Raw genomic sequence first — 576,716 nt, 5'->3', positions numbered from 1 at the left:
GGATAAGTAATATAATACCCCATGGCTGTGAAATATTTACCAGACCCCCATTCTAAAGAAGTACAGGTGAATGACAGCCGATGAATATCACTACCACACAAATCAGCTTTGCTGTTGGCATATAAAAAGAACACGTCTGGTCTCTGGCCTTGAAAAAAATTTAGCCTAACAGAAAAGGAGAACAGAAGGGCATAAAATAATGAATGTTTACAAGCATTCATGGAGAGAACCAGCTTGGTGCTTCTTTTCCTTGGAGGCTTATTGTTAAAAAAAAAAAAAAATTACTAATCATCTGGAAGTCTTACTACGAAAATAGAATCTGCAGTGACCTCATGGGGAGCCCAAAACTTTCAAATTGTATTCCCTCTTCCCTTTGCTGCTTGGGAACAATCCAAAAGCAGGGCGACTGTGAATGGCCAGACATCTGCAAGGCAGCTTTTCTTTTAATTCTTGTGATTGTTTTAATGTTTATTTGAAACAAATGTACTTTTCTGTCCTTGAGCCCTTATTAGCTCATTCTGGAAACATGGCTAAAAGCATGGTATGGGAAGATGACAGTTCTTTTCCCCCTTCCTCTAATTCAGGGGTTTTGAGGTTGCCATAGGTGCCAATGCCTCCCATAAAGCCAGATGTTCTTCATGTTTCCACATGCACTCAGAGCATCAAGCCTGCGGGGGTTACTAGGACGCGCCTTTGATCCGGGGCCCACTCCTTGTAGGTGCGTGCGTTCTGGCTCTCCACGGACTCTCTCTCTACCTTCACGGCCACAGCGGGAGGTTACCTAGCCACCGTCCTGCAGATGAGGGAACCAGAACTCAGGGAGACAAAGTAAGCTGTTCCAAGTCACGTAGCCAGCAAAGGTGGAGCCGGGATTTGGATCCAGGCAGCCTGACTCCAGAACCCTTTGTTTTTAACTATGTCGTTGTAGTTGCTGAAGTAAGAGCTCACCAGTATAAGAAAAGATCAGAAATTTGTCGGGACAGAGAGCTAGAACCCCAGGAGTAAGCTGCCTCCCTGCCTCCTTCCTTCTGTCACTCCGTTTGGGAGGTTATGATGTTGTGAAGGGAGAATGTAGGGAGAGGAGGTAATTTCAGCCTGGAGCAAGAAAGCCCGTCTCCCGGTCAGCCTCCGCGCAGGCCATGGGGTGGGCCCATGTGGACTCTGCTTTATGAGCAGGCAAAGCGGGGAACACTCTGTCACCACCCACCCTTTTCCTCCCGGACTCTTGCAGGTAACTTTCATTCCCCCTAGACCACAAGGACCTTACCACAAGGAGAGGTGGTAGATGTGGCCTGGCCGGTGGTTACTCTTCTCATGTTTTCTTTTCTGTTTGGAAGCTAAGAAACAGTCTTTCTGCTGGGTCTCTGTCCTTAGCTCTTGTGCCTTCGGGCCAGCTGAAGGATAACCTCAGAGTGGAGGCCACACTAACACATAGCTTTTATTGCTGTGGAAGGCTGTCTGGGTCAGAAATCAGGCTGAGCATGCTCATAAAGAAAGGAAAGTGATGGCCTTTGGGTTTGCTCTTCCCTCTGCCAGGAATAGTCTCTCCTTCCTGCAGTTGGACTCTCAGATGTTACCCCTTTGTCCAGGACTGTCATAAACACCCCTCCAGCATCAGCACATCCTATTTAATTGCCTTCAGAGAGAGCATCTTTTCTCTCTGAAATCACTAGTTTTGAAATCACTAGTTAGGATGATATGTACTGGTTATATCAGTAGTCCTAATGGTGTAACTAATGGTATAAAATACTACACCTCATGATTTCTTGTTATTACTAGTTGTCACTAGTTATATAGTTATCACTAGTTATAATCTCCTTGAAAATAGGGGTCTTTTTTCTTATTCAACACTATATCCTCAGCTTGTAGCATTCGTACTCAGCATACATGCCTAGTTGGAGGAATAAATGACTGAGTCCCATTATTTTCTTTGGATAGGACTAGCAAAATAAGTCTGTAAAAACACAACTAGAGTTGACAAAATTTGGTCACCGAGGGTTAGCATGCCATTTCCCTTTATAAGAAAGTCCAGAAAGTGGGAAGTTTCTTTCCTCCAGCTGACCAGTGTGCATGCTAAATAGGGGGCCAGCCAGCTTACTGGGACTATGCATTTCCTCCACACTTATCCCCCCATTCTGCCACACTCTTCTTGAGCAAGTTCTGTTTTTGGCAATTATCTTATACTGTTTCTGCATTGTGTGCGTGTGCGTGCACACACACGTGTGGTGCTGTCTAACACAGTTTCTGTGTTAGAAGGTACTTCAGCACCTGTCCTACTGCCAGATGAACCCAGTAGGAGAATGTTCATGACATGAGCCAAGTGTTGATCAAGGTGAGCACGGAACATTTTCCAATAATACCCCACTAGAACACTTGTTTACCAGACCCCACCCTGTCATAAGGGGAAGCCATCCCACAGATTCCAGAACTTCAAAACAGAAGTTAAACTTCTTTTTGCAACCCGGAATGAAGTTCTTGGAACAAGCCAGGGGCATTTTCCACCACTCTCCATCTCTTGTGCTACCAGGGGACTTAAACCATGAGGAAACACAGGCATTTCAGTTTCCCAACTGATTAATCCTATAAACCATCCATTATTCATTGTGGACCTGCTGTGCTCAGCGTCCATGCTAGATGCTATAGGGGATGCAGACCACATGGGCTTGCACTCTAGGATTTTATATTCTGAGAGTGGGTCTGAGATGAACTCTGCTTAATGTAGAATATAATTAAGACTAAACTGGTTTTCAGGACAATTTTGTAATTGTTACAGCATTGTTTCAGGTCTGTAAATCTCATTTCCAAAAAAAGATTGTGACAGGACAGTATCCCATATTTTTAGTGGCAGCCCCTTGTGCTGTCTTGAATGCATAACACACTCTTAGGGACCCAAAGAGTGGTTTGATCATTATGGAGCCTGATAGAAGTTGGTCTGGGCTAATTGAAAGGAATGGAAGGTGGGACAGAAATTCTATTCTACTCCCAGGGCACATTTCAAGAGAAAGAGTCACATGAGTCATCCCCGGAAGCATTACTGCCCTGCTGAAAGAGATCAGCTTTTCGTTGACCCAGAAAGTTTCAAGGTGTCCCCACAAGAGGTGGCAGCTATGAAAATGTCCCAGTCAGGTCTAGGAGACCAGATCCAGCTTTGATCTTGGTATCCTGGCCTCTCTAATTAGTCACAGTGTTGCCAGAGTCTCAGGGCCCCCAGCTCTGTCCCAGCCCTGGGAAGCTCTGCGTGGCCTTGGGTGCCACTGTCTGTCTGCTTGTGTTGTCAGAATGGCTGCTCTTTGGCTGAGTTCAAGTTCATCCTCCTTTTGTTCCGTTCCTTTATCTGACCAGCTACCCTGAACCTCATTCAAATGCTATGTGCATGTTTTTGAAACTTGGCCGTTTAATTCACAGAAGAGCCTTGGGAAACTTTTAGGTTTTAGGTTGTGCTGGGGTCACATTGCTTTGAGTTTCAGCTTCTGACTGATGTTTAAAAAAGACTCAAAGAGGGACTCCAGCTGCCCCTTCTGAGTTTGGCCAGGTGTGTTAGCAGAAGCCAGCAAGGAAAGGAGGCAGACAGATCACAATCATGTCACGTGATTTCAAATGGATTTACTGTACTTGTTAGATGGTATTTCATAGATGTGGATTACTGTTCATCACAATACACTGAAAGCATGAGAAATGAGGAATTAAAAAGTAGTAGTGGAAAATGATTGGTCCCAGGTCCCTGGGACCCCAACCTGGGAGCCGGGGAGTTCAAGATTACAGCAGTTTCCACCTCAGGTTATCTGTTTTTTATTCAGCCGAGACATTTATAAGCTCTCCTAGTTTCTGCAGACCTCGATGCCCATGTCTAAAAGAAGGAAAGAATCCTACCTTTGCTCCCAGAACCTTAGGACAATGAGGGAATGACTCAGTGCAGAGGTGTTCTGGAAATTCGAATTGCTTGGAATCCTGGTAACAAAGTAAGGAAATATCTCAAGAGGTCTCTCACCCTTTTTCCAGAGTGATGTTGCAACCAACCACTAGAAAGACAGTTATTTACTGTTTTATTTTGAAAACGTCCCTTGGAAATTAAAATTTTTATTAAACCTTACTTCCTACTACCCCTTGGTTTGTACTGGGCCAAGCAGAAGACTACCCAGGCAATGAGCTGGGAGAAGTGGACAGCATGAGCTTCCCAAGTCCTGGTTCCAGCCAGAGCCTTACTGGTGTACAACCCTGGAGTGGTGTCTGTGTGTTTTGGGCGTGTGGGGGGGTGTCCCTCTTCATTGTTGCTGGGTCCTCAGGATCTGCTTCTCCAATTCCCTTACTGATGATTTGGTCCCTGAGTATAGATTTGTCACTGAAGAATTATTCAGTTGCTATAAAAGATGCCATGACATGAGGAGATGTAAAAAGTCTATCCCTTTACAATAGAGGAAGCTAGCAAGCCTCTCACTCATGTTTGCAATCGAACTGTTTTCCTTACCATTTTAGGTCTCTTCTTGGTTCATGGTAAGAGTCATGCTTGTATGTTACATCATCTGCACTTCATAATGAAACCCTAGACCCTGAAGCCAAGTCATGTCAAGTTGAAAGTGTTTTAAGCTCTTCATGCATCTAAAACCATCTCAACACAGAACTTTTATTTTCCCTGAAGCTTTTCAAATTGACTTCTTTCACAGGGAGAAAAAAAAAATTCTTGCATGCATTAAGTTCTTTGGACTTCCCTATTTTTATTTCCAAACTGGCACATTATCATTTCCTCTGTCATACACAATCTGGCCTTATTGAATTCTTTGCCATTTGATCTCCTTAAGTAGCTCAGCTTCATCAGCCTCTTCTCTGACATTGAGAGTTTTTGCCTTATGCTGAATATAAATTACCCCATTCCAGTTCTTTGAAAAATTACAGAGCTTCAGATTTTATGTGGTTTGCTCATAGTATTAAACTCCAAGAAAATAATTCACAATAGCTGATCAGATGATCTGATCAGATCTAAATTTGGGTGAGGACCATATTTGCTGGCTCTTAAATTCTTCACTTGGCTTTGTGTTTTGTCACTTACGCATCTTGTCTTGGTTATCCTTTCTTGAGACTTTGACATTTCGCCCATCATAGGAATAAATGCCCTTTCAGCTCAAGTGACTTCATTTATAAAACAGAGTAATTAATAAAACTTACTTCATTGGATTAGTGGATTAGAAGACATGCTACATGTTCAGTATTTAGAAACAGTACCTGACATATAGAAACTACTCCAAAATGTCTATTTTATTTTTATTATTATTATTATTACTATTATTAAGTACATTGTTGAAATGGGCATGGTGCATGTTCTTTAAATGGCATTTGGTACCAGATATCAAATGTTAGGACTTTTGATATCATTTACAGCAGAATAGGACTCTCAAAACACACGTTAAGTGATGCTGAAACCCTCCAGCCATATTTTGCAGGCATCTTGGACTAGTCACAATCTCATGGCATTAGTGTGTCCTCCCTAATAAGAGACTGCTGCTTTCTTACTTTTTTTTTTTTTTTAAACTTCATGCTTCTAGCACATGTTCTTTCTTAGTCCAGTGTCTCTTGGTAATTACATTGTGTTTTCCTTAAACATGTCCACTTTTTTATAGACAGCTTTCACAGCTAGAACAAACATTTTGTATCTACCTTCCTATCTACCTCACAGGATTAAAAAAAGCTTGAGGTCATTGAGTTCTCCCTCTGCTATCAGATCGGATACCAATGCAGTCACCTCAAGGAGATGAGACCTTCTTGTAAAGTACCTCCAGAGAAGAGCACTGCACATCATTCTTTGTAATTTAGGTCAAAATACTGAATGAAAGTTTTGCTTGACTTAAATATTTTCAAGTTTTGTTAGCTTTACTATTCTTTACTCTAGTATGTTTTTTCAAATACACTTAAAACAATTTTTTTAAGGAGAAGCCTGTGGCTTTTTTTTTTTTTTTTTGCCTTTAAATGATGTCCCTACTAATTTTTCCTTATTAGTAAGATAGAGTTCACAATATATTAAACTCAGATGGCAGGAATCCCAGCTCACACAGACTTAAGAAAGATTTTAATATATAGTTTAACTGAGAAGAAAAAGGCTAGCGTGGCTTTGGATTCTGTTTAAACCAAGAATCAACACCAACGGATGAGTGGATAAGGAAGATGTGGTCCATATACACTATGGAGTATTATGCCTCCAGCAGAAAGGATGAATACCCAACTTTTGTATCAACATGGATGGGACTGGAAGAGATTATGCTGAGTGAAATCAGTCAAGCAGAGAGAGTCAATTATCATATGGTTTCACTCATTTGTGGAGCATAACCAATAGCATGGAGGACAAGGGGCGTTAGAGAGGAGTAGGGAATTTGGGTAAATTGGAAGGGGAGGTGAACCATGAGAGACTATGGACTCTGAAAAACAGTCTGAGGGGTTTGAAGTGGCAGGGGGGTGGGAGGTTGGGGTACCAGGTGGTGGGTATTATAGAGGGCACAGCTTGCATGGAGCACTGGGTGTGGTGAAAAAATAATGAATACTGTTTTTCTGAAAATAAATAAATTGGGGAAAAAAAAAAAAAAGAATCAACACCATCAGGATATGGTTTCTCCAATTCTCTGCTTTCCCATTGATTCTCCTCCAGGTCATCTCCTTACTCCATAAAATACTACCGATTTCTCCACTTTATTCTCAGCTGGTGGTGCAGAGGGAAAGAGAAGATCTTGGTAGAACAAAGATAGGTATTTACAAATGTCATGAAGAACTAGGATGGAGAGTTGGTGATAGGGTGAGTACTTTAGACAGGGAAAGAACTTTTCAGAAGGTGTTTTTTAAAGGTCTACCTGAGAAACAGCCATGGAAATATCCTAAGAAAGATGGTTCAAAGGAGAATAAACAACAGGTGTGAAAGTCCTGAGACCGAAATGAGCTGACATATTTTAAGGATAAACAGAAGGCTCTGGTGTGGCTAGAACTGTAAATGAGGAGATTTGGAAGAAGATAAGGTCAGAAGTTGGCAGGATCACACTTTATGGATTCCTATAAACCCTCACAAGAAGCCATTGGAACGTTTCCCAGCCAGGGGTGAATTGGTTTGAATTAGAGTTCACAGTCTAGTTTTGGCTGTTTCGAGGATGATGGACTGTCATGTGTGTTAACTTGGTCCCCTCCCCATGCTCCTGAATGTAAAACTAAGACAAGAACATAGTCCGTTTGTTTGGCGTATATGGGAGATGGTGATCCTAGGGAGCCTGAGTGTGAGAGACCAAAGAAAAAGAAATCGCTATATAGAAGCTAGTACAAGTTCCAGAAATAGTTACCTTATTTCTCACCATCTCTGATGAGGTTACTTGCCTTTCTTTGTACTCCCTCACCTAGGGAAATACTCTGGATGTGACCTTCACTCTTCGGTGTGCAGCCAAACCTTTCCTGAGCATAGGCGCTAACAAGGGGGCAGGCAGCAATGCCTCAGGGGGGAGCTGAGGTACAATTATCAGAAGAATGATAAATGGATAATGGATGGCACCGACAATCGATCATTGTCATAGTTGCTCTTCCTTAAAGTTCATAGAAGATAGGGTGCAAAAGTAGTAGCAGCTGGGTGTTATACACTAGAATTTCTTTATTTTTCTATGATATTGAATAATGGGCTTTTTAAAAAAAGATTTTATGTATTTATTAGACAGAGATCACAAGTAGGCAGACAGGCAGGCAGAGAGAGAGAGAGAGGAGGAAGCAGGCTCCCCGCTGAGCAGAGAGCCCGATGTGGGGCTGGATCCCAGGACCCTGAGATCATGACCTGAGCCAAAGGCAGAGGCTTAACCCACTGAGCCACCCAGGCACCCCAAATAATGGGCTTTTGATTTCTATTGTACCTAAGGAATACAGGTGAAAAAGCACAGATACAGAGCACTGATGATAGAAAAATGTTGAAAATAGGAAACCCAATAGCAAGTTTTGACTAGACACTCTGCCGGACTTGATTGGGTAGTTATTGCAATTTTTGCTGAGTAATTTATTTAAGGCAGGGCATTTATCTAGCATTTGGTGCATCTCTAAAAGGAGCCTTATCTATGAGAGAAGCACTTTAAAAATTTCATATCTCTCAGTTAATTTGGATCTAAATATATCATAAAATAATCTTTGAGCTAATTTCAATTTCAGGTTACTTTTAAGAACCCTATCTCTTATGCTCTCTGAGAAAAAGGAAAAAGGAAAAGTTTTGTGACCGGAGGGTCTAGCACCATAGGTGAAGATAAAAGAGTGACACATCTGTGTGTTTGTGTTTGGGGCTTGCTAACAAGGTGAAGCTCAGGAGAGATATGCCTATCTTTCCACGTAGCAGAGGGTCAGCAAACAGAGAAAGAACTCAAGCCAGGAACCATTTGAAAAGATCCCACTAAAAGATAAAAAAAAAAAAAAAAGGGAGAGACCGCAGGCTGCGAAAGATAATATTGTTAAAGGTATGTGGAAGCATTCCCAATGAAAGGAAAAAACGAAACAAGAAATAAGGACACCCCAAGCAGAGAGGAATAATGTTGCTCACGTTAACTCAAAGGTCAGATGGCTGAGCGGCATACTTGCAGCACTGAGGGAGGAAGAAGGAGAAGTATTTGAACTTGGTCCAGTGCCTACCAGTTGTCCTGCAGGGATGGCTTTCCCCTGGGAGACAGGTCGATATTTTTTTGTGGAGGCCTGATTTTCTAAAAATTAATGTCTTTATTCTGGTCTTATTTGCCACTTTCTTTAGTATTGCTGTTCCAGGATAAAAGTTTGATTTGTTATTGTTGGAGGACACACTTTCCTTCCTGGGGCATTTAAGATTTTCCCACCTGCCTCTCTCTGAGGGCCTAAGGAATTTCAGACCCCCAGGCTTGGAAGCTGCTTCTCCAAAAAAAAAAAAAAAGTCAAAGTGCAGGTAGATTTTTGTTTTTCAGTATGATTCCCAGCCTGTGGAGGCCTATTCACGGAGATCCATTTCTCTGGCCCAGATCGTCAATAGTTTCCAAATTGGAGTTTACGCTTGAAGATTAGCTAGGGAAGCAATGAAGGTGGGCACAGAACACAGCTGAGACTCTCACTGCAAAGCAGAACAAACCAAAGAAAACCCTGCATTGATTTTATATTTGTTGAAGTAAAACAAAACCAAAACCAAAACCACTCATTGTTAGGACAGACAGAGAAGTTCTGAAATCTCAGTAATTTTACCAAAGTGAAATTCTTTTCTTGCTCATCTCAGTCTTCTGCCGGTCAGCATGTGAATGGGTGGGTGGGTGGAGGGGTCAGGTGGGAGGGAATTCTGCTGGACACAACTTTAAGGAGCCAGATTTCTTCTTTTGCCTCTGTCTTCTGAGACTGCGGAGTCTTTTCCCTTCAGTGGGCACATGGGGGAAGGGAGATAAAATCTCCTCCGGGAGAGAGATGGTTGGGGAGACTGTCATCAGCCAGACCTGGACGCGATGCAGTCACCAGCCCTCATATTCCATTCGTCAGACTCCGTGTGCAAGGCCACATCCCAGCAGGGAAGCTGCAGGACCGTGGTGTCCCAGGTGGGCCCCAGCAAACATGTTAGCAGCTTCTCCTGCACCAGCCCATTGACTCAGCCAGCCCATCCTCCACATGGCGGGTTGGAGAGGACTAATTCCAGTGCAAATAACCAGTTGCCAAATTTTCAGGAATTGTGAAAGCCAGTTATTAAACATGGCCATTATTTAAAAACAAATTTTATAAACCTACTATTTAAAAATACTTAAAACTAATTAAAAACTCAGTATTTTAGAATTAAAGATAAATACTGAAAACTCATCACCTTTTTTTTTTACTTATGCTTTTTTCTTTTCTTTCTTTTTCTTTTTTTAAAGATCTTATTTATTTATTTGACCGACAGAGATTTTGAAAAGCAAGCAGAGAGGCAGGTAGAGAGAGGTAAAGGGAAGCAGGCTCCCCGCTGAGCAGAGAGCCACATGCTGGGCTCCCTCCAATCCGGAGATCATGACCTGAGCCTAAGGCAGAGGCTTAACCCATGAGCCACCCGGGTGCCCCACCTTACTGCTTTTTTTTCCTTTCCTCTTGAGGTTATGTCTAATGTATCTGTGGTGAGGAAACAATGTCCATCTCGCTCCAAAGTCCTATCCCTTGACTTTACGCTGGTAGCCTGCCGTCAGCCAAGGTGGGAATAAGTCATGTTAGCAATAGACGAATGATGCAGGTCAGGGGTTGACTTACTGTTTTGTTCATTGTCTGGACTTAAGGAAGTGATTGCAAAAATATTAGTAATCCAGATTGAATTTAAAAGGATGGTGATCCTCTAGTCTTTACATAGTGGATAGCATTCAACTTGAGGAAATAGTCTTTTGGTATTATACATTATTACCCACTTGAGCAAAGGAGTTGTTTGCTTCACTGATGAAAGACTGAAGGTCTCAGGGCACCTGGGTGGCTCAGTGGGTTGAACATCTGCCTTTGACTCAGGCTGTGATCTCAGGGTCCAGGGATCGAGCCCCGCAATGGGCTCTCTGCTCAGCAGGGAGCCTGCTTCCTCCTCTCTCTCTCTGCCTGCCTCTGTCTACTTGTGGTCTCTCTCTGTCAAATAAATAAATAAATTCTTAAAAAAAAAAAAAAGACTGAAATATGGTCGTACTGAAGCCAGAAGAGGTTTGGTTCATGAGTCAAACTTGTATAAGGGTGTGAAATAGTTTTAAAAGTACGCCACCCATCCAATTTAATCACGGTAAGTTTATTAGGTAAAGTTACTAGACTGGGATGTGACTCCAACCGTCAAATCATGGTTAACTTGAAACTGTAGGTTGACCGAGGATAGAAGGGTTTAGCAAAACTCAGTGAAACATTTTTTGAGAGTCTGTTGGCTATATGGAGTTTACAATAAGGAGTATTTTGTTATATTATTACTTGCAAATTGTGGGTTCCACATTGTTCATATCAAAAAAAAATTCACAAAAACCTTAAATATAGGGACGCCTGGGTGGCTCAGTTGGTTAAGCAGCTGCGTTCAGCTCAGGTCATGATCCCAGCATCCTGGGATCGAGTCCCAGATCGGGTTCCTTGCTTGGCAGGGAGCCTGCTTCTCCCTCTGCTTCTGCCTGCCTCTCTGTCTGCCTGTGCTCACTCTCGCTCCTCTCTCTCTGACAAATAAATAAATAAAATCTTTAAAAAACAAAATAAAACAAAAAAACTTAAATATATATGTATGTATTGCTGTATGTCTATATATACATATGGGATGTGTGTGTGTGTGTGTGTGCGTGCATTTCTCCCCAGAGACCACAATAAACTCACATATATATATATGATATGTTTGTATATACATATGGGATATGTGTATGTGTGTGCACATTTTCCCCCTAGAGACCACAATAAACCTACATATGAATGCATATATGATATGTCGGTATATACATATAGTATGTGTATGTGCACACTTCCCTCAGAGACTGCAGTAAACTACGTATGTATACATGTGTTCTATGTCTGCATCTGTGTGTGCATGTGCAGGCGTTAAGCCCTAACCAGCACACAGTCACCATAATCCAGCATCATTCTCAGCACTGTCTCAAATTCTCCCTCATCCCTCTCATGCTGTTTCTCTTATTTCCTTCCTTCCTCACCTCAGGTGTTACCCTCTACAGTTTTCACCCTGGATCTCCCAAAGTGAGTTCAACGGGTCTTGTCTTTGTGTTGCAGCGATGCCTTATGGGCTCACTGCTCTTCCGGCTCTCAGGGTTAGCACTGCCTCACCTTTTGTTATAGTTGTAAGGTATTTAAAAGTGTATCTAAAAAAAATGTGTATCTGCCTAAATATTGTGTTCTAAAATTTATGTAAATCATGATATTTATGAATTCTTCTACATCTTACTTTTTATTAAAAACTCAGCCTCTTGTCTGAGATACATTCATAGTGAGACCCAGAGCCATACACGCTTATTTTCACTCCTGAGGAGCGTGCCGCTGCATAAGTGCATCACAATTTATCTACCTTCTGCCTACATGTTGATTTTTTCCACTTTTCCACTCTTAAAAACACTTAACTGTTAGAACCGTGAGCATTATGACATGGCTTTTCTGGTTTTCATGTGCCTGAAGCCAAAATTAAATTTTATAAGGCAATATCAAAGTATCCCTTGTATTATTTTTATTAATTACTGCTTCTCCCTGCAGTGTACATACATTCCCGTTGAAATACATTCACTCATACGCTTTGGCCACTTCTTATCAGATTGTCTTTCTCTTTATTTTTACAGAGTTTTGAAACTTCTGTTTTCACTTTCTTGGTGGTATATTTTGATAACCACAAATTCATAATTTTAACATATCCAGTCATTTATTTTTATGGGTCATGTGCCTTTTAAAAATCATATTATGTTAGTCACTATACAGTACATCATTAGTTTTTGATGTAGTGTTCTATGATTCATTGTTTGTGTGTAACACCCAATGCTCCATGCAATCCGTGCCCTCCTTAATACCCATCACCAGGGTCCTGTGCTTTAAGAAAATTTTTTCCACCCTTAGTTTATAAAGATACTGTTGTATAGTTCTTCTAAAAGTTTTCAAAGCTTTGCTTTTCCTCTTCAAGTCCAAGCTAATTTTAGATGACTAATTCCTTCCCTGGCCCCATTTATTTGGTGGTCTAGTCTTTCCCCTCCTCCGTCATAGGTCATGTTTGAGCAGACACATGGGTCTGTTGCAGGGGTCTCTGTTCCTGCCCATTGTTCTTCATCTGTCTCTGCACTTATGCCACGTTACCATAATCCTAAGAATTAAAAATAATATTATCTAGAAAGGAGAGTTGTCCCACCTTTTCTTATTCAGGAGTGTCTCGGTTCTTTTGGACAATTTTTATTCTGTATCCATTTAAAAGAAGCTTGTCAAGTTTCATGAAATACCTCATTGACCACTGATAGGACTGGTACTTAATCTTGAGACTCATTTTAAGAAAAGTGACATCTTTACATTATTATATCTTCCTCTTTGTGGATGTGACCATTCTGTCTCCTGTGTGCCTGTATCACTCTCACTTTTCTTTAATGTCTTTCAACAAATGTTAATAATTTCCCCATTAAGGTCTTGCAAATTTGTTAGATTTCTGCCTAAAATCTTTGTCACTGTGACTGCTGTGATTAATGTCTTTTAAAAATTGTGTTTTTCGGGGTGCCTGGCTGGCTCAGTGGGCTAAAGCCTCTGCCTTCATGATCATGATCATGGTCATGATCCCAGGGTCCCGGGATCAAGCCCCGCATCGGGCTCTCTGCTCGGCAGGGAGCCTGCTTCCTCCTCTCTCTCGGCCTGCCTCTCTGCCTCCTTGTGATCTCTCTCTGTCAAATAAATAAATAAAATCTTTTTAAAAAATTGTGTTTTAAACTATGTGTGTGTGTGTATGTGTGTGTGTGTTGTATTAGATTACGTAGAGCTAGCCACCATAACAAAAACATCAAAGCCGTGTGAGGGCTGTTCACACAACAATGCTTGGCAGGGAAACAGGACGGAGGAAGGCTCTGCCTCATGCCATTACCTGGGACCCAGGCTGACTGAAGTTTTGTTACCTTCAACACATGGTTTCATTGCACCCAGGCAGAAAGCGGAAGGGGCTTGGAGAAGCAGTACTGGGAGGTTTTGAAAGGCCTGGGTTGTATACAGTATGCATCATTTTTGCCTTTATTTCAATGAATGGAAATAAACACAAAGCCACCATAACTGCTGGTAGTAGGGGATATGGGAAGTGAAGTCTGTGCCAGGAAAGCCAGTTCTAGAAACTCTGCATTCCTGAGGTGGAGACACGCAGTTCTGCTGGGGAGATACCTGTCTCTGCCAAACTCCACCCCAGCAATCTCCAACTAACTTTCACACCCTTATTCCCACATATAGACTACTTTCCTCTTCCTAAGTATTACTCCATCTGGCTCAAAGCCCAGCATATCCGGAGAGTGCCCTGTATTCTCTGTAAGGTTTCCGAGTCCTCATGGTCCAGCAACCTGGGATCTGTAAAGACCGTTCCTCTCTTGGGGTGGGATGGATGCGGGAGAGATGCTGGGATGCTCCATTTGTACCTCCATTCAAGATTAAAAACTTCTTAACCCCAGTATTGGGAGTGCTGATAGGCAACAACCCTCTGCTGCCTTCTCCAAAGACATGGCAGCCTCCAGACCTAGGGGCCATTCAGAGTGAGATTAAAAGGCCAGTGTTCTCAATGCATCTCAGGACAGTGTTGAAGAGACAGCCCATCATTAGAACCCTCCCTCTCCCCCCGCCCCCGCCATGGGATGGCTGAAGCTTCCAATGAGACTGTGGATGGAGAGCTACCTCTCTTTTCAATTCTGCTTATTGGCTTTTCTCCACAGGAGTTACTCCCAAGAGCATTTTCTGGTAACCTCCTGGTGCCAATCTCTGTCAGAGTCTGCTGCCTGTTGGCGTCCAACTGTGAATTTCCCAGAAAGCGGAATTAGGGTCTAATTAAAAAAGTTGTTCTACTTCCCAGGTGTGGGGACCTCAGAAGTTTCTCCCTATAGAGCTACTTCATTGTTAGGGATTGATGTCTGGCATTTTCTTACTCGTCTCTGTTCTCAGTGGAACTGTGTATGGCTATTATCCTTTTCCCAGAGCACTACTTGTATATTGTGTTGTCTGTGATGGGGTGGTGGAGTATCTGATGATTAGTGTGGCAGGTGGATATTTTGGGGGGATCATGAAACAGTCTTGCATCCTGATTGTGGTCGTAGTTACATGAATCTGTACATGTGGTGACATTTCACAATCTCTGTCATAAAAATAAACATAAACACGTGAAATCTGAAGTGTCTATAGTTTATTAGTACAGTAGAATTATGTCAGAAACCATGTTCTAGTTTTGATTGTTGTACTATAGCTATGGAAGATGCTGTTATTTGAGGAAGCTGGGTCAAGGGGACATAAGAACTCTTCGTACTACTTTTCCAACTTCTGTGTGAGATTAAAATGGTTTCAAAATCCAAAGTTTTTTTTTGTTTGAAAAACATTTCTTACCCATTGCTTTTAAACTCTGGCTTATGGTGAATATTAATTTAAAATTATATAAAGTGCTTTTTTTTTAATTATGAAAAGTTTTTTAGGAGAGTAAGAAAACTGCTATTTCCACACTCAGAGTTTGTCTAAAAGGAGCTTTAGACTGGTGTATGAGAGGGTGCCATTGACTGGCTCTGTGTTAGTTAGTTACCATGATGGGATGTTTACTGCGTCAAACATTACGCATTGCTTCCAGTTCCACTAGGACTCTACCATGTTTGATCCCCAGGTCTCCCTCTCATAGACTGGGTTTCCTGTATCTGTGAGCTTCCCAGAGGCCACAGACTTGGGGATACTGGAGATAGCAGATAGGTATGGGGGATACCTATCTGTTCTCAAAGAGTTTATAATCTTATTTGGGAAGTAAGATAGCCGCATGAAAGGATTTGGCAATTTAAGGATCACATAAAATAACTAAATGAGTAGATAAATAAATAAATGTGGGAAAAGGCAGCAAAAGGGGTGAGGAGGAATTAGGAGGATAGGGCATAATTCTAACTGATCTGGCTTTAACACAAACAAGGCCAGTTGGTTTGGTAGTAGATTTAAGATGACCGAAAATACTTCAGCATCCCTTCCATCAAGACATTGGTCTGTTTCTTGTTCCTTCACTAAGGTTGCTTTAACCAGTGAAATGCCATGGAAGGGATGTTATGCCTGCTTCAGGCTAGCCTTTATGAGGCCTGACAACTTCCTGCTCCCTTGGAGCCCTGAGGCTCCTTGTAGGAAGTTCAGATAGCCTGTGGAAGAGACCCCATGGAGATGTAGAAGGGCGAGTATGGTCAGGTCCAGATACCCCTATCAAGGTGCCATTCATGTGACTGAGACTTTTTGGGGCCCTCCAGTGTAGTTCAACTTCCAGCTGGATACCATCTAGTGACCCAGTCAACACTTGTAGTTGGAAGAATCACCCACTGGAGCTCTGCCCAAGTTTCTGACTCAAAAATTATGAGTTTGGTTGGGGAATGAAAGACTTGAAATGAGTGATTTATTCCAGAGATTAGGCATTGTAATATGAGAGAAGCCAGAAGTTAGGTCTAGGAGGGATGGTTGGGGGATCAGAGAATTCACTAATTAGGGTGAAGGAAAAACAAACAAAAAAACTAAGGGTCTCAATCTGTTTAGACTTCTGTAATGAAATACAACAGACTGGATTGCTTACAAAAAACATTTATTTCTCATAGTTCTGGAGGTTGGGACGTCCAAGATCAAGACACCTACATGGTTGTGTTCTGAGGAGGGCCCTCTTCTTGGTTCATAGCTCTTGTCTTCTCACAGTTCCTCCATGGTGAGGATTACCTCTGGATTTCTTCTCTAATGGCCCTGAATGGCCTAATGAGAGCCTTCATGACCTAATCACCTCCCAAACACCTCACCTCCTCATAATATAAGCTTCAGGGACTAGGATTTCAACTTGTGAATTTAGTGGGGGACAAAAATATTTCAACCAGAGCACTAAGGCAAGCTCTTATTTCTGCAACAGAAATAGGCTGTAATCACTCTAGGCCCCCAGGACAGGCAGTGGGAAAGAACAGGCTGGATGAAAAGCAGGGACGTACTGGAGCTAGCTAGGACGAATGTAGTCCACAAGGACAAACTGACACATCAGTGTCACCCCGCATCTAACCTGGATGATGGAGAAGATCTGCAGAAGGGTCTGGGTGCCTTGCTGGAGAGTTGCATGTGTGTCTAGAAAAAATGAGAAATTTTGGTGGAACAGTTGCCGCCCCAGGTTGCCGTTGCCTAATGCAACAAGGTAGGCCATCAAATTATCAGCAGAGTGCATGAATTTTAGAGACTTCTGAGCTTCATACCTACCACCACCCCCTACTTCCCGATCTCATGCAGATTCCTCTGTGGCAACCCTAACCTGAACCATACAAGGAAGGGAGACCTATGAACTGTAGTTCTAGCTTAGTTTCATATTTGGATTTTCTGTGTACTATTTAGAGGCTTATTATGGTCAGAATAGGGCTCCATGGGCCTGTTGGAAGGACTGAGTGACTTAGAAACTACCACATCATCATGTATTTTAGAATTTAATAAATGGAAAACCAAGACTACAATGAGTTGGTTGCTCTTGGATGTTTTAATGAGCCAGAAATATACATGGGAATGAAAAGTAAGATCCTTGGCTCTGAGTCCACCTGCCCCCTCTATACCGAGTTGAGGAAACAGTGAATTCATTCATCTCAGTCTGTGTCTTATCTCACATATCCTTCAGAAGCTTGGAATGATTTAAACGGCTTCTTTTCCTCCACAGAGGAAAGTTTGTCACATTAGCTCTTTCTTTCGTGGCAGGCTTGAAAGTCACATCATTAGCAGATGTTGCAATTTTCATTTCTCCTCAGGGGACATGATGGGTTGGGACTTAAGCACAGGTGTTCAGTGAAGACCATAGCCTGTGATTCGGGTTAAATGTGACATAATTTTATAAGCACTCAGCTTCTTCACTCCAAAGCATCATTATCAAATAGAGAAAGTCTTTCGTGGCTTTCTAGGATTTAGTGTGACCTCAGAATCTTGACACTTCACGTTTCTTTCGAGGGCAAACTTGAGCTCGCCTCTCTTGCTGTTTTCATGTCTAATGAATGTGTTTTTCTTGAGAGGCTTTGATGTCAGGTTGTTTCTCACCCAGAGCTACACTTTAATGTGTTATCTGAGGAGTGCAACTACTAGAGCTTTACAGTGTCATTAAATTAGGTAGGCGTGGGAGCTGCCGCAGCAAAGGGAGGCCGAAATCTTTCCATTTTACTATGAAAGAGTCCCCATTGAAAAGGGAAAGGGACTGTTTTTACTTTTTATTTGGTCTTTGGTCTTCTGAAGAACAGAAAGAAGAAGGTTTTCCATTTGCATTATGCCATTATGGGATTTCAGATATTGTACTGTACAAAGGTGATTACGGTTAATTTTAGTCTTAAGAGAACTCAGTCAACTTGATCAGCCCTGTTTTGCTGATCAAGAGGTTCGGTTGCACAGAGTACAAGACCAGATTACTGGTTTCAGGATGGAGGGGAAATAACAACATCAAGAAAGATAGCTCCCCTCCCCCTTTTTTTCTTAATGCTTTGGGAGAGGACTCCAGCACTGTTCTGTTATTCCTAGTGCCAGTGGGATGATGACAACAGTCGTTCAGTTCCGGGGACTTTGGGGTTCCTACAGGTTAATGAGGACCTAGACTAATAGCCCTATTGGGATTTCAATTTAGAGTTTTATGTAAGGTAATATCCACTTCCATGGGAATAAATATTTTTTATCTACACAGAAGGTTTGGCTCTTAGGATTAAAAACAAAGTCATCTATTGGGTAATTTTTTTTTCTGTAATTTCCTACCCATGCTAAAACAGCAGCCAAGTCAAACCCAGTTTGATGATGATGATGATCATCATCATTAACACCTTCATTTTCTTTTAGTTCAGAATAGGTTGTTCTTCAGAGCAAACATAAACTGTGAGTCTATGCACAAGGGCATAATAAATGCTAAGAGAAATGCAACTCTGCATTAACAAATGCATTACATTAGAGTTGGCTAGTAGTCTCTTGGCAATAGAGATGTTACTGGATCCCATTATATTTGGAGTTAGCTTTTGTGACCTTTAGAGGCTAGCTAATGTAGAGGAAGAAAGGAAGACATATCTTATTGTGCGGACAATGCACACTGTAAGACAGGTTGCAAAAAGCTATTGGTTTCATCACATAAATCTCTTTGCCTCAGAGAAGTTGGAAAGATCTTAGTAATTCATGGGCACAAACTTTAATTTACTGTTTTTCCTGGGTGCCACTGAGGGATGCAAGGAGGGAAAAAATCTTATTACAAGGTGCACTGTTCTATTAGGGGATAAAAAAGAATACGAAAAGAAGATTCAGGGGATCAGCAGATCACGATGCATTTGCTCGTTTTCAAGAACATAAAGTAAAATTTCATTGTACATAATTGTTTGAAAAGTCTTGCAGCATTATTAATTTTCTTTTGGACTGCACATGTATACCAAGGCACTAGGCTGGTACTTTGAATGATTACATTTTCTGTTATGTCAGGATAAAATGAAGAAGATCATTTTCATGGCTATCTCTTTTTATGGGAACCCATTTGTATGTGTGTGTGTGTGTGTGTGTGTGTGTATCTCCCTTGAAGTAATGTATGTGATAGATAAAATGGGTTTGAGAATCTAGTGAGTGACGAAGTAGGCAGAGATGGATATGTACCCTCCTTTTTCTTACTGGGATTTCTCATGATGTTTTGGGGAGAAGTTTTCAAAATATGCAAACTTAGGTAGAAAGAACCACCTCTTTGGATTATGACCTTGACCTTGTTTGCTGCGTACTAAAAGAGGCCCAAAGTGTCCAGACTGTGGTTTTGTTTCTGGTAATGCTATGTGGTCCCATTTCCCAGCCCTGAGGTGGGATAGCAGCAATATTCTTTATTATTATTATCATTTATTATTATTATTACTATTATTATTGTTATTGTTATTCCCGGTTATCCTTGGGGTACAGCAGCAAGTCATCTGTGGTGGGGACCAAACCCACAGCGTGAACACTTTCACATCTCACTTAACACTTGAGATGGCCGAGTCAGAGATGCAGAGCCACAGGAAGTTCCTCAGAAAGAGACTTCTCAGTGTTCATGCCAAGCACTAGAAGTCCTCCCACCTGCCATTCACAGATGTCGCTGGCCCTGTTTTGCTGATCATAAAGCCTCCTTTCTCAAGACTCTTCCTAGAGTGGCTCTCAAGACAATGCTCTTAATGCCGGCCCAAACTCTACAATGTACCCGGGATCTCAAGAGTGCAAATCATGCTGGCAAATAACATTTACTATATAAATCAAATAACACATTCATTATCTCCGAGGACCTTGAAACTGGCACTGGAAATTAAGTTGAGTTTCAGGCCGCCTCTGCTCTGCTTTGGGGAAAACAGCAGGGAATCGGAAATATTGTCATGAACACCAGTAATACTATGGTTTGAGAATGTTTAGCCCCTAGTGAAACTAGTGATTTATACGTCCTGAAAATAGTAATGATGATTAAAACGGTAGAGACGAGTTTTTTCCTCCTCAGAAATATTTACAGATGAGCAGGTACAACCATGAAGGAAGTTTCTCATACGACTTTTTCTTCCCCCCCATGGCACAACAGGAGAGCAATACTCTAGATTCAGGGCCTATCCCTCAGGGCCTGATATGTTCAGGACTGCTCACAGTAGGTACAGAGTGGGACGTGCTACAAAACGGGCAGATTTGCCATTTCATGCTTCTGTTTTTTTGAATAGTAGTAAATTGTTCTGAAACCATAGGCATTGTGTTTGTGTGACAGGCAAGTGTATTAAAGTATTAATTTTTATTTGCTTTTCCCAAGTTTTTTTTTTTTTTCTAAGCAGGTAGACCGCCCCTTCACATTTTTATTCTTCAGAGTGTTTCGTAGAGCTCAGATCAGAAGCTACCTAAAGTCAGTGGTCCATTCTGTCTTTTGTAATGGCCAAAGTTCTTTGAAGGCGTGATGCCGGTGTCCCAGAGGGAGGAGGGGGAAACCGGGCTTCTCAGGAGAAATGAGCGCAAACCTCCTGGATGCAATAGCACAGCAAATGATGTCTGCAAAGCCGTAGGGAGAGGAGGAACCGCTGTAATGACTGCAGTGGAACCCAGAATTGGATTTAAGTGTAATTAAAGAGAATACATTTGATATTTCCTATACACTGGAGTTCATGGGATGAGATTCATACCTTCCTGGGTTTTGGTTTTGTTTTGTTTTGTTTTATTAATGTGTCCCGCCAGTTCAGTGATACCTTGTATATCGTTTGCATAAGTCATTCTCCTAGACTGTAAGCTGCAAGGGTGAACTAATGAATAAGCCACTGTCGCTCAGCTTCACACGCACCCTTGGATGCCCTGGTTTGTACTGCTGGCACAGAGACTGCTCAGCCATGTGTCTGCTTTGCCCTTCCACCTGTCTGTCAGGCTCTGCCATCAGCGTGACTGGAGGGAAGAAGTCCTGAAAGGGAAAAGGAACGCTTTCCTTCCTGTTTGCTTTCTGTCCTCCTAGACACACATCTCAACTGTGGCACCTCATTCTGGTAGGAGCACTTGATTTAAATTTGCAGTTTTCCAACTCAAAGAACTGCTGACATTGTGTCCTCTCAGAGACCCAGAACAACAGGCCAGGCTTCCTTTCTCAGGGGTCTGGGTCCCAGGGCCACACAGGTTCCTGTGAGCTGAGACACTAGCATCTACTGGCCGATCTCTCCTCAGAGGTCTGAGTGATCCATCTGTGGGTCTCCCAAAGTACAAGTGTTAAAAATTCTGAACGTTTCCCTCTGATCTTTCGGTTCTAGGGCTGCAGTCTATGACTCACTCCATTTGATACTTGAGAATTTCTTTCATTATGTCTTCTCAGCTCTTCAGTAGCTAGTTAACTCTGTTGTATGTTCTGTGTATGATACTCTCTCTGTTAAAGTAACGGGTCTGGTTTCTGTCTCCTGACGGGACCTGATGGACAAAAAGGGACTTTTTCTCACACGCAGCACTTTCACCTCTGATGGCTGGAATGGTGTCTTGCTCCTAATACATGCTCAGTAATGTACCTTGGTTTGATTTAATTCATTTCCATAGCAAGAGGATCATCTTTAAAGCCTACTGGTAAAGACCAAGAGCTTTGGAATTTGATAGAGATGGGTTGAAATCTCGGTTCTGCACCTTAGTAGCTGTATTGTTTTAAGCATACTACTTAATCCTTCTGTGCCTTCTATACCTTTATTTCCCGTAAAATGGGAATTGATATAATATCTACCTCATATGTTGTTGTGAACATCAATGGACCACTGTAGGCAAAACCGAGCACCTAGAAAGTGTTGAATAAATTATAGTTGTTATTTGTATAAGAGAGAAACTTCAGGAGAAGAGGAGTTTGCAAAGTAATATAGCCTTGAATGAAGGTGAAAGAGGGGACAAAGGAAAAAGTTAAAAAAAAAAAAAAAAGAACAACAAAAGCAGAGTGTGTGTTGGAGTTGTGGGGGAGATAGTAATATAGACAGGACAGTGGGTATGTGGGTGAAGGTGACTGAGCTGATTTTAGGTAAAATATGCAATCTTATAATGAAGGCTCCACAGTGTGTTTCATCTCGTCCTCTGTCCTCTTAAATAACAACAAATTTAAACAAAATGGGTGAACCTGGTGGTGGGTATTATGGAGGGACATATTACATGGAGCCCTGTGTGTGGTGCATCAACAATGAATTCTGGAACACTGAAAAGAAATTTAAAAAATAAATAAAAATTTTAAAAAATGTTTAATTTTTTAAAATTTAAACAAAAATGTTTAATTTATGCAATTTAAGGAACTGAATTGCCAAAAGTAAAAAAATTTCTTCATATTTAACTACTTTATTACAAACCTTTCTAAAGGAGATTACATATTATATTACCTTCTTTTATTCTTTCCACTGACTTATACTTTGGTAGAGAAATGTTCCTTCCCACTTTGATAACATGTCAATTGTTGCTTCTGTTCTCTTCCTGAAACTGCTCCCTTCTTTTTCCGTTGAAGAGTCTGTGCTGTTAAGCATGTGTCATGTAACGATTCTGTCACATCCTTAAATTATAATGTAAAAGCATAAAGTTCTCATTTGCTCAAGCTGAGATTTCCACCTCAATTGTGTGCAATGACAGGCTTCAATTTGTGTACAGGTTCACAAACCAGTAATTGGGTTGAGCTCATGTCCTCTGCTCTTTCTCCTGGTACATTTTCTAGTATTTGTATGTTATGCTGGATGCTAGCTGTAAATTAGTCAGTGCCCATGCAAAGCATGCTGGGGAGTTTGAAAATAATATTTCATGTCTTCAGAGAAGGTCTCTTGGACCAAATCACCCAGTGCATGTTGTCTCTGACAAATAAATCGGAAAGGATGGCATTCAGTTTAGCTGACCTGTAACAATTGCTTTGGTTTAAAAAGAGAGAGAGAAAGAGAGAATCATTTTGCTTGCCACAGTATGAACATGCACACCACTGATGCTGGTCACCATAAATGTTGTTCAGATTCATTTGTCCCTATACTGAGTCATTCTGGATGACTAGGATTAATGAAGATGAAGTCAATGGTAAGGGCAGACACAAAAAAACTCCCTGTAGAATAAAACCCAATTGGTACTTGTTTTTGTAGCATATATGCATTTGTGTGTGCATATATATATATGTATACACACATGTATATGGTAAATATACAGATATATATGTATGTGAAGCACATGTTTCTCTCTGCTGTAATCTGTTGTCCCCTCCTGGAAAAGGAAGGATAAAGTATTGTGACTGCTGTGGGTCCTGTGAAACTGAACTCCGAGATATGGGTGCTTCCTCTTATTAGTCCTACTGCCTGTGTAAGGGAAGCACCAAATGTGTGTTTGTGTGTGTGTGTGCGTGTCTGTGCATGTGTACCTGCGTGCATGGATGCATGTGCGCATGTTCACTTGTGTATATATGTGTGTGAGAGAGAGATTGGGAAAGAGAGAGGTGTAATGATTAAGCCAGAAGGCTGTTTGAGGCACCAGGGCGACTAGACATGGGTATCAGGATGCAGAGGCAGTAAAGATGCAAAAGCAGATTCTGCTGTTTGTTTTGTCATCTGTTTTGTTTTGTTAGGTTCTATGTAAAAGTGAAATCATCTAATGTTGGTCTTTCTCCATCTGATCTATTTCCCTTAGCATTATACCCCCTAGGTCAGTCCATGTTGTTGCAAATGGTGAGATCGCCTCCTTTTTTATGGCTGAGTAGTTGGGTCATACAGTGACAGACAATAGCGATGCTTAGAGTGAGCACAGCCCAAGATGCTAAATCACTATATTGTACACCTTAAATTATGGAATGTGTGTCAGCTCTACGCAAACAAAAAATAAAAAGATACAAATCCAGTAGGCTAGAAATGGTGAATGGAAGTCAGTCTGGTTCAGTGTAAGTGACTGTCCGTGACTCTAACTGGTCATTTATGCACAAAGGATAAGTTTTAATGGGCAGGAACAATTTAAAAGAATTACAGCAGAGCAGAGTGCAATTGCCAATCTGTGTTTTTATAAAAGACCCCCAAATTCTCTTCCCTTATGGTTTATGGTTCTGGTCGGCCAGGAATTAAAGATCCAGATAAAAAAAATTTATGAAGTTTTTCACATTAAAGATAAAGCCATTCTGAAGGAAATCATAGATGTAGAACATGCATGAGATTTAACCCGCAGATGTTTGGTATGTGTAATGGGTTCTTAGAGGTCTTTATTTTGTCTTTATTCCATGTTCCTTCAGGAGAATGAGGATTTTAAGGAACACAATTACTGTATATGGAAATAATGAATTATTATATTTTATTATTAAAGAGGTTTGTTGAATAAGTCTGAGTTAAGACTATGGAGAAGTATAATTCCAATGCAAGTAAAATAAAATTTCACATTACCTGGAAATTTTACATTCAAGCAGTTGTAAAATAATAAGTAGGCATTTTATTAGGAAGAGTATGATCACATGAAGAAAAAAACTATATTTAAAATTGTGGTCTTTCTTAAGAACTTTATAAATTATAGCAAACAGGTAGCTAAATATTTAATTAGAATGAAATAAAAGTATTATGAATGTACTGTAAAAGTTCTGCACTGAGCAAGAGGTTAAAATTCAGTGTCCATTAAAAAAGTCAAAGGGTAAAATCTGCACTATGTGAAAATTATTAGGCATGCAATTCCATTTAAGGATGCTTTGAGTCATTGCTCTGAATATCACCTCCTCATTCCCTCTAGTCCTACCCAAATCCACATTTAACAAATTTGATTTATTTATTCATTTATTAATTTATTCAAAAGATGTTACTGAGATATCTACCATATGCCCAAACTATTCTAGCCATAGGTAATAGAGCAGTGATCATGATAGCTACAGTCTCTGTCCTCTTGGACCTTGTTTTAGTGAAGGAGACAAGAAAGAACCTAGTAATCCAAGAGATACATCAAATGTTTTGAAAAGAAGATCTCAAGATTAAAAAAGTAGAAAAAGCAAAAAGGCAAGGAATATATGGAGGCTGGTATGTGACATGTTAGATGCAGGGTGACTAAGGCCTCCTTGAGGATGTGGCATTTGATCAGTCTTGAACGCAGCGAGGACATGAACCATGAAGGAACCCAAGCTTCCCAGGTAGAGGCGACTTTTAGTTCAAGGACTTGAAGCAAAAATAAGCCTGTCTTGTTTAAGGAAGAATGAGAAGACCTTAGGCAAAGGGGAAGTGAGGGAAGGAAAAATGTCAGGAAATAAGGTTAGAGGGGTGTATTAGTTATGTGTTATTACCTGTTTTACACACTGAATTTTCTGAAACAGCAGCCATTTTCTTGATCACAATTCTGCAATTTGAGCTGGGTATAGTTGGGTGGCTCTTCTACCAACCATGTCTAGGCTCTAGTCATCTGATTCAGCTGAAGCTGATGGTCTGAATTGTTCTCAGTCACATATCTGATGGTTGGTGCTGGCCCTTGGCTGAGTCATATGTCCCTAGCCAGTTTCTTCATATGGTAATGAAGTATTCCAAGAACGTAAGCCCCAATTCCCAAGCACTTGACAAGCATCTTCATGTATCTTGTTTGCTGATATCCCAAAGAACAAAGCAAATCACATCTTCAAGTACAGCATCAAGGTGTAAAGAGAACATACAGGGGTTATAATTCACTGGGACTGTGAGTGTGAAAATATGGAAGGCATGAAGGGGCCAGGTGACTTTATTCCTTCTTATCTTCTGACTCGTCTTCCTTTGCTTTTCCTTTACAATCCTCTAGACTGCTTTATGGTTCTCCCCAGAGTTCTGATGACAGCCCTGCCATCCTTGAGCAATTTAAACTGCTCCCAACCTTGTTCACATAATGCTACATACACACAAAAATAATATTCTAATAGGCTGTATGGCTAATTAGGTTAAATGCTTGCTGCTACAAGTGACCAGCCCTGGTTTCTGGGGCAGCAGTGACAGCCTACATAGTCTGAGTGGTACACTAATGTACTCTAATGTGCTATTTGAGAAGTTCTAACTTAAAGGGTTTGAACCCCAAATTCTCCCTCTAATACCTTCCTTCAGTCCTACCACTTTCAGATTGTAAGAACAGCTAACATGTATTTGAAAGACACTTATTCTGACCCAGTATTCATTATCCTCTTTCTCTCCTGGTTAGTAGAACAGATTTTGTTTGAGGCAGGATTGTTCTGTTACCAAGCAATGACTCCTGATAGATCCAAGTCAGTCCTGGGGATTGTTTCCTTCACTTTCTCAGGGTTAGTTTGAACTAGGAGTATTCTTGATATCGATCTAGCTAAAGAAGAGTTAGGGTTAGGGTAGAGCATCAGCAGAAACATGTTCTGGCTCTTTAAGGAGTATCCTCCCTGGCCAGCTTCTGGTAGTTAGAGGCAGTCTTTGGCATTCCTTGGTCTAATCTCTGCCCATTTTCACATCACCACTGAGGCTTGACTCTGTAGGCTTTGTTCTGCTAGGTATTGCAGAAGCATGTGTTGACCTAGAGGGGCCATAAGATCAAAGGAGCTGAAATGCTGAGCTAAGACCTGGAGGACAGCTCCTCAGAAACTTCTATACAGAGAATTTGTCTGCTGAGAAGTTAGCACGGAGGGGCTGTGTGAAAGTTGGAGGATGTTAATTGTCATAGAAAACCTCACCTGTCTTAATTTACACACTATCTTTGCTGGGTAAAGAATGAGGAAATAGTTATATGGTAATATTCTTCACACATGCATCTTCTCATTTAATCATCCAGACAACCCCATAGGTAATCTGTCTTATGGTTCGGAAAAGTGAAGTTGCACAAGGGCCCACAGCTACTGAGGTGGGAGAGCTTGGACTTCAACTGAGTCAGAGCCCATGCTCTTAGAGTTCTTGCTCTCATTGCCTCCACTCATTTACCTACCACGTGAACCACTATACTCTTTCACACACATCACCTACCTCCCATATCTGGTTAGTACCACTTCTCTTCATGGTCTCATCTCAGATGGTTGTACACCAAATTTAATCATAAAAGAGGCATTTTCCTTGAGTTTTATGAAACTGCTACTTTCTGTTCTTTATAACGTGAAAAAGTGAATAAAAGAGCAATAGGCTATGGTTAATAATACTGTATTTATACATTAAAAATATTGGTAAAAAGGTACATTTCATGTTAAAATGTTCTTGCTACAATAAAAATGAAAAACAAGAGAAATTGGCTCTCTTACAAAATGTTCACAGATATACAAATGCACAACATGCATACTATCATGATAAAAAGGTTCTTTCAAGCACTGAATAGGCAGCATTTATTATACTTAATTATTTTTATTTCTAAGCTGGACATTAAATGGTCATGCATTCATGGATTTAAATTCATTTCTGCGATGTACACATAACTAATCTATTGAAGGCATAGGTAAGCCAATCGGTGTAAAATAAGATTAGTTCGTGGAGGGTGAGGTGCATTCAAATGCACAATTCGTTTTAGTCCCCCTTTCTAGTTGATTGGTTCAGCAGAAATTTTCATTTGTTGGAACTACTCCATTGATCCATTCTGCTGACCTCTCTCTCAGTTGCCTTTAGAAGTTGTAAGTTTCCCTTCAGACTACTCCAACTCTTAGAGTAACCATACTTTACAGAGATTTATGAAACATCAAGTTCTTGTCCCTGAAATAAAAGTCTAGTTATATTCATTGTGAATGCTTTCCTTCAGCTGGGTGGAATGGAAACTTTTCTGTTTTCATCTCTTCAAATAACAGTCAGGTCACATAGAGGCCACAAAGAAATCAACAGAAAAACTTGCTGTTCATCACATCAGTGGTTCTAGCCATTGTGAGAAAGTGAATAGAATGCATTTTCCTGACATAAGCTACCTACTTTTTAGTTTTACCTATGCCTTCCGAATTCAAGAAGCTGGGATTCAAAAAATAAATGCAGTTTCCATGTTTATATTAAAAGTCTACTGAAAATATTCTCATTGAACATTCTGTCTTTTTTAAAGTACATGAGTTTCAGCTATAGATGAATAGGACTATAGTCTATGACCTCTGGCCTCTAAGACTTGCTATTGCATTTGATAAAAATTAGAGCAGTCAGATCTGTAGCAGTTGGATTTGACTACAGTTCCTGATAAAGTAAACCTTTATAAGTTTGAATCCTGCTTTAAAGGACATCAGGACAACCACCTAGAATTTATAAAAAGTATTAATGTTCAAATGTTCTTACAAAGCAAAAAGAAGAAACACTTTCTAAATTGCTCATTGCTTTCACTCTAACATAGTTCCTTAAGTTGTATTTAAAATATAAGGCATTAGCTGATATTTGAAGATATCTAGTTAAATGCTTACTGCTTAGGGCTGGTGAACATAAAATAAAAATTCAGCAATAAGTTCCACTGGTGACTGCTTTCTACAAAGAGAAATTCAGCTGGTTTCATATTACAGCTGTGGAGTGAGTCAGGGTGATGGTAGCAATTGCCTCTAAAAAGGTAAAGGGTTCCAAATCCACAGAGTGCATGTCCTTGATTTACCTGTGCCACCACAGAGAGGACCCAAAGCTGAGTATAGAACATTTTGGTCCTAGAATCCTGGTGAAAACTGCATGAAATTTGTAGTAAAAGTCATGTACTTACCAATAGATTATGAAATTGGTACTTTTTACATATTTGACCATCTGAGACCTCCAAAAGAGTCTAGCTTATAACAAAAACAATAAATTATAGGTCATTTGCTATTCAGAGAAATAGAATTATTCTTTATATGATGTTAATAAGAATAAGAATCTCTTTTTTTAAGTTTAGATTTGCTGTATGCTTTTGTACTCCAGTATTGCATAAAACCTACTCCAAAATTTAATAATTTAAAACAAAGCCAAATGGAATAGGAGAAAATATTTGTAAACCATATATCTGATAAGGGGTTAATATACTAAATATATAAGGAACTCAAGTAATGCAGTTGCAAGAAAACAAATAACCTGATTTTAAAATGGGCAAAGGACCTGAATAGACATTTCTCAAAAGAAAATCTACAAATGGCCAATAGAGATACGAAAAGGTGCCCGACATTAATAATCATAAGGGAGATTCAAATCAAGACCATAGTGAGTTGTCACCTAATACCTGTTAAAGTGGTTATTATAAAAGAGACAAAAGATAACAAAAAAGTATTGGTGAGGATGTGGAGGAAAGAGGACTTTGTGCACTAATGGTAGGAATGTAGATCAATACTGTCAAAAACTATGGAGGTTCCTCAAAAAACTAAAAACAGAACTATCATATAATCCAGCCACTTCTGAGTATTTATGCAGAGGAAATGAGATCAGTATTTGGAAGAGATCTCTGCATCCCCATGTTAATTGCTGCATTATTTATAGTAGACAAAGGATGAAAACAACTTAAGTGTCCACTGGTAAGTGAATGGATAAAGAAAATATATAAGGAAATGTATGTGTATGTGTGCATATATGTATATATATGGGAGAGAGAGGAAAAGAACAATAGATATATATAATGAAATATTATTCAGCCATAAAAAGGAGATCCTGTCATTTGAGACAACATGTATGCACCTGGAGGACATTATGTTAAGTGGAATAATCCAGACATAAAAAGACATATATTGTATTATCGCACTTATATGTGGCATCCAAAAAAAGTTGAATTCATAGAAACATGTTTTAGAATGGTGGTTACCAGGGGCTGGAAAATGAGGGAAATGGGGAAATGTTAGTCAAAAGTATAAAGTTGTAGATATGTGGGATGAATAATTTCTAGAAATCTAAGGTAGAGTATGGTGCCTATGGTTAACAATACTGCATTACCTAATTAAATTTTTCTAAGAGAGTATATCTTAATTATTCTCATAAAAGGAAAAATAAAACCAATAACTATGTGAGGCAATGGCTGTGTTAATTATCTTGATTGTGGTAATCATTTCAAAATGCGTACGTGTATTAAAAGGTCACATTGTACACCTTAAATATAGGCAACTTTTGCCAATTTTACCTTAATGGGGCTGGAAAAAAATTCAAAAACAAAATAATTGCTCTCTCTTAAATTGTAATTGAGCAAGCTTTGGTGTGGTCAGCGTGCCTCTTTTCTATGTGGTATCAGGTAGGGTGGTGCAGTGTGACTGATAAATTCACTTCTAAGCTGGCTCACTCACATGGGCAGCAAACTGCTGATGGCTGTGAGCTGGGAAGCTCCACAGGGCTGTTGGCAATAGGCCTTGATTCTTCTTCATGGGGACCTGGCGATGCAGCTGCCTTGGCTTCCTCACAGCATGGGGCCTGGGTTCCAAGAGGGAGAAAGCAAAAACAACTAGTCCTCTTAAAGCCTAGGCTCCGAGCTGACACCACATCTTTCCTGCTGTATTTTAGCAGTCAAAGCAGTCCCAGGCCAGCCTAGATAAGACGGTGAAGTAGAAGACTCCATTTTGATATGAGTGATATGCATCTACAGGAAAGGAATGAATCGATAGGGTTATCTTTGCATCCAAGACCTTGCACTGTAATTAATAGAAGACAAATTTTTGAAGGCAGCAATGACTAATATTAGACATTTGATCTTGGGTCGGTATTGTAAGGGCCTACTTAGCCAGAGTGACTCCATCTCGGTTAAACAGCCATTTTGTTGTTTGTGCAGTAAAAACTTAAACTGAACCTGCTCCCCCTTCCCCCAGGAACTTACTTAAAAGCAAGTCTGGGAAACCAGTAAAATATAGTCGACCAGTGTCTGATAACAGAGTCCAAATACAAGGACGGGTTAAGTCAGATGGAGATAACAGAGCCCAGAATGCAAGGATGAGTCAGGCCAGGTGGAGACATCCAATAAGTAAAGCACACATACTATCTCCCTAACCACCAAAGAATGTAAACCCCCCCCTTTTGGGTGCCAAACTTGGGCGCCAATTCTAACCAGAGTGATAGGCTAGTTCAAACAGCTACTATAGGGTAAATTGTAATTCAATTGGCCACCCACGTGTGATCTAACATGACTATGCAACTTTCTCTGTGTGTTACAATCTCATTGGCTACCTGTATGTGGCGAGGCTCAACCACATGGCCTTTGCTCTATAAAAGCTAGTCTGTGAGGCTAGGGGTTGTCGCTCTCTTTGTAAGAGATGGCCCTGATGAGTCAGTTTGATTCTCAATACTGGCACGAAATAAAACTCTGCTTGACCTTCGCTTTGTATCAGTCTGACTCCTTTGATGAACCCATCAGGTATGATCCCCCGTATTCATCTCAGGAGCTTTTAGTAACTCCTTTCCAATTGTTGAACAGTTAATTTCTTCTTTTTAAATGTCAATTACCAGTGTTTCTTTGAAAGATAGGGAAGATTGATGTGCATCACAAAAATCTATGGACACAGAGAACACTAGTTTGAAGCCAGGACACCTGAAACCACAGTGTGGCTCTCCATTCATAACCATCTGATTTGATAGCATTCAGGAATACTTGGAAATCTGACTAGCTTTCTGGATATTATCATATGATCATACGATCAATATGATCATAACTAATATGAGGTACACTTTTGGGTAGAGATCAAAGAAGAATATTTAAATATCAAGATGGGAAATAGACCTATATGTAACATAAAATGGTTGAATTTGCTGGATTTTGACTCAGAATAGAGGAATAAATGCTTGCCTCCCACATAACTAATTTTTTTTACCAACCTCCTTTAAAAAGAATTTCATCTGAGAGATGGTTTCTCTCCAGGCAAAACTAGAATAAACATTTTTTGGTGAGGCTACTGCTTTCTGCATTACATTGGGCATTTCAAACTTAATATAACATGGTCAGGAGAATTGAGAAGCTTATATTAGCGTTTCTCAACCTTGGGACTATTGACATTTTAGGGAGGATAATTCTATGTTAAAGGGGGCTGTTCTGTGCATTATAGGATATCAGTAGCATCCCTGGCCTCTGGCCACTAGAAGCCAATAATTCCCACCAATTAGGAAAATCAGAAGTATCTCTGGACATAGCCAAATGTTCTCTGGGGTAAAACTTCCCCTTTTGAGAACACTGGGTTTTAGTAAATTTATAATTAGAAAAAGCATTTTTTTCTCTGAGGCCACTTTCTTTGGTGTTCCTCTGTCTGCCCTTTCATAGTTGAAGGTATCTTCATGAGCTAGTTTTATCTTCCACTTAAATAATAAAAAACGACTCCTTCAATTTAAAATTTGAATTGATGTTTCAAGAAATATAAATGAGTATGTTTGCTTATTCTTAATGAATTTTACCCCAGTGCTATTTGTGGATGCCTTCAATAAGTGATTTTTAAATTTAAGAATACTAAGAAAGAAATGCACAATATAGAAAATGTAAGTAAGTCTTATGGAATATAGGGCTGAGAGAACCTTCACTCTCAGCTATCCCAGACTCACATGACAGGAGAGCTAGAAGGGCTTTCGGTGCATGTTGCCAAACTGCTTATTTGCAAATGAAGAAATTGAGGTTTAAAAAGATCATTTGACGTAGTAGTCACAATCCTCAGACTTAATCACAGGCAGGATCCAACATAGAAATTAAAATCTCCCCATTTTCAGCTCAGCTCTCTTCTCACTATCCCATGGTGCTTTTCAAGGGAGCCTTCCCTTATTATTATCTTCATGGTGCAGTATTTTTACATAAACATATGCTACAGTATTTTTAGACAGAACCCAATAGCACCGTGGGTGTAAGATTGAGAAGCTGCAGGAAGGGAGGAGGTAGGAAGGAATGCTTATTTCAAGGAAATTTTATGTCTGTGGAGTCTGTTAGGATGAGGTTTAACTGTCCCAGTAAACACTTGTATATGTATTTTCTATTTCCAGTATTTGGCTATGACTGTGTCTACTTACGAACTATCTCTTCCTCTGCTCTCCCACTTGCCTGGAGTGATTATTTGACACCATGCTCTTGGAAGTATGATTTACCTTCCTATTTAAGAAACAGGCAAATCTAGCTCTGAAGTTATTCTCTAGGGTGACATTCACACCATAGCTTGAATCTGTTTTGACTGTTTTCCCAGAGAAACTAGGCCTGAGGAGCAGGAACAGGGAGTGTTAGCAGCCCACCTTGCAGTGTTGGGGAGAAACATCTAGAGAAAAAGCTGCTTTGGAGAGGTCTCAGCCAGCACCTTCTTCAACAAGGTTCTGCTGTCTTTCTAGATTGCTCCCAAACCTCTCTGTGCTGCCCTTTTGCTATCCCTGATGCCAGAAAAGTCTTCTGTCAGTTCAACCAATTCATTTTACATTTAACCTTTAAAATTTAGAATAACTCTTCTAAACATCCATTTGTTGTGAGGCAATTTACTGACCCTGACAAGTGACTCAGGATGGGCATGTGCTAAAGGAAGGTAGGACATACTCACCTTAGTCTGCAGATTGGGAAATGCAGGTGCAAGAAGTTTGGGATGCGTTTGAAGATTCAACACACTTAAGTGCTGATGACTCAGTGCTTTCTCTTCAACCCTGTTCTTCCTATACTTTCTAATGAATTATCTTTAAGATGAACTAGAAGGAGATATTTAGCATCTCATCTGCTGAGAAAGAGAAAATCTGAGATATGGGAGTCAAAAGTAAATGTTAAGTGCAGGAGGAAGGAGTAGGTATTCTCCACTATCTTTCATCTTCGTCTCTCTAAATAGTATTTGAAAAGATAATTTACTGAAAAAAAAATAGAAGGATTAAATGAAATTATCAATGTTACTCTAGAACTTGATTCCAAAGTATTGGTCAGGGTCACTGCTCTAGTAGAGAGAGCGATGGTCATAAATTCTCCACAAGACAGTTTGTTAAACATCTGGTGAGTAAAACACTCCAAATTCTTTTTAATTTAGGCAGGTAATATATGCATGGGTGAACAGATGTATGGATGAAAAGGTAGACAGGTGAACTATAGACAGAAAACTTAGGCTTATTACTACATCACTAAGTATGTAAATCAGCTTTCAATTGGTTGTAACTTTCTTCTGAGATTATATGTTCGGTTTTTCATTCCTGTCTCATCATTGGTATATGCTCCCTTTCCTCCCAAATGCAAGCAATACCTATTGACCCCTGGGAAGGATTGAGACTTTGAGTTTCTGAACTCTTTCCTCCTAATAACCAAAGAATCATGCTGTCTTCTGAAAGGAGCAAAGAAGGATCATACACACACACACACACACACACACCCTACCACCACCACCACCAACAACAACAAAATCTCTCTCTTCTAAAGATTTTATTTATTTATTTATTTGACAGACAGAGATCACAAGTAGGCAGAGGGAGAGGGAAGAAACAGGCTCTGTGCTGAGCAGAAACCCCAATGTGGGGCTTGATCCCAGGGCCCCGAGATCGTGACCTGAGCCAAAGGCAGAGGCTTAACCCACTGAGCCACCCAGGCACCCCTCTCTCTTTTAATCATTGGTAATTTTTAGGGGGTCAAAGCAACTAGGTACTTAAAATTGGTTAATGATTGCAAGAAGTTTGGATCATAAAGTCTATATTACTGTGATGCTACTCTCTTAATCTTATTCTCACTTTGTTAGTTATATTCTATTTAATTAATAATCAGTTTACTAATTTAAATACATATGTGTAAGCCCATAGCATAGACACTTTTTTCCAGCAACTTTGAATAATTAATAATTAACATCCTTTCTATAAAAGACTTGTATATAATTGGTGCCAATAAGTTTCCAAACATTAGTTCTCTGTGTGTTTCTGTTTTTAATTTTATCTGCTCTTGAGACCAGCATAATTTGGTTTAGGTCATTTAGAATAATGTGCTCTATTTTTAACAGGTTACATAAGAAAAATTTGTTGTTAGTTGTCAGTGTAACAAAATTCTTAGTCTTTTGAAATGATGGGAAACATTCCTAAAGACTAATGTGCATGAACATTTATCATAGGCTTATATATAAAGGAGGATAAATGGGGATAATACTTCAAAGTAGTAGATTAAATTAAGGTACATCCAAACAGTGCAGCTATGAAAACGCAAACCTTCAAAGATTTCACTGAGAAAATGCTCACCAAAAATGACATGCATGGATCCTTGGGTTGGAGTGTGTGTGTAGAAAGATTGTTCTCTGAGCTTATAGGAAGTAGCTTTCACATAGGACAAGGGCACTACTAAGCCACTGCCCATTCTGGTAGAGGGTAGATTCTGAGTGTGGCCAAAAAACAAAAACAAGCAAAAAAAACTCCAGTAATTTTAACATTTACATAAAAACCCTCCTTGAGGGGCATCTGGGTGGCTCAGTCGGTTGAGCCTCTGCCTTCAGGGTCTCTCAGGGTCTCAAGGTCCTGGGATTGAGCCCCACATCAGGCTCTCTGCTCAGCAGGGAGCCGGCTTTCCTCCCCTCTCTGCCTACTTGTGATCTCTCTCTCTCCGTCAAAAAAAAATAAATAAAATCTTAAAAAAAAAAAAAAAAGAAGCCCTCCTTGAATTTCCTCACTCAGGTCTTAGAATTTAGAACATTTGTCTTTCTAGACTCCTTCCTTTAAAAGTCCATGGTAAGTGTAGGGGTTTTGGAGAAAGGGAAAAACAAGGTCTACTAGTCTAATCCCAAACCAGAGGGGCTGACATAGTCCCTTATTAGATGTGGTCAAATTCCCTGGAGATAGTCTTCTGTAAAGAGGCTTAAAACTAAAGCCTAATAGTAATACTAAGAGTAACTGCTTTGAGGTTTTGGGAGTTTATGGTCCTTGTTATCTCTCAATCTCATACATGATATAGTTTTACATAGAAAAACTCAGTCTATGGGGCACCTGGGCTCAGTGGGTTAAAGCCTCTGCCTTCGACTCAGGTCATGATCCCAGAGTCCTGGGATCAAACCCCACATTGGGCGCTCTGTTCCATGGGGAACCTGCTTCCTCCTCTCTCTCTGCCTGCCTCTCTACCTACTTGTGATTTCTGTCTGCCAAATAAATAAATAAAATCCTAAAAAAAAAAAGAAAGAAAGGGGGGGGACAAGATGGCGGGGTACTAGGAAGAGGCGTCTTTTCAGCTGGTACCCCAAAGTGAGCTGATTACCTACCAAAGAACTCTGATCACCCATGAAATCAGCCTGAGATCAGAATTATACACGTCTGGATCTCTACAGGGGCAGAAGACGCCAGTGAGCAGGTAAAGCGGAATGGGAACAGCGGACTGAGATCGGAAGATAAACAAAAGGGGGAGGGAGCCACCAGAGGCGACCGGTGGGAAAGTAATACCCCGATACGAGCGAGAGTGCCCTGCGTCTGGGGACCAGCATTAACTCGGAGACTGGTTGAAAGCACTCCAAAAGAGCAAAGGATCGCGGGGGCAAACTGTGGGAATCGGGGCGGCTAGGGACAGGGGCTTGAGTCCCCGGTCCCAGACGGCCTCCCCGGCGCGGAGGCAGAGAGAGTGCGGCGGAGAAACCGGCTCCTGGTCCCTAAGCCGCCAGCGTGCCCCAGAGCGCGGGGTTCCGGCTCCTGTGAGGGGATGGGAGCCGGTCTGCAGAACGCGCGCTAGCCCTACCACAAAGCTTGAGATGCGCGTGCACGTCGCTCCAGCTCTCCTGGGTTTCTAAGGCCCTGGGGCGCTTCTAGACCCGGGCCATTGTTTCAAAGTCTAAGCCGCGCGCCCGTGAAACTCTTCCCCGGACAGAGGCGCGCAAAAGCCCAGCCTGCGGCTTACGGACCAGCGCCCCGTTCTCAGTGCCCCAGACGCGCGCCCGACCCACAGCCGCCTCTGAAAAGAGGTGCGCGCAAGCCGGGCACTCCCAGCCCCGGCCAGCGGCAAAATCTCAGTGTGCGATCGCTGCTTGGAACCTCTCTGGCGGTCAGGAGCTCCCAGACAGCCGCCACTGCCTTGGCTTTGGGGACGAGCAAAAGATCCTGCGCCCCCAGGGTCTTTAACTTGGAACCTGCACTGCCAGCATCCAAGGGGGAATTTATTCAGCTTCTGCACCCAGACTGAGGCTTCTGAGACGGAGATCAGGAAGTGTTCCAGGGTGCACCTTGACTGCACCAGAGTTGATACATCCAGCTACATCTGTTCAGTCTTCTCCCACCAAAATGACTAGGAGGAGGAATGCCCAACAGAAGAAAAATACAGAGGATGGACCTTCCGCAACAGAGCTAACGGCTATCAACATAGACAATATGTCGGAAAGAGAATTCAGGCTAACAATTATCCAGGCAATAGCTAGGTTGGAGAAAGCCATGGATGACCAAACAGAATTGATTAGAGCCGAACTGAAAGCGACCAGACAGGATGTTCACAATGTTAGGGCGGAGCTTAAAGCTACCAGGGAGGAGGTCCACAATGCTCTCAATGAGTTCCAATCCAATCTAAACTCTCTCAAAGCTAGGGTAACTGAGACAGAAGATAGAATTAGTGATCTGGAAGACAAACAGATAGAGAGAAAGGATCAGGAGGAAGCCTGGAACAAACAGCTTAGATCCCACGAAAGCAGAATTAGGGAAATAAGTGATGCCATGAAGCGTTCCAACGTCAGAATTATTGGAATTCCTGAAGGGGAGGAGAAAGAAAGAAGTCTAGAAGATGTCGTGGAACAAGTCCTTCATGAAAACTTTCCGAATCTCGCGAATGAAACCAGCGTTCATGTACTAGAGGCTGAACGGTCTCCACCCAAGATTATACACTCCAAAAAAACATCACGACACCTGATAGTCAAATTGAGAAATTATAATTGTAGGTATAATCTCTTGAAAGCTGCCAGGGCAAAGAGGCTCCTTACTTACAGAGGGAAGCCCATCAGAATAACGTCAGACCTGTCCACAGAGACCTGGCAAGCCAGAAGAGGCTGGCAAGATATATTCAGGGCACTAAATGAGAAGAACATGCAGCCAAGAATACTTTATCCAGCAAGACTGACATTCAAAATGGATGGAGAGATAAAGAGTTTCCAAGACCGGCAAGACTTAAAAGACTATGCAACCACCAAGCCGATACTGCAGGAAATATTAAGGGGGGTTCTATAAAAGAGGAAAAATCCCAAGAATAGCATTGAACAGAAATATAGAGACAGTCTACAGAAAGAAAGACTTCAAAGGTAACTCGATGTCAATAAAAACATATCTATCAATAATCACTCTCAATGTGAATGGCCTCAATGCACCCATAAAACGGCACAGGGTTGCAGATTGGATAAAACGACAGGACCCATCCATATGCTGTCTACAAGAGACCCATTTTGAACCTAAAGATACACGCAGACTGAAAGTGAAGGGGTGGAGAAGCATCTTTCATGCCAATGGGACTCAAAAGAAGGCTGGGGTAGCGATTCTCATATCAGATAAATTAGACTTCAAACTAAAGACTGTAGTCAGAGATACAGAAGGACACTACATAATCCTTAAAGGGACTATCCACCAAGATGATCTAACAATTGTAAATATCTATGCTCCCAATATGGGAGCAGCCAATTACTTAAGAAAACTGTTAATCAAGATAAAGAGTCATATTGATATGAATACACTAATCGTAGGTGATCTTAACACGCCTCTTTCAGAATTAGACAGATCATCGAAGCAGAAAATCAATAAAGAAACAAGAGCATTGAACGACACATTGGACCAGATGGACCTCATAGATATATACAGAACATTCCACCCTAAAACAGCAGAATACTCATTCTTCTCAAGTGCACACGGAACCTTCTCCAGAATAGACCACATACTGGGTCACAAATCAGGACTCAACCCATACCAAAAGACTGAGATTATTCCCTGCATATTCTCAGATCACAATGCTTTGAAACTGGAGCTCAATCACAAGGAAAAGTTCCGAAGGAACTCAAACACCTGGAAGCTAAAGACCACCTTGCTTAAGAATGCTTGGATCAACCAGGAGATCAAAGAAGAACTGAAACAATTCATGGAAACCAATGAGAATGAAGACACTTCGGTCCAAAACCTATGGGATACAGCAAAGGCGGTCCTAAGGGGAAAATATATAGCCATCCAAGCCTTGCTCAAAAAAATTGAAAAATCCAGAACACACCAGCTGTCTCTACACTTTAAAGAACTGGAGGATCAACAACAAATCAAACCAACTCCACACATAAGAAGGGAAATCATCAAGATTAGAGCTGAGATCAATGAGGGAGAAACCAGAGATACAGTAGAACGTATCAATGAAACTAGAAGCTGGTTTTTTGAAAGAATCAATAAGATCGATAAGCCACTGGCTACACTAATCCAAAACAAAAGAGAGAAAGCCCAAATTCATAAAATTATGAATGAAAGGGGAGAGATCACAACTAACACCAAGGAAGTAGAAACAATCATCAGAAGTTACTACGAACAGTTATATGCCAATAAGCTTAGCAACCTTGATGAAATGGATGCATTCCTGGAAAAATATAAACTACCAAAATTGAACCAGGAAGAAATCGACAACCTGAATAGACCGATATCTAATAACGAGATTGAAGCAGTGATCAAAAATCTCCCAAAAAACAAGAGCCCAGGACCTGACGGATTCCCTGGGGAATTCTACCAAACCTTCCAAGAAGAAATAACACCTATTCTCCTGAAGCTGTTTCAAAAAATTGAAGCAGAAGGAAAACTTCCAGACTCTTTCTATGAAGCCAGCATTACCCTGATCCCCAAACCAGGCAAGGACCATACCAAAAAGGAGAATTTCAGACCAATATCACTGATGAATATGGATGCTAAGATTCTCAACAAGATCCTAGCCAACAGGATCCAACAACACATTAAAAAGATTATCCACCATGATCAGGTGGGATTCATCCCTGGGCTACAAGGATGGTTCAACATTCGTAAATCAATCAATGTGATACAACAAATTAATAGGAGAAGAGAGAAGAACCACATGGTCCTCTCAATTGATGCAGAAAAAGCATTTGACAAAATCCAACATCCGTTCCTGATTAAAACGCTTCAAAGTATAGGGATAGAGGGAACATTCCTGAACCTCATCACATCTATCTATGAAAGACCCACAGCAAATATCATCCTCAATGGGAAAAAGCTTGCAGCCTTCCCGTTGAGATCAGGAACAAGACAAGGATGCCCACTTTCACCACTCTTGTTCAACATAGTATTAGAAGTCCTAGCAACAGCAATCAGACAACAGAGAGAAATAAAAGGTATCCAAATTGGTAATGAAGAAGTCAAACTCTCTCTCTTCGCAGATGACATGATTCTTTATATGGAAAACCCAAAAGACTCCACCCCCAAACTACTAGAACTCATACAGCAATTCAGCAGCGTGGCAGGATACAAAGTCAATGTGCAGAAATCAGTGGCTTTCTTATACACTAACAAGGAAAATACAGAAAGGGAAATTAGAGAATCGATTCCATTTACTATAGCACCAAGAACCATAAGATACCTGGGAATAAACCTAACTAAAGAGGTAAAGGATCTATACTTGAGGAACTATAGAACACTCATGAAAGAAATTGAAGAAGACACAAAAAGATGGAAGACCATTCCATGCTCTTGGATCGGAAGAATAAACATTGTTAAAATGTCTATACTGCCTAGAGCAATCTATACTTTTAATGCCATTCCGATCAAAATTCCACCGGCATTCTTCAAAGAGCTGGAGCAAATAATCCAAAAATTTGTATGGAATCAGAAGAGACCTTGAATCGCTAAGGAAACGTTGAAAAACAAAAATAAAGCTGGCGGCATCACCTTACCTGATTTCAAGCTTTATTACAAAGCTGTGATCACCAAGACAGCATGGTACTGGCATAAAAACAGACACATAGACCAGTGGAACAGAGTAGAGAGCCCTGATATGGACCCTCAACTCTATGGTCAATTAATCTTCGACAAAACAGGAAAAAATATACAGTGGAAAAAAGACAGTCTCTTCAATAAATGGTGCTGGGAAAACTGGACAGCTATATGTAGAAGAATGAAACTCGACCATTCTCTTACACCGTACACAAAGATCAACTCAAAATGGATAAAAGACCTCAACGTGAGACAGGAATCTATCAGAATCTTAGAGGAGAACATAGGCAGTAATCTCTTCGATATCAGCCACAGCAACTTCTTTCAAGATACGTCTCCAAAGGCAAAGGAAACAAAAGCGAAAATAGACTTCTGGGACTTCATCAAAATCAAAAGCTTCTGCACAGCAAAGGAAACAGTCAAAAAAACAAAGAGGCAACCCACGGAATGGGAGAAGATATTTGCAAATGACAGTACAGACAAAAGGTTGATATCCAGGATCTATAATGAACTCCTCAAACTCAACCCACACGAAACAGACAAACACATCAAAAAATGGGCAGAAGATATGAACAGACACTTCTCCAATCAAGAAATACAAATGGCTATCAGACACATGAAAAAATGCTCATCATCATTAGCCCTCAGGGAGATTCAAATTAAAACCACATTGAGATATCACCTTACACCAGTTAGAATGGCCAAAATTAACAAAACAGGAAACAACATGTGTTGGAGAGGATGTGGAGAAAGGGGAACCCTCTTACACTGTTGGTGGGAATGCAAGTTGGTGCAGCCTCTTTGGAGAACAGTGTGGAGATTCCTCAAGAAATTAAAAATAGAGCTTCCCTACGACCCTGCAATTGCACTCCTGGGTATTTACCCCAAAGATACAGATGTCGTGAAAAGAAGGGCCATCTGTACCCCAATGTTTATAGCAGCAATGGCCACAGTCGCCAAACTATGGAAAGAACCAAGATGCCCTTCAACGGATGAATGGATAAGGAAGATGTGGTCCATATACACTATGGAGTATTATGCCTCCATCAGAAAGGACGAATATCCAACTTTTGTAGCAACATGGACGGGACTGGAAGAGATTATGCTGAGTGAAATCAGTCAAGCAGAGAGAGTCAATTATCATATGGTTTCACTCATTTGTGGAGCATAACCAATAGCATGGAGGACAAGGGGCGTTAGAGAGTAGTAGGGAATTTGGGTAAATTGGAAGGGGAGGTGAACCATGAGAGACTATGGACTCTGAAAAACAGTCTGAGGGGTTTGAAGTGGCGGGGGGGTGGGAGGTTGGGGTACCAGGTGGTGGGTATTATAGAGGGCACAGCTTGCATGGAGCACTGGGTGTGGTGAAAAAATAATGAATACTGTTTTTCTGAAAATAAATAAATTGGGAAAAAAAAAAAAAAAGAAAGAAAAACTCAGTCTACCAAATATTATGCATGATACATATGAAATATATCAAAGATGTGATGAATATAATTCAAAACATTGATAGTGACTCTTTCTGAATGGAGAAAACGTAGGTAGCTTCCATTATTTTTTCTTGAAGCTTTTCTATATTTTCTTTCTTTCTTTTTTTTTAAGATTTTATTTACTTATTTGACAGAGAGAGATCGCAGGTAGGCAGAGAGGCAGGCAGAGAGAGAGAGAGAGGAGGAAGCAGGCTCCCTGCTGAGCAGAGAGCCCGATGCGGGGCTCGATCCCAGGACCCTGAGATCATGACTTGAGCCGACGGCAGAGGCTTTAACCCACTGAGCCACCCAGGCACCCCTTCTGTATTTTCTATAAGGTTTTTTTTTTCTTTATCAGAACAATTAGTACATATGCAAACTGTCACACACAAACATACATGCCTTGAGAATAAAAAAGAAGTGAGGGTGAAGTATATTTCAAATTCTGGGGACAAGATCAAAAAGCATAGCTCAGATATGTTATTTGCTTACCCAAGAAATTAACACACTGTGATTCTATTTGACTATTAGTTTAGATCAGTGTTCATCTGGTCATAATTTTATGCAGGGTCCATATCCCTAGAATTTTATACAAAGCAAAGTGCATTGTTCAGGTTCTAATAGTGCACCCTCATTTAAAAATGTTGGTCAGTTTCTGCTCAAGGATGAAATGAGCAGCTCACTTAAAAAAAAAAAAAGAATAAAGATCTGTCTGCTTGGCTCAGTTTTCTCAGGGCCAATGATATAGTAACTGGAAGCCAAAATGTCAGGAGAGCCAGCATTTTTCCCAATTTCTCACCTTGTTGAAGCCAAATGAATCCTTTTTGGTTTGATTTGGAGTGGCACAGTCACAGGAGGTTGTAGCCACACGCCATGAGAGCAAATTAGGCTGGCCCATTGTAGGTGACATATAATTGTACCTGCAACACCTCCTTCAGGGCCTGGAGGCATTTGTAGCCAGATTCTTAGCATGGGTGGTTTTCCACCTCCAAACTCCTGCGTGGTAATTATATCCTTCCTCTCTTCATAGTGGTCTCACTTGAGCTCCTGATCTAATTCTGCACAAAATCCTAACCCTCTTAACGTTCATATGGAAAGCTGAGCACTGAGAGAAAGAGCAGAATGAGGAAAATTGGATTTTTCCATGTTTCACTTCTGAAACGGGTCCATTTCCAGAAATACCTATCTACTAGTGCCAGACACTGTTCTGGGTACTCATCAGTTGTTCGTTTTGGTGTTCAGAAACCCTGGTGATTCTAAGTAATCTCCACATTGGTGATGTTTCTGAGTTAGCTGGGAGTCTGGAGAGCTGTGAAAATTGCTCTACACAATCAGAACCCACTTGGGCCTCCCCAAGAACCTCTGAAGCATCACTGATCTGAAGATGGTCTTGTTATCTCAGTCATACCGAAGCCAAAGTCAGAATATCAAATCGGCCCCAGGAGTCACCCTTTGCTAACCCACAAGACCTTTAATTCCATGAGAAACTGTAAGTGTTCATGTTGACTTGAATTCGGGGCTTTATAACTGAAAAGCACAGTGAGGTAGGCAGATTTCTGAGATGGCCCCCAAGATTTCTGCCCCGCGATGTACATGCAGGTTGTCTAATTTTCTCCCCTTGTGTGTGTGCAAAAGGTGTGAATATAATGAGACAGAACTCCCATGATGAGGTTATGAATCAGTTGCCTTTGAGTCACAAAAAGGGAAATCATCTGGTATTGACCTGATTAAGGTAATCTTAAAATGTTCTAGACTCTTCCAAAAAGAGATCTGAAGCATGAGAATGTGAGAGAGTTTAACGGGAACTGTGGGGCAAGGACTCAAGTGTAGCATCTAATAACTTAAAGTGACTCCTGGCTAACAACCAGGGAAGAAAAAGAGAGCTTCAGTCCAAGGCTTGCAAGGAACTGAATTCTGCCAGTTGCTTGAATGAGCCTGGAAGAGGACTCCAGGCATCATATGAGACCCCAGAACTAGTTGACTCCTTGATTTCAACCTGGTGAAACGTAGCTAATTCATACCCAGAGTCCTGACCTGTGGAAACTGTGAGCTAATAAATGTGTTTTGTTCTAAGTTGCTAATTTTGTGGTAACTTGTTAAAGAGCAATAGAAGACTAATCTATACCTCAAAGTTCATTTAGTTTTTGAGGTAAAAACCATACAGTGTCCATAAAAAAATGATCACGGGGCTTCCTTTTACTTACCTCAGTTCATGGAAAACATTTTCTCTCAAAGCAGCTCATTCAATGGTGTAAAAGCTTTTAATTATCTGGCATTATGGTCTTTTTTGTATTGACTTGAAACCTGGTCTATAATTTTTACTCATTGATCTTAGGTCTATACTCTGGAATAACATGAAAAAAAAAATCCCCAGTTTTTCCATCATATGATAGCCTTTCAATTATCTGAAGACAGTTGTCATGATTAATGAGGCCTAACATGCTCTGTTTAAAAATCCAACCTCCTGAACTGCCCTAACTTGACACTTATTTTTAGATATTTCATCCATCTATACACTCAAATTTGTTGGACATTCTTTAAAGAGGATACCCAGGACATTATCCAAACCATAGTCCCGTGCTTTTGTTGCCTCTCTTATTTGCATATGGAGCAACTAGTAATATGCTCAAAATTAATTTTTGGAATTTTTATTCCAGTATCACTAGCATACCATGTTACATTAGTTTCAGGTGTATCATATAGTGATTCAACAGTTCCATACATTATGCGGTGCTCATCATGGAAAGTGTACTCAATCTCCTTCGCCTATTTCACAACTCCCCCACCCCCCAGTAACCATCAGTTTGTTCTCTGTATTTGGGTCTGGTTTTCTGTTTATTTTTCTTCCTTTGTTTTGTTTCTTAAATTCTACATATGTGTGCAATGATATGGTATTTGTCTTTCTCAGACTTAGTTCACTTAGCATTACACCATCTAGATCCATACATGTTGTTGCAAATGGCATGATTTCATTCTTTTTTATAGATGAGTAATATATATTAATAATTAATATATATTATGTATATTAATATCTTATATTAATATATAATATAATATATATAATATTCCATTGTGGGTGTGTATATGTATGTGTGCGTGTGTGTGTGTGTGTGTGTGATTTATCAACGACACCTGGGCTGCTTCCAAAATTTGGCTATTATAAATAATGCTGCAATAAACATAGAGGAGCATAGATCTTTTCAAATTAGTAGTCTCCAATTCTCTGGGTAAATACCTAGTAGAGGAATTACTGGATCATATGGTAATTCTGTTTTTAATTTTTGGGGGAAACTTCATACTGTTTTCCACTGTGGATGCACCAGTTTGCATTCCCACCAACAGTACACAAAGGTTCTTTTTCTCAACATCTTTGGCAGTGCCTGTTGGTTCTTGAATTTTTTATTTCAACCCTTCTGATAGGTATAAGGTGATGGCTCCTTGTGTTGTTTTTTGTTTTTTCAATTTATTTATTTTCAGAAAAACAGTATTCATTATTTTTTCACCACACCCAGTGCTCCATGCAAGCCGTGCCCTCTATAATACCCACCACCTGGTACCCCAACCTCCCACCCCCCCCGCCACTTCAAACCCCTCAGACTGTTTTTCAGAGTCCATAGTCTCTCATGGTTCACCTCCCCTTCCAATTTACCCAAATTCCCTACTCCTCTCTAACGCCCCTTGTCCTCCATGCTATTTGTTATGCTCCACAAATAAGTGAAACCATATGATAATTGACTCTCTCTGCTTGACTTATTTCACTCAGCATAATCTCTTCCAGTCCCGTCCCAACTTTTGTAGCAACATGGCTCCTTGTGGTTTTGATTTCTGTTTCCCTGATGGTCAGTGATGCTGGGGATCTTTTCAGGTGCCTTTTGGCTTTCTGTATGTCTTCTTTGGAGAAATGTCTGTTGATATCTTCTGCCCATTTTTAATGCGGTTATTTGTGGAATCTTTTGTGCTGAGTTGTGAAGGCTCTTTATACTGGATATGTCATTTGCAGGTATCTTCTCCCATTCATCTTCTAGTATTTATTCCATCTACTGTATTTTTAATCTCAGTTACTGAGTTTTTCATCTCTGATTGGTTCTTTTTTTGTTTCCTCTCTGGTCCTCCATTCTTTACTCAAGTCCGTTGAGTATCTTTAGATCATTACTTTATTTTTTAAACATTTATTTATTTAAGAGAGAGAGCATGAATGGGAGGGGTAGAGGGAGAGGGAATTCCAAGCAGACCCCGCACAGCCTGACGTAGGGCTTGATCTCAAGACCATGAGACCAGAACCCGAGCCTAAACGAAGAGTCGGATGCTCATCCAACTTTTCACCCAGGTGACCATTACTTTAAGTTCTCTATCAGTCATGTTATTTATCTTCATTTCATTTAGGTTTCTTGCTATGATAGGGAAGCCGTCTACACCTTCTACAATTGAAAATTGTAGCCTTAAGAGGAAGTGGTCCAATAGTGCCCTAAGGTACAATGTTCCCTGTTCACCCGAACCTAGTACTTTAGGGGTGTTTTCTATGTGTGTTGGGTTTGCTCTACTGTTGTGATTGAGCCAGTTTTCTCTTCATTCCAGTTATCTGCAATGGCTCTTTTTCCCTATCGTGGGCAGGGTTTGGTTCATATGTGAGCAAGCCAGTCTGGGACTGCCTTGGGCTTTAGTTGAGTCAGACCAGGGTTTTGCCAGAGATGCAGTAACACTGAACTATAGGCCATTTTCCTTGTGATGTACTGTGAAAAAATTTCACTGGTGGGCAGGACCTTCAGTCACACCTGAAGTTGCACTGGTATCTGTAGTTATCTTCTGCTTTCCCACATGTGAGTTTGGAGTGGTGCTAGACCTGTCAGGGGTGCTTGGACACTGCTAGGCCTGTGGCACTGCTTTGGATGGGTTTCATCCAAGGGTGTATTGGAGGGACAGGTCACCAGGAGAGTGTGGGGGATGTGGTGTACAGTGCCAACGAGGTCCATGCTGGTTCACTATAGGAGAGGGGAGAACGCCTGTCAAGTTCTGCTGGGATTAAGGGATTGAGTCTGCAGAAGAGCATGTAGATAGGGCAATTGTTAGCAATCTAGGTGGAGAATATCTAGGCTGTGGGGTGGGGAGAGAAATGGCACCCATTTCTTTCTTTTCTCTCTCTTTCTTTCTTTCTTTCTTTCTTTCTTTTTCTTTCTTTTTCTTTCTTTTCTTTCTTAAGTCTCCCAAAGACTCCTGCCCCTCCAGCAAATGCTCTGAGATTAGTAAATAAGTCTCCTTCCCTTATACCCCAGGAGTTTTTCAAACTGCTGCTTTTATGTGTATCTCAGTGGGGTGTTTATTGTGCTGTCTCTTAAAGGATGGGACTCAGTTTCCTATCACCCTCCAGGCTCTTCCAGACCTCAGCCTGCTGATTTAAAGTTCCAGGTGTTAAGCCCCTCTAATTGTAAGAATTCCTGAAGTTAGACCCCTCTGGTTTTCAAAGAATGTTATGGGGATGTTATTTTAAGTTAGGGGCCCTGGGAAATAGACCCTAACACACAGTTTCATTTGCATCATGTTCAATGAGGGGTGCTCTAGGGAACAACATTAGTGAGGTACTGAGGAAAGCAGAGGTAGGCAGAGGAAGATGTAGGAGTGCCTTGTAAGTGCAGCAGAGACTTCCAGCTACTCCCCAGAGAGCTCTGGAACTATGATGGTCTTGCAGAAGTGGCCTAAATTGAGACAAGAAACCAGACTCTATAACCCCATATCAGCCAATTACTGGATATAGCCTGTTTCTGAGGAGGAAGTGTCCCTATCTTCAGCTGAGGTTAATTTCCAGGAAAGGACTAATCTATGAGCCATTGGCTGACAACACCTGGGGAAGGTGCCATTGGCTGGCAGCTGGGGAAGGAGTGTCTCTGGAGATTTGGGTGGTACTCAACAACAGTCATTACTACTGTCCACTTACTGCACTACTCAGATCCACATGCTTCTTACAAAAATCTGCCCCATCAGGGAAAAGCATTTCCAAGATTCTTGTTTGTTTCACTTCCTGGGGAACTAAAAAGAAGTTGTTGAGTGCCATTGGAGGTCATTTCAGGATACACTTCAAACTCATTTTTGTTCCTATATTACTCAGTTTAGATTCTCTTCACCTTCAGCTAACATCTCTGCTGGTCTGGGTGGATTATTTGATAGGAAGACTCGGACTCTTCAGTGAAAGACTGAAGTCCCTAGTCACCATGTCTTCCTCAGGCCATGTTTGGCTACTAAGTTTTCCACTTAGTGATCAAATTGGGCAGGAGGGTAAAGAAGATGCCCAGTGAATTACCTGAATGTCCAGGTGTTTCTTCCCTTCCCCCATTGTGAGGCAGCTCACTTACCTCCTCTTTATGATTAGGGTCAGTTCATTCTGACGTGGTATTACCTCTTCCTTGTTTGTTTGTCTCTTAGCTCAAGGAACCTGAAGTAATCCAGTGGCAGACACAGCTTAAAGTTTAACATGACTTTTTTTGTGTCTTCTGGTAAAAACATTTCTTTTTCAGAGCTAGGATCTGAAATAGAGCCTAGAATTGTGGAGAGAAAATGCCAAAATTCTCTTGAGAGGGTCCCTGGGAATATTACTCTGGCTCTTGATTCTTAGATGTATGAATTTCACATATTGGGAACAGGGCACTTGGTAATGGTGGTTGATTTAGGGCATGCACTCTGGTCTAGTGGGTGGGTATATAGGGTGTCCTAACCAATACCACAGCTGTGTCTTCAAAAAGCCGTATGATTTATCATATTGGACTGAAATATGTGATAGGATTAGTGGCTGCCATAGTCCTATGCCCAATACCATACTTCCTCTGCTGTAAAACAGGACTCTTAGGCAGATGCTGTTTCAGTGTTTCGCTGGTTCAGTGACTCATGAGTGTAAACCTTCAAATAAGCTAGCTAGCTGAAACAGGTGGGCAGAAAGGACAAATCAAATCCAGGAAGAGTATTGGTTTTAGTCAAGTAGACATCCTTCCTCTTTCAGCAATTTTACCAGAGTGAAAGAGGTTCAGAGGAATGAACTTGCTCTTTGAGGGACAGTGCCTTATGAGAGACTCAGCATTTTTTTTTTTTTCTGGAAGACTGGACATTCGGGAGTGACAGAAATTAGATAGACCTTTGTGAGTGGGAATTCCATGCATAGCCTACATTCCTGCCACCAAAGTGGCTTCATTAATGTATGTATTACATAGGCACGGATGTGGTTGATAATGAGCCAGGTTGAAATCAACTGGCTAAGTCATTCTGTTTAGCTCGTTGGTCAGTCTCTTACATAGTCAATAAACTCTGGTGGCCATTCACATGCAATGTGGATATCTTCACTCTTAGTGCCTATTTCTATAGACAGACATAGATATGGACATGCCTCTTTTCACACTTCTTTGTCACACCCAAAATTATGACAAGGAAGTGTGAAAAGTAATCTTTATCTAGTCCCCAGATTAACAAACTGAGCCATTCAACACTGTCAATGAGTTAATATATATTATTATATCAGGCTACTTCTCTATCTCCATAAAGCCAATGACTAAGCTCATTACATAAAGCCTTGCCCTCCGGAAAGATTTTCTCCTACTACACTCTTCCAGCAACATAGCACAGTAGGCCAATGGTTCATCAGCAATTCATTTTTTTGCCTGTATCAATATACCTAGACAACCTATCCATGAATCATTCTTACATGGATGTTTTCCCCCTCCTCTCTAAGCTAGTCATAAGGACTCACATGTAGCCATGGATGTAAAGAGAGGGACAGAGACAGTGTGCCAGTGGTAGAAGTCATAGGGTTTTGTTATACCTGTGTATGTGGCTAATTTATGCTCTCTGGCCTTGTTCATACCAGTTCTGAAATGTAGATCTTGTATCTTATGAAGAATTGCCGTTGGGCCCACCCAATTTAAGACATGATGGGTATAAGAGAAACCAACTCATGATTGTTAGTCTGGCAACATGGTCACCTGTATCTCCTGAAGTTGATCTTCCCCTGCAGGACTGAGTTACATACCAGAAGCTATTTTTCAAATAAAACCTTGGTATATCTTTTTTCTAAACCCAAGAGTTCTGTGTTTTGATTTAGCTCCTGGGGCTTTCATAAATACCAAAGGGCATCTGCTTTTACCATTGATACCTCTAATATCACTGGATCTACCAGATTGCATAGGTCAGGCAGCAGGACAGTTTACCCTACAGCAGGGAAATAAGTCAGGGAAATTTCCTGGCCTGGACCCCCAAATTCACAGCCATCTGTGTCACTCAAAAATGGTCAGACGGCATTCCTAAGAGTAAAATAGGCTGGTTGTAGAACCTGATGTGGCCAATCAGGCATTATGCTTTCTTGTTAGTAGTGAGAATCTTTAGATTCAATAATTTGTCTTTTACTTTGGGTAGTAAAGTCCTAGTATGTCCCTGATTTTAACCCTAAAAAAGTTAACTGATATAACAAGAACCTGAATCTTTGTCAGGTTTATCCATCAGTGGTCATAAACTAGGTACCTGAATCACCTTAATTTGTTCTACTAAAAATAGCAGAACTCTCATAGCAGCAAAAAGTGAGGTTACAACTTGGATTAACGTGACATATCCACTGTTTCCTCCAGGGTGGTTTTTTGTTTTGTTTTGTTTTGTTTTTTTTGTTTTTTTTTTAAATATAGGTTACCCTGATAAGGTAAATGGATATATGATATGGACTACCACCCAGACAATGCTTTAGGCCATTTAAAGTGGCATTAACTTATGCCATTCAACCCAGTAAATACTGTAGCTTTTGACTTAACGGTGTTTATTAGGAAAGGTGGAGGATAGTTATAGAGGCTTCCATGCTACCTTTGACCCTATGGCTAGGAAAAAAATTACAGCAAATTGTCAACTACCAGGTATGTTATTATATATTCAGGGACTTGGAAAATGACCTCTGAGAGGGTTTATGGATCCCCTGTAGCCACTGTGAGTTGTACCAACCCAAGAGTCCATTTATTTCCTTAACCCATAAAACCCAGTATAACAGGAGGGCTATAATGACACTTTGAGTCCCCAGGTATAAGTGTCAACTTGATATCTATTAAAAGTGTGTTTAACATTTCTTTTCATTAATGTATTATCTTAGCCAATTTAGGCTACTATGACAAAAACAGCTTCAGCTGGGTAGCATATAAATAACAAATTGATTTCTCACAGTTCTGGAGGCTAGAAATCCAAAATCAGGATGCCAGTATGGTCCAGGTCTGGTGAACCTTCTGAGTTAAAGATGGCCATCTTCCTGTTGTTTCTTCGGCATGCCAGAGAGCAGAGAAAGGAAGCAAGCTCCCTTGTGAATACTCTAAGGTCACTAGTCCCTTTCAGGAGGGCTCTGCCCCATGACCTCACCCAATTTTAATCACCTCTTAAAGGCTCCACCTTCTAATACCATCATACTGAGGGATAGAGCTTCAGCATTTTAATTTTGGGGGAACACAAATATTCATTTCATAATATGTGTGGTTAACAAGGTAAATGATCATAGATTCCTTTGAGGAAGGTCTTAGTGAATCATGGTCACTGCTTTGGTGTTCCATAGCTTTTCTTCCTGGGTTCTTTTTCAGCTAGTGGGTTCTGGCTCTAAAAATGGGCTCACATCCAGAATTTGGGCAAAAGATGGGGAGGTGGGTATTATAGAGGGCACGGCTTGCATGGAGCACTGGGTGTGGTGAAAAAATAATGAATAATGTTTTTCTGAAAATAAAGAAATTGAAAAAAAAGTAAAAAAAAAAAGATCATTACATTTCATTGAAGTGTCTGCCTTCAACTTCATAATCTTTCATTTTTCTTTTCTTTTGAATGTATAAATTAAGAACTAGACTGTTGGCTACCATCTATTTTGCTTCTAGCAACTCCATATTCCATATATCTCTGTCCCCCACTATGGGCATGCCACTCATTTAAACAGTTGTGTCTACCTTGCTTCTGATGGCTGTCATCATTTGATTTCTGGTATTCAGAGATTCCTTTGTCCCCATTGCTATCAGAGAGCAATAGCTTTTGTATCATTAGCCCTGACCTACAAAAGAAAGGTAAAACTGAATTTCTCATGATTTCCATTTCTTATTGTAGGATGGATTTGGGATATATTTTTAGATATAACCAAAAGAACTTGCTGAAAAATTCGATGTGGGGAATGGGAAAAAGAGAGAGTAGATGACTGCTAGATTTTAGGCTTAAGCAATGAGTTATGATGTAACCATTACTGCTACATGGAAAAAAAATGACAGGAGTAGCAGGCTTGCTGGAAAGAAAAATTAGGTGATCTTAGACACTTGCATATGTGGTATTTATTTCTTAACTTGAAGATAAGATTTTGCATATGACCTTGCTATATTTCAGCAGTTTATTTTTCATCTGTCTGGTTACTCTAGTACATTAGAAAAACTGTTATCTGCCTTTAATTGGGACTTACTTAACCAGGGCCTGAGTCACAATCAAGCCAACCTTGGGTTGGTAAAGGAATAAGTCAAGATACTTGGCACTCTTCCATTTCTTCCCATTTCTCTATATACCATATGGCTCTGTTTCTTGGGTTGCTGGAGGCAGCTGACTTTCAGGATTTAACATCTGCTTGGAGAGTCATTTCAGGAAGGAGATGGAGGAAGAAGGTGCCACCATTGCCAGTATAAATCATGGATATTCAAGGAAATTAGATAAGACACATCCCTGAAGAGCACACTCAACTGGAAATGGGTCTAATATTATTCAGGAGCTGGAAAACCTGACCTTCTCTGTTTGACGCCTTAATGGGGTAGATAGCTCTCCTTACTGCAATGCTATAGCTTCCCTAAAAGAATTAACCATGAGATTTGAATGCTAGTTTGTCAGCAAGCTTTCCTCACACTCTGATTATAGGGAAGAGTGAGCCAGCTGCCTCATTAAGAGCTTGGCTTTTAGACAGAGCATATTATGTCAGAGAACAGTAAATGGACACACCATTTTACAAATGGGAAAATGAGGGAGTGAGGGAAAGTTTTTGATTTTTCTAAATTCATATTGAAAAATGCCAAAACTCTAAAAGAGGGGTACTAGCCGATTGTGGGACCAATTAGAGGGAAATCTGCCCTGTGACACAGAAAAATAGAGCAAAGAGATTGACTCTGGCAGCACCTGTGTTCATTGGCATGCTGATAAAATGATTGCAATTGGATTGAAAATAAGATCCTACAAGGCAAAAGTGGTTTTTAATGGTTCAGCTCTCCACCTCCAAAAGGTTCATTTTAGCCCATTTATAAAGGATTATACAGGAAAGTCCCTTTGCTGGAAGCCCTTGTAGCCTTTCTCAGCCTTTCTTCAGATAAATGTTGAGGCAACTTTCAACTTCTATTCGGGATACATTGATTTTTTTCTTTTTCTTCTTTTTTTTTTTTTTTTAAGCTAAAGCTCTCTTTTCTCATGCACTGGAGATTTGGGTCTTAGATATCTGTGACACTTTGAATTCTCCTACATTAGGTGGTTTCTTACATCATGTGATGTTACTTTCTTATTAGAAAAATTTAAATTGGAAAATATATTCTCCAAAGCAGTCAAACTCAGACCTTTAAATTACCTGAGATGGTTAATAAAAAAGTGCCATTCTCAGATGACAAGGACCCTAATCAATTCATACATTGGGAGGGAGAAATATAGGTGGCAGCTAAATAGTGGGAATAAAGCAATTAGGATTAGAAGAAAACTTTCCTCATTGTATCCATTTACATTTATTTTATAAGTCCTGTATTAAATAATTACCACCTAGAAGCAGTTAGGTCAAGAAACAGGTTATTAGAAATGGTTTCTATCTTTGATACTGTGGTAGGAGAATAATGGCTGCCCAAAGATGTCCCCATCCCAATCTCCAGAATCTGAATATGTTACTTTACATTGCAAGAGTGATATTGCAGATAGGATTAAAGTTGAAAACGGGTAGATTATCCTGGGTTACCTGATTGGGTCCAGTCTAATCAGATGAGTCTTTAAAGTGGAAACCTGTCTGGCTGGAATGGAGGGAGTTGTGATAGTAGGAGAAGGGTCAGAGAGATATGATGTTGCTAGCTTTGAAGATGAAGGAAGGGGATCAAAAGCCAAGGAATTCAGGAATCCTCTAGAATCCAGAAAAGACAGGCAAATGGATTTTTCCCTAGAGCCTCCAGAAAGGACACAGTCTTCGAAATATGTGTCTTTTTAAAGATTTTCTTTATTTGACAGAGAGAGAGAGAGAGATCACAAGTAGGCAGAGAGAAAGGGGGAAGCATGCTGCCCACCGAGCAGAGAGCCCGATGCAGGGCTTGATCCCAGAATCCTGGGATCATGACCTGAGCTGAAGGCAGAGGCTTTAACCCACTGAGCTCCAGGACACAGTGTTCTGGGTGCCCCAGGACACAGTGTTCTAGGCACCAGTGAGACCCATGTTGATTGCTAACTTCCAGAACTGTAAGATAATAAATGTGTACTGTTTGAGCTCTGAATTTGTGGCAGTTGGTTACAGTAGCAACAACAACAACAAAAAAAGAATGCAGGATTATATCTTTGATACATTTTACTATAACTCTGAAAATCTTTGTGTGAATAAGTGTCCTATAATTATCAAGAGATGAAGAGCAAGAATATGGGCAAATGGTCATGGAGAATCCATTTTCTTTTTTAAAAATAAATTTACAATTTTTTAATATTTATGATTATAGGAATAATTCCTATCCAAAATAGAAATTCTGAAAAATGAATAAAAATATAAATTAAATGAATGCCTTAGAAATTTCAATGGTGTCAGTTTCTGTCAACATATTTTAATAATCCTATTTAAACTCTTCCTTAAGTATAATTTGTATATATAGATATATCTGAACACATACATACACATTTGTAAACATACATATATGTGGTGTTGTACATATATACATACTTAAGCATGCATAAACACAATAATTGAATTTTATTATATATACATAAAGAAAAGAAAAACCTATTTAGATTCCCTTCTCTTCTCCAAAAAGCAATACATCCAATCAGTTGTAAAGTCTTTGTTTTCCTGCGCTCCTTAATGGATTTGTGAATATACTTGCATACGGTCTATATAGTCACCGAGCTAGAAATTTGGCAGTCATCCTAGAAATCATCTTCCTCATTCCTCACCACCAATCCATCTTCAATATCTGCCAATGTTACTGTTTTAAGATATTAAATCTGTTTCTCTTTCTCTATTACTATCACCCTTTTCCAAGCCACCATCCTAGTCTTTCTGGACTGCATCATCAGCCTCCTTATGTTGTCTCATTCTGACTTCAGAAGCAGATCCTCACATGCATCCAATATGATGTTTCCAAAATATATATCAAATATCATCCTGAGTAAAATATTTCAGTGGTTTTCCAATGCTCTTAGGATCAAACCAAAATATTCTGAATTTGACCAAAAATGACCTGTATTGTATGCCTTCTTTGTGCTTTCTCAGTGTTTTCTCATGTGGATGAATGCTTTGAGGAAATTTAAAGAAGTTCTGAGATTTGTATCTTGACTACTCTGTATAGTGAGGAAACAACACAAGAAAAAGTCCCCACATATTAATTCTGAGAAGATTTTCACCAGAGATGCACCTGCTGAAAATTGGATTCTGTATTATTTGTATTTCTCCTTTAAAAAAAATTAATTCCAGTACTGTGAACATACAGTGTTATATTAGTTTCAGGTGTATAATATAAGGATTCAGCACTTCTATACATTACTCAGTGCTCATAATAAGTGTACTCTTTAATCTCCATCACCTATTTTACCTATCTTCCCCACCCCCTCCCTTCTGGTAATCATTAGTTTGTTCTCTATAGTAAGAAGTGTTTGTCCCTTTTTTTCTTTGTTTTATTTCTTAAATTCTACTTATGAGTGAAATACTATAATATTTGTCTTTATCAGATGTAATTTCACTTAGTATTATTATACCTTCTAGATTCGTCCATGTTGTTGCAAATGGCAAGATTTTCTTTTTTATGGCTGATTAAATTCCATTGTGTGTGTATACGTATATATTATGTGTGTGTGTGTATATACACAGAGAGATAGATATATATATAAATATAGATATACATATGTACATACACAAATCACATCTTCTTTATTGATCCATCTATTGATGGACACTTGGTTCTATATCTTGGCTATTCTAAATAATGCTGCAATAAACATAGGAGTTCATGTATCTTTTTGAACGAGTTTTGGTATTTTTTTTTTTTTTTTTTTGGTAAACACCCAGTAGTGGAATTAGGGGATCATATGGTAATTCTATTTTTAATTTTCTGAGGAATCTCCACACTGTTTTCCACAGTGACTACACCAGTTTGCTTTCCTATCAGTGCGCCTGAGAGTTCCTTTTTCTCCACATCCCTGCTATGCTGGTTGTTTCTTGTGGTTTTGATTTTAACCATTTTGACAGGTGTGAGGTGATACCTCATTGTGGTTTTGATTTACATTTTCCTGTTCATAAGTGATGTTGAATATATTTTTATGAGTCTGTTGGCCGTCTGTATGTCTTTTTTGGAGAAATGGCTGTTTATAACTTCTGTTCATTTTCAGATTGGATTATTCGATCTTTGTCCTGAGTTGTATAAGTTATTTATATATTCTGGATACTAATACTTTATTGGATTTTTCATTTCCAAATATCTTCTCCCATTCAGTAGATTGTCTTTTAGTTTTGTTGATTGTTTCTTTAGGTGTGCAGAAGCTTTTTATTTTGATGTAGACCTAGTAGTTTACTTTTTTGCCTTTGTTTCCTTTGCCTCGGGAGACATACCTAGAAAAAAGTTGCTGTGGCTAGTGTCAGAGAAATTGTTGCCTGTGCTCTTTTCTAGGATTTTTATGGTTTCAAGTCTCACATTTAGGTCTTTAATCCATTTTGAGTTTATTTTTCTGTATGGTATAAGAAAGTGATCCAGTTTCATTCTTTTTCATATGGTATCCAGTTTTCCCAACACCATTTGTTGTAGAGACTGTCTTATTCCCATTGCATAGTCTTGCCTCCTTTGTCAAAGATTATAATTGTGGGTTCATTTCTAGGCTTTCTATATTCTGTTGACCAGTGTGTCTGATTTTGTGCCATACCATACTGTTTTGATCACTGCAACTTTGTACTATATCTTAAAATCTGGGATTATGAGATCCCCAGTTTTTCTTTTCTTTCTCAAGATTGCTTTGGCTATTTGGGATCTTTTCTGATTCCATATAAATTTTAGGATTCTTTGTTCTAGTTCTGTGAAGAATGCTGTTGGTATTTTGATAGGGATTGCATTAAATCTGTAGATTGCTTTGGGTAGTATGGACATTTTAACAACATTTGTCCACCCAGTCCAAGAGCATGTAATGTCTTTGCATTTGTTTGTGTCAATATCAGTTTCTTTCATCAGTGTTTTATGATTTTCAGAGTACAAGTTTTATACTGCCTTGGCTAAGTTTTTTCCTAGGTATTTTATTATTTTTAGTGCAATTGTAAATGAGACTATTTTCTTATTTTCTCTTTCTGCTATTTCATTATTAGTACTATGTAGAAATGCAGTAGATTTCTGTACATTGATTTCTTGTTCTGTGACCTTATTGAAGTCATTCATCGTTCTAGTAGTTTTTCAGTGTCTTTTATTAATTTTTTTCTTACCATAGTGCATAATGTCCAATGTCCACCACCCAGCCACCCGATCCTACCCATCCTCCTCCCCTCCAGCATCCCTCAGTTTGTTTCCCGAGATTAAGAGTCTCTTATGGTTTGTCTCCTTCTCTGGTTTCATCTTGTTTCATTTTCCCCTCCCGTCCCCTAGATCCTCTGTCTTGTTTCTCAAATTCCTCATTTCAGAGAGATCATATGATAATGGTCTTTCTCTGACTGACTTATTTCGCTTAGCATAATATGCTCTAGTTCCATCCACATCATTGTAAATGGCAATGTTTCATTTTTCAAGGCTGCATAGTATTCATATATATATATATATATATATATATATATATATCATATCATCTTTATCCATTCATCTGTTGAGGGACATCGAGGTTCCTTCGATAGTTTGGATTATTGTGGACATTGCTTCTATAAATGTTCAGGTGCACGTGCCCCTTTGTAAAAGGGGAAAGATTTATGTGATCTGAAGAGAAACCAGAGTTTGTGCAGAGTTTTTGTCCAATGCCCCTTTGGATTACTGTATTTGCATCCTTAGGGTAAATACCCAGTAGTGCGATTGCTGGGTCATAGAGTAGCTTTATTTTCAACTTTCTGAGGAAGCTCCATGCTGTTTTCCAGAGTGGCTGCACCAGCTTGCATTCCCACCAACAGGGGAGGAGGGTACCCCTTTCTCCTCATTCTCACCAACACCTGTCCCTCCCTGAACTATTAATTTTAGCATTTCTGACTGGTGTGAGGTGGTATCTCACTGTGGTCTTGATTTCTATTTCCCTGACTCTGAGAGATATTGAGTACTTTTTCATGAGACTCTTGGCCATTAGGATGCCTTCTTTGCAGAAGGCATTCTGCAAATTTCTTCTGCCCATTTCTTGATTGGATTATTTGTTCTTTGGGTGTTGAGTTTGATAAGTTGTTTATAGATTTGGATACTAGCCTTTTATCTGATATGTCATTACAAATATCTTCTTCCATTCTGTCTTTTGGTATTGTTGACTGTTTCCTTTGCTGTGCAAAAGCTTTTGATTTTGATGAAGTTCCAGTAATTCATTTTTGCCCTTGCTATCCTTGCCTTTGACAGTGTTTCCAGGAAGAGGTTGCTGCATCTGAGGTCAAAAATGTTGGTTGCTGCTGTGTTCAAAAGGATTTTGATGCATTCCTGTCTCACATTGAGGTCTTTCATCCATTTTGAATCTATTTTTGTGGGTAGTATAAGGAAATGATCCAGTTTCATTCTTCTGCATGTGGCTGTCCAATTTTCCCAACACAATTTGTTGAAGATACTGTCTTTTTTCCATTGGACATTCTTTCCTGTTTTGTCAAAGATTAGTTGACCATAGAGCTGATGGTCCATTTCTGGGCTCTCTATTCTGTTCCATTGATCTATGTATCTGTTTTTGTGCCAGTACCATACTGTCTCGATGAGGACAGCTTTGTAATAGAGCTTGAAGTCTGGAAATATGATGCTACCAACTTTGTTTTTCTTTTTCAACATTCCTCTGGCTATTCAGGGTCTTTTCTGGTTCCATATAAATTTTAGGATTATTTGTTCCATTTTTTTTTAAAAAAAGTTGATGGTATTTTGGTAGGAATTGCGTTAAATATATAGATTGCTCCAGGTAACATAGACATTTTCACAATATTTGTTCTTCCAACCCATAAGCATGAAACGTTTTTCTATTTCTTTGTGTCTTCCTCAGTTTCTTTCATGAGTATCTTATAGTTTTCTGAGTACAGATTCTTTGCCTCTTTGGTTAGGATTATTCCTAGGTATCTTATGGTTTTGGGTGTAATTGTAAATGGGACTGACTCCTTAAGTTCTCTTTCTTCTGTCTTGCTGTTGGTATATAGATTATATCCTGACACTTTACTGAATTCCTGTATGAGTTCTAGTAGTTTCGGGGTGGAATCTTTTGGGTTTTCCACATTAAGTATCATATCATCTGCAAAGAGTAAGAGTTTGACTTCTTTGCTGATTTGGATGCATTTCATTTCTTTTTGTTGTCAGATTGCTGAGGCTAGGACTTGTAGTACTGTGTTAAATAGCAGTGGTGATGGTGGACATCCTTGTGGTCTTCCTAACTGTAGGGGAAAAGCTTTCAGTTTTTCTCCATGGAGACTGATATTCGCTGTGGGTTTTTCATAGATGGCTTTGGTGGTATTGAGGTATGTGCCCTCTATCCCTACACCGTAAAGGGTTTTGATCAAGAAAGGATGCTGTGCTTTGTCAACTGCTTTTTCAGCATCTATTGAGAGTATCATATAGTCCTTGTTCTTTCTTTTATTAATGTATTGTATCACATTGATTGATTTGTGGATGTTGAACTAACCTTGCAGCCCAGGAATGAATCCCACTTGTTCATGGTGAATAATCCTTTTAATGTACTTTTAGATCCTACTAGCTAGTATTTTGGTGAGAATTTTCACATCCATGTTCATCAGGGATATCAGTCTGTAATTCTCCTTTTTGATGGGATCTTTGTCTGCTTTTGGGATCAAGGTAATGCTGGCCTTATAAAATGCATTTGGAGATTTTCCTCCCACTTCTATTTTTTGGGAACAGTTTCAAGAGAATAGGTATGAATTCTTTAACTGTTTGGTGGAATTCCCCAGGGAAGCTGTCTGGCCCTGGGCTCTTGTTTGTTGGGAGATTTTTGTTGACTGCTTCAATCTCCTTACTGGTTATGAGTCTGTTCAGGTTTTCTATTTCTTTTTGGTTCAGTTTCGGTGTTTATATGTCTCTAGGAATGCATCCATTTCTTCCAGATGGTCAAATTTGCTGGTGCATAGTTGCTCATATGTTCTTAGAATTGTTAGTATTTCTTTGGTGTTGATTGTGATGTCTCCTCTTTCATTCATGATTTTATTAATTTGAGTCTTTTTTCTTTTTGATAAGTCTGGCCAGGGGTTTCTCAATCTTATTAATTCTTTCAAAGAACCAGCTTCTAGTTTCACTGATCTGTTCTATTTTGTTGGTTTCTATTTCATTTATTTCTGCTGGGATCTTTATTTTTTCTCTTCTCCTGCTGGGTTAGGCTTTTTTTGCTGTTCTTTCTCCTGCTCCTTTAGGTGTAGGGTTAGACTGTATACTTGAGGCATTTCTTGTTTTTTGGGAAAGTCTTGTATTGCTATATAATTTCCTCTGAGGAAATTATATATATATATATATATATATATATATATATATATATATATATATATATATATATATATATGATTAGCTTGGTGAATAGAACAGAAACACACACTTGGTTTTGGGTGTATTTTGGACTGTTAGAAGAAACTGCTTCCCAAAATTTTAAGGAAAGAAAAAATATATATATGGATAGACATGATGAAGGGATGGAATATGACTGTAAAGATGAAAATTTTAAAAAGTTTTAAAAAAGGAATTGATAAGAAGTTGGTGGGCAGTGGTGAGAGGGAATGCGATCAGGCTGGAGAGTAGAACAAAGCCATATGCTAGATTTAGGGTATATTTTGTTCTGTTAGAAGACACTCTATCCCAGAATTTTAAAGAAAGAAAAACCTACATGTATACAAAAAATAAGGTTAAATACAATGAAGGGATAGAATATGGCTGTCAAATAAAAATTTTAAAAAGGTATTGATAAGATAAAATAGTTAAAATAGGAAAGAGGAAACATTAAAAAAGTAGAAAAAGAAAAAAAATAATGAAAATTTTAAAAATTTAACTTTGATAGAGTAAAGAATCATGGGAAAAAAGCCATGAAATCTATATGCTATATTCCTCTAGAGCTGGAGATTTATAGTTCTCATTGATTGGTAAAGTTGGTCTTGGCTAGATGTTGTTGCTGATCTTCTGGGGGAGGGGCCTATTCCAGTGATTCTCAAGTGTCTTTGCCCCAGGCAGAATTCCACCACACTTGCCATGGGCCAGGCTAAGTAGTCTGCTCAGGTTTGTGCTCCACAGCTTTTGTTTCCTGAATGCTTTTCAAGCACTTCCCAACCTCAGCTTTGGAGGATGGGAATGAAAATGAAAATGGTGACTTCCCAATCTCCAGCCCCAGGGGAGCTGAGATTGGGGCTCTACTCCTCAGTACACTCTCAGAGAAAAGCAGTCAATCCTTCCTGTCTCCCTGATCTCTGGCTGCAATTTGTGGTCACCTGGCCTATAACCGAGCATTTCTATCTCTGGCACATGGCCCCTTTTGGAGTCTCCAAACCCAGCAGATTTCTGCAGCATGCTCCTCTGCAGCTTCCCCTAGTGGAGAAAAAAGGGGTGTCCCTGGATCTGCCACTTTTGGGGTCCCTGCTCAGAATAGAGGCCTGACTGTGCCTCAAATCATGGTTTAAGGTACCCTTGAGCTGAGAGCCCCTCCTCAGCTCCATCTCTGTAGCCGGCCTCCCAGCTCTGATCCCTGGGAGCTCTGCCACACTCAGGCACCCTCGTCTTTTGTGACCCTGCATATCCTGAGACCATACTGTCCCAGCAAGGGCTTCACCCACACTTAACCTCTGGAGCAACGTCCCTCTGCAGAACACACTTCTAAAAGTTCTGATTTTATGCTCCTGCTGCTCTGTTGCTTGCTGGGAGCCTGCCCCTCCCCCCCATGGTCTATCTTCTTGTATATCACCTTGGATTCACTTCTCCACATGTCTTACCTTCCAGGAAGTGTTCCCTTTTCTGTTCATAGAGTTGCTGCTATTCTTTTCTTCTCTCTCCTGTTGACTTTGTAGGTGCTCAGAATCGTTTGGTAATTATCTAGCTGAATTCCTGGGACCAGATGAAATTTAGGTCTCCCACTCCTCCACTATCTTGCCCCCCACCACCACTTTACCATTTTATACATATAGTATTTTGGCATCAGCAAATAGTGTAAGTTTTACTTCTACCTTAGCACTGTGGATGCTTTCTGTTATTTTTCTTGTCTGTTGGCTGTGGTTAGGACTTCCAGTACTATGTTGAATGAAAGTGGTGAGAATGGACATTCTTATCTTGTTCCTGACCTTAGGAGGAAATCCCCAAGTTTTTCACATGTGAGTGTGATATTTACTGTGGGTTTTTCATATAAGACCTCTATTATGTTGGGATATATTCCCCTTAAACACCCTTTGATGAGGATTTTTTTTTTAAATCATAAATGGACGTTATATTTTGGCAAATGCTTTTTTTGTATCTATTGAAAGGATTATATGGTTTTTATTCTTTCCCTTAATGTGCTGTATCATTGTGATTGATTTGTGAATATTGACCCACCCATGTATTCTGGGAAAAAAATCCCACTTGATTGTGGGGAATGATTTTGTATTTTGTGGTAAATAATCCAATAATCCAATTGTTGGATTCAGTTTGCTAGTATTTTGTTGAGGGTTTTTGCTTTTATGTTCATCCTCTAGAGTTATTGGCCTGTAGTTCCCTTTTTTGGTAGTATCTTTATCAGGTTTTGGTATGAGGATAATGCTCATCTCAGAAAGAATTTGGATGTTTTTCTACATCCTCTAATATTAAAAATAATTTGAGAAGACTAGATATTACCTCTTTTTTAGATGTTTGGTAGCATTCACCTGTGAAGCCTTTGGTCCTAAACTTTTGTTTGTATTTCTCCTTTTTAACTAAAAATTATGTGGTGAATATTTTTCCATGTTATGAGAAATCTTTTTCAGATGAAGTGGAGCAGAAGAGGAGAGACTATTGAGGTACTGGTCCAAGGTACCCCCCATATAAGAGAGTAAATAATGATGGAATTTATAAATCTTGTCAAAACAAACCATAGGCTCCTGTAGTTGCTGCAGATGGTGAGGTCCATGGTAACCATTTCACCCCCTGGTCTCATGAAAGTGTCTCCTCTTCCTGCCTCAACAAAGTGAAGGAAAATGAGTTGCCTTGCATTGAGAGTTTGTACTGTGCCAAGTACTGTGACATATAGAGATTATTTGAAGTATACAAGAAAGGCAATCTAATCACAGTCATTCTACAAGAGACGAAGAAAAGTTCATATTTAGTCAATTCCTTTGAATAGGAAAATCCATGGAGAAGTTAGGGGACTAGGGCATATTATTAGGGCAAACTTCTGTTCAGACAGAGAACTGGGTGCCTTTTGCTTTAGAAACAAATGGAACCAGAAGCAAAGAGTGAGAATAAGAACACATTTCTGAGAGTCAGATACTGATGGTCTTGTAGCCCATTTGCTAACACATTAATCTGATGTGCCTCTATTATGTCCAAATTTTAATTGTTTTTTCCCATCTTATTCTAGAAAGGTTTTAGAGTAGAGTATAGACTATATAAAATACAGAGAGATAACATTTATTGGAAGCAGGTGAAAAATTAAAAAGAAAAGGATTAGGGGCCATTATATGAATGATGAAATAAGCAGAGAAAAGTTGTGCCCACAGTTGTGGATTCTAAAGCATCAAACTCTGCCAGTGTCCCACAGCAGGCAGTGGTGAATTAATCTCTGATAAGTATAGGCTAGTAGGGCTTCACCATAAGTTGAGGCCTCTACGTCTCACAGAACTATTCTCAACCTGTTTGCTCCTCAAGCATCTTCTACTGCTGCTTTTAAAATGCACATCATACTTCTCATTACCTGTGCAAAGTTTATTTTTAGTGTTTATAAGCTCCATAAAAATTTCATCTGGAACATTTAGTAGAATATTCCATCACCTAACATGGGAACTAGTGTTTATTCGTTACTCAAATATGTTTTTTTTAAATTATTGAATACTTGATGAAAGCAGGAGATTATACAGAAACATGGGGAGAGTTAAAATGGATTGAACGAGAGCTGGAATACAATTTCTTTTTTTCAAAAATGTGACTTTATGGTTGTATAATATGCAGTCATATGGATGATGTCATGATATGTTGAAACAATCTCCTATTGTTGGATATCATGTTTATGTCCAGTAGCACTGTGCTGAATATCTTCGTTCACAAATATTTACCCCATCACAGCTAGGCTGAATTCCAAGTGAAATCATTGTATTGAGGGATGTGAACTATTAGAAATGAAGGATTGCAAAGAGTAACTGACCTAAAATACATCTGAAATTTTATATTCCTCTGTCTTTTGTTATTCAGTCTCCACATTCAGGGGATCATTTTAAACTTGTGACTCACAGAAACTCCTGCATATTTTAAAAGGCACCATGTTCTGACCCTCCCAGTTTCATACCCACCAACATAACATAACTTTGAAGGCAGAATAACCCCTCTTTACCTCTCAAATGTCTGTGGATGCCCATTTCCTAATCTCTGGAATCTGTAGCTGTATTATTTTGCATGACAAGGGAGAATTAAGGTTGTAGATGCAATTAACGATACTAATCAGCTGACTTGAAAAAGGGAGATTATCCTGGATTTTGGTGGAGTTCATGTAATTACAGAGATCGTTTAAATACAAAAGGGTAGGTCAGACGAGTGTGTGTCAGAGTGATGTGATAAAAGAAAGACACAAATGGCCATTGGTGACTTTGAAGATTAAAAGGGGCAAAGAGGCAAAAAATAGGAAAAAGCAAGAAAAGGGATTCTCCCTCAGAGTCTCTAAAAGGAAACAACTCTGGCAACACTGATTTTTTCCCCCCAGTGAATCCTAACTTCTAGAACTATGATCAATTTGTGTTGTTTTGAGCCAACAAATAGGTGGTAATTTATTACAGCAGCCACAGGAAGTTAATAGAACACTCTTCAGCTTCTGAGGACCCAGTTCTGCCTAGACTCACCTATGCCCTCTTTATCTTTGAAAATACCACTTTCCCATTCGGGAAGCAGGTGTTCAGCCAGCTCTCCATGCTGCTGCACTTTCTGTTTTATGGCTGTGCCCCTAATCTATCTATCTATCTATCTATCTCTCTCTCTCTCTCTCTCTCTCTCTCTCACTCTCACACACACACACACACACACACACACACACACACTCAAATATGGAGGAATGGGATTGTTAGTCTCAACTCAAAACTCCAGTTTGGAATTTATATCCATTGATGTCTGATCAACAAATCAGTTGATATTGGCAAACACCAAGGCGGGGTCACAGCCCTATTCCTTTGGCTCTTGTCCAGAGCTCTGCCTTCTTTGATAGATGCTAATCACACATTCTCAAAAGGCACGACTAATCTTTTAACACAGTTTCTTAACCTATTTCGGAAGTACGCTCTTTCTCCTTGACAGATCCAAACTGAAAAATCCTTACACGTTTTTAAACACTTAGAGCAGCAGACGTGGGTATAGCACATGACCTTAAACAAGGTGATCACTTAGCCAATGTTTATTGCACCCTCTCTGTCAACAAATCCCAAAGAGGAGATCAGTCTCTGTGTGAGTCTCGCAAGGAAATAGATTATTGTTTTATGGGACTCTTGTTGCAAATCCCTGCGAACTCCAACATCAGTCATGGGCTGCAGTTGCAGTGTAGGAATTTAATAAATGAACACAGTCCTTGATTAAGAGCAATGCTTATGGATCAGATGCTTCGTCAATGTGCCATTGTCAGGTTCAGCTCAGGTTTGACAAACACCCAGAGCATAGCAGACCCTGTGCCAGGAGCTTTCCCATTATCTCAACACTTTTGTAAAGAAGTAAACTGTGACTTATCAGGGTTAAGCACATTTCTCCAGCTCACAGAATACTGAAGAGTCAGTATTTGAGCCTCCAGTCTTTTGATATGGATTCAGTGTTCTTTCCACAGTCTCTGCCTCACAGCACTTAGATTAGGAGTAGGGGAAGCACAGGCCTGAGGCCAGCTCCGGGCTGCAGCCTGGCCTAATGGCCAGTTCCAGTTCCAGGCTTTGTACAACTGCTCACTTTCTGTTAACTTCCCTGCTCACAGCCTCCCATTGTGGCTAACGCAGAGCAAGAGACTGTTGGTGCAAACCATGGGGAAAGCAGCACAAGTTCAGCAACCTAAGTGCAGAAAGTGTGCCAGGAGATGGTAGAACATATTTTGCAAAATGGAAACTGATTTCTCCATTCCAGCCCCATGGGAACATTATACATTATTTAAGTAAATGGGACTAGAATCACAACATTATAGAACTAAAGAGGACCATAGACAGCATCTAGTTCTTTTCCTCACTTCAAAGATGAGGAAAATTGTCAGGGAATTATTACTAATTCCCTGATAATAATAATTAATTATGAGGGAAAATTAAGGTTCAAGGTCAAAATCTTACATAATACATCCATGGAGGTTGAATTAAAGCCTCACAATTTAGAACAATGGTTTTTGTTTATACATGATGTTTTCTCTTCTGAAGGACTCTAATTTTAAATAATAGCACTGCATAATTTGGCTATATAATATTCATGTGTTCCTATGAAAAAAATCATTTCTTTATAGTTGGCATATCCTGTTAAAATGACTAAAAAATTCAATAGAGCTCTAGCGAATTTTGCAGCCACTTAGTGCAAGACCCTAGAGTAGAACTGTAAAAAGCAGACAGACATGATTTGTCTGCATGAATGGAATCCTTTGACTGTGGCTTTTCTTCAGACAAAACAATTAAGGTAAAATAATGGTCATACACTTAAAGACAGATTTATCTTTCAAAAACTGTAAACTACCACTGCTAATGATAATGAAATGACAACTGAAGAAAGCATAAAGATTTTGTTTCTAAAGCAGCAAAATGGCCAGTAACTTCATCCCTGATGCCTGTGTTTGTTATATTAAGTGAACACTGAGAAGAATAAGCCAGAATAAAAGCAGAACAGGCAATTTTGGAACAGTCTCTAACGTGACTGAGTACTTCCGTACATCTTAAGTTAACTATGAAAACCCCCCTCTATGCATTCTTTCATTGATCCTGATGAAGGACTCTGATGGTTTTTAGTTTGAGGCAGTAAAAATAAAAACTATGAAGAATGAAGAAAAGAACTTTGCAAGGTACTATTATCTATTAAATTAAATTTGATGCAGTTGGCTACTGAATGTTCCTGTGATTTTGATTTATATGCACATTAGAAAACTTCATCTGTTTTAGGTATACTATATAGAGTTGGTAAAATAGAATGTTCATGGTAATTTCCATAAAGCTGGATGACAAAAATTTGTTCAGGAATATTAACTCTTATTACACCACTTCATTTTAATAAGAAAATAAATTTTTCAACTCCTTGTAATTCTGACTTATAGTACTTTATTCTAAACACAAAACTTGCTTTAAGTTTTAGTGAGCATTTGTACTAAAAGATTACCAGGTTCTAGTTCCTAAGTAAGTAGTCTATTCAGAAAGTTTTGTCTTTGACGTTGTAGGAGCCCAAAGAAATTTTGTTCAGAGTTTGCTTTAATCTAGATAATTTTATAATCAGAGGTTCCCAGGATGAGGACATCTTTCTCCCCTTCTCTCCATGAATAACAAAGTTTTCAGTCCTTACCCACTGGGATAATTATCTGCAATTGACATGTAAAGAAGCCATTCATTAAGAAATAACCTGCTGAATTCCTTGGTTTGGAAATAAGCCACCCTATAACCTGATGCGGTGGAAAATCGTTACATTTTATGTGGTCAGCCTAAAAATCTATTTTCTTTTGTCTGGATCCATGGGGAATAGCAGGCACTTTTTTCCCAGATCACTTTAATTCTTTCTAGATAAAATAGGCAACTGTATTTGCATTAATTTAATTAATACAGCTATTTACAGATTCTTACTGCCTAGTAAAAGTAGATCAATGGCAAGGAAAATTAATCCCATTTGAAGCCTAGTATATTTTTATGCAGAACTCAGTAGCATTTCCCTTTTTATTCTTAATGATTCAATGATACATATAACTGTACTGCTAATACCAGTGGTTGCTATAGTTGGTGGGATGTGCATGAGAGTCTGTGTGTGTGTGTGTGTGTGCATGCATGCACGTGCACCAGATTGAAGGTGTACGTCTGTGTATCCACACATGCTTGTGTACCTGGCAACCACGAACAGAAGTTGAAATCTGAACTAAAAAGCATGCTAGGTGTTTTCAAAATGAGTCTTGAAAATTTGGATTCTTACTAACCCAGTTCTCAGAAGGGGAATTAGGCGTGATCGTGAGTGTTCAAATTTGATTCCAAGTCACGCTGTGAGCTAGTAATTTGTTCTCTGAGATTTTCTGAAACTTTGTTATTTTTTTTTCACAATTCTTTCAACATCCTGGCGAGGCTGCTGTTGTTTTCCATCTCATATAGGAAACAAACTAAATATGGAATTCTGAAGGGATGGAATTGCGTTTTTAAAAGGAGGGTAGTGGGAAACGAAGATTCAAGATCTCTATGCTGGAAAGTCTTGGCAGAGTCAGGCTGAGCTCTAATTCTGGGTGGAACGAGGACCTACTTGGCAAGTGCCTGCCTTCATGGTGCCAGCGCAGGAAGGCAAGATGTGAAAGTAGAGCGTGGACACACTCTTCTCTGGGGACTTTGATTCACTTCTTTGATTTTTTTTTTTTGGCTGGATCTCTTTGCTTGGCTCAGAACTTTGTTTTTATGTTGGCACCAATGACTTACTTCTTAGGGATCTTCAGGAGATTATTCTAAATTTGGGAGTGTAGTTTAAGATGTTTCTACTAAGTTTAGTAGAAAGAAAACACTAAAAATGCCGGCAAATAAAATATAGATGAGAAGTGTTCTTCACTTGTTGAAAAAAGAAAACATATTTTGTTGATGTATGTGTATTTATAGTCAGTGCAGACATTTCTTGCCACACTAACCTCAGCATCATAGGTTATAGCTAATTATCACCCAAAAGATTCTATGTCTTTACTGAGATAGTATTAAAGTAAAAAGACTGGAAAGAAAATATCAGAAAAACACTAACAAAAAGTAGTGTGAGAAACTACATTATAATGAAAATGAGTAAAATCACAGCATTCTGAATTTGCAACATGGTGGGCTAAATAATGGATTAAGTTTTCCACTGAAAACATCTGAAATAGCTAAGTTTGATATTAAAACACTAATAAAAATAATTTAAGTAGTCATATTCATTTCAGGCCAAATAGCCTATAATGAAAAATCATTAATAGAGATAAAGAGTGTCACTTCATAAAGATAAAAGGTTTAATTCACCAAGAATACACAACAGTTTAAAATTTTTAGTACTTATTAATGTAATTTCATATTTTTTAAACCCTAAGTTGCTAGAGCTTCAAGGGAAATATACAGGTCCACACTTTCATTGAGAGATAACATCTCTCACAGAAACTGAAAGATCAAGTAGACCATATATATATATATATATATATATATATATATATATATATATTTATATATATATAAATTTTTAACAGCATAACAAAGAAGATTGAAATAATAGACACATAAGGACATTTCCACTCAAAAGACAGAGGCCTCACTGTTTTCAAAAACAGGTAAAAATTATTTAAAAAAATAGCGGTATACTGAGGTCTGCCACTTATTGGATTTTTACCCTTCTGGGTATTTTTAAAACTTGGAGTCTCAATTTCCTCAACTTTCAAATGAAACTAATAACAGTTGACAGTTGTAAGGATTGCATTAAGCAGTGTACAAACACTTGAAATGTACAAGGCTACTCAGGAAATGGTATCTGTGTGTATCCTACTATGTACCTCACCTGAGTGTCAAAGAGGAGAATCTTTATAAGGCTATTCTCATATTTCAAGGATTTGGAGAATAAGGTTATATTCTACTTCTCCCTAATTTTTATGGTTTTATATAATTTCAATTTTTTTCTGCTTCTTCCCTGAGCTCTACAGCTTAAATATTCCAAATACATAATACCAAAAGATTACAGTCCTAGCTCTTCAAACATGGTAGTCTCCAAAAGTTAAATTTGTAACTTTTTACAGAAAAATTCTGGACTTTCTGTAGTTTTATTCTACTTTATAAGCATAGTAATACCCATTGCTGCTGGATGGTGAGTGTACTAACATTTCTGGAATAGCTCCAAAGTTCAGAAGAAGCCATTTCATCTAGAGGTCACAAATTCTTCCCCATGTAGATTCTAATTCAGGTTTTTTTTTTCCTAATTCAGTTTGAATAAATCCTTACAGTAGTCAAATAGTATCCATATGGTTTCTTCCTAGCATTTAGAGAGTTCTGATATTTTGTTTGCCGTGTGTGTGTGTGTGTGTGTGTGTGTGTGTAAAACTTATCCAGAATACAAACTCCTACAAAGGTTCAGTTAATATTCTTCTAGTATTCATCTACAATTCTTAACAACATTATAGTCAGTGCTCAGTAAGTACATGTTGATTGATAAAGGACTCATCAGACACTGGATTAGAGAAAGGTTGTGGAAAAGGAAAGCAGTAAGTGAGAGCTAGAAAGTAGTCTATGGAAAAAGACTGAAACAAACGTCAACGACTGAACGTTCTGGAAAACCCTGCAAGTGCAATAACTAATGAAGTACATGATGGTGAGTGATTGCTCACAAGTCATTGATGATGTAGAGAGTATGTATGTACAGTGCAAACCAGAGCTGCAAGCCAGCTGATTTAATTTTTTCGTTAGCAGTGGCACAGACTATAAAATATTTATTTTCATATTCTAAATATGTATGCCTGGAGTAAATAAATAATTTACTGTTCAGGCTATAAATTATTTACTCAGTTATTCCAAATATATATACTATTTGCATTTTACTGAAAGTAAAACAAATAGACTGGTGGTCTTTTAGAGTTCTGAAATAAAAATAAAGGAAAACAAATTAAGATTTAAGCTACAGCAGGAAGTTTTCTGTAGTGGAGGAAGAAATAGCAGAATATAGTTCCAGTTATAATGGAAAACCAGGAAAACTGAGCCTTCCATGTAGAAATATCAGTTCTACTTGATATCCCAAATGCACAACCATGAATTATCTGGATTTTCATTGAAATTTCTGAGTTAGACATTTGCAGTAGAAAACTCGGTACCACAAGAACTTCTTTTTTTTTTTTTAATTCCTTTAATTCCTTAAGGCTTACTGAGACTAAAGAACAGTAAACAAATAATGCCCTATTTGAGTGGTGTGCTCAAGAAGCCTGGCTGTATGGCTGGTTTGTTCCTTGGAATCCCTCTGCCAAAGATTTCAAATCTCCAGCAGTGACTCAGAAGAGAGCTTCTTCTTGAATAAACTTGCTTTCTTCTTAAGCATATTATCTATTGCTTGACTAAACAATTCAGATTCATTCCCTTGGCAAGCAGAATTCTGAGTTAGAATCATTTTTGGACACATCTGTTCCCAATATCGAGCATGAAATCATGCCTTCTTGTCTCCCACACACAGGCTGAATCCACCATACTTACCATGACTGGTGGAGTTAAGTCTACAGTGATGGAGGATGTGGGTGTGCTGCCTGGAGGCCAAAGACTCTACTGCATGGAATTCTTATCTTCATTCTTGAGACAAAACATGATGTTAATTTACAAATGAATGATCCTGCCTTATTAATGATTCTTCCAAAGAATTTATTTCACACTGCATACTGACAAGGACATAGCCTCTAGAGTGTTCCCCATTTTATCTGCGTGATTTGGGGCAAGTTAATTTCTTTGTCTCAGTTTTCTAATCTTTAAGAGGGGGATGATAATGTTGTACACCATGGGCTTGTTAGAATTAAAAGAGTTAAAGTACACAGAACACTTTAATAATGCCTTGTACATAGTATTCAATGAGGGTTAGATGTTATTGTTATTATGAGCTCGTATTAATTTTCTGTATTAAATTTTGAGGTTAAGAAAGGAATTTTCCTTTTGTTTTCTTTGCCTCAGAAGATTTATCTAGAAAAATGTTGTTATGGCCAATGTCAGAGAAATTACTGCCTGTACTTTCTTCCAGGATTTTTGTGGTTTCAAGTCTCCCTCTTAAGTCTTCAACTCATTTTGAGTTCATTTTTGTGTATTGTGTAAGAAAGTGATCCAGTTTCATTCTTTTGCATGTGGCTGTCCAGTTTACTCAACACCATTTATTGAAGAGACTTTTTCCCATTGCATAGTTTTTCCTCCTTTGTCAAAGATTAATTGACCATGTACTCATGGGTTTATTTCTGGGTTCTCTACATCATTCCATCGATCAGTATATCTCTTTTTATGCCAGTACCATACTGTTTGAATTGCTGTGTCTTCGTATTATATCTTGTGAAATCTGGGATTATGAGACCTCCAGTTTTGTTCTTCCTCAAGATTGCTTTGACTGTTTGGGATATTTTCTGGTTCTGTTTCCATATAAATTTTGGGATTTTTTGTTCTAGTTCTGTGAAGAATGCTGTTGATATTTTGACAGGGTTTGCATTAAATCTGTAGATTGCTTTGGGTAGTATGGAAATTTTAACAGTATTTGGTCTCCCAATCCATGAACATGGAATATCCGTCCATTTGTTTGTGTTATCTTCAGTTTCTTTTTGTCATTGTTTCATAGTTTTCAGAGATCTTTCATTCCCTTGATTAAGTTTATTCCTAGGTATTTTATTATTTTTGGTACAATTACAAATGGGACTGTTTTCTTAATTTCTTTTTCTGCTACTTCATTATTAGTATATAGAAATTCAACAGGTTTCTGTGTACTGATTTCATCTCCTGTAACCTTACTAAAGTCATTCTTCAGTTCTAGTAGTTTTTTGGTGGTGTCTTCAGCATTTTCTATATATATGGTATTTTAGCATTAGCAAATAGTGAAAGTTTTACTTCTTCCTTACCAATGTGGATGCCTTTTGTTTCTTAATCTTGTCTGATTGCTGTGACTGAGGCTTCCAGTACTATGTTGAATAAAAGTGGTGAGAGTAGACTACCTTATCTTGTTCCTAATCAAAATAAGCAAAAGAAACTATCGAAAAAAACTAAAAGACACCCTACTAAATAGAAGACATTTGTAAATGCCATATCCAAAAGAGTTAATTTCCAAAATATATAAAGAACATAGGCAACTTTATACCAGAAAAGCAAATAATTTAATTTAAAATTGGCAGAAGACATGAACAGACATTTTTCCACATAACACATACAGATGGTCAACAGACACATGAAAAGATGTAGTTTGACCCATCATCAGGGAAAACCACAATGAGATATCACTTCCCACCTGTCAGAATGACTAAACCCAAGGACACAAGAAACAACATGTATTCGCAAGTTTGTGGAGAAAAAGGAACCTTTGTACGCTGTTGTAGGAATTCAAACTGGTACAGTCACCGTGAAAAACAATGTGGAGATCCACCCCCCAAATTTAAAAATAGAATTACTATATGATTCTATAGTTCTACTACTGGGTATTTATCCAAAGAGCATGAAAAAAGTAATTGAAAGGATATATGCACCTCCGTGTTTATTGTGGCATTATTTGCAACAAATTATGGAACCAGCACAAGTATGCATCCATAGATGAATGGATAAACAAGATGTGGTAAATATATACAATGAAATATTACTCAGACATGAAAAAGAATGAAATCTTGTCCTTTGCATCAACATGGATGGATTGAGAGAGTATAATACTGAGTGAATTGAGTCATTCAGTGAAAAAACAAATACCATATGATTTCACTTCTATGTGGAATTTAAGATACAAAGAAAAAAAGAGACAAATAACAGACTCTTAAATATAAAGAACAAGATGGTGGCTTCCAGAGGGAAAGTGAGTGGGGGAATGGGTGAAATAGGTGAAGGAGATTAAGAGTATTTTTACCCTGATGAGTACTGACTAATGTATAGAATTATTGATTACTATATTGTACACCTGAAACTAATATAACACTATGTTAATTACAGTGAAATTAAAAAATATTAAATGGGGTGCCTGGGTGGCTCAGTCAGTTAAGCATCTTGCCTTTGGCTCAGGTCCTGGTCCTGGACTAATTAACAAATGAGCAACTGGAGTGAGGTGCCTACATCAGCACAGTGTGTTATCAAAGTCTTTTTTTTCCCCCCATGCTTACCAAACTAACTTTATTATTATTTTTTTTATATCTTGTTCAATGATTCATTAGTTGCTTATAACACTCAGTGCTCATCACAACATGTGCCCTCCCCAAAACCCATCAACCTGGTTACCACCCTCACTAGCCTCTGAAACCCTCAGTCTGTTTCCTGGGGTCCATAGTCTCTCATGGTTCATCTCCTCCCTGATCTTCTCCCCCACTGGATTTCCCTCCCCTTCCCTATGGTCCTCTGTGCTATTGCTTACATTCCACATATGAGTGAAGCCATGTGATAATTGTCTTTCTCTGTTTGACCTACTTCACTTAGTATAATCTCCTCCAGTTCCATCCATGTCGATGCAAATGGTGGGTATCCATCCTTTCTGATGGCTGAATAATATTTCATTGTATATAGGAACCACATCTTCTTTATCTGTTGAAGGGCATCTCGGCTCCTTCCATAGTTTGGCTATTGTGGACATTGCTGCCATGAACATTGGGGTACAAATGCCCCTGCTTTTCTGTGCATCTATATCTTTGGAGTAAATATTGTCCAGACCCAGTTGCTGGGTTGAACTATTAAATTCTTGAGAATATTCAGGGTGACTGACTTTCAGCATGTACATACACATATAACTGTACAATATAATTGTCATATAATTAAACAACTTATTGACAATGTATGTATATATCATTTAACCAGAAATTCCCTTGTCAATCCTAAATAGAAAAAATTTCACCCCATTTGGCAACAAATTGAAAAAAAAAAAGTTACTCTTGAATTCCCTGTATGATAGGCCGATGCATTTACCTAGAAACTGGTAAAAGTTATGTCCTCAGAAAAGGATAATCTCTTCATGTCTCCGTAGACTTTTTGTGTTACATTGTTGGGTCTCCCTTACAAGCTTCTTACCACTGAGCTTTTATTACAAACAACAATCCTTGGGCAATAGAATGGTGGACAACAGAGCTCTGTCCTAGGAACAACTGTACTTATCGGTCTCTGGAAACTCTAGAGTCACTGTGACTCCCCATCCCTTAACTGATAATACTTCTACCAGTAAATCCTCTGAGTACATGGAGTCTGGTGGAGGTAGCTCTGGTTAGAACTTGTGGCAGCCAAAGTGGGAAAGCAATGTCAATATTTCCCTGAGTTTTCCATGGGCAATCCAGGACCCAGATCTGGGCTAGGCTTGATCCAATTGCCAACCTATGAATGGGTAGGATGAATCATGGCCTGGACCACAACTAGGTAAAAATAATCTGTATTGTCAAATGAAAATCATTGGTGGTAAGAAGTGGAAGCAACCTGTCTCATCCACGAGTTGTCTCAGCCATGAGTTGTCGTATCCTCAGCTAAGTATAAGAAGGGAGGGTAGAAGCCAATAACAAAGAATCTGTCCTATGAGGACTCAAAAGGGAAGTTTCCTTGCTCTGTTCGTTTCTATATTTATAAGGATTGGGGGTGAGTACAGGGAAGAGTATTCATATAATCTTTGATCTGGCCTAAAACTCATTCTTGGTGCTCAACTTTTTTTCTTCCTTGATATTCACTCTATCCATAAGCCTTGCCAAGTCAGTATCATTTATAGCAACAACGGAGTATCCAAAAGGGAAAGAAGATATAAAGGAGAGAGTGAGACGCAGGGACGGGATGTGGTAGGAACCTCCATTGTGTATAACAGCTCATTATAAAGCTATGTCAACATTTTTTAAAAAGATTTTGTTTATTTATTTGACAGAGATCACAATTAGGCAGAGAGGGAGGCAGGGGGGTGGGGGCAAGAAGACTCCCTGCTTAGCAGAGAGCCTGATGCAGGGCTTGATCCCAGAACCCTGAGACCATGACCTGAGCTGAAGACAGAGGCTTTAACCCACTGAGCCACCCAGGTACCCCCTATGTCAGCATTTTGATGTAAATGAACACTATATCAACCTTGTGGTATAATGTCTCAGTTATTTTTACTTTTAGCAATGAACTTTCTGATAAGAATTTGTTTCAGTACATATTCATTAATAGAAATAATGCTTTATGTCACTAAATTTTTTTCCATCTAATTTAGAGTTCAACATTCACATAGGTTTCTGCCTTCTCTTCTGTTTTTCTTTTAAAAAAATTCTTTGATCTGTAGGAGTTAAAATATTAATAATGCTTTTCTTTAAGATAGTGAATGATTTTTATTTTCTTTTGTGTGCTTTTGTGTACTTTCTAAATATCATACAAAGGACCTCCATCACTGTAGTGATCAGAAAAGACTATTAAAGTCATAATGGAATTGCAAAAGAAAGGCTTACAATACTTCCCGTGAGGCCTTCCTCTGGCTTTCTTCCAAGAAAACATTTTCTCTCCGCATGTGAGTCACAAGAAATTTCTCAATGCTTTGTTATTCTTATTTCCATCAAGTCTTTCTCTTTTACATGACCCCCACCTCATTTCATCACCCCTGCTTCTATTCTTGTACTAAGATAGTTTGAGGAGGGGAAAATGAAGATGGTATTTGTCAATGCTGCTCTGAACTACTTCCTCTAACTTTATGACCCTTTATTGTACCTCCTTACCCTCCCCCCATCTGCTCACTTCACACTTTTTAACTGAGCATGAACATAAAAGGAGAAAGCCAGATACCTCCTCCACCTCTGAGGTCATGCCTAGTTTGGCACAGGATCATGGAGAGTAATGCTCTAAGTCATGCTCAATTTCTTCCTCTCCTCACCATGCTATATCGAAAACACTTCCCATTCTTGGTTTCCATTCAGGTCTAGCCACTAGCTCACAGCAACTGGGTTTTGGTCTTTTACATTTATTTCTTAACAATTCAAAAGAGAGCAAAAATGTCTTTTTCATACTCCTTACACTTTCCATGTTCATTGCTGATTCAGTGTCTGGGCTAAAAGTTGCTGCCTTGGTAAGCTACTTCTCTGCTTTTCCTACACTTAAGTCTTTCTTTTGGGGACTGGTCCTTGGTTTACTGAGCCTGGTACCCCACTCTGTGGAGCTTCTGGGCATGGCTGAGGCTTTGCTGTATCTCAATTTCTCTGCTGTATCTCTGTCTCTCCATCCTTTCTTTCTCTTTATCTATCAGAAATATGACATTTCCAGGTCATTCATTAAAGAGTATTCATGGTGAGATTGCTAGAAAGAGATTTCACAGTCAGATCCCAAGAAAGAAAGGAAGAAGAGCTACGTTTAGACAGAAGAAAGCTACATGTATTAGAGACCTAAAAAATCCATACTGCAATTCCTAAAAATCACTCTGCAGGAAGAATGTCAGGGCACCTGGGTGGCTCAGTTGTTAAGTGTCTGCCTTCAGCTCAGGTCATGATCCCAGGGTCTTGGGATCAAGCCTCGCATCGGGCTCTCTGCTCAGTGGGAGGCCTGCTTCTCCCTCTCCCACTCCCCCTGCCTGTGTTCCTTCTCTCACTATCTGTCAAATAAATAGACAAATCTTAAAAAATAAATAAATAAATAAAAGGAAGAATGTCCTGACTTTCTTGAAACATTTTCTCCCATTGGGTATGGTGTGATCAACGAAGAGTCACCTACCATCCTCTCTGTTGGAACACCTTCCCCTCACACATCTGCCTCACCCATTTCTACTCATCTTTCAAGGTTCAGCTCAAACAGCTATCATCCTTGGAATATATTATTTCTTCCTCCCTTTATCCATAGCCCACTTTGGATTACCCATAGCCCACTTCGGTTTAGCGAGGTGAACCATGCATCAAACAGCCACAAACTCTCTTTACCATCGTCTTCATCCACTTGCATTGCACTGAACTTGTTTATTTTTACTACAATACTGTGAGAAGGCTTTGTGTCTTCCTTTCCTTTTTATCCTTGATACCTACCATGTGCTTAGAGCACAGTAGCATCTCAGTATTTGTTGAACGGATAGAAGTTTGTGGCTCTGGTCCTTCTTTTGCAGCTTCAAAGACATAGAATCCATGGCGAGAGGACAAAGGCCATACTGTGTCACAGAAATTCCTCCCTGTGATTAAGTGGTTAGGGACATCTTTTTCCCCGTTGGAAATGTGAGATGCTGATAGTCAGGTTTTCCTGAAGATAAAGTCTCCATTTAGCCTCTGGGGCTCCATAGTAAGTTTCTCTTCATGGAAAGAGCTAAACTGTACCACTGTGCTCTTCGTTTCCAGTTGTCAGCCTTCAGCAATCTTGCGCAACTTGTATTTTGATCTCTGTGATTCTTCATCTCTAGTGCTGGCAAGAGAAGGGTGAGTAGGAAAAAAGTCTCTAATGCTTCACAGCAGCTTGGCAGTCCCATGCAGCTTTGGAAATCCAGAGACCATCCCAATGTTGGCTGTGCAGTGACATAACTCCAAGTATTTTAGCTCTGAAAAATGAGTTCAGTTGCTGTGAGCTAACACATGCACTTTGCACATCCTCTCTTGTTACTAGGTGGAGAGAGTGTCACAGGAAAAAAAAAAAATGCCAGAACTGAACAGGCTCCTTGAGATCATAATCTTATTTTTTAGGAGAGGACTGTGACAATCAGAGAAGTGAAGTTATTTGCTCGAGGTCTCACAGCATTTAGTAACAAGAATGGAAGTAGAACTGGAAGTCAGGTTTCTTGTGCCTGGTCTAGGTCAAATCTAAACACAGTGAACTGAACATTTTAGCCAGGAGAGGAGATCTCGTGACTTTGAATGGAATAGGGAAAAAAGAGTGACTGGTGGTTGGTGGTGGTGGCAAACTGTGCAAAAATTAGTATGTGACTTTGGGAACTCTCTGGGTCTTAGTTAACGTATTTTTAAAGTGGGAATGAAAATAGCTATCCTGCCACCTGTTTTGAAGATTAGGTAATACCATGTCCGCACAATGCTGACCACAGAGGCCAGCCCTAGGGGACATTCAGTAAGCAAGGGTCTTTATTACCAACCAGTATATTGTCCATCTTTGCTCCATTCCGGCTCCGGACACCTTCCTAAGGGACACTCAGGGCAATAGCCCACTGTCTCCAAAGCGGTCACACAGGACAGATTTGTGAAGGGATTTGAGAGCAAATCTAGTGTGTAAGAAAACAAGCAAATTCCCATAAAGCCTAATTATTTGCACTGTTTATTAATAGCCCTGCTCCTCCTTTTCTCCCCCAGCAACAAATTAGGATCTGACTTGAGGTATGGTTCTGGGAAGGCAGGGCCTCGTGTGTATTTCTGCAGGGGGTATCTCCTGCATAATGCATCCTGGCATCCAAAGGGGGTCTGGATGTCTGCCCGCTCTCAGCTTCCTTTTGTATCTCCCATCATTACCCATAAAAGCCTTCATTATGATTCGAGTCCCCTTTATTGCACGTATAAATAAAATCTGACAAAATTGTAAGTAAATCCTTTAGTGGTAAAAGCTGATAGAAGAGGGCAAAAATTAATTTTATGCATGAAGAATCTCATTAAGTAGCTTCATGGAAATAAAAAGAACTGGCATCAGAGACTAGTGGGGTGCAGGCTTCTCAGGTCTGCAGGTTCTGCAGCCTCGCCCGTGAGGAGGGAGTGGGCCCCTGCTGCTCCGGGTCGCTCTGAGGATCCCATGTGGCACCGGAGCCAAACCTTCTGGGAAAGGCTTCAGTTCCAAGGCAGGCAAAGGCTAGCCCCAGGGCCCTTCCACTACACCTCTGGGGAAACTCCCTATGCTCATGGGGAGAGGAAATGCTGAGGGAGGGCCTTCAGAAACCCTGCACCAGGTAGGGCAAGGCCAAGGCATGCTCCTGTGAAAAGGACACTCTAGATAGTACATCTAGCATAGGAGCATCTGGGCATGGCTGATGCTTTGCTGTATCTCAGTGTCTTGTTGTATCTCTGTCTCTCCCATCCTTCCTTTCTCTTTATTAGAAATATGGCATTTCCAGGTCATTTCTCATTAAAGAGTATTCATGGTGGAGACTGCTAGAAAGAGATTTCACAGTATAGTTCACTCCAACTCCTCCTCTGTGGGATCCTCCAGGGCTGACTTCACTGCTGGCACAACCCCCGCCCACCTCTCAGGGGAGGATGAAGGATGGGGTGGAGGCTTGCAAGGGGAAAGGAGACTGGAAAATGAGGTGCAGTGGAGGCACGTGGTCCAGAAAAATAAGATTCATCTGCTGAGGGCAGGAAATATACATACAGTAAGCTCAGATGCTCTAACAGTAATACCCAAGCTTCAGTGACTGATTTCACATTAGTTCTTGACTGACTGATACTGTGCATGTTTTTCTTTGCATTTTTTCTGGTTTTCATTCATATCAGCTGGGAATCAATGACCTGATTAATAGGACTTGTTTACCCCCACCTCCCCACCCCAACCCGGGGGAAGAAACCATTGCCATAAAGACAAAAGTAATCTGTTCAATGTTCATCCCCTCTCACCAGCTTTCTGCTTTCGGCCACTGTATATTCCAACCTGGCCATTCAGTGGTAGAGGCTGAGTTTGCCCTGGATGTAAAATAACTCGCTCTCAGTCGCTTCTGGCTTCATTGTACAAAGACCGTTTCATACTCAAGTAGCTGATTGCAGATAGTTTTAATTGGCTGGTTGTGTGAGTAAGTACAGTAGATTTTAAACAAATAGTGAAAGTCTGTGGAGAAGAGAAGTTTAAAGAAAAGATGGCATTCTTTGCTTATTTTCCACCAGGCCCATGTGTCTCATAAGGAGTAGATGATGAGATAACATGGGAGCTGTATGGATATCAGAAAAAAAATAAGCACTAACAAGAATAATAAAAACAGGAGGGAAAGAAAAATTCTTCAGTAACAATTCCTTATTGGTGTTTAACTATTACTGGGAAGTTGCATCTGTGAATCCCGGAAATGTGCTGAGAAGACACTGAACCTGAGCCCGTGGGGTGGGGCTTTGACAGGGTGAAAATAATATTAGAATAAGGGTCAGAAGGGAATTGAATTCTGAAGCAGCAGGAAGTTTGAATGACGTTCGAATCTCTGCTCCATCTCTTAGCACGTCTAAGACCTTGTGTAAAATAGTTAATCTTTCTGGGCTTCAGCCTCCTTAGAGTTCCCTGGAGGATTGGAGGAAGCTACGCAGAGCCTCTTCTACCACAGGCTCTCCATAAATGACAGCTCTTAGGCATCTTTCGGGAGCTGAGATTGGATGTGTAAGGTGAGCCAGATTGTAATCTCTGGGCCTTTTCCAACCATTTGCATCTGACTACTCCTTCATCTCCCTGCATATCTTCTGTTCCATATGTCATGTCTTCGCTTTGATGAAAGTACCAAAGTGATTAGAATAAAGAGCAAATACATTTTTGAAATGTCAGCCCCAGAGCATTGTTTGGATATGGTTTCCAAGTTCCTTTCCAAATTGTTTTCAAGGAATTCAATTTTCTTTCTTAACTGTGCTAGCTGATCAAGGCACCTGCTTCATTGGTTGAGCATGCTTTGGGCTTTATAAAACTCTGTCTTCATCATCAGCGGCAGCCCAGTTGTTTGTTCTCTATTGCTGGCTTTGCCTTTTCTTTTGTCATGACCAAAGAAAGGTCATATTTTATCTACTAATACCTCACTTAAAATAAAAAAAGAAGAGAGAGAAAACAATCTAAGCCTCATGCCTGCAATTTATTAGGGAATTATCAATTTGTGAGTTCTGTTTGGTACTAAGATATCAAATCTATGCAAGTTGTTTGCTGCTCTCTTAGAAAGCTGTGCTTTCATGCAGTCTTAACACTTTGATAAATGTGAATTTGGCTAATTCTTCTTAGGTTCTTTTTCATGCTTGTTCACCTCATTGAGCCATTGTTTGACAAAAACAAAACATGAGGGGAAAGAAACATTATGGTAGTCCACACACCCTACCCTGTGTGGACCTTGAAAAAATAAAGGATCTTGGGACTCACCCCCACATAATCCAGGAGTACAATTTGGGAAGTTCTCTTAAATGACCCAAGTATGGCAGCCCCATCAACTTGTATCTGGGGAGAATTACCCTAGTCCAAACTCCACATTTCACAGTCGAGGAGATTAAGAGAAAGAGGAGTCAACATAACCACCAAGCTCATAGAGCTAAATAATGGCAAATGAGTTTCTGCCTCCTGGGGCCATTCAGAATCCACTACTTTCCTACTGTGCCTTGGAACCATTGGTTTGTTGTTATTATATGCATGGGGTTTTAAAAATGATTTCTTTAACATTATAACTGAAATGTAGACTCTGTAATTCTTACTCTGAAGGATGGGTAAGAATATTACAATGTCAAAATGGCAAAGCACTACGGTTTTCGTCAAAGACGCCTCCCAGAGAATTCGAGTTTGGAGAGAATATGGACAAGTTTAGGAAATCTCAGTTTTGCTTTCTCAGAAGTTCCGAGAATGCAACCACCCTCTTCTTTGACATGTTGGGTCTTGAGATGGCCAACCAAGGCATCTTTGCTTATTTAACAATCACATTCCACTCCTACATTGATGGCCCAGCCAGGGCTGTAATTGGGCTCCTCTGACATGGCTGGCTTGGCTGACAGGAGGAGCCAGGGATGTGATCTCACAGCTTTGAGAATTCTGTCACTTCGATGGTGATAGAATTTGGTTACCCTTTCTTCCTCTTTTTCCATATCTGCCTCTCTTCTTCTCTTCAGACTGGTTCTGGATACAGCAGTTGGGATAGATGTAAGAACTATAAGTTGTCCAGTAACTGTGGAATGGTTGGAGTTAGGACTGACAGCAATCCTTGACCCCTCCTCAGCCTCTTCTTATGTCCTTTAGGTGGGCAGCAGAAAACTCCTATAGTTTTTCCTCTGCTCTCTGTCTCGGGTCTCCTTTTTCATGATGATGGCAAAAATGAATTCCTTTGTATGTTTTAGTGTTTTCATTCCACTGAGGAAGCTCAATTTAAAGGCAGTTTCTCTGCTAAGGACTTATTAAACTCAGAGCCTCAGTTTCCTCATTGGAAAAATGTGAGCATTTAACTATTAATATAGTGTTTGGTCACCAATACAAGGCAATAATAAAATAATAACGATGGATATCTCCTTACTACTATTAATTATATTAATAATTTTGATACAGAAGTGTTTTTCTTGTGAAAGATTCTAAAATCATTCTACCGCATTCAAAGCTTTTTAATCTACATTCCCCAAATGTCCTGTAGAAGAGGTGGATTGCATGGAGCACTGGGTGTGGTGAAAAAATAATGAATACTGTTTTTCTGAAAATAAATAAATTAATTAAAAAAAAAAGAAGAACACATTTCTTCAATGCATTTATCACAATGTATTGCACTTACATTGTTTTTAGGTCCTTCTCTTTTACCAGAGTCTGAGCTCCTTATGGACAATGCCATGACCTACTCACATCTCTATCCTCAGGGGCTCAATGCAGTGCCTGGTACAGAGTAGGTGTTCAGAAAATGCTTGATGAATGAATAAAGAGAAGCTCTCAGGCTGAAGAAGATACTGGGTGGTCATGCAGCCAACAGAAATCTCTCCTGTTTAACAACCGCCAATAGTCTGGACTTTGAGTTTTAGCTTTCCACATTAGAAGGAACGATAATCAGCTTTGTCCTCCTCCCCATGACTTGTAACTCATGCTGCTATGGGTTAGAATCCTTGGCAGGAATAAGGCAAAAAGCCATTCTGTCAAACTTGGCAAATTGCTATAAATTCGGTTAATGGGTCTACTTAGGTTTTGTGTTGTCTTTTTTTTTTTTTTTTTTGTCTTTTTTGTTTTTCCAAATGAGGCAATCTGGGCTTTCTCTTCTCTTTATTGGAGTCAGATAGTCATACAGTTTTGGTTTTTTTTTTTTTTTTTTTTTAGGCTTCATTTTCCTCTCTCTGTTATAAAAGAATAGAAAAATCAACTCAGATGGGAACTTACATTAAGCTGGCACTCTACGGCTATGTGGCCCTTTGCTACAGAGGGACTTGTTAGCAAGAAGTAGTTTTAGAATTCTGAGGTTTCTGCATAGACATACTACACCGGTTGTTTGGCTTAATAGTGATTCCTAAGAAGGCACAACTGACCTATGCATTCATCCAATAAATATTTGTTATGGTTCCAGTAAATTAGGCCAAGATTTTCCTCTACAGTTATTTCGAAGATAAAGCACCAGATAAGCAGAAAAAGCTTATCTCTAGAGTGTTAGCACATACTTAATTCTCTTTTGCCAGTAGAGAATCAGCAGATGTTACAAATCAGCCTCCCAGAATCCATCAGGGGTCACAACCTCAAGCCTTGGCAGGTAGGAGTGGGGTATGTGAGATGATATGAGGGGGAAAAAAAAGCAAATGTTGCCCTCTATACTGTACACATTTCACCCCACACGCATTTATGCTCATCTTGCTGACTCGGTAGTTGCCTGCCCACTTTGATTTGCTCCTTTCTCTTAATGATTTCCAAAGGTAACAGGAGAATTGCAAATAAAGGAACAAATGAGGAAAAGAATGTACACCCTAAGTAGTTTTTAAACAATTCATCTGGAAAGCTTATGCACAGCTGCCTACGCTTCTGAAGGCCATTACCAGTTCCTGGAAGGATAATATCCCCACTTCCTGTTCACTGCATTTATCTTCTCTGCTTGGCAGGAGAAAACCATTCTGCTTTGCCTTGCAGGAGATCAGGGACCAATTTTCATCTCACCTGCTTTCATCTGAGCTCATACCACCACCTAGTAGGGCGCTGGGCATGTAGTGTTCAGTAAATATTTGTATACTTTACTCAGTGGTGCTATTTTCCTCTGTACTAATCAAAACAAGAAAAGTCATTTGAGTCTGAGAGATCTGCAATAGGGTCTTTTGGAAATAGTGGCTAGCAGGATTCCAGGCACCTTTAGCAGAACAGCACACCATACCAGGTCACAGCCATTTTCTTTTTCACACCAGGTGTGCCTCTTTCTAACCCTCAGATCAAGCCACTTGCTCCAATGTTCGCCATTCTCTAATGACTACTTGTGGTGCTTTGCAAAGAATAGAGTGACTCACTAGGTCCCAGTCCTGATGCTATGTGACCTCAGAGAAGTTATTTAATTTCGTTGGACATTTATTCTTTATCTCTACAATAAGAAGGTTGTAGTAGACCATTTCTAGGGTTAGAATGGATGAGGTTTTCTCTGGGTACCGATACTGCTCTTCTGGAAGGCCCAGCCTGGAGCACTTGCACTGATAGGAGCTGGGGGTCCACATTTTGGACCAAGAAAGGAGTATCTGGGTTGAGTATGATTTTTGCTGTCCGAGGAATGGTGAATTTATAAATTGAGTATTGTGCCTGTCCTGGCTGTGTTCTGAATCTTATTAGCTGTGTGGCCATGGACAAGTTACTAAATGGGTTTTCTCATTTATAAAGGAGCACAACAGTAGTGCCTAACTTGAGGAGTTGTGATGAGAATTAAATATGGTAAGACATACAGAGCGCTTAGAACAGTTACTGAGACACAGTATACACTCAATAAATGTTAGCTGTTATTGTTAATGTATACACTCAATAAATGTTAGCTGTTATTGTTAATGTATACACTCAATAAGTGTTAGCTGTTATTATTAATGTTACATTTCATTTCTATAATTAAGATCTCTCTTAGTTATGGTATTTAATTATGATAAGCTAATATTTGACTTGATGAAAAATACTAGACAAGAGTTAAAATACTTGATTTTTGGATAATCTGTTAAGTATTATTAGTGATTTGCCACTAGGGGCCGGGAGCCATCAATCTTCATAGGATGTTGCAGATCAGTTAATCCTAATTCTGCATCAGGTGAACTGCCAGGTGATGATAAATGCAGCTGGGATTTGTTGTTCTTTCTGCTTTTCATTTATTAATTCATAAAATATACAATTAGTGAATGTCTACTATGTGCCAGACATTGTTGTAGACCCTGGAGATGCAGTGATAATTCAAACACACAGGACTCCTATTCTCAAAGAGCTTAATTCTAGTGGAGCAACAGATAATCCATAAGTAAACAAAAAAGTCGGTCTCGGATCATGAAAGGTACTCTGATGACAGTAAAACAGTCATGGGTAAATGTGGGAGGGGATACTTGACACTGAGTGGTCGGGAAAGGCTACCATGGGAACAAATATTTGAGCTGAGTCCTGATTTGTTAGTAGGAATCAGCTACCTGAGGAGATGAGGAAGGTAGTCACGGTCCGTGGGAAGAGCATGTGTGAAGGTCCTCTTGCAGGAGCTTGGTGTAATCAAGGAACAGGAAGAAGCCCAGTGAGATTTGGGTAGAGTTAGCACAGAGAAGGATGGTAAGGGCTAAGATGGGGAATTACATAGGGACCGAGTGCTTTGGGCACGATAGGTCCTAATAAGAAATTTAGATTTTATTCCAAATGTATTAAGAAGCCATCTGAATGTTATAAGCAGGAAAGTGACAATCTGATACACATTTTAAAAACCTCATTCTGGTTTCTTTCTGACAGATGGATTTTTGTGAATGAAAGTGAAATCAGGTTAACCAGTTGCCACTAATCCAGGTAAAACCAGAGAGGGCTGAGAAGTGAGGAGAATAGGAAGATTTGGAATACATTTCAGAGGTGGAGGTATAAGGATTTGTTTCCAAAAGTGTTCACTACCTTATGTGACATGTGTCTCATACGTGAAAACTTCTTAAAGGGCCACAAGCCCACTATTTCCTTAACTATTTTCATTAGTCTGTAAGTATTCCGCTTGGTGTTATCAAAGCCCAAATGCATTAATACCACTTCTCTGAGTGTTTATCTTGGGAAAAACAGTTGCTCCCATGCAACTCACACACTGAGGAACTGAATCAATAGGGCCTGTCAAAATAAATGTCATCACTTGGTCTCTTGGAGATGTCTCTATGGCTTTTGGGCTTGGGTTTTTTTTTTTTCCCCCATAAAATAAATTACTAAAAGTTCACAGCAGCGATTAAATGCCCATTAAGACCCTCACTTGTTAGAAAGGGACCATGAGTGAACCTGGATTCTTAAGCCAAAGAACTCTCAAAACACACAGCAGCATTCCCCCCGCTTCAGCTGGCTCTGTGTGGGTGGGCTCCTTGCCGCCCATCTTCCTTCAGAGTACTGGCAATTAACTAGTTAATTACAAACTAGTCAACTTACAGTGACTAACTTCTCCAAGGAGACTTTAATCCCAGCATAACCCTTGCAGTGCCTTTTTAAGTTTTTAATTTTAATTCCGGTAGAGTTAATAGACTGTGTCATATTTGTTTCAGGTATACACTGCTTTTAAGATATGTTATCTGAGATTCCTCCCATCCCAGAGGAGGGACTGAGAAATCTAGTCCTTCTGTTTCCCATCCAGATGAGCAATGCAGCTCTGTTTTTAGTGCCCTTTCTTATCCAGTCAATTTCACATCTGTCTGGAGACATGTTTCCCAGCATAGTTTGACTTTCACTGTGGGCAAACTTTGCTGTTTATTTATAAAGTATAGGGTATAAAATCTAATTTGACTGTTCAGATAATCAGTATGTGGATCACATGGACATTTATGTCTATTTTTATTCCATTTTTTAAAAAAGATTTTATTTATTTGAGAGGGGAAAGAGAACAAGCAGAGGAGGCAGGGGGTGGTGGAGAGAGAGAAGCACACTCCTCGCTGAGCAAGGAGCCTGATGTGGGCTTGATCCCAGGATCCCCGGACCCTGGATCATGACTTGAGCTAAAGACAGGCACTTAAACAACCAAGCCATCCAGACATCCCAGTGTTTACTTTTTAGATTCCTAATACTTCTTCTCTAATGTTAGCAGAAAGGACATTTACTGGAAGGATAATAGGTAGCTCTTAGTCTGGAAGGAAATACGTGGAGACGTAGCTGAGGTGAGGTAGGTGATGAAAACTATTGCTGAGATCATACTGTGTGAGAGCTGCCAGTGCTGCCCCTGTTGCTGGGCCACCGGTGGCCAATCCACAGGTGGCCTTGCTGCTTCTGGTGCTCTTGGACGGCGGGCAGTCCTTCAGGGTCCCAGGCTTCCTCAGGCAGAGCTGCTACTGTTTTCCAAATGTCACTGCTTCCCTCTCTGCTGCCTCTATGCCATCGGATTGTGTTCTGGACCATTCTTAGTTCTTTGTGCGTCACTCCCTCCAGATTCAAAGTCCTGTGAGGCAGTGGCCCATCGGAAGCGATTAGTTTATGTGTCCGTGCTCATGGACATGTGAGCGTGGCAGACAGGCTGGCAGACATCAGGAGAGTTAAACCGGTCCTTTTAGCTTCTGCAGTGATAGGCAGCGCTCTGCATTTCAGTCTTCAGTTCTGGGCTGTAAATATTTATCTTCGAGGTTCCTTTTGGTGAAAATCTGTTGGGATTCACTTGTTTAGTGTGTGACAACATTGAGGGTCTCTATTTCTCTCTTTTTTTTTGACGGTTTGATATCCAATTGACATAATAAACTACATGCATTTGAAGTGCAGAATTTTGTTTTGAAATATGCATGTACCTGTGAAATCCTAACCACAACCAAGAGTATGTATACATTCATCACCTTCAGAAGTCTTTTACTGCTTTTCCCTTACTCTTCCAAAGTGACTATTGGTTAATTTGAGTTTCCTAAAATTGTGCAAAAATGTCATCATACTACATGTATTTTTTAATATTTGACTTCTTTCACTCTATTTATCTCACGTTCATCCATGTTTAGTGTATCAGTAGCTCTTTCTATTGCTGGATAGTGTTCCATTGTGTGAGTACATGTGTATCACAGTCTGTTCACTATTTTACGGACATTTGGGTTATTTCTAGTTTTGGCCATTACAAGTAACATCTATTGATATTTGAGTATAAGTTTTCATGTACACCTGTGCTTTTATTTCTCTTGAGAAAATATCCAAGAGTAGAAAGTCTGGGTCCTATTGTAGGTGTATGTTTAACTTTTTAAGAAGCCATAAACTATTTTCCAAAGCAGTTGTACCATTTTACCGCCAGCAATGCATATACGCTCTACTTGCTCCAGACCATCCCTAACTTCTGATATAGTCAAAAACTGACGAAGTCTTTCACAGCTCTGGATAACATGTATCTACAGCTCAGGATCCAGGGTAAAAGAGAGAACATCTTTCTTTTTAAAAAAATATTATATTAACATACAATGTATTATTAGCCCTGTGGGAGAACATCTCCTTTCTAATACCAGGTAAAAGATACAGTAGCCTCCCCTCCCCCTTATCAGTGGCAGATATGTTCCAGAACCTCCTGTGGATGCCTAAAACTGTGGGTCATACTGAACCCTGTATATACTATGCTTTTTCCTAAACATGCATACCTATCATAGAGTCTAATTTACAAAATAAGCACAGTAAAAGATCAATAACAATAACTAATCATAAAATAGAAGAGCTATAACAATATACTATAATAAAGTTAAGTGAATGTGGTCTTTCCCGCTCAAAATATCTTACTGTCCTATACTCAGCCTTCTTATGATGATGATGATGTGAGATGATAAACTGAAATGTGGTGAATGACCTAGGTATTTAAGCTTAAGCTACTATTGACCTTCTGAGAATATAGAAGGTTGTCAGAAGGAGGATCATTCACTTCTGGACCATGGTTGACCATGAGTTGCTCAAACTATGGTTTCACTTTCTGCAGATAGGGCAGTTGGGGGACTGCTGTATAAGAAATCATTCTACCAGTGTGCCAAGCATTTTTCTATGATCTTGTCCAGGAGAAGAGAGATACTGTAATGGTAAGTTTCAATATGGCCACAGAAAACAAAACAATAGATGTCTTGAGTTTAGGGAGCATGGAAAATGAGTGAAAGCTCTAGTAATATTATCTAGTAAATCTTATGAATAATATACAAAGTAGACAATATGAATCTGGCTTTCTGTGTACACAAGGATCAAGACAAGAAGGGGAATAGTGGTTCAAAATAAAAGACCCAGAGTGTATATTAAGGACCCTGTGCTGACCTAGAAGTATTCAATGGCAGGTAATAAATGAGTCCTGGAATAATTCTCTAAGCCAAGGGTGGGGAGTGGCTTTTTAGTATATTGTTAAAGCTTAAAACTGCCTATTGGGATTCCATACTTCATCACTTAAATGATGACTATTACTTATTCTGTCAGTGAATTATGTATATAACACAGAAAATACTAAGTACAAGAAGTATTCAATTACTGCCAAATTAAAACACCAGGAATCTTGGCCTTCAAAACTGTTCTGTATCATTTCCATATGTTCTGTCTTTTTTGTTAAGGTCTGGTGTTCCTTCAAAAAGGTGTTCAACAAGTGGAAATACACTTGTTACATAATTTCCTCAGTACAATCAAAGATTGTAGTGATTTGGTTAATACTCAAATAGAAACAGAGATTGTTATTTTGAGGTACCAATTTGTCTTGTGCTTCTGTAGGCCTAATCTTTCTTTGTATTTTTATCTTCAGTATAGACATGACATTTTTAATAATGATATTAATGATATGATAAAATTACAGTTTGCTGATGCCTTATAGAAATAAAGTCTATTGCATGATGGAATATAGATTGGTATGGGGTTACTGATGCCTCTCCAGTGTTTCAGAACTTGGATCAGTTAAATTGTTTTCATCTCTTATGAGGTTTGAATAATTATCTCATGAAACTCATATGAAATTATTGCTATTAAAACAAATAGTTCATTGAGAACAATGTGGATATTTGAATTTTGAAAAACATCAGGAACATCATTTGACTGGCAATATTTCAAACATCTGGCTTGACACTGAAATGGTTGTTCATCATCTCTTCTTATCTACCTGATTTCTCTCTATCTCATTAAATTGCTGAGATAGACTCCCTCACTGGTTTAAAAAAAAAAAAAAAAAGTCTTACCTGCAAATGTAAGCATTGCTACCACATTCTCACATTCTCTCAGGTGTAAATTTTCTTTAACACCAGGTTCATGGGCCTTGGCTTTCATTGCTCATCCTTTCATTCCAAAATCCCGAGGCCAGTGTTCCATCATGTGACTGAAACAGTTTTCAATTCCAGGTGCCAGGTGGCATGGCTGTATGAGGACTGCAGGTATTGAAAAGATGAAGCCATTTTATTTTATGTCCTCTAAACTTGCTTGATTGATTCTCTCATACCCATGCCATAAAAACAGGGTGGCTTCTTTGCTCTCAACGTTAGGCTGCACTGAACCAGAAAAGAAAGTTAGATGAGAACCAGAAAATATTCTGCAGATGGGTTTCCTAAAGGAAAACTCTACAACTGCAATGATTAGGAAGCTTCTAGGTATCTCAGCAATCCCTTTGGGAACTCATGGGAGAAATGGTACTTCTCCATACATCCATCCCCAGAAAATTGGTGAGCAAAGTCTTTAAAGTAGTTGCCTCAGGAGTGAATTTTCTCAGCAAAAGCCATCAGTAGATCGTAGAAAATTTCCGTGTAAAAGTTCAACATTGCAATGGGAGCTTTCTTTCACGAATTGCATTGACTAATTGAGGGTTCTTGTTATTTTTATGATGCAATGAGGCAGCTGAATATTTACTAAGGATATTTGTGCTCAAAACTGTGGTTACTCCTAGGGGAGTAGAAAAAGGTAGGGGAAAAAAAAGTCATTCCCTTACAATATGCTAGTGAACACAAGATAAAAACAATCAATAGCTAAACAGGGAACAGAGTTCCCAGTGTGACAATAAACAAATCAAACTGTGATTCATGGCATTTGGGTAGGCCTTCATGCTCTGCTAGTTTTTGTGGGGTGGATTTAGGCAAATCAGGTAATCTTTCTGGACCATAAATTCCTCACATATAAAATTACACTTTTAGACCAACGTTATAGGAGTGGTTTGATATACCTTGATATACCTTCATGTAATCATATTTCTGAAGGCAGAGATGATACAGAGTGAGGTTCTTTTCCATTTTAGTTCCTACTTCATTTCTTATGTGAATTACTAGTGGCTTCCTATACCCTGGGAGGTGCCCTCATCCCATTAGTTCCTATTCTGATGTTCCAAATGTCATTAAGATAAAAGTGACTGTTTATTGGCTTGGTGGACAGATTCTGACTCTTCTCTGCCATTTTCATCTTGATAATATTCCAGGAAACCACATCTTCTTCCTCAGCTTCCTCTGCAGAGGTAATCAAGTTGTTAGTAACTGAAGGTTTAGTGGGGTTAACAGGGGAGGTTTCTCTTTCCTTCTTGTGTATTCTTTTCCCCTCTTATTGCTGTTTTGAACACTCCATATGACGATCCCATCTGTTTGCTGAGGAGCCCCTCTTGTTTCATACTGAGCCACTGAACCTACCCATAGTCACCTACCTCTAGACTTCCAGTTGTATAAAACAAACAAAAACCCAAAAGACCCACCTAAATATATACTGTTATAAATTGGATTTTATGTTACTTGTATTTTAATGTGTTCCTAACTGATACAGCACACTGTGAAGTACTATACATAGAAGACATCATCATTATCTAAAGCTAACTGGTACTGAAAAGGCCACTTAAGGTGAAACCATATAAAGCAGGAACCTCAACATCATAGTGAATAAAGTGTTTAATTGGAATTTTATCTTGGAAAATGCCACTAAAATTGGTGAAAATAATTTAATAAATACCTGCCATTTAAGTTATAACTACAGGCAATGATACCACTGTGATTTTTTTTTAACAGCTTTACAGAGGTGTAACTGCCATGTCACAAAATTTACCCATGATGAGTGTACAGTTAGACAATTTTTAGCAAATTTGAACAGTTGTACAATTATCACCACAATCCTATTTTAGAACATTTCTATCACCCTAAAAGGTTCCCACATGCATGTTTTTTTGGTCAATTTCCACTCCTATCTCCAGCTACGATCATTAATCAGATTTGCGTATCTATAGATTGGCCTTTTATAGAAATTGCTGTTACAAAAAATCATACAATCTTTTGTGAATGACTGCTTCCATTTAGTATAGCATTTTTGACATATATTCATGTTGTTGCATGAATAAATAATTTGACCTTTGCCCAGTAGTAGCCCGTTGTTTGGAAATACTACATTTTGTTTATCCATTCACCATTTCATAGATATTTGGATGACTTTCTTTTTTGAGTTATAATGGAAAATGCTGCTTTAAACATTGATGAAAAAATCTAAATGTAGACATACATTTTCATTTTTCTTGGGTAAATACTGAGGAGTGAAATTACTGGATCACATGGTAAAGTGCTCAACAAGTATAAAAACTGTCTGTTTTCCAAACTGGCTCTACCAGTTTGCATTTCCACCATCAGTGGATGAGTTCTCTGGGTTCTCTGGGATAAGTTTTCTGGCATGTAACCCAACACTTGTGATTATCTTTTTGTTTATGGCCATTCTATAGAGAGTAGAATGTTGTCTCATTGTAGTTTTAATTTTTATTTTCCTAATGTCTAACAGTGTTGAGAAACTTTTCATGTGATTATTGTCCATTTGTATATAAAGCTTTCCCCATTTGAAAATTGATTTCTTTTACATTGTATTGTAACACTTCTTTATACATTCACACAATATAAAAAACATTTTTTCGAGATACGATTTGAAAATCTTATTTGCATTCTGCGGCTTGTCTTTTCATTTTATTGATAGTGTCTTTTGCAGAGCCTAGTTTTTAAATAATGTCTAATTTATCAATATTTTCTTTTATGATTGAACTTTTAGTGTTACAGTGAAGAAATATTTGTCTAACATAAATTCACAAAGACTTTCTCTAATATTTTATTCTAAAAGCTATTTTTATATGTTATATGAGGTAAGGACTTTTTTTAAAAAAAATATAGCTCTCCTGTTGCTCCAGCAGTTTTTTGAAGACTTTTCTCATTGTGTTTTCTCACCACTTTAGTCAAAAATAAGGAATAGCATGGAGAACCACAGGGGAAGGGAGGGAAAACTTAAGGAAAAGAAATCAGAGAGGGAGACAAACTGTGAGAGACTATGGACCCTGTGAAACAAGCTGAGGGTTCAGAAGGGAGAGAGGATTGAGGGAATGGTTAGCTGGGTGATGGGTATTAAGGAGGGCACATGTTGTGATGAGCGCTGGGTGTTATACACAACCAATGAATCATTGAACACTACATTAAAAACTGATGATGTACTGTACATTGGCTAACTGAACATAAATAAATAATTCATAAATAGGATATATTTTGGACACTTGATTATGTTTCATTGATAATAAATGTCTGTTCTGATGCCACAACTATTCTGAAATCAGGTAGCATGTCCTTCGATTTTGTTATTTTTCAAGATTATTTTGACTAATGTAGGTCTTTTGCATTTCCATATAAATTTTAGAAATAGTTTGTCAATTTCTATAAGAAAGCCTGATTGGGTTTTGACAAGGATTGAATTGAATTATATGGATTTATTTGGGGAGAAATGTCATCTTATAAAATGTTTGGTCTTCCTTTCCTCAAATACGCTATGTTTCTCAATTTATATAAAGCTTTAAAAATTTCTCTCCGCAATATTTTATAGTTTTCAATGTGCAAGGTGTTTTTTTTTTTTTTTGGTTGTTGAAATTTTTTTCTAAGCATTTTACTACTTTTGATATTATTTTGATGGTAATTTTCTTGATTGTGCTTTGGGATTTTTCTCTCTTAGTATATAGAAGTATAACATGCATTTATCTTGTATCTTGATAATTTCTTAAGTTTGGTCATGGACTCTAGAAGATTTTGTGTGAATTTCTATAGAATATTCTATCTACAAGATCATATTATTTTTAAATAAAAATAGTTTTTCATCTTCCTTTTCAAAATATATGCCTAGAATACCTTTCAGGATTTGACCTTTGAAAACCCTCCTTCTATCCCCTCCATTCTTCATTTCTTACTCTCTGGCCACACTGACCTTTCTATCCTGAAGCTCATCTGTCATCATTTCTGTCTCAGGGCATTTGCACAAGTTACTCCTTTTCCTGCAATGCTCTTTACCCAAATACTTTGGGCTGCCTCCTGTTACCATTTCTACCATTCATGTCTCAAATCAAACATCATCACATCAAAGAACTTCCCTGGGCAACCTGAGAAAGTCCCCAATACTGCTACCATTCTGTATCATTCTGTAATTATTCAGAGTACTTACAATCCCTAAAATTGAACTGATCTTTTCACATGTTTATTTTCTGCCCACCCCCAATCCTGAACTTCAGTATAATTTCCTGGAAGACAGTGACCAGTCTACAATTTCGACTGCTTGCTTCCTGTGGTTAGAATACTGCTCATAGTATACATAGAATACTGTCTCATAGAAGGTGTACTTTTTTTTCTTTTTCTTTTTGTTCTATGATAGATGGAAGAAAGAAAAAGAGAAAACTTTAAAGCATGCAAACAAATTATTTAAGAGTAACTTTCATACTTTAGTTAGTACTATAAAATGGACTGCGAATTATCACAGGGATTAACTGTTCTCAAGGGAGGAAAGACATTAAATAAAGGTAACCTGATACATTTCGATCATGTGTCATGAATCATTACAGGATGCAATATCTTAGTGCACTCATAAACAGTCAGAGGGCCTGTGTGTCATACTTGGAGTCTGAGGAAGAAATATTCAGCTGCATCGGTGCAGATTCTTTCTGTGAGTTAGTTTGGGAATTAGGAGTATGAGCTTTAGATCTGGAAGATGCTATAAAGCACTGACCTGCTCACAACATATGGGCATGTGGCTTGACCTCTGTTCTTGCTGACCTACGCCCAACATCTCCTGGCTGTTCAGCCTGCAGCTAAGACAAAGTATCGCCATCACAAGATGCTGTGCTGCAGGGTGAATGGAGCGGACTCAGGGCCGCCGAGGCCACTCAGGCACACTCGTGGCATCCGCTGTTGGGCCCGCCAGCTTATTTACTAGTTTCTTTGGTGTCGTCGTCTTGACAAGTAACTCTGGGAATTCAGTGCATTTTTCCCCTTCAGCTAGACACCTCCAGAATATTTGACTCTCTGGATGTGTCAGGCAGGCTCTGTAATTAAATGGCTCAGCATTTCTGTTTGTCAGGGTGATATAAAATAAGGGGAAAAAATGTTTGCTTTGTGAAGCCCTGCCATAAAGCCTTCAGGAGGGATTATACATCATCAGGCCTTTGGCTCCCAACGGAAAATGCTCTGAAAGACAAAACATCTTTAGTGTCAATTTTCAACCAGAAGAAAATTGAATGAAATGAAGTTTGACATACGGAATGGTTTTCATCAGTTGTTTAAAATGTGAGTCACAAGAAATGTCACTTTGACAACATGGCAGATCAGCTGAGACACTTCTGATAATTTGAATAGAGCTCAGAGCTGACTTACCTTTGTGTGCTCTCGGGCCGTGCCATGGCCCACATTCAGTTAAGGAAGAACTGGGCCCTTTCGTTATTTGTCCTGGCAGAGTTTGTATTGGTATGTTTTGGTTGGTTCTTCAGAAAGAGAGGCTGAAACCAGCTTGAAAAAGGCTTTGGAAGACTGTCTGTACCTTCATCTATGTAAACCCATTGCTTGAAAATCACTCTTTTATCAAAGTTTTCCATCTGTACATACATTTTTGAATATTTTTTATACCAGCAAAGTTCCCATGTACTGATGATAACATAATGAAATATGACCACCACAGTTGCATCTTGAAGTCATATTAGAAATTCAGTCCCCAAAATTAACTCTGATATGTTGTGATGAAACATACTTACTGCACAACACAAAAAGACTGTAAGAAGAGTGTATTTCTCAGAAACTATGGTCACGTATACATTTTGGGTGTTAATATGATTCAGATATAATCCCATAAAGTATCCATAGTTGGCTAGTCTCAGTTCTAGATTCAGTATACAGGCTAGAAGAGTTATTTCAGGTTTATTTTTTTAAAAGAATAAGGATTTTCCAAGCCTTGTACCATACATTTCTTTGTGTAGTTTGTGGGTTAAACTAGTACATCCTCTTCCTCCTTGCCTCTTTCCCCATTCTTAGTCCCCAGTCTCTCCAGATACACAATAATAGGTGGATTTTTTTTCTGTTGTCCTATAGTTCATGGAAAGTTAAATGAAAAAAAAAAAAAGATGACAAAACCAAGACGGCAGCTCTCAATCCTGACTCACAACCTCAGCAAAAGCAAGAATGAGTGAATTAACTACCCTTCTCTTGGAGAGATTTGGCTAGAAGCTGGGAAGAATTGGGACACCCCAATGTTTCTTCCAATAAATGGGACATATTAAAATAAAAGGATTTCATTTTATATTTATGAACATATGTCGCTGTGCCCTCCCTTAGTGTCTGAGCCATTATAATATTTTCAGTAATGGATTGTCCTTCCTTTCTAGGTTGCTAGCAGGTGAGTTTAAGATTCATAGGGAATAACTGGTCCTTCAGGTGAGTGCAGCCCATCATCACAAGGAGCAGCAAGAAACATGCAAGGGCACAGGGTGGCTTGGCTTCCTGAGTTCCCTGCATCCGATTTCCTAGGGCTTTTTCTGTAGTAACTAGGGCAATTCTGTGTGAGAGCTTCTATGGTTGTGTTTCAGCCTCCTACACAGTCCAAATGCTAATCCTTAGTGGATTTAAAGCACCAGGCCCTTTAGTATTCGTCATGCTGATCAATTTTAATTGAAAAAGGGAAAGCACACATTTTGCACAGTGTGGCACAAGGTACGTCCACTAATGGAGTTGCTAGGAGGGAGGCCAGAGCATTTCCTACATGCCCCTCTCCTAAGAAGCCTGTCCCCTTTGGATGGAGTCTGTATTCTGGGAGGAATCCATGGGGAGTGCAAAGGAGGAAAGGGCTCACTGGCCTTCTAGCCAGAGCATTCAGGTCATCTCTGGTTGTCTACATGAAGAAGAATGTCACAGCCGTATCTTACTGCCTGTTGTATCCCTTGAGAGCAATCAAGTTCATGGACGGTGGCTTTATTGTGCCCTATTAATAATGAGTACCATTTGCTAAACATGGAGGCTGAGCATATAGAATTTCATTTGTTCCTTGCATTGATTCTTGGCCCTGGACTTACCCAGCCTGTGCCTACCTTCAGCATTAATCCCGATGACATCCCCACACAATGTACTCTGGCCAGATTGATCTTTCTTTAATATGCTTCTTTCACTCTTTTTCCATGACTTTCGCTCTTTTTTCTCATAGTCCTGGTATTTAAAAATCCTCTTAAAATTCTTTGGACATTTTTGCCTAGCTGGCTCCTTACTTTTCTGTTCTTTTCTCAAATAACATCTTTTCAGAGAAACCCTTCTGGACCACATGATCTAAAGTCGTCCCTCTCCTCATCATCACTCATGACTATGTATCCTTTTACTTTGCCTAAGGTCACTTTTCTCAGAGTAAAATTGCCCTGTTTCTTTACTTTTTTGGTCCATGTTCTTCCCCAGAATGTAAGCTCTACAAGGAGAGAGTGTTTATCTGTATTCTGAATCACAACAGCCACAGGGATGGCTGCACCGAGCATCTCTTCATCCAACATTCATGGCAAGAGAAGTGGAGAAGGGCAGAGGGTGAGGAGAAAGAATCTGAAGCGGACTCTAAAAGAATCTGAAGAATCTGAAGCAGAGCCCAAGGCGGGGCTCAATCTCATGACTCCACCATCATGACCTGAGCTGAAACCGAGAGTCAGACACTTAACCAACTGAGTCACACAGGCATCCCTCCTTAATTTTCTTTTGAATGTGACTATGAATTGATGTCTTGATGACCGTGTCTATGTTCTACTAGCCCTTCTCCCTTCTACCCTCTGCCCTTCTCCAAATTATCTGACACGTCCAGATAATTATTACCACTGAATAAGTAAATGACATTTTAGAGAAGCCAACTAATTTGTCTATAACCACTAAAAGGCAGCAATAGGATTTGAACCCAGGTTTGCTTGAATGAGTCCTAGCTGCAGGACTCAAGTTGACTGCAGAGCTATGAACATCTTTTCCCTCAGAATTACCTTGCAATTTCTTCAGAAATTTAATTCGTTCATAGTTTCTTTGCCCAAAAGTGGGATCAACAGCCAATCACTTGTCTAGATAATTTCATTCTGAATTCTTAAAGCTTCATCTAAGCATTATTTTTCCCTCTTGTGACTACTTGATGCTTTCATCTATACCCATGATCAGTCTCTTGACATTTGCCTTCCCCCAACCCCAGCCCCGGGCAACCACTAATCTAATTTCTAACTCAATCCTGGATATTTACTAAATGGAATCACATAACATGGGCCTTTTGTGTCTGGCTTCTCTCATGTTGTATATACTCAAGGTTCATCCAAGTTGTAGCATGCATCTAGTCTATGCATTCAGTCTTTTCATAGGACCAGGTAATATTCCCCGTACTACATTTTGTTTATGCATTTATCAGTTGGATAACTGTATATAATGGTACTGTGAAAATTTGTGTTCAGGTTTCTGTGTGGACATGTATTTATAATTTTCTTAGGTATATACCTAGAAATGGAATTGTTGGGTCATACAGTAAGTCTGTATTTTTCTTTTCTTTTTTTTTTCTAATTTATTTGATAGACAGAGATCACAAGTAGGCAGAGAGGCAGGCAGAGAGAGAGGAGGAAGTAGGCTCCCCGCTGAGCAGGGAGCCTGATGCGGGGCTCAATCCCAGGACCCTGGACCATGACCTGAGCTGAAGGCAGAGGCTTTAACCCACTGAACCACCCAGGTGGCCCTTTTTCTTTTTAAGAAAATGCTTAACTATTTTTTTTTAAATTAACCTATAATGTATTACTTGTTTCAGGGGTACCGGTCTGTGAATCATCAGTCTTACACAATTCACAGCACTCCCCATAGCACATATCCTCCTCAATGTCCATCACCCAGACACCCTATCCCTCCCAACCCCCTCCCCTTCAGCAAACCTGTTTGTTTCCGGAGATTAAGCGTCTTTTATAGTTTGTCTCCCTCTCTTGTTTCATTTTGTTTCATTTTTCCCTCCCTTCCCCTGTGATCCTCTGTCTTCTATCTGTCAAACTGTTTTCTAAAGTGACTGCACCATTTTATATTTCCACCAACAACGTGTGAGGGTTTCAATTTCTCCACATCTTCATCAATACATTTCATGTTTGTCTTCTTGATACTAGCCATCCTAGTGGGTATGAAAAGTTCTCATTATGGTTTTGATTTGTATTTCCCTAATGACTACTGATTTTGAGCATCTTTTTTCATGTACTTATTGGCCATTTGTTTATCTTTGGATAATATCTATTAAGTCTTTTGCTCATTTTTAAATTGGATTACTTGTCTTTTTATATTTGAGTTGTTAAGAATTATTTTAAACTCTGAGGAAAAGTTCCTTATCAGGTATATGATTTGGATATATTTTCTCCCATTCTATGGGCTGTCTTTTCATTCTTTTGATGATGTCCTTGGAAGCACAAAGTTTAAGTTTTGATGAAGTCCATTTTATTTTTCATTTTTCTGTCTGTGACTTTGGTGTCGTAGCTGAGAAACCATTGCTTAGTCCAGATCACAAAGCTTTAAACTTATGTTTTCTTTTAAAAGTTTTGTAGTTTTAACTCTTCTATTTTGAATTAATTTTTGTATATAGGGTAAAGTAGGAGTGCAACTTTTTTTTTCTTTTTACATATGTCTCTCTAGTTGACCTAGCGTGAGTTTTTGCAAAGATTATTCTTTCACCATTGAATTGTCTTGATACCCTCATCAAAAATCATTTGACCATTTAAGCAAGGGTTCATTCATTGTGAACATTTTTTTTCTTTTATTATCTTTATGATGTTCAGTTAGCCAACATATAGCACATCATTAGTTTTTGATGCAGTGTTCAACGATTCATTAATTGCGTGTAACACTCAGTGCTCATTACAACACGTGCCCTCCCCAATACCTATCACCTGGTTACCCCTCGCTCCACTCCTCTCCCCTCTGCAATCCTAGATCTGTTTCCTGGAGGTTCTCTTTCTCAGTGGGTACTTAAAACTCAGGCCCCACCTAAACAGGTCCAGCTTTTACCCCTTGCACCAATTCCAGAGATAGTTAGAAGGAACACGAAGCAAGAGAAAAATATCAAGATATACTTGTAGCAAGATATCATTCTGAGGTAATGTGGGGAGGAAATAAAACTTAATTCAAAGTAATGCAACAGGAGGGTGAGACAATTTTTATATGTGAAGTCAGTGTTTTAGTTAGGAGTCTTTGGTTGCAAGTGACAAAAACTAAATTTACTTAAACAAAAGAGAACTGTATTGGCTCATATAATCAAACTGTAGAAACAGAAGTCGGCAGCTGGCCTTTGGGACTTCTGGAACTAGGTCCTCAGACACCGTTGTGATTCTGTCCCTGTACTGCAGCTTTTTAAAATCTGCAGCCCTTTAAGCAGAAGAAACATGTTACTTTCTGCTACTCTTGGCTCTCTCCCTTTTAGCTACCCAATTAGAGAGAAATGGACACTTCTCTGGCAGCTACAATTTAAAACATTCCCTAGTTTGGCTTACTTTAATAACATATCCTGGTGCTAGCCATTCTGTCCAGAAAGATGTTGCTCTGACTTGGTTCATAGTTGCACCCCTGTGGCCGGAAGGTAGGGCCTGTTACCAGAAAAAGAGCCATCAAATGGGGCAGTTGAAGCAAAGAACCATTGATGTCTAGGCAGAGGCTAGAAATCAAGAGCCACACAGAAACAAATAAAAATGTCTTCCTGTCATCTGAGTCCTTTGTGCACATCCAATATCCCAGGAACCTCACCTCACCCTGGGATACCATTTCAAGGCCTTATAGAGAAATACTTCTTGCAATTCCTTTCTCCCCATGGACATAGCCTATGATGTCACACTGAGGTTACATCATGTTTGTTGGTATGATTTCCTTGTTGGTATGATTGCAAGGGGATAATGAAAAATCTGAACCAATCTCCTCAATTTTTCTCCTTTTTTAATTGCTCAGATATTGGTTCATTAGAAAAGAAGTTGCAAATTTTGGTGCTGCCTAGTTACCAAGAAGCATTCAGCTCTGTTAGAAATAAGTGACTAAAATATCAAATAATCAGTCTTGAAGCAAACATTAGAATAGGATTTTTTAAATGCTTGGGAAACAGCAGTTGTTACTTCATTACTTCCAAATAATTATCACCATTCATATCCTTTTGGAATCCTCCAGACGGCAACAAGATTCACCACCCTCTTCGGGGAAGGGAGAGCTTGGGCTCTCTGCTTATGAAGGAGCAATCTATTTAAGTAAGAAAAAATAAGAACACTGAAACTACTTTTACTAGTGATGTGACAAACATCGCAAGTAGTTGCATGCTAATTCAGGCTATCACCTTTAATTAGGACTTGGGGAGGCTGAGTTATGCTGTCTCCAGTCTTTGGAAATAAGCACTCATGATCAAAGAGCTACCTTCTTTAAATAATTTAAATAGATATCCATTTTAATTAAAGTAGATATTGAATATTGGATATGAAAATGACTGCTTTTTTTTTTTTTTTAACCTTTAGATTTGGCGGCGGCTGCTTAAATGAGTAGGTCCCTGTACAGAAGGAAACAGCATCTGGTGCAGTCCCTCTTCAGGGCTGAAGATCAAGCACACACTCCACTGGAGACCCTCTGTGATCCCAGCACCTCCCTGGGTTGGAGCAGGTGGGAGGAAGCCCCTTCCACAGTCACCTGGCGGGTCCCTGTATAGGTCTCAACGGCTGCCAGAGGACTAAACAGTCTGGTTCTGCTCTTCTGAAAAGGGGCTATTTCTCTCCCTGACCTAAAACAAAAGTGGTTTGGAATGCAGTAAAGCATTTGATGAATCATGGGACATGGCCTCAAAATTTCTTGAAAAGGTCTCTGCTGGAAAGATGAAGCATTCAGCCTGTAGAGACCCGAATCTATCTCATGTACACTCATCATGAGCCTGTTTGTGCTGCCTTTTAAGGGAGAGTAAAGATGCCCCAAAGAAGAGTCTGGCAAAGCAGTATTAGACGGCACAATTTCACCTGTCCCCCAATTTTTCAATACTTCTTACTTCCCACTTCAGTATATCATTTTCTCTCTCCCCCAGTTATCTGATGCTTTCCTCTTTTCTCCCAGATTCCTGGGCTAGTAGAACATAGACACGGTCATCAAGACATCAATTCATAGTCACATTCAAAAGAAAATTAAGGAGGGATGCCTGTGTGACTCAGTTGGTTAAGTGTCTGACTCTCGGTTTCAGCTCAGGTCATGATGGTGGAGTCATGAGATTGAGCCCCGCCTTGGGCTCTGCTTCAGATTCTTCAGATTCTTTTAGAGTCCGCTTCAGATTCTTTCTCCTCACCCTCTGCCCTTCTCCACTCATATTCTCTCTCTCTCTCTCTCTCTTTCTCTCTCTGTCTCTCAAATAAATAAATAAAACCTAAAAAAAAATTTAAAGAGAGAAAGCAAGAAAGGACACAAAGAAAAGAATTGTGAAAGAGGGACTTGATAACAAAGGGCAAATTTCATTTACTTATGTTTCTGATTTCAGTACGCTTACAGGCTTCCTTTTTAGCTACTGGTGGGGGGGGTGAAACGTGGGAGTGGGGAAAAACCACAGTTGTTTTGTTTTTTTTTTTCCTTCCTCCTCCTCCCTCTTTTTAAATGTGTTCAGATACTGATTACAGATCCAAGGTGACTTCATTCATCTAACATTCCACTGAAGTGAGATGGACAGATTAAATTTCACCGCCACTCATTTTACAGGTAGATTCTATTAATCAACAAAAATCTGTAAAAATCATTACAGGATAATACTCTTCTATATGTTTACAAAAACCCAACAGCTCCTCTGATGAGATTCCCTTGGCTCCCATTCACCAGATCAGATTTGTATCTTGCCTCTTTCGCACTGACTGTACCACGTCTACTTGTCCCTACAGGTCACACTCCCTTGGTCTGATTAACTTTTGGCGATCCATCACCAACTGGACTGGAACTTTCTCTGAGGTAGGCTTGAACAATTGTTTTCTGGCTTCATGCGCTGCACGTATGGACAAGAGTTACTGTGTGTTTCAGTCAAGGGTTCCAAATGCAAGCAGCCTTCTTTATTTCCCTACTTGGCCCTTACCCCAAAGAAGGAAGACCTTGTACAAAGGGATTGGAGATCATGCAAATAACAAGTTTTCTTAAAGGAAAATAAAAATTAAACAGAAGCTTAAACTTCCAAGTCATGGTAGTTGAGGAAGTGCATGCGGAATGTGGGTGCACAGGCAGGGGCAAAGGAGGGATGATATGGTGAGAGTAAGGTGTTTTAAGGATGGCAGTGAGTAGGGTGGTTAATAATCACACTGAATGAATCAGGTGGTCATGGGAACTTAATCATGATGGGAGCGAGAAGGGTAAAGGAGAGGTCGAAAGAAGTCTTAAAACAGGAGAGAGTGTTCATTGTCAGAAATGTCAAAAAGAGAATTTCCAGACAGCTACAAATTTGTGATACAATTAGATTGAGCTTCTGTTTTTCCTAACATCGGCAAAGACTGAACTGGTATGTATCTGAGTAAGAACTCCTATATCCACGGCCATGGGATGATGAGCTTGAAAACATTTTCTTCTGAAAAAAAGAAAAACAACCTCAGACGCTTGATAACTCTGGGAGCAAAGTTTGTGCTGAAATAAAAGTAAAGTTTGTTTTAACAAATGCATTGAATTCTGAAATGAAGCTCAGCTAGTATAAAAATTCAACATCAATTGCACACAAACATTTTGCATGACCTTGCATTAGAATAAACCTTTCAAAGGACTAGATGTAGTATAAATTGAGCAAGAATCCAGCTCTTTTCTAAATGCCAGTATCAAACAAGTTTCAAGATTGCCATGTTCCCACTGGAACTCAAACACTGACACTAGAAATAAATGGGCCATTGGCTATATCTGCTCAGAAGCTCAGGTTCATCCTTTCTATTGTCACAGTGAAATTCATAATAAAATGCCAGCAAAAGTAAAGAGCAAGTCAGACCTGTCTCCATCAGCTACAGAATAAGCATCTGCTATGATTATCATACCCCCCTACCCCAAACACGAGCAATCCTGTTAGGTATGTTTATCTGCCAGAAAAGAAGTCATCCTATGAGGGAGAAGGACTGACCTCCGAGACTTATTTCCTGTCTTTGGAGAACTTTAAGAAATAAAAGATGACTGTGTCTTCCCTGACCATTCCTATAGCCAAGTGAGGGTTTTTTTTTTTTTTTTATGTCTAAACCACTTCTCTTCCTTTCTTTTCTTGCTGTTTTCCTCTCCTACATTCCATGACGGTTATATCTCTGTTAAACATGAGATGCAAAGAATAAAAATTGTAGGATTTAAACATCATCTTGCTGCAAGAGAGTCCTAACTCACAGAAGACAATGACCAGATATTTGGCCAAAAAGATTTCCTTTATCCCCTGCAATGAAGACAGTTTGGAGCACAAGTCCTAGTCTGCCATCTTGCACACTTTGCGAGTGACCCTTTATTACCGCTCTCTGGGGATGGATCAATCTTGGCTCAGTGTTGCAGTCCAGCCCCAAATTAGATCTCTTGCATGGGGAAATCTGACCTGAATCCAACATATCATATGCTATTAATCCTTCTTGCACTCTGTTTTCATCCCAGCATGGTTTTTGTTTTGTTCTGTTTTTTTGCCATGAAGGAAAAAAATTTTTTTAAGATTTTATTTATTTATATGACAGAGAGAGAGATCACATGTAGGCAGAGAGGCAGGCAGAGAGGAGGGGAAGCAGGCTCCCTGCTGAGCAGAGAACCCGATGCGGGGTTCGATCCCAGGACCCTGGGATCATGACCTGAGCCGAAGGCAGAGGCTTAACCCACTGAGCCACCCAGGCGCCCCAAACATTAAGGAAAAATTTGAAGTGACTGGGACCCCATGGTTAGTCATGAGGAGTGGCCAAGGCAGCACTGGAATAGTCCCTGTGAGTGCTTTACCCCTGAGACAGGAAACCAAAGTAAAGACCCACAGTGGCTATCAGAATCCAGTTATGTGGAACACAAACACACTTCCATCTATCCTGTTGGCCTCGGGACTCTGAATTCATCTTAAAATACACTGTTTTATTCATGTGGTATTTTAGTAGTAATGTTCTTTGGTGAGAATTACATGCTAGCACAAAGGCCACACCCCCTTTGTGCAGGCAAAGGTGCTTGGTGCTTGTGCTCTCTGCTTTGTGCGAAGCAGAGAATTTGCATGCTGGCAATGGTCACCTTCGGAAAGAGTCATCTGCCATTCCCCTGCCGACAGTTTCAAAGAACTGGACACAATTTCTTCTCAGCTCCATTCCAGCACACACACACACCACAGGCATTCATTGCCTCTGACGGGAGTTAAAGCCACCGGAGTTTCTGTGAGACACCGCTGTCACAGTGTTGCCACAGTGGTTTAGACCTTTTTTGTTTGTTAGTTTGTGTATGTATAGCACTACATGCTTGCTTTATTTTATTCCGTGTTTTGCAATAAACTACCATGGCAGGGATGGCCTTTTTTGCTGCATTGCTTGTAAGTATGCCCCGAGGCTAACAAGCATGGCCATATCTGATGAAAATGAGGAGATAACTGTGTCAAACGCTGCTAGAAAAAGGCTGGTACGTGTCTATTAGCAAGTTCTGAGGCTCCCATGCGTGTGTGTGTGTCGGGGGTAGGTAGAAAAACATATCTCTGTAGCTCATACCCGGCATTTATTCACTCATTCATGGAACAAATATTTACTGAGCCAAAGTGCTAGGTGCTACACAAAAGACAGCCACTCCCCATGCCCTAATAGAGCATATCATCTAATAAGAAAGAAAGATATTACTCAGATAAGAAAGAAGTGATACACATTTTTTGTTTTGTTTTGTTTTAAAGATTTTATTTATTTACCTGACAGAGATCACAAGTAGGCAGAGACACAGGCAGAGAGAGAGAGGAGGAAGCAGGCCCCCCACAGAGCAGAGAGCCCGATGCGGGGCTTGGTCTGAGGACTCTGAGATCATGACCTGATCCAAAGGCAGAGGGTTTCACCCAGTGAGCCACCCAGGTGCCCCGTGATACACATTTCTATTGGAAAAGAAATAGTGTGCTGAGGAATGCTCAGACCTTAGGTTAAATAATAATGATGAAATGAATTTGGTAAGAAGTTTTGGAAGAGAGGTTATAATACTGTGCTCAAGCATATTAAAGGATATTGCAAATGTTATATTTTCTTAATAAAATAGAGTCCATTGATTCAGTAGAATTAGATGAAATTGTCAGAAGAACAGGTGTTGATCATGAAGGTGTTAAGTTAATTTAGAGATTATGTAGGTATTTATTGTTACATTATGATACTATTTATTGAGAGATTACGTCAGATAAAAGTGTGACCAGTGGCACTGCACTTACAATCATGAAAGGATAAGAATTACTGAGGTGGAGTTTGCAGGGGTTTGGACAGGGATAGAGTGATAAATTAAGTGGAAAAGGGTTTGTGATGGATGAAAGAAACATGCAGCGGTTGCATGCTTAAGGATATACTGATCTTGCTGTATGTCCTTGCGTCTCTTGCATACGGATCCTGTAGCATGTGCATCGTTAGCCCAATTGGAGAATTGCTAAAGAGCTCACATTGCCGTGTCTGCTCTTCTAGTTAGCCTTTTGGACTCTTGCTTCATATATTTTGTAGCTGTGTTATCAGGTACATAAATATCCAATTCTTGAAGAATGAATTCTTTATCACCATGTATTTATTGATGTAATATATTTGTTGATTCTGGGTAATACTTCTTTCTGCTGATATTAATATAGCTACTTTAGCTTTCTTTTGATTAGTATTTACATATCTTTTTTTCGTTTTAGCCTATCTGTGTTTTTGTAACTAAGAATGATTTACCACAGATAGCATATAATTAGAACTTGTTTTGGGGGAGACACTTGGGTGGTTCAGATGCTTAAGTGTCTGCTTTTGGCTCGGGTCATGATCCCAGGGTCCTGGGATCAAGCCTCATGTTGGGCTCCCTGCTCAGTGGGGAACCTGCTTCTTCCTTTCCTTCTGTCTGCCGCTCCCCCTGCTTGTGTGTTCTCTCTCTTTCTCTCTGTCTAATAAATATTTTTTTTTTAAAAACAACTTGCTTTTTTAATCCAATGAAACACTTTTTTTTTTGGTCTTTTAGTTCATGTTTTTAGACAGTTTACCCTTAATGTCTTATTGATACATGTGGATTAAAGACTATCATCTGCCTAGCTATTTTCTATTTGTTCTGTCTGTTCTTTGTTCCTTTTCCCTCTTTTCCTGCTTTTTTTCCATTTTATCTTATTTCTTTCAGTGTTCCAGCATTCATTGTTTATGCACCACACCCAGTGCCCCGTGCAATACGTGCCCTCCATAATACCCACCACCAGGCTCTCCCAACCTCCCACCCCCCTCCCCTCCAAAACCCTCAGTTTGTTTCTCAGAGTCCACAGTCTCTCATAGTTTGTCTCCCCCTCTGATTTCCCCCAACTCATCTTTCCGCTCCATCTTTTCCTGCCTTTTAGAAAAGTTTTGTTATCCCATTTTATCACCACTGTCCACTTATTGTTTATACCCCTTTTTAATAATTTATCAGTTGCCTTATAATTCATAATATACATCACATAATTTATTACCACTTCACAATAGTGAGAAGTCCTTACAATATATTCCCAATTCTTTCCTTTCGTTTTCTGTGCTATTTTTGTCATTTATTTTACCTTTATATATGCAATACTTTGTTATTATGTTCGCCTTAGACAGTTTTTTCTCTTTTATGACCAATTAAAAAATAAGCCAAAATGATCTTTAACTACATTTAATATATTTCTAGTCCATTTCATTGCTTTGTACAGACCTCAGTTCTATTGAGTAGCCTATTCCTTCTACCTCAAGACTTTCCTTTAACATTTCCTCCATGGATCCTCATGCCATTCATTTGCTCCTTTTTTGCTTTAGGAGCCTTTATTTCTTTTTTGCTTTTGAAAAATATGTTTTAACTAAACATTGAATTCAGAGTTGACAATATTTTTTTTTTACTTTCATCACATAAAAAAATGTAACTCCTTTTCCTTCCAGTCTGAATAGTTTCTCATGAGAAGCCTATAGTTCTTCTATGTATTTTCCCCTCTGTATGTAATATATTCTTTATTTCTTGTTACCTTCAAGATTTTCTCTTTGTCTTTGGTTTTCAGCAGTTTGAATATAATATCCCAGGTGTCTTGGTTTGTTTGTTAAGTCATTTATACTGACTCATCTTCAACTTCACTGTTTCTTCTACTGAGCTATATTAAATCTTTGATAAGCCTATCGAATGCATTCTTTGTTACTGTGCTTTTTATATCTAGAATTTATATTCATTTCTTTCATTTTCTCTCTCTGCTGAATTACTTAGTTAATCCATCATCTTGTTCACCTTTTCCTCTAGAGATTTTACCGTATTGATATTTATTTTCTCAAATAGAGATTTCTTTTATTAAAAGAGATTTTGTTTATTTATTTGGCAAAGAGGGAGAGAGCACAAGTAGGCAGAGCAGTAGGCAGAAAAAGAGGGAGAAGCAGGCTCCTCGCTAAGCAGAGAACCCATTCTGGATCCCAGGACCCTGAGATTGGGACCTGAGTCGAAGGCAGTTGCTTAACCAACAGAGCCACCTAGATGCCCTTCAAATAGATATTTCTAACATTAGTATTATATCTGAGTCTGATTCTATTGATTGCTTTGTCTCTCAACAGAAGGTTGTTTTCCTTTGCTTTACATATCTTAAAATTTTTTTGTTAAAAGATGAAGCTGGCCATCTTGTACAGGACAGAAGAGTCTGAGGGAAAAATTCTGAGACCTGGAAATGGATACATCTCTCCTTTTTCTAGGCTTTTTTTTTTTTTTTTCTGTCTGTGTCTATGTCTTTGCATTGTGGTGGGAGTGGTTGGGTTATTATTGTTACGAGTTTAGCTGGATTTTGGAGTTGTCACTAGAATTACTCTCAGTATAAAACAGACTTCAAATCATTCAGGACTACTGTTTAACATGGGGCCTGGTTTGCCAGATGGTTTTTGTTCATTATCTCTTCCATCCTCAGTTTCGGGTCTTCCCTTGTATTATGCCTCAAAAAGTTCTCTCTGCTTGCTCTTGCCCCTCTTTAATCTGTAGAGGACTGTTGTTTTGTTTAAGTATCAGTCCTAAGCAGACACTGTGTTTCTGAGTCTTGAGGATAGGTCTTTCTCCATTATCTTATCCACTCTCAGCTGTAGGTCCCAGCAGGCATTTTAATCCCTCTTTCAAGTGTATAAGGTTTGTTTTATTCCCTTCCCCAGCATCATGGGTTTTCACCAATGCCTTAGGGCATCGGGTTTTTTTCTCTCCCTCTAAAAGTTTAAACCCTTTATTTCATAGAATTACAGGGGAGCATGACTGTGCTTTTGCCCCAGTGCCCTTATTTCTCCAGACCTGCATGATAAGGGACATACTTTTAGTCTTGTTGTATGAATATACGAGGTCTTTTGCAGAAAAGAATCCTATGATGAATGCAAGTTCGCTTTGTGCTTGTATCATCAAGGGGTTTTCAATACCTTTGCCAGACTACAGTAGGTCTTTAGCAATTCATTAAAGGATTAATTGAGTTCTTACTTGTGACATATAACATCTATCCCAGGTAAGCAAATCCTCATATCCTAACTCTTGTTGGATCTATTTTCCTTAGATTTCAGATTAGTTGGTAGTCATAACTTCTCTGCTGGATTCAAGAAAAATTATGAATTTTCAAATTGTTGGTGTTTTTGCGGCTCCTGCTGTTGTTATTGTTTTAAGTGCAAAAACAATGATCTTTGCAGCATTCTACGTCCTGAGCAGAAACTGAAAGTCCCAGAACACACAGTATTTAGCTGGGCATGTGACCAGTTGGAATGTTTCCTGGCCTCTCTTATGCCTAGAACTGGCCAATTACATGTACATGGAAGTTGTGCAACTTCCAGTAAATAAAAGGAGGGTGGCATGCCCTTCTTCCTTTTCCTTGTTCTGCTGACTCAGATGCAAACATGATATCTGAAACTGATGTGACCATCTTGCACCATGAAGTAAATTTAGGAAAAGAGGCCATACCTGGTAGTATAATGAGATCAAAGGAACCTCATATAGCACTTTATCTATGCAGATATTCCCCTGAGTGAGAGAAAAAAAATAAATATAGCATCTATACTGTTTAGTTTGTGGGGTATTCTCTTTTATTGCTGAACCTAATTCTAACTTATTTTCATGTCAGTGATTAACAGTTGGCATCAAGAAGAGACAAGTGTTTTAGTACCAGTTTTCTGGTTAGTTTCTGGTGCAATAGACTTACTCTTTCTCAATCTCCCACCCCTAACCTTTAGCACGCAGCACCCAGCTGAGGGGCTAGCACATCACTGGAGCTCAATAAATATTCATTAATGAAAAATGCAGGCATACCATCTGACTGTGATTTCTCCAGATGACAAATTTGCACCGGTATTTTTGTTATTTTATGTAATCATGATTTATAAGCACCTTCCCACCTGCAACATTTAACTCTACCCTCAATCTTTAGTTAGAGATACATAATTAACAGAATGAGTTCTTCTTTTTTTTACTTTTGGTCCCCCTCCCCCACCTTAAGGATGTAAGAAGAGCTAAAGGGTAACAACAGTCTTATAGAGGAGAGGAAGATGAGAAGCAGGGAACTGAAAACTCATAACTCAACAAAAATGGCCCCTGATAACTAAGAGGTAGCTCCAGGTCATCTACTGGGATAACTCTTTAACTCTTTAATTCTGGTTGAGTGTTAGGCCGTGAAAGTGTTCTTGGGAGAACTACTTTCTTTCCTTTCCCAGAAAGCTGCTATCTTCAAGTTATTTATATCCCATGTTGAAGAGGAAAACAGTAAGACAGTTCTACAATCTGTCACTGGACCATAGAGCAAATGCTTGAAGCTCCTACCAAGTAGCCAAATGTGGCCTGAGAACACCTGCGCCATCTTAGGCAAACTCTGAGTTCCTGAAGACCAGAATCTATGCCATCTGTTTAAATTTCAAATGTCATACCATAAAGAACATAATATGGAAGATATTTCTTATACCTACAGCTGCTGTTACTGCAAAAATACCAGAAGCTAACAACTTGAAGGATTTAATTGGAGATGAAGGAAAACTGTATTGAGAGATAACACCTCTCCATGTAAGAAGCAAGGAAAAGGCAGGTTTCTCTTTTCTGTGTATTATTAGAACTTGTCTGCCCTCCTCAGTGCAGCAGCACTAATGATGCTGAAGTCCATGAAAGATAATTGCCTTGAGTCATTCTCTAGCCATAGAGAAGGTAAGATTAATAAAGAACATTTGTTATAATTTTGCAACCAATTTATATAATGGAACTCATAATAAATAACCACATCTAACACAAGCATTCATCAAAGCCAATTTACACATCAATTTGTTCACTATGTGTTAAACCAACCATTTGTAAGAATAAGTTGGTTTCTTCCTGTGTCCCCTTTTCTCTTTATTAAAGTAGAAATTATTGTTAGATATGGTAATTTGGGGGGCTTTTATAGAGGCAGCATTGATAATGATATATGTTGACTTCTCAGCTGTTGCTACATGATGTATAATTTTGCACAGCATGTTGCTTCTGTCTGGACTAAGAGGAAATTATTGTTTTAAAAATATAAAACTATTATGGATAGTCTTTTCTTCTCTCAGTAACTTATCACTTCAGGTGAACACAGTTCACCATAAAAGAGGCTGTGTATTTCTATGGACTGTCACCTCTTAATAACTCAAAGAAAAAAGGGACAGGTGCAGTCTAGTAAATGAAATCCACAAATTATCTCCAAGCATTTTTATTAATTAAACACCATTTAATTAATACACCATTTTCCAAGTTACCCTATTCCCAAGCTTTAGCTAACATCGTCACCTCTCCCATTTTTATTTTCCCACTGCTGCAAGGAGATGATGGTTCTCACCTGTTTCTATCCTAGAAAATGCTGCCCTTCCACAGTTACTTACAAATCTGTGTAAAAGGAAAAAACTGATCCACAATCTTACACTCACAAAGAAAAATTCAAGTCAAAATTATTGCTAGTGTATATAACAAAGTTCAGTAAGAGGAAGACCAAGGTCATAAATGGTTAGTGGTGCCTAGTATGGTAGGTTGAATAATGGCCCCCTTAAAATATCCATATTTAATCCCAAGAGCCCATGAATATTTTGCCTTACGTGGCAAAAGGAAATTGGCAAATGTAATTAAATTAAGGCTCTTGAGGTGGAGAGACTATTATCACTGTAATCCTGAGGATTCTTATGAGAAGAAAGCAGAAGGTCAGTATTAGAAAAACGGAGATAGGGTAACAGAAGGAGAGGTGGGAGGGATGCAAGGTCGTGAGTCAAGGAATGAGAGCAACCTCTGGAAAGTATAAAAGCAACTGTATTCCTACTGAATTCCTCTTTTATATCTTTGAATCAAGGCCATGGATCTCTGTTCAGTGGTGTAAAATAACCCCATGATGTCACTCTATCAGGTGAAGACTTAAGAAAGAGATACTTGGGATCAAAGTCCTTGCTTGAAGAGGTTTCTAGAAATTGATACTGTCATTATAAAGATGGCAGTCATATTGAGAGTGATAGGTGATTGAATTCTTTTCCCTTCCACCTCTTGTTTTTCAACCTTAGAAAGTTATTTTACCATGAAGGCAATGCCTAAATATTCAGTAAGTTATCTCTGAATGACTGCTTTGGGAAGAGCATGAAGTTCGGGTCTTTCAGACACTGATCACAATAAATTGTGATCTAATGTGCAACTTGAATGTGTCCTGTAGTGTTAAGTTTTGCCTGTCGCTTATCACTTTGGCTCTCATAGTATGAACTACAATTTATTTCTTGCCTTTTCTTTTGCTAGTGGTTTCATGTATGTTAATCTTCTTTCCCTCCAAAAGTAAAGTTTCTTAAAGATATAGACCAAGTGCTCTGAGTCCTCAAGAAGCCCTCTATAAATTTATGATTGGTTAAAAGAGACTTTATTTAATTTTTTAAAGATTTATTTATTTATTTTAAAGAGAGCACCCACCTGTGCATGAGCGTGGGGAGAGTTAGAGGGAGAGAATCTTGAAGCAGTCTCCCCCCTCTGATGCATGGCTCCGTCACACATCCCGTAAGATCATGACCCAAGCCAAAACCAACAGTTGGGTGTTTAACCAACTGAGCCATCCAGGCACCCCTAGACTCTCTTTTATTTAAGCCAAAGTGTTGTCAGTGCTTTTGTCTGGGACAGGTCATTGTTCTTTTAGCCTAATGATACTGAGGTTAAGTGTCTGAAACAAATAACATCTTTAGGATGAAGTTTCATACAGTTGCTTTTTCTTCTGAACTTATATTCATTCTTTTGACTTTTATCTCTCAAAAAGGGATTTTACTATATTTAACAATAACTAATTCTAAAAAATAAGTCTTACTCTCCCTTGAAAAAGAATGGGTCTTAATCCTTTTCTAAGGATATTCTTAATCCTTGTTTCAATATTTTTTATGGCATTGAACTGAACTGCTTTCTTCTAACACCTTTGTAAGGTGATAGCTTCTGACTTTGAGTCACAGACTCCAGGTGGTTGGTTGCACGCAGGTCTGAGGTGCCCAAGGCAGCTGTAGGTTTGAGGGAATGAGCCGAGTCCATGGCTGGTGCCACAGAGCTCCCAGCCTCCCTTGCTTCTTGCTCCTGTCAGACTGTAGAGGCCACTTCATAATCCATGAAACCCAATACCATATACCAATTACTTTGATTTAGTTTCTTTCTGAGGAATGTGCTAAATGAGTTTGTAAAGCTCCTAAGAAGATGTAGTCACAGAACATGTCCACATACTAAAAATGTCAGATTTATGCCTCCATGAGGCTACCTTAAGCCAGAAGAGTCAAAATTATTTCTTAATCTCTCTTCAGAACTCTAAATATGAGATTTCTTCCCATTTCATAGAAATTCTCCAATGAACAATAACTACAGTCATTAGAGTTGTTGGGCAAGACAGCAAGAATATAAGCTATATACCTGTCTGAGTAATTATTATAAATTAACAAATAATTTTAAAAATAAGAACAAAATCCACATGGTTCTAGTGTTGGCAGTTAGGGTAGTGGCTTCTGGTGTGGCAGAATCTCTGTTGTCCATTACACAGTGTTGGCATGGAGGCTAGAGCCTTTTCCTCAGTCTTCCAATCATTGTATGAACTACCTATTCACTGTAGTTCTTACCATTCTCCTTCATCTAGCAGGTTCTGTGATTTGCTATGAAGAATTCTGAACAACACACATCTAATCCAGAAAAGGTGGGGGAAAGCTTACACAGCACAAAGAAAGGAAAGACAACTATAGGAAGTAAAGTTTTTGTGACAGTTGACTTTCTTCTGAGCACAGCCATTAATCCTGCTGTCAGCAGGAATAAGGATACTTCCAGAGGAAGGTGTAAAGCTGCATTCTTGTAACAGTGAGCAGTGGTGGCATGCAGATGAGAAGGAGGCTTCAGAGCCTCCAGCCTCCTATTTGTTAACTCTGCTCCAAAACTTTGTTATCAAATATGCTTTTTTTTTTTTTTTCTTTTAAACCCACAGAAAGTAGGCTCAATCTCTGGGAGATACTGAGGCCACAGAAAATCCAAGATTTTTTTTTTTCAAAGATTCTATTTATTTATTTGACAGAGAGAGAGATCACAAGCAGGCAGAGAGGCAGGCAGAGAGAGAGAGGGGGAAGCAGCCTCCCCGCTGAGCAGAGAGCCTGATGCGGGACTCGATCCCAGGACCCCGGGGACATGACCTGAGCCGAAGGCAGTGGCTTAACCCACTGACCCACCCAGGCGCCCCCAAGATTTTTTTATTGATTAATTTTTTTTAAATGCTTGTGAGGAAGAGGATGGATTTTGTAAAGAAAATGAGGCACGGAGAAGAGAAAAAGTAATTTCGAGTCCCCTCGGCCCCAGATTCACTTAGACTGCTAAAACAGCATATTTCCCTCAGGTATCACTTTTATCCCCTCACTACTGATTTACACTTTGCCAAAATTCCCTTTGGTTGCTTCTTGGCCTCAGTGCTCCTCCGATTTCTCCATGATGCACAGTTGGCCATCTGTCTCTATGAGAGTCCTGCTCAGGCTCAGTAACTTGAACCACTGCCAACCAACCACGGTGCCCTTTCTGCTTCCACCTTTACTCCATCCCTGGAGATAATGCCAACTGTATGTGAAGACCTTCTCAGGCCTTGTCCATGTCTCTCCCAATACCCACTTCATCCTTCGTGCAAAATCAGTCTGAACTCATGACTGCTAATCTGAAAGCCATCTCCAAGTTCCCCTGCATCTGTCCTCCCCATCCCTCATATCCTGTGATTTCCCCCAACGCTCTTCCTTTTAAGTCACTGGAGTAGGATGTGGGCTCTAAAGCATTTTAGCGCTTTGTGGTATCCACCAGCCCCAAAGTGACTCTAAAGCAACATACATTAAACACAAACTGTTCTTCTCCTGTAAGTGCAGATTCAAGACAAATTCTCCCAGTTGCTCTTTTCTTTTCTTTTTTTTTCCCCAATTTATTTATTTTCAGAAAAACAGTATTCATTATTTTTTCACCACACCCAGTGCTCCATGCAAGCTGTGCCCTCTATAATACCCACCACCTGGTACCCCAACCTCCCACCCCCCGCCACTTCAAACCCCTCAGACTGTTTTTCAGAGTCCATAGTCTCTCATGGTTCACCTCCCCTTCCAATTTACCCAAATTCCCTACTACTCTCTAACGCCCCTTGTCCTCCATGCTATTGGTTATGCTCCACAAATGAGTGAAACCATATGATAATTGACTCTCTCTGCTTGACTGATTTCACTCAGCATAATCTCTTCCAGTCCCGTCCATGTTGCTACAAAAGTTGGATATTCGTCCTTTCTGATGGAGGCATAATACTCCATAGTGTATATGGACCACATCTTCCTTATCCATTCATCCGTTGAAGGGCATCTTGGTTCTTTCCATAGTTTGGCGACTGTGGCCATTGCTGCTATAAACATTGGGGTACAGATGGCCCTTCTTTTCACGACATCTGTATCTTTGGGGTAAATACCCAGGAGTGCAATTGCAGGGTCGTAGGGAAGCTCTATTTTTAATTTCTTGAGGAATCTCCACACTGTTCTCCAAAGAGGCTGCACCAACTTGCATTCCCACCAACAGTGTAAGAGGGTTCCCCTTTCTCCACATCCTCTCCAACACATGTTGTTTCCTGTTTTGTTAATTTTGGCCATTCTAACTGGTGTAAGGTGATATCTCAATGTGGTTTTAATTTGAATCTCCCTGAGGGCTAATGATGATGAGCATTTTTTCATGTGTCTGATAGCCATTTGTATTTCTTGATTGGAGAAGTGTCTGTTCATATCTTCTGCCCATTTTTTGATGTGTTTGTCTGTTTCGTGTGGGTTGAGTTTGAGGAGTTCATTATAGATCCTGGATATCAACCTTTTGTCTGTAAAATCACGTGGCTACCCCTAGGACCATCGTTTCTAGATATTCTAAAACCACTACAGAATTTTGTACACCCTCCCAATCCAAGGGTTAGTCTACTCTCCCAGGACTCCCCACAGGTATGGACACTGATATTTGATCAGTGCACATTCATCTGACTGCTTTTGGTGAAAGACCCCTAAGTCGTGTACTTTGTGGGGTGAAGGTGGGAACACAGGCAAAATAATCCTTGCCCTTAGGTTAGTAGTATGGGCTCTACAAAGGGAATTCTTTTCATGTGGCCTGCCTGCCCTAGTTGTATGCTATCACAAATGGTTGAATGTTAACTATCACATTTAGAACAGTTCTTCTCTCATCTGTCAGCTCTGACTCTCTCTTCCTTCGGTCAGTGTAGATGAGTGAAAAATGCACAGTTTGGAGCCAGGAAGACTGAAGAGCATATTCTGGATGTTCCACCTCTAAAATGTCTGATTTTGAGCTAATTTTTAACTTCTTTGTATTTTGTTTTTTCCTCAGATGTAAAAGCAGAAATGAAATGTCATGACTTAGTTGAAATTTTGATGTGAGAATTAAAACCAAAGTGAGATCATGGACATATTACCTGCCACACTAACCATTACATGTGCAAATAAATAACATATTATTTTTCTACAGTAATAAGAAATCAGATTTACTCTCAGCTGGCATGTTTCACCCCAATAGTAGAAGCCTAGATTAATCTAGGTTAAAAACACATAAAACATACATTCTGCCAAGTGCATCAGTGACCAGGAAAAGTTAAATTATTCTTTCATTTTTAGATAGTATATTTTTGTTTCATTTTTAGATAGTATATTATCAGAATCCCAATTAATAATGTTATGGTATGCAGGATGCCTGAACTACAAGGAATGAACTACTTAAAACCAATAAACAGTGGGATGTTATTATTGGAACAAAAATTGTCAAGAATAAGCAGAATCTTCTACTTCCTTAGGCACATTTAGACCTAAGTGGCATATCTTTTGAGATCACTGTTTATCATACAAGTTGACTTCCTGCTGTATTCTTTTGTTCCCTCAGTGATTTTAATCTAGCCCTTAAGTAAAGTCGAGTTTTTCTTTCCTCTCTGTAATCATTAGGATATAGACATTTACTCTGTTATTTTACCTCCCACTTCCAATCTTTTTCCTAAAAGCAGTGTGTGTCAAAAACCACTTTCTGCCTTCGTATTCAGGAGCCTCGTGCCACAGTAGAAAAATGCCTACTATCTGTTGTTGCTGTTGGGTATAAATGAGGCTGATGTATTTTGGAAACTGCCTGTCCAGAGCCACTGTAGTTTGACTAATGGATCTGAACAGTGATGTCAATCTTATTCTCCTCTTTGTTTGAAGATGCTCACTGGCAAAACAGTGATTCATCTTTCCAGGTAACCCATGAAGTAAAATGCAGAAGTCTAAAAGCAACTTGACATGAATGCAACAATCTTTTTTCAGCATTGGGCACTCCAGGATCTGAGATGAATAAACTCCATAAATTTGACATATCAATATTTGGGTTTCTTTAATTTATTTCTATATATATAATGGAATGACCAAACCACTTACGAATCAGGGATGATTTACCTGTCTGGCTTAGCACAGTGCATCAATAGGACCTCCCAAGCTCCCTGCAACAGATTTTTTTCCCCCTTTCTGCCTATCCTCCATCATTTGCTGGGCCCTGAAAAATCCCATCAGGCAAACTTTGGGGATTTATTCCAAGACCATGGTGGTTTGTGCTAGCTTACAAGTTTAATTTGAAGAAGTATTTTGTTTGCCTAAATGTTGTGCTTAACAATTATTTATTAAATTGTATCTATTTATTTATTTTTAAATTCTAGTATAATTGACAGTGTTATATTAATTTCAGGTATACAATTTAGCAATTTTACAATTCTGCGCATTGCTCAGTGTTCATCATGATGACTGTACTCTTAATTCCCTTTACCTATTTCATCTATCCACTCACCCACCTCTCCTTTGGGAACCATTAGTTTGTTCTCCATAGTTAATACAAATGGCAAGATTTCATTCTTTTATATGGCTGAGTAACAGTCCACTTTGTGTGTGTGTGTGTGTGTGTGTGTGTGTGTGTGTGTATAATATAATGCTGCACTAAACATAGGAGTTCTTATACTCTTTGGGTAAATACCACATAGTGAGATTACTGGATCTATAATTCTGTTTATAATTTTTTTAGGAATTTCCATACTGTTTTCTACAATGGCACACCAGTTTGCATTCCTACCAGCAGTGCAAGAGAGTGCCTTTTCCTCCACAGCCTCACCAGAACTTGTTTCTTGTGTTTTTCTTTTGGCCATTCTGACAGTTGTGATGGTATCTCACTGTGCTTAGGGGAAAAGACCTCAGTGTTTCCCCAGTGTTGAGTATGATATTGTCTGTGGGTTTTTCATAAATGGCCTTTATTAGTTGAGATATATGTTCCCTCTAAATCTACTGTGTTGGATTATACTTTGGCAAGTGCTTTTTCTGCATCTATTGAAATAATCATATGGATTTTATTCTTTGTCTTGATGTGATATCTCACATTGATTGATCTATAAATATTGAATCACCTTGCATCCCAGAAATAAATCCCACGTGATCATAGTGGTTGATTTTTTTAACATATTGGTGGATTTGGTTTGCTAATATTTTGTTGTTGAAGATTTTTGCATCTGGGTTCATTAGATATTGGCCTGTACTTTTATTGTACTGTCTTTGGTCTTGGGATCAGTGTAATGTTAGCCTCATAGAATGAATTTAGAAGCTTTCCTTTTTTTCCTATTTTTTTGGGGGAACAGTTTGAGAAGCTTAACTATGAACTCTTCTTTAAATGTTCGGTGGAGGGGCGCCTGGGTGGCTCAGTGGTTTAAAGCCTCTGCCTTCGGCTCTGGTCATGATCCCAGGGTCCTGGGATCGAGCCCTGCATCAGGTTCTCTGCTCGGCAGGGATCCTGCTTCTTCCTCTCTCTCTGCCTGCCTCTCTGCCTACTTGTGATCTGTCTGTCAAGTAAATAAATAAACTCTTATTTAAAAAAAAAAATGTCCAGTGGAGGGGCACCTGGGTGGTTCAGTGGGTTAAGACTTTGCCTTCGGCTCAGGTGATGATCTCAGGATCCTGGGATCGAGCCCCACATCGGACTCTCTGCTCAGCAGGGAGCCTGTTTCCCCCTCTCTCTGCCTGCCTCTCTGCCTCTTGTGATCTCTCTCTGTGACAAATGAATAAATAAAATTTTTAAAATAAATAAATAAATATTCAGTGGAATTCACCTATGAAGCCATCTAGTCCTGGAGTTTTGTTTATTCAGAGTTTTTGTTTGTTTTTTAAGATTTTTACTTATTTGGGAGAGAGAAGGCATGAGCAGGGGAGGGTCTGAGGGGGAGGGAGAAACAGACTCCCTGCTGAGCAGGGACCCAGAAGCAGGGCTCGATCCCAGGACCCCAAGATCATGACCTGAGCCAAAGGCAGATGCTCAACTGACTGAGCCAGCAGGCGCCCCAGTTTAGAGTCTTTTGATTGCTAGTAATCAGTCTGTTCAAATTTTGTATTTCTTCCTCTTCTGAAAGATGATATGTTTCTAGGAATTTATTTCTTTCAGGTTGTTGACTTTGTTGGCATATAATTTTCATGATTTTTTCTTATCCTTTGTATTTCTGTGGTATCAGTTGTCATTTATGCTCTTTCATTTCCAATTCTGTTTGAGTCATCTCTCTCTCTCTCTCTCTATTTTTGGTGAGTTTGGCTAAAGGTTTATCAATTTTGTTGATTTTTTTCCAAAGAACGAGATCCTGGTTTCATTGATCTTTTCTATTGTTTGTGCGTGTTTTCGTTTATATATTGTTTATTTCTGCATTACTCTTTATTATTTCCTTCTTCTACTAGAGGTTTTGGGTTTTGTTCCTTTTCTAGTTTCTTTAGGGTTAGGTTAGGTTGTTTATTTGAGATATTTCATGCTTCCTGAGATAGACCTGTATTACTCAAAACTTCCTTCTTAAAGCCACTTTTGCTGCATCCCAAAGAATGTGGATCACTGTATTTTCACTTTTATTTGTCTCCATATATTTTTTAAGTTTTTATTTAAATTCTAGTTGTGTGCAATATAGTATTCAACACTTCCATACAACACTGGGTGCTCATCACAAGTGCCCTCCCTAATCCTCATCACCTATTTCACCCATTCCCCCACCCACCGTCCCTCTGCTAACCATTTGTTCTATATAGTTAAGAATCTGTTTCTTGCTTTGCGCCCCCCCACCCTTTTCTCCCCTTTGTTCATTTGTTCTGTTTATATGAGTGAAATCACAGAGTATTTGTCTTTCTCTGACTGACTTATTTAGTTGAGCACAATACTCTCCAGCTCTATGCATGTTGTTGCAAATGACAAGATTTTGTTCTTTTTTATGACTGAGTGTATACACACACACACACACACACACACACACACACACATATATACCCATACGTACACATATATATATATGTTCACATACCACCTCTTCTTTATCCATTCATTAATCTATGTACACTTGGGCTGTTTCCATAATTTGGCTATTATAAATAATGCTGCTATACACCTTGGGGTGCCTGTATCCTTTTGGATTAGTATTTTGGTATTCTTTGGATAAATACCTAGAAGTGCAATTGCTGGGTTGTAGGGCAGCTCTGTTTTTAACTTCTTGAGGAAACTCCATACTGTTTTCCAGAGTGGCTGCACCAGTTTGCATTCCCACTAACCGTGCAAGAGGATTCCCCTTTCTCCACATCCTCACCAAGAGCTGTTGTTTCTTGTGTTGTTGATTGTCCCCTTTATAAATATATAGTCTCCTTCTTTTTCTCTTGGTATAGTCTTTATTTTAAAGTCTCTTAGGGCTATCTGGGTGTCTCAGTGGGTTAAGACTCTGCCTTCAGCTCAGGTCATGATCTCAGGGTTCTGGGATCGAGGCCCACATCGGGCTCTCTGATCAGGAGAGAGCCTGCTTCCCCCGCCTCTTCTGCTGGCCTGTCTACTTGTGATTTCTCTCTGTCAAATAAATAAATAAAATCTTTAAAAAAAAATAACGCCTCTTTTGTCCAATATAAATACTGCTACTCTGTCTTTCTTTTCATATCCATTTGCATGATAAATGTTTCTCCATCCCCTCACTTTCAATCTACATATGTCTTTAGGTCTGCAATGAGTCTCTTATGGGCACCATATAGATAGGTTTTGTTTTTTTATCCATTCCTTCACCCTATGTCATTTGATTGGAGCATTTAATCCATTTGCATTCAAAGTAATTATTGATAGGTATGTATTATTGCCATTTTGTTACTTGTTTTGTGGTTGTTTTTGTAGCTTTTCTCTGTCCTTTCTTCCCTTGCTTTCTCCTCTTATGATAAGCTGGCTTTCTTTAGTGATACACTTGGATCCCTTCTCTTTATTTCTTGTATATCTATTACTGGTTTTTGATTTGTGGTTAACATTATGTTTCTATGTCACATCTGCATAGAGCAGTTTATATTAAGTGGATAGTCATTTAAGTTTGAACCCCTTCTTACTCCCACAAGCACCACCCCCACATTTAGGTATATGGTGCCATACTTTACAACCTTTCATGTTGTGAGCCCCTTCACTGATTTTTATACACTTACTTTTACTGTTTTGTGATTTCTACTTTTTCTTCTTATATCTTTTCCTTTCTACTCAAAATGTCCATTCTAACATTTCTTGTAGGGCTGGTTTAGTAGTGCTGAATTCCTTTAACTTCCCTTTGTCTGGGAAACCCTTTATCTACCCTTATAATCTGAATGATAGCCTAGGTGGATATAGTATTCTTGGCTGCAGACTTTTCCCTTTCAACACTGTGCATATATCATGCCACTCCTCTCTGGCCTGTAAAGTTTCTGCTGAAAAATCTGCTGATGGCCTTATGAGGTCTCCCTTGTATGTAGCTGGTTGTTTTGCTTCTTTTAAATTTTTATCTTTATCACTACTTGTTACCATTTTGGGGGGGGCTTAAAATTATTCTTGTTTTTATTGTTTTATGTTAGTAACTATATAATACATTAGTTTTTGATGTAGTGTTCCAAGATTCATTGTTTACATATAACACCCAGTGCCCCATGCAATACATGCCCTCCTTAATACCCACCACCAGACTCACCTCTATCCCCACCCCCCTCCCTTCTAAAACCCTGAATTTGTTTCTCAAAGTCCATAGTCTCTCATGGTTCGTCTCCTTCTCCAATTAGCACCCCCCCTTCACTTTTCCTTTCCTTCTCCTAATGTACTCCATGTTACTCCTTATTTCCACAAGTAAGCAAAACCATATGATAATGGACTTTCTCTGCTTGACTTATTTCACTCAGCATAATCTCCTCCAGTTGCATCCATGTTGATGCAGAAGTTGGGTGTTCATCCTTTCTGACAGCTGAATAATATTCCATCGTATATATGGACCACATCTTCTTTATCCATTTGTCTGTTGAAGGGCATCTCAGCTCTTTCCACAATTTAGCTGTTGTGGACATTGCTGCTATGAACATCGAAGTACATATTGTCCTTCTTTTCACTACATCTATATCTTTGGGGTAAATACCCTGTAGTGTAATTGCCAGGTCATAGGGTAGCTCAATTTTTTAAAAATTAACATACAATGTATTATTTGCCCCAGGGGTATTGGTCTGTGAATCATCCGGCTTACACATTTAACAGCACTCACTATAATACATACCCTCCCCAATGTCCATAACCCAGCCACCCTATCCCTATCCCTCTACCCCAGAAGAGACCCTAAATAGCCAGAGGATTGTTGAAAAAGAAGACCAAAGTTGGCAGCATCACAATTCCAGACTTCAAGCTCTATTACAAAGCTGTAATCATCAAGACAGTATGGTACTGGCACAAAAACAGATACATAGATCAATGGAACAGAATAGAGAGCCCAGAAATGGACCTTCGACTCTATGGGCAACTAATCTTTGACAAACAGGAAAGAATTTCCAATGGAAAAAACACAGTCTCTTCGACAAATGGTGTTAGGAAAATTGAACAGCCACATGCAGAAAAATGAAAGTGGACCATTTTCTTACAGCACACACAAAAATAGACTCAAAATGGATGAAAGACCTCAGTGTGAGACAGAAACCAATCACAATCCTTGAGGAGAGCACAGCCAGCAATCTCTTCGACAGCAGCCACAGCAGCTTTTTCCCAGGACATCACCAATGCCAAGGGAAGCAAGGGAAAGATGAACTATTGGGATTTCATCAAGATCAAAAGCTTTTGCGCAACAAAGGAAACAGTCAACAAAACCAAAAGACAGCTGACAGAATGGAGAAGATATTCCCAAAATTGTAATGCCACCAACTTTGGGTTTTCTTTTTAAACATTCCTCTGGCTACTTGGTGTCTTTTCTGGTTCCACATAAAATTTAGGATTATTTGTTTCATTTCTTTGAAAAAATTTGATGGTATTTTATAGGGATTGCATTAAATGTGTAGATTTCTTTAGTAGCATAGACATTTTCACAGTATTTGTTCTTTCAATCCATAAGCATGGAATCTTTTTCTGTATCTTTATGTATTCCCACCAACAGTGTAGGAGGGTTCCCCTTTCTCTGCATCCTTGCCAACAACTGTTGTTTCCTGACGTTAATTTTAGCCAATCTGACTGGTGTGAGGTGGTATCTCATTATGGTTTTGATTTCTATTTCCTTGATGCTGAGAGATGTTGAGCACTTTATCATGGGTATGTTGGCAATTTGGATGTCTTCTTTGCAAAAATGTCTGTTCATGTCTTCTGTCCATTTCTTGATTGGATTATTTGTTCTTTGGTTGTTGAGTTTGATAAGTTCTTTATAGATTTTGGATACTAGCCCTTTATCTGATATGTTGTTTGCAAATATCTTCTCCCATTCTGTCAGTTGTCTTTTGGTTTTGTTGACTGTTTCCTTCGCTCTACAAAATGTTTGATCTTGATGAAGTCCCAGTAGTTCATTTTTGCCCTTGCTTCCCTTGTCTTTGGTGATGTTTCTAGGAAGAAGTTGCTGTGGCTGAGGTTGAAGAGGTTGCTGCCATGAGCATGAAATCCATGAGCATGGAACGCTTTTCCATTCTTTTGTGTCTTCCACAATTTCCTTCATGAATACTCTATAGTTTTCTAAATACAGATTCTTTGCCTCTTTGGTTAGATTTATTCCTAGTTATCTTATGGTTTTGGGTGCAATTGTAAATGGGATCATGTCCTGAATTTCTCTTTCTTCTGTCTTATTTTTGGTATATAGAAATGCAACTGATTTCTGCGCATTGATTTTATATCCTGACACTTTACTGAATTCCTGTATGAGTTCTCACAGCTTTAGAGTACAGTCTTTTGGTTTTCCACATAAAGTATATCATCTGCAAAGAGTGAGAGTTTGACTTCTTTGCTGATTTGGATGCCTGTTATATCTTTTTGTCTGATTGCTGAGGCTAGGACTTCTAGTACTATGATGAAGAGCAGTGTTGACAGTGGACATCCCTGCCATGTTCTTGAACTTAGAGGAAAAGCTCTCAGTTTTTCCCCATTGAGAATGATATTTATTATGGGTTTTTCATAGATTGTCTTTATGATATTGAGATATGTGCCTTCCATCCCTACACTTTGAAGAGTTTTAATTTTTATTTTTTATAAACATATATTTTTATCCCTGGGGTACAGGTCTGTGAATCGCCAGGTTGAAGAGTTTTGATCAAGAAAGGATGCTGTACTTTGTCAAATGCTTTTTCAGAATTTATTGAGAGTATCATATGGTTCTTGTTCTTTTTTTAAATTAATGTATTGTATCACATTGATTGATTTGTGGATGTTGAACCAACATTGCAGCCCAGGAATAAATCCTAGTTGGTTGTGGTGCATAATCCTTTCAATGCACTGTTGGGTCCTATAGGCTAGTATTTTGGTGAGAATTTTTGCATCTATCTATTGTATTTTTAGTTCAGGTATTGAGCTATTCATCTCTGAATGGTTCTTTTTCATATTTTCTATCTCTTTGTCAAAGGCCTCACTGAGATCTTCCACTCATTTTTTCAAGTCCAGGGAATATCTTTATAACCATTACTTTAAATTCTCTATCAGTTTAAAAAAGGGGGGAGCACCTGCATGGCTCAGTAGGTTAGAGCCTCTCGCCTTTGGCTCAGGTCATGATCCCAGGGTCCTGGGATCGAGCCCCGCATCGGGATCTCTACTTCAGTGGGGAGCCTGCTTTCCCCACCCCTCTCTTTGCCTGCCTCCCTGCCATCTTGTGATCTCTACTGTCAAATAAATAAATAAAATCTTAAAAAAATAAATTCTCTATCAGGCATATTTCTTATCTCTGTTTTGTTTATGTTTCTTGCCATGATATTGTCCTGTCCTTTTATCTGATACATATTCCTCTCTCTCTCATTTTCTCTCTCTGTGTCTTTTTATCTGTGTTAGGCAAAGTCATTTATATCTCTTCTCAAAAGTAGTAGCTTTATGAAGAAGAGGTCCTGTAGTGCCCTTCCGTATAGTGTCTCCTGTTCACCAAATCTGGCAATTCAGGGGTGTCTCCTATGTGTGTTGCATATACCCTGCTGTTGTGACTGAGCCACTTTTGCCTTCAGTCCTGTCATCTGTGATGGCTCTCTTTGCATGTTATAATTAGGATTTGGTCTTGTGTTGTTAGAGGCCAAATCTGGGGCTGGTTTGAGCTTGAGTTGAGTCAGACCATATGCTTACCAGAGAGTGATAGTATCAGACTGCAGGGTGCTTTCCCTGTCTTGGCTTCCGAGAAATTTTTGTTGTTGGGCAGAGCCTGCAGTTGGATCCAATATCTGCCCTCAGTCCACTGCTGGTATTACAGTCAGACTGGTTTTGTAGTTTTTTTCCCCCCTCTCCCTGTGGCAGGAGTCATTTCGGGTAGTGCTGGCTTCTATCAGGACTGCTTGTACACTGCCAGGCTTGTGGCATCTCTTTGGGTGGGCTCTGACCAAAAACATAATGGAAAGGGCAGATCTACAGTAGAACACAGGGCCAGAGCACAGGATATGGGTAAGGTTTAAGCAAGTCGGCCGTGGGAGGAGACCTGGAGCTGCTTTAGAAAACTCCTGTGACAGAGTTGGAGTGGGTGTGTTCAGAGGAAAACATGATAACAGGCATGCAATCAATGGAGCACGGTCCTTGCTGGAGCCAATGGTGGAGGGGGCCTGCAGTTCACCAGAACTCCTGCTGAGGCTGGACAGGTTGGAGGGGGGGGATATGCATAAGGGCATCTGAGCAGGCACCGTGTTTGCAAAGTTTGCCTGGGTCTGCAATGGGAGAAGACCTAGAGCAGAAGACTTGGATGAAAGGGGTCTCCACAGGGGAACATGGTGGTGGGGTGCACTGTTAGCAAATTAGGTGGGAAGTGTTGCTACTGCACTGGTTCCTGCTGGTATCTGTGTGCCTAGGCTGGGGACAGGGCAGGGCATTGGTGCCTTTGAGTTCCTATGTTCCTGGAGAAGTCTCCCAAAGATCCCTGCCCCTTCAGCACACACACTGAGACTAGCAAACAAACATCTTTCTCATATTCCCCAGGTATTTTTCTTTTTCTCTTCTTTCTTTCTTTTTTTCTTTCTTTCCTCTGAATCAGATAGGAATCATGCATTTATTCTGATTTTTGTGCACTTTGTTTTAAAAACTGGTAGTGGACTTTGTAAGAAATAGCATCTCACAATGAAGTTACAGGTATAAGCTAAAAAACAAGACATTTTAATTTGAAATTTATGTTAACCATATGTGTAATCCTCATCAGTCCTTAGTTTGATGTCTCTCTAGTCATTTTGATCGTATGAGGCTCATTCTCTTGTAGATTCCTTAGGTAGTTTTCACTGGAATAATGCTCCCTGAGTTCTTGTTTGTTGACAACAATTCATGTTCTTTATCTCTGAAGTCAGTCTTACTGAATATAAAATTCTTGGCTCACACTCTATTTCCTTAAATATATTCAATGTGCTAATCCATTTTATTCTGGGATAAAGCACTCTGTTGAAAAATCCAGTGATAACCTAATTTTCTTTTCTTTACAAGTCATATGTTCTTTTTTCCTAGATATTCCCCCGATTTGTTCCCTTTTCTTTTCATTCAGTAATTTTACTAGAATATGTCTTATCACACTGGTCCTTTTTTTTTTTTTAAGATTTTATTTATTCATTTGACAGACAGAGACCACACGTAGGCAGAGAGGCAAACAGAGAGAGAGAGAGGAAGGGAAGCAGGCTCCCTGCTGAGCAGAGAGCCCGACTAGGAGCTCCATCGCAGGACCCTGAGATCACGACCCAAGCCGAAGGCAAAGGCTTTAACCCACCGAGCCACCCGGGCACCCACACACTGGTCCTTCTAATTTAGTATTCTCAATTATGCTTTCAGTGTGAAATTGAAATCTTTTTTTTATTTCAGAAAAGTTTTCTTAATGAGAGTATTTAGTATTTGTCCTGTTCTTTTACTTTGGCTTTCTTCTCCAAGGATGCCATACTCCAGGAACCCAATCTTCTTTTTCCATCCTCAGTATTTGCTACCTCCTCTTCCTCTTGAATCCCTTCAATCTCATACTTCATTGATTTTTTGGTTTTTGTTTTTTAATTTTCCTCTTCTCACTTTCTGTTTCTTTTAAGGCAATATGTAATGGATTTATTCACTCTTATAGTCCTTCTAGTTTAGTCTTAACTTTTGAAATAACTTTTCTTTCATTTTTTATTCTTTGCTGAATTCTGTCACCTCATTTCAGAGTTTTCCTAATTATGAGATATAGCAGATCCCACTTCTCTGTGCAGAATCTGTTCCAAGATCCCCAGTGGATGTCTGAAACCACAGGTAATACCAAACCCTACATACATTTTTTTCCTATACAAATATACCTATGATAAAGTTTAATTTATAAATTAGGCATAATAAGGTATTAGCAGCAGTAAGTAATAATGAAATAGAATAGTTACAACAATATACTGTAATGAAAGTTGTGTGAATGTGGTTTTTCTCTCTCAAAATATTGGACTGTACTCCCCCTTAGGATGATGATGTGAGATGATAAAATGCCTACCTGAGGAAACAAGTGAGGTGAATGATGTAGGCGTTGTGATGCAGTGTTAGGAGGCTACTGATGTGATGATTTGCCAGAAGAAGGATCACCTGCTTCCCAACCACAGGTGATTTTAGGTAACTGAAGCCACAGACAGTGAAACTGTGAATAAGGGAAGACTAATGTATTTTGTTTTCTCATGTCTTATAATGTGTTCTTAATATCTTTTAGTTATTTTGAAATAGCAGGTCACAGTTTTTTTTTTTTTTCCAAGTATGGAATGCTTCACGAATGTGCATGTCAGCCTCGTGCAGGAGCCATGCTAATTTTCTCTGTATATTGTTCCAATTGTAGTATATCTGATGCTCAGCCTCACTTAGGGGAGCACAGTAGATCACAGTTTTGATCTGTATCATGGGCATGTCCTTCTGGCATAGGAACAAGTTATTCTACTTCTTTTTCTCTTTTTATAATAATTTTTGCATGGGATTTGAGCTTCATAGTTGCTAGTTACTTTTTTTTTTAAAGATTTTATTTATTTATTTGACAGACAGAGATCACAAGTAGGCAGAGAGAGAGGAGGAAGCAGGCTCCCTGCTGAGCAGAGAGCCCAATTCAGGGCTTGATCCCAGGACCCTGGGATCATGACCCAAGCTGAAGGCAGAGGCTTAACCCACTGAGCCTCCCAGGTGTCCCGCTAGTTACTTTTATATAAATATGGCTTTCCTGGACATCTACACTAAGCAAGGCCCAGGAAACCTTCTCTAACATCACAGAGTTTCCTTCTTAGTTCTTTTTGTATGGGGCTCAATAATAGGTTGGCTTGTTTCCTGAGCTTTTCTTGGTTCTATTGGCAAACCCCACTTCAGTCTGAATCTTCCCTTTTCTTCATCTCTGCTGTCTCTATCCTCCTCTATTTTAAATCCATTCTTCTTTGGAAGCATCGTGACTTTTCTTGGCCTTTTCTACTTCCACAGACATTACCAAAACAAGTTTGTCAGTTTTCTTGGAAAGCCCTGTTAGAATTTATTTTCTATATTTTCATTTAAGTATTTAAAAATCCTATATATCTCAGGGCACCTGGCTGGCTGAGTTGGTGAAGCGTGCAACTCTTGATAATAGTGTCCTGAATTCAAGCCCCACGTTGGGTAGAAAGCCTATATAGTTAAACAAGCTGGGTCTCTTGCTCATTGCCGTGAGGAAACATATGCCATACAGGACTGTGGGTGTGTGGTCACTGAAGTCAATGAAGTGAGGGTAAACTTCCTAAAGGCCTTGAATGAGGGTTCTCATGCAGCAGCGTAGGATATTAGAAATCCAGGATCAAGTTGTTGGTAGGTTTGGTTCTTCTTAGGTCTCTCTTCTTGGCTGGCAGGTATTGACCTTGCCCTGCCCTCACATGGTGTGCTCTGTGTGCACATCTCCCCAGGCTTTTTTCAACTGCTGTTTCTCTGCGGTATCTCAGTCAGGCTGTTTGTTGTGCTGTCTCTTTAAGAATAGGGTCCATGAGAGACTATGGACTCTGAAAAACAGTCTGAGGGGTTTGAAGTGGCGGGGGGGTGGGAGGTCGGGGTACCAGGTGGTGGGTATTATAGAGGGCACAGCTTGCATGGAGCACTGGGTGTGGTGAAAAAATAATGAATACTGTTTTTCTGAAAATAAATAAATTGGGGAAAAAAAAAAAAAAAAAAAAAAAAAAAAAAGAATAGGGTCTCTGTTTCCTCTCACTCTCTTGGCTCTCCCAGAGCCTGCTGAGTTTTAAAGATCCAGTGGTAAGCCCTGCTAATTCTAAGAACTCACAGAATTATTCCCTTCTTGTGTTCAAAGGCAAATGTTACAGGGATTTGTCTTCCCCATGTGAGTTCCCCATGCTTGGGCTCCTTGGTGTGAGGGTTTGTTCCTCTAAGCCTGAGGCATCCCTCCCTCCCATGGACAGTCCTGTGAGTCTCTTTGATTCCCCACTCTCCTCTGCCCTTCCAGTCCTCTTCACTGTGGTTTCCTCTCTACAGAACTGTGGAGAATCTGTTCTGCCAATCGTTGGGTCATTTGCTGAGTTATTTACACTGATTATACTGAGGTGGGTGTTATCATGTTATATCTGTGGGATGAGGTGAGCCTGGGCTTCTCCTATTATGCCATTTTCCCCAAAAGTCTCTTAGTAAGTGTTTTATGTGCTTTAAATCTATGTGAATTATCACAACCCAGCTTCTAGTATAGGTCAGGAATGGAATGCATACTTGTTTTCCTGGGCTGAACCAGGATTTTAAAATCAAATTGGTCACTAAGATATAATAAACAGATTATTGTATATTTCTGAAAAGCACCAATATTTTGACTACTTAAAAAAAGGTATCAGAAGACCTACCACTCACGAGTTAGCCTTCCTGCACAGCAATTGGTCAAAGCCGAGGAGTGTTACCCCTGTTTCTGAGTCCTTGTGATCCTATCATTGCTCTGAAAATGAAGGTGAGTTTCAGTTACCATTTATCATTGCACTGGCATTGATATTTTCCTTCGAGTCAAGCTTTCTGTCTTTAGGCACATGTCTCCATCAGAGGTAGAAAAATGAAGAGGTAAAGAGGCTGAAGGAAAAAAAAAAAAGGGCACTGTTATTACTTTCTGGAAGTGTCAGTATCATAGATGACTCACCCATTTGCATCCTTGCTCATTCCCTGTAGATACTGGTTTGCAATCCCAGTTCTAAATCCTTCTGGATTTAGGAACACCAGAACTGCCTTACCGATCCATCATTTTCTTCCCATAGAAGACGGCTGCTGCTTCTTGAGATTGTTTCCCGACTAAATCTTCCACATTTTGTTGCAGTCTCACAAAGTATCAACTTCTAATTAAACAGTTCTTTCAGAACTTTTATCTAAATATTAAAATAAATATTTGTGTTCTTAGGAAAGCAGAGAGCTGCTGATTACTTTTAAAGTCATCTACCAACTCAGTAACTTGGCACATTTCTGAGCTGTTCTTTGGTGCAAACAATACAAGCAAATGCTGGGTGATTTAATTAAAAGGGAATTTATTAGAAGGATATGGGATGGCACCATGGTCAGTGAGAGAACTGAAGAGAACCAGGCCCAGCAATGTGGAAATAGATACAGCCCAGAGAAGTTGGATGGCCAGAGTAAATGATGGTTTTATCAACATGCTGTTGATGATGAGTAACATCTCCAAAAGGTTTTTGGGTTTCATTCTTCTACCCATTAACTCAAGATTCAAAGTTCAGGTGTCCAGATGGCCCAGAGTGAATGATACTTGTTTCTAAGGTAGCGAGGTCGGCATACCTCGATTGACAGTCTCTACAAAACTACAAAGAGTGAACGAGACATAATTTGATAAAAGGAAATCCAGATGACTGTGACCAGAAGAAAAGGAGAATAGTGGCCAGAATACAACTAAATCCCACTACCAGGATCTGCTCACTGTAATCTAGCAGATGACTTTTAATGTCTTTAAATTATGTAATATTTCGGGCGCCTGGGTGGCTCAGTGGGTTAAGCCACTGCCTTCGGCTCAGGTCATGATATCAGGATCCTGGGATGGAGTCCTGCATCAGGCTCTCTGCTCAGCAGGGAGCCTGCTTCCCTCTCTCTCTCTCTCTCTCTCTCTGCCTGCCTCTCTGCCTACTTGTGATCTCCCTCTGTCAAATAAATAAAATCTCTTTAAAAATTATGTAATATTTCAATAGAAAAATAAGGTGATTCCATTTGTTCTTTTGGCACTTTCTCTACTTAAATTCATACTTGCGGTTTATTTTTCACAAAATTTCCCCAAATTGAATAAGCTTGAGGGCTCGCATACCTATATCCCTCCTGAAAGAATTAAACACAGCATTCACAGTGCGTTTTTTAAATCAAGGAGACATTAAGATAGACACAGGATAAATCCTACATGGGATCTGCTTTTCAGACACTTTTTTCTCCCACTCTATCATTTTTCACCTTCCCTTCTGCCACTTTCTCACTCTCTCTTTCCACTCAAGAAACAGAAATGAAGGTAAGGGTAAGAGGTCATAACAAGACAGAGTAGGGTCAGAAAGCCAGGGAGAAGCCATGTTGGAGGCAAAGAATTAGGGTGGATATTAGAGAAAGAAAAACAACTTTGAGGTATACTACTATTATAAGTTAAGCCTCTAGCAAATTTAGATGTTGAAATTAAATTCATATATTCAATGTTACTGCATTTCATTTTTGAAACCTAAAGAAGGCGAGATGGCAGAGGGGTGGGGGTGGGTTGGCAGTCCACAGGGAGTGTGGCAGAAAAGAAGGGTGGAAAGGGAAAGGTAAGGTTGTGGTCAAGGGGTAAAACAGAAAGGATATTGCATGCAAGGAAAAGTCCTACACCCACCCCACACCCATCACTGTTTTGATCTTGTAACTAATTCTTCTCTGCCTCTCCTATCTCCCAGCTTAGAGGATTTGCTTAAAGTTATAGCCAAGCCCTGCTCAACATATTCCCCTCTCCCACACCTTCCCTCCTCATTCCCAGCCCACACCACACACAGCAGAAAAGCAGTTTAGAGATCTCTCATCATTCCCTCATAGGCCTGAGCTGCAACTGAATATTTCTAGCCCACTACAGGATCTGTTCACCACAATCTAGCAGATGACTTCTAATGTCTTTAAATTCTAGGACGTTTTGATACAAAGAAAAATAAGAAGACTGACTTTGTGCTTTTGACACATTCTCTACTGATTGCATTTCATGCTTATAAAATCATGTACTGTCAGCCTCACTCCTTACAGAAAGGGTCCAACCCCTAGTATAAATAGAGAAGGCCCACTCTTGGTATTTCAATTCCAGAGAATATTATAAGTAATAAATACCTTATACTGTGTGTAGAATTATGAAAGTCTACTTAAACTATCATAAGGCTGATGAATAGATCTAAGGGTCAAAATGTATTTGGGAGTTTTCTTCCAATGCGTAAAGCCCTCTTTACCATCATTTTCAGCTAGATAAAACCCACTAATCTATGGTGGTGCCTCAAGATAGAACACGCATTTCCCTCAGGATTTGCTGGGATAACTGAGGATGTCCCATATTCTTACTTTGATCCATGTAACTTCAGTGAGCCCTAGATTGTCAGAAGTGAAAACAATTCCTTGGCGGAGAGCTGCCAGGGACCGTTCATGGCTCAGGAGATTTAAAAAATGGTATCAGAGAATATCTAAAGCTTATGAGCTGCAGACCCGCTACACAGATTTGTTAAAAGCAGAGGAATTATTTATGCTGGAGGGAAGAATTACAGTAGAAACAGATAGGGATTTGGGTTGATGTGCTCAAAACTGAGTTGAATTTAGTATATACTATGAACCCCTATTTTTTAGTATAATTCAAAAAATCTTTAAAAAGCAGTAAGCAAGTGTGCAGCATGGGCCTGGGAGGGAGTGATGAGAGATCTCTAAACTGCTTTTCTGCTGTGTGTGGTGTGGGCTGGGAATGAGGAGGGAAGGTGTGGGAGAGGGGAATATGTTGAGCAGGGCTTGGCTATAACTTTAAGCAAATCCTCTAAGCTGGGAGATAGGAGAGGCAGAGAAGAATTAGTTACAAGATCAAAACAGTGATGGGTGTGGGGTGGGTGTAGGACTTTTCCTTGCATGCAATATCCTTTCTGTTTTACCCCTTGACCACAACCTTACCTTTCCCTTTCCACCCTTCTTTTCTGCCACACTCCCTGTGGACTGCCAACCCACCCCCACCCCTCTGCCATCTCGCCTTCTTTAGGTTTCAAAAATGAAATGCAGTAACATTGAATATATGAATTTAATTTCAACATCTAAATTTGCTAGAGGCTTAACTTATAATAGTAGTATACCTCAAAGTTGTTTTTCTTTCTCTAATATCCACCCTAATTCTTTGCCTCCAACATGGCTTCTCCCTGGCTTTCTGACCCTACTCTGTCTTGTTATGACCTCTTACCCTTACCTTCATTTCTGTTTCTTGAGTGGAAAGAGAGAGTGAGAAAGTGGCAGAAGGGAAGGTGAAAAATGATAGAGTGGGAGAAAAAAGTGTCTGAAAAGCAGATCCCATGTAGGATTTATCCTGTGTCTATCTTAATGTCTCCTCGATTAAAAAAAAAAAATGCACTGTGGGGTACCTGGCTGGCTCAGTCAGAGAGCATATAACTCTTGATCTTGGAGTCCTGAGTTTGAGCCTTATGTCGGGGGTAGACATTACTTAAACATTTTCTTTTAAGTAGACTCCACATCCAGTAATGAAGCTCAATGGAGGACATCAACTTAGAACTCAGATCGACGTGAGCTGAGATCAATAGTCTGATGCTTTAACTGACTGAGCCACCCAGGAACCCCTAACTTTTTTTCTTAATTGTACTGTGGGGATATCTGTGTGGCTTAATTGGTTAAGCATCTGCCTTTGGTTCAGGTCATTGTTCTAGGGTCCTTGGACTGAGTCCTGAATCAGGCTTCTTGCTCATTGGGGAGCCAACTTCTCCTTCTGCCTACCATTCTCTTTGCTTGTTCTCTCTCTCTCTCTGTCTCTCTAACAAATAAATAAAAGCTTTTAAGAAATTGTACTGTGAATCAACTGTTTTAATTCCTTCAATAGAGATGTAGGTATTTGAGCCCTAAATCTTACTCAATTTGGGGGAAATTTTATGAAAAGTAATATGAACTATGAATACAATCTTGCTTTCAAAGGTGAATATTATCTGGTTTCTGATTCTAGTTTATATGGAGAATAACCAAAGAATATTTCTGAATCATAGTAAGAGCAAAGTCAACAAAACAGATTGAGTAAACATCATTTCTTAACAGGATAATGAAGAAGAGTAGATATATAAAGGCCAGATAAATTGGTTTCCAGAGAAAAGCACGTGCTGCCTAGTTGAACAGAGGACCAGAGCAGCTTCTTTACCTGAGGGATAGTTGTTGGTCTGGATATGGATGGATGGAGAGGTAGGTCTGTTAGTGAAGAGACTCTACAGGGCAAAAAGAAAACAGCTGATTTTTCCATGATACTGAAATGGCAGGAGATGTTTAAATCTGGAAGTGTCCAAAGAAAGAACAAATTGCTCAAATAAGTTTCCCTTTCTGGATTTTACTAAGAAATCAGCCATAGAAGAGGGGTTGAGAAGCCGAGAAGCTGAGGGGTATCACACGTTCTTGTGTTTCTTGGATTCCAGAGCACTGACAAAGTTGAATTCATCAACAGATGAATTTGTGTGGTCCATATACACAATGGCATATTACTCAGCCATGGGAAAGGATGAATACCCAACTTTTGCATCAACATGGATGCAACTGGAGGAGATTATACTAAGTGAAATAAGTCAAACAGAGAAAGTATATTATATAGTTTCACTTATTTGTAGAACATAAGGAATAGCATGGAGGACATTAGGAGAAGGAAGGGGAAAATGAAGGTAGAGTAAACTGAGTGAGAGAGGAACCACGAGAGACTATGGACTCTGGGAAACAAACTGAGGCTTTTAGAAGGAGGGGTTGGGAGGATGGGTGAGCCAGGTGTTGAGTATTAAGGAGGGCATGGATTGCATGGAGCACTTAGTGTTCTATGCAGACAATGAATCATAGAACACTACATCAGAAACTAATGATATACTGTATAGTGACTAACATAACATAATTTTTAAAAAAAAAGGCAAAACGAAAATGTCTTAAACTGAATCCCAGCCTTCTTGCAGTTGAAATATGGGCAAGATTAAAAAGGCAATGGTGATACAGGAGAAGGGGAATAGGGCTGATCACAGGTGATCTCAGTAACTAAAGCTGCGATATAGTTACAGTTTAGTTTGACTCTATATAGATTCTTAATGCCAGCACCATTACCTTAACTGGCAAAGAGGGACAATGACTTGCATTCTCTGGCAAAGAAGCAAAATTAATTAAAAATTTTATATTGCTTTTGGGTGCCTGGGTGGCTCAGTGGGTTAAAGCCTCTGCCTTCAGCTCAGGTCATAATCCCAGGATCCTGGGATCGAGCCCCACATCGGGCTTTCCATTCAGCAGGGAGCCTGCTTCCCCTTCTCTCTCTCTGCCTACTTGTGATCTCTGTCTGTCAAATAAATAAATAAATAAAATATTTTAAAATTTTTATATTGCCTTTTATATATAATATTCAGAATACATATAATATTCATATGTGATGAAATGGGAAAATGGGTCTCATTACCAAGAGGAAAAAGTCAATGTAAACAGAATTAGAAGTGCCTCAGATACTAGAATTAGCAGCTCCAGAATTTACTGTAACTATGAAAAAGAAGGAATTTATGGGAAAAAAATCAATTAAATGGTTAAAGAGATAAAATACTTTGGGAGATGTGGAAATTCTAAAATAAAAGAAAATCAAATTTTATTTCTAAAATTAAATTTTAAAATATTCAAAACAAAATTTCATTTCATAACTATTAATACAAATTGGACAGTGTAGCATAAAGATCTTCAGTAGAAAATTTTTAACTGAAGGGCATAGGGGGCAAAAGGTAGGAGAAAAATAAACAGGGCATCTGTAACTTCTGGGAATTAACAAACTATCTAAAATGTGTATATTTGGAGTCCCAGAAAGGGGGTGGGGAGAATGAGACAGAGAACATGTTTTACAAACAATGACCAAAATTTTTTCAACCTTAACAAAAAATATCAATATGTAGATTATAAAGCTTAACAAACTCCAAGTAACAAACCTTAAGTAGAATAAAGAAAACCTCACCTAGGGATACATAGTCAAGTTGCTGAAAGCCAAAAGGAAAGAAAATACTTTTAAAGCGGCCAGAGGATAAAAAGACACATTATATACAAAAGGAATAACTGTAAGAATGATAGCTGACTTCTCATCAGAAGCAGTAAGCCAGAAGATGGCAGAATGACTGATGGATCCAACTCTTGGTGAAGATGTGGAGCAAACAGAATTCTCACGCATTGCTGGAGTAGCTGTAAAATAATATACCAGCTGTGGAAGATACTTGAGTTGTTCTTATATAGTCCAACTTTTATGATCCATGACCTAAGCATTATACTTTTAGTTCTCTACCTGGAGAAACGGAAATATCTGTCTACAGAATGTCTCGTATGAGTGTGCTTGTTGTTAAAACTGGAAGCATTAATGAACAGGGGGATGGATAAATAAACTTTGATATAGCTATACAACATGGAGAGCAGAAACATGAAAAGCTGAGCCATTTAAGTAACTCCCGTGAAGCCTGCTGAACCTCAGCTGACCTTCAGACACAGGCATGATAATAATGAGTTGTGTTAAACCACCCAGTTTGGTTTAAGCACTGGGACAGTGTTATGGAACATTATTGTAGTAATAGCTAACCAAGAAACTCAGTAACAAGATGTTATGCAGCTTTTTCTACTTACTAGTATGTTGCTTTTAAGGTCTGTAATTCACTTTGCTGTTTTGCAGACAAACAGGGAATTGTAGTTATTCTTCCAATAATGAACGTTTGTTTCACTAACATCAAATTTATACCCTGCTGTTCTGTTTCTGTGACTTCCTGCCTGCAAGCTAACTTTTGTTTCAGTGCCAAACTATAGTAGAACCTTTTGGAAGACATTTTAGGTAACATTGCTGCACAGTTCATACAGAGTCAACAATGTACATAGCCCAAGTGAAGTGAGGTTTGTAGTGGTCACAGTTTGTGTCACAACTGTTGTTTGGTTGATGGCAATTGTAAAGGGGCATCAGTTGTAAGAAACATTTCAATTTTAAGATGCTAGAATGGGAATTGAATGTGCTTCTTAGAATCAATGGAAAATGACACATCCCTGGTCACTTTATTTGCAACCAGATATGTTATTGCTGCATCTGGACTTATCTTTCTGGAAGAGGTTCATTGTTTTCCAAATGCCTGATTTCAAGAAAGGATTTAGAACTTTCTGTGTCACTCCTGTGCCTCTATCTGTTGAATATCCTTTAGCCCCAGCTATATATTTTTCCCTCCAAAATGTAGCATGTTTCAGAATTTCCTTCTTTCTTAATACTAATATCCTTCCATTCTGTGTATAAAATACTATTTATCTATTCACCCGTTAATGGACATATGGGTAACTTCTACCTTTTGGCTGTTGTGAATATTGCTGCCGTGAACATGGGGTGCCCCATCCCTTTGAGTACTATAATATTTAAGTGATGAAAGAACACGGTAGGGGGGAGAAGGAGGGGAGAATAAAATTCCCAATCTGTATTCATCAAATATTTCAAATATTCAAAATATTATTCCTGTTACCATCCTGTAGCTCCTTAATGCTTTGATCTCAGGGACACAAATAAGTTGTCAAACAAATCAACTCAGTTTTCAAGGATATTAATGTGTATGTGAGAATGACTAGTATTTATCAATTCTTCCCATAGAGGAATATTATTTTAACATTAAAAAAAAACAGTAGAAGAACTAACTACATTTGATGCTGGAGACATTGTTTTATCCTCCTTCTTATAGTAGGAAATTCAACTCCAAGCCATCCCGTCTCTTGAAAATATTGTTAGAGGAAAGCTACTGCCAAATCCAATCAAACCTATTTTCCTTACCATTGAAATGGCAGCTATAAAGTGAATGAAAACCACTGAAACACCTACATGCACAAATTATGAGCTCTGTAGTGCCTCTCTTGCAAATTATGCCTCTCTGCTTGAGCTGAAGCAATCACAGCCATTGATAGGATCAATATATGCCTTTCTTATTGAGAAAAAAAGATAAAGTACTCACTCTTCTTTTTTTTTTTTTTTGAATAGAGCAACAATAACACAAAGAGCATCCTTCTGCAGCAAAGATGTATTTTTATTTATAACTTAACTTTTCCAACACAATTTTAAGGCAGTTGAGGCAATTTAAGTTTTGTTATTTGGTTTTACTTTTGTCAAGTTAGTTTCATACAGCTCATAAGTTCCCAGATGTTTCCAATGGAAAAATACTTAGATCCATCCTTATTGTATAGTGTAACTTACCCAAAGCGTAGGGTTTAAATTGAAATCTTTTCAGCTCCTAAATCACCATCTTATAATTTAAGTTCTGAGTTAAATATATTAAAACTTTGGTGAATTAAATAACAACTTCAAATGAGAAATAATATATTTTTTATTTTTATTTATTTTTTAAGGTTTTTTTTTTCCAATTTATTTATTTTCAGAAAAACAGTATTCATTATTTTTTCACCACACCCAGTGCTCCATGCAAGCCGTGCCCTCTATAATACCCACCACCTGGTACCCCAACCTCCCACCCCCCCCGTCACTTCAAACCCCTCAGACTGTTTTTCAGAGTCCATAGTCTCTCATGGTTTTTTATTTTTTTAATACCTTTTTAAAAAATTTTTTTAATTTATTTTCAGCATAACAGTATTCATTATTTTTGCACCACACCCAGTGCTCCACGCAATCCGTGCCCTCTATAATACCCACCACCTGGTACCCCGACCTCCCACCCCCCACCCCTTCAAAACCCTCAGATTGTTTTTCAGAGTCCATAGTCTCTCATGGTTCACCTCCCCTTCCAATTTCCCCCAACTCCCTTCTCCTCTCTAACTCCCCATGTCCTCCATGCTATTTGTTATGCTACAAATAAGTGAAACCATATGATAATTGACTCTCTCTGCTTGACTTATTTCACTCCGCATAATCTCTTCCAGTCCCATCCATGTTGCTACAAAAGTTGGGTATTCATCCTTTCTGATGGAGGCATAATACTCCATAGTGTATATGGACCACATCTTCCTTATCCATTCGTCCATTGAGGGGCATCTGGGTTCTTTCCACAGTTTGGCGACCGTGGCCATTGCTGCTATAAACATTGGGGTACAGATGGCCCTTCTTTTCACGACATCTGTATCTTTGGGTTAAATACCCAGGAGTGCAATTGCAGCGTCATAGGGAAGTTCTATTTTTTTTAATTTCTTGAGGAATCTCCACACTGTTCTCCAAAAAGGCTGCACCAACTTGCATTCCCACCAACAGTGTAAGAGGGTTCCCCTTTCTGCACATCCCCTCCAACACATGTTGTTTCCTGTCTTGCTAATTTTGTCCATTCTAAGTGGTGTAAGTTGGTATTCAATGTGGTTTTAATTTGAATCTCCCTGAGGGCTAGTGATGATGAACATTTTTTTCATGTGTCTGATAGCCATTTGTTTGTCTTGATTGGAGAAGTGTCTGTTCATATCTTCTGCCCATTTTTTGATATGATTGTTTTGTGTGTGTTGAGTTTGAGGAGTTCTTTATAGATCCTGGATATTAACCTTTTGTCTGTACTGTCATTTGCAAAGATCTTCTCCCATTCCGTGGGTTGCCTCTTTGTTTTTTTGACTGTTTCCTTTGCTGTGCAGAAGCTTTTGATTTTGATGAAGTCCCAAAAGTTTATTTTCGCTTTTGTTTCCTTTGCCTTTGGAGACATATCGTGAAAGAAGTTGCTGTGGCTGATATGGAAGAGATTACTGCCTATGTTCTCTTCTAGGATTCTGATGGATTCCTGTCTCACGTTGAGGTCTTTTATCCATTTTGAGTTTATCTTTGTGTATGGTGTAAGAGAAGGGTTGAGTTTCATTCTTCTACATATAGCTGTCCAGTTTTCCCAGCACCATTTATTGAAGAGACTGTTTTTTTTCCCACTGTATATTTTTTCCTGTTTTGTCGAAGATTATTTGCCCATAGAGTTGAGGGTCCATATCTGGGCTCTCTACTCTGTTACTCTGGTTTATGTGTCTGTTTTTGTGCCAGTACCATGCTGTGTTGGTGATCACAGAGAAATAATACTTTTAACATAAATTTCACAGTATTACAGTTAAGGCTAAAGTTGTTGGTTTCATTGTCCCCCTGCAATAATTTCCCACCACTCAGTAAAAATTCCAAACCTCAAACCGTGGCTTTCATAGTTCTACACGATATGGACCAAATGTACTTTTTTTCCATTTTATTTTATTCTATTTCATTTCAGTGTTCCAAAGTTCATTGTTTATGTACCACATCCAGTGCTCCAAGCAATATGTGCCCTCCATAATACCCACCACCAGGCTCTCCCAAACCCCCCAGCCCTCAGTTTGTTTCTCAAAGTCCACAGTCTCTCATGGTTTGTCTCCCCCTCCAATTTCCCCCAACTCACTTCTCCTCTTCATCTCCCAATGTCCTCCATGTTATTCCTTATGCTCTACAAGTAAGTGAAACCATATGATACTTGACTCTCTCTACTTGGCTTATTTCACTCAGCATAACCTCTTCCAGTCCCGTCCATGTTGATACAAAATTGGGTATTCATCCTTTCTGATGGTGGCATAATACTCCATTGTATATATAGACCATATCTTCTTTATCCATTCATCTTGGTTCTTTCCCTAGTTTGGTGACTGTGGCCATTGCTGCTATGAACATTGGGGTAGATGGCCCTTCTTTGTACTACATCTGTATCTTTGGGGTAAATATGCAGTAGTGCAATTGCAGGGTCATAGGGAAGTTCTATTTTTAATTTTTAAAGGAATCTCCACACTGTTTTCCAAAGTGGCTGTGCCAACTTGCATTCCCACCAACAGTGTAAGAGGATTCCCCTTTTTCCACATCCTCTCCAACACTTGTTGTTTACGGTCTTGTAAATCTGGCCATTCTAACTGGTGTAAGGTAGTATCTCAATGTGGTTTTGATTTGAATCACCCTGATTGCTAATGATGATGAACATTTTTTCATGTGTCTGTATGTCTTCTTTGGAGAAGTGTCTGTTCATGTCTTCTGCCCACTTTTTTGATGTGATTATCTGTTTTGTGTTTGTTGAGTTTGAGGAGTTCTTTATAGATCTTGAATATCAGCCCTTTGTCTGTAGTGTCATTTGAAAATCTCTTCTCCCATTCTGTGGGTTGCCTCTTTGTTTTGTTGACTGTTTCCTTTGCTGTGAAGAAGCTTTGAGCTTGATGAAGTCCCAAAAGTTTATTTTCGCTTTTGTTTCCTTTGCCTTTGGAGACATATCTTGAAAGAAGTGGCTGTGGCCGATGTCGAAGAGGTTACTGCTTATGTTCTCCTCTAGGATTTTGATTGATTCCTGCCTCATGTTGAGGTCTTTTATCCATTTTGAGTTTATCTTTGTGTACGGTGTAAGAGAATGGTCGAGTTTTGTTCTTCTACACATCGCTGTCCAATTTTCCCAGTACCATTTATTGAAGAGACTGTCTTTTTTCCACTGTATATTTTTTCCTGCTTTGTTTAAGATTATTTGACCACAGAGTTGAGGGTCCATATCTGGGCCCTTTACTCTGTTCCACTGCTCTATGTGTCTATTTCTTTGCCAGTACCATGCTATCTTGGTGATCACAGCTTTGTAGTAAAGCTTAAAATCAGGCAAAGTGATGCCCCCAGTTTTGTTTTTCTTTTTCAACATTTCCTTAGCATTAATTAGCATTCCTTAACGTTTGGGATCTCTTCTGGTTCCATACAAATTATAGGATTTTTTGTTCCAGCTCTTTGAAAAATGCTGGTGGAATTTTGATTGTAATGGCATTGAAATAAAAAAAAAAAAAAAGAAAGTATAGATTGCTCTAGGCAGTATAGACATTTTAACAATATTTATTCTTCCAATCCATGAGTGTGGAATGCTCTTCCAACTTTTTGTGTCTTCTTCAATTTCTTTCTTTCTTTTTTTTTTCCCAAACTGATGCAAAATTCTTATTTCAATTTCTTTCATGAGTGTTCTGTAGTTTCTCAAGGACAGATCCTTTACCTCTTTGGTTAGGTTTATTCCCAGGTATCTTATGGTTCATGGTGCTGGGATGCAAGAGTGGTTTGACATTTGCAAATCAATCAAGTGTGATAGAATAAATCAATAAGAAAAGAGAGAAGAACCACATGGTCTTCTCAGTTGTTGCAGAAAAAGCATTTGACAAGATACAGCACCCATTCCTGATTAAAATGATTCAAAAGTATAGGGATAGAGGGAACATTCCTCGACTCATAAAATCTATCTAGGAAAAACCCACTGTGAATATCATCCACAATAGGGAAAAGCTGACAGCCTTCCCTTTGAGATCAGGAACATGACAAGGATGCCCACTCTTGCCACTGTTATTCAACATAGTACTAGAAGCCCTAGCAACAGCAATCAGACAACAAAAAGAAATAAAAGGTGTTCAGATTGGCAGTGAAGAAATCAAACTCTGTCTCTTTGCAGATGACATGATACTTTATGTGGAAAACCCAAAAGACTCCACCCCCGAACTACTAGAACTCATACAGCAATTCAGTAATGTGGCAGGATACAAAATCAATGCACAGAAATAAGTTGCCTTCTTATACACTAACAATGAAAATATAGAAAGGGAAATGAGAAAATTGATTCCATTTACTATAACACCAAGAACTGTAAGATACCTGAGCCCAAATTTACTTCTAATGTCATCTCCTTCCTATGACTATGGGGCCTATTCTTCTCCAGCTCTAGTGGATTCCTTGCTTTTCTTCGAACATACAAACTCATACCAATCACATCAGGATAGGCTGGGTTATTCTGCAGTAAGCTGTTAACTCCAAAATCTAAAGCTCTTAAAACCAAAGGCTTTGTCTTCTTGGGCCCACCATTTTTTAAAAAGATATAAAGGTGAAAGAAGACTCAATATCTTGACCACTGTTAATTATGGTTCTGAAAGGGGAAAAAAAAAGAAACATGTAAGTTTTCCAGCCAACAAGTAAATGCTTCAGTCCAGAAGTGACACACACTATTTCTTTTCACAATTTGTTGTCCAGAATTTGCCATATGACCCATCACAATGCAAAAGGGCCAGAAAGTACATTGCTATCATGTGCCTGGAAGGGAGGAAAAGAAGAAATATTTAGCAAAAAGCATGGATTAAATTACAGCAGGCATTTATTACTTGCTGGTAAAGCTGACTGGAATGTTCTTCCCCAGGAAATCAGATAGCTCATTCTCTTTCTTCCAAGTTTGCCAAAATCCTTACAAAGTTTATCTCTAATAACCCCATCTAAAATGCACTTTCCTTCACTACTCTCTCCCTACCTGCTTTTATTGTTATCTTCACTTATCCCTATCTGAAATTATATATTTTTATTACTTGTTTTATACACATAAACATACATATTTTAACACATTAAGTACTATATTTTCTTCCATGTTCATTGACTCATAGATATATCCCCAGTTCCTAAAAGTCTTTGGAACCCAGCAGGCAGCAAATAAATATTAGCTAAATGAATCCATATATCAGATTGGCATATAGTATTTAGACTGTCCATCCATGTATATCTCTTCATATGTGTGAGAGTAGGTTTCCATTTATATGTTGCAAATATACAAACTTAGTTTAATAATACATTTTAAATATAAAGAGAAAATTTAGTTTCTGAAGTTTTTTAAAACTGCTTGGCTATTCCTCAGCAGACTTCCTCTCCTGGTTATCTACGGGCAGGGCAAAGCTGAAGCTCAGTCTGTTTTTAAAATTATAGGAAAATCAAGGAAATCAAGACATTCTTCTTTTTTGAATTTTAGTTCTGATGTAATTAACATGCAGTGTTTTATTAGTTTCACATGTACAATATAGTAGTTTAACAATTCCATATGTTACATAGTGCTCATCAAGATAAGAGTATTCTCAATCTCCCTCACTTATTTCAAGCATCCCCTGGCCCACCTCCCCTCTGGTAACTGTCTGTTCTCTGTAGTTAAGCATATGTTCTGTGGTTTGTCTCTTTTTCCTCTTTGCTCATGTTTGGTGTCTTAAATTCTAAATATGAGTACAATCAAGTGGTATTTGTCTTTCTCTAACTGGCTTATTTCACTTATCATACTTTCTGTTTCCACCCATGTTGTTTCCAATAGCAAGATTTCATTCCTTTGTATGGCTGAATATTACTCCACTGTATATTTACACTACTACTTCTTTATCGATGTTTCACTGGACACTTGGTCTGCTTCCGTAATTGGCTATTATAAATAATGCTCCAATAAACATAGGGGTACATACATCTTTTTGAATTAGTGTTTTTCTGTTCTTTGGAAAATAGCCAATAATGCAATTGCTGGATCATAGGGGGGTTTTTTTGTGTTTTTTATTTTAGCCATTCAGTCAGATGTAAGGTGCTATCTCATTGGGGGTTTTATTTGCCTTTCCCCAATGATAAGTGATGTTGATGATCTTTTCATGTGTGTGTTGACCATCTGATGTATGTCTTCTTTGGAGAAATGTCTGTTCATGTCTTTTGCCCATTTTTAAACAGATTATTTGTTTTCTTGGTGTCAAGTTGTATTATGTATTTTTGATACTAACCCTTTTTCAGATATGTTATTTTCAAATATCTTCTCCCATTCAGTAGTTTGTCTTTTAGTTTTGTTGATTGTTCCCTTTGCTTGCAGAAGCTTTTTATTTTGATGTAGTATTAATAGTTTATTTTAAATTTTTTTCTTGCTTCAGGAGACTATCTAGAAAGATATTATTATGGCTCATGTCAGAGAAATTACTGCCTATGCTCTCTTTGAGAATTTTTAAGGTTCCAGGTTTCACATTTATGTCCTTAATCTGTTTTTGGTTTATTTTTGTGTTATAGTGTAATATTCCTTTGCATATAGCTATCCAGTTTTCCCAGCATCAATTGTTGAAGAGACTATATTTTTCCTATTGGATATTTTTGCTTCCTGACCATATAATCCTAAATTCATTTCTGGGCTCTTTTCTATAAACCTATGTGTCTATTTTTGTGCTAGTTCCATGCAGTTTTGATTACTACAGCTTTGTAATATAACTTAAAATCTGAAGTGCGATACCTCTTTTTCAATATGGCTTTGGCTATTCAGCGTCTTTTGTGGTTCCACAGAAATTTTAGGATTGTTAGTATTAGTTCTATAAAGAGTGCTGTTGGCATTTTTATAGGGATTTAATTAAATCTGTAGATTACCTTAAGTATAATGGGCATTTTACCATTATTTGTTCTTCTAATCCATGGGAATGGAATGTCTTTGCATTTGTTTTTGTCCTCTTCAATTTCTTTCATTAATGTTTTGTAGTTTTCAGAGTACAGTTCTTTCACCTCCTTGGTTAAGTTTAGACAGGTATTTTGTTATTTTTGGTGCAACTGTAAATGGGATTGTTTTCTTAATTTTTCTTTCTGCTGCTTCATTGTTAGTGTAGAGAAATGTAACTAATATATGTACATTAATTTTGTATTCTGCAACTTTATTGAATTTATTTACCAGTTCTAGTTGTTTTTGGTGGAGTCTTTAGGGTTTTCCATGTAGAGTATCATATCATCTGGAAATAATGAAAGTTTTACTTCTTCCTTCCCAAATAGGATGCCTTCCCCTTTTTCTTTCTGATTGTTGTGGCTAGGACTTTCAGTACTATGTTGAATAAAAGTGGTGATAGTGGATATTGTTGGCCTTGTTCTTGACCTTATGGAAGAAGCTCTTAGTTTTTCACCATGAGGATGATATTAGCTGTGGGTTTTTCATACATAATCTTTATTATCCTGAGACATGTTCCTTCTAAACCTTACTTTGTAGAGGGTTTTTATGAAGAATTGATGTAGTACTTTGTAAGATGCTTTTTTTTTTTTTTTTGGCATCTATTGAAAGGATCATATGGTTTTTACCTTTTGTCTCAGTGATGTGATGTAACATGTTGGTTCATTTGTGAATATTGAATACCCTTGTATTAAGGAATAAATCACACATGATCATGGTGAATGACTTTTTAAATGTATTATTGGATTCAGTTTGCTAATATTTTATTGAGGATTTTTTTATATCTATGTTCATCAGAGATACTGGCCTGTACTTCTCTTTTTTTTGCAGTGTCTTTATCTGATTTTGGGATCAGGATAATGCAGGCCTCCTAGAATGAATTTTGAAAGTTTTTTCCTCTTCTGTTTTTGTAATAGTTGAGAAGAATAATATGAACTCTTTAAATGTTTGTAAGAACTTACCTGTGAAGACGTCCAGTCCTGGAGATTTGTATGTTGGGAGTTTTGGATTACTAATTCAACTTCATTGCTGATAATTGGATTGTTTGAATTTTCAACTTCTTCCTGATTCAATTTTTTTTGCAGTTTTTTTTCCAATTTATTTATTTTCAGAAAAACAGTATTCATTATTTTTTCACCACACCCAGTGCTCCATGCAAGCTGTGCCCTCTATAATACCCACCACCTGGTACCCCAACCTCCCACCCCCCCGCCACTTCAAACTCTTCCTGATTCAATTTTGGTGGTGATATGTTTCTATGAATTTATCTATTTCTTCTAGCTTGTCCAATTTTTTGGTATATAATTTTTCATGATATCTTATAATTCTTTGTATTTCTGTGGTATCTGTTATTTCTGCTCTCTCATTTCTTATTTTGTTTGAGTCCTTTTTTCTTCCTTTCTCTCTCTCTATCCTATGAATCTAACTGAAGTTTTATAAATTTTATTGATCTTTTCAAAGCAGCAGCTCCTGGTTTCATTGATCTGTGTTTTTGTTTGTTTGTTTGTTTGTTTGTTTTTTAGTTTCCATATCATTTATTTCTGTCCGTCTCTTTATTCCTTCCTTCTACTCTTTTGGGGTTTTCTTTGTTCTTTTTTTAGTTCCTTTAGGTATAAAATTAGGTTGATTATTTGAGATTTTTTCTGCTTCCTGCGGTAGGCCTATATTACTATAAACTTTCCTCTTAGAACCACTTTTGCTGCCTCCCAAATATTTTGGAATGTTGTGTTTTCATTTTCATATGTCTCTTTGTATTTTTTTATTTCTTTGATTTCTTAAGTTGACCCATTCTTTGTTTAGTTACATGTTATTTAACTTTCATGTATTTGTGTTCTTTCCAGATTTTTTTCTTATGGTTAATTTCTAATTTCATATTGTTCTAGTCAGAAAATATGCATGATATGACTTTAGTGTCTTTGAATATGCTGAGATTTGTTATGTGATCTATTCTGAAGAATTTTCTGTGTGTACTTGAATACACTGTGTATTCTGCTGTTTTAGGATGGAATGTTCTGAATATATCTGTTAAATACATCTGGTAGAATGTGTCATTCAAAGTCACTGTTCCCTTTTTGATCTTCTGTTTGGATAACCTTGATGTAAGTGGGTTGTTAAAGTTCCCTACTATTATTGCATTACAATCAATTATTTCCTTTATGTTTGTTATTAACTGTTTTAGGTATTTAGGTGCTCCCATATTGGGTACATAAATATTCACATGTGATAGATACATCTTCTTTTTCTCTTGATACTGTCTTTGTTTTAAATCTATTTTGTCCAATACAAATATTGCTACCTGTCTTTCTTTTCATATGCATGTGCATGACAAATGTTTCTCCATTCCCTCATTTTCAGTCTGCATATGCCTTTAGGTCTGAAATGAGTCTCTTGTGGGCACATTATAGGTGGGTTTTGCTTTTTTATCCATTTCTTCACCTTGTGTCATTTGATGGAGCATTTAGTCTGTTGGCATTCAAAGTAATTATTGATAGATATGTATTATTGCCATTTTGTTACTCATTTTGTGGTTGTTTTTGTAGTTTTTCTCTGTTCTTATTATCTTTTCTCATGAGTTGGCTTTTTGGTGATATATTTGAATCCCTCTTTATTTTTTGCATATGTATCACTGATTTTTGATTTATGGTTACCATCAGGATTGTATATAACATCTGCATATAGCAGGCTCTATTAAGCTGATAATCACTTAAGTTTGAATACATTCTTTAGTCCTCTTACCCCTATGTTTTAGGTATATGGTGTCATAGTTTACATCCTTTTATTTTGTGAATCCCTGGGCTTATTTTTTTTACAAACATACTTAATTTGACTGCTTTTATCCCTCCTATTTTTCTTACTGTTTTTTATGGTCTTTCCTTTCCATGCAAAGATTCCCCTTTAACATTTCTTGGAGGGCTGGTTTAGTAGTGATGAATTCCTTTAACTTTTGTTTATCTGGGAAACTCTATCTCTCCTTCTTTTGTGAAAGATAGTCTTGTTGGATTGAGTATTTTTGGCCACTGATTCTTCCCTTTTAGCACTTTGAATATATTATGCCACTCCTGACTGTTCTGTAAAGTTTCTGCTGAAAAATCAGCTGATAGCCTTATGGGGCTTCCCTCGTATGTAACTGTTTTCTTTCTTCTTGCTGCTTTTAAAAATTCCCAGTTTATCACTATGTTTGCTATTTTAATTACTATGTTCTTGGTGTGGTCTTCCTTGGGTTGATTTTTGGGGGGATTTCTGTGCCTCTTAGATTTGAGTTTCTGTTTCCTTCCCCATATTCAGGACATTTTCAGCTATTATTTCTTCACTTACATTTTCTGCCCCCTTTCCCCTTCTTCTAGGATCTTTATAAAGCAAGTGTTATTATGTTTGGTGGTATAGCTGAAAATCCTGTCTGTTCTTATTTTGGTATAGTATAATCTCTCCTGTTCACCTTGATTGCTTTCCATTAGTCTGCCCCCTAGGTCACTGATTTGTTCTTTTGCTTCCTGTAGTCTTCTATTTATTCCATCTTGAATATTTTTTATTTCATTTACTGTGTTTGTCATCTCTGATCGGTTCTTTTTTATCTCTTTATTAAGGCTCTCACTAATGTCCTCCACTATTTTCTCAAGTCCAGTGAGAATCTTTATGATCATTACTTTACATTCTGGATCAGGCGTATTACTTATCTTCATTCTACTTAAGTCTTATACTGTGGTTTTGTCCTTTTCTTTCATCTGGACTTACTCCTCTGACTTTTCTTTTTGTCTCACTGTGTGTGTCTGTTTCTATATCTTAGGAAAGTAGTAGCCTTATGAAGAAGAGATCTGTAACACCTTGCAGTAGTGTCCTCTTTTTACCAGAACTTGGCACTTTAGGGGTGTCTCCTATGTGTGCTGCATGCACTCTGCTGTTGTGGCTCAGCCACTTTTGCTTTCAGTCCAGTTGTCTACAGTGGCTCTTGGCCTGCGTTGTTGTCAACGTTTGTTCCCTCTGGTGTTAGTGGACTCAACTGAGGCCACCTTGGCCTTGTGTTGAGTCAGACCAGGCATTTGGCATAGATAAAGTAGCACCAAACTGCAAGGTGATTTCCCTGTATTGTTCCCTCAGGGGTTTCATTGGTTGGCAGTGTTTGCAATCAGACCAGCTTTCTTCCCCCAACCCACTGCAGGGGTCACAGTCTAACTGGTATGTCTCATTATCTTTCACTCTCCCCAGGGCTGGAGTTATTTCAGAGTGATGCAGGTCCCTGTCAGTGCTCTTTGCTCGCTGCCAGGCTTATGGCCATGATTTGGATGGGCTCCTGCAAAAACATGCATTGGAGGGGGTGAATCCACAACATGCTTGGCAGTGGGCACATAGTTTTAGCAAGGTTTGTGTCATGGTCCTCTGCAAGAGGGTATTTGCTGATGCTGCTGTTGTTGCAACCAAGTCTAGCTGAATTGGATGGGGCAGATCCAAAAATCACACGAGGGCAAGATGCACAGTGTTTGCAAGATTTGTGTTGGTCTTCTAAGGTTGGGGCCTGCAGCATCCCGACTGAAGCTAACCTGGCTAGACTGTACTGATCCACTGAAGTGCTGCTGGGCAGGTTGTGGTATAAGGAATTTATGTGGGAAACATTGGCACCATACTGATTCCTACAGGTTTCCACAGCTGGTTCCAACTGTTTATGCTGGGAGCCAAGGGAAGAAAATGGTACCTTCCAGCTCCTTTGTTCCTGAAGGAGTCTCTCAAGGTTCTTTATCCCTCTGGAACATGCTTTAAGATTAGTAAATAATCCTTCTCTCTTATGTGTCAGGCAATTTTCAAACTGCTGATTCTGCACTTTATCTCTTTGGGGTGTTATACTGTCTCTTTAAGGGCAAGGATTCAGTTTCCTTTCACTCTCCAGGCTCTCCCAGAGTCATCCCACTATTTCTTAAAATTCCAGGGTTTAAGTACTGCTAGTTTTAAGAACTCAGCCAAAATTTGGCTGCTCTGGTTTTTCTTTTTCTTTTTTTTTATTCGGGTTTTTTTTTTTCTGTTTTTTATTTTGTTTGTTTTTGTTTTTGTTTTTTTTAATGTTCAGTTAGCCAATATATAGTACACCATTAATTTGTGATGTAGTGTTCAGCAATTCATCAGTTGCATATAATTAGTTGCATATAATATAGTTAAATATAAATATATATTTATATATATTAAATATAAATATTAGTTGCATAAATGTAATTAGTTGTATATAATACCCACTGCTCATCACAACATGTGCCCTACCTAATACCCATCACCCAGTTACCCCTCACCCCCCTCCCTTCTGTAGCCCCCAGCTTGTTTCCTGGATTTCAGAGTCTCTCGTGGTTTATCTCCCTCTAATATTTTCCCATTTACATTTCCCTCCCTTCCCCTGTGGTCCTCCACACTGTTCCTCATGTTCCACATATGAGTGAAACCATATGATAATTATCTTTCTCTGCTTGATTTAGTTCACTTAGCATAATCCCCTCCACTTCCATCCATGTCGATGTAAATGGTGGGTATTCATCCTTTCTGATAGCTGAGTAATATTCCATTGTATATATGGACCACATCTTCTTTACTCATTCCTCTGTTGAAAGGCATCTCAGCTCCTTCCACACTTTGGCTGTCATGAACATTGCTGCTATGAACATTGGGGTGCATGTGGCCCTTCTTTTCACTACATCTGTATCTTTGGGGTAAATACCTAGTAGTGCATTGCTGGATTGTAAGGTAGCTCTAATTTTAATGTCTTGAGGAACCTCCCTACTGTTTTCCAGAGTGGTTGTACTAGCTTGCATTCCCACCAACAGTGTAAGATGGTTCCCCTTTCTCCACATCCTTTCGAACACTTGTTTCCTGTCTTGTTAATTTTTGCCATTCTAACTGGTGTAAGTGGTATCTCATTGTGGTTTTGATTTCTATTTACCTGATGGCTAGTGATGCTGACCATTTTTGGTTTTCAAAACCAAGTATTACAGGGACCTATCTTCCCTGTACACTCCCTGGTGTGATAGCCGGTTTCTCTCCCTTCTTAGTATCTGTGGATCCCTCCTACCTTCCTGAAGATAGTCCTAGGGTCTGTTTTGATCTCCACAAGTCTCCAACCTGCCTACCCTCTTTGATGTGGCCTCTTCAATACATTTAATTATGGAGTTTATTCTGCCAGTCTTCAGGTTATTTCTTGGTTATTTATAATGATGTGTTATCTAATTGTATCTGTGGGATGAGGTGAGCTTAGGGTCCTTCTACTTTGCCATCTTCCCAGATTCTATCTCAAGTGACTATTTAAATATTAACTTATTTCTTTTGGGATAACTGCTTTGTCTTTCATGTTCTCTACCTCTCATGTTCTTCTCTTTTCTTAGATGACATTTGAACACACAGAGGAGAGATACAGCCCATGCAAGGTAGTGGAGAGGTGATTGAATTCTTAAATCTTCCCAGTGTCCAGTGAATTCTCCCTGATCTCTACTGAAGAATGGATAGGCTGATACATTTTTGGTACTAATGTGTCATGAAGTATATCTAATCTTCCCTGTTTGGGTTTCTTGTGCTAACAACAGAGTTCTGGCTTCTCATCTCACCCAGACAACAGACCGTGTCTTTGTAAAGCACTGCATATAATACCTCTTTTAATACCTCTCTCTACTTATCAGTTCCTCAGTGGTGCAGCAGTAGGTCAACCCACTAACCTGAGGTGCTCAGTCTCCTTACCTATCTGGATATTTGTAAGCACCCCTCACCTTGAGGTAGGCAGTGAGGGTGTCAATCACTGTTAAATGCTTACTCTCTAAAATCTCCCTGCCTGGTAGAGAGTTGAGCCCTCTCCTCCTCAAGACCCATCTTTCCCCACTTCTTGGGCCACTGGTCTCATACCCTGGTGATCATGTTGAGGGGTGAATGCAACTGAAGGGACTCTACTATAGGTATTCTTTAATCATTGCTTTTGATTGAGAAGCTTTTGAAGGAGAAGTCAAATGAAACATTAGAGCTACAGAGGAGAACAGGAATCAGTATATTTGTAAAAAATCAGAAGCATGCCAGTATTTATAATACCTGTAAAAAAATTAATTTTATAAAGGCTTTAGTGTGCTCATAAAAGTAACTTGTATGTGAGGAGGAAACGTAGCAGACTGTTAACGAACCTGGAATCAGGTAACCTAGGAAGGGCATAACCTTTTCTACATAACTGGGATGGGAATGGTTCTTCTTTCTCACAGAATTTTCTCCACTGTGCCCTAACTCCAGTAATATAAATACTGCCTTTGATATCAGTCACAATGGGGTTAAACTGCATTTTTTTGGTAGGTTATCTATGATGTGCAAGCCTTTTGCATTTGTAATAGACACAGAAGCCAGCAAGCAAATGGCAATCTCCATGAGAGTACACCTGCTATTGCATCCACGGCACAACAGGGCACGATGTGAAGGGGTACTCACTCACTGCTGTTAAATGAACATACTTCTCTAAATGAGCTTTTTAGTTTTATAGAAATATTTTAAACCCTCCTTCAAGTCATCCATTCATTTGTTCATCCACCCATCTATTCGTTCATACATCCATCCACTCAATTATTCCAGAAACACATATATTGAGAACTTGCTGTGGACTAGACACTGTTATAAGTTCTGAGTAATAACATCATTGAGTAAGAATACAAAATCTTGGCTCTCAAGAAGTTTATTCTCCTTCTCCTCATCATTATTGTGACTGTCACCATTTTTAGTCTTAACATGCTGATAAAATTGCAGATTCACTGTAGCACATTGCTTAAGAACACAGGCGTGGGAATCACATAAGTTCAGAAGGCCCACTTAGAGTAGCTGTGCAACCACGAACAAGTTAACTGACCTCTCTAAGCCCCAATTCCTTATCTATAAGAAGAGATAATTACACATTTGTCCTGAGTTGTGAAAAACTAATAATTAAATGAGAAGCCTTAACACAGTATTTGGTCCATAGTAAAACATAAAGATTCAGTGCATATTGGTTTTATCATTCTCCTCCTCCTTATTATCTTTCTCTTCTTCATCACCATCCCCACATTCACTGGCTTTCCTATTGTCCTTTAAAGTTGTTGCTGTGCTACTTGGTTATCTAGAGTAATTTTAAGGAGGAAAGTAAACAGGAAATACAAGCTTTAGAATCATAGCAAATGGTAAAGAAATAAGACCACCTTTGTAAATCCAGGTTTTAATGCCTACTTTACCTTCTAAAAGCTATTTTGCTGTCCCTGGAGGAACAGACAGTTCTGCATCTACAACCTTGGATTAATACTCCATTTCACTTTTCACAGGCACATTTAAAATATAGCCATCAGTGTTCTTGTGAGGTATGGTGGTGCTTAAAATCACCTGCATTATATTGATGTACAAGTGTACAAGACATAAGAGTAAGAACTAGGAAATCTGAGTTAAAATCCCAGGTTTGCATTTTGAATTACTTGTGCCTTTTATCTAGTTGCAGCTATTACCAAAATCCTTTTTTTTAAATTGTCTTTATGTGTATAATTGACATACAATGACACATTAATTTTCAGGTGTACAACATAGTAACTCAACTTCTCTATACATCATTCTGTGCTCACCAGAAGTCTTAAGTGCCATCTGTCACCATACAACACTATTACAGTATCATTAACTATATTCCCTATGCTGTGCCTTTTATTCCCATGATTTACTCATTCCCTAACTGGAAGCTTTTACCTCCCACTCACCTTCACCTATTTTGCCCATCACTCCACTCACCTCCCTTCTGGAGGTTCCTCAAGAAATTAAAATAAATAACCATAAGATCCAATAATTCTATTGCTGGGTATTTAGCCAAGGAAAATGAAAACACTATTTCCAAAAGATATATGCACCTCTATGTTTACTGTCGCACTGTTTACAATAGCCAAGATATAGAAGCAACCTAAGTGTCCATTGATAGATGAATGGATAAGAAAGATGTGGTACAAAAATATGTTTTAAAACTTATTTTCTTCAAAGTTCAAATAATACTTAGTTGACAAATACAATATGTCAATAAAATAGTGTCAAGGAATAGGCAAGAAAACCTCCATTTGCCTGAATTAAGTGACTCTACAGAGAACACAGAAGTGGCACAATTAAAACTTTTTCCTATTGTCTACACCTCTTTTCCCAAATACAATTTATTTTTTCCAAACAATCATAATAATAACTGTACAATGGGTTAAGTACAGAGTAGCATATTGTTACTTGCTCCTGAAAGATTATTTAAAACAATCATGACTTCACTGGCTTTTATGAATTGTCAAACTTTTTAAGAATTTTAACTTTTTAATTCTTTTGAGAACTCATCAAAAACTTTATTACAATTCAACTTTATATACTTGTGGTTTTTCTTCTATATTGTTAGTGTGTATTCATAAATGGCATGTTGTGTTTGGACAGAGAGCCTCAGAATGGTATCATAAACAGAACTGGCTTTTGGGTAAGACTCCTGATCGCTACTGTTTTTCCAAATCTCTAAGGAAGTGTATTGAGGTCATTAGAGCTCACAGACCTAAGTGACATTGTTGCACAATACTTTTAAAAGCCCCTTTTACCTCAGGATTCAATGGACATTATTTTACCTGCTTCATAGTTTTGTTGTATTCAGTGAAATAATAAATATCTTATCTTTAGCTTGGTGAACTACCAGTGCTCAGTTTTCTCATCTGTAAAATGAAAGCACTAGATTATTGATTGTAGGCACTAATACTTAACATCTTATGAGCTATTTCATTCCTCCTTATCATTTCCCTATTTTCATGAGTGTTGATTTCATCTGTGTTGGCCCCAAAGGTTGTAATCGACTCTCGAGTTTTTCTTCAAGGAACTTCAAACCTTTATTACTTGGTAATTAAATAGCTAGGTTTTAAGCTTATTTTCACCCTTCTCCTTAAACCAGGCATGGGGAATGACTGATGACTAACTTAAATGAAAGATGACTTCTCAGCATTTTATTTCTCTTTCTTTGGCTTTTGGTTGCCTGGGCCTATCAGGAAGCTACCCATGTTCAGTCTTCCTGGGAATTTAGCATTTACTCAAACTCCGTTTTCCAGTGACATGAAATGAATGTCTTTGAGAGGAAACTTGAGAGTAAATAGTCATGGCATCACTGGATTGCTAGTAGTCTTTGTATAAGAGGAACCCTCTTACACTGTTGGTATAACACATGTTGGTACAGCCACTTTAGAAAACAGTATGAAGGTTCCTCAAGATGTTAAAAATAGAGCTACCCTATGAACCAGCAATTGCACTACTAGGGATTTACCCCAATGATAAAGAGGTAGTGAACAGAAGGGCCAAATGCACCCCAATGTTCATAGCAGCAGTGTCCACAATAGCCAAATTTTGGAAGGACCTGAGATGCCCTTCAACAGAGGAATGGATAAAGAAGTTGTGGTCCATATATATGCTGGAATATTACTCGGCCGTCAGAAAGGATGAATACCCAACTTTTGCATTGATATGGATGGAGCCGGAAGGGATTATGCTAAGTGAACTAAATCAAGCAGAGAAAGACAATTATCCTATGGTTTCATTTATATGTGGAACATATGGAATAGGATGGAGGACATTAGGACAAGGAAAGGAAAAAATGAAGTGAGAGAAATCAGAGGGGAAGATGAACCTTAAGAGACTATGGACTCTGGGAAACACCCTGAGGGTTTCAGAGGGGAAGAGAGTGGGGGAATGAGTTGGCCCAGTGATAGGTATTAAGGAGGGCATGTATTGCTATGAGCACTGGTGTTATACACAAACAATGAATCATGAAACACTACACCAAAAATGAATGAAGTACTGTACAGTGACTAACATAATAATAATAAAAAGTAGATGTTAGAATATATACAGATAATTAAAAAGTTGCACTCATGGTTCTGAAATGCTTAACCTCTACCATGTGCATTAATTCATAAGAAAAAAAAAAACCTGCCTTTTCCAGTATAGAATAGGCTTGGGAAATTTCACTAGAAAGTGAGATAACACAAAGATTTTCCAATTAAAAAGTGCTTTGGAAATGCATTTGTTTTTGTTTACTCTTGGCTTTCCAATGAAGCAGGAATAAAAAAATAACAAGGCACTAGGTATTATGTAAATAGGTCCCTTAGCTAGAATGATTGGAGGAAAAGTGAGCTTGAATAACATTAGAGCCAAATTATCCTTGAAATCTATGTCACTATGAAAAATGCATGTAGCTCCAAAGTCACCAAATCAACAAATTTGCAAAACTATATAAATATGTGAATTTATGTTATAGAAGATGATAATTTTAAATGAGTTTTGCTCTAAATTTCCAAACACATCCTATATGTCAAAGAAAAATACCTAGAATTAGTACAAGGAGACTTACAAATACTTGAGGTCTTAAGTGGCCAGCCTAGGGCTGTGAAGTACAGTGTGGGAGGAATTTATTATAGGCATGTCTTTTCTACACAGGCATGGGCAGAGCAGGTTTTCATGGCTTCCTGCCTTCACTTGTGTTTAGCCCACAGGAAAGGTGATAAATATCACCAGTTAATGACATATAAAACAAATAGGGGCCCTCTTGTTCGTATTTTCACTTCAGCAAATGGAGATGTGAGGAGGAATGAAGTGGCTTAATGAGACCTATGGTAATTTTAAGTGGGAGTCACCCGCTGACCAAAAGTAAGAGCTTCATGTATAAACAGCTGGACAAAATTTGAAAGAAACCTGAAAAACAATCACCAATAAGTTAAATTTGGAATTTGGAACTCAAGGCTAGTGAAACTATAAGCCAGTCATTCCCAACCAGGAGCAATTTTATTCCCAGAGGTACTTTTGGTAGTCTAAACTGATCGGGTTGGGGAGAGGGGAAGGCAAAGGGTATGACTTATATCTTGCAGGTAGATACCAAAGATACCACTAAATAGCTGAAAATGCGCAGAAGGCCCAATTTCCATTAAAATAATTATCCAACTTAAAATGTCAAAAGTGCCTCTACTGTAAACCTTGCTATAGGACCATGTGGTATGGGCAGTGGTGGGATGGTGGTATATGAAAAGAAGGAACTGTGTTTACTAGTTATATACTGTATCTTTCTTTGGATTTATTGATATAAAACATTTTTTAAAAGTGAGAACGGTCACTCATAATCAACTAGTCGACAGTTACAGTCATATGTCCAAGAGAGGATTTTTACTGGTAAGAGCAGAAGAATCAATTATTTGAATTGTAGTTGGTACACATTATGTAGAGTTTCTATCATTGTGAGTTATTTTGTCTACTACTACTTCATGTCCCCAAACACCCACTCAGTAATGTCAGAGTAGAGACATTTATTTGGGGTATTTTCTTCCCTAAACTTCTCTTTGGCATTTCCCACAAACCTTTCCAAATCTTTTGATTTATCTTTATTAAATTGCACTAGGGGAAATGCTTATTTTCATATTATGCTACTCAGAATTTATTTACTATTTATCTTTTCTCTCTTTTGTCCCTTAATATATATCTTTTAATTTCTTTTTTTTAAGATTTTTATTTATTTATTTATCAGAGAGAGAGAGAGCAGAGAGAGCGAGCACAGGCAGACAGAATGGCAGGCAGAGGCAGAGGGAGAAGCAGGCTACCTGCCAAGCAAGGAGCCCAATGTGGGACTCCATCCCAGGACGCTGGGATCATGACCTGAGCTGAAGGCAGCTGCTTAACCAACTGAGCCACCCAGGCGTCCCTATATTTTAATTTCTAATGCCCTAGTAAAACTGGCTAAAATTCCTATAAATATTTCATTCTCAGTAAGGTAAAATGTTAATTAGGTAGTTGATGTGAAAAAGCTGCTGCTTTGGTGGTTGCTAACAGAAATCTATAGAGAACGCATAGTAAATGAATGTAGGAAGACTTGGGTTTACTCTTTCAAAATAAATGTATACATAGAGTGAAAGTAGCATAGGAACGAGTCATGGAAATGAGTTTGGGGTAGAAGGGATTTAGATCTAGAGAAGTTAACACTTCCAAGCAGTAGAGGCACTTAAAGATGAGTAAGAGCTGCAGAGAGTTAAGACATGGAATATATTTATCATTCTCCTTCTTCCTCTTACCAACTTGAAGTGGGGAGACTGGGAAAACAAGCAACCATGGCTCAGAAACCATAATCTAAACACACAAGAGTCACTGAGAGAACCACATGATGCCCAGCCTAGCCTGGGACTCAGAGAACACTTTGTGAATTGTGAGACAAAATCAATATGAAAAGTAAATTACAAAAGAGTTCCAGTTAAGCTTGTGTTAGATGAAGTACTTACTGAAAGAATTAAGGGTTAGTTATAAAGATAAATTATAATAAACTTGCTTTACATTAACTTAAAAGGTGATGCTTTCTTTCAAGCTCATTTTTTGAGGAGTGGAAGGGTCTGGGGAAAGCTTGTAGAAAAGAAGGCCAAAAATGCAGAAGATAAAAGGGGTTGGATTAATTTGTATTGCATGTAGTTAATATGTTCTAGGCATTGCACTACATATATTTTCCAGTTATTTAACAAGTGCCTTTCAGCCCCAAACCTACCCTTCCATCTGCTTTGTGATGCGGGGGACAGGAGCATCAGAGGAAAAGCTCCAGAATGGCAAAAGATGGCCCTGATTCTTCCCATTTTTCTTGCTCTCCCTGGCAGCATGATTTGAGCCATAGACAATTTGTTCTTGTTTCCTTTTTTCCTCTGTGCCCCCAAACTGCCTTATTGTGCCCTGTCAGAGGTCCCAGCAGCAGCAGGGCAGCGCCTTCCTGACAGAGGGCTGGATCCCACCTTATGCAACTTGTCTCCACTGCTTCTAGAGTCTAATAATCCAGCCCTCTTTCCTTCTGATGCCCTGGCCATGGGGGTGGTACCAATTTCTTGCACTTGGTATTGTTTCTATGTTTCCTTTTCATTTTCTCAAGTCTCTAACACTTTTCAAGTAATTCCTTACATTAAACCCTCTCTTAAAATGACTGACACATTCCTGTTTTCCTGATTAGCCTCTGACTGGTGCCACTCTTTACACAAATGGTACCCATTTTATAAGTGAGTAAACTGAAGCTGCAGTAGTTCCGGTGACATACCCAATGTTTCGTGGGTACCAGGGAGCATAGTTAGAATGTGAACCCAGATCTATAAGCCCCAGCCTTTTCTAATAATCCAGGTATAGGAGGAAGACCAGGAAATGTGTGTGTTGTCAGACTGTAAGAATTTTAAAGATTAAGAATAAAGAACTTTATAAAATAATTTAAGAATAAAGGTATAAACACTCTGACTAATCATCTCTTTCTCCTTATGTATGTATGTATACATACATTGTTTTTTCTTTGCTCCCTTAGAAATCTCTACTACTATGATAGAAAAAGAATTACTTTTTTTAAAGGCATGAATCCATAAGGAGAAAATAAGATAGTACATTGAAAATACTAAGGAAAATGTGGAAATTGGAAAGCAGGTGAACAGTGGGAACAGACTAAGCAGAACAGAAAAATGAATAAATAAACCTAAGTCTGCAGGAAGACTTAAGGCAAACTAATCCATGCCCTAGAACACCAGAATATTATAGAAACTGGAAGCACCAGAATTGTATGAATGTGGTTCTGAAACAGCAGAATTTGCTGACATTCTTGTAAGTAGCAATGAGATGTCTTTCCCCACAACTCACAGCCCAATGGTTCCCTCTTTCACAGCCTGTCAGAAAGGTTATGACTTAAAAGGGCAGTCTGGTAAGGCTGCTATCGCTGTGGGACTTAAGGAGAAAGGGCTTTGAATGGAAGGATGGTAGAAAATGGAGACATCTGTGGGTAGGAGTGAGTAATAAGGAGCTCCTTCAAGGAGGAGAGTTAATAGCTGACGAAGCAAGGTTTTCAAAGTGATGAAACTCAGGGAAAGGGGACTGGCTGGCCTTCTGTAGGAGAGATTTCTTTTCATATACGAAGAAAGCACAGATTAATGTAGGTATTTGGAAAGGTACACTGGAAGATATTATTTCTGAGAACTAAATCTCTGTAAAAGGAAACAAGGATGACACAAAATATTTGGGAAGAGCCACATAGATTTGAAACAGCCTTATAGAGAATCATAATAAAAAGAACCTTCCTCAAACCTCTCATTTTTCTTTTACATATTATTGTTATCTTAAAGAATGATACTGTATATTCACATAATATGGGTCACAAATTCAACCCCAAATTATGTGACTTTTTAAAAAATATTGCCAGTATTTTAAAATTTAACAGCTTTTATTTTAAAAAACAATCCTATTTAAGAGCTCCTTCTTGGAAGATTGTATGATGCTATAATACTGGACATACCTTGATGAGTATAGTCAAGTGCTGGGAACTTTTTTTAAATGGGGAAGGTATTCCATAGCTCATTTTGCTGAGTTCTGTTACCTTCCTAACCTGGTAGTCATTTGAGTTTAACATCCCTAATAAAGTAACTGTCTCTTGAGTATCAAGAAATAGAGGTGTGGTTATTATCTGTGATTTTCAGAAAGAGGTGTAAGGCATCATGGGAACCCCAACCCAACCTATAGATTGAGAGTTTCAGAAGTGAAGTGCCTTTTAAAAATCACCTGTAATTGGCTGACTCCCTCTGGTAAGTGTTCCTGTTACCTTCTAAAACCATCCAGATCCACCCTTATAAACTCATCTGGCAAGGTAAAACCACTGTCACTCAGGGGTCTCCTTTGGTATCCACCAAAGATCAAATCATCCTGAGATGAATGGCCTGCTTAGGTTTATTTATCTACTGTACTTCACTGAATTCAAGTTTCTGACCTAGAGTTGGATGCGGCATTGGCTATGAAATACAAATCCAACCAGGTGCCTTACTTCTTTTATTTGTAATAATAGTTAACATAGGAGTATCAGTTGGTGCTCATTCTATTTTCAAGGAATAATTCTTAAATGCGACTCATTAATAATTTACAATCCATTTCCATCTAATGGTCCACTGAAAATCAATACTCTGAGAATCATTAAAGATGCAGTATGATCAAAAGAAAAAAGTCAATTAGGAAGAGCTCTAGACATACTCTTGAAAATGTTTAACTAGTAAAATCACTTCACTCAAATGTGATTAAGAGCTGCTAATTTAGGATGAAGATAAAACTATTAAAGAGTCTGCACCAGGATAACATCTCTGAAGAAATGGCTTCTAGTTAATTAGAAGAAGTTTTTCCTAACATCTAGCTATCTTGCTCTCTTTCATGCAATTTCTGGCATATGGACTTCAATTTTGGAGTTATGTTATTTCTAATGAAATTACTTCAGTCCTAGGAGGAAGCTCATAGGGTTTGGTTTGCTTGTGTAGTTTCTCTTCTCTTCTCTTCATAATTTCTCTGAAGTGATTTTTTTCCTTTAACTCTTTGTCTTTACGTTCCTGGGCCTCACATATTGCATCTTCTTTCTGTCGAATCTTCAGCTCTTTCTGCCACTGTCAGAGAGAGAAAGTGTCATTTACATATGATTTTTCATGAAAAAATGAATAAATATATCAATTTATCTTTTCAAAATGCAGATTCCATATCCCATTATCTTCTCAGTTTTTCTCATAGATATTCTTGAGGAATTTAAACCCAAAAATAACTGGAAAAATATGCAAGCCCTCTATTAGAAATTATGTAAGTCTCACTCCCTACCCCACAAAACAAAAGAAACCATATTCGCTCTTAAAGTTTTTAATAATAATAAACCATTAAAAAGAAGAGACAATAGGGTTTACATTTTTATATTACAAAGGAATTTCACTTCTTAATCAATATTGGTATTTACATGATAGCATGGAATCATAAAATGAAAAATCAAGCCAAAGCAAAACAAAAAGAAAAAACAAATTAAGGTGAAAGGCAAAATTGTGATTACATATTGGATAGAAAATGAAACTGATGGGCAGACAAATGCTGATTCTGCAACAGACAAATACAAAGACTTCTAAGGGATTCATCTCCATGAAACATGCTAGTTATTGACAATAACAGCATTATGTGGAGGCAAAAGTTGTAGGATTCAGTACTTGGAAATAAGGACTGCAAGCCAACCAAACATCATCATCATGAGGACCCTACTTCCCTTCTACTATCTTTAATGACGGAAGTGGTGAAAGAGGTGGTAATCTGTCTTCAAGCTGGGTAAAAAAGTTCGGGACAGAATGACCCTTGGCATGAAATGTTGGAAATTGCAAAAGATACTTCATACCCTTGCTTATTTATTTTGTTATCCTCAGCCCATCCATACTCACAGACAACCAGACTATGCTTAATGACCTATCAGTTAACTTACAAATTACTACATACTAATGCTGGATTATAACTATTATTTGGGGTATATAGATACTAATAAGCAGGACTAAGTCACAGAATTTACAACAAATCTCTCAGCCTTCCAAAGGCAATAAGGTTATTTTTAAACATACTCAGAGTAAATATTAAACTAAAAGTTTAATAAAATCATATTCACTTTTCTTATTCCCAGTTAAATTTTAAATACAAAGTTACTTTGATAACTATGTAGCCATCTGTGACATAATTTTTGTCATAAAACTGAATACTACTCTGTTTGACAAAACTACTGATCTTATGTTGTAGCATAAAAGTGGTGGTTGGTGTAATAATGACCGTATCTATAAACAAAAACAACTAAACTACCTTATATAAGAGATTTCAGTGTACTTCATGACCTTGATCTTTACATTGTGAAAAATCAACAGAAGTCTAATTCTTAAGAACTTAAACACATTCTATATGTTATTTAGTCCATACTGAATTATAAGAAAAACAGAAAATACTTTTTCTCCTATTCCAACTCTACTCCTAAAAAGAAACAGTTATAAAATGATTTCCTAAGAAATCATCATCTAAATATAGCCCAGTGAATTAAAGTGTCATAAGTGAATAATTTTCTATGGTCACTGCTTGTTTAAGTCATATCAAGAATAAAGTGATTAAAGCCCATCTTATATTTCAAGGGTAAAGAATGGTCATCAAAAATTGAGTCAAAAGATTTTTGTTCTGTTACAAAAACTACACTGTTTAAAAGACATCAGTGTTCAATAATCAGATCTTTGTCCCAAGAAATCAGTACTAATTCAGGAAACAGGATGGAGCTAGTATTTCACAAATGACAGAAAGCCAAATTTGCTGTAACCCAATAAAGGCAGTACAGTATATAGATAGCACAGTAAGATATAATTAAGTTTGGCAAAGTCCAATCATGGCCTTATTTTTAAGTTCCACGTGTTAATGTCTCAGTCTCAGAACCATACTTTCTAATTCAAAGTGCCTTTAAAGAACAAAGCTTTTGTTGCTAATTTAAGGAATTCAGTCTTACATGATGGTCAATGATTCTTGCCAACTCTTCATCAGCCCTGGTGAAGAAATCCGGGTAAGAAAACAGGGGAAGTTCTGATACAAAAGGATGTTCCCTTCAAAAGAACAAAAGAAGAAATCCAATATTAGGTATAGATACTCCTTCTCCAAGAAATGTATGGATTTGGAAGTCATTTCATACTAAGCATTTTGATTCTACCTTGTTAACATTAAGTACTTCAGTTATTCTGTTCTTTGTAGAAAATTATATATAGCTTTTAGTTTCTGTAAGCCCTTTTGGGATACCTAAACTGATATTTTGAAGGATAGGGAATACATATATATATATAGTATGAGAACTAGAAAATAATAAAAAAAAGTAATTTTCTTCTAGGAGGTATAAATACTACATCTGTTCAATAACAGGAGATGTTAGGATATGAAGGGTTAAAAGAAGCCTGAAATAATTTGACTCAATGGGGAGATGAAAGTAACCACAGTCACACACAACTTTGTGACTGTGGAAGTTTTGGTGAAAGTCTAAGCCTAAGAATTTGGTCTAAGATATACTTAAAAAAAAAAAAAAGTTTGATTTCAGTACATCCCCAAGGTCTTTTCAGTGCTAAGGGTGAAACTATGGCAGACAGTTTAGCAACAGTTCAATAGAAGTGTTGGCAGTGCAAATCTAGGCCCTAAAGTAGTGGAGATTTACCGCTAAACTGTCCACTTAATAGGTGTATTATGTTAAAGTTATTATGAAGAAATGATTGTGAGTCTAGAAATATGTAAAGCAACAAAATGATGGTAGAAAATGTGGTTTTAAAGGGAAGTAAGTAGGTATAAAGAAAAACTCTTAGGCAAGAGGCTAAGAAGAGATATAGCTCATGAAAATTTCCCATATTCAAAAGTCTGATTACTTTTTAAGACTGCAGTGTTGGACACGTATTTTTTTTGCAATTTGCTGCCTATACCATTTTTAGCAAACTTTATATTTTTGACATCCTATGCTTCCCACATATCACTAGGTTCTCTTGCATTATACTTCTCAAACTTTACCATTTATCTTCATCTCTACCATCATTTCCCTACTCTAAGCCATCATCTTAGATGATGGATCGAAACTTCCTTTTAGGAATCCCTAACATGCATTATGCCTCACCCTTTTAGTTCTTGTCTATATATAGTAGCCAGAGGTTTTGTTGTTGTTTTTCAAAATACAAACGGTATCATGTCAATCCCCTGATTTGAACTGTTCACTAACTCTCAATTAACTTTAGAATTAAGGTCCCATTTGTTGGGTATTCATCCTTTCTGATGGAGGCATAATACTCCATAGTGTATACCCAACTTTTGTAGCAACATGGACGGGACTGGAAGAGATTATGCTGAGTGAAATAAGTCAAGCAGAGAGAGTCAATTATCATATGGTTTCACTTATTTGTGGAGCATAACAAATAGCATGGAGGACAAGGGGCGTTAGAGAGGAGTAGGGAATTTGGGTAAATTGGAAGGGGAGGTGAACCATGAGAGACTATGGACTCTGAAAAACAGTCTGAGGGGTTTGAAGTGGCGGGGGGGTGGGAGGTTGGGGTACCAGGTGGTGGGTATTATAGAGGGCACGGCTTCCCTGGAGCACTGGGTGTGGTGAAAAAATAATGCATACTGTTTTTCTGAAAATAAATAAATTGGAAAAAAAAATCCCATTTGTTGTTAAAGAAGCCTGAAGAAGACTGTGCCATTGGTAAAGTGACTTTACTTGTTTTCTCCAGACTCACTCCTCTCTTTTCTTGGCCCAGGTTTGTGCATCCCTAGCAATGGGCTTTTTTATAGTTGCTGCACTGTACCTTGCTTCACCCTGCTATTGTTTGTTTGCATGTGCTGTCATCCTTGCTTCAGTGCCCATATCCCCCAACTCTCTCTGCCACAGGTCTGGCTAATGCGTACTTATCCTTCTGCTCTCTGTTCAAGCCACTACCGTAGTTCTCAATCTACCATAGGCTTTCCTTCATCACACTTACCTCAGTTGTAATTTTATATTCATATGTGCATCTGTGGGAGTTTTGTTTTTCTTACTTGAGTATGAGCTACATGAATGTGGGAACTTGCATTTGTTTGGTTATCATTGGTATTCCCCGTGCCCAGCACAGTGCTATGAAACACTCAATGAATGTTTGTATGTTTGCTGAATTATTGGATGAATAAGTCTGAAATGATTTCATCCCCTTTACACTCCAGACAATCAGCAGGAGTCTACCAGATAGCACTTTCTTGTCAGTGGAACAGTGCCTAGGACAAGAGGATGGCAGTCTCAGGAGACAAGTCACAGAATGAAGCTAATAGCAGGAGTTCAAAAGGAAAACAACTCAAGTGGTAGGTAGCAGGGAACATATATAGACCCCTCTCCCAACTCCTGAGATTCGGAAGCACTGAGGGGCAGAAGAGCAATGGGCATTCCACTGCATATACAATAGGGACCTGTGCCATTATATTAAAATATTGAAGGAAAATACAGTCCTAGAATGCTGGGAAACTGGGGGACAACTGGGAGCTGATACTTGGGTTAACTATATTCATTTAATGAAATTTTGGGTACTTCTAACATTCAAAGGATTGTGCTAAATGCTACAAAATAATAATAATAATAATAATAATAATAATAATACATAAGGAGTGCCTGGGTGGCTCAGTTGGTTAAGCAGCTGCCTTCAGCTCAGGTCATGATCACAGGGTCCTGGGATCAAGCCCTGCATCAGGTTCCCTGCTCAGTGTGAAGTCTGCTTCTCCCTCTTCTCCTCCTCCTGCCTGTGCGTTCTTTCTCTCTCTCTCTCTCTCTCTCTTACTCTCTCTCTATCTCAAAAAAAAAAAAAATCCTAAAGAAAAAAGATAAATAAGACAGAACTTTTTTTTTTCCAATTTATTTATTTTCAGAAAAACAGTATTCATTATTTTTTCACCACCCCAGTGCTCCATGCAAGCTGTGCCCTCTATAATACCCACCACCTGGTACCCCAACCTCCCACCCCCCCCCGCCACTTCAAACCCCTCAGATTGTTTTTCAGAGTCCATAGTCTCTCATGGTTCATCTCCCCTTCCAATTTACCCAAAAGCACATACCCTCCCCAATGTCCATAACCCTACCCCCCTTCTTCCAACCCCTTCCCCCCAGCAACCCACAGTTTGTTTCGTGAGATTAAGAGTCACTTATGGTTTGTCTCCCTCCCTATCCCATCTTGTTTCATGGATTCTTCTCCTACCCACTTAAGCCCCCATGTTGCATCACCACTCCCTCATATCAGGGAGATCATATGATAGTTGTCTTTCTCCGCTTGACTTATTTCGCTAAGCATGATACGCTCTAGTTCCATCCATGTTGTCCCAAATGGCAAGATTTCGTTTCTTTTGATGGCTGCATAGTATTCCATTGTGTATATATACCACCTCTTCTTGATCCATTCATCTGTTGATGGACATCTAGGTTCTTTCCATAGTTTGGCTATTGTGGACATTGCTGCTATAAACATTCGGGTGCACGTGCCCCTTTGGATCACTACGTTTGTATCTTTAGGGTAAATTCCCAGTAGTGCAATTGCTGGGTCATAGGGCAGTTCTATTTTCAACATTTTGAGGAACCTCCATGCTGTTTTCCAGAGTGGTTGCACCAGCTTGCATTCCCACCAACAGTGTAGGAGGGTTCCCCTTTCTCCGCATCCTCGCCAGCATCTGTCATTTCCTGACTTGTTGATTTTAGCCATTCTGACAGGTGTGAGGTGATATCTCATTGTGGTTTTGATTTGTATTTCCCTGATGCCGAGTGATATGGAGCACTTTTTCATGTGTCTGTTGGCCATCTGGATGTCTTCTTTGCAGAAACGTCTGTTCATGTCCTCTGCCCATTTCTTGATTGGATTATTTGTTCTTTGGGTGTTGAGTTTGTTAAGTTCTTTATAGATTTTGGACACTAGTCCTTTATCTGATATGTCGTTTGCAAATATCTTCTCCCATTCTGTCAGTTGTCTTTTGGTTTTGTTAACTGTTTCCTTTGCTGTGCAAAAGCTTTTGATTTTGATGAAATCCCAAAAGTTCATTTTTGCCTTTGCTTCCCTTGCCTTTGGCGATGTTCCTAGGAAGATGTTGCTGCGGCTGAGGTCAAAGAGGTTGCTGCCTGTGTTCTCCTCAAGGATTTTGATGGAGTCCTTTCTCACATTGAGGTCCTTAATCCATTTTGAATCTATTTTTGTGTGTGGTGTAAGGAAATGGTCCAATTTCATTTTTCTGCACGTGGCTGTCCAATTTTCCCAACACCATTTATTGAAGAGGCTGTCTTTTTTCCATTGGACATTCTTTCCTGCTTTGTCGAAGATTAGTTGACCATAGAGTTGAGGGTCTATTTCTGGGCTCTCTATTCTGTTCCATTGGTCTATGTGTCTGTTTTTGTGCCAGTACCATGCTGTCTTGATGATGACAGCTTTGTAATAAAGCTTAAAGTCCGGAATTGTGATGCCACCAACTTTGGCTTTCTTTTTCAATATCCCTTTGGCTATTCGAGGTCTTTTCTGGTTCCATATAAATTTTAAAATTATTTGTTCCATTTCTTTGAAAAAGATGGATGGTACTTTGATAGGAATTGCATTAAATGTGTAGATTGCTTTAGGTAGCATAGACATTTTCACAATATTTATTCTTCCAATCCAGGAGCATGGAACATTTTTCCATTTCTTTGTGTCTTCCTCAATTTCTTTCATGAGTACTTTAGAGTTTTCTGAGTATAGATTCTGTGCCTCTTTGGTTAGGTTTATTCCTAGGTATCTTATGGTTTGGGGTGCAATTGTAAATGGGATTGACTCCTTAATTTCTCTTTCTTCTGTCTCGTTGTTGGTGTAGAGAAATGCAACTGATTTCTGTGCATTGATCTTATATCCTGACACTTTACTGAATTCCTGTATAAGTTCTAGCAGTTTTGGAGTGGAGTCTTTGGGGTTTTCCACATAGAGTATCATATCATCTGCGAAGAGTGATAATTTGACTTCTTCTTTGCCGATTTGGATGCCTTTAATTTCCTTTTGTTGTCTGATTGCTGAGGCTAGGACTTCTAGTACTATGTTGAATAGCAGTGGTGATAATGGACATCCCTGCCGTGTTCCTGACCTTAGTGGAAAAGCTTTCAGTTTTTCTCCATTGAGAATGATATTTGCGGTGGGTTTTTCATAGATGGCTTTGATGATATTGAGGTATGTGCCCTCTATCCCTACACTTTGAAGGGTTTTGATCAGGAAGGGATGCTGTACTTTGTCAAATGCTTTTTCAGCATCTATTGAGAGTATCATATGGTTCTTGCTCTTTCTTTTATTGATGTGTTGTATCACATTGACTGATTTGCAGATGTTGAACCAACCTTGCAGCCCTGGGATAAATCCCACTTGGTCGTGGTGAATAATCCTTTTAATGTACTGTTGAATCCTATTGGCTAGTATTTTGGTGAGTATTTTTGCATCTGTGTTCATCAAGGATATTGGTCTATAGCTCTCTTTTTTGATGGGATCCTTGTCTGGTTTTGGGATCAAGGTGATGCTGGCCTCATAAAATGAGTTTGGGAGTTTTCCTTCCATTTCTATTTTTTGGAACATTTTCAGGAGAATAGGAATTAGTTCTTCTTTAAATGTTTGGTAGAATTCCCCCGGGAAGCCGTCTGGCCCTGGGCTTTTGCTTGTTTGGAGATTTTTAATGACTGTTTCAATCTCCTTACTGGTTATGGGTCTGTTCAGGCTTTCTATTTCTTCCTGGTTCAATTTTGGTAGTTTATATGTTTCTAGGAATGCATCCATTTCTTCCAGATTGCCAAATTTGTTGGCGTAGAGTTGCTCATAGTATGTTCTTATAATAGTTTGTATTTCTTTGGTGTTAGTTGTGATCTCTCCTCTTTCATTCATGATTTTATTGATTTGGGTCCTTTCTCTTTTCTTTTTGATAAGTCTGGCCAAGGGTTTATCAATTTTATTAATTCTTTCAAAGAACCAGCTCCTAGTTTGGTTGATTTGTTCTATTGTTTTTTTGGTTTCTATTTCATTGATTTCTGCTCTGATCTTTATGATTTCTCTTCTCCTGCTGGGCTTAGGGTTTCTTTCTTGTTCTTTCTCCAGCTCCTTTAGGTGTAGGGTTAGGTTGTGTACCTGAGACCTTTCTTGTTTCTTGAGAAAAGCTTGTACCGCTATATATTTTCCTCTCAGGACTGCCTTTGTTGTGTCCCACAGATTTTGAACCGTTGTATTTTCATTATCATTTGTTTCCATGATTTTTTTCAATTCTTCTTTAATTTCCCGGTTGACCCATTCATTCTTTAGAAGGATGCTGTTTAGTCTCCATGTATTTGTGTTCTTTCCAAACTTCCTCTTGTGGTTGAGTTCTAGCTTCAGAGCATTGTGGTCTGAAAATATGCAGGGAATGATCCCAATCTTTTGATACTGGTTGAGTCCTGATTTAGGACCGAGGATGTGATCTATTCTGGAGAATGTTCCATGTGCACTAGAGAAGAATGTGTATTCTGTTGCTTTGGGATGAAATGTTCTGAATATATCTGTGATGTCCATCTCATCTAGTGTATCATTTAAGGCCTTTATTTCCCTGTTGATCTTTTGCTTGGATGATCTGTCCATTTCAGTAAGGGGAGTGTTAAAGTCTCCTACTATTATTGTATTATTGTTGATGTGTTTCTTTGATTTTGTTATTAATTGGTTTATATAGTTTGCTGCACCCACGTTGGGGGCATAGATATTTAAAATTGTTAAATCTTCTTGTTGGACAGATCCTTTGAGTGTGATATAGTGTCCTTCCTCATCTCTTATTATAGTCTTTGGCTTAAAATCTAATTGATCTGATATAAGGATTGCCACTCCTGCTTTTTTCTGATGTCCATTAGCATGGCAAATTCTTTTCCACCCCCTCACTTTAAGTCTGGAGGTGTCTTCGGGTTTAAAATGAGTTTCTTGGAGGCAACATATAGATGGGTTTTGTTTTTTTTATCCATTCTGATACCCTGTGTCTTTTGATTGGGGCATTTAGCCCATTAACATTCAGGGTAACTATTGAGAGATATGATTTTAGTGCCATTGTATTGCCTGTAAGGTGACTGTTACTGTATATTGTCTCTGTTCCTTTCTGATTTACCACTTGTAGGCTCTCTCTCTTTGCTTAGAGGACCCCTTTCAGTATTTCCTGTAGAGCTGGTTTGGTGTTTGCAAATTCTTTCAGTTTTTGTTTGTCCTGGAAGCTTTTAATCTCTCCTTCTATTTTCAATGATAGCCTAGCTGGATATAGTATTCTTGGCTGCATGTTTTTCTCGTTTAGTGCTCTGAAAATGTCATGCCAGCTCTTTCAATAAGACAGAACTTTTAAATTACTTATAGGTTAAAAGTATTCACACAATTTGCCTCAATTCTTTCCTGAATTAATAAAAGTTGAAAGAAATGCATCACAATATAAATAATATTAGAAAACCTTTAAAAGGGAAGATTAAATGGATATGCTTGTGCATCTGATTTTTGTTATCTCTGTTGAATGTATAAAAAAAAGAAAAATGCATAGTTATTAGAAGGCAACATGAAACAAACATTCAATGATATAAACTGAAAAATATAGTAAAATCTGTAGTCCGATCTCAAAGCAAATTTTCATTCTGCCACTTAGTACTATTTAATCCCTCTGTTCCTCAATGTCTCCATTTTTAATATAAAAAATACTAGTACTTGCCTTGTTTTGATGAGATTTAGAAAGGAAAATGCATAAAGCTTGTTTGGTGGAACAAATACTAAATAAGTTTCAGCTGTATCATTCTTATCATCAGCATTATTAAAAGAATGTAAAGGAGGAAGCCATGGCTTTTGGCTGGTACTTAATAAGGAGGAAAAATGAGAGAAAATTTTAAAAAGGAATAGAGTACAAAACAATTAAGTCATTAATGAGATGTACGATTTTGATGTTTGGAGTTCAATGGGAACTGGAAAGAAACCTGTCAGAAAGCTGTTATATAACAATACTAGGTTTGCCATAACAAATTACCACAACTAATAGGCTTAAAAAAATCCATTCTTTCACAGTCCTTGAATCCAAAAGACCTCAATCAAGGTATTGGCAGGGTTGGTTCCTCTGGAGGCTCCGGGGAAAATATATTCCATGCCTCCCTTAGCCTCTGATGGCTGTCAGAAATCCTTAGTATTCCTTGGATTATGCATACAACACACTCATATTTCTCTGTCTTCACATGGCCTTCTCCTTTGGTGTCTCTCTCTGTATGTCTTTTCTCTCTTTCTCTTGTAAGAACATAAGGAGACACTGTCATTGGGTTTAAGGCCCACATGAGAAAGAGAGCCTCAACTTTCCTCTAAGCTTGACCAGACCTTAGATAGGCTTCTTCCTGATGCTAGGCCCCTGGCCATCCCTTTAAAATGTAATCAATCAAGATAAATAGTGCCCCTATCTTCTAGTCTTTGTGGTAGAGTGGGAGCCTAAGTTAGAAAGTGACAGAGAGCAAGCATAGATGACCTCATTGCCTTGACTACCCTCTCCTCTAACATCCTCTGGTACTTTTCCACTACCTCACCTCAGCAATTGAAAATCCTCCTGTCTTTTGTTTCATGGGAGTTGAATTCAATCTCTCTCCTCTATTCCAAGACTTGAATAAAATCTTCTTTAATTTCTGGGATAATTTTTCTTTCACACGTGATTTCAAGGTGATCTTTTTATTGTTAAGTTTTTATTTAAATTCTAATTAGTTAACATGATTTCAGGAATAGAATTTAGTGATACATCACTAACATACAACACCCATTGCTTATCAGAAGAAGTGCCCTCCTTAATACCCATCATCCATTTAGCCCAAACCCACGTCCCCTCCATCAACTCTAAAACAGTCTCTTATGATTTGCTTCCCTCTCTTTTTTTCCCCTACATTCTTCTGTTTTGTTTCTTAAATTCCACATTTGAGTGAAATCATATGATACTTGTCTTTCTCTGATTGTCTTATTTCACTTAGCATAATACATTCCAGCTCCATACATGTCCTTCCAAATAGTAAGAGTTCATTGTTTTTGATGGCTGAGTAATATTCCATTTTATATATATGCATACACACACAGAGAGAGACAAAACACATCTTCTTTATACATTTATCAGTTGATGGACATTGGGCTCTTTATATAATTTGGCTATTGTTGACAATGCTGCTATAAACATTGGGGTGCATGTGCCCCTTCAAATCAGTATTTTTGTATTCATTGTGTAAATACCTGGTAGTAAAATTGCTAGGCTGTAGGGTAGTTTTAACTTTTTGAAGAACCTCCATACTATTTTCCAGAGTGCCTGCACCAGTTTACAGTTCCAGCAACAGTATAAGAGGGTTCCTATTTCTCCAAATCCTCCCCAAGATGTGTTGTTTCCTATGTTGTTAATTTTAGCTATTCTGACAGGTGTAGTAACTCACTGTGGTTTTGATTTGTATTTTCCTGATAGCTAGGGATGTTGAGCACTTTTTCATGTGTCCGTTGGCCATTTGTATGTCTTCTTTCAAGAAATGTCTGTTCAGAGGCACCTGGGTGGCTCAGTGGGTTAAAGTTTCTGCCTTTGGCTCAGGTCATGATTCCAGGGTCCTGGGATCGAGCCCCACATTGGGCCCTCTGCTCAGCAGGAGCCTGCTTCCCCTCCCCCCCCCCCGCCGTCTGCCTCTCTGCCTCCTTGAGATCTGTCTGTCAAATAAAAAAATTAAAAAAAAAATGTCTGTTCATGTTTTCTGCCCACTTATTGACTGGATTATTTGGTTTTTGGATGTTGAGTTTGATAAGTTCTTTATAGATTCTGGATACTAACCCTTTGTCAAATATGTCATTTGCAGATATCTTCTCCCATTCTGCAGGTTGCCTTTTAGTTTTTTTTTTTTTTTTAAAGATTTTATTATTTATTTATTTGACAGAGAGAAATCACAAGTAGATGGAGAGGCAGGCAGAGAGAGAGAGGGAAGCAGGCTCCCTGCTGAGCAGAGAGCCCGATGCGGGACTCGATCCCAGGACCCTGAGATCATGACCTGAGCCGAAGGCAGCGGCTTAACCCACTGAGCCACCCAGGCGCCCTGCCTTTTAGTTTTGTTGATTATTTCCTTTGCTGTGCAGAAGCTTTTTATCTTGAAGTTCCAATAATTCATTTTTGCTTTTGTTTGCCTTGCCTTTAGAGATGTGTCTTAGCAAGAAGTTGGTATGGCCAATGTCACAGAGGTTGCTGCCTGTCATCCCCTCTAGGACTTTGATAGTTTCCTGTCTTAAATTTAGGTCTTTCACCCACTCTGAATTTATTTTTGTGTATGGCATAAGAAAGTGGTACAGTTTCATTCTTCTGCATGTGGCTGTCCAGTTTTCCCAACAGCATTTGTTAAAAAGACTATCTTTTTTTTCATTGTATATTCTTAACTTTGTTAAAGATTAATTGAACATATAGTTGTGGGTTCATTGCTGGACTTTCTGTTGGACTTTCTCTTCCATTGATCTATGTGTCTGTTTTTATACCAGTTCCATACTATCTTGATGACCACAGCTTTATAATATTGCTTAAAGTCCAGAATCATGATGCCTCCAGCTTTGCTTTTCTTTTTCAAGGTAGCTTTGGCTATTCAGAGTCTTTTGTGATTCCATACAAATTTTAGGATTATTTTTTGTAGCTCTGAAAAATGCTGGTAGTATTTTGGTATGGATTACATTGCATCTGTAGATTGCTTTGGGTAGTATAGATATTTAAATATTTGTTCTTCCAAGCCATTAGCATGGGATGTTTTTCCATTTCTTTGTATAATTCTCAAATTCTTTCATAAGTGTTCTATGGTTTTCAGAGTACAAATCTTTTACCTCTTTGGTTAGGTTTATTCCTAGGTAGCCTATGGATTTTGGTGCAGTTGTAAATGGGATCAATTCTTTGATTTCTCTTTTGGCTGCTTCATTATTGGTGAAAAGAAATGCAACAGGTTTCTGTACATTGATTTTTTTATCCTACAACTTTGCCGAATTCATGTATCAGTTCTAGCAATTTTTAGTGGAGTCTGTCAGGTTTTTTACATACAGTATCATGTCATCTGCAAACAGTCAAAGTTTGACTTCTTCCTTACCATTTTGGATGACTTCTTCTGTTCCTTTTCTGATTGCTTAGGCTAGGACTTCTAATACTGTGGTAAATAATTGTGGTGAGAATAGATGGACATCCCTATCTTGTTCCTAACCATAGAAGAAAAAATTCTGTTTTACCCCTTGAGGATGATATGTGGCCTTTATGACATTGAGGTATGTTCCCTCTATTCCTACTATGTTGAGAACTTTGACCAAGAATGTATTCTGTTCTTGATCAAATGCTTTTTATTCATCTATTGAGAGGATTATGTGGCCTTATCTTTTCTTTTATTAATGTAGTGTATCACATTGATCTATTTGCAAATATTAAATGAGACTTGCAGCCCAGAAATAAGTCCCACTTGACTGTGGAATAATTCTTTTAATGTACTGCAGGATTAAATTTGCTGGTATTTTGTTGAGAATTTTTGAATCCATGTTCATCAAGGATAATGGCCTAGAATTCTCCTTTTTGGTGGGGTCTTTGGTTTTGGAATCAAGGTAGTGCTGGCCTCTTAGAATGAGTTTGGAAGTTTTCCTTCCACTTATATTTTTATATATTTCTTTAATTTTTATTTAAACTCTAATTAGTTAACATTCAGTGCATTATTTTTTTCAGGAGTAGAGTTCAATGATTCATCACTTACATACAACACCCAGTGTTCAATATGACAAATGTCCTCCTTTCTATTTTTTTGATCCCATCATTTCTATTTTTTGGATCAGTTTGAGAAAAATAGGAATGAACTCTTTTTTTTAAAGATTTTATTTATTTATTTGACAGAGAGAGAGAGAGAAAGCACCAGCAGGCAGAGCAGCAGGCAGAGGGAGAAGCAGGCTCTCCACTGAGCAGGGAGCCCAATACGGGGCTCAATCCCAGGATGCTGGGATCATGATCTGAGCCAAAGGCAGCCACTTGACTGACTGAGCCACCCAGGCGCCCCTGAACTTTTCTTAAATGTTTGATAGAATCCCCCTAGGAAGCCACTTGGCCCTGGACATTGTTTGCTGAGAGATTTTTGACTACTGATTTGCTGTCTTTGCTGGATATAGGACTGATATTTTCTATTTCTTCCTATTTTAGTTTTGGTAGTTCATATATTTCTAGGAATTCATCCATTTCTTCTAGATTGCCCCATTGATTGCTATATGATTCTTCATAATACTCTCATAATCGCTTACTTATATTTCTGTGGTGTTGGTTGTGATCTTTTCTCTTTCATTTGTGATTTTATTTATTTGGGTCCTTTCTCTTTTATTTTTGATAAATCTGGCTAAAGGGTTATCAGTTTTGTTAAGTCTTTCAAAGAACCAGCTCCTAGTTTTATTCATCTTTTCTACTGTTTTTGTTTGTTTCTATATCATTTATTTTTGCTTTAATCCTCAATATTTCCCTTCTGCTGGCTTTAGACTTTGCTTTCCCTTCTCTAGTGTCTGTAGGTGTAAGGTTAGATTGTGTATTTGACCATTTTCTTGCTTGAGGTAATCTTGTATTACAATGTACTTCTCTCTTATGACTGCTTTTGTTGCATCCCAAAGGTTCTCCCCCATTGTGTTTTCATTTTCAATTGTTTCTGTGTATTTTCTTCTTTCTTCTTTAATTTCCTGGTTGACCCATTCATTCTTTAGTAGCATGGTCTTTAACCTCCATGTACTTTTGGTCTTTTTAAATTTTTCTTGTGGTTAACTTCAAGTTTCATGGTGGTGTGGTCTGAAAATATACTTGGTATGATCTCAATCTTTTTGTACTTGTTGAGGCCTGATTTGTGACCCAGTATGTGATCTATTCTGGAGACTGTTCCACGTATACTCAAATGTGTATTCTGTTGCTTTAGAATGAAATGTCCTGAATATACTTGTTAAGTCCATCTGGTCCAATGTGTCGTTCAGAGCCATGGTTTCCTTGTTGATCTTCTGCATAGATGATCTGTCCATTGTTGTAAGTGGAATGTTAAAATCCCTACTGTTATTGTATTGTTATTGATAAGTTTCTTTATGTTTGTTTGTTATTCAATGATTTCTATATTTGGGTATTTAAGAGTTGGGGCATATGTATTTACAATTGTTACATCTTCTTGTTGGATAGACCCCCCCTTGTTGTAATATAGTGCCTTTCTTCATCTCTAGTGACAGTCTTTGATTTAAAAATCTAGTTGTCTGATATATGTATGGCTACTCCAGCTTTCTTTTGATGTTCATTACCATGACAAATAGTTCTCCACCCCCTCATTTTCAATTTGCAGGTGTCTTTAGGTCACAATGAGTCTCTTGTAGGCAGCAAATAGATGGGTCTTGTTTTTTCAATCCATTCTGATACCCCACATCTTTTGATTGGAGCATTTAGTCCATTTACATTCCAAGTGATTATTGATGGATATGAATTATTGCCATTGCATTACCTGTTTAGTCACTGTTCCTGGATATTTTCTCTGTTCCCTTCTAGTCTTTCTTGCTTTTAGTCTTTCTTTCTACTCGAAGAGTCCCCTTTACTATTCCTTGAAGTGCTGGTTTAGAAGCCACAAACTCCTTTAGTTTTTGTTTGTCTGGGAACCTCTTTATCTCTCCTTCTATTCTGAAGGATAGCCTTGCTGGACAAAGTCTTTTTGGCTGCATATTTTTCCCATTCAACTGGTGGAATATATCCTGCAAGTCTCTTCTGGCCTGCCCAGTTTCCATGTGGGGAGATATGCTGCTAACTTTGTTTGTCTTCCCTGTAGAATAGGGATTTCTTTTCCCTTGCTGCTTTCAGGATTCTTTCCTTATCTCTGTATTTTGAAAAATTTAGTGTGACAATGTATCTTGGTGTTGGCTTGCTTTTGTTGATTTTGGTGGGAGTTCACTGGATTTGGATGTCCATTTTCTTCCCCAGATTTGGGTTTAGCTATAAATTGCTCAAATAAACTGCCCCTTTTCTATCTCTTCTTCTGGTACCTCTAGGATATGTTTTTATGTCTTATGGAGTCACTGAGTTCCCTAAGTCTACAGTCATGATCCAATATTTTTCTTTCCCTCTTCTTTTCAGCTTCACTATTTTCCATAATTTTATCTTACATATCACTTATTCATTCCTGTGCCTCTTCCATCCTTGTGATCATTACGTCTAGTCAGTTTTTCATCTTGGTTATAGCATTTTTTAAAAAACTTCAGCCTGACTAGTTTTGAGATCTTCTATCTCTGTGGTAAGAGACTCCTTGGTGTCTTCTTGGCTTCTCTCAAGCCCAGCTAGTATCCTTATGATTCCTGATTTAAATTCTGTCCAGGCATATTACTTAAATCTGTTTTGAGTAGATCCCTGGCTGTGACCTCTTCTTTTTTCTTTTGGGATGAATTCCTCCATCTTGGCATTTTATCTGGGTTTCTCTGTCTTCTGTGGGTTAGGAAAGCCTCTTTTGTTTCCTGTTCCTGAGAGAAATGGCTATAAAAACAAGAGGTCATAGGCTGTGCAAGGCCTGGGGCTTCAGGAAGTGTTTCTGGTATATGCTGTTCACTCTTCTCTTGTGCTTTGGCTGCTCCTTCCCTCAGGCCAGTCCTCTGCAGTTTCTCCTTCTCTACAGGGGTGAGTGTTTGGACCTTTTCCACTGTATGGTGAGTTTTAATTAAGTGTTTGCTTGTTAAAAGAAACTAGATCCTGTTTTCCCCTAGGGCTGGAGCTTTGCAGCTGTCTATGGTCAATAGACTTGTTTGTGAGCCTCTGGGGGCAGAGGTGGTGGTGCTGGTGTTCTGGGGGAGGGGCCCACTGCTGCTTTTCCTTTAGACACTCTTGCCCAGAGAAAAAGTACCTACAGGGTGCAGAAGGCGGGGCTTGTTGTAAGTGGTTCAAGCCTCTACTCTGAGCACTGTGCCTCTCACTGAAGTTGCCTGTGCTGATGGACAGGAGTGAAAATAGCTCTCTTGTCCACAGTGGAATTTGGACCTGCTACTATTTAGGAAGCCCTCACAGAAGAGTGAACAATCTTCCCTCATTTGTCCCAGGCGTCCCTCAAATCTCTGCCTTTACCCTGTATCTGATCTATCTACCCAGCTGGAAGCCCAGAGCTTCTATGTTTTATCCAAGCGGGTTGGCTGGGTTTCAAAACTTCAAATTTTAGGGACCTCACGTGACATGGACCTGTACTGATCCTCTGGCAGAGGGTCTTGCTGGGCTGTCACTTGTGCTGCTTTCTCCTAGAAGGACAGTCTAATGAATGTGGAGGGGACTGGAGTTTATGTTAAGGTGCAGCAAAAAACTGACTTCCAGGTTAGCTACCCTTAGCAGCTGCCTGTGCTCCTAAGCTAATGAATGGGCAGCTAAATGGTGCCTGCTTGTTCTTTTGTCCCCAGAGAGGCAGTGCAACCTCTCCAAAATGCACTCCAAGAAGGGTAACTTTCTCTCCCAGTACAACCCAGGAGGTCCCCACTGTGTTTGCTCTGGAGCCTCTGCTCTCCTTCTCTATAGGAGCACCACTACACTTTCCAGGAACCATCCAGGTGATAGCAGGGACTTCTAAAACTTGAGACACTGAGTTCCACTTCTTATAAAAACTTGTGGCTTCTTATAAAAATTCCTTGTCCTAGTCAGTGGTTTTGCGAAGTGTTTCTCCTGTGCAGTGCTTTGCCCTGTGCTTTGTTCTCACTTGTTCGCTCACTCACTCTCTTCCTCTCACTCTCCCCTCTTCTTAAGCAGGGCTTCTTCCCCTGCACAACCCCGTGATTCTTTTCACTTCCAAATCACTTCTCTGTACCTCCTACCTTCCACAATGTGGCCTCTTTTCTGCCTCAAGCTGTGCAGTTTGTTCTCTCAGCCCTTAGGTGGATTTCCTGGGTGTTCAGAATGATTTTGTATTGATCTAGCTGTGTTTGAAGGATGAGGCAAGCATAGGGTCCTCCTATTACTCTGCCACCTTAACTCCTCAAGGTGATCTCATCTTGAGATCTTTACCTTAGGTACCCAACTAAAATCACACTGACAAGTATGGGGGCTTAGAACTTGGACATATCTTTTGGAGGATACAGTTCAACCCATTACAGGTGACAAAACAAGAACGAAGCCAGGGATGAAGAAAACAAAGGACTCATACGAGAAGTACATAGGTTCAGAAGGATAGAATCTAGAATACATCTAAGAGAAGAGTTTGTGACTCATTTATTCACTCATCCACTCATTTATTTAACATTTATTGCAAGGGGGATGTTATTATAAGGACTGGGGAAAAATCATTTTTTAAAAAATTTGCATACAGTGTTCTAGAAATTTAGTGTTCATATGGGATGTAGACAGGCAAACAGATAGCTACAGTACATTGAAAAAAAAAACTGCTGTAAAATAGGAAAGTAGGTTTATACAAACTACAGAAGTAGGAGGTGACATCATTTAATATAGTCTGAGAGTAAGAGAAAGTTTCCTGCATGAGTTATGCACGGTTGTCCCAATAGGATGATTCTCTACTTAAGAAAAGACATTTAGGACATGTTCTGTTTCTTTAATATGTCAAGGATGAGAAAGGTACAACAATATTTAGTAAACAAAAACAAGGGATAACATAGTTCCTTATACAGAGTTATGGTTTTTCAGGTTTCCAAGGTCTTCTGAGGATATACAGGTATGGAGTGAACACCCATCACATAAGAGGTATTCCCCAGGAACATGTGGCATGACCAAATCTAAGGCCTCTTTATTCCTGAATTTCATACTCTGAGCTATGATTCAGCATTGAAGTATCAACTCAGTAGGTAAAATATTGCTTTTATCTCAGGCAGACTGAAATAACCTATGGAATTACCCAATGAGGAAAACATACTGTATTATTTAAACAACCCACAGAATTACAACTTTGTTTAGCAATTGAACAACTTGTGCCTTTATCCCACATTTATCTATTTGCAGAGAAATTGGGTGCCCAGACTCATTGGGCTGGCATTTTTTCTAATAGACTTTGATTCATCATAGATTTATGATCCTCAAAAACACCGTGGATATCACTTATCACCAACTCCAAACTTGTTCCAATTATATACTCCCCCCCACCTTTTGGGATGTTTAAATTTTCATTATTTGGCTACCAGAATACTCTCTCTGGCAAACTTATTTCCTCAAAGACTTCCTCTGATCTACTGAAGTTTTTTCTTTTTATTTCAAGTTTATTGATATATAATTGACATATAACACTGTGTAAATTTAGGGTATACAACATAATTAAATACAGATATATATCTAGAAAACCACTATCACAAAATTAGTTTACACCTCAGTCATTTCACACAACTAACAGTTTTTGTATGTGATGAGAACATTTAAGATCTACTGTTAACATAGTTCAAATATATAGCACAGCATTGCTAACTATGTTAACAATGTTACCATGCTATATATTACATCTTCAGAACTTAGTCATCTAATAATTACAAATTTATACCCTTTGCTCAACATCTTATTTCTTCCTTACTCCCACCCCCAGCAAATAACAATCCACTCTCTATTTCTATGAGTTCTGCTTTTTTAGATCCCATATATAAGTAAAATGATATTGTATTTGTCTTTCTCTTGGGCTTATTTCATATTTAACTTAACATAATGCCCTCAAGTTCAGCCCTTGCTGTCACAAATGGCAGAATCTTCTTCTTCTTTTATGGCTGGATAATATTCTGTTATGTGTATATACCACATTTCTTTATTCATCTGTCAGTGGACACTTAGGTTGTGTCCATGTGTTGGCTATTGTAAACAGTGCTGCAGTAAATATGGGGGGTACAGATATCTTTTTGAGGTAATGATTTTGTTTCCTTTTGATATTTACCCAAAAGTGGAATTGCTGGATCACACTGAAGGTCTATTTTTAATTTCTGAGGAAACTCCATATTATTTTCCATAACAGCTGTATTCATTTTAAGTTCCCATCAAGAGTGCACAAGGATTCCATTTTCTCCACATTCTCACCAACACTTCTCTTTTGTCTTTTTGATAACAGATATTCTAACAAGTGTGGTTTCTTTGTGGTTTTGATATCCATTTCTCTGATGATTTGTGATGTTGAGCACATTTTTTTTTTTTTTTGTACCTATTGGCCATTTGTAGGTCTTTGGAAAAAAAGTCTTTTGGGTCTTTTGCCCATTTTACAATTGAGTCTTTTGCCCATTTTACAATTGGATTGATTTTTTGCTACTGAGTTATATAAATTCCTTATACATTTTATATATTAACTCCTTATCATATAGATGGTTTAGAAATATTTCCTCCCATTCTGTAGGTCACCTTTTCATATTTTGACTCTTTCTTTATCTGTGCAGAAGCTTTTTACTGTGATGTAGTCCCACTTCCTTATTTTTGTTTTTGTTTCCTGTGTTTTTCATGTCAGATGCAAAAAAAAAAAAAAATCATTACCAAGACCAATGTCGAGGTGCTTTTTTCTTGTTTTCTTCTAGGACTTTTACAGTTTCAATTCTTATGTGTAAGTCTTTATTTAATCCATCTCTCTTTAATTTTTCTGAGTGGTATAAAAGGGGCATCTGATTTCATTATTTTGTATATGAATATCCAATTTTCCTAGCACCAATTATTGAAGACACTCTTCTTTCCACTGAGTATTCTTGGCTGTCTTGTCAAATATTAGTTAGTTGTATATGCCTGGGTTTATTTCTAGGCTTTTGAGTCTGCTTTATTGGTCCTTATTTCTGTTTTTATGCCAGTACCATACCATTTTGATAATTATAACTTTGTAGTATAGCTTGAAACTGGGAAGCGTAATGCCTCCAACTTTGATCTCAGGATTGCTTTGCCTCATGGAGGTGTTTTGTGATTTCATACAAATTTTAGGGTTTTTTTCTCTATTTCTGTGAAAACTTTCACTGAAATTTTGAGAGTGATTACGTTGAATCAATAGATTGCTTTGGATAGTATGGACATTTTTACAATGTTAAAATATTCTAATATTAAGCATGGAATATCTTCCCATTTACCTTGTGTCACCTTCAGTTTCTTTCATCAATATCTTAAAGTTGTCAGTGTATAGAACTTTCACCTCTTTGATTAAATTTATTCCTAAGTATTTTATGACTTTTGATGCTTTTGTAAAAGGTGGTTTTTTACCTAGTTCATTGTCAGTGTAGAAAAGCACTTGATTTTGTATGTTGATTTTGTATCCTGCAACTTTACTGAATTCATTTATTAGTTCAAATGGCTTTTCATGGATCCTTTTTTGTTTTCCTATATATAAGATCAAGTTGTCTGCAAAACAAAGACAGTTTAAGTACTTTATTTCTGACTTTAATAGTTTATTTTTCAGTGTTCCAAAATTCATTGTTTATGCACCACACCCAGTACTCCATGCAATACATACCCTCCTTAATACCCACCACCGGGCTCACCTAGCCCCCCACTTCTCTCCCCTCCAAAACCCTCAGTTTAATTCATTTTCTTGCTTATTTGCTCTGGCTAGGACTTCCAGTAGTATGCTTTTGCCATTGAATACAATGTTAGCTGTGGGTTTGTCATTTATGGGCTTTGTCATGATGTGGCATGTTCCTTCAACCCAATTGTTGAGTATTTTTATCATGAAAGTGAATTTTGTCAAATGTCGTCTCTGCGTCTATTGAGAAGATCATATGATTTTTATCTTATTCTGTTAATGTGTTTTATCACATTTATTGATTTACATATGTTGAAACATCCCTGTGTCCCAGGGATAAATCACACTTGATCATGATGTATGGCCCTTTTAATGTGCTTTTGAATCTGGTTTGCATCTATAGTCATTAGGGTAAGTGACCAGTACTTTTCTTTTCTTGTAGCATCCTTAACTGGCTTTTGTATTATGGTAATGCTTAGGACTCTTCTCTTCTTTTTAGTTTTTTTGGAGAACTTTGAGAAGGATTAATGTTAATTCTTTAAATGTTTGATCTGGGATTTTCTTTGTTGAGAGGTTTTTTTTGTTTTGTTTTGTTTTTTGATTACTGATTCAATTATCTTACTTTTATTGTCTATTCATATTTTCTATTTCTTCATGATTCATTCTTGCCAAGCTTTATAGTTTAAGAATGTATCCATTTCTTCTAGTTTATCCAATTTTTTGCAATATCATTATTCATAGTAGTCTTTTATGATCCTTTGTATTTCTTTTTTTTCAAGATTTTATTTATTTATTTGAGAGAGGGAGAGAGAAAGAACACAAGTGAGATGAGGGGCAGAGGGTGAAGCAGTTTTCTGCTGAACAGGGAACCAGATGTGGGGCTCAATCCCAGGACTCCAGGATCATGACCTGAGCCCAAGGCAGATGCTCAACTGACTGAGCAACCCAGGTGCCTGATCATTTGTATTTCTGTAGTATCTTGTATAATGCCATTTATTTATCTTATTTGTTTGAGTTTTTTCTCTTTTGGTGGAGAAGTCGAGATGAAGACTTGTCATTTTTTTTTTAATCTTTTCAAAACAACAGTCTTGGCTTCATTAATCTCTTCTAGTGTTTCATGGTCTCTATTATTTCTACTCTAATCTGCTGTTTCTTTACTTCTGCTAACTTTAGGCTTATTTTGTTCTTTAGCTAATTCCCTGAAATATTAGGGTAGGTCATTTGAGATCTTTTTGTCTTAAGATAGATGTTTATCACTATAAACTTCCCTCAGAAGTGCTTTTGCTAAAAAAAAAAAAAAAAAAAAAAAAAAAAAAAAGAAGAAGTGCTTTTGCTGTATACCATAAATTTTGCTAGGTTTTGTTTCCATTTTCATTTGTTTAAAGGTATTTTTTGACTTCACATTTGATTTCTTCTATGCTCCTTTGGTTGTTCAGGAGTATGTTAACTTCCACATATTTGTGAAATCCCAGTTTTTCTTCTGTTACTTGTTTTTAGTTTTATAACATTGTGATTGGAGAAACTACTTGGTATAATTCCAGTCCACTTAAATTTGCTAAGGACAAGTTTTGTTGGCTAACATCTGATCTCTCTTGGAGAACACTCCAGGTGAACTTGAGAAGAATGGGTACTCTGCTGTTGTTAGGTAGAATATTGTGTTAATGTCAGGTCCATTTGGTATAAAATATAATTTAAGTCCAGTGTTCCTTTTTATTTTTCTGTCTGGATGTTCTATGCATTGTTGAAAGTAGAGTATTAAAGTCTCCTACTATTATTGTATTGTCTGTTTCTCCCTTCAGATCTGTTAGTATTTGCTTAATATATTTTGGTGCTCCAATGTTGGGTGCATATAAATTTATAGTTGTTATGTCCTCTTGATGAATTGACCCCTTTTTCATTAAGTTATAGCCTTATCTCTTGTTACAGTTTTTGACTTGAAGTCTACTTTGGACAATGGCATTATAGTTACCTTTTTTTAAAATTTCATTTGCATGGTACATCTCTTCCATCCCTTTATTTTGACTCTCTGTGTGTCTCTAGAATTGAAGCGAGTCTCTTGTAGGTAGCATATAGTAGGTCTTTTTTTTATTCATTCAGTCACTGTGTAGCTTTTAATTGGAAATTTTAGTACATTTACATTTAAAGTAATTATTGATGGGTAAGGATGAATTAATGTCATCTTACTTTTGTATAGTTCCTTTGTTTCTTTCTTCCACTTTTGCTGCCTTTCCTTGTGAATTTATGTTTTTCCATATTGACATGCTTTGATTCAGTTTTTTTTTTAACCATTTGTGTATTTACTATAAGTTTTGCTTTGTGGTTACTATGAGGCTTCTATAAAACATCTTATTAAAAATACATCTTATTGATACAATAGTCTATTTTAAGATAATAACAACTTTGATCACATACAAAATTAGATCTTAAGTAGAACTATCCATTGGTACTCCAGCAGCATTTTTCCCAATTCCATTTCAATTCAGTTATCTTAGGAACCCTAAAACATTCAGGAAAATAAAAGTTTTAAGTCCTTAAGAGATTCATAAAGCCATAACTTTCACACTCAACCTATTCAGATTTAAACATTCATATATCTTTTGAAAAGGGAGTTAAAAATAACTTGTTTTTCTGGGAGCATGAATGGAAGGCTTTAAATAATGTCAGTTTTCCATTTGGGAAGGGTGATTGGTTCAAGCAGTAAATCATATCTAAGTATTCTTTGAACATTGTTTTTATCTTCCTTCACCATAATTAGCTTGCCCAAATCACAGAGCCTCAAGATTTAAAGCACGTATAATTACAAGAAATTTATCCAAAATGGGCTAGTAAAGCAGACTAGTAAAGTAAAAAATTGTTCTCAACCATTACTATTACCACTACTTAATCTTCCATTTAAAAATATGTGAAACCTATTTAATTGCTACTGTTTTATAGTACCTGAATTTTAAACTATTCTATAAATACTCTTATTGTAAGGCAAAAAATTGTTCTGCTCTCCCCATTCTGACATCTTTAGTCATGGCAGTGATCCCATTTCTGTTGGGTATGAAGACTTGCCAGTGAGGGGAGGCTCTAGGGTCATTGGACTTCTGCCTTTCCCAAAGATTCTCATTCCAGGGCCTCTGTCACAGACATCAGCTTCTAAAGTTTCAGTCTCACCTTTCTTTGCCAATCAGACTATTGATCTAGTGGTTTCCATATATAGTACCTGCCGGAAAGTTTCAGGTGTCATTTTCACATTAATCAGAGCTTAAAGAGCAACTATGGAACTCAAAGTCAAGACTTTTGAATTTTAATATCTTAATCTTTAATATCTTTTCAATCTACCAAGTCAAAATTTTCAATAGAATATTCCACTGAATAATTCTTCTTGTATTTTTAAATATAAAATTTTGCAGTGCTGTGCCAGGGATGGTCCTTTGCCACCCTAACGCTGCAGATTCATCTTCTACTTTAGTTTCTCTACGCTTGCCTAAATCAATTTAACCATTAAAGTCTGGGGTCATTTCATCCTTCTCAGGTTATACACTAATTTGTGTGGTTGTCACAATAGGATTGTGATATCATTGACTGAAAGTTGCCAAAAGACATAGCAAAAAGATGTTATTTTTTTTTAATGTTGAGTTTTTAAGGGCAGCTTATAGAAATTTATGTAGGTGGTTTCACAAAACAGAAAAAACAAACAAACATAGCCTGCTCCCAGATAGAGGTATGGCTCTAGGAATACCTCTGAAACAAATCTGGAAGGATGGTAAGAGGAGGTGTTAGTATATTGTTATTGAAAATAAGGATGCTTATAACTTCACTGAGTACATGTTAGTCCCTTGAGGGACACAGATTGCAAGGAGAACAAGGATAACTTCAGGTTTGAACATGTTGAGTTTAAGTGTCTTCTTACACTGTTTGGAAGCTGTTACTCTCTAGATATGCTGTATCACTGTCATCCTGGGAATAGCCCTTGCCACTGTTCTCTGTTGGGGTCATTGTTTTCCTCAACCTGCTATGCTCCTTTTTCTTGATTTATTCCCTCCTTTGGGGGGCATTCTCAGGAAGCTTCCAGAGACATGGAGAATATAAAGTAAATCATTTGAAAATATGTTTATTTTACCCTCTCATTTAATAAGCTGAAGCAGGAAATATTCAGGTATCATTTATTATTTGAACTTTACCCAAAGTGAAGAACAGAATAGATTCAGCTACATTCTTATGTGAAATCTTGTTACCTATTTCCCAAATATTATGAAGCAAATATAATTAAATACCAAGGGATTTATGATTCTAGAGTGGATTGCTCCACTGTTATTTTGCTTCTGATTCTGATTTTGTGGCATCTGATACCATCCTGATTCCCAGTCATTTGTAGTAGCCTGTTTAGTGTCTCTGGAGCTATATTAAATATTTATTGCTAATTTTTCTGTAGATGAGCATTAAAATCTCAATGAAGAAAAAAAGCTTATTTCCTGTTCATATAAAGTCTGATACAGTTCATTAGGAGTTCTCCTCCATCTGGTGACCCAGGAATCCAAACTCTTTCCACATTGTAGTGCCACTGTCTCTACATGTGTCTTTCAAGTTTCCTTTGACAAGGGAAGAAAGACTGGGAGGAAAGATACTAGGTCTTAATTGCTTTGACACAGAAATGTCATGTCATTTCAGCTCATAGTACTTGGCAAAATATGCATGATTCTAATCTAGGGTTTCTGAATCTTGACCTATTGACATTTAGATTAGATATTGCTTTGTCATATGGGTGTTCTATGCATTGTAGGATATGCGGCAACATCTCTGGTCTCCACATGAATGGCATTAACACCCTCCATTTATGGCAATGAAAAATGTCTATCAATGTTGCCAGGGTCTCCTGGGAGGCAAAATTACCACTGACTGAAAAATCACTAACTACTAGGAAGTCTTCCCAGGAAAACAAAAAACACATAAAATATTTTGTTATTGCTAATGGTTTCTGTCACAGAACATTTTAAGCTTCTTTTTTTCTTAGTTGTTATATTTTCATAAGGAAGTGTGTGGTAGGCAGATTTCCAAAATCACCCAGTAATCCCCCCTCCACACCTTCTCTATTCACTCCCTAGGTAATTCGCCTGGTGTATGTATGGGCTAGCCCAATGACTTGCTTGTAGCCAAAACAATATAACAAAAGAAATGGACTATCTCTTCTGTGATTAGGTGTGACTCTGTCTTGTTGGCAAACTCTTCTTTTGCCTTCATGGTATTTATGAATTGGCAAGTCAAGTTGTCATATTGAAGAGACATGCAAGTAACAAAGATGGTCTATGGCTAACAGACAGCATGTTGTTTAGATTCTCAGTCTAACAACTCACAAGAATTGAATCCAGCCAATAATTTATGAATGATCTTGAAAGTGGAATCTTCCCAGGTTTGCTTTCAGATAAGATCCTAGTCTTGGCCAACACTTTGATTGCAGCCTTGTAAGAAACTTTAAAACAATGAACCAAGATAAGTTATGTCTGATTCCTGACTCACTGAAACTGTGAAATGATAAATGTGTGTTTTTAGTTGCTACACGTTGTAATCATTTATTACATACAATGGTTAATGCAAAATGCCTTACAATAGGCTTTTTAAAAATTTATATTTAGCACTGTTTGGATACCTTAAATGTATAAATTTGTCTTTAGTTCTTCAGATTTAAAAAACAAAACAAAAACAAAAAACCTTTCATTAATAAATAACTTCCTTGGTCTTCTCTGTTCCCTTCCCCCTGCCCCAGAATTCTCTTTATTCTTTGTTCCCTTTTCCCCCCTGGAATTCTCTTTATTCTAATGTTAGACCTCTGGAACTCTGCCTCTCATTTCTTATCTTCACTTTCTGAGAGAGCTTTTCAGCTTTATCACTGAAACCTTCTGTTGAATTTTTAGCTTCCACTATTATGTTTTTAATTTCTAAGGATCCTTTCTCTCTTGCACTATTCTTTTTTATAGCTCCCTTATTCATGGAGGAGAAAATTTTCATTTATTTCTAAGAAGATAATTACAGATTTTTAGCTTTACTTCTGTCTTGCATGGTTTCAGTTTTCTGAATGACTTTACCTTTTATTTGGGTCCTCCTGCCTAGTATTTTTGGGAGTAGTTTTACAAATATTTTGTGAATGATGGAGGACTAGGAGATGTAAATTTCATCTGGTACCAGGAATTCAGCTAGATACTTAACAAACCATCCTGATTATCTACAGACTCAACAGGAGATCAAAGAGAAGAACAGCACCAATTCTATTAACAGAAAACTGATCACTTTCAGAAAGTGTATATTTTTCTGGGGTTGTGTTTACCCTTTACGATTTGTTCTCTCATTCATCTGTTCTCTGAACAAAATGACAAGGCAGAAAAACTCACCGAAAAAAAACAAACAAAAAAAACCCCCCAAAACGAAGAGACACTACCAACTGCTGGGGACCTACTTAATATGGACAGTAGTAAGATATCAGAACTAGAATTCAGAATAAAAATGCCATCTGGGCTTGAAAAAAGTATAGAATATACTAGAGAATCCCTTTCTGGATAAATAAAAGAAATAAATAAAGAATAATAAATAATAATATTTATTTTTATATATTTTTGTATTTTATATTTTATATATTTTATTATTTTATAATAAATAAAGAATAATAAAGAAATAAAGAAATAAAATAAATTACTAAAATGTAACCAAGTTGAAATTAAAAAAGCTATTAATGAGTTGCAATAAGAAGTGGAAGATTTTACTGCTAGGATACATGAGGCAGAAGAGAGAATTAGTAATATAGAAGACCAAATATGTAGAATAAAGAAGCTGAGCAAAAGAGAAATAAACAACTACTGGATCACGAGGGGGGAATTTGAGAGATAAATGATACCATAATATGAAATAATATTAGAATAATTGTTATCCCAGAAAATGAAGAAAGAAACAGAGGGGCAGAAGATATATTGGGCCAAATTATAGCAGAAAGCCTCCCTAACTTGGGGAAGGAAACAAACACTAAAACAAGGAGGCACAGAGAACCCCTCTCAAAATCAATAAAAACAGGTTAATGCCCCATCATCTAATAGTAAAACTTAAAATTCTCAGAGACAAAGAGAAAAGCCTGAAAGCAGCTTGGCACAAGAGATCTGCAACCTATAATGTTAGAAATATTAGATTGGCAACACACCTATCCACAAAGACCTGGCAGGCCAGAAAGGACTGCCATGGCATATTCAGAGCACTAAGTAAAAAAAATGTGCAGCCAAGAATACTATATCTAGCTAGGCTTTCATTGAAAATAGAGGGAGAAATAAAAACCTTCCAGGACAAGGTTTCTTGTGAAAGAATTTGCAAACATCAAACCAGCCCTACAGGCAATATTAAAAGGGATCCTCTAAGCAAAGAGAGAGCCTAAAAGTAATAGACCAGAAAGAAACAGAGAAAATAAACAATAATAGTCACCTTACAGGCCATACAATAGCACTAAATTAATATCTTTCAATAGTTCCCCTGAATGTAAATGGGCTAAATGCCCCAATCAAAAGACGCAGGGTATCAGAATGGATTTAAAAAAACAAAACAAAACAAAACAAAAAAAAAAAAAAACAAGACCTATCAATATGCTGTCTGCAAGAAACTCATTTTGGACCCAAGGATACCTCCAGATTTAAAGTGAGGGGGCAGAAAGCAATTTACCATGCTAATGACCATCAAAAGAAAGCTGAGATGGCAATCCTTATATCAGATCAATTAGACTTTAAGCCAAAGATGTTAATAAGAGATGAAAAAGGACACTACATCATACTCAAAGGGTCTGTACAACAAGAAGATCTAAAAATTTTAAATATCTATGTCCCTAACATGGAAGCAGCCAAATATACAAACCAATTAATAACAAAAATCAAAGAAATACTTTGACAATAAAACAATAATAAGAGGGGACTTGGACATCCACCTCACTGAAATGGACAGATCATCTAAGCAAAAGCTCACCAAGGAAATAAAGGCTTTAAATGACACATTGGACTAGATGAACATCGCAGATATATTCAGAACATTCCATCCCAAAGCAACAGAATGCACATTCTTCTCTAGTGCACATGGAACATTCTCCAGAATAGATCACATCCTGGGTCACAAATCAGATCTCAGCAGGTACCAAAAGATTGAGATCATTCCCTACATATTTTCAGACCACAATGCTTTGAAACTAGAGCTCAACCACAAGACAAAAATTGGAAAGAACTCAAATACATGGAGGCTAAAGAGCATTCTACTAAAGAATGAATGGGTCAATTAGGAAACTAAAGAAGATTTTAAAATATTCATGGAAACAAATGAAAATGAAAACACAATTGTTCAAAATCTTTGGAACACAACAAAGGCAGTCCTGAGAGCAAAGTATATAGTAATACAAGCCTTTCTCAAGAAACAAGAAAGGTCTCAAGTATACAACCTAACCCTACACCTAAAGGACTTGGAGAAAGAAGAGCAAATAAAGCCTAAAACCAGTGGGAGAAAAGAAACCATAATGATCAGAGCAGAAATCAGTTGAAATAGAAACCAAAAGAACAGTAGAACAGATAAACAAAAATAGGAGCTGCTGCTTTGAAAGAATTAATAAGATTGATAAACCCCTGGGAAGACTTATCAAAAAGAAAAGGAAAAGTACCCAAATTAATAAAATCATGAAGGAAAGAGGAGAGACCACAACCAACACTGAAGAAATACAAACAATTATAAAAACAGATTATGAGCATCTATACGCCAGCAAATTTGACCATCTGGAAGAAATGGATGCATTCCTAGAGACATATAAACTACCAAAACTGAACCAAGAAGAAATAGAAAACATGAACAGACCCATAACCAGTAAGGAGATTGAAGCAGTCATCTAAAATCTCCCACAAACAAGAGCCCAGGGCCAAACGGCTTCCCAGGGGAATTCTACCAAACATGTAAAGAAGAATTAATACGTATTCTCCTGAAACTGTTCCAAAAAATAGAAATGGAAGAAAACTTCCAAACTCACTTTCTGAGGCCAGCATTACCTTGATCTCAAAGCCAAAGACCCCACCAAAAAGGAGAATTACAGACCAATATCCTTGATGAATCCAGATGCAAAAATTCTCACCAAAATACTAGCCAGTAGGATCCAACGTACATTAAAAGGATTATTCACAATGACGAAGTAGGATTTCTTCCTGGGCTGCAAGGTTGGTTCAACATCCACAAAGCAATCAATGTGATACAATACATTAATAAAAGAAAGAACAAGAACCAGATGACATTCTCAATAGGTGCTTAAAAAGCAGTTGAAAAAGCACAGCATCCTTTCTTGATCAAAACCCTTCACAGTGTAGGGATAAAGGGTATATACCTCAATATCATCAAAGCCATCTATGAAAAACACACAGTAAATATCATTCTCAATGGGGATAAGCTGAGAGCTTTTCTGCTAAGGTCAGGAACATAGCAGGGATGTCCCATCACCACTGCTATTCAACATAGTACTTGGAGTCCTAGCCTTGGCAACCAGACAACAAAAAGAAATTAAAGACATCTGAATCAGCAAATAAGAAGTCAAACTCTCACTTTTTGCAGATGATACGATACTTTATGTGGAAAACCCAAAAGACTCCACTCCAAATCTGATAGAACTCATACAGGAATTCAGTGAAATGTCATGATATAAAATCAATGCTCAGAAATCAGTTGCATTTCTATATACCAAGAGAAATTAAGGAGTCAATCCCATATACAATTGAACCCAAAACCATAAGATACCTAGGAGCAAATATAACAAAGAGGCAAAGAATCTGTACTCAGAAAACTATAGAGTACTCATGGAAGGAATTGAGGAAGATATAAAGATACAGAAAAAGATTCTGTACTTATGGATTGGAAGAACAAATGTTGTGAAAATGTCTATGCTACCTAAATCAATCTACACATTTAATGCAATCCCTATCAAAATACCATCAACTTTCTTCAAAGAAATGGAAAGAAGAATCTTAAAAGTTATATGGAACCAGAAAAGACCCTGAACATCCAGAGGAATGTTGAAAAAGAAAACCAAAGCTGGCAGCATCACAATTCCAGACTTCAAGCCCTTATACAAAATTGTAATCATCAAAACACAAAACAGACACATAGATCACACAAAACAGGCACAAAAACAGACACATAGATCAGTGGGACAGAATAGAGAGCTCAGAAATGGACCCTCAATTCAATTCAACTAATCTTTGAGAAAGCAGGAAAGAATGTCCAATGAAAAAAGACAGTCTCAGGGCACCTGGGTGACTCAGTCATTAAGCGTCTGCCTTCAGTTTGTGTCATGATCCTAGGGTCCTGGGACCAAGCGCTGCATCAGGCTCCCTGCTTGTCTGGAAGCCTGCTTCTCCCTCTCCCACCCTCCCTGCTTTGTTCCCCCTCTTACTGTCTCTGTCTCTCTGTCAAATAAATAAATAAAATCTTTAAAAAAAGAAAAAAGATATTCTCTTCAAATGGTGTTGGGACAACTGGACAGCCACATGCAAAAAAATAAAACTGAACCATTTCCTTACACCACACGCAAAAATAGACTCAAAATGGATGAAAGACCTCAATGTGAGACGGGAATCCATCAAAATCCTTGGGGCAAACACAGGCAGCAACCTCTTTGACCTCAGCCACAGCAACTTCATCCTAGAAACATTGCCATAGGCAAAGGAAGTAAGGGCAAAAATGAACTCTGGTACTTCATGAAGATCAAAAGCTTTTGCACAGCAAAGGAGACAGGAAGCAAAATCAAAAGATAACCAACAGAATTGGAGTAGATATTTGCAAATGACATATATAGATAAAGGGCCAGTATCCAAAATCTATAAACAACCAAAGAAAAAATAATCCAATCAAGAAATGGGAGACATTTCTGCAAAGAAGACATCCAAATGGCCAATGGACTCATGAAAAAGTGCCCCACATCACTCAGCATTAGGGAAATTCAAATCAAACCCACTGTGAGATACCACCTCATACCAGTCAGAATGGCTAAAATAAACCAGTCAGGAAATGACAGGTGTTGGTGAGGATGCCGAGAAAGGGGAACCCTCCCTACATTGTTGGTGGGGATGCAAGCTGGTGCAGCCACTCTGGAAAACAATATGGAAGTTTCTCAAAAAGTTGAAAATAGAGCTACCCTATGACCCAGCAATCACACTACTGGGTATTTATCCTAAAAGTACAAATGTAGTGATCCAAAGGGACATGTGCACACATATGTTTATAGCAGCAATGTCCACAATTGCTAAACTATGGAAAGAGCCTAGATGTCTATCAACAGATGAATGGATAAAGAAGGCATGGTGTATATGTACAATGGAATACTATGCAGTCATCAAAAAACCCCAAATCTTTCCATTTGCAATGACATGGATGGAACTAGAAGGTATTATGCTAAGCAAAATAAGTCAATCAGAGAAAGACAATTATCATATGATCTCACTGATATGAGGAATTTGAGACACAAGACAGAGGATCATCGAGGAAAGGAGGGAAAAAGGAAACAAGATGAAACCAGAGAGGGAGCGACACTGGTGAGTAATTGAGAGTCCCCAAGGTAGAAGTCTCTGTCTTTTCATATACTAATCTTAGAAGTGGTGTCTTCTCCTTTCTGCAATATTCTAGTCATTAGAAGTGAACCCCTAAATCCAGCCCATTACTCAAGAGAAGGGATTATACCATGGCATGAATATCAAGAAGCAGAGATCAATGGAGGCCCTTTTAGGGGATGCCAAGCACAGGAGTGAAGCCATTTTCTTGAAGAACCCAGAAATATCAGGACTTAATTGGCCTTTTTTGTATCAGACAGAGACATCACACAGTCTGTTTTGTCAGGCATATCATTCTGGTCTCCAATAAGAGGAGGGAAAGGAGTAAAATGGAAGTAATAGAGATGGAATCTAGGGGCTCTGAATCATATTGTTTTGTATGAAGCTTTTGCCTTCATTCAGCACAATATCCTTGTAGTCTTTGAAGACTTTTAAGCAGTAAAATAGTATGATCAGAATTGTTTCAAAATGATTACTCTGAAAGTTGTGCAGATTGAACAAGAAATACTTAAAGATGTGAGATCACTTCAGAGGTTATTGAAATGGAATGGTAGCAGAGTATGAAAGATTAGAAGAGTTGTCTCACCAGAGGAGCAATTAAATTACCATAGCAACCATACAGATTTGGGGTAGGCAAATGGGGAAATATAAGAGGCCATGTTTTTTCCTCCCTTTCCTGCTTCCAAAGGACTTAACCATTGCTGGTTAGAGAACATAATAATATAGGACCTTCAGTCTTGAAGCTAAACAACAAATAATGCCTACATATCAATATTCCACCAGTGTTTTCCACAAGTTCTCACCTATGATTTCTTGACATGTTAGTGTGTTTCCATAATTAAGGGAGATATACTGCAAATCATGTTATTAACAATAGCTAAGGAAAAAATTCTGGAAATTATTTTTGCTTTAAAAATACACTATGCTTGGGACGCCTGGGTGGCTCAGTTGGTTAAGCAGCTGCCTTCGGCTCAGGTCATGATCCCAGGGTGCTGGGATCGAGTCCCACATCGGGCTCCTTGCTCGGCAGGGAGCCTGCTTCTCCCTCTGCCTATGCCTGCCTCTCTGTCTGCCTGTGCTCACTCGCTTTCTCTCCCTCTGTCTCTGACAAATAAATAAATAAAATCTTTAAAAAAAAATACACTATGCTAGATTTGTAGCATCCCTATAGTAATACTCTCACTTTTGTCCTTTATAATATATCCTTGATTGGACATTGATCAATGGAGCATGCTAAAAAATAGAGTATAAGCCAGAATCTATGTTTACTATGTGGCAATCTTTAGTAATAGAGGAATCATAGGAACTGGATTTTTAAGTGGAGCTAAGAACCCACCAGAAGTTTTCAGACAGAAATAGGGAGAAATGCTCACATGAAAGCAGGTAGTCATTACTCTACAATTGTTTTCTCACAAGGTCTTTACCAACCAATAATACAGGTACTGATTTTTGCAGCACCTAAAGGGTTACTTTTCCCCTCCCCATATCAGCTCCCATGTATATAGTTAACTTCTACAGGCTATACAAATTAATTTAAAAATTTAAATTAAATTTTTTCTTCTATTTATATTTCTTTTGAGAAGGAGGGAAAAAGAAGCAGGGAAGGACAGATGAAAAGGGAGAAAAAGAATCCTAAGCAGACTCCATGCCCTGTGCAGAGCCTGACACAGGGCTCAATCTGAACCCTGAAATCATGACCTGAGCTAAAATCAAGAGTCAGATGCTTAACCAACTGAGCCATCCAGGTGTCCTAAATATTAGAAATTTGATGGTCAGAGATTTATTTTATCCTAGAAGAGTTACTTACTCTAAATGAAGTTTTACTGAGGATTAAAAGATTCTTGCAGAGATAGGAAGGGCCCTGTTTTCCAAACAGACTGAAGATAATAACACTGTTCAGCAATCTAAAATACAGATAGAATTGGTAGAGGGGAAAAAAATCTCACATTCCAGCATAGCCACAGTCGATAAAAACCTGTCAGAAACTGTTCCCAGTTTCTATCCAGCTATAGCTCTAAATTTGGTATCCACTAGCATGGATATATATAGATAGGGACACATTATATAGAAATATATAGAAGTATATAGAAAGGGACACATTACAATTTGTAAACACTGTTTACAGAATATATAGAAAGGGACACATTACAATTTGTAAATACTGTTTGTTGGCAAACATCAGTCTTACATATACCTTTCCTCAAAAAATGGCAGATAGAAGAAAACTTCCAAAGTAATCTCTAACTTATTGAAAGCCAAAAAGAATGTACATTGTCGCATAGATCCAGAAGAAAATAAACTTTTAAAAAATTACTTAGAGCAAGAACCTGAATGTAGGTATAGAAAAGTACTTGGCATTCAATAGGATATAAGATGTATCTACAAAATAGGAACTCACAGTCCTAAGAATAGAAAACCCGGAAAGAAAAAAAAAAATATGAGCAAGGATGGTATGAAAAGATAAAATGCCATGGTAAAAGACCAAGACATAGGAAAGTGTTTTAAGAAAACAGAGAAGAAATTATGAAAAATAAACCCATGTTAAAAAGATTATGAGCTCATGATTTCCAGAGATAGAGGAAAATATAAAGTTCAAATAAAGAGAAAACTAAAATGTAATAAAATATTATACAACCCAAGAATTACCAATTTTTAAAATCCAAGAAAATTTAATAGAAGCAGTATTCAAAAAACAAAACAAAACAGAGATACAACCACAGAAAACTTATGGAGCTGAAACAGACCTAAGTGTATGTATTTAAACAAATTTCTAACCAGTTCAAAAAACAATGACAAGAGACCCAAGGAAAAAAGTAACTACAAGGATAAAAACAAAATTCTACAAATATCGAGAGAGAAATAAATAAAATCAGCCTTAGGTTTTTCTACTGCAATGTAAAATGATAAAGCACTGATTTTGTTTCCAAGATTTTAGATTTTCAAGTACTTAAGTTCTTCACATATACTTTTTCTGTTATACTGTTTTTATTTTATTCTAAAATGTTTTCCAATTGCATTTCTAAATTTTAATTACAGTATACTTAACAGTGTTACATTAGTTTCAGGTATACGAAATAGGGATTCATTGATTCTATATATTACTCAGTACTTGTTGTGGTAAGTCTACTCTTTTTTTTTTCCAATTTATTTATTTTCAGAAAAACAGTATTCATTATTTTTTCACCACACCCAGTGCTCCATGCAATCCGTGCCCTCTACTCTTAATCCCCTTGACCTATTTCATCCATCCCCCCACCAATCACTCCTCTGGTTTTTGGTATGAGGATAATGGTGGCCTCATAGAATGAGTTTGGAAGCTTTCTTTCATGTTCTAATTTTTTTGAATAATTTAAGAAAAGTATGTATTAACTCTTTTGTAAATGTTTGGTAGAATTTACCTGTGAAGCTGTCTGAATCTGGACTTTGGTTTGTCGGGAGTTTTTTGTTTACTGATGCAAATTCATTGCTGGTAATCATCTCTTTAAATTTTCTATTTCTTCCTAACTCAACTTTGAGAGGTTATATGTTGCTAGGACTTTATCCATTTCTTCTAGGTTGTCCAGTTTGTTGGATAGTAGTTTTTCATGATTGTCTGCTACTATCTTTGATCCTTCTATGGTGTCCATTGTTACTCTCCTCTTTCATTTCTGATTTTTTTGAATCCTCTTTCTCTCTGTGACTTATGAATCTGGCTAAAAACTTATTAATTTTGTTGATTTTTTTTTTAAAGAACCAGCTCCTGGTTTCATTGATGAGTTGTTTTCTTAGTTTCATTTTGTTTATTTCTGCTTTACATTTTGGGGTTTTGTTTTGCTTTGTTTTTTTAAGTAGGCTCCATGCTGGGCTCAAGGCAAAGCTTGAACTCACAACACTGAGAGATCAAGAGCTGAGGTTGAGATTAAAAGTTGGATCCTCCACCCCTCTGCTTTACTCTTCATTATTTCCTTTCTTCTAATGGTTTTGAATTTTGTTTGTCCTCCTTCTTGCTCTTGTAGCTGTAAGGTTGGGTCGTTTATTTCACATTTTTCTTGCTTCTTGAGGTAGGCCTATAATGCTATAAAATTTACTCTTAGAACAGTTTTGCTGCATCCCAAAGATTTTTGGATCTATAGTATTTTCATTTTCATTTGTCTCCATGTATTTTTGGATAACTTCTTTGATTTCCTGGTTGCCCATTCACTGTGTTAGCAGCACATTATTTAACCTCCATGTATTTGTGTTCTTGCCAGATTTTTCTTCTTGTGTTTGATTTCTAGTTTCTCTAGTGCCCTGTGATGCAATTTCCCCTGTTCACCAGGACCTAACACTTCAGAGGTGTCTCTGATGTGTGTTCCATGTACCTTGGTCCTGTAAGACTCTTCTACAAGACTTGATTTTTATAATTTTAGGTTTTAAATTCTGCTGATTGTAAGAACTCCTGAAATTTGGCCCCTCTGGTTTTCACAGCTGAATGTTAGGATTAGTTTCCCCGTGCAGGCTTCCCATTTGTTGCTCACAAGGTCTTGTGAGTTCACAAGGTCCCAGGTATGAGTCTGTTTCTCTTCCCTGTGTTCGTGGTTCCATCCCTTCTTTGGACAGCCCCATAGGTCCATTTAGCTTCTCTTCTGGTCTCTGCCCTTGCTACTGTCTTTGATGTGACCTCTTGTCTACATTTAACTGTGAAGAGTCTGTTCTGCCCGTCTTCGGGTCATTTTCTTGCCTATTTACACTGATGTGGCTTTCATCTAATTGTATTCGTAGAATGAGATGACTTAGGGTCTTCCTACTCTTCCATCTTTTCCCAGGAATCCGGTTAATGGTTTTTAAAAATTGAATGGCTCGTGCTTTTGGTGTAGTAATTAAGAAATTCTGCGTAACCCACAAAAGATTTTCTTCTCTTTTACTTGCAGAAATTATGTAAGTTCAATGTGAAATTTGTTTTTGGATTCATTTTGAGTTAATTTTCTGTAACATACAAGGTATTTGTCAATTTTTTATATGGCATTCCAGTTATTCCAGCACCATTTAAGAGACTGTTCTTTATCCATTGCCATTACATTTGCACCTTTGTCAAAATACAATTGATTTAATTTGTGTAGGTATATTTCTAGACTTTTTTGTTCCATTAATTTGGCTATCTTGATGCTGATACCACACTCTCTCACTTGATGTAGTTTTATAACAAGTGTAGATACCAGGTAAGATTCTTATTCTTCAAAATGGCTTTTTATATTCTAGTTCTTTTTTTTCCCTGTAAATTTCATAATCAGTTTTATGAGCTATGGCTATAAAAATACTGTTGAGATATTGTGATTGCACAGCAGCTCTAAATCAGTCTCAAGAATACTAATATCTTCACAATATTGATTTCACCAATTCATGAACACTGTATCTCTCTCCTCTTTTGATCTTTTTAAATTTCTTTTATCAGTAGTTTTTAACTTCCTGCACATTATATCTAATTATTGCATGGTTTGGTTTTGCTGCTATTGTAAAACATTTTTATTGCAATTTCTAATTATTAATGACTAGTATATAGAATTATAGTTGATTTTGTATATTGTAGGTTATCTTGCTAAACTCCTGGTGACTTTTACAGATTTCATAGGATTTTAGCAGATAATTTTATCAGCTGTAAATAGTTAAAGAAAAAAAAATTAAGTGTGCATTTTCATTTCCTTTCTCCATTATATATAATGTAAGCTATAGGTTTGCATAGATTTCCTTGCCCTTTCTGTTCTGAAGTCTATGTCACACTGCTTAAGGTGTTTATGTTTTATTATACTGGCCTTTAATTCTTTATGGAATTAAAAATAAGTCTTGGTTTTTATAAAATGAAACTGTAAAAGAACTAAACAGGTTGACTATGACAAATAATTCAGCTGAGGAAACCAAGGCTCAAAATGTTCAGACAAGGTATTAAAGGCTCAAATGTGAGTCTGAGATGAGGAAATGAAAGTGCTAAGAGGCTGGAGGCTGTGTTACAACCCAAATAGTGGCAGAACCAGGCTAAGATCCTTACACTGAGTCATCTCTAGCTTCATCCAAACTAAAAAACATGTCTGCCAGTGAATTTGCTCTTTTTTTTAAATTTTCAGCATAACAGTATTCATTATTTTTGCACCACACCCAGTACTCCATGCAGTCCATGCCCCCTATAATACCCACCACCTGGTACCCCAACCTCCCACCCCCCGCCCCTTCAAAACCCTCAGATTGTTTTTCAGAGCCCATAGTCTCTCATGGTTCACCTCCCCTTCCAATTTCCCACAACTCCCTTCTCCTCTCTAACTCCCCATGTCCTCCATGCTATGTGCTATGCTCCACAAATAAGTGAAACCATATGATACTTGACTCTCTTTGCTTGACTTATTTCACTCAGCATAATCTCTTCCAGTCCCATCCATGTTGCTACAAAAGTTGGGTATTCATCCTTTCTGATGGAGGCATAATACTCCATAGTGTATATGGACCACAACTTCCTTATCCATTCATCCGTTGAAGGGCATCTGGGTTCTTTCCACAGTTTGGCGAACATGGCCATTGCTGCTATAAACATTGGGGTACAGATGGCCCTTCTTTTCACGACATCTGTATCTTTGGGGTAAATACCCAGTAGTGCAATGGCAGGGTCATAGGGAAGTTCTACTTTTAATTTCTTGCAGAATCTCCACACTGTTCTCCAAAGAGGCTGCACCAACTTGCATTCCCACCAACAATGTAAGAGGGTTCCCCTTTCTCCACATCCCCTCCAACACATGTTGTTTCCTGTCTTGCTAATTTTGGCCATTCTTACTGGTGTAAGGTGATATCTCAATGTGGTTTTAATTTGAATCTCCCTGAGGGCTAGTGATGATGAACATTTTTTATGTGTCTGATACCCATTTCTATGTCTTCATTGGAGAACTGTCTGTTCATATCTTCTGCCCATTTTTTGATATGATTGTCTGTTTTGTGTGTGTTGAGTTTGAGGAGTTCTTTATAGATCCTGGATATCAACCTTTTGTCTGTACTGTCATTTGCAAATATCTCCTCCCATTCCGTAGGTTGCCTCTTTGTTTTCTTGACTGTTTCCTTTGCTGTGCAGAAGCTTTTGATTTTTATTTTCACCTTTGTTTCCTTTGCCTTTAAAGACATATCTTGAAAGAAGTTGCTGTGGCTGATATCGAAGAGGTTACTGCCTATGTTCTCCTCTAGGATTCTGATGGATTCCTGTCTCACGTTGAGGTCTTTTATCCATTTTGAGTTAATCTTTGTGTATGGTGTAAGAGAATGGTTGAGTTTCATTCTTCTACATATAGCTGTCCAGTTTTCCCAGGACCATTTATTGAAGATACTGTCTTTTTTCCACTGTATATTTTTTCCTGTTTTGTCGAAGATTATTTGCCCATAGAGTTGAGGGTCCATATCTGGGCTCTGTTCCACTGGTCTATGTGTCTGTTTTTATGCCAGTACCATGCTGAATTTGCTCTTAATGAGCACCTTATCATCTGAAAGTTCTAAAGGTAAACAGTAGAGATTTAAAGTCAAGTGTCTTATGTCTGGGATTTTCAGAATGAGGACTCCATTTCACTCTGGTAATAAATTACAGGGAATAACTCATTGTGTAGCAGGTAACTGCACCAAAAGAAAATGTAAAGTCATTTCCATTTTGTATATTCCGATCTCATGACATCAGTAAAATAATCAGTATGTGATAACAATGTGACCCCCAAAGTCATCTCCAGTTTTTAGTGCAATGGCTTTATGAATTAGTTACTATGTTTTGGTTTTCCAGGTGCTATGCTTTACAAAAAAAAGCTGTCCATTAAGCACCTCACACATTGAAGAGAATATATACAGGCATTGGGACACAGTGTTTTCCATTGTATTTGTTACTGAACACTGCCCTTTATCACTTTTGCAGGAGAAATTATGATTGACAAGTGCAGTTGGTATAAAGTCATTAGTAGATTGCTCTTTTATTTTTTTCTTTCACTGGCATTGTCCTAAACTGATTAAACAGAAAATTAAAACACTAGGCTATATGTTGAGAAATTCTTTTATCAAAATATCTTATTTCTTGCCCTTTCTTTCATTTTCTCTTATTCAAATTACTACAGTAATCTTGTAATTTTTATAGCTGTCCCTTTTAAGATACATTTTCAGAACTTGCTCAGAGAAGACTTGATGGAATCTATTTTCAGTCTCAGTAGGAGAATCCTAATTTGCATCTCCTCATGGGTTGCTGTGGCCTAAATTGATCTACACTGACCTAGTTCATTTTAAATCAATTCAAGTTTTTTTGTGTGTGCACACAGAACCAACTACTACCTGTATTTAGAGGCTGCAAAATCAATCCCAAGGAAATTTAAGCAATATGGATGGGTTCTTCAAATAGAAGTGTAGTGCATTGTACTGTTCAGAATTGAAAAGGGCACTGAGGTGAAACTGAGAATTTAGAATTTAGAAACAAAGAATTTAGAAGAGTTTAATCAACCAACTAGTCAAAAACTGTATCAGTTGTCTGTGATACAAAATACATTTTGTTCCTCCTAATATCCAATTATAACTGTATCATCTGATGTCATTGCTATAAAAATCATTTCTAATACCATGTTATTACATTTCCTTTAAGTATACTTAATTTCTTCTAAGTATACTTTGTGGCAAGAAGGACAATTTGTTATTCTCCTACAGTTGTAAAGATTATATATACTAGGCTATTTCTTAAAGTCAAGATTCTGTATCCAGCTTTACTTTAGAAGTGAGATGTTAAAAAAAAAATCTAAACTGAATAAGGGTCTTTGGTAGTTTACTAGAACCTGCTATACTATTTATCAGTCAACAAAAATAAGGGAACTTCTCTCAGTATTTTAGCACTTGCTTTAAACAAATTTTCTCTTAAGTAAGCTGCTGAACTATAAGGAGATAACAATGATAATTCTTAAATATATTTTTTAAAACGATCCCATACTGGATATATACAACACTGTTGAGCTTTAAAAATACCAAATGTGCAATAAATGCATTTCATAAATGATTACTATATTAAGTATAAATAATAAGTGCTATAGGAAGGTAGGGCTATAGGAGTTCCTAGAAGGGAAAGAAAACTTCTTGCTGGAAAGAATTAGGAAATGTTTAACCTGTAGTAAGTCACTTCCACAATATAACTGCACTTTTGCTAAGTCTGGAAGAGTGGGGGGGAATCCAAGAGTTGTATATTTTAGCAAGATTGAATGGGCAATAGATTGGAAGATGAATCAAAAGTGCAGAAATTTGTAGTAAGGTAATTTAAGACACTATTTCAAAAGTACAGGTGAGGCTTGTGAAACATGAATATAGAGTAGCCAGTGGAGATGAAGACCAAGTAGAAAAATGAAAACACCATCTGTCCACTATTTGGATTTGGAAAACAAGAGAGGGAGAAGACTAAACTAACCAACTGACTACCTACCTAGTAACTAACTAAAGCAAATCAGTGATGTTGAGCCTAGATAGTTCAGAGGTTGATAGTGCTTTTACCAAAATACAGAATAAGAAAGAGGGCCACATTTTAGAAGGATTCATTAAATGCTTAGCCTTTTGAAAGCTAAGGTAGATACTCCTTTGATTACTGATGAATGACACTCAATTACTTTAGTTTTAGACATAGTGTACTGAGTTTTTGGCATCAGCAAGATGTTCAGGTGTAGGTGCCCACCAAATAGTTGCAAAGGTAGAAACATGGTATAGAGGTAATAAAAACTTCCTAGGGAAAGGCCGTAGTGAAATCCACATGATTACAAGGAAGGAGGTCACAACAAGGAGAGAAAACTTTGGAACAATCCCTATAGTCAGAAGGCAAGAAAATCCAGAGAAAACACTACCACACATAGAAGAGGAAAACTAGAAAGAAAAAATGTCTTAAAAAACGGAAAATGGATAAAAGACCTCAACGTGAGACAGCAATCTATCAGAATCTTAGAGGAGAACATAGGCAGTAATCTCTTTGATATCAGCCACAGCAACTTCTTTCAAGATACGTCTCCAAAGGCAAAGGAAACAAAAGCGAAAATAAACTTTTGGGACTTCATCAAAATCAAAAGCTTCTGCACAGCAAAGGAAACAGTCAAAAAAACAAAGAGGCAATCCCACTTCTCCCATGGGAGAAGATATTTGCAAATGACAGTACAGACAAAAGGTTGATATCCAGGATCTATAATGAACTCCTCAAACTCAACCCACACGAAACAGACAAACACATCAAAAAATGGGCAGAAGATATGAACAGACACTTCTCCAATCAAGAAATACAAATGGCTATCAGACACATGAAAAAATGCTCATCATCATTAGCCCTCAGGGAGATTCAAATTAAAACCACATTGAGATATCACCTTACACCAGTTAGAATGGCCAAAATTAACAAAACAGGAAACAACATGTGTTGGAGAGGATGTGGAGAAAGGGGAACCCTCTTACACTGTTGGTGGGAATGCAAGTTGGTGCAGCCTCTTTGGAGAACAGTGTGGAGATTCCTCAAGAAATTAAAAATAGAGCTTCCCTACGACCCTGCAATTGCACTCCTGGGTATTTACCCCAAAGATACAGATGTCGTGAAAAGAAGGGCCATCTGTACCCCAATGTTTATAGCAGCAATATCCACAGTCGCCAAACTATGGAAAGAACCAAGATGCCCTTCAACGGATGAATGGATAAGGAAGATGTGGTCCATATACACTATGGAATATTATGCCTCCATCAGAAAGGATGAATATCCAACTTTTGTAGCAACATGGACGGGACTGGAAGAGATTATGCTGAGTGAAATAAGTCAAGCAGAGAGAGTCAATTATCATATGGTTTCACTTATTTGTGGAGCATAACCAATAGCATGGAGGACATGGGGCGTTAGAGAGGAGTAGGGAATTTGGGTAAATTGGAAGGGGAGGTGAACCATGAGAGACTATGGACTCTGAAAAACAGTCTGAGGGGTTTGAAGTGGCGGGGGGGTGGGAGGTTGGGATACCAGGTGGTGGGTATTATAGAGGGCATGGCTTGCATGGAGCACTGGGTGTGGTGAAAAAATAATGAATACTGTTTTTCTGAAAATAAATAAATTGAAAAAAAAAAAAGAAGATCATATGATTAAAAAAAAAAACAGAAAAGCAGTTTTAAAAGGGGGTAGTTAGGCAAAGGCAGAGACATGGATATATGATATGTTAAGAACAAAGAAAAAGGTTTAAAACCAGTTACATTTATTTTATTTTGTGGAAGGTATTTTCTTTCTTTAATTCACTTCTGTCTAAATACTTATGGGCATGAATCCAGAACAGTATGTATCATGAAAGTGAAAATTTTCTATGATCATATGTCCTTGAGATAATTGCTGTTTAATTTGGCTTATATCCTTCCAGTCATTTTCAGTGTACGTGGAAATAGTCAATGAGAATGCATTAGTTGTCAAATGTGCCATTTGTCCATATAACTTTATGGTCTTTGAACTGTTTAATGATTTCTGCCTAAAATTCAAATTTGTCTGAAAACAGTGTTGCAACTCACCATATTTTTTTAATTTTTATTTTTTCAGCGTAACAGTATTCATTATTTTTGTACCACACCCAGTGCTCCATGCAATACATGCCCTCTCCAATACCCCCACATGGATCCCCCAACCTCCCACCCCCCCACCCCTTCATAACCCTCAGATTGTTTTTCAGAGTCTATAGTCTCTCATGGTTTACCTCCCCTTCCAATTTCCCACAACTCCCTTCTCCTCTCCATCTCCCCTTGTCCTCCATGCTATTTGTTATGCTCCACAAATAAGTGAAACCATATGATACTTGGCTCTCTCTGCTTGACTTATTTTACTCAGCATAATCTCTTCCAGTCCCATCCATGTTGCTACAAAAGTTGGGTATTCATCCTTTCTGATGGAGGCATAATACTCCATAGTGTATATGGACCACATCTTCCTTATCCATTCGTCCATTAAAGGGCATCTTGGTTCCTTCCACAATTTGGCGACCGTGGCCATTGCTGCTATAAACATTGGGGTACAGATGGCCCTTCTTTTCACGACATCTGTATCTTTGGGGTAAATACCCAGTGCAACTCACCATATTTTAATGCTTAATTTTTCCTAACAAATCATTTTCAATCCTTTTTTAAATTTAATCTCATTTTAACTATTTCCTTTTAGTTATACTTAGTTTAATTTTTCCTTTGGCTACTATGGAATTAATGGCATTTACTTTTATTGTTACAATTTATACATTTCATTTTCTATGTCTTGTATGATTTATTGTTTTTACTGTGTATATTTTCTATTTGGAATTGTTATTCCTCTTCTGATTTACTCCCATGACTATAAAGTCATATATTCTATTTTTAATTCTTTTCATTATAGTAGCATTTCTCAGAAAATTCTATCAAAAATTTTTAGGATAAAAAATTATTTTGCATCATATTCTCCTTTTGATTCTTTCCCCACTCTATGTAAGAAGGGGGTGCAACACACCTTTACTTCATTTTGTCAGATTTTAAAACTATAATGTGTATTTTAGGAGCTATATTAATATTTTTACCTTATTAAATAAATTATAATTTTATTTACACAATACTATTTTTATGCAATACTATTTTCATTCAATTTTGTAGTAAATGTAAAACAAACTGAAATCTGTTTAATTTGATTAAATGTTCAGTGGTGTTTCTAGAAGTATGAGCTGGATGATTGTTTCTAAAGCTATATATCAGATCACTGTTCTTCAAAGAATGTAGAGTCTAATGGCTTTCTTTTTTAAAATTTTTATTTATTTATTTTTATATTTCTTTTCAGTGTTCCAGAATTTATTGTTTATGCACCACACCCAGTGCTCCAATGGCTTTCTTTCAATGATATCGCTCTTTCTTATTCTCTATTGTGGTTGAAAACACTGTGAAGATTTGAGCTAAGTCCATTCTTAATCTCTTAGTTTAGGTACCTTATAAATAATATAGAGGTGTTCCAGTAAAGATGATGGAGTCAGAGGACCCTAACTTCATGTTATCCCATGGATACAACTAGATAACAGACATATCAGTGTCAATAACCCAGAAAACAGCCCAAAGACTAATAGAACAGACCCTTCACAGCTAAATGCAGACAAGAGTCCACATCAAAGAGGTAGGAAGGGCAGAGACAAGGTCAGGAGCTAAACAGACCAGCAAGAATGTCATCTGTTGAGGAATGCCTCAATAGGGAGGCAATCTGTAGGTGTGGAAAAGAGAGAGAAACATACCCTCACAGAATCAATGCCCAGACTTGTTTTAATGCTTGCAATAGGAGCCCTTGAACAAAATAATTTATTATTGTAGTGTGTTTCTAAAAACAAAACAAAACCAACAATAACAAAAACTAAAGATGAGGTACACAAAGATCAACTCAAAATGGATAAAAGACCTCAATGTGAGACAGGAATCTATCAGAATCTTAGAGGAGAACATAGGCAGTAATCTCTTTGATATCAGCCACAGCAACTTCTTTCAAGATGCGTCTCCAAAGGCAAAGGAAACAAAAGCGAAAATAAACTTTTGGGACTTCATCAAAATCAAAAGCTTCTGCACAGCAAAGGAAACAGTCAAAAAAACAAAGAGGCATCCCACTTCTCCCATGGGAGAAGATATTTGCAAATGACAGTACAGACAAAAGGTTGATATCCAGGATCTATAATGAACTCCTCAAACTCAACCCACACGAAACAGACAAACACATCAAAAAATGGGCAGAAGATATGAACAGACACTTCTCCAATCAAGAAATACAAATGGCTATCAGACACATGAAAAAATGCTCATCATCATTAGCCCTCAGGGAGATTCAAATTAAAACCACATTGAGATATCACCTTACACCAGTTAGAATGGCCAAAATTAACAAAACAGGAAACAACATGTGTTGGAGAGGATGTGGAGAAAGGGGAACCCTCTTACACTGTTGGTGGGAATGCAAGTTGGTGCAGCCTCTTTGGAGAACAGTGTGGAGATTCCTCAAGAAATTAAAAATAGAGCTTCCCTACGACCCTGCAATTGCACTCCTGGGTATTTACCCCAAAGATACAGATGTCGTGAAAAGAAGGGCCATCTGTACCCCAATGTTTATAGCAGCAATGGCCACAGTCGCCAAACTATGGAAAGAACCAAGATGCCCTTCAACGGATGAATGGATAAGGAAGATGTGGTCCATATACACTATGGAGTATTATGCCTCCATCAGAAAGGACGAATATCCAACTTTTGTAGCAACATGGACGGGACTGGAAGAGATTATGCTGAGTGAAATCAGTCAAGCAGAGAGAGTCAATTATCATATGGTTTCACTCATTTGTGGAGCATAACCAATAGCATGGAGGACAAGGGGCGTTAGAGAGTAGTAGGGAATTTGGGTAAATTGGAAGGGGAGGTGAACCATGAGAGACTATGGACTCTGAAAAACAGTCTGAGGGGTTTGAAGTGGCGGGGGGGGTGGGAGGCTGGGGTACCAGGTGGTGGGTATTATAGAGGGCACAGCTTGCATGGAGCACTGGGTGTGGTGAAAAAATAATGAATAATGTTTTTCTGAAAATAAATAAATTGGGAGAAAAAAAATAAAAAATTAAAAAAAAAAAAAAAAAAGATGAGGACTAGAAAGTTTCACAGGTGAATTCTACCAAACATCTAATGAAAAGTTCACAGCTACTCTTCTCAAACTAGTCTAAAAAATAGAAGATGAAGGAAAACTTCCAAATTCATTCTATAAGGCTAGCATTACCTTGATTCTAAAACCAGATATAAACACTGCATAAAAGAGATCTATAGGCCAATATCTCTGGTGAACAGAGGCAATAATCCTCAACAAAATATTAGCAAACCAAATCCAACAATACATTAAAAACATCATTCACTACAATCACATAAGATTTATTCCTGTTATGCAAGAGTGGTTTCATATTCATACAATAGTCAACATACATTACATTAGCAAGACTAAGGATAAAAACCATATAATCATTTCAATAGATGCAGAGAAAGCTTTTTCAAAATACAAGGTAGATTCATCGTAAAAATCCTGAACAAATTAGGATTAGATGGAATATGTCTCAACCTACTAAAAGGCCATATATATAAACAAAAATAGTGATCAAACTCAACGAGGAAAAAATAGAGCATTTTACCTAAGATCAGGAAAAAGACAAGGATGTCCACTCTCATTATTTTATTTAACATAATACGAAATAGAAGTCCTAGCCACAGCAATCAGACAAGAAAAAGAAACCTAAGTTGGTAAGGCAGAAGTAAAACTTTCACTATTTTCAGATGCCATGATACTATATAGAGAAGACTCTAAAAACTCCACCAAATCTAGTGGAACTGGTAAATGAATTTAGTAGAGTCACAGGATACAAAGTCAATATACAGAAATCTGTTGCATTTCTGTACAGTGATAATGAAGCAGCAGAAATAGAAATTAAGAAAATAATCCCATTTACAATTGCACCAAAAATAATAAAATCCTGAGGACTAAACTTAGCCAAGGAGGTGAAAGAACTATACTCAAAAACTATAAAACACTGATGGAAGAAATTGAAGATAAGACAAACAAATGGAAAGATATTTCATGCTCATGAATTGGATGAACATTGTTAAAATGCCCATACTACCCAAAGAAATCTACAGACTTAATGAAATCTCTTTCAAAATACTAATAGCATTTTTTCCCACAGAACTAGAACAAATAATCTTAAAATTTATATGGAACCATAAAAGACACTGAATAGCCAAAGAAATCTTAAAAAGAACAGAACTAGAGGTCTCACAATCTTAGACTTCAAGATATGCTACAAAGCTAAAGTAATCAGAACAGTGTGATACTGGCAGGAAAGTAGACATGTAGATCAATGTAACAGGATAGAAAAAGTCCAGAAAGGAATCCACAAATATATGATCAATTAGTATTTGACAAAGGAGTCAAGTATATGCAGTGGGAAAAAAAGAGTCTCTTCAATCGATAGTGTTGGGCAAACTGGACAGCTAGATGCAAAAGAATGAAACTGGACCACTTTCTTACACCATACACAAAAATAAACTCAAAACAGATTAAATGTGAGACCCGAAGCCATAGTAATCCCAGAAGAGAGCACAGGTAGTAATTTCTGACATCAGCAATTGCAACATTTTTCTAGATATGTCTCCTAAGGCAAGAGAAAGAAAAGCAAAAATACACTTGGGACTTCATCAAAAGAAATGATTAACAAAACTAAAAGGGAACCTATGGGATGGGAGAAGATATTTGCGAATGACCTATCCAATAAAGTGTTAGTAACCAAAATACATAAAGAACTTATAAGTCAACACCAAACCAAACCAAACCATATAATCCAAATTGTAAAATGGGCAGAATACATGCACAGACATGTCTCCAAAGAAGACATCCAGGTGACCAAAAGACCCATGAAAAGATATTCAACACCATTCATCATCTGTCAAAAGGCAATAAAAATCACAATGAGATATCACCTCACACCTCTCATAATGGCTAAAATAAAAAACAAGAAACAAGTGATGGTAAGGTTGTGGAAAAAAGGAACCCTAATATAATATTGGTGGCAGTCCAAATTGGTACAAAAACTGTGGAAGATAGTATGGAGGTTCCTCAAATAATTAAATACAGAATTACCATATATTTCAGCAGTTCTGCTGCTGGTTATTTATCTAAGAAATATGAAAACAGTAATTCAAAAAGATATATCTTCCCCTATGTTTATTTCAGCTTTATTTACAATAGCCAAATTAGAGAAGCAACCCAAGTGTCACTCAATAAATTGCTCAACCTTTCCTGTGTCTTAGTTTTACAACCATCTTCCTTAGGTTGTCCCAGTATTCTGGTGTTCTAATACAAAACAAGGTCACATGTTGGCTTTGTGTAGCTCTCCTCCTTTAGTTAGATGCAATACTGCAAATCAGTGAGCCAGCAGAGTTGTAGCTCTGTTCCTAGATTAGAGGTTACATCTGTGTCCTCTTAATTTCTAGGGAATACAGGCTTATACAAGCCATAGGCTCAGGCATGATTAATAGCAGCTATCATCATCCCCTTTCAGGAGAGAAAAGGAGCTGACTGAAATTATAAAAGTGAGCCTGGTTACAGCCCCCACATTATGTTGAGGTGCTTTTATTCCCTGATACCCCATAGCAACTGAACCCAAGGAAGTCTCTACCAGCTATTGGCCACCATGCTAAGCGCCACTCACTGCTCTCCATTTCTTTTTAGGTTTTTATAAATGGATAGGCTTTCCTCATTTTTTTGTATGACTATGAACTTTTTTACTTTTAAAAACCATTTTTATATACCTTCTGTGTGCCTGGAGCAATTAGAAGGGATGAAATGCTCTGGAGCTTAAAGTATGTACTTACTGTACTAGTTTGGTTAGAGGCCTTGTATGTAAAACAATCCAAATATTTGCCAAACTAACTCATATACATTTCATCAAATATGAAACATTACAGTTATGTTCTGTTGAATTATTTTTTCCCCATCCAGCATTGTGTATTACATCAAATCAAATGAATGTCTCTACGAGGTTAATAGTAACTAATTTTTTCAGATGATCATCAAGCATTTTTGAAGAGGCAGTCCACTAGATGGCATATGTACAAATTAACGTAGGCACATTTCTTTTCCAGCCTTATTATTTTGCTTACATACTTCTGTGTAGCAAATACAGGTATTACAAATCACATTTTATGCTATTGCCTTAGAAACATCAACTTTCTGCTATTCTCAACTATATCAGCAGCAATCCTTAGCCCCCTGACGCTAGGTAAAGTAGAACTCTCTTTTAGACTACATGGACCAACTGTTATTTGCACTAAAGCCTTTATTCTTTGATCCATTAGCAGGGTTGATGTCTCTTAATGTCAAAAGGTGCACAAAGCTTCAAAGACACATAGCACTGAGTTTGATCTAAAAAATACAAAGTCAAAGATCTTTTAAATCTTAGGAATAAGTCCTGCCTTTTACCTTATACTAGTGAATTAAAAATATTACGAGCTTATGCCTACTGGCCATTGATATTAAAAGTAAGTAGCTATGAAATATAGGACTTCCAAATATTCTTCAAAGTATTTGCCCTGGTGAGACATGAAGAGCCTTGGTTTCTTACTGGTTTCTAAATACCATTCCCCACTAAAAGGAATTGGGTCTCCTTGTAGAAATGGCTGACTTCAGAACTGGGGCAGGAAAGATATAAGGTGAAAAGTAGCTTGTTCCAGAAAGTCTAGAAGCACTTAAAAAAACTGGGACATATCAAAATGACAGAGGAACCTGACTGAAGGGCTCTAATTGGGAATATATAGGACCAAGTAAATGATAAAGAATGATAGATTAAAACTCATTGAAAAAAATAAGAATCACTAAAATGATAACTAAATAGAGGCTGGGGCAAAGATGGCAGAGGAGTAGCAGACTGAAAGGACATCAGGTCTCAGGAGCTCAGCTAGATAGTTATCAAACCATTCCAAACACCTACAAACTCAACAGGAGATGGAAGAGAAGACAACCATCAATTCTAGGAACAGAAAATCAACCACTTTATGAAAGGTAGGATATGCAGAGAAGTGAATCCAAAAAGAAGGGAAGATAGACTGTAGGGGGAAGGGCCAGCTCCCAGCAAGCAGTGGAGCACAAAATCAGAAATTTTAAAAGTCTGCTCCACTAAGGGATGTCACTCCAGAGGCTGAGAGGGGGTGGAGCCCTCACAGGGACAGTGTGGTCTCAGGTCCTGCAGGGTCACAGAAAGACTGGGGTATCTGAGTGTGGCAGAACTCCCAGATCTCAGAGCAGGGAAGCCAATTACAGAGACAGAGCTGAGGAGTGAGCTGTCTGGATTACCTTAAACCATCATCCAAGGCAGAATCAGACCACTGCTCCTCAAGCAGGGACCGCACAAGTGGCAGATCCAGAGATACCCGCTCTTTCAGAGTAGGAGCACGTGATAGGAATCTGCTAGGTTTGGAGGTTCCAAATGGAGCTGTGCACCAGAGACAGAAATAGTCACAGGCCAGGTGAACATGTAGGGCAGCCAAAGACCAGGGAGATGGGAGGGATTGACTTCTTTTCTCTGAGGCACACTGAGTGGGGTCCCCAGCTCTCATCTCCTCCCGGCTTGAGATTGGGAAGCTGCCATTTTCATTCTTGTCCTCCAAAGCTCTACAGAAAGCATTCAGGGAACAAAATCTCCCAAGAGCAAATCCAAGTAGATTACCTAGTCTGGCCCCTGAAAGGGTGATGCTATTCTGCCTTGGGCAAAGACATTTGCTACTCACTACAACAGGCCCCTCCCCCAGAAGATCAGCAAGAACACCCAGCCAAGACCAAGCTCACTGACCAAGGAGAAGAGCAGAACTCCAGAGCAAAGGGAAAGCAATGCATAGTATTCATGGCTTCCCCCCACCATGATCCTTTGGTCTTGCAAACTTAAATTTTTTAATTTTATTTTTTTCCTATTCTACTTTTTTAACTTCCTCTTTTCTCTTTTAACATTTTTTAGCTAGTTTATCTTAACAATACCTTTCTTTAAAAAATATTTTTAAACCTTCATTATTATAGTCATATTTTATACCTCCATTGTATTTAACCTTATTTTTTGTATACATATAGGTTTCCCATTCTCTAAAATTTTGGGATGCAATTTCTTCTAATAGATCAAAATATACCCTAAATCTAGCAGATGGATTTGTTCTAGTCTCCAACCTGAGCACATTTTCTCCTTTTTGTTTCTTCTTTTCTTTTTCCAACCAAGTTATCCTATCAATTCCTTAATTTTTTTTTAATTTTCATCTTTACAGTCATATTCTATGCCTTCATGTTTACCCTTTACCCTTATTTTTGTGTGTATGTGTGTATGTATGTATTTGTATGTATATATATATGTCTGTGTGTGTATGTATATGTGTGTGTATATATATATTTTTTTTCTTTAAAATATTGGGAGGTAGCTTCCTCTAAGATACCAAAATACACCCAAAATCAAGTGGGTGACTCTGTTTTATTCAACAATCTAATTTGTTTACACACACACACACACACACACACACACACACATATATATATATATATGTATTCCCTCCCCTTTCCTCTGCCCCCACGGTTTTGGATCTCCTCTGATTTGGTTAGCATATATTTTTCCGGGGTCTTTACCACCCTTTCAGTATTTTACTCTCTTATTCATATACTCTTATCTGGATAAAATGACAAGGCGGAAAAACTCACCAGAAGAAAAGAACAAGAGACAGTACTGATGGCTAGGGAACTAATCAATACAGACATTGGTAATAAGTCAGAACTAGAATTCAGAATGACGATTCTCAAGGTGCTTGCTGGGCTCAAAAAAGGCATGAAAGACATTAGACAATCCCTTTCTAAAGAAATAAAATCCCTTTCTGGAGAAATAAAAGAACTAAAATGTAATCAACCTGAAATCAAAAAAGCTATTAAAGAGGTACAATAAAAAATGGAAGCTCTTACTGCTAGGAGAAATTAGGCAGAAGAGAGAATTAGTGATATAGAAATCAAATGATGGAGAATTAAAAAGGTGAGCAAAAGAGAGACAAACAACTACTGGACCATGGGGGTAGAATTTGAGAGATAAGTGACACTAGAAGTCAAAGCAATATTAGAATAATTGGGATTCAAGAAGAAGAAGAAAAAGAGGGGAGCAGAAGGTATATTGAAGTGAATTATAGTAGATATTTCCCAATATGGCAAAGGGAACAAGCACCAAAATCTAGGAGGCACAGAGAACCCCTGTTAAAATCAATAAAAATAGGTCCACAGCTCAGCATCTAATAGCAAAACTTACAAGTCTTAGTAACAGAATATCCTGAAAGCAGCTCACAACAAGAGGTTGGTAACATACAACAGTAGAAATATTAGATTGGCAGCAGACTTATCCACAGAGACCTGGCAGGCAGAAAGAACTGGCATGATATATTCAGAGCACTAAAAGAGAAACATTTGCAGTCAAGAATACTATATCCAGCTAGGCTACCATTGAAAACAGGAGAGATGAAAAGCTTCCAGGACAAGCAAAAACTGAAAGAGTTTGCAAACCACAAACTCGCCCTATAGGAGGTATTGAAAGGGGACCTCTAAGCAAAGACAGAGCCTAAAAGTAGTAGACCAGAAAGGAACAGAGACTATATACAGTAACAGTCACCTTACAGGCAATACAATGGCACTAAATTCCTATCTTTCAATAGATCCCCTGAATGTAAATGGGCTAAATGCCCCAATCAAAAGACACAGGGAATCAGAAAGGGTAAAAAAGCAAGACCCACCCATATGCTGTCATATGAAACTTGTTTTGGACCCAAAGACACCTCCAGATTTAAAGTGAGGGGTTAGAAAACAATTTACCATGCTAATAGACATCAAAAGAAAGGCGGGGTGGCAATCCTTATGTCAGATAAATTAGATTTTAAACCAAAGACTATAAGAGATGAGGAAGGACACTCTATCATACTCAAAAGGTCTGTCCCATAAGAAGATCTAATAATTTTAAATATCTATGCCCCTAACATGGGAGCAGCCAACTATATAAAACAATTAATAACAAAATCAAAGAAACACATTGACAGTAAAACAAGAATAGTAGGGGACTTTAACATCCCCCTCACTGAAATTCATCCAAGCAAAATATCAACAGGGACATAAAGGCCTTAAGTGACACACTGGACCAGATGGGCATCACAGATATATTCAGAACATACTATCCCAAAGCAATGGAATACACATTCTCTAGTGCACATGGATTACTCTTCAGTTTAGATCACATCCTGGGTCACAAATCAGATCTCAACTGATTGGGATCATTCCATGCATATTTTCAGGCCACAATACTCTGCAGCTAGAACTTCAATCACAAGAGGAAAGTTGGAAGGAACTCATAAATGGAGGCTAAAGAGCATCCTACTTAAGATTGAATGGGTCAATTAGGAAACTAAAGAAGATTTTAAAATATTCATGGAAACAAATGAAAATGAAAACACAACTGTTCAAAATCTGTGGGACAAAGCAAAGGACATCCTGAGAGGAAAGTATATAGCGATATAAGCCTTTCTCAATGAACAAGAAAGATCTCAAGTATACAACTTAACCCTACACCTGAAGGAGCTTGAGAAGGAACAGCTAATAAAGCCTAAACCTAGCAGGAGAGGAGAAATAATAATCAGGGCAGAAATCAATGAAATAGAAACCAAAAGAACAGTAGAACAAGTCAATGAAACAAAGAGTTGTTCTTTGAAAAAATTAGTAAGACTGATAAACCCCTGGCCAGACTTTTCAAAAAAAGAGAGAAGGAGGGAGAGAGAGAGAGAGAGAGTACCCAAATTAATAAAATCATGAAGGAAAGAGTAGAGATCACAACCAACACCAAAGAAAAACAAACAATTATGAGAGCAGATTATAAGCAACCATATGCCAGCAAATTTGACAATCTGGAAGAAATGGATGCATTCCTAGAGACATATAAACTACCAAAACTGAACCAAGAAGAAATAGAAAACATGAACAGACCCATAACCAGTAAGGAGATTGAAGCAGTCATCTAAAATCTCCCAAGAAAAAAAGCCCAGGACCAGACAGCTTCCCAGGGGAATTCTACCAAACATTTAAAGAAGAATTAATTCCTATTCTCCTGAAACTGTTCCAAAAAATAGAAATGGAAGGAAAACTTCCAAATTCATTTTATGAGGCCAGCATTACCATGATCCCAAAACCAGACAAAGACCCCATCAAAAAAGGAGAATTACAGATCAATATCCTTGATGAACACAGATGCAAAAATTCTCACTAAAATACTAGCCAGTAGGATCTAAAAGTACATTAACAGGGTTATTCACCATGAACAAGTGGGATTTCTTCCTGGGCTGCAAGGTTGGTTCAACATCCACAAATCAATCAATGTGATACAACACATTAATAAAAGAAAGAACAAGAACCATATGATACTCTCAGTAGGTGCTGAAAAAGCAATTGACAAAGTACAGCATTCTTCATTAAAACTTCACAGTGTAGGGATAAAGGGTACATACCTCAATACTGTCAAAGCCATCTATGAAAAACCCATAGTGAATTTCATTCTGAATGGGGAAAAACTGACAGCATTTTTCCCCTAAGGGGAAAGGGGAGGGCTGTCCACTATCACCATGCTATTCAACATAGTACTAGAAATCCTAGCCTTGGCAATCACACAATGAAAAGAAATAAAAGGCATCTGAATCAGCAAAGAAGAAGTCAAACTCTTTCTCTTCGCAGGTAAAAGAAATAAAAGGCATCTGAATCAGCAAAGAAGAAGTCAAACTCTTTCTCTTTGCAGGTAATATGATACATTATGTGGAAAACCCAAAAGACACCACTCCAAAACTGCTTGAAGTCATAGAGGAATTCAGTATAGTGTCAGGATATAAAATCAATGCTCAGAAATCATTTGTATTTGTATACACCAACAGCAAGACAGAAGAAAGAGAAATTAAGGAGTCAATCCCACTTACAATTGCACCCAAAACCATAAGATACCTAGGAATAAATCTAACCAAAAAGGCAAGAAATCTGTACTCAGAAAACTATAAAATACTCATGAAGGAAATTGAGGAAGGCACAGAGAAATGGAAAAACATTCCATGCTCATGGATTAGAAGAACAAATATTGTGAAAATGTCTATGTTCCCTAAAGCAATCTACAGATTTAATGCAATCCCTATCAAAATACCATCAACTTTTTTCAACGAAATGGAACAAATAATCCTAAAATTTATATGGAACCAGAAAAGACCTTGAATAGCTAAAGGAATGTTGAAAAAGAAAGTGAAAGTTGGTGGCATCACAATTCCAGACTTCAAGCTCTATTACAAAGCTGTAATCATCAAGACAGTAAGGTACTGGCAAAAAGATAGACACATAGATCAATGGAACAGAATAGAGAGCCTAGAAATAGACCCCCAATCTATGGTCAACAAATCAGGAAGAAATGTTCAATGCAAAAAAGTCTCTTCAACAAATGGTGTTGGGAAACTTGGACAACCACATACAGAAGAATGAAACTGGACCATTTCCTTACACCACACACAAAAACAGACTCAAAATGGATAAAGGACCTCAATGTGAGACAGGAATCCAACCAAATCCTTGAGAAGAATACAGGCAACCTCTTTGACATCAGCCACAGCTGCTTCTTCCTAGGAGATCGCCAAAGCCAGGGGAAGCAAGGGCAAAGATGAATTATTCAGACTTCATCAAGATCAAAAGCTTTTGCACAGCAAAGGAAACAGTTAACAAAACCAAAAGACGATTGACAGAATGGGAGGAGATATTCACAAATGACATATCAGATAAAGGGTTAGTACCCAAAATCTATAAAGAACTTGTCAAACTCAACACCCAAAGAACAAATAATCCAATCAAGAAATGGGCAGAGGACATGAACAGACATTTCTGCAAAGAAGACACCCAGATGGCCAACAGACGCGTGAAAAAGTTCTCAACGTCACTTGGCATCAGGGAAATACATATCAAAACCACAATGAGTTATCACCTCACACCAGTCAAGAATGGCCAAAATTAACATTAGGAAATGGCAGATGTTGGAAAGAGGAACCCTCCTACACTGTTGGTGGGAATGCAAGCTGGTGCAGCCATCTGGAAAATAGCATAGAGGTTCCTCAAAAAGTTGAAAATAGAGCCACCCTATGACCCAGCAATTGCACTACTGGCTATTTACCCTAAAGATACAAATGTAGTGACCGAAGGGGGTGTGCACTCGAATGTTTATAACAGCAATGTCCACAATAGCCAAACTAAAGAAAGAATCAAGATGTCTATCAACAGATGAATGGATAAAGATGTGGTATATATATATATATAATGGAATACTATGCAGCCATCAAAAGAAATGAAATCTTTCCGTTTGCAATGATGTGGATGGAACTGGAGGGTATTATGCTAAGGGAAATAAATCAATCAATTTTGAAACTATGATTACTATTCAAAAAATATCAATGATAATTAAATAATCAAGAACCATCCTTGATATGTTACACTGAGGACATATCATTTCTGTACTTTTATTGCTGAAGATGGACAACCTGAATCTAATTATGAGGAAAAATTAAACTCACATTGTGTTTGATTCTACAGGGTATTTTCCTGTAGTCTGTAAAAAATGTCAAGATAAAGAAACAAAGAAATGTTAGGAACAGTTCCAGACTAAATGAGAAAAAGGAAATATGACAAACAAATGTAATGTGTGATTCTGGATCCTAGACCTAGGGTGAAAAATAAGCTATAAAGGAATTTTCAGGAAAATTGGAAAAATTTGAATATGGACTGGGAATTATAAGATAGTATTATATCAACTTTAATTTCCTGATTTCAGTAATTGTTCTGTGTTTCTAAAAAAGAATATTCTTGTTCTGGGAAAATACACAATAGTATTTAGGGATAAACTGGCATGATATCAAATTTACTTTCAAATTGTTTGATAAAGATGCATGTTGTACCTGACATATATAAATCATATGTGTGTATAAGTTTGTGCAAATAGATGGATAGACAGATAATAGGCATTGCATGATAAAGTAAGTGCAGCAAAATTTTAACAATCTGTGACTCTGGAAAAATGATGTATGAATATCCTTTGTACTACTCTGGCAAATTTTTTGAGATTGTATCAAAACTAAAGCCATCCCCTAAAATATTTGTATTAGGATGCTAAACACTTATTCCAAAAATATTGCAAATATTAATTTTGTGCAAATAATTTTTGATGTACTCTTAAAAAACTATCTTTAAGGATACTTTCCTTCTCTCTCTCTCTCACATACACACACACACACACACACTTCTATACATATCGTAGTTGGATATTTGCTAGATATTTTAAACTTTATGTGTTCCAAGCATTATTATTTTTGCCCATTTAGTTCTGTCTTTTCCCTTGATCTAATTCCAAACCATTCTTATTTTAGTTAAATGACAAAATTCTCCCTCTTGCTGAGTTCAAATACATAAGACTTATTCCCAAGACTTCTTTTCTGTTCATTTACTCCATCTCCAATTCATTAGTATTTACTGTTAGTTCTATCTTCAAACACGCTTCTCTAACCTCACCTTTCTGTCCTTACTTCAGATCCTCTGTTGCATCTCACCTGCCCTATAGTACCACCCTCCCACCTGATCTCCCTGTATCTCCTCTTGCCTCTGTGTTCTTCATCATAGTGGTCTTCCTGCTGCCCATTCCACAGGCCAGGCTGACAATTCTCATCTGAAGGCCTTTGTGCTTGCTATCTGAAATACTCATCCTCCGGAGATTTACATGGCTATCTCTTTTAATCATCCAGGTCTTCACTCAAATGTCACCTCCTCTGAGAAGGCTTTCCTGACTACCCTATAAAAGGAAGCTATATTATACCTCTTTTTTTTCATCACATTACTTGAACTTTTTCATAGCAATTCCCACACTCAACTTATGATAATATATTTTGTTATAGTTATTTTTATTCCCATATTAAAGGAGCCATAGAGGAGGGAACTGACTCTTCCGTCTTTTATCAGTGTGTATAGTAACTGACAAATTGTAGTTTTTCAATAAATATTGAGTGAAAATGGAGAAAAGCTACCCAAGAAATATGGACTTGTAAGTTGTTGCTAATGGACAATAATATCTTACGGACTTAATGCTGAAGTCAGCAACTTGGGACTATTTTGATGGGAGCTAAAAAGTAAAAAAGTGGTGAGAGGTGGGAGGTTGGGGGAACCAGGTGGTGGGTATTAGAGAGGGCATGAATTACATGGAGCACTGGGTGTGGTGCAAAAACAATGAAGACTGTTATGCTGAAAATAAATTAATTAATTTTTTAAAAAAGTAAAAAAAACTGAGGAAAGGAGAACAAGGAAAAATAAAACTGCAAGGCTAGACAAGTCATTATAGGGCTAGACTGAGTTTGGGATCTAGACTTACGCTGCCAGTTTGCTCAAAATGCCATTAATTAGTAGGTGGTTTTGCCCAGAAGAATGGGATAAATGTAAAGGATCCTAGAAGGCTAGCCCTCCTAGCCTATATTATAACCTTTAAGCTCAAAGTTATTCAGGTATAACACACAGCATCAGAGGATATACAGTTCTCATGGTAAAAAAAAAAAAACAATCTTTATACACAGGTGCCTGTGTGGCTCAGTCATGAAGTGTCTGCATTCAGCTCAGGTCATGATCCCATGGTCCTGGGATTGAGCCCTGCATCAGGCTCCCTGCTCAGCGGGAAGTCTGCTTCTCCCTCTCCCACTCCCCCTGCTTGTGTTCCCTCTCTTGCTGTGTCTTCTATCAAATAAATAAAATCTTTTTTAAAATCTTTATACAGTCATTCTATATAAAACACAAATGATGAGGAACTTTTTATTTTGAACAAGAGATATAACTGAAGACAAAATCAGAGAGGGAGACAAACCATATAAGACTCTTAACTATAGGAAACAAACTGAGGGTTGCAGGAGAGGTGGTGGGTGGAGGGATGGGGTATCTGGATGATGGGCATTAAAGAGGCCAGTTGATATAATGGGCACTGAGTGTTATATGCAACTGATGCATCACTAACTTCTACTTCTACAACTAATAGTATACTACATGTTCATTAAATTGAACTTAATTTTTAAAAAAAGACATAACTGAGATAATGTATATCACCATAGCATTTGGAAAGACCTGAGAGATAAACTTACATATACCATGAAACTAGTATATATTATATATCATGAAACTACTATAAAATTCCATGCTTCCAGCCCACTAAGTACAAATGTTTTCCAAGGACTTTGAGGCAAGAAATTAAAAGAAAATCATGCTAATGTCTGTTCTGGTAATACTCACACAGGAAACCAGGCTTCCTAAGTCTGTACCATCCTTATAAGCAGACAATTTTCCTGAAGAAACTCGGGCTAAAATCACTACCAAAAGGCAAAGATTGCAGAGTGAAAATCTGTCTTCACTTTCTGCCACTGCATTAGCACACTGTCAAATGAATATGCTGATAGGCAAAGACAGGGAAAACCAGGTCAAGTAGATCAGTCTGGTTGGGAAGCTGTCTTGATAAAATATTATATCAGTGAGGCATCATACTGGAAGTTCCTCAGAGCTATGGTTATGTCTAGATTCCTGTTTGTCACTGGAACCTCTACCTGACAAAGCTGTCACATTCAACTTCTTAAGACATTCCATCAGTGTCATCTATGATTGTAGTTAACATCACATGACAAGGCAGGGCCCATGAAAGGGTAGTCTAGAGCCCAGACCTTTTACCAGCACTGATGTTAGGCTGCCTAATATTTTATCTTGGTCCCATTTCAGTTAAGGGATCTGAATGTACCAGACTATTACTTTCTTATCCTCCTTAGAATGCCTCTTATTTAAATAAAGCTTCAATTTCAATTTGCTATTTAAATAGATTGCCATCTCTGTATTTTGATGTATAGATAAACATTATAAAAAGTTCCTTTAACAATTCAACAATTTCAAAAATTTAACACATATACACAACCACTAATTTGGAGCTTGAATTAAATAATAAAAAAATGTGTCCAAGCACATATCTATAAATTCACTCATCAGTGCATTGTTGGTAAAAGTAAAATGGGATGTCATGTACAACATGATGGCTACAGCTAATACTGCTGCATGATATATAGCAAAGTCACCTGGAGAGTAAATCCTACGAGTTTGCATCACAAGAAGAATTTTTTCTTTTTTCTTTCTCCTTACTTTATATGAGAAGATGGATGTTATCTGAACTTACTGTGGTAAACATCCCATGAAGTATGTAGATCAAACTATCATGTTGTATGCCTTAAACTTACACAGTGATGTCAGTTATTTCTCAATAAAACTGGGGGGAAGATGAAATAGGCTTTTACAGAACCAGACTTTAGTGGAACAGCACCACTTTCAATCTTAAACAGCTGCAGAAATGTTAGGAAAATTCTATTTTTAATGACTAATAGCAAATTTCTGAAAGAACAAATGATTAGCCAACAAATCTCTGGGATTTGTGAAATTGAAATCAAAACCACATTGAGATACCACTATACACCAGTTAGAATGGCAAAAATTAACAGGGCAAGAAACAACAAATGTTGGAGGATGTGGAGAAAGGATAACCCTTTTACACTGTTGGTTGGAATGCAAGTTGGTGCAGTCACTTTGGAAAACAGTGTGGAGATTCCTCAAAAAATTAAAAATAGAGCTACCCTATGACCTGGCAATTGCATTACTGGGTATTTACCCCAAAGATACAGATGTACTGAAAAGAAAGGTCATATGCACCCTAGTGTTCATAGCAGCAATGTCCACAATAGACAAAATGTGGAAAGACCCAAGATGCCCTTCAACAGACAAATGGATAAAGAAGATGTGGTCCATATATACAATGGAATATTACTCAGCCATCAGAAAGGAAGAATACCCAACCTTTGCATCAACATAGATGGGACTGGAGGAGATTATGCCAAGTGAAATAAGTCAAGCAGAGAAAAAAATTGACCAAATAAGTTAATTATCATATGGTTTCACTTACTTGTGGAACATAAGGAATAACATAGAGGACGTTAGGAGAAGGAAATGAAAAGTGAAGGGGGGGGAATCAGAGAGGGAGATGAACCATGAGAGACACTGGACTCTGAGAAACAAACTGAGGGTTTTAGAAGGGAAGGAGGTAGGGGAATGGGTGAGCCTGGTGGTGGGTATTAAGGAGGGTACATGTTGCATGGAGCACTGGGTGTTATACGTAAACAATGAATCTTGGAACAAAGCATCAAAAACTAATGATATACTGTATGGTAACTAATATAACATGACTAAAAAAGAAAAAAAAATCCCTGGGATTTGCTTGGCTCCTCCAAATTCAGCATTATCAAAATTCTATATTTGCTCCTAATAGGATATTAGGCATATGTGTTACAAACAAAATGCAACAATAAATTATCTTTTAACTTAAAGAAAGTAAAACATTTAGAAATGAACTAAATGACCAATGACAGAGAATTGGTTAAATGAGCTGGGACTCCTGCTGGCAACACAGTACTCAATACTACTAATTGAGCAGAAAATAGTTCATTTATTGACTTACTCTCCCAGTATTTGCTGAGTATCTACCATGCATCAGCCTCTATTAGCAATGAATGAGACAGAAAAATCTCTGCCCTCATGACATTTTCATTCTAGAGAGATTTAATGACTTGTAAAAACCTTCACATTCTAAGAATAACTGAATATAGATTACAAAATTGTATATACAAAATAATCTCAATTGTATAAAATAAGCTACTTATATACTAAGTGAGTACTGCTGTGTGAATTGAAAGGCATCTGTGGATAAATTGGGTGTTGCTTTACAAAAGCAAATAGCTACTCCGACAGATCCCCACCATTTTATTACCTCAGTATTTTGAGACAGATGCAGGTTATACCATGCAAGAAAATAGATCACTCTCTAATGTAGATTCATATAAACTAATTTTAAAAAATAAATGCACAAAAACAGAATGCCAGATATTGATTTACAAAAATAACTAATTTACCAGCATAATCTCTCCCTATAGACAGTTCCACACAGGAAAACAATTTTTTTAAGTTTGCTTATTGAACAAAAGATCACAGCAAAGGAAATTAAATAGATTAGATCTGGTTGTTACAACACTCACTTTTCTCTACTTCCAACTGCTGACTACCCTCCTTAATTGACCCATTCTTTCTTTAGGTAAGTTTGTTCACTCAGAAGAGTAAAATAACATGATTGAATGAGGATCTTTTGGTATGTATAACCTCTCCCCTTTAATGGGTATCCATTAATGGATATTTATTTCTAGGTTTTGAATTAATGGGTACTTATTTCTAGGTTTTGAAGTTCATAGGGCCACATTGGTATCTTAGTGGTTGGCCAAAATATGTATGGGGTGGGTGTGTGTATTTGAGTACTGGGTAAACCACCTCCAAAAAACAGATCTGGAAAGGAACACACTAAAATAGTAATAACGACTATCTAAGGTTGATAATAAAAGGGATGAGTGAGGCCTTATTTCTTTTTCTCAATTTTTATAAAAAATATGTATTATGTTTAAAACCAGAAAAGCAATTAAAGAAGATGGAGACAGACTAATACTCTCACCAAGGAAATCAGGGACATAAGCTTAAATCATTCACCTTGCTAAAGGAATAGTGCTGCTAAAACAATGAAGACTAGATAAGAAAGGTTTTCAAGGGAAGACAACAAAAGAGATAAGCTAATCCTTCCTCCATACTATTTCTCCATATAACTTGTCAACTGTGAACACAGAATAAGAGACCAGAAATCTGGGCTTTGCCTGGGTAGAGGCCTACTGATAGGGGACAGAAAAAGTAGAACTTTTGGTGGTCTTCTAAGGCTGGAGAGACAAAACTGAATAATTAGTGAGCTTCAATCCAGCCAGTTTTTCTTTAGAAGTATTAAGTTCTACGTCTATGTAGTGTGGGACGCTAACACTAGCAGGATACCTCTGAAAAATCAAAAGAGCATTTGCAGCATTGTTTCAAAACTATTAGTGCCATCAGTTCCAAAATTCATGAAATATTTCAAAAAGCTTGCAAAGAAAAAAAATAAGACAAATACAAAGAAAACAACACCTAGGCATATCATATTTAAAACTATGGAAAACAAAAGGTAAAACTTTTCAAATGAGATCTATATTAGCTTGTTTGGGCTACTGTAAACAAACAAAAAAAAGTCACAAAGTCAGGCGCTTCAACAATAGAATTTTATAGTCTCACAGTTTTGGAAGCTATTAGACAACAAGATCAAGGTGTTGACAAGTTGTTCTCTCTTGAGAGCTATGAGGGAGAAATATGTTCTGTGTTTCTATCTAAGCTTCTAATGATTTTCTGACAATCTTGGCATTTCTTGGATTCAGCTATATCACCCTGATACCTGCCTTTATCTTCACATGGCATTCTTACTGTGTGTTTATCTGTATCCAAATTCTCCCTTTTTGAGACAAACTGTAAGAGGCTCTTAATATCACAAAACAAACTCAGGGCTGCTGGCTGGAGGGGGGATAGGGAGAGGGTGGTTGGGTTATGGACATTGGGGAGGGCATGTGATATGGTGATTGCTGGGAAATGTGTACGCCTGACGATTCACAGACTTGTACCCCTGGGGCAAATAATACATTACATGTTAATAATAATTTTTAAAATTCTCCCTTTTTGTGAGAACATTAGTCATACTGATTTAGGGGCCCACTCCACTCCAGTATAACCTCATCTTAACTAATTACATATGCAATATCTCTATAAGATTACATTTTGAGGTACTGAGGATTAGGACTTCAAGATATTAATTTGGGGGAGACAGTTTGAACCCATAACAAATTCTTGCCTTAAACAAATTTATAACCTTAAATATAAATGTAGAAAAGAACAACTAATAACTAATGATATTCCTTATGAGCAGGGATATGATAATGGTAAATAAAACATTAGCAAATCTATCTGAGTGGTATATATAAACCATAATACATCATGATCATAAGGGTATATTCCAGGAATACAAGTTCAGTTTATCAAATAATTTATCAAGCAATGTAATTTATCAGTTTAACAGAACTTAAAAATATACATATCACTTTAAGAGATGCATGAATATATTTGATAAAATCCAAGATCCTTTTATAATAAAAAGTTAGCATATTAAGAATAGGAATTTCTTAACTTGATAAAGATGCTTTTTTAAATCCACAGCTGATAATTAACAGTGATTCATTGAAAACTTTATCCATTTAATTTTTTGAGGACCTTCTATACTATTTTTTAGAGTGGCTGCACCAGTTTGCATTCCCATCAACAGAGTGGAAGGGTTCCCCTTTCTCTACATCCTCCCCAACATCTGTTGTTACCTGTGTTAATTTTAGCCATCTGACAGGTGTGACATGGCATCTCATCAGGGTTTTGATTTGTATTTCCCTGATTGCTGATTGTTGAGCATCTTTTCATGAGTCTGTTGGCATCTGGATGTCTTCTTTGGAAAAATGTCTATTCATGTGTCCTTAACTGGATTGTTTTGGGGGCATTGAGTTTGATAGGTTCTTTATAGATTTTGGATACTAATCCTTTATCAGATATATCATTTGCAAATATCTTCTCCCATTCACTAGGCTGCCTTTTAGCTTTGTTATTTACTTTGCTGTGCAGAAGCTTTTTATCTTGATGAAGTTCCAATAGTTCATTTTTGCTTTTGTTCCCCTTGCCTCTAGAGATGTGTCTAGTAAGGAGTTGCTATGGTCGAGGTTGAAGACGTTGTTGCTTGTGTAGTCCTCTAGGATTTTTTTTTTAAGATTTTATTTATTTATTATTTGACAGAGAGAGATTACAAGTAGGCAGAGAGTCAGGCAGAGAGAGAGAAGGAAGCAGGCTCCCTGCTGAGCAGAGAGCCCCATGCGGGACTCGATCCCAGGACCCTGAGATCATGACCTGAGCCGAAGGCAGCGGCTTAACCCACTGAGCCACCCAGGCGCCCTAGGATTTTGATGGTTTCCTGTCTCATATTCAGTTCTTTCATCCACTTTGAATTTAATTTTGTGTATGGTAAAAGAAAGTGGTCCAATTTCATTCTTCATTCTGCATATTGCTTTCCAGTTTTCTCAACACCATTTGTTGAAGAAACTGTCTTTTCCATTGCATATTCTTTCCTGCTTTGTTAAAGACTAATTGAGCATATAGTTTTGGATCCATTTCTGGGTTTTCTTCTGTTCCATTGATCTATGTGTCTGTTTTCGTCATACTGCCTTGATCACTACAGCTTGGTAATATAGCTTGAAGTCTACAATTGTGATGCATCCAGGTTTGTTTTTCTTTTTCATGAATGTTTTGACTATTTGGGGTCTTTACAAATGATTCCATACACCTTCCATAGAAATTTTAGGATTGTTTATTCTCATTATGTGAAGAATGCCAGTGTTATTTTGACAAGGGTTGCATTAAATATATAGATTGCTTTGAGTAGTATAGACATTTTAACAATATTTGTTCCTCCAGGCCATAAGCATGGACTATTGTTTCCATTTCTTTGTGTCATCTTCAATTTCTTTTATAAGTGCTCTATAGTTTTCAGAATATAGGTTTTTTACTTCTTTGGTTAGGTTTATTCCTAGGTATCTTGTGATTTTTGGTGCAATTTTAAGTATAATTGGTTCCTGATTTCTCTTTATGCTGCTTCATTATTGGTGTAAAGAAATGCAAAAGATTTATGTATGTTGATTTTATAACCTATAGTTTTGCTGAATTTGCATATCAGTTCTCACAGATTTTTTTCCTGGAGTCTTTTGGGTTTTCTACATAGAGTATCATGTCATATGTGAATAGTGAAAGTTTGTCTTCTTCCTTCCCACAGAAAACTACCCTATGACTCAGCAATTGTACTACTAGGTATTTACCCAAAGGATAGAAAAATACTAATTCCAAGGGGTACATGCACCCTGATGTTTATAGCAGCACTATCAACAATAGCCAAATTATGAAAAGAGCCAAATGTCCAGTCACTAATGAATGAATAAAGAAGATGTGGTATCATAAGAGACTCTTAATCTCACAAAACAAACTGAGGGTTGCTGGAGGGGAAGAGGGTAGGAGGGATGAGGTAGGTAGGTTATGGACATTGGGGAGGGTACGTGCTATGGTGAGTGCTGTGAAAGGTAGAAGCCTGATGATTCACAGACCTGTACCCCTGAGGCAAATAATACATTTTATGTTAATAAAAAATTAATTAATGAAAAAAGGTGTGGTATCTATATACAATGGAATATTATTCATCCATGAAAAAGAGAGAAATCATGCTATTTGCCGCAACATAGATGGATCTAGTGAAGTTGCTTACTATGCTAAGGGAAATAATTCAGATAAAGATTAATACCCTAGGACTTCACTCATGTGGAATTTAAGAAACAAAACAGATGAACATACGGGAAGAGGGGGAAAAAGAGGGTAGCAAACCACAGAGACTCTTAACTATGGAGAACAGCTATGGAGGGGAGGTGGGTGAAGGATAGGCTAAATGGGTGATAGGTTTTAAGGGGGTCACTTGTGGTGAGCACTGGGTGTTATATGTAATTGATGAATAACTAAATTCTACTTCTAAAAACAGTATTATACTGCATGTTGATTAGAATTTAAATAAAAATTTGAAACAAGAAAAAGTCTATGGCAAATGAAAAAATATATAGTTAATAATAAAAAGAAAGAAGGAAAAAGAAACCTTTATCCATAAGACTAGGAATTATTCAGGAAATGCACATTATCATCACTTCTATTCAACTATAAATTGAAGGTCCTGGCCAGTATAATGAGGAGAGACAAGTACACAAAACACATAAATGCTGGGATAGAGAAAAGAAGAGAAAAACAATATTATTACCCTCAGCGACTTTTGTACATTGAAGATATCCATAGATACACTTTTAGACTTAATATCTATATTTAACAAGGCCCCATATATAAAATGCATAAAACATTGCCATTTCTGACACCAAATACATAGGAAATAAAAATTTTTAAGATAACATTTATAAAATATAAAAAAATCAAATATCTAATAGTAATGCTAACAAAAATATTTAAGCTTTCTATACTGAATATTATCAGAAACTAAAGAACATCTTATTAAATTTAAAAATATTCTAAGATTATGAACTGAAAGGCTCAATACTCTGAAGATAGTATTTTTTCCCAAATTAACTCCTGTATACAACATTCATTAGCCAATGCTAAAATTTGTGTAAAAATTAAACTGGCCTGAAGACCCTTAAGAATGAATACTGAAGTAGAACAGGTATTTTAAACAAGATTTATGATACCAAAAATAAAGTTTTTTTTTATACAGTCACGGAAATTCAAATGATGTTATTAGTTAAGGATATAAAGTACACCAATGGCATAAAACATAGTCTAAGAAAAGTCCACTCATGTGCAGTTATTTGATTTATGACTAAGATAGTCCTGCAGTGCAGTACAGAAAGGCTATCTTTTTTTCTTTTTCAATAACTATGCTGGATCTATTGGATATCCATAGAGAAGAAACATTTTGTATATGTGGCACCACTAACAAAACTCCATCCCTTTAGATTGTAGTTTTTAATATAAATGACAGTGTCCGGGCAAGATGAAGTAACAGAGCTTAATGTATGCTCCTATTTGAAAAACTGTTTTTTTAAAACTGGAAAATTTCTAAATACAGATTTTTAAAAACTTGTTGTCAGCACACTGGACATCAAAAAATGATAGACAGCCATCCTCAAAGACAGGAAACAGATAAGGTCCCATTATCCTAACTTAACTGCCCAGGCAAAGTCATTAAGCCATGGGTAGGGAGGGAGAATCCAGGCAGAACTCAGCTGTTGCCTGAATCAAAGAGATGGATCTGGTTGTTACAGGAGGACAAAGCAGCTAGTTTTCAGGGCAAGTTGCTAAAAAGGACAGAGCTTCATAGAGCAAGAATTCTGGACATCTCCAGAAGGCCCCACTCAGCTAAATAGTGATCAACCCATGCATTTGAGGGAACTACCAGGGACTGGAAAAAGAACCAATGGAAAAAATAAAGAAAATAATCCTTGGTGCTTATACAGGAGCAGAAGTAGCCCATTTGCAATCACATTTCTCCATCCTTTTATTGCCCCACATTAATGACTAGAAATGCAGAAAGCAGTGATTATATTTCTATCTTTTGTTGTATTTACTATAACATCTCTTGTATGATTTGGAATCCATGCAGAAATAAAATTCATGACAAGAATAACACAGAGATCAGGAGTGAAAAGATGAAGTATAGTGTTCTTATGTGCTATGTAAAGTATTACAATAGCACTGGGAGGTTGGCTGTGATAAGTTAAAGATGTATATCATGACCCATATAGCAACCACATAAATAAGAGAGCAAAGAGTTATAACTTATAAGCCAACAAAAAGATAAAGAGATAAAATACATCATTAAATGTTCAATTAATTCCAAATTAATTCAAGAATTAAAAAAAGACAGTAAAGAAACAGAGGATAAATATGGGAAAAAAAGAAAGTATAATTAAACCAAATCATATTACAAAATATATTTAATGTATATGATCTGAACATCCCAATTCAACTGGTAAAGATTGACAGAATGGCTAAAGAAAGGTGAAGTAAAATCTGCCTACAAGAAACACACTTCTCAGTACAAGTAGGTTAAAAGTAGAACAGAAACTCATATTCCATGCTAACACTAATCATACAACATGTTAACATTAATCAGAGTAACACTGGAGTGGCTGTAAAAATGGCCATTTGTGGGATAATCCACAGAAAGGCTGTTTGTGTCCTGTGACAATCATCATGAGTCATCCTAAAGTCTAGATAGAGGCCAATGTGAAACAGGGTGACAAATATGAGCCCATCAACTACATTCTCTCCATCATTACCTCACCTTCCTCACTGGAACTACAGCAAGCAATTATTTTGTTTCTTTTGTTGTAACAAACATTGCATTTGGGCTCTTGTTTATAAAGAGTACTTACCACTGAGGGACAGGGTGCTCAGAACAGAAGTTCAAGAGGCCAGTGTCTCCACAGCCACATCTAGTCTGACTATACTCAGTCCACTCTATGCAAAACAATTATTCAAATATAAAAGGATACGACCTTTCCCTAGTTTATAATCTATGAAGAAAATCTAACATGAGCTTTTTCACAGCCTTACCTGGAGCAAAGATAGATGTTATTGTCACAGTTTTTGTTGTAATTAAATTACTTTATCTTGTTGATTGTCAGAAGGCCTAGTTAGCAGATCAAAGGATATGTGAAAGCAAGTTTCTTAGTTAGAATAAAGGTGTTTTTATTTAGAAAATACATTTCAGTACATGACCTCTTTATAGCCTAAAATAAGAATTTGAAATTATTAAAATGAAATTAGCTTTTGAGACAAAGAATTATTTTTCTCTGGAAATGCTGTTGAGTGTAGGAATGCTTTCATAGGCACTATTTAATCCTTTTAATCTCACAAAACTCATGAGGCAGAGAAAATTGTTCCAATTTCATATTCAGAAACTGAGGCTCTGACTGGGCCATTGCTTAAATTCATAGAGCTAGTTTTGAACAAAAACTGGAAGTAAAGTTTTTCAACAATAATTAAAGTATTATTAATGTGACATCACAGTTACCTCATAACATATGTTGCTAATGAATTTAACCTGAACAATTGACCCTTAAAGTGAAAATTATTTTTTAAACTGTAATCTCTTTAAATTTGAAGGAAAATAATGAGAAAAATGTTGGTTTATTCAGTATTGATTTTAATGTCATAACCAGGGTCTATATTTAACTATCAAACTGACTATTTTATTTTTCCAGACATGTTAACCTAATTGAGTTGCTCTAGTACCATCCATTAAATTTAATCAAAAGCATTGGGAAAAACATTTTTCCTTCTTGTAAAGATTCAAATATGATTCAATGGCTCAGTCTTCCAAACATACTTGTTCCAATGTGTTATGTCCCCTACTTTTTCAAAATAAGTTACTTCAAAAATTATCATTACTTATGTACTTAAAGGAATTATTTGACCCAGGAGTTCCATTTTAGCTCCATCAATAAATCAATTAGAAAGCTTGTTGAACATTTATTATCAGACCAATACAGAAAACACAGGAATAAAATATATTACCCTAATTCTTAAAAGGTTTATGATCTAGCATTAGAAAGAACATAAAGGCAAATACTAAGTAAAATAAAAGAGTAAGGAGCTAATGAAGGAAAACTAACTTGAAATAATGGGAAGTAACTATAAAGTGGTAATAAAATAAAGGTAAAAAATTATCAGTATACAAACCATGTTTTAAAAAAAACAATTTTAGGTCTACACTTTGGGTCATGCTTTAAGTGCTATAAGATTTCTGAGTAGGGAAAATAATGTGAGGTGGGATAATGAAGAACACTTCATGAATTCCAAAAATTACTACTGAAGTGGACCTTACTCAGAAGACAAGGTAAATGAGGACAATTTTATCATTGGATGGAGTGACTCTTATTACCCTTATAGAGATCAATCAATCATATATCAAGATTCCCTCTACTTTTCTACTCAGAATAAATGGATACCTCATAGGTAAATCGTTCACTCAGTGAGGTAAAATAGTCCCATAGTAAAGCACAGACTGATTTCAAAAGGGTCAAAGGTGGAAGTGGAGAAATCACATTGAGATTACTATAATTATCAAGGTGGAAGATGATGGTGGCTTGGACCTGAGGATTAACAATAGAGAGGAGAGATATCCATGTACCCAAATGTATTTTGTCAGCAGAACTCTCAAGAGTGCTACTGAACTGAATATAGTGCTAAGAAGACCTAAAGAAGAAAATGAATATATTTTATTGAGCTCTACTATTTATTTGAGAAATGCAAGTGTCTTAGCTTCAGATAGCAAAGACCTTCCTTCGTTTTTCTATTCATTGTTCTCCTTCCATTTAGTTTACAACTGAAGAATACAGTTGACTGTTATTAGCAGTTAAGAACAGAGACACAATTTTAAATCTCTTGTAGCTCAGAAAGCTCCAGTACCAAAAAGTCAGGATTTGAATCATACTTAAAAAGTGAAGAATGAAAAAGAGAAAAGACCTAGCCAAGATCAATACCCATCTTCAGACTGAAATAATATGAAAAATAAAATTCATAAAGCCTAGAGTTACTTTTTTTTTGTATTTCATCTTTTATTAAATCAAAGTGAACCTTACATATTAGCAGAAAACAACATATTTTGCTTAATATATCACACATTTATTAATGTAATTATATTCCCTTATAATTTTCATTTTTAAATTCTATTTCTAAGGTTATTTTCCATTTCTTATTTCTAAGATTGCATATTTTTGTATTCTGTATTACTTTATTAAATTTTCCAACAATTTATTTCACTTTTTAACCTTCTTTTTTTAATTTTTAATTTTTTTATTTTTTTATAAACATATAATATATTTTTATCCCCAGGGGTACAGGTCTGTGAATCACCAGTTTTACACACTTCACAGCACTCACCAAATAACATACCCTCCCCAATGTCTATAACCCCACCCCCTTTCTCTCAACCCCCACCCTCCTAGAGTTACTTTTAAATAATTTTAATGTACTTGTAAAAACACAGAAATGGGGAAAATAATTATTTAGAAAGAAAATTAAGATTATTTAAAGACTTATTTATAGCACGCCTGGGTGGTTCAGTCAGCTGGGGTCATGATCCCAGAGTCCTGAGATCAAGCCCCACATCAGGCTCTCTGCTCAGCGGGAAGCCTGCTTCTCCCTCTCTATCTCTGCCTGCCTCTCTGCCTGATGGAGGGTAAGAGAGACAGAAATTCAAGCAGACTCTGCTGCTGAGTATGGAGCCTGGCACAGAGCTCATTCTCACAATCCTGAGATCAACACCTGAGCCAAAACCAAGAGTTGTACACTCAACTGAGTGTGCGACCCAGGCACCCTGAAAATTAAGATTTACAAATTAATAACATTTCTGCTCAATTTTGCTGTAAATTTAAAACTGCTCTAAAAAAGATAATATTTTTTAAAAATGAGAATCACAACCCTGAATCTAAACACCAAAATTATTCTTAAAAAAAATAAGGAAGAGAATTTTCTAGAGAAAATACTGAAACAATTGAAAAATAGCTGTCATTTTTTGAACATTTATTATTGAGCAGGAACTATCTTAAATATTTAATCCTCTTTGCAATAAAAACTTATAATTTCAATTATGTTCAAAAAATGAAAAAATATTTTAAATATTACAAACTAAAAAACGGACACCTGTGTAGCTCAGTTAGTTGAGCGCTGGACTCTCATTTTTACCAAAATTGAACAAGGAAGAAATCGACAACCTGAATAGACCGATATCTAATAACGAGATTGAATCAGTGATCAAAAACCTCCCAAAAAACAAGAGCCCAGGACCTGACGGATTCCCTGGGGATTTCTACCAAACCTTCAAAGAAGAAATAACACCTATTCTCCTGAAGCTGTTTCAAAAAATTGAAGCAGAAGGAAAACTTCCAGACTCTTTCTATGAAGCCAGCATTACCCTGATCCCCAAACCAGGCAAGGACCCTACCAAAAAAGGAGAATTTTAGACCAATATCACTGATGAATATGGATGCTAAGATTCTCAACAAGATCCTAGCCAACAGGATCCAACAGCACATTAAAAAGATTATCCACCATGACCAGGTGGGATTCATCCTTGGGCTACAAGGATGGTTCAACATTCGCAAATCAATGTGATACAACAAATTAATATGAGAAGAGAGAAGAACCACATGGTCCTCTCAATTGATGCAGAAAAAGCATTTGACAAAATCCAGCATCCGTTCCTGATTAAAATGCTTCAAAGTATAGGGATAGAGGGAACATTCCTGAACCTCATCAAATCTATCTATGAAAGACCCACAGCAAATATCATCCTCAATGGGAAAAAGCTTGCAGCCTTCCCATTGAGATCAGGAACAAGACAAGGATGCCCACTTTCACCACTCTTGTTCAACATAGTATTAGAAGTCCTAGCAACAGCAATCAGACAACAGAGAGAAATAAAAGGTATCCAAATTGGTAATGAAGAAGTCAAACTCTCTCTCTTCGCAGATGACATGATTCTTTATATGGAAAACCAAAAAGACTCCACCCCCAAACTACTAGAACTCATACAGCAATTCAGCAACGTGGCAGGATACAAAGTCAATGTGCAGAAATCAGTGGCTTTCTTATACACTAACAATGAAAATAAAGAAAGGGAAATTAGAGAATCAATTCCATTTACTATAGCACCAAGAACCATAAGATACCTGGGAATAAACCTAACCAAAGAGGTAAAAGATCTCTACTCGAGGAACTACAGAACACTCATGAAAGAAATTGAAGAAGACACAAATAGATGGAAGACCATTCCATGCTCTTGGATCGGAAGAATAAACATTGGTAAAATGTCTATACTGCCTAGAGCAATCTATACTTTTAATGCCATTCCGATCAAAATTCCACCAGCATTCTTCAAAGAGCTGGAGCAAATAATCCTAAAATTTGTATGGAATCAGAAGAGACCTTGAATCGCTAAGGAAATGTTGAAAAACAAAAATAAAACGAGGGGGGCATCACGTTACCTGATTTCAAGCTTTATTACAAAGCTGTGATCACCAAGACAGCATGGTACTGGCATAAAAACAGACACAGAGACCAGTGGAACAGAGTAGAGAGCCCAGATATGGACCCTCAACTCTATTGTCAATTAATCTTCGACAAAACAGGAAAAAATATACAGTGGGAAAAAGACAGTCTCTTCAATAAATGGTGCTGGGAAAACTGGACAGCTATATGTAGAAGAATGAAACTCGACCATTCTCTTATACCGTACACAAAGATAAACTCGAAATGGATAAAAGACCTCAACGTGAGACAGGAATCCATCAGAATCCTAGAGGAGAACATAGGCAGTAATCTCTTTGATATCAGCCACAGCAACTTCTTTCACGATATGTCTCCAAAGGCAAAGGAAACAAAAGTGAAAATGAACTTTTGGGACTTCATCAAAATCAAAAGCTTCTGCACAGCAAAGGAAACAGTCAAGAAAACAAAGAGGCAACCCACGGAATAGGAGAAGATATTTGCAAATGACAGTACAGACAAAAGGTTGATATCCAAGATCTATAATGAACTCCTCAAACTCAACACACACAAAACAGGCAAACACATCAAAAAGTAGGCAGAAGATATGAACAGACACTTCTCCAATCAAGACATACAAATGGCTATCAGATACATGAAAAAATGTTCATCATCATTAGCCCTCAGGGAGATTCAAATTAAAACCACATTGAGATATCACCTTACACCAGTTAGAATGGCCAAAATTAACAAAACAGGAAACAACATGTGTTGGAGAGGATGTGGAGAAAGGGGAACCCTCTTACACTGTTGGTGAGAATGCAAGTTGGTGCAGCCTCTTTGGAGAACAGTGTGGAAATTCCTCAAGAAATTAAAAATAGAGCTTCCCTATGACCCTGCAATTGCACTACTGGGTATTTACCCCAAAGACACAGATGTCGTGAAAAGAAGGGCCATCTGTACCCCAATGTTTATAGCAGCAATGGCCATGGTCGCCAAACTATGGAAAGAACCAAGATGCCCTTCAATGGATGAATGGATAAGGAAGATGTGGTCCATATACACTATGGAGTATTATGCCTCCATCAGAACGGATGAATACCCAATTTTTGTAGCAACATGGATGGGACTGGAAGAGATTATGCTGAGTGAAATAAGTCAAGCAGAGAGAGTCAATTATCATATGGTTTCACTTATTTGTGGAGCATAACAAATAGCATGGAGGACAAGGGGCGTTAGAGAGGAGAAGGGAATTTGGGTAATTTGGAAGGGGAGGTGAACCATGAGAGACTATGGACTCTGAAAAACAATCTGAGGGGTTTGAAGTGGTGGGGAGGTGGGAGGTTGGGGTACCAGGTGGTGGGTATTATAGAGGGCACGGATTGCATGGAGCACTGAATGTGGTGAAAAAATAATAAATAATGTTTTTCTGAAAATAAATAAATTGGAAAAAAAAATGAGAAACACAACCCTGAATCTAAACACCAAAATTATTCTTAAAAAAAATAAGGAAGAGAATTTTCTAGAGAAAATACTGAAACAATTGAAAAATAGCTGTCATTTTTTGAACATTTATTATTGAGCAGGAACTATCTTAAATATTTAATCCTCTTTGCAATAAAAACTTATAATTTCAATTATGTTCAAAAAATGAAAAAATATTTTAAATATTACAAACTAAAAAACGGACACCTGTGTAGCTCAGTTAGTTGAGCGCTGGACTCTCATTTTTGTGTCAGTTGATGATCTCAGCTTTGTGTCAGCCTCCACACTGGGCTGAAGCCTACTTTTCTCTCCCTCTCTCGCTGCCCCTCTCCCTGCCTCCAAAAAAAGAAAAAAACTAAAAAAAAAACCCAAAAAACCAAAAAAAAACCCCACATAATACAATAATACAAAAAATATGGTTTTCAAAAGTAAGTGATGAGAAAAGGAATATATTCGCTTACCCTAAAAAGAAATAGATTCTGAGACTGGAAAAATATAAAATCCCCAAATAGACTGTTGTGTTAAAGCATACTGAAAAAAGAAAATAATACAGAGATAGTGAGAAAGTAGAAATGCAAAAATATGCTAAAAATGCCAATATATTATAAAAAGCAATGTTGAAAGTAATGATTTTTTAAAATGAGGTACAATATACCAATAATGCAAAGATAGCTTAACACTTAACATTTTTCTATCTAATTTAGAAATTTATAAATGTATAATATAATACATTTATAAATTTATAACATTAATAACAGGTTATTAATTATAACATTAATAACAGGTTATTAATCATAACATTAACAGGTTAGAAGGAAAAACTATCATCTCAATAGATCTAAAAAAAATTATTCAGTCCCAAGATAAACATTATTATTACACATTATTCAGTCCCAAGATAAACACATTTTAAAACTCAAATCCAACTGTGAAATAAGGGAAGACTTCTTTAACTTAGAAAAATGTATCTTTTCTACAACAATTCCACAACATGGCAAGATACAAAGTCAATGTACAGAAATCAGTGGCTTTCTTATACACTAATAATGAAAATACAGAAAGGGAAATTAGAGAATCAATTCCATTTACTATAGCACCAAGAACCATAAGATACCTGGGAATAAACCTAACCAAAGAGGTAAAGAATCTGTACTCGAGGAACTACAGAACACTCATGAAAGAAACTGAAGAAGACACAAAAAGCTGGAAGACCATTCCATGCTCTTGGATCGGAAGAATAAACATTGGTAAAATGTCTACACTGCCTAGAGCAATCTATACTTTTAATGCCATTCCAATCAAAATTCCACCGGTATTCTTCAAAGAGCTGGAGCAAATAATCCAAAAATTTGTATGGAATCAGAAGAGACCTTGAATCGCTAAGGAAATGTTGAAAAACAAAAATAAAACGAGGGGGCATCATGTTACCTGATTTCAAGCTTTACTACAAAGCTGTGATCACCAAGACAGCATGGTACTGGCATAAAAACAGACACAGAGACCAGTGGAACAGAGTAGAGAGCCCAGATATGGACCCTCAACTCTATGGACAAATAATCTTCAACAAAACAGGAAAAAATATACAGTGGGAAAAAGACAGTCTCTTCAATAAATGGTGCTGGAAAAACTGGGCAACTATATGTAGAAGAATGAAACTGGATCATTCTCTTACATCATACACAAGATTAACTCAAAATGGATAAAAGACCTCAATGTGAGACAGGAATCCATCAGAATCCTAGAGGAGAACATAGGCAGTAATCTCTTCGATATCAGCCACAGCAACTTCTTTCAAGATATGTCTCCAAAGGCAAAGGAAACAAAAGTGAAAATGAACTTTTGGGACTTCATCAAAATCAAAAGCTTCTGCACAGCAAAGGAAACAGTCAAGAAAACAAAGAGGCAACCCACGGAATGGGAGAAGATATTTGCAAATGACAGTACAGACAAAAGGTTGATATCCAGGATCTATAATGAACTCCTCAAAGTCAACACACACAAAACAGGCAAACATATCAAAAAATGGGCAGAAGATATGAACAGACACTTCTCCAATCAAGAAATACAAATGGCTATCAGATACATGAAAAAATGTTCATCATCACTAGCCTTCAGGGAGATTCAAATTAAAACCACATTGAGAGATATCACACCAGTTAGAATGGCCAAAATTAGCAAGACAGGAAACAACATGTGTTGGAGGGGATGTGCAGAAAGGGGAACCCTCTTACACTGTTGGTGGGAATGCAAGTTGGTGCAGCCTCTTTGGAGAACAGTGTGGAGATTCCTCAAGAAATTAAAAATAGAACTTCCCTATGACCCTGCAATTGCACTACTGGGTATTTACCCCAAAGATACAGATGTCATGAAAAGAAGGGCCATCTGTACCCCAATGTTTATAGCAGCAATGGCCACGATCACCAAACTGTGGAAAGAACCAAGATGCCCTTCAATGGATGAATGGATAAGGAAGATGTGGTCCATATACACTATGGAGTATTATGCCTCCATCAGAAAAGACGAATACCCAACTTTTGTAGCAACATGGACAGGACTGGAAGAGATTATGCTGAGTGAAATAAGTCAAGCAGAGAGAGTCAATTATCATATGGTTTCACTTATTTGTGGAGCATAACACATAGCATGGAGGACATGGGGAGTTAGAGAGGAGAAGGGAGTTGGGGGAAATTGAAAGGGGAGGTGAACCATGAGAGACTATGGACTCTGAAAAACAATCTGAGGGTTTGAAGGGGTGGGGTGTGGGAGGTCGGGGTACCAGGTGGTGGGTATTATAGAGGGCATGGATTGCATGGAGCACTGGGTGTGGTACAAAAACAATGAATACTGTTATGCTGAAAATAAATTTTAAAAAAAGAAAAATATATCTTTTCAAAACTGCAGCAAAAAATATACTTAATATTGTGACTTTAGAAGAATCTCTTTTTGATTCAGAGAAAAATGTCAAAGACACTCCTTATCACCACTTCAATATTACACAAACATCCTAGCCTAGATACAGGAAAAGGAATAAGCATATAAATAATACTGTTATTAGCATGTGATATGATGTATACATAGAAATACAAGTGATTTCACAAATTATCAAGTATAGTAAGATGTAGAATGAGCAATAGTTTATGCAGTATCCAATGAGAAGTTCTTCAAGAAACTTATATAATTTCATTGAGGGAAAAAAGATCTAAATAAAATGGAGACCTATCATGGAGATTACAAACATTCTCAACTGATTTATAAACCCATTAGAATTCAAAGAAAAATTTTAACAAGACTTCTAGAATTGAACAAATTCGACCTAAAATCTATAAAAAGTATAGGATTAAGAATAGATAAAACCCTATTATATATGAAAAACTAGAAAATATTTGCCCTGTCACACTCAAAGACTCACTAGAAAGCTATAATCATTCAAACACTGAGTAACTGGGACAGAAACAGAAAAAGGAGAAACAGAAAAAGTAGAGAAACAGACTATATGTGTGTGGTATATGACATAGCATTACAAGTGTGTTGCAAAGAATAGGCTATTCAATAAAAGAATACCATGACAATTTGTGTTCCAGGAGGGAAATGGTAATATATCCCTACCTTTTACTATGCACAAAAATGAAATATTTTAACCAGGTAGGTTAAAGACCAAAATGTGAAAAACAAAAACCGTGGACGTTTTCTCAAGAAAATAAGGGAGAATAGGATAACAAGATAGGGACAAACTTTTTAAGTAAGATACAAAAATGCAGAATGATTATAGAAAATTATAAATTGAATACACTAAACAAATTTTATACCTCAAAACACAATTAAAAAATTAAAACTTCTATTTTGGAAAAAATCTGGACAATACAAATTTTAAAAACCAATGAGAAAAATTCAAGCAACAGTAGAAAACTATGGCACAGAATATGGTCAGGTATTTCATGGAAATGGATTCAAAAATAACCCAACAACATATTAAGATATGTACAACTATAGAAGATAATGCAAATCAAAGGAAGAATGGGACACTCTTTCACATAATGGTAAATTTAAATCTCTAAGTTTTGGCAAGAATTTAGATCATCAAGGATTCTTACACATTACACATCTTTACATTAGTTCTGCAAATTATACAATCACTTTAGAGAACAATTTGGCAATAGCTAGCAACATTTAATATGAACACTTGTATGAATCAACAGTTCCTCTTCTACGTATGTTTCTCTTGGAAGCTCTTACTCATGTTCCCAAGGAAACATGAGCTAGAATATTCACTCTAACACTAGAAATCAAATATTTAAAAAGTTGGAATTACCTAATGTCCAATTGTAGCAGAAAAGATGACCTACGATTTAACCTTACATTTGTATACACTGTGTATACTGTATACAATAGTGAACTAGATCTATAACCATCAGCATAGGTAGTTCTAAAATATATAATGTTGGGAAAAAACAACTGCCACAGTAGAGAATTTCTGAATCACAATTTTGAGTAAAAAGGCATGTTGTAAATAAGAGAAATATTAGAAAAATTTTAAATATATTAAAACAATGAAACAAAACAAGTAAATCACTTATCAATATATCTAGAATATATATAGACACCTGGACAAAAATGAGAGCCGAAAATCTTAGAAGAGTGATTACTTCTGAAAAGAGAGGGAAGTATAATGGTAAGTGAAATAAACCAGTTAGAGAAATGCTAATACCATATGATTTCACTCATATGTGTAACTGAAGAAACAAAACAAATGAACAAAGAGAAAAATAAAGGGCAAACCAAAAAACAGCCTCTTAACTATAGAGAACAAACAGATGTTTACCTGAGGGGAGGTGGATGCGGAGTCAGTTGAAATAGGTGAAGATTAAGAGTACACTTATTTTTTTTTAAGATTTTATTTATTTATTTGACAGAGATCACAAGTAGGCAGAGAAGCAGGCAGAGAGAGAGGAGGAAGCAGGCTCCAGCTGAGCAGACAGCCCAATGCAGGGCTCCATCCCAGGATGCTGGGATCATGACCTGAGCTGAAGGCAGAGGCTTTAACCCACTGAGCCACCCAGGCGTCCCAAGAGTACACTTATCTTGAGGAGCATTGAGTAATATATGGATTTGTTGAACTGCTATATTGTACACCTGAAATGAATCTAACACTGTACGTTAACACTGGAATTAAAATAATAAAGGAAAAAAGTTATTAGTTGCAGAGAATGTGAGAAAGGGCACCTGATTCAGTACTGGTGAGAAATATAAATTAGTAAGAGCTTCTGAATGGTGGTTTGGAAGTATTTACCAACAGCTATTAAATATATATACCTTCTAACTCTACACATTCATGCTCATACACTTATTCTAAGTAAGAAGAAATGATGTTTGCTAATTATTCATCATAAGGGTATTAACTTCAGCAAACACTAGTTTAAATATGCATAAATTAAAAATAATATAGATGTCCAACAACAGGAAAATAGTTAAATAATATGGGTAACTACTCAATAGATTACTTTGAAATAAACATTATGATCCAAAAAAACTGATTATGATACATTAATAAGAGAAAAAGCAAGTTGTAAAACTCTAAAACAGCTCACCAACTACAGTTCAATTTTCTATGTATATAGATTTATGATGTATATAATTAACTATATATGTTTAATGCATGTCCCATATATGGCTTATGTGTGGGTATGTGTGTACATTATGTTGAAAGAGCAGAACTGTAGAGTACAAAAGTAGAATACCTTTTAAATCTACCCTGGCATGCCCTTTCTGACTGGTTTTTGTTAGATCTAGTTCTTTGTATAATCTTGGGTAAAATCTAGGTCAGGCCAGAGCTAGTTTATGATTACTTTAGACAAATACTCCTTCAGTTACTTTTGTTATAATTTAATTTCAATTCTTAAAACATCCAGTCATGTGTAATGCACAAACTTCATTTTAGATTACTGTTTCTATCCTCCTCCAGCTTACAAACAGACATGCTGTCGACAGACGTGCTGTCTACAGACAACACGAGTGACTTCTTTTTACTCCAAAAGCTCTTCTACATGCTATCCCTGACTTCTAATCTTCCCAGGGCACCATCAGAAGGAAGTCGGTGAAGTGAGGAGAAGAGGTGAAGAACAGAAATGGTTTCTGCTGCCTAGCAGTATCATGATGTGGCATAACCATTCTCCAGGCCTGACACATCCCTTACGTCTGCTTCCTGGAGATTCCCAAGCAGCAGTTATGTTAATGTGAGCTACGTCTTCTCTAGCTGACCACCTACTGCTCCCCTCAGCTTTTGATTCCCTGCAGCCCACCCTTTCTCTTTGCTACCAATGCCTCTCACTCCTGGACAGCCCATATCTTGACCATGAAAAACACCCATGTATTCTTTTGTTCTGAAAAAAAGTGATGAGTATTTCAAAAGAGCCACTTCTCCTCTAGGACACCAAGTACACAGGCCTGGTTTCTATCTATGTATGGCATCTTGCTTGGCCACAGGTGAGAGAAGCTTGGCTTCTCTCCTGAGAAGGTAGGCACGAGTACAGACCACAGAGCACAACTCTCCCTTGGACTCTTCAGAAAGGAACTCTTTTATATGATGCATCCTTAGTAATGACTGGCGGCCAATTGTAGTCAAACCTGTTCTTCAGCTACTCCTCAAGAAGTCCTGTATAGCTAACCTAGCAGTTCTTGTTAGCATGTGGCTACTTGGTGTCATTGTACATCCTTTTGGCACCTTGATCCATCTGAGACAGAAACTGAGACTCATTTCCACATTTATATGGATTGAACATACCCAGATATTTAAGGATATGTAAACACTGGATGTTTATTTAACAAATGTTATCAGTAGTTATCACTAGCAAGTAGAATTACATTGAGTGTTGCTTTCTTTTCTTGTGTTTTTTTACTTACCTATATTTTCTCATTTTTCCATAACATACATATATTATTTATATATTTTTAATTCTCTTGTAAATCTTAAAATACAGGTATTTCCTGGTGACAGGGGAAAACATCCCTAAAGATCGTATACAAATTTTATGCTGAAAGAAAAATGATGTACAAAATGAATAATGTAAACACAACTCCTCACTTGCCCCCCCAACTACTAAGGATTTACAGTCTGGTTAGAGTTACATATATGTTAAATGTTCACAGCTCTACATTTGTCTCTAAAATGCAGACTGGCAACTAGATGGATGTTTAATAAGGAAGTACGCACAAAACCCCACCTGGATTTCAAGACAGTATAATTTTATTTCCTTTCTATTTTCTGCTCAATATCTTTGGCTCATAGCCGTGCAATAAAATCTTTCTTAAATCTGTTTGGTGGCCATATTTTAAGAGGTAGTTTTATGTAATACTAAAGAATCATATTTTTATGGTATCTTCTGCCATGATTGAGAGTTTTTCTCATCAGCAATAAGCTCAGGTACAAAATATTTAAATCACTGTTCTAAATTAATAAGTGACTTACAAATTATTTTATCCTTTCATCCATCCATCCATCCATTCATCCAATTATCCATTTATTTCCCTAATATTTATAGAGTGCCCAGGCCCTGTGCCAGGTGTAAAGTGCAATACATACTTATATAAATCATGGCTCTTGTCCCACAGAACTTATTTCTTATAGAAAAAGTAAGACCTAGAGTAGAAGGAATTCAATACACAGATAAGTACTTTATCAATGTAAGATTATAGAACAATGATATACTTTGAGCTGTGGTCAAAGATTTAGAAGAATAATGGTGACAATCTTTCCAACAAAGAATCACATTTTTTATGTTTTTTTTTAAATTGTATATTGTTATGGCTTTATGAGAACTTTATAGCTGGTGTTGGCAACCTATTTTCATTTACTGCTTCTGGTTTTTTAATGTATAATATTAAAAATAAAGGATATCTTATCAGTAAGTATTATAAGCTGAACTGTGGTCCCCAAAATTCATATGTTGAAGTCCTAACCCTCTACCTCAGAATGTGACTGTAATTGGACATAGGGCCTTTAAAAGGATAAGGTTAAAGAGGTTATATACATAAACCCTAATGCAATCTACTTGACTGGTATCCTTATAAAAAGAGAACACTGAAAAATACAAAAAGATGTTAGGAATACCCATGCACAGAGAAAAGTTCATGGGTATATGAGGTCCTAAAGAGAAGGCAGCCATCTGCAAGCCAAAAACATGTATTTCAGGAGAAACCATATCTTGCTGATACCCTAGTCTTAGAATTTTAGCCTCTGGAACTGCCCCAGTCTGTGGTATTTTTTTATGGAAGCCACAGCAAACAGATATAGTATGTGATCATAAAAAATAGAGTTATAACAAAATCTCCATAAAAATTTATTTGTGATTAATAAATAAATATTATCATAATGATTCTGGTCTTCTTTTCATGAAATGAAGTATCTGACAGTGGACTGCCCATGTTGTAATGAACAACCTAATGACAAGAGTAATGAAAGAGGAGCACAACTCTGCCAGCATTTACCAGATGTCATTCTTACGGCACTTGAGGCCATTCTTTTTTTTTTTTTTTTTTAAGATTTTACTTATTTATTTGACAGAGAGAGATCACAAGTAGGCAGAGAGGCAGGCAAAGAGAGAAGAAGGGAAGCAAGCTCCCTGCTGAGCAGAGAGCTCAATGTGGGACTGGATCCCAGGACCCTGAGATCATGACCTGAGCTGAAGGCAGAGGCTTAACCCACTGAGCCACCCAGGCGCCCCGAGGCCATTCTTTTTTTTTTTCTTCCTGAATGGCCTGAGGATATAGGTGCTTGATGATTTGCATTTTTATATAAAAAAAAAAAAACAGCTTTTTTCAGTTAACTTACTTCTTGTATTTTGAAGATGGAGCTTTTAATTTTTAGGTTTTTGGCCTTATAGTACCAAGAGACAAAGGATGATAAAATAGGTGGCCTCAGAAATACAAAATTCATTTATTTTATGATAGTCAACAAACAGGACAAGAAGGTATGTGAAAGTAGACCTGCCTTTACTAGTTGGGCTCAACTTTAAAAGTTGGAAAAGCTTTTCAAAGCAATCTTGAGGCCTGTTTCAGATTTAAAGAATAAGTATTTACAAATGAAACACAGTATTCTAAACACATTCAATGGAATATATCCAACTATTTTGGCATTAAAGTATTTCTACAATAGAAAGCAAGCAATGGGTTTCCATTTTCCACTAGAAGTAATGATTGGTTTGGCTTAGATGGTTGAGCATCTATAAGAAGACAAAAGCTATCTTGCACAATGGGTCTTTGTATTTTTTTTAAATTTTTTATATTATAGTAGTATTTAGAGATACGGAATGATGCTAGAGTCTAATGATATCTACTGTTATTAAGCAGTCACTCAAAGTAACAAAACTAGTTTTGTAAATGCCTTAGTAAAGCACTTTGAGTTCAACTTTGTGTTGTTGTGGGGTTTTGCCCAAATAATTATATTTAATTATTATGTTTACCTGTCAGCAAGTTGAAATATGGAACTATAATATTAACAAGACCATTTATTACATAAATTTTTATGAGTATGTTGATCAAACTGTCTTTCAATAGTTATATTAACTGTTTCTTAAGGAAAACCAACCTCCAGCTTATCAAAAATCTCTATTTCCCCTCACCTTGAAAGTTAAATTTCCTAAAATATCTGTGTTCTCCTTAATAAACTGCCTACAAGAATACAACAGTTTCATAATGATGATAAACCACTGTCAACAACATCAACATACATCAAATGAATTGATTAAATCTACATGCTCATTTTGTATAATAGAAATACAATCACTGCAATAAAACACTGTCATGGGATTAATGTCTTCTACTTTGAAAATGTAAGTCTTGCCTTTGGCTTGGTATTTTATGAAGCAGCACGAGACCATTATCCTGTGACAACATTTTATTTCATTGACGTCTCAAATATTCCTAATATCCTTTATATTTATGTTCAGTTTAGAATGAGAGGATTAGAATAGGTGTTATTACAGTGGAAAGGCATTCATTATTATATTCTGAATAGCATTACCATGTGACATGTCTCAACCACAGAATCTCTTGGCAAGCATTGCATTTTTTATTCTTATGTATTCACAGCAAAGCTGACTGTATCCCATGCTATAATTTTTTCTTGTGTTAATCATCACCATCAACCCAGTTTTGCTGCTATATGTGCCCACTTTAATTTACATACTATGAAAATCAATCTGATCACTAAAACATTAACAAATATTAAAAAGGCCAAGTTTTCTAACTTTAAGTCAAAATAATAACCATAAATTCAAATTCTTATTCTACTTTAAATAGATTCCTTCCTTTCATTTTGAAATCACTGCCCTCAGCACTTTTCCACACTCTGAATTCTAAGGATTTGCCTATGCATGTAAAATACAGAATTGCAATAATTATCCTTATAACTCAAACTAAGAGAAACACAACTTCATCTGAAATATCTAGGCAACTGAGGCCATTTTTTGGCTTGGATTATCCAGAAAATGACTTCAGTTTTCTACCACATTTTGCATGTGTATATATAGACTCAGATACAGGGTAAATTAAACAAAGTAAGATTCAGAGTGTTAAATGTAAAGAGGAAGATAGAATAAGAAACTATGAAAATTCATTTGTGAACATCAATATTGAAAGTCTATGCACAGCAAAGGGAGTTAACACAATTTTCAAGATGCTGATATCCATAAGGCAACGTTTTGAGCTTATCAAGCTTTGAAGTGCCAAAGTTGCTTTGTTTGTGTTAGACCACTGCTGCAATTACAGTTCAGCTAGCTAATGAAATGCTAAACAGTGTTTTGTCTATGCATTGTTATAGAAGAAGTGGAAGTGTTTTGATTAAGAGCAGATGGAGACATTGATTTTTTTTGGGGGGGGGGGGGGTGGGGCTACTTCTTTGTGGCTTAAGAATAAGGTAGCAAAAAGCCACGGATTGATATCCTTAGTTGAGACTGAAAGTGTCAATGAATTTATGGTTAGGTTTACATGACCATGATAGAACTAGAAATTCTTTAAAAAGGTGTTGGCTTTTTAAAGAAATGACCAGTCTATATAACTTTGTGACTTCCCTTTTCTCCTAACATATCCAAGAACTCATGAGTCACAGCAATTAATGTCTTAAAGGCCTGAGGTATTGATTTCACTGACTTATTTATTCATTTCTTTTTGTCTAGCAGCTTCCGTCAAAATACATTTAGATGCAAGTCATAATGGAGGTATGGAGATTTCTTTTAGCCATATATTCTAGATATTTTTCTCCATGTAGGCCCAATTAAATGATAACACATAGAGAAAATATTGCATAAGTATGTGACTTGATGCATTATCACTAAGTCCATTATATTAAACAACACATATATCAAGAAATAAAACATTGTCAAAGTAACAGAAGGCACTTCATGACCCTTTCCAGTCACTGGTCCCTTCCCAACTATCAATTCTACATTACAACACTATATATTAGTTATGATTCTTCTCAAACTTTATGTAAGTGGCATAGCATACAGTCTTTTGCATCTTGATTCTTTAGCTCAAAATTATTTTTATGTAAAAATAGCCTGTTCATTTTCATTATATAGCACTTAATAACTATACTACAGTTTGTCTGATCTACTATTCATGTATATTTTGAATTTTTCCAGTTGTCCACTAGTTTTTATTTAACAGTCTCTATTCTGTGGTGGTTGTTCATTAAATGCATTATTTTCAAAATATGGTCATGTCAGTATCTACCAAGGCACTACGGAATACAACTCACCTTCTATGTATAGTCAAGGAATCTATCCCAAGATCTAATTCTTTTTTGTAAAGGATTCAGTTTAATTCATAGCAACTTGTATTAGATATATTTTATACATATATCAAATTCAATATAATGTTAAAATGTATGTTTTTTTCAACTGAGAGGAAAAATAAATAATTCTAATTTTTCCTTTAAATCTATTCAATTAAAACGCAAGTTCCTTTTCATGTATTACTTTAAACATTCATCCTTAAAATGGCTAGTCGTTATTTCTGTATTCCTTTTCTTTTAGTTCTCAGTGACATTTACAACTTGTTTTATATCCTAAAGAAATAAAAATTGGAAGCCCAGTTTACTTTGTGTTCTTAAATGGCAACGGAAGGAGAAGGAAACTTCTATATTCCACATGAAAGAAATAATCTCCAGAGATTAATAAATGAATTACTATTTCCTTTTTTAATACTCAACTCTTACTAAATAGTCTTCCAAGTTTATTTTCATCATCCTTTATTTATATCCATATGCAAGCCTCTGAGCAACTCACTGTACTGGTATGAAGAATTTATAGAGGGAGGAGGAGTCAAGATGGCGGAGAAGTAGCAGGCTGAGACTACCTCAGCTAGCAGGAGATCAGCTAGAGAGCTCATCTAAAGATTGCAAACACCTGCAAATCCATCGGCAGATCGAAGAGAAGAAGAACAGCAATTCTAGAAACAGAAAAACAACCACTTTCTGAAAGGTAGGACTGGCGGAGAAGTGAATCCAAAGCGACGGGAAGATAGACCCCGGGGGGAGGGGCCGGCTCCCGGCAAGCGGCGGAGCAACGGAGCACAAAATCAGGACTTTTAAAAGTCTGTTCCGCTGAGGGACATCGCTCCGGAGGCTAAACCGGGGCGAAGCCAACACGGGGGCGGCGTGACCTCAGGTCCCGCGGATTCACAGAAGGATCGGGGGTGTCTGAGTGTCGCAGAGCTTGCGGATATTGGAACGGGAAAGCCGGCTGCAGAGACAGAGCCGACAGTAAGCTCGCAGCTCGGAGTTGCCTTGAACCGGTCGCAAGCTCGGTGAGCTCGGAGCGCGGCCGGAAGTTAGGCAGACACGAGTTACTAGGAGCTGTTCGCTGAGGGCGCACAGGGGAGCGGGGCCCCGGGCTCTCGGCTCCTCCGGGCCGGAGACCAGGAGGCCGCCATTTGTATTCCCGTCCTCCGGAACTCTACGGAAAGCGCTCAGGGAACAAAAGCTCCTGAAAGCAAAGCCGAGCAGGTCACTCAGCCCGGCCCCTGGTAAGGGTGGTGTAATTCCGCCTGGGGCAAAGACACTTGAGAATCACTACACCAGGCCCCTCCCCCAGAAGATCACCAAGAAGTCCAGGCAAGACCAAGTTCACCTACCAAGGAGTGCAGTTTGAAAACCAAGGAGAGAGCAGCAGAATTCCAGAGGAGGAGAAAACAAACCACGGAACTCATGGCTTTCTGCCTGTGATTTTTTAGTCTTGCAGTTAATTTAATTTTTTTCTTTTTCATTTTTTTTTCTCTTCTTCTGCTAAAATTTTTTATAACTTTTACCCTTTTCTTTTTTAACGTTTTTTAACTAGATTATCTAATATATATATATATTTTTTCTTTTTTATACTTTTCTTTATTCATTTTCTTTTTTTTAATTCTTTTTTTTCTTTCTTTCTTTTTGAACCTCTTTTTATCCCCAAATCAGAAGAGATCCTAATCTCTTCAATCCTTTTTTTTCTTAATTCTTTTTTAAATTCTTGATTGAATTTTTAATTCAATCTCTTTTTTTTAATTCTCTTTTTCTTTTTATCTTTCTTTCTTTTTGAACCTCTTTTTATCCCCAAATCAGAAGAGATCCCAATCAGAAGAGATTGGGAGATCCCAATCAAAGGAGATCCCAATCAGAGGAGATCCCTCACCCAATCGTGAGGGGGGAGAAATCCCCCCGCATGATTTGGGATCTCTTCTGATTTGGTTAAAGCATATTTTCCTGGGATTGTTGCCACCCTTTTAGTATTTTACTTGCTCCTTCATATACTCTTAGCTGGACAAAATGACATGGCGGAAAAATTCACAACAAAAAAAAGAACAAGAGGCAGTACCGAAGGCTAGGGACCTAATCAATACAGACATTGGTAATATGTCAGATCTAGAGTTCAAAATGACAATTCTCAAGGTTATAGCCGGGCTTGAAAAAGGCATGGAAGATATTAGAGAAACCCTCTCCAGAGATATAAAAGCCCTTTCTGGAGAAATAAAAGAACTAAAATCTAACCAAGTTGAAATCAAAAAAGCTATTAATGAAGTTCAATCAAAAATGGAGGCTCTCACTGCTAGGATAAATGAGGCAGAAGAAAGAATTAGCGATATAGAAGACCAAATGACAGAGAATAAAGAAGCTGAGCAAAAGAGGGACAAACAGCTACTGGACCATGAGGGGAGAATTCGAGAGATAAGTGACACCATAAGACGAAACAACATTAGAATAATTGGGATTCCAGAAGAAGAAGAAAGAGAGAGGGGAGCAGAAGCTATACTGGAGAGAATTATTGGGGAGAATTTCCCCAATATGGCAAAGGGAACGAGCATGAAAATTCAGGAGGTTCAGAGAACGCCCCTCAAAATCAATAAGAATAGGCCCACACCCTGTCACCTAATAGTAAAATTTACAAGCCTCAGTGACAAAGAGCAAATCCTGAAAGCAGCCCGGGAAAAGAAGTCTGTAACATACAATGGTAAAAGTATTAGATTGGCAGCTGACTTATCCACAGAGACCTGGCAGGCCAGAAAGAGCTGGCATGACATTTTCAGAGCACTAAACGAGAAAAACATGTAGCCAAGAATACTATATCCAGCTAGGCTATCATTGAAAATAGAAGGAGAGATTAAAAGCTTCCAGGACAAACAAAAACTGAAAGAATTTGCAAACACCAAACCAGCTCTACAGGAAATACTGAAAGGGGTCCTCTAAGCAAAGAGAGAGCCTACAAGTGGTAGATCAGAAAGGAACAGAGACAATATACAGTAACAGTCACCTTACAGGAAATACAATGGCACTAAAATCATATCTCTCAATAGTTACCCTGAATGTTAATGGGCTAAATGCCCCAATCAAAAGACACAGGGTATCAGAATGGATAAAAAAACAAAACCCATCTATATGTTGCCTCCAAGAAACTCATTTTAAACCCGAAGACACCTCCAGACTTAAAGTGAGGGGGTGGAAAAGAATTTACCATGCTAATGGACATCAGAAAAAAACAGGAGTGGCAATCCTTATATCAGATCAATTAGACTTTAAGCCAAAGACTATAATAAGAGATGAGGAAGGACACTATATCATACTCAAAGGGTCTGTCCAACAAGAAGATCTAACAATTTTAAATATCTATGCCCCCAACGTGGGTGCAGCAAACTATATAAACCAATTAATAACAAAATCAAAGAAACACATCAACAATAATACAATAATAGTAGGGGACTTTAACACTCCCCTCACTGAAATGGACAGATCATCCAAGCAAAAGATCAACAGGGAAATAAAGGCCTTAAATGATACACTGGATGAGATGGACATCACAGATATATTCAGAACATTTCATCCCAAAGCAACAGAATACACATTCTTCTCTAGTGCACATGGAACATTCTCCAGAATAGATCACATCCTCGGTCCTAAATCAGGACTCAACCGGTATCAAAAGATTGGGATCATTCCCTGCATATTTTCAGACCACAATGCTCTGAAGCTAGAACTCAACCACAAGAGGAAGTTTGGAAAGAACACAAATACATGGAGACTAAACAGCATCCTTCTAAAGAATGAATGGGTCAACCGGGAAATTAAAGAAGAATTGAAAAAAATCATGGAAACAAATGATAATGAAAATACAACGGTTCAAAATCTGTGGGACACAACAAAGGCAGTCCTGAGAGGAAAATATATAGCGGTACAAGCTTTTCTCAAGAAACAAGAAAGGTCTCAGGTACACAACCTAACCCTACACCTAAAGGAGCTGGAGAAAGAACAAGAAAGAAACCCTAAGCCCAGCAGGAGAAGAGAAATCATAAAGATCAGAGCAGAAATCAATGAAATAGAAACCAAAAAAACAATAGAACAAATCAACCAAACTAGGAGCTGGTTCTTTGAAAGAATTAATAAAATTGATAAACCCTTGGCCAGACTTATCAAAAAGAAAAGAGAAAGGACCCAAATCAATAAAATCATGAATGAAAGAGGAGAGATCACAACTAACACCAAAGAAATACAAACTATTATAAGAACATACTATGAGCAACTCTACGCCAACGAATTTGACAATCTGGAAGAAATGGATGCATTCCTAGAAACATATAAACTACCAAAATTGAACCAGGAAGAAATAGAAAGCCTGAACAGACCCATAACCAGTAAGGAGATTGAAACAGTCATTAAAAATCTCCAAACAAGCAAAAGCCCAGGGCCAGATGGCTTCCCGGGGGAATTCTACCAAACATTTAAAGAAGAACTAATTCCTATTCTCCTGAAACTTTTCCAAAAAATAGAAATGGAAGGAAAACTCCCAAACTCATTTTATGAGGCCAGCATCACCTTGATCCCAAAACCAGACAAGGATCCCATCAAAAAAGAGAGCTATAGACCAATATCCTTGATGAACACAGATGCAAAAATTCTCACCAAAATACTAGCCAATAGGATTCAACAGTACATTAAAAGGATTATTCACCACGACCAAGTGGGATTTATCCCAGGGCTGCAAGGTTGGTTCAACATCCGCAAATCAGTCAATGTGATACAACACATCAATAAAAGAAAGAACAAGAACCATATGATACTCTCAATAGATGCTGAAAAAGCATTTGACAAAGTACAGCATCCCTTCCTGATCAAAACCCTTCAAACTGTAGGGATAGAGGGCACATACCTCAATATCATCAAAGCCATCTATGAAAAACCCACTGCAAATATCATTCTCAATGGAGAAAAACTGAAAGCTTTTCCACTAAGGTCAGGAACACGGCAGGGATGTCCATTATCACCACTGCTATTCAACATAGTACTAGAAGTCCTAGCCTCAGCAATCAGACAACAAAAGGAAATTAAAGGTATCCAAATCGGCAAAGAAGAAGTCAAATTATCACTCTTCGCAGATGATATGATACTCTATGTGGAAAACCCAAAAGACTCCACTCCAAAACTGCTAGAACTTATACAGGAATTCAGTAAAGTCTCAGGATATAAGATCAATGCACAGAAATCAGTTGCATTTCTCTACACCAACAACAAGACAGAAGAAAGAGAAATTAAGGAGTCAATCCCATTTACAATTGCACCCAAAACCATAAAATACCTAGGAATAAACCTAACCAAAGAGGCTAAGAATCTATACTCAGAAAACTATAAAGTACTCATGAAAGAAATTGAGGAAGACACAAAGAAATGGAAAAATGTTCCATGCTCCTGGATTGGAAGAATAAATATTGTGAAAATGTCTATGCTACCTAAAGCAATCTACACATTTAATGCAATTCTTATCAAAGTACCATCCATCTTTTTCAAAGAAATGGAACAAATAATTTTAAAATTTATATGGAACCAGAAAAGACCTCGAATAGCCAAAGGGATATTGAAAAAGAAAGCCAAAGTTGGTGGCATCACAATTCCGGACTTCAAGCTTTATTACAAAGCTGTCATCATCAAGACAGCATGGTACTGGCACAAAAACAGACACATAGACCAATGGAACAGAATAGAGAGCCCAGAAATAGACCCTCAACTCTATGGTCAACTAATCTTCGACAAAGCAGGAAAGAATGTCCAATGGAAAAAAGACAGCCTCTTCAATAAATGGTGTTGGGAAAATTGGACAGCCACGTGCAGAAAAATGAAATTGGACCATTTCCTTACACCACACACAAAAATAGATTCAAAATGGATTAAGGACCTCAATGTGAGAAAGGAATCCATCAAAATCCTTGAGGAGAACACAGGCAGCAACCTCTTCGACCTCAGCCGCAGCAACATCTTCCTAGGAACATCGCCAAAGGCAAGGGAAGCAAGGGCAAAAATGAACTTTTGGGATTTCATCAAAATCAAAAGCTTTTGCACAGCAAAGGAAACAGTTAACAAAACCAAAAGACAACTGACAGAATGGGAGAAGATATTTGCAAACAACATATCAGATAAAGGACTAGTGTCCAAAATCTATAAAGAACTTAACAAACTCAACACCCAAAGAACAAATAATCCAATCAAGAAATGGGCAGAGGACATGAACAGACACTTCTGCAAAGAAGACATCCAGATGGCCAACAGACACATGAAAAAGTGCTCCATATCACTCGGCATCAGGGAAATACAAATCAAAACCACAATGAGATATCACCTCACACCAGTCAGAATGGCTAAAATCAACAAGTCAGGAAATGACAGATGCTGGCGAGGATGCGGAGAAAGGGGAACCCTCCTACACTGTTGGTGGGAATGCAAGCTGGTGCAACCACTCTGGAAAACAGCATGGAGGTTCCTCAAAATGTTGAAAATAGAACTGCCCTATGACCCAGCAATTGCACTACTGGGAATTTACCCTAAAGATACAAACGTAGTGATCCAAAGGGGCACGTGCACCCGAATGTTTATAGCAGCAATATCCACAATAGCCAAACTATGGAAAGAACCTAGATGTCCATCAACAGATGAATGGATCAAGAAGATGTGGTATATATACACAATGGAATACTATGCAGCCATCAAAACAAACGAAATCTTGCCATTTGCGACAACATGGATGGAACTAGAGCGTATCATGCTTAGCGAAATAAGTCAAGCGGAGAAAGACAACTATCATATGATCTCCCTGATATGAGGGAGTGGTGATGCAACATGGGGGCTTAAGTGGGTAGGAGAAGAATCCATGAAACAAGATGGGATAGGGAGGGAGACAAACCATAAGTGACTCTTAATCTCACGAAACAAACTGTGGGTTGCTGGGGGTAGGGGGTTTGGGAGAAGGGGGGTAGGTTTATGGACATTGGGGAGGGTATGTGCTTTTGGGTAAATTGGAAGGGGAGATGAACCATGAGAGACTATGGACTCTGAAAAACAGTCTGAGGGGTTTGAAGTGGCGGGGGGGTGGGAGGTTGGGGTACCAGGTGGTGGGTATTGTGGAGGGCACGGCTTGCATGGAGCACTGGGTGTGGTGAAAAAATAATGAATACTGTTTTTCTGAAAATAAATAAATTGGAAAAAAAAAAGAATTTATAGATATTTTTCCTCAAAAGTAGTTAGAGATAATGAAAGAAGAAACAGAGAGTTCACTGTAAACTACTGACCACACCAAAGTAGAAGATTTGAGGGGTTTTTGGTTGTTGTTCACCTGTTTTCTTAGAGAACAAAGGGGAAGAATTTCTTCTAGATGCCTATTATATTTATATACTTCTATATTATTATACTTTTGTTACAATGGGACTTGTTCCTCACTCATTTCCTTTGATATTGATGAGGACTCTATTTGAACTGGTTCTTTGGAGTATGGTACAAGATTTTAAAAAGTAGTAGAGATCTTTAAAAGGAGTATCTGTTCTATGTAAGAAAGAGATGTGGAGAGTAAAGGTAAAGGTCAGCTCTCCAACATCATCTAAAAAGGTGTCTACTTAAATATAGTATTCTATTTCCTACTTGTATTTGTAGAATTAAAATAAATTTATCAGCCTATTTCACAACATTATATACACTAATAATTGTGTTCTCTTTAGTGTTAAAGACTGCTCAGTACTAACAAGTAAAGAATGGCTTATTTTGAATCCAAATGCCCACTTCTCTGATTTATACTTTAAATTAGAAGACTACTATATATCATTTTTTCTTATATAAATAACTCATATACACTTAATATCTGTTATCTTTTAGCTACCAATGGATAACTCATAAGTATTTGATAAAGATAGCTGGTCTAATTTGGCACATGAGAATAGAATGAAGTGATATTAATACAGAATCTTAGACCTTTACTTTTTTTTTAAAGATTTTATTCATTTATTTGATAGAGAGGGAACATAAGCAGGGAGAGTAGCAGAGGGGAAAAGGAGAACCAGGCTCCCTGCTGAACGTGGAGCTGGACATGAGGCTCAATCCCAGGACTCCAGGATCATGACTTGAGACGAAGGCAAGTGCTTAACCAACAGAGCCACCCAGGCAACACTTAAATCTTTATTTCTATGTAATCTTCCTTCATGTGACACTAATGATAGTGAACTAAGGGCCTTATGCTAAGTGAAAGAATTCAGTCAGAGAAATACAAGTATCATATGATCTCACTCATACGTAGAATTTAAGAAACAAGGCAAGGGATCATATGGGAAGAAAGGAAAAAAATGAAACAAGATGAAACCAGAGAGGGAGACAAACCATAATAGACCCAATTGTAAGAAACTAATTGAGGGTTGCTGGAGGGGAGGGAGATGGGGGGACAGGATAACTGGATGATGGACACTGGATAGGGTATATGATGTAATGAGGACAGGTTGTTATATAAGATATATGAATCACAGACCTGTATCCCTGAAACAAATAATACATTGTAAGTTAATTTAAATAAATAAATAAATAATAAGATAAGTAAAGTATAATGTTACTATCTGTTTCTAAAAATTCATTAGGACCCTCTAATTTCACTTATAAGGTAAACTTGTCAATGTTAAATTACATTATTTTATATATGAATGATGAAATTACTTTTCAGATTACTTCACTGAAAAAAATATGATATAGGGAAAATCAGCACAAGTCAAGAAATCACATTTCTATTCCTAGATGTGTTGCCAATAGAGTATCTTCAGATAAAAAACTTGTCTTTGAGATTTAGATTTCATATTTAAAATGAAGTGACTGACCACTAGATTGTGGTGAAAGACTTGAAACACTCTCCTCCCCAGTTCTGTCTTGCCAAATCCCTGAAATTATGTAACATTTCACATACACACACACACACACACACACACACACACCAAATATGTAATATCAGAGCTAGAAAACAAGAAACAAGATGGGGCACATTTTGACCAATCTCTGAATCATGGAAAATACATGTTGATACACTGAAGTATGGGCACCTGGGTGGCTCAGTGGGCAAAGCATTGCCTTCTACTCTGGTCATGATCTCGAGTCCTGGGACTGAGGCCCTCAATGGGTCCCTTGCTCAGCAGGGAGTCTTCTACCTCTCTACCTGCCCCTCCCCACCCCCTTCTTGTGCTTTCTCTCTCAAATAAATATATAAAATCTTTTTTAAAATGCATCAAAGTAGAAAACCACAGCTCCAAATTATAGGAATGGACTTTTTTCAAAAGGTGGAAATGCACTTGCAGTTGGTATATATGAAGAGTGGACTTTGAAGCAATCATCTGCACGATCCTTTGGTCTCCCACATCCAGGTGCATGATAGTACAAAAGGAAGGAAAGAATGAAGGTAGAGATGGGCAAAGTTTTCATACTATTTAAATTGGTAACAATGTGAACCAAATTTTTCTAAGTTATTATTTCCTAAGTTAAAGTTTAAATTTCCTAAGTTATATTATTAACTTTAACCCCCAGATAACCACAAAGAAAATAAATTCAATGAAATTAAAAGGGAATTAAGATAGTTCATTAGAAAAATATTTAACAGAAAAGAAGGCAGTAATCAAAGAACAGAGGAACAAGAAAATGAAAAAAACAAAGAAAAAATAGGAAAATGACAGATGTAAGTCCTCCTTTATCAGTAATTATAATAAATATCAATGGATTAACTACTCCAATTAAAGGCAGAAATTAGGAAAACATCTATTTAAACATAGATGTTATCAATGAGACACCTTAGATTCAAAGATATATATATATAAAGATATATAAAGATTATATATATTACATTATATATAACATAAAGATATATATAGTATATACTATGAATATACTATATGGTATATACATATGGTATACATAACTGAGAGTTATATATACCATGAAAGTATATACTATGCGAAGAGTAATCAAAACATCTTATCATGAAGCATAGATTTTAAAACAAAAATTATTATTAGAGGAGGAAAGGACATTCAATAACCATTAAAAGGTCAATCCATCAAGAAGATATAACAGTTATAAATATGTACACAGCTAACAAGACAGCCTCAAAATACATGAAAGAAAAATGAATAGAACTTAAGGGATTAATAGACAATTCAATAATAATAGAGGAGACTTACTATCCCATTCTCTGTATTCATAAAACAACTAGACAAAACATCAATAATGAATAGAAGATTTGAGTACTATAAATCAAATAGGCATAACAATGTTAAGAATAGAAACATACACATTTTTCTCAGGTGTACATGTAAATGTTTTCCAGGATAAATCATATGGTAGACCATAATACTACTGGTCTCAAGACATTAAAAAGTACTAAAATCATACAAAGTATCTTCTCTACATACAATGAAATAAAATTGGAAATCAATAAAAGGAGGAATTTTGGGAAATTCACATTTCCCAAAATTGTGGAATTTCCCAAAATTGTAGAATTAAACAATACATTTATAAGTAAGCAACTGGGTCAAGAGAAAAAGTAACAAAGAAAATTAGAAAATACTTTGAGATAAATTAAAATTAAAGCATAACATACCAAAATTTTTTAAAAAGAAGATAGCTCTCAAATCAATAACCTTTCGTCTTATATAAAACTGGAAAAAGTAGAGAAAAACCAAAGCCAGCAAAATGAAAGAAATAACATCAGAGTGGAAATAAATGCAATAGAGAACAGAAAAACAACAGGGAAAACTGGCAGAACCAAAGTTGATTCCTTGAGCAGAAAAGAGAAAAGACTCAGAGTTCTAAAATCAAGATGAAAAAAAAAAAAAACACATTACTACTGACCTTACTGAAATTAAAAAAAAAAAACTACAAGGGAATATTGTGACTAATAGTGTGTCCATAAAATAGATAACTTGTTGAAATGGACAAATACCTAGAAAGCACTACTGAAAATGACTCAAGAAGTAGAAATTCTAAATAGAACTATAACAAATAAAGTGACTGAATTAGTAAAAACAACAGTAAAATCTCCTAAACAAAATCCCAAAACAAGATGGATTTACTGGTGAATTCTACTAAGTGTTTTAAGAAGAATTCACATTAATATTTCATACTCTTCTGAGAAGAAGATGGGAATACTTCCCACCTCATTCTGTGAGACTAATATCCTGATACTAAAACCAAACAAAAAACTGACAAGAAAAGAAAATGACAGGGCAATATCCCTTATGAATATAGACACAAATATTCTAAGCAAAATACTATCAAAGCAAATCCAGGAAAAAGTAAGTAAATTGAACATAGGCACATTTAGAAAAGTAAAATATCATGACCAGTTTGGAGTTATCCCTGGAATGTTAGCATACACATTATCATACAACAAATCAAAACAAAAAAGTGAAGACATCTCAATAATGCAGAAAATAATTTGATAGAATTGAACAACCATTCCTGATAAGTCACAGCTAATCATGAATTTATTAAACATTACCTCACATTCTAATGAATCATATCTACCAAAAATATACAGTAATTATTCTAATGGTAAAAAGTTCAAAACATTTCCACTAAATTTGTGAACAAGACACTAATACTGCTTCTATTCAAAATTAATGTAGTATTCAAAAGTATACTGAGTCAAGAAAAACAAAGCTTCAAGGATCTGAAAGGATTTTTAAAAATCTCATTAGTCACAAATTCTACAGAAAACACTCTAGACAGAGTTTTATTGAGAAATTTTAGAAAATTGTCTATATACAAGGTAATGATAGAAAAACATATTTACTCCTATACATTTGAACTACTAGGAGACATTTTCTTAAAAAATATTTCAAAACCATCATTCACTGGTTATAAATGATATGATGTCAAGTATTTGCCTCAAATGATCAGAGGTTGGAGGGAAAGAATGGGTAGCAGGATACATAAATCACAATTTGCCATAAGTGGTTATTGTTGTAGCTAGAGGTTGTGTAAAAGGAGGTTAACTATACAATTCTATTTTAATTTTTTTATATCAAAAGTTTGCAAAAGAGCATTTATAATAGCAAAAAAATGAAAATAAATTTAACAAAACATGAACAATCTTTATATAGGTAATTTAAAAACTTTTAAAATCACTAACTAAATGAAAAGTTATGTTCATAGAGTAGAAACTTAGCATCATAAAGGAATAAATTCCCCAAATTGTTTGATAAATTCAGCACAATTTTAAGCAAAATCCACAAAAAAAACTTAAAAAAAAATGCTCATCTAATTCTGAAATTTATACAGAGGACTACAGGCCCAATTGTTAAAACAACAACAACAAAAAAAAAGTAAAAATTTCTGAAGACATATAAAGTAAAATAAATTGTCTCACAAAATGTGAAGGCTCCCTATCAGTTTGTAGCAAATAACTAAAGTGGAATAATTTTAACAAAAGGATGAATAAGTTCACAAATGGAGCATAAAGGAAAGCCTATATGAAGACCATTGTCTATATAAGAAATTAATATATAACATACATAGCATACGTGATAGTGTGAACAAAATAGTTTCCAACAAACAGTGTATGGCCACTCACTTGGGAAAAAAATACTAGATTCCTATACTATATCATAGCCACAAATTCTTTAATGACTTAAATATAAGAGGTAAACTTTACAAATTCAGAAGAAGAAACTGAAGCATATTTTTTATGATATAGTTTTGGGAAGGACTTTTTAAACTAGTCAAAATATTTGAGTAAGTAGTAAATTCAACCTCAATGAAATTGAATTTACTACTTACTTGAAATTAAGAACTTACATTCATCATAAAATCACCTAAGTGTAGAAAAAGGAAGTTACAATCAGCAAAATGAGTAAACCAAATTATAAATGGACAAATGCCAAGAATAGCCATTCAGAAGAAGCTATCCAATAGGGAAACAAGTAAATAAAAATAAATTCCACCCATTATAAATCACTACAATGAATTATTGTTCATCCATTAGATTTCCCAAAATAAAGAACTCTGAGAGTAATGTGTTGTTGAGAATGTGAAGCAGTGAAAAGCCTAATAACTGTTGGTGAGAGTATAAATCAACACAACCATCTCAGAAGAAAAGAGGGAACCAGCATTATCTTTAATGTTATTCATAAACAAATCATATAGCCCAGCAATCACACTAGGAAATGTATTCTAGGAAAATGGTACCATACATAAACCAGGAGTTTGTATAAAAATCTTTTAGCAGGAGGGAGGAGTCAAGATGGCAGAGGAGTAGCAGGCTGAGATGATATCAGGTAGCAGGAGATCAGCTAGATAGTTTGTCAAACCATTCTGAACACCTACAAATCCAACAGGGGATCAAAGAGAAGAAGAGCAACAATTCTAGAAACAGAAAATCGACCACTTTCTGAAAGATAGGACCAGCAGAGAAGTGAATCCATAGTGATGGGAAGATAGACCACAGGGGGAGGGGGCTGGCTCCCAGCAAGTGATGGAGCAATGGAGTACAAAATCAGAACATTTAAAAGTCTGCTCCACTGAGGGACATTGCTCCAGAGGCTAAGCAGTGGTGGAGTCCTCATGGGGACAGTGTGGTCTCAGGTCCCATGGGGTCACAGAAGGATTGGGAGTGTCTGAGTATTGCAGAGCTCACAGGTATTAGAGCAGGGAAGCTGGCTACAGAGACGGAGCCGAGGAGTGAGCTCTCAACTTGGGGGTTACCTTAAACTGTGATCCGTGGCATAGTGAGGCCACTGCTTTTTCAGCAGGGACCCCATAAGATCCAGGGAGACCCCCCCCCAGAAGAGTGCAGGGATCTGGGTTTGGAGACTCCTGGTGGGGCTGTGTGCCAGAGACAGAGACGCTCAGTCACAGGCTGGGTAACCTCGGCATGTGGCTAGAGGCCAGGGAGATGGGAGCGATGGAACACTTTTCTCTGAGGGTGCACTGAGGAGTGGGGCCCCAAGCTCTCGGCTCCTCTAGGCCAGAGATGGGGAGGCCACCATTCTCATTCCTGTCCTCCAGAGCTCTACGGAAAGCATTCAGGGAAAAAAAGCTCCCAAGAGCGAACTGGAGCAGATTACTTAGCCCAGCTCCTGGCAAGGGTGGTGCAATTCTGCCTCAGGCAAAGACACTTGAGAATCACTACAACAGGTCCCTCCCCCAGAAGATCAGCAAGAAATCCAGCCAAGACCAAGCTCACTTATCAAGGACAACAACAGAATTCAAGAGGAAGAGAAAGCCAAGTATGGAATTCATGGCTTTCTACCCATGATTTTTTAGTCTTGCAAAGCTAATTAATTTTTAAAATTTTTTTTCTTATTCTAATTTTTTTAACTTTTACTCTTTCCTCTTTTAATGTTTTTTAACTAGTTTATCTTTTAATTTTTTTAAGATTTTATTTATTTATTTGACAGAGATCACAAGTAGGCAGAGAGGCAGGCAGAGAGAGAGAGGAGGAGGAAGCAGGCTCCCCACTGAGCAGAGAGCCCAATGCGGGGCTCGATCCCAGACCCCCGGGATCATGACCTGAGCCGAAAGCAGAGGCTTTAACCCACTGAGCCACCCAGGTGCCCCTTAACTAGTTTATCTTAACAATACCTTTCATTAAAAAAATATTTTTAAACCTTCATTATTATAGTCATATTTTATTATTCATTGTATCTAACTTTATTTTTTGTATACACATAGGGTTTTTTCGTCTAAAAAATTTTGGGATACAACTTCTTCTAATAGATCAAAATATACCCTATATCTGGCACAGTGCTTTGTTCTAGTCTCCAGCCTGAGCAAATTCTCACCACTTTCTTTTTCTTTCTTTTCCCAACCAACTTATCAACTCCTTTTTTAGAATTTTTTAAAAATTCTCATCCTTACAGTCATACTCCATCCTTTCATCATGTTTACCCTTATTTGTGTGTGTGTGTGTGTGTGTGTGTGTGTGTTTATTTTTCTTTCTTTAAAATTTTGGGAGGTAGTTTCTTCTAAGAGACCAAAATACTTCTGAAATTAAGTGGGTGGCTCTGTTCTATTTACCAGTCTAATATATTTTTTTTTCTTTCATTCTTTCTTTTTTATTTTTTAACTTCTTTTTACCCCCTTTCTTTCCCCCATGATTTGGGATCTCTACTGATTTGGTTAAAGCACATTTTTCTGGGGTCGTTACCACAATTAGTATTTTATTCTCTCCTTCATACATTCTTATCTGGATAAAATGACAAGGTGGAAAAACTCCTCACCAAAAAAAAAAAGAAAAAACATAATAAGAGGCAGTACTGAAGGCTATGGACCTAATCAATACAGACATTGGTAATATGTCAGATCTAGAATTAAAAATAACAATTCTCAAGGTGCTATCTGGGCTCCAAAAAGGCATGAAAGGTATGAGAGAAACCCTGTCTGGAGAAATAAAAGCCCTTTCTGGAGAAATAAAAGAACTAAAATCTAACCAAGCTGAAATTAAAAAAGCTATTAATGAGGTGCAATAAAAAATAGAGGCTCTTCCTGCTGGATAAAGATGAGGCAGAAGAGAGAATTAGTGATATAGAAGACCAAATGACAGAGAATAAAGAAGCTGAACAAAAGAGAGACAAACAACTATTGGACCATGAGGGGAGAATTCAAGAGGTAAGTGATACCATAAGATGAAGCAACATTAGAATAATTGGGATTCCAGAAGAAGAAGCAAGAGGGGAGCAGAAGGTATATTGGAGCAAATTACTATAGGGAATTTCCCTAATATGGCTAAGGGAACAAGCATCAAAATCCAGGAGGCACAGAGAAGGTCCCTCAAAATCAGTAAGAATAGGTCCACACCCTGTCATCTAATAGTAAAACTTACAAGTCTTAATGACAAAGAGAAAATCCTGAAAGCAGTCCGGGACAAAAAGTCTGTAACATACAGTGGTAAAAATATTATATTGGCAGCAGACTTATCCACAGTGTAGGAGGGTTCCCCTTTCTCTGATACCTCACCACATCTGTCATTTCCTGACTTGTTATTTTTAGCCATTCTGACTGGTGTGAGGTGGTATCTCACAGTGGGTTTGATTTCTATTTCCCGAATGCTGAGTGATGTGGACCACTTTTTCATGGGTCTATTGGCCATTTGGATGTCTTCTTTGCAGAAATGTCTGCCCATTTCTTGATTGGATTATTTGTTCTTTGGCTGTTTATAGATTTTGATGTTCCTAGGAAGAAGTTGCTGTGGCTAAGGTCCAAGAGGTTGCTGCCTGTGTTCTCAAGGATTTTGATGGATTCCTTTCTCACATTGAGGTCCTTCAACAATTTTGAGTCTATTTTCATGTTCGGTGTAAGGAAATGGTCCAGTTCTTTTTTTTTAATGTTTGGCTGTCCAATTTTTCCAACACCATTTGTTGAAGAGACTGTCTTTTTTCCATTGGACATTCTTTCCTGCTTTGTCGAACATTAGTTGACTATAGAGTTGAGGGTCTATTTCTGGGCTTTCTATTCTGTTCCATTGATCTATGTGTCTGTTTTTGTGCCAATGCCATACTGTCTTGATGATGACAGCATTGTAATAGAGCTTAAAGTCTGGAATTGTGATGCCACCAACTTTGGTTTTCTTTTTCAACATTCCTCTGGCTATTCAAGGTCTTTTCTGGTTCCATATAAATTTTAGGATTATTTATTCCATTTGTTTGAAAAAAATGGATGGGATTTTGATGGGGAATGCATTAAATGTATAGATTGCTTTAGGTGGCATAGACATTTTCACAATATTTGTTCTTCTAATCCATGCATGGTACATTTTTCCATTTCTTTGTGTCTTCCTCAATTTCTTTCATGAGCACTTTGTAGTTTTCTGAATACAGATTCCTTGCCTCTTTGGTTAGGTTTATTGCTAGGTATCTTATGGTATTGGGTGCAATTGTAAAGGGGATTGACTCCTTAATTTCTCTTTCTTCTGTCTTGTTGTTGATGTAAAGAAATGCAACTGATTTCTGTGCATTGATTTTATATCCTGACATTTTACTGAATTCCTGTACAAGTTCTAGCAGATTTGGAGTGGAGACTTTTGGGTTTTCCACATAAAGTATCATATCATCTGCAAAGAGTGATAGTTTGACTTAATCTTTTCTGATTTGGATGCCTTTAATTTCTTTTTGTTGTCTGATTGCCAAGGCTAGGATTTCTAGTACTATGTTGAATAGCAGTGATGATAGTGGACAGCCCTGCCATGTTCCTGACATTAGCAGAAAAGATCTCAGTTTTTCTCCACTGAGAATGATATTTGCTGTGGGTTTTTCATAGATGGCTTTGATGATATTGATACCCTCTATCCCTACACTTTGAAGAGTTTTGATCAAGAAACAATGCTGTACTTTGTCAACTGCTTTTTCAGCATCTATTAAGAGTATCATGTGGTTCTTGTTCTTTTATTAATGTAATGTATCACATTGTGGATGTTGAACCAACCTTGCAGCCCTGAAATAAATCCCACTTGGTCATGGTGGATAATCCATTTAATGTACTGTTGGATCCTACTGGCTAGTATTTTGGTGAGAATTTTTGCATCTGTGTTCATCAGGATATTGGTCTGTAATTCTTTTTTGATGGGGTCTTTGTCTGGTTTGGGGATCAAGGTAATGCTGGCCTCATAAAATGAGTTTGGAAGTTTTCCTTCCATTTCTATTTTTTGGAACAGTTTCAGGAGAATAGGAATTAATTCTTCTTTAAATGTTTGGTATAATTCCCCTGGGAAGCCATTTGGCTGTGGGCTCTTGTTTGTTGGGAGATTTTTTGATAACTACTTCAATCTTAGCACAGCAGCAATGTCCACAATAGCCAAACTATGGAGAGAATCTAGATGCCCATCAACAAATGAATGGATAAAGAAGATGTGCATATATATACTATGAAATACTATGAAATCTTGCCATTTGCGACAATGTGGATGGAAATAGAGAGTATTATCCTTAGCAAAGTAAGTCAATCAGAGAAAGAAAATTATCATATGATCTCCCTGATATGAGGAAGTTGAGAGGCAACTTTTGGGGAGTGTGGAGGGTAGGAAAGGAATAATGAAACAAGATGGGATCAGGAGGGAGACAAACCATAAGAGACTCTTAATCTCACAAAACAAACTGAGGGTTGATGGGGGGAGTAGGGTAGGGGGAAGGGGTTGAATTATGGACATCAGGGAAGGTATATGCTATGGTGAGTGCTGTGAAATGTGTAAACCTGGTAATTCACAACCTGTACCCCTGGGGCTAATAATACATTATATGTTAATTAAAAAAAAAGAAAAAGAAAAAATCTTTTAGCAGTTTTGTTTGCACTAACAAAAATTTAAAAGAAGTCCTGAATGTCCATTCATGGAAGCACTGAAAAATAGTTTATTGCATATTCCTACAAAGAAATATTTTACCTCTGTGAAGATAATTGAATTACCATGGCTACATAAACCAACATGAGAGCATCTCTGAGCCATATTATTAATTGGTTAAACAGAGTAAGTATTCCTAAATACTATATATATAGCAAGGACTTTTTTTTTCAAATTTTTGTCTAAATTCTAGTCTGTTAATATATAGTGTAATATTGGTTTCAGGAGTAGAATTTAGTGATTTATCACTTACATATAAAACCCAGTGCTCAACATAACAAGTACACTCCTTAATACCCATTACCCATTTAGCCCATCTCCTGTCCACCTCCTCTTCAGCAACTCTCAGTTTGATCTCTATAGTTAAGAATCTCTTATGGTTTGTTTCCCCTCTTTCTCCTTCCTTCCCCAATGTTCATCTATCTATTTTGTTTCTTAAATTCCACATATGAGTGAAATTACATGAAATTTGTCGTTCTCTGACTTATTTCACTTAACATAATACATTCTTGTTTCATCAACATCACTGAAAATGACAAGATTTCATTCTTTTCCATGGCCAAGAAATATTCCATTGTATATATCTTTATCTATTCTTTATCCACTCATTTTTTTACCCATTCATCACTTTATGGACATTTGGGTTCTTTCCATGATTTTGCTATGGCTAAACATGCTGTGAGACAAATGATGAGAGACTGTGTACTCTGAGAAACAAACAGTTTTGGAGGGGAGAGGAGTCAGGGAATGGGTGAGCCTGGTGGTGGGTATTAAGGAGGGCATGTATTGCACGGAGCACTGTGTGTGGTGCATGAACAATGAATCTTGGAACACTGAAAAAAATAAAGTTAATTAATTACATTAAAGTTTTTAAGGTTAATGAAAAAAGTGCTGCTATAAACATTGGGGTGGATGTGCCACCTTAGAACCAGCATATTTAGATCCTTTGGGAAAATACCTAGTACTACAATTGCTGGACTATAGGGTAGTTCTATTTTTGTTTTTGTTTTTGTTTTTGATATATATATATTTTTCAATTTATTTATTTTCAGAAAAACATTATTCATTATTTTCTATTTTTAACTTCTGAGGAACTTCCATACTGTTTTCCAGAGTGGCTACACCAGTTTGCATTCCCACCAACAGTGAAGGAGGGATTCCCTGTCTCCACATCTTCCCAACATCTGTTGCATCCTGTGTTGTTAATTTTAGCCATTCCAACAGGTGAAAGGTGGTATATCATCTTGGTTTTGATTTGTATTCCCCAATGATAAGAAAAGCTGAGCATCTTTTCATGTGTCTATTGGCCATCTGAATGTCTTTGGAAAAACATCTATTCATATCTTCTACCAATTTTTTATTGGAATACTTGTTTGGGAGGAGTTCAGTTTGATAAATTCTTTATAGAGTTTGGATACTAACCATTTATCAAATATGTCACTTGGAAATATCTCCTTTCATCCAACTGGATGACTTCTGTTTTTGTTGTTTCCCTCACTGTTTAGCTTTTTATCGTGACAAAGTCCCAACAGTAAGAAGTTGCTATGACTAAGGTCAGAGAGGTTGCTGCCTGTGTAATCCTCTAGAATTTTGATGGTTTCCTGTCTCACATTTAGGTCTTTCATCCATTGTTAATTTATTTTTGTGTGTGGTGAAGAAAGTGGCCCAGTTTCTTTCCTCTGCATATTATTGCCCAGTTTTCTCAACACCAGTTGTACAAGAGACTATTTTTTTTCCACTGCATATTCTTTCCCACTTTGTCAAAGATTAGTTAACCATATAGTGGTAGGTCCATTTCTGGGTTATCTATACTGTTGCATTGGATCTATGTGTCTGTTTTTGTGCCAACACCACACTGCCTTGATCACTACAGCTTAGCAATATAGCTTGAAGTCTTGAGGAATTTTGATGCCTCCAGTTTTGTTTTTCTTTTTCAAGTTTGCTTTGGCTATTGAGTCTTTTGTGACTCCATACAAACTTTAGGATTGTTTGTTCTCACTCTGTAAAAAATTCTGGTGGTGTTTTGACAGAGACTGCACTAAATGTGTAGATTGCTTTGGGTAATATAGATATTTTAACAGTATTTGTTCTTCCAGTCCATGAGCATGGAATTTTTTTTCCCATTTCCTTGTGTCATCTTCAATTTCTTTCATAAGTTTTCCAAAGTTTTGAGAGAACAGATGTTTTACCTCTTTGGTTAGGTTTATTCCTAGATAACTGATGGTTTTTGCTGCAATTGTAAATGGGATTGATCCCTTGCGTTTTCTTTTTGCTGCTTCATTATAGATATAAAAAATGAAGATTTCTGTGCATTGATTTTATATCCTGTGACTTTGCTGAATTTGTGTATTAGTTCTAGCAATTTTCTGATGGAGTCTTTCAGGTTTTCTACATAGAGTATCATGTTGTCTGTGAATAGTGAAAGTTTGGCTTCTTCCTGGCCAATTTGGATGCCTTTTATTTCTTTTTGTTGTCTGTTTACTGAGCCTAGGACTTCCAGCATGATGTTAAATAACAATGGTGAGAGTGGATATCCATGTCTTCTTTCTGACTGTAGAAGAAAAGCTCTGTTTATTCCTTTTGAGAATGATATTAGCTGTGGTCTTCAGACAAAATGTAGTACATTTCTAGATTCTTTAGCTGTAAAGTTAGGTTGTGTATTTGAGACCTGCTTCTTGAGGTAAGCCTGTATTGCCATGCATTTTTCCCTTATGACTGTTATTCCTGCATCCCAAAGTCTCTGGACTGCTATGTTTTCATGATCATTGTTTCCATGTATTTTTAAATTTCTTCTTTAATTTCCTGGTTGACCCATTCATTCTTTAGTAGCATGGTCTTTAACCTCCATGTACTTTTGGTCTTTCCAATTTTTTCTTGTGGTTAACTTCAAGTCTCATGGTGTCGTGGTTTGAAAATATACTTGGTATGATCTCAATCTTTTTGTACTTGTTGAGGCCTGATTTGTGACCCAGTATGTGATCTGTTCTGGAGACTTTTCCATGTATACTCAAATATGTACTCTGCTGCTTTAGGATGAAATGTTCTGAATATACCTGTTAAGTCCATCTGGTCCAGTGTGTCATTCAAAGCCATGGTTTCCTTGTTGATCTTCTGCATAGATGATCTGTCAGTTGCTGTAGTGGAGTGTTAAAATCCCTTGCTATTATTGTATTGTTATTGATGAGTTTCTTAATGTTTATTATTAATTGATTTCTATATTTGCATACTCCCAAGTTGGGACATACATATTTACAATTATTATATCTTCTTGTTGGATAGACCCCTTTATTGTAGTATAGTGCCTTTCTTCATCTCTTGTGATACTTGGTTTGAAATCTAGTTTGTCTGATATAAGTATGGCTACTCCAACTTTCTTTTGATGTTCATTACCATGACAAATGGTTCTCCATCCCCTCACTTTCAATCTGCAGGTGTCTTTAAGTCTAAAATAAGTCTCTGCAGCAAATAGATGGCCCTTGGGTGTTACTGTTTTTTTTTTTAATTAATCTATTCTGATACCCCATGTATTTTGATTGGAGCATTTAGTCCACTTACATTTGGAGTGATTATTGATAGATATGAATTTAGTGCTGCATTACCTGTTAAAGTCACTGTTTCTGGATATTTTCTCTGTTCCTTTCTAGTCTTGCTATTAATCTTTTTTTCCCCTCAAGGAGTCCCCTTTACTATTCCTTGGAGGGCTGGTTTAGAAGGCACAAACTCCTTTAGTTTTTGTTTGTCTGGGAACCTCTTTATCTCTCCTTCTATTCTGGAGGACAGCCTTGCTGGTTAAATTCCTCTTGGCTGCATGTGTTTCCCATTCAGCTGGTGGACTATATCATGCCAGTCTCTTCTGGCCTGCCCAGTTTCCATGTGGAGAGATATGCTGCTAACCTTGTTTGTCTTCCCTGTAGAATAGGGACTTCTTTTCCCTTGCTGCTTTCAGAATTCTTTCCTTATCTCTGTATTTTGAAAAATTTACTGCCACAATGTATTCTGGTGTTGGCTTTCTTTTGTTGATTTGGTGGGAGTTCACTGGATTTGGATGTCCATTTTCTTCCCCAGATTAGGAAAGTTTTCAGCTATAAATTGCTCAAATAAACTACCCCTTTTCCTTCTCTTCTGACACTGCTATGATATGTTTTTATGTCTCATGGAGTCGCTGAGTTCCCTAAGTATACAGTCATGATCCAATATTTTTCTTTCCTTCTTCTTTTCAGCTTCACTATTTTCCATAATTTTATCTTCTATATCACTTATTCATTCCTGTGCCTTTTCCATCCTTGTGATCATACATCTAGTCAGTTTTTCATCTTGGTTATAGCATTTTTTTTTTTTCATTTCAGCCTGACTAGTTTTGAGATCTTTTATCTCTGTGGTAAGAGACTCCTTAGTGTCTTCTTGGCTTCTCTCAAGCCCAGCTAGTATCCTTATGATTCCTGATTTAAATTCTGTCCAGGCATATTACTTAAATCTGTTTTGAGTAGATCCCTGGCTGTGACCTCTTCTTTTTTCTTTTGGGATGAATTCCTCCATCTTGGCATTTTATCTGGGTTTCTATCTTCTGTGGGTTAGGAAAGCTTCTTATGTTTCTTGCTCCTGAGAGAAATGGCTATAAAAACAAGAGGTCATATGCTGTGCAAGACCTGGGGCTTCAGGAAGTGTTTCTGGTATATGCTGTTCACTCTGCTCTTGTGCTTTGGCTGCTCCTTCCCTCAGGCCAGTCCTCTGCAGTTTCTCCTTCTCTATAGGGGTGGGTGTTTGGACCTTTTCCACTGTATGGTGACTTTTAATTAGGTGTCTTCTTGTTAAAAGAGACTAGATCCTATTTCCCTCCTAGGGCTGGGGCTTTGCAGCTGTCTATGGTCAATAGACTTGTTTGTGTGCTACTGGAGGCAGAGAAGGTGCTGCTGGTGTTCTGGGGAAGGGACCCACTGCTGTCTTATTTTAGGCACTCTTTCCCTAGTGAAAAAGTACCTGCAGGATGCAGGAATTGGGGTTTGCTGTAACTGGTTCAAGCCTCTACTTTGAGCACTATGCCTCTCAGTGAAGTTGCCTGTGCTGATGGACAGGGGTAAAAATAGTTCTCTTGTCCACAGGGGAATTTGGGCCTGCTGCTATTTTAGGAAGCCCTCACAGAAGAGTGAACAATCTTCCCTCATTTGTCCCAGGTGTCCCTCAAATCTCCTTTACCCTATGTCTGATCTACCTGTGCAGCTGGAAGCCCTGAGCTCCTGTGTTTTATCTCAGGCACGCTGGCTGATTTTCAAAATCCAAATTTTAGGGACTAAGTGTAGCACAAACCTACACTGATCCTATAGGGGTGGCTCTCATTGTGCTGTCAATGGTGTCAGTTTAACCCAGAGGGCAGTCCTAGGAATGTGCAGGGATTTGGAGTTTGTGTTAAGGTGTAGGAAAAAACTGGATTCCTGGTTAGCTGCCTTTCAGCAGCTGCCTCTGCTCCTATGATAATGAATGGGGCAGCAAAATGGTTCCCAGTGGCTCTTTTGTCCCAGGAGTGACAGTGCTACCCATCCCAAGCGCCCTCTAAGGAGAATGTCTCTCCCAACATGATCCAGGGGATACTCAGAGCACACTGATTGCATCTGGGCCTCTGCCCACCTTTTCTAGAAGAGCAGTGTTACACCTGCAGTCTCAACCCCAGTGCCAACACAGACTTCTAAATCTTTAGACTTTCAGTTCACTGCTTGTAAAAACTTGGGATAATCAGCCCCTTTCTTTTTCCTAGTCAATGGTTTTGGGGAAGTGTTTTTCTTGTGCAATCCCTTATGTGCTGTTTTATCTCTCTTTCTCTGTCTTTTCTCTCTCTATGATCAGTGATCCCTCCCCTCACAGCACCTGTAGTTCTTTTCTCCACCAAATCAGGTCTCCACACCTCCTACCTTCCATAATGTGGCCTCTTTTCTCCCTCTAGTCATGCAGTTTGTTCTCTCAGTCCTCAGATCAATTTCCTGGTTGTTCAGGATGATTTGATCATTATCTGGTTGTGTTCAAGGGATGAGGCAAACATGAGGTCTTCCTATTTTGCCATCTTAACTCTTCCTCCCTATAAGGATCCTTTTAAATAAAGCCTAAAGTCAAGCTAAACTAGATAATAAGCTAGTCAACAGAAGTATACACATGCTATAAACATTTTCACAAAACAAATGAAAAATAAACACAAAATTCAGGATAGTGGTTACCTACGAGTTCATGCAGGTAAATGAGGCTATGAATAAAGCACACATTGTAACTTTTAATACTGAAGTTATGTGGTAGGCCAATAGGAATTTATTATCTTAATTAGCTTTATAATATATTTATACTGCCTATATTTCAAATTTATCAAATATTACAAATAATAAACTGGAGCTTAGGAAAGTTAAGCAAATCAGAAGATCATTGCAAAAGCCAAAAAATAAAATTTTTTTAAAAAATCTATGGTTTCAACCAGATTAGTCTTATCCTTATACAATGTCAACATTCTCCTACCATTCTGGTGGTTTTTAAACTTTGATGCATATTAGAATAGCCTAAAGAATTTTTTAAAATTATGATATCTGGAGTCAACATTTAGAGAGTTTAATTGGATTGAGATGGGGCCTTGACATAGGATTTGAAAAGATTTCATGTAATTCTATATGTAACAAAACATGACACATCAAATAACAATGTCACAGAGGCTATCTCACTTGGTTGAAAGAACAAAATGAAAACAAACATGTTACCTAAGTTAAAAAATTCCAGTTAGCCCTAAAGTCTTACTTGTATGAAGAAATGTTGAAAAAAAAATCATAGTAAATAATAAAAGTGCAAGATATGAAAATTATAATTTTCTAATCCAAAAATCTAGAGACAAGAATATATATTAGTATAACAATCTTAGTAACAAAAAACTATTCTATTTAACTCCAGGAAATAAATAGACACATTGCTGAGCATGAGAATAAACAGAATAAATGTCATTAACTTAATGTCACATTTGTAACCTTTATATTTGCTAGAACCAAAATGAAAGTGATCTGGTCTTTTTGGAAGAGTAATGACTCAATTATTAAGTACCAATTGAAGGGAATGAATATATGTTAAATAAAATTGAGGACAAATGCATGGTCCCTTTGCTAGTAAAGAACCACTGAGCTTTAAAAATAGTACTGACAAAGATATAACAGAACTTAAACACTTCATGAATAGGGGACTATCCTGTTTGCATTATTTTCCAGTTAGATATGGTTATTTGTAATTGAAGTCTGTGATTTATTAAAGTGCATTCAAAGCACAAAATTAGGACAAAAAGAATACTATTCACAAATTATTGGAAATTTAGGGGCTTTATTTAAAACTTCTATAGGCACTTTGGTTTTTCTATTCTGTAGTTCATTATAAGAAGATTTTCAGTCTTTGCATGCTAAAATTATGTGAATATATTAAATTTACTTGTAGTGTATAATATTTAAGCTCTTTAACAATTCAAAATGATACTGAATGCAGTTTTATTTCATAAAAACAATTGCTACTTTTTTAATACCAACAAAGAAGCTGCAAATAATTTTAATGAATTGAAGTTCATGAATAATGTTACTTATCTAGATTTTTGGATTAAAAAAACATAAATTTCATAAATGTAAAGCCTTATATTTTTACTTTAGTGTGGTATTTATAGAAATTGATTTAGGTTGCCATCATGTGGTATAATGTCTCTGTTCAAAAGACAAATGCATACCAGAGTAGAATATAGATCTGTTATAGCAATGCCACAGTTTTAGTAATATTTTATTCTACCTAAGAATTCTACTTAAGAATTACGAGAGAATACGTAGTTCAGATTAGAGGACAAATTCTGTTCTTTCACAATCAGGATACCTCCTTTTCTATAAGGCTTATAAGGGGATATAGAAACTATAAAATCAAAATCTTGTCAACAACAGAGTTAGGCTGATTTATCATTTTCCCCATTACCAAACTTAAGTGATTAGATGAGGCTATCAGATAGCCTCAATTTGAAGGGAAAGATATTTTACATTATCTCTTTGCTCTAAAGAATCTGATTTATATCACCCAGCTACCTTAAGAGGAAAGAACGTACAGGAAGAAAGAAAATAAATCCATCTTTTGATACTAAATGTAAAATGTCTTGTCCTAAATCTACTGAGTGCTGTGTATTGGTGGAAAGAGAACCCAACAGGAGGCTTGGAGTTCTGAAATCAAGCCATCAACTTTCTGATTGCTCATTGGTAAATCATTTAATTTACTGGGCCTTCACTTCCTCATTTTTCAAATAAAGGGTTTGGATTGGATGTATCTATGGTCTCCAAATCAATAATCTTCCTGCAATTTCACCTTCCCTCACACTTCAAAAAAGTCTTATGTATCAACAACAACCATAAATTAATGAAGAAAATTGAAAACCTATGCAAGAAATAAAAAAAAGACACTGGGAACTGAAACACAATTCGCAGTGTATAAAGGCAGTAAAATTAAGCCATAAAATGTTTCCTAAGACTGTAAATATTATAAATTTCACAGAAGGAGAAGATGAACAATGAGGACTGGAAGATGCTCAGCAGCTTTATGAGGATGCAAAACTTGAATTGAGCATAGAAGACAGGATTTAGGTAGGTTTGCATGGGGGAGCATTCCAAATGAGTGAGGGAGAAAAAGCAAATGGAAGACAAGCCAACAATGGAAATAAGTAAGCAATCTGAGAGACAAAAATTCTGTACACTATCTGCTATAGACTAAAATTCCTATGTTGAAACCTAATCCGATGCTATTTGGAGATGGAACCTTTGGTAAGTAATAAGCACAGAGTCCTCATGAAAGAGATTCATACTCTTATAAAAGAGATCCTACAGAACAATCTTGCCCTTTCTGCCATGTGAGGACACAGCCAGAACCTGTGCTATATACCAGGAAACAAGCATCCACTAGACAGTGAATCTGCCAGCATCTTGTTCTTGACTCCCTAGCTTCCAGAACATTAAGAAAGAAATGTTTGTTGTTTAAGCCATGAAATCTATGGTATTCTGTTATAGCACCTCACATGAACTTAGATACTAATCAAATATATTTGATTTGACCTGAAATTTTAATAATCAGAATATTTCACATAGAAATCCCTACTTCCAGCATCTTTTACAAGTGGAATATCTGGTAACCCTGGCCCATAGATCCCTATATGCCAAACTGCTGGTGAGGTTGACCTTTTATATAATGCATGACCTTTTATATAATGCAATCTACCTCTTCCAGAACTCTCTCATGTTTCCCCATGCTGGTCTGCTTTACACATTTTTGTTGTTTGCCTAGACCTGCAGGCACTAATTTGTTGAGTATGGAACTCCTGGATATAAAGTCATATAAGCCAAGGCAGAGGGCATGAAAACAGAGGACAGTGAAGAGAGTGGGTACATTCAGTGTCTGATAACAGTTTAAATGCGTCTGTTTATAGACCAGTGATAGAATTAACTTAAAAAAAAATAAGCAGGATGATCATATCACTGCACAGAGTTTGTAAATATCTAGATCATATAACTTGCTCAGAATCTTCCTCAGCTGTTTTCTTAAGGGGCCTTGATATTTTTTTTAAAGATTTTATTTATTTATTTGACAGACAGAGATCAAACGTCACAAGTTGGCAAAGAGGAAGGCAGAAGAGGGGTTGGGGCAGGAGGTGGGGTGGGTAACAGACTCCCTGCTGAGCAGAGAGCCAGATGCGAGGCTAGATCCCAGGACTCTGGGATCATGACCTGAGCCAAAGGCAGAGGCTTAACTCACTGAGCCACCCAGCGCCCCTATTTTTTTAAAAATCATTTTCCAATTCCAGTTCTTGGCATAACAAAGTGGTTTAATTTTAATTACCCTCCCAGAGATGGCAGTCATTAACTCCAGATAAAATATAAAAACCAACTACTTAAAGGCAATGGAGAGCAACCAAAAGTAGACAAATTGAAGGGAGCTTGAAAGTAGAACGCAACTGGGTGATATCAACATTTATGTGACATCTCTTGAGGGTACACTCTAGTCTTCCCAGATTGAGAATAGCTAATACTCATGCAAAACCTTCAGGTGTATTTCTTTAGGTGTCAGAGGATGGTCTTTAAGGCTATCATAGTGGCTGTAAATTAACAGAGGAAATTCCAGGAAGAAAGGCACCACAAAGGATGGAAGTCTGAAAATATATGCGCAAACTCACTTCAATTCTTGGACAACATGAACTCTACTCATATGGAAGAGACTCTAAAGAGCAGGATGAAAAGTAACAGCTGAAGGCTGAGGAGCTAAGCTGAAACTTAAGTTGACCACTGCAGGAGAGAGTTTGGAATTTGCATATTGTGCTAAGTCTGAGGAAGTTGGCAAAAATTGTTAGCTGGCCATTAAACTTCAAAAAGACCATACCTCAGGAGCAAAGAAGTTTCAGAACTAAGGAATGTTTCTTAAAACTCAAGGCTACAATGTAACAGACTCTCCTAATAAAGCTCCACAAGTTCAATGTGATTCTCCAACAATTAAATTGCTATCTAACAAAAATCAAAACTTTTCACAGGAAGTTACCAGAATCCAGAGTCTCTACAATGGTCTTACATTTTATATGAAGTAATACAATACCAAAGGTATGGTAAAGATGTATATTATAATACCTTAAACAACCATAAAACAACATAAAAGCATGGCCAAAAAAGCCAATAGGTGATATAAAATGAAATAGTAAGACATACAAATAGAAAGATTGGTAGTAGTAATCCAACCATAGCAATATTTACATTAAATTTATGGGGCAAAGGGGTACCTGGATGTCTCAGTTAGTTAAGCAACTGATTTCGGCTCAGGTCATGATCTCAAAGTCCTGGGATGAAGTCCAATTCAGGCTCCATGCTCAGGGGGAAGTCTGCTTCTTTCTGTCCCTCTCCTTCTGCCCCTCCCCCCACTCATGTTCTCCTTCTCTATCAAACAAATAAAACCTTTAAAAAATTTTTATAGAAACAATGAAGAAAAAAGAGAGAGAAAAACAAACCAAGAAACAGACTCTAATTTAGAAAATGAATTGATGTTTTGGGGTAGGGGTGAGGATGGATGAAATAGGCCATGGGGATTAAGGAGTATTCTTCCTGGGATGAGCTCAGGGGGATGTATGGAATTGCTGAATCACTATTGTGTACATCTGAAACTAATATAACACTGTATGTTAACTTTACTGGAAATAAAATAAAAATTTTAAAAATCTTTTATATTATAATGAAAGAAAAAATTGAACTGGAAAAATAATTTTTTTAATTCAAGTGGATGAAAAATTCCAATTAAAAAGCAAAAAATGTCAAACTAGCTTTTTTAAAAAAAAGATTTTATTTATTTATTTGACAGACAGAGATCACAAATAGGCAGAGAAGCCCGCAGAGAGAGAAGGGGAAGCTGGCTCCCTGCTGAGCAGAGAGCCCAATGCAGGCCTCTATCCCAGGACCCTGGGATCATGACCTGAGCCGAAGGCAGAGGCTTTAACCCACTGAGCCACCCAGGTGCCCCTCAAACTAGAGCTTTTAAAAGACCTAACCATATTCAGTCTACAGTATATTTTAAATTAAAAAAATAGATAAGGTAAAGGAAAACGAGTGGACAAAAATATAGAAATATGTATCATAAAAAGACAGGTATTAAGAAATTTGTGTGGAAATATGAATTCCAGACCATGCACATTTTCAGAGAAGGTAGATTAACCATAAGAAAAGAAGGATATTTGGTTAATTCCTCAGGAAACGTTGAAATAATAAATGTATATGTACTTAATAGGAGAGATTCAACAAACAAAAAGCAAACTCTGCAGGATAAAAAGGTGATACAATCAAATCTATAATCATAGTTGGGAGATTTTTTGCACCACACTCTCACTAAAAGATACAGCTGTGAACAAGAGTAAAAGAAAATAGTAAAGGTAGGGAAGATTTTAATTATACTACCAACCACTTTGAGCTAATTTGACATTTTTATAATATTACACATAACTGCAGAATGCATACTATTTTCAAGTATTTGAAATAATGCACCTGGAGCACTCACTAATACAGATCAAATGTTTGAGCATAAGGAAAATCTCATCAAATTCTTAAAAATGGCCTCTAATAACAATGGAATATTTATATGAATAAATATGATATCTATATACCCCCACACATTCTGAAATTAAAAGACAGAATTCTAAATAATCATGATTCAAAGAAGAAATAACGAGAATAAGAAAACATTTTGCATTTCATTATAAAATGAAAATACAACATCTCAAAAACAGAGTTTAGAGGGAATTTGTAGCTTTGAAGACATCTTATAAAAAATTAGTTTTTAATGAATGACCTAAGTCTATAACTTATAAAACTAAAAGAAAAAAAAAGAGTCAATGTATACCCAAGGTAAAAAGAAAGAAAATAACTAAGAAAATAGACAATAATAAAAACAAAAACTGGAAAGGAAGCAAGATGGTGGAGGAGTAGGAGGCTGAAATAGCATTAGTTACCAGGAGTTCAGCTCAATAGTTATCAAACCATTCTGAACACCCACAAACTCAACAGGAGATAGAAGAGAAGAAGAGCAGCAATTCTAGGAAGAGAAAATCGACCACTTTGGGGAAGGTAGGACATGTAGAGAATTGAATCCAAAGCAATGGGAAGATAAACTGCAGGGGGAGAGGCAGCTCCCAGCAAGTGGTGGAGCAGTGGAACACAAAATCAGAAATTTTAGAAGTCTTCTGCACTAAGGGATGTCACTACTGAGGCTAAGTGGGTGTGGAGTCCTCACGGGGACAGTGTGGTCTCAGGACCCGAAAGGTCACAGAAAGACTAGAGGTGCCTGGGTGTGACAGAGCATCTGGGTATCAGAGTGGGTAGCTAGCTACCAAGACAGAGCCAAGATGGGGGCTCTCAGCTTGGGGTTACCTTAAACCATGATCCAAGGCAGTTGGGCCACTGCTTTTCAAGCAGAGGAGCCCACAAGTGGAAGATCTGGAGAGACCCCCTCTTTCCTCCTCCAGGAGGAGTAGCATGGAAGCCACAGCATGAATCTGCTGGGTTTGGAGAATCCAAATGGGGCTGAGTGCCAGAGATAGAAATGCTCGGTCACAGGCCGGGTGAGCATGGAGTGCAGCCAGAGACCAGGGAGATGGGAGGGATTGACTGCTTCTCTCTGAGGGCACAATGAGGAGTAGGACCCTGAGCTCTTGTCTCCTCTGAGCGGGAGACTGGGAGGCCACTGTATTCATTCCTGTCCTCCAAAGCTCTTTGGAAAGCGTTCAGGGAGCAAAAGTTCCCGAGAGTGAACCAGAGCAGATTACTTATCCTGGCCTCCGGCAGGGGTGGTCCAATTCACCCTCAGGCAAAAACAATTAAGAATCACTGCAACAGGACTTCCCCCAGAAGATCACCAAGAACATCCAGCCAAGACCAAGTTTACAGAACAATGAGAACTGCAGAACTCCTGAGCTACGGGAAAGCAACACATAGAATTCATGGCCTTTTCCCCAAGATCTTTTAGTCTTTCACGGTTAAATATTTTTAATTTTATTTTTTTCTATTCTATTTTTTTAATTTTTCCTCTTTCCTCTTTTAATGTTTTAAAACTGTTTTATCTTACTAATACATTTTTTAAAAAACCTTTTTAAATTTTCATTGTTATAGTCATATTTTATTCCTTCATTGTATTTAACCTAATTTTTTGTATACATATAGGGTTTTTTTTCTTTAAAAATTTTGGATATAATTTTTTCTAATAGATCAAAATATACCCTAAATCTAGCTCCAGCCTGATCACATTCTCTCCTCCTTTTTTTTCTTTTTCAAACCAAATTTTCTTATCAATTCCTTTTTTATGAACTTTTTAAATTTTCATCTTTACAGTCAAATTCCATGCCTTCATCATGTTTACCCTTACTTTATATACATATATATATATATATATATATATATATATATATGCTTTTCTTTCTTTAAAATTTTGGGAGGTACTTTCTTCTTAGAAACCAGAATACACTCAAAATCAAGTTAGTGGCTCTGTTCTATTCAACAGTGTAATATATATTTATTTTTTCCCCCTTTCTTCCCCCCTGCCCCCAGTTTCGGGTATATTCTGATTTGGTTAACATATATTTTTCTGGGGTCTTTGCCACCCTTTTAGTATTTTACTCTCTCATTCATATACTCTTATCTGGATAATATGACAAGTGGAACAACTCACCACAGAAAAAAGAACAAGAGGCAATATTGATGCCTAGAGACCTAATCAATATGGACTTTGGAAATATGTCATAACTAGAGTTCAGAATGACAATTATCAAGGTGCTAGCTGGGCTCAAAAAAGACATGAAAGATATTAGAGAATACATTTCTAGGGAAATAAAATCCATTTCTGAAAAAATAAAAGAACTAAAATCTAATCAACTTGAAATTAAAAAAAAGCTATTAATGAGGCACAATAAAAAACGGAGGCTATGGTGAGTGCTGTGAAATGTTAAGCCTAATGATTCACAGACCTGTACCCTTGAAGCAAATAATACATTATATTTTAATAAAAATAATTAAAACAAAAACAAAAATACTATGTGATTATGATACCAAATAGTCAGAAAAGTACATTGAAGGATAAAGGGTAGGGAAGGGAACAACCTACATTGCCTAGCCTTCGGACAGGACAGCAGACTGAGGACAGTAGACTCACTGCTACATCATGGGGCTGAAAAGGATACTTAGGGAGGTGAAATATACAGCTACAATGTGAAAGTATAAGGCTTTCTAGACATTTAAGTAGTTCTTTCACTTTGCAAAGAATTCTGACCACATTTCTAAATTTTCATAAACTAGTCACAATACAAAATTTGGAATGGTGTGGTTTGTTTACAAATGATTCTTTCCTGTTTTATAGGAGTATGCATTTTATTTCTGAAATAAATTTACATGTTATATCCCACTAAAATTTTCTCCAATGGGGCTTTCTTCCTATTGTTTCTAGAGCTCTTGCAAGCACAAATAGGTGTAGTAAGTGATCCAAACACCTTTCACCTGCTTACAGTGGAAGAGGAAAGAAAAATATCTGCCTTCTGTTATATTATATGCTGCACCAAATAAAAATGCTAAAGAAGCACTTCAGCTAAACATAAATCATAATCTAAAGCATTAAACAAAATATCAGGGTCTGATCTATTAATTAGCTTATGTTTATAAAGGAATTTCAAGAGAAAAGTAAAATGTAAATACTAATTAATCTTACTATAATTAATCATTATATTTCCTTATCCTTATGATAATGTTATACAACCCTTAAGAGGAAATTATGATGACATTTTAAGTACAATCAAGGACAAAAACTTCTCAGTGCCTTTATTACAAAGCTATAGGATAATTTTTCATGAGGTAAATTTATCTCAGACAGGTGCAGTCTTAGAACAACCATTTTAAGGGTCTTTACAGTGGGTAATTTAAGGAAAGATCCCAAATAGCCTCCACATGACTTGGCTATATTCCTGGAATTTCCCCCATTAAAAATTCATTCTGTAGGATCAATGGCTTTCATGCCTTCAAGAGAGCTCTACAAAATTTTCAGTAATTGTTGGAAGAAAAACCCTTAAGACATTGTAACTTAACATCTCAAAAATCATTGGTTGATGCTAACAAAGTACACAAGAGGTGGTTGTGGATAACAAGAACCATCAGAAGTGGGAAAGAGCTCTAGCATATTCAGCTAATTTGTGTAGTAGGTCTCATCTGTATTGAGAATACACTGTAGGGAAGTAAAGTTTTGCTTAGTTTTTAATATATCTCTATTGAATTACAGTTGGGAGCTATGTCTAGGAGAATAATCTCAGAGTCTGAAGTGTAAAAAGTATATGTGATATAAAATAAATTTTATAATTGGAGTCACTATGAAAATGGGAATTTTCCTTGCTTATTGCTTGAAATTTTGCAGTAAAGGAAGAGATGACTAAAGAGAAACACAGGTTATTATTGTGATTGTTGGGATAGCAAGTATCTTAAGTATTAAAAAAATGGTTAATTGAACATAATTTCTAAATTTGTGAGTGTGTATGGTTTATTTTGTTTTTGCTACAAATTCCCTGTGGACTGTATATATTTATGTATGTATGTGTGTGTATGATTTTTAAACAAGTTAAATACATGCAAGTATCTCCATTAAAGCAAAGGACCCCAAATTAAAGACTAACCTCAAATCTGACCTTTCATATTATCATAATTTAAAAATATCAGTGTCATTGCATAAATACTATTCTATTCTTATTATGCTAATCGCATTGAATGAATTGATCAAATGTTGCCCTCATCAGGCCAGAAATGGTTTACTAGTGAATTTCTAGGCAGTTTCTAGGCACTGAAACTATAGCCAGTTAATAGAGCTGTAGATGAAAATGGATATCTCGATGATTGGGAAGGATGAGTCCCATCAAAGGAATTTTCAACAGGCATTTAACATAAACCTAGGTCATTTTCAAGTCGAGTTTTAAACCTCGAAAAGGGGATTAAAGGAATAAGAGCAATGCCAATTTAATTCAGCCTTCACTGTCAGACCACAGGTTGTTCTTTTTAAAAGGTAAACTGGCTGTTATGCCTCTGGTTAAAACCTTCCAGTGACTTCCTTTTGCAGTGGAATGAAACCAGAATTCCTTATCTGGACTGATAGCCTGTAAGGTCTGGCTTCAGTGACAGCTCCTCCTACTCTCCCCTCACTCATTATCCTGCAACCACACTGACCACCTTTTTAGTTACTACTTGTGGTAAATCTTTTCCTTCCCTCACACTCACTGTTTCCTCTGCCTGCGCTGTTTCTTACAAGGCATGGTGATTCTCCTCCAGCAAGTCTCTGCCCAAAATTAAAATCAAAATCAAAATCTCCCCTCATGGAGATCTTTCCTGGTTCTCCAATTACTTCCAATCCTATCACCTACTTAATTTCACTCATGGGTCTTAAAATAATCTGTAATCACCTCATTTGTTTATAGATTTATCTGTCCACTATCTTAGATTATGAAATTCATGAAGGCAAACAGCCTGTTTGTCTAAGTCACCACTCTACCTTCGGTGCGTAGCACGGTGTCTGGTCGACAGAAAAGATTTCAGCTCTGTTCAGCTTCCTACTACTCTTACCAGCATTGCAAGGCTTAACAAAAGTCCCTTCCAAAAGTTAGACTCTCCTATCCCAAATGTTAATTTGTTCTTTTCCTTTTTGAATCAGGCAGAAACAGTGGAAGTAGTGAAAGACGTTGAAAGTATTTTGAAAGTAAAAACTACAGGGCTGTCTGATAGAGCATAAAATGTGAGTGAATGTCGAGTCAAGGATGGTTTCAAGCTCTGAATTAGTAGAAAGATGGGTTTTCCATTTACTGAGAAATAATGGAATGGGCAGGTTGGGTCAGAAGGAGGAGTTAATTTTGGTATGTTAAATTTAAGGTGCTTATAACACCATCTAAATGAAAGCAACATGTAGGTGATTGAATACCTGAGTACAAAATTCAAGGGAAAAGTCAAACTCCTAAGGGACCAACAGAGTAACACAATACGCTTATCAGTTTGAACTTCACTAACTTAATTGAATGATTTATTTCACTTTTTATCCAGAGGTGTCTAGTAAATGCACCCAGATCCTATTTTACTCAGCTTTGCATAGGTTGGAATTCTCTGGCATAAATTTGGCCAAGATCTTTTTCCTTCTCTTTTTTCTTTTCTTTGTTCTTAGCTATAAGCTCATTCTCCTAGCCCTGTACAAAAATACAGAGCAAGCCTTAAATTTTGCTGCTGAATTATAGCAAATGTTTTTCCTTCACCTTATCTTCTACTTCCAAAACACTAATCTGTGTAGCTGTCAAATGACTGAGCATTAAATGGAGCTGTATGACTTTTTTTAGAGGAAAATGATGCCCTCGACTTCTATACCCAAGAAACTGAGCCTTAAAATTGTATAAGAACATTGGATAATTGATCCTTTTTTTCCCCCTTTCTTCCCCTATTTGTTGTTTGCAAGTCATACCATGTAATCCTTGGAATATCTTGGCAGCTTTTTTTTTTTTAAGATTTTATTTATTTATTTGACAGAGAGAGATCACAAGGGGACAGAGCACCAGGCAGAGGGAGAGCAGGAAGCAGGATCTCTTCTGAGCAGAGAGCCTAATGCAGGGCTCAATCCCAGGATCGTAAGACAGGACCCTGAGATCATGACCTTAGCCCAAGGCAGAGGCTTAACCTACTGAGCCACCCAGGTGCCCCAATCTTGGCAGCTTTTAAGCCTAAATCCATCAGGCAATTTATAATCATTAAACAAGTTGTGTATGTGCAGCTATAAATGAAAATAGTTATTTGTCTAGCTTTATTTGTAACAGTCACTTTAGGGCATGCCATTTTAATTATTGTAAGTTTTGGTACTAGTCTTCATCTTATAATGTGAATATTTTACTATACTCTTAAAAATCTTTGTAAAGTTAGGCTGTGACCTGTTTTTTTTTGTTTTGTTTTGTTTTGTTTTCAAGACAAGTGGTGTTGTTTTTTTATTTGCTTTAATGTTTTATGTTTCGGGTTTTTTATTTTTGTTTCTCTCTGGTACAAGCCCGTTTTCCTTCAGGTTAAATACATATATTTTTAAATCTACTTAAACTCGAGCATATGAAGGTATTTAATGGTCCATTTTACCCCTCATCATTTAAGTCCCCAATAATCTAAATGCAAGTAAGCTGAGAAAACAGTATTAAAGTTAGTTTTCCACAGAACAGAGGGGAAATACAACAATTATCCTACAGCTGTGATGTACCAAGACCGCCAAAAAGGATCTACTGAAGTCCTAAAGGGAATTTCAGGGGTCTGAAATGCCCACTTGGGCTGTCTCCATCAATCAAATTGACTGCCCTCTTCTCCCATTCTCAGTCAAGCAGTTAATATATAACCACAATTAAAGGTGAATGATATGGAATGGCTTTCTGACAGTGGGGCTTACTCAGCAACAGAGCATATGAACACTGACTAAATAATTTCCATTTCTGATGACTGGAAAGCCCATTGAGTCATGGTTGGATTAGCTGCATCTCTCAGTATGGGAAGGAAAGGGAGAAAAAGCATTTTTGAGAATTTCGGTGCTCTTATTTAAGTACATTCTTTCCTAAACGTATAGTGTTCTGTATATATATATATCATGCCAAAATGCAATTATATTTTTCTTTTTCATATCTTGCAGCCTTATTACCACTACCTTGGGCCTATCACTTTATCATACTCCTGAGCATACTGACCTAGTGGCAACACTACTCTACAATACAGGGCTACAGTGACTGCTTACTTAGCCAGGGATAGAAAAACATACAGTAATACTACACACTGATCTTATCTGGACTCAAGTGCAGTATTAGTGGTTTTCTAGATAGTCTAGCATCCAAAATTTAGAGACTTTCATAACATTGGGCTTATTAATAGAGTAGAATAAGGAACTGAACCAGAGATGGGGGAAAGGGAGCTTGTGAACTAATTTTATGACTTTTTCTTTTATTTAAACCCTTTGTCATAAACTCTCCCTGCTGGTTATCAGTATGCGTAATGTGCCATTGATTCTTTGGCCAGCTGTGTTTAAGACTGCGTGACAGAAAGTGCTACATGATGACTGAAGACAACTAGGATGAATACAGAGATGTCGGAAGTTCTTCCCAAATGAAGCAGAGGGTCTTACAGGTTGATTTAGGAAGCCACGATTTGTCCAGTTGTTTTGCCTGTTCCTGCTACCACTTTCACCGCTCCATCACCTCTGCCACCTTGACCACCACTCCTGCGGGACAGGTATGCTGAACACATGTGCCAAAACTTCGGTCTGGGCTAATCCAGTTCATACTTGACCGAAACTCCTCAGAGGCAGATACGCAGAAGAGTGGCACAGAGCTGCTGGCCCAGGTTCTAAGAGTGGGATTAACTGCCCTGCCTCAGCCCAAAGGCTGTGTCACTTCCAGACTCACCTCTCCCAGCCAGATACGGTTCTGTCAGGGAAGCTGTCCTGAGTGCCAAATGGAATTCACCATTTATTGTCTCTTCTTCCTATATCTTATCCATGAATAGAAGGTGAACATTATCGGGAAAAGATCCATGGGCTTTTGGGAATTTGTGAGGAAGAGTAAGTTAGATTCCTTTTGGATGCTTGGCCTTTAGAGACAGACTCCTAAAAATCACTGCTGGCTGCAATACATGCTATTTATAGCTCAGCAATGTAAGCTAGTGAAATTATTAGATGTGACCTTTTTTTGGTACAATTCACTTACCACAGCCCTCCTTGCTTAATATCAGTATGCTAATAGATGGCTGATTTGTCAGCCAGCTGTGCTTAGACTTCTGTGTGACAATATTGGTTTGCTCATGTAAATGATTTAGTAAAATTACAATGCTAAAGATAGGTTTTTTTCTTTGAATAGCTTTATGTGGGGGTGGGGGAGAGACAGAAAGGGAGCCACTCGACATTCGTTCTAGCTTAACAAGACTCAGGTTAGTGAACTATTATGAACAGCCAAGAATTTAGGGACATATCACTTCAGATATGATGGATGCTTAGTAATTACTGATCTTATATTGCAGTGACAGAGTTGGCGTTGAAAGTGGAAGCTGTTCAGAATGATAAATGGATGTGACAATTTATTAAAGATATAAGGCATGATTAGTGTTGGGTATAGATGTACCCTTTTAAGAGAGAGGTGGAAAATGAAAGAAAAAAAATAAAAAGAATTTAGAATGTGAGCATTAAAGTTTGGGGAAGGAAGGTAAATCGGCAGCACACAACAAATTTATTTAAAAATGCACAAATTCTAGAAATGTAGCAGCTAAATAGTTTGGAGATAATGAAGACATGCAGAAACAAGTGTTACACAATTTTCATCCATTCATGGTAACTTCTCCTATTTTCCCAATTGGTATCTTCCATCACATGCTCTCTTTTCTGCATTGCTCTTCTCCACTGGGGCTCCCTAGTGCAAAACACCTGGAGCCTATTTAGAGGACATTTTGAATCTGCTGTGAGACCTCTTATTTCACCGCAGTCCTTGCCATGAACATTTCACACAGTCTGGTTAACTTGTTAGGGCTGAGAAAGTTTTACTTTCTCAAGTGAAAATGGAGGATGTGAAGTACTGGTTCTAAAAATGCTTATGGGGAGAAATTAATTCCCTAAACACACATCTCTGTACCTTGTTTATTGGATTAAATGGAAGAGACATACTGTGCCATTGCTAATGACAAAAATACATCATTAACAAGTCTTATATTTAAAATAATTGGAAAGACTAGTAACATTCTTAACCAAAAAGGCCAATTACATTTTGCTTCTATGTGACAATCTATCTATAATTTCTTGATATTTTGGTGCCAGTCTTGGTATTTATTCACATGTGCAAATGTTTCATTATAAGATAGAAGTTTATTACTGCTGTGTGTATACATAAATATACATATATTATGAGCAGTATACCATATTATTGGCCTTCCTGCCTAATGGATCTTTTCTACAAACTTGGAAAGCTTCATGCACTGTTTGGGCACTTAATTTGTTTTCATTAGGTAGATACTGCAAGTTCTTTGAAAGTATGCTTCAAATACAAACAATTCTTTGCAATTTTTTTGTCATGTGTATTTATATTTTCTGTGCAGTGAGCAGAAAGTGCTGATAAAGATACTCAAAGAAGGAGATTCTATCACTATTGAGTAGGTTATAAGAAAGTCTCCCTTTTATGTCCTTAATATCAACATCTCTATATACTTAAAATTTTTAAAAAGCATTACTGGGGCACCTGGGTGGCTCAGTGGGTTAAGCCGCTGCCTTCGGCTCGGGTCATGATCCCAGGGTCCTGGGATCGAGCCCCGCATCGGGCTCTCTGCTCAGCGGGGAGCCTGCTTCCTCTTCTCTCTCTGCCTGCATGTCATCTCTCTCTGTCAAATAAATAATTTTTTTTAAAAAAAGCATAGCTTTACCATTTTTTCAGATTTTAAATGGTGGTAGCCTTGCCTTCTCTCTCATTTAAACTTCTTTACCAAGGCAGTGTTTTTTATGCCCATCAATCAGTCAACATTTTCATTCTATGACTCAGCTCAGAATTCTCTAAATTACAGAAGTGAAATTCACTGCCAACAGGATATCTCCACTTGAAGAACTCAAATCACTGCTTCAGATTCAACATGTCTAAAGCATGTTAAAGTCTAAAGTCTAAAGTCTTCCTCTACTCCCAGCTACACCTTAATCTCCCCCACCATTCCTTGTGTCAGTGAATGGACCATTACTGGATTAGTTGATCGAACTGGAAAAGACATTTCCTACTCCTCATTCATGTCACTTTTCACCTCTAATTATCCTCAACTTCTGCTGCTTTTTCTTCCAGATACTATGCAGATCCATCTACTTCTTACCCATTTCTACTGCCGCCCGCATAGTGTATGTTATCCGCGACAATATCGTACACGTCTCCTGCATAACAAAGCCATCAACAGCAGTAGTGAAAATTGTTATGATGCATATGATATTGATCAATAACAGCATATATTTATTATGTTGCATTTATAAACATACTATTATACATTTATTAATAAATAATGAAAATGTTTGTGCTTACTTTGTGCCAGATATTGTTATAAGCACTGTTTTAAAAGATTTTATTTGTCAGAGAGAGAGAGAGAACGTGCACACACACAAGCAGGGAGAGCTGCAGGCAGAGGGAGAAGAAGGTTTCACATTGAGCAAGGAGCCCAAGGTAGGACTTGATTCCAGAACCCTAGGATCATGACCTGAGCTGAAGGCAGACATTTAACCAACTGAGCCACCCAGGCATCTTTATAATAAGCACTTTTTAAAAAAAAGATTTTATTTATTTATTTGACAGACAGAGATCACAAGTAGGCAGAGAGGCAGGCAGAGTTGGGGGGGAGAAGCAGACTCCCCGCTGAGCAGAAAGCCCAATGCGAGACTCGATCCCAGGACCCTGGGATCGTGACCTGAGCCAAAGGCAGTGGCATAACCCACTGAGCCACCCAGGCACCCTGTAATAAGCACTTTTAATTGACTTTCTCATAGGCACCCAGTAAGAAAGGTGCTATCATTATTCAATTTTATAGAGAAAGGCATTTAGGTGTGGAGAAGTTAAATGACAAAGTCACTTAGCTATAGTCCTTCATACCTATGATCATGCCACAACTCAAACACACACACACACACACACACACACAAACAGCTTTGTACCATCTACTCCTCACTACACTACAAATAACAACAACAACAACCACCAAATCAAACCAAACCAAACAAAGCAAATTTAATTCGTTCTTTGGCTTCTAAGATAAAGCTGAAAACTAACCATGTCTCCAGCCTCAGCTGCCCATGGTCTCAGTGACCCAGCCAAAGCACTGTTCTCTTAGCTCTTTAGATGCTTGATAATCCCTTTCACCAAGGGGACTTTGTACATCCCATGCCTCTCCATTTGGCACACCACCATCATTCCCTGATCTCCGGCCCCAACTCCAAGTCTTCTTTTTTTTTTGGCTGAGAAGGGTAATTGACATTTTTTTTTCAATTTATTTATTTTCAGAAAAACAGTATTCATTATTTTTCACCACACCCAGTGCTCCATGCAATCCGTGCCCTCTATAATACCCACCACCTGGTACCCCAACCTCCCACCCCACCCCCGCCACTTCAAACCCCTCAGATTGTTTCTCAGAGTCCATAGTCTCTCATGATTTACCTCCCCTTCCAATTTACCCCAACTCCCTTCTCCTCTCTAACACCCCTTGTCCTCCATGCTATTTGTTATGCTCCACAAATAAGTCTTCTTAATACCATGTACCTCTCTCTTGAGGCACTTATCATTATTTATAACACCATATAATTCTCCTTCATAGCACTTACCATTATAAAGATTTAACACATATTTGTGATTTTAATCAACATCTATTCCCTATACTTGCTTATAAGTTCCACTGGGAAGTACTGTAACTATTTTTATTCATTTTGTCTTAGACATATTCTTTCATAGTGTTTGACCTATATTAGGCATTCAATAAATAATTATTGATTAGATGAATATATTAAAAAACAGAAAATTTTTTGGGTACAAACCCAACTAGAAAGTGAGAGGCTATGCTAATCTGATTAATGCCATATCTAAGTTTACATTCTAATCAAGCAGCTAATACACATTTATCAACCACTGCAAATGGCATTTCATCACAAGCTGAACACTGTCCTTTTCTCTGGAAGAGCTAAGTGCTGACATCAGCAACATGGTCCTGTGAGTTGTTCCTATTTTCTCTCTCCTTTGATTTACAACTAATTAGACATCCATAATGGGGGGGGGCGGCGCAAACATCTCTTCACAGTATACCAGAATACCTAAGAGATCCATCAGTCTGTGAACCCAAGAGTGTGTGGACTGGACCAGGGAAGAGGTGGCAGAGAGAGGAAAGTGTCAGCAGAGGCAGTGATAGCAAAGAAAACAGTGGAGGATCCAACAGTAAGCCAATACACCTTGTCTAACAGAGGAAGTAACAGGTGAAAGGGGTGAGTGGGAGTCTGCCTAGCCACAGGCACTGCAGTTGGAGGGACCAGTTGTCTCTAAGGGAGACTTCAGTGACTAGACAGAGAGAAAAGAAAGGGAAGTAGGCAGACAAAGAGCACTGAAGAAAAGCATCTTCTGCTGTCTTCCCTGGGAGGCAAAAGGACCACCTACACACTTCTGGGACCCCCTCAACTGAGGATCCACATACCAGATTGTGGGCAAACCCAAAGTTCCAAGTACTAACTGTACACCTCCCCCTGACCCCTGCCACAAACCTTCCCCCCACCCTTAGTACCACTCCCAATCTTAGCTGGCAAAAGAAACCAAAAACTTGTGCTATAGCACCATCTTCTGGAAAGCAAAAGGAAGACTCCTAACTACCAACCTGTAGAACTATTAAGATGAAAGTAAACAAAACCATCCTCTAACAAGAAAGGTGTTCACCACTTCAAATGCAGAGACAGAGGCACTTCTCATCAAACACAATGAAAAATCACAGTGATATGGTATCATAAAAAGAAAATGATACTCTTCTAGCAACAGAACCCAAAAATACATGGAATATTGCAATCTAACTGATAAAGAATTTAAAACAGCCATTATAAAGAAATTAAAGAAACTCTAAGAAAACTCATAAAGGCAATACAATGATCTTGGGAATAAAATTAACAAACAGGAGTACTTTACCAAAGAAACTGAAATTCTAAAAAAGAAGCAAGCAGAAATTCTAGAACTGCAGAACCTAAATGAAATGAAGCATGCATTAGAATGAATTGGAAATAGAGCAGATCATATGGAAGAGAGAATTACCAAGCAAGCTTGAGGTTTTAAATACAGAAGTGATTCAGGTGGAAGAGGAAAGAGAACTAAGATTTTTAAAAAGTGAACCCTATAATAACTGACTCCATTAGAAAAGGCAACATAAGAATAATGGGTATACCAGAAGGAGAAAAGAGGGAGAAGGGAGCAGAGAGACTATTTAAAGGAATAATAGCTGAGAACTTCCCAAACCTGAGGAAGCAACTTGATATACAAGTTCATAAAGCTAATAAAACATCTTATTATCTCAACACAAAAAGACTTTCTCCAAGAAACACTTTATTAAAACCATTAAAAGTCAATGATTCAAAAAAAATTCTTCAGAGACAATCAAGAAAAAAGTAACATACAAAGATACTTCCATTAAGCTATCACTAGATTTCTCAGCAGAAATTCTACAGGCCAAGAGATAGTGGAATGAATATTCAAAATAATTGAAGATAAAATTGCCAGCCAAGAATACTCTATCCAGTAGTTATCCTTCAGATATAAAGAAGGAAGTTTTTCCAGACAAGAAAAGCTGAGGGAGTTTACCACCACTAGCCCTACCCTAGAAGAAATGTTGAAAGGAGATCTTTAAGCTGAAAAAAAGAGACAAAAGCATGAAAAACTCTGATTAATGTGATAAAAAGAATATTATAACTTTTTAAGAATAATATATTAAACTTTTAACTATTGCATATATGTTAAAGGAAAGGAGCATTAAAATGACGTTAATTACTACAACTTGGTAATGAAATCACAGCATAAAAATAGATAATTTGTGAGATCAAAAATATAAAAAGGGAAGAGAAAAAGATGTGACTTTTATATGTGAATACAGATAAATTGCTATCAGCAGAAAAAGAACTTTTTAAAAATGTATTTTATTTTATTTTTTTTAAAGATTTTATTTTATTTATTTGACAGAGAGAGAGATCACAAGTAGGCAGAGAAGCAGGCAGAGAGAGGAGGAAGCAGGCTCCCTGCCAAGCAGAGAGCCCGATGCGGAACTCCATCCCAGGACTCTGAGATCATGACCTGAGCCAAAGGCACAGACTTAACCCACTGAGCCACCCAGGTTCCCCAGGACTTTTTTTTTTTTTTAAGTAGGCTCCACACACAGCATGGAGCCCAATGCAGGTCCTGAACTCAGGACCCCAAAATCAAGACCTGAGCTGAGATTGAGGGTCCGTTGCCTAATTGACTAAACCACCCAGGCACTCTGAAGAAGGACTATTTTATTTGAAATGTTTTATGTAAACCTCGTGATAACCACAAAGCAAAACTCTGTAACATAGACATAAAACAAGAAAAGGGGGGTGATACTGAGCAAATCACCATGGAAAAACTGCCAATTTACAAAGGTAGACAGAGAAGGAAAAAGAAGCAAAGGAGAAACAAAACAACCAGAAGGCAAAAGACAAAATGACAGTAGTAAATCTTTCCACATCAATAATCACCCTAAATGTAAACAGTCTGAATTCACCAATCAAAAGGCACAGAGAGGCTGGATGGATTAAAACAAAACAAAACAAGATCCAACTATAAACTGCCTGCAAGAGATTTATTTCAACTCTAAAGACACACATAGACTCAGGGTGAAATGATGGTAGATTGTATTCCAAGCAAAAGGAAACAAAACAAAGGCTGATACTTAATCAGTCAAAATATACTTGAAGCCAAAAAAGGGTAACAGGAAACAAAAAAGATCATTATAAAATAATAAAGGAGTTAATACATTAAGATGTATCATAAACATACACACTCCCAACACCCAAGCACCAAAATATATTAAGCAATTAATAACAGACCTTAGAGGTGAAATAGACAATAATACAATAATTGTGGGGACTTCAGAACCCCATTATCAGCAATGGATAGATCATCCAGATTAAAAAAATATCAACAATAAAATGTTGCAATGACTTTAGAATCGTAATAGACATCTACAGAACATTTCCTCCAAAAACAGTAGAATACACATTCTTCTCAAGTAGACATGAAACATTCTCCAGGATAAATCAGATAGGCCACAAAACAAATCTTCTCAAATTTAAGAAGAGTGACTTATCTTCTTAAGAGTGACTTATCTTCTCTGACTACAATGGTATGAAACTAGATGTCAACAATAAGAGGAAAGTGGAAAGATCTATAAATATACAAAAACTAAACAACACATTACTAAACAGCCATTGGGTCCAAGAGTAAATCAAAAGAAAAATAAAATAACTATCTCAAAATAAATGAAAATACAACATATCAAATACTTTAAAAAGTTATGGATGGAAAGTTTATATTAATAAATACACATACTAAGAAATAAGAAGGATCTCAAATATACAGTCTAGCTTTACACCTCAAGAAACTAGACACAAAAAGAACAAAGTAAGCCCAAACTTAGCAGAGGAAAGGAAATATTAAGTAGCAATCAGAAATAAATGGAGAAAGAACAAAACAAAACAAAACAAAAAACCCTAAACAGTAGAAAAGATCAATAAAGCTAAGGACTGGTTCTAAAAAGATTGACAAAATTAACAAGCCTTATCTAGACTAACTTAAAAGGTGGGAGAGGGAGAGAAAAACTCATAAATAAAATTAGAAATGAAACAGAAGACATGAAAACTGACATTACAGAAATACATGGAATCATAAGAGACAACACCACAATTACATGCCAACAAATTACTTAACCTAGAAGAAATGGGTACATTCTAGAAACAATCTAAGAAGACTGAGTCAGGAAGAATTAGAAAATCTGAATAGACCAGTAGCAAGTAAGGACATTATCTAAGTAATCAAAAAATTCCTAACACCTTTGGTGAGTGCTGTGAAGTGTGTAAACCTGGCAATTCACAGACCTGTACCTCTGGGGATAAAAATATATGTTTATAAACAATAAAAAATTAAAAAAAAATTCCCAACACATCCCAAAGAACAAATAATTCAATCAAGAAATGGACAGGAGATATGAACAGACCTTTCTGCAAATAAGATATCCAAATGGCCAACACACACATGAAAAAGTGCTCAACATCACTCAGCATCAGGGAAATTCAAATCAAAAACCACAGTGAGATACCATCTCACACCCGCCAGAATGGCTAAAATTAACCAGTCAGGAAATGACAGGTGTTGCAAGAATGCGGAGAAAGGGGAACCCTCCTACAGTGTTGGTAGGAATGCAGGCAGGTGCAGCCACTCTGGAAAACACCGTGGAGGTTCCTAAAAAAAGTTGAAAATAGAGCTACTCTATGACCCAGCAATCACACTACTGGGTATTTTCCCTAAAGATATAAATGCAGTGATCAGAAGGGGCACATGCACCTGAATGCATGCAGCAATGTCCACAATAGCCAAACTATGGAGTCTAGATGTCCATCAACAGATGAATGGATAAAGAAGATGTGTTTTGTATGTGTGTGTGTGTGTGTGTGTGTGTGTATAGTCATCAAAAATATATATATACTGTGTATATATATACACAGTCATCAAAAAAACCTGAAATCTTGCCATTTGCAACAATGTGGATGGAACCAGAAGGTGTTATGCTAAGCAAAATAAGTCAATCAGAGAAAGACTATTATCATATGATCTCATTAATATGAGGAATTTGAGAAACAGGACAGAGGATTATAGGGGAAGAGGAAGGGAATTTATTAAGGGAAAAATGAAACAAGATGAAACCAGAGAGGGGGAGAAACCATAAGAGACTCCTAATCTCAGGAAATAAACAGGATTGCTGAGCAGTAGGGGGTGGGAGGGATGGGATGGCTGGTGATGGACATTGGGTAGGGTATGTGCTATGGGGAGTGCTACGAATTGTGTAAGACTGATGAATCACAGACCTGTACCCCTGAAGCAAATAATACATTATATGTTAATTTAAAAAAAGAAACAAACATTATGTTTACAATAAAAAAGAAAAAAAAATCCCAACAAAGAAAATTCCAAGACCAGATGGCTTCACTAAAGAATTCTACCAAACACTTAAAGAATACCAATCCTCCTCAAACTCTTCCAAAATATCAAGGAGAAGGAAACACTTCAAAATGTATTCCATGAGGACAGTACTACTTTCATTAACAAAACCAGATATCGATACTACAAGAAAGAAAAACTATAGACCAATATCCATGATAAATATAGATGCAGGAATTCTCAAAAAATGTTAGCAAACCAAATTCAAGAACACATTAAAACAATTATACACCATGACCAAATGAGATTTATCCCTGGGAGGCAGGGATTATTCAACAGAGGCAAATCAATAAACATAATTCATCACATCAAAAAAAGAAAAAAAACACGAAAAATCACACAACCATCTCAGTGGACACAGAAAAAGCATTTGACAAAATACAACATCCTTTCATGATAAAAGTGAGTGGTAGGTATAGAAGGAACATACCTCAAAATAACTGAGGCCATATATGACAAACCCAGAGCTAACATTATATTTAATGGAGAGAAATTGAAAACATTTTTCCTAGGAGGTGAAAAAAGGCAAAGATGTTCACTCTCACTATTCAGGATAGACCTGGAAGTCCTAGCTAGAGCAATTAAGCAAGGTAAAGAAATACAAGACATTCAAAGTAGAAAAGAAAAAGTAAAATTGTTATTTGCCAAAGATAGGAGCCTATAATTAGAAACCCCCCCCCCAAAAAAAAATCAGTCAAAAAAAAAACTGCTGGAATTAATCAACAATTTCAGTACAGTGACAGGGTGAAAAATCAACATACAGAAATCAATTGCATTCCTTTACACTAATGATGAAGCATCTGAAAAAGAAACAAAACCATACCACTCACAATAGCATCAACAACAACAAAATACTTAAGGATAAACTGAACCAAAGAAGTGACACATCCATACAATGAAAACTACAAAGCTTTGCTTTCATCTTTATTCATGAGAATGGAAGATATCTTCCCATTTGTGACAACAAGGATGGGCCTTGAGCACATTAACGAAGCAAGGTAAGTCAGAGAAAGACAAATACTATATATTACTTGTAAGTGAAATCTAAAGTTAAACCTATAAAAAAAAACAGAATAAAATGATGATTAACAGGTGACAGAGGAAGAGTGATGGTGCTTAAAGATAAATACTTGTAATGAGCAAATAAGCAAATAACCCACAAGCTAAAATGCCCAGTAAAATGAATATAGACAATAATATTGTACTATAATTATGTAATATGATAAATATCACTACACTGACAATCATATGACAATTTATAAAGTGTATCAAAGTAATACCTGTACATCTGAAACTTATATAATGCTACCTGCCAAGTTTACTTTTTTAAAAAGAGCAAAGTTCACTTAATAAACCAAACAAAACAGAAAAGAAAAATAGGTTGTTTTTGTTTTCTGTTACACAGCTTAGTCTTCCCATAAGGCTATATTTTGATTCTAGCTGACCTGTATTTGAAACACAGAATTTTTTACATCTCATCCAGTTCATTTTAATACTTCAGCCATTTTTAAAAATCTTTCATTCTCATCATGTTTCTATGAATGGAAAACTCTTGGGGTTGATGATTATATTGAAGCTAGACCCCTACTGTGTAAGCATAAGGCTACGTCCCATTGAGGGACATCTAAAATTGCTGTTCAGACCATGCTCCAGTGGAGAGGCAGGAAAGGACAGGAAATAGTAGAAGACAGATGAGGATTGATTTATCTCTCAGGCAAGACTGCAGGTAAACTGAGCCATGTATTGGAAATGGATGTGGGGGCGTGTGAAGCATGTTTCTGTCACTGGCAGTTGGACTTCACTTCTAATACCACTTCAATTTCTAGAAATCTTTTTTTTTTTTTTAGTTTTTTTTAAATGAACATATAATGTATTATTAGTCCCAGGGGTACAGGTCTGTGAATTGCCAGGTTTACACACTTCACAGTACTCACCATAGCACATACCCTCCCCAATGTCCATAACCGAACAACCCTCTCCCTACCCAATTTCTAGAAGTCATAACACTTTAAGTGATTGATCTGAGCTGATATAACTAATTTTTTAATAATCAAATCACAAAGGCTCAAAAATTAGGAGATCATCTCTGAAGACTCATTCATGCCCTTAATCTCTCCAGCTGAAAATTATGACCATCCATGCTAACTATTAACATTACAAGCTTTACTCTTCCATAATGCATCTTGACAACATATCTTCAAAATGCATGCACAACATAGAACCATCATGAACTATGTTTTCATTCTAAAACTAGAAACAGGAAGGGAAATAAGACATGACCAAAAAAGGAAGTCATCATGAAACTATAAGCTCTCTTTGAAAAGTTGCTAATAGCAATTCTCAGCTTAGTAATATATATGTGCACAAAAATCTAAATTTTCCACTTATTATTGATCCTGATTTTCCTAAGTTAAGAATTAAATATTATAATCTGAAGAAAAACCTTTTTAGAAAATCTACTAAATTATAGAACAAAGGGGAAAAGGAACTAACACATCCAAATTCTTTGTCTACAGTTTTTCCTTCTAACTTCAGGACAAACCTGAAAGGATACACAGCTTTCACATTTTCAAAGATTAGAAGCCTGGGGCTCAGAGATGTTTAATTACTTAATCTAAATCAATCAGAAAGAAATGATAAATAAACATGTTTGATATTTTGTGAAGGAGACACATATTTCTTTTTACCTCCTGTGAAACAGAACTAGAAAGTTTTAAGAAATCTTTTTTTAACTTTGAATCTCTCCTCTTTCCCTCTCCTCATATATATGCACTCTACATCAAAGAGGCGGCACTTTCTAGTAAGTCAGTATGATTTTCACTAAAGCCAATGGGGAAAAAAAAATCATACTGATCTACTGAGAGTGCCTCCACCTTGACACAGATTTCCTAATATTAACTAGAGAGATGCAGAGCCCAGGAAAAAACATCCCTTAATCAAAATCAAGTTCTGAAAATCAAGAGACAGAAATTGAAAAAAAAATAATAAAAAGCTTTTTCTTATGAAGTTTTTTTTTAAAAGATTTTATTGGTTTATTTGAGAGAGAAAAAAAGAGAGAGCATGAGAGGGCGGCAGGGCAAGCCAAAGGAAAAGCAGACTCTGCTGAGCCATGAGCCAGATGTGGGACCCAATCCTGGGACTCCAGCATCATGATCTGAGCTGAAGGCAGTTGTTTAACCAACTGAGCCAACCAGGTGTCCCTCTGATGAAGCTTTTTAACAAACTGCTCAAGGCTTTGCCACCAGATGAATTTCACATAAGGGAAAAGAAAGCATCACAGTTGACTCAGAAGTCAGTATGCACATAAGTTCAAACTCCCACACTTAATGACTGTGAGTCCTTGGGCAAATTACTTAACTTCTCAGATGCCACATCTACAAAATGGAGATACTTATAGATCTATAAAATCTATAAAGTGGACAAAGTATTCATATCTATCAACATCTAAGGGTCATCCATCTAAGTGTTTAGCACAGTTCCTTGTTTATAAAAGGCACTCATATGGGGTAACAAATAGAATTGTTCAACTATGACATCAGAGATTCATCTTGAATTTCCTGGCAATTTGTGGGCTAGAAGTAGGGGTCCTAAGAGTCCCTATATTTGATGGAGTTTCTCCTAAACCCAACTTCACAAGGAGCCCAAGGGCTATCTTTTACAACCACTAAGAAAATTTCCCAAGGGCTCCAGGTTCTGGAGAGCTGGCATTTCCAGCTTCCCCTATCCAGCTGGTCCCCCATCTCAGATGGCTTGGCAACTGAGCCCAAAATGTGTATTTCTTTCTTGAGAAGGTATTTTTCACACTTCCACTATAAGAAGGTACAAAAGCTATCAGACAGGGGTTTTTCCCTCAAAACACAAACCGAATGGATGTCCAATTACTTTCCTAACTCCAGCACCCTTCTCCATGGGATAATGAGAAAGAAACATGTTCCTCACCCCTGACCACTGGACTTTCCAATAAAGCCTGTTCTTTTGGGACATTGTGGTATTTACCCTTCCCACCTTGTTGCCATTCAGTAAATGTTAGCTACTCCTCATTCTATTACTTTGGTGTTAGCTCCATTTATAAAGGAAGCTTCAGAGAAGGTGTAGTAGCCTTGAGTATGACTGTTTACATAGTCAGCCATGTAAAATTTCCTGCCTAAATGACAACATTCTTCTTAGCACACTGCCGTCAGTTTTACCTCAGATCTCTTCCATGTGCTGGTCTCGTGAAGTCTTCTAACATAAAATTGTGAGCAAACTAAGCACAGTCAGAGATAAAGTTTTAAGTTAGAATTTTCCAAGTCTTTACATATGTGCAAAAAATTAGCTGTTTGTAAGTTTATAGGGATTCAAGGAAGAAAGCTTAGAAAGTACACTTAGAAACTTCAGAAGCAAAACAGATATGGGAAAAAATTTTGGTCTTCAGAGTTCTCAGTTCTCAGCCTTAAGGTAAATTTGTGATATTTTTACAAAGAGAAAAGGAAACTACTATGCTTTGAAGTAGAAGTAGTATATGCCTAGATTTTTGGCTGCAGTTTTATGATATAATAAAGAAAGCATAATGATTTTTTTTATTTAAAAAATGCTAAGGGGCAAAAAGTGCATGCACCTAAAAGAATGTCTCACTAACTAAAAGCAAAACTAAAAATAAAAACATTATACAGAAGCAAAATGATATTTTCTTTTGAAAATTTTCATAAAAGAAAGAAGTCAAGTCTGCAAATCATTCAGGGTAAAATATATGTTTATAAACCTACAAGAGACAGAATTCCTGCTTTCAAAGAATTTTATAGGCTAAAAACACAATAAAAATATTTTTGGAAAGAATTATAGGTCGTGAGATGTAAGAAATGCTTCATCAGTAAGGAAGCTCCTATTTTCTCCTTAATAGTAAAATTTCAAATTTTCAGTGAAATAAGTATGATTTAGTGCTCCAAGGTAATGAAGAAACATACTCTCTTAAATTTCCTGTCCTACCCATCTTCTGTAGATGTCTTTAAATATTGGCCTTCTTAATGTCTTTCACCTTACTATTGGTGGGAAGCACAAAATGGACACTTCTAAGGAATATTTGATGAAGAACTGGTGATAGGACCCTGCCTGCACTCCAAGAACTTTAAGAGGTGAAAAAGAGCAGAGCACCCAGTGGGCTTTGAATTATGTCTTTGTGCTTTAGCTACAAATCTTCAACACGCTCAGATGGTCATTAACTGCACGAATTTCAGTTTGTGGACCTGGAAGTGGGAGGAAGTGGAGAAACAACAAAAGGAGCTAGCTGTGAGATTGCTGAATAAATGCAGAATCAAGCAAATGGAAGAAATAACATTACCCACGCTTTGCGTTTAGGGAGCCAGAAAGATTTCATCAAAGCATAGCTTAGACTGAAGTTTGCTTTTCAACAACTTTTTTAAAAAGCAGAGATTTCATCCCCATACTCCTTCTGGACAGGATAGACTATTCAGCCAGGCCTGATCTCACCGGTGTCTTCAGGCCACTGGAGCTGTAGCGCTAATCCACTCACCTCTACTATTCCCAGAGAGGAGTCTATCCCTAAAGGAAGCTGGCAAAATGCATAACTCCAGGGGGCACCCTTCACACATGCTAAAGTGTGAATGGTGCCATGTGAAAGCTGCCTCCTGAGCTGTGCCACATGACATGCTCCCGACAGAGGGATGATGAGGCTGCTGGGGTTCTCTCCATCAGGTCAGAGATACTCTAAGTTAAATCGCTAGAGCCTGTAATAAGCAGTGAAAAACGGATAAGGACATAACATTTTTCAAAGATTAATGATGAATGATTGTCATTTGCGTAATGAACTGTAGACTCTGGTGAGAAATTTAATTGACTAATCCTTCAAAATCTATGGAATTCTCTGAGTCATAACCCCACCCCACTACTCTTTGGTCTCGTTTCCCTCTTGACTTTGCATGTTCTCTTCCCCTATCCCAAATCCTTGTCCACATCCCTTCATTTGTACCTTTCATTAATATATCTTTTCTCAGTTTGTCTCTTTCATCTTTCCTTCTGCTCATAATATTTATTTCTCTTTTCTGCTATTTTTTAGAATATTTTTATTTATTTATTTGAGAGAGAGAGAGAGAGAGCAAACAGGAGGGAGAGGAAGAGAGAATCTGAAGCATACTCCACAGTGAGCACAGAGCTCAAAGCGGGGCTTGATCTTACAGTGGGGGAGATCATGACCTGTGCCAGAACCAAGAGTTGGACCAACTGAGCCATACAGATGCCTCTCTGTTCTGCTATTCTAAGCATTACCAATATGTCTCCTCTTCTCTCTCTTTCTGCTTTTCCTTTTTGTGTCCCAGCAGGCACCATTCATCTCCATCTGCCATTTTACTGTCTATTGACCCTTCATGTCCTCTTGTCATATCCAGTTTCTTCTGTTTTTCTAGTTTTCTATCTTTTCCTTCAACTGACCATAACGAGAAGCCAAAGTACACTTGACCATGTTCTCTCTATGGTCCCAGGTTGATTATCTTCCATGTCTTTGGTCCTTGAGAATATACAGAATATTTTGGGGGGTTCTAAAGTAAATCTTAGCCCTTGATATTTAAAGCTGGCATTTTCATTATACTTTGATATACTGCAACCTTACAAATATTTATAATATATACTGAAGAATATTTTTATAATATTTTTTTCTTCCAACAAGAGTACTGAAGTCCAGGTTGTGTGATCCTTCAATTCAAATGCATAAATCTTCCTCACTGGTTTTAGAATTCCTGAAAAAATGCTTGAAACTATGTTAGAATGCTGCTCAAGCCTCTATTTTTCTGCGGACTTTTGGTGTACACAAAAGCCAAGCCTGCTTGCTGGCCTTATTCCACCAAATTATTATACCTCCAATAAAGTCAACCTTTGGACAACAACATTTTCATAATTTCAGAACACAAATAATGATTTATACAACTCTGAGCTTTTAGATTAAGTAGAAAGCTAGTCCAGTAGAAAAATAATATAAAATAAATAAAACATCAAATTAATTAAGAAGAATAAAAAGGACAAAACATAAATACACAAAATGAGAATTGGTTGAGGAAGGAAATAACCACAGAAATAGAGGAATCTTAATGCACTACTTTAGTCAAATATGGCCAAATGATTCTGAAAAAGCGGATAAAAGAAGTAGTACTCAAAGGAAGCATAATCTGCTAAAATTGACTGAAAAAAAGAGAAAGAACCAAAGAGACTGATATTCAGGGTCGATACTCCAGATACTTTTCTAGAATGGACCTCAAACAGAAAGAATTTAATTTAACCGTACCTGTGCATTCTGGCTGAATTAGCCTGGCCAATAGCCATACAAAAATAGAAAAATTTGACAAAGAGTTACCCTTAGAAGAGGCATAAGGTACTGATGGTTTAAGAGGAAATTCTATCAAACCTTGAAAGAGTAGATAATTCCAAATTACTGAAATTCTTTTAGAACATAGAAAAATAAAATAAATAAGAACTTAGTATTTAATAAGTTAACATTTTAAATCAGAATAAATGTTGAAAGGAGCTAGGTGATTCAGTAAATATTGTTAGGACAACCGAGTAGCCATCTGGATTGACAGCTCACACCACACACACACACACACACACACACAGGGAAACTTCAAGTGGACCAATGGCTAAAATATTCAAAATAAATCCTTGAAAGTACCAGAAAACAATATGACAATATCTTAATCACAAAATGAAAAGAGCTTTTCTAAATAGATTTATAGTGAAAAATTGATAAATTATATTACCTAGAAACATGACTAAGGCAAAAAATACTATAAGAAAAATTTAAAGATAAGAAGTGAAGGGGAAAATCAACATTTTTAGCTCTTACCACAGACAAAAAGACACATCAATTAATAAATAAATAGTTCTAGCAAAGCTAAGTGAAAAAGAAACAAACTCAATGGAAAAATGGGCAAAAGAAATAATTAATTCCCATATAAATAAAAAACAAAAGGCTCTTAACATATGAAAATTATTCAAACCACTCACCTAAAGAAAACAATATTTGGAAACCATATTTCACTTTTCACATTATAAAAACCCAAAGTTTATCAACACCCTCTACTGGAAAAACTAAAAATAAGCTAGTACTTCAGATATTGCTGGGGGGTTGGGGATATAAATTTGCACAATTCCTCTGAAAGACAGTTTGAAAATATCTACCAAAATTACAAAGGTATATACCATCTGACTCAGAAATCACACTTCTGAGAATTTACCTGCAGGTATACTTTCTCATGTATAAAAAGTCCTAAAGTGGAAGTGGAAGGTTAAATTTTGTGGTAATATATAGTAGCAGACAATCTAAAACAACCCAGATGCCAAACAATAGGAAAACTGATTAAATAAACTGTGGGACATTCATAGTAAGGAAAACATCATAATAGATTAAAAATATAATAACAATGAGAAAATTCTGGCATGAAAAAAACTCCAAGAAATAAAGTTATATAAAAAATGTGAGATGCTAAATGATATATTTAGAATGCTAACTTTTATGTAAAAATGGAGAAACAATTTAAAATACAATTCCTTTTGTTTATATTTTATAGACCCTGAAAGGATACACAAGCAATTAATAATAGGGAGAGACAGTGGTAGACTAGGCAAATGAAGGTCAGTTACGGGAGGGAGGCTTTCATCATATTAAAACACTGATTAATTTTATATAATATTATCTATTTTAAACATGAGGGAATAGTTGCTAAGAAGAGAGTACTTGCTTATGATAGAATACCTAGGAGCTGTTGGGGCCAAGATTTGAAATGAAAAAGAGAAAATGTGTTAAATAATGTGGCACATATTATATATCATTTATATGACTTTGAAATGCAGTATATTAGAGTAACAGGACTATTTTGAATAATGCTGCATTTTACCTTATAGTAACATGTAGAACTCTCTTCTTCACAGACTCCTTTTTGTTCAGATATTTCCCTGTATCCTGTTTTTTCAATGGTTCTTTCAAAGGAAGAACATGGGCTTCAGTGGAGGGGAAGAACAGTTTGGAAAGAGCATTGGCAATTCTCCAGCCTATGTATTTAGAGTAAGTTTCATCCCCCACATTCGATGAGACTTTTGCACTATAATTAGTGAAGGGATCAGTTGGGTCATTTAACTCAGCCTGTTGAAAGAAAAGAAAAAGGAATCAGTTGAAACAGAATTAAATGAGAGTAAAAATGACACATTTTTAAATAAAAGATAAATGTATGTTCATTTTGACTAATGTTGCATTCTTCCTGCTAAATAAAAATAACTTCTATAAGAAAAAAAGCAGATTCCCAAAAGATTTTTAAAATTATGTTATTAATGAAATAAACAATTAAGCATGAAAAAGTCTTGAAATTTCAAAAACTTGATATGATTTCCTTTCTTTTTAAAGACTTATTTATTTATTTGACAGAGCACAAGTGGGCGGGTGAGAATGAGGAAGAATCCCAAGCAGACTCTGCACTAAGCACAGAGCCCACCAGGGGGCTTGATCTCACGACCCCAAGATCACGACTTTAGATCACGACTTTAGACTCACAACTCCGAAATCACAACCTAGACAAAACCAAAAGTCAGACACTTAACCGAATGCACCACTCAGGTACCCCTTAATGATATAATTTTGGTCTTAAATTTGTATGGTTCGCATACCTGAATTTCATATTTATAATATTTAATAAGAAATTAAGCAACCAGAGAGAAAGCAAGATGATGGAGGAGGAGGAGGCTTAAATATTAGGTCCTTGGATAGTTATCAAAGTTGGATAGTTATCAAACCATTCTGAACACCTACAAACTCAAGAGATAGAAGAAAAGAAGAAAGAAGAGCAACAATTCTAGGAACAGAAAATCGACCACTTTCTGAAAGGTAGGATGTGCGAAGTGAATCTGAAGCGATGGGAAGATAGACTGCAGGGGAAGGGACAGCTCCTGGCAGGCAGTGGAGCAGTGGAGCACAAAATTGGAACTTTTAAAAGTCTGCTCCACTGAGGGACATCGCTCCAGAGGCTGAGCAGGCGTGGAGCCCTCATGGGGACTGTCTCATCTCAGGACCCACCAGGTCACAGAAAGACCAGGGGTGCCTGAGTGTGACAGAGCTCCCAGGTATCAGAGAGGGGAAGCCAGCTACTTATACCATGATCTGAGGCACAGTTGGGTCACTGCTCTTCAAGCAGGGACCCCACAAGTGACAGATCTGGACAGACCCCCTCCTTCCTCCTCTGGGAGGAGTGGCAAGGAGTAGGAAACTGCTGGGTTTGGAGACTCCAAACAGAGCTGTGCACCAGAGATTGAAACACGTGGTCACATGTCAGGTGAGCATGGAGTGTGGTCAGAGACCAGGGAGATGGGAGGGATTGATGGCTTCTCTCTGAGGATGCACGGAGGAGTGGGACCTCTCTGCTCCTTCAGGCTGGAGGTAGGGAGGACGCCATTTTCATTCCCATCCCCCAAAGCTCTACGGAAAGCTCTATGCAATAAAAAAGCTCCCATTCAGGGAACAAGAGCCCCAGACACCAAAACCGTACAGATTACTTACGTACAGATTACTATACGTAAAATCATACAGATTACTGCCTCCTGGTAAAGGTAGTATAACTTTGCCTCAGGCAAAGACATTTGAAAATCACAGCAACAAATCCCTTCCCCAGAAGATCAGCAAGAACATCCAGCCAAGACCAAGTTCACTGATCAATGAGAACCACAGAACTCCAGAGCAACACATAGAATTCGTGGCATTTTCCCCATGGTCCTTTAGTCTTTCAAAGTTAAATTTTTTAAATTTTATTTTTCTCCTATTCTATTTTTTTTAACTTTTCCTCTTTCCTCTTGTAATGTTTTTTAACTATTTTATTTTATCAATAATTTTTTTAAAAAAATCTTTTTAAATTTTCATTGTTATAGTCATATTTTATCCCTTCATTGTATTTAACCTTATTTCTTGTATACATATAGGCTTTTTTTTCTTTAAAATTTTGGGATACAATTTCTTCTAATAGATCAAAGTGTACCCTAAATCTAGCACATGGCTTTGTTCTAGCCTCCAGCCTGATCATATTCTCTCCTCCTTTTTTTTTTCTTTTTCTTTTTCCTTATCGATTCCTAATTTAGAATCTTTTTAAATTTTCATCTTTATGGTCATATTCCATCCCTTCATCATGTTTTTCTTATTTTTGTACATATATAAGTTTTTCTTTCTTTACAACTATGGGAGGTAGTTTCTTCTAAGAGACCAGAATATACCCAAAATCAAGTAGGTGTCTCTGTTCTATTCAACAGTCTAATATATACATTTTTTTATTTCTCCCTCTTTCTTCTTCCCCCAATTTTGGGTCACTTCTGATTTGCTTAGTGTATATTTTTCTAGGGACTTTGCCACCCCTTTAGTATTTTGTTCTCTCATTCATCTGTTCTTATTGGATAAAGTGACAAGGCAGAAAAACTCACATACATGAAAAAAAAAAGAACAAGAGGCATACTGATAGCTAGGGATGTAATCAATATGGACATTAGTAATATGTCAGAACTAGAGCTCAGAATGACAATTATCAAAGCGCTAGCTGGGCTCGGAAAAGGCATAGAAGATATTAAAGAATTCCTTTCTGGAGAAATAAAAGAACTAAAATCTAGTCAACTTGAAATAAAAAAAGCTATTAAGGAGGTACAATAAAAAATGGAGGCTCTTACTGCTAGGACAAATGAGGCAGAAGAGAGAATGTGATAGAGAAGACCAAATGACAGAGAATAAAGAATCTGAGCAAGAGAGAGAAAAACTACTACTGGATCATGAGGGGAGAATTCGAGAGATAAGTGATACCATAAGATGAAACAATATTAGAATAATTGGGATTCCAGAAGAAGAAGGAGAGAGACGGGGGCAGAAGGTATGTGGAGCAAATTAGAGTGAGAAATCCCACTATTTAGGGAAGGAAACAGGCATCAGAATACATGAGGCACAGAGATTCCCCCTTAAAGTTAATAAAAATAGGTACATATCCGTCATCAGATAGTAAAACTTACAAGTCTTAATGACAAAGAGAAAATCGGGAAAGCAGCTCGGGACAAGATGTCTGTAACATACAATGGTAGAAATATTAGATTGACAGAAAACATATCCACAGAGACCTGGCAGGTCAGAAAGGACTGGCATGATATATTTAGAGCATGATAAAAGAAAAATATGCAGCCAAGAATACTATATCCAGCTAGGCTGTCATTGAAAATAGAAGGAGGGATAAAAAGCTTCCAGGACAAAAAATAAAAGAATTTGCAAATCACAAACCAGCCCTACAGGAAATATTCAAAGGGGTCCTCTAAGCAGAGAGAGAGTCTGAAAGTAGTGGACCAGAAAGTAACAGAGAGACAATATACAGTAACAGTCACCTTACAGGCAATACAATGGCACTAAATTCATATATTTCAATAGTTACCTGAATGTAAATGGACTAAATGCCCCAATCAAAAGACACTGGGTATAAGAACAGATTTTAAAAAAATACCCATTGATATGCTGTCTGCAAGAGACTCATTTTAGATACAAAGACACCTCCAGATTTAAAGTGATGGGGTGGAAAACAATGTACTATGCTAATGGATACCAAAAGAAAGCTGGGATGACAATCCTTATATAAGATAAATTAGATTTTAAACCAATGACCATAATAAGAGATGAGGAAGGACACTATATCATAATAAAGGGTCTGTCCAACAAGAAGATCTAACAATTTTAAATATCTATGCCCCTAACATGAGAGCAGCCAATTATATAAACCAATTAATAACAAAATCAAAGAAACATATTGACAATAATTCAATAACAGTAGGGGACTTTAATAGTCCCCCTCACTGAAATAGACAGGTCATTGAAGCAAAAGACCAACAAGGAAAAAAAGGCTTTAAATGACACACTGGACCAGATGGACATAACAGATATATTCAGAACATTTTATCCCAAAGCAACAGAATACACATTCTTCTCTAGTGCACATGGAACATTCTCCAGAATAGATTACATTCTGGGTCACAAATCAGGTCTCAAACAGTACCAAAAGATTGGGATCATTCCCTGAATATTTTCAGACCTCAGTGCTCTGAAACTAGAACTCAATCACAAGAGGAAACTTGGAAAGATCTCAAATACATGGTGGCTAAGAGCATCCTACTGAAGAATGAATGGGTCAACCAGGAAATTAAAGAAGAATTTAAAAATTCATGAAAATGAAGACAAGTGTTCAAAATCTTTGGGATACCGCAAAGGCGGTCCTCAGAGGAATGTATATAGTAATACAAGCCTTTCTCAAGAAACAAGAAAGGTCTCAAGTACACAACTTAACCCTATACCAAAAGGAGCTGGAGAAAGGACAGCAAAGAAAACCTAAACCCAGAAGAAGAGAAATCATAAAGATCAGAGAAATCATAAAGATCAGAGCAGAAATCAAATAGCAGAAATAGAAACAACAACAACAACAACAACAAAAAAAAACTAGAATAGATCAACAAAACTAGGAGCTGGTTCTTTGAAAGAATTAATAAGATTGATAAACCTCTGGCCAGACTTATCAAAAAGAAAAGAGAAAGGACCCAAATTAATAAAATCATGAATGAAAAAGGAGAGACCACAACCAACACCAAAGAAATACAAACAATTATTGGAACATATTATGTACAACCATATGCCTACAATTTTGACAATATGGAAGAATGGATGCATCCCTAGAGAAGTATAAACTACCAAAACTGAACCAGGAAGAAATAGAAAACCTGAATAGTCCCATAACCAGTAAGGAGACTGAAGCAGTCATGAAAAATATCCCAATAAATAAGAGCCCAGGGCCAGAAGGCTTCCCCTGGGGCATTCTACCAAACACTTAAAGAAGAATTAATACTTATTCTCCTGAAACTGTTCCAAAAAATGGAATTGGAAAGAAAACTTCCAAACTCATTTTATGAGGACAGCATTACCTGGATCCCAAAACCTTGATCCCTTGATCACAAACAAGGATCCCATCAAAAAAGAGATTTATAGACCAATATCCCTGATGAACACAGATGCAAAAATTCTCACCAAAATACCAGCCAATAGGATCCAAGAGTACATCAAAAGGATTATTCACCAAGTGGGATTTCTTCCTGAGCTGCAAGGTTGGTTCAACATACGCAAATCAATCAATGTGATACAACACATTAAGAAAAAAAAGAACAAGAACCATAGGATATTCTCAAGTGCTGAAAAAGCATTTGACAAAGTACAGCATCCTTTCTTGATCAAAACTCTTCAGTGTAAGTATAGAGGGTACATGCCTCGATATCATCAATGAAAAACCCACAGTGAATATCATTCTCAATGGGGAAAAACTTAGAGCTTTCCCCTAAGCTTAGGAACACAGCAGGGCTGTCCACTATCACTACTGCTATTCAACATAGTACTAGAAGTCTTAGCATCGGCAATCAGGCAACAAAAAGAAATAGAAGGCATCTGAATAGGCAAAGAAGTAGTCAAACTCTCACTCTTTGCAGATGATATGATACTATATGTGGAAAACCCAAAAGACTCCACTCCAAAACTGCTAGAACTCATACAGGAATTCAGTAAAGTGTCATGATATAAAATTGATGCTCAGAAATCAGTTGCACTTCTGTACAATAACAGCAAGACAAAAGAAAGAGAAATTAAAGAGACAATCCCATTTACAATTGCATCCAAAACCATAAGATACCTAAAAAATAAACCTAACCAAAGAGGCAAAGAATCTGTACTCAGAAAACTATGAAGTACTCATCAAAGAAATTGAGGAAGACACAAAGAAATGGAAAAATATTCCATGCTTCTAGTTTGGAAGAGCAAATATTGTGAAAATATGCTGCCTAAAGCAGTCTACACACTTAACACAATCTCTATCAAAATATCATCAACTTTTTTTCCAAAAAATGGGATAAATAATCCTAAAATTTTTGTGGAACCAGAAAAGGCCCCATGTAGCTAGAGGAATGTTGAAAAAGAAAACCGAAGTTGGTGACATCACAATTCCAGACTTCAAGCTCTATTACAAAGCTTTCATCATCAAGACAGTATGGTACTGACACAAAAACAGACATATAGATCAATGGAACAGAACAGAGAGCCCAGAAATAGATCCACAATTCTATGGTCAACTAATGTTTGAAAAGGCAGGAAAGAATGTCCAATGGAAAAAAGTCTCTTCAACAAACGGTGTTAGGAAAATTGGACAGCCACATGCAAAGAAATGAAACTGGAGCATTTCTTTACACCACACACAAAAACAGACTCAAAATGGATGAAAGATCTCAATGTGAGACAGGAATCCATCCAAATCCTTGAGGAGAATACAGGAAGCAACCTCTTCGACCTCAGCTGCAGCAACTTCTTGCTAGAAACATCACCAAAGGCAAAGGAAGCAAGGGCAGAGAAAGGGGAATCTGGTGGGAATGCAAGCTGGTGCATCCACTCTCGAAAACAGTATGGACGTTCTCAAAAAGTTGAAAATACAGCTACCCTATGACCCAGCAAACCCACTACTGGGTATTTACCCCAAAAATCGAAATGTAGTGATCCAAAGGGGCTAGTGCACTCGAATGTTTATAGCAGCAATGTCCACAATAGCCAAACTATGGAAAGAACCTAGATGTCCCTCAACAGATGAATGTATAAAGAAGAGGTGGTAAATAAATATATATATAGCCATATATATATATATATATATATATATATATATATATATATAGCCATGCAGCTGTAAATGGCAAGATTCTGGTTTTTGATGACTGCATAGTATTGATGGCTGCATAAATATATATATATATTTAATACATATATATAAATATATATATTTAAAAATTTATAATTTTTAATTTATAATTTAATTTATAATTTATAATTTAAAAAATATATAAATAAATATATATATATTTATATTTATGGCAAGATTCTGGTTTTTGAAGACTGCATAGTATTGATGGCTGCATAAATATATATATATTTAATAAATATATATTTATTATATTTATATATTTAAATATTTATATATATAAATATATATTATATAAATATATATAAATATATATTTAATAAATATATATAAATATTATATATTTATATAATTATATATATATTTATTAAATATATATTTATTTATATTATATATTTAATATATATTATTTATATATTTATTAAATATATATTTAATATATTTATTAAACATATATATTTATATATGTAGGACAAATAAATATATATTATATATATATTTATATTTATTATATTTATATATTTAAATATTTATATATATAAATATATATTATATAAATTTATATATAAATATATATTTAATAAATTATATAAATATTATATATTTATATAATTTTATTAAATATATATTTATATATTATATATTTAATATATATTATTTATATATTTATTAAATATATATTTAATATATTTATTAAACATATATATTTATATATGTAGGACAAATAAATATATATTATATATATTTATATTTATTATATTTATATATTTAAATATTTATATATATAAATATATATTATATAAATTTATATATAAATATATATTTAATAAATATATATAAATATTATATATTTATATATATTTATTAAATATATATATTATATATTTAATATATATTATTTATATATTTATTAAATATATATATTTATTAAACATATATATTTATATATATTTATATATATATATATATATTTATATATATATATATATTATATATATAATATTTATATATATATATATTTATATTTATATATAAATATAAATATAAATATATATATAAATATATATATATATATATTTATTTATATATAAATAAATATATATATATATATATATATTTATATATATAAATAAATATATATTTATTAAATATATATATATTTATGCAGTCATCAAAAACCAGAATCTTGCCATTTACAGCCGCATGGCTAGAACTAGAGGGTATTATGCTGAGCAAAATAAGTCAATTAGAGAAAGATATCATATTATTTCTCTGATAAGAGGAATTTGAAGGCAGAGCAGGGGGCTGTGGGGGGTATAGAAGGAATAACTGAAATAAGATGGGATTGGGAGGGAGATAAACCATAAGAGGCTCTTAATCTCACATAATACCCTGGGGCCTGGGGGGTAGAGATAGGGTGGCTGGTTTATGGACATTGGGAGGGTAGATGCTATGGTGAGTGCTGTGAAATGTGTAAGCCCGATGATTCACAGACCTGTACTCCTGGGGCAAATAATACATTATATGCTAATTTTTAAAAAATGAAACTTAGCAATCAGTTGAATTTCATCTCTCTATACATAATCTAAACTTTCATTGAAACCAACAAAAATCTAAACTTTCTTTGAACAAAATGTGTGTTAAGGAAAAACAGAAAGCTTTGTATTTAGCTCACATTGGGATGTTCTATGATTTATATTTAAATTAAATGTAATATGTTCTAATCTTTAAAAAAAAAGACCTAATAAAAATTTCCACAATACTTAAGCAATTTTTAGTCAGGACTGTGCTATTTTCTTAAATTTCCTATTTATGTTCAATAATGTCCATGACTGATTTTTAATTAAACCTTCTTTTGAAATGGCTAGAGGCATATTTTCTCTGGCTAGAATTGGTAATGATAAATGAAGATGTAAGTTTCAAAATCTCATGTTACATTTTTTTAAAATGTTCACAATATGTACATGTTAGGAATTATTTTGTAAATAAACTGGAGGCTTCCTCCTTGCATTAAAATTTTTACATTTTTTATTCAATATTACCATCTTCAGGCAGTTGATTACCATTCACTCAGGATTCATTTTCTATGCCTATTGATTATGTGGTAGAAAATTAAGGAATAGAAAATGTTTCCCTGCATATGAACATCCAACTTAAACTCTTAAGGCTGTTAAGATCAGGTTTGACTCAAACAAATTACTATTTAAAGATGGACTATTGCATTTAGACAAAATTATATTGGGAAAAAATGAGAACAACCTCATAATAAAAACTGAAAAACATAAAGGGTTAACGCAATGAAGAAAATAACCAAAGGCACGTAAGTAAATAGGGATTACTGTGAAAGCTCTGGAGGATGGGAAAGAGTAAAATGCAAAACTATGTATGTTTATAGTATACAGTATAAGCAAACAATTAGGTCTATACTATTCCCAGTTGTTGCATATCTTGATTATTAACTAGACTGAAATCACAGAAACAGCATTCAATTTGAAATAAAAAACTAAACTGTGTCTAGGACATTTCGTAGCTGTGGTGACTTAGAGGATATTAGTTAATGTCTCAAAGTCTGCAGGTACATCTGTTAAAAGGTAATTACAGTACCTATATTTTTCTAGCCATTTCTTCTTATTTACTGTTTGTGTCCAGTACAAATCAATTCCATAGCCTGAGAAGTTACTATGAATAAAGGCATAAATACACAAACACAATATATGATCCAAAATAGATATACGACATTCACATATGAAACAGAATGTAAGTTCAATCACACACTCAGTAGCTTGAGATCTGTTCAATATGGTTGTTCCGGAGTAGATTTCTAAAGATTAAAAAAAAAAAATGACCTCAGTTATCAAGACTACTATGGCGATATTAGATACTAGAATATGTAGTTATCAATGTGCGACCATGTGAACAAAAGACTTTAAGGAGTATCTATTTTTAAGAAGATTTCTCCGCCTCAAGGCAGCTGTGAAAGATTTACTTTCCCGAATTCAGCACACTTTAGGCTTACGACCAGGTTTTAACTATCTAAAAATATTGACTGATAGCAGAAAGCATTCCAAATGAGACCATTCTGATTCACAGAGTCTCTTCAAAAAGTATTTACAGCAAGAGTACAAAAATTCTGAATTTAAGTTTCCACTCTTCACTTCCCATATTTGATTTACAGGGTTTTTTTTTATCTTTTTTTTTTTCCTCCAATTTATTTATTTTCAGAAAAACAGTATTCATTATTTTTTACCACACCCAGTGCTCCATGCAAGCCGTGCCCTCTATAATACCCACCACCTGGTACCCCAACCTCCCATCCCCCCACCACAGTTTGATTCACGTATTTGTCTTTTTAATTTCAAGATGTGTCAATTTTACCTTCAAAACAGATCATTTTTTCAATTATAAAAAGTATTCAAGATGTGCAGAAATAAAAAGTATTTTGAAATTAGTTGAGGTCAGTGCACTTTTTGGAATCATTTTAGCTAAATGAATCACACTTTCATTGAGTGGTAATAGGTGGTAAATATATAAGCAAAATTTACTCATTATGCTAGGATTTGGGGTAGACTCAGTCCATCACTACCCTGGTACATGTCAGTTACTATATAAAAAGTCAAACGCGATGTAAAATCCAAAGCCTCAAAAGAAAGAGTTCACTTCTCAAGAAACAGTGCTATCTAGAGCACATTGGCCTTAAATTAATACAGCTGAAACATTAAGGAATTACAGTAACACCTGGAAGTACCTTTTAATGTACCTATAAATAGAATCTTTGAAGCTTTTTGTATTAACTATTTTACAGCCTTAATGAACTAAATGGAAACCAGATCTCTTTTCCATATTTCATCCCTTGTCTCTAGATGAGATAAAATCTAGTGTCATCTTTAGGTACAATTTTATGTGTCTTGTACTTCTTAAACCATGTAAGAATATCACCTCAATACTAATTTTGGATGTTTCCCTTCATCTTGTAGTTGAAACTCCAGCAGATTTAATATTGGGATTCATTTTCTAGTCAAACCCTTCACATGCTCTCTAAACCATTCAATTTTAGGATCCTCAACATTTTCTGTGTCAATAAAATAAGGTATGGAATTAACAATTTCAAAGAAAATCTGTTTGTTCCTTGTCACTATGGATGTCTATATACCATCTGGATTGGATTTAGAAAATGACCACCCCCCATCCATGGCGATGTGTTCCAAGACTCTCAGTGAATGCCTGAAACCATAATACTTCTGAACCCTATATATGCTTTTCACTATACATACAGACCTATGATGGGGCTTAATTTATAAATTAGGCACATTAAGAGATTAACAACTGTAATAAAGTAGAACAATTGTAACAATATTCTGTAATAAAAGTTTAGTGAATGAGTCTTTCTTTATCTCTCAAAATATCTTATTGTCCGTACTCACCCTTCCTCTTGTGGTCATGCGAGATGTTAAAATGCCTATGTGATAAGATGTGAGGTGAATGGCGCAGGCGCTGTGAAGTAGCATTCAACTATTATTGACCTTCTGATGATTGGTCACGAGCTTCATCTGCTTCTGGACCATGGGTGACGCCAGGTAACTAAAAGCTCTGAAAGCTAAACTGCTGATAAGGAAGGACTACTGGAGATGTTTCTTGGCTGCAGTCTCGTAAGAGCAGAGATGAAAAACAGAGAGGAGACTAGCTGTTCACTGCAGAGCCTTACCTCTTGTGTGGGTGGTATTTAGCTAGATTAGAGGCAGGTGAGGTATTCTGGGAGGAGTTACTGGAAAGCATTACAACAGTTGCTTGATTTGAATAAATCTGCTTGGGTAGGAGCACGCCAGAATCAGCAGCCCCCATCTGATTCTGGCCACCAAAGATTTGCCCCAGTTCCCCTCCCACTTGCATACCTCCACAGATACCAGATGCATGGAAAACCGCCAGCCATGGTGGGGTGCGTGCAGGCAGGGTGGTTTACCAATACAGTTTATTCTGCTTACCTTCCCTGGCTCAAATTTTTTAATAAGAAAAGATACTTCAAAATCTTTAATAATAAGTAATATTGTGCAAATATTTTACTATGAGCTCTTGCATTATAGGAATGATGGATGAGGGGCACGTGGGTGGCTCAATCAGTTAAATGCCTGCCTTCAGCTCAGGTCATAACCTCAGGGTCTGATATTCAAGCCTCTGCTCCCTGCTCAGCGGGGAGTCTGCGTCTTCTTTCCCTCTGCGCTCCCTCCACCACCACCACCACCCCCCACCCCGTTCCCCGCTATTGCTGCTCTCTTGCATGCTCTTTCGCTGGCTCAAATAAATAAATAAAATCTTTTTTAAAAAAAGAGCAATGGAACAATAAATGTGTAAGTAAATGAACAACAACAACAACAAAAACGGAGGTGGGGGGTAAATTTCTGGTAAAAAATACATTGTCTTCAGACATAACATTACCCTGCATTACAGAATATTGAGGCTGTCTTTTATCATGACTCATTTGGCTACACCTTGTTTTCTTACTTCCCAGGACAGAAAAGTTGTAGATCCAGATGCCAATTCTTTCAACAAGCAAAATGAAGGCATTTCTTCATCTCTCGTCATGGTTTACTCATTGAAAGCCCAGGTGAATTTCTCTCCCCCATTGATGTTCAAGGCATTTGACTAACGGAAGTATAGTATCAAATATCAGTCAAATGCATATTTAACTTATCTAGGAAAGATTTTGTTTTATTGCTTTCCTGGAGGAAGAACCAGCAAATAGTACGGGCTTTGCAATTAGATCTGAAATCAGTTCTGGCATTTCCATTTGTTAGTTGAGGGTGCGAACTTTGGAAAATGTTACCTCTCTAGGCCTATGTTTTGTCTTTGGTTTAGTTCTGTCTTGTTTTTCATTTGTGATATGGAGATAATAATAACCACTCTGAGTTTTGTGAGGGTTGACTTAGCATACAGCGAGTTCAACAAGTATCCAGGAATTCCCTGAGACAGAACACTAACGCCCCAGCCTTTGCAGATCACCCCGTAGAACACTGAAAACAATTATGTTATATTGTCACTTTTACATTAGCAAATTTGTGAAATAGAATACGATTATTCTACCATAGTCATTTCTTTTTTAAAGAGTCTTCCTTCACTTAAAGCCATTATTCTAATGTTATAATTCAGAGACTTAAATGCCAACTACATATAAATCTATATCTATACTTCTTGGGAGTAGACAACACAAAATATTAATGACTATTCTTTACAACAGATACCAAAATCATGAATTCACTACCACTTGGCCTACTAATAAACATTACTTCAAACTCCATTTTACACATTATTTATGCATTATTTACACTTTTATCGTATGTCCCTACTTTTTAGCAATGCTCAGGTGGGCTTTAAAATTTGGAATTTTCCTTACTGCATTATTGAAACAACATTTTTTACTAAGAAATGAATAGCTATTCCTGAACATTTATGTTAATTTTACTCATTTAGTATTAAAGTTGGGAAGGTGGTGTTAAAAAATATTTCTCTCACACACATGATCTAGCCACGTGTAAGGGCAGATACACACCCTTTTGTTTTTGTTTTGGGCACAATGGTGGTAAAAAAAAACCCAGCATTTATGTAAGTTAGCAAGTGGATGCATAAATCAGTACAAAGGGAAATTCTCTAAGGAATCACAACATAGTAGCAATGCTAAATAAATAAAGTCTCTCCAGAGTTTTAAATTTTCTGTCAATAATTAAGGAAATGTAACAAAAACGTCAACATGTAAGCTAACTCACACTCTGCTTGATATGAGAGAATGCAAAAGAAAGAAATAGGATGGTAGCTATTGCAGCAGAGTTTATAGCAAATTCTGTTTCTTTCATCTCTCTCTCTGTTATTTCTCCACATCTCCTTAAGTAATCCTAGAGCTAGGTATATTTAACTTGTTTTCAGGGGGGAAAAATGATAATTTTATTCTTTAAATTTCAAAATTTAAAGTGAGTCATATGTAGTCCCAAAAGATTATTTCCTACAGGAGTTACAAAATCTCCAAAGAGAGGACAGCATGAGAAACTCCTAACTATTAAAATGTGGTCCTTAGTTCATCATTACCTGGGGGCATGTTATAAATACAGAATTTCAGGCCCTAGTCCTATATATCTTAAAGTCTAAGAAGAACTAATGTAATAGATTAAGAAAAGCACCAAGATGGGAATATTCATCTTTCCAGTTGTGTGATCTTGCACATTATTTAACTTCTCTGAGCATGTTTTCTTATTCCTAAAATGGGGTGATAATAATACTCCCCTTTATAGTGTTATTATAAAGGTTAAACATGAAAATTGAATACATTAAAGCACATGTGGTGTCTGATATACAAAAATTCTTCAATAAATATTAATGTCTTATTTGTATTTAATTTTGGAGAGAGGACATGGCAGAGTGGAAATAGAAGAGCCTTTAGGTTAAACCACTCATAGATACATCCACCACCAGCCACTTATTTTAACTGGGCTTAGACTCAGACACTCCCATCTTTGTGTGTGATGGAGGTGCTGGGAGAGTTATGGAGCACAGGTGAGTTAATATATGGAAACACTTAGCACAGTGCCTGGTTCACTGTAAGTTCCACAAATAGTTTTGTTTTCTTAAAACAGTGTACCCTGTTACATTAGAATTCTACTAATGTAATTCTACTAATTCCAAAGAAATTCTATTCTTTGGAAGACACTGCACTCTTCCAAAAAGACATCTCCCTTTCCATACTCAGAGCTTTCATTTATGTCAAAAGAAGACCCATATGTGGAGGAGAAGAGAGGTAGGTACTGAGAGAATAGAATCTAATCGTGTTGTTTATTCTATTTTGCCACTTTATAGTGTACATTAGGAGGATAAGAATATCATTAAGAATAAAAACAAATTTTAGTTTAAAACGAAAATAGACTCAAAATGGATGAAGGACCTCAATGTGAGAAAGGAATCCATCAAAATCCTTGAGGAGAACACAGGCAGCAACCTCTTCGAACTCAGCCACAGGAACATCTTCCTAGGAACATTGCAAAAGGCAAGGGAAGCAAGGGCAAAACGAACTACTGGGATTTCATCAAGATCAAAATCTTTTGCACAGCCAAGGAAACATTTAACAAAACCAAAAGACAACTGACAGAATGGGAGAAGATATTTGCAAATGACATATCAGATAAAAGGCTAGTGTCCAAAATCTATAAATAATTTAGCAAACTCAACACCCAAATAACAAATAATCCAATCAAGAAATGGGCAGAAGATATGAACAGACATTTCTGCAAAGAAGACATCCAGATGGCCAACAGACACATGAAAAAGTGCTCCATATCACTTGGCATCAGGGAAATACAGATCAAAACCACAATGAGATATCACCTCACACCAGTCAGAAAGGCTAAAATTAACAAGTCAGGAAATGACAGATGCTGGCGAGGATGCGGAGAAAGGGGAATCCTCCTGCACTGCTGGTGGGAATGCAAGTTGGTGTAACCACTCTAGAAAACAGCATGGAGGTTCTTCAAAATGTTGAAAATAGAGCTACCCTATGACCCAGGAATTGCACTACTGGGTATTTACCCTAAAGATACAAATGTAGTGATCCGAAGGGGCGCATGCACCCGAATGTTTATAGCAGCAATGTCTACAATAGCCAAACTATGGAAAGAACCTAGATGTCCATCAACAGATGAATGGATAAAGAAGACGTGGTATATATACACAACGAAATACTATGCAGCCATCAAAAGAAATGAAATCTTGCCATTTTCGACGACGTGGATGGATCTAGAGGGTATCATGCTTAGTGAAATAAGTCAAGTGGAGAAAGACAACTATCATATGATCTCCCTGATATGAGGAAGTGGAGATGCAACATGGGGGGGTTAAGGGGGTAGGAGAAGAATAAATGAAACAAGATGGGATTGGGAGGGAAACAAACCATAAGTGACTCTTAATCTCACAAAACAAACTGAGGGTTCCTGGGGGAGGGGGGTTGGGAGAGGGGGGGTGGGGTTATGGACATTGGGGAGGGTATGTGCTATGGTGAGTGTTGTGAGGTGTGTAAACCTGGTGATTCACAGACCTGTACCCCTGGGGATAAAAATATATGTTAATAAAAAATAAAAAAATTTTTAAAAATTTTTAGTTTAAAAATCTCACCATGAAACATTGACCACAAAGTGGTACCTTTGACCTGGTGAGTCAAAGGTACACTGAATAAAGTCACATATGCATTTTAGCTTTACATATTTCTTTTTGATATTTTAGGTCATATACCAGATGGAAGAAAGCATTTATACTTGATGACTTTTCCTAGATGTGCCAACATATGCTGCTAAATTGCCTGTACAGAAGAGCCTTGCTCATTGCAAGTCTCCCTGGAAGTATTTCAAACAAAGCACATCAATTAACATTTGTTTATTATGCCACTATGAGTATATGACAGTTTTTGATTTCTTTCCCAAATTCTCAGGCAACAGTTGGGTTTATATTGCTTTTGTCAGATGAAGGTTCATGTTTAGGGATCTATTTAGAATTGTTTTTCATTTCAAATACTCTATTAAAATTTCACCTCTCCTGTAACCTCCATTAAGCATCAAATTTCATAAACAGATATAACAAGATTTATAGATGATAGGATGCTATTCTGGATTTAAAAAACATGCAAGACATGAGAGCATATAGTATAGTTAGTTAAAGATTTACCAGGGATGCAGATAAATTGAGGTATTAAATACAAAATTTTATTCATTAAATTCAATAGTTCATCATATGAATTTCACATTTACTTTTAAAGAATAAAAAGAGAAAATTTCTACTTAATTCCATAAACATGGAGGGATATTCAATCCTTCTGAAACAAATCCTTCCCACTGTAATGTACACAATAGTTTATCATTAAGGCTTTGTTTCATTCTGTGTAGGTAATACAACGATGACCTTACATGATGAAAGCTTCTGGCAACAAGGTGTTAGGAGGGAAAGAATAAACAAAGGTTGTCCTATAAGCATAGACATCTGCATCAACTGAAATAAAAGTAGAATACATATTTTGTTTTAGGTAGAAATATCTGAGACACAAGCCTTCATAGGTTTAGAAATAAATAACCTTTGTAGTTTTATTACTGTATGTAAGTGTTGCCAAGTTAGTGTCAAAAAGAAAAAAAGAAAAGGAAACCTTGATTTTATCATGCACATGTTCTATAAAATTAAACACACGTCAACAATGTTATATAGAAAGTGTTCAGACTATTCCAGACAAGAAAGCAAGATTTTAATATAATCAAAATATTAGCTGTAACACATTACACCTATAGTCCAAATGTGCTCCTCCTTTTTGAAATCATTTCGTTTTTGTCTTGTTCAGATATCTGAAGTTTAGTTGTGTAACTTATTCTACAGCATCACTAATTAACTCCCTTAAAAAGGCATCCTTTAAAATCTGAAATCAATATGAATATTATTTTTCTCAGAGAAATCAAGCATGAAAGGGAATGAATATCAGCTCAGAGAAATCAAGCATGAAAGGGAATGAATGAATATTTAGGAAAGAAGATCACATAGGAGTAACACAAGAACAGAGCACAGAGACCACAGAGAGAAAAATTGAGGACTGCATAGATGTTAATCACTTTGGTCATTTGGCCACTTTGGTCATTTGGCCATTATTATTCCTGAAACCCACTATAGACATGTTAATATGCAATTTAACATTAGAAAATATCATCTAATAATAAACTGAAAAAAACCTTTATGACCAAAGTCATAAAAACGATGCAAAAAACTCCATTTTAGGGGTGCAAAGAACCTCAGAATAAATAGAAAAATTGATCAGAACTTAACTTTATGTCATTTTGATACCAACACAGAATTCTTAGCCTATAAAACTACCCTTCAGATTCTTTCTTTTAAAGTTTTTTTTTATTTATTTGACAGACAAAGATCACAATTAGGCAGAGAGGTAGGCAGAGAGAGAGAGAGAGAGAAGCAGGCTTCCCGCTGAGCAGAGATCCCAATGTGGGGCTCGATCCCAGGACCCTGAGATCATGACCTGAGCCGAAGGCAGAGGCTTTAACCCACTGAGCCACCCCGGCGCCCCTCCCCTTCAGATTTAAATGGAATAAAAACATCTTCAAGTAAATGAAAATTAATAAAATTAGACACCAGGAGATTCTTACTAAAAGAATATGAAAGGGTTTTCTTTGAGCAGAAGAATAATGCCATGCAGAAGGTCAGAGATTCAAGAAGGAAGGGTAAAGAAAGAAACATGCAAATATGTGGGTAAATTTAAAGAATATTGAGTGTAAAAAATAATAATATATTGATATCTGTAAACACATGCACACATAAACAACATCCATATAGACACACAATTAAAATGTTCAACAGGAAGATTATGTAAGTAGAGAGAAATAAATGGAGTTAACATTTTTTTAAAGATTTTATTATTTGTCAGAGAGAGAGAGAGCATAAGCAGGGGAAGCAGCAGGCAGAGGGAGAAGCAGACTCTCTGCTGAGCAAGGAGCCAGATGCAGGACTAGATCCCAGGACCCTGGGATCATGCACGACCTGAGCCAAAGGCAGACACTTAACCAACTGAGCCATGCAGGTGCCCCAAAGCTAAAATATTTTGACACAGTTTAAGGCCTAGGAAAATATTAAATTTCTTTATATTAGACTTCAATAACACAAGGATTCACTTTGTAACATCTTTGGTAACAAGTAAAAGGTGTAACCATCAGACAAATAAAGGGGGTGGAATAAAATGGTATAAAAAAATCTTCCCAAAAAAGGCAAAAAATGAAATTTAAAAAAGGAAAGGATGTACAAATAGAATGGTAAATAACAATATGTAGAAATAAACACATATATTATAATGATATTAAATGTAAACAGAATAAACATTGAAATTTAAAGACCATAATCTTTAGGTTAAAAAAAAAAATACTGCTTCTTCAAAGAGCTAAACATAAAAGGATTCAGAGAGCTTGAAATAAAAAGATGGAAATAGATATGCAAACACTAATCAAAAGACCCCTCATAAAAGAAAGCTACCACGATTACACTCACAACCAAAAGGTACACTTATTATAAAGAAGAACATTTTAAAATGAGAGCATCATCACTGAGCACGGTAGAACTGAACTAGAAATCAAAATCATAAGTAACAGCAAAACCTCCATATGTGTGGACATTAAGTCACGAACTTGAGTAAACTGTGGCTTAAAAATAGAAATAATAGGGGGCGCCTGAGTGGCTCAGTGGGTTAGGGCCTCTGCCTTCGGCTCAGGTCATGATCCCAGGTCCTGGGATCGAGCCCCACATTGGGCTCTCTGCTCAGCCGGAGGCCTGCTTCCTCCTCTCTCTCTGCCTGCCTCTCTACCTATTTGTGATCTCTGTCTGTCAAATAAACAAATAAAAAAAATCTTAAAAAAAAAAAAAATAGAAATAATAGTAGAAATTAGAAACTTTTGATTTGAATAATTAAAATATTACTTATCACAACTTCCAGGATACATCTAAATTAATGTAGAGAAGGAAATTAAAAGTATTAAAATCATATGTTAGAAAAATGTTGCAAGTCAGTGACAAGGAACACAGTTAAGTAATTTTGGAAAAGGAGCAACACATTAAATGCAAGGAAACTAGTGGAAGGAAATATAAATTTACTACCAGATATTAAAGAAAGCATAAAATTAGAAATTAGAGAAAATATAAAATAGAATATCAGTATCAAGAGAGTCAAGGTTTTTTAAAACTTTTTTAAAGATAATTTCTTTTAGAGTGCACACATGAATGGGGGGAGGGGCAGAGGGAGAGAGAGACTCTCAAACTCCATGCTGAGCACCGAGCTGGATTCAGGGCTCAATCTCACCACGCTGAAATCATGACCCAGGCCAAAGTCAAGAGTGAGTACTTGGGGCGCCTGGGTGGCTCAGTGGGTTAAAACCTCTGCCTTCGGCTCAGGTCATGATCCCAGGGTCCTGGAATAGGGCCCGCATCGGGCTCTCTGCTCAGCATGGAGTCTGCTTCCCCCCTTTTCTCTCTGCCTGCCTCTCTGCCTACTTGTGATCTCTGTCAAATAAATAAATAAAAATATTAAAAAAAAAAAAGTATCAGATACTTAACTGACTGAGCCACCCAGGTGCCCTGAAAGTTGTTTTTCAAAGGACAAAGAAGTTGATTAAATCCTTAGCATGATAGATTAAAAAGAGAACAAAAGCAAAAATAGTAATAGTCAGGAATGGAGAAGGGAATATCACGTCAGATCCTAAAGACACTGAGATATTATAGAAAGATATTGTGAGCAACTTCATAAAATATCACATGAAATTCCTAGAAAAAATAACTGATGCAAAGAGAATTAAAGTCTAGGAAGGTACCCAACTATAAAAGAATTCCACATGGCACCCAGGTGGCTCAGCTGGTCCAGCATTGGACTCTTGATTTCTGGGTCATGAGATTGAGCCCCACACTGGGCTCCGTGCTGGGTGTGGAGCCTGCTTAAGATTCTTTCTCTCCTTCTTCCCTCTGCCCCTCCCCTGCTGCTCACTCTCTCAGGAAAAAAAAAAAATGTTACAATTAGAACTTTTCTGTATGTATTTTTGACAAATTGTCAAATACTACAGAATTTTTAAGGAAGACATTATGACCACACTACAAAATTCTCCCAGGGAACAGGGGAAAAAAGATAATCACTTCCCAATTTATTGCATAGATACAACGTAACTCTGATGCAAAACCTTATAGAAAACATTATAAGAAAAAAAATTCATATGGATGCAAAATCTTTAGCAAAATATTATCAAAGTAAATATGACAATACTAAAAGTGATATTATGTCATCATCAAGTGTTTTCATTCCAGGACTGCAATGATTGTTCAACTTTAGAAAAAGCAAACAATGTAATTTACCACAGTATCCACGGGCAAGCTACTTCATCTTTCAAAAATTTCAATGTCCTTATTTAAAATTTCAATTTCCTCATCTATAAAATCAGGAGCATGAAAATACAAATAACATACAGTTTTTATGAGATTAAATAATTAATGCATATAGTGCTTAGCACATGGCACACAGTAAGTGTTCTACAAGTCTATTATTATCAATGCCTTTAAAAATGATAAAAACGAAAGAAACAACATTTATATTAAATAATTTAGCTGACTAAAATCTCACATATGCAACTCTTACTATGTCAAAAAAAAAAATCACCCAAAACTCAGAGGTTTAACACAACTATTTCTTTAGGCCACAGTTAGGTCAACAATTTAAGATAGACACAGCAGATCAGTTCCTCTGGTCTTAGCTAGGCTCATTCATGTGTCTGTAGTCAGGAACTGGTTACTTTTTGGCTGGGGTGGGGAGGGGGCAGTGGATCAACTAGGATGGCTTGTCTCTGTGCCATATTGTCTCTCATCTTCCAACTGGGTAACTTGGGTTTGTTCCCATGACAGTTACAGTGTTCTAAGAGAAAAAGAGGGCAGGCCCCATTCCATAAGCAATTTTAAAATCTCCATTTGGGAGCATCTGGGTGGCCCAGTCTTTAAGCATCTGCCTGTGGCTCAGATCATGTTCCCAGGGTCCTGGGCTTGAGCCCTACATTTGGGTCCCTGCTAGGCAGGGATTCTGCTTCTTCCACTGCCTCTGCCCCTACCCCCCACACTGGCTATCTCTCTCTCTCTCTCTCTCTCACACACACACACTCACTCTCTCTCTCTCTCTCTCTCTCTCTCAAATAAATAAATAAAATCTTAAAAATAAATAAATAATGTTTTTTAAAAATCTCCACTTATGTAACATTGGTATTGCCTTACTGTCCGAATCAAGTCATGTGGTCAAGTCTTTGAGTATAGGAGAATCATGCCAAGGATGTGAATATAGGGAGTCTTAAATAAATTGCAGACAATTACTCTAATAATGTACCAAAAGTTTCAAGACAATAATTCATTATTTTAAAAAGATATAAGGAAATGTATACATGATTTTACCCAAAACAAATTACCCACCTATTAAAATTCAATAAGAAAAATTTTCTCCCACAAATCATAAGAGACTCTTAATCTCACAAAACAAACTGAGGGTTGCTGTGGGGAGGTGGATAGGGAGAGCGTGATTGGGTTATGGACATTGGGGAGGGTATGTGCTAAGGTGAGTGCTGTGAAGCGTGAAAACCTGCCGATTCACAAACCTGTACTCCTGGGGCTAATAATACATTATATGTTTATTAAAAATTTTTAAAAATTAAAAAAAGAGAAAAATTTTCTCCCAAAATTAACTAATTGTTTTACTTAGCATTTCTATTTTTATTAAACCATCTCTAAGTTTCTAAGACATTAGCATGGTAACCCAAACATAACTTTGAAATGTAATGCCTACTACTGTTCAACCTAAACCTTTTTTTCTCCAACTAGGCAGGTAAACCAATGGCTTTTTCTTACACAGTGTTCTTATTTCTGCTCAGCTCACATTTTCTTATCTATGAGACACACTCCTTGACCCTGCTCCCTTGAGTTAGTTAGCAAAACTCATCATTAAGTTTCCAGCTAAAGTACTACTTAAAGATGACAACAATGTATTCCTCATTAATATAAGGAAAAAGTTAGAGAACAAACATTGACCTGAACTCCCACTGTGTACCATGAAATTTGATGGGACTAGCCATATAGGTAATATTCCATCTTCTTTAAAAAAAAATATTTTATTTGAGAGCAAGAGAGAGCACATGCATGCATGCATGGAAGGGCCAGGTAGATGGGGGATGGAGGATGGAAGGAGAGGGACCACTGAGTAGGGAGCCTGACCACACAGGACTCCATCCTAGGACCCTGAGATCATGACCTGAGCTGAAGGCAGACACTTAACTGACTGAGCCACTCAGGGTCCCCTATAATATTCCATCTTCTGAATCTTCTGTCTCTTGAATGAGACACTAAAGATTACTGTGTAAAGGACATTTTTGGGATTTCTTTGTGTTTTCCATAGACTTCAGCATGGCAAAATAGATTTAGGACTCAATGTGTACATATTTATTTCATATTTTCTACTGAATTTGGTGAAAATTTTTATATAATTTCTTAGCACATATGCTTGTAGTATCAATATTAAATAAAGGAATTTAAACTAATTTAAGTGATATTTCAAAGTCACTAGCTAGGCATTCTATCATTTATATCCATAAATCATGTATTTGTTCCTTTAATAATCCAAATCTATCTCTATCTAAGTTTTAGATAATATAGATCTAGAGTGAATTGTATATTTTAGTTCATCTATCTAATGCAAATAAGTATTTCTTATATTAAATATGTACTATATCTAACTTAATATAACTGCCTTTAGAAATTTCTAGTTTAGGGGCACCTGTGTGGCTCAGTTGGTTAAGCATCTGCCTTGGATCAAGTCACGATCCCAGAGTCCTGGGATCTAGCACCATGGCAGGCTACCTACTCAGCAAGGAGCCTGCTTCTCCCTCTTTCTCTGCCACTCCTCCCTCTCCTCTGCACACACGTTCTCTCTTTCTCTCAAATAAGTCGATAAAAAATCTTATAAAAAATAAATTTATAGTTTAGATTTTTCTCTGAGGAAAACTTGCCTTCCCACACATTTACTATTTCAAATGAATGAGGGACGCCTGGGTGGCGCAGTTGGTTAAACGACTGCCTCCGGCTCAGGGCGTGATCCTGGAGTCCCGGGATCGAGTCCCACATCAGGCTCCCAGCTCCATGGGGAGTCTGCTTCTCGCTCTGACCTTCTCCTCGCTCATGCTCTCTCTCACTGTCTCTCTCTCTCAAATAAATAAAATAAAATCTCAAATGAATGAAAGCGTCCTTTAGAAGTCTTCTCACTAAGCATTAAAAAAAAAAAAAAAAACCCAGCACATCTAGTTATACTTTTGTTTATTCCTTTATTCTCAGAGATGACTGCTTCAGTAATAGGTCTTTCCTTGGACCTAGCAACTAAAAAATATTTGCTATGTCTGATTAACTGACTTATGAATTTCAAATATAACTGTCTATAGATATTTACTAAAATTTTGAAGAAAGATTATCCTATACCAAATGACTGAAAACAGGCACGTGAATAGGATTCTAATTATAGAAATGACAAATTTGAGTGGCCTTATTTATTTGTTGACGGTATACAATCCATTTGAGATGTGAAGTGGCATATAAAAAAAGATGCAAAACCAGAGAATAATATGAATAATTGAGAATTCATAAAAAATGAAAAAAACAAAAAGAAAATAATAAGACTGAGTGAGATGAAGTCATATTGTCTTCTATTTCTTTTTAGAAGCTTAGCCAAAATTTGACTCTCATTTTTTTTAAAACTTTATCGAGTAGCTTATACAAAATAATAATAAGGTTCAGAGAGCACATGAAACTAAATACTAACAAAGAGGATACTGGGTGATATAGTGGTCATCATTGTAATAGATACAATAGTAATTATTGTTTTCTTTTTCTTTCTATGTTCTGTCCACAACTAAGAATAAAACTGAAGCATGGTTGCATAAAAGCAAGCCCATGCAATCTAAACCAATGCAGTTCAAGTGGACAGCTCTTTATTTTCTTCTCTATAAAAAAAAATATTAGAAGTCTAATGTTTTTAGATAGTCCTCCATAAAGATTTTTACTCCAAGTCAGATTTATTGTTGAAAAACAAGAGGCACCTGGGTGGCTCCATTGAGTGACTACCTTCGGCTCAGGTCATGATCCTGGAGTCCTAGGATCTAGACCCACATCCGGCTCCCAGCTCCCTGGGGAGTCTGCTTCTCCCTCTGACCTTCTCCCCTTTCATGCTCTCTCTCTCTCTAAGTAAATAAAATCTAAAAAAAAAAAAAAATGTAAAAAAAAAAGAAAAAGAAAAAAGAAAAACAAGGAGTGTAAGGTTTTGTTTCCTACTAAGAATCTGGAGTGTAAGTGTTCTGTGTTGCAATCATGACCCCCCTCATATGCTTTGACAACCCATTAGGCACAGTTAATTCATTAGTTGTTCTTCTTACTTGTTAACATGAATTCACATTCCTAATTATTATTAGAAAATGGGATATTAAGAGTGTTAGATAATTGCACATGTGAAAGCAAGAAAAAACCAGAAGCTTCAGTGACAGGAAAAAAGTGTGCTTTAGGGTAACAAACAAATTAACCTGGCTCAAAATAAGACATAGAAAAGAAAAATAGATGGTGGGAATTTTAAAATATCATAGGATACCATATAGTTAAAGCATTCTGGAAAATCAAATTTACATTTCATGAAGAATGGATAGCTAATGTCATAATGATTTTCTTTGAATGTGAAGAAAAATTATCTATAGTCATTCAACTAGAACAAGAAAAACCAAGAACTTGTAAAATACATATTTAACTTTAAAGAAAAAGAGTAGTGTTAGTGGTCTAGATTTGTGATGTGTGTTATTGAATGCTGGAAGGAAAAACTTACAAGCAAGATAACTAAATAATTTACCATCCAAATTGAGACACCTTTGAGAGTGAATTAATTCACTACTAATAAGAAACTTGGGAAATTTAGGCATAGACCCAGGCTAACCTGGGCAAACAAGAATGCGTGGTTAGCATACTTAAAATGTCTCTTAGGCACAAACCCAAAGCAAAACGATTTTTCTTCCCCAAAATCACCTCCTCTCTTCAGGCTTCTTAGTCAGAAGATTGCCAACCCTCTTATCTTTAACTAAACAGAGATCAATATTAAATTTTAAAAACAGTGTTCTCAGCTGAGTCACTGATACTGAATATGGACATTCTCTTCTTGCAGAGAAAGGACAAACACTTCCTGATAATATAAGTACCAATTTATTGCCTTGGCCTTTATCTTACCTGAGCTATATATATGCCATTATGGATTCGCCCATCTTTCTCATGATCCTTTGTTTTCTGTAATATTTGCCATATTTTGTTTCTAAATCCGTCCTGCTCATCATCTCCCCGAAGTTCCCATAACATTTTCACCAGGTTATATATTAAGCCGTAGTATCCAATCCATGTCACTTGATCACCTGTTGAAAAAGTATATTCTTTGGGAAAACATTGTTTTATTCATCATAGAAAAACACAGTTTTGTGAAAAAGAAAAAACTGGATTTTGCTAATATTTTAAAGCCTGAAATTCTGAGCTTTGGAATTTGTTTTACTCTTCACAGCTCTTACTCCTTTAATTTTAAAAGATCATAGATTATTTAACAATTTCCAGCCATAAGAAAAGATCTGCACCTAACTAATACCATTCCTCATAAATTTAAAGTTGGACAGGTAAACCAGAAACTATATATTTAAAAAAAAAAAAAAAAACTTTGGGATTCAAGGAAAGGGGCATTTGTTCAAGGCAATAGGAGCAATAGGAACACTTAGACCACCATGGTGAATTTTTGTAATGAGCTAGAGAACACGAGAAAAATCTCTGCTTTTTATAAAAATGACCAAGCTCAATGAAACATGGCATTTGAACCAAGAGAAAGCCTTGAAAATAATGTGAAAAGCAGACATAATTGCTGATATAATTAAAGGCTGGAAGATTTTTTTAATAGTAGAGACATAAATCAACTAAAATAGAGGAAAGGGACAATGGATCCAGAAGAGATTTTTTAAAGTCTAAGACACTCCTTCTAAGATGTATTACAATTAGTAATTTATATAAATTATCAAGGTCCACTTCTAAAATATACTTCTCCCATACAGAAAGGAGGAAGATGTCTCTCTTTACCTTAATTATTTCTTACTTCTTACTTAGGTGGTATATTGCTATGCAATGCAATTGCTATGCAATTCAGGAGAAGAGAAACCTTTTTTTTTTTTTTAAGATTTTATTTATTTGGGGCACCTGGGTGGCTCAGTCATTAAGTGGCTGCCTTCGGGTCAGGTCATGATCCCAGGGTCCTGGGATCGAGCCCAGCATTGGGCTCCCTGCTCGGTGGGAAGCCTACTTCTCCCTCTCCCACTCCACCTGTTTGTGTTCCCTCTATCACTGTCTCTCTCCTGTCAAATAAATAAATTAAATCTTTAAAAAAGATTTTATTTATTTGAGGGAGAAAGAATGAGAGCATGAGTCGGGGAAAGGGGGTTAAAGAAGAGAGAGAGAAACAGATTCCCCACTGAACAGGGTACCTGATGCAGGGCTCCATCCCAGGACCCTGGGATTTTGACCTGAGCCAAAGGCAGCCACTTAACCAACTGAGTCACCCAGGTACCACCAGAAAAAGAGAATTCTAATTTAGTTAGTGATGGGATAGATTTGGAGAATAAAATAATACAGCAAGTTTCAAAGAGTATATGAACTAAAGTTAGCCAAAGAGCAACAGAAGAATAACAAGTATATGTGAAGCAGATTAAAAAAAAAATGAAGAGAAGATTCAGGAAGGGAAATAGAAGGGTTTCAGAGTAAATTAAATTCTGTATTGTACTACCCCCTAAATCCTGATGATAGTCTGCATGACACTGGAACTCATCAGTGCTTGTCTTGAGTAAGCACGTACAATATAAAGTAAGTACAATATGAAAAAGTCAAAATCCTTAACATTTTCTAATTCACTACAGATTTTTATAATCCACACGAGTAATAACAATAATTATTATTATAACTGGAAAGCTTGGGCATTCCTACTACTATGTGCCCTTATTCTAGTCCTCACTACAATCCTATGAAGACCATATTGTACTTAGCATAATAGATAGAACATATGACCTTCAACTTGGTTGAAAGTCCCCTAGCATTACACAGCTGATGAGAGACCTAGCCAGGTGAAGGTGAGTCTTATCTTAATCCATGCAGCACAGCCTTTCCAATTCAGGTAAGTGCTTTTCCTTCCTTTTATTCCATTCATAAGAAAGGAAGAGACTAGAATGTAGAAAGAGACAGAAGTGAAAGTATGTGCACATCTTAGAAGTGGGAGGAGGATGGCAAATATCCGCTTCCAAACTTAAGGCATCTTTCATCATTTGTATTGCAAATACAAGGCTATAGTTAAGCAGCCAATTCTTTTGAAAATGTAATTTTCCTCCACAAAAATTTTACAAGTTAAAATTAGTGTGCTGCAGTATTTGAAATTATATGTATGAATTGATGTTAGCAAGATGATAGAATAGGAAGTCCCCAGCCCTCATTCCCTCATAGAAACAACAATTTGGCAGTCATCCATAAACAAAAGTACCGTTTTTGGGACCTTAGATCCAGGCAAGAGGTTGTAAAACACCAGTGGAACCCAAGAGTGAGCAGGCAATACCACACCCAAGTGGCGCACCTGTTGGCATGTATGTGATGCCAGCTGTGGACCTACTGTTAACTCAGCTCCAGCCCTATTTATCCATAGTCTTACCCACTAAAGGACGCAGGAGGAACCATGTCCATTGATGCCCCCAGTAACAGGCCCACTATCAGTGGGCCCTGAAACAGCTCTGCGATCTGGCTTCAGCCTCACTCTCTTGTGGTCCAGAGGTGCCTCTTCCCACCCAGGAACCCACCCATGGACCTGGCAGGAGTTGTGCTCAGGGAAGTGACATCCACTTGCACCCCAGCTAAAAGGCCTGATATCTGTAGATGCAGAGATGGTTTCATAACCAGGCTTCTGTCCTGCTCAACCATGGTTCTGGAGGTGGTCCCATCTGCTTTGAGACATGTGACAGAAATTGTGCCTACTCATTCCTTTGGCAACAGACCTACTGACTCCCAGTAGAGAGATAGCTGTAAGAAGAGAGAAGGCAGAGGATGATAGCGAGGGTCTTAAACTGAGCTGAGGTAAAGAGTTCATATTAGAAATGGATAAGGGGTACCTGGCTGGCTCAGTTGGTGGAGCATGCAATTCGTGATCTTGGGGTTGTGAATTCAAGCCCCATGATGGGTATAGAGTTTACTTAAAAAAAAAAAAAAAAAAAAAACTTGTTGGGACTTTCAGCTGGATCAGTGGTAGAGCATGCAACTCTTGCCCCAGAGTTGTGAATTAGAGGCCCAAGTTGGGTATACAACCTACTTTTTAAAAATGGATAAGGTAAATAAATAACTAAAGATAAATGGGGTCAGATTAAGTAGTAGATATTTGAGCAAAAGAGTAGTGTCCTACATGTTCAGTGAAATGTTATGTCTATCCAAACAACAAACTGGGAAACCAATGCGGGAATTTTATGAGGTAATCTAGTTCTTTACTGTGATGAGCAGTAGAAGCTTGGAGAGTAAAGGCCAAACAAGATATTGCGGGGAAGATCTAATAATACTATTTAGCTATGCAGGAAGAAAGCATGAAGTGGAAAAGAATAGTACATTTTTTTAAGCTAAGGAACGTGAAACAATAATAAAATCACTTGCAGAAAAGACATTATTGTAGAGGAGTCAGTTAGCGGAGAAAGGAGATAATATAATACTTGGAAAATGTGGCATGGTTGGGGTAAGAGTATCTAATTTTCAGAGGCCTATAATTTGTTGTAAAACTATAGCTAAAATTTAAGTAAATTGCAGAATGAAATTATGGATGTGTGACTCTATCAGAAAAATAAGGCTTATCAAAAGAAATGAAATCTTGCCATTTGTGATGATGTGGATGGAACTAGAGGGTATTATGCTGAGCAAAATAAGTCAATCAGAGAAAGACAATTATCATATGATCTCCCTGATATGATTAAGTTGAGAGGCAAAGTGGGGTGTTTGGGGGTTAGGGAAGGAAAAAATGAAACAAGATGGGATTGGGAGGGAGACAAACCATAAGAAACTCTTAATCTCACAAAACAAACTGATGGTTGCTGGGGGTAGGGGGGTAGGGAGAGGGTGGTTGGATTATGGACATTGGGGAAGGTATGTGCTATGGTGAGTGCTGTGAAGTGTGTAAACCTAGTGATTCACAGACTCGTACCTCTGGGGCTAATAATACATTATATGTTAATAAAAAATTAAAAATTAAAAAAAAGAAAAATAAGGTTTGAACTTAACATGAGTGAAAAAACAACTATGAGATTTAAATTAATAATTCTGGAATTATGAACCTCAAAAATTTTTAAAAAGCAGCTTTGAATAGCAATATGATAACTAAAATATACTGTGAATTTTAATCCACTTATGTATTCGTTTATATTACATTAATAAGAAGGATTGATTAAAATACATATAAGCCACCTTCAAATATTTTAAATTATTGTTTACTGAGGAATAAATATTTTATAAGTCTATAATAGTCAAATCATTGAATTGAATATGATTTGTTTTTAGAATCTACAAGACCAGTGATTAGTCCGTAAAATATATTCTGGTAACTGAGCTCTCAAACTCACCAAACTTTTAAAATGCCATTGATAATTTTTAAACTGGGCTGTTCAGCTATTGATTAAAGTGAAATATTGCTTACAAATAATACTTGTAGGGAAAATCTACTGCATTCAATTGACTGACAGTTAATGGGAAAAAACTTATAAAGACAGATAATTGTGTTAACAATTGTCATAAAAGGCAGAATGAAGTGTAATATGCATGTCTAGACATTTTCTAAGAAGCATACCTGCTATGAAACTCTTCATCCAGGGACTAAGCTGAAGAATAAGGCACTCTTTTGTTCTGCTTTGAGTGACCCTATGGCAGCTATCAAAGATGTTACTTTAAATACACTGAAAGAAAATGTGTCTGCTAAGCAGACAGTATCCTAGGAAATAACAAAACTGAACCAAAACAAAATTCTTAATAAATTTTGAAAATTTATTAAGAAACTATGCTGTTTGAAACCCCATATCACGATCCTTTCTTTCTAGCAATGTTTTATTTTAGTGTTTGAACTCCATGGAAGCCTTTAATTGCCAGTCTAGATATTTAGATTTCACAAATTCATTGAATGTGTAATATGAGTATTTCTACTCATATGAATGAGTATAAATGAATGCAGCCTTTACAATTTTGACAAATATGATTTTGCAGAATCAAATGTATCACTAAAATGTAACCTGACTGTAAGATGTAGTTTAAAACATGATCTTTGTGAAATGGCACATAAAGGAAAGGAACTAGATCAATGCCAAGAAACCAATGGACAAGAACCAGTCAGCACGCCAGGCATTTAACAAATATTTACTGAGTCAATGCTATGTGCCAATGGCTGTTTTAATGTGCCAAAGAAAAAGACAGTGTTACTTCTCTCAGGACACTTAGTTTTAGTAGAGAAAGACAGATACTAAAAAGGTAAACAGAACAGTATCTGCTCCTAATGAGTGTCAGGAAAATGACAGGAGGTAGTAATGTGTTCAGGAATGACTGGAGAAGAAAGCCACTATAAACACAATGAGAGAAAGATCACTATGAACACATAGTATTCAAGAAGATATGATGGGGGCGCCTGGGTGGCTCAGCGGGTTAAGCCTCTATTTTCAGCTCAGGTCATGGTCTCAGAGTCCTGGGCTGGAGCCCCGCATCAGGCTCTCTGCTTGGCAGGGAGCCTGCTTCCCCCTCTCTCTCTCTCTGCCTACTTGTGATCTCTCTGTCAAATAAATAAATGAAATCTTAAAAAATATATATAAGCTATGATGGATTTTTTAAAAAGTTAACCATCCAAGAAGCTGGGGGATTGTAGCATCTGTGAATGCAGAGGCCCACTCTGAATTATTATGGTGAATTTGTAGGCCATGGAAAGGAGTTTGGAATTTATTCCTAGTGTAATGAAAAGTTAACAGAGCATTTTAAACAAGGAGGGGAACAGATCTGCTTATGTTTTAAAAATATTTTTGGTTTCTTGGTGGAAAAGATTCTAGGGACTATAAGGGAAACAGGGAGACTTTCAGTTTTTGTAATCATCTAGAAGCAAAGTGATGATTACACAAATTCAGGAGGTGTACAGTAAAGAATTAACAATGTTCAGAGAGAGGGCTGGCCTTTTCCCTTGCCTTCTGGGAGGCGACTTTTAGGCATTAGAATTTCCTGTCTGATAAAAATGTCTTTGCTTACATGGTAGACTTGGGCCATGGTATCAATTTGGCCTCTGGAAGGACCAGAGGATGAGATCAGCATGTGTATGTGACTGAACCCCAACAAAAATTCTGAATACCAAATCTTGGTAACCTTCCATAGTTGACAGTACTCTATGCAAATTGTCATACATCATTGCTAGGAGAATTAAATGCTCTCTGCACAACTCCTGGGAAAGGACAATGGACAGTTCTGTACAAGTGTCCTGAACTCTGCCTTATGTACTTTTTCTTGGTTAATTTTAATCTTTATCCTTTTACTACAATAAACCATAACCATGAGTAAAACAACCTTGCTGAGTTCTGTTAGTTCTACTAACAAATTAGCAAACCTGAGGATGCTCAAAGTCCTAGGTGATTTCAGAACTAAAAGTAGTCTTAGGGACCCTTGAACTTCATAAGAGATAATGACAGAGATGTGGGGGGGGGTATACTTTGGATAACTAGTAGAATAAATAGAAATTCTAGTGTACTCCTTATTTTCAGAATATTATACTATAGTGACAATGATTTCCTATATCTATATACATATTAAATATAGATAGTTATTTTTATATATCATCATATTTGATCATTACACATATTAAACGAATACCTGACAGAATAAACCGAAGAGAACAAAAGTATTACTAATTTACTCAGTTTTGTTGCAGGTAATATAGAAAACAAAAAGCAAAAAGCAAAAGTCAGCTGATTCCTATATTGGCATAGAGCAGTTAACTGAAACATGGTGGCAAGTGGAATGCTGCTGTGAATACAAAAATTTAAGGAGCTGTGGGATGCCTGGATGGCTCAGTCAGTTAAGCACCTGCCTTCGGCTCAGGTCATGATCCCAGGGTTCTGGGATCAAGTTCTGCATCAGGCTCTTTGCTCAGTGGGGAGCCTGTTTATCCCTCTGCCTGTTGCTCCCCTTGCATGTGCACTCTCAATCTCTCTCTCTCTGACAAATAAATAAGATCTTTAAAAAAAAATAAAGAACTGAGTAGAACTTGCCTTGCTTAACTTTTATCTTTTATCTTTTTCCATAGTAAAGTATGGCAATATGTTGATTAAAAATAATTATCTTCTGTAGTTACAATAGGAAACCAAAGAATAAAGTGGTCTATTTGCTTTTCAAGAACAAACTGTGAATCTTATAAATAAATTAAAGAAATATCAGTCTTCTGAATTTTGGATATATTTTAAGTTTCATTAAACTAAACAATACTACCATTATTTTGGGCTATCTCTATGGAAATAGTTAATCCCCACAAATTTTTTTTATCCAAGGGTAAACAAAGAAAAAAGAAAAAACTAACAAAGATTCTTTTGGAAATTAAGAAAAAGGAGTGATAACTTTACATTTATAAGCACATTATGTGCAAAATTTCTTTTAAAATACATAATCTTGAAGAATCTAAGATTCTGAACATCATCTAGAACATGAAAATTGAGCTGAGACTCATTCCAAACTTCTGACACTCCAAATATCTGACACCAAGTCTAGTTCAGTGTACATTACATTCATCTACAACTGAGCCATTTTGGTGCTTTTTTCCCTCCTCTGCTTACTAAATTTCTCATCCTTCACCCTTTTTGGGGGGGATTCTATTGTTTTCTACTATTCTTTCCTGTAAGTAGTTACTTAGAAAGTCTTCAAAAATTAAAATAACTGTTGGGGCACCCGGGTGGCTCAGTTGGTTAAGCATCTGACTTTAGCTCAGGTCATGATTTCAGGTTCTGGGGATTAATGCCTTCATCAGGCTCCATGTTGGGTTCCCACGCAGCAGGAGTCTGCTTGTCTCTCTCCCTTAGCCCCTCCCCCATCTTGCTCTCTCTCTCTCTCTCTCTCTCTTTGCCTCAAATAAATAGATAAAATCTTTTTCAAAAAATTAACTGTTCAGGGGCACCTGGGTGGCTTAGTGGGTTAAAATCTCTGCCTTCAGCTCAGGTCATGATCTCAGGGTCCTGGGATCGAGCCCCACATCGGGCTCTCTGCTCAGCAGGGAGCCTGCTTCCTCCTCCCTCTCTCTCTGCTGCCTCTCTGCCTACTTGTGATCTCTATCTGTCAAATAAAATAAATAAAATCTTTAAAAAATTAACTTTTCACTCAAAACAGTAAAAAGTATCTGGATCAAATAAAGGAATAATGATTTCTGTACCCATCAACGTATTATCAAGTTACTTTTAATAGATGTGAGAGGGATAAAGAGCAAAATGACCCTAGGGTATGAATATTCATTTCTGGACCAGATTAAATGACAAACAAAGTTAGAAGCACTCTGGAGGATCTTACTATAATTCTAGCTGGTACAGCAAAGGAAGTTACAAGTATCTGAGTTATTTTCATTAATGTTATACATTTGCTTCTAAATTCATCTGGATAGAAAGCCAACATCTCTCATTCTTTTTCTTCTCTACTAAGGTATAGTATTACAAAAGATGATTCCTAAAATTGCATATTGCAATATACTTTAATATCATTAATATTTTTTTTTAAATCTCACTATTTCTAGTTCATGGGTTTTTTTTTTCTTTTCCCACTATGTTAAGCCACAGATGGATTTGAGACCACTGGCTCAAATGTGATATATCTTTGTATTTATGCCTCAAAAATGTGAGTAATGTTCCCAGGAGATTTTCAGCTCCTTCATTTGAATAAAGATTTTTACATGGTCAAAACTTCTGACTGAAAACTCCAGCATGTCATTTTAACCCATCCCAACCAAAAGGAATAGTAGCAACCAAAACAGGGAATAAATAGAATTTGATAGTGGAATCTTTTAGTTTAGACATGAGCAGTGCTACATTAAGATTCATTTTTAGAATGAGAGCAAAAACTTCCCAAAAAGAGCTGTAACATTTAACTTTCAAAAATCATGGTAACCATTTATCCTGGTTATTTGTGCTTTATGAAGATCCCAATGTAAACTTAGAAAATTAGGTCTTGGGGTGCCTGGGTGGCTTAAGTCGGTTAAGCATCTGCCTTCAGCTCAGGTTATGATCCCAAGGTACTGGGATCAAGCCCCACATGGAGCTCTCTGCTCAGCACGGAGCCTGGTTCTCCCTCTACTTCTCCCTCTGTTTGCACTCTCAATCACTCTGTCAAATGAATAAATAAAGTCTTGAAAGGAAAGAAAGAAAGAAAGAGAGAGGGAAAAAGGGAGGAGGAAGGAAAGAAAGAAAATTAGGTCTTCTCTCTACAGTTAGTATCTATTTCTACAATCAATACAGATTATAAGTTTTCATTGCTGAGGCAGTATTGACAAGGAAGAAAACGGTTAGCTTTACCCATATTTACTGGGTATAAAGTAGTCTTAGATCACAAAATAAAGCTCCTTTCCAAGAAATATTTAACCATAGGGACACTTTTTCTTTCACTTCATACAGTTTTCAGCTCTTCTCACACATTCTGAACTGAGACTATTGTCCTCTTCCTCTCCCACATCCCCAAAAGCACTGACAGCAGCTCAGCCAAAGGGATGGAAGGGAAAAAAGAGTATGTGTAGCAGTTCCTCACACAGCTCCCCTCAGTCTGTGACATCCCAGGCTCAGAGCCTGTTGTCTGGCAACATATTCAGTTGTAACCCCTTCATGCCCACCCCCACCTGAAGTACTAATATAAAGAAGAAAGAGGAAAGTATTGTACTGCGTCCTAGAGTTTTGACCACGTCATTTCAAACTGGACTCTTCTCAGAGAAAGTCTGTAGTTTGGAGAAATTATTTGAAATTCCAATTTATAGACTGAGAGGCCAACTTGTGACACATAGCTAATGACATGGGGGCTAGTGGAGAAAAATACAGGTCAAATTCAGGTTTAGTCTTGGTCAACTTATGGCTATCTGACAAGTTCTGAAACCTCACTGAAAGCTGAGGATAGCAATACTAATGCAAAAGATATAAATGTATTATTATTATCGTTGTTGTTGTTGTTTCATATATGCGTGCATACAGTCTTTTTCAACTTTCACTTGTATTTTAATTCTCATTTTTTTTTCTGCACAGATCTTGCACATTTTTTCTGTAGTTGTCTTCCAATCATGTCTTTTATGATCTGTGGTTTTTCTCTTTTCTTTACGAGACCCATTCCTGCTTGACTTATTTTCTTCTAGTCATTTTAAATGTTTTAATTAAGGGAAGTTGGAGGGGGAGACGAACCATGAGAGCCTGTGGACTCTGAGGAACTAACTGAGGGTTTTGGAGGGGAAGGGGGTGGGAAGTTGGGTGAGCCTAGTGGTGGGTATTGTGGAGGGCATGTATTTCATGGAGCACTGGGTGTGCTGCACAAACAGTGAATTCTGGAACACTGAAAATAAATTTAAAAAATAAAATTTTAAAAAAATTTATTATGTGTGATTATGGTGCATGCCACTTAACCAACCTTTAAAAAGTCAAATGTAGGGGCACTGGGTGGCTCAGTGTGGTAAGCCTCTCTCTTCAGCTCAGGTCATTATCTAAGGGTCCTGGAATCGAGCCCTGCATTGGGCTCTCTACACAGCAGGGAGCCTGCTTCCCCCTCTCTCTCTCTGCATGCCTCTCTGCCTACTTGTGATCTCTCTCTCTGTGTCAAATAAATAAAATCTTAATAAAATAAAAATAAAAAATAAAAAGTCTATACATATATAATTATCAAAACAATCATTGATAATCCATTCTTTCCAACTTTATCAAATGCCAGAATAGACATATTTCCATATACATACTCACATACACTCACATCCAATTTTACTCTTCCTCTATCTTTCTCTCTCTCTCACACACATGTGTAAATGTATACCAATACTTGTTTACATCCAAAACATTATTTTTTAAGTTTTTATTTAAATTCCAGTTAGTTAACATATAGTGTAACTTAAGTTTCAGTAGTAGAATGTTGTGATTCATCACTTACATATAACACCCAGTACTCATCACAAGTGTCCTCCTTACTACCCAAAACCAATTTAACCCATTCTCCCACCCACTCCCTCCAGCAACTCTCAGTTTGTTCTCTATGGTCAAGAGCCTGTTTTACAGTTTGCCTGTCTCTTTTCCTATGTTCAACTGTTTAGTTTCTTAAATTCTCCATATGAGTTAAATTACGTGATATTTGTCTTTCCCTGACTTATTTCTCTTAGTATAATACACTGTAGCTCCATTCACATCATTGCAAATGGCAAGATTTTATTCTTTTTGATGGATGAGTAATATTCCAAATTAGTACATACATATTTGTAATTTTTAGATCTTCTTGTTGGGTAGACTCTTTATTATGATATGGTGCCCTTCTTCATCTCTTGTAACAGTCTTAGGTTTAAAATCTAGTTTGTCTGATATAAGTATGGCTACTCTGGCTTTCTTTACAAGTTTATTAGCATTATAAATGGTTCTCCATCCCCTCACTTTCAATCTGAAAGGGGCCTTTAGGTCTAAAATGAGTCTTTTGTAGTCAGCATATAGATGGGTCTTTTTTTTTTTAATCCATTCTGATATCCTATGTCTTTTTATTGTAATATTTATATTCAGAGTGATTATTGATAGGTATGAATTCAGTGCCATTGTATTACCTATAAAATCAGTGTTTCTGGAGATTTTTCTCTGTTCCTTTCTAGTCTTTGTTGCATTTGGTCTTTCTTTCCCACTCAAACAGTCCCCATTAATATTTCTTTCAAGGTTTATTTAGTGGTCACAAACCCCTTTAGTTTCTTTATTTTTATTATTTTTATTCTATTTTTGTCTTGGAAACTTTCTTTCTTCTTCTATTCTGAATGAAGCCTTGCTGGATAAAGTATTCTTGGCTGCATATTTTTCGCATTCAGCAGGTTGAATAAATCATGCCACTCTATTCTGGCCTGCCAAGTTTCTGTGGAGAGATTGCTGCTATTCTTATTTGTCTTCCCTTGTAAGTTAGGGATTTCTTTTCTCTTGCTGCTTTTAGAATTTTTTTCTGTATCTCTTCATTTTGTAAATTTTAGTATGATATGTCTTGATGTTTGACAGTTTTTGTTGATCTCAATGGGAGTTCCCTATAATTCTTGGATTTGGGTGTCTGTTTCTTTCCACAGACTAAGGAAGTTTTCAGACATAATTTCTTCAAATAAACCTCCTGCCCCTTTTCCTTCTCTTCTTCTGGGACTCCTATTATATGAATGCTATTATGGAGTTCCTGAGTTCCCTAAGTCTACATTCATGATCCAATATTTTTCTTTCCCTCTTCTTCTCAGCCTCATTATTTTCCATAATTTTATCTTCTATATCACTTATTCATTCCTCTACTTCTTACACCCTTATAATCATTACATCCAGTTGGTTTGGCATCTTGGTCATAGCATTTTTTTATTTAGGCATGCCTAGGTCTTATGTCTTTTAAAGAAACACCCTGGTGTCTTCTATGATTTTCTCCAGCCCAACTAGTATCCTTATGGTTGCTGGTTTAAATTCTGGACCAAGGTAGACAGATCCATGGCTGTGACCTTTTCTTGGGATGAATTCCTCTGTCTTGGCATTTTTTTCTAGGTCTGCGTCTTTTTCTCTGTGTTAGAAAAGTCTGTTATGTTTCCTGCTCCTGATTAATGGCTTTATGAGGAAGAAGTCACATATTTTCCAGAGGCTGGTGCTTCAGGAAATGTCTCTGGTATATGCCATGTACTCTGCTGCTATGTTTTGGCTTCTCTTTCCCCAGGTCAGTCCTCTGCAGAGTTTCTCCATTCCTGCAGTGGAGAATGTTAGTACCTTTGCCAGAATGTGGTGAGTATTAACTAGGTGTGCTCTGGTATGCTTGTTAAGAGACCTAATGCTATTTCTACTAGAGCTCAAGCTTTGCAGAGCTCTCTGCTCAGACATGGAGTGCCATGTGTGGGAGAGGTGGCAGCAGGGTTTGCTAGTCTTCCAGCAGAGGGGCCTACTGCACTGGTTCTCAAGCACACTTGTCCTAGAAAAGCTGCATCTATGACATGCAGAGGGGTGGGGCTTGGTGTAAGCATTTTACACCACTGTTGGGGCTGTGTTGCTTACTGAAGTTAGTTTATACTGAGAGGCAGGTGAGAGAAATGGTGCCCACGGGCTCCTTTATACCAAGAGAGGCAATGCCACCTCTCAGATGCACTCCAAGGAGAGGGAATCATCTCTCCCAGTGCATCCCAAGGGATCCTCAGATCCTCAGATCCTCCCAACCCCTTTGAGCTATCTTTTATCCTTCCCCACAGGAGCATCTCAGCACCCACCAGGCCCCACACCTGCCACACAACATACCTCTAAAATTCTGGTCTTTGAGCCCCACAGTTATTTTTTTAAAAGTCATGAAAATCAGCCCATCTCATTTTTCCAATCAGTAGTTTTGGGGAATTTTTTTCCTTATGTGATCCCCTGTATGCTCCTCTATCTGTCTTGTCTCTTTCTGTGACCAAGACTCCATCCCCTCCATGGCACCTGTGATCCACTTCTCCCCCAATCACATCTTCACACCTCCTACCTTCCATAATGTGACCTCTTCTCTCCTTCCAGATGTGCAGTTTGTTCTGTCAGTTATCAGATCAATTTCTTGGGTATTCAGAATGATTTTATATTTATCTAGCTCACTTCAAGGAACCAGGCAAGCCTAGGGCCTCCCATGATTCCACAATCTTAGTTCATCCACTCTACATCAAAAGCGTTCTTGACATGAATGGAACCCAGAGAGCCAAAAGCCAGAGATGCTTAGCAATGGTTCTATTAAAAATGGAGCACAGCTACACAAAACAGCACAGCAAGGGAAAACCTTCACATCTTATTGGTAGATTTTGTTAGCAAAATAATAAGTCATAAGCCACATAGATATTCAGAAGTTGAGTTTATGTTACTCCTCATAAATTTCTAGATTTAAATTTATCACTACCAAAGTCTGAGGCTCAGACCCATTAGGATCAAGTCAAATGTTATAACTTTCTCAAAAGAACACAATAATTGAGCTGCTAAGCATGATTTTATTCCCAAAAGCAACCAAGAAAATAAGAACTTGGTGGAAATAAAAGGGCAAAACAATTCCAGTGGGAAAATTGTAAACTTATAAAAAGAGAAGTTGAAAGTATGGTATTAAACAAATCTAACGAAAGTAATTCAGTATTAAAAAAAAAGGCAACTCATCAATTTTAAATGATAACAAGGACGGGGTTATCAATTATTTTAGATCAACATACTGGAGCATCATATTTATTAAGAATATGTATACTATATACTTAAGTAAAAACAAAAGTAGCACAAAATTACCAGGTGCATATGAAAATAAAATAATAAGTTTTACCGGTACTTGACTAATGATGTGACACAAACTAATTTTTCACTTTTATAAATATCAACTAAATACAACATTGGATACATTATCAAACAAGATGGTAAACTCCAAGTGATTAAACACTTTGGCTGTTCAAAGTGGTAACGCTATCACTATACATGATAAAATACATTACTAAGTTGTGTTAGTACGTTTGACGGCATAGACTTAACATCTTTTCTAATTTTTATTTAAAAGGTTTTATTTTATTTGGGAGAGAGCATGAGAGAGAGCACACGGGAGGGGAGGGGTAGAGGGAGGAGCAGACTTCCCACTGAGGAGCCCGATGTGGGGCTTGATTCCAGGACTTCAGTATCATGACCTGAGCTGAAGGCAGATGCTTAACTGACTGAGCCACCCAGGCACCCCCATCTTTTCTAATTTTTAAACAGTATAGGCAGTTGCTGACCTACCAGCCATACCTTGCCCCTTCCCTAAAAATAGAATCCTATTCTGTATCCAGATAATGGAATAAATTCTCGTGGGCCATCACAAATGCCTCTCTTCATCAGGCATTTACTTTCTTGTAACTAGAAGACAAGGTATCCAGCCCTGTCAATTTCACACAAAGGACAGTCTTTGGAGCACTTCTGGGAAAACTTTTGTTTTATAATAAGGAGGATAGACTCTTTAGGAGAGAGCCTTCTCTTTCTTCTTGCCTTGCAATGCTGAGTCTGTGACATCTAGAGCTGAAAAGTTCTTTTAGTAATGAGATAACAAGCATAGGAATAGAAATCTAGCATCCCTGAGAAGTAGAGTAGAAATAGAGACAGAATTTGATGACATCTGTGAACCAATAAAAGTCTCTCTGTTCCTCATTAAGCAATATAATAAAACCATAAATAACTTGCATCTTGTTAAGAGATTTGTTTACCCCAGTCTAAGGCAAAAATTGGATGGATGAGGAAGGAATGAAATTATGATAAGACAAGTGTTGTCCAAGCATTGGGCTATTAAATAAATTGCATCATATAATAGAATTTATTAAGAAGATAATTAATTACCCACCAAACTAACCAAAAAATTTCTACTCTTAGATGTGTCAGTCAATAAGGTGTTTGAAAGAGGGATGAGTGAGATGAATAGATACTAGCTTCAAATTTTGAGGTTAGAATAATAAAGGAAGATACATAAACTATTACTAAATTTGGAGTGTGTTAAAAGTCATAGGGTGAAGTGAAATAAAAAAATAGCACTGGAATAATTTCAAAAATGGAATTAGACATTGTGCTATGTGGTGACTCTGATGATCCCCAAGTCCTAAAATAGCAAATGTTAGCAATGAAGACAGTCTTCCAGATCATGGCAGAGATGAAGGGTTTTCAAATTTTGGAATCATGATTTACCTAATTTGGGAGATAATGATCCTTTGGGGTTTGAGAATAAAAATTAAAACCATTATGAGTACTTATTTTCATCTTGCAGTCTATTAAGTAAAAAAGAAATTTATTGAAATGCAGCTTCCTATTACAATCTCTTTATCTCTCTCCCACCCTGTTTGGCTTTGTATTAACATTCAGCAAGATACTTAACTGAGTGGGCACCAGGGTGACTCAATCTCGTAAGCTTCTGCCTTCAGCTCAGGTAATGATCTCAAGGTCCAGGGATGGACCCCTGCATCAGAACCCCTGCTCAGTGGGGAGCCTGCTTCCCTCTCTTCCCTCTACCCTTCCTGTGATCACTCTCTCTCCTGCTCTCTCTCAAATGAATAAATAAAATCTTAAAAAAAAAAAAGATACTTACTGATGGATAAGAATGATACTGAAATTCCTTTTGAAATAGAGCTTCCCTATGACCCTGCAATTGCACTCCTGGGTATTTACCCCAAAGACACAGATGTCGTGAAAAGAAGGGCCATCTGTACCCCAATGTTTATAGCAGCAATGGCCACGGACGCCAAACTATGAAAAGAACCAAGATGCCCTTCAACGGACGAATGGATAAGGAAGATGTGGTCCATATACACTATGGAGTATTATGCCTCCATCAGAAAGGATGAATACCCAACTTTTGTAGCAACATGGACAGGACTGGAAGAGATTATGCTGAGTGAAATAAGTCAAGCAGAGAGAGTCAATTATCATATGGTTTCACTTATTTGTGGAGCATAACAAATAGCATGGAGGACAAGGGGCGTTAGAGAGGAGAAGGGAATTTGGGTAAATTGGAAGGGGAGGTGAACCATGAGAGACTATGGACTCTGAAAAACAATCTGAGGGGTTTGAAGTGGTGGGGGGGGGTGAGAGGTTGGGGTACCAGGTGGTGAGTATTATAGAGGGCACGGCTTGCATGGAGTACTGGGTGTGGTGAAAAAATAATGAATAATGTTTTTCTGAAAATAAATAAATTGGAAAAAAAAGAAAGATCATTTTTCTATACGTTTTTTACTGTGGTTTGTTTTTCAAGAATTTACTCACTTTTTAAAAAAAATTAACATATAATGTATTATTAGCCCCAGGGATATAGGTCTGTGAATCCCCAGGTTTACCCACTTCACAGCACTCACCATAGCACATACCCTTTCCAATATCCATAACCCAACCACCCTCTCCCTACCAGCCTCCTCCCAGCAACCTACTCATTTATTTTTTATTTCGTGGTTGTCTTGTTAATTTTCAGTGACTAAAATAGATTATTTGCTTTCAATGAACTTCATAATTTCTAGTAAAATATGACTGCATCTCCAGATTTTATGATTTTCTATTGTTTCCACTATATAATGCAATCTAATTGCATACACCAATAATGGGCTTAATGGTACAGGAATACTTTAACATAATCTTTACTATATGGCCATATGTTAAAAGTACTTAATATTTTCAAAAATTGTCCTTATGAAATTAGGGTACCTTATATACTAGTGCATCTTCTACATCAAAAAATATGGCAAAAGATGGATACCATATACATAGATACAAATACAGATATATAGATATTTTACATTCTGTTATGAAAATCTATTAGTCCAGATAGACTAATAATTTTATTTTACTAATAATTATTTTACTAAATTATTGTTGTTTGATGTTCAAGAAACTGCCCTTTTTCTAACTTTTCTTGACTATTTCTTCCAGATCATCTATAGAATTAACTTGTCAATTTTTTTTAAAGATTTTATTTATTTATTTATTTGACAGAGAGAGATGACAAGCAGGCAGAGAGAGAGGAGGAAGCAGACTCCCTGCTGAGCAGAGAGCCTGATGTGGGGCTTGATTCCAGGACCCTGAGGATCATGACCCAAGCCGAAGGCAGCAGCTTAACCCACTGAGCCACCCAGGTGCCCCAACTTGTCAATTTTTTGACAAATAACTTGTCAACCTTTTGACTATTCTACTGGAATTACATTTAATTCATAGATAATTTGGGGAGAATCTATATCTTTATAATACCAAAGTTTATATTCATTTATTTCAAGTCTTCTTTTATGTCTTTAAAGTTTTACGGATTCTGCTCTTTATAGAGCACATTCCTTAGCATTTTGCTGTTTTTATGCTAGTGTAAGCAGGGTTTTGTTTTGTTTTGTTTTTCTATTTAGTTATTGCTGGTATATAGTAAGTTTATTGACAGTAATGTTTCTTGCAACTAGCCATTTTATTTAGTTAGTGCTAATACTATTTTAATACTCTTGGCTATTCAAAGTAGACATTCAGATCACCCATAAGTGCTTTTCCAGTATTGTACCTGCTTTTTTCTTTTTGTCTTATATCAGCTAGGATATCCAGAATGTGGTAAAATGTCACCAATTAATGTAGAAATCCTGGATTTTATTTAACTTAAATGAGATTATTTAACTTAACTTAGACTTAACTTAAATGAGATTATTTTTAATTTTTCATTCTGATGTTGATTTTGGTTTCTGATAAATACTCAACAATTAAAGAAAGTACCCTTATATTTTTAGTTTTAATCCTGTTTGGTTTATCTTCTTAAAAAATTAGGCATGTGATTTTAGCTTAATCAATTCTATTTTGGCATCTATTAAGAGTAACTCTTTCTTTAGTTATAAGAGATTTAAATCTTGTAATAATGATCTCTCCTTGGATTCCTAGAATGAAGAGTATAAATATAATTTCCTTTAACACACTGTTGAATTTTGTCTGTTACTATTTTACTTAAGATTTGCATATATAAGGGGCACCTGGGTGCCTCAGTCATTAAGTGCCTTTGGCTCAGGTCGTGATCTCAGGGTCCTGGGATTGAGCCCACACTGGGCTCCCTGCTCAGTGGGAAGCCTGCTTCTCCCTTTCCCACTCCCTCTACTAGTTCTCCCTCTCTCATGCTCTCTCTGTCAAATAAATAAATACAATTTTTAAAAATGAAAGACTTGTACATATAAAACAAGATGAAACCAGAGAAGGAGACAAACCATAAGAGACTCTTAATCATAGGAAACAAACTGAGGGTTGCTGGAGGGGAGATGGGTAAGAAGATGGGGTAACTGGGTGATGGATATTAAGGAGGTCATGTGATGTAATAAGCACTGCATGTTCTATAACTGATGAATCATGAAACTCTACCTCTGAAACTAACAATACATTATATGTTAATTGAATGAATTCAAATAAAATTAAATTTAAAAAAAGATTTGTACATATACATGCATTCATAAGACAGAGTGGCCTATTTTTAATACTCTTGTCACCAAGGTTAGGAATTGGGAGAGAACATATTTTGCTTTATAGAAATTATTCCCAAATTTTTCCTAAATTACAGTATTATGATATTATATATATAACATATAAATAATTAATTTTCCCTGCACATTCTAATCACACACATAATGCTAGATATGTTTTGAGCATGTATGTACATGCAGGTATACAAAGATAACAATGACCTTTTGCAGTAGGTCAAGAGTCCTTCCATATTATAATTGGAAGTAAAAGTTGAACAAAAAGTATATATTCTTCTGTATTAATATACATTTTATTATTTTCCCTGAAAGCTAGTTGTGAGGATACCTAGAATAAATCATTTTTTAATGACAAGGTTTGGGACCAACAACCACTCTAATGCGTTCAAGAGAAAAGGATATATTCATTATAATTTAAAAATAATTTTAATAATAACTTTATTTAATTGCTCTTCAACTCTCCTTACAGTTGGTTTTGCTAACTATAATTATCCTCAACACACTTGAATGGGTTTTCTCAGTTACCTTAGAGGCTGGCAGATATTAAATTGTTGTTCAAAACACATAAGCTTGACAGAATGCTTACTGGATGTAAAGAGCAATGTTAATATGCAAGGTGGTTATGAGTTGCTAGTATTTAAGGTACTTCAATTTATGAGGGAGATATAGATTTTATATGAGCTACAGCTCCAAAAACTATAGAAACTTTTTTCTTTGCCAAGTTTATAAAAGAAGACATTTTTCTATGAAGAGATATTCCTAGTGTCCCTCCTAGGATGTTAGAAGGGTCCTATGTGATGAAAGGTCATGAAAATTAAACGTCATTAGTTTCTCTGTAAATAAACCTATGCTTCTGGTGAAACTGAAGATATCTCTACAGATAAGTTGATGACATTTTTGAAACAGGAATCCATAATCATCACAATAAGCCCTGCCTTCAGCAAACTAATAGAACTCATAATGTTCAAGATAAAGGTAGAATGTGTCTACTTAGCAAGTCTAGATATTCTGATGTCCAAATGTATTTTCTTACATGCAATTTTGCCAAGTGCTACCAAAAACATCCAATATTTAAAGAGAAATACAGATTCATCCCGAGATTCAATAGATTTAGTATTGTATATATCAAACTTTAGATTCCAGGACCAAGGATCTAATTCTTTTTTGTTCTTTCCACTCCACCCCCCACAAAGTATCCATTTTTTATTATCTTTTTTTCCATAATCGCTTCTTAACTCTTCATATTTATTTAGCCCTCCCCATCCTTACTTCCCCCATCCACATCTTCTCTTCTCCAAATTCAGATTTAAACAAAATAGACTCTTCAAACTACAGATTGAGTCCTACTTCCCTTAACCATATCATAGCCATGTTTACCCAAAATTGTTTTTAAAGTTCTTTGAAGATTCATGAGTCATTAATATAGAATGATGCATATAATGCATATTCACCATTATAATGAGTAAACAAATGGACAACTCTTGTGAATTAAAAAGAACTTGTGTCAATTATTTTTTTTAATTTCTTTTCAGTGTAACAGTATTCATTGTTTTTGCACCGCACCCAGTGCTCCATGCAATCCGTGCCCTCTCTAATACCCACCACCTGGTTCCCCCAACCTCCCACCCCCTACGCCTTCAAAACACTCAGATTGTTTTTCAGAGTCCATAGTCTCTCATGGTTCACCTCCCCTTCCAATTTCCCTCAACTCCCTTCTCCTCTCCATCTCCCCTTGTCCTCCATGCTATTTGTTATGCTCCATAATCTTCAACAAAACAGGAAAAAATATACAGTGGAAAAAAGACAGTCTCATCAATAAATGGTGCTGGGAAAATTGTATATGTAGAAGAATGAAACTTGACCATTCTCTCACACCGTACACAAAGATAAATTCAAATGGATAAAAGACCTCAACGTGAGACAGGAATCCATCAGAATCCTAGAGGAGAACATAGGCAGTAACCTCTTTGATATCAGCCACAGCAACTTCTTTAAATATATGTCTCCAAAGGCAAAGGAAACAAAAGCGAAGATGAACTTTTGGGACTTCATCAAGATCAAAATCTTCTGCACAGCAAAGGAAACAGTCAACAAAAGAGGTGCCAATTATTTTTTTAAAAAAAATGAGAATAAGAGGATAAGCAATGTATAAAGATGATGTTTAATAACCGTTTGAGGGACACCTGGGTGGCTCAATTAGCTAAGCATCTGCCTTTGGCTCAGGTCCTGATCCCAGGGTCCTGGGATTGAGTCCTGTATCAGGGACCTTCCCATGCTTCTCCTTCTGCCTGCCACTCCCCCTGCTTGTGCTTTCTCTCTCTCTCTCTGAAAAATAAATACTTAAAATCTCTTTTTTTTTCCTGAAATAGTATGCTTCAGTGTGTTTTTTATGGTCCTTTGTGGCATTTATTTATTTTGTTATATTCGTTATTATACAGTACATCATTAGTTTTTTGTGCAGTGTTCTCTGATTCATTTTTTGTGTAGAACACCCAGTGCTCCATCCAAGAAGTGCCCTCCTTAACACCCATCATCATGCTCACCCATCCCCTCACCTCCTTCCCTTCTGAAACCCTCAGTTTGTTTCCCATAGTCCATGGTTCTCATGGTTCACCTCCTCCTCTGATGTCCCCCCCACCCGCTTCTTTTTTCCCTTCCTTCTTCTAATGTCCTTCATGCTATTCCTTATGTTCCACTATAAGTGAAACCATATGCTAATTGTCATTCTCTGCTTGACTTATTTCACTTAGCATAATTCCTTCCAGTTCCATCCATGTTAATGCAAATGGTGGGTATTCACCCTTTCTGATGGCTGGGTAATATTCCATTGTACATATGGACCACAACTTCTTTATCTATTCATCTGTTGAAGGGCATCTCGGCTCCTTCCACAGTTTGGCTATTGTGGACATTGCTGCTATGAACACTGGGGTGTATGTGCCCCTTCTTTTCACTACATCTGTATCATTGGGGTAAATGCCTAGTAGGGAAATTGCTTGTTCACAGGGTAGCTCTACTTTTAACATCTTGAGGAACCTTCATACTATTTTCCAAAATGACTGTACCAACTTGCATTTCCACCAAGAGTGTAAGAGGGTTCCCCTTTCTCCACATCCTAACATTTGTTGTTTCCTGCCTTGTCAATTTTTGCCATTATAACTGGTTTAAGTTGGTATCTCAGTGTGGTTTTGATTTGAATTTCCTGATGGCTACTGATGTTGAACATATTTTCATGTGTCTGTTAGCTATTTGTATGTCTTCTTTGGAGAAGTGTCTGTTCATGCCTTCTGCCCATTTTTTTGACTTGATTATTTTGGGGAGTGGTGTTAAGTTTGAGAAAGTCTTTATAGATCTTGGATAACAGCAAGGGTACCCACTCTCACCAATGTTATTCAACATAGTATTAGAAGTCCTAGCATCAGCAATCAGACAACAAAAAGAAATAAAAGGTATTCCAACTGACAAAGAGGAAGTCAAACCCTCTCTCTCCCCAGATGACATGATACTTTATGTGGAAAATCCAAAAGAATCCACTCCCAAATTACTAGAATTCAAACAGCAATTCAATTAATATGGCAGGATAAAAAATCAATGCACAGAAATCAGTTGCTTTCTTATACACTAACAATGAAACTGCAGAAAGAGAAATTAGGGAATCAATTCTATTTGCAATAGCACCAAAACCCATAAATTACCTTGCAATAAAACTAATCAAAGAGGTGAAGGATCTATATTCTAGAAACTACAGAACACTTACAAAAGAAATGGAAGAAGACACAAAAAGATGGGAAAACATTTTATGCTCATGGATCAGAAGAATAAACATTGTTAAAATGTCTATGCTGCCCAGAGCAATCTATACTTTCAACACCATCCCTATCAAAACACCATTGGCATTTTTCAAAGTGCTGGAACAAACAATCCTAAAATTTGTATGGAAACAGAAAAGACCCTGAATTGCCAAGGAAATGTTGAAAAAGAAAACCAAAGCTGGGGGCATCATGTTGCCTGATTCCAAGCTTTACAACAAAGCTGTGATCACCAAAACAGCATGGTACGGGCACAAAAACAGACATAGGCCAATGTAACAGAGTAGAAAGCCCAGATATGGACCCTCAATTATATAGTCAAATAATCTTCAACAAAGCAGGAAAAAATATCCAGTGGAAAAAAGAAAGTCTCTTCAATAAATGGTACTGGGAAAATTGGGCAGCTATGTACAGAAGAATGAAACTCAACCATTATCTTACACCATACGCAAAGATAAACTCAAAATGGATGAAAGAACTCAATGTCACACAGGAATCCATCAAAATCCTAGAGGACAACATAGGCAGTAACCTCTTCAACATCGGTCAACAGCAACTTCTTTCAAGACATGTCTCCAAAGGCAAGTGAAAATGAACTTTTGGGACTTCATTAAGATAAAAAGTTTCTGCACAGCAAAGGAAACAGTCAACAAAACAAAGAGGCTACCCACAAAATGGGAGAAGATATTTGCAAATGACACTACTGAAAAATCTTAAAAAATAAACTATTTGAATTGAAAATGTCATCTCATCAAATCTCAGTAGAGATTCCATTTCCTCTCTTTCATTCATTCATATATTCAACACTTGTTCATTGAGAGTTTACTCCAAAAGAGGCAATGCATTAGGTAATGTAGGGTGAATCAATAAAGCCTAAAATCTATTCCCTGACTTGAGAGAGAACAAAACCTGCTAAAATAAGCTTTGTACAGATTGTAAATTAATTCACAATATCCAGTATTCCTTCCTTCCTTAGTAATATGAATCATTACTTTTAGCTTGGCTGACTGAAACTCAAAAAACAAAATGAACTCTCCTTAAGTGTGGCCATATGATTACATTTAAGCCAATGAATTTCAGCAATAATGCTATGTGGTACTTTCCATTAAGAAGACATAGTAGAAAATGGATATTATTAACAGACTTTTTTTTTTAAAGACTTCATTTACTTATCTGACAGAGAGAGAGAGAGAGATCACAAGCAGGCAGAGAGACAGGCAGAGAAAGAGGGGGAAGCAGGCTCCCTGCCGATCAGAGAGCCCAATGCGGGACTCAATTCCAGGACCCTGGGATCATGACCTGAGCTGAAGGCAGAGGCTTTAACCCACTGAGCCACCCAGGTGCCCCGAAAATGGATATTATTATTCTTCCTTTCTGCACCCTCAGAATAGCAAAAGAAAGTGAACCTGCCTTCCTGAGAATATGTTAAGTCTTGACACCAATCTTAGACTGCTCACTTCTGGATTTATTTTATGAATAAATGAAATAAATTTTCATTTTATTTAATCTAGTGTATTTTTTATTACAGGTAGCCAAATCTACTCCTAACTAACATAAAGAAACAAAATGATTATTAAAAATACAAGCTATAATTTGGTAAAATCCACTGGAGAGGTACAAAAGGAAGTTCAGAGAAACATGAGGTTATATATATATTAGTAAATTAGCTTTTCTATTCCATATATTTATCTCATTTGTTCCTCAGCATGTAGCATATAGAAATATGAAAGGCAGAGAAAAGAAATATCCAATATCCTTATTCAATTGAGCTGGGTTATCTATTTGTTCCTTAAGCCATATAATCTCTATACTTCAATACAAAAAAAAAGATACATTTTATGTTGTCAGTATCATAACATCAACTGAATATTCTGCTAGCTTTTTCCTGTCTCACAAACCTGAGAGAATTGATAATATGTTCATAATAGCATTTAATTAATTTTCAGTGAATGATATTTGGCTGCATTAAGTGGCATATATCACCTATATTAACAAGCTGAGAGATTATTTCAGTTGCACAGGGCTTTTAGAGAAATTGTGAGGTCAATGATATCTCTTTTGAAAATTATGTGTTATTTAAAAGGATTACAGAAAGAAATCAAGAATGATATAACAAGCAGATGAGTTACAAACCTACAAATACACCCAAAAGTAAGCAGGGCATGTAGATTTTGGATTGAGGATTTCTGAATTCTTCTTCATTTTTAAAATACAACTCTGTTTTCTAGAAGATATATACTAAAACCTAGAGATAGCATAGCTAGGAATAGATCAAAGATAAATCTTCAAACATATCCTACATTGAGCAGTAAGAAATAATATAATTTATCCCGGAGTAAGTAAAAGATAGTCATTGCAAAAAAAATTTTTTTAAATAAATTTTTTATAATTGCTAATTTCTTTTTTTTTTTTAATTTTAAAGATTTTTATTTATTTATTTGACAGAGAGAAATCACAAGTAGACTGAGAGGCAGGCAGAGAGAGAGAGAGGGAAGCAGGCTCCCCGCTGAGCAGAGAGCCCGATGCGGGACTCGATCCCAGGACCCTGAGATCATGACCTGAGCCGAAGGCAGTGGCTTAACCCACTGAGCCACCCAGGCGCCCCTATAATTGCTAATTTCTGCAATTTTATAACTAACATAAAGCCAGTGGATGAATAAAATGTGGTATACATCCACAACAGAGTACTGTTAAGCCTTAACAATGAAGGAAATTCTGCCATATGTAACAACATGGATGAACCTGGAGGACATCATGCTGAGGACGGTCACAGAAAGACAAATGCTGCACGGTTTCACTTACATGAGGTATCTAATAATTCATAAAATCAAAGAGTATAATCAAAGAGTGTGGTTTCCAGAAAATGAGGGAAAGGAGAAATTTTAATTACTGATCCATGGACATAAAGTTCCAATCAAGCAAGACAAATAAGCTCTAGAAATCTATTACACAACACCGTATCCACTGTCAACAATAAAGTATTGTACACTTAAATTTTTAAGAGGGTTGATTTCATGTAAAGTACCCTTCTTACAAAAAAATAATTATTTAAAGACAAATATATAACATTTATATATATATATTCCATATATATATAATTTATATATATATATTCCATATATATGGAAGTTAATATATAAATATAACATTATATATACTTTTATATATATAATAAACATATAACATTGATATAGCCTCCATATCACAAAGAACTGTGAGTTATGAGGATCGCTGAATTCTATCACTAATATGTACATGGATTTTTAAAGGAGTTAAATACTTTCCATGTATAAAAACCACAATACTGTTATTGAGTATTTTTCTGAATAACCTTCACCAAGATAAAAGGTATATTCAAGATTTAAAAGAGTACCATTAAACATTTCAATTGGTTCTAAGATTCCAATTAACTAGCATTTGCTTTTTAAAAAGGAGATATTGCTCTGTAATAATTTTTTCCTAAGTTAAAATGAATCGAAATGTAGTATATAAAGTTATTTTACAACTGCAATTGTATATTTCATTCATTAAATCATTGCCTAACCAGTTTGAGAAAATAATTCTCAACAAAAGAATGAAAAAGGAAGAATGCCATATTTACTTTTCTCATTCATAAACAACATTGAATGAAAAAAATACTTGGGTCTCACATGTCTTCACAGCATAACACTGGAATAAATTATTACCAATTCAAAGTTAACATTACAACTTTCCAGCAACCTTAAGAAGCTAATCATAAACCATATTGAAAATATGTTTTTCACATATTATTGAAAAGTTAGCACAGGAGCTTGGCAGTAAGCAGCAATGGGAGATGATGGCAAAGTGAAAAGGTGGAGAAAGAGAACCAATGCAATTATCATCAAATATTTGAAGGGCCTGCATATGGGAAATGAAAGAGTGTTGTGTTTTTTTGTTTTTTTTGTTTTCCTTACGGCCTCAAGGAGAGTTAACTTAAACCAAAGTTAGAGAGATAGATTTATTTTTTATATAATGAAGAATCTTTCATAGTATTTAAGAGTGGAATGACCAGGGGTGCCTGGGTGGCTCAGTGGATTAAAGCCTTTGCCTTTGGCTCAGGTCATGATCCCAGGGTCCTGGGATCGAGCCCCACATCAGGGTCTCTGCTCAGTGGGGAGCCTGCTTCCCCTAGCCCCTGCCTGCCTCTCTGCCTACTTGTGATCTCTGTCAAATAAATAAATAAAATCTTAAAAAAAAAAAAAAACAAAACTAGAATGACCTGCCCGGGAAATAGGGAGTTCTGAATCTTTGTTGATTTTTAAAATATGATTGTGGACTATTTGCAAATGGGTCTACTAGAGATTTGTTCATTGGATGAGGACAACATGATCAACAAGATTTTTACTATTTTATGATGTATTTGGTTCAATCATTCACTATATATTTCCTATATAAGACACACTAAATGAGTTTCTTCAGGTTTCTCATAGAACATACCTTTTTCAACTGTTAATTTCACAACACGGATTCTATAATCAAGGCTTGTTAAGTGTTTATTGTTTTAACACTCTGAAAACCAAAGAAGAAGCATAAAAGATGGCATCTCAAGCACAGTGTACAAACAAAGCTATGTTTCCCTCTTTGTAAAATTATTTATAAATCATCTGCTATACATACTCTCTGACTAGATGCATAAAGGTCTGCAACAACAAGTAAGAAAAGTATTTTCCTCTATGATCAGGACAGCATTTTACCAGCTTGGTTAACAGCTAAATTTATAGGCTAGATTTTATTTAGGCTTAATAATACAGATTCCTAATTCCAATTTTAGAATTTTTGATTCAAAATTCTAGAACAAGGCCCAAGAATTTACATTAGAAATAAGGACCACACCTTAGGAGGAGCAAGATGGCAGAGGAGTAGGAGACCTAAACATCATCGGGTTCCCAAGTTCTGCTAAACAGTTGTCAAACCATTCTGAACACCTACAAACTCAGCAGGAGATAGGAGAGAGGAAGAGCAGCAATTCAAGGAATAGAAAATCGACCACTTTCTGGAAATGTGATTCTGAAGCAACATACAAGAAGAGAGACCATGCGGGGAGGGACTGGCTCCCGGCAAGCAGTGGAGCAGCAGAGCATAAAATCAGAACTTTTAGAAGTCTGCTCCTCTGAAGGACACGGCTCCAGAGGCTAAGCAGCAGGTGGAGCCCTTGTGGGGACAGTGTGGTTTCAGGACTAACTGGGTCACAGAAAGACCAGGGGTATCTGAGTGTGGCAGAGCTCCCAGGTATCGGTGCAGGGAAGCCAGTGGTAGAGACAGAGCAGAGGTGGTGCTCTCAGCTAGGGGTGAGCTTAAACCGTAATCTGAGGAACAGCTGGGCCACTGATCTTCAAGCAGAGACCCCTCAAGTGGCAGATCCAAGAGACCCCCTCCTTCCTTCTCTGGGAAGAGCAGCTTGGGAGCCTGCAGCAGGAATCTGCTAGATTTGGAGACTCCAAATGGGACTGTGCACCAGAGATAGAAATTCCCGATCGCAGGCCAGGTGGGCACAGAGCATGGCCAGAGACAGGGAGACGGGAGGGATTGACTGCTTTTCTCTGAGGGCACACTGAGGACTGAGGCCCTGAGCTCTCAACTCTTTCGAGCCAGACATTGGGAGGCCACCATTTTCATTCCTGTCCTCCAAAGCTCTATGCAAAGCACTCAGGGAGCAAAAGCTCCTGAGAGCATAAGGGAGCAGATTACTTAACCTGGCCCCTGGCAAGGGCTGTGCAATTCTGCCTTGGGCAAAGAAAATTTGAGAATCACTGCAACAGGCCCCTCCCCCAGAAGATCATCAAGAACATCCAGCCAAGACCAAGTTCGCCTATCAATGAGAACTGAGGAACTCGAGGGCTAGGGGAAAGCAACACAAAGAATTCATGGCTTTTGTCCCATGATCTTTTACTCTTTCAAAGTTAATTTTTTTAATTTAATTTTTTCTCATTCTATTTTTAAAATTTTTCCTTTTTCCTATTTTAGTGTTTTTAAATAATTTATCTTATCAATACCTTTTTAAAAATCTTTTAAAAATTTCATTGTTATAGTCATATTTTATCCCTTCATTGTATTTAGCTTTATTTTTTTGTCTACATATAGTTTTTTTTTTCCCTTTAAAATTTCAGGGTACAATTTCTTCTAGTAGACAAAATATATCCTAAATCTAGCACATGGCTTTGTTCTAGTCTCCAGCCTAAGCACATTCTCTCCTCTTTTTTTTTTCTTTTTTCAGTCAACTTCTTATCTTTTCAATTCATTTCTTAGAATCATTTTAAATTTTCAACTTTACAGTCATGTTCCATCACTTCATTGTGTTTACCCTTATTTTTGTATATATATTAGTTTTTCTTTCCTTAAAATTTTGGGAGGTAGTTTCTTCTAACAGACCAAAATACACCCAAAGTCAAGTTTGTGGTTCTGTTCTATTCAATAGTTTAATAGATTTTTTTTTCTTTTTTTCCTCCTTTTACTCCCCCCGGTTTCAGGTTTCTTCAGACTTGGCTAGTATATGTCTTTCTGGGGTCGTTGCTACCCTTTTAGTATTTTGTTCTCTCATTCATCTATTCTTATCTCATTCATCACCTTATAAAATGACAAGGTGGAAAAACTCACCACAGAAAAAGAACAAGAGGCAGTACCAATGGGTAGGGACCTAATCAATACAGACATTAGTAATATGTTAGAACTAGAGTTCAGAATGATGATTATGAAGGTTCTAGCTGGGCTCAGAAAAAGCATGGAAGATATTAGAGAATCCCTTCCTGGAGAAATAAAAGGACTAACATCTAACCAAGTTGAAATAAAAAAAGCTATTAAGGAGGTACAATAAAAAATGGAGGCTCTTACTGCTAGGATAAATGAGGCAGAAGAGTTAGTGATATAAAAGACCAAATAATGGAGAATAAAGAAACTGAGCAAAAAAGAGACAAACAACTACCAGACCACAAGGAGAGAATTTGAGGTAAGTGTTACCATAAGATGAAACAATATTAGAATAATTGGGATCCCAGAATAAGAACAAAGAGAGAGGGGGCAAAGGGCTCATTGGAACAAATTACAGCAGAGAATTACTCTAATTTGGCGAAGGGAACAAGCGTCAAAATCCAGGAGCACAGAGAACCCCTTTCAAAATCAATTAAAATAGCTCCACACCCATCATCTAATAGTAAAACTTACAAGTCCCAGCAACAAAGAGAAAATCCTCAATGCAGCTCAGAACAAGAGGTCTGTAACATATACAACGGTAGAAATATTAGATTGACAGAAGACTTATCCACAGAGACCTGGTAGGCCAGAAAGGACAGGCGTAATATATTCAGAGCACTAAACGAGAAAAATATGCTGCCAAGAGTACTATATACAGCTAGGTTGTCCTTGAAAATAGAAGCAGAATAAAAAGCTTCCAAAACAAACAAAAGATAAAGTAATCTGCAAACACCAAACCAGCCCAGTAGGAAATATTGAAAGGGATCCTCTAAGCAAAGAGAGAGCCTAAAAATAACAGATCAGAAGGAACAAAGACAATATACAGTAATAGTCACCTTACGGGCAATATAATAGCACTAAATTCATATCTTTCAATAGTTACCCTGAATGTAAATGGGCTAAATGTCCCAATCAAAAAATACTGAGTATCAGAATGGTTAAAAATACAAGACCCATCAATATGCTGTCTAAAAGAAACTCATTTTAGACCTGAAGACACCTCCAGATTGTGAGTGAGGGGGTGGGAAACAATTTATCATGCTAATGGACATCAAAAGAAATCTGGGGTGGCAATCCTTATATCAGATCAATTAGATTTGGAGCCAAAGATTATAATAAGAGATGAGGAAGGACACTATATCATACTAAAGGGGTCTGTCCCACAAGAAGATCTAACAATTTTAAATATCTATGCCCCTAACATGGGAGCAGCCAATTATATAAACTGTTTATATAAATTGTATAAACAGCAATAACAAAATCAAAAAAACACATTGACAATAAAACAATAATAGTAGGGGACCTTAACACCCCACCCTCACTGAAATGGACAGATCATCTAGGCAAAAGATCAAAAAGTAAATAAAGGCTTTAAATGACACACTGGACCAGATGGACATCACAGGTATATTTAGAACATTCCATCACAAAGCAACAGAATACACATTCTTCTCTGGTGCACATGGAACATTCTTCAGAATAGATCACATCCTGGAGCACAAATCAGGTCTCAACTGGTACCAAAGGACTGGGATCATTCCCTGTATATTTTCAGACCACAATGCTTTGAAACTGTAACTCAATCATAAGAGGAAAGTTGGAAAGAACTCAGATACATGGAGGCTAAAGAGCATCTTATTGAAGAATAAATTGGTCAACTAGGAAATTAAAGAAGAATTTTAAAAATTCATGGAAACAAATGAAAATGAAAACACAACTGTTCAAAATCTTTGGGATGCAGCAAAGGTGATCCTTAGAGGAAACTATATAGCAAAACAAGCCTTTCTCAAGAAAGAAGAAAGGTCTCAAGTACACAACTTAACCCTACACCTAAAGGAACTGATGAAAGAACAACAAATAAATCCTAAACCTAGCAGGAGAAGAGAAATAATAAATATCAGAGCAGAAATCAATGAAATAGAAACCAAAAGAACAGTAGAACAAATCAACAAAACTACGAGCTGGTTATCTGAAAGAATTAATAAAATTGACAAACCTCTGGCAAGATTTATCAAAAAGAAAAGGGAATGGACCCAAATAAATAAAATCATGAATGAAAGAGGAGAGATCACAACCAACACCAAAGAAATACAAACAATTATAAGAACATATTATGAACGGGGCACCTGGGTGGCTCAGCGGGTTAAAGTCTCTAACTTTGGTTCAGGTTATGATCTCAGGTTCCTGGGATCGAGCCCCATATCGGGCTCCCTGCTCAGCAGTGAGCCTGTTTCCCCCTCTCTCTCTCTGCCTGCCTCTCTGCCTACTTGTGATCTCTGTCAAATAAATAAATAAAATCTTTCTTTTAAAAAAAAAGAACATATTATGAGTTAATATACACCAGAAAATTTGACAATCTGGAAGAAATTGCTGCATCCCTAGAGACATATAAACTACCAAAACAGAACCAAGAGGAAATAGAAAATCTGAACAGACCCATAACTAGTAAGGATATTGAAGCAGTAATCTAAAATCTCCCGACAGAAACGCCTGGTCGGCTCAGTCAGTTAAGCCGCTGCCAGGGTCCTGGGATCAAGTCCTGCATTGGGCTCCTTGCTCAGCAGGGAGCCTGCTTCTTTCTCTACCTCTGCCTGCCACTCTGCCTGCTTGTGTGTACACGGTCTTTCTCTGTGACAAATAAATAAATGAATAAAACCTTTAAATAAAATAAAATAAAATCTCCCAACAAACAAGAGCCAGTCACTGCCAAGAGGAATTCCACCAAACATTTAAAGAAGAATTAGTACCTATTCTGAAACTGTTCCAAAAAATAGAAATGGAAGGAAAACTTCCAAACTCATTTTATGAGGCCAGCATTACCTTAATCCCAAAACCAAACAAAGACCCCATCCAAAAGGAGAATTACTGACCAATATCCTTGATGAACATGAATGCAAAATTTCTCACTAAAATACTAGCCAATAGGATCCAACAGTACATTAAGAGGATTATTCACCACGACCAAGTGGGATTTACTCCTGGGCTGCAAGGTTGGGTCAACATCCGCAAATAATTTCTTGTGATACATTAGTAAAAGAAAGAACAAGAACCATAGGATACTCTCAATAGATGCTGAAAAAGCATTTGACAAAGTACAGTATCCTTTATTGTTCAAAACTCTTCACAGTGTAGGGATAGAGGGTACTTACCTCAGTATAATCAAAGCCATCAATGAAAAACACAGTGAGTATCATTCTCCATGGGGAAAAACTCTGAGCTTTTCCTCTAAGGTCAGGAACACAGAAGGGATGTACACTATCACCACTGCTATTTAATATAGTACTAGAAGTCCTAGCCTCAGCAATCAGAAAACAAAAAGAAATAGAAGGCATCTGAATCAGCAAAGAAGAAGCCAAACTCTTTCTCTCTGCAGATAAAATACTTTATGTTGAAAACCCAAAAGATTCCACTCCAAAACTGCTAGAACTCATACAAGAATTTTATATACTGACACAGTAAAGTGTCAAGATATAAAATCAATGCACAGAAATCAGTTGCATTTCAATACACCAACAGCAAGACAGAAGAAAGAGAAATTAATGAGTCGATTCCATTTACAATTGCACCCAAAAATCATGATAATTAGAAATAAACCTAACAAAAGAGGCAAAGAAGCCATATTCAGAAAACTATAAATAACTCATCAAAGAAATTGAGAAAGACACAAAGGAATGGAAAAACGTTCCATGCTCCTGGCCTAGAAGAACAAATATTGTGAAAATGTCTATGCTACCCAAAGCAATCGACACATTCAACGCAATCCCCATCAAAGTACCATCAATTTTTTTCAAAGAAATAGAACAAATAATCCTAAAATTTTTGTGGAACCAGAAAAGACCCCATGTAGCCAGAGGAATGTTGAAAAAGAAAGTCAAAGTTGGTGGCATCACAATTCCAGACTTCAAGCTCTATTACAAAGCTGTCATCATCAAGACAGTATGGTACTAGCACAAAAACAGACACATAGATCAATGGAACAGAACAGAGAGCCCAGAAATAGACCTTCAGCTCTATGGTCAACTAATGTTTGAAAAAGCAGGAAAGAACGCCCAATGGAAAAAAGACAGTCTCTTCAACAAACGTTGTTGGGAAAATTGGACAGCCACATGCAGAAGAAAGAAACTGGACCATTTCTTTACACCACACACAAAAACAGACTTAACATGTATGAAAGATCTCACTTTGAGACAGGAATCCATCAAAATCCTGGAGGATAACACAGGCAGCAGCTTCTCCCTAGAAACAGTGCCAAAGGCAAGGGAAGCAAGGGTAAAACTGAACTATCAGCACTTCATCAAGATCAAAAGCTTTTGTAAATATCTTCTCCCATTCCATGGTTTGCCTCTTTGTTTTCTTGACTGTTTCCTTTGCTGTGCAGAAGATTTTGATTTTTATGAAGTCCCAAAAGTTTATTTTCACTTTTGTTTCCTTTGCCTTTGGAGACATATCTTGAAAGAAGTTGCTGTGGCTGATATCGAAGAGATTACTGCCTATGTTCTCTTCTAGGATTCTGATGGATCCCTGTCTCATGTTGAGCTCTTTTACCCATTTTGAGTTTATGTTTGTGTACGGTGTAAGAGAATGGTTGAGTTTCATTCTTCTACATACAGCTGTCCAGTTTTCCCAGCACCATTTATTGAAGAGACTGTCTTTTTTCTATTGTATATTTTTTCCTATTTTGCCAAAGATTATTTGACCATAGAGTTGAGGGTCCATACCTAAGCTCTCTAGTCTGTTCCACTGGTGTATGTGTCTGTTTTTATGCCAGTACCATGCTGTCTTGGTGATCACAGCTTTGTAGTAAAGCTTGAAATCAGGTAACGTGATGTCCCCAGTTTTATTTTTGTTTTTCAATGTTTCCTTAGCAATTCGGGGTCTCTTCTGATTCCATACAAATGACAGTACAGACAAAAGGTTGATAGCCAGGATCTATAAAGAACTCCTCAAACTCAAAACACACAAAACAGATAATCATATCAAAAAATGGGCAGAAGATATGAAGACACTTCTCCAATCAAGACATACAAATGGCTATCAGACACATGAAAAAATGTTCATCATCACTAGCCATCAAGGAGATTCAAATTAAAACCACATTGAGATATCACCTTACACCACTTAGAATGGCCAAAATTAGCAAGACAGGAAACAACATGTGTTGGAGAGGATGTGGAGAAAGGGGAACCCTCTTACACTGTTGGTGGGAATGCAAGTTGGTGCAGCCTCTTTGGAGAACAGTGTGGAGATTCCTCAAGAAATTAAAAATAGAGCTTCCCTACGACCCTGCAATTGCACTACTGGGTATTTACCCCAAAGATATAGATGTAGTGAAAAGAAGGGCCATCTGTACCCCAATGTTTATAGCAGCAATGGCCACAGTCGCCAAACTGTGGAAAGAACCAAGATGCCCTTCAACGGACGAATGGATAAGGAAGATGTGGTCCATATACACTATGGAGTATTATGCCTCCATCAGAAAGGACGAATACCCAACTTTTGTAGCAACATGGACAGGACTGGAAGAGATTATGCTGAGTGAAATAAGTCAGGCAGAGAGAGAGAGTCAAGTATCATATGGTTTCACTTATTTGTGGAGCATAACCAATAGCATGGAGGACAAGGGGCGTTAGAGAGGAGAAGGAATTGGGGGAAATTGGAAGGGGAGGTGAACCATGAGAGACTATGGACTCTGAAAAACAATCTGAGGGGTTTGAAGTGGCGGGGGGGTGTGAGGTTGGGGGAACCAGGTGGTGGGTATTGGAGAGAGCACAGATTGCATGGAGCACAGGGTGTGGTGCAAAACAATGAATACTGTTATGCTGAAAATAAATTAAAAAAAAAAAGAAAAAAAGCTATGTACCCATAGTACTGAAAGAGAATAAAATGTGATACTGAAAAAAAAAACAAAGATCAAAAGCTTTTGGACAGCAAAGGAAACAGTCAACAAAACCAAAGACAACTGACTGAATGGGAGAAGATATTTGCAAATGACATATCAGATGAAGGGCTATTATCCAAAATCTATAAAGAACTTATCAAACTCAACACCCACAGAACTAATAATCCAATCAAGAAATGGGCAGAAGACATGAACAGACATTTCTTTTTTTTCCAATTTATTTATTTTCAGAAAAACATTATTCATTATTTTTTTCACCACACCCAGTGCTCCATGCAAGCTGTGCCCTCTATAATACCCACCACCTGGTACCCCAACCTCCCACCCCACCGCCACTTCAAACCCCTCAGATTGTTTTTCAGAGTCCATGCAGACATTTCTGCAAAGAAGACATCCAAATGGCCAACAGACACATGAAAAAGTGCACAACATCACTCGGCATCAGGGAAATACAAATCAAAACCACACTGAGATACCACCTCACACCAGTCAGAATGACTATAATTAACAAGTCAGCAAATGACAGATATTGGTGAGGATGCAGAGAAAGGGGAACACTTCTACACTGTTGGTGGGAATTCAGGCTGGTGCAGCCACTCTGGAAAACAGTATGGATGCTCTCAAAACATTGAAAGTAGAGCTACCCTACAACCCAGCAATTGCACTACTGGATATTTACCCTAAAGATACAAATGTAATGATCCGAAGGGGCACATGCACCTGAATGTTTACAGCAGGAATGTCCACAACAGCCAAACTATGGAAATAACCTAGATGTCCATCGACAAATTAATGTATAAAGAAGAGGTAGTATATATACATATATATATGTACACACACACACACACACACACACACACACACTGGAATGGAATACTATGCAGCCATAAAAAATTAAAATCTTGCCATTTGCAATGATGTGGATGGAACTAGAGGGTATGATGCTAAGTGAAAGAAGTCAATCAGAGAAAGACAATTATCATATGATCTCTCCAATATGAGGAATTTGAGAGGTAGTGCAGGGGGGTGTGGGGGGCATGGGAGGTAGATAGGGTAAAAAATGAAACAAGATGGGATCGGAGGGAGACAAACCATAAGAGATCTTCATGTCATGAAACAAACAGAGGGTTGCTAGGGGGTTGGGGCTTAGGGATAGGGTGGATGGGTTATGGACATTGGGGAGGGTATATGCTATGGTGTGTTATTGTGAAATGTGTAAGCCTGATGATTCACAGACATTTACGCCTGGGGCAAATAATACATTATATGTTAACAAATAAAAAATTAAAATTAAATACAATCTATTCTTTATATGATCTAAAAAAAAAAAAAAGACGTAAGGTCCACACATGATACACAGTCTATGAAAATGCTTTTACAAAGAGTGCCATAGGATAACGACTGTCAGAATTCCTCAAAGTCATCTTTTTCACATTCTTCAAAATGCAAATAGATAATTTTTAAAAATTTTTCATTGGGAGGGACAAGATGGCGGGGTACTAGGAAGAGGCATCTTTTCAGCTGGTACCCCAAAGTGAGCTGATTACCTACCAAAGAACTCTGATCACCCATGAAATCAGCCTGAGATCAGAATTATACACGTCTGGATCTCTACAGGGGCAGAAGACGCCAGTGAGCAGGTAAAGCGGAATGGGAACAGCGGACTGATATCGGAAGATAGACTAAAGGGGGAGGGAGCCACCAGAGGCGACCGGTGCGAAAGTAATACCCCGATACGAGCGAGAGTGCCCTGCGTCTGGGGACCAGCATTAACTCGGAGACTGGTTGAAAGCACTCCAAAAGAGCAAAGGATCGCGGGGGCAAATTGTGGGAATCGGGGCGGCTAGGGACAGGGGCTTAAGTCCCCGGTCCCAGACGGCCTCCCCGGCGCGGAGGCAGAGAGAGTGCGGAGGAGAAACAGGCTCCTGGTCCCTAAGCCGCCAGCGCTCCCCAGAGCGCGGGGGTTCCGGCTCCTGTGAGGGGATGGGAGCTGCGCCGGTCTGCAGAACGCGTGCTAGCCCTACCACAAAGCTTGAGATGCGCGCGCACGTCGCTCCAGCTCTCCTGGGTTTCTAAGGCCCCGGGGGCGCTTCTTGACCCGGGCCATTGTTTCAAAGTCTAAGCCGCACGCGCGCGAAACTCTTCCCCAGACAGAGACACGCAAAAGCCCAGCCTGCGGCTTACGGACCAGCGCCCCGTTCTCAGTGCCCCAGACGCGCGCCCGACCCACAGCCGCCTCTGAAAAGAGGTGCGCGCAAGCCGGACACTCCCAGCCCCGGCCGGCGGCAAAATCTCAGTGTGCGATCGCTGCTTGGAACCTCTCTGGCGGTCAGGAGCTCCCAGACAGCCGCCACTGCCTTGGCTTTGGGGACGAGCAAAAGATCCTGCGCCCCCAGGGTCTTTAACTTGGAACCTGCACTGCCAGCGTCCAAGGGGGAATTTATTCAGCTTCTGCACCCAGACTGAGGCTTCTCTCTGAGACGGAGATCAGGAAGTGTTCCAGGGTGCACCTTGACTGCACCAGAGTTGATACATCCAGCTACATCTGTTCAGTCTTCTCCCACCAAAATGACTAGGAGGAGGAATGCCCAACAGAAGAAAAATACAGAGGATGGACCTTCCGCAATAGAGCTAACGGCTATCAACATAGACAATATGTCGGAAAGAGAATTCAGGCTAACAATTATCCAGGCAATAGCTAGGTTGGAGAAAGCCATGGATGACCAAACAGAATTGATTAGAGCCGAACTGAAAGCGACCAGACAGGATGTTCACAATGTTAGGGCGGAGCTTAAAGCTACCAGGGAGGAGGTCCACAATGCTCTCAATGAGTTCCAATCCAATCTAAACTCTCTCAAAGCTAGGGTAACTGAGACAGAAGATAGAATTAGTGATCTGGAAGACAAACAGATAGAGAGAAAGGATCAGGAGGAAGCCTGGAACAAACAGCTTAGATCCCACGAAAGCAGAATTAGGGAAATAAGTGATGCCATGAAGCGTTCCAACGTCAGAATTATTGGAATCCCTGAAGGGGAGGAGAAAGAAAGAAGTCTAGAAGATGTCGTGGAACAAGTCCTTCATGAAAACTTTCCGAATCTCGCGAATGAAACCAGCGTTCATGTACTAGAGTCTGAACGGTCTCCACCCAAGATTATACACTCCAAAAAAACATCACGACACCTGATAGTCAAATTGAGAAATTATAATTGTAGGTATAATCTCTTGAAAGCCGCCAGGGCAAAGAGGCTCCTTACTTACAGAGGGAAGCCCATCAGAATAACGTCAGACCTGTCCACAGAGACCTGGCAAGCCAGAAGAGGCTGGCAAGATATATTCAGGGCACTAAATGAGAAGAACATGCAGCCAAGAATACTTTATCCAGCAAGACTGACATTCAAAATGGATGGAGAGATAAAGAGTTTCCAAGACCGGCAAGACTTAAAAGACTATGCAACCACCAAGTCGATACTGCAGGAAATATTAAGGGGGGTTCTATAAAAGAGGAAAAATCCCAAGAATAGCATTGAACAGAAATATAGAGACAGTCTACAGAAAGAAAGACTTCAAAGGTAACTCGATGTCAATAAAAACGTATCTATCAATAATCACTCTCAATGTGAATGGCCTAAATGCACCCATAAAACGGCACAGGGTTGCAGATTGGATAAAACGACAGGACCCATCCATATGCTGTCTACAAGAGACCCATTTTGAACCTAAAGATACACGCAGACTGAAAGTGAAGGGGTGGAGAAGCATCTTTCATGCCAATGGGACTCAAAAGAAGGCTGGGGTAGCGATTCTCATATCAGATAAATTAGACTTCAAACTAAAGACTGTAGTCAGAGATACAGAAGGACACTACATAATCCTTAAAGGGACTATCCACCAAGATGATCTAACAATTGTAAATATCTATGCTCCCAATATGGGAGCAGCCAATTACTTAAGAAAACTGTTAATCAAGATAAAGAGTCATATTGATATGAATACACTAATCGTAGGTGATCTTAACACGCCTCTTTCAGAATTAGACAGATCATTGAAGCAGAAAATCAATAAAGAAACAAGAGCATTGAACGACACATTGGACCAGATGGACCTCATAGATATATACAGAACATTCCCCCCTAAAACAGCAGAATACTCATTCTTCTCAAGTGCACACGGAACCTTCTCCAGAATAGACCACATACTGGGTCACAAATCAGGACTCAGCCGATACCAAAAGACTGAGATTATTCCCTGCATATTATCAGATCACAATGCTTTGAAACTGGAGCTCAATCACAAGGAAAAGTTCCGAAGGAACTCAAACACCTGGAAGCTAAAGACCACCTTGCTTAAGAATGCTTGGATCAACCAGGAGATCAAAGAAGAACTGAAACAATTCATGGAAACCAATGAGAATGAAGACACTTCGGTCCAAAACCTATGGAATACAGCAAAGGCGGTCCTAAGGGGAAAATATATAGCCATCCAAGCCTTGCTCAAAAAAATTGAAAAATCCAGAACACACCAGCTGTCTCTACACCTTAAAGAACTGGAGGATCAACAACAAATCAAACCAACTCCACACATAAGAAGGGAAATCATCAAGATTAGAGCTGAGATCAATGAGGGAGAAACCAGAGATACAGTAGAACGTATCAATGAAACTAGAAGCTGGTTTTTTTGAAAGAATCAATAAGATCGATAAGCCACTGGCTACACTAATCCAAAAGAAAAGAGAGAAATCCCAAATTCATAAAATTATGAATGAAAAGGGAGAGATCACAACTAACACCAAGGAAGTAGAAACAATCATCAGAAGTTATTACGAACAGTTATATGCCAATAAGCTTAGAAACCTAGATGAAATGGATGCATTCCTGGAAAAATATAAACTACCAAAATTGAACCAGGAAGAAATCGACAACCTGAATAGACCGATATCTAATAACGAGATTGAAGCAGTGATCAAAAATCTCCCAAAAAACAAGAGCCCAGGACCTGACGGATTCCCTGGGGAATTCTACCAAATCTTCCAAGAAGAAATAACACCTATTCTCCTAAAGCGGTTTCAAAAAATTGAAGCAGAAGGAAAACTTCCAGACTCTTTCTATGAAGCCAGCATTACCCTGATCCCCAAACCAGGCAAGGACCATACCAAAAAGGAGAATTTCAGACCAATATCACTGATGAATATGGATGCTAAGATTCTCAACAAGATCCTAGCCAACAGGATCCAACAACACATTAAAAAGATTATCCACCATGATCAGGTGGGATTCATCCCTGGGCTACAAGGATGGTTCAACATTCATAAATCAATCAATGTGATACAACAAATTAATATGAGAAGAGAGAAGAACCACATGGTCCTCTCAATTGATGCAGAAAAAGCATTTGACAAAATCCAACATCCGTTCCTGATTAAAACGCTTCAAAGTATAGGGATAGAGGGAACATTCCTGCACCTCATCAAATCTATCTATGAAAGACCCACAGCAAATATCATCCTCAATGGGAAAAAGCTTGCAGCCTTCCCGTTGAGATCAGGAACAAGACAAGGATGCCCACTTTCACCACTCTTGTTCAACATAGTATTAGAAGTCCTAGCAACAGCAATCAGACAACAGAGAGAAATAAAAGGTATCCAAATTGGTAATGAAGAAGTCAAACTCTCTCTCTTCGCAGATGACATGATTCTTTATATGGAAAACCCAAAAGACTCCACCCCCAAACTACTAGAACTCATACAGCAATTCAGCAATGTGGCAGGATACAAAGTCAATGTGCAGAAATCAGTGGCTTTCTTATACACTAACAATGAAAATACAGAAAGGGAAATTAGAGAATCGATTCCATTTACTATAGCACCAAGAACCATAAGATACCTGGGAATAAACCTAACTAAAGAGGTAAAGGATCTATACTTGAGGAACTATAGAACACTCATGAAAGAAATTGAAGAAGACACAAAAAGCTGGAAGACCATTCCATGCTCTTGGATCGGAAAAATAAACATTGTTAAAATGTCTATACTGCCTAGAGCAATCTATACTTTTAATGCCATTCCGATCAAAATTCCACCGGCATTCTTCAAAGAGCTGGAGCAAATAATCCTAAAATTTGTATGGAATCAGAAGAAACCCCGAATCGCTAAGGAAATGTTGAAAAACAAAAATAAAGCTGGCGGCATCACCTTACCTGATTTCAAGCTTTATTACAAAGCTGTGATCACCAAGACAGCATGGTACTGACATCATGGTACTGGCATAAAAACAGACACATAGACCAGTGGAACAGAGTAGAGATCCCTGATATGGACCCTCAACTCTATGGTCAATTAATCTTCGACAAAACAGAAAAAAATATACAGTGGAAAAAAGACAGTCTCTTCAATAAATGGTGCTGGGAAAACTGGACAGCTATATGTAGAAGAATGAAACTCGACCATTCTCTTACACCGTACACAAAGATCAACTCAAAATGGATAAAAGACCTCAACGTGAGACAGGAATCCATCAGAATCTTAGAGGAGAACATAGGCAGTAATCTCTTCGATATCAGCCACAGCAACTTCTTTCAAGATACGTCTCCAAAGGCAAAGGAAACAAAAGCGAAAATAAACTTCTGGGACTTCATCAAAATCAAAAGCTTCTGCACAGCAAAGGAAACAGTCAAAAAAACAAAGAGGCAAACCACGGAATGGGAGAAGATATTTGCAAATGACAGTACAGACAAAAGGTTGATATCCAGGATCTATAATGAACTCCTCAAACTCAACCCACACGAAACAGACAAACACATCAAAAAATGGGCAGAAGATATGAACAGACACTTCTCCAATCAAGAAATACAAATGGCTATCAGACACATGAAAAAATGCTCATCATCATTAGCCCTCAGGGAGATTCAAATTAAAACCACATTGAGATATCACCTTACACCACTTAGAATGGCCAAAATTAACAAAACAGGAAACAACATGTGTTGGAGAGGATGTGGAGAAAGGGGAACCCTCTTACACTGTTGGTGGGAATGCAAGTTGGTGCAGCCTCTTTGGAGAACAGTGTGGAGATTCCTCAAGAAATTAAAAATAGAGCTTCCCTACGACCCTGCAATTGCACTCCTGGGTATTTACCCCAAAGATACAGATGTCGTGAAAAGAAGGGCCATCTGTACCCCAATGTTTATAGCAGCAATGGCCACAGTCGCCAAACTATGGAAAGAACAAAGATGCCCTTCAATGGATGAATGGATAAGGAAGATGTGGTCCATATACACTATGGAGTATTATGCCTCCATCAGAAAGGACGAATATCCAACTTTTGTAGCAACATGGACGGGACTGGAAGAGATTATGCTGAGTGAAATCAGTCAAGCAGAGAGAGTCAATTATCATATGGTTTCACTCATTTGTGGAGCATAACCAATAGCATGGAGGACAAGGGGCGTTAGAGAGTAGTAGGGAATTTGGGTAAATTGGAAGGGGAGGTGAACCATGAGAGACTATGGACTGTGAAAAACAGTCTGAGGGGTTTGAAGTGGCGGGGGGGTGGGAGGTTGGGGTACCAGTGGTACCAGTGGTGGTGGGTATTATAGAGGGCACAGCTTGCATGGAGCACTGGGTGTGGTGAAAAAATAATGAATAATGTTTTTCTGAAAATAAATAAATTGGGAAAAAAATTTTTTCATTGTAGGGCAATAAACCTAGTTAGTTCAGTAGAGTGGGGTAGTTAGTATGGACTCTGAAGCCAGTCTGCCTAGGTTAAGACTCACATGTACTGCTACTAACTATATTTCCTTGGACAAAATAAACTCTAAGTGCATCAGTTTTCTTGTCTATAAAATGAGGACAATATGAATATCTAGGTATAGTGTTGTAATGATTGATGAATTAGCCTAGACTTGTGCCTGACATTTAGTAAGAACTCAATAATGTTAATTATTGTCCTCCTTTATGATCCATCAAGGCAAAATACTTCTTGAAATTGGAATTCAACAAGGATCAAGCAAAAATTCTGTACATTTAAATAAATTAATTTTTATCATCTTCCCTGTTTTTCCAGATCAAAATTTTCTCATCTAGAGACTATGCTGTCACTATGTCATACACCTAAAACTAACACTATGTTAACTGGAATTAAAACTTATAAATAAGTAGATAAGTAAATAAATAAATGAAAACAAATTTTAAAAATAGAGACTATGCTGTAAAAATCTGTCTTTCAAATAAGGATTCATTTGGGCATATTAGCATATTCAGACCTGCCTATATCACAACACCCCTGGGGATGTATATTAGTTTTCTTGGGCTGCTATTACATAATACCATAGAGTTAGAGTCTTAAACATAAGAAATTAATTTATTTTCTCATAGTTCTGGGGGCTAGGATTTCCAAGATCAAGGTGCCACCTGATTCTGTTTATGGTAAGTACTCTTTTCTTGGCTTTTAGATGGAAGCTTTCTCACTGTGTCTTCACATAAGAGGTGAAAACAAGCTCTCTGTTGTCTTTCCTTATAAGGACACTAGTTCAAACATATCACAGCCTACCATCATTACATCATCTCCACATTGCAGGTTATAGCTTTTAACAAATGAATTTTGGGGGACACAATTAAGTCCACAGTACAAATGTTAAGTGTATAATTGGTATTTATAAGCATATATAGAAATTTCTATTCAATCAAAAACACTAAAAGGCAGCACTTCAGTCACTGGCAAAAGATCTCACACTAGAATTAATAAAAGTCTTATTGACTTTATGAAAAGCTTGTTTGACACAAACCTCAGAATAAAAACAGAACATGCAAAGTAATCATCCATTTTTTGAGATTCTTTAAGTTCTGCTCTCATATCAGATCAGATCACTAGAAAATTGTCTTCATGGAAATTATTAGTTTAGTTTTCTATAACATTGCCTTCACAAAACTATGATTTGAAGTGTTTTATTTTTCATTTTAAAGCCTTTATATAAAAATGGTCCATAAGAACATTATTTGATGCATTCATAAGAGGCTATTTATATATTATATATACCACTTAAAATATTTTTCACTGTCACTTAAATCTTTATATATAAATAAAATAGGATCCTAAGGATATAAAGTGTACAGAGAATAAGTTTTAGGGAAAAAAATCCTTCCTCAATGATGTTTTCTCATTATAACAATATTAATAACCACATTAACAACCATAACATTTATTAACATTTATTGGACCCTTTCTATGCAAAAGGTACCAAGCCAAGTGTTCATATGTTTCCATAGTTTTTTCACATGAAAAGCCCTATAATATGGACAGCAGTCTTATCATAATTATCAGGTTAAAAAAATAGTCAGCAAAATTAAATAATTTGACCTAAGACTCCAAGTTATGAGTTTCAGAATTAAAATACAAATCTGTGTGACTTTAGACTGGTTGTCTCATTCTAAAGATTTACCCACTTAAAGAATAAAATCAGGAGAAAATTTCATTTTCAATTAAATATAGCTGCAGCTCCAGGTTCTTTAAGTCACTTTCCAAAAAGACAAACTTATCTTCCCCAGTAATCATGTTAACAACACCTACACAGATGATTCTACTTTTGGAGCTGTTCCCTGTGGTCTTGTAAAACTGGTGATCATTATCAATGATCATGCATACAGGGTAACCCAGACAAAATCATCTTCCCCATGTGGAAAAAAAAAACCAGTCAGTGATGCTACAGAAATCAAGGTTTAATGAATCACATCAACACAGTTTTCTTAAAACCTATCATTTGACAGTTAAAATATTCAACTAGGCATTTGTACAGTCATGTGAAATAATGGCTTTCCATGGTAATGACTGATATGGGAAAGCCAAATATCCAGTATGAATGTGAAGAGGAGACTAAAAGTTTATGTTCAGAGGTAGTACATTCTCTGGTCCCAACAAAGATGAAGACATGTCTTTAACAAAACAGTCCTCAGATAATCAACTTAGTTCAAACATTTCCCATAAGAAACAGCAAAGATGCTGTAAGTATTGAGGGCTTCAAACCATTCAGAATCTTTAATGAGACAAATCTCACTAGTATTATTTACGGCTTGTACCAGAAGTTTGATGTCATAGAAATCAGATTGACTCTTCACTGTAGAGGCAATTTTTATATGTGTATACTCTTTATTGCAGATCAAATCTTTAAATATGTTGCACAACCAGAAACCTCTATTTGTCCATTTGGGTTGAGAAAACACTGGCAAAATACTGCTTAATTATTTCATTTCTGACCCTAAGTATTAGCATAAGAAGGACATCAATAAAAGCAAAAGAACCATCCATTGCCTCAGCACCATCTGTGAATATATAAAGGTCAACCCTATCCAGAACTCACTTTGTTAGGGATTATCTTTTACTCTCTACTGTAATAACAGTTGAATAATAAAATGATTTTATTTTTATTTTTTATATTATATTTTATTTTATATATTTTATATAATGTTTATATATAATTTATATTATATGACTTATATGATATATTTTATTTATATATTTGTTATATATTTTTTAATATTTATATTTACTTTATTTTATTGATCCATAAACTATATGTCGGTTGGTACGATGAGATTCAGAAGCTCCTATAAGATTTACTCAATGACAAGAAATTAAACAAAAGTATCGATCTCAATGAAAGCATCACTACTGGATCCAGATGGCTATCTCACCTATGGTCATATATGAAAATATTCAGAATTTGCGCTTTCTTAGATGTCATACCTTTCCCTTGGTAGGGAATTCATATAAAGCAGAAACAAGTGTTTCTTGTTCAGATTTCTTGTTCAAGTCTCATTCAGATTTATAAAGATGAGAAGACAATGACCAAGGATGACTATATGTTTGGTAAGTTCAAGTCCACAAATAGCTTTCTATAATATGTGCATTGCTCAGAAAGAAGAAAGGTCACATAAATTCTCAATAGGTCTGCTTTGACAGAGAGACAATTACAGGGAAAGAGAATAACATTTGACCTAGGACAATTTGGGGGGTGTTGTCCAGGAAGCTGAGCAATATAAACCTGTAGATCATAAGCAGAAAGACAAAAATCTCTTCCAAGAACTCACCCAAATTCTGTTCCTGTACCCTCAAAATAAGTTATTCAGGAGAAGATAAGAAATTGCAAAGAAGATCAGCAATGAGCAAGTGAATGCAATGAATTCATCAACTGGCTGGGGAAAAGAAATCATACTGCTGAGGAGGAAAAAGTTTTGAGTATCTGCAGAAAGATGCAACCCTGTCATCATGAGGTTATGACAGCACTCAGGGGTTATAGCCAGCAGGAGGCCAAGAGGCTTGTGGAATAAAGATCCTCCCCAAGGAGAAATGTCTATTGGACCCATCACTGAAGAGAATCATTAAAGAACAGCTAGACAAAAACCTGAAAACTTAAGATTTGTAGATAAATCTGGTAAGTGGCAGATTAAAATCAGATATTGAGCTGCTGTATAGCAAGATTTCTGATCATTCTAAATACTTAAGAATGTGCATACCTCTTCACTTAATCAATATTATAAAAATGGGAGAAATATTTATGCTAATTTATATATTAAAAACTAGGAACCTGTGCAAAATTGACACTACTAAAAAATAAATGTAATTGTTCTATGAACTGGAAAAGGACAAGCAAGTTGCACTCAGAAATGATAGTTTCTAACTAATTGTTTAAACCAAAAGTGTACCGAAAATAATTTTAAAATACCAAGCGAGTTTTTAAAAATGAAATTAATATCTCCTATGAAGTTCTTACTACTTAAAATTATATTCAAGCATAATTTATGCCAACTCAGTGAATTATAGTTCTGAAGAAAGACAATACTCTTCCTCCTTCTGTACTTTTAAAATCTTACAATTATATTTAAAATTCAGTGATTTAATTACATAATAAATCCACTATTATTAACCACCCAACTACTATGTTTTAGATGTTATATTACACAAATATAATTTGGACATGATTCATCTCAGTTATCTCAGAACTTAATGGAAGTGAGAATCATCTACATAATATAGTATAATAATATTTAGATTACAATGATATTCATAAAGAAAAGGTCCAGTTATCTTAAAAGGAAACTCTTGAATTAATATTATCCCTGTAGTACTCTTTTAAAAATAAAAGTATTTTATTCTAGTAGTCCCCATAAACAATGATATCAAAATGACCTTTAGTTTTGAAAGGTAAAACGGTGTACTTTGATGGAATATAAAATGTCAGATGTACTACTGATGTACTACAATGTACTACAATATTCAAGTAATTGGAGAGAAATCCCCTGAATGCAGGGGAACAATAGAAACAGTGGATACCTAGAGAAAATGGAGAAGATAGATGGAGAAGTCCTAATGTGGAAAGGAATAAAAGAAACTTTATATATATATTTCCTAAATTTTCCTAAGCTATCTTTGTTTTCCAGGAATATAATGTGAATAATAAATCAACTGAGCCTAGTTTATATTTGTTTTAAAATTGTTAATTAAAATTTTCTATGTTATAAAATATTCTTCCCAAATTTGTAAAAAGGCCTACTAAATTTAAAATAGCTTCCCACTTAGATAATGTTAATTTTCTGTAAAAGGTTTATTCCTATAACATAATAAAAGCCATATATGAAAAGCCCAAGTTAATATCATACTTAGTGGGGAAAAATTGAGAGCTTTCCCCCTAAGGTCAGAAACAAGATAAGGATGTCCACTCTCACCACTTATTCAGCATAGTATTAGAAATTCTAGTGACAGGGGTGCCTGGGTGGCTCAGTGGATTAAAGCCTCTGCCTTCGGCTCAGGTCATGATCCCAGGGTCCTGGGATCAAGCCCCGCATCGGGCTCTCTGCTCTGCAGGGAGTCTGCTTCCTCCCCCCTCTCTCTCTCTCTCTCTGCCTGCCTCTCTGCCTACTTGTGATCTTAAAACTCTCTCTGTCAAATAAATAAAATCTTAAAAAAAAAAAAGAAGCAAGAAATTCTAGTGACATCAGTTAGACAACAAAAAGAAATAAAAGACACCCCAATTTGTAAGGAAGAAGTAAAACTTTCACTATTTGCAGGTGAAATAATACTGTATATTGACAACTCTAAAGACACCACCAAAAACTACTAGAACTGGTAAATGAATTCAGTAAAGTCATAAGATTCAAAATCAATGTGAGGAAATCTATTGCATCTCAATACACTAATAATGAAGAAGCAGAAAGAGAAATTCAGAAAACAATTCCATTTTTAATTGAAGCAAAAAAATAAAATACCTAGGAACAAATCTAAGCAATGAGGTGAAAGACCTGTACTCTGAAAACTATAAAAGAGTGATGAAAGGAACTGAAGATGATACAAAGAAATGGAAAGGGATTCCATGCTCATAGTCTGGAAGAAAAAATATCATTAAAATGTCTATACTACAGGGCGCCTGGGTGGCTCAGTTGGTTGGGCAAATGCCTTCAGCTCAGGTCATGATCCTGGAGTCTCGGGATTGAGTCCCACATTGGGCTCCCAGCTCCACGGGGAGTCTGCTTCTCCCTCTGACTTTCTCCTCATTCATACTCTCTCTCACTGTCTCTCTCTCTAATAAAAAAAAAAAGTCTATACTACAACAAAGCAATCTACATTTAATGAAATCCCTATTAAAATACAACTTTTCACAGGGCTAGAAAAAATAATCCTAAAATTTATATGGAACCACAAAAGACCCCAAATAGTCAAAGCAATCTTGAAAAAGAAAAGCAAAACTGGAGGCATTGCAATTCCAGACTTCAAGTTGTTTTTCACAGCTACAGAAATCAAAACACTATGGTACTGGCACAAAAATAGACACACATATCAAGAGAAAAAATTAGAAAACCCAGAAATAAACCCACAATTATATGGTCAATTAATCTTCAACAAAGCAGGAAAGACTATGCAATGGGAAAAAGTCCCTTCAATAAATGGTATTGGGAAAACTGGACACCTACATGCAAAAGAATGAACTGGATCATTTTCTTATACCACACAGAAAAATAAATTCAAAATGGATAAAAGACCTAAATTTGAGCCCTGAATCCATAAAAATCCTAGAAGAGAATACAGGCAGTAATATCTCTGACATCAGCCATAGCAACATTTTTCTGGATATGCCTCCTGAGGCATGGGAAATAAAAGCAAAAGTAAACTACTAGAACTATATCAAAATAAAAAGCTTTTGTACAGCAAAGAAAAAAACCAACGCAACTAAAAGGCCACCTTACAGAATGGGAGAAGAGATCTGTAAATGACACATCTGACAAAGAGCTAGTATCCAAAACAGAGATAAGTTATACAATTCAACACCCCAAAAAACAAATAATGCAATGAAAAAAATGGGAAGAAGACGTGAATAGATATTCCTCCAAAGAAGACATCCAGATGGCCAACAGACATATGAAAAGATGCTCAACATTAGTCATCATCAGGAAAATGCAAATCAAAACGACGATGAGATATCACCCCACACCTGTCAGAATAGTTAAAATAAAAAACACAAGAAACAACAAGTTTTGGTGAGAAAAAGGAACCTTCGTACACCATTGGTGGAAATGCAAACTGGTGCAGCCACTGTGGAAAACAGTATGAAGATTCCTCTAAAAGTTAAAAATAGAGCTATCCTACAATCCAGCAATCACACTGCTGGGTATTTACCCAAAGAATACAAAAACACTAATTCAAATGGATACATGCACCCCTATGTTTATAGCAGCATCATTTACAACAGTGAAATTATGGAGGCAGCCCAAGTGTCCATCAATAGATGAATGGATAAAGATGTAGTATATACACACAATGAAATATTGTTCGGCCATAAAAAGGAATTGATTCTTCCCACTTGCAATGACTTGGATGGAGCTAGAGAGTATAATACTAAGAGAAATCATTCTAAGAAAGACAAATACCATATGATTTCACTCATATGTGGAATTTAAGAAACAAACAAAAAAATATGCAAAGGTGGGGGGAGAAAGAGAAAGAGAGAAACCACAAAACAGACTCTCAGCTAAAGTGAACAAACTGATGGTTACCACAGGGAAGATGGCTGGAGGGATGGGTGAGATAGGTGATGGGGATTAAGGAGGGCACTTGTCAGCACTGCATGATATATGGCATTGTTGAGTCACTGTATTAGCCATCTGAAACTAATAAAACACTGTAGGTTAAAAGAATAAATAAAAGTAAATAAAAATAAAATAAAAGGTTTGTTGCTATATGTAGACAGGGACATTTAAGAAATATTTCTCAACAAGTTGAGAAATAATTTACTTACAATTATCCGATATTTTTGAAGAGAAATATTCCAAAAGACCTAAAATACTTGCTTCCTTCAATTCTGGTGGTTCTTCTGATTTACTCATGAGTAAAATATCTTTTTGTGAACTTTTACAGACACAGAAACCAATAAAAGCAGTTTTTCGCAAATTAGAAGTGGTTGCATACAAGCAGATTTCTGCAAGAATTGTTATGTACATGTAGACTACATTCCAGGCCCAGGAAAAGTCATCTACCTTGCAGCCTTCTTCCTAAAATGAGAAAATAGTTATTAGATAATCAAGGGACATTGTCATAATTAAAACTATATACTATACTTACAATAAGAAATATCTTCAAATTTTATAGAGTTGTTAAAGAACCATAATCAACTAATAGTTCTAAAATGTACTTATTAAAAAATGGATTTTCTATGGGCAGATTGCATAAAATCTAGCTCAAAGAATAAAAAATACAAAGAGCTCAAAAGTATATAAAGAACAATTTTTCAATTTCCTTAGTAATCAATAGAATATAAATCAATCCAATGAAATATCACTTCCCCATATTACATTTTAAAGAATCTTTTTTTATATAAAGCTCAGTCATTGTGTGCGGCACTTAATACATTTTTCATCGGAAAGCAAGGCAATTATATATTCTGGAGAGGAATTTGGAGATCCATTCTACAAATATTTTAAAAAGTTCATAGTCTGTCATTTAGTAATTTAATTTTATGAATCTATTCTAAAGTAATAGTCATAAACACAGATAAAGATTTTATGTACAAAAGTACCAGCTCAACATTATTTGCAATTAACTGTGAATAATTAGAAATAGACTCAATATTCAACAATGAAGTAATATTTAAATTATCTCATGCAGACCAAAATATAAATTTTAATAATATATCATTATAATGAAAAATGCTTTCATAATATATTTTAAATTTTGGAAACTAAACCATATATGACTATATGATCTCAAGTTTGTTAATAAAATTTAAAGTCCTTCTGATGTGTGTGTGTGTGTGTGTGTATAATCTATTTCCCTATCTTTACATCTCTATCTATATCAATCTATCTGTAGTGTGATATATGATAAATGTGCTTTTACTTTCACATTTAATTAAAATTTTTATCACAAGGTTATGTTCATTATAAGCCCTAATATGATATACAATTTAAGTAGTGGCAAAAATAAAAAATTGTTTCTCTTCAGGTCTTTTAAAACACCTAAATTAACAATATACCGTTACCTGGTTTTGAACAGACATAATGCTTGAAAGGAAATCTCTCATTAGTTCCATTAAAGCTTTTAAGCAGGCCATGTTTAGTTTGGCAGCCTCCCCAAGGACCAACAAAGCCAGTATTGAATCCAACCTAAAAAATTTTGTGAGCAAAACAACAAAGACCTTAATTAAAATAACAATAAATAATTTTTAATGAAAAAATTGGCCAGCGTTAATGAGTATCCCAGATTACCAAATACATTTACTTTTAATAAAGATAGGTATTGGTTGACACTGTTTCTGGTTTTTTTTGTTTTTTTTTGTTTTTTTTAGTAGGAAAGGGTTTTTGACACTGTTTCTGTTTAAAGTCTACAAGAAAGAACTACATTTTGGCAAGATATTTGAATTTAGAATAGAGTTCTATCGAAACTCTGAGAGTAATAAATACTATAAAAGATCACATTTCTTCACAGATCCTGTATAATAAGCAATCAAGGGCTCTGGTTCTAGAGTGTCCCCAATATCTCACAATAGTTTTTGATTTTTAACTTTCTACAACTAAGAAATGAATTGCAAAAATGTTTTCCTGTTAAAAAAAAAAAGAGAGAGAGAGAAAATTTAAAAATGACCTTCCCAAAAGTCCAAAAGTTCAAAGTACTTGATTTTACAAAAAGTATAATTTCTCAAAATCTATATTTCTGTTTGATTAGAACACTGTCAAGATTTATCATTCAAAGTAGTATATGATAACTGGAAAATCACACAAGAATTTATTAGTCATAAATGAACATATATTTGATAGTTTCAGGAAATTATACATTAAGTGCTATTTTCACCCAACTGAAAGAGATACAGTTTGAAGGAGAACTATAAGAATGCAAATGTATATTCCTCTACCTAGACCTGCATATTGCCTTGATTTATAAGCCATTGATAAAGAATTGGCATATTTTACAATTTGTATTTCACCAACTGTGATATTTCAGGCCAGTAAGCCAAGTTCATTATCATTTTCAAAAGGAAATACCTCTAATCATGAGGGAAAAAGACAATTCTTTATATTTGAATAGAGCTTTACAGATCTCATTGTGCTTTCACATAAATTATCTCACTCACTGAACCACAATTTTTTGACACATTCAAGACCCCTCTGATATCTTTTTTTTTTAATATTAGAAAATTGAGACATAAACAGATCTGGGACATTTACCCAGGTTCCCATTTTAAGCTGGCTTAATGACAGCTAAATTCTTCTCTCACCTAAGGACATTTCCAGTATTGCTTTTCCAAACCATTATTTAAGTACATAGGAAATAGACTTATTGTGCTGATCATTTCACAATATATACAAACATCAAATCATTATGTCATACACCTAAAACTAATACAGTGTTATATGCTAATTAGCCTCAATAAAAAAATTTAACCTTAATGTGACAACACTGCCTATTGCCTACCTCATATTGTCTGCTCCTTCCTTTCAGAAATAAACCTCAGTTTTGTTCAAGATGGCAAAATGTTCAGTAAACATTGCTCCTCAAAATGGAAATGCTCTATAACTTGTGTGGTGAATGTGATAACCACTACACTATGGAAACCGGCCGCGTTCTATATCTCGTGATTACACAGATGTATGCAATTTGTCAAAGGTCATAGATCTGTGAACATTAAATGTGTGAATTTCATTGTATGTAAATTATATCTTAATAAATTTGACTTAAAATATGAATCCCCTGGGGAGCCTGGGTGGCTCAGTGGGTTAAAGCTTCAGCCTTCGGCTCAAGTCATGATCCCAGGGTCCTGGGATCGAGCCCCACATCAGGCTCTCTGCTCAGCAGGGAGCCTGCTTCCTCCTCTCTCTCTCTGTGTGCCTCTCTGCCTACTTGTGATCCCTGCCTATCAAATAAAAAATAAATAAAATCTTTTTTTAAAAAATATGAATCCCCATACACCCTTGAAGTTTGGAATAGCCATAAATGTAGATTTAGTCAATAATACAAATAATACAAGTAGTACAAATAATACAAATGGAAATGTATTATGAAAGGTTTTTTCCTAATAATTCTATTATCTTTCTAATTAAGAAAGAAATGAAATTTAAATAACAGGTAATTTTTTTCATCTTTTCCCTCCCACTGGGAAAATATACATGATGCCAGAGGGTAGAGCAGCAGTCTTGCAACAAGATGATGGAAATCCAATACCATCAATGGAAGAAAAGGAAGCTAGAAGGAGCTTGGGTCTTGATTTTCTTAAGAATCTGTGTATCAGTTGTGTACAGCTTGTTATGTGCAATAATTAGTACCCTATTTGGTAATGCAACTGTAGTTAGGTTACTGTTACAGGCAGAAGAATTGAATCCTGATAGACTCAACATGACGTTTACAAGCATGAACTTAAGAGTCAGAAAAATTAGAGATGGAATCTTAGCTCTGCCACTAATTAGGTATATGACTTAGGGCAATTTGCATAGTCTACCTCAGTTTGAATCTACTCATCTTTAAGTAAATATAGCAAAACCTGTATTTCAGAGACTATCACAAGATTTAAGTAAAATGCTCTATGTGAAATGGCTAGGTTCAAAATGCTGACCTGAATCGAATTACAAAAAGACTATTTCTTCAAAGTCAAAGGATATGAATTTGATAACTTTTCTCTATGAAGTCCTACAGTGACTGAGGTCCAGATGCCCTCAGAGGTGAATGACTAGTGAGTCATTCTCGAAGTACCTCTCACCCCACTTCACAATAAGGTCAAGTAAAGGAGAGTATAGGAGTATAGTCTCAGAGTTTACAGAACTTCCTTGCCCCTGAATATACCTATTGATTTTGGTTTTTCTGTTCTCTTTTTAGTCTGGAAAATTTTAACTAACACAGGGCACTCTCACTAGAATATGGATGAAAAAAAGATTCATTTGTGTCGACCTCCTGTGGTAGAAAAATGCTTCAACACAAACACACTATTTTCAATCAATCCTACTGATCGTAAAATTTTCTGAAGTGAAAGTACCTTTGCTAAAAATAAAATAGAAACACCAATACTTAGATATTAGAGTTTGTTAAAATTCAAAACTGAAAACCAATACACACAGAAAGATAAGAAGTTAATAGGTTAGAAATTTTGCACTAGCTTCTTTGTCAACTCACTACAGTACAAATCTCAATTATTAGTAGACTGACTTGGTTTTACAGTGCCATGAAATTAAACATGTATAAAGTAATTTGCAAATATTATAAAACTTCCCCTAATTTTATAAATAACGAAACCAGAGCAGAGGTTTACTGACTTGTCCAAAGTGTCACAGTTACTTGATTCATTTTACTATAAGAAAAACTTTTTTCACTTTTCAAATTAATGTGAACCACTGCACACAGGTAAACGGTACCAGATCCTGGGCTGGACCTCAGCAAGCCTTCCTCCGGCCCACTGTCCCTTCTACACTAATATAAATCAGCTAAAATATGGAAAATAAATAAATATATAGATGATAGACCTACTAAAATATAATAATAAGAGTTTCATAAAAAACTATTGACGTATCCGACTATCTACACAGCCTTATAAAAAGGTTTGGAACATCAGCAATCAAGTTTTCCTAGGTTCTCCCTACTCCCTACTCCCCTACAACGATTTCTTCAATGACCAAATTGCAATTTTAAAAGACGGAATTAAGATGTCTCCAAGTCACAACGCTTACACAGCATTATTTCAGTCTTTCAGTAGACACCTCAGAAAACATTAACAATGTCAAAATCCACACAACCCTAAAAATGAAAGACTGAGAATGAAAGAGAAGTCACTAAGAGCAGCAACTGATAGGGAATTTCCACAAACCATAAAGTTGATGGAGCTGGGTTGAACGGCAGCAAGGAGTACCCACATTCCATTTCTTGAAATACAGCAGCCTCGTGTCTCCAACAAAAGTTAAAAGGGAAAAAAAAATGATCTCGACTATCTAGGGTGTTTTTCAGAGCTTTAGAAAAAAGTAAAGCCAGTCCCTTACTTTGGAGGACTGACTTTGTAAGCAGCCAGGGTATTATTTCTGTGCTCCTTCCTCATCTCTCTCATCTGGCAACTTCCACATGACACAAAGGGTAGAAAACCATGCTGTGGCAATTGGTGTGTAGGAGGCAGGGAGGAGGAGGAGCCCTATAATGGGAACACTGGGGGGCATTTTCTCCTCAAAAGTAAAATATCAAAGAGTAGGAAGAATACAGGAAGGTTGCTGATGATAGTGCATGTTGAGCGCTGCAGCATTTAATAATGCTGTTATGAATGCTGTGAATACAAACCTCTTGCTTTAAAATACCGAGTTTTTAAAGATTTCTCCTAGGTCATGAGGTAAGTAAAATAGAAAATGGAGACTGTGAAAGCAAAGACTGAAGAGAATACCAATCTGAATATTTAGAGAGGATCATAGCTCTGAAAATTATTTCTTATAGGGACCAAAAGATATTTTTAGAGACTCTTAAGTGCCTTTAATAAAGCTGAATGAGAGAAAAAGACAATGAAAAGCCTCGATACCGAGATGAAAGGTAGTATGGTAAGGAAACGAGAGACTGAAAAGAGATTAAAATACAAAAATATAATTCAAATCCTTGATGAGGAAGTTAACTGCAAAAGTTGCTCGGAAGAAAGAAAACTGGCAAACTGAGACCCAGTACTAATTCCCACCAAGACAACCAGGTATGCTTGGGTGGCTCAGTGGGTTAACATCTGACTCTGGATTTCAGCTCAGGTCATGGTCTCAGGGTCAAGGGATCAAGCCCTGCCTGGGCTTCTGTCCTCATCAGGGAGTCTGTTTGAGAGTCTCTCTGTCTCCCTCTGCCCCTCCCCCCACTCAAGCGCTAAATAGATTAATAAATAAAATATTTTTTTTTTAAAGAAAGAAACAAACAACCAGAGAAACAGAATCAAGGGCGAAACCTGTAGTACTACAAAAAAGAAAAAAGAAAGAAAAAAAAAAGGAATTTTAAAGATTTTAAAGTTACGAAGAAAATGGAATTTAAATGAAGGAAAACCTTTCCAATGACAAGAAGCCAAAGATTAAAATTTAGTGCAGGCATATATGGGTTTTCCACTTTAATGTGATGTATAATCCAAGCAAGAGAGGCAGGAGCTGTGCACTGAGCATGTGAACGATGAATAATCAATGGAAGGCCTTCAGGAAACGCAGAGCCGTCACCACTCATTTGTGCACAGCTGCACATAGCAGGGCTTTTCTCAGGGTAAAGTGGAGGATTTGCCTCAACAGCTTCGTAAGCTGGCCCATGAGACAAGAGAGGATGCCTTTTATATCCTGGCTGCCAAATCACAAAGAAGTCCCTAAAAAATTCCGGATTGAAGATAAAATAGAAAAAAAGTAGACTGGTTTTGAACATCTAATCATAAGTGAGGAAATAGCATAGCAACATTTAGAGATTTAAAGTGGGAATTAGGGTGCCTGGGTGGCTCAGTGGGTTAAGCCGCTGCCTTCGGCTCAGGTCTTGATCTCAGGGTTCTGGGATCGAGTCCCACATTGGGCTCTCTGCTCAGCAGGGGGCCTGCTTCCCTCTCTCTCTCTCTGCCTGCCTCTCTGTCTGCTTGTGATCTCTGTCTGTCAAATAAACAAATAAAATCTAAAAAAAATAATAATAATAAAGTGGGAATTAGGGAGAAAAAAAACAACAAAACTGTGAGTCCAGAGGCCTATTTCCAGACAAAATGGACAAAATGTACATACACTTTTCAGGGGGAAATAAATAGTGACAAACGTTATTCTCAGCATAGAGTTGTGCATAAGCAAGAAACCACTTAATGAAATAGGGAGCCTATGTCCATACTTAGAATTTACTCAAACCAACGAAGAAATGAATAGTATTTCAAGTTTAGGAATGGGAAATCCTAGTGGTAAAAGGCTGACAGTGAGTAGGAAAAATAGGTAAAATTTAATAATTCAAAATAATTTCAGAAATATGACCCTTAAAATATTGATATTGATATATATAGATATATTGATAAAATATTGATATATATAGATATATAATTTATCCTTTAAGGAAGGGATAGAACATTTTAAATAGTGATTTGACCTTAATGTTATCAGAAACTCCAGAGTATGTTAACATACTAGGAAGTATGTTAAGGGAGGGTTAATTCAAATAAAGTAAGCTCAATCTACATTGCATGTGAGGAGGGCAGGCAGGATTTCATTCTTGATTTTGGCCATTTATGAAAAGTACTTTGAAGAATGCATTTCTCTTGCCATTGTCTGATTTTTGATACTCAGAAAAAATGGACTACCTGTGAATCTAGTCTTCAGTGTGTCTGCTAAAAGTCGCTCTGTCTCCTGCTGGCAGAGCTTCATTCTCAGAGCTCCAGGGGTAACAGAGGGCAAGAACGAAGGCCTGGCGGGTTGGACAAGCCAGGAACGCAGCTTCACCAGAGAAGGCACCGGTGGATCACGAACTGTCATCTCCATCCAGTCCTATCAGGCACTTCATCTATTTGGTTTATTGGCGGTCATGAGTCCTACCTAGTAGCAGGACCTTTCGGTCTTTGTTTTTGCTCCTTTTGCTCTTTTCTGATCATGGCAAGTTATGAGACCCTGATGTAACCCGTGTCATGCCAAAATAGTTCTTATTAAATAATTTTAAGCCAGAGAGTGGTATAATCACATTTAGGTTGTAACCCTGGCAGCAGAGTATGACAGACTATGGAAAGGAAAACTTAAGGCAAAGGGGCCCGTTAAAAAGCTCCAAGAGTCATGAGACAATAGGGACCTAAACCAAGGTTGTGACAGAGACGGTAGAGAGCAGGGGAACAGTTCTGAAATGTAGCTGTTAGGGTGTGTAATTTGGTTAACTTGAGGAGATGTGTGCCAGGTATGGAGATCGAAATTCAGTAGGTAGAAGCCTCTCTAGGAAAAAAAACAATTCAGATCTGAACTCGTAGGACAAGAGGTAATAGGAGAGACTCCGTGTATAAAAAGTGTTTTTATTACTTATCTCATTTAAATCTTTCAAAAAGCTCTCTGAAGTGGCTAGTGTAATTATTTATCTGCTAACCAGACACTGTTCATGGGGCTAAGCAACGCATTCAAAATTAGACAAGTAGCAAGAGAGAGGACTAAAACTTGGGTCCTCTGACTTGAGGTTGAATGCTTTTTTACTGTACCATAACCTAGCAAGGCATAATTACATATTTACCCTTGCTGGAGACTGAATGGTTACACTTAGCCCAGAGGATCACAGGATACATTTAAAAATCCAGTAAACAAGTCTGAAAAGTAAGGACTTACACGGCCATCTCAGCTCATGAAGGAGGAGGGCTAATGACAAAAAAGGTGTTTGAATGGTTTGGGTTAGACTGTCACTTGAACATTATAATTACTGGGGTTCAGGAGATAAGCAATGTCGGTATCCTGGATCTAGACAGAAAGTAAGGCCTTGCTGCCTATAGAAAGCAGTTAATTCCTTGCCTGATTCATTTCAATGCAAACACAAATACTATACCTCTGGAAACCACTTGCCATGTCCATATAATTTTAAACTGTCAAGCTTTTTTGGAATACATTCATGGAGCGCATTAAATCAGCTATTTTGCTTTGGGAGATATAATTTTATATGTTATACTGCTCTACTGAAATGCCATACTGCATTTCTCAGCAGTCTTCATTGGCTAATAATTCAATTATAAACACAATTCATTATTTTCATGTTAGATTAGAAAGCCTTTTGCACTGGCTTGAGCTATCTTCCCAGAGCAAATGGGGCAGTTTATAAAAGGCCAAACCACAGGGTGGAGCATTGAGAGTATGAAGCATCATATAAAATTTAACCATATTAAACGGAAATCCGCCGTACAGCAAGCTGGTTATCAGCAGCTCAGGGCAGCTAAATTCCCAGATAAAGGCTGGTGCATGACAGCTGGGAGGGGCTCATGTAGTAGTCCCTTTTTCTCTATTTCTTCACCCTGTTTTATAATTTATTGTCTTTAGTGCATTTCCTCTGCAGGGTTTTTTTTTTTTTTTCCCTGTCCCCTAGTGAGCAGAGGTTGCTCTATCTCTGTGATGCCTTCCCTGAGTCCTTTGTGGATTCTGGGCTGGCTCTTTTCAGGCTCAGCTGAAACCACTTGCTTCTATTTCTTTCTTTTTCTATGGTATAATTTTTATAAAGGGGGTTATAAGAAGCAAGGCAGAGATTTATGGGATGAATTACCTACTGATAGATAACATCAGAAATGGGCAGATGAGAACCACTCACTTACATGGGCACAAGCAATTTTTGCCAGTATTAATCAAATGTCTTCTGATCAATCAGTTGGATGGTCCTCTCTGCATTTTAAATCTCTGAACATTGATTCATCATTATGGTAACTTTACTGATATGCATGGAAAACAAAATTGTTCAGGTTACTCCTCTTAATAGTCACTTGGCATTGAATTTCAACTACTACACCAAATTTATCTTCCACCAAGTGTCACAGCTCCAAGGCTATCTGGTCCAGCAAATCCTGACAAAGTCTCAATTTACTATCAAGGTCCGATGCCTCAATATTTCTATTTCATTCTAAATACACTGTTCATTTTTTAAATTTTTTACATGTACCCAGTCTTTGGCGTATATAAGACCAACATTCAAGTTTACCCAGAAATAGAAAGCATTTCTGGTTTGATTTTGATAATTACATCACAGTTTGTTTTGTTTTTATCTGGAATAGTGACTTCTGGATAGCTATACAGATTATTCCATAAATCACTTAAATACTTTACAAGAAGAAAAATTAATTCTTTAATATTTGATATAATATCATCATTACAACAAAAAAAATGGACTAACAGAAATTAGGCAAATTGCGAACTTATAAATTAACCTTTTAATATCAATGCATTATTTTTGTTTATTAGACTCATCACTTTTTTAAAAAGAAATATTGAAACCTCTTTAAAATATAGTAAATATAAGAAAGAGACAAATTATTTGGCAGTGTTTTTTTTAAGCAATTATCTTTTCCTTTTGATTTTATTTATTTATTTATTTATTAGAGATTTTATTTATTTATTTGACAGACAGAGATCACAAGTAGGCAGAGAGGCAGGCAGGGGTGGGGGAAGAGCAGGCTCCCTCCTGAGCAGAGAGCCCGATGCGGGGCTTGATCCCAAGACCCTGGGATCATGACCTTAGCCGAAGGCAGAGACCTCAACCCACTGAGCTACCCAAGCGCCCCTTCATTTTGATTTTAAACAATCACTGTTTTTTTTTTTTAAATTTTATTACCCCTCTGTTCATTCAGCATTTCTAAACACTGCCATCCCCTCCCTCACTTGATTTCCACCACGTCTTCCCAGTAAATAAGAAGTCAGTATTTAGTGACAAGATGCCTCAAAACTGTTATCCCCTTACTTATACAGCCAGAATGATAGTGGAATAAGGTACTGAAGCATGCTATACTGGGACCCTAAAAATCTCGCTGCACTCACTAGTAACCTAATAAACGGCACCTCAGTTTCTCCATTTGCAAAGTCAGAATAGTTTGGTATGATCTCCAATGGCCCCAAATCTGTAAATACTAAGTTTGAGCACTGGGTGTGGTGAAAAAATAATGAATACTGTTTTTCTGAAAATAAATAAATTGGAAAAAAAAAAGAAAATCACTACCTTAAAGACTGTTAAATAACAAAAGTCAAGCAAGTAAATTCAACATTCTAATTGGCTTTATTAAATCAGGGGCACGTGGGTGGCTCAGTGGGTTAAAGCCTCTGCCTTGGGCTTAGGCCATGGTCTCAGGGTCCTGGGACTGAGCCCCGCATCGGGCTCTCTGCTCCGCAGGGAGCCTGCTTCCTCCTTTCTCTCTCTGTCTGCCTCTCTGCCTACTTGTGATCTCTGTCAAATAAATATCTTAAAAAAAAAAAAAAAGATTCCTGAATCAGGCAGCACCCCATCTATTGAGTAGAGAGTAGTTCCACGGAGTTAGAAGGTTTTTATAGAGGGAGGGTCATTGGGGCAAGAAAGTTGTTAACAAAAGAAAAGGATTATTCTAGGTGAGGCTGCTTTCTAGGGGGAAAAGCAAGGTGTCATCATGCAGATGATCTCATCTTTTAAGGAGGAAGGAGAGGGTCCAAGTGGTAGACTCATTGGTGTAGACTGAAAAATTTCTAGCTGACCTTTTTAAGACAAAATTTCTGGGGGAGGTTGAAACTACAATTATATTATGTATATTATACACTAGAGTTTGAAAACTTGGGGCAAGTGACATTTGGGGCCTGTGGTTGGTTGGTTGGTTGGTTGGGTGAACAAGATAATTCATTAACAAACTAAATCAATGTTGATGCGGTACAGTAAAACTGAAATTTGGTTAAAGAAATAATTCCTTGACTTTCAGAATTAGCTAATCTTAATAAGCCACTTTTACTATCTCAGTATTTCTTTAAACTTGCTTATTTGGTAACTCTTAGAGTTTTTTGAAAATAAACTTGATATGATACTCTATGTGGAAAACCCAAAAGACTCCACTCCAAAACTGCTAGAACTTGTACAGGAATTCAGTAAAGTGTCAGGATATAAGATCAATGCACAGAAATCAGTTGCATTTCTCTACACCAACAACAAGACAGAAGAAAGAGAAATTAAGGAGTCAATCCCATTTACAATTGCTCCCCAAACCATAAGATACCTAGGAATAAACCTAACCAAAGAGGCTAAGAATCTATACTCAGAAAACTATAAAGTACTCATGAAAGAAATTGAGGAAGACACAAAGAAATGGAAAAATGTTCCATGCTCCTGGATTGGAAGAATAAATATTGTGAAAATGTCTATGCTACCTAAAGCAATCTACACATTTAATGCAATTCCTATCAAAGTACCATCCATCTTTTTCAAAGAAATGGAACAAATAGTTTTAAAATTTATATGGAACCAGAAAAGACCTCGAATAGCCAAAGGGATATTGAAAAACAAAGCCAAAGTTGGTGGCATCACAATTCCGGACTTCAAGCTTTATTACAAAGCTGTCATCATCAAGACAGCATGGTACTGGCACAAAAACAGACACATAGACCAATGGAACAGAATAGAGAGCCCAGAAATAGACCCTCAACTCTATGGTCAACTAATCTTCGACAAAGCAGGAAAGAATGTCCAATGGAAAAAAGACAGCCTCTTCAATAAATGGTGTTGGGAAAATTGGACAGCCACGTGCAGAAAAATGAAATTGGACCATTTCCTTACACCACACACAAAAATAGATTCAAAATGGATTAAGGACCTCAATGTGAGAAAGGAATCCATCAAAATCCTTGAGGAGAACACAGGCAGCAACCTCTTTGACCTCAGCCGCAGCAACATCTTCCTAGGAACATCGCCAAAGGCAAGGGAAGCAAAGGCAAAAATGAACTTTTGGGATTTCATCAAAATCAAAAGCTTTTGCACAGCAAAGGAAACAGTTAACAAAACCAAAAGACAACTGACAGAATGGGAGAAGATATTTGCAAACAACATATCAGATAAAGGACTAGTGTCCAAAATCTATAAAGAACTTAACAAACTCAACACCCAAAGAACAAATAATCCAATCAAGAAATGGGCAGAGGATATGAACAGACGTTTCTGCAAAGAAGACATCCAGATGGCCAACAGACACATGAAAAAGTGCTCCATATCACTCGGCATCAGGGAAATACAAATCAAAACCACAATGAGATATCACCTCACACCAGTCAGAATGGCTAAAATCAACAAGTCAGGAAATGACAGATGCTGGCGAGGATGCGGAGAAAGGGGAACCCTCCTACACTGTTGGTGGGAATGCAAGCTGGTGCAACCACTCTGGAAAACAGCATGGAGGTTCCTCAAAATGTTGAAACTAGAACTGCCCTACGACCCAGCAATTGCACTACTGGGAATTTACCCTAAAGATACAAACGTAGTGATCCAAAGGGGCACGTGCACCCAAATGTTTATAGCAGCAATGTCCACAATAGCCAAACTATGGAAAGAACCTAGATGTCCATCAACAGATGAATGGATCAAGAAGATGTGGTATATATACACAATGGAATACTATGCAGCCATCAAAAGAAATGAAATCTTGCCATTTGCAACAACATGGATGGAACTAGAGCGTATCATGCTTAGCGAAATAAGTCAAGCGGAGAAAGACAACTATCATATGATCTCCCTGATATGAGGAAGTGGTGATGCAACATGGGGGCTTAAGTGGGTAGGAGAAGAATCCATGAAACAAGATGGGATAGGGAGGGAGACAAACCATAAGTGACTCTTAATCTCACGAAACAAACTGTGGGTTGCTGGGGGGAGGGGGGTTGGGAGAAGGGGGGTAGGGTTATGGACATTGGGGAGGGTATGTGCTTTTGGGTAAATTGGAAGGGGAGATGAACCATGAGAGACTATGGACTCTGAAAAACAATCTGAGGGGTTTGCAGTGGCGGGGGGGTGGGAGGTTGGGGTACCAGGTGGTGGGTATTATGGAGGGCACAGCTTGGGTGTGGTGAAAAAATAATGAATACTGTTTTTCTGAAAATAAATTGAAAAATAAAAAAAAAAAAGAAAATAAACTTGACAGTCATGTAATATGTATTTTTATATGTTAAAATGCAATTTCCCTTATTTTTTAAATCAAGGTAGAGTCTTTCAAGAGCTAAATTAGTTCTACCCCCTTTTGAAAACTAAATTGTATCTATGAATCCCCTACAACTTATTTTCTATGGTAAGAGTGGTTTGAAATCTCCATGGCTTTCAAAATAACCAAATTTGCACCAGTGAGAATCTCTAATTTTTGTCATATTTATCAGCTCTCTATTAATATATGCTTATTAGAATTATATTCTATTTGTATTGTAATTTTCCCATTTAAAGAAATTATCCTTAGTTTTAAAACTTAAAAGAATCACAATCTTTGTTAACTGCAATATTGAGTAGATTTCTCCCATCACAGGATAAGACAGAATAAGTTCTTGATGAAATGTCTTCTGAACTAGGCTATTTCTAGGAAATTAAGCAATCTCTAAGCCATCCTCCAGAAAACTTTATTTTATCTAGAATCCCAAAAACTTCAAATTAAACTAGGAAAACACCTTTCCTTCATAAGGAATTCTCCAGATTCTTAGAATTTATATATACAAAGGACTTTGGTGTAGCGTGGGCAGCCAGAGGCCTAAAAACAGGAACTAATTTTAAGAAAACTATATGACTATTGAATTTGCAACTTGGCTATGGCATGACAGATTTTTTATTATTATTACTATTATTCTTATTATTATTACTATAATTAGTATTATTATTACCATTAGCATTGGAAGAGGAATTAAGAATTCTGATTATCCTCAAATACTGAACAGGGATATCTCCTCTGATCGCTCTCTTCCGAAATATTCCTTTAAAATTCTTCTCCCTTCCATTGAATGTTATTTACTCATTGGTAGTAATATAAGACTTCTTTTTCCTTCTCAAATTAATATATGTACAGGAGGAAACTAACATTTATCGGTCAAGATTTATTTTTGTTACACTTTACAAGTAAGGCATAAAGAAACAGAATCTCAATGTATTTCCTCCAAGGACAATAAACTGTACCTCACTGATGTTGTTCAACAACTTAAAAAATAAGGGATGTTTTAAATGGGGGGAGGTACTTCTTATCAATAACAAATTTCATTTGATAAAGATAAATTAAGCAATACATGCATGCAATCTAGCAAAAAAATGAGAGAGAGAGAGAGAGAGAGATAGAAACAATTTACTGATGAAATGAACTAAAACAAAATATATAAATTGCCCATGCATTTGAAACTGAGATTATAAATTATTTTCATAGTCAACTAAGGTGTGATTAACATTTTAGAACAAAGGTTATTTAACATTTAAACACAAAGGTGTCTCCATGAATTACTTTGGATTTATAGAATCCCTCTTACCAGCATTTCTTTTGAAGCTGCACTTTATGAGAGATGAGATGTTCAAGCACCTTATTCAGCTGAGAACTATTCTTCTGAACACATGACCAGGCAGCAACACAGTGCCAGAGCAGGTGGTTAACTTCATATCCTCCCTGATTAAGTTGCAAATGCTCCTGGAATTAAAACATAAAAATATATCTGAAAATGAGCTATTTGACTTGAATAAACATGAAAATAAACTTAAAATATTCAAATGAAAATGCATTATTTTCTTAAACTTCATGTTACACCAAACAGAGCAACTTACTTAAGTATACTTTTGTAAATATATATATAGTGTAAGGGAAGAAAAATAATTTTCCATCTACCCTTCCAGGTTCTTGGCTGAGACTTTTGCACCCCCTGTAATAAAAGACAGATTAACAGGAGAAAATCAAGCATAAGTTTAATAACATGTATACCTCCTGTATACCTCCATGTATACCATGGGAGACACCCAGGAATACTTTTCAAAATGACCCAAGACATTATCTTATATAACTTCTCTAGCTAAAGACAAAAGGGGGGATGCACAGTTATGGATGTTAATAGGAAAAGCCTAGTAAACAAGGGTAAGGTTGTTATGCAGAATTTGTCATTGCCTTCTCCACTGAAAAGAGCTTCTAGAGATTTAGAGTCATCCTCTTAGTACAGAGGGAGACACCCAAAGGAATGGACACCTCTCTTAAAATGTAAATATCTCTTACAAAAAGGGTAACTTTTACTTAGTTTTCACAGCTTCTCCTATGTCTGTGATTTCTTAAAAAAAAAAAAGCCCAAAATAATCCTTGTGCCAAAGAGTCCTATTTTGGGGCAGCAAATTTTGATTCCCCTTGATTGTTAACCTAAACCTAATGTCTTAATTGCTTTTCACATGAGCCTTGAAGAATGGGATGTATTTTAGCTGTTCAGAGATAGCTTTTTGAGCTTCACCCTTGTTTTCAATCATCTGGGGGATGGTTGACATTATCATAAAAGAACCTCTCAACACAAATGTGCAACTTAGATAATAGGATATGAATCATAGAATAATGCTTCTAATTTTAAAGAACCTGTGTCTCAGGGACGCCTGGGTGGCTCAGTTGGTTAAGCAGCTGCCTTCGGCTCAGGTCATGATCCCGGCGTCCTGGGATCGAGTCCCACATCGGGCTCCTTGCTCGGCAGGGAGCCTGCTTCTCCCTCTGCCTCTGCCTGCCATTCTGTTTGCCTGTGCTCGCTCTCTCTCCCTCTCTCTCTGACAAATAAATAAATAAAATCTTTAAAAAAAAAAATAAAGAACCTGTGTCTCAATCTAACCCAATCTTAGTAACCATGTACAACTGTAGTATAGCACAAAATGTCCCATATTTAGATGACTTTGGCTTCCCGAGTACTTAAAGCATTAGAGGATAAGACTGCTAGTTACACTTGAATGTAAACTCTGTGTGTTTCCTAGATTTCAGAAAACTACTTGTACTTTAGAACAGATGAAGCTATTTAGTAAAGGGTTCACCACATTTCAGTTGACCTTAATCCACTATCTCCAAAAAACTATGTTGTTATTTTCATGGGACAACTGTACTCAGCAAATTCAGCTCTGCTAGTGAGCAACATACAGAGTGGAAAACTCAATCCAGTGTTCTGGCTCTGAAAGCCACAGAGCTAATTAAAGTGCACCATTTGTCAAAGTCAATGGAAACCTTGCGTCTGGATCAGCTTTAAAGGATATTAAAAGATGAAATGGGTTCTAGCACCAGGGAAAGGAAATTTCCTATTCTTAAATAGAACTAACACCCATACTGTGTGTATCCTAACATGTATATCCTACAGAATTCTTTATCTTTTCAGCAATTTTATGGCAGCACTTGGAAAACAAATTAAATGCTTGTGCTTTTACTCCAATGCTGGTATGTATACTAAAAACAAAGTATTTTGCAGTGGTCAAAATATGCTGTCACAGACCTTTTAGCATTACCGGAGAATGAGGGCTATAGGAATAAATCCTCAAATCCCCCAATGTGGCATGTCAGTAACAAAAAAAGGAGGGGGATGAATACAGATGTATTGTTTTTACTCCCATTTTCCTCTCTGATTCTTCCTGTCTTCTCCCAGTAGGTGAGAGAGATGGGTACTGAATGGGTAAGTACTCAACTGAACTGGAAAGGCTGGCTTAGACCAAGCTATACTGAAGAAATTGAGCTGAAACTGGGGAACAATGTTCAAACATGTAATCAAGCACTGAATTAGTTATCTGAACCAGAAATTTTAGCTGTACTGTGGCTACACTATCTTTCAAATTCTTTCTATTGTGTGGGAATGAGAGGAGAAAACAGAGAACAATAAATCTGATAGGCTAAAATCTGTTATAATCCCCTCACAGAATCAGAGGTATAGAGCTGAAATAGAACTTAGAAAAGATTGAAACTATGCTCTTTGTTCTTTGTGGAAAAAGGCACAGACTTAGTGACCTGTCCCACACTAAGCAGAAATTATTTTTTTTTTAATTTTTAAAAATTTATTTATTTGAGAGAGAAAGAGCTCAAGACCGAGGGACAGAGTGGGGCCGGGGTGGGCAGAAACAGAGATGGACAAGACAACTCTGTGCTGAGCACAGAGACGGACATGGGGCTCTATGACCTAAGCCAAAACCAAGAGGCAACACTTAACTAACTGAGCCACCCAGGCACCCCTAAGCAGATACATTCTTCTCATGTGTTGACATTTTGCCCCTTCCAGCTCAGGCAAAGCTGTACAGCAGGAACCTTCCTCTTCCTTGTAGCCTTTGTACAGCAAGAGTGATAAGAACATAGATTTCTTTCTTTTGCTTTTTAGACAGCATATTCTTTTTTAAAAAATATAATAATTTCAGAGGTAGAATTTAGTGATTCATCTGCTGCAAACAACACCACTCATTACTTCAAGTACCCTCCTTAATGTCCATTACACAATTACCCAATCCCTGTAGCCAGCTCCCCAAACTGAGGGTAGCAACCCTCAGTTTGTTTCCTGTAGTTAAAAGTATCTTACAGTTTGCCTCCCTCTCTGTTTTCATCTTATTTTATTTTTCCATCCGTTCCCCTCCGTTCATCTGTTTTGTTTCTTAACTTGCACATATGAGTGAAACCATATGGTATTTGTCTTTCTCTGACTTATTTCATTTAGCCTAATACCCTCTAGTTCCATCCATGTTGCTGCAAGTGCCAAGATTTCATTATTGCCGAGTAATACTTTTTTGATGGCTGAGTAATATTCCACTGTAGTTACATAAAATGAACATTAGGGCTCTTTCGATAGTTTGACTATTGTGGACATTGCTGCTTTAAACATTGGGGTTCATGTGCCCCTCTGAGTTGGTACATTTGTACCCTTTGGATAAAGACCTAGAAGTGCAATTGCTGGGTTGTAGAGTAGCTCTATTAAATTTTTTGAGGAAGCTCCATACTGTTTTCCAGAGTAGCTGCCCCAGTTGGCATTCCCACCAACAGTATAAGAGGATTCCCCTTTCTCCACATCCTTGCCAACATCTGTTGTTTCCTAAGCTGTTAATTTTAGCCATTCTGACCCATACGAGATGGTATCTCATTGTGGTTTTGATTTGTACATCCTTGATGCTAAGTGAGGTTGAGTATTTTTTTCATGTGTCTGTCGGCCATTTATGTCTTCTTCGGGAAAGTGTTTGCTGCTCTGCATTCTTTTGGAGTATATGTGAGAGAAGGAAATACATATGACCCAGAGATTAAAGTTTGTTTTTTATATCAGCCTATAATGTATGTGAACAATTATATGGCTCACTGTATATCTATTTGCATAATACATAGTTTATTACATACCAAGGAATTCCATGATTGGGACAGTTTAATGTTGATCACTAATATCCAAATTAGAAATTAAAAAACAATTTTTCACATACTAGGGATTATTTTATTTCCTCAATTCTGAACCATTTAAAAATACTTCAGTAGACTTTAATAGCATTTTAAATGTTATTACATATGAGTTATGGAAGCATCAAGTATTACAATTGCTGTCATTAATAGTCTATACTTTATGCACTTTCCTTTTAATACAAATATAATATCTTAAAATCCTCATTTATAAGTTAATCTAAATTACATTATTATTTCCAATTATACAGCTGAGATGAAATCTATAAGGAAAAAAGTATTATGACATTACTCTATTTAAAGTAGTAGTGGTGTATATTGATGTCTCACTACTAATACTATTAACTGCTGTCCAGGAAATGTGCATATGGTTTAGTGTTTCTGCTATTTGAACCTCTTGCCCTACCCACACCACCAGCTAACCTCATCTTCAACAATGTTACAGTATTGGCAAGCACAATTACTTAATCATATCAATATTATCTGACTCATTATGCATAGGATATACTCACCATATCAGAATCTATGTTCTTATGGCTTTTCTTGTTTTCCACAGGGCTAAAAATTGATCCAGAAAGGAGTTCTCTTTTGTATATAATTTCCATGGTTTTCAGAATGAATTGCACATTTGAAAAGATGTTTGGATACTTGTGGTATGAGTCTCCAGAGAAACAAAGTGCTATTGTAAGAAAAATAATTTGGGATAAATATTTCATTAGTATCTTGCATTGTATTTCATTTGTCTTTAAGTTACTAAAATATAATTAAATTCAATTCTTAGATGTTGAAACTGCTATACATTTCCCCATCTAAGATTTATATGCTATGTATGACCCCTGCTGGCATAATAGGAAACTACAAGGTAAATAATACATAAGAGTTAATATAATTCAGAACAGCAATTGCATAATGGTCAAATGTCCAATTAAGTATAGTTAGTGCACAACAATGGTTGGAAAATTCCAGGTGAGTTATAACATACTCTATTCATAATAGATACTTAGAAACTGTAATCCTACAAACAAATCATCACTGTTAACCCTATATTCTCCAGTTTTATTCATTTTCAAGATGTTATTGCTGTTGATTATTTTAAAGAATATATTTTAAGTATAGTTACAATTATGTCAACATAACACTAGGTGGTATTTAATAGAATTATCTTTATGTTGTTCTTTTTGTAAACTTTTAGACAATTTTTGAATTTCAATCTATTGACAGTTGGAAAAAATGATAATAACTACTCTTTTACTGGATGGCTACATGGTGAGGAAGCAGATGCTAATGGCCCCAGGTAAAAATCATTATGTTGCTAAGGCTCTACTTAACAGTATTTGATAAAAGGGTGAAATCTAAGGATTTTATCCTTATATGAAACAAAGTTATTGGTTTTCTTGGGATAGATCTACAATAACAAGCTAATGTGAGATCTTGAAATTTTATTCAAATTTTTCAAAATTTATTTGCCACTATCATCTGATTATTTGATGAGTCACTACGCTGAACACAGTGAGGAGTTAAAAAGAGGATTATAATGTATGAAGAATTCAAAACAAGTGATATGACAGACATAAATTCTTATTCTGCTAGTCTGTAGTCTTGTCTTGGTTTCAAACTGTCAGAATTTGTAGTAGTGTTGCAATTTACTGCTCAGTCTCCAAAACACTTCTACTATTTTCTCCTATTCCCTCCTCTATGACTTTTTCCACCAAATATTCCCTTTCTTGTATCTTGAGTCTCTTTATCTCTTATCCTACAACATACTAATCTTTTCCTCTTTTGACCTTGTTTTTTTATTTAGTCCATTAACCAAAAATGTTTATTTAAAACTTAAAAAAAAAGGTTTTTTGAAAAGACAAATTGACAAGCCTTTACTAAAATCAGAAATGAAGAGAAATGGAGCACCTGGGTGGCTCAGTGAGTTAAGCGTCTGCCTTCAGCTTTGGATCTTGATCCCAGATTTTCAGGATCCAGCCCCACATCAGGCTCTCTGCTCAGCTTAGAGCCTGCTTCTCCCTCTGCCCCCACCCTGTTCATGCTCTCTTCTACTCTCTCTCAAATAAATAAAGTCTTTTAAAAAGAGAGAGAGATGAAGGGACATGTTACATTAGAAATACAAGAGATAAAAAAAATTAAATACAAAAGACCATAAGAGACTACTATGAAAAAATTATACACCAACAAATTAGACAGCCTAGAATAAATGGATAAATTATTAGGAACATAAAACTGAAAAGACTGAATCAAGATAAAACAGAAAATATGAACAGAGTGATTATTAGTAAGGAGATTGAATCGTTAATCAAAAACCTTCCAACAAACAAAAGTCCCGAACCAGACAGATTCACTGATGAATTCTACCAAGCATTCAAAGAGAATACCATTCCTTCTCAAGCTCTTTCAAAATACAAAAGAGCTTTGAAGGAACTCTTCCAAACTCATTTTACAAGACCAACATTACCCTACCAAAATCATACTAGGATGCCACAAGAAAAGAAAATTATAGGCCAATAACCCTGATGAACATAGATTTAAAAATCCCCAATGAAATATTAGTAAACCAAATCCAGCAAAACATTAAACAGATCATACACCATGATTAAGTGGGATTTATTCCAGAGACACAGGATGATTTAAAATCCTTAAATCAGTCAATGCTATACATCACATTAAAAAAATGAAAGCTAAAAATCATATGATCATCTCAATAAATGAAGAAAAAGTGTGTGACAAAAATCAACATCAATTTATAATTAAAAGAACTCTCAACAAAGCAGGTATAGAAGGAATGTAACTCAACATAATAAAGGCTGCATATGACAAATCCACAGCTAATATATAATCAAGGGTGAAAAGCTGAAAGTTTTTCCTCCAAGATCAGGAACAAGATAAGGATGTCCATTCTCACCACTTTTATTCAACATAGTACTAGAAGTCCTAGCCAGACCAATTAGGCAAGAAAAAGAAATACAAGGCATCCAAATTAGAAACAAAGAAGTACAACTGCTTCTTTACCTTGTTTACTCATCTAAGCTATTGATCTATTTCTCTTTCCCTGTATAGCTAAGCTTTCTGTAATAGTTCACCGTCTCTGTCTTCTGCTTAAACTTTCCCGGTACTTTGTTTACCTCCAATCTGAATTTTGCTTCCACCTCTCCAGTGGGAACCCTCCCAAGATCAACAGTGATTTTCTGCTTACATAATCCCATCAACTTTCAGACTTCCTAATATTTAAGACTTCTATATCTCTTGATGATATTGATCTTCTTGAACCTCCCCTCTTGAGATTACTGTGTCATTACTCCCTTTTATTTCCCTTTACTGATGTATGGCACTCCAATTATCTACTAAATGTTTATGTTTCCCAAGCCTTTTCCTAGAATTAATTTCTCCATCCTCAATACCTCCCACCCAAGGCTTATTTCAGCTATCATAACATGGATGACCATCAAATCATCTACATCAGTATCTATGAAATAAGTGAATCCCAGTCTTTGCTTATTTCCCTAGTTCCAAATCTGTATTTCCAACTGCTCACTGTATATATATACCTGAGTGACCTTCAAATTTCAACATGTCCAATGATTCTTCAAGATTTTTTCAGTGTAGAGTACCATTATCTTGACTGTATTTGTAAAATTTATATGTATTTGTAAAATCTGTATTTGTAAAATCTATATGTAAAATTTTAGATTCCTCTGGAATTCCTCATTTTCCTTTACATACAGCCTACATCAATTGATCATCAAATTTAGTGTCTTTTTCCTCCTCAACATTTTTCAAAACTATTCTACTCTATCTCATTCCCATTTTAAAAGTTCATAATCTTTAACATCTCCTGCTCAACTAATGTCATAACTAATTGGTGCCCTGCATCCACACTCTTCTTACTCTAGTTTAGCATCTACATTGTCACTAGTATTACCTTACTAAACTTGAAATCTAGAGAGGTAGAAACTATTACAGATGAGGAAACTGAGTCATGAGCAAGGTCATGTACTTAGTTAGGTAGAAAAGTTAAAAGTAAAACCCACACAGTCTAGCCCAGAATCTGTGTTCTGCAATACTGTACTTATCACTTTTCATGAAAAATAAAATACAGCTTATGTTCTTTATAGTGATAGTGCGAGCTACTCAAACCATAACATAAAATATTTATAACTGTAGAAAATAAAAGATAGTCTACCGTACAAATATGGTTGAAGCCTAAATAAATGTTGCTTAAAACTTTCTAGGTGACCATGCAGGAAATATATAAAAAGTCGTAAGAAGACCAAATAGCCAATCTGTCAAAAGAAAAAGAAAAAGTATTTTTGTGTTGCATCAATAAACGTTTAGAAACTATATGGAAACTAAACCATTTTATTATTACATTTGCTTTTGATGAAACAATTTCAAACTCACTTGAGCTTATGTGCTTTTGAAATAACTTTAAAACATTTATATCAAGGTTGAAATACCGGTCCCAAGAAACTTTTATAAATCACCTCTACATTATATATAATGACCAATACTGAATGCTATTTTGTTCCATGTCCTACAGAACAGTATTTTTCAAATTGCAAGTCATGCCCCTTAAGTGACTCATGAAATCAATTGAGAGGGGATTTTTAAACAAAAGAAAAGAAAATATCGTAGTACACTGCACAGCTCCTTGTTTTGGTATATAAATCAGTATGTATTATGTGTATGCTGGATTGCAATGCAAAAGATATTTCTGTCTATGAGTCTCAGTCAAAACAGTTTAAAAAACATTTCTTTAGATAGTTTTGAGAAAAACTATGCTTGGGATTCCCTTATGAAAAAAATTCATTGTTAAATAAACACTACTATCTTACCTCTGGGAAGTTTCATGTGTAGCAAGTTTGTTTTACATAGAATACAAAAAATGGAATATCTGCAAAAATATATGATGTGCGAAATTTTCACAGAATATGAGAAAAAACCCACAAACTAGAGAAATAAATGGAAAACAAATTCCTAAATTGTTAAATCATAAGACTATGGAAAAAAACAAATAAAACAAAAACAAATAAAACAATATCACTATCAAGATACATGTAGTCCAAATTCTCCTAACAATGATGCAGGGTACTAACTGTCAGATCCACATGTAAAAAGTAATAATAATAAAGTAAAAAAAATGATTCTACAAGTCTCAGTGATTCAACCAAGACAATTTTTTTATAGATTTTATTCATTTATTTGACAGACAGAGATCACAAGTAGGCAGAGAGGCTGACAGAGAGGCGGGGGGAAGCAGGCTCCCCGCTGAGCAGGGGGCCCAATGTGAGGCTCAATCCCAGGACCCTGAGATCATGACCTGAGCCGAAGGCAGAAGCTTAACCCACTGAGCTACCCAAGCGCCCCCAACCAAGACAATTTAACAAATAAGTGGCATGACTGAACTTTGAGCCCAAGACTGTGCTGAACCAAAAGTCATGAACTTTCTATGATAGCAGAGATTTCCAAGTATTTTTATCACAAAATTCTATTGGTAAAATAAATTCTGAGAATGCACCATCAATATTTATAAATGTATCTATATACTATAAATATCTACCATTTATAGATTTAAATAAAAAAGAAAACATTTATAAAGCATATCCAAGGGATCTCTTCATACAGACCACTTTGATAAAATACTATGCTTCTCTAAGAGATTGAAGTTAGATGGGAAGTGGAAATTGTCATTTAAAAGAATACTGCAGTATTCTAAGTGTGAATATTAAAATAAAAATACCCCTTGTTATACACAATGGATGAAAATTAATCAAAGGGGAAATAATTTGCAAGGATTAGAGATGGATGTTGAAAGGAAAATTCATGTTCAAGAATTTCACATCATACAAAATAGAAAAATAAATGAAAAACAGATCAGTTTGCATGATCACTGATTATACCCCAATTTGGTCGTAAGTTTCACCTGATCCAGAGGCTCTCCCTCGTTGAAACTATGCTTGGGAAAATGGTTTTGTAAGCTTTCATCTATAATATTCTGAAAGCCTAAATTTTATTTTAAAATCTGCCTTTCTATACCTCTAAAATATTCTGGGACCCTCTGTGCATATTTCCTCAAGTCTCATTTGTGTACCTATTCTTTCTGTAGCTTGACAGCTTGAGCTTTGCCTCTTAAACTGGATCTCTCCTTGTCAGTTCCTCTTTCTTCACTCTCCCATCTTTCCTTCCTTTATTCCTTACTACCCTTCTTTCCTTCTCTTTCTATGACTACTTCTCTTAATTTTTCAGACTCTATTATCTAACAGTGAAATAGAAATACTGAATAATATTTATTATGTGTGAGATTTTAATGGTTGATTATGTGCTCCATGGTTTTTTACAGATGTTTGAAGAACATTCTATATTTCTATTAAAAATATATTAAACTATTGTTGCTTATATGTTATTCTCTACGCTTCAGTTAAATAGACTTTAATACTTAAGATGATTCTCCACTCAGAATAAATAATGAGGAAAGAAGGCACACAAATTGTGAAAGTAAATAATATTATCGAATCAAATATTTCTGGCTCTTCATAATGCTGAACTATATACTACTTTATCAAAAAATGGTGTATAAGAAGGTGGGTGATGCTTCCCTAGCAATAACTTCCAGTATAGCATACTTTCGGTATAGCATACCGTCAAAAAGAAAAGATCAAAAGGGAGGTTTCCAATTGACTGTTAGATATATAATAAAAAGTCTACAAAGTCAAGAAGGATAAATGAAATGGCTTCTTGTCTGAAATCAAAGGTACTTATAGAGCATGCTTATTTCCACTAGCTAATTTATATTATCTAGAACAATAAGGAGTAGACTTTAAAATTAGTAAATCTGAGACCCAAGGTAAATGTATAGCATTATGGCTGAGAGTCCACTGGGTTTCAAAACCTTCTCTGCTGAGACCTTGAATAATAACTTAGACTCTCAGGGCACCTGGGTGGCTCAGTGGGTTAAAGCCTCTGCCTTTGGCTCAGGTCATAATCCCAGGGTCCTGGGATCGAGCCCCACATCAGGCTCTCTGCTTAGCAGGGAGACTGCTTCCTCCTCTCTCTCTCTTTCGCTCTGCCTGCCTCTCTGCCTATCTGTGATCTCTGTCTGTCAAATAAATAAATAAAATCTTAAAAAAAAAAACTTAGACTCTTTATGTCACAGTCTGTAAAATAATGGCCAATGATAGCACTTACCTTTTAGGATTGTTATAAGGCTTAAATAAATTAATATGTTTAGTTCATCTAAAGCACTGATCATTGTGCAAAGCATTGTGCAAGTTAAGTTCTAAGTATTCACAGCTATTACGTGAACCTGTGCAAATTGTCTAAACTGTCAGATAAGAAGATACAGGAATCTTTTTAAAAATAAATGACATAGTGATGGGGCACCTCGGTAGCTCAGTTGGTAAAGCATCTGATTTCAGCTCAGGTCATGATCTCAGGGTTGTGGGACTGAGGCCCACATAGGGCTCCATGTTCAGTGAGTAGTCTGCTTGAAGTTCCCTCACGACCTCTCCATCTGCCCCTCCCCCCTCCACTCACACATGTGCCCTCTCTTTAAAATAAATAAATAAATCTTTGAAAATAAATAAATGAATGACATAGTATATATAAATTAATTTGTGCAATGGCTAAAACTTTATTTTATAGTCATTTATTGGTAGCAGAAATATAAATGGCAATGAATGGAAAATGGTCACTAAAGGGAATGAGAAGAAAAGGGGAGAAGAACCAGACTTGCTTTAGGTTTCTCCTGTCATTCTTTTATCATTAATATAGAGATATAGATATCTTTTTAAATCTCCATAATAATTTTATAATATTTTCTATATCTCCATAGGAGATATTTAAAACAAGGAAACAGTAAAAAGAAGAAAAAGTCATCATGAGAACACCTTGCCTCTCTTCTCCCATCCTTCTTCTATGCAAAGCCTCAGTTCTTCACACATTGAATTTCTATTATGTGCTCTCTGAATCTTGCCTGGTCTCCATAAGTCTTCTACTCCCAAACATGTCAGAGCATATTTAGGCTTGATTTCTAAGGATTAAAATATAGTATCTTCCAAAAATGCCCTGGCTGTCATGAATATTTTTATGGTTGGTTTCTACAGTTCATAGTCAAAACTGAATAAGAAATTTTTCTTGCAAATAATACTTAATAATTTTTGCAAGTTATTCTTAAAATACATACATCCTAAAAATAAATATTCTCAAACTTTTTTCTTCTGGCTTTTCTTTATTTTCTTTGCAATAAAACCACTACTTAACCTAAATTTTTCTGACTCATAATAAATTTTGCAACTGGCAACCATGATCATCACAGGGAGTAGAACTATATGTCATCCAAGACCTTATAAAACATGCACCCCATGAAGATATTTTCCCATCATATGGCTCTAGATGACACATAATACTGAGAGAACAACTCATCTTCTCAAACTGGGCAACTAGTTAAGGTTATCTGTTGACATTTTTAAATGGAAAGTAGCATTTAAAAATATTTAAAATAGAAAAGAGAAAAGTTACACATATGCAGACATTCATATAAACTTGACCTTAATTACATATTATTTTCTTACATAGTTGGTGAAATTATATTTTCCCAAACTACCTCCATTTGGATATCAAGTAATAATGTATTATCTACATTTAAAGGAGATTAAAATAAACTACCAAACAAGAGAATGTTCCATAATAAAACCAAATGGTCTGTTTAGATCCTAAAACAATTGTAATGTAACTACATGTAGTATGTGTAGCAGTTAAAACATATTTAGAATATTTTTAAACGTACCTTTATCAGCTTTATTTCAACTGAATATAAGTATGTCTTTTGTAATGCATCACAACAGAGTCTATATAAAACTGATTCCGCAACAAAAAATAAGGTAGGTAGATGATCATAATCAAAGGAAGCATGGTCCAGGGAAGCATAAAGCATATTTAAAGCTTCTGAAATATTAAAAAGGTAGAAACCATAATTTGAAGATCTTGCTTTTGTCTACATGCTGCAATTAAGTCTTACAATTAACTATTTGTTGTCACCAAGACCAAACTGTGGTTTTAAAATATTAAAAAATTTAAATGTTAAATATTTACAAATTCTTTGATACCCCTTTCATTAAGAAATGAAATCTAAAAAAAAAAAAAAAAAGTGAAATCTATACCCCTTTCCCCTTGAACGTGAGTAGGTCTTGTGACTGCTTTAACCAATAAAATGCTAGATCAGAAAAGGCAATAGAGCTGCCACTTGGATCTCTTTCTCAAGATACTAGCTTTGGAACACTTAGCTGCCACTTAGGATGTCTAATAACTCAGAAGTCACTAAATTGGAGAGACTACAGAGCTAGAGCCCCAGTTCCCTCCCCCGTGAAAGAAAATAAGGCCTATCTCACTGAAGTTTAAATGAAATAGTGTCGGTAGAATGGATAAGGAAGATGTGGTCCATATACACTATGGAGTATTATGCCTCCATCAGAAAGGATGAATACCCAACTTTTGTAGCAACATGGACGGGACTGGAAGAGATTATGCTGAGTGAAATAAGTCAAGCAGAGAGAGTCAATTACCATATGGTTTCACTTATTTGTGGAGCATAACAAATAACATGGAGGACATGGGGAGATGGAGAGGAGAAGGGAGTTGAGGGAAATTGGAAGGGGAGGTGAACCATGAGAGACTATGGACTCTGAAATATAACCTGAGGGTTTTGAAGGGGCGGGGAGGTGGGAGGTTGGGGGAGCCAGGTGGTGGGTATTGGAGAGGGAACATATTGCATGGAGCACTGGGTGTGGTGCAAAAACAATGAATACTGTTACACTGAAAAGAAATTTAAAAAAAAAAAAAAAAGAAATGACAGCAAATGAACCTGCAAATATGAGAATTTGTCTGAACCAAGAGATTTTTGGAAAAATAATTGAATTTGAATCAGACATATTATCACTACTGGTACCGCTAACAGGAGGTAATTGAAAAGTTCCTCTAAGTTAAATTAACTCCTAAGACTATGATCTTTTTTTTTTTAATGTGGTTATTGGTTTTGTGTTTTTTTCCTTTCTTTTCTTCTTAATCATGACCTATAGTGTTGTAAATCTGCCTCACAAAATACATCCTAATGACTTTCCTTTAAAAAAAATGAAAAATAAAAAGACTAAGCCTCTCCCATCAGTTAAAAAAAAAAAAAAAAGATAGTGCTAAAGATAAGTGCTATAAAGAGAAGAGTGGAAAACCTAGAAAATCAAGGCTGAGGAAATAGGACCCCTCAGAATTGAATAAGAAAGAACACAGAGCTAAGGCTCTAGAGAAAACTACAAAGAAGGGCTTCTGAAGGGCTGTCATGTAAATATCTGAAAAGAAGAGCAAATGCAGGGACCTGAGGAAGGAAAAGCCTTAACACATCCAAGGAATAGAAAAGAGATCAGTATGGCTAGAGCATAATGAATCGTAATGAATAAGAAGGGAAGGCAGCCAGGAATAAGATCATACAGAGCTTTGTAGTCAGGGCTTCTTTAAAGCATAATCAGAAGGTACTAGAAAAGATTTAAGCTTTAGTATGATCACTGCTGCATGGAGAGTGAACTATAGAATGAGGAGCGGACAAGAGATTTGCAAGACACAGATGTAGAGGTTTTTCAGTTGTGGAGCTGTTACTAAGAATTCATATTTACGGTTTTTATTTGGAGTTCAATATCTTGAAGAACGAAAAAGCTTTTGGCTGTGTGTAACAGGAAATGCAAAGAAACCGTCTTCAAAATAAGTATGTTTATTATTTCACAAGATCACAGATGGAAAGACTGTAGGGCTGGCTCATATACCTGCCCTCTATAAGCATTTTTCTTTCATTTTCTAGTTCTTCTGATGTACATGGTAACAGGGATGACCACACAAGCTCCAGGCATCTTTCTCTTACCAAGCCATTTATAGACACATCAAAAGGCATAGGGAGGAAAGAGATGCTTTCTCCCCGGGTCTCTCTTTTTCAAAAGCAATTCAACAAAAAGTACTTGAAATAGACCTGCTTTTATATCTCTGGTTAGGACCAGCTCCTTTGACCACTCCTAATCTAATCACTGGCAAGCAAATGGGAATATCCATGATTCGTTTAGATCACCCAAGACTCACTGCCCAGCCCTCCACCCCACCACCCACACTACACCCAGGCTGCAAGGGCCTGCCCTCTTCTGACTCACAGGACTGCAGGACACCTAAACAAAAAGGTTTAATGGCCAAAGAAAAACAAGTAGCTACTGGTTGTTCATAAGGGAGGGGTGTTTACTTCAACATCGTTTAAACATTTAATAGAGGTCAGGCTGTGGACAGCACTGTGATCAGAATGCCATAAAGACAAGTTAGATACAGAATTGTTCTTACTCGTCCTGTTGCTTGAAACCTCCCAGTTAGCCCTACAAAACTCAGTTTACATGGAGAACTACTCTCTGACGTCATATGGTTAACATTCTAGAGCTCATTTTAAAAGGCATCCACATAAAATTCATGATAAAAGGAATTTTACCTCTTGAAAAACAATGTTTTTTAATTTCTTTTTTAGATTGGTTGGAGGATGGTTTGGAAGGAGACATATAAATGAGAAGTGATAAATGAAAACGTAATGAGTAAAATGGCTGTTTAAAATAAGTGAAAAACAAAGGACCATTTGGTTAACATTTTATGAGTAAGAATTATAAAATGCCAAAACAAGTTTCTCTAAAGTATAGTGCCTATTGTAATTGAAAATCACTTCAATGACATTTTATATTACTTTTTAATTAGTTACTAATTTTAGAAAAAAGTAATGAAGACTGTTCTGAACAAAAGTTTTTAAAACAATTTTGTAATTAAAAAGTTGAGCAGTCAAATTCATAAAACCAAAATTACAAAAGGAGCTTTCATAGTGAAACATTACCAGATATTTCAATATAGAACGGCGAATTTTCCTTGGCTCTTGCACAATTTCTAAATAGTAAAGGTCACAAGTTATACCTTTTATGCTAATCTAGAAAACATTCAGGGTAACTAAGAAGAGCTTAGTAAGAGTACATACCATCTTGAATTTCTCCTTTGCACTGAGCTAGATATATTACTTCCGTCCATGCAGTAGGAAGATGTACATGCTTCCCAGAGCCTAAGGTTTTGAGACCCAATTTTCTCTGTTATGAGTAAGCATGAAAAAGCAAACCAAAATGTATAGCTTCTTACAAATTTATTTACTAGTTTTACTTATTTTGATTATTCATTAGTTATATTCTGAAAGTCACTCTATGAGGCTATGCTCTATAGCTAGTTGATATAAAACTTTGTATTTTTGTTTATATCAATTTTATTTTTTGATATTTTATGTAAATTGTATTGGTACTAAAATGTAAAGAATGCTTGTTAATATTCTGAGTTATATCACTAGTTATTTGCTAAAAATAATTCTCATTCTTTACTCTCAAGGAATTACTTCTACCTCATTATCCAACCCAGAAAATGCATCTCTGATTCTAGAAGGAAAAGTATATTGAATGTGATTCAACAGAAATTAGCTTCATGCCAATTTGCTGGAAAACTCTGGCTACTTCCCTGTGAACGGACTGAAATTAATGAACCTGAGACAAATACCAAGATTGCTACTCTTTCCTTAATGGGCCCACTCCTGGGGCTTCCCCAGGGAGCAGTTGGACAATTGGACAGAAGCTCACTGATGAATGTATCTGCTAGCACCACTCAGCATGCATATTTGCCAGAAGAATATTCTTCTAATCAAATTTTTTCAAAATTGTAATGTATGTGAACAACAGTGAAGTGGAATGCTGGGAAATCACCACTACCACAACAAAAAAGATGGCTTAATATATGCTCCAGTTCTGTGCAACTTTTATTTCATTAATTTTTTATATTATGTATATTTACCAATATACATAATGGTATGGTAGATATGTACCATATGTATATATACATATACCAAAATATATATGTATATGGTATATGTATATTTGGTAATATGTATATTACTTCTCTGCCTAACACAAACTGGATCTAATGTAAGAAGAGCAAAACAAGGACTTATTTCACTTCGTGTTCTGTTTTGATACATGTTTCAAAATTTGGAGCTAATACATACTGTTAAAGAATGTATTTTCTATAAGTTTGGTGAATAGTTATATAGAGAGAACAGAGTGTATCATGTATGTATTGTGAAGGTTTAGAGAAGCTTCCTTTCTTCTTTGGGACACATGAAATCTCAGTCAACCTTTTCTTTTTTTTTTTTTTAAGGAAAAAGTGGAATTATCATAATCAAAAATTTATTTGCCAGCCTTTCATATTTTGTGGTGAGCTCCTGGGACTAGTATCAACAGCTAGCTATATTCTTCAATAATTTGTGGAGAATCTTCACCTAAAAAGCCCTTTTACATTGAATTATCTGGTTATCAGCTTTAATTTTACTTTTCATTAACATCTTTAATGATACTTAATGACTTTAAAAAGTTATTTCTTATTTTTACTTTTGATATTTTAGAACATGTAACCACCCACCAACTAGAACAGAAAGTCCCTATATTAAATAATCAAATAGTGTACTATTACCTTACATCTGAGAATGGTTTTTCTAGCTAGGTCCAACAACTTTTCTTTCTCTTTTGGATTTCTTGCTTGGTTGAATCTCAAGATGAATTCTTTTGTGATTGAAAATGATGGACTAAACCAAAAAACAAATCAACAGTTATAGCTAATAGTTCCCAAATTTTAATTAGTCAATTTCTAGGGGCTAAGCATAACTATTTTCTTTTGAAAAAGTACCTTACCTTAATAAAAATGTTTCATACACATACAGAGAAATCAGTAAGATAAATATATAAATACACACACACACGCACACACGTGTGTGTGCGTGTGTGTGTGTACAGGACTCCTTGATTTATCTAATCATACTCTTGGATTAAGAAACAATTCTCATGATGTAATAGAATTTTGTAGCTTCTAAAAGAAGAGTTTCTGAAATGGTTGCCAGAAGTCTTGTTGGTATATGCCTTCTTCACAGGTAAAACCCAGCACAGTTCCGATTACGTTGAAGACTGATTTATCTCCTCTCATATAACAGTGTTGGTTCAATTTAAGCTAAATTTTTATTCCCCTCATGCAAGTGAAATGCAACTGTGGCAGCAGTAAAATGAGCAAAGGAGGAAAGATGTGTGTGGCAAGGTCAGAGAGGTGACAAGTATCAGATTAACTCTGGATGAGATGAGAAGTTATTGCAGGGTTTTGATAAGATGAGTGTCATGATTCAGCTTAGGTTTTAATAGGCTCATTCCAATGTCTATTGAGATCTGGAGTGTGGAAAGGTGTGAGGTAGCATGGAAGGAGGCACATGTATATTTAGGTGAGATGCAGTAGTGGCTTAGATCAAGAAAATAGCAATGTCAGTAAAAAAAAGAGATTGGATAATGGGTATGTTTTGACATTAGCTCCAATTAAACTGCCCAAAGAATTAGAAATTAGGCATGAGAGAGGCAAAAAGAAAAGAGTCATGATTGAACTGAATAACTGGAAGGATGGAACTGCAATTTTCTGAGAGGGGAAGAATGGTGCAGAAGCAGATTTGGGGTGAGGGTAGAGAATAAGTTCAGTATTGGATATATTACATTTGAGATGACCATAGCCATCCTAGTAGAGACAGAGAATAGACAGATAAATGAGTTTGAATTTCAGGGGGAAAAGTTCAGTCTAGACACATCAATTTTGGAGTCATTATTGAGTCATTAAAGACACATGTGGTATTTAAAGCCTTGCAAATAGAAAGGAACCCCTGGGGAAAGTGCAGAGAGAGTAAACAAGTATTTCAAAGAGAAGAGGAAAAGTAAGTTGACAGTGTATGTAAGAGAATGAGTAGGGTGATTATAATGATATACCACAGGATTTAAGATGGGCATGGGATCAAAAGAGATATCAGAGGGGCGCCTGGGTGGCTCAGTGGGTTAAAGCCGCTGCCTTCGGCTCAGGTCATGATCTCAGGGTCCTGGGATCGAGTCCCACATCGGGCTCTCTGCTCAGCAGGAGGCCTGCTTCCCTTCCTCTCTCTCTGCCTGCCTCTCTGCCTACTTGTGATCTCTGTCTTTCAAATAAATAAATAAAATCTTTTTAAAAAAAGTGATATCAGAGGAATAGTGAATAAGTAGTAGAATCAATGAGTTGCTTATTTGTGTGGTCAAATAACTGTTAGAGTCATGCTATCAGAATGAGTGGTCCAGAAGAATAAAACACATTTTTGTAACAACTTACTATATTCAGAATTTACTGAGTTAGTTGTTTTGTGGGATACAGGGAAAAAATACATGAATAAAAATCAGATTTTTGCCCATGCATAATTCACAGTCCTATTGAGGAGACAGGTGTATGTAAAAGTAATGGTGCCTTAACAATCACAGAATAAGCAGAGATGTAGACCGTCTCCTTTTGGACTTTAAAGTGGGGATACAAGAATGAAATAAAAAACCCTGCCCTCATGGAGCTTGTAGTAAAACAGAGGAATAGTTGAGGTGTTAGCATGCACAAGCTTTGCTAGAACTGGGCATTTTGAAATTAGTCATTTCATTCTTGATTTCATGTTCTCTGTCTCACTCTTGCCCATGAAGACATCTGCTTAGATAGATACAGTGTAGGCTGGCTGAAAAGTCTTTCTTGATAGTCATCTGGGATGACATTTCTTTGATGCTCATGAAGAGCCCAAAATAGCTTTAATTGTCCCATTTGTACAAAGTGCTATGGGAATTACAAGAAGATAAGGAATCTTTGAAAACATGGAAGGTGAATGCCTTTCAGCTTTCTGTACAGATACTGAATCCATTAATTGGTGTCCCATAACTCATGTCAGTAAATATTTAGTGGGAAATAAATACAGCTATTTGAACCATGTCTAGCCCATCACAAAGAAATTGAGTTCGTAACACAAATTATCATATAATGATATACAAATAACACCTAAGAAGCAAAAAAGACACTTTAAAGAGTAAATATAGGCATTTGAATAGAAAATATACTTTGGCTTCCCACATTCAAATTTCTTCACACATTCTACTTTCTTCAAAAATAAATGTAATGTATTGTAAGTATATAAGTGCAGTCTGTGGAATAGACAGTAAATAAAGAGCATCGTTCTCATTTTACATATAGAGAAAATATACTTTATTTTAATAACGTACCTAAACTATTTATCAGAACTTTTTTTAGCTGACAACCCATTTGTTTAGTCAATATTTAAGAGAAGTCTCTCACACACAAGATATTTTGCTATATACAATAAAGGCAAGAGGTGAAATCAGATTCAACCTCAGAAAGTTCCCAATTTGGAAGGGAAATGAGATGTAACAAAAAAATGTACTAAAAAAAAAAGAAATCCTGTAGGATTTAGAAGTAGAAATCATGATTCCAACGATTCCTAGACATATAGTCTTTGATTAATAACTTAATCTGTGTGAACTATCATTTTGCATATGTGGAAATGAGGAGAAAATCTTGTAGAATTCTGGGAAGTATCAAATCAGAACACAAAGTCTAGTTCCTGATACATATCAAGTGCTGAATGACTGTTAGTTATAAGCAATACTGTTTTTGGTTAAAGGTTCAAAAAAAAAGCTTCTTTGCAGAAATGGCACTTGAGCTATACCTTGAACAGTGAAGAACTGGAATGTGACAGAACAGCGACTGTCCTTTCAAAATTCTTTCTCTGCCCTTTCTTTGGCATATGATCACCTAGCTACTCTATATTTCCCAGTCTTTCTGGCTGCTAGATATGGGCACATGGCCAACCCAGTGGGATATGAGCAAATGTAATATATGCAAATTTCAGGTCACCTCTAACTTAAAGACATATCATTTTCTCTAGAATGATGCTTTTTTCTCCTTCCTGTGACCTGGAACAAAGACACAGTGCTGAATCAGCTTTGATTAGGGAGATGAGTACAACAACCTATGAGATAATGAGGGTCCTGAGTTTTTCACTGACCCCAAAAGCAGAGCTGTCCTGTCAGCCTTGATCCACTGACTTTTTATGTCAGATAATACATTTCTATCTGATATAAGCCCCTGAAATTAGAAGTTTCTTTCTATAGTTGTTTCAAATTTATCCTAACTAATACAAACAGGACCAAAGAGAAGAAATAAGAAAAAATAAGAATTTTAACCCAGCATAGACAGAATCCTTAAAATCAAGATAGGAAATGAAGATGGAAATTCTGGGTTGAGAACAAACATAAATGGCATTGAAGAGTGGTCTATGGAAGAAATTCATAGATGCCTACATAAGTGTTTGTTCTCCTTTTTCTCATGAAAAGATTCTTTCTTGCAGTTAGGTGTACCTGTATGTCTATGTTTCAGCTAGTAAAGGTAAATAAAATGTGCCTGTTCCATGCAAACAAGCAATTCTAGACTGAGATACCAAAGAACAGAATGAAGATAAAGACCAAAATACCAAAGAACAGAATTAAGATAAAGACCAAAAATACACATCTGCAGGGATATCAAAACTAAGGACAAAGAGATCATTAGAGTTAATGTTTAGAAAGTCTGTGGAAATCTTCAAAAGTGGTTTCACAGGGTGCCCAGGTGGCTCAGTTGGCTAAGTGACCAATTTCAGCTAGGTCATGATCTCACGGTCATGAGCCCTGTGTAGGGCTCCATGCTCAGTGCAGAGTTTGCTTCAGATTCTTTCTCACTCTCCCTCTACCCCTCCCTCCACTCGCGTTCTCTCTCACTCTCCCTCTCTCAAATAAATAAATAAATCCTTTTTTTTAAAAAAAAAAGAGTAATTTCACTAATGAATTACTGAGTTGAGTTTAGGGATAACAAAAATCTGTTATCTGAAAACATTCTGCAAAATACAAAGCTGTAAGGTCATGATTACTGCCTGTATTGGCCATGAATACTGTACAGTTTCAGATTCACTTGATTCCTGCCTGCATGATCTTTATGGCCCAAAGAGTGAGCTGTCCCTCCTCTTCTACATTTGGAGTAGCCATGTGCTGGATGACACAAACTGGAAGTATGGATGAGTTAGCACCTATGTAATGAATCTTGACCAAGGAAAATGCTAGACAAAAAGCAACAGATGAGATGAATAACTCTTCTCGTTTCTCCATTCCATGGACTAGGAGATGTGACTTCTTCCTGAAACCATGCCTTAATGAGTACCATCATACCAAGTATGGATCTGTCTGCTATATTTCATTTTGCCAAGTTGTGATTTAGTGCTCCAGGTAGTAATGCAGCAAGGTTTCCTGCCTCATTTTCCATTTTTTTTAAATCTTTAGTGCACTGACTTTGCATTTATTTGACCCCAAATAAATCATTAGAATTTTAATCCTCTTCTCATATTCTGTCTTCTAGAGACGTGGGCTAAGACAGTGGTATAAGCCCCAGTATAAGAAGACTATGATTTCTATGATTTTGCAAGACTCTACATACTTTGTACAGATATTCTCATCAGTAGCTACTGATCTCTCATTTGGGGTAATACATTCTAAAAGAAGCTACATTTAATTGCATGTGTTCATGCTCTTTATGGCCATCCAGATCCTAAGTCACCATATTTTTGGCTAAATCATCTGTAGCCATCCCCAAATGTGATAATATAGATGTCTCAGGCTAAAATTAACAGACCTGATTACAAGGTCTTAACCATTTAGAATTTCACTAAAGACTTCTAATAATTCAGATAAATAAAAAACATACTATAGATAAAATAAACAAATGACCAGAATTTAAATGTAAGTCTAGAAAAGTTTCTTCTTGCTGCTCACAACGTACATTTATAGCCATACTAAAATGCTATATTGTATTATAAATGTATGTTTATCAAAATCAGTAACATTATATAGATATATACATATAGAGCATTTTAAAATATTTAGAGCATGTATTTGCAGAGCTCATTTTCTAACTATAAAAGTGTCAAAAACATTAATAAAAAGGAAAAATTTCAGGTTTATTAACATTTTAGGAAACTTTGAAGACTAGAGTCTCCCAAATATAAAAAAAATAGCAGCTTCTGTGAGAAAGATGTAAAATAATCTAATAGCTTGACTAAATCTTCCTAATGTAAGACTTACATTCCCTTTTATTCTTCCCAGTCAGCTAAAATAAATGTATGTATTTGATGTAAGTCTTCAAAATCTTCCAGTCTTCTCCACCTCTGAGATGAAGTAGAAAAAGCAACAGACTACACACAATAAAATAAACTTAGTTAAGAAGAAAATCGTAACAAAATAGTATACTCTGAAACAAGTAATCCATTGTAAGATTGTGTGATTTTCTCTTTGGTCTGGAATAGACTTCAGTACCTCATCTGAAGGATTTACAGGGAGCCCTAACTCTGTCTCTAACGGAATCCACACTAGGCCTGCAAAAACGCATGCTTTAAGGAAGAATACGTGAAGCAAATACAATATGAGGCATATGACAATTCATGTGACACCTAAGAAGAAAAATAAAGGTTATGTTCCTTCATTCAAGGTCTCTGCTTCATCTCAAACAGCTGGTGCCAGAAACAGAATCTGGTTTCCCTTGGTACAAGGGGCAATGGAGACAAGACCAGGTATGTTTTCTAAGTGACCAGGCAGTAAGCAAAAGCCAGGATTTTCAAGGTGCAGGAAACCTGGACTCCCTTCCCATTGCCTAACTAAATGCCTAAGGTAAAAGGAATCAGAACTAATCCCAGTCCATTCTTCCCAACCCCAGGGAGCTGTACAGAAGGCTGCTATGGTGCTCAGCAGAAAAGTAAAAAGAATGGAAAAACATGTGTGCGCATTTGTGTGTGTTGCTGAGATCAGTCTTAATGCAGATCTACACTCCAGGCAGATTTAAAACTCAGTGGGTAAATTGGGTAACGAGAAGTAGTCACAAGGAAAATGTCACATATCAGAATAAACTATTCAAAGTACAATAAAAAGAGACAAAAAAAGAAAATGGAGATGAAAGAGGGGAAGGTCAAAAATACAATGAGATGATCTAATACACATTTAGTAAAAATTCTCAGAAGGAGAGAAAATGAGTTGTCAAGGTAATTTCTGAAGAAACAATATCTGCTAACTTTTTAGGAATCATGACACAGTCCTCAGATTTAAAAGGTTTGAGAGATCCGTGCAAGTAATTTTTTAAAATTACATTCTGACACATCATTGTAAAACTGCAGAAAATGTAAGACAATAAGAAATTTTTGAAAGCCCCCAAGGTAGGAGGACACAAATTAATATTAAAGAAATAGCATCAAAATTTCACATAACGTCTCAATAGCAATATTGGAAACTATGAGTGGAATGACATCAGTCTGCTGAGGAGGGAAAAGAAAGGGAATAAAAGTGATAACCGACCAAAGATAATTCTATATTCAGTTTTAAATTTCCTTCAAGAATAAGAATAAAATAAAAGTATATTCAGACTAACAAGATCAGAGTTTTCTCAACAAAAAATTCTAAAATTTTATAAGTTGTATATCTGGCTGGCAAAAGAAAAACAAGGCCTAAGAAGCAAAAAGGAAGGCAAAGCAAGGAAAGTGATTAACAATAAATAAAATATAAAGGAACATTAACTACTTAAATTAGTAATGAAGTCTCGTGGAAATTTAAAAACCACAAATTAGAATTAAATTGCTAGATAAGGTTTGAGGCCCCTAATTATACTTAATCTTGAAATGTTTATTCTTTTTTAATAAAGATTGAGATAAGCATGCTTAGAATCAGTAAGAGAATTTAGCAATATAATTGCATGTAAAATCAATGTATAAAAATCGATTGTATTTCTCTCTTCTGGAAACATAAAAAAATCTATTTAAAAATATGTGCGTAAAACATATATTGTATACAGAATACCAAATACAGGGGAATAAAACCTAACATCTTAAAAAATGCACAGTCCCCCTAAGAAAGAAACATTAAAACTTCACTGAGGGGATGCCTGGGTGGCTCAGTGGGTTAAAGCCTCTGAGGCTTTGGCTCAGGTCATGATCCCAGGGTCCTGGGATCAAGCCCCACATCGGGCTCTCTGCTCAGCAGGGAGCTTGCTTCCCTTCCTCTCTCTCTGCCTGCCTCTCTGCCTACTTGTGATCTCTGTCAAATAAATAAATAAAATCTTTAAAACAAACAAACAAACATTGGGGTTATGAACATTGGGGAGGGTATGTGCTTTGGTGAGTGCTGTGAAGTGTGTAAACCCAGTGATTCACAGAACTGTACCCCTGGGGATAAAAATATATATTTATAAAAAATAAAAAAATTAAAAAAAAAAACAAAAACAAACAAACAAAAACTTCACTGAGAAAATTTCACAAGTAACTAAATAAATGGAAGTTATATCTTGTTCATATTGGAATGCTTATTATAATAAAGATGCCATTATCCTCAAACTTGTCTATAGATTCAGAAAAATCCAATAACCAAACCCAACAAGTTTTTTTAAAAAATGACAAGCTGACTCTAAAAATTATATTAATGAAGAACAACATATTTGGAAAATCAGCCATGTTGACTATTGTTATTATTAAAATGATGACAATTAAGGTAGCGGGGCACTGGTATAGACACAAATGGGCCAGTGAAACAGAATAGACAAGCTAAAAATACCCATTATATGTGGATACTTTATGCAATAGTTGTACTAGCAAAATATTGGAAAAGGATGTTCTTTTCAAAACATGGTGTTAATCAACTAGGTATTTAAATAAAAAAGGAAAATTAGACCTGTAGGTAACACCATTAACAAGAATTGTTTCTACATGTATTACATGAAAGGCAAAACGGTAAGGTTTTTAGAAAATAATATATAGGAATATCTACATGATATTGAGGTGGAGACAGATTCTTAACCAAAATACAAAAATCACTAATCATAAAAGACTGAGAATAAGTTCTGTTCACTAAATGGCATATATCCCATGATCCAACAATTCCATTCCCACATATGTACCTTAGGATATGTGCTAGGATGCTTGTACAAGATTGTTCATGGAAATGTCGTTCATAATAACCAAAAATGGGAAATAATTGAAGTGGCCAACAACAGAAGAATGAATGGATAGTTCACAGTATGTTAATGAAATGGGCTAATGGAGTGAATGAACAAAATCAGCAATGTAAAGTATATAACTACTATTAAAATCATAATGACTATATTAATTTCCAGGACTTCCGTAGATGAAATGCATCACAAAAACAAAGTTAAAAGACAAGTCAACGACTGAAGGAATTCATAACAAATATTTAAGAATATCAAATATCAGTAAGAAAAAAACACCTAAAAAATAAATTGGGAAATAAACAGATAAAAGCAATTCTAATGGTAACAAATATTAAAAGATGCTGAATCTCATTAGTTATCAGAGATTTTAAAAAGTTATCAGGCAAGTCCCACTTGTGGCCTATTACAATGACAAATAGAAGAAGTCTGACAATATCAGGCGATGGCAAAGATGCAGGAGGTGATACTTTCATATACTGTTGGAGACAATGTAAATTGATTGAGATACTCTAGACAGCAAGAGCATTAAGGAAAATTCAAAAAGTGAGGAATAAAAAAACAAATCCCACTCCAAAGCAGCACTTACCCAGATATACAAAGAGAAATATATAATGATTTTTACTATAGCACTGATTCATTGGCAAAAAACTGGAAAATAAATAAAGTAAGAAGTATGCATTATATGTAATACTATATAGCCACTAAAACGAATAAAGAAATAATTACCAATAATAAAACATAATTACTGGTATGGATTGAATTAAAAACATAACACTGACTTTTAAAAAATCAAATCACAGATAAATAAGTTAGTTTTAATTATATTTATATTTACATAGAAAATGCAATTTTATATTCATTCATATTAAAATAAAAAAATGAAGTGAAAAGATATATACCACAATTATTTTAGTTGGGAGGGCAGGTGGTCAAAAAGCTTCACTTTTATCTGTTGATCTAGTTTTTATTAAGAAAAATATTTGAAACAAATGTAACCAAAAGGCACTATGTAAGTTTTCTTACATAGTCTATAATTCTCTTCATTTTTAAGTTTTTAAAAATTTCTTAAAATCACAATTTTTAAATTACAAATAAGCTTTGATCTGATAACTTCACTTTAGAAACTTTATCCCAAGAAAATAATTTGAAATGCAGAATGACATTCTATTTTGGCTTAATTTGAAATAGCAAAGGATATAGAAATAACTAAAGTGCTTCGTAAGATGGTAGTTATTAAATACTTTCTCTTATGCATTTCACAGATTATTATGGCAGCTTAATAGACATATATAATTATAGGACAATGTTTATTTTAAACAGATAGTGTAGAATTCAAAATTTCAGAAATATATGATCATTAAAAATTATGAATCTATTTAAAAATAGTAAATACATAGAAATACACATTTTAGAGCTATATATGATTTTAAAGAAATTGTTCATAATATTCTCTGCTTTCTAAATTCTATAATACATCGATATGCAAGTTTATTAACATGAAAATTCTTTCAAACTTACTTTGATTTATTTTTCCTTCTTTTCCTTAAATTTTGAATTTGAGACTTCAAGAATTTTTCATGATAAGAAGAAGATATCACTCCTAATTTATTAATCATGGGTGACTTGTTAATAGACATACTCACAGATCATAAACCTAAAGAAAAATATTAAATTTTATTTTAGAGTACAAACGCACTTTTAGTACTAGAGAATACATTACAAGCAAATTCATGATTTGGGAAAAGGGTGGCAAGAAGGTAAATCAGACTTAGGAAAGAAATTATAGGAAGGAAGAATTTAAATTTAATATGTCGGACCCAGGAGTCAAACCCAACTTTGAATTGAAAACCCACATTCTATTTATGTTACTATACAAAAACTTATCTTTTCATATAATATAGCCTTTACTATCCTTTAGCTATTTGATCATCAAAACCCTTAGAACAATATGGCACAGTAGTTAAGTGGATACAATCAAATTGATTTACTTAACTGCTTGTGCCTCAGTTTCCCCACTTGTATAATGGGAACAGTACCTCCCTACAGAGTTGCTGTAAGAAATAGGTCAATATTTGTAGATTGGTTAAAACAGAGCTTGGTATATAAGAAGCTTTATGTAGGAGCTTGTGATCATTATTAGATTACTATGTTTCCTGCTTTCTAAAATTACTTGTAAATTTTTTTTGTCTTCTGTCTTTTTACCCGTTAGATTACACTTTCTCAGCTTGTCCTCATATCCAGTTTTATTTTCCTTTTGAAGTATGTCTGAATACATTTTATGAGTATAAGACCAAAACTAGAAGACACTATTTCTGTTTAGTACAGTATTTAAATAGCAAAATGAATTATTGAAATACGTAGTCAGATCTCCATTGAATTATTCTGCACTTAGTTTTTAAGCTAGGTAATTGTTAAAAACTGATTAATTAAGGTTCTAACAGGAAGCAGAAAACACACTCAAATGGAGTAACTAAATAAAGGGACTCCAAAGAGATGGGCAGAGTTATTCAAACAAAGAAAACAATACAATGAAATAATATCTGAGATGGTGCCATTCTGAAGTCTGGAAGAAGGGGGTGAAACCACCACTCTTGGAACTGAGGGAAAGAAGGAGCCAGAAAGAATAGCTGTAGGAAAGTGGTGTTTGATTTAAAAACAAACAAACAAACAAACAAACCAAACAAACAAACAAACTTTGGCCTTTGGTCTAGACATACAGCCCATCTAAGGTTGCCTGCTAAGAGGGAGACTAGAAACAGGAATTTTGATCTCACCCTTCTGCCCTTCACTCCAATTACCTGCTTGCACTTCCCATTAGCTAAGCCAAACTAGAAGCCAGAGAAGGTATAAGGCAGAGTGGAAAAGGACAGACAATGGATCTGAAAGGCCATCGGGAAAATATCCAGTACAAAATGGATTATAAACACAAAACATTATTATCCATTGCTATTGGTTATAGCAAGGTCTGCTTCTAATAATCTACATCCATTTGAATATAAGGTAAATGTATTTTTAAGTCAGTAGCTATACTGTGTTATATATAAAGGGATGTCACTTAGAGTGACCCTAATTTTAATATACAATATAAGTTTTTCCCAAACAGGACTAATACATTCAGGAGTTTAATTTTTCTTTAAAGTTTTTTTTTTTTTTTTTTTTTGACAGACAGAGACCACAAGTAGGCAGAGAGACAGGCAGAGAGAGAGGAGGAAGCAGGCTCCCTACTGAGCAGAGAGCCTGATGTGGGGCTAGATCCCAGGACCCTGGGATCATGACCTGGGCCGAAGGCAGAGGCTTTAACCCACTGAGCCACCCAGGTGCCCCAGGAGTTTAATTTTTACCAGTGAACGACATCATATTGGATTCACATCAGATGTTCCTACCTTAAAAGGAACTCAGGAAAACAATTACAAACAATTTAATGATGGAGATAAAGCACACATAAGCACCAAACAACAATAATAAAGAAATAGGGATGTTCAAAAGGGTTAATTCGATAAATATGGTAGCAAATGTTGCACATTTATGATTGCTACTATGTTTAACAAGTATTTATTGTGAATCATACAAAATTATGAAGATAAGATGTTTAATTACACTAAAACAAAGTTTTCAAAAGAAGACAAAAAGAAACCCACCATTCATAAAACATCACATATTCCAGAAATAGAGATTAGAAATACAAATTTGAGTCAGACATACTGTAAGATAAATTACTTTTAAAAAATTAATTCCAAATGAATAGAAAGGGGAAAATATAGGCAACCTAGGAAGAAAAATAATTGAAGGGAAACTGAATGGAAAGCAAACTGGTCTTTGTGTGCATGTGTTAGGCATACTGACCTAGAGCTCTTAGCCATTTAGTGATATATTTTATAGGATTGACTACAGTCAGCCATATTTTTTGATATTTCAAGAAGTTAGAGATTAAGTGTTTGAACTAATCATCGAAGCTATTTTCCAAAGATCCTGCACATCTGCTGGTACTAGTGGTAAGTATTTGCACCATCTGCTCAACACGCAAGTTCCACAATACCCTGTTGATGAGACTCCCCCAGACTGGATGGGTGGAAAAACTCAAAACTGCTGCAGAAGTTTTTACATGCTTCCTCTATACTTCTGCCTTATCTATACTTCTGCCAATCTTGAAAGTAATAGTGCCAGGGCTTAACCAACAATATTTTATTATTCAAATACTATTTGAATAGAAGATAGTATGGCTCGCCAATGTATTTTATTAGTTAGGATTGCTTTTGACTAGGAGTAAAAGAAAGAACAACCAAATAATCTCAAGTTTCTCAAAAGATGAATGTCCTCAAGAATGTTTCCCATTGAGATGTTAGAATTAAATCCTTAGTGGGGTAAATAAACAAAGAAAACAAGGTTTAAAATGACACCCCATTCTCCAAAGATACCTCAAAATAGAGAATCTAAAAATTTCATCAACTTTAACAGAATTTTTAGTTTTTTCATAAAAATATTCTTCATTAAGGACTGCCTGGGTGGCTCAGTTGGTTCAGTGCCTGATTCTTGACCTCAGGGTCATGAATTCAAGTCCATCATTGGGCTACACACTAGGTATGGAGCCTACTTAAAGTTTTTTTAAATTTTTTTTAATTGCCCACTTCAGATAAATATGCAAGGTAAATCTGTGGATTTTTCATAGAATCAGTTTCTATGAACTATCAAACCCTGAAGCTATCAACAAGGTATTATTATTATTATTATTATTATTGATGTATATACAGTAGGGCTTTTTTTGCATTGTATTACTATAACTGGAGTCACATATAGTAGTCATTAGTGAAACCAACACATCAAGGTTCTAACAGTATTTGATAAAAAGTTTTGTTACACCATTTATTAAAACCTACTAGGGTAATCATTTGTATTATTTTATTCCTTCTTAGGACAGTTACATGCAGGGATATTGACTGGTGAATTGTATTAAAAGGACAGAGAAAGGCATATATCAAGCTCTTCAGTAACACCATCTGAAAACAAGAAAAGTAAAATGATGACAAGAAATTTTATTTTTCTGCTATCACATACAAGACACATTTCTTTTATTCTGCTGAGAAATCACACTCATTAAATATAAAAACATTAGAATGGACTTATTAAACTGGATTATTTCACTTTTATGTCATTGTCAAAAAATAGACATTTTTCCTGAATTAGCAAAACATTATGTAAATTTAAAATGAGCTTTTTTAAAGTTAAATAGATCTTTAAGATTGAAATACCCTTATACTCTCTGTAGTACCCAAAACAAATGGTGCTGACTGAATTTGTAGATTGAAATGAAAACAAAATCTTAAGTGAATAAAAATGATCTTAAGGATTGGATTGCTCTCTTTTTAAAATAAAGTCTTCCCTTGAATACTAAAATGAGAGATTAAAAAAAAAAAATCATGGGGTGCCAGGGTGGCTCAGTGGGTTAAGCCTCTACCTCTGGCTCAGGTCATGATCTCAGGGTCCTGGGATAAAGCCCAGCATCAGGCTCTCTGCTCAGCAGGGAGCCTGTTCCCCCGCATAACCCCTCCACCCCACTCTCTCTGTCTGCTTCTCTGCCTACTTGTGATCTCTCTCTGTCAAATAAATAAATAAAATATTTTTTAAAAAATCATTATTTTGACAGCAACTATTTCTTAGACCAACCTCTTCATTTGCTTTAATTGTCTTGATTTATACAGCACTCCACCATAGAGGATGGTCTACAGTAACTCACATTTTCTTTACCACTTTCCAGGGATAGTTTCCAATAATTTAGATAAATTCCACAGATTTACCTAGCATTCTGAGGTGGGCAAAAGTGTGATTTTTACCTTTTACTTATATCAGATGTGATTTTTATATTAAATTATATCTACCCTTAAATTTATTCAGGTGCAGAACATCCAATATCTGGAATCTAGTTTCTGTTGTCTCAGCACTGAGATCATCTTCCCAAGGCTGACCACCATTTCCAGGTAAACAATTTCATGAGAGTTTTTCAGTACTGATCTTGCCTAGTTACACTAAAGTAACTGATTCTGCCTACCATCCCTTCTAGAAATAATGCATCTTCCTTTTTCATTTATCATGACACTCCACTCTTGGCTTATCTCCCTACTTTTGTGAGGTGTCCTTCTCACACTTCTGTATGGTATAACAGGGAACCATGAAAGTGCAGGAATCAACAGCATGCTTTAAATTCTCACACCAGCACAGATTACATCTGGGTCACTGTGTAAATTACTTAACTGTCAGGTACCTCGGTTTCCTCATCTATAAATAGGGATTATAATAGTACCTGGCATTGTGGCCATAAATGAAGGAATGCTGGCAGCCACAGAAGCTGAATGAAGCAGGAACAGATTTTTCCCCTAGGGCATCTGGAGGAAGTGCAGCTCTGCCAACACTGTGATTTATGCTTCGTGAAACTGATTTTGGACTTCTGGCTTCCAGAATTGTGAGAAAATGAATTTCATGCCACCAAGTTTGTGGTAATTTGTTACAGCAACCACAGGAAACTAACACACAATTCATTGATACCTTCATAAATACAGTGAATATATTTTTTAAATATTATTAGCTATAATGAAAAATTAAAATAAAAAGCCCAATTGTTCAAAATAATAATAATAATAATATGTCCTGTGAATGGGTTATTATTATCCAAGTGAAGAGTAATACTCATTACTCACTATTTGTTCTTTGTATAATATTCTTCTAATTAATCATACAAATGCATTAAGTAATAAACATTTTAGACATAAAAATACTATATAATAAATACATCACAATGTATGAACTTAAATGATAATTGTTGAATCTGAGCTAAAAGTGAATGGGGATTAATTTAGTAATCTCCCAATTTTACTGCATGATTGAAGTTTTATATAAGAACATTTTTTAGAGTATTGATTCACACTTAACATAGGCTTAATCAATTTCTTCTCAGTAAGTAATTAGAACTCACGAGGCCACCATATATAATATCATATAGATAGATAAATAAAGATATATATTAGATATGATATATATTAGATTCTAATCATTTAATCAGCTATAAAACATATGTCATATTTTATGAAAACCAAAAGAATAAACAGAACACTTACACAAAAGCTGCTTTTAAAACTGCAATATAATTATTTAAATTAGCTTGTCATTTTCTTTTATTCTTATGCTCATTCTTTCTCCCCAGAATACCTTTCTAAAGTTTTCTATAATTTTATTATTTTTAATGACTTTTTAGAATTTCAACAATGTTAGCAGATCCTATGCCAAAGAGATAAATTTCTAAGCCACTCAAGGTTACAGGATTTGGATCAGCATGGGAAAATAAATTTATAGGGAAATCTCACCTATTAACATAGTTGCAAAAATTCTAAATAAAACACAAGGAAACCAAATCTAGCAATGTCAATAAAAAATAATTCATTACAACTGAGAAGACTTAGTCGAGAAGAGCAAGGATGATTTACCATTATAAAAATATATTATCACAGATCATAACATTGATGGACTTAAGACAAAAATGTAGAAAATATTTTTATATATACTAAAGATTAATTCAGTTAAGTCCAGTTTTCATCCATGATTATAAAAACAAATAAATTTTTTAAAAAGTTTGCAAGGTAGAGATATCAGTTTTCCTTAATTTAATCAAAGCTAAGAAAAACTAAAAGAAACATGAAATTAACAACAGAATTTTAGAAGTTTTGTCTGAAAAGCCAGAAATAACACAAAGGATATCCTTATTCTTATGACTTAATTCAACGTTTAATAGGCAGTCCTAGCCAAAAAACAAAAAGGAGAGAAAGAAAAAAGAGGTATAAATATGGGAAAAGGGGGGCAGTATATTAATTTAAAAATATATAAAAATCTCAGAAGAATATGCACATACAAAAAAAAAGAGATTACATCCAATTTTAAAAAAAAGATTTCTGAATAAACAGTATGAAAAAGGTAATACAGAATTCAATACCAGTAAAGATAACTAATTAACACAAGCTTTTGGCCTCTATCTTTAAAAACAACTTTGTAGGGGCACCTGGGTGGCTCATTGAGTTGGTTAAGTCTGCCTTTGGCTGGGGTCATGATCTCAGGGCCAACATCAGGCTCCCTGCTCAGCAGGGAGTCTGCTTTTCCCTCTGCCTGTTGCTTTTCCTGCTGGTACAGGTTCATTCTCTTCCTCTCAAAGTAATAAAATCTTTTAAAAAAATAAATAAAAATAAAAACAACCTTGTAGGAATAACAGATTTGAAATCCAAGAAATTATCAGAGAAAAACCCAGAACTAAGCTACTGGGGAACTGAAAGGCTATTGTGAACTAATATGCACACAGGTGGAGAAAGACATAGATAATGTGGTTCTAAGAAAATAAATTAGTAAGTCAAGCAGGAAATAAAATAGGAAATCAGCTAAGGTATAGAAGATTTAAACAATATAATTAATATACTAAACAAACCAAATCAAATTCTGTATTCAATCAAAGAATATGCATTCTTCCCAAACACACAAATATAATTTCTAAAAATTGATCACATTCTAGTCTAGAAAGCAAGTCTTACTATATTACAAAAAGTATTTTTGTAATAAAAATATTTCCTGGCATCAAAACATAATAAGTTAGAAAATTATAACAAAAAGATAAATTAACCCTCTATATAGTGGGACATAGAGCACCAAATTCTGAGTCACCTCTGGATCAAGGAAGAAATAACAATGAAATTTCACAATACTTAGAACTAAATGATAATAAAACATTGCATATAAAACCATATTTAATAGGTAATAGGTAATAGGCAATTGCTTCGCAGTAATAAAAAGCAAACTACTGCTACATGCACCAAAAATACATTGAGTGAAAGAACCAAACACAAAAGTTCATACTATATGATTCCAAATACATGAAGTTTAAAAACAGGCAAAGCTATTCCATGGCTAGAGTCTGTAGGAGGATGAGACGTGGGGCTGGAGACTAAATGGAAGGTACAGATGGAAATGTTAGATACTGGAGGTGCCAAAGTGACTATAAATATGTATCAAAACTCAGTGTAGCAGACCACATTTTTTTTAAATGATACAACAATATCTCCTATACTGTATGTTGTCTGCAGTGTGGCCTTGTCACTGCCTCTCAAGAGATGGGATCTAAATTTACTCTCTCCATGAATCTGGGCCTAACTTAGTGATTTGCTGGACTGACAGGTGCACAGAAGCAAAACTGTGGCGCAATGAAATCACATTATAAAAAAGCTTTGTTGCTTCCTTCTAGGTCTCCTAAGGATGTTCTCTCAGAGTCTAGCCACCATGATGGGAGGCCAACATCACAGGGAAAGCCATGTATAAGAGCTTTGGTTGATGGCCCCAGCTGAGTACCAAGCCAGGCCCCCAGCTGACAGCAAGCAGCAACTGCCAGTCATGTGAGTGAGCCATTTTGGACATCCAGCCCAGCCAAGTCTTTGGATGACTAGAGCCTCAGCTGACATCCAACTGAAATCACAGGAGAGACCCCAAATGAGAGTTACTCAATTGTGTATAATCAACTCCAGGACCATGAGAGTAGATTTTTAAAAAATTGTTCAAGTCACTAAGCTTTAGAATGGTCGTGACCAGAAATAGAGACCCAGAATACTCGCTGAATTGTATAATGAACCTTCATGCATTTCACTACAGACAAATTTTACCTCAATAAAAATAAAATCGTAAGAGAATATATCACATTAGAATTAAATTTACTGACATAAAAGAGAAGTAAAAATGACAATGGCTCAGACAAGATAGAAGTGTATTTCTCTGATGTTAAACATCTTATTTTTTAATTTTTTTAATTTATTTTCAGCATAACAGTATTCATTGTTTTTGCACCACACCCAGTGCTCCAAGCAATCCGTGCCCTCTCCAATACCCACCACCTGGTTCCCCCAACCTCCCACCCCCCGCCTCTTCAAACCCCTCAGATTGTTTTTCAGAGTCCATAGTCTCTCATGGTTCACCTCCCCTTCCAATTTCCCTCAACTCCCTTCTCCTCTCTAACTCCCCTTGTACTCCATGCTATTTGTTATGCTCCACAAATAAGTGAAACCATATGATAATTTACTCTCTCTGCTTGACTTATTTCACTCAGCATAATCTCTTCCAGTCCCGTCCATGTTGCTACAAAAGTTGGGTATTCGTCCTTTCTGATGGAGGCATAATACTCCATAGTGTATATGGACCACATCTTCCTTATCCATTCGTCTGTTGAAGGGCATCTTGGTTCTTTCCACAGTTTGGCGACTGTGGCCATTGCTGCTAATGTTTAATTGGGGTACAGATGGCCCTTCTTTTCACTACATCTGTATCTTTGGGGTAAATACCCAGTAGTGCAATTGCAGGGTCATAGGGAAGCTCTATTTTTAATTTCTTGAGGAATCTCCAGACTGTTCTCCAAAGAGGCTGCACCAACTTGCATTCCCACCAACAGTGTAAGAGGGTTCCCCTTTCTCCACATCCCCTCCAACACATGTTGTTTCCTGTCTTGCTAATTTTGGCCATTCTAACTGGTGTAAGGTGGTATCTCAATGTGGTTTTAATTTGAATCTCCCTGATGGCTAGTGATCCAAAGCTTGACAATTTGGGATCTGTTTGGCAGCTTCACACTCACAAGAAACCAAGTCTGCATCTAAATCTTCCTTTCATGGTCATTGTCAGGCCCCACCTTGTTCTGGGTTTTTCACTGGCTTGTGTAGCATCAAAACAATGGGGAGCCACTATTTGTCGCTATGTTGTATTGATTCCCATCTTCAAAGGAGCTCTGTTAATCAAGCCTCCTTCTAAGCCCTTCTGTCATTCTCCCAAATCAGAACGGCATTACCCTGTCCTAAACTAATACCATAACTTCTTATCTTCCAGTCTCCTTCTGATCTCTCTTCCTCTAGCCTCATCTTTTACATGACTGCCACAGTAACTTTTCCAAATATAAATCTCTTGATCATTGCCCAGACCCTCTCTCCTGTTCAAAACCCTTTAACATAGACCTACCACCAACAATAAAATCCAGAGTCAGACTAGGGAATATTCAGATTGCAGGAGCATAAAGTTTGAGTATATGGATTATGTCAACATCAACTGTGTTTTTTTAAATCGCTCATTGTTTTACTTGCCACTGAAAAATTAAATTATATTTATCAGTTATAAATCTTAATTACAGATATTTTATGCCAAGTGTGATGGGAACTGGATTATCTCATCCATTCTGGACCCTTTACTTATAAACAACCAATATATCTATTTTATCAAGTGGCATGAGGGGAAAAGTGAAGAGATATAAAACCATGTCCCTTTTGGAAATAGTTGAAAGACTAAACATGTTTAATTTGTAAAGGAGAAGTATGAATGATAGAGTATGACAGATGCCTCTTAAATATGATGGCCTTATATATTTTAAGACTTCTCACTCTTTGTTTCTACTTCTCTATTCCAAGGAGAGTTATATATATCATATATATATGATATATATCTCTGGCTCCACCACATCTTAAAAAAGAAAAAACAAAAAATTAAGCTGATTGAAGAGATGACACTGGGTGCCCTGTAAGGAGGGAAAAAGCTTTGGGGTGTGTGGAGAGCAATGTTTCCTGGAAGGTAACATAGGTCATTCAGAGCCATCTCCTTTCTTGTAGCAGCCATCCCCTGGAGGTGACCGTACCATGGAAGAAATGTCGGGATATGTCTGGGTACTGCATCTTGAGAGACTGGATCCCACAGTATAAAAGAGGCATAAAAATCTTTTACCAGTCTCATTGTGGCCCCGGAAAGGATGCCAAAACAGAAAGGACCCCACAGATGTGACAACTGCCCCAATGCCCCATGGTGACTCTCCAACACTTTCATGATGTGTTAAGTACCTAGGACCTTTGTGTAACCCCAGGGTAGGGACAAGACTAATCAAAACTAAGAATAAATATCTAACCAGTCAAGCACAACAGAGGCTTGGAGTATACATAGTCAATTTAGGCAAAGTACAGAAATATTTCTTGCAATACATAAGTCTATTGACTATGATTCATAACTAGTACACATATTTTAACTTTGTAGTAGCATGTAAGATATTCATAACTAATATGAAATAGGGATATTCAAGATACTGAAAACTAAAGTGTCTAAAGTATTTACAGATGATTTACAAGACCTTGGACAATGAGGAAAATGAACTAAAAAGTACCATTAAAGTTTACACAGAAACTTCTTTCATTCATCACTCAGTCACTTATTTACTAACTTATTCGAGAAAATTGTAATGATCTAATATTTAAATAATAAAGTCTTGATCTGACTGAAATTCCTTAAATCTCTCTTACTCACCTTTAAAAGATTTGAATCTAAAATGTAACCAGAGGATATGGAATGGAGACTCTCACACATACACTATCAGGCAAATGAAACTCAAGAATGGGAGACCAGTTCCCCTATAAATGGCTGGGGAACTTATTTCACCACCAACAAACATCCCCCAAGAATCTTTCCTCATCCTAAAGCCAGTGTACTTATGGCTTGGAATCTGGCTGGACTTCCTCCTTCTCTGTACTCCTCTCCCATAAATACAGTCCACCCAAAACCTTCAACAAACGGCCTGTAGTTTGCGTTTCCCAAACTGCAATTCTTTACTATTCCTGAGTAAACTCAGTTTCTGGCAGTTTGAGTTTACCCGAGTTTACCTCTTTATTTAGGTTGACATTCATCATAGGAAGCCATTTGGCTTTGATACAAACTAATGTGATCAATGGTCTGTAAAAAAATTGGAAAAATGGATGTAATTGTCCATGAATTCTTTTACTGGGTTCATGTTTATGCCAGTACTTTTTTATTCACTTGCAACATTCAATATAGAAGATGAAATTTTTTAAAAGTACACACACATACACACACACACGTACCAACATATAAACTAGAAATAGAAGTCTGTTTTTGACCATTTTATATTTAGCACTGTCAAACAATACTCACATTATTCATTGTAAGTGGTTGCCAGTTAGAGAATTCAATTTGGTTCAGTTTTCCCAAAAAATAAAAGTGCTAATCATGTCTGAGCTTTCTGTGTTTAAAAGATAATTAAAATATGATCTCTTCCTCAAGAAATTATAATCTGAAGAAAAAAGATGGGCCTGTAAACCAACATTATACATTTCAAGATGCTGAATTCTATGAAAGAATTCCAGGTAATTTTAGAGGAGGAAAACTGCCTAAGAAAAATATTTGGTAAATATTACATTCTATAAATATATACCAAGATCTGAAAAACAGTGAAATTTTAATTTAAATATGATAAGATATGTTTTCCATCTATCTGTCTCTTAACAGGATTTTTTCTCTATTTTGCCTGAGTTAAAATAATGTAAATGTCTTTACCTAATGAGTAGAATACTTAAAAATTGGAAGTACTTAACACAATAGAATTTCATTGCAGCCCCATACTATGAAATAATATGGTGGCCTGTAATTGTTCTCTTAGTAACTCAAAACAAGCATAAATCAAAATCTTAAGTGCAGTGCCTGAGCATCTGACTTTGGCTCAGGTCATGATCTCTGTTCCATGTGAGAAGGAACTCTGCACCAGGTTCCCCACTATTCAGTGGGAAGTCTGCTTGTTCCTCAGCACCCCCCCATTCATGCATATTCTATCTCTCTCAAATAAAACCTTTTTGTAAAAAAAGAAAGAAAGAATGGAACAAAGTCTCTGAAGAAAGACAAATTTTGGATAGAGAGAGCCAAGAAAAATAAGATTATGAAGACTAAAGGCTAAAGACCAATAAAGATATAAAACATATAAAATGATGCTAAGCTTTCCAAATAGGGGAAATGCCTGATTGGTGGCTCAATAAACAAAATAGAATTGACCATGAAAAAAATGAACACTGAACATGAGTATTGATATTCAGAAGACAGACTACAGAAATGTAAAAAGCTTCATGGTGTAAAATGTCTTAATATATGCATAAAAATTATTTTAAGTTTATTTATTTATTTGAGAAAGAGAGAGAGAAAGCATAAATGGGGGAGAGGCAAAGAGAGAAGGACAGAGAATCTCAAGCAGACTCCCTGCTGAGTGCGGAGCTTAAGTCAAGACTCCATCTCAAAATCCTGAGATCACCAACTGAGCCAAAACCAAGACGCAGTCACCTAGGTACCCCTGCATGAAAAAACTTCTGCTGAAAATAATATTGATGAATTTTCTAAGGTGATATCTGCTGCAAACCTTAGTTCTGAACCTGATGAAAGAGTTCCGTATTGCTGCTATGTTCTGGAAGAAATTAACCATGGCTGGGGAAAGGAAAATTGCTGGTTTTAAGGACACTAACGCTGGTTGGCTGTTTTTAGGGTCCTAATGTTGTAGGATGAACTTGGCAGTGATTAGAAAAACCCAATGTCCACAGTATGTGAAGGATATACTCGATCTGTTTATGAATCACTGAGTAAACAAAGAAGTCTGAATAGCCAGAGAAGTAGATGAGTGACCTAAGAGCTGAATGACCACTGCACCAGGTGCGTGAAGTTATTATAGCAATCTGTACAAGAAGAAAAATATAAAATTTATTCTTCTCAATAACTGTTCTCTGCATCCCCTCCTGGACTATAAAAGGCATTTGTTCAATATCTGTTTTTACCACTTACGCAATGTAACACTAGTGATAAACACATGTGGCCATGAAATTTTATATCCTATAAATTTAAGTATAAACTTGTCTTAAATGTGGATTTGCTGACGCAGAGATCCAAGAATCCAAGAAGATGTGATGAGTTCATTTCCAATTCTCTTGAGTATGCACAAGGAGTGAAATTATAGGATCTTGTGATACCTCCATATTTAACCATCTGAGGAATTGCCAGATTGTTTTCCAAAGGGCTACACTATTTTACATTCTCACCAGCAGTGCCTAAGGACTCTAATTTCTCCACACACTCACCAACACTTGTCTTTTTATTTTTAAGTTTATTTAAGTAATCCCTACTATACCCAATGTGGAGCCCAAACTCCCAACCCCAAGATTAAGAGTTGTGTGCTTCTATGAGCCAGCCAAGCACATCGAAACTTGTCTTTTTAACTACAAATATCCAAATGGGTATGAAAAGGTTTTATTTGAATTTTCCTGATGGCTAATGATATTGAGAATTTTTTCATGTGCTTAGTAGTCATTTGTATATTTCCTTTGAAGAAATGTCTGTTCAGATCCTTTGCCCATTTTTAATTGGGTTGTCTTTTATTAGTGAGTTATAATTATTTTTTATATCTTCTAGATATGAATCCTTTATCAAATGCGTGATTCCCTGACATTTTCTCCCATTCCATGGGTTATCCTTTCATTTTTTTGATGGGTATCCTTTGAAGCACTAAAGTTTGTAACAATGATGACACACTGGGTCTGTTATTTCTTTGATTGTACGTGCTTTTGTTGTCATGTCCTAGAAACCATTTCCTCAGAGTCACAAAGATTTAGGTCTATGTTTTCTTTTAAGGGTTTTTATAATTTTAACTCTTACATTTAGCTCTTTGATCTATCTGAGTTAATTTCTGTAGATAGTGTGAGATAGGGTTCCAACTTCATTCTCTTGCATGTGATTTTTGTATATTGATCTTGTATACTGCAACTAGACTGAGCTTCTTTATTAGACCTAATAGTCTGTTAGTTAATTCAGCATTTTCTATATATAGCATCATGACATCTACAAATAGAGATTGTTTTACATTAAAAAAAACCAAATCTGATTGTTTTTATGGAAATACAAGCAAAAATAAAGAGTACAGTTTTTAGTTTTGAATAATAATTCCCATATATGTTTTGTGGAATACAGATTCTTGGGATATAATTACCTCCTAAAAGGTTTTGTTGTAAAATAAGTTTGGGAAATACTGCACTAAACAAAATTAAATAGGTTTGCATACCCTAAGATCTCTAGGAGTAGTTAATATCCACCTGTGCACTGCAAATCTCCCTAAGTAGCAGTACAATACATAATTTTTCCTACACTTGACCAGGAGAAACCTTTAGAACAGTATCTCCTAGAGTCACAAGCATGAAACATTTTGGGAAATTCTAACTGATATCACTAAACTATTTTTAGCACTCGTGACCATACCCCTTACTAGAAGCTCTGGATGGACAATTAACTTCAAGAAAGGAACACTTACCAAATGAATCATCCTAATGAATGGTTCTGATAATCAGATGGTCAATAAGATAAGAGCATTAGTCATCAGGATAAGGACTCATACAAAATAGTTCTTACTGAAATAAAAATCTGGTACTCACCTTGAATCTAAAGATTTATGCGGAGCAGCAAAACAAAAAATGTTTACAAATTGCAGAAATATGTTTCAAACAGCTCCAGCAAGCTGTCCAAGTGCTTGGCAGTTCATCCGCAACCTGGAGTAGACCCAAAATTTTAAAAAAAGAGAGAGAGAGAGAGAGAGTTTTTAACATTAAGCCCTAGTGTATTTTTTAAACTGATTAAACAATGTTGGAAAAGTACACTTTAAAAGACAATTTTGGAGAACTAGACAATATTAAAATTGTATCGAGCCTTTGGGTAGGTAGCATGATAAAAGAATACAAGATTTAGACTGTACCCTTAAAGATCAGATGGTAATTTGATTGGGGGCATCTGGGTGGCTCAGTGAGTTGACCTGCTCTTGGTTTCAGGTGGTCCTGTATCTTACAGTGGTGAGATGGGGGGCTGGGGTGCCTTGGCCTCTACCCTTGGCAGGTAGTCTTGGAGATTCTCTTCCTTTGCCCCTCCCCCCACTCACATATGCACACTCTCTCACACATAAATAAATAAATCTTTTTTAAAAAATAATAATCTGGTCAAAGACCACCAAAAAGATAGAATCCATTCAGACACATTGTTAAAATAAAGTAAATAAGGTGATCCTAGTATCACCTTACTCCACATATACACACAGATTTTTCCTAATCAACAGCTCATACCTTTTTCTCAAGATTGTCTTTTAAAACTCTTATTTCACATCCTCAAGATACCCCCCAACACACACACACACACACACACACACACAGCGTCACACACTTCCCCAAACTTCTGAACTTTCTCTTTTTAAGATCAAAAGAGTCTGCGTGTAAAAAAAAGGCGTGGGGCGGAAGAATTCACCAACTATATAAAGACTTGAAGGCTGTCCAGCAAGGCAAGGAGGGTTCCGAAGTAAAGGTTGCCAGGAGAACAAGCAAATCCAGTCCAGAAAAAATAAGAGTTTCCCCAATGATATTAAGAAAGTTACCCCACCTCCTTTAGTATCCCCAGGGAAAAAAGCCATTTCCTTAAGAAATAACTGGAGGCTGATTCCCCCACCTTCTCCCTCGCTGCCCTCGCGGGAGTTTCCGCACTGGATTGCTGAGATTTCTTCCGAGGGGCGGGAGTGGTGGGTCCGGGCAAGGGGCATGAGTAATAGAAGCTCCTTCCAACAGCCAGAACTATAGAATCCTGGAACAAGGCTCAGCACACTCATTTGTGGGTCTTTGTGGGGCTCCCGGCCGCCCCCATGGTGGATGTGACCGCCTGAGCCCTCAAATCCTCCGGAGCGGGACTCACCAAGGTTCTCGAGGTCGCTGGGGAATGAGGCTGGTTGCTAAGGACGCTGAAGGAGTCACTTTAAGAGCCTGACGGTTGCTCTTTCAGCGGCTGGGCTTAGCCAATCAGAACGTGTAAATGCAATTCCACATTCCCTTCCCCTCCTTCACCACGCGTGTGTTCAGTTTCCAACGAATAGATGCAATGATGTGTGAAAGACATCATTAGCTTTAAAATACAATCATAAAGCACAGAGTAACGATTCGTTTTAAATTCTGTACACACGTTGGCTACGCAGCCTGTAGCTCCGGGGAGAAAGGGTTTGGGAGTGCTTTAGTGGCTCCTCAACGTCTAAATGCGTCCTCCAAAAACTTTGCTTGACCCCAAATCTAAATTTAAAAAATAAAAACAACGTGATTGCTATATAAAGGTAGCTGTGCCTTCTAATCCAATTGCTGTTTCTAAGCTCCTTTTACATAGAATATCTAAACCTGCCAATGTTCTCTGCAGTTAGGATAGTGAGTAATCAAAGCATCCACAGTGTTCTGCATGTACTAAGTACAAGAGGGAGAATTTAAGCATAAAAGAATGCCTAAGTTCTTAAAAAGATTTTATTCACTTGACAGAGAGAGAAAGAGAGCACAGGCAGGGGGAGTGGCAGCAGGCAGAGGGAAAGGGAGAGGCAGGCTCCCCACTGGCCAGGGAGCCTGATGTGGGGCTCCATGTGGGACTCCATGTGGGACTCAATCCCAGGACCATGACCAGAGCTTAAGGTAGATGCCTAACTGACTGAGTCACCCAGATGCCCCAAGAATGCCTAATTTTTAAAGATAGGAACCAATAAAATTAATTTAAATCCCTATAAAATTCCTACCTATCAATGGGTGAGGAATGTCAAATATTCTACAAATGTTCACAAATGTTTCAATGCAAGCCTATGGAACAGTGGAAACAATATGGAAGAGCAATTCTGATCAAATTCAAAGCTAATATGCAGGTATTGTCCTGGTGAAATAACTGCCTTAAAAAAATTAATAACTTCAAAAGAGAATTTAACTGATTCAAACTTGAAATACATCAATCCTGAATTATTTCTGTTTATAATAAACACCAAGTAAGTTTTTTGATTTTTTTTAGTATATTTTATATTTAAAACAGAAATTATTGGCCCAAACCCACAGAATGTACAACACCAAAAATTAACTTTAATATAAACTGCAGACTTTGGGTGATTATAATGTGTTAGTGGAAGTCTATCAATTGTAACAAATGACTACCCTGATGGAGGATGTTGATAATCAGGAGCTATGTATGTGTGGGGTTAGGGAGTACCTGGAAAATCTCTGTACCTTCCTGTTAATTTTGCTATGAACTCTAAGAATAATACTTTTTTTGTAAATAGTCATTTAATTCTAAAAAATGATAAAGTTTAAAAAAACAGAAATTACAATATCAGATCACAGGCTTTTCTGAAACACTTTCCTCCTAGTAGATCAGTAAGAACAAAAGTGAAATTGAGAAACACTATAAAAGATGTATCTCAGAAAGCAAATCTTAGAGTGCCAATCTCACAGAATGTGTTCTAAAAAGGGAAAAGAAAGACATAAATAATAATAAAGAACAGCAGGGGGAAAAACCTCTTTGATAAAAAAAAAATTTTTGAGGGCACCTGGGTGGCTCAGTGGGTTAAGCTGCTGCCTTCGGCTCAGGTCATGATCTCAGGGTACTGGGATCCAGCCCAGCATCTGGCTCTCTGCTCAGCGGGGAGCCTGCTTCCCTTCCTCTCTCTCTGCCTGACTCTCTGCCTACTTGTGATCTCTGTCTGTCAAATAAATAAATAAAATCTTTAAAAAAAAATTTGAGAGAGCAATCAAGAATGCTCACCATATTCCAGCCATAGCAACATTTTTCTAGATATGAGACAAGGAAACAAAAGCAAAAATTAACTATTGGGACTTCATGAAAATAAAAACCTTCTGCACAGCACGGGAAACAATCAACAACAACAAAAAAGATAATCTATAAATAGGAGAAGATAAATGTAAATGACACATCTGATAAAGGGTTAGTATCCAAAAATATAAAAAGAATGTAAATAACATCCAAAAACAAAAAATGCAATTAAAAATAAGGAAAAGCTATGTACAGACATGTTTCCAAAGAATATAACCAGATGGCCAAAGATGCTGAACATCACTTATTATCAAGGCAATGCAAATCAAAACCACAATGAGATATCACCTCACACCTGTCAGAATGGCTAAGCTCAAGAACACAAGAAACAAGCAGTATTGGCAAGGATGGGGAGAAAAGGGAACCTTGTGCACGGTCAGTGGGAGTGCAAACTGGTGCAGCCATTGTGGAAAATAAGTTGGATGCTCCTCAAAAAATTAAATATAATACTACCCTATGATCCAGTAATTCCATTACTGGGTATTTACCCAAATAATATGAAAACACCAGTTTGAAAAGATATCTGCACCCCTATGTTCATTGTAGTGTTATTTATAATAGCCAAAGTATGGAAGCAGACCAAGTGTCCATCAATAAATGAGTGGATAAAGAAGGGTGACATATATATCACATTATTTGCATATAATGGAATACTACTGAGCCATAAAAAAGAAAGAGATCTTGCCCTTGCAACAATATAGATGGATCTAGAAGATATAATGCTAAGTGAAATAAACCAATCAGAGAAAGACAAAAAACATGAGATTTCACTCATATGTGGAATTTAAGAAACAAAACAAACGAAAAATGTAGAAAAAAGACAAACAAAAAAAGATTCTTAAATATACAGAATAAATTGATGGTTACCAGAGGGGAGGTAGATGGGAGCGATGTGTTGAAATAAGGAAAAAAAAAAAGGAGTGCTTACCATACTCCAAATAAAATGAGTTTATGCAGCACATAAACATAACTAATTTTTTTTTAATTTCCTGAGATCTAGAAAAAACACTAGAAGCATTAAAAATACAAAGTCTTAAACAGATTACTCACAACAAAAAAAATGTTGGTTTAAAAACTCTTCACATTTAAAAATCAGCTGATTCTGTAGAGCATTCCTAAAAAAAAATAGCTCGTCATGAATTCTATGTCGAACACAGCTAAGGGCATGTTTATATAAGGGAGAATCCACAAATTCTTCTCCTACTCCTCTATACTTTAAGATGAAACTATTCAAACCACACAAAGAGCACACCACTTAGACATTAATCAAAGTTAAGAACTCGAAAATGCACAAGTTATGACTGGAAACATCTGATGTTAAGCTCTGAAACCAGATATACCTAAACGATTAATTTCCCCCTGCCCACAAAATGAAAAAGACAAAAAAATTTTTTGAAAGAGACATGTTTTTAGCTTTTGTAATCCAGGTTCAAGTAAAGAAGTGTGAGAAAGGAATAGGGGCAGTCCTCAATTTTCATAAGGACATGTAAAATAAAGATGTTACACTATTGTTACATGGAGGAATTCAGTTAGATCCAAAATTCATACTGTACACTAAATGATGGATCTCAAAAAATAGAAATATTTAAATGTTTTTGTAAGCAAACACTTAGTGACATAAATATAGACCTTGGCAAGTAGAAACCATGAATCACTGAAGGAAATATTTCATAGACTATAAAAAAATCTAACCTCTTAAAGTTACCATATAAATTAATGTGAGTACATCTCAAATCCCACAGAGTGAGCATGTGTGTGTGTGTGTGTGTGTGTGTGCATGCACGCATGTGTATGTTTTAGAAGAATGAGAGTGAAGAATGAAATGTTTTTTTAAGTTCATTTGGAAGAATAATGGGCAGATTAGCCAAGAAAATTACAAAAAAGAAGAAAGGATATGAGGGTGCGGCTTAATACATATTAAAACTTATTGTGAAAATTTTTTCTTGGTCCATATATACATTTGAAATAAATAATTTCAGTATCTTCAAATTCCATCCTTGAGAAAATATATAGCTGCATCATGGTAGCTAACAGAGTGACTTGCCATAGTAGGGCTTAATAAATATTGCTGGGTGAATTCCTGCATAAAAATGTAGATGATTTTATCTGATGAGCTAAATTCAGTTTATGAATTTCTGAGTAAAATATTAATATAAATGAATGACCTGCTTCTTTTGTATGTTAGCAGGTCATATCATTTTTTGCCAATTCTTGAAGACTGTCAAAATAATCTATATTCTTCACTTGTATTTCAGCTTAAGTCTGACTGAATAATGACTGGACTTTTTTAAAAAGATTTTATTTATCTACTTGACAGGCAGAGATCACAAGTAGGCAGAAAAGCAGGCAGAGAGAGAGAGGAGGGAGCAGGCTCCTCTCTAAGCAGAGAGCCCGATGCGGGGCTTGATCTCAGGACCCTGGGATCATGACCCAAGCTGAAGGCAGAGGCTTTAACCCACCGAGCCACCCAGGCGCCCCATAATAACTGGACTTTTAAAAATACATACTAAGCTATTTCAGGACTATAACTTTTTTTTTTAAAGATTTTATTTATTTATTTGAGAGAGAGAGACAGTGAGAGAGAGCATGAGCGGGGAGAAGGTCAGAGAGCGAAGCAGACTCCCCATGGAGCTGGGAGCCTGATGTGGGACTCGATCCTGGGACTCCAGGATCACGCCCTGAGCCGAAGGCAGTCGTCCAACCAACTGAGCCACCCAGGCGTCCCTAGGACTATAACTATTTCTATCATATGAGTCTTTCCAAAGCAAACTAATCCTTCAAATTTATTTACTAAGGGAGAAGGCAAAAAGAAATCAATCCATATCTTTCTATTAATAATACAATTTTGTGAAATTTTTCCTAATTGTTTATATTTGATGCCTTCAGTATCCTCTATCCACTCATTGTTATGTAATAGTTTAATTGTGCTTGTTTAAAAATATGAACACAAATTGTTCAATAACCTCCCTTTAGAATTGGAGCCAAATTCTTTCTACTTAGTATTGGCTTGGATTTAGTGACTCACTTCTAGAGATTAGAACGTGACAGAAGTGATGAGGTAGAATTATGTCATAAAGACAGTATAGGATACTCTTTGCTTTCTCTCGAATCATTTGTTCAGGGAAAAAGTCACCTGTCATTTTAGAAGGACACTCCAGAGTTCTACGGAGAGGCGGTCCTGTGTGGCTTAGGTCAGTTAAGCATCTGACCCTTGATTTCGGCTCTGGTCATGATCTCAGGATTGTGAGAGTGAACCCTGAGTCAGACTCTGTGCTGGGTGTGGAGCCTGCTTAAGATTCACTCTCTCCCCCTCCCTCCGTTCTCCTCTTCCCTTACCCTCTCTCCTGCTCACAGGCTCAGGCTCTCTCTATCTAAAAAAAAAAAAAAAAAAGTTCTATGGAGAGCTCTATGTAGCAAGGAATTAAGACCTCCTGACAGCAAATTAGCAAGAAAAGGAGGCATTGTTTCCACAATTAACTGAGTGAGTTATCTTGGAAGTGACTTCCCCAGTCCCAGTCAAACCCAGTTAAGTCTAAAATAACTGCACCTCAAATTGAAGTCTTGACAGCAATGTCATGAGAGACACAGACCGCCCTCCACCCAGGGCATGCCTGAAACTGTGATAGTACCAAATCCCATATATGCTCTTTTCTTCCTATACATACATTCTCATGATAAAGTTTAATTTATAAATTAAGCACAGCAAGAAATTAACAACAGTAGTTAATAATAAAATAGAACAATTACACTGTAATAAGAGTTTTGTGAATGTGGTCTCTCAAAATATCTTCCTGTCCAGTACTCACCCTTCTTCTTGTGAGGATGTGAGGTGATAAAAGGCCTACATGATAAGATAAAGTGAGATAAATGCCATAGGCATCGTGATGAAGCATTAGGCTACTATTGGTCTTCTGACTAGACTTAAGAAGGAGGATCATCTGTTCCTGGCCTGCAGTATACTGTGGGAAACAGAAAAGCAAAGGCAACTGAAAACCTGGGAAAGGGAAACCATAGATTAGGAGGCACTTCTCTACTGTCTCCTACCTGAACCACTTACAGTGGCCTACTCAATAGAGGCTTCTACCTTTGCCCCATACAGAAGTCACATTGGTCCTTTTAAAACATCATTAGGGTCATCTCATTCCTCATCTCAGCAAAGGCCCTGCTAAATCTGTCCCGTATTCTCTTTCTGCTCTCAGTGAGCCCTTGCTCACTAACTACCTAGCTTGTCATCAGGACTTTACACTTACCTCTGCCTTGAAAATGTTTCTTCCGGATATTTACACAGGGCTCATTCCTTCACTTCATTTAAGTTTGTTTAAAGATCTCTGCCTCACAGAGGACATCCTTGACCAACCAATCTAAAAAACACTGCCTCTACCACTGAATTGATTTTATTAAATATATCATGTGTCATTATTCGACACTGCATTATGTTTGTTTCATTATTTGACATGATTTATTTATCTATTAGTCATCTCCTGCCTAGAACATGAGTTCTAACAATGCAAGGACTTTGGGTTATCATTCTAACTTCATTGCTTAGAACATTAACTGTACGGAGGATAGGTGCTCAATAAATATACTTTGCTTAAAGGACCACATAGATTAATCATTTTAATTAATAATTAATGGATAATCACTTGATATTTGGTATCCTGACAATTTTTCCTGTTATGAGCAATTATGTCATGAACATGTGCATAAGTAAATATATATACCTTATATTTGTTTCCTAAGATTTAGGAGTCAAAAGATTATCATTTTTACGGTTTTTTAGACATTTTGTCAAATAGCCCTCCAAGAAAAAGTTGTTATATTTTATGCCACACTAGAAACGAATGACAGCCATTTCTTCTCACATTGCATGACAATGTACATTTTCCCTTTTAAACATTGTCTTTTAAATAGGGGAAATATAGCTATTAAGTTTTCCTTTTCTTTAATTACTGGCAGACATTTTTTTCACATAAAATGGCTGAGGCGTTTCTTAAGTTTTATTTCTTTTTAAATTTTTTTATTTTATTTCACATAAAATGCTGAGACATTTATTTTATTTCAAAATGGCGGGCATTTTTTTTAAGACTTGCCTCTTCATGTTATTTGCTTATATTTCTACTGATATACCCTTACTTATTGCTAAGAGCTTTTTTACAATAAAGCGACTCATTGTCTTTATCATGTTAAAATGTAGTTTTTCCTAGTTTGTGATTTTTCTTTCAATTTTGATTACTATGTTTTCCCTTATTTATTTGCATACAGAAATTTAAATTTTATATGGCCAAATTGATTAGTCTTTCCATACATGGTTTTTGACATTTCTGTCACTTTTAGAAAGTTTTCCAACTGACTATTTGAAAAATAACCCCTTGTTATTTTCTCCCAATATTCAATCTTTTTAAAAGTAAAGAAAAAAATACAATTTTATTGCAGCTGGAATTTATGTGGGGGTGAGCTATGAGGAGGGGCTGTTATTGTTTCCTCCCCTCAACTGGCTACCCTGCTGTCCTTCTTTTACTAATTCATCTTTTCTTCATGGATATGGATGTGAAATTGTGAGACACTAAGGTTTTTATATTAAAAGTGCACACACGCATAAACACAGGCCTTTCTCTCCTTCTTTTAAGAAACAAGTTTAGGACCTGAGCCAAATGCAGCTTTAATTCAATCATTTCTGAGGAACAGAGAAATATTTTGTATTGCCATGCTCAGTAATTAATTTGATATTAATTTGGTATTAGTACTTGAGTAATACTGGATACTCAATATTATATATATATATATATATAATATTATATATCTAGTAATACCAGATACTCAATACTCAATTGTATTGAGTCTCTCAATACAATTGAGTAACTCAATACAATTGCCTAAGCCACATACCAACCCAATGAATGAAGTTATCACTTCAAAGAAAGGGTCGCGTCTGGATGATTAAGAATCTTGTGTCAAGATTCTCTTCTGAAAGCCCTCAGAATCCTGGACGTCCAGTGGGGAAGTAGGGACACAGGAAGAATCCATGGAAGGCTCGATCAAGTCTAGGGAGAAGGACTTTGCCCGAAGAGCCCATGGAGCCCATGAAAACAGGTAGTAGAGGACTCTGTTCAGAAGTCCTCTTAGTTGTTCAACTAGGGTCTCAATCTTGAACAGCGTCACTAGACTTTAAAGACACTAAGTGACTTAGATGCAGCCGGGGGAAAAAACAATTACAACTGTTTTGTAGCCTCGGAAAAGCAAAATGCTTAATTCCTAAATCCTGAGAGCAGTTTACATTCGTGGGGGAGCGGAGGGGAAAGGAGGTTTTCTCCACCGACGGTCTTTTGTAATGCTTGCTCTAGCTGTCCATACTACCTTTTAGTTCACTGGGCAGAACCAGCTCTCAAGAGAGCCTAGCTAAAACTCTAAGTGCGGGAGGCAAAGCTACAGAGACGTCACCAACACCCCGCAACTCTAAAGTCTAATCGCTGCCTTGCGGCGGGCGAGGCACTAGACCAGGGAGGAAAAGAGAAGACCTAGATCTGAGGCCTTTGAGTGCAGCAGGACATTTCTGGCTGAGATCTCAGGGAGTCAGCTCCACCGACGCGTCACGTCCCTCGATAAAATGTCTTTATTCGACCTCCGTTTATCCAGGCTGTCCTTCCCACCCCAGTTCCCTTGGCATCTCTTTGGTACAATGTTCCATTAACCCCACAGTCATTTTTCCACCTCCTCCAGACAGCGATTTTCTTTAAGGATTGTCCCTAGGTGACCGCCGCGTCTCCGTAGCAACGCTCTCTCTCACCAGACCGCCGGAAAAGGTTACGATCACGTGCTCGCCGAACTTCCGGGTTTGCAACGTGACTTCCGGTTGTCAGATCGCTCCAGACGCAGCGGGGGGCCGGGAAGAAGCCGTGTGGCCGGAGGTCGCGGTGGCCCCAGTGGTCGTGGGCTCCGGGTGGGCTCGCGTCATCCTGCGCCGTCTGCGATGCATCCGCGGCGCCCGGACGGATTCGATGGCTTGGGCTATCGGGGCGGTGCTCGGGATGAGCAGGGTTTTGGCGGCGCTTTCCCTGCCAGGTCCTTCAGCTCCGCGTCGGACCTGAGCCACTGGGTGACCACTCCCCCAGACATCCCCGGTAGCCGCAACCTGCACTGGGGCGAAAAGAGCCCGCCCTACGGCGTACCCGGCCCCTCCACCCCGCTCGAGGGCCCCGCGGAGGAACCGTTTCCCGGCGGCAGTAGCGGCGGCGGCGTGCCGGGACAGAGCACCGGTGAGGGACTTGGGAGCGAGGCAGGGGTGGGTGGAGTGGCGGGGCCGCGGCTCGCGGCCTGCGGACCGCGGAAGCCGCGCCGAGGGTCCCGCCTCCGGTGTCGCTGGACGTATCGCGCGCCACACCCTCTGCCCTCCTTTCGTCCTCTGCCCTTGCAGCGGGCCTGCTCCCTCTTCCTTGCACAAAGCTTTCCTCCCGGATCACCTCGGGAACAGACACCTGCCTTAGCTCTGGGCTGCGTGGTAGGAGCTTCGAACGGTTTTGGTGTGTGACATCCCATGGCCTAAATCAAGAAGGAAGGAAATTGGATTGTTTATTGTTTATTGGGAATTATGTGAACAATACCTAGTTCACTGACACCATTATTGCCTTGAATTAAAACTTGTTGAGAAGAGAGCCTCATTTAACCATTTTGGTGACCCTAAGTATGCTTTTGATTTAATAATTTTGAGGTGTCTTACTTGCAACTGTTCATTTAACATAGATGTTTTCCATCAATAACAGCAAATGACTAATTTTACAAGATAGGAGGTCAAGTTGTTGGTTAAAAAAATTTAAATTGTAGTTAGAAGTTGAAAAGTGGTAATCCTTAGTTTCTACCTGCAGACATGTTTGATTTGGCTCACAGTGTTGTAATGCTTTTTAAAATAGTTGCTGGTATTTTGAAATTGGAAGATATTATGTAAAATTGACAATATCTCTTCAGAAAAATAACAGTTTAGAAACACTGGGTCCACAGTCCCACATGTCAACAGTGAATTGGAGCTGAAGAGCAGGTCTGTCTTGCAGCTTCCCACAGCTTCCCTGGCCCATATCGGAATTTGACTCTAGGACCTAAAATTTAAATAAATATCGTGTTAATAAAAGAAAAAAAATTTTTACAGTAAACCTAAATATTGGTTATGAGTAATCTTATTTCTTCCTGTTTTAGAGCAGTTGAATAGATTTGCTGGATTTGGTATTGGCCTTGCAAGGTAATGTTTTTTTCTAATGATTTTTAATTGAAGTTTTTATTTAAAGTGTTTTATTCAGAGTGTTTTAATATAGGATATTAAATGATTAGTATTGCTTCCTTTAGATTGATTCTTCGGAGCAGTAGATTAAATATTGAATAATATTTTGCAGAAGAAGTTATTTAAAATCTATAACTTGATTTTTTTAGTAAGGATAGAGAATAGTCATTCAATTTATAACCACAAAATAATTTTGTAAGTTATATTTTAATAACTTTCATGTGTCTGTCCAAAAAATCTGATCTAGGCCCCCCCCAAGAGAAAGTTATTTGCATTGAACCCTCCCCCAAACATTCTAATTGTAATATGATATTTAACAACATGGAGTCTGGGTTTTGCTTACAATCAGCATTTAATGACCACCATTATTTTTTTTATTTTTAATGATCATTTTGTGGGGGGAAAACCCTCCAATTTTCATTATGTGATCTCTAATGAATATTCTTTCAAAATTCATCAGAATTCCACAAAGGGTTATGTTGCATGCCAGGACAACTCATTGTTTTAAAATTTTAATCAAGAAAAAAATTATCTTATTTGCATAATTAAACCTAAGAGTGTTACTGTAAATAGGAGCATAATTGTGAATTAAAATTTTCCGGGCACCTGGGTGGCTCAGTGGGTTAAGCCTCTGCCTTTGGCCCAGGTCATGATCTCAGGTTTCTGGGATCCAGCCCCGCATTGGGCTCTCTGTTCAGCGGGGAGCCTGCTTCCCCCTCTCTCTCTCTGCTTGCCTGTCTGCCTGCTTGTGAACTCTCTCTCTCAGTGTGTCAAATAAATAAATAAAATCTTTAAAAAATTTTTTTCCTTTTACTAGAATTAATTTTTCTTTAGCCTCACTGTTATTTGATACTTTATTTATTTATTTATTTATTTTAAGGGGGTTTCTTTTGTTTTTTTTTTTTTAATTTGACAGAGATCTCAAGTAGGCAGAGAGGCAGGCAGAGAGAGAAGGAGGGAAGCAGGCTATCTGCTGAGCAGAGAGCCGGATGTGGGGCTCGGGGCTCGATCCCAGGACCCTGGGATCATGACCTGAACCAAAGGCTGAGGCTTTAACCCACTGAGCCACCCAGGCGCCCCTGATTACATTATTTATACCCGTATATGTATACGCCCTGCATGTGCTCTCATGCTCGTGCAGCTGTCACTGTTATTATGTAAGCCTGCAATTGTAATTATTTTGTAGGGAATGCTCTCAGAAGAAATATATGATATCCAAAATAGTAGTCAATTAATAGTTATTAAAATCCTTATAACTTAATCCCTAATAACTTAAATGCAATGTACATCAGAACTAAAATTTATAGAAGGTGGTTCATGAAGAACAGATGACTCTTCTGATAGGAACTTTGTTCATAGGATATCTTCTGAAAGAAATGGAAAGGAGCATTTAAGTTGTCTAAGAAAGGAGTTTCCCATTTCAGGGTCGGAGCTGTAGTTTCATCTTTAGAGTACATGTATTACTATTTTATGTTACTGCCCTTGCTTACCAGTTTACAGATCTGGCTTTAATTCTTTTCATATTGAATTTTGTTGTTCTTAGAATGATTTGCAAATATATCCAGACAATTTTTTTTTAACTGTTAGAATGGGAAAAAAAATAATGCATGATTCTTCAAGCAAGAATAATTTCAGATACATATTTGTTGCAATTTAAGTTTTGGCTATTATATGTGTGTGTGTATACACAAAATATATATATATTAATTATATAATATATATATAAATTATTCTTTTATAGCCTCTTTACAGAAAATGTACTGGCTCATCCTTGCATTGTTCTACGCCGCCAATGTCAGGTAAATGAACTTTTCTGTTACCTTCTAAACAATAATCCTTACTCTCATTTAAAATACAGAACTCAGATCAATGGCTGAAACTGTATAACTATTACTCCATGTGAAATGTACCAGAATCTACAATAGATCAGTGTCAAACTTTTTGGTCTTGAAAACTCTTACATCATAAAAAATTTTGGTTTTGAAAGAAGAAGGTCTAACCTTATACGTGTATGTATTGAAAATGGAATATTTTATATCTTTTTCAGATAATTAGCAGATTTTCTTCTTTTTTACTACACCAAAACTTAATAAATAGTAATATATTAAAGGTTATTTGCAGTGAGAAATTTCAAACCATGTGAGTTAACTTTTTGTACTCTCTTACATTAAAATCTATTGATCTATGTATGATTCTATAACATCAAGTGTTGATTATTTGAAAAATACTGGGACGCCTAGGTAGCTCATTCGGTTAAGTGTCTGCCTTAGGCTCAGGTCATGCTGGTTCCTGGGATCAAGTCCCAAAACCGGCTTCTTTCTCAGCAGGGAGCCTGCTTCTCCCTCTGCCTGCTGCTCCCTCTGCTTGTGCTCATGCACGCTTGTGTGCGCTCTCTCTCAAACAAATAAATAAATAAAATCTTAAAAAAAAAAAAAGAAAAATACTGATTTACTGAGTTCTGTAGATCTTCTAATGTTAAGACATTTGATTATATACTTTAAAAAATTGTCATTAAATCACTACTAATCCCACCAGAAAAGTGTTTCAGTATTGGTAGGTTCTTCGTGGTAGATGCAGTTTTTTCAGAATTCTAAATTTTGCTTGTAAAGTCAGATTTATCATTAGCATCCCATAATGCCAGTTTTTTTCCTTTAATCAATAGGCTCACTTTGTTCATTTTTTTTTTTTTTTAAGATTTAGTTGTTTGTTTTAGAGAGAGTGAGGAGATGGGTGGGGAGGGCAGGAAAGAGACTCTCAAGCAGACTCCTGGGTGAGTTTAGAGTCCAGTGTGGGACTCATCCCATGACCCATGAGATGACCTGAGCCAAAACCTAGAGTCATACATTTTGCCAACTGAGCCACCCAGCTGCCCCTGCATGTTTTTCTCACATGTTAATAACTGTAGTCTGGTAGTCATTTTTTGCAGAAGAAATGGTGTTCCATGAAAAAAGTAGCTAGTTCAGCTTGCAGCTTCATCAGACAAGTGCTTTTCCTCACAACAGCAGTCTTACTTCATTATGTAACACAAAGAATAGTAATTACAAAGATGTATACTTAAGAGTCAACATTTTATAAAATTAATGCATTTTACTGTTTCACCAAGGACATTTTTAAAGTGAAAGTGGCTTTTTCCTCCTTCCAAGTGAATGGGATAAAGAATATAATATGTACAAAAATACAGTTTGCTACCAGCTGTCTTGAGTCATGCTAAGGAGTAAGCAGTTTTAGCCACCATTGTTTTGCGCTATTTTTGAAAATGTCAACACAATAAAAAAGACAAGTGATGTCTTAGTATCATTAAGAAGATAATTTTGAACTTGTAGATCCCCCGAATGGCCCCATGGATTAAGTGGACAACACTGTGGTAAAAGCTTCCATAATCTAACTTAATCTTCTTTGAAAATTGAATTAGAAAATATCTAAATAATTACAAATTATGCTGCTCATGCTTCAGCACCCCAAAAAATAGTCATTAAAAGCATGGACAGTGCAGATAGCCTAGAACAGTGGATTTCAGACATGTATTCTACAAAGCAACAGTATCACATTGTGATTCAGTGTGTACATCTATACAAGTAACTTAAATGTTTTATGAAATAATGGCATTAGAATGTGTGATGCATTCTGATACTTTCTTTTTTGTCATTTTACAAAATATCACCCCCCTTTACTGATTTCATAATTTACCAATTGTTCATAGTTTACAGTGTAAAAAGTGCTTGGTATTGGGAGACATGAATCTCCTGTTCTCTGAGTTCTTCAGTGGCTCCTGTGTGTTCAATGGCATGAATGTTTGGCTACATCAAATGTAATTCTAGTGTTTATGGAAATACAAATGTCAAACAGCTTGTCCTTCTTTATTATATATTCTACATTAATGTGTATATTGTACATTTTATATATATATATATATATATAGCCATACATACTGTACTTTTTAATAAGTTATTTAAATGTACTTTTAATAGTAGTAATTTTGTTTAGGGTAACTTCTGATGACTTTAGAATTGGAATTTTGTTTATGCTTTGACTCCTTTATATATCTTTGATGACATTGTTATTTCTTGACAAAACAATAATAAAAATAATTTACAACATAATCTTTATAGGTTAATTATCATGCTCGGCATTACCATCTCACTCCGTTTACAGTCATCAATATCATGTACAGCTTCAACAAAACTCAGGTGAGAATTAGTCTATAGGTTCTATTAAGATTATTTATAATATAAGTACCACATGGTCTTAGCGGTAATTAAACCAAGAGTAATTCCTTTAATTTAGTTAACAAAAATATTTTATGCTTGCTCTAAAACTAATGTAACCTGGTAATGACGTCTTTTGGTGTCACTGAATAATTAATATATTCACATCACTTCCAAAATTAATTAAATATTAGTATGTTTAATTAGTATTAGGGATGTAGTTAATTGGAATATTCACATTGCCTAAACGTTGGCCACTCAACAAATAATAAAGTGATAGGAATTAATGTAGTTGTAGTTATCTACTAAAATGTCTTAAAATAATGCCTTATTGGAAAATATTAGTAAACATTTAATATCAAGTTTTATTAAGACCTTTTTTGTGTTTCTTATTTAGGCATTAATAGAAATAACAATAAATTTTGTTCATTTTAGGGACCGAGGGCCCTTTGGAAAGGAATGGGAAGTACGTTTATTGTCCAGGGAGTCACACTTGGAGCAGAGGGAATAATAAGTGAATTTACACCTTTACCAAGGTACCTTTTTGGCATCTTTTCAATATTAGCTCCATATTAAATTTTTAAAAAATGATAGTTTCTAAAAATACATTGAATTTGAAAACTTACCTGAAGTTGCTAACAGATGAAATAGAGACCAAAGTTAGATATATCTTACTGAATTAGTATGTGATAAAGAAAATGCTTCCTGGTCTAGTATCTATTGAGATAGGTCTCTCAGGTCCTACTGACGACTGTGTTTCTACAACTGTCTAGTAAGAAACAAACATGAGTATGTGAGCAGTTCTTACTGTTTAAGTAGCCTCTTGGGTGAAGGAGACACATGTAAGCAAATTCAAGTAGTACATCAAGATTAGTGCTATAATTAAACAAACCCCATTCAGTGCCCAGGGATACTTCATATGAAGTTATTGGCAAAAGTTTGAAGAAAAAACTGAAATCTGAGCTATATCTTCAATTATGAGTAGGAATTTGACTTGGCAGAGAAGGAGAGTATGCCCAATTTTATGGAAATTGGAAGGTCTGCATAATAAAAGTCTTGTGCTTGGAATACTGGACATTTATGGAGTGGAATAATAGGGAAAGCGGCTGAGATGCTAGTTTGAAGCATGGTCATGCCTTTGTAAGGGACTTTGACTTCATTCTCTGTGTAATTGGGAATCTAAGGTGTTTGTTTCAATATATGGGTTCTTTGATCAAGGATTTACTCAAGTGGCAGTATAAAATTAAAAAGTAGACTGGTGTAGCCAGTGACTTGTGGAGAACTGTTATAGTAATCTAGGCCAGACTGAGAGGTATCTGAAGTGTGGAACAGAAAGGGATAGACATTTCTGAAGTCTAATGATAATTGGTGATAGATTGGGAACCAGGGGATGGGAGAAAATCTCCATCAGTGATAGACTTCTAGACGGGAGAATACAAAAAGAAGAATAAGTTGGAGTGGGAAAGAAGATGAGGAATTTATCTTTCAGTAGATGAAGTTTGAGATTCCTGCAGGGCAGCGAGGAAGACATTTCTAATAAGTGGGTGGCACCATGGATTGGAGTCTTAGAAAAAATTTGAAGCTAGAGGCATAACTTTGGATGTTCTGGCATAAAAGTAGCAGTTGAAGCATTAGGATTGGTGAATTTCCCTGAGGACAAGTGTACACTGAATGACAGAAAGTGGACCAAGGACAGTATCCTTGGTGATGTGTGAAGGCATATGTGTATGTCATGTGTGTATGTGAAGGTGTGTGTGGTAGGAGAGGTAATTAAAGGCAGTTTTAAGAGATACTCACAAAAACCATTGAACATAGTAGTAACCTAGGATAATAGTGTCTTAGAAGCCAAGAGGAGAGAATTAGAATGTAGAATTGTAGATACATTTGGAAGGAGAGGAAAGAGAAATTAGGAAAACTTGCTTCTGGGTCTATTTACTCTCTGAAGTAGAATATTGGGGTCAGAACAGAAAAGCATGAGAAGAAAGATAGACATTTGAGACAGTAAATGCATAACAGGAAGGAAACCTTACAAGGAGTATATATGAAAGGAACATTAGTAGGTGATAGTGGAAATCATAAATTTGTTTAGGTACTATTTGGCAGGACTCTAACTTTGTGTATCAGTGCTGTATGCCAGAGATAGCATCAAAAGCTTTGAATGGTTTGTTAATCCAGAGTTAGTCCCTGGCAGAGTGAATTTTTTGGATTGACTAGGAAGTGAGGTAGTCGAAGGTACAGCCACTAGTGTCTCAATCTTAGGATTCAGACTTTGTAGGGAATGAAATGAAGGCAGGAAAGACTGAAATCAGGCTTTTTGCCAACGTAATTGCTTTCAGAGGACTTCATAGAGTTCTTTAACAAAGACTTACGAAATGTTCAAATCAAAACAAAACATTTGGCCTACTAAAAGTTTCCCTTCTCATACTTAAGAAATCTGAATTTCTGTTCTTAAGTAACTTTATTCAGGGGCGCCTGGGTGGCTCAGTGGGTTAAGTAACTTTATTCACTCTACTGCTTTTTATATCATAAAAAGCACTAACTTATGCTTACTAACTTAAGTTAGTACTTGTTAACAAGTATTCTTAAAATTATCTCACAAAATTTTATAAAGATCTAATAAAATTCAGGAATTTCTATATATTTAAGTGTAAAGAATTCTGTATATTTGTAGTCAGAATACTATTGGTCCTGGCTATACCACTTCTGACTTCTGGGACTTCAGACAGGTAATGCTATTTCTTTAACACAGAGATGAAATAGTTACTTTAACTTAAGGTTTAAGGGAAGGAAAAAGAGGAATGGGAATAGGATGGCACAGAATTTCATTAAATTTTGTTATCTAACTTTCTTACTCTATAGACCTTATAGACATGTTGGTTAATATAGGTATGTATTTTCTCTTGGTCATTTTGTGTCTTATTAAGAAGACACAAAAGGCTATCTTTGTTGTATTCTACTGGGATAATTTTTCAGATAAATCCCACTCACTAATTCATTTCATGAGTATCTACTATATGCTAAGTCCTTTCCTGAAAATCAGGCATGCAGTGAGGAGAGGAAACAAAAGGTACCTGTGATCATGAAGCTTACAATCCAGTATAGGGACATCCATTAAGTAAAATAATCCCATTAATGAATAAATAATTACAAATTGAGATGTGTTCCCAGAAGGAAAAGAAAAGATTCTGTGAGATTAGTAAAGGGTTAGGAACAGTGCCTCTAATAAAATAACATGTAACCTGACATCTGAGTGCTGATTAGGAGGCTCAGAACAGTTTGTGGGAAGACAGTGTTGCACAGGGAACATGGAGAATTCTGGTAACTTGAGAGAAGGCTCATATGGGTAAAGCTCAGAGAGCAAGAGGGAGAGCTGTGTAACAGAATGCTGAAGATACAGGTGAGAGCCAGATTGATGCAGGGCCTTGTAGGCCACTTCAAGGATATTGAAGAGTTTTAAGGAGAGGTCAGTGACATGATCAGATTCATGTTTTTAAAGGGTCATTTTAAATGGAGGTGAGAAGATTTCGGGAGGACCAAAGTAGACAAGAGGACACATGTTCATATTCTACAACAGTCACCTGGGTGACAAGTAATGGTAGCTAGGACCAGGGTGGCATCTCTTGAGATGAATCTAAGTGGATTCTTTTGAAATGTGTTTAGGTAAAACAGATGGTATGTAGTGATGGACTAGGGATAGTAGGTGATAGAGGAAGAGCTGTCCTGGATGACTTCTAGGATTTTGGCTTATGTAACTCGATGTCAAATAAAGCCATTCTCTGAAGTACAATATAAACTTTAATTCTCTTTTTAGGCAGAGAGAAAGCAAAGTCACAGCAGACAGGGTAGCAAAGCAGTAACCCAAAGTGATTCACAGAAGTTACCACCTGAGGAGAATGAGCTTGGGGGGTCTCCTACACTGAGGTTCCCTAATTGCACAGCGACCACTAGGTAGAACAGGTGAAACAGTATGGATTCACAAATATTTGGATTTTCATTTTCATTTTGATCACATCTGAGAGAAAAAGAGCAAGTCTGTAGTGCCCATGAAGTCACCAAGCTTAGAGCTTACAGTATTACTACTTTAAAAGAAAAAGTATGTAACCCAAGATAATCATCTGTGATCTCTTTATCTAGCGCCCAGACCCCATCCCAATTTTTCCCCAAATCTTCTCCCAAGTGGGGTAAGGGAGACTACATGTACCCTTTACTTTCATATGTTATTTCTCATTTACATAAGGAACACCTGTAACCAGGGCTCGCTGTGTATTTCAGTCTCACAAAAACCATTTGGTTGACCTCCAGCTTCATTGGACGGATCTCACATTTTGTATTGTACCAGTAAAAACATCTTGCAGTTTCTCCTCATGCTGTCTGTGTCTCCTAACTACTCTTCTGAATTCACTGACTTTGAACATATTCTGTTTTAAACACAATGAAATCTTTCTCCAATTCAGTAGATTTTTTTTTGATTAGTAGTTACTGAGCAGGGACCACGAAGAGTCCCAAGAATAGGGAAGAAAGATCATTAGCTTGATTTTGGACAGGTTCATTTTTAGATGCTTTGCCACACCCAGGTAGAGTTATCAGGAGACAGATGATATGCACGGTTGACATGCAGAGAAATCTAAAGGGAAGCTAATGGATTTGGGAGGTTTTTAAAGCATCATTTTGGATAACATTACATTAGGAAGAAGCATAACATATAAAGTAAAAAGAGGGCCTGACCCTTTAGGAACTCTAGAGTAGGTGGCTGGCTTAAGGAAATCCTACTGCAAAGGAGTCAAAAGTGGAGACTAGAGGGGAGGAGGAAAATCAGAAGAGTATGCCATAGTGGAATACAGCGACAGAAAATGCTTCAAGAAGGGAGGAACCCGAAGGCCTGCTGTCTGTTGAAGGGGAAATAAAGTATATCCAGCTCCCAGTGCTCATCACTGGTGCCTTCCTTAACACCCAGCACCTATTGAACTCATCCCCTTGCCCACCTTCCCTCCAGTAACCCTCAGACTTAAAAATGTCCATTGGATGTAGACATAGAGGTCATGGGGACCTTGGCAAGAGCTGTTTTTTAGAATAATGGGGTAAAAGCCAATTTGGCATGGGTTCAGAGGTGAATGGGGTATTAGGACATGGAAAAATAGCAAGCTCATGGAGCACTGGGTGTGGTGAAAAAATAATGAATACTGTTTTTCTGAAAAGTAAATTAATTGGAAAAAAAAATATCAGCTAGGCAGGGATGGAAATAAAGATTTGAAATTGAAAAAAAAAAAAGAAAAATAGCAAGCTCAGAAAGTGGGCTGTGCAGAGGAATGAGGAAGAGAAGTAGCTGGAAGATGGGTTGGGTTGAGGGAAGGTTTTTTTTAGGAGGGCAGTTATCTGTACATGCGAAAATGAGAGAGAATGATAAGTAAAGACTTTAAAAATAGAGTTATTTAAAAATTCTGTTGCTTTTTTGTATTGATTATGCATGGAAGTATGTATATCAATCTGTCAAATAGAGAACTATTTTAAGAAAAAGCAAGTCATTTCTCTTTATTGCTCTTTTTCAAGGGCAGGCTGTGCTTGTGAAAATAGTGGGTTAAATATGTTTACCTATAATGAAATATAAATAATGAATGAATGATAATGAAATGTAAAGACGTTTGATCACAAGTAGATTTTTCCTATTATTCTCTTTCCTAAAGCGTTTCAGCGTGCTAATTTAAATTTCTAGAGCTGTGGCAATAGGTTTTACCCACAGATAGAGATACAAGGAAGAGAGTCTCATATTTTTTATACTTGGTTCTAAATTTCATTTTTCCCACTTTTAATAATCTTTTTGGTGTTAAGAATTAGCAGTAGTAATTGTATTGTATTCGAAGGCAGAGTAGCCCTGTCCTTACAGAAATACTGATCACAGACCCGTCTGTCTCCAATGTTAATGATGGTTTCATCCTTAAAATCACTGTCATAATGCCCTGTGGCGGTGCTCTCTAGGGCCATGGTAAGAGTAACAGCAGTAACCAGGCGATTTGCAAACCATGTAGCATATATTGTTTTAGAATCATGAAGTCACTGTCAAAAAGATGGGAAGCCTGATCTTTTTTATATTTTTTTTTAAAGATTTTATTTATTTATTTGACAGACAGAAATCACAAGTAGATGGAGAGGCAGGCAGAGAGAGAGAGAGGGAAGCAGGCTCCCTGCCGAGCAGAGAGCCCGATGCGGGACTCGATCCCAGGACCCTGAGATCATGACCTGAGCCGAAAGCAGCGGCTTAACCCACTGAGCCATTTCATCCCAATCATTGGTGGTCATTTCAGCTATATTTTTCTGTGGTTGTTAAGGCCTAAAATATTAGTCTTAGTATTAATTTAATAAAAATGTGACCCAGAAGGCTCTCTAAGGTCTTACTGATCAGAGTTGGTTGGTCTATTGTCCAAGTTTCTCTGCAGATCTTCCATTCTTTTAGAAATTCTACATATCACCCATGTTATAATTGTACTGAATTTGTTTTTAGAGGATTTATTAATGATGATCTTCTACACCTTTTTTAATACAAAATAAATTTATTCCCTGTCTCCTTAGGTTTGTCATATTCAGTCATTTCAAGTAGATGTTTCCTCAGCTCTCTGCTGGGGCCATGGTGCCATGGGTGCTGCTTTTGTCAAGGGCACGGGTTGCAGTTCTCTTTATTTCATTTTACACTTCCCTCTCTCTGCTGTCCAGCCTCTCTCTCCCTTCTCCCTCTTCTCCCACCCCTCCTACCTCTCTCTCTGCTTTCTCAGTTTATTCCGTTTCCTCACTGACTTTTCCTTTTGCTCTCTCTCCATTCTCCTTTCTCCTTTTTGACTTTTCTCGTGGTACAACTTTCTCCTCTTTTAATTTTGCAGCTTGCCTCTCTTCTTTATCTTCTCTTTTTTCTGATTTCCGAGGGTGACCTAAACAGCAGGAAGCACACAGAGTGAGACCTTGATCTCAGACCTGGCACTTTGCCTGTCACCTGAATGTGTCCCTGTGGGTCTTCTGACCTTCCTTTGTCTCATAAGTAAAACAAACTGGACCACACCTGCTCTGCTTACCTCACAGGATGTCTTCCTGTATCAAATGGGATGAGAGGAAGTACAGGCAGAGTGTACAGACTTCTAAGCCCTAGAAACCAGGGGTTAGGACCCAGTTCCGTCACTAACTAGTTGTATGGCTTTGGGTAGGGTATGAACCCTCTCTCAGCCTATTTCTTCATCTATGAAATTGGGATAACAAAGTCATTGTGAGAGTTAGAAATAACTCCTGCAAAGCACTTTGCACCATGCCTGGCCTTGTAGGTGCTCAGAAAGATATCAGAATATATTAAAGGTCACACAATTAATATCATAATAAAGAAAGGCACTTGGAAAATTTGGTGCTACACAAATGCCACGTTCATTCTGCATTACAGTTACTTAATTGTGTTTTTAAATTCTCATCCTTTTTCATCCGTTATCCTATTCCTTGTCTCCCTTTCCCAATCTCAATTCTTCTTTCTTCCTCAACCTATCATCTTTATATCTCCTCCTTGAAGTTTTCATGTTCCTCCTTTAAGTATTAAGTTTTTTATAATTAGTGGTAGTTTTTCCTCTTCAGTCAACCCCTTCTTTCAGCACATAGAAAAATACTTAGTACATTTTTTTCTTTTTAAACCATCATAATTGAAGTGTGTCCCAGAAAAGAACATGTTCACCATTAGAATATATTTCTCCTACAGATTTTTTTCTTAATTGCAATCAGTTACCTTTTTGAAAGTCAGACTAATTCAAGATGTTGTAAATAACATGGCTTCTGTTTTATTGAAATTTATTTTTTAGAGAGATTTCACATAAATGGAATCCTAAACAAATAGGAGAACACCTTCTACTAAAATCGTAAGTATCAAAAGTGGCACTTATATTGAAAACTTGCATTAATTTTTATAGTATTAGGGCTGAAAAAAATCTTAATACAGCAAAGAAAATTAGGGCAATAAAATATTTATGGGACTAGTACTTCAAAAGACAGTTAATGTAGAGTTGAGGAATAAAATCCTAAAATATATATTATCTTTAAAATAGATCTTTCTAAATTTGAAAGGCTGAAATCACAACCTAATTTTTCTCTGTGTTCTTAGGAAGTTAGCAGAGGTCTTCAGCTTGTTTAAACCAATTTTCCAGAAAAAATATTATTTTATTATTAAGCAAAAACAAAAACTTACTTGTATAGTGATGAGCAGACTCAAACCTTAGTGTCATTATAAATGGAGTCCTAAAGACACTTCATGATTTTACAACACTGACCACTTTTGTAGATTAGAATTTTACTCTTCACTTTTTAATTTTTTTTGAAGATTGTGAATTGGAAATCCCCCAGCTTGCTGGCTCCCTCTGTGGGACATTCCAGCACATTATTACTTAGTGATGTTCCATTCACCTTGAAAACTACTTCTTGCCAGGACCTGGCCCATAGGGTTAGGTAAGTCCCACCTTGATGTTATTTTAAATAACTATATTTTGCAGGCTTGCAAAGTTGTAATATTACTATGTCTATGTAGTGATGATAGGAAACAACTTTGCAAAGCTGTACAATATTGTTTTTTAATATAAGGGGACTTCACTCATCATTGAAGACTGGCTTAGCTCTGCTGGGTGGGAAATCTGGGAATGGATAATGATAATAAGATAATAGCAGAACAGTATACTTGTTCAAATGTCACTAAAAAGGCAAACAGTGGAATGGATCCCTCATCCTAACTTTTAAATATCAGATTTATAGACTATGTTAGCTATATGCAGGTATACAACAAGGTTACATTAGCTGTATGCAGGTTAGACAGTGAATCATAACCAAGCCTACATTTTACTCGTTTAAAATAAAATCCTTTTTCTTTGCAGCCTTTCCCTGTGTTTACTTAATTTTTATCACTAACTGTTCAATAAGGCATCTTACAATTCAGGTCTCCAAATATCTTTATGCTATAGATATTAATAGTTGAAAACCTTAAATATATTCAGGCTTGAATATAAATTACATTGATATATATAAGTAGATATTCAAAATTTAGCATAAGCATGTTGTTTCAGTATACTGATAAATTTGTTTTAATTTCTACAGCCTAACTTACATGGTGGCAATGCCTTTTTATTCAGCAAGTCTAATTGAAACAGTACAGGTGAGCTACTTTTTTTTGTCATTTTTTAGATAAAAATTTTTTTGAATATTCAGTATATTGTTTATATCAGATTCTGATTGTATACCAGAAGAGTTTAAGACACTATCCTTTTAAAATTTTAATCTCTCAAATACCACCCATATCCCAGAGATTGTATACTAGGTACACTGCTGGTTGTGTATCTTTCCTTTGCAAAATTACTTCACACTTCTAGTTTTAATTCTTTTTATCCATCCCATAGCCAGCAGTATTGTTCATTCAGGTATCTCAGAACCCAGCCAAGACTTATTCTGAATACAAAGAATCTGTTTGGTTTTTTCAACTTTTTAAAATCTGAGTTGTTCGTAAAGATTTTATCCTAAAAAAAAAAAAAATTCAGGATAAAATCTTTACGAACAACTCAGATGTTTATGGCTTGTCGCCAGACCGTAAATTACTAATTACCTGAGCATAAAACATGCTGGATAATCACCCCAATATTGAGAAGGTAGTCCCATAGATAGTCTACAAACAGCATTCTTTTTAAATATGCCTTTTAAGGAACATTTGGTACCATGGTATGTTAAATTCTACAAAGCTAAAGCAATCTCCTGTCAGCTTTTTAGTGTTTTACCATTTCTAACCACATGGTGGCCCTTCAAGTATAGTGTATTAATGTACTTCTTACCATACCATTCCTACAGTTAAAACTGTAACCGGAAGATAGTATTAATTTCACATGTACTCAAAATCCAATTAATTGTACACCACTTATCTCCTGCCTCCAACACCAGATCTTGTTGTTTATTTCTTGTCTTCAGTATGTATGTGTTTCCTCTGTAAGAACCTCACAGGATTAGCCTTTGCTTTTGTAATTATTCTTTTCCATTTAGTTGCTTTTCTGGCTTTATTGTTGATTGATTGATTATTTATTTATTTATTTATTTATAATGAACTTGAGTTAAGTAAAGTTAATGTTTTGCTATGCAAATATACTTTCCTCTCCCCTTGCTTTTGGCATTGTATCAAATGATACGATGTTTGTGTAAGGCTGAGGTTTTTTACAGAGCTATCACTAAATGAGATAGCCATATTTGACAGATAAGGGGGTAAAATAGCAGGAAGGTAGTTATTTAAAGAAAAAATAAGCGGTGTGATATATTGGGGAGAACAGGTTTTAGCTTTAGACAGACCCTTACCAAAATCACATTTCTCTACTTGAGTTTGATCTGTGAGTAAACAAATATTTTAACCTTTCTAGATCTTAATTTTCTCATCCATAAGATGGGAATAGCATTTTAATAAGTTATAAAAATTAGATGAGTTATTTATATAAAGTGCCCAGCTCACTGTCAGGTGTTTTTTTGTTTTTTGTTTTTTGTTTTTTACCCAGTATCCAGCCGCTGTTTTTCCTTGCTCCAGATTCCACCTGCTGTCTCCTTTTGTGTATTCTCTAGAAGTCTGTCTGTTGCTTCTTACAGTTTTTCTCTTTTGAGCATGTTCTTTTGATAACCCCTTCCCCATCTTTTCCACGGTCCTCCAAAGTTTTATTCTTGGCCTGCTCTGCTTTTATCCTATAGTCACCATCCTGAAGAACTCATTTACTCTTATGAATTGTTTCAACTCTAATATCTATGTGAATTAAATCATCTTCCCCTCATACTCAACTCATAAAACAGTCTCTTCTTAGTACCCTGAAAATTAGTTTCCTTTTGAGCTTCTTCTCCTGTTCCACTAGTGGGACTATTGATATCTGCCCCCAGAGACTCAAAACGTTAGTTCTAATTTTTAAGAAAGTCTTGGTTTTTATGTTTCTTTCATCCTTCATAACCAATTAGTCATATGCCTGCTTAGTTGTAACTCCACCACGTATCTGAGATTTGTCTGTTTCTCCCCCGCTGACAGGCAGCCATTCTCATCCTTTCTTTAGCACACAATCAGCTTACTATGGTAGCTTCTTTCTTCCTACTTCATTCATGTTTCAGTGGGTTTTTTCCCCCCTTCTGAGAGCTCGGATTTCTGAGAACACTTTTTCCCCTGAAAAATACACGTTTATTTACAAATCTCCAGCAACTCCTGAAGCTCTTAAAAATGAGCTTCCTGCTGATCTGTTGTCTTTATTAAAAATCTGTGATCTGGCTCCTACATTTTAAGGTCACTGTGTACACTCATGCCATTGTTCTCAGGTTGCAATGCGTACATTGTAGATAATATTGAGTGAGTGCCTCTGGAAGCCAAGCCTGTTTTCATGTAATAATCTCAGCAGCCCTGTGCATAAAAGGTAGGTGGGACTAATCCCATTTTTATAGAATAGTAAACAGATTCTTAGGAAAACTAACTAGCCCAAGGTTACATAATGGGTAAGTAATGGGTGGAGGCAGGGTTTAAGCCAGTTTTTAAGAACTCTAAGCACTTTACAACCTCTTTAGGTGTCCGGTAGCTTTTCAAAATTAATTCTAAGGAGCTTCTTGAAGATAGAGGAACTGGGTTGTTCTTTCCCCATCTCCTCCCCTTTTCCCTTCCCAGTGAGAATAGCTCCCAGCTTCACAGCTGTCTGTTAGTTAATTTCATTTGAAAAAAGAATCTAGGAGCGCCTGGGTGGCTCGCTCAGTTGGTTAAGCAGCTGCCTTTGGCTTAGGTCTTGATCCTGGAGTCCCAGGGTCAAGTCCCACGTCAGGCTCCATGTTCAGCCGGGAGTCTGCTTTTCCCTCTGAGCCTCCCCCATCTCATCCTCTCTCTCTTTCTGTCTCTCAAATAAATAAAATCTTTAAAAAAGAAAAGAAGAAAAAAGAATCTAATGCTTAGATAACTCTCGAAGTGTGCAAGCCATTGATATTTTCCCCCTGTAGTCATAAATTGGGATTAAAAAGGGACCTAAAAAGAGCCCGCCCTTCTGGCACAGTAAGCAACTGTTCACTTTTATTCGTTTCATCATTTTTATTTCAGAGTGAGATCATTCGCGATAACACTGGAATTTTGGAATGTGTAAAAGAAGGAATTGGAAGAGTGATTGGCCTTGGAGTGCCTCATAGCAAACGACTGCTCCCACTCCTTTCTTTGATCTTCCCTACGGTGCTGCATGGAGTTCTTCATTACATCATCAGCTCAATCATTCAGAAGTTTGTCCTCCTAATTCTAAAGAGAAAGACTTATAGTAGCCATCTAGCTGAGAGCACTAGTCCAGTGCAGAGTATGTTGGATGCTTATTTTCCAGAACTTATTGCTAACTTTGCTGCCAGTCTTTGCTCTGATGTTATACTTTACCCATTGGAAACAGTCTTGCACCGCCTTCACATTCAAGGAACACGCACAATCATTGACAATACAGACCTTGGCTATGAAGTGCTTCCAATTAACACACAGTACGAGGGAATGAGAGACTGTATCAATACCATAAGGCAGGAGGAAGGAGTGCTTGGTTTTTATAAGGGGTTTGGTGCTGTTATAATACAGTACACACTGCATGCAGCTGTTCTACAGATTACCAAAATTATTTACTCCACCCTTCTTCAAAATAGTGCTTGAGGTTTAAGTTCCTGGTTAGTTTAAAAGATATAATCTGGATACTTTGTTAAGAAATTATGAGGGATAAAAGTGAAGTACTGGGGGGAAAATGGATTCAAAAGTGTAACTGGTAGGGAAAGCCCATGCCGATATATTGACTCTTCATTTTTTAAAAGGCATAGGTACATATTTTGGATGAAAAGTATTACAAATTTGAAAACTCAGTGAAAGTAACACTCTGCATTGAATTCTAGCCAGTGTAGCACTCATGCTAAACTAAAATGATCCTGGGCAGAAGGAGAAGTTTGTCAGCAAACATAAAACAAGATTTCACAGAGCTGAATTTATTCCATCTGACTTAAGAATTTATTAGAAGTTTATTTCACCTTCTAGATTGATACTGCTATGTCATCCTTAATAGAGTATATAGTACCAATATAGTTTACCTTTAAGTAAATAAACTATGTCATCAGTGATAAAGATGGGAAGGACTGGATTTGCCCACGTGTAAGCAGGACTTGAAGAGTTTTAAATTGCATTGTCCCTGTGTAACTTCGCAATGGCTATATATTTATTATATAAAGCCATTTTTGTATATACACGGAACTTGGAATTTCCTTCATCCCTACAAATTTTCCACTCTGAGATGACCTTTTTCATAAAAGGAAGTCATGTACTTTCTGCTTGAATATCAGAACAAAACATTAAAATACAAGGTACCCAAAAGATTTAAGGCAAACAGTATATTTGTCCATATCCAAACCCAGCCTTTCAATGCCAGCAACTGAAAATTTGTCATATGTTTATAAAGTTTGATTTGCTTACCTAGATTTGTGAATCATCAGGCCATTTTTAGAGCCACTCCTAAGAGTGAGAGAGTAAAAAATAATCATGACTACTATTAATGTTTCCATATTTACAAATTGTGTCCTGAAAGGAATGTCACTTGCCTTATATTTCTGAATGACTTGTCTTAGAGGAAACACAATTAAAATTCATGTGAAAGTGTGTGCCTCTTGCCTTCCATATAGTCATCATTAAATAATGGCTTCAGTTTTTATTTTCTTCTAGTTTTTATTAATAGTTTCATTCTCTAAACTAGATACACATAAAGGGAAAAGCAAGTTTATTTCTTATCACCTTTTGTTTAAACTTGTTTGAATGAATAATGAAGAAAAATAAAAGCATTAAAGGGTTCGTCCTGCTATGGATGAGGAAAAGAAGTAAATCTCAAAAATAATAAGCAAAAACATGGTTGTCGGTTTGTTAAAAAAAAAAAAATTCTGCCTGTTCCTAAATTGAAGTTGGTGGGTGAGGTTCTTTGTATAATAAAATAATAAGCATTTGACCGATACATCATTAAACATTTTAGAGTTTCCTCACAGGAGTGATCGCAGTTTTACTACAAACCATTTAGCACACAAGTGCAATGATTTTGCACCAATATTGGCCAGCCTAAAACTGAGATTTACTTGCTAAATGTCAGCATAACAATTGCTTTTTGTGATTAATAGTTTTAGAACCAAAAGATGTTATCCAAAAAGTGTAAAACCATATGTAAGTAGCAACTCTGTCTATGATCTTGTGTGGTATGTGTGTGGTTTTTTAAAAATCACTAAAATACATATGTTTTCCATTTTTAAATTCCACTAAGAGGGGAAAATAAAATTAAATGCCACTGGTTACATGTTGTATTTTCTGGTTAATCTCTTAGATCATGGTTTGCTTTGCACTACCTATGACACTTAAATTGTTTTCAGTGCTTTTGAACTGCTAAGTAAATTTTTAGATGTTTATAATCTGTTCAACTTCTAATCATTTTTATTATAATCAAAGATTGTTCAAATAAGAGTAAACCAGAAAATTTCAAGTTTCAGAAAATTTCTAGAAAACAATCTGAATGGAATCAAATATTTACTAATGAGAGTCCATGAGATCATCATGTAGTTAAAAATTAGTTATTTCAAGATTTTTGACAAAAATCAGTGTAAAGATTCAGTTACATAAATCTGTCTCATTATAGAATCTTTACAAGATACATAGTCAACCGCATACAAGTAAGGTTGGTCTTTTGTCTCTTTGGAGACAGAATACAAATTAATATTCAAGTTGGGATGTGGCAAGTAAAATACTAATCATTCTTTAGTGTCATTCTAAATTAGTTGAAAAATTAAAATCCTTAAAATTCAAGGACTTAGATGCTGGCCAAATATATTTAAATGAATTTAGAAAGGAATAAATGTAGTACATATTAGGCACACTCTCCATTTAAAAATTGCTCTAGTTCCTTACCATACACGTGCCAAAGTCAAATATCCATTGGCTACATTTTTTAAATGATAATAGCTCAGAATATTTTTTAATTCATTATGATTAATGATATCATAAGTAAGATTCTATTAAAATGTTCCACAGGCCCAGTGGTCCTCTTACATAAGCCAGATTTTGGCCATGGAGCTGAAGTGTGATTTGCTTGCTTTACATTGTAGGGTTTCTTTCATCTGAGTCAAATAGTATGAAAGTGATTGAGTTAAAAACTGAAAAACCTGGGGCACCTGGGTGGCTCAGTGGGTTAAACCACTGCCTTCGGCTCAGGTCATGATCCCAGGGTCCTGGAATCAAGTCCCACATGGGGCTCTCTGCTCAGCAGGGAGCCTGCTTCCTCCTCTCTCTCTGCCTGCCTCTCTGCCTACTTGTGATCTCTCTCTGTCAAATAAATAAATTCTTTAAAAATAAAAACTGAAAAACCTGATAAATACTTAGTATGTTAAGCAAATTTATGAATCGATTTAGCACATTTGCATGTAAATTTCCCTTGAGTTACCCTTCTCTATTTTATGAGCCCTTGAAAAATAATCCTTAAGTTTTTAAATTTATTGAAGGCTCCAAACTCCCAGCACTAGCTAGATATTACAAATATGAAACAAACTGATTTCAAAATGACCAAGATTTGGGGGATCTGATAACTCAGCCGTTTTCAGAAACAACTGGAGAGTGAAGAGATCTCTCTCACTTTTGCAAACATGCCTGACTACTCACAACTGGCTTTTAGCACTGGCTTTGTTGAATGCACAAAGCATTCACTTTACTGATTGGACATGAATGCTTCAATATTTCTGTGTATTCATATATCTGCTCAGAAAATAAAACATATGCTTTGGTATTTGTTTTTTGCAACTGAGATTGTGGAGGATATTCACCCTCAGTTTGATTTCTTCATCTTTTGGGACATGAAAGACTACTCTGCCAGCTCTTTAAAAAACAGGTTTGAATTAATTATTTTCAATAATATATAAGCAAACAAAATCCCCTTGGCAGCAATTCACATTGCATTAGAATTTGAGTGATACTTTGGCATTTCTGCTTTCTCTTCTTTTCCGGATAATTGCACAGTTCTCTTGCTCTCTCTAAACTGGATGTGTAATGTCTTCTTTCTTTTGAAAAGTCCTTGAGTATCATTAATGTGATAAACCAAGTTGTATAGCAGTAACAAAAACTTGTGATACTATGAGTCTTTTGCAATGTTACCTCAGCTAAAAGAGGTATCTGTGTGTGTGTGTGTGTGTTTAAGTTGTTTTTGTCTAGTGTTTCAAATGTTTTCAGCAAATTGTGTAATATGAAAAGTTTCAATAAAATGTTGAAATAAAAACTATTTTTCTCTTACTCATGCTAGAGTGCTACTCAGGCCCTTGGTAAAAGAAATGTTTTATTTTTGTAGGTAGGAATGAAGATCAGGAAAAATATATGAAGTTAAACTTTTTTCCCCACCATTTAAAAAAATTTTTTTAATTTTTTAAAAATTAAAAAAAAATTTTAAATTTTGTCTCACAAAACAAGTCACCTACTTTCTAAAATAAGGTTTCACGTGCATTATATTTTGTAGAAGTCTTTCACATTCCCATATTTACTCCTCACAGCAGCCCTCAGGCATTTTCTGAGTAGTTTTGTTTAGGGAAGAAATCAGATAACAGGGAGGTTGTGACTTGTCCAGTGTTAAGTAACTAGGGGAGTGATGCCAGCAAGATGGCAAGTGGGCAGTTCCAAACTTCTGCCCTCCATAGAAACTTAGAAAAAAATAACCAGAAAGTCAGAACCAACTTTGTCAGAACTCTACACAACAAGTTTACAGCAACCAAGTGAATGCAGAATCAAGAAAAATGCAACTTAATGGTAGGGAAACCTTTGTGGGGTTTTTACTTGCCTTTGCCCCCACTGCCTTCCTGGCATCTGTGGTACCCCATGTGCCACCGTGGGACATGGTCCTTGACTCTGGAAGGGATAGAGGAGATATTATTTGCAAGTTAGTGTGTTTATGTGTACTAACTTCTCTAGGGGATACCTAAAAAACTAATGCAAAGTGCTCATTTGTTTTCCCTAACTGGAGTTCTACTCAGGCTTAGAAAAATGGTAAGCATTTCTTGAAAACACTGTAAAGTGATCAGAAAAACCTCAGCCACTTAGGGCAAAGAATGACGGTCGGGACATACAAGAGACTGAAGCCAGAGAGAGAGCTGCTCTGGGGAATCAGGGCATTCAAAAGTCATCATGCATATTAGGGAATTTAGAAAGCTATGCACATGTATGCTCAGAAGAGAGCTCATCTCAGCTTTCATTACTGCTGAGCTCTAAGCTCAGTGCAAACAGGAAGGAAGGGTGAGGCAGAGTTGTAAACAGCCTGGCTAAGTGTTAAAGGGATGCTCCAACACAGCCAATCCACAAAGTAAAGCAAATATCTAAAGCCAGAAATCGAACCTAGTCTTCTATCTAGTTCAGTGTCCCACCACAATGGGACCCCTCAAAGTCAGGGACAGATGCTCTAACAATATCTGCTCTTCAGGAAAAAAACAATAGCTTACATTTTCAAGCACTTACTATAATAGCTGATCATTAATAACTTAAATGTGTTATTTTGATAATTCCCTGCAGCAATCTCATAAAATAGATCTAACAGTATCCTCATTTTATAAATGCAGGAACTGTAGCTGGGAGTTTAAGAGCATTGTCCAACCAGGATCACACATAGTAAGAACAAGAGCTAGGATTGGGCCCAGGACTTGCTCAATTCTTGCCCTCCTTGGCTGGTCACCAGGCTAAATAAAGTTTGCCTTGCTTTAAAGAGTGACATCCAAAAGAAGGACCAAAGGACACCACTGTTCTCATTAATCGAATTGCTTCTCAGCTTAATCTGTCCTGGGTCTACAGTGGAAGAGGTCTTTGGGAGATCCTCACCATCTCCCTCCCTCCTCAGGTTGGAAACCTCTTTTCCCTCTCTCTTTCAGCTCCTGTAGCCTCTTTTTTTTTTCTTTTTTTTTTTAATTTCTACTTTTTAACCCAGTGCTATCCAATTATACTTTGTGTTTTTTTTAATTAACATATAATGCATTACTTGCTTCAGGCTACAGGTCTGTGAGTCATCAATCTTACACAATTCACAGCACTCACCATAGCACCTACCTTCCCCAATGTCCATCACCCAGCCACCCCACCCCTCCCACCCCTATCCACTCCAGCAACCCTGTTTGTTTCCTGAGACCAAGAGCCTCTTAAGGTTTCTCTCCCTCTCTGGTTTCATCTTGCTTCATTTGCTCCCTCCCTTCCCCTTTGATCCTCTGTTTTGTTTCTCATATTCTTCAAATCAGTGAGGACATATAATAATTATCGCTCTCTGATTGAATTATTTCGCTTAGCATAATACCCCCCAGTTCCATCCATGTAGTTGCAAATGGCAACATTTAGATCTTTTTGAAGGCTGCATAATATTTCATTGTATATATACACCACATCTTCTTTTTCCATTCATATGTTGATGGTCATCTGGCTATTTCCATAATTTGGCTATTGTGGACATTGCTGCTATTAAAATTGGGGTGCATCTGTCCCTTCAGATCACTACATTTGTATCTTTAGGGTAAATACCCAGTAGTGTGATTGCTGGGTCATACAGTAGCTCTATTTTCAACTTTTTGAGGAACCTCCATGCTGTTTTCCAGAGTGGCTACACCAGTTTACATTCCTACCAAGAGTGCAGGAGGGTTCCCCTTTCTCCCCACCCTTGCTACCATCTGTCATTTCCTGACTTGTTCATTTTAGCCATTCTGACTGGTGAGAAGAGGTATCTCATTGTGGTTTTGATTTGTATTTCCCTGATGTTGAGTGATGTTGAGCACTTTTTCATGTGTCTGTTGGCCACTTGAATGTCTTCTTTGCAGAAATGTCTGTTCATATCTTCTGCCATTTCTTGATTGGATTAGATAGCCCTTTATCTGATACATCATTTGCAAATATCTTCTCCCAGTCTGTTGGTTGTCTTTTGATTTTGGTGACTGTTTCCTTTGCTGTGCAAAAGCTTTTGATCATGATGAAGTCCCAGTAGTTCACTTTTGTCCTTGCTTTCCTTGTTTCTAGGAAGAAACTGCTGTGGCTGAGGTTGAAGAGTTTGCTGCCTGTGTTCTCCTCAAGGATTTGGATGGGTTCCTGTCTCACACTGAGGTCTTTCAACCATTTTGAGTCTATTTTTGTGTATGGTGTAAGGAAATAGTCTGGTTTCATTCTTCTCCATATGGCTGTCCGATGTTCCCAACACCATTTATTGAAGAGACTGTCTTTATTCCATTGTACATTCTTTCCTGCTTTGTCAAAGATTAGGAGACACATTGATCTATGTGTCTGTTTTTGTCCCAGTACCATACTGTCTTGACGATTACAGCTTTGTAATAGAGCTTGAAGATTGGAATTGTGATGCCACCAATTTTGGTTTTCTTTTTCAACATTCTTCTATTTGGGGTCTTTTCTGGTTCCATATACATTTTAGGATTATTTGTTCCATTTCATTGAAAAATGCCTATTTTAATAGGGATTGCATTGAATGCGTAGATTGGTCTAGGTAGCATAGATATTTTCACAATATTTGTTCTTCCCGTCCATGAGCATGGAATGCTTTTACATTTATTTGTGCTTTCCTCAATTTCTTCCATGAGTATTCTATAATTTTTTGAGTACAGATTCTTTGCCTCTTTGGTTAGATTTATTCCTAAGCATCTTATGGTTTGGGGTACAACTGTAAATGGAATCAACCTTCCTTTTGTCTTATTTTTAGTGTATAGAAATGCAACTGATTTCTGTGCATTGATTTTACATCCTGACACTTTACTGAATTCCTGTGTGAGTTCTAGCAGTTTTGGAGTGGAGTGTTTTGGGTTTTCTGCATAAAGTATCACATCATCTGTAAAGAGTGAGACCTTGACTATTTCTATGCCAATTCTAATGCCTTTTATTTCTTTTTGCTGTCTGACTGCTGAGGTTAGGACTTCTAGCACTATGTTGAATAGCAATGGTGATAGTGGACCTCCCTTCTGTGTTCCTGACCTTAGGGGAAAAGCTCTCAGTTTTTCCCCATTGAGAATGATATTTGCTATGGGTTTTTCATTGGCAGCCTTTATGATATTGAGGTATATAACCTCTATGCCTACACTATGAAGAGTTTTGATCAAGAAAGGATGCTGTACTTTGTCAATTTTTTTTTTTTATCTATCGAGTGTATCGTATTGTTCTTGTTTTTTCTTTTATTAATGTATTATATCACATCAATTGAGTTGCAGATGTTGAAGCAAACTTGCATCCCAGAAATAAATCCCACTTGGTCATGGTAAATAATCTTTTTAATGTATTGTTGGATCCCATTGCCTAGTATTTTGATGAGAATTTTTGCATCCATATTTATCAGGGATATTGGTCTATAATTAATTCTCTTTTTTGTTGGGGTCCTTGTTTTGTGATCAAGGGATCAAGGTTTTGGGATCAAGGTAATGCTGGCCTCATCAAATGAGTTTGGAAGTTTTCCTTCCTTTCTATTCTTTGGAACAGTTTCAGGAGAATAGGTATTAATTATTCTTTAAATGTTTGGTAGAATTCCCCTGGGAAACCATCTGGCCCTTGGTTCTTGTTTGTTGGGATATTTTTGATGACTGCTTCAATCTCCTTACTGGTTATGGGTCTGTTCAGGTTTTTTATTTCTTCCTGGTTCAGTTCTGGTAGTTTATAAGTCTCTAGGTAAAAATGCATGCATATCTTCCAGATTGTCAAATTTGCTGGCATATCATTGCTCATAATACATTCTTATAATTGTTTGTTTTCCTCTGGAGTGGGTTGTGATCTCTCCTCTTTCATTCATGATTTTATTAATTTCAGTCCTTTCTCTTTTCTTTTTGATAAGTCTGGCCAGGGATTTATCACTCTTATTAATTCTTTCAAAGAACAAGCTCCTAGTTTCTTTGATCTATTCTACTGTTCTTTTGGTTTCTCTTTCATTGATTTCTGCTCTGATCTTTTTTTTTTTTTTTTTATTTGAGAGAGAGAGACAGTGAGAGAGAGAATGAGCGAGGAGAAGGTCAGAGAGCGAAGCAGACTCCCCATGGAGCTGGGAGCCTGATGTGGGACTCGATCCCGGGACTCCAGGATCACGCCCTGAGCCGGAGGCAGTCGTTTTAACCAACTGCGCCACCCAGGCGTCCCTCTGCTCTGATCTTTATGATTTCTCTTCTCCTGCTGGGCTTAGGCTTTCTTTGCTGTTCTTTCTCCAGCTCCTTTAAGTGTAGGGTTAGGTTGTATACTTGAGACCTTTCTTGTTTCTTAAGAAATGCTTGTATCACTATATACTTTCCTCACATCACTCCATTTGCTGCATCCCAAAGATTTTGAACAGTTGTGTTTTCATTTTCATTTGTTTCCATGAATTTTTTCAATTCTTCTTTAATTTCCTGGCTGACCCATTTATTCTTTAGTAGGATGCTTTTAGCCTCCATGTATTTGAGTTCTTTCCAACTTTCCTCTTGTGGTTGAGCTCCAGTTTCAAAGCATTGTGGCCTGAAAATATGCAGGGAATGATCCCAACCTTTTCTTACTGTTTGAGACCTGATTTGTGACCTAGGATGTGATCTATCCTGGAGAATGTTTCATATGCACTATTGAAGAATGTGTAGTCTGTTGTTTGGGGATGGAATGTTCCGAATATATCTGTGATGTCCATCTGATCCAGTGTGTCATTTAAAGCCTTTATTTCCTTGTTGATCTTTTGCTCAGATGATCTGTCCATTTTGGGGGGGGGTGTTAAAATCCCCTACTGTTCTTTTATTATTGTCAATGTGTTTCTTTGATTTTGTTATTAATTGGTTTATATAGTTGGCTTCTCCCATTTTCAGGGCATAGATATTTAAAATTGTTAGATCTTCTTGTTAGACAGACCCTTCTTGTTGGACATGAAAAAGTGTCCTTCCTCATCTCCTATTATAATCTTTGGTTAAATTCTAATATATTTTATATAAGGATTGCCATCCCAGCTTTCTTTTGATGTCCATTAGCATGGTAAATTGTTTCTGTGTCCTTACTTTATTTTTTTAAATATTTTATTTATTTATTTGACAGAAAGAGATCACAAGTAGGCAGAGAGGCAGGCAAAGCGAGAGAGGGAGAAGCAGGCTCTCTGCTGAGCAGAGAACCCAATGCAGGGCTGGGTCCCAGGACCCTGGGATTATGACCTGAACCGAAGGCAGAGGCTTAACCCACTGAACCACCCAGGTGCCCCAAAAGCCTCCATTTTTTATTGTAATAGCTTTTTTTATTTCAACTTGGTTAGATTTTAGTTCTTTTATTTCTCCAGAAAAGAGCTCTGTACTACCTTCTATGCTTTTTCCAAGCCCTGCTAGTATCTTTATAATCATCATTCTGAACTCTAGTTCTGACATTTTACCAATGTCCATATTGATTAGGTCCTTGGCAGTCAATACTGCCTTTTTTTTTTTTTGAGTTGAGTTTTTCCATTTTGTCTTTTTGTCCAGAGAAGAATAGATGAATGAGAATAGATGAATGAGAGAACAAAATGTTAAAAGTCTAATGACAATCCCAGAAAAAAATACACTAAGTAAATCAGAAGAGACTACAACTAGGGTAAAAGAAAGGACTAAAAAAAAAAAAAATGATCAAGCTGGTGAATAAGACAGAGATACACACTAGATTTTGGGTGTATTTTGGTCTGTTAGAAGAAACTAACTCCCAAAATTTTAAAGAAAAAAAAAATATACAAAAATAAGGGTAAATATGATGAAGGGATGGACTGTGACTGTAAAGATGAAATTTTTAAAAAGACTTTAAAAAAGAATTTGATTAAGAAGCTGGTTGAAAAAATTTTAAAAAAAAAGAAAATAAAAAGGAGAGAATGTGATCCTGTGGGAGACTAGAACAAACCCATACACTAGATTTAGGGTGTATTTTGGGCTATTTGAAGAAACTGTATCCCAATTTTAAAGAAAGAAAAACTTATATATATACAAAAAATAAAGTTAAATAAAACAAAGGGATAGAATATGACTATAAAAATGGAAATTAAAAAAGATTTTTTAAAAAAAGCCATTGATAAGATGTTGGTTAAAATAAGAAAGAGGAAATTTTTTTTAAAAAAGAAAGACAATTTTAAAAATTTAACTTTGATGGATGCATTCCTGGAAAAATATAAACTACCAAAATTGAACCAGGAAGAAATCAAAAACCTGAATAGACCAATATCTAATAATGAGATTAAATCAGTGATCAAAAACCTCCCAAAAAACAAGAGCCCAGGACCTGACGGATTCCCTGGGGAATTCTACCAAACCTTCAAAGAAGAAATAACACCTATTCTCCTGAAGCTGTTTCAAAAAATTGAAGGAGAAGGAAAACTTCCAGACACTTTCTATGAAGCCAGCATTACCCTGATCCCCAAACCAGGCAAGGACCCTACCAAAAAGGAGAATTTCAGACCAATATCACTGATGAATATGGATGCTAAGATTCTCAACAAGATCCTAGCCAACAGGATCCAACAGCACATTAAAAAGATTATCCACCATGATCAGGTGGGATTCATCCCTGGGCTACAAGGATGGTTCAACATTCGCAAATCAATCAATGTGATACAACAAATTAATATGAGAAGAGAGAAGAACCACGTGGTACTCTCAATTGATGCAGAAAAAGCATTTGACAAAATCCAGCATCCGTTCCTGATTAAAACGCTTCAAAGTATAGGGATAGAGGGAACATTCCCGAACCTCATCAGATCTATCTATGAAAGATCCACAGCAAATATCATCCTCAATGGGAAAAAGCTTGCAGCCTTCCCATTGAGATCAGGAACAAGACAAGGATGCCCACTTTCACCACTCTTGTTCAACATAGTATTAGAAGTCCTAGCAACAGCAATCAGACAACAGAGAGAAATAAAAGGTATCCAAATTGGTAATGAAGAAGTCAAACTCTCTCTCTTTGCAGATGACATGATTCTTTATATGGAAAACCCAAAAGACTCCACCCCCAAACTACTAGAACTCATACAGCAATTCAGCAACGTGGCAGGATACGAAGTCAATGTGCAGAAATCAGTGGCTTTCTTATACACTAACAATGAAAATACAGAAAGGGAAATTAGAGAATCGATTCCATTTACTATAGCACCAAGAACCATAAGATACCTGGGAATAAACCTAACCAAAGAGGTAAAGGATCTCTACTCGAGGAACTACAGAACACTCATGAAAGAAATTGAAGAAGACACAAATAGATGGAAGACTATTCCATGCTCTTGGATCAGAAGAATAAACATTGTTAAAATGTCTATACTGCCTAGAGCAATCTATACTTTTAATGCCATTCCGATCAAAATTCCACCGGCATTCTTCAAGGAGCTGGAGCAAATAATCCTAAAATTTGTATGGAATCAGAAGAGACCCCGAATCGCTAAGGAAATGTTGAAAAACAAAAAAAAAGCTGGCGGCATCACCTTACCTGATTTCAAGCTTTATTATAAAGCTGTGATCACCAAGACAGCATGGTACTGGCATAAAAACAGACACATAGACCAGTGGAACAGAGTAGAGAGCCCAGATATGGACCCTCAACTCTATGGTCAATTAATCTTTGACAAAACAGGAAAAAATATACAGTGGAAAAAAGACAGTCTCTTCAATAAATGGTGCTGGGAAAACTGGACAGCTATATGTAGAAGAATGAAACTCAACCATTCTCTTACACCATACACAAAGATCAACTCAAAATTGATAAAAGGCCTCAACGTGAGACAGGAATCCATCAGAATCCTAGAGGAGAACATAGGCAGTCATCTCTTTGATATCAGCCACAGCAACTTCTTTCAAGATACGTCTCCAAAGGCAAAGGAAACAAAAGCGAAAATAAACTTCTGGGACTTCATCAAAATCAAAAGCTTCTGCACAGCAAAGGAAACAGTCAAGAAAACAAAGAGGCAACCCACGGAATGGGAGAAGATATTTTCACATGACAGTACAGACAAAAGGTTGATATCCAGGATCTATAAAGAACTCCTCAAACTCAACACACACAAAACAGACAATCATCAATAAATGGGCAGAAGATATGAACAGACACTTCTCCAATCGAGACATACAAATGGCTATCAGACACATGAAAAAATGCTCATCATCATTAGCCCTCAGGGAGATTCAAATTAAAACCACATTGAGATATCACCTTACACCAGTTAGAATGGCCAAAATTAACAAAACAGGAAACAACATGTGTTGGAGAGGATGTGGAGAAAGGGGAACCCTCTTCCACTGTTGGTGGGAATGCAAGTTGGTGCAGCCTCTTTGGAGAACAGTGTGGAGATTCCTCAAGAAGTTAAAAATAGAGCTTCCCTATGACCCTGCAATTGCACTCCTGGGTATTTACCCCAAAGATACAGATGTCGTGAAAAGAAGGGCCATCTGTACCCAATGTTTATAGCAGCAATGGCCACGGTCGCCAAACTATGGAAAGAACCAAGATGCCCTTCAACGGATGAATGGATAAGGAAGATGTGGTCCATATACACTATGGAGTATTATGCCTCCATCAGAAAGGACGAATATCCAACTTTTGTAGCAACATGGACGGGACTGGAAGAGATTATGCTGAGTGAAATCAGTCAAGCCGAGAGAGTCAATTATCATATGGTTTCACTTATTTGTGGAGCATAACCAATAGCATGGAGGACAAGGGGTGTTAGAGAGGAGTAGGGAATTTGGGAAAATTGGAAGGGGAGGTGATCCATGAGAGACTATGGACTCTGAAAAACAATCTGAGGGGTTTGAAGTGGTGGGGGGGGAGGGGGGGAGGTTGGGGTACCAGGTGGTGGGTATTATAGAGGGCACGGCTTGCATGGAGCACTGGGTGTGGTGAAAAAATAATGAATAATGTTTTTCTGAAAATAAATTAAAAAAATTTCTAAAAAAAAAATTTAACTTTGAAAAACTAAAGAATCATGGAAAAAGCCATGAATTCCATGTGCTGTATTCCCCTAGCACTGGAGTTTTGCCATTCTCATTGATCAGTAAACTTGTTCTTGGCTGAATGTTCTTACTGATCTTCTGGGGGAGGGGCCTGTTGCAGGGATTCTCAAATGTCTGTGCTGGAGGCAGAACTGCACCAGACTTACCAGGGACCATGCTGAGCAATCTGCTCGGGTTTGTTCTTGGTAGCTTTTGTTCCCTGAATGCTTTCTCTAGAGCTTTGGAGGATGGGAATGAAGATGAGGCCTCCCTATCTCCAATCCCGGAACTGCTGAGAGCTCAGGGCCCCACTCCTCAGTGCACCCTCAGAGAAAAGCAGTCAATCACTCCTGTCTCCCTGGTCTCTGGCCGCACTCTATGCTCACCTGGCCTGTGACTGAGCATTTCTATCTCTGGCACATGGCTCCATTTGGAGTCTCCAAACCCAGAAGATTCTTGCAGCACACTCCCGTGCCACTCCTCCTGGTGGAGAAAGGGTGGGTGTCCCCGGATCTGCCACTTGTGGGGTCTCTATTCAAAGAACAGTGGCCCGACTATGCCAGGGATCATAGCAACCTTAAGCTGAGATCGCACTCCTCAGCTCCACCTTTGTGGCCAGTTTCTCTGCTCTGATACCTGGTAGCTCTGCCACACTCAGGCACCCCCAGTCTTTCTGTAACCCCATGGGTCCTGAGACCACCCTGTCCCCACGAGGGCTCCACCCCACATTTTACCTCTGGAGTGAAGTCCTTCAGCAGAGCTGATGTCTAAAAGTTCTGGTTTTGTGCTCCACTGCTCTTTCATTGCCAGGGGCTCCCTCCTCCCCCACAGTCTATCTTCCCGTATATTGCCTCAGATTCACTTCTCTACAGTGATTGATTTTCTGTTCATAGAATTGCTGCTATTCTTCTCTTTGATTTCCTGTTGAGTTTGTAGGTGTTCAGAATGATTTGATAATTATCTAGATGAATTCCTGGGACCAGATGAAATATATGACTTGCACACTCCTTATCTCTTTTGTTACTTTTTTAATTCCATCTTTTGTCCATGTCACTGACTCCAATTTCTAAATGTCACCTTAGAATTTTCTTCTGTTCTAAGGCTTTACTTTTTTGTGCCAAGAACATATCATGTGCAACCATTGTTTCAATTGACTTCTCAACATTCTTCTTTAGCCCTGATTTTTCTCTAATCCAAACACATATCTCTAATTATTTCACGCACTTTGTCACTTGTGTTCCATACTATTGCTTTGAATTCAATATATTGAAAGTTAAATTCATTATCTTTTGCAAACTGGTTCTCTCCTCTTGATAATGTTAGCAGTTTCCCAAACACATGCAGTCAATTTAAAATCATCTTAAATTTCTCCCCAGATATTTCATAGTTAATCAATTATCAAAGCTTATCAAAAAGAGCATGGCTTGGAGCCTGGATCACCTGGCTTTGTTCAGGCTCCATGGCATACTAGTCATCTTTCTGAGCCCCAGTTCCCTCCCCCATGAAAGAAAATAAGGCCTATCTCACTGAAGTTTAAATGATATAGTGTCGGTAGAATGGATAAGGAAGATGTGGTCCATATACACTATGGAGTATTATGCCTCCATCAGAAAGGATGAATACCCAACTTGTAGCAACATGGACAGGACTGGAAGAGATTATGCTGAGTGAAATAAGTCAAGCAGAGAGAGGCAATTATCATATGGTTTCACTTATTTGTGGAGCATAACAAATAGCATGGAGGACATGGGGAGATGGAGAGGAGAAAGGAGTTGAGGGAAATTGGAAGGGGAGATGAACCATGAGAGACTATGGACTCTGAGAAACAATCTGAGGGTTTTGAAGGGGGGGGGTGGGAGGTCGGGGAAGCCAGGTGGTGGGTATTATGGAAGGCATGTATTGCAAGGAGCACTGGGTGTGGGGCATAAACAATGAATTCTGTTACACTGAAAAGAAATAAATAAAAAAAAGAAAGAAAGAAATAGTGTCTGTAAATAACCTGCAATATATTTTTTAAAGATTTTATTTATTTATTTGACAGAGATCACAAGAAGCAGACAGAGTGAGAGGGGGAAGCAGGCTCGCCGCTGAGCAGAAAGCCCAGTGTGGGGCTAGATCTCAGGACCTCGGGATCATGACCTGAGCCAAAGGCAGAGGCTTTAAGCCACTGAGCCATCCAGGTGCCCTAATAACCTGCAATATTGAAAGCATTCTCCTTTCCAATTTCCTTTTGACCTCTGGAGTTCAAGTTCTCTTTATCTCACAAATGAGTAATAGATTTTCTGTAGAGCCCTACTCTTTGTAACTATCCATTTATTGACGTTGTTTCCTTGCTTAATTATTTTTGTTAACCCCCCAGTGCCCTTAAAATTAGTTTCTACTAACCATCCAGGTGCTTGTGCTTTCCTAGGGGCTTGCCATCTCTTCACAGGCTTCCTCTGACCACTCAAGGCCCCCTACACGAGCAGCAGCTAGCTTCATCACAGCACTGATACTGCTCTCATTCTTGTCTTTGCATCTTTGCTTGGTTTCTGCTCCACCAAGACTGTATTCTCTCACCTTACCTGTATAAATCCTAACTATCTCTGGGATTCCTAACTCAAATCCTAAGGCACTCCGAGGGCCGATGTTCCTTGAGCACATTTGTTATGCTAAATGCCCTGACATCACAGGAGAGAAGCAGCAAATGAGACACCATCGCATGCACATGGAACTTCTGCCCAGCCTTCTCAAGCTGTTACCAATTCTTTCCTCCTTTAAAATCTTACAGAAATAATCACTTTTATCATATCTTTTGGAACATAACACGGGTTTCTTATTGAACGACTATGTTTATTATTGTTTCAACGAGACTGTGATCTCCATCATAGTAATGGCTAAACTTTATTGAGTGTTGGATCGTAGGGGAGAAGAACTTTTCCTTTCTTCCCTTCTAGATTCTTTGGCTGGTTTAATAATTAAATTGGCATATACAGATTAACAAAAGGAAAACAAATTTAATTTTGTATGTATGGGAGCCCATAAAAAATAAGACTCAAAAAAGTGATGAAAGCAGGCATCTTTTATACCTTTTAGACAAGGAAACTATTAATAAATTTTTTGAAGAATTGGTAAGATGGGGCGTCTGGGTGGCTCAGTGGGTTAAAGCCTCTGCTTTTGGCTCAGTTCATGATCCCAGGGTCCTGGGGTCGAGCCCTGCATTGGGCTCCCTGCTTGGGAGGAGCCTGCTTCCCCCTCCCCTGCCTGCCTCTCTGCCTACTTGTGATCTCTGTCTGTCAAATAAATAAATAAAATCTTTAAAAAAAAAAAAAGGCATTGACAAGACACAGACATTTGCACATGGGGTAGTAAATGAGTGAAGAAGTACCAAGGTTTGTTTACACATTTCTCTTGGCCCTAAATTCCCTCTCTGGTGATAAGGATGCTTTCTCTCCTCCTAGAGGGTACTTTCACATGGGCGGTTTATTTCCTACCCTCAGGGGCACAATGGAGGATCAGAGTGTCCTTCTTTCCTGAGCTGTTTCTTTCTTTCTTTCTTTTATTTTTTTTTTTAAAGATTTTACTTATTTATTTATTTGACAGAGACACAGTGAGAGAGGGAACATAAGCAGAGAGGGTGAGAAAGGGAGAAGCAGGCTTCCTGCTGAGCGGGGAACCTGATGCAGGGCTTGATCCCCGGACCCTGGGATCATGACCTGAGCAGAAGGCAGACCCTTAACGAATGAGCCAGCCAGGGACTCCTCATAGTCTGTTTCTTAAGTAACTCTAATTCCAAATAATATGTATGCCAAAGTGGAGTGTTTTGGAGGGCATATTCTGTTCCTCTTCAGATGTGTGCTACACACTGTGCTAAATGCTTTACAAATATTATTTATTACTTATAAATTTTACAAATACTATTATTTAATACTTACTGAGACCCCATGAGGGTTATTGCCCTCATTTTATTTTAGATATTACCATATAATTATTAAATTATAATTCAATTTATTATAATTATAATTACATAATGATTAACATTTGATTATATTAATAATATAATTATCGATAATATAATTATTGATAATATAATTATTAATAATATTACTATATAATATATCTCTCTTTTTTTAACTAATCTCTACACCCAGTGTTGGGCTTGAACTCGTGACCCTGAAAGCAAGAGTCACATGCTCTGGGTGGCTCAGTCATAATGCTTTTGGCTCAGGTCATGATCCCAGGGATCATGGTATGATGATACCATGGTATCATGGTATCATGGGATAGAGTCTGCCTGGGTGGCTCAGTCATAATGCTTTTGGCTCAGGTCATGATACCAGGATCATGGTATCATGATACCATGGTATCATGGAATAGAGCCCCATATTGGGCCCCTTGCTCAGCAGGAAGCCTGCTTCTCCCTCTCCCACACCCATGGCTTGTGTTACCTCTCTTGATGTCTCTGTCTCTCTGTTAAATAAATAAATAAAATCTTAAAAAAAAAAGAAAGAAAGAAAGAAAAATGAATCACATGCTCTACCTATGGAGCCAGCAAGGCACCCCTGTTACCTCATTTAAAAAAAGAGAGAAAACTGAAGCTTAAAAATATTCGTGACTTGGTGAAAGTCACATACCTAGCAAGCCTGTGAAGTAACAGAATGTCTGGCAGGCTAACTACAGACTTTGATTCATATTACCTCCCAGACAGTCTTCTTAAGATTCCAAATAAGTTTACCACTCCATTCCGCTCTAGCACCTAGAATATTTCTATTTCTCAGGTACACCTGAGTATTGAAAAATATAAACTGTATTTACTCTAAGCCAGTAGCTTGTTAAGATCATAATTTACAGTGTGGAAGAGGCTCTTTCAATAATTTCAAGTTCTCATACCTAGGAACTGAGTTTGGAACTCCCATGGCCGCCAGTCGGAAATCTGGCTGTGAGGCTGGAACCTGTCCACAGAGCTATCTTGAGGAATGGCTCGAAACAAACCTAGACTGTTAAGACTCCTTAAAGAATCTCTTTACCTCCAAATCAGAGTCTACGGGAGTCTGGTTGAAACTGTTTTTAAACAAAAGCATAAGGGTGCTGAACAAAGCCTGTTTTGGGCTATTATGAAATCTTGCTCTCTGATCTAACCTGTTGACAGGGGAAACTTTCCATGCCTCCCTCAAGTACCCAGTGCCCGAGGAAAATATGTGTTTGAAATGCCAAATTCTTTAAATTACTGATGTAGTCACAAGACTCCTGCATCCAACAATGGAAATGTAGGGCCCCCACGCGTATTTTATGTCTTTAAAAAGACCTGTAATGTGCTACAACTAGTGAGCAGATGACTTTTTTGGGCTAGCTGAAGTCATTCTGAGCCAGACAGAAAACAAGGTCTGTATCTTGGGGAAAAGATAAACTGGGCATCATCAAGATTTGGATAATAGAAGAGGTTCATTCTCAGTTACAGCATTTGTCTAAATCGCTGCTGAAAAGTCCATAATGTTGACATCATTCTGGTCTTTTATAATCTAAGGGGAAATAGAAAAATTGCCTGTTATGTAACTTTGGATGTAACATTTTCTTGAATTACATCCTGAAGCTCAATTAAATTCATTCCCAGAGTAACAAAAATGCTCTGTTGATGATGGCTCTATAAAAATACCTAAGCCCATTTAAAATAAAATTGGAATATTAACAGTGACATGTATCTATGTACACAGTATAACCAAAGAGAGCAACATTTGATAATTCTGCTGATTTTTACTCTTCATTTAAATACTCACCTTCAAAAGATAAGGTAAAAAGCAAGCCATAGACCGAGAGAAAATATGTGCTAAACATGTATCTGATTAAGGACTTGTATCTAAAATACACAAAGAACACTTAAAACTCAATAGTAAAGAAAGTAAATAACTCAATTAAAAGTAATTAAAAGTTAAAAAAGTAAAAGTAATTAATAAATAGACAGATCTGGACAGATTTATAGATATCTCACCAGAAAAAGCATATAGATGGCCCAAAAAAAGCATAAAAAAGATGTTAAACACCATATGTCACAGAGATTGCAATGAAAACAGCAAGATAGTACTATGTAATTATTAGAAGAGCTAAAATCCAAATCATTAACAATACTAAATGCTGGTGAGGATGTAGAGCTACAGGAACTCTCATTCACTGCTGTTGGGAACACAAAATGATACAGACACTTTGAAAGAAGGCTTGGCAGTTTTCTTACACAACTACACATACTTGTACCATACAATTAAGCAATCAGGCTACTAGGTATTTGCCCAACTGAGATGAAAATTTATGTCCATATAAACCCCTGAACACAAATGTTTATAGTGGTTTTATTCATAACTGCCTAAAATTGGAAGCAATGGAAATGTTCCTCAATAAGTGAATGGATAAACAAACTGATATACCCATACAATGGAATATGATTCGGCAATAAAAAGAAATGGGGTACTAAGACACAAAAGGACATGAAGAAAATTAAATGTTTATTGCTAAATGAAAAAATCCAGTCTGAAAGGCTACATACTATACAATTGCAACTATATGATTTGTGTCCTAACTATATGATTTTGCATCCTAACTATATGATTGCAAATATATGATTTGCATCCGAAAAGCAAAGGTAAAGTATGGACTTTAGTTAATAGTAAGACATCAGTATCAGTTCATTAATTATATCAAATGTACCACACTAATGCAAGTTAACAGGGGAAATTGTGGTAGCAAGGAAGAGAAGTATATGAGAACTCTCCCTACCGCTTGCTCTTTTTTTTTTTTTTTTTTTTTTTGGTAAATCTAAAACTGTTGTTTAAAAAAGTCTCTTAATTGAAAAAGTACAAATAGTTGTCTCATCCCTCAAAGTGCTTTCTCTAATGCTAATATTTTATATAATCATGGTAAAATTAATACTAAACCTATAATTAACATTGGAAATATGTTATTAATTAAACCACAGACTTTATTTTAATTCGACTATTTTTTCCACTGATGTCCTTTTCCTGTTCCAGGATACTATCTGGTGTCTCACATTCCATTTAGTTGTAAAAATGTTAGTCTTTCTCTCTCTCTCTCTCCTTTTTTTTTTTTTTTTTTCTGATCTTTAATGATCTTGACACTTTTGAAGAGTACTGATCAGTTACTTTGTAGCTTGTCCCTTAATTTGGATTGGTCTTAAGTTTTCTCATGATTAAATTAAGTTGTGGGTTTTGGTCAAGAATCCCATAAAAAATGGTACTGTGTCTGTCTTCTTATCAAGCATTTATGTCAGCATGTCTTCTTAGTGGTGATGTTATCCTTATTTACTTCATTCAGATGGTGTCTGCTGAGTTTCTCTTCTGTAAACTACTGTATTTTCCTTTGTATTTAATATAAGTATCTTGAAAGAGATAACACTGAAACTATACAAATTCTATTTACTCTGAAATTTTTGCTTGTTAATTATAATATTCATTGGTGTATCCTGCCTCCAAAAATTATTACTGTGATATGTTCCCATTCCTGATTCTCTATTTCTACATCTCCTTTTAAATTTATCAATTGGAAAATTATGAGTAATATTTTCTTCTTAGTTTTATTTATACCAGAATAAACTCATGCAAGAAGAGCACATTTAATTGTTAAGTCAAAACTCACAAAAAACATATGACATTTATGAATATCTATGCAACAAATAACAGAAACCAACTTTATAAAGCAAAAAGCAGTAAAAAAAGTAGTAAAGATGCAAAGAAAAACTACAAGTTAATAATATCAAGTTTCAACATTCATTCTCAGTATATTACAGATAAAGTGAACAAAATAAGTACTGATGTTAAAGATCTAAACAACATACACAATCATGCAGATTTTATGGATAATGTTATATCCTGATACCACAGAACAGATCTTCTAAATATACCATTGGAGCAAAATATATTGATTGGCTGTTTATAAAATATAGATCATATATTAGGTTACAAAGTCAACATCTGTAAATTCTGTAATGTAGAAATATTATAAATAATATTTCCTAACCACCATATAATACAAATAGAAATTATTTAAAAAAATTTTTAAAGACACTTTCACCTAAAATTTAAAAAAATTTTCCACTAAATAGCTCTGGGTAAAAGAGGAAATAAAATCTGAAATAATTATAACAAAATACTAAATATCAAAATCTATGGGATACATTTAAAAGAATGTCAGAGGAAAACTGATAGTTCTGTATACTTCTATCAATTAAATCAAAGAATTAAAATAAAATAAAATTTCAAGCTTAAAAAATAGTAAGTGAAAAGGAATCATTAAAGAAAAATCACAATTAAGATAAAGCAAAATTAATGAGGTAGAATAAAGAAATAGATTGAATTTTGAAAAGATTAAAAGAATAGACAAACTACAAGAAAATCTGATCAAGAAGCAAAAGGTGAAGCACAAATATACAAAATGAGAAATAAAAGGCAAACAGTGATACAGAGAAAATTTTAGAAAGTATAAGAAGCAAGTTTGCAGGGCTCTATGCAAATATATTTGAAAACCTACATAAATGGAATAACTAGTGAAATACAGATTAACAAAAGCAACAGTGTTTGAAAATGGAAATTTAGGCCAACTAATTTTAGTAGAGGGAATTGAGAAGGTTATCAAGGAATTATCCCACAGAAACAAAGGCCAGATGCTTTCACAGGAGAAGTCTAAGAAATTCTTGAAGACCAGAGGTAGTCACAAGGTTCCATAAATTGTTCCAGAGCACTAAGGGTGAAGGAAAACTTCCTAATCATTTTTATGTAACAGATATAACTGAACCTGGTAGTACAAAAAATTATAAACTAATATCATTTATGAATATTGTTACAAAATATTTAATAAAATATTAGTAGAGGATAAAACATCACATTAAAGAAAGAGCATGCCATGATCAAGTGGAATTTATTATATAAATCAGGACTACAGTATTAGAGAACCATTAATATAATACACCATATTAATAAATCTAAGGAATAAAACATGCAATTATCTCCATACATGTTGAAAGTTCCTTTGACAGAAATCAACACCCATTTTTAACAAAAAAAAAAAATCAAGAAAAAAGGATTTTGTGGATACTCTCTTAACATGATTAAATATATAAACCCATGTTAAACTTAATAAATAACCCCTAGAGATAGTTCCACTCAGATTAAGAACAAAGAAAAATGCCCACAAACTTGACCCCATTCTACCTTGTACTGCTGCTGTTAGCTGATGCAAATAGATAAATCAATTAGAGAAATAAAAATTGGTTTAAAAGATCTGAAACTATCCGTATTTGCAGATGAAATTTTTGTTTGCCTAGAAAACCCTACCATATTAATAATAAAACTTAAAACTCTTAGGTATTCAGCTCAATAAAAATTAATATACAGAAGTTAATTAGCTTTATACATTCAAATAGTAAGACATAATGGCAGAGAGAAATATCCCTCTTTCAATAGTAACAAAGAAGATTAAATACTTAAAAACAAAATTAACAAAAAATATCCAAAACCCATATGGGTTAAAGAAACATTTTAAACCACTCCTGAAAGATAAAAAGGTATATATATATTTTTAAAAAGGTAAATTTGATAAAATGGAAAGATTTTTGTTCTTGGATTGGATGACTCAACATTGTAAAGTTATCAATTCTTCTTAAATGACTTCTAAAACTGATGCTTTAGAAGATTTTATGAACACTGACAGGTTTATACTAAAGTTAATATGTAAAAACAAATTTTCAAGCCAAGACAAACCAAAATGGAAAACTCTAAAGGACACATCATCTTACTAAACATTAAAATATATTGTAATATCTCTGAACTAAAACAATGTAGGGCCAGAGCAGTAAGAGACAAACAAAATATATAAAGTCCAGAAATAGATCCAAGTGCATATGAAAATTTAGCATAAGATAAAGGTGGCATTGCAAATCACTGTGGAGGGGAAGAGATACTCTTTAAACAAAATGTGCTGGGCAATAGTTTTATTGCTTAGAAAAAGAAAGTTAAATACATACCTCAGAGCTTCTCAAGAATAAAACTCTAAATGAATCAAAAACCTAAATGTAATAAAGGAAAAAGGAAAAATTAAGCAGTATACGTATTTTTTTTAAAAAGGTGAATTTCTTTACAACCTAGATGTGGGAAAAGTTTCCTAACTATTGGATTAAAAATCCAGACCATGAATTTAAGGTTAATAAATGTCACTAATAAGAAATTTTAAAATTACTTAACAAATTAAAAAAAAAACCCCATAAACATGTTCAAAATGACACTAGAAGAAAATATTTGCAACGTAAAGCTGCTACCCCAAATACATGAAAGACTCTTAAAAATGAATGGAATGGGGTGCCTAGGTGGCACAGTTGTTTAAGTGACTGACTTGATTTTGGCTCAGGTCATTATCTCAGAGTGGTGAGATCAAGTCCTACATCAGTCTCTGTGCTCAGCACAGAGTCTTCTTAGGATCCTCTCTCTCTCTCCTTCCCCCTCTTCCCTTTCCCCTGCTCATAAGCTCTTTCTCTCTCTCTCTCAAATAAATAAATAAATAAATAAATAATAAAATAGTTTTTTAAGGGGGGGGGTATAAGAATGGCCTTTAAGTATGAGATAAAATTTTCACTTACACTCATAGTTACAGACACACAAATTAAAACTACACTGAGATATAATTTTTCATGCATGAAGTTAAGGAAATTTTTTAAGTGTGTATCTTTTGGCTGGGTAATGAGAAAACAAACACTCTGGTGCATTTCTGGTAGATACTCAACTGGTACAAGCCTTTTAGAATAGAATTTAGCAATATCTAACGAAAAATAGAGAAGCATTTTCTATTTAACTCAGGGATCCCATGTCATTGTGGCTTCAAAAAAGAAGCGAAAGGAACCTGGGTGGCTCAGTGGGTTAAAGCCTCTGCCTTTGGCTCAGGTGATGATCCTGGGATTCTGGGATTCTGGGATCGAGCCCCACCTCAGGCTCTCTGCTCAGCAGGGAGCCTGCTTCCCCCCGCCCTCTGCCTGCCTCTCTGCCTACTTGTGATCTCTGTCAAATACATAAATAAAATCTTAAAAAAAAAAAAAAGAAGAAGAAGAAGAAGAAGAAGAGAAAGAGAAAACTGAACTGGGACAACATTTGTATAAAAAAAGGAAATGTTTTTCTTAAAATCCCCCCAAAGACTCTCCCTATTATTCCTTGCCTCCAAATGTGTCAAACAGTGACTCCTCACTCCAAGGAATTTGGGGAAGCAGGCAATGCTGTTAGCTGGGAACACTAACACCCTGAGTCTGGTTAGTAAGAGTTGTTACTAAGGGAAAGGGGGAGACTGGGAACTGGGGAGGCAGCTAGCATGCCTGCCAGGGCTGTGTGTACTTTCCAGAGGGTACTCATCGTCTTTTGATAGCCTTCTTGTATTTGTGGAAAGTCCCACATTCTGAATCCCATCTCAGAAGCCAGAATTCCCTTTTCCAGGATCTCTTGCATCTAAGACTGAGACATGTGACCTAGAATGTGTAGTCAATGTGCCTGTGTGAAATTTCAGATCAGAAAATGAAAGAGTACCAGGAAATCCATCTTTAGGTGATTTTGCTTTTCAGGAACAGTGATGATGAAAGAGCATCGCTGTTGTAAACTATAATGTTGGTTTCCAGTGGAGGCACATTAGGATCGCTGCGAAAGTCATGGCCCGGTGTGACTTATGTGTTAGGCCTCGCTGCACATCCTCTAAGCCTGCTCCTTGGTTCACCCAGGCATGCTGCAGAATGCTAATGTAATTTAATATATTCTCTTTCTGCTTAAACGAGAATTTAAGTGTGCATCATAAATATCATATAATATAAATAATCATCTAAACATATAAATGTATATGATAAAATATGTATAAAATAGATGATTATCATTTATATTATATAATATATATAATATGTTTGTTAACTATCCCTCCTAGAATGTGAGTTCATGTGGACAGGAATCTTATCTCTCTTATTCAATTTCTTTTTTTTTTTAATTGCTCTTTTTCTTCATTTTCTCCCCAGAGTCCAGCATAGACCATGGCAGGGACTCAATAAATATTTACTGAATTAGATAATGAATGAGGAAGAAACTTTTCCTTTGATATGTGAGAAAAGAAATAGGGAAGGCCATAAACTTAGATATGTTTGTAGGTGGGATGGTGGGAAGTTGAAATTCTATAGGAAGTTCTAAATATATCCTACTCTTTATCCTATAGGAATTAGAGTATATAAAACAAAACTAAGCTTTTTCTGATGACTTGGGATTATCATTATAATTATCAATTGTTTGCTATGCCTCAGTAAGACAAGGATAATACTAAAGGCCAAAATGCCATCAAGATATCCTGTTCACATTAGGCTTTTTTTTTTCCTGTTTCTTTCCAGCTATTACCATGATTATTTCTTGTAATATTTGTACACTTGTCTGATTCCTGACTTTCAGAAGTTTGCATGGTATACTGGAGAGAAAATGGGTTTTAGAATTAAACAAATCAATTTTTGAATTCTAGCTATATCCTTTAATACCGTTGTGTCCTTGACAATATTAAACACTTTGAGCTTCAATTTCTTCTTTGATAAAATGAAAGTAATAATACCAAATAAGCAAAAATGTTGAAAATATTTTTAAAGAGTGTGTAAGATTGTGGCACATTGTAAGTTCTCAACGAAATGTAGATGTTAGAAGAAAGTAGAGCTTAATCATTTTAGAACTCTAAGCATTTTAGCCCATTTCTTTGCTACATCAGGTACCTGATAAATATCTGGTGAATTCCTTCTGCTGTCAATGAATCCATTTCCTTTTGCTTTCATGACAAGCTGTGTCCTACTGACGTTTTTGTCAGTTCTAAAAATTACGACTTTTCTCTTTTTCCCATGTCTCATTTCCTTTTTGATTTTCTTTCTCCAGTTACAGGCATTTCTTCATTGCGCTGTTGCAGTAAAATTTGATTCGTGTATATATCTCATGAGCCGGTACTTGTCCTAGGTGCAAAATCATGCAGTCATTTTCTCTCTTCTAGTTTCTCCAAATGTCTGTTTGGTTTTGTTTCTTTGCTCCCTCCTCAAGCAGAAGATTTTGTAGTTTTTTTTGTCTCCCCCGCTCCCCCGCTGTGACTAGAGAGGTTATTTGAGAGGTACTTACTCTAAAAATGTTTTGCTGATTGAAGAAGACATTTACAATGAAGCTTCTCCTGATTTCCTATTGAAATACCTCCTAGAGAAATAAAAGGAAAAGAAAACTCAAATTAACAAAAACCAGGACTGTCAGTCAACTGATTGTCAGAATCTCAGAGGATTTTCCACTTTATGAAACCTCACAGTATGTTGCATTCAGAGACTGACCCACAGGAAATAAAGTATGAATGTCCAAAAGTAGGTAAGAATACTATCTATTTTTTCACCCCCATTGTCTGCTCAATCCTATATTTGTAGTTTAGTCAAGAAAGGAAACATTAGGGGCGCCTGGGTGGCTCAGTGGGTTAAGCCGCTGCCTTCGGCTCAGGTCATGATCCCAGGGTCCTGGGATCGAGTCCCGCATCGGGTTCTCTGCTCAGCAGGGAGCCTTCTTCCTCCTCTCTCTCTCTGCCTGCCTCTCTGCCCACTTGTGATCTCTCTCTGTCAAATAAATAAATAAAATCTTTAAAAAAAAAATAAATTAAATAAATAAATAAATAAATAAAAAGAAAGGAAACATTATGTGCTGACAAAGTTGCCACGATAACAAAAGGTACAACTGCCAGCAAAAACTCCTACAAAATATTCACATATCTATTCTTGGTAGATAAGTCTATTTGGCTGTATGGACACAAGGAGCTCCTCAAATAGCTTCAGAAGCGAAAGTTCCATAATTGGCTTCTCTGAAACCCAACCTTAGGAGCATCAGAAGGTCAGAGGCTATTGTGCTCTACTTTGGGATTTAGACTGATAAAATCAATACAGTTTGAGAATATAGCTTCCTTAAAAGCAAATCATCTTTTTGACATCCTTCAGGTAGATGTGGGTTTATTTTGTTTTATGCGTGTTTGTTTTTCCCTCTACCCACACTCTACCAGCTCCAAGCCCAGCAGCACAAGTATAAAATGTTGGAGGTGGTACCAATAAGCAGCAGAGTTTTGATACACCTAATTAGTGGTAACAGAGTGTACTAACTGCCTTACCATTTATTTCATCAGTGGTTGGCAAAGATGGATATGCATTTAATTTGGCAAAGATGGATATGCATTTAAACCCAAATTAAATGCATATCCATATCCCACTTAGTCACTTAGTTCATTATAACCTTTGTGTGGGTTACCTGGACCAAGATAATTTGTACGTGAGGACTTCAGTAATAACATAATTGGAGAAAGATGTGAGATTATAGATGGTTGTGGTTGTGATAATTTGTTACACAGCAACTGATAATTAATACCATTAATGATTTTATAATACCTTTTTAAAATATTGCTTTATAACAATAAATAAAATATTATTGTAAATTGAAAATTATTTTATTGTAAATATAAATAAATAAATAAATAATTTTATTGTAAATCAAACCAATAAATATTGTTTCAATTTTTTTTTTTACAGTGTAGAAAGAAGATCTGATCAAGAAAGAAGAGTCAACTGCAGTTATTTATGGTCATTCAAAAAAGAAAAAATGAACATCTTAAAAATTGCAATGTCTTTTCACTTTAATCATCACACTTAAGCCTCATAAGGGGTCCAGATGGCAGATGAGGAATGTGGTAGGTCCAGAAAGGCTTCCTGTCTGAGCAATATCATACATCAAATCAACCAAAGTAGACAGGACCTCCAACTTTCATATATCAACTCCCACAGTTCTTGTTGCTAGATTACTCTGCATCTGCTTACCATCTCTATCCAACGGTTGGTTGGCAATTAAATAAGGAAGTGGGGAAGCATTCAAGAGTTTAGCTTTAAGCTATAATACCCAATATAATAGTGGGAGTTGGAATGAGAGCTCCCAGCTATTATGTCACTTATGCCATTATTTTATAAGAAATTTTATTAAACCAAATAAACTGTCATATTACGTATAGCCTACGACCTAATAGGCCGATCTCCCATCACCTCTTCATAGATCAGCTACTTGGTAAAACTGGGTTTTTTTGTTTTGTTTTGTTGAGATATAATTGATGTACAGCATTATATAAATTTAAAGTGTACAGATTTGACTTACATATATTGTGAAATGATTATACCACAGTAAGTTTAGTTAACATCCATCATCTCATGTAGGTACAAAAAAAAAAATAAAAAGGAAAATAAGGTTTTATTCCTGTGATGAAAACTCTCTTAACAACTTTCAAATACTCCATACGTCAGTATTAGCTATAGTCATTATGCCGTACGTGACATCCCTAACATGACATCCCTAGTACTTATCTCATAACTGAGAGGTTGTACTTTTTGACCAGTTTCATCTGATTCTCCCCTCCCTCCACCCCCTACCACTGGTAACCACAAATCAGATTTTTTTCTATGAGTTTGGGGTTTTTTAAATTTTAATTTCTTAGATTCTGGGTATAGGTAAGATCATATGGTGTTTAATTTTATTGTGTATTAATAAAAGCACTTTAGACTCAGTTTCTTCAGTTTTTGGGAAGGCTTATAGAGCTTACAAAACTTTCTAAGGCTGGAGATCAATGGGATGAGACTAAAAATCAGTAGAAAAGTCTTATAAACTAACAACCAAGATGGTCTGGCTTTTACATTCAAGAATGCACCAGTTCTGCTGCCGGTGAGTTGATATTTGGTTATCTGAGATCTGGTATTTGGTTATCTGAGATGTTGATTTGTGAGTCACTAAAAATATTTCTTTATGAACCTTAGTTTCAGTATTGTCTTTAGATGTTTGGGCTAAAGAAAGTATGAGACATCAAAATACTGAGGCATTTGGCATCATTTTACAAATGAGGAAACATTTGGGTGAACAAAATTATTCTTCTCAAGCTAAGAAAGTATTAAAATAGGGTTTTAAAACAAACACCCTTAAAGCAAGTGCTTTTCCCTGATTTTCAATTGCTTTACTTTAGGGTTGAAATCACCTGAAATTAGAGATCCTGGCTAGGATGGTAATACCATCGCCCATCATGATATTTGGTGAAAGTCGCTATACCTCAGTTTCCTTACTATAACAGGGGATTATTAATGCTACAATCTATCTAGTGTTTTAAAGAGGATCAAATAACTTAATAGCTGTAAATTACAGTAGTATAGTGCCTATGACAAAATTTTCACCAAAAGTTGAAGACCTTTTATTATCTAATAATAGTTTCTTAAATGATAACAATCAGCCAGTGGGACCATATTTTTCCTGCTTCTGGAGAAGCAATCTAGAAAAATGATAGCGAGTGAGAAAGAATGGGGGTTAGAAAAGTAAAAGATAAAATCAGTTCTATTTATTAATTTTAATTCGCATTACCTAGGAATAAATCCTATCCAACTTTGGAAGGAAACTATGTATTACGCCGCACATATCAGACATTAGAAATATTCTTTTACTCTGTGAAATATATTTTCCAAAATATTCACCTGGCACTTAACCTATATATTTTTTGAGAACTAGTTACTTTATTTCTTATTTAAGTTGTGAATTACATGACCATCTTTCCTTAGGTGACACTTTGAAATATGAAGCCTGGTTTCCAGTTCCAGTTCTCCTGTTAGAATTTCTGTGCCTTCTGTTCAGTAAGACCTAGATGAAATGCATCACCTTTGGTAAAGCCTTACTTAAATCTTTCAGGCACAGGCGGCTTTCTCCCCTGGGCTTCCTCAGACAAGATTGCACAATTATTCCTGTTACACTGTGTTCTAAACAATTATTTACATACTTCTTTGCTCCACTAGGTGGCAATCAAAACAGAAATACACAGTATAAAAAAATTTTTTTTTATTTCATCTGTCGCAGAGAGGGGCATACATAAATATTAACCAAGTAAGTGATGAAAGGAACGAAGTTGATCTTCCACTCTGAAATGGAATACAAAAAAATACGTATACCAAGTCTATATCTATATACCAATGTAGATATACCAAGGTCTATACCAAGTATACCAAGGTGTGTATCTATATACCAATGTAGATATAGATAAAAATTACATGATATTTAGAAAGAGAGACAATCACTCTCCTGCTAGACCTCTGTGGTTACGGTCAATGGTGTGATGAACAGGGCTGAGACTAGTGGTAATTCTCTCTGCTCCCACAGTGGCATCTCAGCTGCAACTTTTGGCAATTACTCTTGGCAGTGGCTCGTGGCACAGGCTCTCAGCAGCTGTTCCCATCTGCAAGGGCTCTTCTCTGAAATGGCTCCTGCTGGCAGTGGGTTCCATTACCAAACTTCAGGGCAGCAACAACTCCGCCTGCCTTGAAGGACACTTGCCGCCCTTTTCCTTCCCTTGGTGCCTGTTCCCTGCTCTCTCACCACCATTTCTAGGGGCAACTTGCAGCAGAGTTCCCAAAAAGCAATTAGAGAGTGGAACTTCTCTCTTCAAGAAATAAGTTTAAAGAGACAAAAATAAAAATTCCAAGTTAAAGAATATAGTGCTATAGTCTCTATGGTCTACTCCATGATTCCTGAGGTTTGGGCTCCCCCTTTGGAATTGTTACTGCTTGAAGACATTCTACCAACCCTCGGTGACCGGCAGAACACAGTCTACTGGAAGTCTTATTGTCTTACCTTATGCGACAGCACACGTATCCCCTTTCTTCTTGTGAAAGCACTCTAATATTCTTTTGGGGATGCTTCTTCCCTCGCCTAGTTTCAATGAGTATGATTGAAGTGAAGAGTGATGACACTTACCAACACTTTTGTTCAAAGAGTTACACTATGTTGTATGTTGCACAGATTCTATGTGGATCGAAGCAATAGAATTCCAAGAATTTTATCTATGTATGTATCTATGTATTAAAAAAGATAAATTGTCTTTCTGATGGCCTTGTCAAAGATAAAGGATTATGTAATCTTTAGCTGCTAGTAGCAGTACATGGAAATGGTTTACTTATGAGAATGTGTGTGTCTGTGTATATGTATAAGAGAGACAAACAGGGAAAGAGAGAGAGAAAGAGAGAATCCTGAAAATAATATTTAAATGCCAGGACATAACCTGCTCTACCCACAGGCTTCTCTGTTACATAACTTAATAAACTATTTTCATTCTTATTCTTATTATTTGCATAAACTAGTTATTATTAGGTTTCTGAAACTTATAAACACAATAGCTCAACTAATTGATCAGGAAACTAAGAGACCGATGGAAGCACCAAATCCCACTTCCCCATTTTCTCTGAGTAGGAGCCATACAAATAGGTAGCTAGGATTTGCAGGACAGTTTTATTTCAAATATTTCCTCTTATTTTCCTTATCAATATAGTTTTAATTTTCATATTTTATACTTTATTATTTTTTCTAGAAATAAAAGGTAATTATGTCCATAGGACATAAGGACACCAATGAGAACAAGACTGCCTCATATTATTTTGGGCCTTTCAGTATTCTCCTATAAATCTTAAATTACAAAAGGTTTAGTGACAGCTGCCTTCCACATAAAATTGTTGCAAAATATTAATTAGCATTTGTAAATATATGTATACACATATATATATAGTATATCAGTTTACATAGTATATCAAATAAAAAGGGTATACAAGTATGTAGTTTCAATATTATTTCTATGATAAACTTGGCATTGACTGTGAATTGCTTGTGGATGGCCATGTCTCCCCTCATACAGCAGAAGGCTTAGAAATAGTACCTATGTCCTGACAGCATTTAGAACAGTTTTTGTTGCATATGAAGTGTTTTTGTTGGCTTCTTCATCTGGATATGGTCCTCAAGAAAGTTCTAGTTGAGAACCCTTCACTAAAATCAGGTGGTTCCAATATGGAGGGAAAAATTTAAATTATAAATTATAGAATACTCATCCAAGTAATTCAACTTTCCCAAAACATATAAGAAAATTTCCAGAGAAATGAGGTATGTTGTAGGAAAAATAATTCATTTCTCTGTATTTCTGTTTCATTTTACATGTGCAGATGTACTTCATATTTATGTGGTCTGCTTGGAATTTTGTAACAAACCCCTATTTTCTCATTATCTAGGATGTAAGTGTTCAGAAATGGCCTGTGGAGTCGTTTCCTTACTCATGTATAAGTTGAGGTACCAGGAAAAAAGTTTCAGTCTTTTGGGAAGTCTTCCTGGATCCAGTCATCACTCTTAGAAGAAAGACTATGAGAGGAACATTGAGAACTTAGAGCCCATCCATGTCATCCTCTCTCTTGTCACATGAATAAATCAAGCCTCAGAGAGCATCACTGATGCACTGATGTTCACCTCCTGCTATAACCCGTTGTCCTATCTTCCATCAGTCTGTCATCAATTCCACTGTACTGGGCATAATTTGGTCACACATAGATGAAGTTTTTTTGTTTGTTTTAATAGTGACATATTTAACTTACTGTATATTTAAAAATTATAACAATCAAACTTGAGATTTCACAAGTATTAGTACTTAGGGCAAAAATAAGTTTAAGGGGCACCTGGGTGGCTCAGTGGGTTAGAGCCTCTGTCTTCGGCTCAGGTCATGATCTCAGGGTCCTGGGATTGAGCCCCACATTGGGCTCTCTGCTCCACAGAGAGCCTGCTTCCTCCTCTCTCTCTGCCTGCCTCTCTGCCTTCTTGTGATATCTCCTTCTCTCTGTCAAATTAATGAAATCTTAAAAAGAAAAGAATAAGTTTAAAATAGTAGAGAGAGTTGGTATAAGTAGAATTAATGAAAATTAAAATTACATGTGATAGGTATGTGCCTATGGCCAAAAATTATTAATATAATCTGAAAATGGCTAAAATCTGAAAAACAGTTACCTTCATAACATGCGGAATGGCAAAATATATATGTATATATACTATGAAATAGGAAAGATTCTTACAAAGATACAAACTTGAAATAATTTTGTTTCATTTTGAATAATTGATCCTATCAAAAATCATAGAAGTGCATGAACATATAGAACTGCAAATATGCATTTAGTAAACATTTATTTTTTAAAATTCTCTAATATGTTAGTTCAATTTAGCAGGAATTCCACTTTCTTAAAAATTGTTAGTTCTCTTTTTTTCCAATATACCTTAGCAAAAATAAGTTATTTGGATAACTGAGAGAAATTAAACTTATTCATTAGCTAGTGATTTTTTTCAACTACTAACTCACTCATTTGATTAGTAATTATTAAGGGATCCCCACATGTTGGGCACTAGGCATTGAGAATACAACAGTGGTAAAAAGTAAAAATATTTGCTGTCATGGAGTTTACATTAAAGTGAACAAAGAAGGCAATAAAGAATGGTTATGTAATAAGTTTTAAAAAAATGGTTAAGTACTATCATAAAATATAAAGCAGAGAGGAGTGATAGAAATTGAGCAGAAGAGACCTTTATGTTAAAAAAAGGTCCAAGAGGGACACCTGGGTGGCTCAGTCAGTTAGGCATCTGACTCCTGATCTCGGCTTAGGTCTTAATCTCAGGGTTGTGAGTTCACGCTCCATGTTGCACTCAATGCTGGGTGTGGAGTCTACTTAAACAAACAAACAAACAAAAAAGAAAGCCCTATCTGAAGAGACATATGAACAGGGTCCAGACTGAAGTAAGAAAGTGAGCCTTATAAATATCTGGGAAAGAACAATTTAGACAAAAGGAAAAGCAAAGGGCGCCTGGGTGGCTCAGTGGGTTAAGCCGCTGCCTTCGGCTCAGGTCATGATCTCAGGGTCCTGGGATCGAGTCCCGCATCGGGCTCTCTGCTCAGCAGGGAGCCTGCTTCCCTTCCTCTCTCTCTGCCTGCCTCTCTGCCTACTTGTGATCTCTCGCTGTCAAATAAATAAATAAAATCTTTAAAAAAATTAAAAAAAAAAGGAAAAGCAAATACCAATCACTCCATAAACCCAACATCTCATCTTTATCTCTTAAGTAGTATACATTTTGGCCTATGACTCTTTTTTTTTTAAATTTACATTCAACTAGCCAAAGTATAGTATACTATTAATCTTTGACATAATGTTCAATTATTCATTAGTCAAATATAACACCCCGTGCTCATCATATCATGTCTCTGTGATTCTCACCAACATGCAAAAAAAATTGATTTCCAATCGTATGTGATATTTAGTCAGCCTGCATGACCACTATTTAGTTACAGAGTTCTTTAATGTGTATTATTGTATTTGGTATGCAAACCCACCTTGTAGTATAGTAAAAAACACTTTTTATCATCTCTATTTTTTTTTTTTAATTTGACAGAGAGCTGGGAGCTTGATGCAGAGCTCAATCCCAGCACCCTGGGATCATGACGTGAGCCAAAGGCAGAAATTTGAGCCATCCAGGTGTTCCTATTTTTAGGTGTACCTGTTTTTAAGGTAAAATTAAGCCTTAGAAAAGTTAAGTGATTTTCCTAAAACCATTCAGATAATAAACAATATATATTAACCTCAGACCTAGATCTGATGTAGGAAGTCTGGTACATCCCATTAAAGGGTAAAGAAAGAAGGAATGAAAGAAAGGAAAGGAAAGGAGAAAGGGAGAGAGAGGGAAGGAGGAGAGAAGAAGAGAGGAGAGGAGAGGAGAGGAAGAGAGGGAAGGAGGGAGGAAAGAAAGAAAGGAGAAAAGAAGGAAGGAAGGGAGAAAGGAATAAAGAGAGAGAAAGAGAGATGGTGGAAGATGGAAGATGGAAGAAAAATGATGTAAGGAAAATCCTAATGTAGTCCAGTCTAGAATAAAAACTTCTAAACTACTTCATCAAAATGCAGAAATTGTGGTGAGGGTGGAAAGAGATGAAAGACATTCAGTGGACTGAGGTGGGAGTGGGGAGAAAGGGGAGTAGTGGAAAGTAAAATATTTTACAGACTCTCATCCTATTTGCATTGGAAAGAAAGGAGGGGAGAGTTTATGTTGTGGAAGAATGCATTTGTATTTTATTTTCAAACACTATTAAAGAAATGGGTGTGGTTATGAGAGTGGAGAGAGAGAAGGTAGACATTAACATAACAGAGGATTAAAGCAGAATTTTCAATAAGAGAGAGGGGTAAAAATGAAAAGAATGACAATTTGATCAAAGTAGCATAAAGATGGAACTAGAAACAGAGAACAGATTAATATAAATTTAAAATAGCATCCATTGGAAGAAATGAAGGAATGAATAATCATGACTCTATACTGAGAGCAAATAGACTGTGCTCTCCAAACAGAAGAAAAAAGATAGTCAAATTGGCTGTTAAAATAAAAGCTACATGGGCACCTGAGTGGTTCAGTTGGTCAAGCAACTGTCTTTGGCTCAGGTCATGATACAAAAGTCCTAGGATCAAGTCCCGCATCAGGCTCCCTCTTCAGCGAGGAGTCTGCTTCTCCCTCTGACTCTCCCCCCCTCATGCTTTCTCTCTCTCATTCTTGCTCTCAAATAAATAAAATCTTTAAAATAAATAAATAAACAAAATCTACATGCTTTTTATAAAACACACACACATACTCGCCTAAACTATCATGGTAAATGTGGGTTAGAAATTAAAGGGAGGGATAGACAAAGAAATCACAGTTTAATCCAAGCAAAGCAAAAAACATCCAGAATGAAAATATCAATAGTGAAAAGAAATCACTACTTAAAATTTATTATTAAAAGAATGAAACAAAATATAAGTATAAAGATAAAAGACACAATTTATAAAGATACAGCAATTATAACCTCTATCACTCAAAAACATAGCATATGAATATATAAAATCTTTTAAAAAGAGATGTTAAAAATGGAATTTTAGAGGAAGACTTTGAGCTATAGATGTAATATATCAGACTATGTATAAATCCCCTCACTTCTGGTTTAAGGTTAAAAAAAACTAGGGGAACAGCATAATTCAGTCAATAACTTTGCCTCAGTAGATCTATATAATCTCATGTATATACACATATGCACATGCATAAGATTTAAGGGACAGTATAAGTTTTAAATCCATTGAATATTTACATAAAATGCACGTGTACTTGGCCAAAAAAGAAACTTTAACATATTTTTTAAAATCACATTCTCTGACTATAATTTAAAATTAGAAACTAATAATAAAAACTTAATATTTATGAATTTAGAAATACATTCTCAGATAACTCATAAATTAAAGAAATTGAAAAGGAAAAACAAAGACTACCTAGAAAGCAATAAAAAATTTCATAATAGAATCTTTGGACACAATGAAAGCTATGCCAAAGAGAGAGTTTAAAACATGTCTTTAAATGCTTTTATTAAGAAATACCAATAAAAATGAGAAATATGTGAACATTAAAATAATTAAAAACTACAAATAAATAAAAAAGAACAAAGCGAAATTTATTAAATACAAAAATAAAAAAACAAAAAAAGTGATAAATAAATCCTCCCTTGAACTTTCATGTAAATAAGAAAGAGAAAAAGAGGGGGGAAATGAGAGAAGGTGGGATGGAATAGAAGTAGAGAAGGAGAAAGCAAAAGCACAAAAATAAGCACTACTGGGGATCAGAAGATATAACTATAGGAAAGATGCTAATTGTAAAGAACAAATTTAAAAACCTAAGAAAAAAATATATTTTCCAGGTAAAATATAAATTATTAGATTAACCCCAGTGTGGAAACCATGAGTAGAACAATTTTCATAGAAAAGATTGGAGAGGCACTTGAGTGGCTCAGTCAGTTAAGCATTCAACTCTTGATTTTGGCTCAGGTTACCATCTCAGGGTCCTGAAACCAAGCTCTACGTTGCACTCTGTGCTGAGTGTGGAGTCTGCTTAAGATTCTCCCTCTCCCTCTCCCTCTCCTTCTCCCTCTACCCCGCTCCCAGCTCAAGCTTTCTCTCTACTAAAAAAAAAAAAAAGAGAGAGAGAGAGAGACTGGAAAGACCATTAAAGACCTATCATAGAAATAGGAATTCTGTGCATAGGAAAAGTATCACACAGACCCAAAATCTGGGGGGAAAGATTCCCAATAAAGTTGCTTGGAGGAATACTGGTTCAGAAGGGCCATCTTATTCCCTGAAGTAGATGTAGTGCCCAGAACCAAACACATGATCAGAAAAGACCAGAGAGAACCTTAGGCCTGCACTTCTGACAGACATGAAGATTCTGGGCTCTGGTGAAAGCTAAGGCTGTCTTAGTGATAAAAGAGTGATCCAACTCACAGCCAAGCTGCAACTGGGTGTCTCAGTAGGTTAAGCATCTGCCTTCAGCTCAGGTTTTATTCCAAAGTCTTGGGATGGAATCCCATGTCAGGTTCCTTGCTCATCAGGGAGTCTGCTTCTCCCTCTCTCTCTGTCCTTTCCCTCTTCCTACTCTATCTCTCTCTCTCAAATAAAATAAAATCTTTTAAAAAAATTAAAAAGTGGTGTTTATGCTCATCTTCTTGACTCTGAACATTTTAAGAAATCTCTGTCAGGTCACTGACTGGCACCCGAGATAACAGACAAACTTCAGTTTTTATCATGACAAGGAATACAAAAACTGTTTTTTGCAAAAACAGTTTGGATAAAAATCACCAAACAGTTTGATGACTGAGGCCCTCAGTGGTTCACAGAGAACCCTGGATAGAGAGAGAATTTTATTTCCTGCATTGCTACATGATAATTTTCAACAATACCAATTTTCAACAAAATAACAACAACAACAAAAGTCAAAAGGCATACAAAGAAAACAGTGAAGTATGACCCATTCAAAGGAAAACAGTAAATTAACTGTTTAACTGGCCTTAAAGAAATCCAAACATTAGACTTACCAGATAAATACTAAATCTAGCGTGTCTAATATACTCAAAATGCTAAAGAAGACCATGGATAGCGAACTAAAGGAAATTTAAAAAGTGATATACGTGCAAAATGAGAATATCAATAAAGAGATAGAAATATTATTAAAGGAATCAAAAAGAAACACTTGAAATAATAACTACAATAATTGAAATCAAAAGTTTCCTAGGATTCAATAGCAGGCATGAGCAGGTAAAAAGAATCTGTGAATTTGAAGATAAGACAATTGAAATTATCTAGTTTTAGGACAAGAAAGAAAAAAGAATGAAGAAAAGTAAAGAATCTGAGGGGGCTGTCAGGGCACTATTAAGTAGAACAACATACACTTTTTGGGAATACTAGAAAGAAAAGAGAGAGAGGAAAGTGAAGAAAGAATGTTTTGAAAAATAATGGTTGAAAACCTCCCAAGTTTGATAAAAGACATGAATCTATACATACCAAAAAACTCAACAATCTCTAAGCAGAGATCAACACTCAGACACATTAAAATCAAATAAAAGAATAGAAAAACAGAAAATATCAAAAATCTCAAGATAGAAGTGACTGGTCAGGTATAAAATATTCTCAATGAGATTAAGAGCAATCTCTCATCAGAAACAATGAAGGCTAAAAGGCAGTGGGATGACATATTTAAAGTTCTAAAGAAAAAAAGCTGTGGTATCTGAAAAAACTATCCTTCAAAAATGAAGGATAAATTAAGATTTCCCCAGATACAAAAGTTAAGAGAGTTCTTTGCTTATAGACCTGACCTACAAGAAATGCTTAAGGAAATCCTTCAGCCTGAAATGAAAGAACACTAGACAATAACCCAAATCCATATGAGGACAAAAAGAACACTGGTAAATGTAACTACATAGATAATTTAAAAGCCAGTACTAATATATTCTTTGGTTTGTAACACCTGTTTTTGTTTTCCATATTATTTAAAAGACAAATGCATAAAATAATCATCATAAACCTATGCTAATGGATACACAATGTATAATCTGTTTACAACTTAAAGGGGGTGGGAGAGGGAGCTTCTTATTTCTTGGTTTTTATTTCCTGGTTCTTTCCTGGTTATTTCCTGAGAACTTATTTCCTGGTTCTTTCCTGAGAACTATTCATCTTACAGTTTATCCTTATCTTGAAATTTTCCCCATTGCCTTTTACCACAATGTCTGCGGTTCAGCCTTTAGATAGAACATCTCCAAGGTTAATTCCTTTGGGAAGAGATTAGTAGTTAACTATTTATTATAACCTGCTTCTCCACAGAGAGATTTCTGAGCCAGAGATCTGGAGCCTGGGGTGAGGACAATGACAATCTTCTTTCTGTGTGATATCTTCACTCTAAGAGCTAAGTACTTGGTTTTGGAAAGAGAGCGACCTGATGTCATTTTGGCATGTGTCTCCTAGTATGGAACCAACACTGCATGAGCTGAAGCAAGGGTAATTGGAGCCCCAAGATCCTCAGGATGTCATGTCCTAGGTAGAGCCTCTAATTTCACAAGTGGAGGCTGGATGGAAGAAAGGAACTTCCACCACTCAACTACACTCTGCAGGGACTTAGCCTCAGCAACATGCTGTCTTTGAAAGACAAAGTAATTATTTAAATAAAACATATGGAATTTATATATGGAATTTATATATGAAAGGTAAAAGAAACAAAAACAGCACATAGAATGGAGGAGTTTAATGCAATTTTTCTCTCATAAGTCTTTTTAGTTTCATAATATTAGCATCTAAATAGACCACGATAATAGTGAATACTGCAATCCATACAGCAATTATTTTTAAAAATTTACCCAAAGAGGTATAATTAACTTGTCACTAAAGAAAACAAAATGGTTTGTATATAGCAGAAAAAAAAACAAATAGTAGGTAGAAGCAACAGGAAATAATAGCAATATGGTAAACCCAAATGTATCAACATATATGTTAAATGTAAATATAATTTTATTTTATACTTATAAATATTAATGTATTTTATAAATAAATAGCAGAGATTGCAGCAATAAAAAGGCAGAAATTGACAAGCTACATATAAAAATATCAACAACCAAGTGTATATTTTCTATAATGTACTTTAAATATAATGACAGCAGAAATGAAAAGCAAAAAGATAAGACACGCCATGTAAACAGTAATCATAAGTCAGTTGGTATGGCTCTATCAATATCAGACAAGGAAGACGTCAAAATAAAGGGAATTACCAGAGTTAAATATATATATATATCCTATAGTGGTAAATGGATCAATCTCTTAGGAAGACATAAAAATCCTAAATAAGTAGTAACCTAATAAAAAGTTCCAAAACTAAAAATAGAGGAAAGGTTTTTCAGTATGATAGTTGATTTTTTTTAAGATTTTTTTTTAAAATTTATTTATCAGATAGAGATCACAGTAGGCAGAGAGGCAGGCAGAGAGAGGGGGGAAGCAGTCTCGCCGCTGAGCGAGAGCCCGATGCGGGGCTCAATCCCAGGACCCTGAGATCATGACCTGAGCCAAAGGCAGAGGCTTTAACCCACTGAGCCACCCAGATGCCCCTGATAGTTGATTTTTTTATGAATGTTCAAAAGGAATTCAGTGGAAGGACAGTCTTTTTAGTAAATGGAATAATTGGACATCCATTGACAAAAATATGACTTAAATTTAATATATAAACATTAAGTCCAAATGGATCATGGATTAATATTTAAAGCATAGGGGCACCTGGTAGCTCACTCAGTTAAGTGACCAACTCTTGAATTCAGATCAGGTCATGATTTCAGGGTCCTAAGATTGAGCCCCATGTTGGTCTCTGCTCTCAGCACAGAATCTGCTTGAGATATTCTCTCCCCCTCTTCCTCCACCCCTCCCCCACTCATACTTGAAAGAGAAGGAAGAAAGGAAGACAGGAAGGAAGGAAATCTTCTTTAAAAATGTAAGAAGTGAGGCACCTGGGTGGGTCAGTCAGTTAAGTGACTGCCTTTTGCTAAGGTCATAATCCTGGAGTCCTGGGATTGAGTCCTATGTCAAGCTCCCTACTCGGCGGGGAGTCTGCTTCCTCTCTCCCTCACCCTGCTCTCATGCTCTCTCTCACTCTCTCTCAGATAAATAAATAAAATCTTTTGAAATAAAAATAAATAAAAAGCACAGTCAGTTAAGTGTCTGCCTTCAGATCAGGTCATGATCCTCAGGTCCTGAGATCCAGTCCCCCATCAAGCTCCCTGCTCAGCAGGGAGTCTGCTTCTCCCTCCCCCTCTAGCCCTACCCTTTGCTCTTTCTCAAATTAATAATTTTTTTTTAAAATTAGAAAAACAAAAACACATGTAAAACTATGAAGCTTTTTAGATGAAAACATAGACCATCATTGGGATTGAGGATAAAGATTTCTTAAGAAATTAAAGGCATGATCCATAAAAGAAAATAATAAGTAGAACTTCCTCAAAATAAAAAAAATTTTGCACCATGAAAGACTAGTAAGAGGATGAAAAGACAAATGACAGATCCAGGAAGAAATGCTTGTAAACTATAAACCCAGTATATTTTTATATACCTACACCATCTAAAGAACTCTCAAAACTCAGTATTTAAAAAAAAACACAAATAGCCTATTATAAGATGGGCAAAATACTTGAATGGATATCTCATCAAAGGGATAATATGGATGGAAAGTAGGCACATGAAGAATGATCAATATCTTTAGTCAAAACCATAGACATGGGGAACATTTTAGTAGTTGCTAGGGAACTGGGATTTGGAGTGGGTAGCAGGTAGGTGAGAATACAAAGAAGTAGCATAAGGGGGTTCTTTGTGGTAATGGAACAGTTCTATATCTTGATTGTTATGGTAACATGCATATTTAGGTGGAAGAAAATTGCACAGAACTATAGACACAAATTCATACAATGATAGCAGTTATAGCAAATGATAAAAACTGGTAAGGTCTGTAGTCTAGTTAACAGAAATATACCAGTGTCACCTTTCTAGTTTTGATATTGTACCACACCTTTATAAGAGGTTTGGGGAAGCTGGGGGAAGAGCACACAAGACTCTACTATTTTTACAACTTCTACTTAGCCTTAATTATTTCAAAGTCAAATGTCTTAAAGCATATACCAATCTCCCTATGTAAAAGAACACAAACCTATTCCCTGTGGTGAAAGATAACCACAACATAAGGGGGAATGTGATGAATCCACAGAATACTTAAAGTATGAAGAAACAGATGAGTGAATCTAATTCAGGAGGTGGTATTTGAGTTTAGTTTTTCATAGTTACACTCAGAGATTGTTCAAGAGTAACCTCAAGGAAGAATTAAAGAGGACATTACCTTCTTGCCTTCTAGCGCTACAAGAGTATTCTAAGGGCTTCAGGTAGATCTCCCTAATGTATACAGCTCTTGTGAAGAATTTGAGCTTCTGATGCTCATAATGAACAGCAATAGAGCAAATAATGGCACACTGTCTGAAGACTTCAAGGGATCACTCACCCCCAAAACAAGTTTGGATCTAACACCTGAAATTTGTTCTTTATAATGTTGGGAAACAGCTGAGTATTACAACTTTGAATATATGTGCACATTTCTGACTTACCCAGTCAACCAAATTGAAAATGAAGTTCCCGGGAGAAACTGACCATTCTGGTTTTCAATTATCCCTTAAGTGATGTCCCCTCATTGCTTGAGCCAAGAACAGAAATTGAACTGTTGCTATTCATTCCCAGATCCTCCTCAACCCAGCCTTCTCCATTCTGTATGCTTCCACTAACTTCTGCTCTTTAAATACTTCCTTAAATGGAACTGTCCTTTTGGTTTCTCAAACTATACACATTTTCTTTATTTCCTCTTATCCCTTTAAGGTGTTTTGTTTTACTCTTTTTCTTTTAATTCTCAGGACTAATACAAAAGAGAGTTATTTATCAAGTCTTTTGTATAATATTCTAGCTCTTGAGATGTCTTGCAGTTTTACACCAAGGGAAATGAGACAAAGATATTATACAAAGCTGAAGTATAACAGAGGGAAAGCATGGTTTGATTAAGTTCATGGAATCTTCAGCTATTTTATAGATTCCATGATGCTCATTGACCCATAGGACCCAAGATGTGCATCATCTCACTTAGCTTAAACAGAAACATCTGTTTTTTAAAAATTCAACAGTTTTAGTCACTTTATGTAGTAGTGCAAACCTCCCCATAACATCTCTTAATAAGGCTTTGCATACATTTCAAAAAACTACCATTCAGAAATACCAATATTTCTGAAACGTGAATATTGACTCTAAAAGTTTGAATTGAGTCCTCCTCATTTTCATGGTCAACAGATCAAGTAGATACCAAAATCACAAAAATCATCATTACTAACGTGAGGAAAGAGTAAGGCAAAACAATCTGTCAGAGTAAATTCAAAATATTAACAAGTGACTCTAGATAAGGAAAGGTAATAAAATTGTAAACTAGCTTATTTAAGAAAATAAGAAGGGAAAAGCGAAGTTTCAGATAGCCCCCTTTTTTTAAGCTAAAATTCTCTTGTAATTCAATTAGAAGCATTCCAACCACGTATATTCCATAATGTAAATAAAGTTACATTCTGAGATCAAAGTAGATACCTAAGATGTATAAATGAAAACAGATCAAGTTGAGGAAATTATACATATTTACTAAGTACATGGAGTTACCATCGTTCGTTTTTAAAAGATGTTATTTATTTATTTGTCAGTGATCGAGAGAAAGCACAAGCAGAGGGAGCAGCAGAGGAAGAAGGAGAAGCAGGCTCCCCGCCTAGCAGGGAGCCTGATGTGGGGCTCTATCCCAGAACCCTGGGATCATGACCTGAGCTGAGCTGAAGGCAGATGCTTAACCAACTGAGCCATGCAGTTACCCCTGCATCATTTGTTTTAATACCCTACTTACATAGTAGCTTTCAGAGAAAGCAAACATTTTAGTTAATCCCTAATAAAATAAACAGGATGACATTCATTTTTACCTCTAAATATTTCTACTTCTCTTTGCCTCTCCATCTTCTTGTTTATCACTGTCTGAATTATTAAAATTCTGATAATCCTCTCAATGTCTAGAATGGTGCTGAAAACAGCATATTGCAATATATTCTTGTTAACTGAACTAGATTAAAATATCAGAGACACAGACAGAAGATGGCTTATACTAAAGCCCCTAAGAAAAAAGGGGAGTATCCTGGTGAAAGTGGAAGTTGTAAAATTGATGAAGGAGTGAGAACGGATAAAAACTGAGTAAATTAGAGGGAAGCAAGGTCCTTGAAATTCAGGTTCAGGAGATGAAAGCTCAAAGATGCATTATCAAGTGAAAACAAACATGTTTCTTTTTAATTAAGAGTCTTGCAGCTCCTAATGTAAATGTTTACAATTGACTTGGCACACCTAGAAATTTATTGTTTCACCTTCCTGTCCACTTTCATTCTTCCTTAATAGGATGAAGCAGGATGAAACCTAGGAATGAGATCATGATATCAGAATTCCTTCCCTGGAAAGGCAAGTGTAAGACTAAGTCTGAGGTGCACATAGGGAATCTAATGCTGTACTTCAGTCTCTTTGCTCACGTGAACGCTCAACAATTTGTCAGGTGTTTGGAGCCTGAGTGGGTGTCCTGCGCAGGAATTGCAAAAAATGCTAAGGAGACAGCTTTGCAGGCTAGGTCTCCACCTGGTTTAGGAATGTCAGTTGCTTCTTCTGCTAAACAGTGAATCTTTCATTATCCAAAACGCAAAGATAGTACAGAAATAATACAAGGGATGGCTCCTGTGTTTGTGTTTTCCACAGCCCACAGCCCTCCCCTCACATCTCATTCTTCTGCCCATTCTCTATCTGGTACCCTTATTTTCTCACAAGTTTGCAGTTCTACCACCATCTTGGTCAATTTCAATATGCATGTTGACAGTATGTTATATAACCTGGGTTCAAAATTCCCTGGTATATTGAAGTATAAGGGACTTTGTGTCTCTTCCATACTCTACTCCCATTGTTACTGCCTGGATTTTGCTATCATCTAGAACTGTCTCATACCTGAAATCTTGTACTTTCAGTAATAATTGATCAGTATAGAAATTTTTAAAAAGAATCATTCACAATCCTATCCTCTAGAACCATGTGAGAGTTCATTAGTGCCTCCTCCATCTTTTCAATTAGGGAATCCAACAGTGAGAAAAGATGGACTTCTTTTTGGCTTCCTTCACCTCCTAGAGATTCAAATATGGCTTTATCTTGTTTTGCTAACTCAGCTCCAGTCTATTCATTTTTTCATCTTCCAAAATTCTTGAAATATCTTTTTCTGCTCTATCTCCCTCTTTTAATCTTTGTAGGGTCCTTTATTCTTATTTTGTTTAGCAGTTTTGGGGAGGGAGCAGAGATAAACAAATGTAGTCAGTCTGCCATGTTCAACTTCCAGCTACCATTAGTCCTTAGCAATGGCCCACTCAGCTTTGCTTATCACATTCTTAACCACATTTTTACCATCTCTTTCACTCTCTTCACTCTATTTTTCCCATTGCATGTGCCAGTCTCCAAACACATCCCTTGATACTACACTTAGGGAATCAAGATCTTCAAAAAGCAATATGAAGCCTGTTACTATTTGCTTATGGTCTTAGCCACACAGTAAAGCTATTTAACAATCTCCTGAAGCTTTCATCTTTCTTTTTTTGCAATCCCATGGCAGCATTTCTAAGCCTTCACTATGCTTTTCAGGCCATGAAGTACAGGTCTCTGGAGGTTTATTGCCTGAGTTTGCATGCTAGTTCTAGAGTTTACTAACTCAGTGACCCTGACGTGAGCATCCTGCATAACCTTTCTCTGTCTAAAGTTTCTTATCTATAGAATAGGGATGGTAATAGTTACTAATAACTTCACAGGGACTATAAGAATCTTAGGAGTATTGCACTGATTAAATGTGTTAATGGAACTAAGGCTTCTAGAAGATTTTCTTATAAATAAAAAGTGTTATGACCTGGGCCACCAGGATGGCTCAGTTGTTTGAGTGTCTGACCTCAGCTCAGATCATGATCCCAGGATCAGGATCCTGGGATCAAGCCCCACATTGGGCTCCCTGCTCAGTGGGGAGCCTGCTTCTCCTTCTCCTCTGCTGCTCCCCCTGCTTGTGCTTTCTCTCATTCTCTCTGTCAAATAAGTAAATAAAATCTTTTTTAAAAAGGTGTTATGACCCCTTCCCTTAAATAAAAGAGCTAGTCCCCTTCTACCCAGAGAAAATAAAAGGTTTCCATTGTTAACTCCATTATTTTATCACACACTCTTCACAAATATTTATAACTGTATACATATTTCTTTCCTTCTTCCCTATTTCAGAGGGAAATGTGTACTACTACAAAGTAAAGTACACATAATATGTACAAGAGGAAACTTGGCAGTACCTAAGCCATCCTAGCCTGAGAAGGGTTTCAGGAAGAAGTGACATAGCTGGGTTTTGAAGGACAGATATGAACCAGATGACAGACTGGAGACAGCACTTTAGGGAAGAAGAATCTCATGTACAAACATTTAAAGATGTACATCGTATGACGTTTTGAGAACTATGACCATTTTTAACAGAGCAAAGAATCCCTATGTGTGCATGCTAAGTACATGTTGCATTTGGGTGTTTCTCTTCTTTTTTATACAGTGCTTCTGAGCATTTTATTAGCTGTATTACATTCTTATTCGTTCATTTTCCAAATCTGTATCTTTTCTTCAGGTTATATATCTCACGTAGTCTGGAATGATGTCTTATAATGTCTTTGATTGCTTATAATGTATATTACATGGCCAAATGTGTTGTAAGCCCCCAGTAAATGATTATTAAATAATGAATTCTTTGAACTCAAAAATATTTCTATTACTTCAGTAATTTTTCTAGTAATCAAGAAAGAGCTCATTTAGATAGACATGTTTTTATATTGACAATAAACATGCGAGCATGAGAGATATTAACATAAGCTAGAGCTTTGCATTATACCTATGGTTAACAGAAATAGAATGATGAGTTCATGCTGAGAACATAATGATTTTATATGCTGTCATGGTAAAGTGATAACCCATACTAAGATACAACCAAAGTAATGTATGCTCTAGATAAAACTTCTTTTATTAAATTTAGTCATGCTTGAAAAATGGTGATACATTAATAAAGCCTCATTGATCAACAACAATGCTTACATTAAACAGAGTTTGCACAGTGATAAGGGGAAAAATTCCGGTAGAGTAGCTTTACTTCCACCTTTCAAATGCAGCTCTGTAAGATAGAAAGTTCTGCAAAGTTTGTCTTCTGCGTGAGGAGCTTCTCCCTCTGTACTTCTCCTTTCTGCATATTGGGGGCATTAGTCTCTCCACTTTACACCATGAGAGCCCTTGAACCTCCTGTGTCACATCCTTCTATCAAAAGATGGAACGGGGGCACCTGGGTGGCTCAGTGGGTTAAGCCGCTGCCTTCGGCTCAGGTCATGGTCCCAGGGTCGTGGGATCGAGCCCCGCATCGGGCTCTCTGCTCAGCCGAGAGCCTGCTTCCTTCTCTCTCTCTCTGCCTGCCTCTCTGCCTGCTTGTGATCTCTCTCTGTCAAATAAATAAATAAAATCTTAAAAAAAAAAAAAGATGGAACGGACCTGATGCAATGTGGATATGCTTCTCTCAATGCCTCCAGCTTTTCACAATATGATACTTCTACTACTTTTTTTTTCCAGTTGTCCCAAGTCTTTTTCTGAAAACTCCCTTTCATTTCAATGGGCAAACAGGAAATGATAATATGAGCCATTTACGTATGATGAGCTTTGACAAATTATATATTACTATGAAAACATTTGATTCAGCATGTTCCTTCAGACAAGATGTATATGTTGACTGGTTTTTTCCTCTGGTGGCGAAATGGAAGATTTTTATTTCTGTTTAAGGAATTTAGGTTTTCTTCCATAAAGTGAAGAAATTTTTAATTTCCATTTTTCATAGAGGCATATAGCTTACCCAGACAGACAAAAGCTCTAGTAAACTAAAATTCTGTAAGTAGCCTGTTCATGTGGTGTTGTTTCCTCTGGACACCCAAATCTTGACCATAATGATCAGGAATGGTACGTTCACTTCATGTACTTAGGAGCACTTACTTATCTTAGACTTTGTGGAAATGGAAAAATAATGATTCGTCAAATATAATTCAACAACTTTTTGAAATACCCTGATAAAAGCATAAAATGGAGTTCTGTCCCACATTTTCCTGATTTAGTCTTCTACCAGATTCTGTGACTCTCCTTTGGAGAAACCTACTTTATTTTACCTGTAGATATAACTACTTGCTTCCATGTGTCCGTTTCATTCTCCTTAAGATAATAAAATCTGTGGGGTGCCTGGGTGGCTCAGTGGGTTAAAGCCTCTGCCTTCAGCTCAGGTCATGATCCCAGGGTCCTGGGATCAAGCCCCATATCGGGCTCTCTGCTCAGCGGGAAGCCTGCTTCTCCCTTTCTCTGCCTGCCTCTCTGCCTACTTGTGATTTCTCTCTCTCTCTCTCTGTCAAATAAATAAATAAAATCTTTAAAAAATAAAAATAAAAAAAGATAATAAGATTTGTTACACGTTCATTCTGGATAGTCTTCATCTTTCATAGTCCTCCGCCCCACTCCCTTGCTCAGTACAATGTTTCCTTGGCCCATCTTTTAATTTATATCTTTCAAATAATTATCCCCAAACTTCTCCCCAGTATTTCTCTTCTTAGATTCCTTAACTCGTCTATGTTCTTTATTCTTTATGATCTCTTTCTCTATGGGGATTCATAGTACTGATTTTTATATGGGGCAGGGAGAAGTTTCTTGCTTCAAAGGAGAGCCTGCACAGGCTTCCTGGCCAAAAGCTGCCCAGACAAGGTCAGCAGAGCCCAGCTGACTGGGACCCTCGTTTCTGCTGTTGGGATGATGCTCCATACATCCTGTGTATCTCTCCAGACTGGTCTTCAGCCCCGGAAGTTCCCAGGCCCACTGCTGTTTTAGTGAAAGCAACTCATAACCCACCCAACCTATTCCCAAAGAATTTGCACATCCTTGTACCTCACTGGAACCTCACAACATCCCTGGCAGGAGGACAGGATGGATTATTATGCCCATTATAAATGAGGAAGGGGAGGCTCAGAGAAGAAAGTGGTTCCCCAAGACTATGAGAACTGATAAGGCATAGAGACTGAACTCACTCCAAATTCTAACTGAGTCCCTTGTACTTACTGAGAACTACTCTACTTTTGAAATCACAAATTCAAATATCCTCCTCTCTTACTGCAAATCCTTATTCCTACAGCTCTTTCACGTTTTTATTTATCCATAGAGTATGGGTGATTGCATACGACAGTAGTTAATGGCATAGTCTCTAGAACCAGATTCCCTGGGTGTAAATCCTATCTCTATCACTTACAATATACATAACTTTGTGCAAGCTGATGAGTATCTGGGGCTTTCAATTCCCTCATCTACATACAGATGGAAAAAAAATAGCATCTAACTCACAAAGAATTGGAGCTCTCCAATCTGTAGAGTAATAACATTTCTTGAATACATATTATGTGCCAGGCACTGTTTTGCATGTTTTATAAGTATGAATTAACTTAACTTTCAAAGCAATCCTGTGAGTTAGATGTTATATACTGACTTTTCACTCTCTACAGACTGCTTCATCCATTTTCTCTCATTTCTTTTTCAGTACAGTTTTTGCTGAGATGAAAATTTTTCTTCTACTACAGGTTGAAATGAATGGGTGCCTGTGAATTAACTAACAAGAGACAAATTAATAAAACCAAAGACAAAATTTATTCATATTTATATAGAAGAGCAAGAAAGAAGTGGTTTTCTGAACATCTAGATGTAGGGGCTTATTTACCAACTTAATAGAGGAAATCAAACAAATAAACAATTGTGAAAGAAAACTGGGCTTTGAGGGGAATGAATGGAAGATATGACAGTTTGTGATAATGTTTATGCAGTCTCTCATCTTGGTGCTAATAACTAGGTTCCTCTCTAGGGGATTTATAGCAACTGTGTTTTTTGAGAGGCATAGTTTGTCAGCCAAAGAAATTTAGGTAAGATTTGTTCAGAATTTTTTTAGTTTTAAATAATCTTCATGACAGCCCAGAAGGCTGAGAATTTACACAATTCCATGGCATGTAAATTTTTTGCTAACAATCTCACTATATAATATCTTTCTCTTGCACCAGTCTGGCAGCATCACAGCTCTGGATCAAGCTAAGAATCTACTTTGTCCGTTCCCACATCTAAGGGACTGAATTTTGTAGAATTGTTTTAAGATACATTAGTCTGTTCAGGCTGACATAACAAAATATTGTAGACTGGGTATCTTAAACAGTATTTATTTTCTCATAGCTGAGAAGTCTGGAAGTCCTAGATTAAGATCTAGAGGACTGACTTCTGGAGAGGACTGTCTTCCTGGCTTGTAGATAGCCACCTTCTCATATACTCTCACATGGTGAAGAAAGTGATCTCTGGTGCCCCTTCTTCTTTTATGAGAACATGATTTAACTTTAATCACCTCTTTAGGTGATTCAACACATGAATTTTGGGGAAACCCAGATATTCATTCATAATACATAACCATACAAGTAGGTAAAAGTATAAATTCATGTGATAGGCTTTGTTCACATCTTTAACATAAACCACAATCCTACAATTTTTACTATTCATTTTTTCCTCCCATTCTTCACAATCACTATTTAAAATCTCTACCCTCCTCAATTTTAGACCTTATTACCTCCACACATTCTGGGCTAACGACCTCACTTATCTACCTTATAAAATAAAAATATAATAATTTCTGTTATGTAACATGCAAAAATATTTTCATGCTCATTTAAAATATTTCAAATGAAAGGATTATTTAATCTGGCTTAAACCCAATTCCTTTATTTATTTTCTAGATACCACCCTCTTCCATCTACTCAGGGATCACCTCTCACCTCTAAAATTTACTCTTTCCCTCTATAGGCACCCTCCAACCAGGATTTTTAAATATCCTCTCTGTTACTCATCTTAGAAGTAGAAAACAGAAAACTTTCTTCACTAGCATGTCTTCCTTCAACAACCAGCCTATCTCTCATCATCCATTTTCCCTTTCGTAAACAAACTTTCTATAGTTCTTGTGTGTATTTATTCTTTCCCCTTTGAGTTCATTTTTAAACCCATAGCAGTCTGGCTTCAATCTCCACAATTCCACCAAAATGTTATGATCAGAACTTGATAGTAAATTCAATTGACTTTTCAATGTTGACTTTTGCTACATTTGATCCTGTTATCCTCGTATTCCCTCTTGGAAGACTTTTTTGTCTTGCCTCTGAAGATACAACTCTCTTCTCATGATTTGACTGAACTAAGCAGAAACAGTGAAATAAATGGTATAGTGACTAGAAAAACGTGACTGGGAAAGACAGGCGTCTTAGGCTATTATTCCTTGGGAACCGATGGTATCAGAATAACATTAAGAGCCGGCGCGGTGGCGCGCGCCTGTAGTCCCAGCTACTCGGGAGGCTGAGGCAGGAGGATCGCTTGAGCCCAGGAGTTCTGGGCTGTAGTGCGCTCTGCCCATCGGGTATCCGCACTAAGTTCGGCATCAATATGGTGACCTCCCGGGAGCGGGGGACCACCAGGTTGCCTAAGGAGGGGTGAACCGGCCCAGGTCGGAAACGGAACACGTCAGAATAACATTAAGAGATATTTCACTATGTATTCATACTTTCAAAACTTTGAGATGGGCAACAGCCCCTGTAATTTTATTTTCATCAAGATAAAATTTATATACAATTAAATACACCTGAATGACCAACATCCTAGTAAAGTTATAAAACGTTTCCTGCATTTCAGACAGTTTTCTAATGCCTTCTTCTAGTCAAATCCCCCAATTTATGAAGGCAACCAGTGTACTATTTTATCATCATAGGTTTTGCTTGTTTGTAATTATCACATAGATTGAAGCATTCATTTTGTCCTCCTTTGTACCTCCATGTTTCCTTCAACATAGCATTTTTGTTGTTCTTCCATGTTGTGTGAGTGAGTAGTTCTTTCTTTTTATTGCTGAAGAATATGCTATTACAATGAATATACTGCAATTAGTTTACCCATTCTCCAAGTTAGGGTTATTTGAATAAAGTTGCTCTGAAATTTTTGTACAGATATTTTAAAACATATATTTTATTTATTTTGAGTAGATAACTAGGAAGAATTTCTTGGTTTTAATAATATAAGGATTTTAGGGATTTATATTTTTAAAAAAGATTTTATTTATTTATTTGAGAGAGAGAGAGAGCACAAGCGTGGGGAGGAGTAGAGAAAGGGGAAAAAGAGACTCCCCACTGAAAGGGACCAGGGATCATGACCTGAGCTGAAGGTAGTTGCTTAACTGACTGAGCCACCCAATCTATATTCGTATCAACATTCAGTTTGATTAAGGTTTTTGTTATTTGCTTTTTGTTTTTAAATAGCCATTCTAGTAGGTGTGAATGGCATATCACTGTGGTTTTTTTTTTAATTTTTTATTTTTTATAAACATATATTTTTATCCCCAGGGGTACAGGTCTGTGAATCACCAGGTTTACACACTTCACAGCACTCACCAAAGCACATACCCTCCCCAATGTTCATAACCCTACTCCCCTTCTCCCAACCCCCCTCCCCCCAGCAACCCACAGTTTGTTTTGTGAGATTAAGAGTCACTTATGGTTTGTCTCCCTCCCAATCCCATCTTGTTTCATTCATTCTTCTCCTACCCACTTAAGTCCCCATGTTGCAACACCACTTCCTCATATCAGGGAGATCAATTTTAGTATATGTGCTGCCGAAGCGAGCACAATATCAGGGAGATCATATGATAGTTGTCTTTCTCTGCTTGACTTATTTCGCTAAGCATGATACGCTCTAGTTCCATCCACGTTGTCGCAAATGGCAAGATTTCATTTCTTTTGATGGCTGCATAGTATTCCATTGTGTATATATACCACCTCTTCTTGATCCATTCATCTGTTGATGGACATCTAGGTTCTTTCCATAGTTTGGCTATTGTGGACATTGTTGCTATAAACATTCGGGTGCATGTGCCCCTTTGGATCACTACGTTTGTATCTTTAGGGTAAATACCAGTAGTGCAATTGCTGGGTCATAGGGCAGTTCTATTTTCAACACTTTGAGGAACCTCCATGCTGTTTTCCAGAGTGGTTGCACCAGCTTGCATTCCCACCAACAGTGTAGGAGGGTTCCCCTTTCTCCGCATCCTTGCCAGCAACTGTCATTTCCTGACTTGTTGATTTTAGCCATTCTGACTGGTGTGAGGTGATATCTCATTGTGGTTTTGATTTGTATTTCCCTGATGCCGAGTGATATGGAGCACTTTATCATGTGTCTGTTGGCCATCTGGATGTCTTCATTGCAGAAATGTCTGTTCATGTCCTCTGCCCATTTCTTGACTGGATTATTTGTTCTTTGGGTGTTGAGTTTGCAAGTTCTTTATAGATTTTGGACACTAGTCCTTTATCTGATATGTTGTTTGCAGATATCTTCTCCCATTCTGTCAGTTGTCTTTTGATTTTGTTAACTGTTTCCTTTGCTATGCAAAAGCTTTTGATCTTGATGAAATCCCAATAGTTCATTTTTGCCCTTGCTTCCCTTGCCTTTGGCGATGTTCCTAGGAAGATGTTGCTGCGGCTGAGGTCAAAGAGGTTGCTGCCTGTGTTCTCCTCAAGGATTTTGATGGATTCCTTTCTCACATTGAGGTCCTTCATCCATTTTGAGTCTATTTTCATGTGTGGTGTAAGGAAATGGTCCAATTTCATTTTTCTGCATGTGGCTGTCCAATTTTCCCAACACCATTTATTGAAGAGGCTGTCTTTTTTCCATTGGACATTCTTTCCTGCTTTGTCAAAGATTAGTTGACCATAGAGTTGAGGGTCTATTTCTGGGCTCTCTATTCTGTTCCATTGATCTATGTGTCTGTTTTTGTGCCAATACCATGCTGTCTTGATGATGACAGCTTTGTAACAGAGCTTGAAGTCCGGAATTGTGATGCCACCGACTTTGGCTTTCTTTTTCAATATTCCTTTGGCTATTCAAGGTCTTTTCTGGTTCCATATAAATTTTAGGATTATTTGTTCCATTTCTTTGAAAAAGATGGATGGTACTTTGAAAGGAATTTCACTAAATGTGTAGATTGCTTTAGGTAGCATAGACATTTTCACAATATTTATTCTTCCAATCCAGGAGCATGGAACATTTTTCCATTTCTTTGTGTCTTCCTCAATTTCTTTCATGAGTACTTTATAGTTTTCTGAGTATAGATTCTTAGCCTCCTTGGTTAGGTTTATTCCTAGGTATCTTATGGTTTGGGGTGCAACTGTAAATGGGATTGACTCCTTAATTTCTCTTTCTTCTGTCTTGTTGTTGGTGTAGAGAAATGCAACTGATTTCTGTGCATTGATTTTATATCCTGACACTTTACTGAATTCCTGAACAAGTTCTAGCAGTTTTGGAGTGGAGTCTTTTGGGTTTTCCACATATAGTATCATATCATCTGCGAAGAGTGATAGTTTGACTTCTTCTTTGCCGATTTGGATGCCTTTAATTTCCTTTTGTTGTCTGATTGCTGAGGCTAGGACTTCTAGTACTATGTTGAATAGCAGTGGTGATAATGGACATCCCTGCCGTGTTCCTGACCTTAGCGGAAAAGCTTTCAGTTTTTCTCCATTGAGAATGATATTTGCGGTGGGTTTTTCCTAGATGGCTTTGATGATATTGAGGTATGTGCCCTCTATCCCTACACTTTGAAGAGTTTTGATCAGGAAGGGATGCTGTACTTTGTCAAATGCTTTTTCAGCATCTATTGAGAGTAACATATGGTTCTTGCTCTTTCTTTTATTGATTTGTTGTATCACATTGATTTGCGGATGTTGAACCAACCTTGCAGCCCTGGGATAAATCCCACTTGGTCATGGTGAATAATCCTTTTAATGTACTGTTGAATCCTATTGGCTAGTATTTTGGTGAGAATTTTTGCATCTGTGTTCATCAAGGATATTGGTCTATAGCTCTCTTTTTTGATGGGATCCTTTTCTGGTTTTGGGATCAAGGTGATGTTGGCCTCATAAAATGAGTTTGGAAGTTTTCCTTCCATTTCTACTTTTTGGAACAGTTTCAGGAGAATAGGAATTAGTTCCTCTTTAACTGTTTGGTATAATTCCCCCGGGAAGCCGTCTGGCCCTGGGCTTTTGTTTGTTTGGGGATTTTTAATGACTGTTTGAATCTCCTTACTGGTTATGCATCTGTTCAGGCTTTCTATTTCTTCCTGGTTCAGTTGTGGTAGTTTATATGTTTCTAGGAGTGCATTCATTTCTTCCAAATTGTCAAATTTGTTGGCGTAGAGTTGCTCATAGTATGTTCTTATAATAGTTTGTATTTCTTTGGTGTTAGTTGTGACCTCTCCTTTTTCATTCATGATTTTATTTATTTGGGTCCTTTCTCTTTTCTTTTTGATAAGTCTGGCCAGGGGTTTATCAATTTTATTAATTCTTTCAAAGAACCAGCTCCTAGTTTCATTGATTTGTTCTATTGTTTTTTTGGTTTCTATTTCATTGATTTCTGCTCTGATCTTTATGATTTCTCTTCTCCTGCTGGGCTTAGGGTTTCTTTCTTGTTCTTTCTCCAGCTCCTTTAGGTGTAGGGTTAGGTTGTGTACCTGAGACCTTTCTTGTTTCTTGAGAAAAGCTTGTACCGCTATATATTTTCCTCTCAGGACTGCCTTTGTTGTGTCCCACAGATTTTGAACCGTTGTATTTTCATTATCATTTGTTTCCATGATTTTTTTCAATTCTTCTTTAATTTCCCGGTTGACCCATTCATTCTTTAGAAGGATGCTGTTTAGTCTCCATGTATTTGTGTTCTTTCCAAACTTCCTCTTGTGGTTGAGTTCTAGCTTCAGAGCATTGTGGTCTGAAAATATGCAGGGAATGATCCTAATCTTTTGATACCAGTTGAGTCCTGATTTAGGACCGAGGATGTGATCTATTCTGGAGAATGTTCCATGTGCACTAGAGAAGAATGTATATTCTGTTGCTTTGGGATGAAATGTTCTGAATATATCTGTGATGTCCATCTGGTCCAGTGTGTCGTTTAAGGCCTTTATTTCCTTGTTGATCTTTTGCTTGGATGATCTGTCCATTTCAGTGAGGAGAGTGTTGAAGTCCCCTACTATTATTGTATTATTGTTGATGTGTTTGGTTTTGTTATTAATTGGTTTATATAGTTGGTTGCTCCCACGTTGGGGGCATAGATATTTAAAATTGTTAGATCTTCTTGTTGGACAGACCCTTTGAGTATGATATAGTGTCCTTCCTCATCTCTTATTATAGTCTTTGGCTTAAAATCTAATTGATCTGATATAAGGATTGCCACTCCTGCTTTCTTCTGCTGTCCATTAGCATGGTAAATTCTTTTTCACCCCCTCACTTTAAATCTGGAGGTGTCTTCGGGCTTAAAATGAGTTTCTTGGAGGCAACATATAGATGGGTTTTGTTTTTTTATCCATTCTGATACCCTGTGTCTTTTGATTGGGGCATTTAGCCCATTAACATTCAGGGTAACTATTGAGAGATATGATTTTAGTGCCATTGTATTGCCTGTAAGGTGACTTTTACTGTATATTGTTTCTGTTCCTTTCTGATCTACCACTTGTAGGCTCTCTCTTTGCTTAGAGGACCCCTTTCAATATTTCCTGTAGAGCTGGTTTGGTGTTTGCAAATTCTTTCAGTTTTTGTTTGTCCTGGAAGCTTTTAATCTCTCCTTCTATTTTCAATGATAGCCTAGCTGGATATAGTATTCTTGGCTGCATGTTTTTCTCGTTTAGTGCTCTGAAAATATCATGCCAGCTCTTTCTGGCCTGCCAGGTCTCTGTGGATAAGTCAGCTGCCAATCTAATATTTTTACCATTGTATGTTACAGACTTCTTTTCCCGGGCTGCTTTCAGGATTTTCTCTTTGTCACTAAGGCTTGTAAATTTTACTATTAGGTGACGGGGTGTGGGCCTATTCTTATTGATTTTGAGGGGCATTCTCTGAACCTCCTGAATTTTGATGCTCGTTCCCTTTGCCATATTGGGGAAATTCTCCCCAATAATTCTCTCCAGTATACCTTCTGCTCCCCTCTCTTTCTTCTTCTTCTGGAATCCCAATTATTCTAATGTTGTTTCGTCTTATGGTGTCACTTATCTCTCAAATTCTCCCCTCATGGTCCAGTAGCTGTTTGTCCCTCTTTTGCTCAACTTCTTTATTCTCTGCCATTTGGTCTTCTATATCGCTAATTCTTTCTTCTGCCTCATTTATCCTAGGAGTGAGAGCCTCCATTTTTTATTGCACCTCATTAATAGCTTTTTTTATTTCAACTTGGTTAGATTTTAGTTCTTTTATTTCTCCAGAGAGGGCTTTTATATCTCCTGAGAGGGTTTCTCTAATATCTTCCATGCCTTTTTCGAGCCCGGCTAGAACCTTGAGAATTGTCATTCTGAGTTCTAGATCTGACATATTACCAATGTCTGTATTGATTAGGTCCCTAGCCTTCGGTACTGCCTCTTGTTCTTTTTTTTGTGGTGAATTTTTCCGCCTTGTCATTTTGTCCAGATAAGAGTAAATGGAGAAGCAAGTAAAATACTAAAAGGGTGGCAACAACCCCAGGAAAATATGCTTTAACCAAATCAGAAGAGATCCCAAATCGTGAGGGGGGAGAAAGGGGATAAAAAGAGGTTCAAAAAAAAGAAAGAAAAAAAAAGGAATTAAAAAAAGAAAATAAATAAAAGTATGAAAAAGAAAAAATATATATATTAGATAAACTAGTTAAAAAAACGTTAAAAATGAAAAGGGTAAAAGTTAAAAAAAATTTAAAAAAAATTTTTTTAAATTTAAAAAAAATTTAAAAATTTAGCAAAAGAAGAGAATAAAAATGAAAAAGAAAAAAATTACTTTAACTGCAAGACTAAAAAATCACAGGGAGAAAGCCATGAGTTCGTGCTTTGCTTTCTCCTCCTCTGGAATTCTGCTGCTCTCCTTGGTATTGAAACCGCACTCCTTGGTAGGTGAACTTGGTCTTGGCTGGATTTCTTGTTGATCTTCTGGGGGAGGGGCCTGGTGTAGTGATTCTCAAGTCTCTTTGTCCCAGGAGGAATTGCACCGCCCTTACCAGGGGCCGGGCTGAGTAATCCGCTCGGGTTTGCTTTCAGGAGCTTTTGTTCCCTGAGCACTTTCCGTAGAGTTCTGGAGGACGGGAATACAAATAGCAGCCTCCTGGTCTCCAGCCCGGAGGAGCGGAGAGCCCGGGGCCCCACTCCTCAGTGCGCCCTCAGAGAACAGCACCCAGTAACTCCCGTCTGCCTGACCTCCGGCCGAGCTCCGAGTTCACCGAGCCTGCGGCCGGTTCAAGGTAACCCCGAACTGCGAGCTTACTGTCGGCTCTGTCTCTGCAGCTGGCTTTCTCGCTCCAATACCCGCAAACTCTGCGACACTCAGACACCCCCGATCCTTCTGTGACCCTGCGGGACCTGAGACCACGCTGAACCTGCGTGGGCTTCACCCCAGTTTAGCCTCTGGAGCGATGTCCCTCAGTGGAACAGACTTTTAAAAGTCCTGATTTTGTGTCTGTTGCTCTGCAGCTTGCCGGGAGCCAGCCCCTCCCCCCGGGGTCTATCTTCCCGTCGCTTTGGATTCACTTCTCCGCCAGTCCTACCTTTCAGAAAGTGGTTGTTTTTCTGTTTCTAGAATTGCTGTTCTTCTTCTCTTCGATCTGCCGATGGATTTGCAGGTGTTTGCACTCTTTAGATAAGCTCTCTAGCTGATCTCCTGCTAGCTGAAGTAGTCTCAGCCTGCTCCTTCTCCGCCATCTTGACTCCTCTCACTGTGGTTTTAATTTTCATATCCTTGATGACTATTAAGAACCTTTTCAAGTATTTACTGGATTTTCAAATATCAATTTTATGAAATAACTGTTCAAGAATTTTGCTCATCTTTAAACTGAATTGTTGGTCTTTTTTTTTAGGTTGTAACAGTTGCTTATGCAGTTTGAATAAAAGACCTTCATCAAATATATGTATTATGAATACAATCTGCCAGGATTTTTCATTTGCTTATGAGTGTGTTTTGATGAGAAATACTATTTTTAATGTGAAGTGTAATTATATCAATTTTCTTTTCTTTATTTTTTAAAGATTTATTTATTTATTTGAGAGAAAGAGCAGGGGGAGGGACAGAGGGAGAGAATCCTTAAGCAGACTCCCTAGTAGTGTGGAGCCTGATACAGGGCTCAATTCCATGACCCACAAGATCATGATGTGAGCTGAAACCAAGAGTTGGGTGCTCAACAAACTAAGCCACCTATGAGACCCTATTTTTCTTTAATATTTCCAGCTTTTGACCACACTAAAGTTGTGAAAACATCCTATTATTTTTACTAGAAGTTCTACACTTTTTGCTTTTACATTTAGGTCCATGATGCTTCCAAAATGAATGTTTAAATATGCTTCAAAATAGAGATCAATATTAATTTTTAAAATAATAACTGGATTCATCCAGTTGTTCCAATATGATGTGCTGAGAAGATTTCCTTTCCATACCAAATGGCATTGGCATCTCTGCCAAAAGTCCATTAACTCTATATATCTGAATTCTTTTCCATTAATCTCTTTACCTTTTCTTTTGCCAAAATCAGTGTCTTGATTACTGAAACTTCACAGTAACTCTTGATTTTAGATACTGTGAGTCTTCAAAATACCTTATTCTTTTACAAGATCAATTTGACTATTCTAGTCCATAGGCATTTCCATGCACATTTTAAAAACAACTTGTCAGGGCGCCTGGGTGGCTCAGTCATTAAGTGTCTGCCTTTGGCTCAGGTCATGATCCCAGGGTCCTGGGCTTGAGCCCTGCATCAGTCTGCTTGCTAGGCAGGAAGCCTGCTTCTCTCTCTCCTACTCCCCCTTCTTGTGTTCTCTCTCTTGCTATCTCTCTCTGTCAAATGAATAAGTAAAATCTTAAAAAAAAAAAAATACCCAGCTTGTCAACTTCCACAAAAACCTGATTGATAGGATTTCAACTGGGATTGTGTTCAACTGACTGATAAATTTTAAAGACATCTTCAAAAACTTGAACTTTCCATGAATATGGTCTATCTCTGCATTTATTTAGGACCACTTTCAATTATCTCCATAGCTTTTTGTAATTTTTAGTATAGTGCATTTATTCTGGTTGGTATTTGCTGAGTTTCTTGGATTCTTGAGTTGTCGTTTTTCGACATATTTGAGAACTTTGGGACCATTATTTTTTCAATATTTTTAGCCTTATTCTCTATCTTTTCTTTTTATGTAACTCAAATTACACCTATTTAAATAGTTTAATATTGTCCCAAAGGGTCATTGAGGCTCTGTGAATTTTTTTCTCTTTGCTGTTTGGGTTAGATAATTTATATTCTCTTAAATTTCACTGATCCTTGTCTATATTATGTAATCTTCTTTTAAGTTTATCCAGTGACCTTTTCATTTTAGATATTATATTTCTTGTTTCTAGAATTTTATTTTTTTAAAGATTTTATTTATTTATTTGACAGAGAAAGATACAGCAAGAGAGGGAACACAAGCAGGGGGAGTGAGAGAGGGAAAAGCAGGCTTCCCACTGAGCAGGGAGCACAATGTGGGGCTAGATCCCAGGACCCCGGGATCATGACCTAAGCCGAAGGCAGACACTTAATGACTGAGCCACCCAGGTGCCTCACAGTTAGTAACTATTTATTGTTATAAATTCTCTTCTAGGATTCCATAACTTCATTCTTTAGATTTTTGAAGTCATTAATAATATATTTGAAATTTCTGTATGCTAATATCAACATTAAAGACATCTTTTTTTAGTTTTTAGTGTTTTTAATGGGTGGACGATTTTTTTTTCAATTCCTTTTCAGTTTTCATTCATTGTTTATGCACCACACCCAATGCTCCATGCAATACATGCCCTCCATAATACCCACCACCAGACTCACCCAACTTCCCACCCCCTGCCCCTTCAAAACCCTCAGATTGTTTTTCAGAGTCTATAGTCTCTCATGGTTCATCTCCCCCCAGACATCTTAAATGCATCTACTTCCTGCTTTTGAACTTGGTTATGAGATCCATTTTCCTGCTACTTGCCACATACGGTAATTTTATATTATATTACAGATAATGTAAAGATGCATCATAGGGAGTGTGGATTGATTTCTTTCATAAAGAGCATTGGCTTACATGTACCAAGTGATGAAATTATTGGCAAGTCATCTTGCTTCTATCAAACTTGGCTTTTGACATGCAGTTCTTTCTCTTATAACACAACTATTTTGGGGTCTTATTATGGACTAAATTATCTCCTCCTCAAAATTCGCATGTTAAAGCTTTAACCCTTAATATGACTGTATTTGGAGGTAGAGACTTTAAGAAGATAATTAAGGTCGGATGAGGTCATAAAAGTGAGGCCCTAATCTAATAAGACTAGTGTCATTATAAAAAGAGGAAGAGTCCATAGTCTCTCATGGTTCACCTCCCCTTCCAATTTACCCAAAAGCACATACCCTCCCCAATGTCCATAACCCTACCCCCCTTCTCCCAACCCCCCTCCCCCCAGCAACCCACAGTTTGTTTCGTGAGATTAAGAGTCACTTATGGTTTGTCTCCCTCCCAATCCCATCTTGTTTCATGGATTCTTCTCCTACCCACTTAAGCCCCCATGTTGCATCACCACTTCCTCATATCAGGGAGATCATATGATAGTTGTCTTTCTCTGCTTGACTTATTTCGCTAAGCATGATACGCTCTAGTTCCATCCACGTTGTTGCAAATGGCAAGATTTCATTTCTTTTGATGGCTGCATAGTATTCCATTGTGTATATATACCACATTTTCTTGATCCATTCATCTGTTGATGGACATCTAGGTTCTTTCCATAGTTTGGCTATTGTGGACATTGCTGCTATAAACATTTGGGTGCACGTGCCCCTTTGGATCACTACGTTTGTATCTTTAGGGTAAATACCCAGTAGTGCAATTGCTGGGTCATAGGGCAGTTCTATTTTCAATCTGAGGGGTTTGAAGTGGCGGGGAATGGTGGGAGGTTGAGGTACCAGGTGGTGGGTATTATAGAGGGCACGGCTTGCATGGAGCACTGGGTGTGGTGAAAAAATAATGAATACTGTTTTTCTGAAAATAAATAAATTGGAAAAAAAAAGAGGAAGAGACACCAGGGTTGTATGCACACAGAGCTTGTGAATATACAGCAGAGAAGTCCATCATCTACAAGTTGGGAAGAAAGTTTTCACCAGAAACCAACCTTGCAGCACATTGAGCTTAGACTTCCAGCTTCCAGAACTGTGAGAAAGTCAGTTTATGTTGGTTAAACCATCCAGCCTACAGCATTTGGTTATGGGAGCCCAAGCCGACTAATAAGATCTCAACTGAGAGCTTAATGAATTCACTGAAGTTTCTCTGCTATGACTGATTGAAATATTCAAATTTTACTAGCACTGCATGACTTTCAGCTCTCTGCCCAAACATTAGCCATTATCTGCTAGACTTTATGGAGTCTTGTGTGCATGCACAATTTTGCTCTCAGCAAAAGGCCTTAGGGCCACAAAGACTTTTGGGACTCACCTTTTCAAAGTTCCCTTTTCTGAGACTCTTTCTGCTTCACCTGACAGAGATACTTTAAAGGTTAAGTATTTGGGCTCCCATATGACTTTAGCTAAAAAAGGAAGGAAGCAAGGAAGCAAGAAAAAAGAAAAAAAAATTGGGAGAAATTCTGCTCTTGTTGAATTCTTGATATTACCTGGTTTTATTAATAGCAATAATAATTATAATCATTATTATAAACATCATCATGGCTATAACTATTGAGAACTTAAACACATTCTCAAAAATTTCAATGAGAAAAAGTATTACCCTCATTTTATACATTTTAAGACCCAGGCAATCCAAGTAGAAGAACTGGTACAGAACTAGGATTAAAACAAGCACGTCTGATTTCTATATCTGTTCCCTTTCCAACATGCTACACTGTCCCTGGTCATAGTGGTTTTCATGGGAGGCTCACTACACAATGTAGGTTAGCAAGGAGAATTTTATTAAAGAAAGCTCTTGGAGTTACCATCTTTGAGGGGTAAATGAAGCAGGATTGGGAAGAGTCAAGAAGCTGAGCTGGGCTGCTATCACAATAATGCCTCAGCTGATCTTGTAAGGAACTGTGAAGGTGGAATGGCCCATTGGACTTGTCTGAGCTGTGGTATGGGGCCTGAGTCTTCACACTGTTCTGTCATTGTCACTGAATGCAGTCTTCCCCTAGAAGGGGATCTGAACTTGAGCAAGGCAGCTTTCTTCAACAGAAGCAATTCCCAATGAGGGATGAAGACTGAGAGATCTCATTTGACAACATTCCTAGAAGCTTGGAGAAGAAGTCCTTCAGTCCAAAATGGGAACTTGGTTGTACAGCACAGCAGTACTGCATGATACCTCCTCAAGATACAGCAGTGTTCATTTATAAAACATTCATTTAAAAAAAAAACTCTGACTCAGGAAAAGAAAGAATTTATTCAGAAGAGTAAGTATGTGAGATTTAAGAGAATTTAACTGTTTTTATAGAAAGAAAGGAAATTTCAGAGAACATAAGTACAGGGAAGGAATAAGCTAGAGCATAGTCAATTTAAAAATTTTCTAGTAGAAGAAACTTATTTTATTTTTCAAATTTCATTATGTTAGTCACCATACAGTACATCACTAGTTTTTGATGCAGTGTTCCATGATTCATTGTTTAAATATAACACCCAGTGCTCCATGAAATCTATGCCCTCCTTAATAATCATCCCCCCCACTAAGACTTTCCCCCACCATCCTCCCCTCTGAAACCCTCAGTTTGTTTCTTGGAATCCATAGTCTCTCATGGTTTATCTCCTCCTCTGATTTTACCCCCTTCATTTTCCCTTCCTTCTCCTAATGTCCTCTATGCTATTCCTTATGCTTCACATAGTACTCAGCCATCAGAAAGGATGAAGAAACTTATTTTTTAAAAATTGCACTTTGGACGGGACGCCTGGGTGGCGCAGTTGGTTAAACGACTGCCTCCGGCTCAGGGCGTGATCCTGGAGTCCCGGGATCGAGTCCCACATCAGGCTCCCAGCTCCATGGGGAGTCTGCTTCTCCCTCTGACCTTCTCCTCGCTCATGCTCTCTCTCACTGTCTCTCTCTCTCAAATAAATAAAATAAAATCTTAAAAAAAAAAAAAATTTAAAAATTGCACTTTGGTAACTTTACCAGCCCTGGAATAAAATATATATATATAATAAACACCTTTATACTCATATCTAGTCTTGTTAATTTGAAATATTTTGTCCTTTCTACTTCACAAGATTTGAAATAAATATTTAAACCAAATAGTTGAATCAATTTGTCTATGCCTTCCAGATTCTGTATTAATCTTTGCTTTAGCCTAACCTCTCTAAAGATCAGAAGCCCCATAAAGCATCTGGTTTATTGGAGACTGTAATCCTATAGCAGCTGGAGGAAAGGAAAAAGGGCTATGGGTCAGGCATGAGAGAAAACACATGTGGAGGATTTTCATATTCTCCTCTATTTACCTTCAAAAATCTTCTAAATCTGTAGTTATATTCCATCTTCATTTCTATTACTGTTTATTTGTGCTTTTTTCTTAAATTTTTCTTGGCCCATAGTGTGAAATCTGTTAATTTTATTAGCCTTTATCAAAGAACCAGCTTTTGGCTTTGTTTACAGTCTAGTCTATATATACTCTAATTTGTGCTGCTTATTTTTATTCCTTTTTATTCTTTTGGTATATTTTTTCTTTTTCTAACTTCTTGAGCAGGATATTATTAATTTTAAGAGTTATTTGTCACCATAAAATTTAAGGCTGTAATTCTTCACTTTTTTTTTTTAAAGATTTTATTTAGGGGCGCCTGGGTGGCTCAGTGGGCTAAGCCTCTGCCTTCAGCTCAGGTCGTGATCTCAGTGTCCTGGGATTGAGTCCCACATGGGGCTCTCTGCTCAGCAGGGAGCCTGCTTCCCTTCTCTCCCTCTGCCTGCCTCTCTGCCTCCTTGTGATCTCTGTCTGTCAAATAAATAAATAAAATCTTAAAAAGGTTTTTTAAATAAAATTTTTAAATAAAATTTGAATAAATTTTTTAAATAAAAAAGATTTTTCATTTATTTATTTATTTATTTGAAATAAATAAATAAAATAATATAAATAAATATTTATTATTTATTTGTAAATAAAATCAAATAAATAAATAAAATCTTAAAAAGGTTTTTTTAATAAAATTTTTAAATAAAATTTAAATAAATTTTTTTAAATAAAAAAGATTTTTCATTTATTTTATTTATTTGTTTTATTTATTTATTTATTTATTACTTTGTTTTGGGGATCTCCTATAGAATTATGTATGTGTCGAGTTCATTTTTTGTCCTATGGTATGTGTCTATCACATATTACTCAGCCATTTCCCTAAAAATGGACATAGCTAGGTTTCTTTCAATTCCGTCCTACATGAGGTACAGAAGTGCCATGCTAATAAGACTAATTATGATTAGAAGAAATAATAAACATAAAATGTCAGAAAGTTATTACACACACACACACAAACACACACACACAGCTTTTAGGTTAAAAAGCATTTTCATTACAGCTTCTGAGTTCTCGTGGCCAAATGTGCCTTCCAAATCCATTTGGAACAAAAGATAAGAGCCACAAATCATCATATACCCAGCGCCACCAAAGGGGTAATACAGCAGCTCTTTCATCATTGTCCTCAAGATTCTTTTCACTCTGCCAGTGCTCTAACCATGGCATACTCGGGCAAGGAGGGAGGGAAGTAGAGAGCAAGGTGATGCATCTGACCCTGAGCATTCCCCAAGGCTGTATTGAAGCCTTTTCTCACTAAGACATGGTTCCAAATGGGCCCAGAGCATACCGGATTTCATCTTGCAGCACCACACCTGAGTTAATTCTCCTGCCAAGAAGTCATGCTCCTTCCTGATTTCAGAGAAGAAAGAACTAGACTCTCTCCAAAGAGGTTGTTACAAATGATCTGCTGGCAGCCAAATTATTGGCATCCAGGCTGCTGCTAAAATAACCACATCTCTAACCAAGTGTATACCAGGGAACTAGTGAGAAACAATATGATGGAAATAAACAGATTTGGATTTACTTAGCAAGAGCAGTCAAGTTTAGTAAGACAAAAAAAAAAAGAGCAACTCTTGATAAGCTACTCTTTGCTTGCAAATTCCTTTAAAGACCTTGCTGCCTACAAATAGATGCCACAAATCTGGGATGATGAAACAAGTAGTGGGCAGAGAGTAAGTTCTGCTGGGTCCTCTTGGGGCATAATCCCACACATTTTACATTTTTCCTTTAGGCTCGGTTTCCACATCTGTAGCATGAAGACATTAGATGAGATTTTCTCTATGTCTTCTTCAAAGTCTTACCTTTTTTTTTCTAAATAAATGCTTTACGATCTATACTTATTTAAATGATATCTCTCTTTCTATTTTTAGCTAGCATTTTCTATTAAATTGAAAAAGAAAGGATAGTATCACATATGGATGCAGACAAATTACTGTTAGCTAGTGCATAGTAAAGTACCAATTGATGTAAAACCCTTATTCTTTTAGGAATTAAATCTAAGAATGCAGAGTTAAAAGAAATATTTTAAATTATGTAGTCCAACCTCTTCATTTTACAAGTAAAATGAAAATATTCGTTTTACAGGTATAAAGACTAAAAAGAAAAAGCAGAGAGCCGGCATCAAGCTCTCTGCTCAGCTGGAAGCCTGCTTCTCCCTCTCTCTCTGCCTGCCTCTCTGCCTCCTTGTGATCTCCCTCTTTCTAGCAAATAAATAAATAAAATCTTAAAAAATATATTTGAAAAAAAGAATATGTGATATGAAGCAGTGCAGATATCTGTCCAATAATGACTGGCTTGTTAAATAAAGGACCAGGACAAAAACCCCAGGATATCTGAATACCCAGTAGTGGGGTTACAGCATTATCTCTGAGAAAGACTCAATATCAATTCTATATTGTATTCAAAGATGAATCAGGCATGGCTTATAATTTAATCTGAAAGAAAGACTCAGATTAAAAAAAAATAAAAGGAGGAAATAAAGTGGATTATGAAAAATAATCCAGTTTTGAATAGTTTTGAATAGTTGGAATAGTTGAAATAGTTTGGGAGCACAAAGGTGGGTAAGATTCATCATGCTTGTCAAAACCCAGGACTATGATATCTCTGAATGAAGTCTACTTGTCCAGAAAAATCAACCACTATTAATACTACTTTGGCCATCTAGTTTTTGTTGTTGTTTTAAATATTTTATTTATTTATTTGACAGACAGAGATCACAAGGAGGCAGAGAGAGAGGGGGAAGCAGGCTCCTCGCGGAACAGAGAGCCTGATGCGGGGCTCGATATCAGGACCCTGGGATCATGACCTGAGCCAAAGGCAGAGGCTTTAACCCACTGATCCACCCAGGCACCCCTGGCCACCTAGTTTTTTAAGTCAGTTCTAACAGATTGATTCGTAACTCTTGCAGGGTTCTCTCAGTGATTCCTGCTGGTGCTAGGAGAAAATACTAGTCTCCATGAGGAAATTAAAGTGAAAAACTAAAAACTAAAGTGAAAGCTGTACTGTAGAAAGGGAAGCTGGTATAAAGCTGGTGTAAAGAGAACACTGGCAATGATAGGAACAAATAAATGGCAGTTGTTCATTTGGTGTAGTATTCCGGATATTCTGCGAGGCAGTATTTGAAATGGTATCCATTTTGTTACCAGAAGCAGTTAATACTCTTTACTCTTAATGCATTTCCTTTTTCTCTTCTGGAAGACCTTTGGCACTATCCTGTTTGTAACTCCCTGGGTTAATCCAATGAATCATGGCGAGGGATCTATATTGCTCTAAGAGTAGGCTCATGAAGCAAAGAGGACTCCCTAACTTTGGGACCACAAGACTTCTGGAGAATCATCTGCATTTGGTTAGATTCAGGTGAGTTTTGTTTTGATTTATCTGGGATTTATTTACAAAACGGCCCAGGACTTGTTTGGAACTCATGTACCTGAAGACAGTGGTATACACGGCACATGGTTCCCTTTCTGCCACTTGCTTTCAGTCTGGCTCAGACTTGCAGTAGTTTCTAAGTTATTTTATCACAGCTAAGTTCCAGCCTAGTGCAGAATTAAATGACGTGGTCTAGTTACTTCTCCTTGGGCAACCTATAGTCTGTTCTTTGCAGGCTTCATATTTTTAAAGATTTTTTATAGTTATCATAAAGTGATTTTTTATAGTTATCATAAGTAGGCAGAGAGCAGGCGGGGGTTGGGGCGTGGGAAGCAGGCTCCCTGCAGAGCAGATAGCCGAAGTGAGGCTCGATCCCAGGACCCTGAGATCATGACCTGAGCTGAGCCGAAGGCAGAGGCTTAAGCCACTGAGCCACCCAGGTGCCCCAGCAGTCCTCATATTTGATCCAAATGGAAATCCACACTCACAACATATAATGTAATATTGGAGATGATATGATATAATACAACATCATATAATATTTGGAATGTATGAAACTTGGAAAAACCCAAACTGTTCTTTTTATTCCCACCCACAACCTCCACCCACTTCCTGGCCATCTCTCATTTTCTCTCCTCTACTCACTTTGGAATCTGTTCAGAAAATTTCTATTCATTGAATCTAAAGGAAGAGAGGGATATATTGTGCTAATGGTGTGATGGCCTAGTTTGACTCTCAGCTCAGGTGCATGGGCCCTGTGCCTGCAGTCATCTTTATTTCAATCTGATAGAAGCCTTTGATACCTTGATTTCCCCATTTCTGATGAGGTTTACTCCCTGATTAATAACATTTTCCTAAGAGGAATATCTAAGGTATTCTATGTTCACCATAAACATTTCTCCTTACTAGTATGAATATGTTCACTACATGAATACATTCTTACTTCTGAGCCAGAACTTTTCCGATTATATTCCTACATATAATTGCCTACTATATTAAGTCCCTTATAATACTAAATAAATGCCTTAGGGGTTGGGATGATTGGCAATGTTACCTCTGTGTGGGAACAATTAACATAAGTAAGTTATACATTTATGGTCAGGAGGATGACTATTGATGATGTCATTTATTCTATACTAAATTACTTCTAAAACCCTTTTCCCCTTACTGATAGATAGCTTGGCATCGTACTGCCAATACTTCTGAACTTATGCACAGAAAAAACCTTCACATTCAATTTGACCATGAAACTTCACAGTATAATGAAAGATAAGTGAAGGAGCAAATAATTTCTGAGCTATCTTTTCAACCTACAATATGCAACATAGGTGAAAAAATAAACAATGCATATCCAAGTACCTCCAGAATTTAAGTAGATCCTAGAAATACCTCTGATTGAAACCACCTGGAGACAGATCCTTTCTCCTTTTCTGACAATGGGAACTTTATTTTTTATAACCAGGACTTTTTACTTGCTGAACAATGGTCTTTGATCTGATAATAATGCCAGGTTTCTGTTCCACTCCTACCAACTCTAGTATGACATCCTTCCCAACCCCTATTCTGCTTGTACCCATCCCAAAAGACACAGGAAGTGAATTCAAAATTTCCCTGGAGGATGTGTAAACTGGTACGAATCTTCCAAAGGGCAAACATACCATATCTATAAATAAAACACCCATTCCTTATGACTAAGCGTAAAGTATTTGCCCTACTAGTTATCCACCCTAGAGAAACACCAGCATAATGTAGACAGAGACTTGTCCAAGAATATCTGACTGTAGCTTTCTTTGTAACAACAAAAATTATAAAGAACTTCTTAGATTTGATCTTGAGTAGTAACAGTGGAGATGGTGAGAGGTGAATGACCATGAGATGGGCCTAGTTAAAAGGATGTGCTGACTGATAAGGATGGGAGACAAAATACAGAGTCTTTTTTTTTTTTTTAATATTTTACTTATTTATTTGACAGATAGAGATCACAAGTAGGCAGAGAGGCAGGCAGAGAGGGGTGGTGGGGTGGAAGCAGGCTCCCTGCTGAGCAGAGATCAGAATCCAATGCAGGGCTCCATCCCAGGACCCTGGGATCATGACCTGAGCCAAAGGCAGAAGCTTAACCCACTGAGCCCCAGGTGCCCCAAGCATAGACTCTTAAAAGTCTCAAGAACTTTTGGCCTAAAAAACCTGGAAAAATAAAGTTGCCATTTACTGAGATGAGGAAATCTGTGGTTAAAGCTACTTTGAGTGGTCGTGGTAGAGGTAGGAATCAAGAGCTAGTTTTGGGGGCGCCTGGGTGGTTCAGTGGGTTAAGCCTCTGCCTTTGGCTTAGGTCATGATCCCAGGGTCCTGGGATAGAGCCCGCTCAGCAGGGAGCCTGCTTCCCCCTCTCTCTCTGCCTGGCCTCTCTGCCTACTTGTGATCTCTGTCTGTCAAATACACAAATAAAATCTTTTAAAAAAATAAAAAATAAATAAAAATTTAAATTTAAAAAAAAGAGCTAGTTTTGGGTAAGCTTTAAGTGTCTATTAGATAATATGTATAAAGATGCTAAGTAGATAACTGGATATATAAATCTGGAGCTCAAAAGAAAGTCTAGGCTAATGGCATAAATTGGGAAGTAATCAACAAATAGTATTGACAGACAAAAGATTGGGTGAGTTCACCTGGGGATTAAATGTAGAGAGGAATCTCTGAATTTAAAAGACAGGAGGATAAGCAAAATCAAACAGGAAGGAAAAAGAGCAGGAATTAAGGGGGAAATCCAGAACAGGTTATTACTTGAGAAGTCACGTGAAAGAACAAGATGCAAAAAGGGAGTGACCCACTGTGTTAAAACTTGAAAATGTTAAAATGGTGTCAAATGCTCTGTTAAATTCTGAAAACAGCATTCGTGTTTGCTTTAAGTCAAATTTTCAGAACGCTCTGGCATATGTCAAGAACCTGAACTATTTAAAACATTAAGGAGTAAAACCAGGTCATCAGTGTAGCTCGTGGCCTTAGCAACTTCCCAATCTGCAAAACAAAGTAGGCTGTTGGAATTTTATTAGGGCACTTAGAGAATTCACATCTTATTATGAAGAAAAGACAGGTTTTCTTTTCATAGGTTTTCATGTGATCTTGTTACTATAGATTTAAGTTTCCAGTTCAATTGTTCAGAATGGTTATATAAATGAAATTCTGATAGCGTGGAGCATATCTAACATGAGTAAACCTGCTGCTTACATGAACTTCAGTATCAGGAGTTACAAAGGTATTTTTGAAAGCCTTCCAGTTTATTGTGTTGGCACATGTCAATGGGCGTGGTTTTTTTCTTTTTCTTTTTTTTAAGATTTTGATCCTATACCAACTACTCATTTGTTCATTGCTACTGAAGAAAATTACAAAACTATAGTTTTAAATGACCCTATATATTAATTTATATTTCTCCAATTATAGTTCAATTCTTGGTGTTACTTGAGAATCCTTTTATGTTTCTCAATTATTAATTATTGTTATTGTTGTTTCTACTTTCTGTGGTCTACATTTCATTCAAATCTTTAATCCCGCTGCATTTCCCAAATATTTCTCAAAATTAATAAAATCCATTTTACGCAAACTCTTTCCCCCACAAAATCTACACATTTAACATCCATACCATCCTTTCTTCTCTCCTGCTTGTGGAAATGGTATCACCCATCTATATAAGGTATACTCTGACTATATTCTGGATGTCCCCTGAGTTAGACACCTCCATTCACACTGTTACTTTTTTTTCCCTGTATCTTCAAACTTCTCATCTTCATTGGTTTGTTCTCACTGATATTTAAATTTAAGTTTCTACCATTTAAACAAAACACAAAAACAAATTTCTCCATGGCCCTACATGCTTCTCTAACCACTTAGCCATCATTCTCCTTTCTTTGCAAATGAAATTCTTCTTTTCAAAAAATTTTTATTTATTTTTTATTTTTGAGATAGAGAGAGGGAGAGTGTGCACAAGGGTGGGGGGGCAGAGGGAGAGAGAGAAGCAGGCTCCCCTCTGAGCAGGGAGCCCCGTGCTGGACTCCATCCCAGGACCCTGAGCTAAAGGCAGATGCTTAACTGACTAAGCCACCCAGGCAACCCTGGAAAACGAAATTCTTATCAACAATGATTCCACCTCCCCTTCAAATCACTCTTCAGTTCATGACAGTTTATCTTCTGTTCCTGTCACTCCATTGAAATTTCTCTTGCCTAAAAACCAGCAACTTCTTTGTTCCTAAATCCAATGTACATTTCCTTTTAATGTGATTGAACCCTTTAGACCACTTTATTTTTTAATGAAAGATTCCTGGGTCACCTGGGTGGCTCAATCAATTAAGCGTCTAACTCTTGATTTTGGTGGTCATGATCTCAGGGTTGTGAGACTGAGCCCCATGTCAGGCTCTGTACTGAGTGTAGAGCCAGCTTAAGATTCTCTCTTTCTGTCTCCCCATTCCCAGTCCCTCCCTGCTACCAATTCCCTGTGCACATGCTCTCTCTTTCTAAAAAAAAAAAAAAAAAAAAAGGGAAAAGAAAAGAAAAAAGAAAAGGATTCCTGTATTTTGTCCTCTATGACATTACATTCATTTCCTTGGTTTACTTCCTCTTTCTTTGGCCATTTCTTCTCCATTTGCATGCTGTTCCGCCTTTTCATTAAATGCTGGTCTTCCTGAGGATCATGATTCAAGCCTTCTTTTTTGTACATTTAATATATTCTCCCTGGGTGGTTTCATACACTATCATGGTTTCATTTCCAATACCATAGTGATATTTATCTTTTGGGCAAAAGCCAAATTGAAATTATAATTACTACTATTAATAATAAAAACCAAACTTTATAAAAAGTGCTGAATTAGAAGTCAAGAAATCATGGTTCCAATTTTGTTTCTTTATTCATAATTAAAATGTGACTTTAGGAAAGTAGTAAGCTTCCCCTTTAAAGATTCAATTTTTAAAAAATAGAAATTAAAAGACTTCCTCTATTATAGACAAAGTGGTTTTGAAATAGAGTAAGATTACTAAAGAGTAGTGAAAACTATTTAGAAGTATATGAATGTAGATGATGTTTTATGATTATATGTAAATTTGTACATATATATCAATGATTTTGTACACATGTACATTATAGGACTATAAAATGTGATTCATCATATGGGGCATTACCATTCTTCTTAGACTTTTGAAATACATATTTTTCTAACTTGAATGTGTTTATTTAATTCCCCATATGCCTAAAACATAATATATTATGGAGAACCACAAGGCAGTACTATACTTTCAATATTATACAAAAGAAGCTATAGTTAAGAGATATTAAATAATTTGTCTATGATCACACATGTAACAAATGAAAGAAGTGTAGTTTGACATAAAACTTATTTTAAAAAATTCCTCTTTCATCTCCTGCCACATTATTAGTCCTCAGTCCTGCTTTCAAGAGGTATCTACTTTTAATCATTTCAGGAATGGAATGCTATGGCTTCAGATATTTTCTTAAAATAAAAACACGTGATAAATATCTGAAATACCTATATTTTGAAAGAATGTAGAGGAAATCAATTAAGGTGTGATAAAAGCAATAAAAATCCAACAGTAAATTGTGTGTTTGTATATGTATATAGTATCTGTATCCTTAAGTTGAACCAAATTTATTAATATATTTTATATTTGCTTTATAACACTTTCCCTACAGGAGTTTAACAACTCCACTTTTTTTTTTTTAAGTTAGACTAACATATATAGAGAGAAAGAATTTCCAGAAGTTTCAAACAAACTTGACACAGAGAAAATAACACCACTTCTGAATGACTCATTCTAATTGCTGCACACATCACATGCACGGGATCATTACAAAACTTTCCATTTTCTTACATCTGATTAATACAGGGATTGTCAAAGAATCACCGGAGTGAAGCTACTAGAAGGAAGTGAGCTAAAGAGTTAGGATGTGGCAGTTAGAGAGTAAGGTGTTGAAATTCAGATCATGGAGATAGTGCGGTTGTTGCAAGGACATGTGTTTCTAGTTTCTTTGTTTTTCTGGTGATTGTCATCAAATTCCTACCATATATATATATATGCCTCCATTGCTTGATTTATTTATTTTTAACAGTTCCTATTGACTTTCCCTTGGCTATGTTGGAATATTTTAGCTCATTTATACTGTTTTTCACTTAATTTTCTCTACTCCTATTTTTTAATTATTATTTTATTTAGTGGTATGGTACATTAGAAGTTAATTTTTTTTGCTTAAAACATTCAAATGTGAGGCGATTTCCCTCCAGTCATGGCGGGGGAGCCCTTTCAGTCTCATGGCTCTATCATCCCAGAAACCTTCACTGTCCTCTGTATGTAACCGGTAGAAGTATAAAATTGAGTCAAAGTTGAATGTACCATTGCTTAATAAGATGCAGTATAAAATGCATTCTTTTACCTGTTTATGAAAGAGAAGTCATTTGGACTTTTTTTTTTTAATACCAGCCAGTAAATCTGACTGGAATTTGTTGTAATTATTGGTTGATCTTTCGGTTATTTGGGCCCTTTCAAAGAGCTGGAAGAAACTTAAAACTGGTCCATAAGAGCGATAGATACAAGTATGAAGTAACTTGGGGTGCCTGGGTGGCTCAGTGGGTTAAAGCCTCTGCCTTTGGCTCGGGTCATGATCCCAGGGTCCTGGGATTGAGCCCTGCATCAGGCTCTCTGCTCAGCAGGGAGCCTGCTACCTCCTCTCTCTCTCTCTCTGCCTGCCTTTCTGCCTATTTGTGACCTCTGTCTGTCAAATAAATAAATAAAATCTTAAAAAAAAAAAGAATGAAATAACTCCACTAGATGAATTTTAATCTAAGTTATGAAATTCAGTCCACATCTCTGTAATCTCAGAATTTTAACTCTTATTTGTCCAAGATAACATCAAAGTTCTTTAAATGATTATCACTTCCTTCTCCATTAACCAACCTAATTTTAAACATTTCAACTCTATCCCCCAACAAAAATATAATATCTTTAAGCAATTGGGCAATTCAATTTGCCATGTAAGAAGACAAGTGTCTGGCTCCAACTTTTCCTCAGTGAAGACAAAGGCAAAAACTAATCTTAAGAGGCAAACACTATAACAAGTAATAATGAATATAATAGAATAAAAAAATAAAGATTTTTACTAAAGCAATATTTATCATGAGTTCTGCTAGAGTATTAAAGCTCCTGATTCCATAGACTAAAATGTCTGATTCGGTGTGTTTTTTTCACTTTAAGTTTTTGTTTAAATTCCAGTTAGTCAACATACAGTATAATATTAGTTTCAGGTGTACACTATAGTGATTCAACACTTCCTTACATCATCCAGTGCTTACCAAAAGTGTACTTCCTAATCTTCATCAACTATTTAACCCACCTTCCCACCCACCCACCTCATCTCTGATAACCGTCAGTGCTTTCTCTGTAGTTAAGAGTCTGTTGGGGGCACCTGGGTGGCTCAGTCAGTTAAGTGACCAACTTTTGGTTTCAGATCAGGTCAAGATATCAAGTTCTGACATAGAGCCCGCATTAGGCTCCACACTCAGTGGGGAGTTTGCTTCCCTCTCCCTCTGCCCCATACCCCACTTATGCACTCTCTCTCTCTCTCAAATAAATCAATCTAAAAAAAAGCCTCTTTATTGGTCTTTTTCCCTTTGTTGATTTGTTTTGTTTCTTAAATTTTACATATGAGTGAAATCGTATAATATTTGTCTTTCTCTGACTGGTTTATTTCACTTAGCATACATTATACCCTCTAGATCCACCCATGTTGTTGCAAATAGCAAGATTTTGTTCTTTTTATGGCCAAAAAGCATTCCATTTCATATACACATGTACATTCATATATTTCATATGAATATATGAATGTACACATATATATGAAATGGAATGTATTTTGTTATATATATATCATATATCATATATATCATATAATGTCATATATCATATATATATGATCTATACATATAAATCTTCTTTATCCACTCATAAATTGATGAACACTTGGGCTGCCTCCATATCATGGCTGTTGTGTTTCTATAAACATAAGAGTGCATGTATCCCTTTGAATTAGTATTTTTATATTCTTTGGGTAAATACCCAGTGGTGCTATGGCTGGATCATAGGATAGTTCTATTTTTAACTTTTTAACTCTTTTTCCTATGATGTTTCCTGTCACTCTAAAGCAGACGACCTGAGTCAACAGTGAAACTCACCTTTAATGTTACATTTACTCATTTGAAGGAGCCCCATCTTACTTTTCTGGCTGATTGTGAGGTTTTTTTTTGTTTTGTTTTTTGTTTTTTTTCCTCTTTACTTTTTGTTTTCAGCAATCTCACATTAAATTTCTAGGCGTGGATTTCTTTTTATTTGTTTTGCTCTGTATGTTTGGCCTCTAAATTTGCATACTGATATCTTCCATCATTATTAGGAATTCAACAACCATTGTCTCTTCAACTATTGCCTCTTCCCCATACCTTTCCTCTATACCTCTTGGACTTCAAATAAATATATATTAGCTCTTTATATGTTATCTTCTATGTTTTTTTGTTCTCCCCCTTCTATTTTCTAACTTTTTTTCTCTCATTACTGCATTTGCCATAGTGTCTTCTGACTCTGTTGTTATTTTGCTATTGTTGGTATTCCACATGTATTTCTGAGAGTCCCCTTAAATCTATTATGGAATAAAGTGGAATAAAGTACACAATTCTTCACAATTCCATGTTTCACAATATATTCCAAATTATTATTTCTTTCCTCTGTATTTCTGTGAATTTTAACTCAAAAGAAAAGCAGATAGAAAGGACAAAAGGCACCAGCTTAAAAAATGGCAGTATAAGCTTACTCATACACATAAGTATGAGAAGAAAAGCAAAACAGATCAAAAATGGCAAAAAAGGAAGAAATAACTTGAAACATGGCAATGTTATTGTACTCATTATTATGAGTAGAGCTGGAAATTTTAAAAAATAAGATCAAAAGGCACTAAAAAGGAAACACAGCAAATTTATCTTATTCAGTGTATAGTGAGTGATACTGATTTCACATAATTGTTCTACAGTAATCGAGTCAGAAGCAAACTATTAAAAAGGGTGTTTTGCTTTTAAATTTTTACTCACCATTACAGTATCTGTGTTCATTTATGATGTGCATTTCTCATTTCCTGCCAAGTGCTTATCTGAATCATCGACAATTTACTGCTCCCTTCAATAGGAGTACGTAGCAGATAACACACTGAGGACAGAGTATAATGATATAAACACATTCAACAGATAATGATGCAAGAACATGTATTTTTTCAAAATTTTATGTCAGATACTTCATCTTAATGATTAGTAACATGCTTGAGGTATGTTTTCATGAGCACTGAGAAAAAAGAGCTTTCTTTGTCACCTCGCCTTCAACATTTTCCCCTCATGTTAAAATAAAATAGTATAGTGATTAAATGTACTTTTTAGGCTGACTGAAATGGGTAGAGGTTTAAAATCTATTGTTTACTATCCATGCTATTTCACCTCTTCAAGCTCTAGCTTCTTAACTGACCAAAAGAAAATAAAATTGTCACTTATGTTCTAGATTTCATTGTGATCTCCTAATGAGAAAATGCACAAACAGCACTTGGCAAGAGTTCTTGACACCGACAAAATGTCACAATAATTACAAGCTATCACTATAATCTTCTGCAGGGGCTGGCTACCTAGTAAGAATACACCTGTATAAGAAGAAAAATTGAATTTGACTCAAGGTAAAAAAGACAAGGGAACACAAGGACTGCCAAGGTTACAAACGTTATGAAGTCTCTAATATCTAAGGATGTCACATCCCCAGTGTTACAAGAAGACCTAGTCCTACCTCACATATACCCAAATCTTTCCCCCCAACCCAGCAATTTCATTCAGGGGTGCATAATACATGAGCTTCCACATAAGATAAAAACAAAACAAAACAAATGATCATGGGGCAAAAAAGAGAGGCAAACCAAATAACAAACTCTTTAACTATAGAGAAACACACTGATTGATAGTTAAGGGAAGGGGGCACAAATGGGTTAAATAAGTGATAGGAATTAAGGAGGGCACTCATTGTGTTGAGCACCAGGTGTTGCATGCAAGTGTTGAACCACTAAATTGTATACCTGAAACTGATATTACACTGTAGATTAACTAATTGGACTTTAAAATCATTTTAAAAGGAAAGCATATAAAAAAAGAGCCATATACTTTTTTAAAAAATAGAAGAGAGAAGGATACAGGAGAAATTCTGGAAAAAAGCAAGCGAATACAATCAAGACTGATTCTATAGGAAGGATGGAAAACAATACAGAACAAAAACACTCCAGGACTTTATGCTGATAGAGGAAAATAATGACAATGATTCAAGGCTGGGCATTAAAATCCATGGACAGAATTAGGGCAGAGTTATGTTGTATGCATTTATGAGAAGAGGGTATATAAAAGAGAAATAAGGATATATAGTCAGTTCTAGGCTTATTAATAAATGCCTATTTTTCATGTAATTTTAGGAACTAATTAAAAGGGTCATAATAAATACAGTAACCACACAGATTATTGAATAATATGTCATCTTACTGTGGCCCTTCTATCTATCAATAAAGAAAGCTCCATACAGGCATAGGGATAATAAAAGTTCTGTCAAGGAACTTGTGATAGATTTTCTGGTTCATTAACTATTTTGAATAGCTGAGTCAAGTTTCTAGTCAAGAGCTATACCAAGATCTATAGTCAAGATCTATACCAGTCTGCCCTAGAGTCAAGATGACTATAAGCTAATGATTTTCAACATAAAGTTTAAATATAGAATTAAAGTTTAAGTCTATAAAAATCATCAAAATACATTATTTACTTGAGCCAGTCAATGGAAATGTTACTAAATTTAAAAAGTTTTGAATCTTTACTTTAAAGACTTATTTATTTTATTTTATTTTATTTTAGAGAAAGAAGGGGGGGGAAGAGGGGAAAAGGGAGAGAGAAAGAGTCTTAAGCAGACTTTGCACTAGATGAGGATCCCAACACTGGATGTGGAGCCCCACTTGGGGCTCAATCACACCATCCTGAGATCACAACCTGAGCCAAAACCAAGAGTTGGACACTGGCACGACCCAGAAACTCCTAAAACTTTGAGTCTTTTAAAGGCTTTTTAAGTTAATGTAAGAATAAATATCTCCCATCAGAGAAACTCTTAGCAAATAGAAAATTTTTTTGTCTGATTTTTGTTTTTTTTAACTTTTAAAATTTTTATTATGTTATATTAGTCACCATACAATATGTCATTAGTTTTTGATGTAGTGTTCCATGATTCAATGTTTGCATGTAACACCCAATACTCCATGCAATCTGTGCCTTCCTTAATACCCATCACCAGGTTTACCCATCCCCCAAGCCCTGTTCCCTCTGAAACCCTTAGTTAGTTTCCCAGAGCCCACAGTCTCTCGTGGTTCATCTCCCACTCCAATTCTCCCCCTTAATTTTCCCCTTCCTTCTCCTAATGTCCTCCATGCTATTCCTTATGTTCCACAAACAAGTGAAACCATGTGATAATTGGCTTTCGCTGCTTGACTTATTCCACTTAGCATAATCTATGCCAGTCCCATCCATGCTGATGCAAAAGTTTTTTTAAAATGATTATAGCAAAAAAAAAATTAAAAAAAAATAACCATACAAACTAAGGATTTTTTCTCATCACTAGATCAATATCTTATCTCCAGCTTCTTAATATTCACATATTTCAGATTTACAAAAGGCAAGTTAAATATGCAGAGTCAACAGTATTATACATTTTAGATAGTGGAAACGACCATATATTTACATTGAATCCCCCAAAATATTTCATCATCAAAATAGAGGCTTCATGGGATGCCCAGGTAGCTCAGCTGGTTAAGCATCTGCCTTTGGCTCAGGTCATAATCCCAGGGTCCTGGGGTGGAGTCCCACATCTGCTCAGTGGGGAACAGACTTCTCCCTCTGGCTGCTGCTCTCCCTGCTTGTGCTCTCTCTCTCTCTCCCTCTCTGTCGAATAAGATCTTTTTAAAAAAATAAAGTTTCTAAAAGGCTGGATACTAAATATTTTCACCACAAAAAGGAAATAATAACTACGTGAGGTCATGGAGATGTTAATTAACACTAAGGTGGTAATCACACTACAATTTATAAATGTAACAAAAAAACATGTTGTATACCTTAAACTTACACAATGTTATATTAGCAATATATCCATTAAAAAAAAAACAAAACAAAAACTCCAAATCGCAAAAAAGATCAGCAAAATTTGAAACTTCTACACGACAAACAATACTATAAGCAAAACAAAATACAAGCTATGGGATGTCTGAATAGCTCAGTTGGTTAAGTGGTCAACTCTTGATTTCAGCTCAGTTCATGATCTCAGGGTTGCAGAGATCAAGTCCCATGTTGGGCTCTGTGCTGGGCATGGAGCCTGCTTAAGATTCTCTTTCTCTCTCTCTGCCCATCTCCACCCCACTCTCCATCTCTCCCTCTCTTAAAAAAAAAAAAAAAAAAGGCAAGCCATTTACTAGATCAAGATACTTAAAAACATATAACTGCCAAAGAATTAGTATGAAAGTATATTTTTTAAAAAATAAAATAATGAGCAGCACCTGGGTGGCTCAGTGGGTTAAGCCTCTGCCTTCGGCCCAGGTCATGATCTCAGGGTTTTGGGATCAAGCCCCTCACTGGGCTCTCTGCTCAGCAGGGGGCCTGCTTTCCCCTCTCTCTCTGCCTGCTTTCTGTCTACTTACGATCTCTCTCTCTGTCAAATAAATAATAAAAACTTAAAATTTTTTTAAATAATAAAATAATGAAAAGCAAGCTAATCTAAAGAAAATGATCAAAGTATGTGAAACATAATTCACAATAAACAAAAGCCAAATGACCAATGAAAACTTTTTTAAGTGTTCAAATACAGTCATAAAATCACAACCACCGTGGAATTTTATTCCACATCAATCAGAACTGACAAAAGCTAATGACTCTAATAACAAGTATCAGTAAGTATGTGAAGAAACAGATTCCCATATCCTGATGACAGAAATGTAAGTTGGTATAAACATACATTTGGAATTATTTGGTTATACTTATTAAAGTTGGTATGTGCATACCCTAGGATCTAGAAATTCTGCTATATATCTGCACTTAGAAAAACCCTCACAAAGAATATATTTACTAGGCTATTAATAGCAACACTGTTCATAATAGCCAAAAATACTGCTAAATCCTATTTGTCCTTCTATATGGTACAGAATAAATAAACTTTTTTTTACAGTGGAAAACTGTAAAACAGTAGTTTAATATATTAACCTGTAAAATAGTAGTTTAATATATAAATGACTCTACATGTATCACCATCAGTAGCTCTCTCGAAGTAATTTTGATTTTAAGAGTCAAATTGCTGAAAGAAGCAGTATAATACTATTTTTTAAATTCTTGATTAAAAAATAATTTCTTTGCCTTGTTTATAAAGACAAATGTTTACAGTCATGTTCAAAAACATGCAAAGCCATGAATTGTGATATCAAGGTGGTAATAATGTTGTGAGGAACAGCAAAGGAGAATATGTATTGTTAACATTTAATTTCTTAAAAAGAAATCTGAAGTAAATATGTCAAAATATTAACAGCTAATGTAACTGTTAGATGTACATTTTCTAAATATATTAGCTTCTGCATTTATATACTTTGTAGTATGTTCATAATTTATTTTCAAATAAACAGAAAAGTTGTGCAACAAAAGTCAAATCCTTGACCTAAATGATCTTTCTGGAATGAAAGAACTTAAAGAAAATGTGTTTTTCTCTTTGATCTATGAAACAGAGAGAAACAGATAATAGAAACAGAAATAGAAAGAGAAACAGATATAGAAAGGGATAGGTAATAGAAGGGGATTAAAAATCAACTAACAGCCTTGCCACTTTGACATATTGGTAACTAATGTGCTGAGCTTCCTTGCAACTTGGTCAGGCACTTCACAGTTTACTTGTTCCTTTTAGTCAGCATCTTCTCAACCTTATATGTTCTTAAGCATTTCTAAAGCAACATAGGATTTTATTTTAAATTTTTGAGTATTATTGACACAATATTTCATTACTATCAGGTGTACAAAACAGTGATTCAACTTCTCTATAAATTATGCTATGCTCACCCATAAGTATGTTTCAAGGAAAAAAGCTAAATGGATGAAAACATTATCACTTTGGGTAAGCTCTGCAAATCTGAAAGCCACAGTGAAGTACATCTTGAGGTGTAGCCTGCCGTGCTATTTTGTCACAGTTCTAGAAAATATCTGATTCTCAAGATGTTAGCGCATCAGACTTCTATAACCTGTTGGTTGACATAGGTCACCAATATATTTGTGATAATATTTAAATATAAAATAAAAAGTAAAGTGGGGGAGGAGTAAAGATGGCAGAGAAGTAGCAGGCTGAGACGACATCAGGTAGCAGGAGATCAGCTAGATAGTTTATCAAACCATTCCAAACACCTATAAATCCAATAGGAGATCGAAGAGAAGAAGAGCAGCAATTCTAGAAACAGAAAATCAACCACTTTCTGAAAGGTAGGACCAGCAGAGAAGTGAATCCAAAGCGACGGGAAGATAGGCTGCGGGGAAGGGGCCGGCTCCCAGCAAGCAGCAGAGCAACGGAGCACAAAATCAGAACTTTTAAAAGTCTGCTCCACTGAGGGACATCACTCCAGAGGCTAATCCGGGGTGAAGCCCACATGGGGACAGCGTGGCCTCGGGTCCCACGGGGTCACAGAAGGACTGGGGCTGAGTGGTGCAGAGCTCACAGGTATTAGAGCGGGAAAGCCGGCTACAGAGATAGAGCCGAGGAGTGAGCTCTCAACTCGGGGTTACCTTAAATTGTGATCTGTGGCAGAGGTTACTGCTCTGTGAGTGGGGACCCCATAAGATGAAGGGAGACCCCCCGGAAGAGCTCTGGGATCTGCGGGGTTCAGAGACCCCAGGCAGGGCTGTGTGCCAGAGACAGAGACACTTGGTCACAGGCTGGATGAGCTCAGAGTGCGGCCAGAGGCCAGGGAGGTGGGAGCGATTGAGCGCTTTTCTCTGAGGGTGCACTGAGAAGTGGGGCCCTGAGCTCTCTGCTCCTCTGGGCCAGAGATTGGGAGACTGCCATTTCCATTCCTGTTCCCTGGAACTCTACGGAAAACGTTCAGGGAACAAAAGCTCCCGAAAGCGAACCCGAGTGGATTACTTAGCCTGGCCACTGTAAGGGCGGTGCAATTCTGCCTTGGGCAAAGACACTTGAGAATCACTACAACAGGCCCCTCCCCCAGAAGATCAACAAGAAATCCAGCCAAGACCAAGTTCACCTACCAAGGAAAGCAGAGGAATTCCAGAGGAGGAGAAATCAAAGCATGGAATTCATGGCTTTCTCCCCATGATTCTTTAGTCTTGCAAAGTTAATTTTTTAATTTAATTTTTTTTTCTTCTGCTGATTTTTTTTAACTTTTACCCTTTCCTCTTTTAACATTTTTAACTAGTTTATCTTTGCAATACCTTTCATTTAAAAAAATATATATTTTGAAACTTCATCATTATAGTCATATTTTATCCTTCATTGTATCTAACTTTATTTTTTGTATACACATAGGGTTTTTTCTTCTAAAAAATATTGGGGTACAACTTCTTCTAATAGATCTAAATATCTAGCACAGGGTTTTGTTCTAGTCTCCAGCCTGAGCAAATTCTCTCCACTTTCTTTTTCTTTATTCTCCCAACCAACTTATCAACTCCTTTTTTAGAAATTAAAAATTTTTTTCATCCTTATAGTCATATTCTATCCCTTCATTGTGTTTACCTTCATAAATGTATTTCATTCTTTAACATTTGGGGAGGTAGTTTCTTCTAAGAGACCAAAATATTCCCAAAATTAAGTGGGTGACCTTGTTCTATTCACCAGTCTAATACATATATATTTTTTATATTTTTTCTTTCTTTTCTTTTTAAAAATTTTTTTTCTGAACTTATTTTTATGCCCCTTTCTTCCACCCGTGATTTGGGGTCTCTTCTGATTTGGTTAAAGCACATTTTCCTGGGGTCTTTGCCACCCTTTTAATTTGTTCTTTCATATATTCTTATCTGGATAAAATGACAAGGCAGAAAAATGCACCTCAAAAAAAAAAGAACAAGAGGCAGTACCGAAGGCTAGGGACCTAAACAATACGGACATTGCTAATATGTCAGATATAGAGTTCAGAATGATGATTCTCAAGGTGCTAGCCGGGCTCAAAAAAGGCATGGAAGATATTAGAGAAACCCTGTTTGGAGAAATAAAAGCCCTCTCTGGAGAAATAAAAGAACTAAAATCTAACCAAGCTGAAATCAAAAAAGGTATTAATGAGGTGCAATCAAAAATGGACACTCTTATTGCTAGGATAAATGAGGCAGAAGAGAGAATTAGTGATATAGAAGACCAAATGACAGAGAATAAAGAAGGTGAGCAAAAGAGAAACAAACAACTATTGGACCACGAAGGGAGAACTCGAGAGATAAGTGATACCATAAGAAGAAACAATATTAGAATAATTGGGATTCAAGAAGAAGAAGAAAGAGAGAGGGGGCAAAAGGTAGATTGGAGCAAATTATTGTAGAGAATTTCCCTAATATGGCAAAGGGAACAAACATCAAAATCTAGAAGGTGCAGAGAACCCTCCTCAATATCAGTAAGAATAGGTCCACATCCCATCATCTAATAGTAAAACTTACAAGTCTTAGCAACAAAGAGAAAATCCTGAAAGCAGCCCGGGACAAGAAGTCTGTAACATACAATGGTAAAAATATTAGATTGGCAGCAGACTTATCCACAGAGACCTGGCAGGCCAGAAAGAACTGGCATGATATATTCAGAGCACTAAACGAGAAAAACATGCACAGAAGCTTCCAGGACAAATAAAAACTAAAAGAATTTATAAACACCAAACCAGCTCTACAGGAAATATTGAAAGGGGTCCTCTAAGCAAAGAGAAAGCCTAAAAGTAGTAGACCAGAAAGGAACAGAGACAACATACAGTAATAGTCACCTTACAGGCAATACACTGGCACTAAATTCATATCTCTCAATAGTTATCCTGAATGTAAATGGGTTAAATGCCCCATCAAAAGACACAAGGTATCAGAATGGACCAAAAAAACCAAAATCCACCAATATGCTGACTACAAGAAACTCATTTTAGACCCGAAGACACCTCCAGATTGAGAGTGAGGGGGTGGAAAACAATTTACAATACTAATGGACATCAAAAGAAAGCTGGGGTGGCAATCCTTATATCTGATCAATGAGATTTGGAGCCAAAGATTCTGAGAGATGAGGAAGGACACTATATCATATTCAAAGGGTCTGTCCAACAAGAAGATCTAACAATTTTAAATATCTATGCCCCTAGCATGGGAGGAGCCAACTATATAAACCAATTAATAACAAAATCAAAGAAACAGGGGGCACCTGGGTGGCTCAGTGGGTTGAGGCCTCTGCCTTCCGCTTGGGACATGGTTCCAGGGTCCTGGGATCGAGCCCAGCATCCGGCTCTCTGCTCCGCAGGGAGCCTGCTTCCTCCTCTCCCTTTCTGCCTGTCTCTCGGCCTACTTGTGATCTCTGCCTGTCAAATAAATAAACAAAATCTTAAAAAAAAAAAAAAATCAAAGAGGAGCACCTGGGTGGCTCAGTGGATTAAAGCCTCTGCCTTGGGCTCAGGTCATGATCCCAGGGTCCTGGGATCAAACACCACGTTGGGCTCTCTGTTCAGCAGGGAGCCTGCTTCCCCCACCCCCTGCCTGCCTCTCTGTGTACTTGTGATCTCTGTCTGTCAAATAAATAAATAAAATCTTTTTTTTTATATTTAAAATTTAAAAAATCAAAGAAACACATTGATAATAATACAATAATAGTAGGAGACTTTTAACATTCCCATCACTGAAATGGACAGATCATCTGAGCAAAAGATCAACAAAGAAATAAAGGCCTTAAATGACACACTGGACCAGATGGACATCACAGATATATTTAGAACATTCCAGATGGTGGGTATTATAGAGGGCACGGATTGCATGGAGCACTGAGTGTGGTGCAAAAATTGTGAATACTGTTATGCTAAAAATAAATAAAAAATAAATTAAAAAAAAAAAGAACATTCCATCCCAAAACAACAGAATACACATTCTTCTCTAATGCACATGGAACATTCTCCAGAATAGATCACATCCTGGGTCATAAATCAGGTCTCAACCGGTATCAAAAGATTGGAATCATTCCCTGTGTACTTTCAGACCACAATGCTCTGAAGCTAGAACTGAATCACAAGAGGAAATTTGGAAAGAACCCAAATACATGGAGACTAAAGAGCATCCTGCTAAAGAATTAATGGGTCAACCAGGAAATTAAAGCAGAATTTAAAAAAATTCATGGAAACAAATAAAAATGAAAACACAATGGTTCAAAATCTGTGGGACACAGCAAAGGCAGTCCTTAGAGGAAAATATATAGCAATACAAGCATTTCTCATGAAACAAGAAAGGTCTCAAATACACAACCTAACCCTATGCCTAAAGGAGCTGGAGAAAGAACAACAAAAAAAGCTTAAACCCAATAGGAGAAGAGAAATAATAAAGATCAGAGCAGAAATCAATGAAATACAAACCCAAAAAACACTAGAAAAGATCAACGAAACTAGGAGCTGGTTCTTTGAAAGAATTGATAAGATTGATAAACTCCTGGCCAGACTTATCAAAAAGAAAAGAGAAAGGACCCAAATAAATAAAATCATGAATGAAAGAGGAGAGATCACAACCAACACCAAAGAAATACAAACAATTATAAGAACATATTATGAGAAACTCTATTCCAGCAAATTTGACAATCTGGAAGAAATGGATGCATTCCTAGAGATATATAAACTACCAGAACTGAACCAGGAAGAAATAGAAAACCTGAACAGACCCATAACCAGTAAGGAGATTGAAACAGTCATCAAAAGTCTCCAAACAAACAAGAGTCCAGGGCCAGATGGCTTCCCAGGGGAATTCTACCAAACATTTAAAGAAGAATTAATTCCTATTCTCCTGAAACTGTTCCAAAAATAGAAATGGAAGGAAAACTTCTAAACTCATTTTATGAGGCCAGCATCACCTAGATCCCAAAACCAAACAAGAATGCCATCAAAAAAGAGAATTACAGGGGCACCTGGGTGGCTCGGTGGTTTAGGCCTCTGCCTTCGGCTCGGGTCATGGTCTCAGGGTCCTGGGATCGAGCCCCACGTCGGGCTCTCTGCTCGGCGGGGAGCCTGCTTCCCCCTCTCTCTCTGCCTGCCTCTCTGCCTGCTTGTGATCTCTCTCTGTCTATCAAATAAATAAATAAAAATCTATAAAAAATCATTTAAAAAAAAAAGAGAATTACAGACCAATATCCTTGATGAACACAGATGCAAAAATTCTTACCAAAATACTAGCCAATAGGATTCAACAGTACATTAAAAGGATTATTCACCACGACCAAGTGGGATTTTTTCCAGGGCTGCAAGGTTGGTTCAACAACTGCAAATCAATCAGTGTGATACAATACATTAACAAAAGAAAGAACAAGAACTATATGATATTCTCAATAGATGCTGAAAAAGCATTTGACAAAGTACAGCATCCCTACCTGATCAAAACTCTTCAAAGTGTAGAGATAGAGGACACATGCCTCAATATCATCAAATCAATATCATCAAAGCCATCTATGAAAAACCCACAGTGATAACATCCCTCTATCCCTCTAGGAATAGTGGGCACATGCCTCAATATCATCAAAGCCATCTATGAAAAACCCACAGTGAATGATTCTCAATGAAGAAAAACTGAGAGCTTTTCTGCTAAGGTCAGGAACACGGCAGGGATGTCTATTATAACCACTGCTATTCAACATAGTACTAGAAGTCCTAGCCTCAGCAATCAGACAACAAAAATAAATTAAAGGCATCCAAATTGGCAAAAAAGAAGTCAAACTATCATTCTTTGCAGATGATATGATACTACATGTGGAAAACCCAAAAGACTCCACTCCAAATCTGCTAGAATGTGTACAGGAATTCAGTAAAGTGTCAGGATATAAAATCAATGCACAGAAATCAGTTGTATTTCTTTAAGCCAACAAGAAAGAAGAAGGAGAAATTAAGGAGTCAATCCCATTTACAACTGCACCCAAAACCATTAGATACCTAAGAATAAACCTAACCAAACAGGCTAAGAATCTATACTCAGAAAACTATACAGTACTCATGAAAGAAATTGAGGAAAACACAAAAAAATGGAAAAAGGTTCCATGCTTATGGATTGGAAGAACAAATATCATGAAAATGTCTATGCTACCTAAAGAAATCTACACATTTAATGCAATCCCTATCAAAATCCCATCCATTTGCTTTTCAAAGAAATGGAAAAAATAATCCTAAAATTTATATGGAACCAGAAAAGACATTGAATAGCCAGAGGAATATTGAAAAAGAAAGCCAAAGTTGGTGGCATCACAATTCCAGATTTCAAGCTCTTTTACAAAGCTGTCATCATCAAGACAGTGTGGTACTGGCACAAAAACAGACACATAGATCAATGGAACAGAATAGAGAGCCCAGAAATAGACCCTCAACTCTATGTCAACTAATCTTCGACAGAGCAAGAAAAAATGTCCAATGGAAAAAAGACAGTCTCTTCAACAAATGGTGTTGGGAAAATTGGACAGCCACATGCAGAAAAATGAAATTGGACCATTTCCTTACACCACACATGAAAATAGATTCAAAATGGATGAAGGACCTCAATGTGAGACAGGAATCCAACAAAATGCTTGAGGAGAACACAGGCAGCAACCTCTTTGACCTCAGCCGCAGCAACATCTTCCTAGGAACACTGCCAAAGGCAAGGGAAGCAAAGGCAAAAATGAACTATTGGGACTTCATCAAGATCAAAAGCTTTTGCACAGCAAAGGAAATAGTCAACAAAACCAAAAGGCAACTGACAGAATGGGAGAAGATATTTGCAAATGACATATCAGATAAAGGGCTAGTATCCAAAATCTATAAAGAGCTTATCAAACTCAACACCCAGAACAAATAATCCAATCAATAAATGGGCAGAGAACATGAACAGACATTTCTGCACAGAAGACATCCAGATGGCCAACAGACACATGAAAAAGTGCTCCACATCACTCGGCATCAGGGAAATACAAATCAAAACCACAATGAGATACCACCTTATACCAGTCAGAATGGCTAAAATTAACAACTCAGGAAATGACAGATGCTGGCAAGGATGCGGAGAAAGAGGGACCCTCCTACGCTGTTGGTGGGAATGCAAGCTGGTGTAAGCACTCTGGAAAATAGCATGGAGTTTCCTCAAAAAGTTGAAAACAGAGCTACTCTAGGACCAGCAATTGCACTACTGGGTATTTACCCTAATGATACAAACGTAGTGATCCGAAGGGGCACGTGCAGCCGAATGTTTATAGCAGCAATATCCACAATAGCCAAACTATGGAAAGAACCTAGATGTCCATCAACAGATGAATGGATAAAGAAGAGGTGGTATATATATACAATGGAATACTATGCAACCATCAAAAGAAATCAAATCTTGCCATTTGCGACCATTTCCAACGTTGTTGGAACTAGAGGGTATTATGCTTAGTGAAACAAGTCAGTCGGAGAAAGACAACTATCATAGGATTTCTCTGATACGAGGAAGTGGAGATGCAATGTGGGGGGCTTGGGGGGTGTAGGAAAAGAATAAATGAAACAAGATGGGATCAGGAGGGAGACAAACCATAAGAGACTCTTAATCTCACAAAACAAACTGAGGGTTGCTGGGGGGAGGAGGGTTGGAAGAAGGGGGTGGGGTTATGGACATTGGAGAGGGTATGTGCTATGGTGAGTGCTGTGAAGTATGTAAACCTGGAGATTTACAAACCTGCACCCCTGGGGCTAATAATACATTTTATGTTTATAAAAAATATACAAAAAATAAAATAAAATAAAGATAAAAAGTAAAGAAAAAATTTTAAGTGACCTGGTAGATCTCAAAAATCAAATGCAAGAAGAAATTGAAGAAATGTGAATGTTTTTAATCATGAAAATATTAAAAGTATATGTTACTGAGAAGTCATGTACAGGATGAGTCAACTATTACATCTAAGCAGCAATGCCAACAGAAATATGTGAGCCACAATCATAATTTAAAATTTTCTAGTAGCCACATTAAAAAGAAACTGGTGAAATTCGTTTTAGTGGTATATTTTATTTAGCCTAATATATCCAAAATATTATCATTTCAGATCATATGATCAATATAAAAACTGTGAGTTATTTCACATTTCTTTTGAATGTCTTTGAAATCGAATGTAAATTTTGTACTTAGAGCACACCGCTAGACACATGTCAAGTGTTTACCAGCTACCTGTGGCTAGTGGCTGCTTTCTGTATATGTAACAATACAATTGTCTCAGATACCTTGATTCCTGAGATTACCTCAGGGAATCTTAATCAGGATTAAGCAAATTATGATAATTATAAAAACAGACACTAGGTGATCTAAAAAAATGGAAGCCGGATATGTAATATTTTTACCTAGTAGTTGAGTTTTTGTATTAAATTGACATTCTTACTAAATACTTACCTAGTATAATACAAGCATTGGGAAATTTCTTTTCATTTATTTAGTTGACTTTTTTTTCTGATGGTCTCTTTGGCTATTTTAAGATACTATCTATATTTGGGGGGTATCAATCATTCAAGAATATATGGAACACATGACATCATAAACTATATTCACTACATTTAAAATGGGTGCATTTAATTACATGTAAATAATACCTTATTTGAAAAACTGCTTTGCTTAAAATATAAAGAAAATAGAAAAAGAAGTGACACCTTTAAAACACTAATACACCTCTTTAAAATCATTTGCATTTGCTGTTCCTTACACCTAGAACATGTTGCTCCCACTTTCTTCTGTTTTTACTCAGATATAACATTTATATAAAGCCTTCCTTGGCTACCTAATCTAGAATGGCCAGCGCTCCTGACAAGCCCTATCTCCTATGCCTTGTTTCTTAATTACCTACTATTTCCATTTAACATACTACATATTTTGTTAATTACCTCAAATATTGTTTGCTGACCCTCAAGAATGTAATGTCTGTTAGGGCAGGGATTTTATTTTTGGTCAATGTAGCCTACTCTCATATCTCCTGAGTCTAGAATTTGTGTCCTGTATCTGATACTGAATATATATGTGTTGAATTTGTGAATTAATTTGTGCATTTATTCTATTACTCTATTTTAATAATTCATTTATCACTCAACAAAACTTAATTATGGACCTTTAAAGCATTGTGCTAAGCACCGGAAAACCGGGGCTTGGATGCAAATATAATAATAATTGAAACCAGGGTTTGGCAATATATAGTTCACTGGTGAAATCCAGCTTGTAACCTAATTTTATAAATAAAGTGTTATTGAAATATAGCCACACTCAGTCATTTATGTGTTGTCTATGGTGTTTTCACACTACAATAGCAGAATTGAGTAGCTATGACTGAGACAAGACCATATGGCCCTCAAGCTAAACATATTTCCTATTTGGTCCTTTATAGAAAAATGTGATCAGGACCTGATGACCCCTGCCCCAAAGAAGATATTCACTTCAACTTCTAAAATCTTTTGTTTGCAGATCAACTTTTGAAGGCCCTGATTACTATGGTAGCATTTTTAGCAAATAAATATCTTGGGTTTTACTATGAAATAAAGCTTTGACTACATCAAACTAGAAGTCACATACTTTCTTACTGACTGTATTCTAACTGAATATATCATTGAATGTTTCTCTTCATGCTTGTATTTTTTTTTCAATTTATTTATTTTCAGAAAAACATTATTCATTATTTTTTCACCACACCCAGTGCTCCATGCAAGCCGTGCCCTCTATAATACCCACCACCTGGTACCCCAACCTCCCACCCCCCCGCCACTTCAAACCCCTCAGATTGTTTTTCAGAGTCCATAGTCTCTCATGGTTCACCTCCCCTTCCAATTTACCCAAATTCCCTACTCCTCTCTAACGCCCCTTGTCCTCCATGCTATTTGTTATGCTCCACAAATAAGTGAAACCATATGATAATTGACTCTCTCTGCTTGACTTATTTCACTCAGCATAATCTCTTCCAGTCCCATCCATGTTGCTACAAAAGTTGGGTATTCATCCTTTCTGATGGAGGCATAATACTCCATAGTGGTCCATAAAGCTTCTGCACAGCAAAGGAAACAGTCAAAAAAACAAAGAGGCAACCCACGGAATGGGAGAAGATATTTGCAAATGACAGTACAGACAAAAGGTTGATATCCAGGATCTATAATGAACTCCTCAAACTCAACACACACGAAACAGGCAAACACATCAAAAAATGGGCAGAAGATATGTACAGACACTTCTCCAATCAAGACATACAAATGGCTATCAGACACATGAAAAAATGTTCATCATCATTAGCCCTCAGGGAGATTCAAATTAAAACCACATTGAGATATCACCTTACACCACTTAGAATGGCCAAAATTAACAAAACAGGAAACAACATGTGTTGGAGAGGATGTGGAGAAAGGGGAACCCTCTTCCACTGTTGGTGGGAATGCAAGTTGGTGCAGCCTCTTTGGAAAACAGTGTGGAGATTCCTCAACAAATTAAAAATAGAGCTTCCCTATGCCCCTGCAATTGCACTCCTGGGTATTTACCCCAAAGATACAGATGTCGTGAAAAGAAGGGCCATCTGTACCCCAATGTTTATAGCAGCAATGGCCATAGTCGCCAAACTATGGAAAGAACCAAGATGCCCTTCAACGGATGAATGGATAAGGAAGATGTGGTCCATGCATGTATTTTTAAATGTTTATTAGGAACTTTTACATTTTGAGCACTTCAGAAAAAAATTATTACAATGATTTACAATTCCTGGATTCAATAAATATCCTTTATTATTAAAATAAATCAATATCTAGAATTGTATGTAGACCCCATGTCAGCTAACAAATAAGGTAACTGTACTATTCTCAGGAATGAGAAACATGCATGATCACGTAAGTCACTTTGCCACTGTGTTCTTTGGAAGCAGATGGATGTGGCTGGATTGTAGGACAATCCACGGCCCAGTTTGCTGGGCGGACTTCTCCATGGGTTTCCACAGACTAGATCACCTTCACCAAGCAAAGGGTCTCTTCCACACTTCAGCCTAGGGGGAGATCGTTGACATTCAAATGCTTGATGATTCCACTGGGATCATTGATAAAGAAACCTCTTAGAGCATAACCTGGGCCTTCTAACAGCATGCCATAGTCTCAGGGAAATCTGTTTTGTCAAATCTGACAAGAGTGCGACGTTCATGTGGCCCAAACAGCCATTCTTCCTTGCTGTGTTGATTCAGGCAAGATGGATAAAGTGGGAATCCAGATGAAACCACAACAATTTCACAGTTCACATTGTGAAATTCGCTGGCTTTGTCACTAAAAGCACCAATTTCTGTAGGACACACAAAGGTGCATCCAAAGGACAGAAGAAAAGCACCAAGTATTTCCCCATAAAGTCACCAAGGATTAGGTCTTTGAACTCCCCTTTGATAATGGCGGTGCCCTTAAAATAGGGAACTTGCTGGCTGATGGCAGGAACACGGTATGAGGAATTGGTGCTAAAAGTGAATTTTGCTTGAACAGAATCAGACCACAATACATTTGTCCAACATGTTCTTCAGCAAACAGCAGGTCTAAGGGCTGCAAAAGCCTTACTTGTAATGTAAAAAGAAATACCCTGACTTTCATATTCACACATTCAAACTGTCTGCTGTTGAGAATCTCTCTGCACAGGAATTTGAGGGGCAAGCTGCATTTGCAGGGTAACAAAGAATGCCCCCTTCAAGTGTTTATTCCTATCATGTAACAGCTCCCATTTCACTACTATTACCTTTCTCCTACTCGGTATGTGTGTGTGTGTGTGTGTGTGTGTGCGCGCGCGCACGCGCGCATGTGTATGTGCTTCCTCATGAAAAACTCAAGAATGAATCAGTTATTAGGCAACATACCTGGATGAACAAACATTGGCTTATGTCCTGCCAGTTGTCCCCATCATTAAGTGAGAAAAATGATCCTGGCGTTGGTGGTGGTGGTGAATCAGCCAGTTAACGGGAGCTCTGACTAAACAATGACCTGAAACTTGCTATGTGCATATACACATTCTTTTTGCTTAACAAAAAGTTTTGCAAAAGAAATGTTTGGTATTTTTTTTTCCATTTTCAAAAGAAAGCTACATCTTTTTTAGTAATAGGAGAAACCCATTTAAATCCACAGGTGGTATGAATCATTCAGGCTTTCTTTGTACAAGCCAGTGTAAAGAATAAGTAAAGTCAACTGCCAAGTTAGAGAAATCTTGGTCTTCTTTCTGGGCATGAGCCACCCTTCTTCAGATCTTTTCAAGGACTCAATTTTTGGAGGGAGTTTAAGAGAGGGTTGGTCAGAAGGTACAGAAAAAGGGGAATCTGCCAACTGTTTTGAGCCAAAATTGTTTAGTCAGGAAGGGGAATTGGTATTTCAATAAAAAACCTGAAATAATATTACTAATAAAACTTTTAAAAAATTTTTTTATTAGGGAGAGAGCATGAGCAGGGGAGGGGCAGAGGAAGAGAATCTTAAGTTGTTTTCCTACCCAGTGCAGAGCCCAGTGCCGGCTTGATCTCACAACCCTGAGGTCATGACCTAAGCCAATATCAAGCATTGGATGCTTAACCAACTAGGCCACCCGGCGCCCCATATTACTAGTAAGACTTTTTTTAATTTAAATTTTTTATTTGGTATTAAATATATAATATATATAATATATTTTATATACATATAATATATTTTTATAAACATATAATATATTTTTATCCCCAGGGTTACAGGTCTATGAATAACCAGGTTTACACATTTCACAGCACTCACCATATGTGCTATGGTGAGTACTAGTAAGACTTTTAATGAAGTACCGTAAAAAGTAGAATGGGCCAATTAACATTCTAAAACTCATATATTCTTTTGTGTGTGTGTGTGTTCATGTTTCTTACCACAAAATATTTCTGCTAAATGCTGTTTCATATCTGTACAATTTAAATTTTTTAATTATTACATTATAATTACCAATGGAAAAAGAATTTGTCAACTCCATGAAAAACTGAACATCTCTAATTTCAAAATTTATCTTCCACAAAGCAAAAACTGCCTGAAATTTCACCAACAGAAATGCACTCTTTACCATCTTTCTTATATTATAAATTTAATTCATAATGTTGTCCCTCAAATTTCCTCCACCAGAATCACCTATTTCAGCTAATTGAAATCATCTAGTCATCCAAGTTATAAACCTCTGCCCTTCTCTTTTTAATCATTTCACCTTTGTGATGTGCTATACTTCCAAACTCCATGAATTATTCTCTATTCTCCATCATGATTTTCATTACCCATTTCAGTTCCCTTAAAGGCACTCAAATGGACTACTACAATGATCTCATAACTTTTCTCATACTTATCAGACAACCTTTATCCAATAACTCATGCTGCTTCCAAACTGCCCATCTACCATAGACTTAATCAGGACATCCTGATATTAAGGAAAGAAGAAAGTAACAACAAAAACAAATGTAAAAAGATGGGTGGTTCCTGACATTACCTACAGAATAAATATTTTAAAATCCTCACTAAGTGATTGAGGATGGTATGGAAAGAACATTGGTTTTACACCATTATTCTAGTATTTATTTGATTTTCAATCTTACAGAAATCATTCAAATTCTCAGAGCCCTAATTTGTTTATAAAGACTAGTAATACTTACCCAAGAAAGTTGTGATCTTAGTAAAATAGTTCATATGAGACTGTCAGTAAAGCAGAAAATCTGGAAATCAGTTTTACTTCTTTCTTTTCTCAGTATATTCCCAAAATACTTTTGATTCTCCTGCTAAGCTCAACCCCTTGCAATCTGAGCTCTAACATTCTAATTTCCCACAAACATATGCACATCTGTATCTTATTTCTTTTGCCTGGAATTTATCATGTCTCTTCTTCTTCACTCAGCCAGCTTCTGCTCATCTTTCAAGACTTACATCAGGTATTACCTCTCCTGGGACAATTTCTCTCAGCCATCTGCACTTCCTAATCATAAGAGATTTCTGAGCCCTCTAGGTCAACAATACCACATTTCTATGTTTTCACATGCTTTTTGTCAAGAACTGTAAATGAGGTGAATTTTTGTCTACTCTTAAGCTGACAAGTTAGTCTTCAACATTTTTAGGCTGGCAGAAGACAAGAGAATCCTGTACTAGAGACAACAGTCTTTGTTAATCCTAGCACAGCAAGCGTATGAGTTGGTTTTCCTTGCTTCCCAAGCTCCACGGTATGCAGGGAGAGGGGGTCCAGGTAGATGAAGAACATGCTGTGGAACCCTGAGCTTAGAGAACCTGAATCTATGAATGTGCCGGGAACAAATTTGCCAATGTTTGCCCCAAGGGGAAACATCTTTATTATACTGGACAGCAAACAAATCTGAACTTGGCTCTGCAAGGAGAGATTAAGGCTTTCACTCCACAAATATCTATATAAAGGTAAACAAGAATGAAAGAGCAATTCATTCTGATTGCACTTAAAGAGATAAAAATATGTATGCTTGGAACTATCCTAGAATTTGATTGTGATTGTAATCATTAGTGACTGTAAATCACAAAGTGACTGTAAATTATTTAACCCTAGATCTTTGAATTCTGTAAGGTTTCTGATGTAAAGAACATCACAAAACCCTATAAATTTGCTTTGGTTTTGGTTGGAAAAGTACAGTTATAGTTACCAAAAATTCATCTAAAAACTATGAACAGTAGCTATGTCTTCATAGGTATCTACTGTGAGCCTCACCCTTTATCTACATCATTAATTCTCATGCCAAACACACAGGGAAATTTCTACATTTAGAAGTTTTGGACCGATTGGCTAAGTGACTTACCCAAAGTGACAAAACTAATAAGAGGAGGAAATGTGCTTTTTTTTTTTTTTTTTGGTTCCAAATTCTATGAACTAAACTGCCCCGTGTGAATTCTCTCTCTCTCTCTCTCTCTTTTTTTTTTTTTAGATTTTATGTATTTATTTGACAGAGAGAAATCACAAGTAGATGGAGAGGCAGGCAGAGAGAGAGAAGGAAGCAGGCTCCCCGCCGAGCAGAGAGCCCGATGCAGGACTTGATCCCAGGACCCTGAGATCATGACCCGAGCCGAAGGCAGCGGCCTAACCCACTGAGCCACCCAGGCGCCCCGTGTGAATTCTCTTCTAAGCTGACTCCTCTTAGCTCTCCTAGCAGCCAAGACTGAAGAACTAAGTCAATTGGAGTTAATTCTGGAGGTTTGCCCAGACTCATGTCCACGAGTGACTACATCAATAGTGCTAAGCAGGAGCCACCAAGAATAGAGAAAGAAGAGCGCCTAAGTCTCACTTCACCCACCTTCCAATTTTGGCTAAAGTCTGTCCTAATTGTAGGTATACTGGAGCACAGTGGTTCCCTTTTCAGTTCATAGGAATGTTGGAGAAGCCTCTCTTTGGCAGAAGAGATGGGGCCACTTAGAAATGCAGAGCAATTTTATAAAGATGTCTATTAGCATTTCTATTTCTTAGGTTAGCATTGTTCATAAAGTCTCAGGTGGTTTCTTTCAATCATCCATTCATTCATTTCTCCATCGAGTTAACAAATATTTGTGGCAAGCTAATGAAGTGCCAGATAATTCCATAGAATAAAGAGAGGACTCAGTGTAATGGAAGGAATGTGAACTTTTAAATCAGACAAAGTTTAGTTGGATCCCTACCTCTACCACTTATAAGTTTTCTAACCACTCTGAGCCTCTGTTTCACTGTATATAAAGTGAAAATAATAATCCCTAGCTCTATGAATTTAAAAAGATAAGACCAAAGAACTGTATCAGGGCACCTGGGTGGCTCAGTTGGTTACGTGTCTGACTTCGGCTCAGGTCATGATCTTGGGATCCTAAAATTGACCCCTGCATCAGGCTCCCTGCTTAGTGGGGAGTCTGCTTATCCCTCTCCTTTTGCCCCCACTCATAGTCTCTTTATCTCAAATAAATAAATTAAATATCTAAAAAAAAAAAAACAAAAACAGTATCTGTTGCCTACCAAAGTGCCCAAACAAGAATGATATCCCCTTCCTTTCTTTCAGACTCTACAAGGCTATGATGTATTATGTGCTACTCCTGGGAGACTTAGATAAAGAAAAGACTGGTCTCAAATAACAGAAATATTTAATTTTAGATGAAACTGTCTGCTTGCTAAATATGGATTTTGGACCAGAAATGAAGAAACCAATCTTCTGCCTTGGAATGCCATTAAAGGAATATCAAACCCTTATGCTCAGTGCAATTTTTTCCAGAGGAATATCAAAGTTTGGCCGGGAGTTTTGAGAGTTGAATTATCTGTGCCTGTTGGACAAGTTGGGTGGAGCACACAGAGATAATCAGCCGACTGTCCTCCAACTCGACTAGTACTTAAAAAGAAGCGAACTTATAGAAATTCTGTAAAACATAGGTGATGAAAGAACTCGTCTTTGTTGAAGCTAAGAAAACAGTAAATTTTACTATAAGTCTTCTCTTTCAAGAAAAAGAATAGCAACTTCAAGTACTGATGGTGATCTGGAACAGAGAGAGAGAGAGAGAGAAGGAAAGAGAATGAGAAGAGAAAGAGAAAGAGAAAGAAAGAAAAAGCTTTTGGGGATTTTCACTGAGAAAGCGTCCAGTTCTTTTAACTACTTCAGTAACTGCCAGAGATCTGGATATTGACAATGTCATTAATGTTATCAACTTTTTAATTTCTTCTACTATTGATGAAAGTGTTCACTGAATTTCGTGTACTGGTCATTGCAGGTACCCTGGCAGAGCAGTTTCCTTTTTTTGTTCAATCAGACAACCTTTAGCTTAGTCACAAGTAAGAGTACTGTTAGATGTTCAAGCAAAATGCTCCTGCATAGTTGGAAGAAACGCTTTTAGCACGTATGTCCTGGCTTCGGTGACAGTATAAGAGGAAATGTATCTGTATCGCTTAATGCTCAAAAGAATTATCAAGGCTAGAGCACTTTGAACATATAGAATTTTCTTCTTCACAAACTCCCAATGTGGTATGATGATGACGGGACATGGGATTAAAGCGAAAACACTGACATTTGTGCTAAAGTTTTGCTACCGAGAGGCAGTTTTGATTTTTGAGCTTTTAACACAAATGTGAAACCTAATATCCCTGTGTCTCCGGTCCTTCTATTCTCACTCCTACTCTTTAAGAAATAAATTCTTACCACTAGTTAATGTGCCCAAAATTAACACTGTTTCAGTTACTGTGTACAAATGGTGTTAACCAGAAAGATGAGAGTATTCTAAATGTCTTGGGGGGAGGGGGGGGAATTCCTTCAAAGAGTTTGTAATTTACTTGGGGAGAGAATAGAGAAGAACCAGAATGGAAGGCATAATATTCTTCAGGCCATAAAACAGAAAGAAATTTGGCACAATGGGAATATAAAGGAAAAGCTACTTCCAGCCTGTGATAATGAGAATTTCATCAACATGAATTTCCCCTTCCTAAATCAATAGTAATGACCTGTGCAGATAGTTTTCCCTCTAGCAAGTTTAACTGCCCCCTCTTGTCTTCTTCATCAGCTTCAGCATGATTATAGGAGAGAGAGGGAAACAGATGGAAAAAACAAAAGGCACAACTCAAGAGAATCAACCTTTTTTGCCCTTTCCAGAGAGAATGGTATTGACAGCAGTTACCCTATGATTTTGTCCAGTCTCTCTCTCATGTTCTCCTAGTCTTTTTTTTTTTTTAAGATTTTATTTATTGATTTGACAGAGAGGGAGAGACAGCGAGAGAGGGAACACAAGCAGGGTGAGTGGGAGAGGGAGAAGCAGGCTTCCTGCTGAGCAGGGAGCCTGATTCAGGCTCCCTGGCATCATGATCCGAGCCAAAGACAGACGTCTAACAACTAACTGAACCACTCAGGAGCCCCCTTGCTTAGTCTTTCTTAAAGAGTCTATTTGGTAATGTCCCCATATGTAAATGAAAGCCCCAGACTTTGTGAACCTCAGCTCATCTTGCGGCTCCTCTCTCTGGTGCTACTACTTTACCCTGATGGCAGTACAAGTCCTTCAAAAATGAAACAGCCGTCTACTTTTACACTACTTACCAATAATCTGTTTCCCAATTTTTTTTTAAAGATTTTATTTATTTATTTGACAGAGAGAGATCACAAGTAGGCAGAGAGGCAGGCAGAGAGAGAGAGAGGAGGAAGCAGGCTCCCTGCTGAGCAGAGAGCCCGATGCGGGACTCGATCCCAGGACTCTGAGATCACGACCTGAGCCGAAGGCAGCGGCTCAACCCACTGAGCCACCCAGGCGCCCGTGTTTCCCAATTTTTTTTAAGAAATTGCCACTTTTATACATTGCTGATGGGATGTAAAATGGTACAGCTGCTGCAGAAGAAAGTTTGATGGCTCCCATTGTGCTGCATGGAAGTGATCCAGCACTTTTTCCCTTTGCATCTGGTAACCTCTGGAGAGAAGGGCTGCATTTGTCAGCTGTAGCACCAACCTCTCTCAGGAGGTAATAGGAATCTCCTGTTCATGAGACAGATGCTGCTCACATCCTTCCATTCCACATCCCTGCATGACCCTGGGAGCTTGGGACAAAGGAGCAGACATGGGAAAAGCATGGGACAAGGAGCAGAGGCACATAGTCTAAGAATTCTCAATACACATTTTTCCATAGGTCTAATTCACAAAGGGCTAGAAAATTTAGTTTTCTGATAACAATACATGAGTAGAAAAAGAAGAAAGCGTGTAAAAAGAGCAAACACATATCAAGTTCAGAGACAGGCTAAGGGTCAAAGCAAAACAATGAGGCTGAGCCAAAGTATCTAAGGTATTCATGTTACCTACCTGTCTATTTCATTTACCACTAACCAAGAGTCTACTAAGCACAGACACTCCCTGTGTCTGCTGCCTGCTGTGGGGAACATACAGATATGAAAACCACAGTTCCTGTCCTCAAGGGGCTTACAGACTAATGAAGAAGATAGTATGATTGAAAAATTTTGACACAGATTAGTATGCATTAAATGTCATGACAGAAGTTGAAGTCAAGGGCCAAGAATCCCATGAGAGTGATGGGGCGCCTGGGTGGCTCAGTTGGTTGGGCAACTGCCTTCGGCTCAGGTCATGGTCCTGGATTCCCGGGATCGAGTCCCGCATCGGGCTCCCTGCTCGGCAGGGAGTCTGCTTCTCCTGCTGACCTCTCTCCTCTCATGCTCTCTCTCTCTCTCTCAAATAAATAAATAAATAAAATCTAAAAAAAAAAAAAAAAAGAATCCCATGAGAGTGAGACAGAACTTCTGGCTGTACAAGCCAAGAAGTCATAATGAAAGAGATTGTATTTGAATAAAGAGAATGATTTTAACAGGACCAAACTGTGGAAGACCAAACAGAGGAAGGGTATTTATTTGGGACTATGCCACTGGCAGAAACAAGTACATAAAATCAGGCAAGAAGGTGGGCATCCTCAGTGCTCTAGGCCAGTGAGAGTCCACTAATCAAGAAATGGGGTATTCAGATTATCTCCAACAGATCTTGAGAAAGGTGGACTATAAAGGTTTCTCTCTCAGCTAAGCCCTACAACGCTATTATCTTTACCCGATTCATAACCTGGATTTTTACATATGATTTTCTTTGGAGAAAACAAGGCTTATTCACTAAAAATATTTTAAAGTCTGAAATTGGTTAACTTAAGGAATAGTAGAAATGTGCTCAGAAGAATTTTCAGGACAGATCCTGGGAGAGATTAAATGCCCAGTAGAATGTCATTTATACAGAGAATAATGGTGTGGTCTCTAGGGAAACAAGAAAACTGACTACTCAAAGAACTGAATTATGAAGTGACTCTTGGGTTTAAGATCAGAAGGAGAAGAAACTGAGGCAAAGAGTTTAATAAGAAGGGGACAGCTGCAGTTCAGGAAAAACACTCAAGGTCTGCATAATTGGAGAGAGAAAAGGAAAGAAAAAAAAAGAATTGTCATAGGATATCTGTGCAGACAAGTGAGAGGCAGGCTAATGAGTTGGGTCTCTTTGAATATCTGTTTAGTATTTATATCTGAAGTGGTACACCCACACACATTTTTTTTTTCAGAGTACAACAGCATTTAATGTTTTTTTTCCCCACACACATTTTTAATAGACTTTATTTTTAAAAACACTTTCAGATTTATAGAAAATTTTCAAAAACAGTACAGAGAGATCCCATATACCCTACACCCAGTTTCCCCTATTAATATCTAATATCAGTAAGGTACATTTGTTACAAATAATAAACAAATATTGATATATTATTATTAGCTAACACCCATACCATATTCATATTTCCTTATTTTTACCTAAGGTCTTTTTCTGTTCTAGGGTCAGGAATGCCATACTACATTTAGTCATCATGTCTGCTTAGGCTGTGACATTTTCTCAGACTAGTTTTGTTTTTTTTTAAGATTTTATTTATGCAATACGTGCCCTCCTTAATACCCATCACCAGGCCTACCCATCTCCTCACCCCCTTCTCTCTAAACCCCTCAGTCTGTTTCTCAGAGTCCACAGTCTCTCACGGTTCATCTCCCCCTCTGATTCCCCCCTTCATTTTTCCCTTCCTTCTCCTACTGTCCTTCATGTTATTCCTTGTGTTCCATAAATAAGTGAAACCGTATGATAATTGACTTTCTCTGTTTGACAAAATTCACTCAGCATAATCTCCTCCAGCCCCATCCATGTTGATGCAAAAGGTGGGCTTTCATCCTTTCTGAAGGCTGAGTAATATTCTGTTATATATATGGACCACATCTTCTTTATCCATTCATCTGTTGAAGGGCATCCTGGCTCTTTCCAGAGTTTGGCTATTGTGGACATTTCTGCTATGAACATTGGGGTACATACGCCCTTCTTTTCACTACATCTGTGTCTTTGGAGTAAATACCCAGATATGCAATTTCCAGGCCATAGGATACCTCTATTTTTAATTTTTTGAGGGACCTCCACGCTGTTTTCCAAAGTGGCTGCACCAACTTGCATTCCCACCAACAGTGTAAGAGGGTTCCCCTTTCTTCACATCCTGTCCAACATTTGTTATTTCTTGCCTTGTTAATTTTTGCCATTCTAACTATGACAGGATGTTAGAACAGAATTCTACCTGCCTGGTTTCAGCCAAGATGCTGACGCATTCTATATCATACTTCAAAGTCAATATGAGACAGATACTCACATGCAAACTTTGCAAAGGAAATGTACCAAAATCATTGCACAACTCCTGTAACCCTTGACCAAATCAAGGATATCAGGAGGCACTAGGGTGTGGAGAGAGAAAACTGGTGAGAAGACTTTTTTTAGAGCCAGCTTTTAGAACCCCCATCCTACCTTAGTTCTGTGATGGGGGCTTCTGTGATATCATGTAGAGAGTTTTGAAATATATCTTGCGTATCTGGGAGGTGTAGCATCCAGATGCCTTACTCTTAGAAGAGAAAATTAAAAAGTACTCTGGCAGCAAAATGGAACTAGTAGCCTGGAGTTTGGCCTGTACTCACAGAATTTGTCAGGGGCTATGGTGGCCAAAAATGATCACTATTTTTTAAAAGAGACCTTTTACAGATAAGTAGGGGCTATCTTCCTTCCCCTTAAATTCTCATAAGCTCTGAGACTGCTTTGACAATAAAATACAGTAGAAATGACTCAATGCCAATTTCTGGTCCACTTTCTCTCTTTCAGAAAATTCTTTCCGGGAACCCTAAAGTACCATGTAATAAGTTCGATTACCCTGAGAGTACCACACTGGAGAAGCCATATCCACTCTAGACAACTGCCAACTTTCCAGCCAAACCCAACCAAAGCACCAAACACTTAGGTCTTGGACATTCCACATCAGTCCGTCCTCTAGCTAAATAACATTGACTGACTTCTATCAATGCCACATGAAGCAGAAGAAATGTCCCCATTGAGCCTTTCCCGAGTTCCTGGTGTAAAAAAATCATAAGATCTAATAAAATAGTTGTTGTTTGAAGCCACTAAATTTTGGCATAATTTGTTATAGAGCAGTAGATAACTGGAACAGTAGCAAAGGAATGTTTCCTATGGTACTATGAGGGCCTCCCAGAAGATAGCAACAGCACAATGTTGGCATTTGGGTTACAATTATGCCTAGAGCTGGGTCCTGTTTAAATGCCTTCCTATAGATGCTGGTAGACCCAAATCTCAGGAAGCTGGAGGTGAATACCAAACTGTTCAGAGCTTGAGAGGAGTTGAAAGTGTCTACCCAGAATGAAATTAGTCTGCCCTGGTCATGGTAACTGAAATCCAATGAGCTTAGAAGCAAATAATAGAAAAGCCCATGAAAGCAGCCCATGGGACAAACTACATGACCTCTAGACAAGGGAATGCAGCTGCACTACACTGCAAAACTAATTAATTAATCAGTTTTAAATTAATTAATTTTAATTAATTAATTAATTCTTAAAAGTCTTATTTTTCTATTGATCCCTTTCCTCCCAGAGACGGTCGTTGTTTTTCTTTGTCTTTATCTTTTGTGTCATTTGTCATAAAGAGGAAAACCACAGAGTAGATCATAGGCATATGTCTTGTAAGCCTGTTGTTCAAACCAGCCTCACAAACTGCTGAGTTCACAGTTCTCACCAGAGCAGCATCTATTTAGATAAATTTTGCTTTGGGTTTCCTGTGTAAAAGGGGGACTAGCTTTTCCTTTCACCTTGTTCTGTGTCTTTAGAGCTCAGCTTTGTAGTCAATGGGAATATTCTCTCCGGTCTCTGCCAGCCAGAAATACAAGTACCAACTTGCATTTGGAGTCCAGTTGAATAGACTGAGATTCTAAGACAAAGTCACAAGCAGCATTTCATGGCCTGACCGTGTAGCTCTCATGGAAATTTGTTATAAGGTATCCCAGTCCATAATAAAAGCTCTTGATATCTCAACCTTCACTGTCTTGTTAGTACTAAAAATGTCCCATTCCGTAGCACCTGCCTGGTGTCACAGACAGCACATCTGTGACTGGAGGCATCTCATGGTCCTATGGGAAATAGAGAAACCATTTTCTCTACATCATTCTTACCACCTGTGACCATGAAGGTCTTTTGCTTTCTTG

General features: G+C 37.0%; 2 protein-coding genes and 2 pseudogenes across 2 annotated transcripts; 1 reads left to right on the top strand and 3 right to left on the bottom strand.

The window, feature by feature from the left end:
* Window positions 1–130,246: 130,246 nt before the first annotated feature.
* LOC122898045 lies at window positions 130,247–130,347 on the bottom strand (annotated as a pseudogene).
* Window positions 130,348–163,705: 33,358 nt separating this feature from the next.
* Window positions 163,706–453,065, bottom strand: TMEM232 (transmembrane protein 232). The gene is made up of 13 exons (XM_044266111.1): window positions 452,983–453,065; window positions 418,187–418,298; window positions 416,661–416,766; window positions 413,415–413,572; window positions 408,813–408,912; window positions 405,139–405,305; window positions 400,743–400,876; window positions 386,855–386,978; window positions 385,616–385,868; window positions 334,921–335,099; window positions 309,220–309,464; window positions 166,208–166,301; window positions 163,706–164,315 (listed from the first exon to the last, which is right to left on the bottom strand). The coding sequence occupies exons 1-13, from the start codon at window positions 453,063–453,065 to the stop codon at window positions 164,124–164,126; spliced, it is 1,947 nt and encodes a 648-aa protein (XP_044122046.1). The 3' UTR covers window positions 163,706–164,123.
* Window positions 452,990–472,602, top strand: SLC25A46 (solute carrier family 25 member 46). The gene is made up of 8 exons (XM_044264335.1): window positions 452,990–453,366; window positions 454,298–454,340; window positions 456,121–456,178; window positions 458,489–458,566; window positions 459,020–459,120; window positions 466,405–466,461; window positions 467,684–467,741; window positions 470,667–472,602. Exons 1-8 carry the CDS (start codon window positions 453,081–453,083, stop codon window positions 471,243–471,245), a joined length of 1,260 nt encoding a protein of 419 aa, XP_044120270.1. The 5' UTR covers window positions 452,990–453,080; the 3' UTR covers window positions 471,246–472,602.
* Window positions 472,603–564,565: 91,963 nt separating this feature from the next.
* Window positions 564,566–565,305, bottom strand: LOC122917735 (annotated as a pseudogene).
* Window positions 565,306–576,716: the final 11,411 nt, after the last annotated feature.

This window comes from Neovison vison, chromosome 1 (genome assembly GCF_020171115.1).
Source record: "Neovison vison isolate M4711 chromosome 1, ASM_NN_V1, whole genome shotgun sequence".
NCBI lineage: Eukaryota > Metazoa > Chordata > Mammalia > Carnivora > Mustelidae > Neogale > Neogale vison.
Note: the sequence above shows the minus strand (reverse complement) of the source record. Positions and strands in the feature narration are given on the sequence as shown.

Bases quoted from the DNA above. Each gene is read 5' to 3' on its own strand.
- TMEM232 (XM_044266111.1), bottom strand. From the start codon at position 453,065: ATGACGCGAGCCCACCCGGAGCCCACGACCACTGGGGCCACCGCGACC. The intron at 386,979-400,742 runs GTAAGAGGGATT...AAAATTTTTTAG, and splicing joins CAGCTTCAAAAGAAATGCTG to GTTGGATTCAATACTGGCTT. The intron at 385,869-386,854 runs GTAACGGTATAT...TTCTCATTTTAG, and splicing joins TTATGTCTGTTCAAAACCAG to GAAGAAGGCTGCAAGGTAGA.
- SLC25A46 (XM_044264335.1), top strand. From the start codon at position 453,081: ATGCATCCGCGGCGCCCGGACGGATTCGATGGCTTGGGCTATCGGGGC. The intron at 453,367-454,297 runs GTGAGGGACTTG...TTCCTGTTTTAG, and splicing joins CGTGCCGGGACAGAGCACCG to AGCAGTTGAATAGATTTGCT. The intron at 466,462-467,683 runs GTAAGTATCAAA...TAATTTCTACAG, and splicing joins GAACACCTTCTACTAAAATC to CCTAACTTACATGGTGGCAA.